Source organism: Ammospiza nelsoni, chromosome 24, assembly GCF_027579445.1.
Source record: "Ammospiza nelsoni isolate bAmmNel1 chromosome 24, bAmmNel1.pri, whole genome shotgun sequence".
Lineage (NCBI taxonomy): Eukaryota > Metazoa > Chordata > Aves > Passeriformes > Passerellidae > Ammospiza > Ammospiza nelsoni.
This window is the reverse complement of record NC_080656.1, coordinates 1,581,730-2,148,768: the sequence shown is the minus strand read 5'-3', so window position 1 is coordinate 2,148,768 and position 567,039 is coordinate 1,581,730. Positions and strand designations below refer to the sequence as shown.

Below are 567,039 nucleotides of genomic sequence, written 5' to 3'. Positions count from 1 at the left end.
CTAGATCCTAAATTCTCCATCCCCCATTCTCCATCTGTGCAATAAATCCTAAATATTCTATTCTGCATCCTGAATCTACATCCTAAATCCTGCATCCACAGCCTAAGTCCCATATCTGCATCATAAATTCTGTTTCGCATTCTGCGTCTACACCCTAAACCTCCATCCCAAATCCTATGTCCCACATTTGCATCTCAAATTCTGTCCCACAACCAACACCTAGATCCTAAATCCTCCATCCTCCATGTCCTAAATCCTCCATCCTCCATGTCCTAAATCCTAAATTCCCATCTGTGAACCCTGAACCCTCCATCCTGCATCCAGCACCGCATCCCCAACTCCGCTCCCAGGATGCTGCCAGGAGCTGGGGGCTGGCAGAACCCGCTGTGCCCGCTGGAGAGCCATGAATTTGGGATGAGGAGGGGGCAGCAGCCCCCAGGCCGCCCTGGCCGTGCTGTTGGTTTTGGGATTTGCCACGCTCCGGTGCCTCCGAGCGCGCCGGGTCCCCGGCGGGGCCGCACAAAGGGCGCTTTCAGCACAGCCCCCCCCGCCCGGCCACAGAGCAACACAAACCTTTCATCCCCCTCGAGTTTCCCCCACAGACCCCAGAAGAGGAAAATAATCCTCTCCACGGAGTTAAAAAACCGAAAGGAGCCTAAAACTTGGGGTTGAAAATGATTCCCATGGGAATGGAGCTTGGTTAATGCACAAGACCGTAGTGGAGCACAGGCAGTGTCCAGTCTCCCCTGAAGCAACCTGGGGAGGAGGGGACATGTCCATGACCCCCCAAAATACCCCATGACCCCCCAAAACATCCCATTTACAGCAGGTAACAGGTGAAAAATTAATTTGTTTTGACAGCAATACCCACCCATGCAACGAGTTGTGTCCAGCCTCATACCCCTCCACAACCCTCCCTTCCCGAGGCATTCCCAAAGATTTTCTTTTTCATGCCCTTAGAAATATAAATTCCTGGGGGGAATGAACCAGAAAACCCTGTATTCAGCCTAATTATCCCCCCTGGCCGCAATCTGTGATCTCTGGGACAATTAAAAGTGCTTAATCCCAGCTGAAAAGCAAACAAGGTCGGAGCGCGGCGTCTTCCTGCCTTCCCCTCGCCCGCTGCCGGGGTCTCGCTCCCCAGCTGCAATATAAATATGCAATTAAAAAATCGCCGCTAATTGCTTCGCCCAAGGGGGGTTCCCACCAGGGAAACAAAAAGGCTGGGCAAAGGGATATTTAAAAAAATAATCATTTAAGAAGGGGTAAACAAGTAAAAAATGCTTTTTTTTTTTAGCCCAGTAATTAAACAGTGATGCAGCTTTAGGGAGGAATTGTGGTGATGTCTCAGGGTTTGCACCTTGGGGTGGGTTTTTTTGGGGGATGCTCTTTTTTGGGGGGGATGGGTTTAATCCCTGGCTCTCCTCTCTCGCTCCAGCGCTAACAACCCCTGGCAGCTCTCGGGCTCGTTAGTCCTTCCCAAAAGCAATTAGAGAGGCTGGAAAATGAGGGCAGCCACTGCCCTGAGACAGGGCAGGAATGGGGGGCGGGGGGGTCAGCCCCCAGCCCCTGGGGCGGGTTTAGGGCTCGGCACAGATCCCGCAGTGGGATTTACCCTGGCCGAGCAAAGCTGCGCCATCAGCAGGCTTCAGAGTGAACAACCCCGTGTAACTCCCCCTGGCAGCAACCAGCCTCACCTCGTGTCCCCCAGGGCTTTATTGAAACTTCAAAACCTAAAACAGGTGGCCAGACACCTTCACAGTATTTGCGTGCTGCTGCCAGAGTGCAGCCAGGAGGAAAAGGAGGAGGAGGAGGTGGAGGAAGAGAAGGAAGAGGCAGAGAAGGCGTGTGAGGGCTCAGGTGCCAGGCAGCCAGACCTTCTGGGTGCTGACAATGTCGCTGAGCTTGGCCTTGATCTTCAGGAAATGCCTCTTGAACTCCAGGCCATCACCCTGCGTGGGGAGAGACAGGGGCTGACATGTCCTGCACCCCTCCCTCCCCTGGCACCCACCTCCCATGGTCACCCCACCCTGCACCCACCTCCCATGGTCACCCCAACCCTGCACCCACCTCCCGTGGTCACCCCAACCCTGCACCCACCTCCCGTGGTCACCCCACCCTGCACCCACCTCCCATGGTCACCCCACCCTGCACCCACCTCCCGTGGTCACCCCAACCCTGCACCCACCTCCCGTGGTCACCCCCACTCTGCACCCACCTCCCATGGTCACCCCACCCTGCACCCACATCCCCTGCACCTGCCATACAGCCCTCACCACCCACCCTGACCCCCACACACCTTGGAGAGGCGAAAATCCACCAAAATCTTGCTCTCCATCTCCACCAGGTTCACCTTGAAGATGAGTTTGTTGTTCCTCCTGTCTGTGGTCGAGATGGTGACCTGCAAAGGGGGGAAATGTCTCAAATTATTCCCTGATGGCCCAGCACAGGGGTCCCAGCCCCAGTTCTATCCCTGACCCCCACCTGGTTGGTGCAGCTCATCTTCCAGCCGTAGCCCATCTTCTCACACACCTCCTTCAGCGCGCGGTAGGAGCCGTCGGCGTCCAGCTTGGTGAAGAACCGCGTCATCCGCTTCACCAGCCGCTGCCACGGGCTCTGCCGCCCCAAAAAACATTCCAGGGGTCAGCAACCCCGCCAAAGGGTCCCAAATCCCACCAGGTTCCAGCCCCAGCTCTGACACAGCCTGGCTTTCGGTGAGGAAATGTTGGAAAGCTGCACCCCCTGATGGCACCAGGCAACAAGCGCATCCCAAAGAGCAGAAACGCTGCACAAGCATGTCCCAAAGAGCAGAGGCACATCCCAAAGAGCAGAAATACTGCACAGCCACATCCCAAAGAGCTGAAATGCTGCACAATCATGTCCCAAAGAGCAGAGGCACATCCCAAACAGCACAGCCACATCTCAAAGAGCAGAAATGCTGCACAGCCACATCCCAAAGAGCAGAAACACAGCACAGCCATATCCCAAAGAGCAGAAATCCTGCACAGCCACATCCCAAAGAGTAGAAATGCTGCACAGGCATGTCCCAAAGAGCACAGCCACATCCCAAAGAGCAGAAATCCTGCACAGCCACATCCCAAAGACCAGAAATGCTGCACAGGCATGTCCCAAAGAGCATAGCCACATCCCAAAGAGCAGAAATCCTGCACAGCCACATCCCAAAGAGCAGAAACACAGCACAGCCACATCCCAAAGAGCAGAAATGCTGCACAGGCATGTCCCAAAGAGCACAGCCACATCCCAAAGAGCAGAAATCCTGCACAGCCACATCCCAAACAGCGCAAAGTCAGCCCCTGGTATCATAAAATGCTCTTTTAAAGACACACATAGGATGCAGTGTTGCGTCCCAATGGTATAAATAGTATAAAGATGGACCCTGATATTGTAAATTGGATGTGAAGGTGCCTCTCAAATGCTGCAGAGCTGTACCCTGGAACTGGAAAGCTGTGTTTTATTACTCAAAATGCTGTAAAATCGTGCCTCAAATGCCATCCTGAGATGACAAACCTTGCCCAGCAGCACCTCAACACTGCCAAGCTGCTCCCTGATAGTGTAAATCAGATGTGAAGTTGCTCCCCAAACACCACAGAGCACAAAGTGCACCCTGATGCCATAAATGATGCACATTTGCAACCCAAATCTTGGGAGGTGGCACCCCGAGATGATAAAACTCACAGCTGCATCCCACCCTTGTCAAGCTGCTCCCTGATATTCCATACACAGTAAAGTTGCTCTTTAATGTGGTATTTATGATGCAAAGTTGCACCCCAGTATTTTACACAGCACAATGTTGCACCCCAGTGCTGTAAATCAGATGTGAAACTGCCCCTCAAATCCCTGGCAAAGTGACAAAGTGACACTAAAAGTACTGCAAATTTGCAGCCTAAATCCTTCACCTGACACCCTCAGGTGGTAAATATTCAACAGCCACAGCTCAAACAGTTGCTCCCTGATATTATAAACACAAAAAAAGTTGCTTCCTAATCTTAGATATCTAAGGCAAAGCTGCACCCCAGTAGTATAAAAGGTGCAGCACTGGATCCTGATGTAAATTGGATGAGACTCTGCCCCCCAAATGCTGCAGAGCTGCACCCCAAGATGATGAACCTCCCCAAGGCACACCCCACACATTGCCAAGCTGCTCCCTGATGTTATAAATATGGCAAAGCTGCTCCTCATGGATGCAAAGTTACACCCCAGTTTATGCAATGCAACATTGGACCCCAGTGTTGTAAATCGGACGTGAAGCTGTCCCCAAACACACCAAGGCCAAGGCAAAGTGTCACCCTGATCCTAAAAATACTGAAAATCTGTGCCCCAAATCCTGCAAACTTGCACCCCAGGCAATAGCAGTGTCACCCTGATACTGAAAATATTGAAAAACTGTGCCCCAAATCCTGCAAACTTGCACCTCAAGGCATGGCAGTGTCAGCCTGATACTGAAAATACTGAAAAGCTGTGTCCAAATCCTGCAAACTTGCACCCCAGGCCATAGCAAAGTGTCACCCTGATATTGAAAATACTGAAAAACTGTGCCCAAAATCCTGCAAACTTGCACCTCAAAGCCATGGCAGTGTCAGCCTGATACTGAAAATACTGAAAAGCTGTGTCCCAACTCCTGCAAACTTGCATCCCACGCAATGGCAAAGTGTCACCCTGATAGTGAAAATATCGAAAAGCTGTGCCCCAAATCCTGCAAACTCGCACCTGAGGTGATAAACAACAAAAAGTTACAGCTCCAACGTTCCCCAGCAGGCAAAGCTGCAGCCCAAGCAGCAGAGAGCAGCCCCCAAACCACTGCAGGTGCACGCTGACACCGCTGCCGATGCCGAGCTGCGCCCCAAACGCCGCGAGGTGAAATCCCAAGAGGATCAACCTCGCCCAGCCGCATCCCAAGCACGGCGAGGCAGCACCCCGGTGTCGCAGGTGGTGCCAGGTGCCCCCTGACCTGGGAGGAGCCTGGGGTGCCCAGGAGTTGGCTGTTGACCAGCATGTGCTCGGGGCAGGCGGGCTGCGAGAAGCTGAAGCCCTGCACCAGCTGGTCGATGCTTCCCGTGCCACTCTCCCAGGGCATCCCGCCCGTGCCGGGCTCCGGCTGAGACGTGGAATAGCTTGCCTTGTCCTCACTGCAAGGCAAGGGGGGACACAAGGGTTAGGAGAGCTGGACAGAGCCCGATGTGGGAACTGCATGGGATTCTGCAGGATCACAGGGGTTGTGCGGGGTTTCCACCCCGACCACCTCCTGGAGAAAATGCCGGGAAGGCCCCGAGGCGTGCGAGGAATTGCAAACCCGTGTGGAGGGAAGCAGAGGCTCACCCCAGTGCTCCCTTCACGGGTGAGAAGTCTGTATCGGATCGGATGTGCTTGGAGAAGCCTCCAGGGGAGTCGCTGACTCCCCCCGAGGAGAGCCGAGCCCGCTTGACATCTGCAAAGGACAGGACACCAGGTGACCCCAAATCCGGGGGCAGCAGCGCGCTCCCCCGCAGCCCCTTACCCTTCTTGAGGGGTCTGCTGTACCACCGGTCCTTCTGGATGTCAGCAATGGTGATCCTGGCCGTGGGGCTCTCCGTGAGGATCTTGTGCAGCAGTGCTGGGGGAGACGAGGGGGTGGAACACAATATGGTGTGTGGATATGTGTGTGTTTGTGTGTATATATAGCTATATATTTGTGTGTGTGTGTGTATATATATATATATATATATATATATATATATATATATATATGGACATATTTAGGGAGCTGCTGGGTGCTTACCCAAGGGAGCGGAATCAATCTTCTTCCAAGGTGGGAGGTAGGTTTTCTTCTCCTTCCAGTCACTGTATTCCTGGCAGCTGTCGCTGGGCTGGTCCCAAGGCAGCTCTGCCAGGAGACCCCACTGCTGTCACCCCCAGTGCCACAATCCCCTGGGCACACATGTGGCACTGTGGGGACGTGGTGTGCCAGGTGACCCTGCCATGGATCCTGTGTGCTCCCCATGCATCCCAAACCTCCCTGTGCATCCCATGGTTTCTCACACACATCCCATACCTCTCTATGCATCCCAAACACCTCCTATGCCTCCCATACCTCCCCTCTGCCTCTCATACACCCCCCTACACATCACATACATTCCCCTTCTGCAGCCCTCTATGTCCTCCATGCATCCCTATGGATATTCCAGACATTCCCCTCCATGCATTTCCCATCTCCCTTATGGATCCCACACACTCCATCTCTGTTTCACACACCCCTCCCATCTCATGTGCACCCCTGCCCCATCCCTTACATCCCTGGTGCACTCCAGGCACTTCCCCTCACACACTTCACCCGTGCACCCCTTCTGCATTCCACACATACATCCCTGCACATTCCACAAACACTCCCCCATGTCCTCTGCACCACCCCTGCATGTCCCCCACACCCCCTGAACACGTCACAGGCATTCCATCCATTCCTAGAGGCATTCCAGTGTTCCCACCTCTGCTGGCCATTTACCACCTCCTGTGAATTCCATCCATCCATCCATCCCAACATTCCCACCTCTGGCCATCAGCTCATCATCCTCTGTGAATTCTGTACATCCCAACATTCCCATCTCCAGCCAGCATGGCTGTCAGCACAGCACCCTCTATGAATTCCATCCATCCATCTCAGCATTCCCACCTCTGGCCAGCATGCCCACCAGCACATCACCCTCTATGAAGTCCATCGATTACCAACATTCCCATATCTGGCAAGCATGGCTGCCAGCACCCTCTGTGAATTCCATCCATTCCAACATTCCCACCTCCATCTAGCATGGCCACCAGCACCAGGTCACCCCCTGTGAATTCCATCCATCCATCCATCCATCCATCCATCCATCCATCCATCCATCCATCCCAGCATTCCCACCTCTGGCCAGTACAGCCATCAGCACATCACCCTCTGTGAATTCTGCACATTCCAGTATTCCCACTTCCAGCCAGGATGGCCACCAGCACATCACTCCCTGTGAATTCCCTCCATCCATCCCAAGATTCCCACCTCCATCCCAGCATGGCCACCAGCACATCACCCTCTGTGAATTCCATCCATTCCCATCCATCCCCACCTCCGGCCAGCACTGCCACCAGCCCAACATCATCCTTTGTGAATTCCATCCATCCATCCATCCATCCATCCATCCATCCATCCATCCATCCATGCCCACCTCTGGCCAGCATGGCTGTCAGCATATCACCCTCTGTGAATTCCATCCATCCCAACATTCCCACCTCTGACCATCAGCACATCCATCACTCCCTGTGAAATCCTTCCATGCCTACCTCCAGCCAGCAGGCTGCCAGCACATCACCCTCTGTGATTTTCATCCATCCATCCATCCATCCATCCATCCATCCATCCATCCATCCTAACATTCCCACCTCTGGCCATCAGCACATCACCCTCTGTGAACTCCATCTATTCCTACCTCCATCCAGCATGGCCATCAGCACATCACCCTTTGTGAATTCTGTACATCCCAACATTCCCACCTTTGGCCAGCATGGCCACCAGCACCAGATCACCCTCTGTGAATTCCATCCATCCATCCATCCATCCATCCATCCATCCATCCATCCATCCATCCATCCCTCATCCATCCATCCATCCATCCATCCATCCATCCATCCATCCCTCCATCTCTCATCCATCCATCCATCCATCCATCCATCCATCCATCCCAGCATTCCCACCTCGGCCAGCATGTCCACCAGCACATCACCCTCTGTGAATTCCATCCATCCATCCATCCATCCATCCATCCATCCATCCATCCATCCATCCCTCCATCCATCCCTCATCCATCCATCCATCCATCCATCCTCACCTCCAGCCAGCATGGCCACCAGCACCAGGTCACCCTCTGTGAAATCCAACCATCCATCCCTCATCCATCCATCCATCTATCCATCCATCCATCCATCCATCCCTCCATCTCTCATCCATCCATCCATCCATCCATCCATCCATCCATCCATCCATCCCTCATCCATCCATCCATCCATCCATCCATCCATCCCTCCATCCCTCCATCCCCCATCCCTCCCTCCCTGCCCACCTCCGGCCAGCATGGCTGTCAGCACCACGCCGCAGGCCCAGACGTCGACGGGCTCGGCGCGGAACTCGGGGCGCCGCAGCAGCTCGGGGGCCACGTAGGGCAGGGTCCCGCACATCTTGTTCAGCAGCCGCTCCCGCCCGTTGTGCCGGAACACCGTGGCCAGCCCGAAATCCGAGATCTTCAGGTTGTCTGGGCCCAAACGGAAGCAAAGCCGAGTTAAAACTTCAAATCAAAACTCAAAATTAACCCACGCCCCCAACAAAATTAATTCAAAATGCAAGTTCAAATTGAAATAAAAACATAAGTAAAAATTTTACTTATAAACTCAAACTCAAAATTTGTTTACAAATTTGAATTGAAAACAGGCTTAAAATGAAAATTCAAGTTAAGATTTTAAACTACTAACTCTAAAAGCTGAACTTAAAAAATTTGAATTATAATACAAATAGTGTTAAAAGAAGAAATTCAAACTAGAATTTAAACTTATGATTCTACAGTTCTAGGTTTAAAAGTTGACCTGAAAATTTGAATTAAAATACAAATAAAATTAAAAGAAGAAATCAAATCAGAATGCAAATTCAAATAAAAGCTTAAATTAAGAAATAAAGCTAAAGAAATTGTAAAAAATTTAAATGAAAAATGTAAAGTAAAATTTAAATTCAGAATAAAATTAGACCCTTGCATTAAAAAATCAAATGCAAAATATAAGCATTCAAATTAAAGTGTTAAATTGAACACTCAAATGGAAAACCCCAAATTAAGAAAACTTAATGGAGGCCAGAGAGGGACACGCCTGGCCCTGCCTGCCCCCACCTCGCTCGTCCAGCAGCAGGTTCTCCGGCTTCAGGTCCCGGTGGGTGATGCCGATGCTGTGCAGGTACACCTGAGGAGCAGGGGAGGGGTCAGTGCTGAGGGGAATCGTGGCAATGGTCAGGGGGTCAGCATGGTGTGAGAGTCTTGGCAAGGGTCAGGGGGTCAGCACCATGTGAAATCACAGCAAGGGTCAGTGCTGAGTGGGAATCATGGCAATGGTCAGTGATGAGTGGGAGTCATAGCAATGATCAGTGCCATGTGGGAATTATGGCAAGGGTCAGCAATGTGTGGGAATCACAGCGAGAGTCAAGGGGTCAGCATGGTGTGGGAATCATGGCAAGGGTCAGAGGGTCAGCATGGTGTAGGAATCATGGCAAGGGTCAGTGGTGAGTGGGAATCATGGCAAGGGTCAGGGGGTCAGTGCCATGTGAAATCATGGCAAGGGTCAGTGCTGTGTGAGAATCATGGCAAGCATCAGCATGGTGTGGGAATCATGGCAAGGGTCAGGGGTCAGCATGGTGTGGGAATCATGGCAAGGGTCAGCACTGTGTAGGAATCACGGCAATGGTCAGTGCCATGTGAGAATCATGGCAAGGGTCAGTATCATGTAGGAATCACAGCAAGGGTCAGCAATGTGTGGGAATCATGGCAAGAATCAAGGGGTCAGTATGATGTGGGAATCATGGCAAGGGTCAGAGGGTCAGCATGATGTGGGAATCATGGCAAGGGTCAGCACCATGTAGGAATCACGGCAAGGGTCAGGGAGTCAGTGCCATGTGGGAATCAAGGCAAGAGTCAGGGGTTCATTATGATGTGGGAATCGTAGCAAGGATCAGCACCGGGCAGAAATCATGGCAAGGATCAGAGGGTCAGCGTGATATGGGAATCATGGCAAGGGTCAGCACCGTGTAGGAATCACGGTAAGGGTCGGGGGTCAGCACCGTGCAGGAATCGCCGCTGGCACCCGTGGCATTGCCTGGCACCCATGGCACTGCCGCTGCTGAGCACTCACCACGCCGGCAATCAGCTGCTGGAAGAACCGCTGTGCCTCCGGCTCTGGCATCCCGACATCTGGCTCTGCACGTGGGGAAAAAGAAGGGAAGAGCAGCCCTGAGCCGTGTGGGGATGACAATTTAGGATGTCCCGCTGCCCCTACATCCCCGGTGCCCCGTGCGCACCAATGCGGTCGAAGAGCTCCCCGCCGCGGCAGTACTCCAGGAACAGGTACTGCGTGGCGCCCTCCCGCCGGTGTCCGTAGAACCGGACGACGTTCTCGTGGCTCAGCATCTTGTTGATGCAGATTTCCTTCTTGATGTTCTCCGGGCACTCGGCCGCGCGCTTCATGTCCACGATTTTCACGGCCACGGCCTCCTCGGTGCGGCGGTTCACGGCCAGCTGCACCCTGCGGTGGGCACGGAACAGGGAGTGGGCACGGCAGTGCTTCCCCCAGAGACGGGCAGCAGGCAGGGAACGGGGAGAAAGTTCTGCCCGTGGAGATGGCAGCAGGCAGGGAATATTGGCACTGAAGGCAAGGAACGGGCAGGGAATGGGCAGCAAATGGTGCGGGCAGGAGCAGGCAGGGAATGCAGGCACGGGGAGGCGCACCATGGGCACACGGGGGTGCAAGGGGGTGTGATGGGCGAGCAGCGGACACACAGAGGACGTGCCACGACCCGAGGGGGCAAACAGCGGGCATGCGACGGGCGAGCAGCGCGGACTGGGCGAGCTGCTGGGCACACACACGGCGTGTGATGGCCAAGAGGGGAGCAAACAGCGGGCACGCAGTGGCCACGCAGAACCACGCAGGGACAAACAGGAGGTGTGCAAGTGGCACACGGGGGGCAGAGGGACAGGGGCCGTGCAAGGGCAGGGCGGGGCCCGGGCCGCGCAAGGGGCAGGGCAGGGGCGTGCAAGGGGCGGACCCGGCCGGCAGCAACCCCGCGCCCCCCGGCCCCGCCGCACTCACTCCCCGTAGGCGCCTTCGCCCAGCGTCTGCACCAGGTCCCAGTCCTCCACGAAGGGCACCGCCATCCCCGCCCCGGGCCCGCTCGGGGCCGCGATCCCGGTCCCGGTCCCGGCAGCGGCCCGGCCACGCCGCCCTTTCCCGCCACCGCCGCGAGCCCCGCCCCGCCCTGCGCGCGCACAAAGCCACGCCCACACCCCGCCAGGCCCCGCCCCCACCTGGAATCCCGCGCCCATTGCAGGCCACGCCCCCCGCCTGTATTTACATTCAAATCCGTTAATATCAGCTAAACGGCTCCAACGCCCCTCTGACAGAATTCAGAGAGAAACCCATCAAACTGATTTTTATTTATTTGCATTCTTTACAATTCCTGGTCAATCAGCCCCGATGAGAGCCGCAATTCCTGATTTGGCGACGGCTCCGTGTGTATATAAAAATCACTGCCGGCAGGACGGGGCGGGCAGGGTGCTCCCGCCGCTGCCTGCGCTTACAAACGGTATAAAACAAACCCGAAAGAGCCCCCCTCGAACCCCCAGCAAACCCCCGAATCTCTGCTGCACAGGCAAGGCTGGGTCAGTGCGGTGTCTGGCGCGGCCGGCGCCGGCTCCTCTACGTCCTCGACAACCCGCGGTTGTCCAAATCTTTCACCTGGGCAGTAAAGAAAGTTCATTAGGTACAATTCCATGTTTTTTTCCCAAACTGAGCAGGTCTGGGCTTGCTCTGGTGCCATACCTTGTATATTCGGACCAGCCAGTGCTCTGTGGTGTACGCCTCCTCCAGCACGTCCAGCTCAAAGTCCTTGTTGCCGATTTCTGCGTTCCTCACCCGGTCGTAGCCTGGCGGTCGCTCTGGGAGAGAGGAAAGCACAGGCAGTGCTGCTGTATCTTACCCAGAGATATCAGGGCACAGAGGAGCCCCCCAGAAGCTGTGCCACACCCCAGGGTGACTCAGGGACTCACTGGCCTCAGTGTAGACCTGGCCGAAGCGGTAGTAGCACATCTTGTACATGAGGCAGTTGAGCAGCACCGGGGAGCCCTCGCGGTCCACCCGGAACTCCCCGGTGGGGGTGTAATAGTCGTGCTCCTTGATGTGCCTGCCCGTGTCCGTGCTGCCCCCGATCCGCACCATCCACAGGAACTTGTTGATGTCTGCAAGGCAGAGAGGTGGGGGGCAAAGAATGAGGGCTTGAGTTGATTTGGGGGGCCAAGAGCAAGGGGTTGCATTGGGGTGAAAGAACAAGTTGGGATGAGGTAAAAGAATGAGGAGCCAAGTTGAGCTGGGGAGCCAGGAGGGAGGGTTGAGGTGATGTGGGGGGGGGCAAAAGCAAGGTTGAGATGAGGGAGAGCTCCAGAGAGGAGCATTCTGGCCCCGTTTTCACTCCACAGCCCCAGTTGGAGGTGGGATTCTGCCACCAGCACCCCCAGCTGGGTCTGACCCGGATCACAGCAGGATCTCACCATCCGATGAGTACCCGGTGAGGCCACCAAAGATCACCAGCACGTAGCTGACGTCCAGCTCCCTCATGATCTCGTAGGCTTTCTCCTCCGTCGATGCCATGGCCTGGGGTGACACCAGCACAGATGTGGTGTCAGCCAGTGCTGACGTGGTGCCCAGAAATGCTGGCAAAGGCAGGGGGAGAGGGAGGGACCCACCTGGCCGACACGGGAGATGTGTGTGTTGTTCCAGGTGTTGTTGTCCACCAGGATGGTCCGGTTGGCCATGGCAGTGATCTGGTACCCATAGTCCCACCAGGACATCACCTTGGCATCCTGCACCAAACATGGCCGGGCATCAGCACCTCAGTGGGCAATGTGGGGTGCCCAAGGCCCCAACACCCCATACTGTCACAGACACATTTTATGAAAAATCCTTTCCTTAGGATTTTTCCTCCTGAGAAGCTGTGAGGCCTCAGGAACAAAATGTAAACAATGGTTATCTGCTGCTGTGGAATGCAACAGGTGCATCTGGGATTGGTCTTGTGTGGTTGTTTGTAATTAATGGCAAATCACGGACTCTCTGTCCACGACACAAGCTTTTGTTATCTTCCTTCTTTTTCCATTCTTAGCCAGCCTTCTGATGAAATCCTTTCTTCTATTCTTTTAGTATAGTTTCAATATAATATATATCATAAAATAATAAATCAAGCCTTCTGAAACATGGAGTCAGATCCTGGTCTCTCCCCTCATCCCCAGACCCCTGTGAACACGGTCACACCCGCACCTCCGGCGTGTTGTGCCGCAGCCAGTAATACGCCTCTCGGAAGTCATCGAAGATGATCCTGCTGCCATCACCACCACGGGCAGAGAGGACGATGGAGGGGGAGGAATAGGCCTCACTGGTCACCCAGGTGGAGTGGAAGGTGTAGGTGATCAGGAAAAACGCCATGACCAGGATCATGCCACTGGCAACCTGTGGGAACAACCCAGGGTCTCAGCACTGGAGGGACGGGGCCGTCAGCCTCCTGCAGTCAGCCCATCAACACCAGGTGTGTTCCTGAGCCAGCCTGGTGCTCACCTCATTTTTAATGGGGTAGGTGGAGTCCTGCTGCTTTTTGCTCTTCTTGTCTGGCCGGCTGATATCCAGGTTCTTCATGTAGGTGGACAACACCTGAGAGACCCCGATGCCAGACAGGATGCACATCACCGGAGCCAGCACCAGCATGAGACGCACCTGTGGCAACAGCAGAACTGCTGGAGAAGGAATCCAGCAAAAATCCAAGGGAATTGGATGCCATTCCTAATCCAGCACCAATTCAGTGGATGTATCAGCCTTGGGATAAACCTGTGGTTGGTTTTTAGTGGGGAGTTGCCACCATCTCAGACACCCCTGAGGGAAATTCCTTGCAATGCTCAAAATTGGCCCATATGGGAAATTTTGGTCACTTAGCAATCTTAGGTGGAAGCAAGGACTGGTAGCTGCCTCCACAGCAGAACTCAACCACATTTAGTGTTCAGGGTGCCACAGGAAGAGTGGAAATGGGCTCATCAACAACTGTTTGTCAGCACTCCCTGCCTCAAAACCCAGAGAATTTGTCTGAGATTGCACTGGGTGCTCTGGGAGATCAGGAACCCTGACCAGGCAGCACTAGCCCCAGGGACAGTCACACCCAAACCACTGAGTTTTGCAACTTCACCTTCCCTCACTGCAGAGGGACAAAACAAAACCACGTTTATGGAAGGGAGAAAAGCCCTCAGGGTGAAAGAATCATCACTAAGTTCAGAAAAACAAATCAAATTGTTATGAGCACTCAGAGGCAGTGCTGGTGCCCGCAGCCCTCACCATGACAGCTGAGAAGTACATGCTGGTCACCCCGTACATGATGATGAAGATACGGGCATCTGAGAGGTTGCTGAAGCAGTAGTAGAGACCAACTGTGAGGGGGAAAAAAAGAGGTCAGGTTCAGCTCAGAGATGAAATTAAACCAGGCACTGAGGGACACAGCAGGACACAGAAGGCTTGGCACAGCCAAGAGGCAGGAAAACCCTCTGGTGAGTAACTCAGGATGTAGCAACTCACCTGGGAACATGAAAACAAGGAGCTGCAGGTCGAAGTAGTAGGAGGACCAAGTGGTGGGCTGGTGCTCAGAGACAGAGGCGATGATGGGGATGTTGTTCTTGGCATAGGAAGGGTCCAGCAGGGAATAGAAACGCCCCGTCCATGGGGAGATTTTCCCTAGGAAAGTGCAGAAAACAAACCCTCTTTGGATCCAGCAGAGTAACAGCAAATGTTGACACATACTCTCCCAGGGAACCACATGTGAGGCTGAATGAGTGATCCCAGACCTCATTTGGAATCTCTACTACTCAAACCTGCCATTTTGGAAAGGAAATACAATACAATTTCACTGTAAAGTCTCCTCCCTGCTCAACCTCTACCTTTAGCATCTCTTTGCTACTACAGAGCAACAACCAGTATCTGCAGCACCAGCCTGGTGTCCCCAGAGTCTCTGCCCCTCCTGTCTTACAGCTGCTGCTTAAATATTCCTTGCTAATGCACAAATTCACGCAGGTCCCAACCTCCCCCTTTGAGGGACTCACAGCACTGGCACCACACTAACACAGAGTTTAAGATGGACAAATTCCATGCCTTGGGAAGCAAGGAAAGAGGGTGAAACACCCTTGCAATGGCCACAGCCTCAGGCTACCTGTGAGCATCAGCACAGCCCCGACGGAGAGGAGGACGAAGCCGACCAGGGAAATGACACTCCTGAAGAGGATCTCAAACTGCTGAGGGTTCAGCTTGCTCCGGAGGTAGTCCACAAAGGCATGGATCTGGCACAGGCCGAAGACTCCAAGGGCAGCCATGTGCTCTGAGGAGAGGACAGGCTGGGAGGGGGGCAGAACATGGTCAGACATAGATGAACAGGAGCCATTACTGGCTTTTTCCACAAATCACTGCTTGGCACAATCTCTGCCAGCCACAGGAAAATGTTCAAATGTTCCCTCCCTGTGACTGGCACGAGCTCTTTTCCTACATCCGCTTTGATTCTGATAAGAATCCATGTAGAAAATTAACCAGATTCTCTTGAAAACATGAGCTGGGCAGGCCTGTTTCCTGCCATACCAAGACACACACGGCATGAGTGCTTCCTTCAGCAAAACCAAAGATATTTTTATGAAAGACAAATGGTGCTGGGAAGGTTATTAGGTGCTTTGAAGGTTATTAGACACTTTGAAAGTCATCCAGCACAGCTAAAGGCTCATTTTGTAAAGGTGGCAAGGAATCAGCATAATCGAAGCTGGAACAAGAAGTCAGCACCCACTCATAATCTCAGTGATGAAGGGCAAGAAGTAAAACCAGGTGTCAGCACACTGCTGCTCTGTTAGAAGCCATCCCTGAGTTCAAACCCTGCTGGTGCCCACCTGGAAGCCAACAAAGGAGATCTGCATGGAGAGGATGGTCCCCAGGCAGTAGACTGTGCAATAGGCCACGTAGATCCTGTGGGAGAAGCGCCCGGTGAGCATCAGCACCAGCACGTGCAGGGGGATGAGGTTGATGAGGAACACGTAGCCACCCCACGAGGAGACCTGCAGGACACAAAGCAGACACACACCACAAGTTCCAGGCTGAACAGCTGCAGAGCTGAGGTGGAACACAGAAGTTCAGCTTTCCTAGGATTACAGGCAGGATTTTCACACAATAGCAATACCAGCCAGGATCCTCCAAAACTGACAGAAACATGGATTTTTCAACACTACTAAGAACACCTCACCCAAAACCCACTAGTTTTGCAAGAAAGGACCCATTCCCTTCCCACCTCCATAGAGGTTTTAGCTCTCTGGACACACTGCCACAGAACAGCACACCATGGCTGCCTGCTGAGTACATCCAGAGGGATCTCAGAGCCAGGGTTACCCCAGAGCTGGGAGAAGGGACACTCACCATGTAGAAATAGGCGAGGGCACACATGGCTGCCCAATAGATGGAGCCAGTTTTGACAGCTTTGATCCACATGTAGTAGGTCAAGAGCATGCAGAATATGGCAATACCTGTGGAAGGAGCCAGAGCTGTAAATGCCATCCCTGGGGCACAGCAGAGAACTCAAACCATTAAAAACAGATCTGGAAATGCTTTTGCTGCTCCATCACACAAAGAGCCAGGCCTGGGAAAAGCACTTGATATCTGGTTTGTACACTGAAACACTGTGGTGTTTGTGTCTAACAGCTCACGTGGCTTCTTCCAGCCACACCAGCTGGGAGAACTCCTACACAGCCCCCAAAAGCCCAGCTGCAGCACAGGAGCCAGGATCCTCCTCTGCCCCAGGCTGTGGCAGTGAGATTGCTGTCTTTGCCAGTCCCAATGTCACTGCTGGAACAGGGATAAAAGCACAGAGGAACCATACAGTAGCTCCAGTTCCAGGCAGAGTTTGGGGAGGTGACAAAATCCTTTTGACTGGCAAACAGGGATACTGGAGTAAACCCACTGCCAGAGCTGGGAGACACTCCCTCTGCTCCACAGCATGGCCAAAAACCATCTCTGATCTTTGATGGGTCAGGTTTGTTCAGCACAAACCCAGCAGGGATCACCAGGAAAGGACAGACCTCTCTTGTGCTCTGCAGCATCTTCCAGCACCACTTTCCAGCACCCAATCCACTTCTTCCTAGTAGCCATCCTATTCAACCTAGAGATTGCCCTACTCCTCCCACTACCATGAGCCACCCAGCTACAATCTCCCACTGCCACCCTAACCTGAACCTCCTTACTCATCTTCCTCCTTACACTAGGGCTAGGATAGGAATGAATCCAAGGTGGGTTAGAATGAGCAGAATAACAGAAAGTTAGTCTAACTAACAGTTGATTTTGATTCAAAAAATTATAGCTTCCACCCTATAACTTTGTGTCCTGCCTCCATCTAAACTTCTACTCAGCCTTCAGGTTTACCCTTCCACTGAACTCACCTGATCTCAGCTTTCCCTGAGGATCACAAACTCACCTTCATTATCATAGGAGCCAGCAACAGAGCGAGAGATGTATCCAGGCACAACAGCAATCATGGCAGCAGCAAGGAGTCCTGCCCCTGCATCCTGGGAAAAACAACCAGGGAAGAGACATCTGGGTTTAGGGATTTATTGCTAAAAAGAATAAAAATCATGTGTGGAAATAAAGTTTTCAAACAGATCTGCCACTTCCCAGAAGGCTGGGGTTTTGAGGAGCGTGGTGTTCACCTCCAAACCTCTGACCCAGCTGCTCTCCCAAACGGCAAACAGTCCCACTCCTCTGGAAAGCCAAATCCTGTGGGGCACACCCTGCTGGCCCCTGTACCTTGAGCTCTTTGGTGAGGTGGTAAGTCACAATGGTGGTGAAGGAGGAGAAGAGGGGAGCCAGGAACACGCAGACGTTGCGGATGTCGATGGTGATGTGGAAGAAGTGCAGCACGTGGTAAATCGCTGCTGATGTGATCATCAGGCCTGGGGATGGAAATGAAACATTATCAGGGTGCTCCAGAGTCACCAGGAGGGAGCTGCTGCCAAGGATGCATCCCCAAGCTGGCACTCATGGAGCAGCCCCCACCCTGACTTTCCCTCCCACCAGGTGCATTTCAGCTTGGCAAAGCTTTACCTGGGTAAATGGTTCCCCCGATGATCCTGCCCAGGGGGTACCACGCTCGGTCATCAAACCAGTTGTGGAATTTGTAGAAGCCCTCCTCGGCCAGGAAGCGGGTGGTGCGGTAGTTGAAGTACCTGTAAGGGTGACAGGGTGTGACACCTGTGACAGTGACAGGTATCTGTGTCACAGCCCACTGTGGGGGCTGCTCCATGTGTTCCCTGAATAGAGAACTGGCCCAAACCTCAGCTGCAAAGGTTCATTCCTCCTCCCAGTGGGACTAATAGTGTGTTTACAAAGGTGACAGTGGCCCTTGGGATTGATTCAATCAGCAACAAGCTTGGGACAGACACAAATCGTGCCAGGAGCTCTCTCTCCTGCTGTCCCAAGTCAGGAGTAACCACATCCCTGGAGAAAAGCAACAGCAGGTGATTCTTGCATCTGGGCTGCAGCAAGAGCCCTGGGTACCAAGGAAATTTGGGTGTGGAAGAGAAAAACCAAGCTGAACTGAAACATGTCCTCCAAATCCCACATCTTCAACAGAGATTTACTTGAGCCCGGCACCATCACCTGAATTCTGTGTGCTCCAGAACAGGAAAAGCCCAACAGGCCCCCAGAAAAAGAGGAAACAACACTTACGGGTCAAACTCATGGATGACACTTTCAAATCTCAGGACAGAGAAAAGCCTCGTGGAGAAAGCTGCAAACAGAGAAGGGGCAGAGTGAACACACAGAGCTCAGGAGTCACCCCCGGTTTTCCTGCACCAGGAGCCACCCCTGAGGGCACAGACTTACACAGGACAGCTGCCATGGACAGGATGAGGAGCTTGAGCAGCGTGTCCTGCTTCTCATAGGAGAGCCGGAGGAACCCCAGCTTGGTCATTCTTACATCAAATGCAGGGCCTGAGGATCCCTGAACACCTAAACAGGAACATCAAAAGCCTTTAAAGCCTTCAGGAGCCTTTGGATTTTAAATGCCCCCCTCTGGCCCAGCCTTCACCCCTGCCAGGTGCTTGTGCCTCCCCCCACAAACCTCTCACCTCCTGTCCTGATCTGAGCTGTCACCCCAAACCCCGGCTGGTTTTCCTTCCTTTACAGAGCCCAGAACTTCTCCGGGGCAGAGGACTTGCCTGTTTCTCTGTGCACAGAACAAAACCACAGGGTTAACTTGAGCAAACCCCTGCCCTCCCTCTGGATGCTCTCTGAAGTGTAACCGTCACCTGCAAGTAATGCACAAAAAATTGGAGAATGGAAGAAATGGGTGTTTTTTCTCACACACAGGAGATCTGAATGGCTCCTGGTTACAGCCAGTTTGGATCACTTATGTCAAATACATATACATATATATATATCTCCCAGTAGTTTGTTAATGCAGACCAGGGCAGTAAATTGGTTTTGCTCACACCAGGCTGTTAAATTCGACTTCCCCGAGGGAAGGAAAAGCCACATAAACCCTGGGGTTGCAAGCCGAGGAAGTGACACACTTACTGAACAATCACAGCTTTAACATTTTTCTACCTTGAAAACACTCAGATTTCTTCAAATCGTTCCTTGCCCAATCAGTCAGGAAAACCCCTCGCAGTGCTCAGTCCCATCACGGGTCCCTAAATGTGCAGTTCAGGTCTCTGAGCTACAACACCAGGCAGGACGCAGTGGGACAGGCTGAGATTTAAAACCCCAACAGCCCGGGCCTGGAAAAGCCTGGCAGTGCCCAGCAGTGATTCCGGCCGGCGCACGCCGGGCACTGCCTGGTACAAACACCGGCGGTGGTCATTTCCTGGATGCCCCGCCATAACGGAGCGCAGTGCAGGCGCCTCCGGGCACCAGCGGCTCTGCCCGGGGTGCCCCGATGCCCTCGGGGGGGACCCCTCACCCCCAGGAACTGCCCTGACACGGAGCGCTCCCGACCCCGCGCTGCCCCCGCCAGGCTCCAGGCCCTGAGCAGCGCCGGGGTCTCAGCCCTCACGCTTGGGACCCCTCAACCCCCGCGCTCCCTCTCCCCACACGCCCCTCCAAGGCCCGGGCACGCCGTGACCCCTCAGGCCCCGCACACCCCGCAGCCCGGGCACCCCTGCACCTGCAGGCCGCAGGGCTCGCAGCTCCCCCGGCGCCGCTCGGCTCCCGGTGCCGGTGCCGATCCCGTCCCTCACCGCTGCCCCGCCGCCCCGTCCATCCGCCCCGCGCAGCCGCCCTGCTGCCGCCGCCGCCAGCCCGCGCCCCGCCCCCGCTCGCTTCCCATTGGTCCTCGCGCACGCCACTCCAAGAGCGGCCGCGCTCATTGGCCGAAGCGCCGAAAACTCAATCGGACGCGGGGCGGCGCGTGAGGAGCACGGCGCCTTCCCATTGGTGGAGCGGGAGGTGGGCGGTACCGGCGGGGAACGAGCCGTGACGTGTCCGTCCGGGTTGGCGGGGCCGCGCGGGTCACGTGGGCGGAAGCGGAAGCGCGCGGGCCTGGCCACGTGGGCGGCGGAACCACCGTGGGCGCGGGGGGAGCCCGGCCCGGGAACCCCGCCCGCAGGAACGAGAGCGGCACAACAGAAGGGCTGAGAATCGTGGTCTCTCCGTTTAATGTTTCAGTGTGAAAATACTAGAGAAAAGTTGATAAACCGGCCCGAAATATCCAAAGGGGTCTGAACGTCACCGGTTCTTTCCCCGACCCGACAGAAACGGTACATGCACGGCACGGGGACGCTGTGCTCGACGGCAGCGGGAGCTCCCGGAAATGCCCGCCCCCCTCCCACGACCTGAGTTAGGGGAGATGGAGGGAGCGGGAAGGGGGACGAGGGACACGGGGGAGACACGGGAGGGACACAACGGCAAAACGGGTGACGGGCTGGCGACCCACGGCCCGAGCGGGGACATGGCACGGGAAAGGCGTACAAAAGAGTCCACTATAAAACAAGCGCAGGGCACAACCCGGCTCCTGGAAACTCACAAAGGTGTTAAAAACCCAGATTTGTCCCCCAAAAAAATTTCCAGGGGGAGACGCAGAGCTGACAGTGACACCTGGTCAGGCTGGGTCCTGCCCGACCCTGGAGATCGGGGGCGCAGAGGAGCCCGTGGGGTCCCCCCTCCCCGGGCTCTGGGGGCAGCTCAGTGCCCCGGAGCAGCCGCGTGTTTGGCAGGAGAGGGCGAGGAGGAGGAGGAGGAGGAGGAGGAGGAGGAGGAGGAGGAGGAGGAGGAGGGGGAGGAGGAAGCACCGCTCAGGGCGGACTGAAGGTAAACGGTCTTGTGGAAGAGTCTGTTGCTGAGGAAAACCACCAGGGAGAAGAGACGGAGCTGGAAGTGGCTGAAAGGGAAGAGAGTCGTCAGCTCTGGATGCCAAACACCCCTGCAGGGTTTTGGGGAGCACTGGGGTGCTGGACAGGGGTCAGTGGGTGGCTGGAAACGAAGGATACTCACTAGGTTTTGCCGGGGGTCCTGGCTTCGTTGGCGCTGATGATGAAGAGAGGGAAAAGGATGGAGAAGAGGCAACCACTGCAAGGGAAAAGCACAATAAAATAAAATTAAATAAGGGGAACTCAGTGGGTGTCAGTAGGAGGAGGAGGGGCCAGAGTGGCTCTCCCACCTGATGATGTAGGAGGACTGCATGGCCGTGAGAAATGCCAGGGGCAAGCCAAAGCCGAAGTAGTAGGGCCAGTTCCTCTCGATGTTGGACAACCGTTGGTGCATTTCGATTCCTGCAAGAGGAGAATCCTGTGGAAATGAACCCGTGGGGAGGAGACACCCTCACTGCAGCTTCACTGAACCATTTAGGCTGGAAAGGACCTCCAATCACCACCTTTGACCAATCCCCACCTTGTCCACAGACCAGAGCACTGAGTGCCACGTCCAGTCGTCTCCTGAACAACTCCAGGGATGGGACTGCACCACCTCCCTGGGCAGCCCCTTCCAATGCCTGACCAGCCTTTCAGTGAAGAAATTCACCCTGATGTCCAGCCTGAACCTCCCCAGCACAGCCTGAAGCCCTATCCTCTCATCCTGTCACTTGTTCTGTGGGAGCAGAGCCCAACCCCTCTGCTGTCCCCTCCTGTCAGGGAGTTGTGCAGAACCAGAGTAACCCCCCTGAGCCTCCTTTTCTTCAGGCTGAGCTCCCCCAGCTGCTCCACACTCTTCCCCATCTCTGGACATGCTCCAGCCCCTCAATGTCCCTTTTGTCCTGAGGGCCCCAGAACTGGACACAGCACAAGGCCTCACCAGTGCCCACACTGGGGCTGGTACAGGCCAGGTACCACTGGCCTTCTTACCACCTAAGCACTCTGCTGGCCTACATTTACCCTTCATCCCATATAAAAACTGATGGGAGCTCAGCCTGACACCCCAATTGGATGCTCCTTCAGCAGAGAAATGCTCAATCCAGGCAAACTCCCCCTTTCCCTGCAGAAGCCTCCCTGACCTTTGTTGAACCAGCGGTACTCGAAGCAGTAGAGCGAGTAGAGCAGCGACATGTGGAGGAGGCTGATCAGCTGCCCAATGAGGTCGATGGGGAACAGGCTCACGATCATTCCCTGGCACAGAAAAGGAGAGAGGGATGCTCAGATTTGGGGCAGGGCAGCCCTTGAGCTGTGGGGTGGTTGTTTGTCTCACCTGGATGAGGAAAAGTGCCTGCAGCAGGAGGTTGAACAACATGTCAGCGATGATTTTGCTGACGCTGGGGAAGGGGTGAGGCTTCCTGCCCGACACTTCGAACGCCAGGTCTGCGATGTCCTGCCAGCACAGACAGGGGCTTCAGGCTAAGGAACTCCAGAGCAATGGGGGCCTCAGGGAAATTAAACCCAGGGGGATGCTCCTGAGCTGCTTTTGCCCACCAGGGATATGCCCAGAGCCTGTTTTGGGGCAGGATTTCATCCTGTGCTCCCACACCACCTGAGCAAGCCCCACCCAGTGAGGAAACGCCCCCTGTTTGCTCAAGGCAGGGCCCAGGTTCCTGTCACCTACCTGAAACCAGATGGCATTGACCACCTTACTGAGCACAAAGAGGGGCAGGACCCAGAGAGCGCTGAAAATGGAGGTGAGGATGAATTCCAGCCAGGACCAGACATCACCATGTAAGGAAGGGTCACCTTTGGAAGAGAGACAAAGAGACACACATGAGGAACTGGTGTAGGAACCTCCAAATGCTTCCTGGCACAGCCAACAGAGAGTTTCTCCTGACTCTAGTTCTCTAATGTCTTTAAAAGCACATTTCCACCCAGTTGATTTTTATTTAAATGCAAAAACACGCAGACAAATGTGTTTGAAATGGCAAGACCCCCAAGAGCACAGCAGGGTGATCCACCCCTGATTTTCCACTGGACAATTAATGATGGGATTGGTGGGTACTGGGAAGAAGAGGAAAACAGCACAAGGAGACAGAGGTGTGAGGAACAGCTCAATGGGACAAAGACCCTGAACTCATCCACCCCATGGGCTGCTGAGCAGCCTGGAGCCCCCAGTGGAAAGGCACCCACCGATGATCTGTGCCGTCACCGACTGAAGGACGGGGATGAACACTCGGTAGAACAAGAAGAGACTCAGCTGCAGGGAAAGACAAACAAGGAACCTCAGTGAGGCACTGCACGGGCATTTTGTGCTCCTGTGGCGGCTACAGATCCAAGGCACATGTGCCTCTCCTCCCTCAGCAACCCACAAATAGAGAGGAGTAAGGATTTCTGTTTAAATGCAGCCACAATCTACAGCTGAACACTTTGACATTTCCATGCCCATCCCCGTAGCCATGATATTTTCTGAAAAATCCTTTCCTTAGGACTTTTTCCCCTGAGAAGCTGAGAGGCCTCAGGAACAAAATGTAAACAATGGTTATCTATCTGCTGCTGTGGAATGCAACAGGTGCATCTGTGATTGGTCTCATGTGGTTGTTTCTAATTAATGGCAAATCACAGCCCAGCTGTCCAGACTGTCTTGGTCAGTCACAAGCCTTTGTTATCATTCTTTTTCAAGCCTTCTGATTAAATCCTTTCTTCTATTCTTTTAGTATAGTTTTAATATAATATATAAAATAATAAATCAAGTCTTCTGAAACATGGAGTCAACATTCTCATCTCTTCCCCCATCCTAAGACCCCTGTGAACACCATCACACACTCCTCATACTCTGCACCAGTGTAATGAGAAAATGAAGCCATTTATTTGCTTATTTGATTTATAAAGTGTTGGCTCCATTAAGGATCAGCCCTATGAACCAGGCATAGCAAGCCAGAGCTGAGGAAATGTCTTTAGGATGTCAATATCCAATTGGCAAAACATCATCCCAGGCTATAGCAAAGCAAGAATTGAATGTTCAAGAGGAGAGAAGTTTCAAAGACTTGGAAAAGCAGATTGAGTTTTATTTGTGGGTCTCTTGAATAAATCTGTGGTCCTGTATCCCATAGTGAATCCCTTAAAATCCAGCATTGGGATGGGAATGTGACGGTTCCCAAAAATTCCTGCTGCCACCACTCACAGCCTAGGAGGGCTGGAGCAGCACATGGGTTTTCACAGGGGTTTTAAAATAAAAACTGTAATAAATAACAATCTCCACATACCCAGAAGACACCTCCATTCCAGGCACAACACTGAAATATGCGGCTCACTATCCGGGGTTCACTGTGGGAGAGAGGTGTGTTAATGTCCCAGCACCTGGACAAATGCTCACTCACAGGGGCCAACTGCTCCTGCCCCACGTTTTGGTCACCTTAGAAAAATCACTAGGAATCAGCTCCACACCAATTGTGCACCTGATTTTATCCAAACACAGAAATCCTGGAAGGAAACCCTGCACAGATTCACACCATGTCTCAGCCAGTGCAGTCTCTACAAGACTTACATCAGGGAGACTCTTTCAACTTTTATTAACTCCCAAAATCTGCACTGAAACAGAAGAAAGCAAAGCTTTCTTCCAGATTTTAAAGCACATATTGTAGATCTCAGGCTTTGTTCTCCCCAAACTCTTGCCACAATAAAACTGTGACATTTGGGGCATGTTTTGGTCTCAGAAGGGGCTGTTTCAGCTCAGGATGGTTTTGGTGGCTATTTGGACATGCAAGAACAGCTCTGTGAGACTCTGCAGCACTTTCCCAGTCAACTCTTGACATCAGAATGATTTTGCTATAAAGAAAACCACCAAAATTCAGCTATTTATATAAACAACAACAAAGTTATATTTTTCTTCAGAGGCAGCCCAGATGTGGAGCTGCAGAGGCCCCTGAGATGTATCAGGATCATGGGAGAATTTTCTTTCACCTTTCAGCCACAATAATTGGTAAATATGTCTCAGAATGTGCATTACTGCCCAAAACCTCTGTGTGAAGCGCCAGCCCAGTGCCATCAGGGCAGCAGAGCCATCCTGGCATGGTCTGGGAGTCAGACATGGGAACAGATGCTGTTTGCTCCTGCATGGGGATAATTCTGGCATTTCCAGAGCCACTGGAGTTCTGCAGCTCCAAACTCCACAAAACACAGCAGGGCTGAGGAAAAGAGACACTCATGAGGACACTGGATCCAAGCTGTTGTTTCTTCCCTGATCCCAGCAGCAACAATGGATCTGAGAGGGTACAATGATTCAGGAGGAAAAGAAACCCATAAATCCACGTTCTTTCAGTGGTAATTCAAGCTGATTATCAAACAACATAAAAGGCCTGACTCCTTATCTCCTGCTAACAGCTCTGGCTCCATGGCAGTGCAAAAAGGGAGTTTCATACCACGTATTCCCCATTTATTGGCTCTGGCTGCCAGAGGAGAAGGGAATTACCCCATTTGTGAGCAGCCACACCCACACTCACTTCTCCAGCTTCTTCTCTTCCATGTGAAACCTCCGCTGGGCGAGTGCACTGTTGGCTCTCCTGCGCCTCTGCTCTTCCCTTTTCTGCTGGATCCGGGCATCCAGCTTGGAGATGGTGCAGATGCCCCAGATGGAGTCCTTGATTCCCTGTGGGCATGAGGAGAGAGGAGCAATGGCATGTGGCTGAGCCACGCCATCCAAACCCTGCTGGTGCCATGGCTGGCCTCACTCCCTGGCTGCTTGGGCCCAGCTGGAGCAGCAGCACCACCTCTGTTCCATGGCCCAGTGACCCAAATCACTGCACGTTCCAGCATCTCTGTGACCAGCAGTAATTTTATCTGTAAAGGTGCAATTCTCTTCCAATTTGCACTATTTAAAACCCTGGCAAAAAATCAGAGTCTGATCTCTCCCAGCCTTGGCTGGCAGGAAGCCCCTCATCCCCTGCCAGCTTTCTGAGGCCAGTAAAATGGAATTACACCAATCTTTGGGATGTGTGAAGTCTCAGTGTATGCTGTGAGTTTGATGCTTATAGCTTCACTAATAAAAGCATCTGTCCTCATCCCAGAAACTTCCTCCCACCAGCCACATCCATGCAAGCCTGTTAATAAGAGTGCCCAGAAGTTTTCCCTTACTCCATGTTTGGCATATTTGCAGAGCTGCCTCTCAGGACTTGGCTTGTCCAGAGAGGTTGTGGCTGTCCCATCCCTGGAAGTGCCCAAGGCCAGGCTGGATGGGGCTTGGAGCACCCTGGGATAGTGGAAGGTGGGATATGGAGCAAGAAAGACTTAAAGATCCCTTCCAAACCAAACCCCTCTGGGATCCTGTCCCATTATTCCCAGCTCCAGGTGATCCCATATCCATGGTCATCACAATTTCCCTTTAAAATAAAAATCCTAAGCCAGGATGGTGTCACCACCCTGGTTGGCTTCACGGAGTTCTTGCCCAAAGAGGATAAATTCCAATCCCAAATTCATATCCCTGGCCCAGGCAGCTCTTACAGCTGTGTAGGAGCCCTGGGAAATGACACAACTCCTGCTTTCAGGCTGTGGTCACAGGGCTTTGATCAAACCTTTGTCTGTTTCCCAAACAGAGTTATTTCTGAGCATGAGTTATTGCTCAGTGACACAGCATGAGAGGCTTTTAGCCTGTATTTAACTCTGGATGATGGAAGACAAGGTGGGAACAATGAGGTGACACAGACCTTACTGCTGGGACAGAGCTGCTGTGGCCACAGACACTCATTTATTATTATTGCTATATTATTAAATTATACACAATATTGTACACTCTATATTAAAATATATTATAAACTTTCTGTCTTGTTACATATTGTAATATTATAATTAATGTTATTATTAATTATAAGATTACAATATATGACAATACACAGGGAAGAAGAGGAAAACAGCACAGGGAGACAGAGGTGTGTCAATATTATCAATATTATTATTGATATTATTGTGATTTTTCATTAATTTGTGCCCAAAGGAAATTTGTCAGAGGTTCAGCAGCAAACACTGAGCCCTTTGCAATAGACACATCACACAACAATATTGAAATACACCTGGAGACCCTTTTCCTTCCTTGGAAAAGTCACCAAGAACCAGCTGCACACCAATTATGCACCTGATTTTATCCAAACACAGAAATCCTGGAAGGAATCCCTGCACAGACTCACCCCATGTCTCAGCCAGTGCTGTCTCTATAAGACTTACACCAGGGAGACTCTTTCAACCTTTATTAATTCCCAAAATCTGCACTGAAAGAGCAGAAAAGCAATGCCACAGGAGGGAGGGCGCTCCCAAAGCAGCAGGAGCAGCCCAGGAGCCTCACCCTGACGAGGTCATGAAGGAAGATTCTCACGCTGTCGGCCATCTCGACTCCAGCATCACCTCTGCTTCCCAAACTATCAACTACAGGGAGAGGGGGAGAGCCGGGCCCAGGCCTCTCTCATCCTGGAGAGACGGGAAACGGAGGAGCCTGCGGAGAGAACACACAGGGCACAGCTGGTGACATCGGGCTGGCCGGGAATGCCAGGGCCAGGCACACCCCGCTGATTGCCAACAGGACTGCCGCCCTAAAACAGGCCAGGGAATGGACCCAGCGAGCCCAGGGCTGGAGGAACAGCTCTTGGAAACCACCAGAGAAAGAAAAATCAGCCTCTGAAACAAAGCAAAAATAAACCAGCAGCTACCAAAACTCGTGCTTTCCCAGCAGGATGCAAACCTCGCGTTCCTCCAGGCAGCGCTGGAGCAGCTGAAGTCACCAACCCCGGCATGGCAGCGCTGCTGCTGCTGCAGCCGCGGGACGCAAACAGTTTAAAATCATTTTAAAGACGTGTTTGTTTTGGTTATTGTGAGTCAAACCCTGCCGGGATCTAAGCTGCGGAACCAGAACTGACCTCCAGATTTGTTACCGAGTTAATCACGGGCAGCTTCCTCCTAAAAACCCGAGTCAAGGAGCACCCTGCCGAGGAGGGCACCCACAGGAATGGGGGGGTGACCCGGGGGTCTGCAACCCTGAGGGGGTGACCTGGGGGTCCACACCCCTCACAGCCGGGGTAACCCGGGGGTCAGCACTCCTGGCAGCTCAGGGGTGAGCTGGGGGTCCGCACCCTGAGGGGGTGACCTGGGGGTCAGCACCCCTGAGGGGGTAACCCGGAGGTCAGCACCCCTGGCAGCTCAGGGGTGACCTGGGGGTCAGCACCCCTGAGGGGGTGACCTGGGGGTCGGCACCCCTGGCAGCTGAGGAGTGAGCTGGGTTGCGCACCCTGAGGGGTGACCTGGGGGTCAGCACCCCTGAGGGGGTAACCCGGGGGTCGGCACCCCTGGCAGCTGAGGGGTGACCCTCAGGCAGACCCCGCCGTGGCTGCCGGGGCTCCGCGTGCCCCCCTCAGTTCGGAGCCCCGCGCTTTACCCCGGGCTGTTCCCACAGCCTCCCACATGGTGTTCGAAGGGGACAGCTCCCAAATGCCCTCAGGGCCGCCCCCGCAGTGCCCAGCGCCCCCGGGGGGTTTGTTTCGGGCCGGGAAGGCCGCGGTTCCCGGCGGTGCCCCCCGCGCGTGTCTCCGCACGCCGCCCACGGCCCCCCGGTCCCCTCGCACTCACCGGGGCCGGCCGGGGGCGCACGGCGGGACGGGCCCGGCTCACACGGCCCGGCCGCGCCCACCGCGCATGCGCCGCGCCCGCCGCGCACACGCACTGCCGCGGCCCCGCCCGCCGCTGCTCGCCCCGCCCACCAATGGGACACGCCCATAGCGGGGCACCGCCCACAAGCCCCGGGCACCGCCCACCGCCCCAACTGCGCATACTCCAAAACCCAGCGCGGACACCTCTGTCCTGAATGCAGGGGCGCGTGCGCGCTGCTGCCGCCCGCCGCCAGAGGGCGCCACATGCACAGGGAAGGGAATTGCGAACACTGGGGAGATATTGGGAATGCTGGGGGGATACTGGGGGGAATGGGAGTACTGGGAACACTGGGGGGATACTGGGGATACCGGGGGGAATGGATGTACTGGGCCCAGGAGTACTGGGAACACTGGAGGGATACTGGGCATACCGGGGGGAATGGGCGTACTGGGCCCAGGAGCACTGGGGACACTGGGGGGATACTGGGCATACCGGGGGGAATGGGAGTACTCGGAAGGCTGGGGGGAGACCAGTGGGAATGGGCATATTGGGGCTGGGGCACTGTGGGGATATTGGGAACTCTGGGGAGATACTGGGGAGAATGGGAGTACTGGAGCTGGGGCACTGGGGGGGAGACTGGAACACTGGGGGATACCTGGGATACTGGGGGGAATGGGCGTACTGGGGCCGGGGGCACTGGAAACACTGTGGGGATACTGGGGATATCCGTGGGGATGGGTGTACTGGGGCCGGGGGCACTGGGAACACTGTGGGGATACTGGGGATATCCGTGGGGATGGGTGTACTGGGGCTGGGGCACTGGGAACACTGTGAGGATACTGGGGATATCCGTGGGGATGGGTGTACTGGGGCTGGGGCACTGGGAACACTGTGGGGATACTGGGGATATCCGTGGGGATGGGTGTACTGGGGCTGGGGCACTGGGAACACTGTGGGCATACTGGGGATATCCGTGGGGATGGGTGTACTGAGGCTGGGGCACTGGGAACACTGTGGGCATACTGGGGATACCAGGGGAATGAATGGGCATACTGGGGCTGGGGCACTGTGGGAACACTGGGGACTGGGGGCACCGGGGCAGATAATGAGGGGATACTGGGGGCACTGGAGATGGGGACACTGCATGGTAGTGGAAATACTGAGGATACTGGGGCTGGAGGCACTGGGGGAATACTGAGGGCACTGGATCATGATGGAAGCACTGGGGGTATGGATGCAGGTGTCACCCACCTGGGGAATATTGTGCTCTGACTCCAAGATTCAGAAGGCTGAAGAGAAGCTTTATTAAACTATATTATATTACATTATATACTGTACTATATTCTGTGCTAAACTACACTAAACTAAAGAAAAACCTGTGACACTTTCCAGACAGTCACAACACCACTTTGACCCAATTGGTCAATCAGTCCAAACAACCATCACTGGTCCAATTAACAAATCATTCCTTGTAAACAATCTTCATAACGCATTCCACATGTGCCAAACAGGAGCAGCAGTAGAGATAATTGTTTTCCTTCTTCTCTCTCACTGCCTTCCCCAGGAAAAATCCTGGGAGAGAGAATTATGTCTCTCTATTCAGAGAATGTGAATACCACAGTGGGGGAAATGGGGGTTAGAGGGGACACTGTGGGGACAGCGAGGGACACTGGGGGAATAACATGGACACTGGATCTGGAGGATAGGGACATAATGGGGGTACTGGGGCTGGAGGGGATTGGAGCACCAGATAATGGGGATAATGGGAGCACTGGGGCAATGGGACCCTGAGAAGATATTGGGATTAGTGGGAACTGGGGAGGCAACAGGTAACACTGTGAGATCCTGGGGACTGCAGGTGCGGGAACATAATGGGGATACTGGGATGGAATGGAGTGTAGTGGGGACACTGAAGTTGTGGAAGGTGTCAATGGGGACATTAGAACTGAGGATACCGGGAGGATCCTGGTAGCCCCGGTGGAGGGAGCATGACAGGCATGGACCCCATTAATTCTCTGGCACACTCATCATCCATACATCCATTTTATTCCTACAGGACACCACCTCTGACCTGGGGAAGGGGTCCAGGGCTGTGCCTCAGTTCCCCCCTCCCCGCCCCCATCAGACCACGCCGAGCTCCTGCAGGGGCTCCCCATCCAGCAGCCTGTCCCAGCCCAGCCTGCGCAGGTCCAGGGTCTCGTAGCGGCCCCTGAGCAGCAGCTCGGCCAGGGCCCTGCCCGCAGCCGGCGCGTGCTGCAGCCCGTGCCCACTGAACCCCGCAGCTGAGAACAGGTTCTCCAGCCGGGGGTGCGGGCCCAGCACCGGGTTCTGGTCGAAGGTGTTGTAGTCGTAGTACCCTGCCCAAGAGCCCCTGACCTTCAGGGATTCAAAGGCTGGGACACGCCGAGCCAGCCGGGGCCAGATCTGCTCCTGGAAATAATCGTGATCCACCGAGAGATCGCTGGGATCCGGCTCTTCCTCCTGGAAAAGGATAAGCTGGGGGTGTCTGATAAGGAATAGGGGGGTGACGGATCTGAGGGGACCCCAGGGGCTCACCTCGGGGGGGCTCATCCCGCCCAGGTAGTTCCCAGCAGCGCCATCCGGACGGAAATAAGCACCAGAGGTGTCGATGAGGAAGGGGCAGGAGAGGCCAGGGCCATTGGGGCAGTGCCAGGTGAACACATACCTGGGGAACCCCAAACAGAGTGTGAGAGGTGCTCCTCTTGCCCCCCAGTATGGTGCAGTGGGGCTGGGATGTGGAGATGTTTGTCCTCCCCAAAAAAATAACATTGAGGAGGTCATGTCACTCTTAGGCACACTGGAGGGGCTGTGGGCACTGGGGGGATAATTGAAGTACTGTGGGGGTAATGGGGATAATAGGGCTGGGGGCACTGGCAAGGTAATGGGGACACTGGGGGAATAATGGGAGTATTGGAAATACTGGGAGAATACTGTGGATACTAGAGCTGGGGAGGCAATAGGTGACACTGAGGGGGATAATGGGGACACTGGGATTGGGAGTATGGGGACATAACGGGGACAGTGGGGCTGGGGGCACTTGAGGAATAATGGGAGCTCCAGGATGCAAGACCCCACTTCCAAATAACAAACTGAGGAAGCTCAACATCCCCCCCAGAGGGTGGTGGGTGCTGGGATGTGTGTCCCATTCTGTGATCCCCCAAAATAGCACCTAAGGGTTCATGTCACCCCCTCAAAGACAGAGGATGCCAGGATGACACCCCCCAGAATAAAAGTTCTGAGGTGCTCCCCCATGACACAGTACTAAAGTACCCCCCAAAACAGCAGCAAGGGCATCACCCCACTGATAAAGGAGTTTCCAGGGTGTGCCCCCACTCTGAGCCCAGGAGCTGCCCGGCTGTCCCACTGTGAGCCCCAGTACCTCTTCCTGGGCTGGATGGGCAGGGCGGGCTGGCACAGCCCCCGGGGCAGCCCCTCTGCCTCCAGCAGCTTCCCCGCCCAGGCACCCGCAGCATTGACCACGATGGCACAGGCCACGGGCTGGTACTCCAGGCTGTCTGGCATGTGCACCTGGGGGGGCACAGACGGGGGGTCAGGGCTGCAGGGGGGTCACAGGCACTCTGGGGAGCCGGGGGGGCACACACACACTCACGTGGACGTATTTGATGCGCGCAGACGGCGGCACTGACGCCATCATGTAGTTGGTCGAGGTGACAAAAGCTGGAGGGTTTTGGGGTCAGGTGGGGGCTCCTGGGGGTGGCAGGGGGGGAAGCCTCGCTGTGCACCCCCATCCCTCACCTCGCACCTCCCCGGAGCAGCTCTGGACTCCCAGGGACGTGGCTTTGCGCCGGAAAGCGTTGAGGAGGGTCCAGGGGTCGAACCAGCCTTCATCCTCCAGACCTGGGCAGGGAAACATGGGGGGAAACTCCTGTGTGACCCCCCCAATACATGCACTGGGGGGGCTGGACCTCCCTTTCCATAAATACAGCCAGGATGAAGGATGCATCAGGAGGATGAGGATGAGGAAGGATGTTGAGGGGAGTCTCCATGCCCTCCCCCATCCTCCCACATACCATAGGACGCCACAGCCACATCCTCTGTGTTCATCCAGGGGTATTTCTCCTTCAGCTGGGTGGGGGACAGCAAGGTCACCTGTGCCCCTTCATCCCTGGAGATGGCCAACATGTGGAGGGAGGTCAGGATGAACCCCAGCCCCTGAAACCCCCCCTGGGAGGGTCCCGTGTGTGTCCCCCACCTCTGCAGCTGCACGGCAGCCTCCAGGGCAGCGGCGTTCTGGGGGGATGCGAGGAACAGGTACCCCCCAGGGCGGAACTGGATGTCAATGGGGGGCTCATTCGGCACCCCAAGGTACTCCTGTAAGGAGATGGGGGGACCACAGTGAGCGGGGCTGGACTCCCCAAATTACCCCCGGCCCATCTAACCCCACGTACATTGATGTTGCGGAGGAAGCTGGCAGAGAATCGGGACATTTGGATATTTTCCGGGAGGGAAAACTGCTGCCGGATCCCCCCCGCCGACAGCACTGTGGAGGCTCTGGAATACTGAAGATATAAATACCCAAAGGTACTCATACTGATACTGAAGGCTCTGAATCCGCAGAACAGAAGGGGTTCAGGGGGTCCCCAGGCCCACAGCCTGCCCTGGGTGGGGTGTCTCACCGTGGGGTCCCGCTCCACCACGAGCACCCTCATGCCGTGCCGCCGCCGCCAGCCCTCCAGCACCTTCAGCCAGTAGGCCACGGACCAGCCCACCACGCCGCCGCCCACCACCACCACGTCGGCCTCGTCGGGGGGCCGGGGGTCGGGGTGGGTGCCCGGGGGGACCCAGCCGCGCCCGCCGCTCCCTGAGGCCGGCAGCTGGTCCCGCAGGGTCTGCGCCATGCGCTCCAGGGTCTGCCCCAGCTCTGCGGCGGAGCGGGGGCTGCCGAGCCTGAGGGGGCACGGCCGGCAGCCCCGGTACCTCTGCCCCCCCGGGACCCCTCCGGGACATTCCCAGGATACCCCTCAGGCTCCCCCCGGGTGACCAGGAAAACGCCCCGAACACTCTGTGAACCACCAGAACGCTTCCAGTGACCTGGAATGACACCAGTGCCTCCCGCTGGGAGTCCACAGTCCGCTCTGGGAATCACCCGAGACCTCCACCATGATCCTGCGAGAGCCCCCTTGGGACCCCCTCCAGTGTCCCCTGGGCCTGGCGGAACCCCCCGTCCCCTCTGAGACCCCCGGCCGCCCAACTCTCCCCAGCCCCAGCAGTGTCCCCTGCCATCCCCGCAGCCCCCAGGGATCGCCCCAGGCCCCTCTGGCACGCTCCCATACGGACCGCAACTACCCCAGCGACCCCATTCCCAGCGACCCCCATTCCCAGCTCCCTTCCATTCCCGGCGCCCCCCATTCCCAGCTCCCCCCATTCCCAGCGCCCCCCATTCCCAGCGCCCCCCTATCCCCGTTCCCCCCCATTCCCAGCGCCCCTAACTCCCACCTCCCTCCATTCCCAGCTCCCCCCATTCCCAGCTCCCTCCATTCCCAGCTTCCCCCATTCCCAGCTCCCTCCATTCCCAGAGTCCCCCATTACCAGCTCCTTCCATTCCCAGCTTCCCCCATTCCCAGCTCCCCATTCCCATCCCCCCCACCCATTCCCAGCTCCCCCCTATTACTAGCGCTCCCCATTCCCAGCGCTCCCCGTTCCCAGCTCCCCATTCCCATCTCCCCCCATTTCCAGCGCACCCCCATGCCCAGCAATCCCGCCGTATATCCTCACGTACCCCAGCAACCCTACGTTCCCTGGGACACCCCAATTTACCTGCCCCCCTCCCCATTCCCCTTATCCACACCCAGACACCCCCTCCACTCTTCCCGTGTCCTTCCCCTCGTGTCCGCCAAATCCCCGGTGCGGTGCCGGGGACCCCTCGGGCTCTCACCGCGGAAGAAGTCGGAGCTGAGCGGAGCCGCGGTGCGGAGGGGGCGGCCCGGGCCCCATACCGGGGCCCATACCGGGGCCCATACCGGGGCCCATACCGGGGCCCATACCGGGGCCCATACCGGGACCCCCCCCCGGTTCCGGGGTCCCCCCCACAAACCCCCCCGCCCCTCGCGCGCGCAGAGCGCGCCCCCACCGCAGCATGGCCCCGCCCCCTCCCCTGTGGCCCCGCCCACTGGAGCGGGCCTTGGCCCCGCCCCCGCCCGCCGCCGTCCCGCCAATGGCGCGGGTGGGCGGGGCTTCCGGCGGAAGCGCGGGGCAGAGCGACGTGTGCGCCCCGCCGGGCCCGGCGCCGCCGCCATGCTCGACTTCTTCACCATCTTCAGCAAGGGCGGCCTCGTCCTCTGGTGCTTCCAGGGCGTGCGCGGGCCCGCCGCCACCGCCCCCGTCAACGCCCTCATCCGCTCCGTCCTCCTGCAGGTCGGGCGGGGCCGGCTGCCGGGGGAGCAGGGTTGGGTGGGGGTCACATACCTGGCGAGGGGGGCGAGGGAGCGCCCGGCTGCCGTGAGGGAGGGGGGCGGTGGGACCCGTCTGCCTCGGGAGGAGAGAGGGGAAGCTACAGACATGGCGGGGAGGCGGGATGGGACCGTCTGCCTGGGAAGGGACATCAGCTGAGCGGGGAATGGGGACCGGGACCACCTGCTTGGGGCGGGGGAAGCACGGGCACGAACAGCTCTAGGGGAATGGGAGGGGACGGATAGGAGTGAGAGGGGTGGCACACAGGTGGGGCCACTTGTTGGAGGGGACACACAGGCACGGCCAGCGCTGGGAGTCGGGACGGGTGTGGGGTCACCCATTTGGGGGGTGTGGATGGGGCCTTTACTTTGGGGAGGCGACAGACTTGGATGGGACCACCCACCTGGGACGGGGCACCGGGGCCGCGACCACCCTATGGGGTCATGTGTAAGGGATGCTGGACTGCTTTGGGAAAGGGGGGTGACAGGGATGATGGGGGGAGAGGGGAATGACAGGGGTGAGGGGATGGTGGGTGCTGCTGGCACCCCCATTCTGACAGCTCCTCTCCCCCAGGAGAGAGGCGGCAACAACTCCTTCACCCATGAAGCCCTCACGCTTAAGTACAAACTGGACAACCAGTTTGAGCTGGTGTTTGTGGTAAGTGACCCCCTCCAGGCACCCCTCTGGTGGCAGGAGGGTCCCTCCAGCCCCCCCATGTGCCCCCAAACCTGAATGAAGGGGATTGCCCCAGAAAAGAGGGGGAACAGTTCCCGCTGTGCTGAGGTTTGAGCAAGCAGCTGTTTGCACTGCCTGGGGTGGATATCGGCTCCCAGAGTGGTTTGGCTCCTCTGTCTCTGGGATTTTTGGGGAGTGAGGGGCTGTGATGAGTGATTCAGGGGGATGTTGAGCAGTGACCCCAGTGTAGCCAGGCTCCCCACAGAGGGGGGACTTGGGTGTCTGTCAGCTGAATGCCACTGCAGTAGCAGCTTATTTTAATCATCTGCAGCAGGATTAAAACTAATCAAACCTCAAATAGAAGCTGCAGCCTTGTAAAACTTTACTTTGGCCACAGCTACTGAAAAAAAGCCAGAAATGTGTTATTCCCTTCACTTTATGGCACATTTAACACTATCTTTTTTTGTTGCCTGGCACCTTATCTCCATAAATCCATACTACCTTTCCTGTTGGCCCACAGATAAGCTAAAGGTTTTCTGCCCTTGCCCTACGTGTCCACGTTGCCATAAGACAGCCTCTGTGTGTTAGAGTCACCTGTTGAAGCAAAGCTCTGGGCTGTTTTTCACCTTTTTGGGGGCATTTTAAAAGCTTGGAAAGGTGGAGCAGAAAGTGCAGGCTGAAGCTTGCCCAAGTTAAAGAACTCTGAATTAAACAGAGAGGTTTTTTCTTGCTTGCTGCTGTTGAATGAGCTGGAAGTGCAGTGTCTGCTGGCCATGCTCCTTGGCAGGTGGGCTTCCAGAAGATCCTGACTCTAACCTACGTGGACAAGTTGATAGACGACGTCCATAAGGAGTTCAGGGACAAGTACCGCAATGAGTTCCAGCAGAAAGGAGCCCTGGGCCTCCTAAATGGCACCTTTGACTTTAAAGATGACTTCATGCGCCTCCTCCGGTATAGAGCTTGGGTTTTGTCTTAAATCTGTGTTTTGAGCAGAGATGGGAGCGGGGGAAGAGCTGAAATCCAGGCTAATGGGTCACCTCCCTGCAGGGATGCAGAGGAGAGCAGCAAAGTCCGAGCTCCCACGGTAATGAAGACGTTTGAGCAGTCTCTGAAATCCCAGAAGACTGTCAAGTGTATGATTGAAACCCGAGGGGAGAAACCAAAGGAGAAGGTCAAGAACAAGAAGAACAAAGGTTCCAAAAAGGATGGTGAGTTGATGGGGAAGATAAATGGGAGGGAAATAAATATTCCAGAGCAATGTGTTGCAGGCTGTGCTTTCCCAATCTGCTTGGAGCTGGACTGAGCTTGTGTTGGGGCTCTTCCTGTCAGGAACTGAAGCTGTGGCAGCACCCAGTAAAGCATCTGCGGGTGACAAGCAGCTCTCAGCAGCAGGGGAAAAGGAGGAACTGACCAAGGATGAAATCCTGCAGAAGAACCGGGAGGAATTCTTCAGGAGACACATGAAAGCTGGGGAGAAGTCCAGGTGGGTGATGAGAGCATGGTCAGTCTGCCTATGTTTGAACCAGGCCATGGCTGAATCTCTTCTCCTTTTGGTGAACCCTGGAAGCCAGACCTCACTTTCCTGGACCTTATTTCCCCGATTTCCCTCCTTGCTGAAAAATTTGAGAGAAGACACCTGGGTGTCTTGGAGGGGTAATAGAACCTGATTTTCTTTGCTGGGAGATGCAGAAACCCTGGGAGAAGTCCAGACGTGTCTTTAGCAAGCAGACAGCATTAGTGCATTGATACCTGGCTTGAGGGGAAGTGGTGCCATATGGGGTTAAAGTTCAGCTAAATAAACTCTGGGGATCAGATTGATGAATTTCTGCCTTTTTGGGTAATCCAGGCTTTTATTTTTCACATCTCCTAAGGAGGTGATGGCTGCTGCTTCCCTGCACTGCACACAATGTGTTTCTGTCTTTGTGCCACCAGATCTCCAAAGCCCGACGCACAGAAGGAGAAGGGGAAGAAGCCCCGGGTGTGGGATCTGGGGAACTCTAATGCCAAAGTACTTGATTACAGTAATTCTGCTACCAACGGCAGCGCCGAGGCTTGTCCTGTGGAGGAGTTTGACCCTGACATGGTAAGGAAAAGTCAGGCTCTGTTTGCTGTTGTGCATTCTCTGGGATCAGCTGGGCATTATGAACCCAGCCCAGTCTCTGTGCCTGGATGAGGAGGGGTCATGAAGAAACATGAAATAAGGATTGTGGCACTCAGCCCATAAAGCTGCTTGTTCTCTTTGCAGGCCCTGGGGGACAAAAATCGGGAGCCTGGCCGCCTCTATGACCTGGAGTATGAGAGTGATGATGAAGCTGAAGAGGAGAAAGTTGTCCAGAACCCTTCAAAACCCAGGTAGAGGCTCCCAAAGCCCTTGCTTGTCACATGGTTCTTGATTTCTCTCCTGTAACTCCTGTTCCAGTCTAACCAGTAATGCAGGAAGCACAGACTGGTGTGTTATTCCTCTCAGGGCAAGCCCTTCTGCATCTGACCTTTGCAGATGATAATTTTCAAACCTCAATGTAACTCTTCTGCTTCCCCACAGTGTGAAGAAGGGTGGCCTGGGGGGCATGTTTGGCATGCTGAAGGGCCTGGTGGGTTCCAAGAGCTTGACCAGAGGGGACATGGACCCTGTGCTGGAGAAGATGAAGGATCACTTGATTGGTACATCTGGATCCATGGTGTGAGGGATTAGTGGCAGTTCCCTGTGCTCTGTTGGGTGGGCCCTGGTGTAGGTAGTGCCTGTGGTTTGGGATATTCTTGCCCACAGGAGCTGTGGTGGGTTCCTGTCTGACCCTAGAGAAGCCCTTGAGAGTGCAGCAAAAAGTGGGGCAGCAGTCAGGTCTGGTGGGAATCCTTCCCTTGACACCAATGTGGGATGTACATAACATTCTCAGCAGCACTGACTCCCTGTTCTGTCTTTCTCAAAGCTAAAAACGTGGCAGCTGAGATTGCAGTGCAGCTCTGTGAATCAGTGGCCAAGAAACTGGAAGGGAAGGTGATGGGGACGTTCACCAGTAAGTGTCCATGTGGCATCCAGTGTGTGGTTTGGAGCTCAGGAGTATTCCCCACGTGTGACACGTCCTCTTTGCACCCCCTTTTCCCAGCGGTGACCTCGACGGTGAAGCAGGCGCTGCAGGAGGCCCTGGTGCAGATCCTGCAGCCCCAGCGCCGCGTGGACGTCCTCCGCGATGTCATGGACGCGCAGCGCCATCGCCGGCCCTACGTCATCACCTTCTGTGGTGTCAACGGCGTCGGGAAATCCACCAACCTGGCCAAGGTGGGACAGCACCCTGGATCACAGGTGGGGTGATGGGGTCAGGCTGTGTAGCTACTTTTCTGACGTGCTGCCTGCTGCAGATCTCGTTCTGGCTCATCGAGAACGGCTTCAGCGTCCTGATAGCGGCGTGCGACACGTTCCGCGCGGGAGCGGTGGAGCAGCTGCGCACCCACACGCGCCGCCTCAACGCGCTGCACCCTCCGGAGAGCCACGGCGGGCGCACCATGGTGCAGCTCTACGAGAAGGGGTACGGCAAGGACGCGGCGGGCATCGCCATGGAGGCCATCTCCTACGGTATGTGCAGAGCTGGGGGCGAGGGGTGCTGTCCTGAGGCAGGGCCGTCCTTCACGCTGCCTCCTTGCGGCCCCAGCTCGCAACCAGGGCTTTGACGTGGTGCTGGTGGACACGGCGGGACGCATGCAGGACAACGCACCCCTGATGACTGCGCTGGCCAAACTCATCGCTGTCAATGCTCCCGACCTGGTCCTGTTTGTTGGGGAAGCGCTGGTGGGAAATGAGGCTGTGGATCAGCTGGTGAGTGTGGAGGCTTTGCTATTGAGAGATGAATCTCGGAAGGTTGCAGTTTATTGCAGCCCTGAGATGTGTGCAAAGTCTCTGTTTTGGCCCATGTGTTCGAAGAATGAGTAGGAGTTGTTCAGTTCTCAGTCTGAGAGTTGTTTATTGTATCTTATCTATAAAAAGTTTTCTCTTGTCTAGCCGAGGTCTGCTCAGCAGGACAGACAGGCACTCTGACTGCCCCCGTGATGGTGTTATCTCTTTATACTATAAACTACGTATACAATGCTTACAATTGCTTTCCAATACTTATCACCTATGTTAGACAGTGAGTTTCTACTCTAGACCAATCTGTAAGTGCCAACATCACAGCAGAAGATGGAGGTAGAGAAGAAGAAAGGCTGGAGATGCCCAAGTCCCTCCATCTTGTCTCTGAAACCCCTATTCTAAAACCCCTAAAATCTACTTTTTCACCTAGTGATAATTTTATTATTACACTACTTAAACTTCTGTGGCTTTCAGATCTTTATACAAAGCTGGTAGTTTGCTCCACGGGTTAAAATCAAACCCACAGGTGTTCTGGGCTGTGTGCCAGGGTCTCTGAGCCCCCTGGCAGAGGTCCTGGCAACTCTGGACACCCAGAGGGATGTGCTGAGTTCTGACAGATGAAGAGGGAAAAGAAGCCGTTTCTGTAGGTTTTACCAGAGAATTGTACGGTGGCAGCACCACAAACACATTTCTCAGATCCTTTTTCTCCCTCAGGTCAAGTTCAACAAGGCCCTGGCTGATCACTCCATGGCCCAGACACCGCGGCTCATCGATGGCATCGTCCTCACCAAGTTTGATACCATTGATGACAAGGTAAGGAGGCTGCTGAGGGGATTCTGCAGAGTCCTGACAGTGACTGGAGGGGAGAGATGGGAACTGTCAAACACAGGGCACTCCTGCACTTTCTCCTTGTGTTTAAGCCATTGAACCAAATTTAGAAGTCTGGTTTCCACTCATGGGGGATGAATGAATAAATGACGAGCTCCCTGAGGGGGAGCAATGGATTTCATGGTGCTGCTTGTCCCCGGCAGGTGGGTGCTGCCATCTCCATGACCTACATCACGAGCAAGCCCATCGTTTTCGTTGGTACCGGACAAACCTACTGTGATCTGCGAAGCCTTAACGCCAAGGCCGTGGTCGCAGCGCTCATGAAGGCCTAAACACCAAATCGCTGTGTGCAGATGTCCCAGAAGAACCTGCTTTACCCTGTCACCAACTAGTCTTTCCCATGTAGTGCAGAACAGAATGGAGGAATGGCAGCATGAGGAGTACTTTTTTTGGATAAACCCACTTTTATCCAGAGAAAGCCCTTCTCTGGGTTCCTCCATTCTGTGTCCAGTGACGCAGGCTCCCTTGCGGGGAGGCTGAATCCAGAGCTTTGTATTGTTCGTGCTGCACGGGGGAAGGTGGGTGGTGCCAGGATCTGCTGTGCTTTTTGGTGGGTTTGAAGGCTTTTTATTGAGCTGCTTTTGAATTTTAGACCAGTTAGGGAGGAGACAGGAGGGACTTGGGCTTAGGGGCAGTATTAGATCTGGCTGTTAACATTGCTGCTCGTGGCAGCTCCACCGAAGCTGATAAACCAAAAAAAGTGATGGCCTGTGCTGGGCTGGAGGGGACATGCTAAATTGCCTTAAAGTCCCCCTATCTGTCCTCACCCGGACTCTGAAGCAGGGTCCCCAGACACCACGTATTTGGGCAGGAGCTGGAGAGCTGCAGCAGCCAGGTCCAGAGGTGGAAGGCAGCGTGCCCTGCCTGGCTCCTGCCCGCTGGTCTTGGCGTTATTTGCTAGTAAAAAGGAAAAGAAAACCAAACCACATTAATACTGGAAGAGAATGGTGGCTGCTTGCTGCTTTCCTGCACCCTTTCTCCCCGCTCCGAGTGCCTCTTGATCCTGGTCGGAAGTGCTACACTGATAATACAAACCTCTGACAATGTATTGTAGCTCTGTATTGCAGATGTGCTATAGTGCAATAAATTGAATGCTGTCTGCTAAGAGACATAATTTATATAAAATAAACTTCATAATTTGTTCTCTGTGTATAAATAACTTGCCTCCAGCCAGGACCTGTTTCCTACTGGGTTTGGGGTAGATGAACTCCCACCAGGAGGGGTGAAAGGGCCTTTAAATGATACAGCAGCCAAAGTTCAGTGAGCAGGCCTTTAATACAACTTCAACATACAAAATACTGTACAGTAAAAAGACAGGACTAGAAAACTAGAGCTTCCAGTAAAAAAAAAAAAAAGCTCAAGTTTCATTTTTAAATTGAAATACAGAATATAAAAGCACTAGGTATGAAGTTAGAGGAGGCTGCAGCTCCCTCGGGGACACCGCGCTCCGCAGGCACACGCAGCCCCAGTAAAACCACAATTACTGTGTTAGCCCAGCTGTTCATCTGTGGTGGCTCTGTCCTGGCCTTGTCCCTGCTGGAAGGGTCCTGGCTCGGTGCTGGACAGCAGTGGGACAGTGAGTGGTGGGCTCCGGCCTCCCTGAGGGCTGCTGGCCTGGCCTGGGCCTGTCCGAGGAGCCCCTGCCACAGCTCAGGGCCTCGGGCAGGGCTCAGGCTCAGGGGCTGCATCCTGTGTGGAAGCAAAGGCTGAAAACCTGCCTGGGACTCCAGGGAGCAGCACAGGGTGAAGCCCCTTGGCTCCACAGAGCCTTCCTTACCTTTCACCTCAGCGTGGGCAGCGGCAGAGCCGTTCAGCTGCTGCCCCTCCTTGGGCACACCTGGGGCAGAGCAGAGACCAGACTCAGGTGGAGAGCCAGCTGCCCATGTGCTGGTTTCACACAGGCTTTCCTGGCTGGGTTAACCCTCAGAACCCACTTCCCCCATTTTTATGATTTATTAGTGATACCTCTTGTTTAAAATCATTGGCTCAGACTGAGCAGCATGAGGGTCAGGGATACTAAATGCCCCTTCACTAGAAAGGGAACAAACAGCTGCACATGAAAAACAAAGTTTGCAGGCGTGGGAGGCAGCACAGCTGTCTAAACTGTTAAAACATACAATGTTTTCATAAAAGCAACCCGCAGATCCAACTACACTTAGAGACACGTTTGCTTTTTTAAAAAAAAGGTTTCAGGAATCTCTACATAGCATGAAGAACAGGGGCTACCACCCCTGTCTACTGTGCATGGTGCCAGCCAAGGGTCCCCCAGCCCAGCCCCTGCCCTGTACCTGCTCGGCCCCGCATGGCAATCTCGCTCGTCAGCCGCTCAAAGTACTCGGGCAAGTCAGCGTAGTCATCTCCATAGGAAATCACTTTGATGCCTTTGTCCAGCATGTTCTCACGGAGCTTCTTGAACTCATCCACGTCCCCCCTCCGCACCAGCATGAAGTGCTCCAGGTCTGACTTGTGCTTGACAGCCTCTAAAAACAGGGCCTGAAACGTTGTGTCATCAACTGTCCAACCACAGCCCAAGAAGAGGAAGGACTTATTTTCATACAGCTTCTGAATCTCTCGCTTTAAGAAAGGGAAAGATGTTCTTGGTCAAGGTGAGCTTCATCCTCACAAGAGATAGCACCTGCCCTATCCCTGGGGAGGCTCTGCAGCAATGCCATCCTTCAGCAAGTGTGGGAGTGTAACTGTGTTCACAGGGGTCTTAGGATGAGGGAAGAGACAAGGATCTGACTTTATGTTTTAGAAAGTTTGATTTATTTTTTTATGATATATATTATATTAAAACTACTATAAGAATAGAAGAAAGGATTTCATCAGAAGGCTGACTAAGAATAGAAAAAGAAAGAATGATAACAAAGGCTTGTGTCTCGGACAGAAAGTCTGAGCTAGCTGACTGTGATTGGCCATTAATTAGAAACGACTAACATGGGCCAATCAAAGATCTACCCGTTGCACTTCACAGCAGCAGATAACCATTGTTTATATTTTGTTCTTGAGGCTTCTCAGCTTCTCAAGAGGAAAAATCCGAAGGAAAGGATTTTTCATAAAAGATGTTTGTGACATGGGAGGTGTTCCAGCACCTCAGAGGCCAGGGAATTCACCCTCCTATTTCCCATATCTATTCATTCTCCCCCACCCTCAGTGAAGCTCAGTCTAAGCCCAGCTGAGCTGTGCCCAGGCTGGCCCAGCGTGGCTCACCATGACCTCGGTGTTGCGCAGAACATTCTGGTAGCCGGCCGGGTGCAGGACGATGCCGCTGGGGTTGGTGTAGACGCCGTGGATGTGCAGGACACTGAGCTTCCTCTTCTCCTGCGCCCACTCCAGCACCTGCACAGCACAAACCCACAGCAACGTCCGTGAGTGCATCACGCTGGCTAGCACAGCACTGCTAAATGTAACATTTTGGGGAAGCATTCTAAAGAGGCTGCTCCTTCCTCATCTTGTCATCTTCTCCATCAGCCTCCACACCGAGGCCTGCAGCCACAGCTTGGGGTGCTCGTTTGGGTCAACACTTCAGCTGACAGGTGAATGTTATGAGCAGACTGAATCAAAATGCCAGATTGACCAGAAAAAGGGGAAAAAACTACAAATCTTCTGTCAGCATGTTTCTCAAGCCCACCAAGCTGTATTTTGTGGCCCCTACTGGCTCTGAGGGAGTCACTAGCTGAGCTGACCTCCATTTCAGACAGCTGCTTCTGAGGCTCTCGGTTTACTCCTGCAGACCTCAGCTCGTTTAAGCTTGCAATAATTAGAATGCTTACTTGTAACACTGTAAGTACTTCCAGCCATGTAGATTAAGAGGTCACGCAGGAAACGTGAAGCACAGAAATGAGAATGAAAAGAGAGGAAGGACTGCACAGGACACAGACATTGAGGGTGTTTAACATGCAAACAGAAGGATGAGATGCTCCCCACCAGAAAAACCCGTGATTGAGAGATGAGGTGAGCAGGTGCAGAGCTCAGGGTTTCACAGCCTGACTGGGGCAGGAGGAGGGATTTTTGCATAAAGAGAGTAGCTCTGAGAGTGCAGCAGGAGGAGCCATTCCAGCCATTGCAGGAAGAGGACATGGGGCTAGAGGGGAGCCTTGAAGGCTGCAACCCTGAACACCCATCACAAAAAGCACTGTGCAGCACCTTATAAAAAAATAAAGTTCAGCTTTGCATCTTGCATGGAGTTTCTCATATGGGCTAGAAACATCAACCCGAGCCTTATGTGGAAGCAAGGCCAAGCCAGAAGTTTCAAGGACAGAGATCAAAGGAATAGCAGTCTTAAGGACTCCTCCTGAGCACTGGATGGCAGCCAGCAAACCAGCCTTCCAGAAAGGAGTGTTCCTCCTCATTCCTCTGCTTGCTGCCCTGGACAGAGCCTCTGCCTGGAGCTTGTCTGCCACCACTTAAACCACTACAATCAGAACAATGCCCTCAAGCAGTATGAGAGCACATTCTGCACCACCACAGACCCTGACAAAAGAAATAATCATCCTTTACCTTCTTTTCATCAGTCAGGTCAAGAGACTCAAGGTGCTTCCCTTGGTGTGCTGCATACAGCTCCAGCAGGTTATCAAAGTTTGTGGTTAACACAAGGGCCCCATTCTCCATCAAGTGAAGCACAGACTGAAGCAGCTGCTTCCCAGAATCTTCCATTTTGGATTCCAGGTCATCAAACACCTCGTATAAACAGTCCTTGAAAAAGGTTGAGCGAACGTTGCTTGTGCGCTGAGAAGGGGAGAAGATTGAGATCAGAGCCAGACCTGTAACACCTCACACCAAATGACCCCCAGAAAAACTGCCCACATTTCCCCAACACCCTGCAAAGCTCTGGGTCCTTGTAGGGCAAACACAGAGCCTTGGCTGCACCAGGGTGGGTGCTCTCCTTCAGTGTAGTTGTAGGATCACAGAATCCCAGACTGGTTTGGGTTGGGAAAAACCTTAAAGCCCACTCTGCCACCTCATCCCACTCTGTGCCATGGGCAGGGACACCTTTCACTATCCCAGGTTGCTCCAAACCCCTCCAGCCTGGCCTGGAACACTCCCAGGGATGGGGCAGCCACAGATTCTCTGGGCAATCTCACCCCCTTCACAAGGAAGAATTTCTTCCCAACATCCCATCTAACCCTGCCCTCTGGCTGTGTGAAGCCATTCCCCCTTGTCCTGTCACTCCAGGCCCTTGCCCACAGTCTCTCTCCATCTTTCTTTTCAGCTCCCTTCAGGTATTGGAAGGCCACAGCTAGGTCACCACTGAAGCCTTCTTCTCCAGGTTTAACAATCCCACTGCTCTCAGCCTTTCCTCATAGGAAGATGCTCCATCCCTTTAATCATCTCGGTCCAGGTGAAACACCCAAAACCCACATCCACAGCAGGGTTATGTCACAGGCACCTGGCACAGTAAGTGCACCTGTGGTTCCTTGTGCACAGAGGAATTGTTGGGATGGGGCACCGTTGCTGGAGAAGCAAATCTGGCTATTTCCAAAAGCCAAATCCTGCCCTCAGGGCAGGTACAAGCACACTGACCGGAGACAGCTTCTGAATAAGGTCGTGGGCAACATGGACCAGGTTCTTGTCTTCATGAAGACACTTCTGGAACCTTTTGCTCTCCTCATCTTCCAGGAGATCAAAGTCAATAGCAGCATCCAGGAGGGCCTGAATCAGCCCCTTCCAGGACTTCAGTGCTGGGACCTGGGGAGCAACTGCAGCACTAATTCCTGTCCCAATCACCAACACAAGTTCCCGAGGCTTCTTGGTTTTGAGACTTGGCAACAGCTTCCTGCAAAAGGAGAAAGGAGCACAGCTGGTACCACCACGAGGGGAAGGGTGTCTGGGGTGGTGGCACATGCAGACTGAGAGGGAGGTACCCTGTGCCTAAATTTTGGGTCAAACATCCATTGGGCTCTCTGATAAACAGAGCATGAGAGGAGCAGCTTGGTATCCTTAAAGGACAGCAGGCAGCTGCATGGATCAGCAGCACAAATGCTCCCAATACAAGGTCCCTAATTACAACATTTTGGGAATCAAATCTGTTACCAGGATGGTTACTGGGGAAGTCAATGATGCCCTGGGGTGCATCTGCAGCAAAGCTAATCCACTAAAAATCTGGAATAAAGGAAGTCTATTAATAAAAGTTACATGGAGGGCTGGAGGGCATGGGAAAGGAGTGGTGAGCACGAGAGAATGAGACACACACACACTCTGTGTCCTGAGATAAAACATGTGTCACATCCAGTGCAGGTCAGAAATGTGACCTGGTTTAAACAAGGTGCAGAACAGGGGCCTTGAGACAACAGCTCCACTTATCCCAGCACAGACAAAAGCAAGGGAAGGCTTCCTCCAGCCCCAGTTTGCTGAGGAACCCCCTCAGCTGTACCAGCAATCCCTTCCCTGTCATGCCTGAAATGTCAGCAAGATGCTCAAGGCCAATTTTTTAGAATATCCCAGATGATACAGAGTCACATGAAAGGGCTGCAGGGCTGTGTTCTCCTTACTCCTCCTCCCCTCCTCCCTGTTTTCCTGTCTTTACACCTGCACAGAGCTTTTAAATGTGACCTTTATCATTTATTAAGCAGATGTGTTGCTCCTTGCCTTGCCTTGCCTGGTGTCCAGCTGCTTTCTACAGCAGGAACCCGCTGCAGCTTCTCAGGATTGGAGCAGCAGCCTGGGAAAGCAACTTGTATGGAAGAAATGGGCTTTATCAGCAAACACGTGATATTTAGTGAGAAGGGGAGAGGAAACCAACACCACACAGATGGAGCTGTGCTTTGCTCAGCCCCTGCCTTTTAAAACAGACTTGTTAACCCTTTCCTTGAGGAGGGTTCACTGTTACTGCTGCTAAACAAGGTTTAATTTTAGGACTGCAAGCCTTTTGTGAGGAATAAATTAGTATTCAGGCTAATGAGCTAATATAAAAAAACTATTGGAAATATAGGGACTGATATCCAAAATAACAACAAATACCCAAGTCTTAACGTCCTGCATGCCTGCCCTGCTGATAAATGCACTTGTTTCTACCTTCATATTCTGAGCAAGGAAAAAATTATCTTCCAGTGTCTCTTCTGCACATTCCAGGGTCACAGATCAACCTCAAGACCATACAGTACTATCCTGCAGCCCTCCAGAACTTTCAAATAAATCAAATTAGTGGGAGACAACCCTGCAGCTGAATTAGCTGCTTGTCCACAACAACTTTTGAGCCTGCAGCAGCCACAGTCTCAGTCTCTGACAGACAGAATTACCCACCAGTCAGACTCCTCTCACAGAACTGTAAGACCACCTACTTCTAAGCACAGGGAGCCTCAGAGTGAATTATTTACATGTAGCTCAACCATACTAATTTGAGTAACTCTGCCCTCCTGGAGACCATCATCCAACTCAAGCGAATAAGCACAACAACCATGTTTGACCTGACACTGTGAGTGGCCAGGACCACGGAGACAGGACAGCAAAATACAGCTTTGAGAGTGACCCCATCCCCTGGCTGAGGGTTAAAACCCCAAAAGTACATTGTGGGTGTGAAGGTGTTTGTTCCACAAACAGCAGGAAAGCCCAGGGCCCAGCCAGCAGCCAGCACACAGCTCTTGGATCAGGAAACAAAACAGCCACGGTCGCCAGGGGTCACAATCCTTAAAGAACAATGCCAGGCAAAGGAAAAGGCTCTGGTTAGAACAAATTCACTGGAGCATAAGGAAACTTACCTGGGCTTTTTTGCAGGTGGCATTCCATCTTCCAACAATGTTTCCTTGCCCAGGCTCACTGTAGAAGCCATCCAGTTTCTGTAGCAGACAAATCACCAAAGGGAAGTCACTGCACATGGACACCACCACAACAATGGGGTTTTACAGATCCAGCTTTGCACACGTGGATAAATCTCAGGTTTGTTATCATTCCAAGATCACCTCTGGGCTGAGAATTGCATGTTTTTGTCTCTGAACTTTGTCCCACAGTCTCATCCTCTTCCTTAACCTCTTTTACCATAAAATCCTTGGCTGTTTTTCCCAGGTGTGATTGCCTCAGCAAAACCCACTTTGCCAGACCCTTTGTTCCACCTCAGCTGCTCGTTTTCCTGAGAGCTGGATCTTGGAGCAGCACTCCCCCCTTCCCCACAAGGCCCATCAGCAAACTTGCTGCTTGGGAAACAGTGGGAGGGAAAAGAAGACAAAGAGATTTTTGTTGGCTCCAAAAAGCCACGGAGAGCATTTCATTCCCTGGTGATGAGAGAAGGGTTTCCCAGCCCGCCATGAGTCTGCGAGCACTGGGAAATGACCTTAAAGCCCACAGGAAGGAAGTGAAGCTTGAGAACTCTTTCAACAGCCCCGTCACATAAAACACAAAAGCTCTGCCAGCATGCAGAGCTCTCCCACTCTGCTTCTCCCAAATAAGTCTATGAAAAGGGAATGAAAATGAACAGGACTGTTCAACCTCCTCTGCTTTCTCCTTGCCAATTGTAATGAGGAGTCCATCAAAAACTCTGTTAGACAAGGGCTTTTGGCTAAGAGGAAATGCTGAGGAAGAGCTGCTGACCCAAAATTACAGAGGTTTTGCAGGTTTTGCCATTTCAGAGAGATCTGAGTATTCTAGAGATGGCATGCTGTGATTGCTCCCTGGCAGCCCAGCAGGTGACAATGGCAGGTCTCTCTAGATAGGATCTGCAGGTGTTGGCATAGATCACGTGAGAAATCAGCCAGTATTCCAGGAAAGCACCACCTTTCCTTGCTGGATGATGAGAACAGGGCAAAGTGACACTGTCAGGAGCTCAGATACACTGTGTGTGCAGCCTTTACCCTCTGACCCCTTCAGAAAACTTTATACAATGGCATTATGGATTGGTTTGGGCTGGACAGGACCTTGTGTCGTTCCACCCTCCTGCCATGGCAGGGACACTTTGCATCACCCCACCTTGCTCAATAATAAATCATTGTACAACAGCAGAACGCCTCAAAGAGCTGGTTTTCACTACCTATATCTTGAAACGTTACTGAACACATGCTACTCCTCACTCTAAATAATCACATTTTATCTTACTGGGCCTTACTGTAGGGCCCAGACTTTGGATAAGTGTCAAAGGCCCTCAGCAAGTGAGGAATCTCCTGGTTTTCCCCCCTCTGTGCATGCCAGGCAGGGCTCCTCCATCACACCCTCTTGTGAACATTGTACCCTGTATTTTTCCAACCCACACTCAGCCCAGGAGCTCAGTGCTGCTCTGACAATGAACCTCTGAACCCCTGAACACCTGAATCCTGTCAGGTGAACTCTTTTGGGGGGTTACATCTCCAAAGACCAAAGCAGTGACTCTCAGGATGACCTGCTGGACACAGAGCTGTCAGATTGACCTCAAATCCCTGCTGAGTGAATGCAGCCAAGCACAATCAGGATAAAGGGGGAAAAGCCCCTCTTTTTCCTTCCCAGGAGGGTCCCATCTCTCCTTTTGGATTAGCTGATTTTTCTGGAAGGACAGGCTGCTTCCACAAAGCCAGCCAGATTTTATTTAATGGTGCAAAGATGCTTGAGATAAGGCAGGGACTAACAATAGATAACAGGAGTGTTTCAGAGGGAAGTTTTGAGTTCCTGCTGGTGCCAGGTCTGCCCTCAGCCCCTGTGCAGAAGCAGAGCTACAGCAGAAGGTAAATCCTTCCTTGCTTTCTAAATTGGATATAATTTAAGCTTATAATTATCTTTGCATTGTGAATCATCAGCTGAGGCTCGAATATCAAGGTTGTTTGTAAACTCCCACCTAGAGCTCCCCTGTTTGCTTCCACCTGCCTCAGCACAGCTCCCATCTCACTCACCCTGCACATTCCCATGCCATTAACAGCAGGAATGGAGCCATCAAATCAATTTTAAGTGCCTCTAAATGACATTTCAAAAGCAATTTTAAACTTAGGAAAAACACCTTTTGGAATTATAATCACCTTGCAAGGTTTTCTGATATAATGACCTTCAACCTTCAAGTCTATTATTCAGTGCAGAGAGCCATAAAGGAACAAAAACCTCATTATAAATACAGCCCAGTTCCAAAAAAGTTATTACAGGTCTTAAAAAGAATTCATGGGGATTCAGCCAAGAAATAGAAACCTCTGGTTTTTAGTCCTGGGGAGAAACTCTGCTTGCTAGAGGGATGGATGGTGCTGGCACAGCTGAGGTAGCCAAAATTAAATGGAATTACCTCAGAGCATGACACTGCCATGGGAACAAACCACAGCAGGTACTGCAGGTTCCCCTGGGAACACAGGTGCCAGGGAGGAGAGGGAGCCACAGCACTCAGAAGATAAGAAATGTCTCTCCAGCCTTCTTCAGACACTGGGGACTTTCCAGCTATTTAGACTACAGGGGCTGAAGACTGTAAACACAACACTCCATGGATTCCTGGCTCAGCCACCCCGTTCCCCTGTCCCAGCCTTGTCCCCATCACTTTTATCAGGGTTAAAAGAGACTCCCTGTGTGGGTTTGCTGTGTTCTTTCTCCCTCCACATCACAGAAATCCCTCAATTTATCCTAAAGCCTTCCAGACTGCAGTTTTAAACTGTGCCCAAGTCACCAAAACTGGAGAAACCCAACCACAGCAACTCCCTGTGTGACACAGACACATCATGTTGGAAATGTGAAGGTGTATCCCAGGTAAAAGCAAACACCTGAACATCACGTGTGTCAGACAAAGGCTGAAGTTCACACAGGGTGTGTATTTACAAAAACCTCTCTGCAGCTCTGCAGAACACAACCACACCACACAGCCAACACCAGAGCCCAACCTGCAGAACTGAAAAGGGGAATTAATGGAACATTTTCTCCCTCACATCAAGGAGAAGTTGCTGCTGCACCCAACAGAGAACTAAAGCTGTACCTGGATGTTTAAAATTGAAGCCAAGTGATCCAGCACCATGCTGGAAGATGGGCTCCTCCAGAAGAGCCCACACAAATTCCCAAAAGAGACAAGTACAAACCTAGTGCTCGTCCATTATTTTCAGCTTCTCTGAGTGCTGAGAACTGCCACCAGCAAAGATGTCATTCCCAGCTTCTCTTTTAATTCAGCACTTTAGGGTGTTGGGATAAGATAGTGTAAAAGCCACTTTGTTTCAGCTGAAAGTTGAGCTGTCCCTGGCCAATTCCCAAGCCTACCCTTCCACGTGGGAGCTGCCCTGGAGCTGGATCAAAACCATCCTAGAAAAACACAGGCTCCAGAGACAATGGGACCGAGGACAAGCCCTGCTCCTGTCCAAGCCACAAAAACACAGGATTCAGCCTCCTTGGACGCGAGACAAAACGCACCAGAGGATTTTATTCAACGCTGTGATTCTCCACGTGCTTCCCCATGGCTCCATGAGCAAGGAGAGGCAGTGACACAGCAAAGCCTGGCGGAGCTCTGCATCCCACAGAGCCCCGCTGCCTTTCCAGAACTGACTCTGCCGAGGGAAGCGGGGAGGGGGGGGTCACACCTTCGGCTCTGCTCGAGCCCTTACCTGTGCTCTCCGTTGCGCCCTCCTCGCTAAAGCTGCGGGAAAAGCAACAACACGGGCATTCAGCAGGCGGGGAGGACGCGGAGGCTCCTTTCCCACGAGGACACATCAATAAGAACGAGCGTTTATAGAGGGCGACGGCGGGGCCGAGTCTCGGCCGGGCCGCCCGCGGCTGCCGGAGGTTTCCCGGCCCCCCGGCGCTCCCCCGGCCCCGCCGGTCCCTGCGCTCCCCTCAGGCCGCGCCGTCCCCTCAGCCCGGCGGCCATGAGACCCCCCCGCTATGGCGGCCGCCGTCGCTATGGCAACAGCTCCCCCCGCGCTGTCTCCATGGCAACCGCGCCCTGCCCGCCCCCCGCCGCTGCCGCGCGCCCCGCACGCACCTGGCGCCGCGCGCGCGGCCCCATTGAGGAGACACCGCCCCGCCCCGCGCCCGGCCACGCCCCGCCCCGCGGGGTGAGTTGGCCACGCCCCCTTCCAGCCCCGCCCTGTCACTGGCTGGCAGCGGAAGGGGCGGGGCCAGGCGTGGGAACGCGGCGGTGCTCTCGCGGCGCTTTGCGGGGCTATGGAATGCGCAGGCGCATGCGCGGCGCAGTGCTGGGCCGGCGCCGAGCGGGTCTGTCTGGTTGTCCGTCCGTCTGTCTGTCCGGGTCGGGGCCGCGCTGGGCCGGGCCTGGCGGTGCCCCCGTGCCTCCCTTCCCCTCAGGGGCTTCTCCTCCGCCAGCTGCCGTTGCCTGGGTTCCTGTATGTGCCACCGCGTCTCCAGCCCTATGAGGTACACGCGGTGCCTGGGCCTGGACGGCCGCTGTGATCCCTTCAGGAATATGTGTGGCGGAATTTGGGTGTACTTAGAGCTTTCCAGGAGAAAAACTATTCTGTTTTCTGGGTAGCTGCGCACTGTTCTGTACTGGCACCGTAAATGAAACGTTCATGGTGGTTTGAGGGACAAAATTAGGTTATTTTCTCCCCCAGAACGATTTGACCCTGCTTTGCAGCACCTGGTGTTTGCTGTTTGTTAATTCTACAGGCACTCCTGTAAACCACAGGCTCTGAAACGTCTGCTGCAGGGATTTCAGCGTGCTGCTGCTGCTGGGTCAAGACACGCTGTGAATAGAGCTGTGCCTGCTAATTACACCTTTAATAACGATTCTGTTATTGCTGAGGTGGGGTGGAGGTTGATCCAGATGGTGTGGCCTTGTGGGATTTAGGGTTTGTGGGTTCACCCTTGTAGTGAGAGTCCTATGTATTGGATAAGTGGGTCCTAGTTGCTCTAAATGAGCCTCAGCTGTGAAGCCCTTAGTTGGGCAGCAGCTGTGGCTTGCAAAGATAACTGGGATAAAAGGGGGTGGGTCGAGAGCCCAGGAGGAGCCCCTGTGAAGCCATGAGGAACTGCATGGTAGAAAACCAGCTAGAAGGTATGGACTTTAAGAATATCATAACAAGAGTATGGGACTCTAGAAATATGAAATACAAATTGGTGACCCTGACGTGATGGAGGTATGCAGCCTGAAGAGCTGTGGAAAATAGGACAGCCTGAGAGCTGTAGCAGCCTGAAGAGCTGTGGAAGATTGTGTGTATTGTACTTGTGTGAGGCCTTTGAGTCTTGGGATAAAACATGTATTGTAAAGGAAATGAATATATTGTACTTGAATATCTATATTGTATTTGAATACATCTGTTAGTAATAGAAAAAGGGGGAAAGTAGTGAGAGTCCTGTGTATTGGATAAGTGGGTCCTAGTTGCTCTAAATGAGCCTCAGCTGTGAAGTCCTTAGTTGGGCAGCAGCTGTGGCTTGCAAAGATAACTGGGATAAAAGGGGGTGGGTGGGTCGAGAGCCCAGGAGGAGCCCCTGTGAAGCCATGAGGAACTGCACAGCAGAGAGGAGCTGCATGGTAGAAAACCAGCTAGAAGGATGTGGATGTTAAGAATATAGTAACAATAGTATGGGACTCTAGAAATATGAAATACAATAAGATAGCAACAATACACCCTCACTCAGGTTTCCAGATGGGGTGACTCACACTGGCAAGTGACTTGCTCTGCTCTTGGTCCTGTCCTCTGGTGAGGAGTTGATTTTTGGGGAGGTGGCAGCAGTGCTGGGGCAGGGACTGATGGGAAATGGGTCCCAGTAGGATGAGTGGTGGTGGCCTGTGGGTCCCTGTGGGGCTCAGTGCCACTCGGCCTTGGGCTTTTTCCTTTGGGATTTGGCCACCAAGGGGCCAACTGGTGTCCTCTGCTTGGTGGAGAGAAAGGCAGCCAAGATAGTGGCAGGGGGTGAGGAGGAGCTCAGTGTCTTTCAGGGAATTCATGGCATTTTGGGCACAGGCTGCCCAGGTTCCTCTGCTCTCAGCACAGTGTCTCAGGGTGGCCTGGGGGCCCTGCAGGAGGATCCTGGCTGCTCCTGCACCCCAGGGCTCAGAGATGGCCTGGCTTGGGGAATCCTTGGGGATGGGGAGGTGTTTATGGCAAGGGGGCAAAGCCATCAGGGAGCCCCCTCATTTCATACGGTTTTGTGTTTTGTGCTACTGTGCTCTGGTCTGTTGTTTTGCTGAAGGTGGTGGGTGAATAGACATGGAAACATCTGTGGAAGCCACAGCCAGGTGGTGGCATGGAGGAACATTGTGTCCAACAGGAGCTCTTCAAAGACCTGTGGGACACAGTGGTGGGGTGGCCATGGGGTCCCCAAAAGCCTGACAGGTGCTGGTGGGGGTTGGGGGATCTCCTGACCTTCAGCCCTCGGTCCCAGGAGACTCCAAGGGAAGGAGGAGAGCAGTGTGCTGAGCAGGGAGGTGGAGTCAGTCCTGGGGCACAGCTGGCTCATGGTGCCATTGGTGAAGGGGAGTCTTGACTAGCCGTGGATGGGGTGTTGAGGTTAAATGGGATCAGAGGACACGGGACTTTTCCCCGAGGGGAATACTTCCCTTCAGGCATGGAGGTGTAGGGATTGTTCCAGTCAGCTTGGAAGCAGATGGGGGACACTGGGGATGTGTTTTGAGGGCAGGGGCAGCAGTCCTGAAATTGGGGAGATGGGCACTGGGCACAGCCTGCCCTCTCCATGAACACACTGAGTTAGGGGAGCATGGCCATCTGCTTGGAGCAACCTGGACTGCTGGAAGGGACTTGGAACAAGACGATCTTTAAGGTTCCTTCCAACCCAAACTCTTCTGGGGTTCTATGATTCTCCCTGCTGGGGTAGAGCTGAGGACCTACCTGGGTGGGTCCTGGCCCAGCCCCTGCAGTTTGGGAACCCCACAGGTGGAGCTGTGGTACTGTGCACTGGGGTGTGATGGGCACCACTCTGCTTCAGGGTTAACAGTGAGGGAGATGCTGACCCAGCTTTGTGCTCTGGTCCACCCTGGGATCACTCTGGAGATGCTCCCATGTGAGTGCCAGGGCCAGCTTCTGTGGGGATCCTTGCTGTTATCCAGGGTGAGGACTCAGATGGGAGAGGGAGGGACACATTCAGTACTGGGGCTGGACCCCCAGGGCTCCTTCTCCTGGTGTTGCATGGGGTGTGGGACAGTGTCCACATGAGAGGCCCAGGCATTGTCCCCTAGGTAGGGAAGAGATGGGGAAATCTCCTGTGCCAGGAACAGCCTGTCAGGGAGCTGATGGGCATGTGGGCCCTGGAGACCACCCAGGTTCCTGGGGGTGGAACCAGGACTCACCTGGTGCTCATCTCTCACAGGTGGTTCTTCCTCAATGCCCTGTGAGAGATGAGCTCCAGGTGAGTCCTGGTTCCATCTCCCAAGGAGGAGGGGTTGAGGATGATGAGGAGATGAAGGCAGTGTCAGTTGTTGGCCACCAGCAGCCCCAGGGGAACGAGACCTGGGGAAGGAGAAATACAGGGGGGGATTTTGGGGTGAACAAATGACTTGTTAGGTAAATTTAACTCGTAAAATAAGTGTGAGTGGCAAAGATGGACCTGTCAGGAAACCAGGGAGGAGAACAGAGCAGGGTGCTGCTGAGGGCTGTGCACTCTGACACCCATCAATGACGGCATGTGGCGGATGTGGGAGGGAGGCCCCTGCCAGGGCTTGACTTCCCCTGCCTGCAGTCCCAGCCCATTTACCCTCCTGTGCTTTCACATTCCCCAGCAGAGGCTGGAGCTGCTGGGGGCACCTGGGTGTTCAGAGAGCTGCTGCACTCTGTCCCTGGGGAGGCAGGTGGGTGCCCCTGCCCTCGTTTCCACCCCAGGGTGGCTTCACTGGGATCCACTCCTGGATGTGGCAGCTGCAAGGATGGATCAGCCTCACCATTCACTGCAGACCCCATCAGACTGCAGAGTGAGCATCCTACCTGTCCTTTCCCACCCAGGTAATCCCAGCAGATCTTTCTTTGCCAAACCCAGGGGCTGATGCATCCCCTTCCCTGCTCCAGTGCCGGACTCCTGCACTTCAGGTAAGATCCCTCCAACTTCCCCCCTGCTCACTGTCCATGCTCATTGTTCCTCTCACACTTGAGCTGTTGGTTGTCACTGAGTGGTGACTCTTGGGCACTGTGGTTTCCATGGGTGTGCTGGGGTTTTGTGGGCATTTCCTGCAGCCCTGTGCTGTTTTTGGAGCAGGGGAAAGGCTTCAGCATGACGTGGGGTGTTTCATTTCGGAAGGGATGATGCCAGCAGTGGAAAACAGCAGCTGTTTGCCACATTCTGTTCCTGTGTGTCTGCAGGGAGTGTCTGGGCTCCCTAAACCGTGCTGGGAGCACAGTGCTGAGGATGCTGTGAGCTGGCAGGGAACAGACAGGAGTGCCAGGGCAGGCAGCACCAAGGATGCACAGCTCTGGGCATCACCCACACTGCCTTTGGTTTGCCAGCACCCAGTGATCCCTGGTGATCCCAGCTGATTTTCCTTTCTCCTCTCCACAGGATCCTTTCCCCACTGATGGGAATGAGGGTTTCTCCTCCCCATTCTCTCCTGGCCTCGCTTGCTGCAGGTGTGTATCTCCAGTGGAGAGAGCCAGTAACAGGTAAATGTTCCTTCCCAGCACATTTTGGGGAGGCGGATGTGCTGGGGGTGATTTTGGGGCTGTAAGAGCACGCCAGAGGTGCAGATCCCTGGAACAGACCAGGCTGAGACCTGCCATGAAGCAGTTCTTGCTCTCAGTTTTTTATTCCTCTTTTCTGCTCTCAGGAGGGGTGTCCTGCTGGCAGTTAGTGGCTGAGCAGTGTGCTGCCCACTATGGCTGGTGAGTGTGGGAACAAACCTGCCTCTGTCCCCTCCCTCACAGCATCCCTTCCCCAGCAGAACACCAGGGTGCCCATGGGCTGCTCCTCACGATGCCACAGCATTCAGGTGGTGGTGGCAGCTCAGTTTCAGGAACCAGGATGGTTTTGGGGTCAAGATGAGATCCTACACACCCCTTTCCATCTGGGGGCATCCTGCAGATTGAATGATGCTGTGCTTGGGAAGTCCAGGGGCTGCTGAGCCCCCAGAACTGACTGTGACCTCTCTGCAGGTTGGTTTAGGAGGCTCCTGCACAAACCCAAGTCCAGCTCAGTGGAAAGCCTCAAGTCCAGCCACTCTGCTTCATCCTCGCCTTCCTCCTCCTCCTCATCCTCTGCCAAGAGCTCCAGCTCCTCTCCTGGCACAAGCCTGGCCACCAGCTCCATCTCCCTGTCACCCGTGTCAGTAGTGGACATCAGCGCCTCGCACAGCCCCCGGTGGGACAAGAGCTACGACGTGTGCATCTGCCACAGCGAGGGGGACGTGGAGCTGGTGTCAGAGCTGGTGTCCTACCTGGAGGGGCAGCCCGAGAGCTTCCGCTGCTTCCTGCAGCTGCGCGACGCCGCGCCGGGCAGCGCGGTGGTGACGGAGCTCTGCGACGCCGTGCAGAACAGCCACTGCTGGGTCATGCTCATCACCCCCGGCTTCCTGCAGGACCCCTGGTGCAGGTACCAGATGCACCAGGCCTTGGCTGAGGCTCCCATGGCCAACGGACGCACCATCCCAGTGCTGAAGGACGTGGAGCGCAAGGACTATCCCAGGGAGCTGCGGAACATCTACTACATCTACGTGGCCCTGAAGGAGAAGAGCTTCAGGCAGATCAGAGACACTGTCATGCGCTGTGAGTATCCTCTGGGATGCTGGTGAAACGTCAGCTCGTTGCGGTGAGGACCGTGGGAATGGAGCAGATTCCGTATATTTATGTAAAGTTGATTTTTAGAGTACTTGTTTGTTAATGGAGCTCATCTGCTGTCCCTGCAGACCTCCAGGAACTGTGCCAGAGCTCCACAAAAAGCATGGAGTAGTGCTGGGAGCAGGCAGATGCATTCCCATGGGCATCATGGAGCTGTCACCGTTGGATCTGGGTGTTGGCACATCCCATTGGACCTTGAGGTCAAACCTGAGCTGCTCAGACCGGACCTGGGACCAAAGATAGGGAGTTCTCCGCATCCATGAGGGACAGCAGACTGGAGCCCACCACGTCCTGGTGGCCAAAATCTCCTCGGTGGGGAGAGGGACATCCATCACACAAACACTAAGCTCTGGTGTTGGTGGTTCTCAGGGTCGTGAGAGCTCTTTACTGCACTGGCATTCTCTGTCCTGAGGCCTCCGGGACGCCTACTAAGCTGACAAGATATGTGGGCAGGACAAGATATGAGGCAGGCAGTGACGCTGCACGGAATCGTTGCGACTACGAAAATGCAAAAGTTTTACAATTTGATGGTGTTGGCTATTTTTGTCTCAATCCCCGGTTCTGGCGTTTGTGGGAGGAGGAGCCGCGGGGGTGCGCGACCTCCGGGCCGCCAGGGGGCGCCATGTCCCAGCACGCCCCGAGGCGCCGCGCCTGCGCAGTGCGGGGGCGGCCGCGAGCCATGGCGGATGCTCCGCAGCCGAAGAGGAAGCGGGAGGAGGAGGAGGAGAAAAATGGCGGGACCGCCACTCAAGGCGGCACCGCCGCCGCTTTCACGCTGTCGGACCTGCGGGTGCGGCGCGTCCTGCGGGAGTCGGCGCGGGACAAGATCGTGTTCCTGCACGCCGAGGTACCGGGGAGTGGGGGGGGGCGGTCGCGCCCGCCGCCATCTTCCCCGCTGAGGGCACGGCCCCGCCCCTGGCGGCGCGCTCGGGCTGGCCCCGCCCCCTGCAGCGCGTGCCGCGAGCCCCCGGGCACTCCCAGACATTCCGGCCCCGCCCGGCCCCGCCCGCCTTTCCAGCCCAACACGGCCCGAACCAGGCGGAACTCACAGCCGGGCAGGCGGCTGCAGACCTTACTGCAATCCTCTTTCTTGTTGCTATGATTTGGTGCCTTTGGGTTCCAGCACGTTTTTCGTGCTTGGTAGGTAAAGCGGCACTGGGTTGCAAGCAGCGTGCTGGTTCTGGGACTGTGAATAGTACAGCCATTACAGGGAAATGCTGAATAATTCTTGGGGTTGTGCATGTTGATAGCCGTGGTTCCCTGCATGGTGAGGGAACCGTGCAGCTGTCTCGGCTCCTGTCTCCTGAAATGTGCAGCCAGCAGGAGATGGGGACAGGGAGGTTCCAGGCTGCTGCTTTGGTCTCAGTGGGTTCCTGCAGTAACAGCTGGGCACAGACCTGCTCTGCCCTGTGAGCGTGTCAGGAAAATGTTTAGAAGGAGATAGAGGAGTCCTTCCGCTTTATTCCAATGCAGGGAGAGAATGCACTGAGCCACATGAGCGTAGGGTTTTCTCTCGAGGTTTTGGAGGGTGCAGCCTCCCTTTTATCCTAACTCCCGGCTCCTGGCTGCATGTTTCCCTCTTCCATTCCCCACTGGCCGAGCTACTAGGGAGGTACAGCCTTCCCAAACCACCTACCCCATATCCCCCCTTAAACCTGTAATTTTCCCCCAAAGTTCAGAAGTTCAGGCTTGCGCAGACCCGATTCGGGAGCCAAACTGCCCAAAGTCAATAGAGACATTAAGACCCATTTCAAAGACATTAAGACCCATCAAACTATTTGTAAAGGCATTAGCACACATGTTCCTTCTCAAGCTGACAGGGTTGGGAGCCCCAGGTGATGTGATGAAGCCTCACCTGGGTTTTGCACGGGCAGGAGTGAGGCTGGGGGATGTTCCACACCCAGCGCCCCCCAGACCAGCCCGCTGAGGCCTCGGGATCCGGGGCTGTGGTTCCTTGGAGAAGGGCAGCAGTGAGTGCCCCCTGCCCCAGAACTTGCTCCCTGACTATGAGCAAATCCCCACGCCTGCCTTTGCCCTCTTCCTGGGAAGTGTCAGAGATTAAATTGGTGCTGTGGGTCAACAGGAAACCCGGGAGCATCCGGGGAGGTGCAGATGGGCTGAGTCATTGCCCACATCCCCAGCTCCCCCAAAAACCACTTGTGTTCCCTGGTGGGGAGCAAAGTCCTGCTGTGCTTCCAGGCAAATGTGCTGTTTATTTTTGGATGGGTGTCTGTCCTACAGGGGGTTTGGGCATGAGGATTGGGGGCTGTGAGGTGTCTGCCATGATCCCTGACCTCAGACTGTCCACAGTGCTGGATCTGTGTTGCTGATGACTTTACCCATTTGTATTCCAGAGGATTGGCCTCTCTGGAGAGGGCACAGATGCTGTAGTCATCCTGGAAAAGACTCCTTTCCAGGAGGAGAAGATCCCAGACCTGCTGAAGAAGCCCATGCATGCAGAGCTGCAGATGCACAATGACATTTACTGCACCTTCTACCTGAGCCCTCCCCCAGAGCTGAGTGGTGAGTGCCCTCAGCCCTGCCCAGGGATGTGGGAGGGATGCCAGGATGTGATTCCTGCCCATTCCAGAGGGGAGGGTGCAGTGGGGAGTGCAGGTGCCACTGCTGGGCCTGGCTGTGCCACCCTGGCTGTGGTTTGGTGACAGCAGCACACCTGGCCCAGGTGGGGAGTGTCACTATAGGACAGGAAAGAACACAAGCACACACTGCTGCTGTCAAAGTGAAGAAAAAAGGGAAGTTTATTTTCTGACTCCAGCATTTATAGTTTCCTAAAAGTGACAGTGGATTGGAGGGTGACAGTACCACCTCTATGGCACTGGATAAACCAACAGTCCACCAAACTTCTCCTCCTTAAAAGAATGCAAAACAATGAGTTACTTACAGAAAGTGTGTGAGAAAGTTCATTACAAGAATGTAAACATCCGAAGGCTTAGAAAATCTTAAAAAAATCAAAGCAATGGGGCAGGTCAGTGGGTTGTTGCCATGCTGAAGGCAGTGTCTCATCATGAGGCTTTGAATGCTGTCCTGTTTCATCCCCTTTTTGCTGTGCCATGGACAGGGGGCTCAGCTGATGAGGCACTGAATGGCCATTGCTTGGTGACCTTGTACAGGAAGGTGCAGAAAGGCTCAGTGAGGGATTGTCAGTGCTCTCACTTGGGTGAGGAAGGGTTGTCTCCTTCCAGAATGTTTCTCTTGAAACAGTCTGCAGGGCACATGCAGCTGGTTCTCATCCCATGGTGGCATCTCATGAGCTTTTTTGTCACCTGGTAAGAACAGGCAGTTTGTATTTGGGGCAGGATTTAAGGGCTGGTAACCTTGAGTGCTGGGGCAGATGAGGCTCATCCCCCTTAAGGTTTCACACATCTGTGTGTTATAAAACTCTGCTGATAACCAAGGACTGATGAGCTGCAGTGAAGGCTCTCACCCTGTGGAGGGGGCTCTGTCCCAGTGGGAAGGTGTCCTGAAGTGGTGATGATTTCCAGCTGCCACTGGAATGCTGGGCTGGTCTTTGGGCACTTCAGTTTAATCACAGAATTCCAGACTGTTTTGGGTTGGAAGGGACCTTAAAGCTTGTCTTGTTCCAACCCTCTGCCATGGCAGGGACACCTCCCACTGTCCCAGGCTGCTCCCAGCCCCATCCAGCCTGGCCTTGGCACTGCCAGGGATCCAGGGGCAGCCACAGCTGCTCTGGGCACCCTGTGCCAGGGCCTGCCCACCCTCACAGGGAACAATTCCCAATTCCCAATATCCCATCCATCCCTGCCCTCTGGCAGTGGGAGCCATTCCCTGTGTCCTGTCCCTCCATCCCTTGTCCCCAGTCCCACTCCAGCTCTCCTGGAGCCCCTTTAGGCCCTGCAAGGTGCTCTGAGCTCCTCCCAGAGCCTCCTTCTCTCCCAGCTGAACTCCCCCAGCTCTCCCAGCCTGGCTCCAGAGCAGAGCTGTTCCAATCAGAGCATTTCCATGGCCTCCTCTGGACTTGCTCCAGTGGCTCCATGTTCTTCCTGTGCTGAGGAATCCAGAGCTGGGGGCAGCCCCGCAGGTGGGGTCTCACCTGAGCAGAGCTGAATCATCTTCCACAATTAATTCCATCTGAATGCTGGTATAGATTTAAATTCCAGAAGTGCAGTGATAAATTCCATGTTAATGCTTTCATAGACAATAACAGCCAAACAGATTTAACAGTCACAATTAATCTGAGTCCCTTAAGTAAGATGTTGTTGCAGGGCCAAGATAAATTTTCAGGTTGTTTGGTGTGCCTTTCCAAAAATGCTCTTGTTTTAGCTCTGTACCCATGGTGTAGGAGGGAGCAGTGTCTGGATCTGTCAGCTTGAATTGTGCAAAACTCCTTTTCTCCTGTGAAGGACTCAACATTAAAGATTTTGTTGTTGCAGTGAGTTTCAGTCTGAGGAAAACACCATAACACCACAGGAGTTGTTGGAAGAGGAGTTAAATCTCCTCTTTTTTAGCTGGGAAAGCTCTTGCTTGAGTGCCTGCTGTGTTCCAGCCCAGCAGGAGTTGCAGTGATTCCCACGAGGTGGCATTGCAAGACTGAAATCCCCTGGGCTGCCTCCAGCTCAGCCCTGCTGCCTTTGCCTTCCTCCCAGCACTTGGCTGCAGTGCTGTGTAACCCCACAGTGCTCTGATAGCAGAATTGCAGTGCTCTGATAACAGAATTGCAGTGCTGTGTAACCCCACAGTGCTCTGATAACAGAATTGCAGTGCTCTGATAACAGAATTGCAGTGCTGTGTAACCCCACAGTGCTCTGATAAGAGAATTGCAGTGCTCTGATAACAGAATTGCAGTGCTGTGTAACCCCACAGTGCTCTGATAAGAGAATTGCAGTGTTGTGTAACCCCACAGTGCTCTGATAAGAGAATTGCAGTGCTCTGATAACAGAATTGCAGTGCTGTGTAACCCCACAGTGCTCTGATAAGAGAATTGCAGTGCTCTGATAACAGAATTGCAGTGCTGTGTAACCCCACAGTGCTCTGATAAGAGAATTGCAGTGCTCTGATAACAGAATTGCAGTGTTGTGTAACCCCACAGTGCTCTGATAAGAGAATTGCAGTGCTCTGATAAGAGAATTGCAGTGCTGTGTAACCCCACAGTGCTCTGATAAGAGAATTGCAGTGCTCTGATAAGAGAATTGCAGTGCTCTGATAAGAGAATTGCAGTGCTGTGTAACCCCACAGTGCTCTGATAAGAGAATTGCAGTGCTCTGATAACAGAATTGCAGTGTTGTGTAACCCCACAGTGCTCTGATAAGAGAATTGCAGTGCTCTGATGACAGAATTGCAGTGTTGTGCAACCCCACAGTGCTCTGATAACAGAATTGCAGTGCTGTGCAACCCCACAGTGCTGATAACAGAATTGCAGTGCTGTGTAACCCCACAGTGCTCTGATAACAGAATTCCTTTTTTTATTTAAGGCTTATGCCAGGTGCAAAACCCCTCCTGCATGTTTGAATAGGGAGGAAGCCTCTGGCTTTCTTCTGCTGAGCTTTTATCTTTTTAATGCCTTTTACATCTGTCTCTAAAAGGTAATTTCTTGCAATATTTGTAATATTACCCAGTGGTGCATCTTTGCTTCCCACCCCTGTCCTTGGCACCCCTCAGGTCGTTGTGGATGCTGAGCAGCCCCAAGCAGGAGATCAGGAGGGGGCTGTGGACCCTGGAGCTGCTGTCCAGGCTCCCTGAGGAGTGCAGAGCAAGGAGGCTTCTTTTGAAGTAATTAGCAGCAAATAGCTGTTTGATGGGCACATTGCATGAGCTGCTGGTGAGCAGCTGGGCTGGCACCAAGCAAGCAGCCCTGTGTGTCAGGAGGAGAAGGAGTTTACCCTTTGGAGCTGAGTCAGCCCAAGGACATAGTGTACAGTTGACATGAGGAATGTGGCTTAAAAACATAAACAGGAGGAATTGCCTGTAAGGCTGCAGTCAGGGTTTGACTGACCTGGGATGTCCAGTGATAATGTGGAGAGCCAGGGAGCCCTTGCTCAGGGTCTGTTGGCTCCTTAGTTGCAGGGTTAGTGTTACAGGGTTTTGTCTCCTGGTCCTTGCAAGTTTACACTTGGTTAGAATATAACAGTAAAATATTTTGTAGAAAAGGCCAGACTTTGGCATTAAGCAGTTTCTTGGAACAGTCCTGTGTTGTGTGATGAAGGAATTTACCTGGGGGATTTCACAGCACCCTGGGCAGCTGAACCCTGCCACACTCAGCCTCTGAGGTAAGATAGAGCTCAAGGCAGAGGAAGTGGTGGCTGAGTGACTCGTGCTGATGCCATGAGGAGCTGCCTCCAGAGCCTGTTTCTCACTGCTGCCTCTGTGCTCCCGGCAACCTGGGGCTCTTCATTCAGCTGCAGAATTCCTTCACTCTTTCCCCACCTCCATGTTGGCCAGCAGGAGCAGGGAGATCATTCTTCCTCTGTGATTGGCACTGGTGAGGCCTCACCTTGAGTGTCCAGTTCTGGGCCCTTGGTTTGGGAAGGACATGGAGGGGCTGGAGCACACCCAGAGAAGAGCAATGAGGCTGGAGAGGGGCTGGGAACACAAACCCTGTGAGGAACCACTGAGGAGCTGGGGTTGTCCAGCCTCAAGAAAAGGAGACTCAGGGGTGCCCTCATCACTCTCTACAAGACAGATAGACCTCCTTTCCTTCCCCTCACCTGGGGTTGGTTTCTTTCTCCAGGCAGCACTGACACAACCAGAGCACACAGCCTTGAGCTGCACCAAGGGAAATACAGGTTGGATAGCAGGAAAAAGTTTTTTACAGAAAGAGTGATGAAGTTCTGGAATGGCTGCCCAGGGAGGTGGTGGAGTCCCCATCCCTGGGTGTGTTTAACAAAGCCTGGATGTGGCACTGGGTGCCAGGATTCAGTTGAGAGGTTGGGGCTGGGTTGGACTCAATGATCTTGAAGGTCTCTTCCAACCTGGTGATTCTGTGAAGAGAGTTGGGTGCTGCTCCCTCTGTGCAGCCAAACCAGCACAGACCCCAAGCAATGATGGCTTGTTTGGATGGTGACACAGGGAAAGGGAGGCCAAAGCATGTTGCTTGAGCAAATGACTCCCCTCTGGCCTCAGAAGGGACATTTCACTCAGGGAGGATGAATTTCACTCTGATGAGATTTTTAGGTCTGGGAGCACGCTGGTGTGAAGGCAGCACCAGATGAGTCTTGCTCATCTCATTGATTTTACTGCATGTGTCAAGGCTAAAATGGGAAATAACATTTGCAGACAATGGTCAGAATGTGTCTGAAGGGCAACCCAAACCTGTGGAGTGAGGAGAGGGGACTTAGTGAATTCATGGGGAATAGTGTATCAGAGCTGATGTGACTGTGCTGCTACCAAAGGCAGGCATGTGCATCTAAAATAAGATGCCTTCAAATAAAAGCCACTTTCTGGATGTTGCTGTGATTTCAGAGGCAGCTTAAGCCTAGATGTGAGAGGAACCCCAGCCTTGGCTTTCCCCTGCAGGGAGAGCAAGGGCTGATTTCATAGGAAGGGAAAAATTTTCCACTACTAAAGGTTGGACTGTAAAAGCCAGATGGTTCAATATTCATATTGCCTGATAACATCTAATTCCTCACACCCATTTGCCAAGGAGACCTTGATGTTTGTGGCAAAAAGCAGCCTCGTGGTGCCTGGCTGCTGTGGGACTGTGTTTCTCCAAAGCTGTGCTGGTGTGATTTAAGGGCTCTTACCAGTCCTCTGAGGAGTCTTTGCTCCCTGGCTGCAGGCCAAAGCTTCTTACCTTTTTATCTTAAGATAAAAACATCTTAAAACAAGCACAAGGGGGGAAGCTGTGGCACCATTGTTCCAACGGTGGAGAAATTGTGGGAAAAATGGGAGAGTGTGGAAGTTTTCAGTCATGCAGGAAGTAATCCACATCCCAAAAAGAGTCTGGTTTCAGGCAGTGAGGAGCTGGAGAAACTTGCAGGAGCTGCAGTGGGAAGGCTGGCTCTTCTCCCTGTGTGTCCATGCTTTGGCTGCCTCTGGGGTTTGCCCAGCCAAGGAAACTTCTTGCATTTACACTTAAAATAAAAAGCTCAAGCCTGAAGCTGTGGGAACATGTGGGGTGGTTTGGAGGATGGTAGGGGGTGTCATTGTGCTTTGCTCTGTGTTTTGCAGGGGTGGTAAACTGCAACTTTCCTCTTTGCAGTGCCTGTTGCAGCTAAAGCCCTCTGAGCACCCCAAGTCCTCCTGGCATGAGCCCCAGGGGCCAAGCAGCCTTAGCTGAGTCCCTGGCAGCATGTTTGGCTTGCCCTGGCATGTGCTGCCTTGGAAACTGAGCTCTTGCAAGCTTTATCCTTTGCAGCTTTAATTCATTCACTTAAGAGTGCTCCAGCTGTCTGGGACAAAGCCATGGGCACACCTGGGTTGGAATCCACTGTTCCTGTGTGACTCCTCTTGCACTTGTGACCATAAAACCAAATAGAGGCTGTTCATGCAGAGGGGCAGGGTGTGTGTTAGATTTTTACTTATGATATGATCTATTTGGTTGGGGCTCCATCCAAGGTGCTGTCTTCCCTCCTGATGAGAGGACAGCTCAGAGCTGGGTGCAGCAGAAAAGAGGGAAAAAAAAACCTGCAGGAGTTCAAATGTCGACTTGCCTGTTGTTCCCTGGCCTTGGCACCTTCCTGCATCTGATGGTGAGGTTGATTAGGGAGCTTATAAATGAAAGCTCTGCTTCCTGCTGGCAAAGAGAGGAAAAAGCACCCCTGCCCCAAAGGAGAAATGGGTTGTGCCTGCCCTGTGTGCTTCTCCTGGCTCCCTGGCAGGGTTACATCTGTCTAAAACAGGCTGGCAGTAGGTGCTAATGCTGCAGTGGGGTGGGAGAAGAGAGTGTGAGGCCTCTCCTCACTGATGTGCTGAGCTGGAGTGGGATTTTGGCAGAGCCTGGGGCAGTGTGGCACAGAAGGGGACAGTGGCAGAGCCTGGGGGCAGTGTGGCACAGAAGAGGATGAGCCATCCTTAGTGAGCTCGGTTTGCCCTTTCCTACCTGCACGAGCTCTCTCTGCTTGTATTTCATCCTCTCCTCCTGACAGCAGCTGCCTCCAGCCCTTTTTCCCTTCAGTTCCCCAAATGGTGTTCTGATTTTCCCTTTGTCTTGGGTTGTGTTTTCCTCACTTGTTTTTAGCAGGAGAGGGGAGAGGTGTGTGCCTGATCAATCTGAGCCTCCTTTTCTCCTGGGCAGTTTCCCAGCACTGTGGTGACTCCCCTCGAGTGCCTGTCATAGAGTTACCAGCCTGGGCAGTTCTCTGCCTCCTGCTCATCCAGGTTCCTTCAATTAAACCTCCTGGCTTTTTATAACCCCCAGTTAGTTGATGGTCAGTGGTGTCTTCCAGAATAAACCACAGCTGCTCTGTGGTGGCCCCGGGCGGGCGTTCAGGACCAGGCTGCCTCATGTGAGTCAGATGTGAGCAGAGAAATCCCTGGTGCTTCAGCCAGCTCAGGAACCCACATCACGTGTCCAGCAGTTCCCTACCCCCATTCCCAGGCTGGGGCAGGCTCTGGGTGCCCCACGGTGTACGTGCTGCTCTGGTGCTCATGGAGCCTGCCAGGAGCAGACTGGGAAACCGGAGTGTGGCCGTGTGCCAGCACTGGAAGGGTTTTGGGGCGAGCCTGGTCTCGCTGTGGATGTTTCCTGCAGCCCAGCCCGGGCTCAGCTGTGACTTGGCATCCTGTGTGCAGCTCCTAAGGACTGTCAGGCTCTGAGCAGGTATCAAACAGCCTCTCTGGCTGCAGTGATTGATGCTAATTAGCATCGTTGGGGCATTTTGGGGTTGATGAGACCTTTAGAAGGGAAATAATCATAAGTGAACCACAGCTTTTCCCCTGCCTTCTCTTCCAAACATCTGCTCAGCTGCAGCTGCACATTAAGGAGTCCTGTGATGTCTCATTTAAAGCACCCTGAGCTCTCTCCTCACCATGAGCAGCCACCCCCTGGTTGGGGAGGTGCCAGGGAAGCCATTATGGGTCTCCTGCACCCCCACGCACTGTGGTTATCACCACCCAGCACTGAGGGGCTTTTGCTGCAGTTCTTGCTCTATTTTTGGGGTATAAAATTCAACTGTCAAAGTTTCAGCCTGAGGCTGACTGTGGTATTTTATCTTTTGCCTTTTTTGTTTTCTCCCCAGTGCTTTGCTGATCTTTTTAAGTGAGGAGAGCTACAGCCTTGTCTTTTTTTCTTTGGTATTACATCATCCTGCTAGAAGTGCTAATTGAGTCCTGGAAAACAACCTTGTTTGAACATGTGTATGGTGGGAATCAGACCAGACTGCCCTTGTGGTTTGCATTTTCATATTTCATGTTACCAGCATTTTCCTGTGGATTTCATTAAGCTGGGTTTGGCATGGAATGAAAAGGCAGAGTCTCTCAGATTGTGCAGCGCTGACCTTAAAAAAACAGAAAGCAGAAAACTGAAAAAGACTCAAACCATCCTAAATCCTGGCTCTGGGAACAAATAGGTGTTTATATTCAGTGTCTAGCTAGCCTGTATAGGTACTTTAAACATGAAGCACAACTTTGGTGCCCTGCTGTGTGTGCAGCCCCTGGTTTTCTGTGGCAGACCCTGGGCACAGACTGCAGTGTTCACAATGCCTCAGTCTGGTGTGCCTGGGGTTTGCTCAGCCTCATGGGGCTTTTCTCCTTCAGTTTATGGCAGCTTTGTCAGCTGGGAAGGCAGAGACACTCCTGTGCCCTTGGAGCACCTTGCAGCTGTGGCAGGCTCCGTATCACACATCCAATCTTGGCCAAAGACGGATGTGTTCAGTGTGTTTTGGCCCTGTGAGTAGGATGTGCTGCTGCTGACATCACAGCTGCCAGGTTGACAAGGGGAGCACTTGCATCCTGTTCAATGCCACAAAAATTACCCATCAAAGTTCTAATCTTGAGGCAAACACAAAATGTTTTCTTTTTGCCAAGGTAAATACTGAAATTATTGTTGTGGGCAGAGGGTCACTCAACCCTCTTCCCTTGGCTCATGCTGAGCTATGTTGACCTATCAGCTCACATTGCTTGCTCTGGATTAGTCCCTGTGTCCTTGACTTCTTTGCCTCCTGTACTTGGGGCTTGAGGCCAAGCACACTGACTGAGCTCTGGGAAGAAGCTACTCCTTGGAATTCATCTGGGTTTGTGGCTGGATGAAGTTGCTGGGTGCGTCCTGTGAGCTTTGAATTGAAGTATGGAGAAGATGTGTCTCTGTCCCCAGGGTGGTGTTTCTGTCCTGGTTGTTGACTGCACATAAACACTGCCCTGGGAGCCCCACCTCTGCCCCAGTGTTGCTGATAGACGCGAAAGAGCGAGTGTGGAAAAACTCAGACAGCAAACTCCTCCACCTGAACTGGAAAGACAGGCCCTGGCTGTGCCCTTGGCTTTTTCTTCCTCCAGAAAAGCAGCAGCAGTGCAGGAGGTTTAAGCACTTGTTTGCTTTCCATGTCCATTCTCCCTCACCCTCTCTTCAAAATGTCTGAGTGTGGCATTTTTTGGAAAGGAAAGCAGATTTGTTGGGGCCTGAAGGAAGCAGTGTGGTTGGTAACTCAGTGACTGTGTTTGTTCCTAGAGATCAAAGCCACAGTGGTGTACCCTGCCACGGAGAAACACATCCAGAAATATCTCCGGCAGGAAGCGCACCTCATCCGTGAGACCTGGGAGGATTACAAGAACATAACCCTGCCCTTCATCCAGGCCCAGAGCTTCAGCATCCAGGTATGGGTACCACACCCTCTCCTGCAGACACAGATGGCTTTGGTCTCCTCTGTCAAAACACTGCTGTCAGAGGTTTCTCTGAAGGCCAGGCTGGAGAGCTGAGAGTTCTGCCCCATCTCCTGTTGGTTTGTTGTCAGCTCTGTGGTGCTGTCCCCTCTTATTTGGCTGGCTGGGACATCCTTTTCCATCTTTGCAGAAAAACATTTGCCTTAGAGCTGGTCTTCAGGTTGCCTTTCCCAAGGTTTCTGGAGGAACTCTGAGGTTTGTTTCTCCTTTCCAAGGCTTCCTGGGCATTGGTGCTGTCACTGGGCTTCTTAGGAGTCTCTGGGTTGTTGTGGAAATGGAAAGGGACAGAATATGCTTGGACTTCTGCATCACAACTCACTCCTCCTGCCATTCAGCCCCTCAGTCCATATTCCATGTGATGAAACTGTTACTTATAGTGTGCTGCTTGCCCCAGGCAGCCCCAGCTTTTGCCTTGGCTTTATCCTTTTAAACTGTTCATCTCCCTGTCTTTCTCCTTTAGAGACCAAGGGAATACAAGTCTGTAGGGATCAATTCATGCCAGCCTTTGCAGAAGGGGGAATAAACCAAATCCTGGGGCTGCTGAGGCTCTCCATTAAAAATAACTCCCCAAAACAAACCAGGAGCCTTGGATGCTCCCCCCTGCCTTCCCCCATCTTTCCTGCTGCCTTAAACTGCAGCATTTATTAGCTGGAGAAAGGCAAGTGTGTGTTTCTACCAGGTCACAGCCTTCATGGAATATTTTCTCTGTGCTTTTGATCCCAAATTTCTTATGTTTCCTGGTGTAGCAGCTGCCTTCAGCAATTGCTTGAGCTCTCACTCTGCTTTTTGCCCCAAATGCTTGTGAGCTGCTTTCAGTACGTGGAAATATGTTCCTGGTGACCATCAGGAGCATCTGCTGAGAAATCATGGTCAGTCCTTGACCTCTGGGATTTAATAATGCTGTTCCTTGTCTTTATCCAACTGGTTTTGCCAAGTGCAAGAGGAAATGTGAGGGATGACAAATCCCAGGGGACTACAGAGGCGTCTGTGTTTCCTGCTGGAAGATACAAAGTGTGGATGCTTTCAGCTTTCAGGATAATGGTTTTATTGTGGTGTCAGGCCCTGGACATGTGCTCTGCTTGAGCTGGGAGCAGCAGGAGCAGCCAGCCAAGGACCTGCCCATCACGAGGCAGCCTTGGGTTTAAAATTCAGCTCATCTGATCAGTGAACTTATTTAGGGCACTGATAGCTTGGCACTTGTGATCAGAGCAGGCTTAAAAATCCCAACAAAAGGCAAATGTCAATTTTTTGCTGAGCTTCCCTCTGAACCTCCCTCCCAGGATTATGGAACACAGTGAGCTTGTGCTGTGGTTTTGAGAATCACTTGAAGAATCTAATCTCTAAGATGATGCTAAGGAGAAAAGACAGCAATTTAAGCCAAAAATCCCAGATCAAGGGATGAGAAGTAGTTTTTTCCCTCCAGATGTATTCAGGTCAGTTTGCAGCAATCCTAAGTGTTTATTAGATTAATGAAACTCTTGATGGATTTCCCATAAAGTGTCCGAGGGGAAATCCAGCCCAGCTCATTTGGTGTACTTATGAAACTGGCTGCACCTTCCCTACCCACCTGGGGCAGCCAGAATATTTCAGACCTATATTTGGTGAGGAAAATTGTTTCCAAACATTTTCAGCTTCCAAGCTTTAGCAATTTCCTGCTGCCTTGTGTTACCACCTTCCAGTGACTCTCTTGCCAGTCCAGTACTTAAGCTAGGCTTAAGCTAGAGCATAACATGCATTTTGGAATTGCAAAGAAGGGTGCTGGAGCTGAGGCTGGGAGCCAGGGAGAGCAAAGATGCTTTTCTCTGGTCTTACTCTGTCACTTACCCCTGGTATCTTCCATTTCCATAACTCTTCTCTGAATGGTGCTTTGCCTTGCAGGAGGAGCACAGGGGGATAACCAGAGCAGGGATTACAGGCAGGCTGGAGGCTGGAACCTTAAGTATGGAAGAAGAAGAGTGGTGAGCTGTTTTCTAATCAGCCAGGGAGCCAAGAGACATGCATTGCCCAAAAAAACACACAAGCCTTTGGTATCCCTGCAGAGAGCTGCCAGCAGCTAGAGCCACATCCAGCTCTGCTCCTTCCTCTTTGAATAAGGAACAGAATCAGCCAAGTTCCCTTCCCAGACCTGATTGTAAAGATTCTGCTGCAGCCTGGGGGGTAAAAAAGATGTAAACAGCCCCATGGTGCTGCAAGAGGTGTGTGCTGAGCCCCACAGGAGCTGGGTTCCACTGCTTTTTAATGAAGTGCTCATAATACTGTGGAGTTTATTGGTTGATGAAGTGTTTTATGGCTAATTAATTACAAATTATTTGGTCATTTAAAATAAAATTGGCAGGTTTTTTTATAAATTCTAGTTGCAGAGAATGTGCAGTAATCCATGAGCTAGGGCTAAATGCACCTAAGGTGTTGTTTTTTTAATTCTCTGCTGACTTCTAAATCACATCTTTCTCTTGCAGTGGGTGTATAATATCCTGGAGAAGAAAGCTGAGGCTGATCGAATCGTCCATGAAAACCCAGATCCTTCCAATGGCTTTGTTCTGGTTCCAGATCTAAAATGGAATCAAAACCAGGTTGGTTTGCTCCTCTAATGCTGCCTGTCTGAAGGTAATCCAGAGGAAATGTCCCCTTTCAGGCTACTAAGAACAGCCTGAGAGAGCCTGAGTTGGTTTCTGTGCGCTCTGTTGTCAGTGATGACGTTGCCAGGGCCTTTTAGCCCAAGCTGATTTGGGATCCTGCACACCCAGGCTGTTCTCTCCTGCTGAGATGTATTTATTAGGTTTACTTTCACTGTCCATATCAGCCCAAATGTTGTCAGGATGTGTTCAAACCTAAACCCTGTGTATTTCTTCTGCTGAACTTGTCTGGATTTTTGTTGTTTTTTTTTTCTTTTTTTTTTTTTTTTTTGCAAACCTTGACTTGAGGTGCAAACCTGGCCGCTGTGTTGTCCTTTGGTTGCTGCAATTAACTCTCCTCCACAGTGTTAAACAGATGGTTCTTGGCTCATGAGCAGCTGCTTTACCCCTTGTGGGAGTGCCCACTTGGTGAAAGTGATTTCTAAGACCAGGCTGTAATCCTAAATTGAGAGTTATTTCTTGGGTTCTGGCTCCCTTTTGTGCTTTAAATTTGGGGAGGAGAAACTCCATACAAACACCCCTCCCTTGAAGTTGGTGGCATCAAAAAAAGTTCCCCTCATGTTTCTGACCCTCATATGCTTCTGCAGGGGGCATGTGGGGAGAGTTGCTGTATGATTAAGACTTAGAAATGGAAATTAAAACTCAAAAAATGGGAACAGAAGGCTGCTGGTGGGCAGCTCCATCCTGTGTGTGTGTGTGCAGGGAGCAGCTGTTTGTGGTGCAGAGCTTGGGGAGTCCCTGCAGGGCAGTGGCTGCTCCCTGTGAATTCCTTGCACATCACTTGCTCCAGAAATCCCCTGTCAAGAGCTGGTGGGAAAGCTAAGCTCGAATTTCCACTTGGTCACCAGAGGCACACCCTTCTTCCTGATGAGATTTTGCAGCACAGGGGATTCATGTCCAGCTTGTAGGATGTGCCCTGTTCAGTGCCCTCCCAGTGGAGCAATATTTAAAAACATGCAAAGCCTTGGTGGATATCCTTGTGTGCTGCAACCAAACTTTGCAACTCACATCAGGATTGGGTTAAAATCATAGATGGGCTAAAATTTGTGTTTGGATTTCTCTAAAGATGTGCTGCATCCACATCTCCCAGCTGGTGTGGTCAGGGAGTGCCTCAGTGGTAGGATTTGTCCTTAGGGGAGCTTTCCCCATGTTCCTGTTGCCTCTTGGAGTGCTGAACAGGATCTTCTGGACTTCTTCACAGCTGCTGGGCTGCTGTCTGCTGCACCCCAGTCATCCCTGGGGCTATCTGGGCCCTTTGCACTGCTGATCTCCTTCCCAGGCAGGCAGACAGCATCCAGGTGTTGCCTTTGAGCCAAGGAATTTCTCCTTGCCCGTGGGTGGCACTGAGCCAGAGCTGATCCTGACAGCCCCAGGGCTGCCAGGGAACGAGGTTCCTTCTGCCACATCCCACCTGACAGGCCAGGCTGCTGAATGAAAGCAGGGAGGTGAGATGGTGAGATGCAGCTCCCAGCAGGACTCTCCCTCAGAAGTCCTTTCAGCAGTGTGGCCTCACTCCTTTAGTGCCTGGCCCACAGATCCCATTAATTCACCTGCAGTTATTTCAGACTACTGGATGGGGAGAAAATGCCCTTTAGCACTGTGAAATCTGCTGGTCTCAACCTTCTGGGTGCTGCTGCCCAACCTTGATAGTGGTTTGAACTGAGTTTGATTTTTTTTTTTTTTTGGTCTGTTTTTTTTTTTTTTTTTTTTTTTCTTTCACAACTTTTGAGTTGGTTTCAAGTCTGCAGGAGCCCTGAGGCGTTGCCTGAAGCGATGCCTGGCATGACATCATTCCAGGCCTTTTTAGCAACAGGCTTATTTGTTTCAAACAGCAACATGCAGATGTTGTTCTAAGGAGAAGAGCTGTTTGCTTTTCCTCTCATCAGCCAGCCTGGAGCCAAAGAGCACAAGCTGATACACTGTCTTTTTCTGGAGCTGTGCATGGGAATCAAATAGAGCCCTGAGCATGACTGTGCTGGCTGGGTGCAGGAACAGCTCTGTGCTTCAAGAGCTTTGTGAAGGGTTCTGAGAGCATCCTCTGAGACCAGCATCTGTTTCCAAAGAGCTGCATTTAGTTTCTCACAGCCCTGAAGAGATCTGCTGGATCTCAAATATCCAAACCCTTTACTGTCCAGTGTTTATATTATAAAGCCACTAACTGAGTGGAGGAGACTGGGATTTTAATTTTTTTTAAAGTGTAATGATCCACAACTTTGTGTTGTGTTAAACATAGAATGTGCTGAGTGCTTCAGGGGACGCCAGAGGTTTGTCTGAGAGCTGCTCAAGGGACATATTTTAGCTGCCCTGAGTTTGCACAGTGACCAATTAGGCCTTGAAAATTGTTATTTATAGAAGTGATGTGATTCAAAAGTGGCCAGCTGTTTGCACAGTGGAAAAGCAGTGAGCTTATCACTGGGGAAGGTTTCAGTTTCAGTTTTAGCCAATGGTTTGTTGCAGTCTGCAGTGGTGATAGTGGACACAACCTTCCCTGAGGCCAAGGGCAGAAGCAACAAGAGCACCAGCAGACACACACACTCACACACACACTCACTCTCTTACACTTACACTCACACACACTCACACACACACACAGAGCAGCTTGGCTGGGAAGGCATGGGGGTGTCCAGGCATGGAGCTCCAACATGCTGAAGGGGTCCAGGGGACAAAGACAAAGGAGGGTCCAGGGTATAAATCCAGGGAAAGAGGGCCAGAGGAGAGGCTCAGGGATCCAATGCCCTGAGGGCTCATGTGATGCCAGGGTGGATGGACAGGGTTACACAAACCAGTGGGGTAATGGGGAAGGGAGAACTCACCAGGACATGAACATATAAGGGTAAAAGGGAAGGCAAGGCCAATGGGGAGGACAGAACTGGGACCAATTAACATAGTGCTGCAGAGCACCTTGGGGGAAGCTTCTTTGCTCACCCTGAGGTGTGAGCAATGCCCAGAGCCCAAGGTGCATCTCTCCAGAGCATCGCTGTTGTCTTCTCCCCTGTAGGCTTGTGGCTCTCCACAGTGGTTCACTGTGAATGCTCATCTGAGTGTGCTGCAGATCAGCTGTCACTGAGAAGGCTGTGGGCTATGCATAGGGGTGCTGGTGAGGGCTTAGTGACCCTGCATGTCTGCATGGGTCCCTGCACCTGGTCTCCAGCCTCCAGTCATACAGGGAAAACATTTTTGAGGTGCTCAGGAAGATGTCAAGGTGGGAAGGGCAGCACTGAGTGCAATGCTTACAGCATGAGAGGGCTGGTCACTCCATCTGCCTCTAATGCTGAGAAAGTGTTTGTGATCCCACTGTTTATGGGTTGGGATGAGGCTCTTCTCTTCTGGTCATCTCTGGACAAAACCCAGAAATGATGCTTTAAGGTGTAGTGGGATTGTGGGTGAGCTCATCCCATACTGGGACATTCAGCTCTGTGTGGTTGTTGAAGACCAGTATCCTGGTATGACACAAGAATCCCTTTATAACACAAATATCCCTGTATAACACAAATATCCGTGTATGACACAAGAATCCCTGTGTGGCACAAATATCCCTGTGTAACACAAATATCCGTGTATGACACTAGAATCCCTGTGTGCCACAAATATCAGTGTATGACACTAGAATCCCTGTGTGCCACAAATATCCCTACGTGGCACTAATGTCCCTATGTGACACAAGTATCCCTGTGCAGCACAAATATTCCTGTGTAGCACAAATAACCCTGTGTAATGCAAATATCCCTGTATGGCACAAATAACCCTGTGCAGCACAAATTACTCTGTGTAACACAAATATCCCTGTGCAGCACAAATTACTCTGTGTAACACAAATATCCCTGTGCAGCACAAATTACTCTGTGTAACACAAATGTCCCTGTGTGTCACAAGTGTCCCTGTGCAGGACAAATGTCCCCGTATGGCACCAGGATCCCTATATAACAGCCTGGAAGCTGTGAATGGTGTGTCAGGCCCAAAGATGGGGCCTGACCCAGATGGGATTTATTTTTTCCATGTGCTGTTGGTGTGTCCCCTCCATGCCCACCCTTGTCCCTGCAGCTGGATGATCTGTACCTGATCGCCCTCGTGCACCGCCGGGACATCAAATCCCTGCGGGACCTCACGGCCGAGCACCTCCCGCTGCTGAGGAACGTCCTGCAGGAAGGGAAGGTGAGTGTGAGCCTGGTCCCATGCTGCTGCCCTGGCCAGGGAGAGCTTGGCTGCCTCTGCAGAGGCACACCCTGGCTTTTCTGGCACAGCATCCGCCTGGGGACTGCTCCTCAGGAGATAATGACTCATGAAACACAGGGCTGTGTTGCCCTCTCTGCCTGGACAGCCTGGCTCCTGCTCTCCATCAGCACCTTCCCCAGATCATGCCACTTCCAGGTGCTGTAGGAATGCTCTGTACTTCCTGTTAGCAGTGAGCTCTTCATATCAACAACCCCATCCCAATCCCCATCCCTTGCCTGTTCTCACTGGCTGATGTATTTTTCCACAGGGTGTGTTTGGGAGATGGATGTGCAGTAGCTTCTCCTTCTTTCACTGTGTTAGAATTTGGAAAGTAATTGCACTGGGGAAGGTGGGAGATTAATTAAGAGATTAGTCAGGGGATTGCAGCGAGCGGAGCCGGCGTGCCGGAGTTTGCTCTTGCTGTTCATAGCTTTAATTACACTGGCTGGTAACGGATCCCTGTTACTTTTCCAACGAGTTGGAGTGATAAGGGTGAAAGGGAAAATGATAGGGGTGGATAGCACATCCCATCATGGGGAGATAAAAGTGGGGCAGCTGAAGGCCTTGCTCTGTCCCTGCAGAGGCTGAAATGGAGGGTGGGGAAGAGTTCTGTCCTTCCAAACTTCCCCCTTTCCCTTGCTGTGAGGGAACTGAACTCCCCTTTACCTTTCTCTACACCTTTCCTGCCATGCAGGGATGCTCTCCCCCAGCCATTCCAAGGCTCTGCCAGTGCTGAGCTCTGTGTTTCCCCTCTGCAGGAGGCCATAGTGAAGCGCTTTGGCGTGCCCGGCTCCCAGCTGCGGATCTACCTGCACTACCAGCCCTCCTACTACCACCTGCACGTGCATTTCACTGCCCTGGGCTATGATGCACCAGGCAGCTCCGTGGAGAGAGCCCATCTCCTGGCTGATGTCATTGACAACCTGGCCATGGACTCCATGTACTACCAGAAACGGGCTCTGACCTTCCCCCTGCGGGCTGATGAACCCCTGTTTAAGAAGTTCCAGGAGGCAGGAAAAGTGTGAGGAGGCAGAGGTGTTTTTGTATAATTTTTTAAAAAATAAATACCCATTTTTGGGCTTTTTTGTAAGGTTGTGTTCCTTTTATGTTTTTAAACTTTGTTTTTGTACGAGGTGGGGCTGATGATCCTTTGCTATGGAAACTGTGTTGTCTGTTTAAGTCCATTAAAACAGTGATTGAATAAAGCCCTTTGAGTGTGCTGGATTTTACCTCAGACTGGGTGCCTGTGGGATGCTGGGAGCAGAGGGGTTTGGGTGGGAGTGACTTTGTGTGTCCATCTTTTCCACCTATCCCCAGATGTCAGCCCAAATAGGGTAATAGGTAGATGGACGGGTCCAAAAAACCCTGCTGTTCTCAGAAAGCTTCATGTGTTTCTTTTCTAGATTTACCCCTGGGAATGAGATTGTGCTTTCCTCGAGCAGGGAGGGGTGCCTTGCTCCAAAGAACTCCAGTGACTAACCCGAGTCCTCACCCTTCCTGTCTGGCTGTGTGGAGACAAGTGCTGTGTGCTGCCTGCTCCCCAGCCTGAGAGCCATCACCCCTCTGCTGCTCCTTACTCATCTGTGTCTGAAACAGCCTCACTGCAAGGACAGCCCCTTCTCACAGAGGCTGCTAAGGGTTTGCAAGGATTATGGGTTAAAACCCCCCAGAAATAAATAATAGTGCTCTTCCTTCTGCTGAGGTGGTGGCAGGATGGGAGAGTGCCAGGAGCTGGATTCAGTGATCCCTTGTGGTGGAAGACCCAGCTCCTCTGTGTGCAGGGAGCTTCCTTGGCCACCCAGCCATTGGTTCCCTGGCAGCTTCTCCACTGAGCACCAACCTCTGAAAACTTCATGAGTTCTTGGTGCCAAGGAGGGCTCTGGTTTCTGGTTGGTAACCAGGGATGTAATTGCAGGAATCATCTTGCTGCTACCCCAGTTCTTTGCTCCTTTCCACATCCTGAGCTCTAAGAGGGGTTTTTTGCTGATGGTGGAAAACCCAGATGGGGGGGGGGATTTATTTTTTCCAGCTGCTGGCTGTGCTGGAGCAGAACCTGGAGCTGGCTGGAGCAAAGTGCCATCGTTGGAGCTGCCCCGGGGCTCTGCTCAGCTCATCCCATTTATAAATATTGAGGTCAGGCAGCTTCCTGATGCCTTTTAGCAGCAGGGAGTGGCAGAGCAACTGGATGCAGCCACCTTCCCTTATTTCTCTGCAGAAATTCCCATTTCCTGGGTGAACACTTGGGATTGGTGACCTTACAGGTATTTTCCAAATTATTCTTTGGGTCTAGAAGTGCAACCCATTGTAAGAAAGCTGCAGTGATCTGCTGTGGGAGCCTTTCCCTCTTGCTTCAGCTCTATCTATCTCCTGAACAGAACAGTTGATTTGGGGAGCTGGGGAGCTTCAGGATGTGGACATGGTCAGCTGGGTTGCCTGTCCCATGGCCCTCCCCTTCCCTAGGTTTTAAATTGCTAAGGGACAGGGATGATTTTTGCCCATAACATAGCATTTTCTCTGCCAAGGGGAGCTTGGTCTCTTGGTGAGGGAACATCCCAGTTTTACTTCTCCACCCAGGCCAGCCCAGGAATGGAGATGGTTAAACAACACACAGGCCCATGCTGTTTCTAAGGAAGGCTCCCTGGTCCTCAGGTATTGAAAAAACACCCTCAGTCTTGAAAATAGACTCTCGGAGGGCTGTGACAGACAGCCAAGCAGCACATCTTCCACAGACCATCTGCCTGGCTCCCGCTGGATGAATCGTTTCACTGGAGAGCAGGGGGTGCACGGAGCCTCTGCTGTCCCAAAAGAAGGGGTCAGGGGGAGGCATTCTGATGGATCTGCAGCCTTCAAAGGATTAACTGAGGTCCTGGGGCTGGGCCTGCACAGCCAGATGGCATTCCCAGGCTGTGGCTGGAGGAAGGGTGAGCCTGAGGTGATCCAGGACAAAGCTGGCTTGTGCTGGCCATGAATCGCCACATTCTTGTCCCTCTGGAGCAGATGCTGCTGAGAGCATTCCCCTCCTCCTTTCTGGGCAGATCCTGCTTGCCTGGCTCCTGCTTTGGCCTCATCACCCTCTTGGGAGCATTTTGGCTGTGCTGTGATGGATGGCACAGCCTCTGCCCGTGCCCTGGTGGGGCAGGACACCAGTCCTGTCCTGCACTGGTTCCCCAAACGCTCCTGTCAGTGTGAGTTCCAAAGGGTGATGGCAGAGCTCGTTACAAATTCATTTCTCAAACTGCCAGCATTTTCCCCCTCTCTTTTCTTCTCCAAATTACTCAGCACTCATCATGCTGAATTAATCCAAGTGGCAGTTTATCCTTTGTAAATTAAATATTAGGGCAGGGTGTAGTCATTCACAGTAACTAACAACCCAGCAAAGCTCCTGGCACTCTGCTACAGCAGCAAATATATTCCCATTTTCTGGTGGGCTTTGAACGCTGCTGAGGCTGTGGTGGCCACAGGAAGCTCTTGGCTGGTTTTTGGGGTCCACCCAAGGCAACACATGTACCTTGTGACTGCTGGTGTCCTGAGATCCCTGTGGGATGCACACAGCTGGTGTCCAACACTTGATATGGGATCACCATTGCTCCCCAAACCTTGGTGGTGCTTGAGCCACAGCACTGTGACCTCTTGGCACAGAGGTCTGGGGCATCCCTGATCCTGGATTTGCAACTGCAAGGGTTTTTATCCTGCTCCCAGTCCTCTTGATGTTGCCTGGGCCATGGGGGGATGCTGGAGATGGAGACCTGTCACAGACATTTTTTATGAAAAATATTTTTTTAAAGATTTTTCTTCCTGAGAAGCTGAGAGGCCTCAGGAACAAAATGTAAACAATGGTTATCTGCTGCTGTGGAATGAAACAGGTGCATCTGTGATTGGCCCATGTTGGTTGTTTCTAATTAATGGCCAATCACAGCCCAGCTGGCTTGGACAGAGAGTCCAAGCCACAAACCTTTGTTATAACTCTTTCCTATTTTATTCTTAGCTAGCCTTCTGATGAAACCCTTTCTTCTATTCTTTTAGTATGGTTTTAATATAATATATATCATAAAATAATAAACCAAACCTTCTGAAACATGGAGTCAGATCCTCTTCCATCATCCTCAGACCCCTGTGAACACGGTCACAGAGAACATCACCCCAGAATGAGCCCATTCACCATCACCAGCAGGACCCAGCTGCTGGGGACTGAGAAGACCTTGGGAAGAGAAGCTTTGCAGCCTCTTTTAATATTCTTTCTATCTTGGGGGCACAGCAGAAATAGACATTTGGGATGCATTATTATTGCTGGAGTTTCATTGAATGCTGTTTATTGTTTTCAGATGCAATGAACCAAGATGTGGAACCCATGAGACCAAAGGGTCAAAAGATCCTTCAAGCAAATCCCTGCCGAGCTGTGGCCCCACTAATTATCCCAGATTGTCTACAAGCCTGTGGCAATTAAAACCTAATTATGGCAAGTTCTCCTGTCACCACGGGTAAAACTGCCCCACTTGTTAATGGCAAGGAAACCCCAGCTTAAGAAGGATGAGGAATGAGGCAAAGATTATCCTCAAATATGGATGTATTTCCCTTGGCAAAATCAGATGTGTCAGCTTGACAGATATTTTATCAATTTATATTGGCATTGGACATGTTGTCTCAGGGAATGGCAAAACTCGCCCCAGGCAGGAGGGATGAGTTTGAGGCTGCAGAAATAAAAATAAAGTTTTGAGAGGAATAAAAAAAACCTTCAGAAGTTGACTGCTAATTTTGTGTATTGTGGGGTGGGATGGAAATGGAATCCCATGGGAGAGGAAGGTGGCCTGACATGGGGCATTCCTGTGGTGGGGAGTAATTTATTTTCAGGAAAAAGAAAATTACTTAATATTAGTTGATGATTTAAAGTAAAGCCATCCCCAGGGTGTTTGTGTGTCATCTCATGATGGTTTAGAGCTTAATCTCATGGGGTTTCCAGCATCATCTCATGGGGGTTCAATGAGGGAACAGTGCAAACCCCCTGTCTCCGTGTAAATCTCTGGGGAAATTTCCTTTTATCCCATGGAAAATGGGCTCTGTGTGTGGCCACTCGCTCTGGCCGACAGGGCAGTGCCATGTTCCAATTGGGCAAACTTTGCTGGATTCCTCCAAAACTAAAGCTGCCAGCAACTAGGACCCTGCAAGTCCTTAGAGCCCCAAGGCCACCTTTCATCTGATACCCAGACCCTGAGGAAAGGATTTCTTTTTCCCATGGAAAATGGGCTCTGTTTGCGGCCACTCGCTCTGGCCGACAGGGCAGTGCCATGCTCCAAATTGGCAAACCCTGCTGGATTTCTCCGAAACTAAAGCTGCCAGCAACTAGGACTCTGCAAATCCTTAGAGCCTCAGAGGCCATCGTTCATCTGATACACGGACAGTGGTGAGTGACTTATTCCTACAGAAAATGGGCTCAGTTTGCTGCCACAGGCCCTGCCCGACAGGGCGGTGCCAAGCCAGAAATGGGCAAACTTTGCTGGATTTCTCCAAAACTAAAGCTGCCAGCAACTAGGACCCTGCAAGTCCTTAGAGCCCCAAGGCCACCTTTCATCTGATACCCAGACCCTGAGGAAAGGATTTCTTTTTCCCATGGAAAATGGGCTCTGTTTGCGGCCACTCGCTCTGGCCGACAGGGCAGTGCCATGCTCCAAATTGGCAAACCCTGCTGGATTTCTCCGAAACTAAAGCTGCCAGCAACTAGGACTCTGCAAATCCTTAGAGCCTCAGAGGCCATCGTTCATCTGATACACGGACAGTGGTGAGTGACTTATTCCTACAGAAAATGGGCTCAGTTTGCTGCCACAGGCCCTGCCCGACAGGGCGGTGCCAAGCCAGAAATGGGCAAACTTTGCTGGATTTCTCCAAAACTAAAGCTGCCAGCAACTAGGACCCTGCAAGTCCTTAGAGCCCCAAGGCCACCTTTCATCTGATACCCAGACCCTGGGGAAAGGATTTCTTTTTCCCATGGAAAATGGGCTCTGTTTGCGGCCACTCGCTCTGCCGACAGGGCAGTGCCATGCTCCAAATTGGCAAACTTTGCTGGATTCCTCCAAAACTAAAGCTGCCAGCAACGAGGACGCTGCAAGGCTGCAAAGCTCCAAAGGCCACCTTTCATCTGATACCCAGACGGTGGTAAATGACTTCTTATTCCCACGGAAAGTGGGCTCCGTTTGCTGCCACAGACCCTGCCCGACAGGGCAGTGCCAAGCTCTAAATTGCAGACTTTGCTGGATTTCTCCGAAACTAAAGCTGCCAGCAACTGGGACCATCAAAAAGGATGAGTTTCGCCCACTCCCAAAATTTGCTGTGAGCCAACTCCGGGGGGTTTTGGCTCGGGTTTTGCCTTGGGAGGGGCTGCCCCCAGCCCCATGATTTCTGGGGGTCCGAAGGACGCGGGGAGGGCGTTGTTGCTCTCCCGTGCGGGGAACGCGGGACCGCGCGCCTCCAGCTCCCGGGATGCTCTTCCCTCCTTCCTCCTCCTCCTCCTCCTCCTCCTCCTCCTCCTCCTCCTCCTCCCTCCGCCGCCCATCCCGCGCTGTGCGCAAGCGTGTCCGCCCCCCGCCCGCCCCGCGGGCCGGGCCCGCATCCCGCGCCGCCCCCCGCATCCTCCCGGCCCCGCATCCCGCCCCCCGCATCCTCCCGGCCCCCCGCGCCGCCCCATGGTGAGTCCGCACCGGGGATCCCCCCCCGGTCCCCCCGGGTCCGGAGCGCGGCTGCGAGCCGGGCGGGGGGTGCTGGGCACGAGCAGAGGGTGGGAAGCGAAGCCCCGCTGTTTTGGGGGGCTGGGGGGGGCGCCCCGCGCTGGGCAGGGCAGGGGCTTTGCCCGCCCGGCAGCTCCCGAGCAGGGCTGGCATGGGGGGTGCAAACTGGGGGGCTCCCGGTTCACCCCAGCTCGGACCCCCCCCGAGCATCCCACGCCTTTGGCATCGTGTCCTGGCGAGCGCGGCGCATGGGAAAGGGAGAAAGTGGCTTTATTTCTACGTTTTGTGGGTTTTTGAGAAATAATTATTATGATTATTTTTCTAATTAGCGCGATTAATCAGCGCCTGAAGTGTGAGTGTGGGCAGCGGCGAGAGGAAAAGCCCCCGCTCTGCCAGTGCCCTTCCATCTGCTGTCTCCCCATTCCTGGCTAAACAAACCCCCTCATCTCGCCGGGAAAAGACGGCCCTTGGCATCGCTCCTGCCCGTGGCCACTCCCGGCAGGGACATCCCACCCCGAAAGCGCCAGGGAGAGGGGCTGGCATCTCCCCATAGCGCGGGGTAGGGGCTGGCATCTCCCCACAGCGCGGGGTAGGGGCTGGCATCTCCCCATAGCGCGGGGCAGGGGCTGGCATCTCCCCATAGCGCGGGGTAGGGGCTGGCATCTCCCCATAGCGCGGGGGGCTCCTTGCGATGGCTCCGGGTGATCGGGATGCCCGGGAGCCGGGGTGGGGAAGGGAAAATCCTCCCGGAGGCCCTGGGAGGGGAGGACGTGCCCCGTGTGCATCTCAGCGCTCAGAACGGCAGAACAGGATTTATGAAGTCTCTCCCGTGCAGAACAGGATTTATGAAGCGGTCTGAGGGTTTTCTCCCCATCCCTGAGCATCCTGCCTGGTGGGTGGATGTGCTGCAGCAGCCTGGTGGTCCCAAAGGGGTAGGAGGGGTCCCTGCTGCTCCCCCACCCAGTGCTGGTGTGGACAGGGCTGCTGGCAGTGGATCTGGGCATGTTCATGCAGGATAAACCCCGTCCTGTCCCGTCCCACTCCGTGTGCCTGCCGCCCTCTTCTCCCACGGGACAGGATTGCTCCCAGGGAGGGATGAGGATGCTTGTACCCACACCAGCAGGAAAGGGACCAGCTGGACTTTTCCCCATTGATCTGTTCATGTCAGGTCTTTGCAGGGTGAACCAGTGGTGTTTTATTGTTCTGGGGAGTGGAGAACAAAGGAAAATATTTTTCTGGGTGTTTCTGGGTGTTTTTTTATGTGTTCCTCAGCTTGGACACCATCTCTCCTGTTGGATCAGTAGGGTGATGCCTGTGGGTTGATGTTTGCTGCTTGGCAAGTCTGAGCTCCATCTCTTGGTGAGATGAGCTGAATAAAGTCTTGTGGTGGAACTTTTTGGGAAGCTCTGCTGAATTTCCCTGTCTTTTCTGCTGGTCTTTCCCTCTGAATGCTCCTGGAGGCAGGGGAGGGATTGCCCAGGCTTTGCCAGCTGTCTCTGCCAAGGGTGTCCCTGAGACAGGCACCCCAGGCAGGGCAGATCTGTGGCACAACTGATGGTTTAGGTGTCCCCTTCCTACCCTGGCTGCTAATGATGTGTCCAATGGTTAATGAGCTCCTCGTGTTGCTATGAGCTGTAGGATGGGATTGACATGCTCTGCTGGACTCTCCCTAACCCCTGTCCCTCACTGTCTGCATCATTGGAGGGCTGCTTGCTCATCCAGCTTCAGGCAGGGAGTTCACAGCAGCTGCTCCAGCAAGGCACCAAATTCTGGGAAATAATGCCTCTGCAAATATAAATATAAATAAATATAAATATAAATATAAATATAAATATAAATATAAATATAAATATAAATATAAATATAAATATAAATATAAATATAAATATAAATATAAATATAAATATAAATATAAATATAAATATAAATATAAATGGAGGAGCTGTCTGTGGGCACTGATTTTAAGGAGATCTGCAAGTAGGGTGTGTTCCACATCTGGGACTGGAGCATCCTCCTGGAGGATCCACCCTGGAGGGAAAACATCCATTTGGAACTCTGGAGCAGCTGTACTCGTGTCTACATCCCATATTTTTACAGTTTGTGTCATCCCCATTCTTGCAACCAGCTTCAGGGGTGGGTGCCAGGCTGCAGGATGTGGGAATGCTGAAACCAGTGCCCTCCCCATGCCTGTGTTCAGGGGTTTTCAGCTGGCAGCAATCCTCAGGTTGAATCCTGCTAATTAATTATTTGGCAATATCTCTAAATCCCATGTATTCTGTTGCTTATTCTCTTTGATAAAGTGATGGTCCCATTGCTTTAGCTTCGAATATTCCAGAGCTGATGCAGGCTGGCAGCGTGGAATCTGCTTCTCCACGGCTTTCCCCATTGTGATTTTTAAAAATTATTTATATTATTTTTCCCCTTACATTTTTCCCTCTGGATGTAGCATGATGGCTGTGTGAGGATTTATTTTATGTTATTTTTCCCCTTACATTTTTCCCTCTGGAGGCAGCATGATGGCTGTGTGAGGAGCAGGGATGTGGTCCTGCTCCTGCAGAGGTTGGCATCCTGGATTCACTGGGATCCCTCTGGGATCTCATCCTGCTTTACCCATTCCAGACTGGGACCCCCCATTCTCTGCCCCCAGGGACACATGCATGAGTGGTTTTGGTTTTACAGTGAGGAAAGGAAATTATTGGATGTTTTCATGCTGCTCGTTGCAACTTCTGTCTCTCTTTTTTGTTTTTTTGGTGTTTCTTAAGTTCCTGTCACTTTGCTTTCACACTTCTCTGTCCTCCAGCTGTAATCCTCGTATTTATTGAGCATTTTCTAGGAAAACCCTGCGTCTTCTTGGGAGGGAAGAGGAAAAAAAACCCAGTACTTGCTAATCTCCTGCTTTTCCAGCTGCTGACCCCTTGCATGTGACTGGGGTTGGGCTGGAAAGCTTCCTTGGAGGAAGCAGAAAGGCGTTTGGCTGTCAGGGAGCGGAAAAACCAAAGGAGCCGCTCTCCATGCCGGTTTTCCTCCGGGCTGGCGGATGCTGCAGCGGTTTGGGGCTGGCTCGGCTGCGGCCGCTCTCCAGGATGTGCTCGGTGTCTGCCGGAGCTCCTGGAGCCGTGGCTGCTGCTCCCAGCCCTGGTGGGGCACGGAGGGGCCCAGGTTGGGCATGGCCTCGCCAGGGAGGTGCAGGGGAGCGGGGCAGGGCTGTGGGCAGCGCTGCTCGGGGCTCATGATGGGGCCGAAACAGCGACTGGGGCAGGAGCACAGTGGGGATCTGCCCGTCCCACGGGGATCTGCCCGTCCCATTGGGATCTGCCCGTCCCATTGGGATCTGCCCGTCCCACGGGGATCTGCCCGTCCCACGGGGATCTGCCCATCCCATTGGGATCTGCCCATCCCACGGGGATCTGCCCGTCCCACGGGGATCTGCCCGTCCCACGGGGATCTGCCCTGCGTGAATTGCTCTGCTGGGATGTCCAGTGAAGGTGGGTTTGACCAACTGCTGCTCCTTGACCCTTGGAACTGGGGACTCCACACTGCATCAGCTCCTTGTGGAGGACTGCTCTGTCCAAGCCAGGCTGGTGATCTCCATCGGCTCTTCCATGGATCCTGAGGATGCTGGGATGCTCCTGGACCATCACAGGATGCAGCCTCTGCTGGCAAGGGATGCTCAGAGGTGGGATGCAGTGGTCCCAAGGAATGGATGGTGCAGTGCTGACTGGTCAGTCTTCACTCCTGACACCACACCAGAAGTTAGATCCACAAATCCACGGAAGGATTTCTGCACCGTTTTGGAGTTTTGGTTTCTTTTTATTGCAAGTCAGAACAACCTTAAATCACCAAACCACGTCCGGATATGACCACGCAGGAAGCTGGTTTCCTTTCCCCTGTTCTTTGCAGGTTTAAAAATACATATCTGTGCTGAAGTTTGGTTCTTCTCTTTAATCCTGGGTCTGTGAAGGAGGCTTTAACCTGAGCTCACGCCGTTGGAATTCCCTGCTGCGCCAGGGAGAGGCTCCTTGCCTCCAATCGCTTCCAGATGCCATTCCCGTTCCGGCTCTTCCCCTTGCAAAATGTCTCCCCCAGCCCGCCAAAGCTTTCCCGGCTGGATTTGACATCCCCATATGCGGCCAGGCTGAGTAAGCTGAGCCTTCATTTTTTAAGCAGAGCCCGGTGCCAGTGGCGGGAGGTTGGAACTCACCCGCGGTGTTGCACAAGCCGGAGCCCCGGGGTGGATCCTCCGCCGGGGTTTGAGCTGCTTGCGACATCGGGTGGTTTTTAAATTTCTTTTAAAACGGAGGTAAATGAGCTGGGATGGAGTTTGGGGTTTGGGATCCCTTGCTGCACACTCTGCCCTCATTGCCAACGGGGCAGAGCTTCCCTCAGCCCCAAAATGGCAGGAAACTGAGGCAGGAGAGTGCTGAGCAAGAGCTGAGGAGTCTGAAATGCTGCTCTGGGGCTTTGCTGATGCTGTGTGCACCCAGCCAGCCCAGCATTCCCACCCTGGGTCATAAACCACCCCTGGATGGGGATTGAGCCCCCAGCACAGCAGCTCTGTGGCTGTTGGGCTCACCTGACCCCCTGGCCTGTGGTCTGTGGGTGAGATTTGTGGATGAGGAGGGATCAGACCTGTCTGTGTTGGGAATGGAGGAAAGCACTGAAGCATTGAGGGGAAAAATGAGGTGGAAAGTGAGAAGTGAGGGAGAAAAATGCAGAGAGGGGGATGCAAGTGAACTTTGACTGAACAGGCCTAGGGTGTGGGAAGTGGGATGGTGTCAGAAATGAAGGGCAGTGAGGGACTTTAGGGGTTAAATGTGGTGCTGCCTTTGAACAAGGCATCAGGAGCAATGCCAAGGGCTGGGAATTCCTTGGGCCTATCCCTGTGCGATCACCAGTGCTGCTTCCAAACCAAAAAATAGACAGGGAAAAAAGAAAAAGAATCACAAAGAAATGTCTGTTCGGGCATATTCGGGCTCAACAGGTTTTGCTCCTGGGTGGGGTCTGGTATTTGGGGTGGGGGAACCAAGAGCCCAGCTGTCAGAGCAGGCTCTTTATGCAACAAAAAGATGTGATTTGTCCTCAGAAATCTCACCCCGGGCTCCTTTCCACTGCCTTTTTTCTCGTGGGGTGATGGCAGCCCTCGAGGGCTTGGGTGGTGCAGGCAGTGTGGGAAGGGATGGGCAGCTCCTGATGAAGGGCTGGGGGAGCTGGGGGGGATTTTCAGTTAAAATATGGATTTAGCACAAGGTTTTGGAGCCCTGACACCTCAGCACCTGCCCTGGGACCAGATCCCACTGCCAAAACCCTGCGTCCCCCACACATTCGGCTTCTTCAGCATCCTGGTGGTCCATTGGCATCTGCCCTGGAGCTGGGGCTTCCCCGGCCCCTTTGCTGCCTAATTAACAACGTTGCTGCATAATCCCCCCTGCATTTACAAGTTAAATCGACAGATTATCTGTATTATGCAAACGCAGCTTTAAATCTTAATTATTTATTTGCATGGGGTGTCTGGAAATCGGCAGCACTGAGCGTGGGGATGCTGTTCTCTTGGAAGTGCAGACTGGTGCTAGGAAATGAACCCAAAGCAGGCTTTTTTTGGTGTGGTGGGTGATGCTCAACACCCCAGCCTGGGACTATGTCTATTTTTTCCTTTAATTTTTTTTGGGGTGGGGGGTGGTTGTTGTGGGAGGCTCATCCTTAAATAGCAGTGGTTTATTTTTAGGTCGGTCGCTGCTTTGGATAATCCGGCTTGGCTGGGCAGCTTTGCTTTTCTTCCCATTCTCAGGGATTTCATAGAAATAGGTTTATTAAATTATGTTATTTTTAATGAAATATTTTAATAAATTTAATGAATTATTAATAGAATTAAAGAAACACAGGGTTGAAGGATGAGGGTTCTGCCGGTTGTTGCCGTTTTGTGCTGTCGTGGACAGGGAGCATCCCCTGGGATGACCATTAGTGAGACCTCTTCCCAAAGTGTAATTCCCACACTGGAATTACAACTTAGGCTTGGCCAAAGGATGGTTGGGAAGCGCCTGGATTATCTCCCATTAAATACTTGCTGGATGAATAAGCTGCTGGTCCTGGGGCCACAGCGACTGTGGTGACGTGAGGGATGTACTGGGCTTGGAAACACCTTGCTTCTGCCAGCTGGAGACGTTTTCTCTGGAGGAGGATGAGCTCACCTGGATTTTATTCCCCTCCCAGCCTGGCTTTTGCTCTCTCCCCCCTCGGGAGGTAATTTTAACCGAGGGAGGCTGTCGCCGGCGATGGAGCACCGAGGGACGGACGCACGGACGGCCGCCTCCCTGCAGGTCTGGAGGGAGACTCTTCTCCATCTCCCCCTCCCCTCTTTTAACAGCCCTGGGGAGATCTGGTTTTTGATGGGGAGGATGATGACAGGAGGAATTTGGAGGCTCATCCCTGCCCTGTGTGTGTCCCCCCCTGCCTCTGGAATATCCGTTCCTGCCGGGATGCTCCTGCACTGGGGCTGAGCCCCTCAAAGGGCCAGTTCTGCCTGGCTTTAGTCTTTAGCACAGGAAGGGATGTGCCCACTGGATTTTTCTTTTCTTTTGCTCAAAGCCACGAGCATCTCGGTGGGAGATGTTGGGGAGTGGGCAGAAGGTGCCTTTTTGCCCTCAAATTTGGAAATTATTATTTAAATGATTAAACTGATAGGCAGGAGAGGAAACTGAGGCCAGCAAAACAGCTGGAGAAGGAAAGGAGCAAAATCCAGCTTGTTTAGGGCTTCTTGAAGGGTCTGGGATTTGCAATTTTTATTTCCTGCTGGGATCAGCTGCCGGATGGGTTGAGCTGCCTGTGGCTCCTGACCTGGTGGACACTGGAACTGTGAGGGACTTTTCTGGACCTTGGGCTGGGAATGACCATGAGCATGGGCTCATGGCAGGGAAACCACTCGAGTGGCTGGAACACAACCCTGGGAAGAGCAGCAGCAATCCAGCTCCTGGCTCCTCCAGTCGAGCTGGAAAGACCAGCTCAGGGCAAAACCTCGGATCCACAGGATACTGCCTGGCTGATCCTTTACAGTATCACAGTCTGCTGCTCACCCAGGGCTGCAGGATCCTCCTGGAACCCCCAGGCAGCTCTGAACATCCTCATCCTCATTTCCACGGGCAGGGGCTGATGCTGTGCCATGAAGTGCTTTAGCAGGAGCTCCCCAGGGAGAGTTTAACCTTGTGAGTGCATCCTATAATTCACAGCTCTGGATGAAAACGTGTCAGAGGCAGCAGTGTTGGATGCTCTGGTGGATTCAGGGCTTCTGGGAAGACCCTGGTGCCAAAGGTGAATTTTGTGGCCTCAAGTGCATTTGGTTTGGCTGCTCATTGCCCTGAGCCCTCAGGATTAATTGCCCCCCAAGGCAAACAGTGATGGAAGGAGGAAGAAGGAGGTTCTTTGGGTGGAGAGGGAAGGTGACACTGCGATGGAGCCATCCCTGTCATCCCGGGGCATGTGCAGAAAGCCTGATCCCTGACGAGTAGAATCCATGAGAAACTTTCTCAGGCTCCTGGGTGGTTTCCATCCCCACCCCTTGGACAAGGATGTAGCCCTCTTTGATAAATTAATGAGATATTAAGAGAGGAACATGCTCTGGGGAAGGCTTGCACCTCTCTCAGCTCTGCTTTTTCCAGCTGGAGGAGATGGGGACAGGTGAGGAAACCTCTGGCCCTTCAGAGCTTTCCCTTGGAAGCACCTCCCTGCCAGGGCTTGATGAGCAGCTGACAGAGATGAGCTTGTGTCCTCACCTGCATCACCGTTTCTGGCACTGAAATGAGCTGATATTCCCTCTCGTGTGTGTTTTTCTGGGGAGAGCCGTGGCTCTCATCACACCCCGTCCATCCCAGGGGCACAGGCAGAGGAGCAGAGCTGCTGCCCTGGGGTAGCTGGGATAACACTGGGCTCGCTCCACCGGCTGCCTCATTTATCCCTGCCTTGGGATGCAGATCAGGGAGGGAGGATTTCTCTGAGAGGCAGCAGCGTTTCTGTGAGTGGTGTGGTTTCTCGGCAGAGCTTTTCCTCCCCCAAACCATAAGGATATGACAGTGCTGGGCTAGGATGTGCAGTTTGGAAAGTTTTGGGGGAAAAGATGCCAGAGATGAAGGAGTAAGGAGCTTTCTCTACACGGGAGGGCAGGAAAGCTGCATTCCCCTTTCCCTGGAAAAGGGCACCGCTCCATCTCCATCTCGTGGGGTCTTCCTAAAAGGCCGAGTGAGTCACGGAGGGGGATTTCGGTGTGAGAGGCGAGGGATGTTGAGGTCTGCGCTGCGATCGGCCACACCTCCTGCTTTAAGAGCGGCGGGAGCGCGGCCCTGGGGTGCGCTGCCGGCCGGGGTGGGTGGGAGCTGAGAGGTGGGAGGTAGGAGGCTTTTCGGAGGTGTGAGGCTTTTCGGGGTGGGAGATGGGAGTTGGGAGGCTTTCCGGAGGTGGGAGGCTTTCCGGAGGTGTAAGGCTTTTTGGAGGTGTGAGGCTTTCCGGAGGTGTAAGGCTTTTCGGGCTGTGAGGCTTTCCGGAGGTCGAGGCTTTCCGGAGCGCTCCCGCTCGGCGCGCCCGGTGCCGTCTCGCCCGGTTCCCCGCTGCCCTGCCCGGGGCGGCTCCGCCCGGCGCTCGGGCCGCCCTGCCCGGGGATGCGCAGCGATCCGTGCATCCTCCGGAGCGCCCGCAGCCCTGAGGATGCTCTCCCTCCTCCTCTCCTAGGGGAACAGAGGACGGCAGCGTCGATCCCGCCGAGCTCCCGCCTGGACCGAGAGGACGCGCCGTAAGTAGCCGTGACTCGCTGCCAGCTAATCCCCGCCCTGCTGGGACTGGTTGCAGCCTCTCCCGCCGCTGGGGATGCAGAAAAAGGTTTCCCTGCCATGGGAATCCTCCTCCCTGCGTGACGCTGGGGGTGCAAAGTGATGGAGCGGGTTCTTTGCTGGGAATCTCCCTCTGTGCGTGAGAGCAAAGAGCAGAGAAGAACCCAGGGGATTTAGGGCTGGCCAAATCAGGCTGTGGGGTTGCTCTCGGGGTTCTGCTCCTCTCTGGTGCAAAACAGGAAACAGAGGAGAAACCACAGGGCCACGGTTGCACAGGAGCTTTGCAAGAGGGATGATAACGGCAGGCAGTGTCTGAGCCCCAAAAAGGAACCCCAGAGTCAAAAGCCATTGGGAGCAGGAGCTCCCTGCAGGGTAACTCAGCCCTGGACCTTGATATCCCGTGATTTCCCCCCGCCCTTTTGCCAGAAGAGCTGGGGCATTGCTTGAGTTTGGGTTGGGGATGGGCTGGAGCATCTCCATGGTTTAGCTTTTACCTCCCAGAACTGTAAGGGAGTGGTGCTCCCAGTGGGTGTTCTGGCTGCTGCTCCCAGGAGAGCAGGGAGAGGCTGCCAGCACCCTGCCTGCACCCCCAGCTCACTGCCTCCCCTTTCTGCTGCTTTTTGGGGGCATTTAGCCCAAAACACGGGCTCAAAGCTGTGTTGCCAAATCTGCTTTTGCTGTTGCTGCTGCTGCATCCCTGGGTGATCCCTGAGGATGGAGATACCGGAGAGTAAACACGGCACCGAGGTGAGCGTGGCAGCAAAGGGGGGCTGGACAGGAGAAGGGTGTGCCTGGATCGATGTCAGGGCATCAGGGATGAAATCCCACAGGATTATCACTGCCCTCATCTCCTCAGCAGGGGCTTGGCACCCCATGGCTGGCTCTGCTCTCTTCAGCAGCTCGGCCACAACCTCCAGGGTGTAGCGAGCTGCATACAGCAAGAAAAGGTCTTTATTTTAGTGTTTTAATAGCAAAAGAGTGATCAAACCTATATAATAAAAATAATAATATGTAATCTCTAACATTATAGCTCAACTGTAGCCCTGTAGGTCTGTGATGGCCCAAGGTTACCCCAGAGCAGTGAGATAAACAGGTATACCCACATAGCTGGTGGTTTGGGGCTGTAGGGAGGGATTTGTGTCCCATCCCTTTGTTTTTTCTGCTGCAAGGATTAGAAAAAACATAAGGGGAGAGGAGAGGATGGACCCAGGGCTGGTCTGAATCACACTGGAGCACATTAAAACCAGCAGTGCCATGGGAAGGCAGAAGCAGCTTGGATTTACCCTGAGGATCCGCCACTGTTAAAATACTTGTTGTACCTGAGCTTATTTGCTGTTGCCACCTTGAAAATTGCAGCCTGGTCATGGGTAAATGTTTTGTTAAGACTCACATGCCAAGGAGGGCTTGTTTCCCCTATCGTAAATCTTTGGCTGGGTTATTGTGTGCCTGGGATACCACGGTAAAGGAAACAGCGCTGCCTCTCCGAGTAAGAGGCAATTAAGATTCCTTTAAAGATTCTTTTAAAGTGACTCGCAGGGCTCTTAAAATAGGATAAATGTAGGTATCAGTGCACAGGCCAGGCTGGCTCCACACCCTCTGTGGGTTGTGCCCAGTGTCCAGTGGAGCTGATTTTCCAGTACTGTGCCCTCCCAACCCTCTTCATTCCCCCTGCCATGGCACTGCAGCTCCGGCTCTTGACATTGCTCTGCTCTGTGGTTTTTGGCATCTCAGCATCCCTGGTTCCCCTTGGCATCCCTCTTTCCCTGCCATGCAACGTGTCTTGGAGGGGGCTCAGATCTGATCCCTGCTGCCTTTTGGCCTTGCAGTGGTGATTGTTGCAATCCCACAAAAATTTTCTCCCCAGCTTGGAAAAAACCTCCCCGAGCGCCGGGAGCTCGCAGCGGCCGGGGCGAGGAAGGTTTGGGATGCCAGGCTGGGGATTTGGGTGTCTTTGATGCCGTGCCAAGCGCAGGCAGTGCCTTTCCCTGGATGCTCTCCCTGCAGGATGGCCCCCGGCCGCCTCCCAGGTTGCGCTCAGGCTGCGGCAGGCGCGGGCTGTGCCGGGGCAGAGCCGGCGTGGGGCGATCCCGGCCCTACCGCGCACAGAACACCTGGGCTTGGAACATCCCGGGGCTTAAACTGCTTCTGTGGGGGTCGCTGCTGCCCTCCAGGGAGCACAGGGGCTGCCCTGATGGATCCTGAAAGCTCTGAGTGCCTGGAGAGCTCGGGAGAGATGGTGTGGCTGGGCTGAAGGGGTCTGTCTGTCTGTCTGTCTCCCTTTGGTTCCCACTGCTGAGAGTGAATCCTTAGGGACTGCATCCCTTCCTCGGGTGCTATCCAACTCTCCTCCAGTTAAAAATAAAGACCTTTTTTGGGATAAACTGTTGGAGATGCCTATTTTTCTTACCCAGGGAAGCTGGACCAGGCAGTGGGTGGCTCCGTGTCCCCTGGGCATGTGGGATGGATCGGTGGGAGCACAAGAGAGGTGTCCTTGCCTCGTGTCGAGCCTTTCCCAATCCACAGGTTACCATGGGAACATAAAAGTACCAAGCCTGCTGGTCCATGATGCTTTGCCAGGGTGGCCTGGGATCACTATCCATCCACGCTGGGATGGTGTGGGGGAATTTATAACCACTCCCCACCTCCATGCTTGTTCTGTGCCTTTAAATTCCTTTCTTCGCTTTTTTTTTTTTTGGCTGGGAGCAACTTGGTAGATGCTTGCTTCCACTTTGTGGATTGACATGACTTAAATCTGGAAATGCTGGAGCCATTGAAGCCATGGGGGGAGATGGGAATGGGTTGATGGAGATACAGGGATGAACCTCTCTGAGTTTCCACCTGGCAGGAGGGTCGGGGTCTGTATGGGTGTTGCTGCATCTCCCAGGGGACATGGTGAAACTGGGAGGCAAAATGCTGCTCCAGGTCAGAGGCAGACAGGGAAACTCCACGAGGCTTGGCCATGAGCTGCCTCTGCAGCATCCTGGGATGGGGCTTTCCCAGAACACGGGGTGGGGAAGGGAGTGGGAGATGGGGAATGGGCCATGGGGCTTTTGGATCCTTTGTGCAGCAATAATTGCAGCCTGCGGTGCTGTGGGGGTGCATCCTCCAACATCAAAGAAGGGTTTTCCAGTCACTTCTTCCAGCTGTGGGGAGCTGAATCCAGCTGGGACTTCCCCCCCAGCTTCAGGGCTCGGTGGGGCAGGCAATGCCCTGGAACAACCCTGGGGGAGCGAGGGTTGATGCCAGCGAGTGCTTGAATCTCTCCTGCCGGACAGGGATGCTGCAGTGTGGGATCCAGGCAGGATGTTTGGTGAGGGGTCTGTGCTGGGGGGGTCTGAGGGAGGCTGTGAGGGGACAGGGTGGTGTGGGAGCACTGAGGATGCTGTGATGGGACAGGGATGCTCAGCGAGGCGCAAAGGATGCTCTGGGGGCTTTGAGGATCCTGTGTTGGGATGAGGATGCCAGTGGGAGGGGACTCTGAGGACATTGTGGGGGACCAGGGATGCTGCATGAATAGGGTTATTGCAGGACTGGGGATGCTGTGGGAGGGCTCTGAGGATGCTGTGAGACCAAGGTGCCATGGGGTGCTCTGAGGATACTGTGATGGGACAGGGATACTCAGGGAGGCACTGGGGATGCTGTGATGGGACAGGGACACTCAGGGGATACTGGGGATACTGTGATGGGACAGGAATGTTGCAGGGGGCTCTGAGGGTGCTGTGATGGAACAGGGATGCTGCAGGCTCTGAGGATGCTGCAAGACTGGGGACGCTGTGGGGACCAGCAGGACCCTTTGGCATTGCTCACTCCAGCAACCCTACAAGGAGGACACAGGACCTGGCTCAGGGTGTTCAGACCTTGCTGCTTTCAGCAGCTGCTCTGGTTTGGGCTGTGGATCTGGGAGGGCTGTGGGGAGCTTGATCTCATTCCAGAAGCACCAGGGGTGCGGGGGCAGCCGGGTGTGCTCTGTTTTGCTCCGCATTCCCTGATCGCTTCACTAAACAAGGTTCCTTCTCCTCAGGGATTAAATGCCACATTTGCCTTAGATAAATTTTGCATCAGGCCCAGCTTGTGCATACAAGCCTGGGAAAAGATCATAAAGCTTTCAAAAAACATTATTTAAAAAAAGCTGGTATGTAAAGTCAAACATTGCGGGCAGAGCAGATTTTCCCAGTGCTTTCACTGGTGGAAGGGGTGAAGTGTGCTTGGTTGGGTGTTTTGGCACCTGAGGATGAAGCTGGGGGTGAATTTGGTGCTAAAATCAGGTCCTGATGCCCAGCAATTTCCCAGCCCTGGGCAAACAGGGGTACTCAGCCCCCTACCCCAGGAGCAAACCCAGCCTCCAGCTGAGGCAGTGGATTTCCCCTTAGGGCATTTGTGGCCAGTTTTACTAAGAACAAAACTCCCCAGGAAGCAGAAGCTGCTTGTACCTTCCCCTAATTTTATTTTTTCCAAGAAATTGTAATATGTAAAGGGGTGAGACCCCCCTGTGCCTTCTCCCTGTATTGCTCCCACCTGTGAAGACCCAGCTGTAGGTTTCATCTTCCCAAGCAGGGGGGGCTTGTTGAGCTGGAAATTCGGATGCAGGATGAGAGCCAGTTGGGATGGGGGGATTGCTTCCCCTTTCTGGAGCCCCCAGGTAATGATGGGGCACAATTATCCGTGTTTTATGAAGAAGTGCTTCAGAGGGAGGTGCTTTCCTAGGGGACCTCCTCACCTCCCCATCCCTCTGCTGTCAAATGGACACAATTTTCTTTTTCAAATGTCCTGTCCCGTTGCTTTTAGTGTGGTTTAATTGTCCTTAATTGCCTTTTAATTGCCCTTCCTGCCCTTTTTAATTAATTGCTCTCCTGCCCTTTTAACTTCAGAAGGCCGTGACTGGGAAGGGAAGAGCCTGGCTCTTGTGGGACCATCTTTAGTCCCATTTCTCCTCGTTCTTGGTACATTTTTGCCCCCAAACCCGGTGTTCTTGGCTGGCTGAGGCCGTGGCCCTGCCGGGTGTTTGGCAGGTGTCAGGTTTGTTAGCGGCACTTCCCTGGGCAGGAAGGAGATGAGGTGGGTGCCCTCCCTTGGCAGTGACTCATCCTGGAGGATCTGATGGGCAGGCTCTGATTGAGAGGCTGTTTGCATCGCCCAGCCCCGGTCACCTTTCCCTTGGCTGGCATTTGCACACCGACACAGGAGCAGCTCAGGTACGGGGGACACAGCCAAGCCCAGCTCTGAGCCTGGCTTAGAGCAGGATTCACCTGGGAGCAAAGCTGCCCTGTAGCCCAAAGCTTCTCCCTCACGGTAAGTTCATTTTCCGTCCTTGCCGTGTCCTGGTGGGATGGGATGGGCCCATCCTGGGATGGCTCCAACCACGGCTCTTTGCTCCTTGTTCCAGGAGCGAGAGGTTTCAGAGGAGCACAAAAGTGTCCCTGCTTCCCTGGGCAGTGTTTGTGTGGGCACTAAGCTCCACCACCTCCTGTCCCCAGGCCGGCATGGGTAAATCCAAGGCGTTGGAGGTTCCCCAAGTACGTGATGCTCTTTGGTTTGATGCTGCTCAGCTGCTCCTGTCCTTTCTGACTGGCTTTGTGGTGGCACGTTGGACTTTGGATCTGCTGGTGCCAGGTGGATGCTTAAGCTGGTTTTAAAGTCTCCCCCATGGGATTTTGTGGTTGAAACCCCACTGGGGGCTTGTTTTCCCTCTCTAATTATCTTTTTTTTCCTTTGGCCTCTAACCTGTAGGGCTGAAGCTCCTTGGGAAGTGCCACTTGCTTGGCTTTGATAAGCTCTCTAAACCAACGTTTTTGCAGTAAACAAATGTGAATTTAAAGAAATAAATCCTTGGGGAACCCTTGCACCTGCTTGTCTGCAGATGCAGATGGGCAAGCAGGGGGTGATGCCTCTTGGGTGGGGTTTCAGGGTCAGCTCTGATGGGTTTTCCCTGTTTTCCTGCTGCAGGTGACCAGCCACAATGAGAGCTCTGGCCCCCGCCTGATCCCTTTCCTGCTGATAAAAATGATCAACAAGTCTCGTGAGTCCCCCAGGGATCCCCTCTGCCTCTGTCCAAGCAGGGCTGGGGAGCCTGGGGAATTTGCATTTGGAATTCTGGGGGTTGGATGCTGCTTTGCTGTTGTTCCAGTTGAATGATGGAGTGTTGGGGTATCACAGGTTGCAGTGGGGAGGGTGGGTTTGGGCACCTTGATCTCTGGGCTTGGGCATCTGGAACCCTTTGGACTTTGTTGTACAGAAATGGGGTGGAGGCACACGGAAAAAGGGATATTTGCCTAATCTTTGATGAAAAGCAGGCAGGAGGAAGCAGAAACGTCACAGTGGTTTTTTAAACCTGAGATAAAACCACCTGACTCATCTTAGAGCCGCTCCTCTCTGGGCTGTGGTGCCAGCCAAACCTGCTCTCTGAGGAGAGGGCTCTGCCATCCTGTTCTAGCTGGGGATGCTGTGGGACCCCACAAGCAACCTTCTAAACCCCATGGCTGACATTGGTTTATCTCTCCCCCTCCCCTCTGGCCTTGCAGGAGGGAAGATACTCGGGGTGCTGGCGCTGTTTCTGGTGATGGTTTGGTACTCGATCTACCGGGAAGACAGGTACACACAGCTGTGAGTGCTCCTTACTCAAGTTTGAATGATCTCCTGCCCTTTCCTTCACTCCTGGGAGGCAGCAGCTTCCTGCCCATCCCTCACAGGGAAGCCAGAGCATGGCGCATTCCCTGGATCTGAGGGGACTGGGGAGGTGGCAGCATCCTTGGCTGCTGCTGGAGAATGGGGGACACAAACGAGGCTCCCCCTTGGTGGGTGGTGGTGGTTGGGCTCTGGGGGGTTTTTTGCAAATGCTGCTTTTCCTGGTGCTTTTCTGAGCCCAGGAGGATGGGAAAGCCCTGCTCTCTTCCCAGTGCCAGCGATGCTGAGAGAGATGGGGAAAGTGGAGTGTGAGGTTCATGAGCAGAGCAAGAGAGACCTCTTCTGATGCAAGGCTGCAAGCCCAGCAGATAAATTGCCCAGGCAGTGCCGGCCTTAAATCCGTCTGGAAATCTCTCACAGCTTGAATCGCACAGCAGGGATGCCTGGGGGTGCTGGAGCCCCTTTCGCCAGGAGGGGGCTGCAGAGGAACAGGCATCATTTGATCTAATTAACCTCTTCCTTTACAGCTTTTATTTCCCTGTACAAGAAAACAACAAGACAACGTGTCCCCTTGGGGAGGTGGAAAAGAAAGCGGCGCAGCTCATCGGGAAGTGAGTTTGGGGCTGGGAGCAGGGAGTGGGGGGGATGCAGAGCCAGGACCCCCCTCCCTGTGCCATCCCTGATCCCAGTGTCACTGACCCTTTGCTCCTTGGCAGCTACACGAGGGACCACCCACTGTTCTTGCAGCTGAAGGACTATTTCTGGGTGAAGACGCCGTCGCTCTACGAGCTGCCCTACGGCACCAAGGGAAGTGGTAAGCCTGACAATGCTCTGTGGGATCTGTCTGTCTGTCTGTCCTGCTGCTGCTTGCTGCTCCTGGGGTTTCAACTTCCTTTTTCCTAAAGACATCTGCAGGTTGATTTTGCTGGGGACTATTTCCAAGCTATTTTCTTGGTTTTTAGGCTCTCCAGTATCTCCTCACACACGGTGCCTCTAAAAAAGTTTAGAGCGGGCCAGGTTTTACTAAGCCCCAGAGACAGATTATCTGCTTGCAATTGGGATTAACAGTAGGATTAAATTTGGCAGGGGTGGGGCAGCACTCAGAGTGTTGTGCCAGGCAGGAGCTGCCTTCCTCACCTTCCTCACCCTGTCCTTGCCCTTGCTTTGCAGAAGACGTCCTGCTGCGCCTGCTGTCCATCACCCACTACTCCCTGCCCGAGAGCATCCAGAGGTAACACTGGGGTGGGTTTAGGGGCTTTTCTCTCTTTTTCTTCATCATTTCTCTCTTGGGGGTGGTTGCAATTTGTCTGCTGTGGGCCCAGGATTTGGCAAAATGAACCTCTGCAACCCAGAGGTGGTTGGTGGAGCATGGGAAGGTGTGGAGACTGGACAACACCAGGTTTAATTCCCCTGGTGGTTAAAATCAGCCCAGTTTTGGAGCAGGCCTGGTTAAGCCAGGGTTTTCTCTCGCAGCCTCAAGTGCAGGAGGTGTGCTGTGGTGGGCAACGGCCACCGGCTCCGCAACAGCTCCATGGGGGACACCATCAACACCTACGACGTGGTGATCAGGTACAGCCCCGGCCCCCGCTCCCTGCCCAGTGCCACCGCAGCTGGGGCTGACACCTGTGATGTCCCAAAGGCTGAACAACGCCCCGGTGCATGGTTATGAGCAGGACGTGGGCTCCAAGACCACCATGCGCCTCTTCTACCCCGAGTCAGCCCACTTCGACCCCCGGACCGAGAACAACCCCGACACGCTGCTGGTGCTCGTGCCCTTCAAGCCCATGGACTTCCAGTGGATGGAGGCCATCCTTAACGACAAGAAGAGGGTGAGTGTGGTGGGGAACCGGGTCCAACCCCTCCCTGGCTGCTCCAGACTCCAGCTGTCATGCCACCCCACCCTTGGGGACATCTGGGCTCTCGCAGGTTCGCAAAGGGTTTTGGAAACAGCCCCCACTGATCTGGGACGCCAACCCGGAGCAAGTGCGCGTCCTCAATCCCTACTACATGGAAGTAACTGCTGCTAAACTGCTCAACCTCCCCATGAAGCAACCACGGAAGGTCAAACAGGTAAGGGGTGGGGATGGCCAGTCACCCTGCACACCCTGAGGGGGGTCAGGCTGTCTCTGTGCAGCTCCCTGAAGTCTGTGGCTCTCTGTCCCTCAGAAGCCCACCACAGGGCTGCTGGCCATCACCTTGGCACTGCACTTCTGTGACCTGGTGCACATCGCGGGCTTTGGCTACCCCGATTCGGCCAACAAGAAGCAAACCATCCACTACTACGAGCAGATCACACTCAAGTCCATGGCCGTAAGTGTTTGCCCCACAGTTTTGTCCCTGTTCCCCTCATTTTTCCCCCAGGAGGGGGGATGGCAGCCCAGGAGAGCAGTGCCAGGATGCTGAATGGCATGGGAGGCTCTTCCCTCTCACTCCCCTCCCATGATGAAGGTTGAAGTCCACCTTTGGCTGGTCATCATCCAAGTTCTCTTGGCAGCCGAATGTCCTTGGAGGCATGGAGAGTTGGATCCATCACAGTTTATGTGTGAGCAGAAGAGCTCATGGACCGGGGCATTGGGTGGGGAGGGTTCTGTCCTTGCTTTTGAGGGGCTGAACTCCCTGCTGGTGGGGTGGGCAAGGTTGGGGGTGGGAAGGGAGGACTGGAAGGAAAATGTGCGGCCCAGACTCTGGTGTCACCCCTGCTCCCTGTCCTGCAGGCGTCGGAGCACAACGTGTCACATGAGGCTGTGGCCATCAAGAGGATGCTGGAGCTGGGACTCGTCAGGAACCTCACCTACTTCTGAGGGTGGCGGGGCAGCGCAGGGACACTGTCCCCAGGACAAGGAGACACCGTCCCCTGCAGTGAGGGGACACTACACTGGCATGGCCAGAGTGACCGAGGGCAGAGCATTGTTGTCACTGCTGCCACCACGGCCTGGGACTCCTGGGGCTGGGCCCATGCTGGACCATGGGTGCCCGGGGTGCTGGGGTGGCTCTCGGGGTGCAGGGAGCCCGGCGGGGCCGTGGCCCTGAGCCTTTTCTACTGACGCACTGAGCTACCAAGGACTCGAGGGGGTTTTTGGGGTAGGGGGGGGTCCTCCCTCTCAGCGGGCCTGAGGGGGTGAGCCAGGGCAGGAGCCCTTGCCCTGGACATTCTCTTTCCCTTAATTCCCTCATACACTGACGAGGGCCCTGCTGAGGGGCTGATTTTGAGGTCCTGGCCCCTCCCTGCCCAGGGAATGGGAGCCTTTGGAGGTTCATGTTGCCTCCTCCCTGCCCTGGACCTCCCCCCAAATATTTAATTCCCTCCCCTTTTTTTAATTTCCTTTTTTACTTGGCGGCCCTGTCCTGTGCCTTAGCGCTGGCGTAGGGACTCGTCCCCACAGCCCCCCTGGGTGGGGGCACCCTGGGCTGCTTGGCTTTGGGGTCTGCCAGGGCCCTTTGGTGGTGCAGATTAATTTAATTAATTTAAATGCTTATTTATGGTGGAGCCTTCCCCCAGGGCCTGCATGCCACTGGTGTCAGGGACAAGGGCCCTTGGGTGGGCTGGTGTGTGCTTGGCTCCAGGGTGGGCATTGGGATGTCCCCCACCATGGAGGGGTTGACCTGGTGCCTTCTCCCTGCTGGTGTAGGGTCCCCTCTGCCCCCGTGGGGCTGCAGGTGTTGGGGTGACCCATGGATGGGGGTGTTGGGGCTCATGTTGGCACCCAATAAAGTCCTGGTGAGGCTGGGATGGGCTGGGTGCTCCTGGGGCAAGGTGGGGAGGGGGTTTGAGGGAGTTTTGGGGCTGTGAGGTGCAGGGAGGGTGGCCTGTCCCCATGTCATTGTGTCCCCTTACCTGTTTGTGATGCCCCATCTCCTGGCTCCCACGCTGGGCTTGTGGGGTCCCAGCCGCCCCGTGCCTCAGTTTCCCTCCACCACCGGCCATTTCTGCCCCAATGGGGCCTGCCCCAGGAGGCCACGGCACAGCCAGGCTCCAGGCCAGCCGTGTGCCGGGGCAGAGTGCCAGGGAAGCCGTGTCCCCGCGGGGCGGCCATCAGCCCAGGCGTGCCACGAGAAACACCTCTTGTATTGACCGCGGTGCCGCGATACAGCGGAGAGGCCCTTCCCGGGGAGTCCCTGTCCCACCGCCGTCCCCATGGCGGGACCCCCCGACCCCCCGACACGGACTCTATAAGTATGGACACCGAACACCACGAAGGGAAGGGAGGAGCCGGGGCAGGGGGCAGCGGCAAGCGGAGGCGAGCGGCTGTGGGGGCGCGGGGGGCGCGCTGGGGCCAGGGCCGTCCCCAGCCCCCCGAGGGAGCGGCTCCCCGGGCTCAGCGCGTCCTCGGCGGGGTTGTGCTTAGCGTGTGCCAGGGAGGGGGATGCTCGGCCGGTCCCCTGCCCCAGCCCTGCTCCGGGGGCCTGGATCCGGCCGCTCCCAGCGCCGCTGCCGGCGGTGCCGCTGTCCGAGCAGAGCACGGCGCCCACGGGAGGGTCCCGAGCGTCCCGAGGGGCTCAAACGTGCGTCTGCATCCGCCTCTGCAGGGGCCGGCTGGGGTCTGAGTTTTGGGAAGACGACTGGGAGTGGTGGGAGGAGGACGCGGAGGCCTTGCTGGCCTTGTCGAACTGCACGTAGCCGTCCTGCTTGCCGCTGCTGCTGATGCTGCTGTCGCACTGGGTGTCGAGGAAGGAGCTGCTGTCGCTCATGGAGCCGCGCTGGAACTCGCGCTCGCACAGCTCGATGGAGCTGCTGCCCATGCCCAGCACGAAGCGCTGGCTGTAGTCGTAGAGGCGGCTCTGCCCGCTCAGGGTGCTGTAGATGTTGGTGAAGGACATGCCCGTGGGCACCCGCTGCTTGCCCGCCGGGCGCAGGTCGGCGGGGCAGCCCGACAGCGAGATGGTGGGCGTGGAGTGGTGCTCCTTGAAGGTGTTCACGCTGTAGTAGCCATTGGTGGGGTCCTGGGGAGTGGGAGAAGCGGGGCAGTTTGGTGGGGGCCTCTCTGGGTACCTCCCTGGGCATTTGGGGTGCCCACCCTGCCCATCCACCTGGGACATGTGAGACTCATCAGAGTCATGGAATATGGTGAGCTGAAAGAGACCCACCAGGATCATCCAGCCCAACTCCTGGTCCTGCACAGACACCCCAACAATCCCACCCACTCTCTGTCCCTCCTGGAGCTCTGGCAGCCTTGGGGCTGTGCCCATTCCCTGGGGAGCCTGGGCAGTGCCAGCACCCTCTGGGGGAAGAGCCTTCCTGATATCCAACTTAACCCTGCCCTGGTACAGCTCCAGCTGTTCCTTCAGGTCCTGTTGCTGGTCACAGAGAGCAGAGGTTAGAGCTGTCCCTCAGGAAGAAGCTGCAGAATGATGAGTCTCCCCTTGGTCTCCAGGCTGAACAATCCCAGTGCCCTCAGCTGCTCCACATATGAACCCTCCAGACCCTTCCCCATTTTCATAGCCCCCCTTTGGAGGACACCTCAACCACCAAACCATCCAGCAACATCCTCTTGTGCCACCAGTAAATTCCAATCTGCTCAGCCCCCTCCAGGCGGGGACACAAGTGCCCTTGCATGCCGCTGTCCTGGCACCACACCTTCGTGTTAGCTTTAAAAGCTGCTGGGGCCATAAAGCAGTGCCAGCATGCCAGAGCCTCTGTCCCGGCACAGGGACAGCCCTCTGGGACAGGCCACCACCGGGGACAAGGACAGGCAGCCTGGCAGCAGCAGCGCTGGGTGAGGCTCTGCCCGCTGGTGGGCACGGGGAGGGTCCCCAGCACCCCGGGTGCAGCCTCTCTGCCAGCAGTGGGGGGCTCTGAGCCCATTTCTCACTGGGGACACAGGCAGGCCCCAGGATCCAACCCACCTTCAGGTTTTGGAACTCCTTCTCCTCCTCCTTGAGCACCTCGAGCTGCTTCAGCACCGAGTCCTGCTGGAACTCGCCGCGGTCCATCTGGGAAAGGAGCAGGGTCAGCATCCAGCACCGCCCGCTCCCCATCATCCCCGGGCCATGGGGGCAGCCCCACATCCATCACCAGCCCCTGGGCACTGGGAAATTGCCACCGGCCGGGTTCAAGGACGTGCCCAGGGGTGCCCCAGTGGTGTCCGAGGGCAGACGCCCAAAAGCCACACAATTCCCTGGGTTACAGATTGTTTTTCCATGTTTAGGACAGAAAAAGGCAGGCTGATGCAGAAAACGAATTATTTACCGAGATGAGGGCTGGGGCTGCACCCGCCTGCCCAAAGCAACACCCCCAAAATCGTCTGGGTTTTTTTGGTGTTTTTTTTAATTTTTTTTTATTCCCTTCCTTTCATCCTTTCCTCCTCAGCTGAACTTGGCCGCCTCATTAGTTTTCCTTTGAAGGCTGGCTGTGATCGGGGAGAGGCGGAGAGGAGGGGCAAGGTGCACATTAATTACACCACAGCTTTAATTACCCTTCCTTCAGCATGCGGGGCTGTGCAGGAAGCGGGATAATTATCAACCAATTGCTCAGTTGCCTTTTTTTAGCTTCTCCCGTATCCACCCGACGCCTCCAGCCCGGCTTCTCTGGGATCAGAGCCCCACGTCAGCCCCAAAATCCCCTTTTATTGCCCAAATTCTCTCCTCTTTAAGATGGTAAGTGGCTGTGGAAATTCACCCCGCGGCACTTGCTGTTCATCTCCCGAAAGCCTTTGATGTGGCTGTTAAAGGCAATAAATTAAAGTACCTGAGTTTTCCTAGGGAAAAGAAAGCCTGTATCAGCCATTGATTTACCAGGATAAATACAAGTGTCGCCGAGGATTAAACGAGTGCAGCTAAAATGGGACGTGGAGGGGTTTTTTTGCTCTGCCAACCCCGGCGACCCCCTCGAGCCTCCAAAGCATCTCTGCAAAGGCAGACTGGGGATGTTAACCCTATCGGAAGGGTTTAACAGGTTGGAATGAAAAGGAAAAAAAAAAAAACAAAACATTTCTCCTTGGATTTTTTTTTTTTTGTGTTGGCGTGGATGACACAGGCCAGATCCAGAGATGGAGAGGGCAGAAGGGAGGTGGGAACCAAAGCAACAATCCCACTGTGACCAAACCTCCCTGGAATTAACGATGTCGGGTTTGATGGGGTGTTTGAAGGCATTTTAAGCCATTTATTTTATTGAAGTGATGATGGGAATGATCCAGGTACTGGGATGCTCCATGGGGACCCCGCCTGTCCCCTGTCCCCTCTGAATTTGGCTGCACCTCGTGGATTTGGGGACTGCAGGGAGTCTCCACATGAGGTCCACAAAGCGCCACCACATCACCGAACCTCCAACTCCCCCATTACAGCCGGTCATTAACAACTTTATTAAAGCTTTACACCGTTAATTAGTGGGCGGTGGGATCCTCGTTAGTGTGATTTCCTCTTTGTCATCACTGAGTCAACACCGGGAAGGGACCGACCTTAACTCAAGTTCACTCCATCACCAATATTAATGTGGATTATTAAGGGGGAGAGGGAAATAGATGGAAAAAGAGATGTCTAAGAGCCCTGGCATGGGATGCCCCATTGTCATTCCTGAACGTTTTTCCAGATCCATCCTCTCTCCAGCCAGGTGACAGCACCAATATGCTCAGGTTCACTCTATCACCAATATTAACAGGAATTATGAAGAGGGAGGGAGAAATAGAGATGTCTGAGAGCCCTGGCATGGGATGCCCCCGTCTTTCCTAGATGTTTTTCCAGATCCATCCTCTCTCCAGCCAGGTGACAGCACCAATATGCTCCTTGCCTGGCCGTACACCCAGCTGTGAGTGCCACCATTCCCCCTGCCAGGACCTCACCCTGCCTGGCACTGCCAGGCACCAGCAGCCCTCCCTGCCAAGAACAGCGGGCACCACAAAGCCCTGCCTGTGTCCGAACCCCCTGGTGCTCCTGGGTCAGCAGGGATGTGACAAACTGCACCCCTGACTGTCGCTGCCTCAGTTTCCCCCGCTGCAGAAGGCAGGGACTCCCTCCAGGTCCTGAAGCACCCTGTCTGTACCCCAAAGTACAGAGATAAACAGATTCAGGGAAGATTTCAAACCACAATTTTCAAGCCTGAAGATCTCCTGTTGGCAGAGTTCATGGAGGGAAGCATAAAGAGGGGCTCAGAGCAGGACAGGCTGACAGTATGTGGCATGTTCTTGCAAATACACAGCCAGCAAGGCAAAATGCAGCTGACAATAACTGCACTTGGGGGAAAAACTGAGCCCTTGCATGAACAGATGAAATAATTGTGAGTGCAGTTTCCCTGGATCAGTGCTCACAGCAACAGAGCTCCAGGCTGGCAGTGAGTGGTAACATTTTGTGTTTGCAGCCTGAGGGATTAATTTTCAGAGGAGATCTCCTGACCTTCAGATGGGCATGCCATTTGACCCAAGAAGTCTCCTAAAACCCACAGTGCTAACTTTTGTTCAAGATGCTCCCCACTCCAGCTCATGGCTGGGGATTTTGGATTCTTCAAAGGATTCCTGTAATCAGTGAGTGACAGGGACACTGTTCCTTCGTGACCTTGGGTCCCCATAGACTGTGAAAGATAGCTTCAACTGGCAGTGCTGGCTCCCCCTGCCCAGTGTAGTATATGATAGAGATAATTCATGCTATTAATGTATAAAATATTGTAAGATCCAAATCATGTCTTTTGACCACCCCAGCCTGGAGCAGTGTCTTATTCTTATTCATCCAGTTCCCGGATGATGTTAAGATAATATCAGGTTTTTTAAGGTAAGAACGGAACCTTCCTGGGTGATGATCACCGACTTCTCCGGGATACCAGGACCACTCAAGAGTGATTCTCACCTCGAAGATTGTATCTACCATGATGATTGGCAGTGCCACCGTGTTACATGTCAATACTGACTTCCCCGAAGTTCTCTGACAACATCCAGACACCTGGATTGGACTTTTGTCTAACTCTGCCCATGAATAGCCCCGGTTCTGCGTGTGAAGGGACACAGAGAACATTCGGTCATCACTGCCTCAGGCAGAATAAACTGTATAAGAGCTCGCTGAGCGAGGCAGCATTGGTGACCAGGGGAGACTCTGACATTCGAGGGTCAGATCTGTGTTCACCCAGCGCCGATCCCGGGCTCGACGCTGCCCTTGGCTGTGGTGGTTTTTGCCGATCGAAATTCTGTTTTGCTGACAATTTAATAAATCATTGCTAAATTTTCTTATAAGTTTGGCTCTCGATTGGATCATTTATAACACCAGGGAGCGCCTCCCTGCCCAGCAAAGCTCCTTCCAGGCTCTCCCAGCGCTGGGAGCAGCGGGCAGTGCCAAGCCCTCCGCTCTGCTCTGCAAGCGTGGAGCTCTCCCGCGTTCCACGCCACCAAACGGAGCCTCCGAGATGGAGAATCCCACAGGATATTAAATTCTTGGCTTTCATTAGTGGACACAATATGTTTTTTAAAATGCTGCTTCAGGTTTTCCTGAGTATCCTCCAGACGCGGCGGGCTGGAAGAGCCTCCCCCCGCCTCGCTCCAGGTTTAATTACAATATTTCCGCCTGGTTGGGTAATTGGATGCCACCCGGCAGCCCTTGTGCAGGCGAGATGTTACCAGGGTGAGTGAGGGATGTTGATGGCGATTCTCAAACAGCGACTTCCTCTGCTCCCAGGGAGGGAACAAGCCCATGAATAAAGAACCCCTCTGGGAATTCCCAGCTTGATGAAGCTTTATCACCTTCAAATACCGGCTCTGGCCTCGGCCGCCCAGTGATGTTGGTGCCCACCACAGGAGAGGCTGCCCGTCTTGTCCCACCTCCCCCAGAATGCTGCTTTGGGATGGGCTGGTGTCACTGGGAGGGGCTGGCTGGGAGGGAGGGATGCTCCCCAAGCCTCCTGGGCGAGGCTGGGTGTTGTGGAGATGCTGCTCTCTGCAGTTCAGATCCGCTCTGACAGCTCAGGGCTGCCCGTGCTTCCCAGGATGGGCACATGGAACCCCACGGGCACGGGGGAAGGCAGAGAAAGGGGCAGAGAAAAAGGGATGCTCTGCCCATTGGGCTGAAGATAGGAAGGAAAATCACCCAGAATGGAAATTCTGTTCCTTTGCTTTTTCCTCTTCCACCTGTCTGGAAAAGGTGTCTGGTGCTGATCACCTGTGAAGGCTATGAACAAACTGGGAACAACCCTTGGAGCAGAAGGATGGGTTGAAGGAGACAAGAAAAGATAAACCTGTCAGTGGATTGATTGTTTTGACTGTTCCACTCCAAATATGAACCACAGGTGATGCCTGGATCTGCCTGGCCACAGTGGGGCATGAATGATCCAGAAGGGAGGAATGATCCAGGGAAGGAGATCTCTGTGATGCCCCTGCCTGTCACTTCTGTCACTTTGGGATCGTCTCTCACTGCTCATGGCAGTGGGGATGGCTCCTTTGGGATTATCGGCCCCGTTCCACAGGTGGGGAGGCACGGGCTCCGATCAGCCGGGAACAAACCCATCCGTGCTAAGGGAGGAGAAGGCTGTGCCACCCCAGGGCTGACCATACTCATCATCTTCCTCCTCACAGCTGCCATGCCCGTGCAATGCGTCCCGCAGGAGGGAGAATGGTTTTGTTGCAGTTTATTTTTCCCAGGATCAAACCCTTTACCAGGATCCTTTGCCTGCAGCCACTGGAGCTGGCAGCCTTTTCCCTGCCCGCGGCACCGCCTGGCAGAACAGCTCTCGGAGCAGGGGGTGGAACGCCGCCGAGGCAATGTGAACATATGCAAATCAGCCAGCGTGACGCGGATCCTAAGGTGTTAATGAGTTTATAGATGCATGAATAATTCCTTGTGAAAAGCACGGTGAGCTGCCGAGGTCACAGATGGCTGGAGAACGACAAAACAGCGTTTGTGGGGCCGGAGAGTCCCGCTGGCACCCCGCGGGACACGGGGACCGAGCACAAAGGCACAAACGCGGCGCTGAGGAGCCTGAAATGCAGCAGGAGCAGCTCAGGCTGTGCTGGAGTCAGGGGCTGGGATGGGGTTGGGATGGAGAGCAGCGAGGAGCTGTTTGCCAGCGTGGCTGCTCCTCGTTAACATCCCCGTTAATGATCCCGAGCCCCGGTGTGGCACTGACACACAGCTGTGATGAACACCGTGAGGGTGAGATCACCTCAAGGGATGGAGATCCCACAGGACGCTCGCAGAAGGAAAATGGGGAAGCAGAGGGAATAATGCTGTAATAACAGGAGGAAGGAGAGCTGGAAAATCCCGGGGTGAGGGGAGGGAGTTGCTGGGCACTGCCCTCCTCCTCCTGCTGAAGAGGTCTCATCTCTCCCTATCAGCAAGAGGAAGGTTTTAACTTCCTTCCTTCCTTAACTGATCCTCCATTTCATTGACAAAGTTGGGATGTTTTATCAGGAACTGTTTGGCATCCAAGGCTGGGTGTCTGATGGCTGGAGGAGGATGCCCACAGCAGCTGTTGGACACAGCAAGGATGGGGATGAAGGACAGAGGGAGGGGGTCTCTGCAGACTCTGTGGAGAGAAGGAATTGGGGAGTATTTCCTGGGAACGTGCTTGCTGAGGGCAGATGAGGGTGGGGAGGCTCTGATCCAGGCAGGGGAGGGGGTTTGATGCCTTCTCCCTGCAGGTAGGATGTCCCAGCCGTCCCAAACCCTGCCAGCACCAGGGTCAGAGATCATGGACCATCTCTTCCAGCTCCCGAACGCTGCTGATCCAATTATGCAATTTCCAACTGCTGTATTTTCAGGAAAAATGCCTGGATTTGGCCAGGAAAGGGGAAGAATTGCCCTCCTCCAGTCCAGCCAGGCTGTGAGTCTCTGTTGTGTCACATCTGAAAGTGCTCAGCTTTAGGTGTGAACCCTGCTCACACTTACACAGTTCCTTTGTGCCGTGACCAAACCACCTCTCACCAGTCTGGCTGATTAACCAGAAGAGCTCCACAACCTCTCCCTCTAAGGCATTTTTTCCCAGCTCTCAAACAAATATTGTCATTTTTTCTGCACCATTTCCACTCTGCCTGAATCCTCATTGCAATGTGCCCAGCACAGCTCTGCTCCCAGCTTCACCAAGGCACAAGCTGATGTCAAATCACCCCCTGGCTCCTGCAAATAACCTAAGAAAACCCCCAGGATGGCTTCCAAGATCCTGTGCTTGCGCTCCCACCACCATCCTCTTTCTTGTTCACTCAGAGTGTAAATGTTCCCTTCTGCTGAGGCTTTGTGTGTGCTTCCAGTTATGGTCTGGAGTGGGATTTGGGATGATCCCAGATGCCCCTGAGGGAGCCAGACCTGGGCTTGGCACTGCTGATCACACAGATGATGTACAGGGTCCCATGGAGAGAAAACTTGTCATTTCCCTTCATCCCAAACCCAACCCCAGCCTCCTCTGTCCTTCCAGCCTTGCAAATCCCACCATGGACTTGCAGATTTCTCAGGGCAAAGCCCTACTGGGAACGAAGGGTCTTGCACAGGAACTGCAGTGGTGCAGGGATAAGTTGCCAGATCTCCTCCTCCTCCTGCCTCATTGTTTGGAGGCTCCCTGGCTGTCTAAACACTCTGGCAATCCTGACAATTTCAGCAAGCAATTCCACCCACTCTACGATGATCAGCCTTGCCTTCCCACCAGGCATTCACGGAACAGCTTTTGCAGGCAGGCCATACAAGTGCTGCCCAAAAAATTGAGATTTAGAGGAGGAAAAAAACCCACCCAGCAGCCTAGAAAGCAGCCACTGGCTTCTTCAATCCCTTCCCCCTTTCCCATCTGCTCTTTTATATCTTTTTTTAATTCAGGATTCTTTGCCATTTTTCAGCTTGTATTTGTCACCAGCAAGTGAAAGCCAAGGCACACTGGGGCTGAGCCACAGAGAGCAGTGACCAGAGCACGGAGAGTGGTGAGGATGCACAAGATGCATTTCCCACATCTCAGCCATCCTCCTCTTGCCCTGCTGTGTCCGTCGGTCCCCTCGGGTGAAGGCAGTGATCTTGGGAAGGTGACAGCTCCCCGGTGGCCTCGGGAGGGTGACAGCTCCCCGGGGTTACAGACCCAGGGACAGGATGGCCTCACACCCAACCCTGGGCGCAGCCTCGCTGGGTGATAAGCTCGTTATCACCCCGTGCTTGCCCTGCCCTCTGCAGCTTTCCAGCTGTGAGGTGGCAAATTTGCTTTGCAATTAGCCTGGCAAAAAAACCCCTTCACTCGAGATGTTTTTATGGCAAGAGAAGGTGGATCTCGAGAACAGCATTTTTGGAAGAGCATCTTTGCCTCGAGTGGTTATTAGGGGGCTGAACGACACGTGTCTGGGTTTGTTACCACCAAACCTCGCCCGGAGCAATCACCGGGGGAGGGAAGGAATTCCTTACCATCAGCTGCTTGATGGTCGGGTGCTCCTCCGCCTCCCTGCCCGAGGCCGGCTCCTTGTGCACGATCTCCACGCGGATGTCGTTCTTGGCAGACACCACACCCTTGAGATCTGCAGAAAGAGGGAGAGGGACAAGGGGCTCAGTCCGACCTTCTGCAGGGACATTGTCGCAGACATCTTTTCATTAAAAATCCTTTCCTTAAGATTTTTTCCTTCTGAGAATCTGAGAGGCCTCAGAAACACAATGTAAACAATGGTTATCTGCTGCTGTGGAATGCAACAGGTGCATCTGTGATTGGTCTCGGGTGGATGTTTGGAATTAATGGCCAATCACGGCAGAGTTGGCTCTCTCTTGGTCTGAGCCACAGACCTTTGTTGATTCATTCTATTCTATTCTTAGCTAGCCTTCTGATGAGAAATTTTCCTTCTATTCTTTTAGTGTAGTTTTAATGTGATATATATAATAAAATAATAAATCAAGCCTCTGAAATATGGAGTCAAATTCTCATCTCTTCCATCATCCAAAGACCCCTGTAACCAATGTCACAGGACATCACTGAGGACTCCTGGCAGCACCTGAGAAAATAAACCCGGCTCAGCAAACCCACTGGAGAGCTGGAGGAGCAATATTTGTGTTGCCAGAAGGTATGGACAGCTCAGACTCCTATAGAAATTCCTTCTGGAGCTCACGATTTTGAAAAATGCATGTATTTTATGATTGGCTTTTTGCAAATATTAAAATGAATATTATATGTGTTGTGTTAGAAGGTAATGCTGTATTAATTCTCTTAAGTACTGTGTTAAATATAGTTTTAGGTTATAAAAAATGTTAAAATAGAAACTATGCTGTGTAGGATACTTTTTTAAAGAAAGGGCTCACAGCGAGATAGCAGCCACAGGACACCTGAATCTTTCAGAGAAAGAGAATTTATTGCCCTCTTATCAGAAGAAACAAACTTCTTCCCGCCTCCAAGGCACTGTTAGGATTCAGAGGAAGATGTGGATGATGACCAGACAGAATCCTGTATTTGAATGGAATTTATGCATCATGTATGAGGTGCATGAATATGCAACAGGCTGTTGCTTTTAAGGGTTAATCCTTTGTTAACGTGGGTCCTTTTTCCGGCTTGTACTGCACAGAAAAAGGTACCCGGACATCTGTAACTCTTGCTCTCTATTGTCTCATATTGTCCTAATTCAAATTGTCCAAATTATTATTACTCTAATTGTATTACTATTTTGATAACCATTTTATTACTTTTAAACTTTTAAAATTTTAAAAACAAGTGACTGGCGTTTTTCACGCAGTGCTGTTGCCAGGGGCTGGGCTGTAGCAGAACTGCTCCCACAGGCAGTGAAATCATTGTCCAGCCTGCTGATCTGTGGGAAATCCTGCTCCTGAGGGATGGGCCAGCTCTGCCCAGGCCCTGGGAACCCCTGAGAAAAGCCTCCCCCAGTCTGGGGTGCAGACAGCACATGGAAAAGGCCAAGCAATGAGCACAGACATAGCCAGGGACAGTTTTATCATCTGCAGGCAGCCTGGAAATGACAATGAGAGGAGAGAGAAACATTGCTGGAGAGACTCCCTGCCTTCCCTGAAGGTGTCAGGCGTGCTTTGAACAAGTCGTTCCAGCAGGAGGAAAGCGCGGAGCAGCGGGAGCAGAGCGGCGGCGCAAGGCCGAGATGAAAAGCAGAGATGGAGGCAAATCTGAGCACCGAGACCTCAACAGCTTTGAAGCTGTCCCCCAGCCACAGACCTGGCTCTCACCTCACAGGATGGCTGTGCCAGCCCTCCCAGACCCAAAAACTGCCTTCAACCACCGGTTTGTCAGATCTACCTCCAGCTGACGGATCCAGCAGCGCCCTGCCAAGCCAGGATTGTGGGGAGCAGTCCAGAAAAGGCTGGAGCCCCGGGAGATTTATCTCTAAACCAAACTGAATGATGCAACCGACACCAGCTCGAAGCTCTGTCTTGAATTCATCTCTCTCAGCATCCCCTGCCCCCCACAGCCCCCAGACCTCGCCAAGTCTCAGGGCACAAGGCAAAGTCTTTCAGTGGGAACTTACTACAGCTTCTTTTTTTAATGTTGTCCTGCTGGGACCACATTCCTGGTGCTGCAGCCTCTGTCTTTAATCACAAGGAGATGCTAATCAGTGTCTTGCAGCTCCTCTCCCAGGAGTGCTCCCCCTCAAATAACTCTGGGCCGTTAAGTCACTGAAGATACAACAACAGATGCGCAGTAAATTTTTTTTATTTTCCAGAGCCTCCAGGCTTGGTGTGTCTGCACCTGGTCCTTTTTTTTTTGCTGCATTTTCCCAAAACATGGTCAGGAATTGCTGTTAGTTGTGGTCAGTGCCTGGGGCAGGAGATTCCTCTCCAGAGTTACTCTGGGTCACTGAATCCTCCTGACACAACAGTGCCTTCAGCCTGCACCAGGTTGTTGTTATAAATGATGGCACAACGCTCCAGTATTTGTCTTGGGAGAGGAATCTGCAGTCATCCTGCAGGAAATGAGTCCTTCTCCTGCTATCCAAGTGCTCTGTCAATCCCATCATTCCTGAGCTGATCTGTGTAATAACTCTGCACATACACACCACTAACAGGGATGAAATTCCTTTCCTCACCTTTCAGCCTGGTGTTCCCACCCTCCTGCCACCAGAGACAGTGGCCACAGCATTCAGCTGGCATCAGCACCTCAAAACTGGGGTGAAAGCCCATCCACCAAGATGGATTAACAAGATATTTATTACTCTGCTTGTTTGATTTGTCATATATTGGTGACTTGTTAATAATGTATGTATGTAAGCTTGTGTTGTAGAGGGAGGACCCTGGTTACTCATTCTAGCATTAATTCTCGTATTTAAAAATAGGTTAGCCTGTTAATGGGGAGGGAGTCATAAAGTTCTTATATTTTTGTAGTGCAGAGCTTTAACTCACTCTTTGTTGATGGCTGCTTGAGGGTCCACAATGTAATTGGGAAATCAGTATTTATCAGCTCGTAGAGATTGTATTCTTTTTTAAAGGAGCTGTACCCCCTTTAAATAGCCCTTAATTCGCTTCATTAGGGTTTGTGGGTATTCCTTGGAGAAGAATTAAGAGTGAACTTAGATTTCACATCCAAGTCCTTCCCTGCAGGACTCTGCACCCTGAGTGTCACTGGGCTCTGGTGCAGCTGCTGGTGCTCCCAGTTCCCTCAAACCCAAGGAGGGACTGTTTTGGCAGCTTCCAGTGGCTTTTGGAGCCAGGTGAAGGGGAACAGAGTGGGCTCAGTGCCACCAGCACCCCATGCATGGATCTCAGGGTGGGGAATCCCACCTGCACTCTGGATTTGCTGCTATCCCCAGCTGGGGCTGGCTCTTCCCTTCCCATGAGGTTTTGGGGAGAGAAGGGAGATCAGGGCAGGGATCTTCACTGATCTCTTGGGTGATCTTGTGGTGGTGTTCACAGGGGTCCCAGGAAGAGAGAAGAGATGAGGATCTTGACTCCATGTTCAGAAGGCTTGATTTATTATTCTATGATACATATTATATTAAAACTATACTAAAAGAATAGGAGAAAGGATTTCATCAGAAGGCTAGCAAGCAAGAAGAAGAATGGAGTGATAACAAAATCCTGTGACTGACCAAGACAGTCTGGACAGCTTGACTGTGATTGGCCATTAATTAGAAACAACCACATGAGACCAATCACAGATGCACCTGTTTCATTCCACAGCAGCAGATAACCATTGTTTATATTTTGTTCTTGAGGCCTCTCAGCTTCTCAGGAGGAAAAATCCTAGCAAAGGAATTTTTCAGAAAATATCAGAGCTACATGATCTCTTACTGATTCTGATCCCAAATGAAAGTGGCAAGGAAGCCTTGTAGGGAGCACAGGGACCCCTGCCCTGGCCTGGGGAGGCTGCTGAGCTCTCCCCAGGGAATCACACTGCCAGGGGAGCAGCAGAGCAGGGAACACTCCCAGACACAGCAGCCTCTGATGTATTGGAGACCAAAAAACTTTTTCTAAACAGGATAGCACCAGAAACACAGCAGAGAAAAGGGAATTCAAACCCTGCCCCCATGTCCCCAGTGCCTTCTTTCCAGAACCTATATTCCCAGCCCTGGTGAGGAAAATGCCTCTTTTTCCTGATTTACCAATGGGTTTAATAGCACAAGGCACTTGGCTGGGATAGCCTTGTCCCCTCTTGGCTTTCCCCTTGAAGAGCAGCCCATCTTTGCATGCCTCCAGCTTGTGAGGATCTAAATCCTGGCATTTCCACCATGTCTGGGATCTGTTGTCATGGCATTCCTGTGAAATTGTGTGTCCTGTAAAGAGCCCTGCACCATCTGGTTCCATCAAACAAGAGAGAAATAATGAACCACACGCTCTCAGTTTCTCTGAAGGATGTGGCATGGGGAAAAAACTGCCCATGGACATGGGAACACAGCTTGGCCCTGCTTCCTTCAGGTGCTTGCATTGTCTCTTGCTGCCAAATGACATCAAACTGGCCTGGTCTTGGGTGCTGTCCATCAGCAATCCTTCCTCAAAAAGCAAGATAAATGACTTCCCCTATTTAATTCATTAATTCTTGCTAATGGAGGCTGTGGGAGTTCAAAAAAATGGGATAAAGCAGGGAGAGGCATCATTATCACACTGAAAATTAAACACATTTCTGCAGTGGGGGGTCGTGTGTCCTTACTGAATCCAGGAGCAGCCTGATGTCTTTGATGGCTTACAAAGGGGGAAAAATAAATCATCAATTAAAAAAAACCATCAAAGGGGGAAAAATAAAAGAACAACAATTGGGTTTTCTGGCAACCACGTGAGGAGTTTGGCATCCTGGAATCCGCACCATGTGTCTGGCGCGCCGGGAGCAGCGCCAAGGATCTTCCTCCTCTCCTCTCCCCAGAGGCTTGGAATGCTCCAGACAACCACACTCTTCTCCCTCCTGCTTTGGTGCCTTTCCACAGAGCCAACAATCCTCCTTTAATTTCCCGGTGTCTTTGTAATGAGGCCAGACAATGCTGCACTGCTTCCCTCTCCTCCGCCTGTACCTGTTTCTAATGTCACTTTAACTTGTATTCCCACTGCAGCCAGACTCCAGAATGCACAAGTGCCATGAAAAACCCCTCTGCTGGCTGGCATTCCTGCCAGGAATATGCATGTCAGGAAAACTGGAATTAAAACAGAAGCAGAACTGTGGAGGGTTTTTAAGCACCGATGTGGCACAGTGAGGATGCTTCTCCCTCTTGTACCTCAGGATTCCTCCAAGGGAGAGATTAAGAGGTCCCCTGCACACCTCCTTAGCTGCTAACAGGGATCAGCAGTTACCCTGCCATGTCTTCCATAAACCCTTCCCTTTTCCCACAGGGCTGCTGTTTGCAGCAGACACTTGGTAGACCAACAGGAGAAGCAGCTTGTGCAGAGAAGTGAATTCAGTAAATTGTGTTGGTTAATTCAGGCTCTGATTTCTCCCTGCTCCACTCGATTCACCCTCTGCCCAGAGTTGTCCCCCCAGCCCTTCCAAAGGGGACAGCGAGGTGGGGGTGACTGTTCCATTGTTATTTCAGGGTTCACCTCAGAACCTCGGGTCCTTCCCCTGCAGATTCCCTCCCAGGTGTGTCAGTCCCCTCTCCTTTCCCCTCCCTGACCCCTCCCAGCACTGTCTGTCAGTCCTGGCATTCCAGAAGGGAATTGGCAGATCCAAAGGATGCCCTCTACCCCTGGGGGCATTGGGCCATCCAGGTGTCCTTTGTCCCTTTGTCCCTCCCCTCCTGTCCCTGCTTGGTGGCTCCCTGCCCCTTCCCTGCCCCTCTCCCTGGGTTCAGAGGAACAGCAACCACGGGCTCAGGGAGTTCTGTTGGAGCTGCTGCTGCATTCAGAGGCCTGTGGGCCAGAATAAAGCTCTGGATCCAAACCCTCCATCAGAAACTACTCCTTTCCTTCACCATCGCCTTAAAGCTTCTCCAGCAGAGGGAAACCTGAGGAGCAGCCCCTGTTATGGGGGGAAGCTCCATCCCAGCACCACCAGAGCTCCTGCAGGCCTGGACTTGTCCCCACGGGCCCAACTGCAGCACCCAGCCAGCCCAAAGTGTCTGTGGGGTGAAACACCACACACCCAGGCAGCCAAAAGTGTCTGTGGGGTGAAACACCACACACACAGGCAGGCAAAAGTGTCTGTGGGGTGAAACACCACAGTGCTGCTGTTTGGTTCAGCAGCAGGGCCAGACAAGCTCAGGCACATCCCATACACGATATTGGTGATATTTCAACATGTGACACTTACTCCTCTGGGAGCGGGCGCAGCAGAAGGCGACGATGGTGGCCATCAGCACCAGGAAGGCCACACCGGCCCCCACGGCCACCCCGATGATCACCGCCATGGGCACCGACTCTGCAAGAGCAAGGAGAGCGAGAGTGAAGCGGACTGAAGGTCACAGAGGGGCCTTTTCCCTCAGGGGCCCACCCTGGCTATTGGCAAGAGGCTCAGTGATGAGCCCAGAGAGGGTTTTGGGGCCTCCTTCCCTGCTCCCCCATCCCTGCATGATGATGTTGGCACGGGCTGCCCATGGGACACTGCAGTTTGTACAGCCCTGCTCGTTCTGTGCCTCAGTTTACCCTGGGAGGAGAGGGGGGAGCCAGAGGAGCAGATTAGTGACTGCTTTGTTAATACCCTGAGGTTAATAAATGAGCTTCTCTAAAGGATGAAGTGCAAAAGAAGACTGTGTTAATATTATAAAGAAAGAGAAATGACATCTGAGCAGGCTGATGGATGACTTAACCCAAGTCATCATTCACAGCCCCTCCCTATTTTATATCCCAATTTCTTGCCTTCTGTGGCTTATCAACTGTCATCCTTCCAAAATTCCTGAGGGTGCTACAAAGCCTGGGACAGGAGGGATGGCCCATGCTGGGGCTGAGCACTGTGGGGTGGGATGTGTTGGCAGGGTCTGGGGGAGGCAGAACACCCTCACATCCTTCTGCCTACAAGAACTCAGTCACCAAATTCCTGGGGGGGATTTTGGGCTGTGGCTCAGCCAGCAAAGCTGATTTATCTACACAGGCCCTGACAGCAGCTTGTGAGGTGTGGGGAAGGTGGAATGGGAAATCGCATTTATGGTGAGGGGTTCAGATTTGGACCCCCAAAGCCTTTTTATCTTCCTGCCCTGTCTCTTCAGTTCCACCAGGCACAGCTCTGACTTTGCAGTGAGTGTTAGGTTGGATTAAGGAGGGGCAGCAATGGGCAGCACTCACACTGTAGGACACCACAGCTGAGGATACCACAAATTGCCTTCCTTGGCTGAGATGATAAAGCTGCATCCCAAACACCCTCTCTCCTAAAGCTGCAGGTATCTCTAGGTCCCCATTCCTCTCTTTCTAAACACTCTGTAGGATCTGGTGAGCCAGAAGAGGGATAACTCTGTCGGGGATGGCCAGATAAGGTGGGTGAGTCCTCACAACTTTCCAGGACACCTCCTTGGAAGGTGTTTCCTCCCTGGAGGCCTTGCCTTGGAAATGGATGGGATGAATTTATGGAAAAATGTATGCAGAGAGGTGGTTCTCCTCAGAGGTCTGTGCAGATGGGGACATGGATGCTGCTGGACCCTGGGGACACAGAGGGTGACCCAGCTGAGAAGCAAAGCCCAGGGGTTGTCCCTTGACTGGGGGACACAGGAATCATTTCCCATTGCCCATGAGTGTGGAGCTGGGGGTGGGCACGAATTTCATCCTGGACCTGAGAGCACAGATCCCACCTGTGCCTTCCATCCTTCCCAAGGGGGGCACACCCCTACTGGTGGGATTTGGGGCAGTTCTCATTCCACCAGCATCCACTGTGTAGTCAGCAAAGGGTGTCATCCTTGTTTACTCTATCCCAGGTGGGACAGGGGAGATCTAAAGGAACTTCATGGTACCCTTAAGCCATGGCTGTGGAGCTCCTGGGTCCTGAGCCCTAATTTGGGAACTGCAGGTGATAAACATGTGGTGCTGATTGAGTTCAGGCTCTGCTCACACTTGATCAAACAGAACTGATGTTTCTCACTTTGTGGCTTGCTCATGGATTTCCTGCTTGGGCTGCTGGTCCCTTGATGTGTCACATGCCACTCAAGCTGGGCCAGTGTGACATAACTCAAGTGGCATTGAACCAATCCATCACCAAACCTCTGGGAGTGCCCAGGTGGTGAAAAGGCAAATCCCCTCAGTCCTCTGCTGGACAGCTGCTGCAGCTGGGTCCAGCTGCTCCAAGAAGCTCACCCTAAAATCACCATCCTCCAGCCCAGCAGCTGGGCCATGGCATGAAGTAACCAGGGATTTCTGAGGCTGCCTGCTAGGCAGTGCTCCTGCCAACAGTGGCAGCTCCTCATGGGATGTTTTTGGTCTTCCAAGGGGAAAATGGAGCAAGGGGCTGGAGAGAGAGGAGCCCTGGGAGGGCTGGCTGGCTCTCAGCTCTGGGGAATGGGATCTGCAGGGCAGAGATCAGAGAGAAGCAGCTGGTGATGGGGATGAAGAGCCATGCAGGGAATGGGGTGGGGAAAATGTCCAGGGCTCTCCTGGGCTGGGATAAAGGAAACTGCAAAGGGGCAGTGACAGAATGGTGGGGATGGTAAACTCTCCTGTAGGGCTGGGTGAGCTGAGGGAGGTGCAGATTGCTGGCTCCCCCAGGAATCCTGCTCTGGGGCACAGGATAAGGAACCACAAGGGCAGCACAGGATGAGGAACCACAAGGGCAGCACCTCCTGCAGATCTGCCCCCAGATCCATCCAGACCTGCTCTGGTGCCAATGGATGCTGGCCATCACTCTCCCACTATGCTGAACCAAGCTGATGTCTGCAGATGACCCTGGAAACATGTACTTTCCCCTCTTTGTTTTTGTCCCAAAGCAGCTCTCTGTGGGACTTCTGCAACATTTTAAACACGTCTGAGTAAGAGCATCCCCCTTCCAGTGCCTGGGGAGCTGGGGCAGGAAAAGTGCTGGTTTCCAGAGTGGGTCAGTGGCACAGGGGGCCTGGACCCCTCCAGCTCCCCAGTCCTGCCCCAGTCACTGCCCTGCAGCTCCCTGCAGCCCTGCCTGCCCTGCCTGCCCTGGGGAGAGCTGCCGGGCCAGGAGGAGGACGCTGGGCCCTCAGGTGTGGTGGTGCCTGGGGACAATTCACATTCACCGTCAGCTCATGATTTCCATACCTGCTTGAATACCAGCTCCTGATTTCATTTCCGTACCTGTTTGAAAATAAAGCAAGTGTCCACAGCCTTGCACAGCCCACGCGCCCACCGCACCTTCCTGAGTGCTCAGCCCTCTACTCTGCTCTGCTCTGCTCTGCTCTGCTCTGCCTGCTCGGGGGCTGGCCCTGTGAAGGGGACCCTGTGATGTCCCCTGGCCCGGGCAGGGCTGTCCCCTGTGTCACCCTGGCTGGGGCAGGGCTGTCCCCTGTGTCACCCTGACCTGGGCAGGGCTGTCCCCTGTGCCACCTTGGTCTGGGCAGGGCTGTCCCCTGTGTCTCCCTGACCTGGGCAGGGCTGTCCCCTGTGCCACCTTGGTCTGGGCAGGGCTGTCCCCTGTGCCACCCTGCAGTGTCCCCCTGGCCCAGGCAGGGCTGTCCCCTGGGCTGGCCCCTGTGTCACCCTGCAGTGTCACCCTGGCTGGGGCAGGGCTGTCCCCTGTGCCACCCTGCAGTGTTTTCTGGCCCAGGCAGGGCTGTCCCCTGTGCCACTCTGTAGTGTCCCCCTGTCCTGGGCAGGGCTGTCCCCTGTTCCACTCTGACTGGGGCAGGGCTGTCCCCTGTGCCACCCTGCAGTGTCCTCTATGTCACCCTGTGGTGTCCCCTGTCCCGGGCAGGGCTGTCCCCCCCGGTGGCCCTGCAGGGACGCTGGGTGTGAGCTCGGCTCCCCGTCCCCCTCTGCTGGGACCCAGGCTCGCCGCCCAGCGCTGCCGCTGACTGGCAGCCGACCTGGAAAAACCACTGGCTCTGTTTGCATTGGAAGAAGCCCAAGGCTAATTTTAAGGGGTTCATTTAGCTCTGATTTAATCTGGATGCCAGCCTTGCCTATAAATCACAGCTTAATGAGAACAATCCACCTGCCTGCCCTGGCATTTAATAAAATAGAGGAGAACTGGAGTTCCTCCAGGAGCTAAGCATTCCTCATACAAGGCATCTCCCTCCCCTGCTGTGGAGAGTCCCGAGAGTGGAATTTCCCTGGCCATCCCCTGGGAATTGCTGGGTGTGTGAGCCCAGCCCTGTGCGACATGCTGGCATTGTGGCTGGTGGCCAGGATGGAGAGTTGCCACCAGTCCAAACACCTTCCTCTGCTCACCCCCATCACCGTGGAGCAGTGGGCTCTGCTGGGAGCAGCCACTGTCCCTCCAAGGCTGTGAATGATTCTCCAGCCTGTGCAGTGACATCACCTTGTACTGTGGGACAGAGAGTGAGAGGTGCAGGATCAGCCCGTGACCTCCAGCTTTAGCAGGACAGGTAAAATCAGCAATAGCTTACCAAGCAGAGACTTTACAGGGCTTGTCCCTGCTCCTTCCCCTTTACTAGATCATGTGCCTTAGGGATGCAATCCTGCAGCTAGCACAGCTGGAGCCTTGTCACTGTCCTTCCTAATTTCCTCTGACATCCCAAGAGCTCTCTGAGCACCTCCTGCCTCTCACAGCATGTCCCCACTCTCAGAGCCCAGCCAGGTGCTAACTCCCAGTGCCCCCAGCCCCAGCAGCCCCCAGCAGTGCCCACCTTGCTCCTTGAGCCGGATGATCTCGGTGTCAGAGCCGAAGCTGTTCCAGGCCGTGCAGTTGTAGATGGTTTGGAAATCAGCACGGACGATGTTGCTGATGGTCAGTGTGGAGATCACCCCCTCATCTGTGCTCACCGTCTCCACCGTGTAGCGCCCTGAGGTCCCAGATTCCAGAACGTTCTCCTTCCAGGACCAAGCCTGCCAAGAGAGAGAAGGGTGAGCTTGGAGCAGCCCCAGGTGCTGCAGGCACTCCCCGTGCCCAGGGTGATACTCACGATGCGGTCTGGCGGCGGAGTGCTGCGGATGAAGCACTTGATCTGCCCCTTCTGGCCGTGCAGGGCGTGCTGGGTCTGTGTGCTGGAGATGATGGGGGGCCCTGTGGAGACAGGAGAGGCTGCTGTGACCCCATGGGACTGCTGGGGATGGAGGGTGTTAGGGGCGTGTTACCCAGAATGGATATTGGATTCTATCTCTGAAGGACAGGGATGGAGAAACAGCCCCATCTCTTGTGATGGAGAACAATGAGTGGGTTTTTGCAAAGCCCTCACAAAACACCAGGGTCCCCCATCTCTGTACCCCCATCCCTGGTGTAAAGGGTCCTTCTCCCATCTCCTTGGAGAGCCTGACCTCTGAGAAGGGCTATTTGCTGCAGGAGCAAAGCAGGATCCCATCTCACCTGCTGTTCCTCTTCTGTGCCCTCCCTGATCCATTAAGCAACCAACCAGATTCATTAAGCAACCGGTTTGAATTAAACTAATTGCTCTCCAGGTCATTAAGGAAGATGTGGTGGAGAAGTTCCTGCTGGAAAACCTTGACACCCATCAGCTGGGCTCTCCTGTGCCATGTGGGTCATGAAAGGAGCCGAGGAGAGAGGGTAGGAAAGGCTCTTCCTGAGCCAAACACCAGCTTGGGATGGGAAATGTTCTTGTCCTGCCTTGGTGAGCATCCTGTGCTTGGGAGAAAAGGGATGGGAGAGGAGAGCATGTGGTGTGTCCCTCACTCTTCTAACAGCCCTGATGGCCCCAGGGGAGCAGCACAAGAGCTGGGATCCTAATTGCTGTTTATTAACCTCCTTAATTAAAGCAGATTTGCATTTCCATGAGTGGCTTGCTGCTGGCAGAAAACAGCAACAACCGGCCTGCAGGGCAGGGAGAGAGGAGTGGCAGGGGCTGTCAGAACTCCCCCTGCTCCAGCTCTGCAACTTTGGGTGTTCACTTGGGGTTGCCAAATCTGGTTTGGAGTATGTCACTGGGTTTATCAGTAATGCAGCCTTGTGGATTTTTTCCCATTTTCCTCACCTCCCTGCCCTGCACTTGACATGCTCCTTCAAAAAACGGTCTCAGGGATTTGGGGTAAAGTAGGAAGAAAGATTTGCCTGGGTATTCCTGCCTGATTCTCATCCAAATCACCCATTTATAAATTCCATACATGCACAGAAATATACCAAAATGCTAAATCCTTCACTCTCAGGCATTTGGACATACAGCTGCCTTTTGGAACTGTCCCGGTAACCCCTTCCTGCACCAAACTTGCACATTCTCCACACACTTCCCACCGAGGCACAGCCCTGTCCCTGCTTCCTTATACTGCTCCAAGGGGAGATGGATGGAAAACAAGCTCATTGAAGCACAATTCACTGACCAGTGGCCACGGTTCTGGCAGCTCAGGAAATTACTACTGGAAGGGAGCCACCATCAGCATCAGGAATAGCAGGAGCTGGGCGTGAAGGTCAGGACTTGTTTTGCTGTAATGGACACAGCAGTACGGCTGTGGAAGCTTCTGCCCTTTTTGATCGAAGAAGGCAAAGAAAAAAAAAAGCCACTTTGTTGTGTTTTTCTCTCTAAATGCTCAAGATGTTGTTCTAGGCACGATCCCAAGGTGTGAGTTCTTGTTTATCCATTGCTGAAAGCTCAGCTTTCCCAAGGGTCTCAGAGGAGGTGACTCCTTGCTTTGCCTGAGGAGCCTGCTGAGGCCATTGATGCTCCTGCCCACCTGATGATTCCAAAGCCAGCAGAGGCAAGAGCAGTGGTGGGATCTGCAAGCCAGACCTAAACAGTAATAAAAAGAACCATCTCCTTTCCATTTTGATGGTTGTATGTTACTTATAAATTCTGGAAGTGCTCCAAGACTGGGTGACGCTAGAGAAAAATGGCTTAATAATCATTAAAAGGATCATTTTCCCCAAGGCGAGTGGGTTTTAAATGGCACAAATGCCAATGGCTTTGGCTTTTATTATTGCTTCAGGAGTTCAGAGTCGAAGGCTTATCATCATGATAATAGTGGATGACTAAAGACTATTTGTGAGATGAACATGCCCAGAAATAATAGCACGAAGTTGCAGCCTCTTCTCATTCAGGGCTGGTGTTTGATTCTCCACCAGGCTCTGGCTCCTTATGAAAGCTGCCAATCTCCAGCTTGGCATTCAGCACTGAGTGTGAGACAGCCCACAGGCAGGGAAAAGGCTCTAAGAAATGTTGCTATGGATATAAATGATGGAGCTATTGGTGGAGGTTATTTTTAGCACCTTGGTGCCAATTTATTTGTGCGGTCCTGGCGACTCGCACAAAAGAGAAGTGTGAGGTGGAAGCCTTCAGGAATGAAAGGATAGGATGGCCTTGGCTTCTCCAGTCTGCTTGAGTCCATCTGAACTTTTCTCCCAGGCACTCAAAATGATTTGGCAGGAGAGTTTTGTTTAACTCCTTGCTTCCTGCAGAAGTCCTGGGCTGGCTGGTTCTGCCTGGTATTGATTACAAAGGAACACCACAGAATGATTTGTGTTGGGAAAGACTTTAAAACCCATCTCATTCCAGATCCCCTGCCATGGGCAGAGACACCTCCCACCAGAGGAGGTTGTTCCAACCTGCCCTTGAACACTTCCTGACACCCTGATGTGCTCCTGACCAAGCGGGGTAGCACATCAGCCCCTGACCTGCTCCCAGCTGTCACACTTCCTTGTTGGGATGAATCCCAGGCAAATGACATCCTGAGTTAGTCACCTGGAGCTGTCCAGCCCTTCCAACAAACTTCTCTTACAGAACAAGGTGAGCAGGGGTGGTGGTCCCTGCTCAGCAGCCCCTGCCAAGCCTGGATGGTGCAGTGACAGAGGCGATTGCTGCTGATCTGCCTGTGAAGGTGACCTTGGGGTGCTTCTGCTGGGGTGGGAGCTGTGACCAGGCTGGGTGCAGTCAAGAGCATCGAGAGGCTTTGGCTGTAAATCCAGCTGCTGCTGATTTATGATGGCACCAAGTTCCTCCCTTCCCTCGAGCCTCTGCTGCTCTGGCCCTGCCAAATGCTGCTGCTTTGCATAATCCTCCTTCCCACTCACCAGACTGAATCCTATCTGCTTCCTTGCAGGCTGGTGGCCTTGGCTCTGGCATGGGGTTGGGCTGCTCTGCAACCACAGCCCTGTCTGAGGGAGCTGGGTGGGAAGGGCACAGGATGCTCTCCCACCCCACCATCACCACGCCATGATTTTGGATAATTTTGGGAATGGATGGGCTGGTGGGATCACAGGCTCATAGTGGGTTGGGTGATCCCTCAGTTGGGATCTCTGTGCTTGCTGGGATGGACCAGCCCCCTAAAAGTCCAGGTGTCCTGATCAGGGCAGTGCAGCCACTCCAGAACACAACTCCTCAATGCCTGATTTTTCTGTGACAGAGGGAAGCATCTGTTAGTAACAGACAATTGTATCACCCTCTGGATTTAAAATCACTTCAAAATATGAGGCATTCAGCTTCCCCCTTGAATTACATTAGAGCAGGCTTCCAGCAGAATTCATTAGCTGGATTAGACACACTGTGCTGTGCTCTGGAGCTGGAACGCTGCTCCCACTGCAGGACAGGCTGCCTCTTGTTCTTGGTGGATGTGGGATGTGGGGATGCTGCTCAGGGGCTTGGTTCTCTTCACTTGGAGGGCCAGGAGACTATTCTGACCCAGAGGTGTGGGATTCTCCCTTGGTCCAACACCTGCAGTAACATGTCCCAACATTGTCACCTTCAGGGTGCACCTGGCAGCACTTCCCATGGGCTGGGGTGTGCAGGCAGTCAGTTCCTGGCAGATGATCAAGGCTGAGCAGTGAACCCCATGCATGGATTCATTTGCTCCCCATCAGTTTTCCCAGGCATAAGCTGGTGGGAAAAGCCAAAAATTGCTGGAGGGAAACTTTTCCAGTCAGTGCTGCAAGCTCCGAATGCCTCGAGCTGTGGGGAGCTCTGCTCTGCTCTCAGGGCATCCCTGTGCCTGGTAGGTGTCAGGGAAGGAGCATGTTCTTTGTGCTAATTTGTTGCTTTGTTTTCCACGAGCTCATTTAATTGTAATTAAAACCCAGCAGCTGCTGGGGAAGGAGACTGAAGGCGCTGAGGAGCTGAGTCCAAGTCAGGGAGTGGCTGGTTTTCAGTGGTTGGTTTTCAATGGTTGGTTTTCAGTGGCTGGTTTTTAGTGGTTGGTTTTCAGTGGTTGGTTTTCAATGGTTGGTTTTCAATGGTTGGTTTTCAGTGGCTGGTTTTTAGTGGTTGGTTTTTAGTGGCTGGTTTTCAGTGGTTGGTTTTCAATGGTTGGTTTTCAGTGGCTAGTTTTTAGTGGTTGGTTTTTAGTGGCTGGTTTTCAATGGTTGGTTTTTAGTGGCTGGTTTTCAGTCCCTGCTGGGTTGCCCTCAGCTTCCTTTTCCAGGATTATAGAAACCTGGAATAGTTTGGGTGGGAAGTGATCTTTAAAGGTCATCCAGTCCAACCCCTTGCCATGACAGGGACATCTTCAGCTAGATCAGGTTGCTCAGAGCTCTGTCCTTGAATGTTTCCAGGGAACTGGGGCATCCATCATGTGCATTACCTGTGTTTGAAATCAATGCTTACCTGAGCTGCCTCCTGCTTATGTTCTTCTCCTGTGACAGTGAGTGGGGAGTGAAACCTGCCAGTTTGTCATGCAAGTGAGAGACAATGCAAAATTCATCCTCTGCTTACACCATTTGCAGCCTGCCTGGCTCTTTCCCTGCCGTATTTATGCTGAAATTTGTTACCAGCTGCTGTGAGGTCCCGACCAGGGCATCATTAAACTCCAGAGATGTGGCTGTGAGTCCAGGGCACATCCTGACACGGTGCTGGATGAGCCCCAAGCAGCCATGGAGGTATCCTGACAGGAATTCTCACAGGAATCCTGGCAGGCAGAGTGTTCACAAGTATCCTCACAGGAATCTCACAGGTATCCTCATGTGGGATGGAGAGTGTGATTAGGCTGCTGCTCTTGGATCCAGACTCAATTCCCAGCTCTCCAGGTGTACAATAGAGACAACAGCACTCTCCGACCTCGCGAGGGTTTTGCAAGATTAATCTATTAAAGATTTAAAACTGCCAGCTCCCAACTACTCAATAAATCCCTGTTGATAATAGGGAACTGTGTGGGGCTGAGCAAATGTTGATTTTTGTTTTGCTTTAACTTGTGCATTTCCAGGCAAAATAATGCAAAATCTACTTTACTCCAATTGCCTGGATCTCTGATTCAACTGGGGGTGGGGTTTGCTCCCAAAGGAAGTATCTGAGGGGATAATTTGGGAACAGGAGCTGTCAGAGCAACAGAATCAAGGCAGGAAGGGAATGGGGGTAGGGAATGAATGGTGGAAGGGAAACAGGAGAGAATGGTGGAAGGGAAGAAGGAAGGAATGAATGGCAGGAGGGAAAGAATGGTGGAAGGGAAGCAGGAAGGGATGGCAGAAGAGAAGCAGGAGGGAAGGAATAGTGGAAGGGGAGCAGGAAGAAATGGCAGAAGGGGAGCAGGGGGGAATGGCAGAAGGGAAGCAGGAGGGAGGGAATGGCAGAAGGGAAGCAGGAAGGAAGGAATGGCAGAAGGGAAGCAGGAGGGAGGGAATGGCAGAAGGGGAGTGAGAGGGAATGGCAGAAGGGAGCAGGAAGGAATGAATGGTGGAAGGGAAGAAGGAAGGAATGAATGGCAGGAGGGAAGGAATAGCAGAAGGAAAGCAGGGAGGAATGGCACAAGGGGAGCAGGAATGAATGAATGGCAGAAGAGGAGCAGGAATGAATGTCAGAAGGGAACAGAAAGGAATGTCAGAGGGAAGCAGGAAGGAGTGTCAGAAGGGAGCAGGAGAGAGGGAATGTCAGAGGGGAGCAGGAATGAATGCCAGAAGTAAGGAGGAGGTACCGTTGACGGTGAGCGTCACCTCCCGCTCCCCCGCGCCCACGCGCGGCACCACGGCTCTGCACACGTATTTCCCAGCGTCTTCCTGGCGCACTGACTTCAGCACCAGCTTGTTCTCATTGCTCAGGACCTGAAAGAGAGGAGGGGACCTTTCAGGTGGGCCAGGAGAAGTTACAGACAAAACAATGACCTGAGTCACCAGCTCCTGAGCATCCTTGGGGAAGCCAAGCGGATGAGCCCAAAGTCTGGCATTGCATGGAAATAGCACTTGCTGCTGTTGCCCAAAGAATAAAGAATCACCACAGGTGTTTTGGGGTGGAATTAGAAATCCTCTTCCTATTCATTTGAATTTTTACAAACTCCTGTTTTGTAAGAAGTTCAAGATGCAAGAGAAAAATTTTGGTGGCTGCAGTGACACAGGCAGAAAAACCTCAGAGAGAACCACACTCCACACTTGTATCTCCACATCCACAGGCACAGGGGAGGCTGCTGGGATTGACTCAGGAATTTTATGCCCAGAAGTTGTGGCAGAGGTGGCAGACACCTTGGAACAGGGTCTGGATACCCAGGGAAATCTCAGCAGGCTCTGGCCAGCCCCCTGCTATGGACTGGCTCACTCTGCTCCCCTGCCCTGCTGTGCTTTATTAAACCTGGAAAAGCTGAGGGATCTGGCTGAGGCTGTCAGCAGGATCTTGGCACTGCTGGGTTTGAAAAAACACATGGCAGATCTCAAACAGAGAATGGTTTTTGGAGCAAACTCCTCCAGCTGCCCTTGGCCTTCTCCCTCAGGGCTCTGCACGTCACAGCCCATCATCTCTCCTCCTCCTCCTCCTCAGCAGGGAGAGCCACAGCTGGCACTGCTCCCACAGCTCCTGGAGTCAGTGGATGCAGGGGTTGGATGTGGATCTGGGTCTCCCTGTAGCAAGGTGGAGGTCTCAGCCCTAACCTGGCACGAGGCAGAGGCACAGAGGGTCAGATCCCTTTAAACCCACTGTGTTAGCATTGATTGCAGAGTTAGCCATAAAAACACCTGTGTTTACTTGGCCTCAACCTCTCTTTGGTCTCTGACTTGCTTCCTTTTTGTGAAAAAAGGAGAAAAGAAGGCAATCTTGAGGGACTTCAACCTGGTTCTGAAAACAGAGGGGCTGGGGCAGAAGCAACCGTGATCCCAGTTCCCACTGGGATGGCTGGATGCTGATGGCTTCACAAAGCACCATCCTCTGCCAGGATCCCTCTGAATGAATGAAGAGCTCCTTCTTTGACTGCCAGGCTGGGAAAAGAGACTTTCTAACACATCTGGGGGTCACTGTGAGCAGCAGAGACCCCAAGACTGCAGCCCCCCTGCCCTGGCCGTGCCCCTGCCCCCAGAGGTTCTTACCACGCCCGAGCCTCGCTTCATCCAGACGATGGTCAGGGAGGGGTTCCCAGTCCAGGCACAGTTGAACACGGCGTCCGAGCCCAGGTCCACCAGCAGGGACTGCGGCTCCGTGGCCATCCTGGGCCCAACTGTGCAGAGGAAACTGGAATTACTGCCAGGGATGGGCTCTGCCAGCCAGGAACCCCACACTAAACAGGGCACAGCGAGCAGGGTAGATCATGATGGGCCCCAAATAAAGAAAAGCCTGCTGCAGCTCCAGAGGGATCAGCTCCCCAGTGACCACCCCACGAGCTCACAAGGAAATCACAGGTCCGACCACCAGAGCGTTTACAAAGAGTGAGCTGCAGGAGAGCCCAGCCAGTCCTGCCACCCTGGGCAAGTAAGACTGAGTTGTGTGTGCTTCCTGCTGATTCTCAGCAGCTCTGCTGAACCTGGAAGCCAGGCTGAAGCCATCAGGTTACTCACAGTAGACATCCACGGTCCTGCTGATGTTTGTGCTGCCCAGAGCATTGGTGACCTCGCAGGACACGGGCTCAAAGAAGAACGTGTGGTCCACGATGGTTTCGTAGAAGTCACCGGAGGCTTCCTTTATCACCTGGCCTTTCTTCGCCCACCTGTTGAAGAAAACAGAGCATTGTTGTGGTGCTGCTTTGTGTCTCTTGCCATGTCCATGTGTAGCTGTCACAGTGCTGGGAGCAGCACGCCCAGAGTGCCCCTGACTTCAGAAGGGACATGAGCTTGTTCTCAGCGTTGTCCCTTTCCCTGGGGATTTAGGGACTGCAGCCACAGAGAGGAGAGGAGCCATCAGAGAGATATAGACATGTACCCCTACAGAAACCTTTCCAAAAGAAACCAACATTCTATTACCCTGTTTCAGTGGGAATACACCTCATTTTGTAGGATAGTGAAGGACCTCAGTGATGGGAGGAATGGGACATGGAGGGGTGTCTACTTGATGGGGATGACAGACCCTTCCTGAAGGCTTGCCAACAACACTGCTGGCATCAAACAACACATCAAAACCAGTAAAAACATTTTCTGCTGCCCCCCGCTTTGGCCCTTTTCTTCCTTTTTTTCTTTTTTCTTTCCCCTGTCAAAGAGAACTTTATCCCTTTAAGGCAGCTGAAATAACATTTCCCGAAAAGCCAAGCTGGCATTTGCAGCACTGCAACTTGCAAATTGTCTTGGAGAACAAGCTGTCAACTCAGCACTTGAATTAAGCCCTGTTTGCCAAACAATGAGCAAATGTGACCTAATGGGGCACCATCTGGCAACCTGCCACTCGGGAGCGGGTGGGAAAGGCGGAGATGCTGTCAGGCGGCCTGAAACTCCAGCCACTCTTTGGGGAAGGGAAAAAAAGCCTGGGAAAAAACATATAATAATCCTCCCCAAACAGAACAGGTAAATTGGAGGGAAGAGGGTTTCCCTGAGGAGTCTCTGCCTTGTTGTTGTGGGGCTGCCCTTCTGGTTGTGCTGGATGGGTTGGGAAGGATGCAGGCACTGGAGCTGGTCTGGAGAGAGGAAGGAGGTGCAGAGGCTGAAGGAGAAGGAAGGAGCTGCTGAAAGAGCTGCAGAGGCTGCTCCCCACACGGGGCCGGTGCCGTGGTTTGGGGAGAGCTGTCCCTTTCAAGGCCAGCAGCATCTGCTCCTGCTCCTCCCAGCGGTCTCCTGCCTCCCTCTGCTTGTTCCTGTCACTCTGCCATGGCTCCCCACTGCTCCAATGCTGCCCCAAAGGCAGCCAAGGACAAATCGAGCTGCGGGGAGCTCCTGCTGAAGGTCCATAGGCACTGAGTGCCTCAGTGGGGCTGCAGAGAGAGCAGAATGCTGGTGCATGGCAGGCTGGAGAACACCCTGAGTGCTGCCAGAGCCAATTCCCCGAGCACTGTGAACCTCAGTGCCTCCTGTCAGTGACCTGCTCAGTCTCCCCGTGGTGACACAGCACTCTGAGAGGTGTTCCCCAGTGGATGGCAGTGATTTGTATGCACTGACCTGCCCTCGCCTCCCATTTATCTCTGCACTTTTAACAGATGCTGACTGGCCACTTCAGCTTCCCTCCCCTGCCTCCCTCACCTCCCCCTCCAATAATTAATCAGGAGGTGCTGGTTTTATTTCTAGGGCTGCTTTGTGTGTTAATGAGGGAGGTTCTGTATGGAAAAACCTGCACAAATGGAGGGGCAGGTGCTGCTCCCAAGCTCTGAACAGGCAGTGATGCTTTGGTGATGTCTCTCAGAGGGAATTGCAGCCCAAGCCAAGCCTGCAAGGCTGAGCTCAGCATCCTGCCCCCCTGACTCCCCATGGATCTGCCTTGCCCTGACACAGGAACACTGCTGGTGGCTGTGGAAGGCACCTGCCAGCGCTGTGAGAGCGGCTGTTCCTTGGGGATGGGGCAGCAGAGGGACAGGGACATCTGCCACAGGTCTGGCACCTCCTGCCCAAAGCTTAGCACAGCCTGTGGGATGGAGAGAATGGAGAGAGACATGGTCCTGATGTCTTCTGTTTGGTTTGCTGGTCCAAAAGCCCTGAATTCATATCAGGAACTGCAGAGGAATGAAAGGAAAGAGGGAAGGAAGCTTCTGGGAAGGTTCAGGGAAGGAAGTGGCGGAAGGAAGGAAGGAAGTGGCGGAAGGAAGGAAGGAAGTGGCGGAAGGAAGTGGCGGAAGGAAGTGGCGGAAGTGGCGGAAGGAAGGAAGGAAGGAAGGAAGGAAGGAAGGAAGGAAGTGGCGGAAGGAAGTGGCGGAAGGAAGTGGCGGAAGGAAGTGGCGGAAGGAAGTGGCGGAAGGAAGGAAGGAAGGAAGGAAGGAAGGAAGGAAGGAAGGAAGGAAGTGGCGGAAGGAAGTGGCGGAAGGAAGTGGCGGAAGGAAGTGGCGGAAGGAAGGAAGTGGCGGAAGGAAGGAAGTGGCGGAAGGAAGGAAGTGGCGGAAGGAAGTGGCGGAAGGAAGGAAGGAAGGAAGGAAGGAAGGAAGGAAGGAAGGAAGGAAGGAAGTGGCGGAAGGAAGGAAGGAAGTGGCGGAAGGAAGGAAGGAAGGAAGGAAGGAAGGAAGGAAGGAAGGAAGGAAGGAAGTGGCGGAAGGAAGTGGCGGAAGGAAGTGGCGGAAGGAAGTGGCGGAAGGAAGGAAGGAAGGAAGGAAGGAAGGAAGGAAGGAAGGAAGGAAGGAAGGAAGGAAGGAAGGAAGGAAGGAAGTGGCGGAAGGAAGGAAGTGGCGGAAGGAAGGAAGTGGCGGAAGGAAGGAAGTGGCGGAAGGAAGGAAGTGGCGGAAGGAAGGAAGGAAGGAAGGAAGGAAGGAAGGAAGGAAGGAAGGAAGGAAGGAAGGAAGGAAGGAAGGAAGGAAGGAAGTGGCGGAAGGAAGGAAGGAAGTGGCGGAAGGAAGTGGCGGAAGGAAGGAAGTGGCGGAAGGAAGGAAGGAAGGAAGGAAGGAAGGAAGGAAGGAAGGAAGGAAGGAAGGAAGGAAGGAAGGAAGGAAGGAAGGAAATCCCCCATGCTCTCCGTCAGAAATATTCCTGCTCCATTAAGCTCCTTTTACAATGTTGTCCCTGCAGAGATTCCCAGCCTGGAGCAGTTTTCCAGCCTCTGGAGGGTCTTGTTCTGCCCCTCAGGTGCTCAGGGGAGGCAGCAGGTATATGAAGCCATTTTTTTACAGCAGTCAATGGGACAGGGTGTGGCACCAATTTTGTGGACAATCCAGAGCTTCTCTTGTGCACAAATATTTTGCACAAATGCACCCTCCCTGCTGTGCAAAGGGCAAGAAGGAGGCTTCAAGATGAGGATAAAAGTGACTTATGGGGTCATGTCCTTGCACCTGCAGTTCATCCTCCCAACATTCCTGGAGAGCACTGGGAATTGGAACCAGGTGGAGAAGTGTCTGGAGGTGGGTTTGAGCTGGGCAGAGCTCAGATGAGATCCTTCTGGATGTTGCAAAAGAGAGAACAAAGTTTCCAAGAGCTGTTTGACATACATCGCAGCTGCTTGGGAAAACACCTCCCAACAACCGTGGCATGGTGCTTTATGGATTTGCTCAAAACCCATCGCTGCAGCAAAACTGGATTTCCTGATGTGTCACAAACACCAATTTTTTGTGCTTTAGCAGAGATCAAGGTTCTTGCTCCCGTTTTCCAAGGCTTAACAGGCTAAATCAATGTGGCTGAACGAGCATTATGGATCTTTTATAATGTCAAATTGGTTTTTAATAATGGCAGCTGATAACTCTCTTGTAAAGCTTCCTGTGATGAGCTCGTGGACAGCCAGAAGGGTTTTAACTGAGGGTTTTAACGAGCCCATAACGTGCCTTGCTCACCTATTAACCATTCAGTTGTTATTTATAAACAGAACCTGAATAAAAAGGAGCAGAGAAGAGGGGAGGATGGTTCTGCAGCCCCATCTACCACCTCCACTGCTGTGGCTCTCTGTGATTTCTTCCTCCTGTATCCATGGCCTGCACCAACCTGGCTCCCAGCCAGTGCTCCTGGTCCTGCCAGCCTGGAGATCAGGGGCTCCTTTCATTTATGTTGTTCCCTTGAAGGTATTTATAGATAGCAAATGTGCCACTCAGGGTCTGTTCCAGACTCTATAAATTCACCTGCTTTAGTCTCTCCCGGGATGACTTGGCCACCACCTTGCCTGTCATCACTCCTTGTGCTGATTCCCACCCTTTGCTAGGCTCCAGTGCAGGGGCAGGGCTGGGCAGGGGGCTCCCTGTGCCAGGAGAGGGGTGAGGCTCTGTCTGTGGGGACCCTGCCCACAGGACTGTGTGTGTGTGACTCCCTTAGGCTGAAGGGCAGCACAGGCAGAGGGGATGCTGTGGGACCTCTCCCAGTGCCCCTGAGCCCCTTGGGTGGTCCCGACAGGGTGACTGTGGGGGTGTCTTCATTTCCTGCCCTCTGCCACTGACAGGCACCTTTGGAGTACCCAGCTCCAAATTCACCCTGCCCCATTGGGACCAATGCAGATCACAGAATCATAATCCCAGAAGGGTTTGGGTTGGATGGGACCTTAAAGCTCATCTTGTCCCATAGCAGGGACACCTTCCTCTACCCCAGGTGCTCCCAGCCCTGTCCAGCCTGGCCTTGGCACTGCCAGGGATCCAGGGGCAGCCACAGCTGCTCTGGGCACCCTGTGCCAGGGCCTGCCCACCCTCACAGGGAACAATTCCCAATTCCCAATATCCCATCCAGCCCTGCCCTCTGGCAGTGGGAGCCATTCCCTGTGTCCTGTCCCTCCATCCCTTGTCCCCAGTCCCTCTCCAGCTCTCCTGGAGCCCCTTCAGGCCCTGCCAGGGGCTCTGAGCTCTCCCTGGAGCCTCCTCCTCTCCAGGTGAGCACCCCCAGCTCTCCCAGCCTGTATCCAGGACAGAGATGTGCAGATTTTCTCATCTTCATTTCTTTTCACTGAACACCATCTCAGTCTGTGTCCCCAGATGGGCATTTCTTCCCCTGTGGGCTGGGTTTCATTCTGTTGTTTCCTTTCTCGTATTTGTAATGTGCTTTTGTTTTCCTCTGGCCTCTCTGGAGGGAGTACCAGGTGCCTCCCAATTCAGTATCTTCTGCAAATTGAATTTGCTTGAGTGATGGAAGAAAACAAATTTCAACCAGGAAAGAGATATTTTGATCCAAGTTTCAAAGGGGTTATTACAGTCAGCACTGAAACCCGGCGATTAAAGAATGAACAAAAAATAGAATACCTGCAGTGGGTCCTTTTAACACTGAAGAGGGAGGGAGGAACTTTTCTAAGGAGACATTCTTCAGGGAAATAGCATTTTTCTGACTCCATCGATTGCTTCCCAGCTAAGAGTGCACACAAGCAAATAAGAGAGGACAGTTTGGGATTTGTCAGCTCCTAAACAATGCCGGGGCTTTGTTTTGGTTTTCATGTCTTAGTGTTTTTATTTCTTCTGCTCTTGTTTCTGAAGGAAGTCTGCCAAGAGCTGGGATGACACACCTGAGCCTCTTCCCCAGCTCTCAGAGGGATGCTCAGCTGCATCTCCTTCTGCACAGCAGTTCCATCCCTCTTTCCCATGAATCCTGTTTCTGGCTGGGCTGCCAGGCTGGTGAAGCCTCCACAGAGTTCCCCAGTGAGAGCACAGCAAACCCCACTGTCCTAGGGTGATGTTATGATGCTTGTATCCCCATTCATGTGTTCTGTTTATGCTGGATATCATGTTCTGTGCTTTTAAGACTGGCTCTGAAGAGTGAAAGTTCTGTTTGGGTTTTCTTATCAGCCTGGTGGAACACAGAGACGGGCAGTACATGGTGCTGCTTTTGCTTTTTTGCTTTTGCTTTTCGCTTTGCTCTTGCTCTTGCTTCTGCCTTGCTTCTGTTTGCTCTTACTTCTGCTCCTTAGTTAGTTTAGCTAAACAGTCCAAATTTCTTCCTGGGCTGTTTCTCCTTTCCTTTTTTTCAACCAAATCGAGCCTGCTCTGGTCTGGGACCTGGGGAGCACCAAGAGTTTGCACCTTGTGGCCTAGCGGGGCCTGCTCTGGGCCGCAGCCTTTCCCAGTGCCTGAGGGACTGATAACAGAGTGAGCATCCACAGGAGAGACTTTCTGAATTTGTCATCTTTTTCAGAGCAATGACAGAGGGGTGTCACCTGGTATCGTTCATTCTGTGTGCTGGGGGTGCTGTGCCTGATAAATAAACAGGTTCTTTCCACTTCCCTCTGAGGAATCCTTCCCAACCCAGTTGTCGGCAGGGGCCATGTGGGTTTGCTTTCTGGAGGGGCCCCCTTTTGGAGATTCTCTCCCAAATTTGCCCTAAACCAGGACACCCACAGGGTGTCAGTCCTTGGAGGAGCATTGTTAACATCCCTGCTCATGAATACTTCATCCCTGCTCACGCTCACCTGAACAAACACCCCTCTCTGTCTGCCCTACAAGGGCTTCTAATCCTTCAACACCCAGCGTGTGGGAACAAACTACCAACTTCCCAGCCCTGGGAAAGCTGTAGGACTCAACAAAATCTTCTTCAGAAAGGTCTTCATCAGGCCACGGCTCCTTCCAGCATCACAGGGACTCCTGGGGGGTAACAGGGGCTGCTGGGGCTCTGAAATGCCCCATCAAGCACTGCACAAATCCACCCTGCAGGTTCTGAGGGAGGATATTGGAGCTGCCAGCAGCTCCAGAGCAGTACTCTTGGCTGCTCTGGTGGCGAATCACCGGGGGAAGTGGAGTGTGTCGTCGGTTTTAATTAACAATGCAAAATAAAGTGGTTGCTTGCCATATAAATCGTGTTTACTAAGAATTACTTAAAATGGATAAATATTTTCTTGGACGCATTTTAATTGCTTAATAAAAGTACCAAGAACACCCACAAATACCTTAAATAAATGCATGGCTCAGGGAAAGAATTAATTAACATTTCATTCCTAGGAATGGCTATTAATTGCTACAAATTGCTCAGAGAATGGGTTTTTGTTGCTTTATTGCCAGCAGTACCTTCAGTTCCTGGGTGTGATGTGACAGTCCCCTCCTCTCACCCTCACAGCAGAGCTGTCCCCAGTGGGATGCCCTGAGCACCACCCCAAACCCCCGAGGCTCCAGAGCCTTGGTATCCTCCACTGGATGGATGTTTTGAGGCTGACATTCTGGCATCCTTTGGAGGTCCAAAGGGGACAGGAACAATGGATGGCTCCTGCTGGTGCCAGCCTTGTGAGAAATGATGGAGTGAGGTTCCCAACACAAGCGGTGTCGCGGTGCCCCCCGCGTGTGATGCATTGCACAAATTATTTCTTTATTACGTGTAAATTTTCATAATGGTGATGTATGGGGTTGTTCCTCTTCTCCCTGCCTAATGAAGACGTGTGGGGCTCATGTGGCTCCTCCACCTCCCACTCTGAGTGTGGGTTCATTTGTCAGCAGCAGGCCCTGGGTAACTTCTCCCCATCTGCATTACCCAGCTGTGCCTCCAGCCTGGGCTGCATCCAGCTCAGAGCCCTGAGGATTCTCCTGAGCCTGGGCTGGCCCTGCAACATGGGGCTGGGCTGTGGAACCACAGAGCCAGGCAATTGTTCAGCTTGGAAAGGAGCTCTGAGAGCATCAGTCCAGCTGCTGACCAGCAGAGCCAAGGTTGCACTGACCCCAAGGTCCCCAAGCACCACAAGCACACGGTTTCTTTAACACCTCCACAGATGGTGATGCCACCCCTGCCCTGAGCAGCCTGTGCCAATGCCTGACAACCTTCTCCATAAAAAAATCTTCTCTAATATCCAACCTAAACCTGACCTAGGGCAACCTGAGGCCATTTCCTCCTGTCCTGTCCATGTTCCCTGAGAGCACAGCCTGGCCCTCACCCTAGCTGTCCCCTCCTGTCAGGAGCTGTGCAGAGCCACAATGTACCCCCTGAGCCTCCTTTTCTCCAGGCTGAGCCCCTTTCCAGCTCCCTCAGCCTCTCTTCCCAGCTCTGTTCCCTCCCCTGGACATGCTCCAGCACCTCAATGTCTTTTTTTGGGGTAAGGGGCCCAAAATTGGACACAGGATTTGAGATGTGGCCTCACCTGGGCTGACTACTGGGGAAGAAAGCACATGGAAAGGTATTTCCTTGTGTATCGTATCCACTGTACTCAAGGAAAGGTTTCCAAACCTCTAGCTCCCATCCTGACAAACCTCCATGCACACACAGCTGCAGCAGTGATCACCTCTTCCCAAACCTCTCTATCCCAATTTAGGGATCTTGGCTCTACCACAAAGTGAGCCTCAAGTTCTAATGGTGGGAATGCTACAGCTCAGATGCAGAGATGCCAACTTTCCTCATCTCCTCCTCCCTACTTTTTCCCCATATGCTTTTTATTTTTTTTTTAATCAAATAAACAAGGAGAAAGATTGCAACCTTTCCCCAGATTTCAGATTTTTACCCCTGACAAGGACATGTTTGGTGTCTGATTGCGCTCACCACGATGCACCAGTTGCTGCTACTGGAGTTGGATTGTTTTTAAACACTCCAGGATTTTGATGATAATAATAATACCTCACTGCAGAGGAAAATTCTGGCTTGATTTTCCATCTCATCTCGGTTCCAGTGCTCCCACTCTGCCAAGCCAGGAGGCTGGGATGAGCCTGATTGCTCATCAGCTGCAGGCTTCAAGGGCAGTGCCTGGGTTTTGCATCTCCTCCTCACCATCAGCAGGTCCCGTGGGTGGGAAAAATCCATGAGGAGCTACTTAGAGCTGCCCAAATCACACCTGAAGATGTTCAATGAGAGCTCAGCTGGGGTACTGGAGGAGAAATTAACAGGGACACCCTGGGGTCAGGTCTGGGCTGCCCAAGGCACAGGCACCTGAAAGAAGTGGGGTGAGAAGGTTTGTCTCTCCCAGGTGACACAATTAAAGCCATGCCACCAGTCCATGCACCCACCATGGTTCATTTTGGGTGAGAAACCAATCAAAACAGCCTTTCTCTCAGCACAGTGATCAGAACAAATTGGCTGCAGAAGCGAGAGGGAGAAGTAAACAAAGCTGTTAACTTGTCAATGACTTGACTGATCAACCGTGGGGAATAGTTGGAGAGGGCTGATGAGCCGTGCAGGTAATCAATGGAGCAGCACTGCCAGGGCTGCAGCTGGGCTGCACAGAGCTCCAGAGACACCCAGGGGTCCCAGAGCCCAGGGGCAGGGCTTGGCCAGGGCACGGGGGGAATAAACCCTGCCCAAAGGTGCACCCAGCGTGGGCAGAGCGTGTTAGACCTGCGAGGACTGGGGATGCTGGATTGAGCAGCAGGGAGGGTGCCCTGGGTTGTCAGGCATGGTTTGGGGGATTCTATTTCCCATCCGCTAGAGGTGAGGCAGTTATTCTCTGTTCATTGGGAAGTTTTATCTATTCCACAACCAATTCTCACTCCAGGAGATCTCTGCTGTTCACGGGCATTGAGTGTGGGCACTTCCCACAGCATTGAGGTGATGCCAGCTGCCAGCAGCACTGACAGACCCTGGCCATGGATGCTGTGGTCTGGCCAAGCCCATGGTAAATCATCACCTCTCAGGTGTTTACTGATGGGAGCCAGAGATCAAACCTTGGGGGTGTCTTAGGCTGGAAATGGGGCTGTGTGTTCTATTCACCATCTGTCAGAGGTGGGGCAGTTCTCTGCTGTTCATTGGGCAGTTTTCTTTATCTCTTCCACAGCCAATCCTCCCTCCAGGAGATCTCTGCTCTTCATGGGCCATTAATTATTAATTATCTGCTGTCCATGGCCAGTGAGTGTCCCTGCATGGCTGAGCCAATCCCAGCATCCCATGGGGAGATGCTCCGCCCAGGGGAGGAGCCAAGCATTCCTCCCTGGATCCAATCTGAGCTTTGGGACACCCCAGCAGCCTTTGCCCCCTGCATTGCCAGAGGAGCAGCTTTGTGCTGCCCTGCATGGCCAGAGGGAGCCCAGGCCCATCTGCAGCAGCCCTGGAGCTGCAGAGGAAAACTCCCCCCTTGTGCAGGATCCCTGCTGCAGCAGAGCCACAGCTGGCACTGCAGGAGGGCTGAGCCCCCCTGGGATGGGGCTGGGACACCTCCCTGACACACAGGGCAGTTCCTGTTATGACTCTGTCAGCCTTCTTTTTTTTTTTTTTTTTGTTTGTACTATTGCATTTGTATTTTTCATTTTCCTATTAAAGAACTGTTATTCCTCCACCCATATCTTTGCCTGAGAGCCTCTTAATTTCAAAATTACAATAATTCAGAGGGAGGGGGCTTACATTTTCCTTTTCAAGGAAGGCTCCTGCCTTCCTTAGCAACACCTCTCTTTTCAAACCAAGACAGAGGGGTGGCCAAAGCCCATCCCACCGTGTCCCCCGGTCCTTCCCTGCACCAGGGGCTGTGAAGGACCCTCGTCCCTCCTCTTGAAGGAAACCAGAGAGGCTGTTACTTGAAAAATCTGGGAAAGCTGTTACTGTTTCAAAGGGAAAGCATCAAACTTCATGGACTGGATGATTCCTCCTGCAAATTGAGCTGCTTTTGTGACAGATCAAAACAAAATGCAGATGCTTTAGAAGTGCTGTTTTAATCCTGCTGTTTAAAATTCCCCCTTCTCCTCCACCCCATCAATGACAGGGCTGGGCACCAAACCTGTCCCCATTAATCCCAGTTTGGCACTTCTCTTGGCACTGAGGATGTTTTTCTGCCCCTTCCCTTTCACAGATTCACCTTCTTTCACAAGAATTCCTTCTCCCTCTAAGGAGAGAACCTAAGATTTAAGAATCTTTGGCCCCAGAGTCATGAAATCATATGAAAATTGTACTTCTCCCCCCAAGTTAAATTATGAACACTAAATACCTCATTTTAATGTATGCAGAGAAAGTTTAAAACCATTCAGACTATGACAGCTAGCTGCCAAAACTGCTTATCCTGGGGAAACACTGGGGCTGTGAGTCACCCCCCAGTCCTGGATGAGCTTGGAGGTGTCACCTCTCCTCGGGGAGTTTTCTACCCCTTTGGCAGTGATGCTGCATTTCATTTTCCCTGCCTACATCATCTTGACTTACCCAGCCACACAATAGACATGACTAATAGCTTAACTATTATTTTGGGTAATCCAATTTCATCACGTGGTCTGTGTTTTCTCAAATCGTTTAACAGGATTAGTCCTTTCTGGGGTCTTCCTACCCCACTCCACCCCCGTAGCAGAATGTCTTTAACCAGATTTATGGATGCTGGCATCTTGAGGAGCTCATTCTCTGCTATGTTTATACTCCTCCTCAGTGCAAAGTGAATCCTGATGCTGTGAAGCTGCTGGAACTTGCCTTTCCCTCTATTCCAGTTCTTATTTTCCACCTGTGCTTGAGGCCTTTGCAGCTTTACACCTCGATGTGAAATTCCTTTGAGACTGGCAGGAAAAAGACAATGGTGAATGGAGACAGAAACTCACAGGTCTTCATCAGCATAAGAAAGCTGCTCTTGGGGACCTTGAAAGTGATGCTGGACTGGGACCTCATGTTCTAGATCACTGGAACTGCCAAATCCACACATTTCAGGGCAGAAATTATTGGCACAGCAGGCAGGAATGGCTTGTGCCTTTCTGCACGTGGAACTCATGCAGCAGAGAGTTGCTGGGTGTCTGGGTCTTCTCCAAGGATTTTCTTTTTCTTGGCTGGCTCCTAAAGCTCCTCTGAGGCTTTGACCTGGTCCTGACTTTGGGATGTTTTCAAGGGTTTTGTGGTTTGATCTCTGCAGCATGAGAGGGTCTGCCCTCTCTCTGGCATGGCGAGAGCAGACAGACCTTGGGCCAAGTTTGTATTGACTCTTCAAGGATGGTGGCCAACCTTGGACATGTCAAACAGCCCAGGCAATGCTTTGGGCCACCAAAAATGGTGCCCACCAGCCTGAGCAGCTCTGTCTGACTTTCCAGCCCCAGCAATGCCCCTAAAGCCCCTCCTTCCCTATGACAGCCACTGTTCCCATCCCTTGTGCTCTGTGTGACTCCTGGCATGTCCTCAGGTTGGTGTGAGGCACGGCCCCTTCTCTGGCAGGTTCCCTGGCCTGCCCTGCCAGAACAGTTAATTATGCAGGGCTCAACTGTGTCTAGATCAGATGGTTGACATTAGCATTATCAACAGGATATCAGGTTCACATCAGGATTATCAACAGAGGCAGCTGAGTCAGCCGGGTGAGATGGGCTGAGCCCTCATTTTGTGGGAATCTCCTCACAGAAGATGCCAAGGGCAGGGATTTCTGTGTAAGGAACTTGGATTTCTGCTGGCTGGAGTGTGAGCAGCTTGGGGATCTGGCAAGTCATGAGGAGGAATAATAAATATCCAAAGTGTTCCCTTGTGCTAATGCAAACACACAGGCAGCTCACAGGGGAGTAGAATAAAGCTAGGAGTTCACCAAAAATCGTTCATCTTTTCAGTAGGAAATTCATCCATGGAATCACGGAATTGCTCAGTTTGGAAAAGACCTCCAAGACCATTGAGTCTGGGCCTTACTTGGTACTGCCAAGGCCACCACTAACCTGTGTCCCCAAGTGCCACAGCTACACACCTAAATCCCTCCCTCTAAAGACTGTGTCAGGGCTGTTCAACCTTTTTGGGGAAGGAATTGTTCCTAACATCCAGTATAAACCTCTGCTGGTGCAACGTGAGGCTGTTTGTTCTTATTCTATTACTCATTACTTGAGATAAGAAACCAACCCTCACCTCACCACAAGCTCCTTTCAGGCAGCTGTAGAGAGCAATAAGGTCTCTCCTGAGCCTCCTTTTTGTCAGCTGAAACAACCCCAGCTCCCTCATCCATCCATCCATCCATCCATCCATCCATCCATCCATCCATCCATCCATCCATCCCCAAAATTCTGGTCAAGTCCCTCTTCTCTCACAAACCTCTGGAGTGCCCTTGACACCCTGGCACAGCTCTGCCCTTCTCAGCCATGTCATGGGCAAACAACCCAGTGTGGTTCTATCCTGGTACTACAGACTGACCCAGAGAGCTCTGTGATTATTTATCAACTTCTCCACAGAACAACATGAAACAGTATTTAAAAAAAAAAAAAAAAAAGACATCTCCAAAAGTAACAACCATGAAGTTCTTCACTACCCACTTCAGTAACAAAGTGGAGCTAAGCAATAAATGCTGGTTGATGCTTTACCAACAACTTTCTAACCCAGAGACACCACCCTGCCTTTTCTCTTTGCTTTAATATTTGCCAGCAGTTTCTAGAATGGAACAGAAAGCCAAGGGTATTTTTGAGAGCTGAAGTGAACAGGGTTACTCCGCAATCCCAGAACTCCTTTGGGGTCTCCCTGGGATGGGGTGTGCAAGGGTAGGTGCTGTGTACCCCAAACAGTTGTGCCAAGCCAGGTGGAGAGGATGCTCAGGATGCACAGCATGTTCTTGGCACAGGTTCCATTGTCACACAGGTTTGGGGAGGAAAGGCTCTCCTGCCCTAGCTCAGCCTGGGCCAGATTGGCCCTTGCTCCTCTTTTTGCTGTTTCCTGATGAACTCAGCCTGACCTGCCAGCTCCAGCTCTGCAATGGATCCACATTCCAGCAGCTGAGCCCTCTGCCAGTGTCTGGTCATGGTACTGGGGAGGTGACATGGGCACACGGTCCTGGAGGGCACCTGAGATCCACTGGGTTTGTTCTGGAACCCACTGGGTGTGTTGGGGACCCACTGGGTGTGTTGGGGACCCACTGGGTTTGTTGGGAACCCACTGGGTGTGTTGGGGACCCACTGGGTTTGTTGGGGACCCACTGGGTGTGTTGGGAACCCACTGGGTTTGTTGGGGACCCACTGGGTGTGTTGGGGACACCAGCACCCACTGGGTTTCCCATTCTCCTGCCATGCCTGCTGGCCCACATTTTGCAGCTCTCCTGACTGTTCTGTTGTTCATTTGACTCCTTCCCCGAGGGTGGCACTTGGGGGATGAGTCAAATGATCAACAACTGATGCTGCTGCAGTCACCAAACCCCCACTGGTTTACTGGGGCAGAGATAGTGACAGAAGTAGATGCTCACAGATTTGTTCTCTATTTAAACACATCTCTAGCCCCCACAGTCTGCAATAAAGGAGTAAAGAGGGAATCAAGGAGGGAAATCCCTCAGAACAGCTGCTGCAGGGCTGTGGTGGTGCCACCTCTGTCCCTATCCCACATCCTCCTTGCACACTCTGCTTCATCCTTCATGCCTCGCTCGTCCCTGGTCACATTCCTCCCTTTTTGGCAGAAAAGCCTCAAACAGAGCTGAAGGCCTCTTAAATCAACATCTTTCCTGACTCAGAAGCTGTAAGAGGATTCATTATTTATGTGGCAGAAACACAAAAGCTTAGCATATTTTAAGCTGTCTGAAACAACTTCAAGGCAACTCTTCCTCTGTCTTCTTTTTTTTAACAAAACACATTGAGATGTCTCTGAACCAAGCAGCAGGGGGAAACTGTTTTTTTAATTCCAAAAGATAAAATAATATGTACAGATTGAGGGAGAGAACGAAAAAACCCCACGATCTAGCTTGGGATCACCAAGGAATGGCCATCAGGGGATGTTGCCTGTGAGGTGTTGGCATAATCCTTGGACAGACTCTGCTGTGATGTGGCACTGATGTCATGGCAGTGGGAGAGGTCAAGGAGACAGCTCTGCTCCTTCACAAGCACATGCAGCTCTATCCTTCAGAGGCAGCAGCAGAGGAGGTGCTGGGTGTCTTTTTTTCCCCTCTTTCTCCCCATTTTTACATTTTCAATTTAGTCACAGCATCTCTAATTTCCTTAGATCTGAAGCCACCTCGTGAGACTGGAAGGGAACGATATAGAAGAAAGATGAGGAGGAAAAAAACCACCAGTAATCTTGTAAAAGTCAGTTTTGAAAAATCAATTTTCTTGTGTGACAAGATTTGCTTAAGGCTTTTCGTTCTGTGAAATCAGCCCATCATCCTGCGGGAATGCATGAAGGAAGTGGCAAGTGTGGTTTGGAATAACTCAGATTAAAGACTGCTAAATTAGGCACAAAAAGCTGCCACTTCTTGCAAAGGGAGAGGAGATCTGGCCAGAGGAGGCAAGGATGCTCCCTTCTGAATCTCATTCCCAGCTCCAGGAGCAAGTCTGGAAGGAGGGGTGACTGACAAGGCTGGGAGCACACACCCACAGCCCCAAGGTCAGGAAATGAGATGGGGACAGGTTCACTCTGAGGCTGGGAAAGGGCTGGAGCAGAGTTTGGAAAAGTCCCAGTGCTGCTGACTCCTGGGATGCTGGTGGTCCTGGCTGGGATGGAGATGAGCACCACCCACCATGGGGCACCCCATGTTTCTGTGAGCTCTCCTGGAACCCCCAAACCTCTCTGGCAGCCCCACCGTGGCAGAGGCTCCATCCAGCCCCGGGCTGGCTGCTCCATCACTCTGCTCTGGTACTTTCATCATCTCTGTGTCAGGGATGGTGCTCACCAGTACAAAGCGTTTTCCTTCCCTCCTTTCCCCCCCTCCATCAGACCCTCTCCCCTCTATTCTCTCTCCTAATTAGTTCAGCTGCCTCTGAACATCTCCCACCTGCTTGTTCCCATTACCTTGACAAGCCAGGGAATGGGAAGACAAATCTCCCTGTCCTCACACCTCCATGAGTGAAGGCTCTTCCAGCCCTGTCTTCCCAGTCTCACCTCTGTGCCTTGGCAGAGGCCCCCCAGCAGCCCAGTCTCACTTCCCAGTTGCAGGGATAGTTGTGCCTTTTATTTTACTTTATTTCCTTTTTCTAAAGCCTGTCTCTCCACCTGCCACCAGCCATGCTCTGCTCCCTGTCACAGGGAGCTGGCAGATGGGGCTGATGCATCACGAAGGAGATCTGAAGAATTCATTTCCTGGTATTTTTTTTTCCCCCAGCTTTCATTTTCACTTCAGAGCAAAGGTCCAGTTGTCTGGGAGGAAGCTACAAAGACAAACCCAGGCAGGAAAACAGAGATAGTCAGGAAAAATGTTACAGTGCCGATAACTTGAGACCTCAGTGTGCTTTGCATTTATTTCAACTCCTGCTTTAGCTGCATTTTGCTATGTCTATAAATTAGATTTATTCTGTTACTGCTGTGAAATGCCTGCGGGCCCCTTCCCCACTGCAGCTTCTCTTCCCTCCTTGCCAGGTTTGGCTGGGGGAGCAGCAGGGGAGGTGGCAGCCCTGCCCAGGGACAGCAGATGGGCTGCCAGCATCCTGCGGCTGGACAGACGGCAGCCACGGCCACTGCAGGGGACACAGCAGATGGGAGAGGGGGAGCAGGGCAACAAAAACTGCACACTGGCAGAAATGAGAACTTTCCCAGGCTGGGCTGGAGGAGGGAGCTGGCTGGGGGGCAGAAGGTCCAAAGTGTGCCAAGAAATGGCAGCAAAACCAAAGTGACCATTCCGTTTCAAGATGCTGAAATGCCTCTGGTCTGGACCAAACATGTGTTGAGCTGCTCCCCACCTCATCTCTCTGCAGCCTTCTGGGCACCCTGAGACTCTGCAGATGCTCTTGTGGGGCTGGCCCAGAAGAGAATTTGGGTTGGAGTAGAATCCCAGATGATCCCATAGAATCCCAGAACAGTTTGGGTGGGAAAGGACCTTAATGCTCATTTCATTCCAACACCTTCCCCCAGACCAAGCTGCTCCAAGGCCCATCCAAACCAGCCTTGGAAGGGTCCCGGTGCAGACCCTGGAGGAGAAATCTGGGTGATTTTCCTGTGAGAGGGACACTGAGTGCAATCAATGTGGAGAAAAGTGCCCGTGCACCCACAGACTTCACACCTTGTCTGCAGCCACTGGGGCCCTGCAGCCTTTCAAACCCTTGACAGTCCCTTTTAAATATTAAGACAGGTATGATTGTAATTTAATAGGAGTTAATATGGCAGATCCTCCTCCCTGGTTGTGGTCTTGGTGATCAGAAGCTCTGGGAATGCAAGGCACGAGGGGTTGATCACTTTTATCCTGGGCCTTCCAGGAACAGGCAGAGGAATGCAAGGAACACAAAAACACTCCCAGGAGACACTTTTCAAAGCCACCAGAATTGCATATTAAAATATATCCAGGTTTTATAGTGCCAGAAGAGGGAAAACAGCCCCTGTTCTGGCTTGGCTGGAGGCAGTGCCTATTAAATGGATCATTTGCCACTTCTCTCTCAAAAGTTGCCAATGAAATCATTGCCCTGAATCTCTGATCAGCTTCCCACAATCCAATAATCCCTTCTGGCCTTTACAGCCTATGGATTTATTCCATACAGTGTGAATTTATTCAGCTGACTGGAAGAGGTAGGGACAACTCTGGTGTCATGAAAGGGTGTTAAACCCCAAACAGGCCTTTCCTGGCCTTTCAGCCAGAATAGGGATCTGTGCACATCCACAGCTTGACTGACCAAGCAAAGAAGCAATGGAGATCTTGGTGGAACAGAGACATCTTGCTCCCACTGTCTGGGGTGATTTCTTCTGCTCATCCGACCTGGCAGCAGCAAACAATTCTTGTGACTCTTCCTTCCCTAAGACCTGAATTCCTTGACTCTATTAGAGATATTATAGATCCTCATGCTCAGATGGAACAGGGTGCACCCATCCATGAGCCCAGCTCTCCTCCCTACCTGGATGTGGGAGGCAGTTTTATTTCACCTTCCCTTTTTACCTGCTAAGGATGTATCCCTGGGGACAGACCTCTGGCATGGGAACAGGTCTGATCCCTGGGAAGTGAGGGTGAGGAATTAGGGCTGGGATTCCCTGGAATTCCATCTGAATCAGTGATGTGGAAGGGGTGGAAACAGCCTCAAATTTCATCAAGGAAGGTTTAGATTGGATATTAGGAGACATTTCTTGACTAAAATGTGGATCAGACATTTTAAACAGGACAGTGGTGGAGTTCCCATCCCTGGAGGAATTTAAAAGATGTGTGGATGTGACACTTGGGGACCTGGATTAGTGGTGGCCTTGGAAGTGCAGTGGTAAAAGTTGGACTCAATGATTTTAGAGAGTTTTTCCAACCTAATTGATTCTGTGATTCTATAACTTGCTGACCTTCATTCTGGGCTTCCCCCTATGCCATAACCAACCACTCAGGGATGGCTGGAATGTCTCTTGGCTCTTTCCTTGGGATTTGTTTTGGAGGATCTGGGTCTGTGTGCTGAGCCCACGACTGACTGATGATGGAAGTGCTCCTGGCAGGGAGTTGGTCCATCCAGCCACATCCACTGGGGCAGGGAAAGTGCAGTAATTCTGCCAAGCCAAGCAAGGGCTGAGCAGCTGCTCACTCCCTCCTCCATTCCCCATCCCTTTGATAAAGCTTTCCCAGATTTCTGCTGCTTTTCCTGCTCTTTGCCAGGCACCAAAGCAATGCTGAGCCACGTGGGAGCTGGTTCAAGTGTCTGAGCAAACTTCCAAGCCATTTCCAGCAGGACATGGGGCACGTGCTCTTACAGAACTTGACTCCCCCGTGGGAGCTGAGGCATGTCATGAATAAATCTGGTGAGATGCCAGCAGGTCCCCAAATGGTGCAGACAAGGCTCAAAGGGTAAAGAGCAGCAAAGCTCTGTGGAGTTTGAATTTCTCCCCAGGTTTGTTCAAACAAACTGTGGGAATGTGTCTCCGTGGGAGGAATGCCTCCAAGCTGCACAGTGTAAGGCAGAGCACAGATGATGCACATTGTGATGTTCTCTTTCTCTCTCACAGCTCCTTGATATCAGGTGAAATCTTTCTGTATCTACAAAATTCTGCCACTTTTTTTTTTCCCAAGGCCAGCAGCCAAAACACCCCAAACCTGTACCTGGGCATGTATGAACCTTGGAGACACCAAAGGCACTTGGGCTCTTCATCCACTTATTTTCCTAAAGCTGGGTGGGAAATGCCAATCCTATGGAGAAGAGTGGAGGAACCAGACCAGGGAGCTTTTCCCTGTTGTTGTCCCTTTGTTTTCCCTGGGCAAAGCCAGGGGGAAGCCAGGACTGCCTCCCACCAGGTGTGTTCCAGCCCCAATGCCTTCAAAGAAAACCTTGTTAAGAAGCAGTTGAGTTTGGATTAATATTTGATGAGCGACAGCGAGCTGCTGTTCAGAGATAAAACAGTATTTACTGAGCAAGGGCTTTCCTGCCTTCCTGAGCCAACAAACAAACAGTGCTCAGGGGGAAGCACGAGGAGGTGAGCACAGGGCATGCTGTGGGATGGCTCTGAGCTTGGGATGGCTGTGGGATGGCTCTCAGCAGGAGCGGGGGCATGGTGGGGCTGCCACTCACAGAGCTGGATTCAGGCAGCAGCAGGGGTGGGTGGAATTTGCTTGGACTGCACTTGCTGTGATCCCAGTCTGGCCGTGGGATGGGAAGAAGTGGGGCAGCACCATCGCTTGGGTGGCTGACAAACAAATGTCCCCTGGCTCCTCCTGACCTCTGCTCCTGCTGTAGCACCTGCTGGACTTCTGCAACATCCCTCAGCTATGAGGAGCTGCTCACAACTGCTGTGCTCAACACCTTGCAGCAGCTGGGAGGGCTGTCTCCCTCTTCCCAGCTATGTCTATGTGTCTGTCTGTCAGTCCCACACTTTCCTTTGAAAGTGCAGTGGTCCCAGAGCTGCAGCTGGTGCTGGAGGGTGGCTGCACATGTCTCCCTCTGCCACCAAAGATAACATTATTTGCAAAGGTCTCTGCCAGCCCTGGGGGTAAGAGCTCTGTGTGGATGCACAGAATGAGATTGGTATCACTGCCCTCCCTGCCTGCACCAGCTCCCCATCGCTCCACAAAAATAATCATCAGCTCAGGAGCCCGAAATGCTCAGGGACTCTGCCTCCTGCAATATTAAACCTTCCCATTTTCTTCTGCCACTTTAAAGATTCTCTTTCTCACTGCGAGTGATAAATAATAACAGCAAAAAAACACCCCACAGACACACAACAGACATCAAAAGCCGCGAGAAGATTGGCAAATAGAGAGATCTGAAGGGAGCAAAGAGGAGGCCTGGTTGGGAGTCGGTTCACGTCGCCCTGACTTCTGCTGCTTCCCATTAATTTCAACCGCCATCGCAGGTACAGAACAACGGCGACAGCTAATTACTCTCCCTTTCCCCTTCCTGCCCGTGTGCTTGCAGCAAAACAAAGCCTGTAAATTCCCAAACTCTCCCCTCCCCATCCCAGAGCTGTCCAGGAAGCTGCAGAGGTGTGTGGGCGGGGGTGTTGAGGTGGGATGTGCACCAGAGCTGTTTGCTGCTCCAGCCTGGCACTGGGATGCTGTGCCAGCAAATGGGCTGGCAGGGGCTGGCAGTGCCTCAGGGGAGGGGAGAGAAAAGGTTAATGTGGTCCCCTGCCACCCTTGGGACACCAGGGAGCCTCTTTGGGCTTCCAGCCCTATGTTCATGGTGCTAAAGCAGATGGGGACACATCCATGGAAGCGCTGCTGAGGAGCTCAGGTCCCCTTTGAGCCTTTTCCAAGTGGAGGATGCTGCACTGGCAACACCCAGGGAGGTTTTAGTGGGCTGAGCTGCTCCTCAGCTCCAAAGGGAACCTCAGCTGACAGAGGTGGGATGAACCTGACAGAGGTGGGATAAACCCAGGCCAGATGGGTTTATCCCACCTTAGGGGCTTATGGGTATAAGACCCTACAGAAGCTGTAGGATGTGTCTGTGCAAAGCTTGCTGTATATGGAAGGGGGGAAAACATCCAAAGAGCAAACCCCTGCTGCCAGAGGGTTAATTCACCCTGTGCCAGAACCCCCTGCTCAGGATCACTGTGACACCTTACCAGCCTCTGCCCTCCCCTTGCTTTTAGTGCCACTGGCCTGTTCTGTGTCCAAAGTGAGTGACAGCCCAAGTGACACTGTGGGCACACAAACCTCCGTGGGGAAATGCTGATCCTCAGCAGGAAACTGCTGCCAGCAAGGGAAAGGGGCTGGCATTTCAGCTCCAGCCTCCTCAGCTGGGGAAGGAGCAGAGGAGCTGTGCCTCCAGCCCTGCCCCAGCCCTGCCTGCCTCCCAACATCAGGAGATGCCAGCAGGTTTTAGAGAAGAGGGGTTCTTGCTTGGAAAATGCCACTGAGGCCAAAGATTTTGTGAAAATCTGTCAGTTTTGAGAAAATGCCATTACCCCTCTGCCTTCAGAAGAGAAGACAAGGTGCAGGCTGTAACTTTCCACTCTGGCTCTGGGAGTGGATTGCTCTGAGGTCTCTTTTCCAACCAAGTTTTTCTTGCATTAAAATCGACCTGTGTGTGATTATATAAGCGAGAATGAAGAAAACTTCCTAAGGAAAAAGCAGCTCAATTTAATCAAAACTACGTTCTCTGTAGGGGCAGAGGGGCCTTTTCATCTCTTGGGAAATTGTGTTGAATTTTGTTTCTTTTCCCTTGCCCTCCTAACTAAGAGAATAGGGGTCTGGGCTTAAAATCTTGGGTCAGCAGGACCACAGAGGTGGTTTAGTGGCTTCATCCTGACAAAGAGCCCGGTTCACGGATGCTTCCCAAGGGAACATCTATGGGTGGGATACTGGACCTCATGTGCTTTTCCCAGGGAAAAAAAACCCAGGATGCAACCCCAATGCAAAACCTTTGGCTCCTCAAAAACTCCAGCAAGGTGAAGCTTGCTGCTGTGTTGGTGGCAGGGATGGCCCTGCAAAGCTGGCTGTAGATTTATGGCCACAAAAGGGGATTTAGGTTGTTTAAACATTCTTCCTTTCTGTTCAGAGTTATTTACTGACAAACATATTGTTTGTTTATTTTTAATCCCCCCAGGGGGGGGGATTAAAAATAAATATTGTCTGAAGATCTGGGATCTCTGTCCAAGCATGAGGGAAGCCATAGGAGACACATCAGAGTGGTCCTTGCCCAAGGAGGGGAAAAATAATCATGTTTCCTGTTGATTTTTTAAGGCAGAATTAAGTTCATTTTCACCAGTGGTGGGGTCCTGGGGATGGCACCAAGCTCATGTTCTCCTTCTCAAACCTCCAGATGTCCCAGGCCTGGAGTGTTGCAGTTCCCATCCTTCTCTCCTGGCCAGTGTCAAGGTGCGGGGGGCTCCTTGTTTGGCTGACCCACTCCAGAGGGCTCCAAGCTTGAGTGCTGGAACATCTGCCAATTTTACATAGTGAAGAGCTTTGGGATCTTGTGGAAGGGAAACAAATCCCCCCTTCATCAATCAGAGCCTTTAAGCAGAAGGAAGCCCCAGCGAGCACTGCTGAGTCCTGTTTGCTTGTCACAGTGGTAGGGAAAAAGCCTTGTGCGAAGTTTACATGCTAAGGGAACTCAAGAAATGAAAAATCCAAAGTGATTGAATTTGTCATGCCTCTTTTTTTCCCTGCCCCGAACCCTTTTTATGGGAAAGCACAGCCTGAAAAAACATGCAATTAGTTTTAAGAGTAAAGTCTATCATTAAATGAATCCCAAAGCCATTTGAAGCAAAGTAGAATCATGAAGGCTCAGGGGACAGGAAGGGTGACAAGACCTGTGGCCTCAGGATGGGTGAGAAGGGAGGAAGAGGGCAGAGGGGGGACAGCAAAAACCTGTTCTACCGAGATGGCAGCAAAGACGGGAGAGGAGTGTTGGATCCACCTCTGCTTGGTGGAGAATATCAGCTCAGCTTGGCTTGGGCATAGATCCCAAGGGTGGAAACAGCCAAGGGAAATCACAGAATGCCATAACAGTTTGGGCTGGAGGGGCCTTAAAGCTCTTCTTGTTCCACCCCTGCCATGGCAGGGACAACTTCCCCTGTCCCAGGTGCTCCCAGCCCTGTCCAGCCTGGCCTTGGGCACTGCCAGGGATCCAGGGGCAGCCCCAGCTGCTCTGGGCACCCTGTGCCAGGGCCTGCCCACCCTCACAGGGAACAATTCCCAATTCCCAATCTCCCATCCAGCCCTGCCCTCTGGCAGTGGGAGCCATTCCTCTTTTCCATAGTCCCTGTCCAAGGAAGTGGAAACCCTGGACTGGAGCCTTCCAGGCTGCTCCAGTGCACAAGGGATCAGCCCAGCTGGGATCAGGGATGATGTGGAAGGTCCCTTTGTTGGGTTTTGCCAGGGTTTTGCCCATGTCTGCTTCCTTGACCAGAGATGGTTGTTTTGCCTTGTACCAGAATCAGTCCTGGGGTAAGAACCACGTGGGTCCTTCACCCAGCCTGCCATGCACTTTGTTTTCCTTCTAGCTATAAATATGAAACCAGGGCTATTTGTATCTTTGACATTAATTGACTTCTTGAATTAATAACTCTTCTGTGTAACCAGGAACACAATTATAGCTTTGTTGTGCTGGTATCCAGCTGGAAGGGATAGATCCTACCCAGAAACTTGATTGTACTAATTAAGCTGCACGAGCCTAACAGGAGGAAGGTCATGGTACCTGTCCCCAGAGGTGCCTCCTGTTATTATCCATGGATGGTTCTGCAGAGGTAGGATGGATGGCGAGCCTGTGTGTGCATGCTCAGCCCTTCCAGGCAGGAGGGGTGAGTGGCTGATGGATGAGGCAGGACAGGGCTGTACCTGCTACACAAAGCTCTTTTCTCCCAAAGTGTGCTGACAGCCTGTCCTGCTTCCCAGAGCCATATTTTATCTGCTTAGACAAAAAAAACTGTGATAGGAGGGGTGTTTGCTGATGCAGGAGACCTCACACCTGTGGGGACCCGGAACATCCCTCTGGCAGTCCAGGACGGCCAAGACCCTGCCAGGGGGCTCAGAGACCCTGGCACGGAGCCCAAAGCACCTGTGGGTTTGATTATGACCCATGGAGCAAATTATCAACCTTAGATGAAGATCAGCAAGCCACGACAAATTAAGTACAATGATAATGAATTTATCACAAGGTGGAAAAGTAGATTTTAGGGTTTTTGGTATGGGGAGGTTCAGGGGGCAAGATGGAGGAATCTGGGTGTGTCCAGCCTTTCTCCTTCTTCTTCTTGGCCTCCATCTTCTGCTGTGATGGTGGCACTTCTAGATTGGTTTACAGTAGAAGCTCACTGTCTAACATAGGTATTGGGAAGTAATTGTAAACATTGTACAGGTAGATTTTAGTATAAAGACATAACACTGCCCCAGGGGAGGCAGAGTGCCTGGAACTGTCCTGCTGGATGGACCTCAGCAGGGCAGGGGAAAATTATTTATAAATAAGATACAATAAACAACCTTGAGACCGAGAAATGAAGAGCTCTGACTCCTTCTTCAAGCGCTGGGCTGGGGAAAGAGACTTTTAACGTTCTCGGGGTTGCAGTGACCAGAAAGGCCCTGAGACACACCCAAAGCCAAGGGCTCATGGCACAGCATCTGCTCTCCTGCCCATCAGTCCCTGAGTCTGCACTCACAGAATCACAGAATCTCCTGAGCTGGATGCACCCACAGGGATCATCAAGTCCAGCACGGTCCCTGCACAGACGCCCCCAAGTCCCACCCTGGGCATCCCTGGCAGTGCTGCCCAAACCCTCCTGGAGCTCTGGCAGCCTCGGGGCTGTGCCCATTCCCTGGGCAGCCTGGGCAGTGCCAGCACCCTCTGGGGGAAGAGCCTTTCCTGAAATCCAACCTAGACCTCTCCTGGCACAGCTCCAGCTGTTCTTTCAGGTCACCAGAGAGAAGAGAGGACCCAGAGGGGCTCAGGGCTGGCAGGGACCCCATGCACTGCCTGCACCCCAGATCTCCCTCAGCAAAACCAGACACATTTCCTGCTGCTCCACATCTCCTCAAGCACCTGTGCCCTGCTCTGAGCTCACCCTGGCCTGTGCAGGGGCACTGCAGACTGTGTCCTGCAGATGTGACCCCCTCACCCAGGAGAATGTCCCACTCAAAGAGATCCCATGGAGATCCCATCCCATGTGTCCCCTCACACCTCTGGCACCTGCACCTCTGCTCTGGCCCCTCCTGGGCTCAGCTCCACCATGTTGGGCACAGAGAGGCCTGTGGTGGTTGCTTAAGGGTTACACGGAGATGGTGACAGAGCTGCTCTGTTCAAATCATAAAAGAGTGTGCAAAAAAAGGGAGACGAATTCTCCCATAATAGGCTTTTCACTCGGTGTGCATTGCTCCCAGTGTCCCCAAAGAGATGGCTCTGCCAGCTCAGTGCCAGGCCTCTTAATCCACTCCAGGTGCCCATGAATCCCTGACTGGAAAGCTGTAGAAGGCAGCGGACACCTGGTGAGTGGCAGAAGAGGAGCCTCTCCATGTGCAACAGCACCATTGAGGCCAGAGTGGCACCAGAGAGCACAGAATGGGGACAGGGACCCTGCCACAGCAGGGAGGGGGGCTGGCTCCAGCCATGGTTACAGGGGCAGCAGAGGCCCTGGGGATGAGCCACAATAACCCAAGCTATTATCTCATTTTATCTGCCCAGTTATGTCAGCACCAAGGGGGGAGAAACACAGGAGGAGGAGGTGGAAGGGTCACCAGAAACCACAGCCAGGGGTGCTGAGCTCTTTTGGGTCACCTGGACGGGAAGGCGAGATGCTCTCAGCAGAGGGCTGCACTGAGGGGTGCCAGCTCACCTGTACTGGGTGACAGCAGGGTTGGCCTTGGCAGAGCAGTGGAACTTCACAGTGTTGTCCTCCAGCACCGGCTGCGGCTCCACGGACAGGTTCACCAGGGGAGGGTCTGCAAAGAGAGACAGGATATGAGACACCCAGGACAGCTGGGACACCCCCTGCCCGCTGCCTGCCAGCTCCTCAGGCTGTCAGAAACCCGGCAAAAGCACTGAGACTCCCTGGAGCTGTGATATCACAGAATCCCAGAGTGGGTTGGATTGGAAGGGACCTTAAAGATCACCCAGTTCCATCCCCTACTGTGACCGTGTTCTGAGGATGAGGGGAGAGATGTGGATCTGGCTCCATGTTTCAGAAGGCTTGTTTTATTATTTTAGGATATATATTACATTAAAACTATACTAAAAGAATAGAAGAAAGGATTTCATCAGAAGGCTGGCTAAGAATAGAATAGGAAAGAATGATAACAAAGGTTTGTGGCTCAGCTCTCTGTCCAAGCCAGCTGACTGTGATTGGCCATTAATTAGAAACAACCAACATGAGAGCAATCACAGATGCACCTGTTGCATTTCACAGCAGCAGATAACCATTGTTTGCATTTTGTTCCTGAGGTCTCTCAGCCTCTCAGGAGGAAAAATCCTAAGGAAAGGATTTTCCATAAAAGATGTCTGTGACACCCTACCATGGGCAGCGACACCTTCCACTAAACCGAGCTGCTTCAAGTCTTGCCCAGCCTGGCTTTGAACACTTCCAGCTTCTCTGGAAAACCTTTTCAGGGCCTCATCACCCTCACAGGGGAGAATTTCTTCCTGAGATCTCATCTAACCCTGTCCTCTGGCAGTGGAAGCCATTTTTCAGTTTAAAGCCATATAAGGTTTGTCAGACAAGCTGATGCCACGAACGCTGCTCTTCTCTTGAAGGGCTTCAGCAAATAAGACAGGAAGAAGAGCCACAGACACCATTTGATGTAACATTTCACTTGGAAAATGTGACTGCTGGCTCTGATTCTCATTTAAGGACATAAACTCGCCTGCTTTGAGACACTCCAGTTTAATATCTTGCTGTATAACAATGATTTTTTGTCTATCCTCTAACTTTAAAGTGGCATTTCTGCTCTTTCATCAGCCTAATCATCTCTGCCAAGGCCTTACTGGTGTCACAGGCTCTCCAGTCTTCCAGCTGCTCCTCAGTTTCTCTCCTCCTTTTTACATGAGAAGCATCTAAATGCTTTAGCAGCAAATAAAATTTAGGAAAGAACCAATAAAAGCAAGCAGGAAATGGGTGAAATGTTCAGATGCAGAATAGCCAGAGTTGTGTTAATTTTTTTCTGATGACTGAGGCCTTCAGCTTTAGGTTTTAAGCATGGGACCTTATTTGAGGGCAAAAAGCAGAAAGAAATGACTTTGTGGAGGGTTTTGTTGGTGCCTGGAGAACCAGCTGTCCCATGGCAGAGGGACTTGGAGCTCATTGACCCAGGTGAGGGGCTCTCCTGCCCTTGAGGTGGGAGTCTGCTGCACACATGCAAAAACACATCCTAAAACAGGACATGTAATGTGTTCAGCATTCCCTGCTGCCTCTCTCCTCTTCCAAGTGCTCCAGCAATGCCTCTCCCAGCTGGAAAATGGAGAAAGGCTGCAGGTGACAGAGCAGGGGGCAGAGAAGCTGGGTGGTACCCCCTGGTCCAGGGCACCTCCTGTCACAGACATCCTTTATGAAAAATCCTTTCCTTAGAATTTTTCCTCCTGAGAAGCTGAAAGGCCCCAGGAACAAAATGTAAGCAATGATTATCTGCTGCTGTGGAATGCAACAGGTGCATCTGTGATTGGTCTCATGTGGTTGTTTCTAATTAATGGCCAATCACAGTCAGCTGTCCAGACTGTCTTGGTCAGTCACAGGATTTTGTTATCATTCATTTTCTATTCTTAGCCAGCCTTCTGATGAAATCCTTCCTTCTATTCTTTTAGTATAGTTTTAATGTAATATATATCCTAAAATAATAAAACAAGCCTTCTGAAACACGGAGTCATATCCTCGTCTCTTCCCTCATCCTGAGACCCCTGTGAACACCACCACAACCTCCCTTGGCCTCAGGTGTGCTGGGGCATCCCAGAGCCCTGGGCTGGCTGTGGGGTCAGCACTGGACACTTGGAAGAGGAGAGAGGCAGCAGGGAAAGCTGAACATGTAACATGTCCTGTTTTAGGATGTGTTTTTGCATGTGTGCAGCAGACTCCCACCTCAAGGGCAGGAGAGCCCCTCAGATGGGTGACGAGCCCCAAGTCCCTCTGCCATGGGACAGCTGGTCTCCAGGCACCAAAAAAACCCTCCACAAGGCCATTTCTTTCTGCTTTTTGCCCCCAAATAAGGTCCCGTGCTTAAAACCTAAATCTGAAGGCCTCAGTCATCAGAAAAAAATTAAAACAGCTCTGGATATTCTGCATCTGAACATTTCACCCATTTCCTGCTTGCTTTTATCGGTTCTTTCCTAAATTTTGCTGTGGGGCCACGGCTCCAGCTATGCCCAAGGGGTGTCCTGGTTTTCCAGGGATGGTTTTTCCCTGCTGGCCTCTCCCTCCAGCACCCTCAGGTCAGGTCCTGCTGGGGTGACCTGCTCGGTGCCTTTGCTGGAGGGTGTGGACTCCAACTGGGCAAACTGGTGTGGGGACGGCCTGCACAGCAAGGCTGGGTTATTCCAGCCCTGCGAGGAGCCAGGACAGCTCGGGGACACAGCAGAGGGTCGGAGGTGGCCTGGGCAGTGACCTGGGCTGGGCAGGAGGGGAGAAGCAAAGGCAGAGTCCCGGCAGAGCTCCAGAGCCTCCTTCTCCTCCGCCCCGCGGTATTTACCCAGCCGGAGCCTGGCTTTGTTGTGAGCAAAGCCACCTGCCTTCCTGATGGGAAATTATGACGGGGAAATTATAGGTATTTTCAATTTACCCTAATTTCATTTTAAAATGTGCAATTCAAATGACAATAAAGATGGGCGCAGTTGGGAATATAAATGAGCTTCCCTGACACAGCAGCCCAGAGATGTATAGCGGGCTCCTAATTCATTCCCAGGCATCCTGACACTTCCCTATTGTTAGACAACAACAGCTAATCACCTTCCTTTGTTAAGTATGAATCACACTTCTCTTTAGTAGCTTCCCCATTGTTTGATGGGTTAGGAGCTGTGCCTACGATTTACAGAGAGGAACCTCTTTGTATTAAAATGAGCCCAGCTCCCTCCTGCACTCAAAATAATAAAAAAAAATAAAATTAAAAAGACAAAAAAAAAAAGGCAAAGGAAATGAATTAAAGTCTTTGATCTCTCCTTTCAGAAATGGGATTGGGCTTTCGAGTATTGTGGGTGCTGAGATAGTGTGGGTTGCCTGTGCCACTGTGTTTCAGGGCATTTTAAAGGGAAAAAAGACACAAATTGTAACTCATCAGGATGTAATTCCACTCAGTTACAATTATAATTCCTGCCTGGCTTCTTGTAATGAATTTGAATGATGGAATGAGATAGAGCCAGCCCACAGGCGGCGGGAGGAGAGGGTGTGAGTGCTGGTGCAGGTGCTGTGGGGACGGGAACTGAGACAGGTACCAGGGCCAGCATCACTCCTGAGCAGCCCTGAAGCCCGGGAGGCACCTTGGCAAACCCCTCAGCTCCCCCTGAGCACCTTGGCAAACCCCTCAGCTCCCACTGTTCCCACTGAGCACCTCAGGAACGGCTGCAGGCTGAGCTCCATGGGCTGCAGGTGCTGTGCTGGCCCTTGCCCTGCTGGTGCAGATCCCTCTCTGTGCTCCTCTCCCTCTGGACAAGCCCTTCCCAACCTCTTCACTAAGGCTGAGGTGCCACTTCAGCCCTGGGCTTTCCACTCCCCAGTGGGAAGCACAAAAGGGAATCAAACACTGCAAAGCTCCAAGGATAAACCCAGCAGGAGACCTTCCAGCACAGCGATGTGCCCCTCATCACCCTCCACTCTCCTTCTCCTCCTCCCACCTCCTCCAGAAACATACAGATGCAGCCAAATCCCTTCTTGCCATGACAAAAAAAGGTGTAAAAATGAGCATCTGCACATGTGTGTGCAGAGGCTTGGAGCAATGGCTTTGGATAAGCAATAACCTTGCTCCTCCCCATCCCAGCACGCTGGGTGTGCATTTCCATGGAGCCACTGGGCTCCTGCGGTATAAATAGTTTATGGCATATCAAACTATTAAACATGATTTTAATCCCACTTGTGATGTTCGACGCATAACTCACAGGAGGCTGACTTTGATGTGGCTGGTGGAACGGAAATCACATTGAACAGATGTTCCAGCTGGAGCTGCTTAGTGTTTCCATTACAGAGCCTGCACTGGGGTTTTTTCCTGCTCTTTCTACCAAGCCCCCCTTTTTTTATATATTTGGGAGGGAGGGTTTTATGACTCAGCTCCTTCATTGCTGCTATCATGGTCAGGCATGAGATTGATGGGACCCCAACTTCAATTTTCCATCAGCTGAAAGAGGATAATCTCTCCCACCACACACACACCCTTCCTGGGGATAACCTCCATACTGGTGTTTCTCTGCTGCCTGTGAGCATTGCTGATGCTCTTTTGAGTTGCAGAAGAAAATGAAAGAAAGCGGTAGGAGTGATTTACCAGGCTGCTGCTTCCTGGGAAGTATTATTTTTGGTTCCCTTGGATTTTTTTGCAAGGCCACCTCTCAAGCCATGCAGCTGGGTGATGTTTGCTATGGTGTGAATTCAACCTGCACTGCTGGAGCTGGAGGGGTCCAGGGGGATGCTGCAGCTCATGCCAGGCTGGGAAGAGCTCCCCAGCCAACAGCTGCTGCTTGCTTTTCCTTATTCCTCCAGAAACCACATCTTTCTCTCCCTGAGGTGCTGCTTCTCTGCTAGAAATTGGAAAAAGACCCATGAGCAGGACTTCACAGAATATTTTTTTCCCTAATTCCCTAGGGAAAAAATGAGTGGTCCAGATAATTTTTGCTTTTTTTCACTTTTAGCTCTTTGCAAAGTGAATGCAGCTGGTTGTCTACAAGGCTGGGAGTGAGACCTCATGAGCTAAAGCTGGGTTAATAGTTTCACTTGATGATCTTAGAAGTCCTTCCCAACCTTAACAATGCCATGATTCAGTTACTAGATGCAGCTAGAGCAGGCTTTTGCATCCAGGTCAAAATCCACCCCACCTCAGCTTGGTTAATCCATCTTAGTATTTTTCTCTCCCATCACCCATCCAGCTTTGGAAAATTGATATCCTCATTAGCCACCATTAAAAACAACATACTTTTAATAGCTGGGTAGAATATTACTGTTATTATATTCACAGCATGGAGAATTTAATAGCTCAGAGTGGAAATTGGTGTTCTTTATTGGGTTTTTCTCTTTCCCAAGCAGATTCCATGCGGCTCGGGGATTCAGCTCACGTCTCCAGCCCACACTGTACTGCCCTGGTGTAATGATGTCTCTGCTCCATGTTGTTTGTGTGAGTGTGTCTCCAGCTATTGTAGCTGTTTGCTGGCTGTGAAATAACCCAAGCTATTATCTCATTTTATCTGCCCAGTTCTGTCAGGACACGCAGGCAGCAACCCAAGAGCCTGGTAATCTTCCGGCAGCAAAATCTGGAAGTCTTAAATGGTGAATTTTCTGCTGTGCTCGAGTTTGTTCAGTTGAGTTTGCCAGTTTTAATTGGTCTCTGGAAAGCAGCTAGCATGCTAATATTGAACATCCTGCTTTTGCAAGTTGTGGGTAAATACAGCTGCAGAAACTGGGTGTGTGAATGGAGCGTGGCTGGAAGGGGTTGGGAGGAGCCCAAGAGCAATGGCTGCTGCAGAGGAGAGAAGAGGCCTGTGAAATGTGAATTTTGGAAGATGGCAGATTTTGCTTTGTGGATTTACAGTAAGGGTGAATGATACAGTTCTGACCACAGCCCTGTCCCCTGAGGTGGTGACTGGCTCTGTGTCATGGGAGGGACACTGTCCTGATCAGGTGTCTCACAAAAAATGTATCATTGAACTGCCTGTAAGTCTGGAAACTCGAGATTCTGCACCAGAAATCCTAACAGGACTTATCTCTGCTACTGGCCATGCCCAGAGGTGTTGCTTGCTCACCCAAAACCTTTGTGATCCATCCCTGCTCCAAAGACCCCTGAGGGCCTGGGTCAGGGCAGAACTGGGCCACCCAGAGCATGGCAGCTGGTGCTGCTTTGCCCAGATCCATGGACACACGGGAAGCAGGATATCTCTGTAGTGTGGGTGCTCCTCAGGGAGCTCAGGGGTCATTAAATCTCCTGGCTGTGACTTTGCTCTGTGATACTCCAGTGTCCCAGATTGCAAGGCAAGATGTATTCTATTTGCCATCTGTAGGGCAGTTATATTCTGTTACGTGGGCTGTTTTCCTTATCTTTTCCACACCCACTCCTCCCTCAGGAGGGGACACCTGCTGATAACAACTATTGAATGTCACTGCATGGCTGATAAGAACTACAGCATCCCATTGGGAGATGTGAGCCCAGAGATGTGAGCCCAGAGGGAGGAGCCAAGCATTGCTACCCAGATATAATCCAGAGGTTTTGAGACACCAGCAGAGTTTCTCCACTGGATTCCCCAGAGGAACAGCAGCTGCCTCTTCCACTGGATCTTCAGAGGCAGAGACTGCACCTTTCTCCAGGATCCCTGCTCCAGCAGAGCCAGCCCTGACACTGCAGGAGGGCTGAGCCACAATTCCAATGGCACTGCTGCCAACACCCTGACCCACAGGGTGTCAGGTTGGGTTCTGACTCTGTCAGTGTTGTTTTGGTTTACTGCATTGTTTATTTTATCCTTTTATTTTCTTCCCTATTAAAGAACTGTTATTTCTTGCTCCCATATTTTTTGCCTGAGAGCCCCTTAATTTAAAATTTATAGCAATTCTGAGGGGTGTGGAGGGTTTACATTCTCCATTTCAGGGGAGGCTCCTGCCTTCCTAAACAAGCTCCTGTCTTTCCAAACCATGACATCCAGTATCCCAGTAAAGATAAACCCCCAGTTGCATCATGCTGCTCCTGCCTGGAGTCAGAGCCCTGGCTGGAGAGGGCAGAGAGGCCAGGGTGTCCCAGCAGCCAGGGGTGGCTCAGCCAGCTGTGTACTCACGCTGGATGTCAATGGTGACAGAGGTCTCCTTCCCGCTGGGAATGGCTTTGTTGGTGGCTCGGCACACGATGCTCTCCCCGTTCTCGATGTCGGACGGCGCGATGAACAGAGTGCTCATGATGCTCTCCCTCTTGCCGTCACGGAGGAGTGTCTGCCAGGGAAAACAGGGAGGAGGAAAGTGTTGGAAATGAATTCATAGCAAACTCTCAAAGCCTGACAGAACGCTCACATCTGTATGCAAACCTTGAGATAAAAAATGTTGACTTAGAAATGCCATGGACTAGGACAGATATTGTTGAGAGAGAAATGGAATTAGAAACAAGTTTCAAAGGGTGGCCTTGCAAATAAAACTAGATACTGTGGAGAAATAGAACCATGAAAGATGCACTGTAATGAGGCCCACAAGGGGTAATTTTAGATGATTTGCCTTAAGGCATTTACAGCATGGTGTGGTTAAAGCTGATAGGCCAAGAAACACTTATAGTGTTTTGTAATTGGGAAATAGTCGGCTTCTGATTGTGATGGTGAGAATTATAACATCTATATTGTTTCACCCTTCACATGAGACTGAAAATGGAATAAAAGTTTTTAAAACGCCTCTCAGTTGCCCCATCTCTGGGTCAGAAAAAAGGGCCTAATCTGACAGAAAGGACTTTCCTGCTGGAGAGGGGCCCTTTCCCCATCCCCAGGCTCAATAAGAGCTTCTCAGCCAAGCAGCTTCCTGCAATAACAATTCCTATGGCTGGAATCTGCCAAAAGCCTCAGGGGGAATAACAAAGATAAATTTCACTGCACTTCCCTGGGAATTGGGCACTTAACTTCCATCTGCTTCCCTGCAGCCCTGCTGTGCCTAGGCCAGGGAGGAAAGCTCCAGTGAGACACCTCACCCACCAGCCCAGCAAAGAGGGAGCCAGAGGCAAATGGCTTTGTGACCCTGCTGTCATCTTCTGCCAGGTGAGTGCACAAAGCTGCCTGGGCACTTCCCACAGCATTGAGGTGATGCCAGCTGCCAGCAGCACTGACAGACCCTGGCCATGGATCCTTGGCTGCTGTGCTGTGGTCTGGCCCAGCCCATGGTAAATCATCACCTCTCAGGTGTTTACTGATGGGAGCCAGAGATCAAACCCTGGGGTGTCTTAGGCTGGAAATGGGGCTGTGTGTTCTATTCACCATCTGTCAGAGGTGGGGCAGTTCTCTGCTGTTCACTGGGCAGTTTTCTTTATCCCTCCCATAGCAAATCCTCCCTCCAGGAGATCTCTGCTCTTCATGGGCCATTAATTATTAATTCTCTTCTGTTCATGGGCCATTAGTTATTAATTCTCTGCTGTCCATGGCCAGTGAGTGTCCCTGCATGGCTGATCCAATCCCAGCATCCCATGGGGAGATGCTCCGCCCAGGGGAGGAGCCAAGCATTCCTCCCTGGATCCAATCTGAGCTTTGGGACACCCCAGCAGCCTCTGCCCCCTGCATTGCCAGAGGAGCAGCTTTGTGCTGCCCTGCATGGCCAGAGGGAGCCCAGGCCCATCTGCAGCAGCCCTGGAGCTGCAGAGGAAAACTCCCCCCTTGTGCAGGATCCCTGCTGCAGCAGAGCCACAGCTGGCACTGCAGGAGGGCTGAGCCCCCATGGGATGGGGCTGGGACACCACCCTGACACACAGGGAGACAGGGCCTGTTATGACTCTTGTCAGTGGTTTGTTTTGTATTACGCATTTTTATTTTATTTTAATTTTCTTCCCTAATAAAGAACTGTTATTCCTACTCCCATATCTCTCCCTGAAAGCCCTTTAATTTCCAAATTATAATAATTCAGAGGGAGGAGGTTTATATTTTCCATTTCATTGGAGGCTCCTGCCTTCTTTAGCTGACACCTGTCTGTTCAAACCAAGACAGGTGGTTACCAGCTCTGCCTGCTCAGCCTTGGCACCGTGCTTCTTCCCTGGATTTATCTGAATTCAGCTGTGGTGCCCTGCTGTGCCTCTTTTGGGAGCACAGGAGCCTGGGAGAGCTTCCTTACCACCCCCTAATCCTCCTGCATGTTCTTACAGGAGGTCACGTCACCCCGTAACCCTGACTTTGATCAGCTGAGCCCTCAGAGCTCTCAAGATGTTGTGTGCTTTTCAGCCTTTGAATCGTTCTCTGATCTCTGACCTCTCTCTGGTTTATCCACTGTGGATTTTTGACCCTGCCAGGCAGTTTTTCCTTCTAAATCTTTATCCTTCAAGTTTGTTCCTCACAGTGTAAGACAGGGCTTTACTGGGAGATAACAGATGTCAGAAAGATGTGTGCATGTGGCACTTGGGGACATGGTTTAGTGGTGGCCTTGGCAGTGCTGAGGGAATGGTTGGACTTGATTTTGGAGAGCTTTTCTGACCTTAATGATTCTTTGATTCCAAGACTAAAGCTTTCCCTGGGTCACTGTGGCACAGCCTTCATGCACACAGGTTTGTGCCTCTCAAGCACAGGAGACAAGGAAGGATGCTGAGAAACTGTCACCACAATCAGCCCAGAATCCCAGAGTCATGGGGGTTGGAAAAGCCCTCTGAGATTGACTCCATCCATTTACCCAGCACTGACAGCACTGACCCACTAAACCACGTCCCTCTCCACCACATCCACAGGGTTTTGGAACACTTCCAGGGATGGGGAATCCACCACCATGCTGAGAGCTCGTTCCAATGGCTGAATATCTTTTCAGTAAAGAAATTTTGTCATTATCCAATCTAAACATTCCCTGGTACAATTTGAGGCCATTTCATCTCCTCCTGTCCTGTTCCCTGGGAGCTGAGCCCGACTCCTCCCCTGAATCCCCCTCCTGTCAGGGAGAGCAAGAAGGTTCCCCCTGAGCCTCTTTTTCTCCAGGCTGAGCCCCCACAGCTCCCTCAGACACTCGTGGTCCTCCAGCCCCTTCCCCAGCTCCATTCCCACCTCTGGACACAACTGTAGGATGCTGCCCTGTCCTTGCTTTATTGTCACCCTGTGTGCTCTTCCCTTGGGGAACAACACCCCACTTTGGTGCTGGGGTTGAGGTGAACCCAAAGTCTGTGCAAAATTTCCCCTATTTGAGGTAAACCTCCAAATCCCGCAGGATCTTGTAACACTCCCTGTCCCCTTCAGCAGGGATCAGAGGGATTTCAGTCAGCTGTGGCTGTTCTGTGCTGCCTGGCTGGGATTGCAGGGGGCTGCATATGGATCATTTGGTGGACTGGAAATTCAGAGTAACAAAGAAATTATCACTCAGTGTGAATGGTTTCAGGCAGTCAGTAACCCAAACAGGACTTCTTTTTTGGTTGGCTGGAATATCTGGATCAAAGGAAAGCTGGGTTGGGTTTCACTTCTCTTGAAAAATCAGAAAGAGGCAAATTGAGGAACTATTTTAAAGGGAGCTTGAAAAGGGAAATGTTTCTGAGATCCCAAACTTCCAACTCAAAAAATGTCCCCTCCCAACCCATCCCTGCAAAATGCTTAAAATGCCATGGAGATCTCTGTGCTGTGGGAGATGGATGTGCAGCCTGGAAAACTCTGCTTTGGAAGGGTGTTTTGTTGGAAATATTTTAAAGATGGGCATTCCCCCTTGTGGATCTGAAAGGGAGAGGGCTCAAAATGTGTCTCCTCAGGGCCTGCCAGCCCTGGAAGGGAAGGCTGGGGGTGAGGGGGATAAGCAGTGAACAACTGCACATCAATGGCCTGGATTTTAATTAATTCCACTCCATTTGAGAGAGAAAGAGAGAGAGAGAAAAATAGAGGGGTCAGTTCTCCCTGGCTCTAATTAGTGCTTCCTCTCCTCTGCGTGGCAGGCAGGGAGATGGGGCAGATTCCCCTGCTCACCCCTGGCTGCAGGGAAGCAGCTCAGCTCAGCAAGGAGGAGGAGGAGGAGGAGAGGGAGGAGGAAGGAAGGGTGTTCTGCCTCCTCTGCTCTCCCCAGCAAATCAGGGTATTGCTGGGATGAAGCTGGATGGAGGCTGCACAGTGGCAGCCCAGGGTGAAATGTTTATTAAAGATCTTTGGGAGCTCGAGGAATGGCTCTGACTGCCCACTTTGAAGTTTTGGCTGCAAACTGACCCATTTTAGGCTTTGAATTTTGCTGTCGAGAAAAATTTCATTAAAACTGTCAAGTGTTACTGAATCTTTCACACTCAGCAGCCATCAGGAGCCCATAAACAGGAGAACATTTGGGGTCCCATTCCCAGTGTGCTGCTGATTGCTCTTTGATTATTTCCTTCATGACCCAATAAAGATTTTCTGTCTAAATTTTAAAAATGCCAAGAACCCTGACAATTTTTCATGGAAAACGGCACTTGGAGGAGGGGACACATGTCACTGCAACCACCCCTTTGATCCAGAGCTTCTACTGCAGAAGCAGAACCAGGGCTGGGTCAGTGCTGCTGCACACAGCATTAACACCACACCCTAAAGGTGGGATTAATGGGGGAGAAGTGGCCACACCAGGGGATGACAATCTGTAAGAAGGTACAAAAAGCCAAATTCAGAGCAGAGCCCATTTTGGTGACAGTTTGTGGCTCCTCAACTGCATCCTGCTGACTGTTTTCCTCCCAGGCTCCCCAGTGGGAAGGGATGAGCTTGCAGAGCTGAGGGTTGTTGGGAAGGATGAAAGTTTGACAAGAAAGTCTCACAGATATGTGTGCTTGGCAGAAAGATTTTTAAATGTAGAGTCTGAAGAAGGAATAGAGATGGAAGCAAGTTTTGATATAGAAGAAAAGAATTGCTGAGCCAGTCTTACTGGATAACCAAGGAGCCAAAGGGTGTGTTAGTTAGAAGGGGTTTTTATGACTTAGAGCAAAGGATAAACCCACCCCAAACAAGAAGATGTTTTTACCAAGCAGAAAGAGAGCACAGGCAAACAAGTCAGCAAAGTTGCAAGTAGAAAAAAGATCTCAGAATTTTCCACTGCAAGAAAACTGAAAAACAACTTCCAGCTTAAACTGTAATGTACTAACTTCTAGTGATTGGAGAACAGTAACATGAATATGGTAATTACAGTAGTTATGATAGGCTATAGATAATAGTTAAGGTATAGATTGGTTCTACTGTCTTAAGATGCTCGGCAAAGAAAAGTATATAATGCAATGTAACCAAAAGAAAAGTATAGAATGCAATGTAACCAAAACCAAAGGGTCTCCAGGCCTGCAGCTGGAGCTGACAGCTGTGGGCACAGCTCTGTCACCCACCACCCTGGACTGCTGTAACCTCTTGGATGGAATAAATTGCATTTTGGATACAATAAACTGCATTTTGGAGAGCCCCTGAAGTCCCACATCTCTCATTTCGGCTCTTACAGTGGTGCCCAATGTAGGGTGCCATTAGTAAGAGCCTGAATGAGGGATGCAGGTTTCCAGGCCTGCCTGCAGCTGGAGCTGACAGCTGTGGGCACAGCTCTGTCACCCACCACCCTGGACTGCTGTAACCTCTTGGCTGGAATAAACTGCATTTTGGATACAATAAACTGCATTTGGAGAGCCACCTGGAGTCCCACGTCTTTCATTTTGGCTCTTACAAGAGCGCTGCCCCAAATGTTTGGGGTTGTGTGAAGTGTCAGGCCTGGTGCCCTCTCACGAGCACTTGTCCCAGCCCCATCCTGCCTCACCTTGGAATAGGTGGCTCCATTGATGACTTCTCCCCTCCTCATCCAGATGATGGAGGCTGCTGGCTTGGCGTTGTCTGCGTGGCAGGTCAGGTTCAGGGGGTCTCCTGCTCTCAGGCTGATGATGGGCCCCCCCAAAATGACAGGGTCATCTGGAGGAACTGCAGTGAAACAGGAGAGAGGAGACAATGCCATTAGAAGCATGAACCCCACCTTCCTGGAGTCATCTGTGGGGCTGAGCTGCCAGGGCTGCCCTGTGACCTCTCAGATGGTTTGGGATGGCCATGGCAGTGCCACCCCTGTCCTCAGTTACAGCCACCTGCCTTCTGCTGCTCTGCTGCCTCAGATTTGACCTCCAGCAGCAACAACTGGAGAAGTTTATGAGGGGACTTGGGCCAGGTGGCTTCAAGCTTTGCAGGAATATGAGAGATCAGGTCTGTGGCAGATAAATCCACCAAGGGCTACTAAACCCTCAACGCCTGGTGTCATCGCATTTCTCTTCACAGAGGAAAGCAAGGCACAATTCTTCCCGAGAATATTTCTGGGTTTCACATTCTCTGAACCTCAGAGAAAGGAAAAATAATTCTTATTGAGAATGAGAACAGAAGAATCCTGACTCCTTCGACAGCCAGGCTGGGAAAAAGAAGCTTGTTCATATCTCTACTGTGAGCAGCAGAGATTCTGAGGCCTCGGGACCAAAGCCCCCTCTGCAATCCCCAAGCCTGGCTTTGCTCCTGAGCTGCCCCTGCCTCGTGGTTGGATGGGGAGGATTTAGAATCTCCAGCACCGGGCTGGGGTGGGAGCTGGGAAGGGATTATGGTCCCTGACAAGGCAGAGGTGGCTGCCTGCCCCAGGCTGGGATTTGCAGATGTGCTGTGGGCACTCCCTGCTGTGCACAGCGGCTGCCAAGCACTGGGAGTAATGGGATTTTTCAGCTCAGTGGGTGGAACCCATGGACCAGGGAAAAAGCTTTTCTACACGGATCCAAAATGTACTTTTTTTTCCTTTTTTCTCTCTCTCTTTTTTTTTTTTCTTTTTTTTTTTTTTTTTTTTTTTTTTTTCCCTCAGGCTAAAAGAGTGGAACAAGAAAGTGAAAATCTGTGGTTTGGGTTAGTTGCCTGCCTGTCATTGAGATGTGAAAATGGGAACAATTCTGCTCCATTCTGGGGTTATTTAACTATAAAGGAGGTATGAATTTTAATTTTTAAGATTTATTTATTTTATTTCATGGGATGAGTTTATGCTGTTTAAACCCAAATCTGGCATTGTTCAATAGTTTTTTTTCCCCTCACTGAATCCATTAATTGAATTTGACCTCTGCTTGTAAAAAACATTGAAAATTCATCTTGTAGAGTGGGGAAAAAACCAACCCACAAATCTTTCTCTGAAGACTATCTTGGAATTTAATGAAGGAACTTTTATGGTGGGATGTTTGACATTCCTGACTTTTTTCACTGGTATTCCTGTAGCAACATCTCCCCTGCAAAGCAATCTAGAGTGTCCACCAGGGGATATTATGGGACAGGGGAGAACATAATGCAAACAAACATGGAATCACTTGTCAGGCCCGTGCCAGAAATCCTCAGTTTTTAGTTTTGCTCCAGTTTCTCCCTATGGGATGAGCAGCCAGCCTTGAGGAGCTGCTTATGGCGATGAGGAGAGGATGGGTTCTGGTGATCTCTTCCCAAGTAAATGATTTTCGTCACCCAGTCCTCCAGGTATCTGTGAATTATTGATGTCTCCAGGCTCCCTAACAGGGAGTTTGCTTGGGGTGGAGGGTTTGATGAAGAGGAATCAGTGATGTCTCTCTAACTTCTGCAGTATGAAGGATGGATGCATTCTTCCCCATTCCACCTCCAGCCTGGGAGAGGAGGCAGAGGACGAGGAGGAGGAGGAGGAGAAGAATGAAAAGATGAAAAGGGGAGAAGAAGAAAGGAGGGAAAGCAAGAAGCCATGATCCATTATTCATCCACTGTGCTCCCAGGATTGGTTGTTATTATGAGGCACCACTACAGAATCTGGTCTCCTAATTTTTAATCACGCAGCTATGGAAGCTCTAACTTTCCTGATTAAACCAGGGATATAAATAGGAAGAGTTGTTTGGGGTTGCAGGGGGGGTTATTCCTGACAGCAAAGCAAATGAAGTTAACTCACTCATGGCCAGGAAGATTGAAATGATGGAGAAGAGATCCAGGACAGCTCCAGCCCACAGGAGCGGAAAGCTGCATGGAAACGGCCTCAAGTGTACCAGGGAGGTGTAGTTGGGATATCAGGGAAAAATCCTTCACTGAAAGGATGGTCAGGTGGGAACAGGCTGCCCAAGGCAGTGTGGAGTCCCCATCCCTGGATGTGGCACTTGGGGACGTGGTTAGTGGTGAACATGGGACTCCATGGGCTTACAGGGCTTTTCCAGCCTGAATGGTTCCATGAGTCTGTGACATGCAGCTTGTCATGGGGTGACAGTCCCCATAAATTATCCCCACATGGACATGAGAGTGATGTGGAGGTGAATCACCCCAGCTGGAGGTCTCCTGTTCCTCACGTTGCCCTCAGGACCTCAGCTGGACACTTGTCCCTCTCTTCACTGCAGGCAAAATTTTCCCAAGAAATGCTGACAAACTTCTCCCTGCCAAACCCCTCATTTTCTGTCAAAATACAGGAATTGCTGAATATTTTAAAACCAGCCTTGGACAGGCTTCAGTCTATTCTCCATAGCTCTGGGCTGCCTGGATGAGAGGGGACAGCTTGGGGTCTCTGCCCTTTGGAGAAGTGCACTTACAGCACATCATCACAAAGAAACACAATTAAATGCTGGTGCTCTTGGTGCATTCATCAGCTTTTTAAATTACTTGTTAGAGACTTTCCTGCACACTGTCCCACTCTGCACAACTTGGTTAATTAGTGACCCCCACAGAATTCTTCTGCTGGGCTGAGACCCCAGGCTAAGGCTGCCTTTAGGAATGACCTGGATGTCTTTAAACGCTCCCAGCAGCTGGACAAGGATGTGGCAAGCAAGCAGAGCCTTAGTCATTAGCAAGAGTTGCTGAGATAACAGGATCCTGCAGCAGCCAGGTCCTGGAAGTGCAGCAAGCAAACAGCCCTGCAGCCAGCAGCACATTTTCCCTAATTAAGGCTGTTTTCCTGGGTTGTGCCTGGTGCCTCGCTGCTGCTGGGTTTGTGTAACCACCTCCTCTTCTTGGGGCCAACCTCTTCTCAGAGTTAAGTGATTCAACCCCAACACCTGCTGGGGTGAGCAGCCCCCGAGGGCTGCCCTGAGCCAAATGTCTGCAAGGAGAGTTCAGCTGGTGTGGACTCAGCACAAGAGTCCCCTGTGGAATGAGATCCCTTGGATAAGGCTGTCACAGACATCTTTTATGAAAAATCCTTTCCTTAGGATTTTCTCTCCTGAGAAACTGAGAAGCCTCAGGAACAAAATGTAAACAATGGTTATCTGCTGCTGTGGAATGCAACAGGTTGATGTATGATTGGTCCATGGGGTTGTTTCTAATTAATGGCCAATCACAGTCCAGCTGTCTGTCACAGGATTTTGTTATCATTCTTTTTCTATTCTTAGCCAGCCTTCTGATGAAATCCTTTCTTCTATTCTTTTAGTATAGTTTTAATATAATATATATAATAAAATAATAAATCAAGCCTTCTGAAACATGGAGTCAGCATTCTCATCTCTTCCCTCATTGTCGGACCCCTGTGAACACGGTCACAAAAGGGTTAATTTGCTATGGTATCATTTCTGTGCATCATTTGGAATCGAGCATCCTCTTCTCTGCCTGAGAGCTGCAGGGAGCTGCCTCCTCTTCCCAGACAGTCTCTGCTTTCCCCACCAGCCTTGGGGGCATTTTGGAGCTTTAGTGGTGCTGCTCTGCACGATGCTTTTGAGATTCTGGGGTGTTTTGGTGACACTCATGGCTGCAGAACTCCCTGGAGCTGATCAAAGGAAAAGAGCAGCTCCCCTACCAGGTGAAATCAGCAGAGGTTGGGTTGTTTAATTGGCAAAATGAAGGCTGGGAGGCTTCACTGGCATGAGTTAGAGTGAAAGAACCAGGAGTAGGCTGGGAGAAGACAAAGGAAAAAGCAGGAAAATTTGGATGCTGGGGGAGAAAGATGGTTCTCTGTTTCATCAAGTGTCTAGGAAAGCTTTCCACGGGGAGGAAAAGGGGCTAGAACACAAAACTGCTTTTAGGATGAAGCTTGCTACACGGGATAAGAGAATCCCCTTACAGGGATTGTGTTTCTGGCAGAGCTTTCCAGCACTGCTCAGGGTCTCGCTGTATTATCAACCCTGAAGGCTGCAAATTGTGAGGGCCTAAACCACTGCAGAGCAGCTTACAGCTCCAGGAGTGCTCAGCTTTCCATTTATCAGGCCTTTACACATTTAGGATTCAGATTTCCAGCAGTTCTTCAGAGCTAGGAAGGATATAAACACACTCTTAGGTTTTGTCCAACACTTGAAAGGGAGGGATTTTGCTGTCTGAGCATTGTCACGGGCTGGGCTTCTTAGGGCAGCACCAAGTGGGGACTTGGGGCAGGACTGTGGGGCTCAGTGACCTAAGATCTGGAGGAAACCTAGCCCTGGATGCCAACTGCATCTGTTCTACCTCTCCCCTTCCTGATGCAATTGGGATTTCAGTCCTTTTGATTTGGCAGGTGAGGAAAAACGAACCACACAGAGTGAGTGGTCAGAGTTTAAATGGGGAGAACACAGGGCTCAGAGTCCCTCCTGACTCCAGTGGGGAATATTCAAGTCTGACTGAGCAGATCTTCCTTGGCATCCTACATCTGAAACCTGGAGACCAATCCTGTCTGCAGGTGCTCAGCAGGAGGAGGCTCCACTCTTCTCATCCTCATCTTCCCATGCTGGGCTCATCCCCAGCAGAGGGGGCAGCAGGGTGGGTGAGGGGATTCTGCCCTTCTGCTCTGCCCTTGTGAGCCCCCATCCTTAGAGCTGAACCTGAACCCAGCTCTGGAGTCCTCAGCACAGGAGGGACCTGGAGCTGCTGGAGTGAGGCCATGGAGCTGCTCCAGGGCTGGAGCCAGGCTGGGAGAGCTGGGGGTGCTCACCTGGAGAGGAGAAGGCTCCAGGGAGAGCTCAGAGCCCCTCACATGGCCTGAAGGGGCTCCAGGAGAGCTGGAGAGGGACTGGGGACAAGGGATGGAGGGACAGGACACAGGGAATGGCTCCCAGTGCCAGAGGGCAGGGCTGGATGGGATATTGGGAATTGGGAATTGTTCCCTGTGAGGGTGGGCAGGCCCTGGCACAGGGTGCCCAGAGCAGCTGTGGCTGCCCCTGGATCCCTGGCAGTGCCCAAGGCCAGGCTGGACAGGGCTGGGAGCAGCCTGGGATGGTGGAATCTGTCCCTGCCATGGCAGGGGGTGGCACTGATCCCTTCCAAGCTAAACCATTCCATGCCTCTGTGATTGTATAAAACAATCCCTGGAGCTCTCTGCACCTTCCCTACACACAACAGGCTGAAAACCACCCAGTCCATGCTGTCCACAGCCAATTCACAGAGGCCACACTGGCTCTGGGATGAGCTCTGGCATTGCTTGCAAGCATCCATCCCCCTCTGTGTGCTGCCAGCCTCTGGCCCTGCTGAGATTGCCATGGCATGCAAGGCTGGTGCTTTGCCTGCCTGCATCCATCCCATGGCAGGCCCTGGCAGGGTCGCCCACCCTGGGCTGGGATTCTTGCTCTGTGCAGTACAGAGCTGTCCCCCAGTCCTTGCTGGGTCAGGGATGGATGGGAAAAGGAGGATGTTGTGGCTACAGGTTCCCTCTTGTCCCTGCTGTGTCCTGGCCACATCTTTCCCAGCCTCTGCTGCCTCATTCCTGCCCCCTGCCCATGGGAGCTGAGCCTGGAGAGCCTGAAAAATGCTGGGCAGCTCCTGGTGCTCCAGAACTGCTGCCAGGAGAGGGAGAGGAAAGAGATGCAGGCAAACAGCACAGCCTGGGGAAAACACACTAAAAAATAAATCAAAAGAAACAAGGGAGCCAGGGAGAAAAATAGTGATGAAAGTTTAAATAGTGCATCTCTCTCTCGGTCCTATTTGTCTTGTGGCACTTCAGTGTGTATTTGTGTGTGAGCAGGAGGGGCTGGGGGGCTGCCAGGGCTGCTGCCTCCTCTCCACCCCAAGCACCTGTGTCCCTGTTTCCCTCCTGTCTCTGCAGCTGAGCCTCATTCATGGACCCTCCTCACATTAAGGAGCTCATGAAAAACAAGCCATTAATATTTCCTAAAATTCTCCCCCTTTCCCCCCCTATTTTCTCCTAATGATGTGGGTTTTTTCATCCGGTCTCACATGTTCCACATTTCTAGGGTCAGCAGGATGGATTTCTCCAGTGAAAGAGAATGAAGATCCCTAAAACTCAGAAATGATTCCTAGAGATGGTTTCATCTCACTGCAGCAAAGCACAGCTCAGCTTTCCCACTCACTGCCCTGGAGGGGCTGATTTTCCTCCATCTAAGCCCTCTCCAGGTCATTTTGAGGAATATCACTGGAATACTCTTTGCTTTTCCATGCTGAGGTTTGCTCCTAGATTCTTGGCTAGAGAGAGTTTTAAATATTCAGTTTTCACAATGGATTGGAATTAAATCAAATGTCAAAGTCCTAAAATCCTTTGTGAGAGCTGGGTCTGGGCAGGATCCATTTTGGAGAGCACACAAACAGATCTGACATGGGATAAGTGAGCATTTGTATTCCACTGAAAAGCCTTCTATGCAAGGAGAAAGAAGTTTTGGCAGCCCCCTTCCACACTTTAACAAAGATCCAGATGCTGTGCAGGCAGGGAGCTGGCCAGGTATGGATTGTGTGAAAAATGCATGTATTTTATGATTGGCTTTTCACAGATATTAAAGTGAATATTATATGTGTTGTGTTAGAAAGTAATGCTGTATTAATTCTCTTAAGTAGTGTGTTAAATAGAGTTTTAGATTGTGAAAAAATGTTAAAATAGAAATGATGCTATGTAGGATACTTTTTTAAAGAAAGGACTTGCAGTGAGATAGCAGCCACAGGACACCTGAATCTTTCAGAGGAAAAGAATTTATTGCTCCATTATCAGAAGAAATGAACTTCTTCCTGCCTCAAAGGTGCTGTCAGGATTCAGAGGAAGAAGTTGTGGATGACCAGAATCCTGTGTTTGAATGGAATTTATGCATCATGTATGAGGTGTATGAATATGCAACAGGCTGTTGCTTTTAAGGGTTAATCCTCTGTTAATGTGGGTCCTTCTTTGGGCTTGTGCTGCCCAGAAAAGGCACCCAGACTGTCCATAACTCTTTGTATTTATTGCCTCATATCGTCCTAATTCAATTTGTCCAAATTGTTATTACTCGAATTGTATTACTATTTTTTAATAACCATTTTCTTTCTATTAAACTTTTGAAATTTTAAAAACAAGTGATTGGCATTTTTCACAGATTGTTTATGTGGAATGCTCACTCTGCAAAGAGTAAAAAACTTAAAATTTTCCTCTCCCAGTTGAAAGGGCAGCACAATGCCAAAGAATAGATTGCATTTGCCAGGTCCTTGTTTGATTCTGCCCACCAAGGCAGTGGTTTTGGATGGATCATATCCGATGGAACAGCCACTGCCAAGCCCTAACTCAGGACAGATTTGGAGGGAGCTGTTTTGCTTTGCTGTGTGCCCTGCCTGCCTGGAAACTGAAGATTGCTGCCCATAAAGAGAGAGGTGGGCCCGTGCTCCAGGACAGCCATGATTAATGGTTCCAATTCTGCCTGTCAGCATGGTGGAAAGTCAGGGCAAAGCTCCCCAGATGTGTCAGCAGGCATGGGAGAGGAGTGGAGGAAAAATTACCTGCCCACCTGGCCTTGTTACCACTGATGGAATCAAATTTACTGATAAGAGCCCCTATCACACACAAGATCCCTGCGCTGGGGATGCCCCTCCAGTATAAAATCATGGAATCCTGGAACAGTTTGAGCTGGAAAGGACCTCAAAGCTCATCTTGTTCCACCTCCTGCCATGGGCAGGGACACCTTCCCCTATCCCAGGGTGCTCCAAGCCCTGTCTAACCTGGCCTTGGACACTTCCAGGGGCAGCCACAGGTGCTCTGGGCACAGGGGAAACTGAGGCACAGATAGACCAGGTGTTCTGAATCCCAGGCTTTCCCAGCTGGAATATCCCCTCATCCCAGCTTTGTGCAGGCCTCCTGCTCTGCCCAGCTGCCCTGCACCAAGGCCTGTGCCTGTCCTGTGCAACCCCCCCTGCACTGGAGGGATGGCAGGGGGCTGTGGTTTGGGTGTCCCAAATTTTTGGGATCTTCTGTGAGAAAAGGAGGCTCAGGGCGGACAACTCCCTGACAGGAGAGGGGAACCAGGGGAAGGTCTGGCTCTGCTCCCAGGGAACAACACACAGGACAAGAGGAATCAGCCTCAGGCTGCATGAGGGGAGGTCAGGTTAGGCATCAGGAGGAATTTCTCCATGGAAAGGGAGCTCAGGCCCTGGCAGGGGCTGCCCAGCGTGGTGTTGGGGTCCCCACCTCGGGAGGTGTTCAAGGAACAGCTGGATGTGGCACTCAGTACTCTTGTATTGGTCACAGGTTGGACTGGATGGTCTGGGAGGTCTTTCCCAGCCAAAATTATTCTGGAACTCTCCAAATGAATCTGGGACTGAACAGAGGCTGCAGCATCCTCCCTGATCCTACAGTGATGGGCAGAGATGCTGAAATTAAAGAGCACAGCCCTGGGTCAATCTTCTTTGGAGGCAGCAGGGCCCTGGTGGATCCAGGAGCCCCTGGGAATTGGGAGATTGCAGAGATGCTCCAAGCACATCTCTCTTTGCTGTAGCTGAAAACCAGCCTCCCACAAAGAGAAATACAAAGCTGAAAGAAAAGGCTAAGCCAAACCCTGGCTCTCCTCAGCTGCAGGACATGCCTGAGCCTTCTCCTGGGAGGGGGATCAGCAGGAACATCATTATCTCCCCAATGTAGGCCAGCACCCCGGCCTCCTCCTCCCCCTGCATGCAGCTCCCCGGTGCAGACTGACAGATCAGAGAACGCAGGCGAAAAACCGAATTCATTATTTTTCCCATGTGTCAGATAGTTTCAAATTGTTAAAAAAAAAAAAAAAAAGAGACAAAAAAAAAAAAAAAAAAAAGAAAAAAGAAATAGAAAAAGAGGGGAATTATTACTGTTCATAAAAAATAGGAAAAAAAGGGAAAACAGGAGCAAAACCCTGAGCTGGTCCCCTCCTTCTAGTGAGAGCTGCTCTTAGATCCCCTCTCTTGCAGGATGGGGGGAGAACTCCTGCCTCTCTCCTCCCAGGAGGTGCCATGGAAATTCAGTGATGCACACTGGGGTGATATGGGAGACTGGGACCTGCTCGTTAAGGTTTGGGGCTTGATTATGTGGATCTGTTTTGAGGCTGCATGTGCCTTGAGCTCATTAGCCAACACCTCTTCTGTTAATTAGCTGTGCTATTTGCTATCCTAACAGCACCTTCCAGGCCTGGGAGCCTGAGCACAGCTGAATCCTGCATTTCCCTTGGGATGGGCCTGGCAGGGAGCTGGAAGGGTCCCAGAGCAAGGCAGGCACCACTCCCTGTGCAGCAGCAGGACATCTCCTTGTCTCAGCCTGCATCCAGGGCAGAGTGGGTGGGTGATGCCAGGATGGGCACAGCCCTTCCCAAGGCCCTGCAGGCTGAGGAGAGCCAGGGGAGGTTTGTATTTTGAGCCTTGCTGCATCTCTCACCTCAGTCCCGGGCTCCTGTGTGGTGCTCAGGTACAAGGAGACAGAATGAAATGTGAATTTCCAGCTCAGGATCTCATTTTCACCCTGTGGCCCCGGTACTGATTCACTTGCTCACTGCAGAGGCTTTGCCCTCCCCTCTCCTGTGGCATTTCCCTGCCTGGCCTGTCTGGGATGTGCAGGTTCCTGGTCTGATCCAGCTGTTCCAGACTCATATGGCAGAGAAGTGCCTGCTCTCACTAATGCCAGGCACCCCAGCATGGGTTGGAGACGTCCCAGTGGTGCTTTGTCATTCCCAGACTGCACTTTGAAGAGTGGAGGGATTCTACCTTCCTTAGGGTCTGGAAGAACTGTTTTTATTTGTTTTTAAGGTGAAAGGCTGATTTTTCCTTTTTCCTCCTCTTTCCCTTGAAGGCCACAGCTTTGTAATGTGCTGCCCCTTAAGCCATTCCCTGTCCCAAAGCCATGGCTATTCCCAGCTGCAGCCCAGGGCTGGAGAAAACCCAGATCCAGCTGCTGGGATGTGTCACTGAGGAAACTGGGAGCAGGAAAGAGTGAGAAGAGACAAGACTTAAGGCCAGGCTGGGAGTTTGGCACTTCCTGTGCCTAGGATTTGAAGTATGACTGCCATTTCAAGCAAGGAGGATTCAGCCTTTTCATTTGTACAATCTCAGAATTGGTTTGGGTTGGAAGGGACCTTAAAGAGATCTCATTCCACCCTCTGCCATGGGCAGGGACATCTCCCATTGTCCCAGGGTGCCCCAAGCCCCATCCAGCCTGGCCTTGGGCACTGCCAGGGATCCAGGGCAGCCACAGCTGCTCTGGGCACCCTGTGCCTCACCTCCCTCACAGGGAAGGATTTTTCCCTGTGGTTGATCTGTCCCTGGCTGTTTGCACAGCAGGAAGATCAAACTGAGGGAAAGGATGAAGATTTTCCACACCTGTTCAGTTTGGGTCACTAGGAAGGGTGGAGGTTCCCCAGGGTTTTAGGCTGTTTCCTTGTGCTCTCCATGCTGGGATGGACCCAGCAGGGCTGGGAAAGCTCCTACCCCACTCTGCAGCAATGATGAGACAATTTCTTGACCCAACCACCCTTTCTTGGGCATGGATCCTTGTTCCCAAGTGCTGAGCACCTGACATCAGCACAGAGTGAGTTTGGAGGGATGGAGAGGTTCCCAAGACCTCAGAGCATGGTGACTGATGGAGATGGGCTCATGTGGGACCAGAGGACGATGGGGGATGTTGCCTACAGCTCATGTCTGCCCTGTGGCTGTTGGAAACAAAGACAAACCATGACAGATCTGTCCCTTTCCAGTGTTGGAACCCAGGACATTCTTCTGGCTGCCCTGGAGGACTCGAGACCCTGTCAGGGGGCTCAGAGACCCTGGCACAGAGCCCAAGACCCCTGTGCCTTTGATTTAGCCCTTGGAAAAAACAATTACCAACCTTATATGAAGAATTACAAGTCAAGAAAGTTTGAATAGAATGCTAGTGAATTTATCACAGGGTGAAAATGTAGAATTTGGAGGTTTTTAGAATGGGGGTTCAGGACGCAAGATGGAGGAATCTGGGCGTGTTCTGTCTTTCTCCTTCTTCTTGGCCTCCATCTTCTGCTGTGATGGTGACACTTTTAGAGTGGTTTAGAGTAGAAATTCACTGTCTAACATAGATGATAGGTATTGGGAAGTTATGGTAAATAATGTACACATAGTTTTTACTATAAAAAGATAACACTGCCCTGAGGGCGGCCACTGTGCCTCAACCTGACCTGCCAGACAGACCTGCAGCATGTCAGAGAAAGAATTTTATATATAAGAAACAATAAACAACCTTGAGAATGAGAACAAAAGAATCCTGACTCCTTCGTTGACTGCTGGGCTGGGAAAAAGAGACTTTTTAACGTGTGTCAGGGTCACTCTGACAAGCAGAGATTCTGAGATTCCAGGACCCTTTCCTTTCATGGTGGTGAAGCCCTGGCACAGGGTGCCCAGAGAAGCTGTGGCTGCCCCTGGATCCCTGGGAGTGTCCAAGGCCAGGCTGGATGGGGCTTGGAGCAACCTGGGATAGTGGAAGAGGTCCTTGCTTGTGGCAGAAGGGGATGGAATGAAATGAACTTCAAGGTTCCTTCCAACTCCACTGTTGATCCTCCATTGTTGGATCCTTCCAACTCCTCCCATTGTTGGATTCTGTGAACATTCTCATTTGCGGGTCACCAACTGGAAGTTCTTGCATCCCTCCTTCCCTGGCAGGACCAGGCTGTGCATTGTGTTGAGTGATGCTCTTTCCAGCCCCCACCAGGAGACAATCCCACTCAGATCCCTGGCTGTGCTGCTGCAGAGGAATCGAGGGCAGCTCACACCAGGGAGCCCCACAGGGACGTGGAAATTCAGGGAAATTCAGTGCTTTGCTCCTGCCTTGTGGTGGCACTGAGATGGACGAGGCAGGAAGGGCTGGGCTGGGAGCTGGGAGCTTTGATCTGGGTACCAGCCAAACCCTCCCAGGTGTAAGACACCCTCAGAAATAATAAATGAAATACATAAATTAGAAAGAGATTAATCCCATGTCCCAGATCTGTCAGGGGCTTGCTTCCCTCCCCTTCCCCAGCACCACAGGCCTGCAAACAGCTGGACTCACCCCCCTGTGGCAGCTCCAGCCAGATGAAAACACTCCCTGTTCAACACACCTGGGAGCAGATCACACACCTGGCCTGAGCCACCTCAGGCCTCACACCCCACATCCTCCCACTGCTCTGCTGGACAGGGTCCTAAACCCTCTCCCTCTTTCAGAACACAGTGTTGGGGAAGATGAAACAGGAAAGCATTATACATATGATTGCCTGGCAAAAGATTTTGAGAATATGGAAACTATCAGCGACATTGAAATGAAAGCAAGCTTTGAGATCCCTCAGTTACTGAACAACTGGAAAACAATGATGTGGCTGGCTGAAGGTGATCCCCTTTTGATGGAACAACACCCTCTGCTTGCAGACAGGCCCAAGGGTCAGAGCAGACCCTACAGCTTGGCAGAAGGGGCCCAAAGAGGAGTTTTTATGGTTTAAAATGTAACACAGTATGGTAATGTAATGATTCTTATAGGCTATATGGAAATGCTATAGGATTTGTATATTGTACTAGATTGGTTAGTGAGAATTAGAATATTCAGCAGAGAAGAAGATTTATGGTATTGTAACGGGAACCTCATCCTCTTTTACTCTTTACCTCTCTCTCTCTCATTTTCTCTTTACCATGCTCTTGCCTTCTCTCTCTTTATATCTCTCTCCCTCTTTGGGGCCTGCTCTGAGCTGTGGCTGGCAGCTCTCAGCAGGGCCCTGCACTCAGGCCCTCTGCAATAACCCACAAGTTCCATGACCTGGCTTCAGAGATCTCTCGTGTCCATCTGTCCTGTCCTACCCCCATCATTCCTACAACACAAGAATCCCAGGGAGGCCATGCTGACCATCTCCTCTGGGAAAAGTGTAGCTGGAACTGGGCATCCAGCTCTGGCAAACAACGAACATCCCCAGCTCTGCTTTAAGCACCGTGCAGAGCATTTAAAGATCAAACAGCCCGAAGCACTGATGGTGCTGTGGCAGGTCCCTTGCTGGACACCAGGGAGGTGCCCCTGAGCTGCAGAGGTCACAGGCTCCGCAGACCTTCAGCTGCTCTGCAGTGAGGGCTGAGCAAACCCCCAGGGATGCATCCAGCGTCCATCAGCTGACTTTGATCAATGCAGTGCAATTCCTTATCTCCAACGTGGCTGGGCCACACATTCAGAGCAAAGCAAACCCAGCCTGCCCAGGATGGAGCACGATCAATCCCAATGTCCCTGCATTGACACATGTCTGGGTTTGGTCTGAATCCCTTATCAGGCTGCAGTACAGCTCCACAGGGAAAAGGTTCAGCCTCGCAGACACTTTAGTGCCCTTGTCTGCCCTCCAGTCTCGCAGCCTTTCCCAGGATAATTCATCCTGCATAGACCATTAGCATAGCCCCACTTTAAGATAAATTACCCAAATCTTTAAACCTCTGCTGAGAGGGAATCCCCTGGGGTGGCTGTTCACAGTCAAGTCCCTCTGTGAAGGCATCCCCATGGAGCCAGAGCCATTAATACAGCATTCCCAGAGAGCCTGCAAATTGCAGAGTAGCAGGAAAATGGGGCTGGAAAAGCAGGAATCCTGCTTAAAGCCACGACACAAGGATCCTGGGAATACTGGCTCTGAGTTTGCTCTGCCTGCATGATTTACCAAAGGTTTTCTTTGAGAGGAGCACAAAGATAGAGGTGTCACCCATCCTTAGGGACATGGTGCCTGTGCACAGGACCCTGCAGGGAAACAGGAAGGTTCCCTGGGCTTCACCCTTTAGAAATAGTGATAACCCTGCCAGAAATGGTGGGATTTGTGGGAAAAGTCCAGAGGAAAGGACGCCAGTGAAGAGAAGAAGGACTGGAGAGCATGGGAAGGGAGAGCAAACAGAACTTGTTAGAAAAGGAACTAGATGTACTACCTGGGGCTGCTCCAAAATCTCCTCCCAAATGTGTTTCTTGCTTTTTTTTTTTTTTAATAGGATATTGATTTTGTTTCCTCTTTTTTTATTTTTATTTTGACTGATGGAGTGTTTCAGAGAAATGTCTGCTTTGGTGGAATTTTATTCTTTTTTAATTAAGGAATCAATAGCAAAAAAAAAGGCAGCAACATGTCAATAGGGGAAATGTTTTGGTCTCATTCCTCTTGAAAGCTGATGGTGAATCTGAGCAGGTTTGGCCTGACCTGGGAAATGAGGCGAGGAAAGAGCAACGGAGGGAGCATCAGGTGTCTGAGTGATGGCTCCCAGGAGCTTCTGCAGCAGAAATAGTTGTGTTTCCTTCTGACTTTTTTGCTTGATTTTTTTACTGTTTTCTTATTTCTGGCAGTTCTCATTATGGTTTTCTATCCAACACCTCTGAAATGTTATGGGCTGAGAAGCAGCAGCTCCCCTAGGGCTGTTCCCCTCCTTAGACTGAGACATGCACAAAGCAATTAGGACAGCACTAATGACATCCCAGCTCTGCTTCCTGCTCACCAATTGCTGCTCCCACTGTACCAGGACCCTGCTCACCAATCCACCACACCCAGTTCCTGCTCACCAGGTGCTTGGCTCTACCAGGGTGCAGCAGAAATGACCTTGCTCAGTCACAGCAAAGGAGCCCCCAGGGGCACAGAGCAAGCTGGGAGGTGATGCTGCTGTTGGTAATGGAGTATCAGCTTTTTATTCCATGGGAAATCCCACTTTGAGGGGTTCTGCCAGACCTTTTCCCATTATTCCCACTATCCAAGAGCTCTTTCTCACTTTGACTTACAAATTGATCTCAAAGTTTATATATAAAAACCCCATAAATGATAGTAAACACTATTATTGTACCCCTGGTCTGGAGCCCCAGGGTGCTCCCACTCTGGGGAGATGGATTTCCCTGGTGGGCAGCACAGAGAGAGGTGCCACTGGCACTACCCAAAGCATCCATCACCATCCCCCTCCTGCCTCCTGAGGGTTTCATCAGTTGGGTCCTGGCTGCAAAAGGAAGAGAAAGAGAACAGAGGTGAGAAAGCCCAAAGCTGGCTGGCCCGAGGGATAGGACAGAGCCCTGCTCTGTCACAGCTGAAGGGAGAAGGCAGGACAGAAACTGTGCTGGAATGGAAAGAAAATCCTACTCAGGAATTTAGGTTGTTTTTTAAAAACAAGAAGTGCTGAGTTAGCACAAAAGGAGAGGTTTGGAAGATGTCAAAACACAGGATTTGGGTTTTTCCCTGCCTAGCCTTTCATTTTGGAAAGGCTCATGTGAAATTTTTGGCCTTTTTCAGGAACATAAAGGCTACTGCTGTCCTGTCCCAGTTGGAATGCTTTCCCAGCTTTGACTCATACAACAAACAGCTCCCAGTGAGTTTATCAGCAATGAAAAAAAAGTCTCACCCAGCTCTGCACCACTGGCTCCATCACTTTGTGAGCTCTCATTTTGGGACAGAGCTCTCTCTCTGTGCCTGAGCAGAGAGACAGGGCATGCAGGCCTGGAGGTGGTGGGTTAAATAGAATAGACTGAGGAAGAAGAGGCAAAAAGCTGGGAGGAGGGGGATCCAAATAGAGGTTGGAGGGAAACTGGCTGGAAAGGATGAGGTCCTGACTGGATATGAGGGCTTGGAAGGGAGGGAGTGATGCAAAGCTCCTTCCTGAGCTCCCCACTCATCCCTGTAGCCCATGGAGCCAGTTCCCAGCTCTGTCCCTGAACCCTCCCTGTCGGGATCTCTTGCTTGTCAGAGTGACCCTGAGAATGTTAAAAGTCTCTTTTCCCAGCTTGAGTGCTTGAAGAATGAGTTAGAGCTCTTCAGTTCTCATTCTCAAGGTTGTTTGTTGTTCCTTATTTATAAAATTCTTTCTCCTGCCCTGTCGAGGTCCATCCAGCAGGACAGCTCCAGGCACTCTGCCTGCCCCCAGGGCAGTGTTATGTCTTTATACTAAAAACTACCTGTACAATGTTTACAATTACTTTCCAATACCTATCACCTATGTTAGACAGTGAGCTTCTACTCCAAACCAATCTAAAAGTGCCACCATCACAGCAGAAGATGGAGGCCAAGAAGAAGGAGGAGAAAGGCTGGACATGCCCAGTTCCCTCCATCTTGTCTCCTGAACCCCCATACCAAAAACCCCCCAAAATCTACTTTTTCACTTTTTCACCCCATGATAACTTCACTATTATTCTACTTAAACTGTTGTGGCTTGCAGATCTTCATCTAAGGTTGGTAATTTGCTCCACGGGTCATAATCAAAACCACACAGGCATTTTGGGCTCTGTGCTGGGGTCTCTGATTCCCCTGGCAGGGGTCTTGGCCATGCTGGACAGCCAGAGGGATGTTCTGGGTTCCCACACCTCCCCATTATTCATGACAGCCTGCTAGTGCCATTTAGCGAGCCTAATAATTAGAAAATACCACGAGGTCCAAAAGCAGAGAGGCTGCTCAGAGGTCGATGAAGGAGAGAAGGGATGGTGGGATCCAGGTCCTGCTGCAGCAGGAGGGGACAGCCAAGCCTGGCTTGTCCCTGTGTGACCAACCTCCTCTGGCAGCAGCAGATTGAGGGGCTCAGCCCAGGATGCAGCAGGGCCCTGTGTGAGGGCTGGAGTGACTCTGAGCTCCCCTCATCCCATCCCACTCCCACAGATCTGGCAGCATCCACAGCCCTGAGCCGGCTCTCAGCAAAGTTCTCTCCTTCCCTTTCAAAATGCACATTGGGGGAGCTCCCAGCCCCTGGGTACTTGTCAGTTATCCCTGAGATGCTCCAGCTAATTATTTTTATCCTTCACGAGCCGTGTGGCATTCCAGAGGTGCGGAAAATAGGCCAATCTCGGCATCTCTGTCTCTCTGGCGTGGGCTAATGGTGCTGTAAATTGCTGCTCCGTGTCAGGGGATCACTGTTCCTAATCAGGCTGAGATTTCTGATGGGCTCCACGCTGACCACACTCCCCTGCTTTGCTACAGGGGGAAATGCAGGGTGTTTTTTCCAGTGACAGAAGATTTTCCTTCCCCTTGTGCCCATCTCAGTCCATTATGGGCTTGCAGGATTCTGGCAGGAGGGAGGCAGGAGTCTCTGGGAAGGCATGCATGGACTGGGATGTCTGCATAACACCAAAACCATCTGAAAAGTGTCCCACAAGGAGGCAAACCACTGCTTTGGCTCTGCAAGCACATTGTTGTCCCCTGTTCCCATATGTTTTTGAGAAGTGCAAGGTGGTGAAGACTGGAATGTGAATTTGTGCTTTCCCTGGGTCTGTTCCTCCTGTGCTGAAGAGCTTTGGCCCTGAGGGCTGGGAATGGTGCAGAGTTTTTCAGGGATGGGGGGCAGTGGGAGGATGAGCTGTGGGTGCTCTCCATACACAGAGAGCCTCCCAATGACCATGTTGTGACCTGCCATGGTCGCAATATGGTCATTGCTGTGACCATGGCTTTGCATGCTCTGGGGAGGATGGTGGTCACAGACCTGGCGGTACCACAGTGACCATGGAGCTCTGCCCACACACAGGAATTCGGGTGGTGAAAATACAAGGCAGAGGAGAAGGTGTTTGTTTTCCATCAAACAAACAAACAAACCAAGCAGATCTGCTTGTGACTATGTTCCAGCTGCTCCAGGCAGCAACAGAGGAGTTGGTTTGTTGTTTACCCACTCGGAGAGGAGATAAGGTCATGAAATCATAGCTGGCTTCTGCAATCCTAAGAGGGAGAGCAAAGCTCAATCTGGCAGATGAATCACTTGCTATTGACTGCTCTTCTTCTCAATTATTCCTCCATTTCATGAGAAACCTCCAAAACACACACAAGTATTTCTACCCAGGCCACAGCGATGCTCAATGTCTCCCACAGATCCCACTCTGCCTCACCAGGAGGTGCTGCAAGTCCTGTTGCACATTCTGGGTCAGGGCAGGTCCCAAGACAACCTCCTGGAGAAGATTTTTGGAAGTCAGTCACTGCCCTGCCAGCCATGGGACAGGTAGGAGATCTGCAGGCAGGGATGTTGGGCCTCAGCACAGGTTGCCTTGTCACAGCTGGATGCAAACTAGTATTTGCATTAGGTTAAAATCTTGAGTAAATTGAAATCACAGCAACATCTGCTGCATTTTCATTAAGCTTGTGTTGACACCGGGGGAGGGGGACCTTGGAAAGACAGATGGAAAGATGGGGGAAAGGTGGATTGACTCAGCATAGCTCTTGAATTGCCTCTGGCAGGAGCCCTGGGCTGGTCCCAGGCTGGGCAAAGTGACCTCATACAAGAAGATCCCTCCACCTTGAGCTTTGCTTTCCACCCCAGAGAGGGGTCAGGGAATGCAGGGCACAGCTGTCCACCCAAGGAGTTACCCCCTTGCCAGAAATGGGGCTATGGCACTGCCAGGAGAGCTCCCAGGGGTCTTGGAGTGGTTTAGAGAGAGCCTTGCTCAGCTTCTGCAGAGCAGAAGGGATGGGGGTGAACATCTGCCAGCAAACTGAGCGTCACCAAATCCAGAGCAGCTGTACCCTGCTTGTCACATCATCTCTCACTCTTCTTCCAGCCCAGATTCCAAAGGCATCGGAGGCGAGGAGGAGCTGCGCTTTTCATCACAAGAAAACCAACACATTGCTCGTCCTTAGCATTGCAGAGCTTCAGAACATGACCCTGGCATGCTACACCAATAAGAGAGGCAAAGCAGTTTTATTTTCACTAGAAATTCCCTCACTCCTTCACACAGTCTCAAGGCTTTGGGGACCTGACATCTGATTCTGGAGTGCCACTTGTGCAGTGCAGCTGTTTCTGAGCCTCATCCCAGGGCCTCACAGCAGCCGCTTCCCAAACAAACCAGCTGAAATAAAAAGGGTTATACATGTCTGCAAACAGCCACCCTTGTGCCAGAGCTTGTTTGGAGGATTGTTTGAGGAGATAAAAAAACACACTGAGGAGCTTTTGTTGAGCTGTCCAGCTCCAGTCACTGTAACCAGTGACATGGGGCTGTTCCCACTGCATTCCATGTGGGAGAGCACCCATGGCACACACTGGTGTGATGGTGTTCACAGGGGTCTGAGGATGAGGGAAGAGATGAGGACCTGACTCCATGTTTCAGAAGGCTTGATTTATTATTTTATTATATATATTATATTAAAACTATACTAAAAGAATAGAAGAAAGGATTTCCTCAGAAGGCTAGCTAAGAAAAGAAAAGGAATGATACAAAGGCTTGTGACCGACCGAGACAGTCTGGACAGCTGGACTGTGATTGGCCATTAATTAGAAACAACCACATGAGACCAATCCCAGATGCACCTGTTGCATTCCACAGCAGCAGATAACCATTGTTTACATTTTGTTCCTGAGGCTTCTCAGCTTCTCAGGAGAGGAAAGGATTTTTCATAAAACACATCTGTGACATGCCAGGGTCCTGGCTGTGGCACTGCCAGCACATTCACACAATCTGCAGCCATGGAAGGGAGGGAAAGCCTTATCTGTGTGGGAAATGATGGACTGGCACTGGATTTTGGGGAGCTCTGTGGGATCCATGGGCAGGGATATGCTGTGGGTTTGGGTAGGTTCTGGGAGAGCACAGACATGATGGACTCATAGTCCCAAATACCAGCACACTGGGACCTTGCTGAGGACACAGGTGCCACTTCCACCTGCTGGAGAGACACCAGCAAGTGCCAGTGGCCACCCCAGCCCTGGTCACTGCATCCAGGGCTGGAACCAGCACCCTGCCAGCTCACAGCACAAAATGAGGAGCATCCTCAGAGCCTGTGGCTTTGCTGCACACACAGAGCTGTCCCTGCAGGTCCCTCCCTCACACTGCGCCACTCACCAGCATCATTCCACGATTTCCCAGCCTGTGGCTCATCCTGACCATGCTAAGTCCTGCCAGCTCCTGTTGGGGGCTCACAGGAGCTCATTAGGCCTGTGGCTGACACTGGAATTTGCCACCTGAGGTAGTCATTGGTTTGTTATTTCTATGGTGATTTTGTTCTCCAGCATCCCCAAAGAGAAAGGGATGACCGTTCCCAATTGTCCAGGAGGAGTGTCCAAGTGGCCATCAGGTGGCCTAGCAAAGCCAGGGATTAACACAGCAATTCCTCTGTCCTTGCTCTGCTCTTGTCCATGTTTGGAGCCCAAGCAGAGAGCAATTAGAGCTGACAATGAGCTGCAAAGATCATCTGGAGATCCTGACCAGGATGAGCAACGCTGTGAGGTCAGGAGAGCAGGAATACTTCAGAAAAATGACTCATTCCAGTTGAGAAAACGATGCTGCTGCTCCTGCCCTGGGCTCATTCTGTACCAATTCAATTCACTGTTTGCTGTGCTGCACTAATGCAAAGGCAGCATGAGGAGCAGGGCAGGGAGAACACCTCACATAGGACTTCAGCTCTGCCTGCCTGGAGCAGGGTTGGTTTCTCCTTTGTTGGATCCTCAAATGGGTTGAATAGATTTAGAAACCTGGCTTGAGGTGGCTGCCTGTTCCCCACAAACCCTGAGTGCTATCTGCAAATAAAACACCCAATGTACACCAGATTTCAAAAGTGATTTGGATGAAGGAAGTGTCCCCAAAAGAAGTGCTGTTAATTTTCTCTTTCACTGCAGCAAGGCTGCTGGAGGAATGGGGGGGGGGGGCTCCAGGCAGACGTCCCAGCCCTGCCCAGGTGGCACAGCTGGATAATTCACAGCTCTCATGAATATTCAGGTGTGATGTGAATAAAGAACACCCACTTTCCTCCTCTGATTCCCCAGGGCAGGACCTGCAGGGGGAAAATCCTCTAATTCAGCCATTGCCAGCCCTCAGGGGAACTGAGTGTGGTGCAGGAATGGGAGCACCACCAACGCCCTCGGAGGATTCTTCCCTTCCCAACCTTCGTCCTGGTACCTGTTCCCTGCCCTGGCACCCACTGAAGTATCACAGTGTTCCAGATTGCAATGCAAGATGTTTTCAATTACCATCTGTATGCCAGATTACCTTTGTCAAGTGGGCAGTTTGCCTTATCTCTCTCTTTGAGTGACCACAATCACACCTCCCTTGGGAGGGGACACCTGCTGATAACAGCTATTGAATGTCCCTGCCTGCATGGCTGATAAGAACTACAGCATCCCATTGGGACATGTGAGCCCAGAGGGAGGAGCCAAGCATTCCTGCCTGGATATAGTCTGGAGATTCTGGAGCACCAGCACGGCTTCTGCACTGGATTCCCCAGAGGAACAGCAGCTGCCTCTTCCACTGGATCTTCAGAGGAAGAGACTGCACCTTTCTCTAGGATCCCTGCTCCAGCAGAACCAGCCCTGACACTGCAGGAGGGCTGAGCCACAATTCCAATGGCACTGCTGCCGACACCCTGACCCACAGGGTGTCAGGTTGGGTTCTGACTCTGTCAGTGTTGTTTTGGTTTACTGCATTGTTTATTTTATCCTTTTATTTTCTTCCCTATTAAAGAACTGTTATTTCCTGCTCCCATATTTTTGCCTGCAAGCCCCTTAATTTAAAATTTACAGCAATTCTGAGGGGTGTGGAGGGTTTACATTCTCCATTTCAGGGGAGGCTCCTGCCTTCCTTAGCAGACTCCTGTCTTTCCGACACACATGTACCCCCAATGGGCACTGCCAGCACCAGCCCCTCCAGTCCTGTCACCCCATGAGAAGGGCAGGGGTCCCTGCTGACTGCCAGCTCTGCAGGCACTGAGAGGAACAAGCAAAACCCCATCATAACTCATCATGCCTGCATAGAACGAACAATAAACTCCAGCATTTCATTCTGGACAGACAAGATGGAACTTTTCAGTTTTTCAGTGACAAAAACCCTGAAGAATGAAGTTTATTCACCTAATTTAACTCAGTCATTTCTTTTCTTTCTTCCTCTCTGGAGAAAAGAAATGGAGGAAAAAGGAGGACAAAACTTAAAACCTTATCAACAACTTCATGTGAGTGTCTTCCTCTGAAACCAAGGAGGAAAAAGAATATCTTGGCCTGTTGACTGATAAACTTTACATCCCAACTGCTGCATCTTTCTTTCATCCCAGCTGCTGCATCTTCCCAAAGTGTCTTCCAAAGCCCATGGGGAGTGTGCCCTGTGTCCATCTCCCTCCCACACCAATGGCACTGTCTGCATTAACAGCATCCTTGGCACTGCAGAAGTGCCACCACTCCCTACTCATGGCCTGGCTTTGCCCATCTAGAGGCCAGCTTGGAATTCCAGTTCAGAGTGAAGATGCCTGGATGGAGGCTCAGCCTGCAGGAACTGCAGATGAAAGGCTAAACCAGAACTGGGGTGGAGTTCCTGGATTAAGGGAAAAACCAGGAGTGGCTAAAGATGCAATAAAGGCCCCTGTGTTCAGTGGGGCTTTGATGTGGGGATTAGGGATGAAGCAATCAGGTAAAGGTGGAGAAGCTGGTGAAACTGTAATAAGACACAATTTTCAAAGCCTGTCAGATTCATGGGTTTGAACTGGCAGGATGATTTATCCAAAGGCTTGGGTCAGAGACTCTGCTATTCATTCCCTCCAGCAGCTTCTGCTATACTATTCTTCAGGATGATTCAGCCTCCTGCTCAGGAGAAGCAAAGTAACAGCCCATGCACCCACACCACACTGCCACTGCCAAAAGTCTGATCATCCATTTTCTGGAGCCCTACAGAGAGAGCTGGCCCTCCCATAAACTACACTCTGCTCACCAGTAATTCCATTGGTGCTGAAGAATAATTGAAAAACCCTCAATCCACCTGATGATTCTTTTGTTTGGCCCATTGCTACTAAAAAAAAATCTCCCAATTCCTCATTGGATGATTGTTGGTAATGCTGAGCACCAGCCTTGGTTCTGGAGCTATTAAGCTGTGTGTTAAATGTGAGCAAGTGTTGGGTTTAGGGTCGCTGGGGGAAATCCACCCCATTTCTGCTATTGCTCTGAGCAAAGCCATGCCCTGAGCAGGAAGTGTGGGATGAGCACTTTGGGATGCCTGAGGCATGGCAGAGACTCACAGGCAGAGCTCATTCACAGAATCACAGAATCACCAGGTTAGAAGAGACCTTCAAGATCATCGAGTCCAACCCAGCCCCAACACCTCACCTAAACCCTGGCACCCAGTGCCACATCCAGGCTTTGTTAAACACACCCAGGGATGGGGACTCCACCACCTCCCTGGGCAACCATTCCAGAACTATATCACTCCTTCTGTAAAAAACTTTTTCCTGATATCCAACCTGTATTTCCCTTGGTGCAGCTCGAGGCTGTGTGTTTTGGTTGTTTCAGTGCTGCCTGGAGAAAGAGCCCAGCCCCAGCTGATGACAACCTCCTTTCAGGGAGTTGTGGAGAGTGATAAAGTCACCTCTGAGTCTCCTTTTCTCCAGGCTAGACAAGCCCAGCTCACTGAAGCTGGGAGAGCTGAAACACTAGAGGTTTGGCTCTGACCCTGTATTTTCACAGAATATCCTGAGTCAGAAGGGATCCACAAAGATCATGGAGTCCAGATTCTGGCCCTCCACAGACACCAACAACCCCACCCTGTGCTTGAACTATGGCAGGCTTCAAGCCCGAGCTTTTGTGGAGCAGGAGGAGGTGGATGAGAGAGGAGATGTGAATGCAGATTTCACTGTGAGGCAAACCAGAGAAATGAGTTGCTGCCACTTTCTGTGTTTTTTTGCCCAGTCAAATACCACAATCAACACACAGAGCATTATAACCAACCCAGAGGCAATTCTGTGGCAGAAAATAAAGGGAAGCAGATGAAAGAAACCCTCTTATTCTTAATTTACTCCAGTTAATTTTAGTCTAATTTGATCACAATGCTCTTCTGTAAATATCAGCCCTTCTTTAATAAGGCAGCGTTGGCCACAGAGGCTGTGACTGCGATGTAATCACCCGGTGTGCTGTAAAAGACTTTCTCTGTTAATTGTTAAGAGGAACTGGAGCTATTCTGAGGCAGGTATGGGATTTCAAAGAGAGATAATTATGACCCGATCTAATTAGTAATTATAACAGACCTCTCCTAGAAATTGTTTTTTACCTAAATATTCCCCTGGTCCTCCTAAACAGCTGTCTGTGCTGCGGGCAGGAGGTCCCTGGGTGGCACTGGGGCCAGGGCAGGGTGTGGGCACTGGGCTGCTGTGTCCCTGTGCCCATGGCCTCACCCCAGGATGTGATGGAGCCTCGGTCGGTCCTGGCATCTCTTAGGGGAGGAGCAGGGAGCCAGGCAGGCAGAGCTGAGACAGGAGAGGGTGCTCTCGCTGCAGCAATGGGTTTGTGCAGGGACACGGAGTGCGTGGTGCCCGGGGCTCGCAGGGTGAGGGGTCCTGCTGCTTCCACCCACATCCAGGAATGCTGCTCCTCCCGGAGCCTGCCACAGCAGCAGAAATCAGAAAGGGTTCAGGGGAGATGGGAAAACAGGAGAGGCTGCATAGAAAGCTGGGAGCTGGCTGGGAATGGCTTCTGTTTCATTTTTTCAGTTGTGTTAATGGACACAATCCCCCCAAACCTTCCTGTGACACAGTTCCGACCCCAGGACAGAGCCTGGGGCTCTTGGCCATCACAGCACATCACGGGAGGCATCCAAGTACAGGGAATCCAAGGGTCACAGGCACACCCAGGGTAGGGCAGCTTTCCTGGGGGTGGGATTGGATGAACTGGTGTTGTCCCTGGGGAGGTCTGCCCAAATCAATTGTTGTTCAGTTCAGTTCAGTTCAGTTGCAGAATCCTTCATTCCAAAAGGGAAATTTTTCAAATCTCTGCAATTTTCCTCTCCCACTCTTCTTGCTGCCTCTGCACCACCCAAATACCTCCAAGCGCTGTCTGGAGAGCTGAGACAGACACCAACAGCGCCAGGAAATGGAGCAGCCCGACCTAAGGAGCCTCTGCATAGAAATCCTTGCTCCAGGATGTTTCCTGAACCTGTAGCCCCCTTTTCAGCTCTTCCAGAGGCACCACTAAGATTGGATTCTCCCTTTCCTCCTCACCCCAATGCCATCCTACTGTGAATCCTTGTGATGTCCTGGTACCACCCAACATGCTTTGGAGGAGTTGCACGGCTCAGCCTCTGCAGCATGGACGGGCAGGACTTTACTGCCAACCTGCCCAGATTGCCAAGGAATGGTGCAGCCTCAGGAATTAGGCAGAAAAGTATCAACAAGCAGGAAACCTCAGGGATGGAGCAGGAGCTGTCCTGACATGGTCCTTTCTGTGAAGACAGGGCTGGGAGATGCGAGGAGTAATTAAACACAGCTACTGAAAGCTGGCCTTAAAGGATTTAATCTCTGAAATCCAGGCTCTAATTACAGGGCTGCACCAATTCTGACCCTGAACTGATGCGCTATTTTTTAATCGAGTTATTTCTTCCAAGCAGAACCGTCTCCAGGGGCTCGCCTGGGCAGCAGCGTTAGCTCACAGCTGGGAACAGGCTAACTAGGCCAGCACTGCAGGAATTCTCTGGGATTGGCTTTTTCTGCATGTCTCAGTATCATCCCAGCAGGGAACACCCGCAAACAGGAACCTGTGGGCAGCACATGTGTGTGGGGTGGGGGGAACCACCACGAGAGGAGCAGGAGATGGCAGGCAAGGCATGGGACTCACAGTGCCACTGTGTCCAGAGGGATACTGCTGTGACTGTGGGATGTCTCACAGTGCCACTGTGCCCACAGGGATGCTGCTCTGAGAGCAGGATGGCTCACGGTGCCACTGTGCCCACAGGGATGCTGCTGTGACTGTGGGATAGCTCATGGTGCCACTGTGTCCACAGGGATGCTGCTGTGACAGTGGGATGCTAAACCTGGATGCTAAACCTAGAGCAGGACGTTAATTTGAAAGCACAATACTAATCTGAGAGTGGGAAGCTAAACTGAGAGTCACATGCTAAACTAAGTCTGGCATGCTAAATGAGGAGCAGGACATTAGTTTGAGAGCATGTTGCTAATCCAAGAGTGGGATGCTAATATGGGAGTGGGAAGCTAATCTGAGAGTGGGAAGCTAATCTCAGAGTCTCATGCTAATCTAAATCTGGGATGCTAAACCAGGAGCAGGATGCTAATCTGAGAGCAGGACGTTAATTTTAGAGTGGGATACCAATCTGAGATCAGGATGTTAATCTTAGAGCAGGATAACAAACTGAGAGTGGGATGTTCCATGGAGAGCAGGATGCCAGTCCCAAGAGCAGGATGTTAATCCAAGACTGGGATGCTAATCCAAGCACAGAGCTGCCCATTTCCCAACCTGCAGTGACATCCCTGAAACAAAAGAGATTCCCCTTGAAGCATCTGACTGTGGTTCAGCAGCTGTTGCTGTGTGTGGATGGACAGACACCACCTCCACCGAGAGCTGGCCTGGTGTGGGATGAGCCTTATCTCGCTGTGTTATCACCATGGCTCCACCGCTAATCAGGGCTTCTCGCTCCCAGACAGAGCTGCTGACCTTGATCCCTTCCAGTTCGAGGCCTCTCCATGGCAAAGTGATTCAATTAAGCCCTGGTTCACAGAGAGGGCTAAAAACAAGGAGGGAGGAAAAAAGAAGTGCCCAACAATAACAAAAATCCGCACTCCCGAGAACAATTTCCTTCTATGGATTTTTAAGACCAGCGGCTGGAGAATCGCTTTCTCGTTTCTGTGCTGTCTCTCCAGTCAATAAATAAGAGGGAAATAAAGGATTTCAGAGAAAATAGAATGCAGTCAAAAGGTAAATTGTGGTCTTAAAAGCCCCTAAGAGACTGTCACCGACTTTGAAATGTTTCCTAGTTTGAGACCATTTCTTCCTGACTACATGGTTTCCGCTCCTTTATTTGCATCTCTGGGAGGTAATCTTTAAAACTGATTTTCCCCTGGTTGCATTTCATTGGCAAAGAAACTAAACAGGCTGCTGCATTACAGTAATAACATCAACACTGCAGCCACCTTCGCCTTAATTATTTCTCTGTCTTGCCAACAGAACCAGTTAAACAAGATTTATATTTGGGTGGGGAGGAGGGGGGTGAAGTGGCAAGTGTGTGGATGGGTGAGATAACCTGGAAAAACCAATTTCTCCCTTGTTATGTGTCACCAGCAGTAAAAAAAAGGTAAAATAATAATAAAAAATACACGAGGTAAAAGGTTTGGGCCACTTAAGTAATAATGATGCCAGCATTTCACCTGTCTTGCTTAATTATTTCCTTCTCTGAGCTCTGCCACCTGAACCAGTTTAGATAAGATTTCAGTGTGGATAAAGAGGAAGAACCTGTATTCTCCACAGCAGATAAGCTGCTTTTTCCAGTCAAAAGGAAGAGAATACGTCACTAAAGCCTTCCTGCTGCCTACTCCAGATTTATCAACAGCCTCTTAGCAAAAGTCTCGCCACTAAAAGCTTGTGAAGTTTTGCAAAATACTACCAGATAAGAGAGAAGCACTTGTAAAGACAAGAAAGAGGCTGGATGTGCAAAGTAGCTCGTCACAATCCATGTCCAGCTAACACATGTTCAAGGTCACCCCAAAAAGCCCCAGTGAGGGAGAACCTGTGTTTAAGGAGAGTCCCCAGGCTCTGTGAAGTTCTCCTTGCACATGCAGGATGTCCAAGCTGCCTTCTGAGCTGTGCTTGAAAGTCAACTCCTTCCAGACCTCCTGCTCTGCTGTTTTAGGTCTCTCTCCTTTCCAAGACATCCACATCCACCTTTGTCCATCAGCAAGGGGCTTTAGAACAGCACTGACTTGCCAGGAAAAGAGCTTGATGGAACATAAACCCATAGAATCATGGAATCCCAGAATGGTTACATTGGAAGGGACCTTAAAGATCACCTTGTTCCAACCCCCTGCCATGGGCAGGGACCCCTTCTACCCGACCAGGCTGCTCCAAGCCTCAAGCTCCAGAAAATCCCATTGTCACCATCCCTCCCATCCACCTTCACCATAAATACAGCTTTGATCTTCCATCTGGTTCCCTCTCTGTGACAGAGACTGACATCACAGAGATGACAGAATCTTCAGAATCCCAGACTGGCTTGGGTTGGGAAGAACCTTAAAACCCACCCCCTGCCATAGGCAAGGACATCTTCCACCAGACCAAGTTGCTCCAAGCCCCATCCAACCAAGCCTTGAGCACTTCCAGGGATGGGGCAGCCACAGCTGCTCTGGGCAATTCTCACAAGGAAGAATTTCTTCCCAATATCCAGCCCAAATCTCTCTCAGTTTAAAGCCCTTCTCCCATGGAGCCCTGTGTGCCCTTGTAGCCAGGGAGAAGAGTTGGGACCCTCCTGCTGCAGGATTGGTCATATTTCACCTGATGGTGGGGGAACGATGAGCAAGACTCCATGATATCAGAAGGCTAATTGTCACCCTGATTTTTTAAGATTTTCTAAGCATTCTGATGTTTACATTCTTCTTACACACTTTATGTAAATAACTTGTTGTTTTACATTCTTTTATGGAGGAGGAGAAATTTGAATAGACTGTTAGTTTATCCAGTGTCATTGGAGAGGTGGCACTTTAACCCTCCAATCCACTGTCTCTTTTGGAAATCTATAAATGTTAGAGTCAGAAAAATAAAAGTCCCCTTTTTTACTTTAAAAAAAGCAGCAAGTCTGTGTCATGTTGTTTCGTGTCCTATAGTAACAGCTAATTAATTATTTTATTATACTATATTATTCTATACTATATTACACTATATTAAACTGAAACTGCACAAACACTCAACTGAACAAAATGTTGTGACTGTCTGCTGACCCACAGTCTGGACACACGCTTGGCCCTGATAGGCCAAAGAAACAAAACCCCATCACTCTGGGTAAACAATCTCCATATTGCTTTCTACATTGGCATAACACAGGAGCAGCAAATGAGACAGGAATTGTTTTGATGATTCTTTTCTCTGCTTCTCTCAGGTTCAGGGAGAACCTTAAAAAGAGCAGCAACTCCATGTCATGTTTTGTGTCCTATAGTAACAGCTAATTAATTACTTTATTATACTATATTATTCTATAGTATATTACACTACATCTAGACTGAAACTGCACAAGCACTCAACTGAACAAAATCTTGTGGCTGTCTGCTGACCTCGGACACGCGCTTAGCCCTGATGGGCCAAGAAAACAAAACCCCATCACTCTGAGTAAACAATCTCCATATTACATTCTACATTGGCACAACACAGGAGCAGCCAATGAGATAAGAATTGTTTGGATCATTCTTTTCTCTGCCTCTCTCAGGTTCAGAGGATGTGAATCCCACACTGCAGGGCTGCGGGTCCGGCAGGCTGAGGCCCCACAGGTTGGGATTCGCGGCTCTGGGTGCCTGTGCCCGCTGCTCCCGCGGTGCTTCCAGCCAAACCCTGCCAAGCCACGTGTTCTGCTGCTGCGGAGGCACAGATGGGCCTGGAGGGCCTGTGTGCAAACATTCCCCCACACCTCGAGGCGCCCGCGAAGCCGCGGCAGGCGGCTGGAACCTGGCCATCCGCGGGAGAGGCGCAGCCGTGGGGAGGGCTGGGCTGCGCCGGAGCTGCTGCCGGCGCAGGATGAGATGCTCTTGGCTGCTCTGCGCTGCATGACACCTCTGGTGCTGCAGAGAAGCATTTTAAAAGGGAGAGAAGCAGCTCCCCAGTACAAAGCCAGGAGTTTTTCCTCTGCTTGTACTGCAGAGTTTACTTTTATTATACAATTTTCACCCTTCACGGCTCAGATGTTTTGCTTGCGTTTCATTGCTGACCCACAGGCCAATCCTCAAAGCAGTATTTGCTCAGGGTTTTGTGTGTGTGTGGCTTTAAAGTTCTTTTTTTTTAGAAATAAATTCAGTGTGGGCAAAACTTTTTTTCTTGATTTATGACAGGCAGGGGAGTGATGATGGATTTTTCTGCTGGAAGGCAGGAGATGAAGAGGTTAACCTGAGCAACCTGGGGTAGTGAAGGTGTCCCTGCCCTGGCAGAAGGTTGGAATGAGGTGGCCTTTAAAGTGCCTTCCAACCCAAACCATTGTGGGATTGTGTGACTCTGTGGTGCTTTCTGGGCTGTGATGCATGTGCAGGGTGGAGCAAAGCCCTCCTTGCAGGAATGGTGCTTAGCCCTGTGCACTGCCTGTTCTTAGCTGCTGACCCACGAGGGCTGAGAAACTTCCCCCAGGAATCACCTCCCAGCTCTGTGCTTTCCTTATCACCCAAACCAGGAAGCTAATTGGCTGCTCCTGCTGGATCCAGCAGTGGGGCTGGGTTTGGCCCCATGGCTCTTCCCACAGAGCCACCCTGCTGCTGTTTTTGCTTCTGAGCTCCTCCAGCTTCCCTTCCCCGGCCTTGCCTTCCCACCCTGCCTCACGCCTGATTATATTGGGTCTGCATGTGTAAGTACAGCCTCCTGCCATCCTAATCATCCAAAGTGGCTATTTGAATAACAGTTGTTGGTGCCTGTAGCTTCCTGTAATTTTCCAAAGGAAACAAATCCATGCAGACTGCAATTTTGCGCCTAAGAATTTTGAATGAATGTCTCTGAGAGCCTTGATTTCTCTCTGCCTTCCGTCCTCCCCTCCCCTCGCCTGCCTCCCAGGCCCAGCTGAGCCTGAGGCTGCCACCAAAGGGGCGTTACTGAGGGGCTCCTTCCAGATTCAGGAGGACTTTGGGCTTCGAAGGCTTCATCCCTCCCAGGACAGGCACCAAAACACGGTGATGTGGGCAGAGCTTGCTGGGGGAAGGCTGAGTTGCACCCAGCCCATGGGAACAGATTTGTTCCACAGCAGGACAAAGCCAGAATATGGAAGAAGAAGCCTCATTTGAGCATCAGGTGTCAGGATTTTTCTCTGTGCTGCTACCCCCAAAGTAATTTTGGGAGATTCCTGACTACCCAGCTCCGATAGTACCCATGCTTTGGGGCTGTTCCTGCTGGCCAAGCTCTTCACCTCCTAACTCAGAGCAGCTGGAGGACATTTGTACTCCAAGGCTGATCTTCCTGGTGGTAACTGTCCCTATTTACTGTGGAATAATGGAATGGTTTGGGTTCAAAGGAGTCTTAATGCTCATCTCATTCCACTCCCCTGCCATGGGCAGGGACACCTTCCACTGTCCCAGGCTGCTCCAAGCCCCATCCAAGCTGGCTTTGCACACTTCCAGGGGCTGGGCAGCTTCTCTGGGCAACCTGTCCCAAGGCCTGCCCACCCTCACAGGGAAGAATTTCTTCCCAATATCCAACCCAAACCTACTCTGTTTTATTTTAAAACTGTTATAACCTTCTCCCTCTCAAGTTTCCCCTCCTGTTCCTCTGCGTGCCGTTTTATGACACTGAGGGTTCTCCTTTTTTATGACATTGTTTTTAAAGTGTTTTTATCACCTGGTTTTATTACAAAATTACCGTAGAGCACCCCAAGTACTGCAGGAGCGAGGAGGGAGAGTGGCTCTGGAAATGCAGAAACTCTTTCCTGAACAGCTTGCAGGCTCGCCAGGGAAGGGGCTGTGATTTGGTGATGGATGGAGTGCTTGTTATCCAGTATATTTTTATCCATACATATATAAAGCACTTTGTGATCCCAGCGGATACAAGGCACTATATAAATGTAAATCATTATCATTATCATTAAATACCTTCTGTATCTTTTAAACCTACCAGTTGGAATCAGATACGTACAGGGCAGCTGCTATCTGGGTTTTGTTGGGGAACCAAATGTGAGAGCTGTGATTTTTGTCTTCGTTAGCAATTAAATGGGATCTCATGAAAGACTCTTATTTTTCCATTGCAATTTTTTCATGCTGCCACTGATTTGAAAGTCACTTCTCACCCACTAGGAGAAATCTCTGCAGAATTCCCTAGCAACAACGTGAATAAGAAACAGCCACCAGGTATGAGGATGTTCCTGGGATTATCCAAACCCACCGCAGGCTGTCCAGCCCTCATGAGGATGGGGAGAGGATCCACGGGGTCATGGGGAGGAGAGTTCAGCTCCTCCATAATTTATGACTCAGTGGAGATTATAGACACTTGTCTCCACTCTGTGACTCTGCAGTGCTTCTGCTTGGCCGCTGCCCAACCCTGGGGATGAGTGACTGCACCGAGCTCCTGGATGTGCTCCTGTCGCAGCCGGGGCTGCAGTGAGCACAGGGACCAAACCCATGACCCAAGGGATCTGTTCCTGCCTCACCCTGCTCCTTTTTCCTGCTCTTTAAGGGAGGGATTTGAGCCTGAGGGATCTGAAGGATTGCACATGGAGGCTTTAGCACCACAGAAATGACCCCAGGCTGTGTGTGTTTCCATGGAGGCCATAAATGACCCAATTCCCTCTCTGCCCATAGAACAAGCCAAGCAGGCAGCACTGTGGGAGCCCCTTCTCTGATTTTCCTCAGCAACCCTATTTGGTTGTTGAAGCCTGTCTTCCTTCCTGTACTTCCAGCAAAGCAACCCAGTGGCAGCTACTGACAGCTTTTCCCTGTGGGAATTCATCTCCAGATGCATTATCCCAAATTCTGGATGGTTTGGGTTGGAAGGGACCTTAGAGATCATCACATTCCACACCCCTGCCATGGGAAGGGACACATTCCACCAGACCAGGTTGCTTCAAGCCCTGTCCAACCTGGCCTTAAACTTCATGTTTGGGAGCCAGGAGCTTGCTCTAAGATAAAAGTGAACTTTTCAGTGCATTTTTTTTATCCTTCTGATGCTCCATTGGTATTTCCCAAAGGGAAATGACAAGATGCAGGGTCAGGCTACACTCAGAATGTAATGAAGGGCAGGTTCTGGCCCCAGAGACAGGGGATCAGTTGTTCTGAGCCCCCAAGGGACCATCATCAACAGTATTTCATTTCCCCTTGTCATGACAACTAAGGGGATGGATTTAAAAATCTTGGATGTGTCAAGAGTCTGAGTCCTGGCCTTTAAACCCCACTAACCTGCAAGCAGTGACTTGTAAAGGTTTTGCAATATTTAGTTAATCGAACAAGGTTTTTTTCTCATTCTATATTTTTCCCCATTTTTTTCATTCTATTTTCCCCAGCCTCTCAGGAACTGCAGCCTCCTGCTGCCCAGGGGAAATCTTCCATTTAGCTACATTTTCCTTTCTCATTTCATGCTGTAATGGGGATTCATCATAGGTGTTAAATCCATAATTTGCCATGAATCCCTTGTCTCTCTCTGTGGAGGTCAGAGTTGAGTTTAAAGGAACCCGATATTGTGGCTTTGTGGCTGTCCCTGTGGGAGAGCCCTGGCCCAACTCCCTGGAGCAGGAGGCTGGAGAGTCCTGAGTGGGTCACCCAATGCCATGTCCATGCTTTCCACCTCTCTTTGCCCACTGAAGGGGGCAAATCTGAGCACATCAGGCACCTTTAATGTCAAAAAAAAAAAAAAGAGAAATAGAGAAATAGCCCCTTCCAGAGGGTCATTTGTCCATTTTGGCATGTAAGAAATATCCTGGGGCAGGAGAGGTTGTTCTCCTGTTAATTACCAAGGGCACCCACAGGTCAGTCAGTAAGACATGACCATCCAGTTTTACAGCCCAGCTGAAGCCAGAAGGAATGGCACAGCTCCCAGCCCATCCCAGTGCTCCTGCAGGACCGGAGGCTGGCATCTATCACACTGACAAGAGCACTGGGAATGCACTGTGTGGATGTGTGCAGAGAGATTCCTTCACCACAGGCTGGGAGATGCTGGTTGAGCTGGGAGATGCTGGGAGCTCTGCTGGGACGCCTGAACCATCCAATGATGACAGAGAAGCTCTGCCACAGTGGGGCAAGGCTGGACAATGCTTCATGGAGCAGGGAAAGGCAAGAGAAGCAAAAAGGGCTGGCCAAGCTCTTGGAAGCAGGAAACAACATTCCTGCAGGCTGGGCACGGGCAGGAGGCTGGCATCCCTTCAGGCAGAGGGCTGGCATACCTTCATCTTCTCCCAGAGTGGCTCCAACCCTGCCCTGCCCTGCTGAGCTGCCGCTCCATTTGTCACCTGGGCAATCGATGGCCGAGCGGGGGCTGTCGCTCAGGTGATGTCACGCTCCGAGAGCCTCGTTCTTTGCCAGCTGACAAGGGAGAGGCAGTCAATACCTGTGTCAGGTCACCAACAACCACCGGGCTCCGGGCATGGCATCCGTGCGCAGCTGGGAGAGGCACAAAGGGCTGCTGTGAGCACAGATGCAGAGGAGCACGGGCAGGATGCAGATGGGGGAGCTGGGCCTTGATTGGCAACAGGGAGAATCGTGCGTAGGAGGGAGAGCAAAGCGAGGTTTGCTCGTGCATAATGTGAGGTGTCAGCGGTTCAGCAGCGCATGAAGCGAATAATGCCTGCTGTCCATGGGCAACCCAGGGAGCTGGAGGCGCTGGGTGGGGAAAGGGAAAGGCTGGTGGGGTGTGGAGGGAGCTGCTGGCCCCCAGCTGGCTTGTGCAGTGAGGTGCAGAGGGGTCCTGCCCAGAGCAGGAGGGGCTGCAGGCACAGGAATGAGCGGTGAGCTCAGAGGGGTCCTGACCCCAGCACCCTCACATCATTTCACAGCACCCTCATGGCCATCACAGCCAGAGTAACAGGGCCCAGGGCAGTGGTAGAGCCAGCAGAAGAGGCTGGGAAGAGACAAAGGCATGACTAAAGATCAGGAAGGTTTTTTTATCAGCCCTCTGTGCTTTGCATCCATCAGGTCAGCCCAGCCCAGCAGAGTGCAGGGAAAAGCCAAATGCTTCGTGTTCGATAAAACCACGGGTCAGAACCACGATGCCCTCCCTGCATCAAGACAAGGAATCACAGATTGGTGCAGGAACACAAACATTAATCATTTCTATCTGTGTCTCTTCCTATTTACTCTGTGGTACTTCAGAGTGCAGGTAGGAATGCTGGTGTGGCTCTGAGGGCTTAGGGAAGGGAAACTTTGATGGGAGAGGCGGCATCAGTCAACCCCAGGGCATTTAGGAAATACAAAGTCTCTAAGAACTGTGTGAGCCCATCTGGAGCAGGGTTTGGGGGACCAGTGGCAGCATCTGATTAATGCTGGGCTGGCCCTGCTGAACATGCCCTGATGTGACTGAACACCAGCCCCTGCTTACACCCAGCCCTGTCCTGTGGGGAGGGACATGGACCTGGCAGAGGGACCCAGAGGAGGCCACAGAAGATGCTCCAGGGCTGGAGCCAGGCTGGGAGAGCTGGGGGTGCTCACCTGGAAAAGAGAAGGCTCCAGGGAGAGCTCAGAGCTCCTTCCACAGCCTAAAGGGGCTCCAGGAGAGCTGGAGAAGGAATTGTTCCCTGTGAGGGTGGGCAGGCCCTGGCACAGGGTGCCCAGAGCAGCTGTGGCTGCCCCTGGATCCCTGGGAGTGTCCCAGGCCAGGTTGGAGGAGGCTTGGAGCAACCTGGGATAGTGGAAGAGCAAGGAAGCAGAACTAAAGGATCTTTAATATCCCTTCCAAGCCAAAGCATTCCATGGTTCTATTATATTTATAATTTTTAATGCCTTTAAGGTGAAACAAACCCCTGCCTTAGCCTTCTTCTCCCCATATTTGTATGACTGCAAAGTTGTTATTCCTCTGCTGTGACCCTGGCAGAGCCTGAGGTGGGTGGCTCTGTCCCACAGAGAGTTTCATCCTGGCACCCACCACCAGCCCAGATGTACTTGCAGGGGATATAAAGATGTCATTTTGCTTCTCCTTCGAAGTAAGGAGAACAGAGCTCATGCAGATGCTGCCTTCCCTTCTCCTCCTCCTTCTCCTCACAGACAGGGTGCAAACCCCTCCAGAATGGGGGAAGCAGCACTTCCCAGCACTCAGGTGAAATGTTGCAGCAAAGTAGAAAAATTATAAAAGAAAGACCTCATAAAATCAGCCTGCTCTGTTAAGTAGATGGCTGGCCTTGTCAAGCTAGCACTTTGCAAGTTCCCATGTGAAATCAATCCTGTTGTGAGCAGTTCATTAACATAACAATCTATTCCTGGGTGAAAAACCACTAACACCTGCATAAACATTGAACGTACCCCATGAAAACCAGTGAAGAAAATATGTAAACAATTGAAGAGTAGAGAGATTTGATGGACAAGTAAAATACCTTTTACTAACCAATAATTGGCAAGAAGGCTGCTAACCCATTGGAGACACACACGAGGTCTGTAAACTATATAAAAATGAGTTACATGGATAAAGTAGGAGCTTTTTCCACCATGAAGAAAATGGAGTTTTGTGTGATTTATTCCAATAGTGAAACCCACCCAGGGGGATCTCAAGACCCAGTTTTTTAGCTCTCTCTGTGGTCTGTTTTCCAGCTCTATGCTGCTCCAGGCAGTGGCTGCCTTTCACCTCTAAGCCCCTGGGTTTTTCTGGAATGGTCAACCCCATGGAGATGCCTTCCCACCCCAGAGCCACACAGGGATGAGAGCAAGGAAACCTGGCCACCCTCTGCTATCAGAAGGAGCTGGCTCAGAGAGCTGTAACTTAAGCTGCTCAGACACGACATCAAATATTTAGGTTATTTGGGATTTGCGCTCGATTGTTTGATGTTTCTGTTTCGTTCCCAGTAGAGCCACTTGCTGTTTTGCCACTGAAAATATTCCCAGCAGAAAATGCAGCTTTCTGAAGACCTAAAGTTGTTCAAGGAGAAGAGACTGTCTGGAAGAAAATGATCACATTTTCATCACTTTTTTTTCTCTTTTTTTTTTTTTTTTTCTGAATTGACATCTCAGCTCTACATGCTCTGAATTTTGCATTCAGAGAATTGAATTCTATTAAAAAGTGTGGAAAAAGGGTTCCACGCTGAACTGTTTCTGGATTTGAAACATCACCTCCTCACTTTCTTTCTTGCAGCTCAGCATTACAAACAAATGTTGAGAAAGGGCATTTACCCAGGACATAACCTCTTTATTTCCTGATCAAACTCCACTAAAGAGCCTGGAAGCTGGGAAATGCAGATGTCTCAAGCTGCCAACCATCGTTTTTGGTAATGGAAATGCTTACTCTGCTCTGCAGGGGAGGACTGGATAGACTTTGCAAGAAAGAGGATTGGAATAAAATAAAAAAATAAAATAAAAAGAGGAAAATGGCTGTGATTGAATGTGGATACACTTGACACCCCAGTGACCCTCCTCCTGTCCCTGCCTTGTGCCATTGTAAAGAGACAGGAGCTCTCACTTCAAATTAACTTAATCTGTAGAGTTAAATAATTCATGTTGATTTAAGAAAGCTTTATTCCTAATGGGACACACGTGAAGACAGAGTTAATATTAGAAGAGGCCATGGAAGGGAGGAGAGAGGGAATTAGACTATAAAAGGTGAAGGTACAAGTTAATTGCCTATCAATTATTCACCTTAAGTCTCTGGAAGTAGCTCTCCTGCCTCCCTCCTCACACCCTCATATTGCCTTTTCCTGCTTGTGGCCAATTTCCCACTGGCACCTCTGGGACCAACCTTCCCCCTGTGCCAACCAAGTGCTGCCTGGGAGCTTCCTGGGACAGCCTGAGGTACATGGCTGGTGATGCCTCAGGTTTAGCTTTTACATTTTTCAGGTTCTGTGCTGCTTTAGTGTGTGGGTCTGGGCTTCATATTAGGGATGGTGAGCTCTCTTCACAGAATAGGGAAACAAAACAATTCATGATCCAGCTGGGGACCAAGGACAAATAATCCATGATCTAAATCTCAGGCCCAAAAGCACAAACAATGTGGGTTGAAGAGAGAAAAACAAGCAGGATGGGACTGCATGGGCTAAAGCTGGAATTGGACGGTTAACTCCAATACGCAAATGGAGCAGAATTTATAAAAGTGAGAAACCTTGTGACCAGTCATTCATTTTTGTGACCATTTTGGTTCATCTTGGGTGTAGCCCTGGCTGGGCTCTTGTGCTGACCAAGGTATGTCCATTGAGGCCTCCTAATTAATCTCTACTTTATTCTTTAGCTCTGTCCAGTCTTTGTTCTAGGTCAGCCTTCACAAGGCATCACTGGGCTGGAGGTGCCACATCTCCTGCTGGGGAGGACAGACCAGGACAGCTCTGGGATGCTCCTGCCAAGGTGCCATGAAGGAGAGGAGCCATCCAGTTTCCCAACACCTCGTCATCCATCTGCTTCATTGTCCTGGTTGCTCCATCCTCCAGGCACAGTGGGTTCTGCCAGACAACCTCTCACCACAGGCTGAGGTGTCACTGCAAGTTGGAGAATCAGGACTCCTGGACAACTAACCAATATGATTAAGCAGGAGCCCTTTATTGTTTACATTATGCACTTATTTATATATTCTAACCCTCCTGCACACACTGATCACACATCTCTTCATTGGTGCCTCTGGTTTGTCCACACATTCTGCACACACTTCTCAGAATATGTCATTGGTTACAGTCCAGGTGGTTCACCACCCTCCTTTATCCAGTTCTTGTGGTCTTGGAATTCTGTTTCTCAGCTTCTTCTTCCTAATTTAGCACAATTTATGTCTTAGTAACCTTGATGAATTCCAGAGGGCTCTAATGATAATAACTACAAGCGGCATGGCTGGTACACGATGTGGCCTGGTTGTTCAGATACATTGCTACAACCACAGGCCCAGGTGTCACCGCAGGCCGAGATGTCACTGCAGGCTGAGGTGTCACTGCAGGCCAAGGTGTCACCATTGCAGGCCAAGGTGTCACTGCAGGCCAAGGTGAAACTGCAGGCTGAGGTGCCACCACAGGCTGAGGTGTCACAGCAGGCCGAGGTGTCATGGCAGGCCAAGGTGTCACCGCAGGCCCAGGTGTCACCACAGGCCAAGGTGTCACCGTGCCGTGGCCACATTGGTGCTGCGAGACAGGGCTGTCCTCTCCCTCCCCACTCCCTCCCAGGGAAACCAAAGCTCTCTTCAAAGTTTCTCCTCGCTTGGCTGCCTCGGAGATCTGGGAACTCATCGCTAATTAACGTGTCTGCAAATCCCAGCTCGGCTGCCGGGGCCTCAAATTCCTTCACGGTCCCGCGAGTGCAGAAGGATCCACGAGCGAGCCCTCTGGCTCCTGAAGCTACACGGCTGGCAGATGCATATTTTAACAACACACATCTGTTGGCAATATAATCTCTTGTATTTGCCCTCCCTGCTCTGAGCTTTGATGGAAGACTGGAGGGAACTCTCCAGTGGTTACAGCCAAAGTGTTTGCTTTGCAATTTCGCTCGATTGCTGCCTGATTTTATTTTTAAATTTCTCCAAGTCCTAATCAGGCTCTTACTTTATTTAATTAATACCCTGGCTTAGTTAAATAGATCATAAATTAAGCAGTCTGCCATTAGAGATGTACCAGGTAGCAAAAAGCCCTCCAGTGGCTTCCCAGAGCCTGCCTGGCTTGGGGTCCCCAGCCAAACTGCCTTGACATCCTTTGCTTGCAGAAAATCTGAATGTCTCCATATGTCCCAAATCCCATCCCATCAGATTTATCAACCTTCCCTGCTTGGGGCAGATATCCTGAGGAGAATGGGCAGGGACTCCTTCCCCAGAGAGTCTGGGCAATGGTAGGAGGGAGGGTGAGGGAGACCTGGAGAAGGGGAACCCTCCAGATTTGGGATGCATTCACAACATTTCCCAGCAATATTTGTCCCTGGAACTCCACAAAGAAAAGACTTTCCCTGATGCTGATGACAGTAATAGGCTCGTCTGTTTGAGTGTTTGGACTTCCAAGGCTATGGAATGATCTGTTCCACTACATTTAACCATGTAGATTTGAAAACAATGTGACAAAACCTTAAATATTTAATTAAAATATGGTGTAGCTCAGCATATGAGCAGGGAGGTAGGAGGCATCAGCCCCATAAAGCTGTTGTCAGACATGAATGACAGCAGCTGGAGCCTAAATCTGGAGGCATTAGGGGATTTCTTGATACCAAGGAAGTGGAAAATCTGGCAAGGACAGACAAGGCAGCACCAACACATACAAAAAACCATGAAGGGTCATTTTTCCAGAGACAAGGCTGCGGATGATAGAGCAGGACAAAGTTCCCCAGAACTGCCTCTAACACCCAGCTGGCTGAAGAGCCCTTGAGTCACTGAGAAACCAGCAGCAGATGCTGGGCTCCCAACCACCAGAGCCCCCCCAGCCAACAGAGTCCCCCCAACCACCAGAGAGAGCCCCCCCAGCCACCAGAGCCTCTCAGCTCTGCCTCAGATGTGATTGATCACTTCCTAGAGAGCTGCATGGTTTGCACCCAGCTCCAGGGATGCCTCAGGGATCCTCTCCTGCCCAGGGGAAGTCTGCAGCCTCGGTGAAGCTGGGCAGACTGGGATGAAGGAACACCCCCCAGGCATCTTCTGTGAGCAGCTCAGGCAGCCTGGCACATCCCTTCCCAACCCAGGGAGATGAAATCTGGGAGATCCAGCTCCCTCCAGACGCAGCTGCTTAGCTCACAACTACAGCAGGCTCACACACTGCATGCTAAGAGCAGACATGTCTGCACAGCTGGTGGTGCTGCACATCTGGAAGCACCAGAAATGTCTCTCCCCCTTCACAGACATGTGTTACCCCCCTACCATGCAGTGAGTTCAGCCTGACAGGCTGCACATTGTTCCCAGCTGTCAGAAACACGGGGGCTTAAGGCTTCTATTCTTCATGTGCCACTTCTCTCCCCTCCAGTGGGGTGGCTGAAACACAGAGCACAGATCCCACAGCAGCCCCTGCCCTTGCTGCCAGCACAGGACACCCCATCCCAAAGGAGCAGGGTGAACTGCTGACCACCAACCCCCTGAAAAGGTGAGATCATCACTCCTACTTCCCCAGTCAGCCTGAAATGTCATAGAATCACACAATTTCCTGAGCTGGGAGCGACCCACAGGATCATTGACTCCAACCCCAGGCTCTGCAGAGACACCCCAACAATCCTACCCTGTCCATTCCTGAGAGCATTGTGCAAATGCTCCTGGAGCTCTGGCAGCCTTGGGGCTGTGATCATTTTCCCTACCTCAGAACATCTGCATAAATACCCCTAAAGTTAAAGATGAGCTACCAGTCAGTTCCAAACCCACACTGGCTCATCGATTTGTCCTAAATTGAACATGCTGTAACTTTAATTTTCTTAAAAGGAAAACACTCTGCAAATATAAGTTGCTGAACATCTTAGGTAAATGTACCAATTAGCAACTACTATGTATATCCACATAAACATTAACTACCATCTATTCAACACATTCCATAACCCCAAAGATAATAACGATTTCCTTTTGATCCATAAAAACATCTCTCTGCTCAATCAACGCTTCGCAGCAGCTCTGACGTACGCCCTGGGACTAAATTAGTTTTGAAATCTTTAGCTCTAATTAAATAACATTATTTCTTTTGTCTGGCTCCCGCAATGTATTCTGCTTTCACAACAGAAGGAGGGAGCTCAGGCGAAGGAGGGGTTGTCGGTGAGCAAGACAGCGTTCCCCTTTCCTATTCATTTCCAGGATTATTTCATGTGTGGCTCATGTCAGAGCTCTGAGCTGCTGCCAAGGGTTGATTGAGAAGAAGGAGAAATCATCATTATCATCAGGGTCAGGGAAGGAAGGGATGGCAGCTGTGAAAGTTTGGGAGTAGGGGATGTTGTAGGGTTGTGGAGGGAGGAAAACAAATGCAGGGGAAATTGCAAACCAGGAATTGGAACGCATTTTCACAGTGCAGACTCCAGTGAGGTGCACCTTCAACCACAGCTGGTACCTTAATTCACTTCTTTTGGCTGCTTAAAACTAATCAGTGTTGATCTGACTAAAAGCACAGAAATTCTTGATTTGGATCTTTTTAAAATGAGGATTTTTTTTCCTCCCTAGAAACTAACCAGGAATAAAAACAACAAGGAAAAAAGAAATCCAATCTTCAATTTAAACAAACTTAAATATGCAAATGGTTTCACTTTGAGGGTTGAATAATCAGGATGAATCTGGGAGCAGCAATACAGACTGGGTTTTGTCCAAGCTGCTTGAGAAAAATACCATTTTCATTAAGTTCTCTGAAGCCACGTCCATGCCGGGAAGCCTGGCTGACGTGCCTGCCTTTTCCCAGCACTCCTGTGGGGAGAGCCTCCCTCCTGCTCTGCCAGATGGCCAACAAAGCCCTCCAGTGCTCCCCTTCTCCAGAGCCTCCGTCCAGCTCTGCCAGTGCTCCCCACCCACCTCCCACAACAAAAGGTCCTCTACATGATTGTGGGAGTCACTTCCAGTTTGTAATTCCAGGTAATATCCTCCTGTGCTGCTCATGGGAAAGATGAATTACTGAGAAACACAGGGTAATAAAATATTAGTATGTAGATAGTTTAAAAATACTGCATAGTATGAGACCAGTCTTTTCTCAGCGGGTGGAGTTGTCCTGGTCCTGTAGGCAGGGTAACGCATAAGTGATGACACTGACACTCTTCACATCCTTAAATTTATGGACAGACTCTCTTGAATTGGGGCATAAATCCATAAAGCTGAAGTGCCAAACACTTGGTGGCTGTGTTACTCCTAGAACTGTCATACTCCACCCCAGAGCTGCTTCACTCCCCAAGCAGCTTCCTTTGATCCTGTTCTCAGGACTGAGCTGCTCCCCCACTGCTCTCACCATGGATTCATTCCCAGCCCTCTTGATCCAGCAACAACACATTTTGTCAAAAGCTACTCAGTGTGACCACGAAGGCAGTGAATGCCCAACAAACCCCGAGGGTGTGAGGAGCCAGGACTCACCGAGGACGGTCAGCCGGGCAGGTCTGGATCGGATGGCGGCTTGGATGGCCTGGCACTCATACACGGCGTCATCCTGGAGGTCAGCTCGCAGGATCTTCAGGTGGTGCTGACCTGACAGATGGTCTCCTACCACCAGATAGCGTGGGTAACCTGCCCAAGGCAAAGCATGGGTCAGGAGGCAGCTGGGGTAGCACACAGTTTGTGGTGATTGGGAGCGGAGGTGGCCCAGCCTCATCCCCATGGGTACAGCTGTGAGCAGCACTGACAGCACTGAGCCATGGAGTGCCCAGGTGTGCTGAGCAACCACCCAGGGAACACAGGGCACACAGGTGTAAGGCATGAACCATGAGGACTAAAGAACAAGAAGTGCTGATGCTTGAAGCCTTCTGAAAGGATGTGGTGTTACTCTGTATGGGTTGAAGCTTTCTGAAGTTGTATGATGATACTCTGTGTATTGTGGCTGTCTTAACTGCAATATGTGCTGCAACAAGCTGGGGCCACGAGCCCAGGGATGAGGAGAGCAGAGCATGGGTTCAGAGACCAAGCATCCCACAGCAACTCCCAGGATCCAGGCAGCTTCCTCCCCTCCTGGGCACCCAGCCCAAAGAGAGAGAAAGAACCTGCTAAATCCAGGAAAGAGACTGCACATTTTGCTCTACAGGTTCAAAAAAGAAGTGCTGATGAAGGAGCATTAACTGAAATCCCAAAGAATCATGGGATCATAGAATGTTAAGTGTTGGAAGGTTTGGTTTTGACCTTAAAGATCATCGGGATCCAAGTCCCCCTGCCATGGACAGGGACACCTCCCATTAGATGAGGTTGTTCAAAGCCTTCTCCAGCCTGGCTTTGAACCCTTCCAGGGCTGGGCCACTCACAACCTCCCTGGACAAGAAAAAGGGTGAGCCCTTCCACCAGGAAACCCACCACCTCCTGCTCCTCTGCAACCCACCATGGAATATCCTCAGCTCCTGGAGTCAGCTGAGGTGACACCCTGGAATACAACCATGATTAGCTCTGTGTAAAGCTTCGGCAGGGGTCTGAGGGTGTAAGAATCTGTGTCTGGGTGGGCTGTTCAGGTCATGGGATACAAGTAATGTGAACAGTGCAAATTACCAAACACTCAGTGCAAACAACTAAATAACAATTTAGTGCAACACAACATGGGGGCACCTGCAGCCCTGGTCAGCCTGGCCGGACACACAGGATGGACACACAGGAGGAAAAGTGCCACCCCTGTGTCCTCCTGTGCCCTGTGTAACCCAGCACTGGCACACACTCGTGCTTCTGTTGTTTCTCGAGTCATCAACAGCAGGATTTGCTCTCCTGATCCGTGAGGAGTACAAATGATGGGTTTGTTTGTATTGTGCTAATTAGACACTGGCTGAGCTGGTATCACGCGAGCTGGCAGCTCCTGTGGCTTCCAGCAGCCCTGGCTCTGTTAATTGTGCAAGTCATTCACATCAGCTCCCTACTTCACTGGAGCTCTTGTTACTCAGTCGTGTTGCAAGGTCTTGCATGGGAAGCTCAGCTCTCTAATAGATGCAAAAATTGTGGCTCAGAGCTTTGAAAAACAGGTAAAGATGGGGCTGCTCACTCGAGCACAGCTGTAAATGTGCAATTATAGGTATTAATAAAATATTGAGGGAAAAAGGAGCAGGCATTGCACTTTAGGGAGGAGCAGGGTCCCTGGAGACCAAAAAGCATGGAGCCTCCCCTGGTTTCTCAATGCTGCTTCTTGTCTAGGGGAAAACTCTCCCAGGTCACTGAGAGCTGAGCAGCGTCACATGTGTCCAAACTCTGCAGAGCCTGGGGGACATTGCAGCTCCTGAAGGGCTCCATGTCCTCCCAGGCTGTTCCAGCAAACACTCTTCCTACTCACGTGAAATATTTCAGTTCCAAATTAGTGTTTTCCAGCAAAATATACAGAATAAACTCAAAACTTCCCCAGTATTGCACCTGTCTTCACCAGCTACAATTAACCCTCAATGTGTGGGATTAAGGAATGTGACTTATGAGCAATTGGTCACCAAACTATAATTTGCCAAAACCAAAGATTGAGGAAGCCACAAACACTTATCCAAAGTAAACAGAGGCTTGTAGGTCCTTTCAAACTCAGGGTATTCGATGGTTGTTTTCATTTTTGAGAATATCAAAACAGGCACTTCCAACATTTATAAAACATTTCATCCCACATTTTGGAAAGGTGATGTTAATTTCCAAGGAAATCAAACCAGGCCTTTCCAAAGGGACAGGCAATATCTGTGGGAGCCAACAGGTTTGTTTTGTGTCAGAGTGAAACAGATTTTGGTTTATTCCAGGCATCAGTGCCTATGTTTGGGTGGACTGGAAGGTGTTGGAGTGAAATGAAAACATTCCCCAAAAAAATGTTGGGTGAGGAGAGATCCTGCTTTCCTTCTTTATTGAGGATGGCTGTGGAATTTCTTTTTTTTTCTTTTTTTGTTAAAGTTGGGATTACATGTGTGAGATGGTATTTTTTGTTTGAATTTAGATGTTTATTAGTTTTTATTTATATTATAGTTTTATAAATTGTGAGTTTTATAGTATCTTTTTTTAATATGTTAAAATGGAGTTGTATTTTATTTATAAGTGTTTTTATGGATAAATTGGTTAATTAAGAAATAACACTGAAATTAGTTTTATTTTTAACTTAATAACTAATTATTTGTGACTAATTTTATTTTATTTATATTTAAATGTATAATTTATAATTTTAACTTAATAATTTATTTAAATTAATTATTTATTTTATTTAGATTTATTATTGTTATGTTTATTTACTTTTATTATTGTTGTTTTATTTATATTTTTATTATTAATTTATCTTATTTATATTTAATTTTCTATTTAATTATGTAATATTATTTAAACTTATGAAGAAGAAGGTGAAGAAGAAGGATTAGTTTTGGTTTTAAAACATTTATTTTGCTATATATATAAAAATTGTACATATCTATATGTATTATATTATATATTATATATAAAATAATATAATATAGGTTTACTAAATTTGATTATTCTATTCTATTCTATTCTATTCTATTCTATTCTATTCTATTCTATATAATTGTTTAATATATATATAATATTGTAATATTTAAAAATTTTAAATTTTAAGTTTTTTATTACATGATATTATACACTTCTCTTTAAAGTATACATACATAATTTTCATTTCATTATTTAGTTTTGGAAGGTTTTTTACAGTTTTAGGTTAAATGTAGTGTTTTCTTGGGGGTTAGTGTTTGTCAGAACAGAAAGTTTACAATTCTTACAAACTAGGTTTCTAACAGGTGGTGTCCTGACTTACTTTTTAGAAGGCTTTTTTTACAGTTTTAGGTAAAATGTAGTGTTTTCTTGGGGGTTACTGTTTGTCAGTACAGAAAGTTTACAATCCTCAGTATTGTAATATTGAAATAAAATCAATACAGCTGGATGGGACGTGCCTGTGCTTGTCTGGCCCTTGGTGCTAAACCAAACAGCAGCACTGTGGTGTTTCACCCCACAGACACTTTGGGCCGGCTGGGTGTGTGGTGTTTCACCCCACAGACACTTTGGGCTGTGGGTGTGTGGTGTTTCACCCCACAGACACTTGGGGCTGGCTGGGTGCTGCAGTTGGGCCCGTGGGGACAAGTCCAGGCCTGCAGGAGCTCTGGTGGTGCTGGGATGGAGCTTCCCCCCATAACAGGGGCTGCTCCTCAGGTTTCCCTCTGCTGGAGAAGCTTTAAGGCGATGGTGAAGGAAAGGAGTAGTTTCTGATGGAGGGTTTGGATGCAGAGCTTTATTCTGGCCCACAGGCCTCTGAATGCAGCAGCAGCTCCAACAGAACTCCCTGAGCCCGTGGTTGCTGTTCCTTTGAACCCCAGGAGAGGGGCAGGGAAGGGGCAGGGAGCCACCAAGCAGGGACAGGAGGGGAGGGACAAAGGGACAAAGGACACCTGGATGGCCCAATGCCCCCAGGGGTAGAGGGCATGCTTTGGATCTGCCAATTCCCTTCTGGAATGCCAGGACTGACAGACAGTGCTGGGAGGGGAAAGGAGAGGGGACTGACACACCTGGGAGGGAATCTGCAGGGGAGGGACCCGGGGTTCTGAGGTGAACCCTGAAGTCCCATCACAACACCTCAGTACCCAGGGTTCTAACAGGGTGTCTCCACTTACTTGAGAGGTCCCGTCCGACGCCCAGGGCCAGCCCGTCCTTGATCCAGAGCACGATGCCATTGTACTCGGGGATGGCACAGAGCAGCGTCACCGGCTGCCCCGCGATCACCACCTGGTCCTGCGGCTGCTGCGTGAACGAGGACGCCTGGCCTGCACAGGAACAGAGAGGAACAGAACACTGTCAGCTCTGCAGGGCCTTCCTACACCATGCACTTCCTTGGGATGCAGAATGCCAGCACGCTCCTGGCACAGCACAAATGGGAGACTGAGCTCGGCAACTCTTAATTATGTGTTTGCTTAATTATGTGATTGCCCCATAGAATGATAGAATGGGTTGGAAGGGACCTTAAAGCTCATCCTGTTCACAGGGAACAATTCCCAATTCCCAATATCCCATCCAGCCCTGCCCTCTGGCAGTGGGAGCCATTCCCTGTGTCCTGTCCCTCCATCCCTTGTCCCCAGTCCCTCTCCAGCTCTCCTGGAGCCCCTTCAGGCCCTGGCAGGGGCTCTGAGCTCTCCCTGGAGCCTTCTCCTCTCCAGGTGAGCACCCCCAGCTCTCCCAGCCTGTATCCAGAGCAGCCCTGGAGCATCTCTGTGGTCTCCTCTGGACTCACTCCACAAGCTACACGTATTTCCTGTGCTGAGGAGCCAGAGGTGGACACAGCACTTTGTGACAGACAAATATTTGCAATATTTTTGCTCCCTAGGGGGAAAAGAAAGCTCCAACCAAGAGGCACCAGCATTTCTTGTAACTGTTTTATTCCAAATTGTGGTGGTAGTGTTTCAGCCACAATGATCACAGACAGAGAAGCAGCAGGATGTTCAGCAGCAGCTATATTTTATATTACACATAATAAAAGAGGATGTTGATCCTCTGCTTCTGAGCCTTGCTCCCACCTCGTGTGCTCTCTGAAATCAGGATGTGCAAGGAAACAACCTGCTATAAAACACACAGGGAAACAACCAACTGCTGCTGTTCTGCTCCCTCCCCAGGTGTCACCTCCTGGCATTTGCTGGGAGCTTCCCACACATCTGGAGGGGAAGGGAAGGCCCAGCTCTGCCTCAGCGCTGCCTTTCTCGAAGCTGCATTGTCAAACTCACAAATTTCTCCTCACCCTTCCCTACCTGCAATGCTGCAATAACAAATCTCAGCCCCAGGTCACCTCCTGCCATGGTGGGATGTCTCACACCTCAGGTGTGACATGGCACTTCTCATTTTCCATGGGAAGCTCCAGTCACTGTAACCTCTTCCACAGCAGAGTTTACTCAGCATTAAGTTTTATTTTCACTCTCCTCTGGCTTTGCCATGATTGAAAATTATTCAGAGAATCAGAGAATCCCAGAATGGTTTGGGCTGGGAGGGATCTTGAAGCCCATCTCATTCTACCCCCTGCCATGGGTGGGGACACCTTACACTATCCCAGGGTACTCCAAAACCACATCCAACCTGGCCTTGGATATTCCAGGGATTCAAAGTGTTAAATCCTGCTATTTCTTTTTCTCTCCATAATGAGTGCATGGGACAACCCCAAAATCCCCCTGCAGAGCCACAGTCTGAAGCTGGAAGATCCTAAATGTGGGGCCATTTCAGGCAGATCTGCTGATATCTGGGCTGCTGTGAGTACAGTTTTTTGTGTGGGTTGGTTGTAGAGCATCCCAATTGCTCTGCCCCCACTTAGTCTTGCTCTGATTCTGGATTCAGGAGATGATCTGGGAAAGAGGTGTTGGGGGAAGGCAGAACCGGTGAATTGCCCCTCACTGAGTTACCTGTGGGGTTTGTAAGACCAGGAGCCTCTCTGGGTAGGAATTATGGCCCTGCATCAGGCAGGAATTCAGAGCCTGTGCCCTCCACTGACTGTCTGTTCAGTCCATGGAAGGGGACGGGGCTGGAGGAAAAATTCCTCTTGAAAACCAATTTGTCAGAGCAGGACAGTCTCCATGTGATCCACCCCAAATCAATTCAATCCTAATTTACACCGACTCCATTTAATCATTGCCTGATGATTAATCCAGAACCAAGGTTAAGTGTGACACAAGTTCTTGCATCTGAACTTGTTTCCAGATGAGCTGCAGGACCTTTCCTACAGGGCAGGGCTCTGAAGCTCCATCATTTCCCAGCTCACGCCGTTGAACCAACGCGTGCCCCCACATGAGTGCTTATGTTTAAATTTAATTTATTATACTTTCAGCTCACTCTTAGCCACCTAAAGGAGCACAGGGAAAAGCAGAGCTGTCCTTTTGAAATTCCTGATGTGTTACATTACAGGAAAGTAAAAAGCCCGGCTGGAATTTTTGCAGATCTCCAGGAGCACCTTGGGCACCTTATTTGTGGGTATTTCAGAGATCCCAGGTCTTCCAGCACCCACATATCTCCAAGGAACTCTGATTTTCACCCCAGATACTCCAAAAGACCACAGTGGTGGCTCTTGGCGTGGTGCTGCCTGCACAACAGGGCAGGTTAATTCCAGAGGAGATTCCAGCTTTTCCTGCTGCTAGGCACTCACTGGAAGTCATGGTGGCCTCTGACACAAACCCTTGTGCTGAGATTTAGATATTTGATTTCAAAAGGAACATGAGTCAGCTCTGATTTTTTTTTTTTTTTTTTTTGATTCATAAAGGACAAACGCTCCTAGGATAGCTGGGAAAGTGGGATGAGAGAGAAAACTCAGAAAGCAGAAAAAGTGGGTGTTTTGCTTTGCTGTTTTGTTGTTTTATTTTAATATATACTTTCCACCCACTAACTGGGTTTTCACAGCTCACTCTGTAATCCTGACAATTCTCAAGGCAGAGCTGGGCGAGCAGGGACAGTGCAGGAAGGCAGCAATAACCCAGAAAGATTTGTTTTATCAGTGAGAATTATCAGGTTGTCAGCTGGGAGCTGCACGAGCTCTAATGAGAACTCAGAAGCACAAAGTGGTGTCTGTGCCCTCTGCAAATGCCCATTAAGCACAGGCTTCATTTGGTAATTGCTGCTGGAAATGAAGCTCTTTTTATGTTTTATTTTTCCTTTTTCTCTTATTTCTTGATTTGTTTTAAAGACGAGCTGATGGCCATGGAAAATCAGAGCAGAAACATGGCATATGTCTCCTGTATTTTCCTTCCCTGTGTTTGTTCAGTGTGAAGAATTGTCACTTAAACCCATTTTTTATTCATCCAAGGCTCCATTTCAGCTACAAACAGCTCAGGAGAGGAAAGATGGGTGTAAGGGCCTTAAGAGCATTACCTGGCCCAGTCCCTGCTCCACAGCAGGATCATCTCTCCCTAAATCTCAGATAAAAAAAAAAAAAAAAAAAAAAAAAAAAAAAAAAAAAAAAAAAAAAAAGTACTGAAGACAGAGCTCAACTCACTTTCAAATCAGCTTAAAGTCTGATTACTGGGTTTAACTGGGTTTGGAAGATCAGAGGCCTGTCCACGTTACAGCTTATGTCTTAATGTCAAAGGAACGAGTAATTTGCAGAAAAGTTTTAAGGGAGATAAGATACTTGACAGAAAATAACTGAAAATGAGGAAAGATTGGGAAAGGGTGATTTACAAATGCAGGCTGAGCGTTTTCAGCTACAAGAAAATGGGCTGAGAGATGTCAGTTGGGTATTTTTCTAGGAATGTTTAAAATGGAATTACAAAGTGATGCTTTGGTTTCAAAGCAGGAGGTTTGACTCTAACCTGTTGGGCAAGCAGGAGCTTCCCAGCTTCTCCCCTTCCACTATAGAGAGTTTTAGCCACAAATACTGGTTAATCCAAATCTCTGCAGAATTGGAGTTCATCAGACAGTCATGGAATTTTTTGGGTTGGAAGGGAGCTTAAAATCCATCCAGTGCCACCCCTGCCACCCCTGCCATGGCAGGGACACCTTCCACTGTCCCAGGCTGCTCCCAGCCCTGTCCAGCCTGGCCTTGGGCACTGCCAGGGATCCAGGGGCAGCCACAGCTGCTCTGGGCACCCTGTGCCAGGGCCTGCCCACCCTCACAGGGAACAATTCCCAATTCCCAATATCCCATCCAGCCCTGCCCTCTGGCAGTGGGAGCCATTCCCTGTGTCCTGTCCCTCCATCCCTTGTCCCCAGTCCCTCTCCAGCTCTCCTGGAGCCCCTTCAGGCCCTGGCAGGGGCTCTGAGCTCTCCCTGGAGCCTTCTCCTCTCCAGGTGAGCACCCCCAGCTCTCCCAGCCTGGCTCCAGCCCTGGAGCATCTCCATGGGCTGCTCTGGACTGGCTGCAGCAGCTCCAGCTCCTTCCTGTGCTGGGACCCCAGAGGCAGAGAGGGTTCACCACATGAGCCCAGCAAGAGTCCCGGCATGGCACCCTCATCACCATCTCCTTGTCACCTCCTGCTGCACAAAGCATTCCCAAATGGATTTGGGAAGTGGTGCATAACAAAGCAGGGAGATGCAACAACATGTCCACGTGCCCCCAACCCAAGTGTAGCCCTGTTTTACTTCTACCTCACATCTTCCTTCAAGTACAGAGACTTGGAATATTTTCAGAGAAATGACTGAGTTGATGCCTGGCTTCCTGGGAACTTCACAGGGAGTCACTGGACACTGACTCTGCTCCTGAGAGTGTCCACTGAGGATCTGCCCATCCAGCACAGAGATGCTCTGAGGAGAAGCAAAGATCAGGATCTGAATTCATTGTTGAATTTTTTGGTTTTGTTTTAAAAACAAACAGCTATGGAAATGAGATGCTAACGATGCCACTTGGCCAGGGTCCAGCACCAGCCCAGTGTCCCACTGCACTCTGGAGCTGCCCTGCAGCTGGGTGTGAGCTGTCACCACAGGTCACCTGCTGTCACCAGAGCAGCTCTTGGTCCCAGAGCCTTCCCATCTCCTCCTGCTTGCTGCTTTGCCCCTCTCCCTGAGGAGCTGCCAGTGTCACAGACATCTTTTATGAAAAATTCTTTCCTTAGGATTTTTCCTCCTGAGAAGCTGAAAGGCCTCAGGAACAAAATGCAAACAATGGTTATCTGCTGCTGTGGAATGCAACAGGTGCATCTGATTGGTCTCGTGTGGTTGTTTCTAATTAATGGCCAATCACAGTCAGCTGGCTCAGACTTTCTGTCTGAGCCACAAACCTTTGTTATCATTCTTTCCTATTCTATTCTTAGCTAGACTTCTGATGAAATCCTTTCTTCTATTCTTTTAGAATAGTTTTAATATAATATATATCATAAAATAATAAATCAAACCTTCTGAAACATGGAGTCAGATCCTCATCTCTTCCCTCATCCTCAGACCCCTGTGAACACGGTCACACTGCCAGGCACCAGCAGGACCCCCTTGCTGGCCCCCAAAATCCTGCCTTCCTCAAGGAGCCTCTCTCATGGGGGGCACTTCTGCAGCCACTGAAACCCCCATGGGCAGGAACAAAAGGGGACAATAAAGGCACCACAGTGAAGAGCAAGCAGGCAAGAACACTAACCCTGCTTTCAAAAACCCCAGGCTGGATCCTTGTGAAGTCACAAGCATGTCATAAAAGCGAAAGGAAGAAAAAAGGAGGAAAAAAGAGAGGACCACTTTAGAACTTTTTCTATTTCCTTAATGGATTTTGTACCTGTGGCTCCTGTTTCTCAGTATTTCTCTGTAATGTCGCCTTGTTCTTTCAAAGGCTGAAACTCTTCTCTGTTTGTGACTTCCAAGGGAAATAACACTGCCAGTGCCAGGGCATTGCTTTTCAGATGTCTCAACGCCCACGGATGGTGAGAAGGCCCAAAAATCCTGTTTAACAACCCAGAAAACAGAGGAAGGCACCTACACAATGACATTGCCATGGTCTGTGCTGCAGCAGGACCTTGAAGCCCCTTCCATTGCTGAAGCCAGAGTCTGTGACAGGCTTTTAAAGCTCTCTGAAGACTGAAATCTGTTTGCATGAGTTCCTGGCTGAATTATTTCAGCTTGCAGCCTCCTGTGCCCAAACCAGCAACCGGGAGCAGCACAAAGTTAAATTTTCATTACCCAAGAGGAGTGAGTATTGTAGTAGGAAGCGAGGGACTCACCGAGGGAACAATGACTCATTAGAAATGGAGACATTGTGGCTGCTTTTATGTAAGTGAAGCTTTGAATGTCCATTGTGCTTTGAAAAGAATTAGTCCTTTTTGTTGAGGAGAGCATAGAAGTGGAGAAGGAGGACTATGAGCTCCTTGTCAAAATATTACTGTTCTGAAATGAAAGGCCTGGTGATTAGGAGTGGTGGGACATTCTCCTTGTCCCTCAGTGGGAAGAGCTGATCCCTCCCTCAGCTTGGAGCCGTCACGACGCGTGGTGGGAGGATGATCAAGGGGCTGCTGTGAGACATCCTAATCCTACACAACATCCAGGAGGGGCTGGCTTCAGACCAAGCAGATCCCAACCGATGGAAATCAGGGCACTTCAGCCCAGGGGCTGAAATTACAGCTGGTTTCAGGAAAATCAGCCCAGCTTGGGGCTGGTTTCTTGTGGCGTGATGCCTGGAGATGGAGATGTCACTTGGCCATGGAGAGGGCTGGGAAGAGATGGCTCTGTTCCCTCATCTCCCAGCACCACCCCACCACTGGCTCTGCAGCACCCCACACAGCTCCTGCTGTGGCCCTGTGACAAACAGGCTGGCTCCCAGTGCTCCTTTGGGTCCCCTCCCTGGAGCCAAGGACACCGAGCCCCTGCACAGGGCCCATCGTGCTCCACAACACGCGCCCACATTGATTTTCAGATGAGGAGGAAGAGCAAGCAGACAAAAGCTTTACATTATTTACAAAGCTCTCTGGAATTGTCAGTCATGGGGAAGCACAGGGAGGGGCTGTGCAGGCTGCAGAGCTACTCATGACCTCATGCAGCCCAATTCTCTCCCTGGTGGGACACAACACCCAGACCTGCACTGAGGTGGAGCCCAAGGCCTGGCTGGGCACAGAGCACAGGGAAGAGGGAGCCATGAGTTCCCAGGGGCAAGGATTTCTCCAGACAAGGACAGAGATGAGCTTTTCTTACAGCATCAGAGAAGCAAAGAGCTGTGGCTGCCCAGGCAGGAGCAGAGGGATGGCACCAGTGATGCTGTCCTCAGTGAGGGGATGTGGATCAGCCCCTTGCTGGTGATGGCCACAGCCATGTCAGACACTGCCTTGGGCTTCACTGCACAAATAAGAGAGGTAGCTTGAGTCCAGCCCTTGCATGAGATTCCTTTTTTTTTTTAAATTGGCTTTTTAAAATTTAAAATTAAAGTTTTTTAAAATTTGGCTTCCTTGGGGAGAAAATAAAATCAAATCCGTTTGAACAAAAATGTCAGTTTGGCCTTTTTTGGAGAGACTGCGTAAGTCCTGCTCACATGGCCTCAGCGCTGAATTATTCAACTTGAAAGAAACCAAAGCACAGCACAAAGTCAAGGGATGACTCAGGTGTATGGCACGGTGCTGGGCACTGCCCAGCTGTGTGACCGGGCAGAGGAGGGAAGCAGAAGCTGAGCTGGTGCCTTGCTCACCCACAAGCACACAGGGAGATGAGGCTTTCCCTGGAGCACAGCCTGGGGGTCTCCATTGATCCCAGCACCTGTGCAGCTCCCAGGGGAAGGTGTGGGATGCACTGCGGTGAAACCAAAGGGATGCCCAGGAAAAGCAGTGAAAAGTAGGGCAATGAATCTGGGGAAGGGGCTGGAGGAAAGGAGGCTCAGGGGGGACCTTCTCCCTCTCCACAACTCCTGGACTGGAGGGGGCAGCCAGGTGGGGGCCGGACTCTGCTCCCAGGGACAGGACAAGGAAATGGCCTCAAGTCGCAGCAGGGGAGGTTTAGGTTGGATATTTAGGAAAGTGTTCTTCACAGAAAGGGTTGCAAAGCACTGGAAGGTGTGGTGGTGTTCACAGGGGTCCCAGGATAAGGGAAGAGACGAGAATCTTGACTCCATGTTTCAGAAGGCTGATTTATTATTTTATGGTATATATTATATTAAAACTATACTAAAATAATAGAAGAAAGGATTTCATCAGAAAGCTAGCCAAAGAAAGAAGTGGAATGATCACAAAAGCTCATGACTCTCAGAAAGTCCAAGCCAGCTGACTGTGATTTGCCATTAATTAGAAACAAGCAACATGGACCAATCAAAGATGCACCTGTTGCATTCCACAGCAGCAGATAATTATTGTTTTTCATTTCCTCTGAGGCTTCTCAGGAGAAAAATCCTGGCAAAGGGATTTTTCAGAAAATACCATGGCTACAGGAAGGGGCTGTCCAGGGCAGTGGTGGGGTCCCTGTCCCTGGGGTGCTCACAAGAGGTGTGGATGTGGCACTTGGGGACATGGCTTAGTGATGAATATGGTGGAGGCGCTGAGTTGAGGGATGGACTTGATAATCTTAAGTCTTTTTCAAATAAATGACCTGTGGTCTTAATGCCAGCTGCCAGGGCAGAGTTTAAGGTGCAAAGCCAGTGCTCTGCTCTCCTACCTGGCCATGACCAGCTCTCAGCAAGCCCACATGCTCAGCTGAGCTCATCCCACAGTGATGTCAGATATTTTCCTGGCACTGCTTTGAGAGGAACCATCAACATCCCACTGTGTCCACTAAGTAGCTTCAAACAGGAAACGGGGAAATTTTGAGTAAGACATTAAACCTTTCAGAGATCTTTTTGTCTATTAGTCACAGAGGCAAGAGATCTGAACTATCGAGTGTTCTGCTGGCTTTGATACCCACATGAAATCCCAGCACTGCTTTCAAAGTCACTGTGAGGAGTTTGATCAGCCATGCAGAAAGGGCTGAAATGTCATCGCTGCTCTGTTATTAGCTGCCGATTGGGAAAGGTGTAAGAGTATCCTTACCGTGGGATATTTATTAGCAAATTCTTCCCAGCAGCAGCCTGGAGAATTACCTCTTGTGAGATTAAAGGCCTGCTCCTGGGAGCTGCACTGCTAGGAAACAAACTAATGTACTGCACTGAGGTGCCAAAAAGCAGCATTCAGTGACCTTACAGACTGGATCACACTGAATATTCTGGCTGCATGCACGGCTCCAGGCTCCATGCATGGTTCCTGGTTCTGTGGATGGCTCCACGCTCCATGGATGGTTCCTAGTTGTGTGGATGGTTCCTGGTTCCATGCATGGCTCCAGGCTCCGTGGATGGCTCCAAGCTCTCTGGATGGCTCCTGGTCTGTGGATGGCTCCAGGCTGTATAGATGGCTCCAGGCTCCATGGATGGATAGTTCCAGGCTCCATGGATGGATAGTTCCAGGCTCCATGGATGGCTCCAGGCTCTGTGGATGGCTCCAAGCTCTATGGATGGTTCCAAGCTCCATGGATGGTTCCAGGCTCCATGGATGGCTCCAGGCTCCGTGGATGGCTCCAGGCTCCATGGATAGTTCCAGGCTTCACAGATGGCTCCAAGCTCCATGGATGGTTCCTGGCTCCGTGGATTGCCCCTAGCTCCATGGATGGCTCCAAACTCCATGGATGGCTCCAGGCTCTGTGGATGGCTCCAGGCTCTGTGGATGGCTCCAAGCTCCCATGATGGCTCCAGGCTGCTCTGCTCTCCCAGCCTCTCCTGCTGCTCAGATACACCGAGCTCTGAGCAGGCAGCATTATCTCCTATTAGACAAGCTGCCAGAGCTGGGATGTGTGCTTTGGGGCACACAGGACTTTTGCAGGGTTGGAGGTAGGGGCAGCAAACTGGATTAGGTGGTGTTTTACCCAGGGCCAGCACAGGAGGAGGGGGGAAAGCAGGAAAGCTGTTGCAGGGGGGTGTCTGAGGAGCTGAAGGGTCAGCAAGAGGCAAAGCTGGTGGTGTCACTAAAGCTGTGGCAGAGAGGTGTGAGAGCTTCCCCATACCCTGGGCTGGGGCCAGCACCTCATCCCAGTGCCTGCGCTGGGGCCAGCACTCATCCCAGTGCCTGGGCTGCCGTGGCTCCCTCTCCAGGGGAGCTGTAGGCTCTGAGCCTGTGCCAAGGCTGCTCAGGGCACAGGTGATGCCTGTCCTTGCTGGGAACAGGGACAGCAGCTGTTCCAGAGGCACTGGAAACCCTGGGCAGGCACTGAGCACCAATCCCTCATGGAGACAGGAGCAGAGGGGAATAGATTTCCTCCCATTGATCCACCTGCAGGCCCGGCTCCACTGAGCACTGCCAATGACTCCAAGAAATATTTTGTTACCGGCACTCGTGAAGAAGCTGTGGCACAGTAAGAAACCACCATTTGTTCTCCTGTCAAGGTGCAGTGTCTGGCACAGCTCCCCAGGGCAGGCTGATGGGCTCAGGGAGGGGAACAGAGCAGGGGATGCTCCTGCTCTGGTAATTCCAGCCAAGCAGCTCTCTCTGTGGCAACTCTAGCTTTGAATGATAACTATTTGTAGCTCAGAAAGGAGGTGGCAGGTCCCCAGCTGCAGGAGTCCTGCACAGACACTCCTGGGACATAAAACCTCCCACTTGAATCCACAGAGAAGAAAAAGCAACTTTTCCTTCTAAAAATAACAGCGGATGTGCAAAGCAGTGGGCAGCAGCCTGCCTGCACCAGGTCTCCCAGATAAAATCCTTAAGGATTTTATCCCTTGTGACCTTCTGAAATCTCTCAGGTGATCCCCCTGTAAATCCAAGTGGCTCCCCTTTGCCCACCCTTTGTTCCCAGATCAGGGCTGCTCTTTTGAAATACAGTCCTTTAAATCTCAGCTCATCTTTGAGTTAGAGGGCACAGAGGACACTCGTCTGTAGGAAAACGAGAAGGATGAATAATCCATTTCACAAACGATTTGGAGATTTCAAAGTCTGGCTCTGCTCCCAGGAAGAGCTGCAACTGGAAGTTGTGCAGTTCACGGGGTGGAAAATTAGAGCAAAGAGCTTGCCTTGGGTCGCACCATGTTTCACTTCCATCCTCGTTTTTCAAAATCTGTTATCGCAAGCTATGAGGCATGGAGGGAAATCAGAATGAAGATGCAGCTCAGAACAGAAAATGCAGATATTGAATGTTACATTCTCTGCATATGGAAGTGGGGTTGGATGATCTTTAAGGTCCCCTCTAACCCAAACTGCTCTGGGATTCTATAATATTAAAATGAGTGGAAAATTCTGCTCCTTCTCACAATAATTTTAACTCATCTTGCTAAAGACTGGTGAGACATTGTACAGATTGGAGAATCCATCCAAGGAGGAGTTAAATGAGTGTTTCTACAAGGTGTTTCCATCTCTGCAGGTGTTGGAAGTGTCACCATTGAAGATTTCCTTTCGATACTTTCCTGAACAAGAAACACCTTGGTGGCACCAAAGCTCACAGATGGAGGGAAGAGAAGGCAGGAATAAATCTTATTATTGCCCTGCAAGGCTGGGAAGCTGCTGTCTGCATGAAACATCACCTGGGTGGCTTTTGGGGGAGCTCCTGGCCAGATGAGCTATGGGATAGTGCAGAGCAGGCTGTGGACTCGCTCCAGCTCCTGCTGTTTACCAGAGCAGGGCGGGATTGCCTGGGGCTGTGCTGTGTGAATTATCAGCTCTGAAGATGAAGTGGAGTGAGAATTAGCAGGTTTCTGCTATAATTATTGTTTGCTTGGATTTTTACAAGTGGAAGTGATTGTAAATATGTGCATTTTTTTTTACACATGTAAGATTCATATTTAAAATTAAAACAAATTATTCTGAAAAACAGCCTAAAGTGAAGTATATGCAATACAAACACACAAAAAAAGTGGCAGGGGGGAGGCAGGAGGGGTTGGAGATGCTGAGATGAACAGACAGGGAACAGATCATCTCTGAGGAGAAAATGTTTCACACACGTGCCCATCTTGTTATCCCAGGAAGGTGCTTAAAAATTCACTTACTTCTGTGTCTATATGTGGAAGCTTAATAAAAGCTCCCCTCCATGAAAATCTTGGCTACACTATCCCCAGAGTCAAGGAAATGCCTAGAAAGTTCATTTATCCATCACAGAAGAGGCCAGTGACCTGCACCACTGCTGACAACAACCAGCTGGTGCTTTTCACCTGGGTTTTACCCAGCAAAGCAAAGAACCATGAAAAATGAGATTCAGTCAATATTTACAGCCCTGCAAGTGCTTTGTCAGGCCAGGTGCAGGCCTGGAGAAGGCCCAGGGAAGGGGCTGTGCCCTGTCAGACAGACCCTGTGGCTTCTCCCCTTCCCTGCTGGAGGCTCAGAGGGGACTGGGATTATTGAACACGGATTTTGCTGTTTGTTCTGTCACCAACTCCTTCTCAACGTTCCCCACTGCAGAGTCAATGGCTGCCTGGTGCAAAAGCCCGGTCCAAGAGCAGATTAGCACATTGCAGCCTGCTGTGTTAATTAGCAGGTAATGAGAGATGCTGTCAATAAACTCAGCTGTGTCTGACCCCCCTCCTGGGCGCTGCCTGCAGGACTCGGGGATGAGGAGCCCTGCTGGGGTCACTCAGGAGATGATGTGCTCTCAGCCCACAGCAGAGGCACAGCTCTGGGAGAGCTCACACAACAGCAACAAATGCCTTTCACTCAGGTTCTTGGGGACAGCTGGGGGAAATGCTGCTCCACCTGGTTTGCTGGTAGAGAAGCCCTTGCTCAGGGTTCAGAGCTGGCAGTGTAAAGCCAGGAGTCAAAATGAAAGGAACTTCATTATCATTAATCAGGAGTGGGACTCTGTGATCCTTGTAGATCCCTTCCAAGTCAGTGTATTCCAGTATTGCATTATTCTCTAAGTATAGAATTATACTCCCCTGGAGCAAATCAGTGGAAATCTCTCCCCAAGGATTCCCCACTCTTGAGAACTTATCCACAGTGGGGATAAATACCCCCAAAGAAAAATAAACAACAAACTACATAAACAAAGAAATAAGGCTATTTTGCAGCTTAAATCAGAGCAAATTTCAAATACAGGTCCCTTCTCAGGCTGAAATCCTGAGGAATGGTGAGAGGAAAGTCCCCAAACAGTAACAGTTGCCTGGGCCACGTCCATTTCTGACTTGAGGAAAAGCTCGCTGCCTGCAAGGTGGCAGAAACATAACCTGTTTGAGCCTTAGAGAGAGACACATAACCATCATCATCATCATTTTTAAGGAGCACTGTGCACCACAGTGCCTTACGGACACCTATAAATTACCCAGCACCCGCCTGCCAGCTCAGCCTAAGCTCGATATTGCCTGCAGTAATTATTTGGATCAAATGCAGTTTATCTGCTTCATATTTGTGTTTCTGTGCTCTCTGGTAACTTATAAATGTCATTTCAGTGTTTATTTGTTATAATGAAACTTAATGACGTTTGAAACCGATGGCTGTGGTTGCAGGCTGCAGGTTCGAAGTAATCTCTTCATCTTTGAAGCAGGAGGCCCAATGATAACATTAAATTATCCCACAGAAAAGGAAGATGTATGCAGACAGATATTCAGGCCTGTGTATTATTCATTGGAGAGATGACTAGCAATGAGCCACAGTGCCTAAGGCGACGGACTCAAAGCATTGTCACCCAGCAAGGCAAATGTTCCTGTCCAAGGGGAGCCAGTTGTCAAGCCACGAGCCCAAGTGCATCTCAATCTGTTTTATTAAACCTTCGAAGGCATGCTGGGTGCCAGACGCCCATTGTGAGATGGCTGGCAGGGGAGAAATGAGGTGAGGCTACTGTAAAACAGCAGAGCTGTGTCAGGAAGGGGAGCATCCAGCTTTGGGAGGCATCAGAGGGGTGGGTGTCAGAACCCAGGACATCGCTCTGGCTGCCCTGGATGGCTCCAGCCCCTGCCAAGGGGCTCAGAGACCTTGGCACAGAGCCCAAGACCCCTGTGCCTTTGATTTTGACCCATGGAAAAAATTACCAACCTTATATGAGGAATTACAAGCCACAAAAGTTTAAGTAGAATGATAGCTAGTTTATCACAGAGTGAAAAGTAGAATTTTGGGGTTTTTAGAATGGGGGCTTGGGGTCTCAAGATGGAGGAATTTGGGTGTACCTTGTCCTTCCTTCTCCTTCCTAGCCTTCATCTTCTGCTGTGATAGTGGCACTTTTGGATTGGTTTAAGGTAGGAACACACTGTCTAACATAGGTGATAGGTATTGGAAAATTATTGTAAATAAAGTTCACGTACTTTTTAATATAAAAAGGCAACACTGCCCTGAAGGCAGGCAGTGTGCCATGGACTGACCTGCTGAAGGGACCTCAGCAGGCCAGGGAAAGAATGTTATAGATAACAGAAAATAAACAACCTTGAAAACCAGAGCAGAAGAATCCTGACTCCTTGGTTGCTGGGCTGGGAAAAGAGACTCTGCCACATCCCAGGGTCAGCCAGGACCACAGAGACCCCTGAGAGCTGGGGAGCAGAGCAGGAGCTTGGCAGTGCTGGGACCCCACCCCAGGCAGCTGCTGGGTGCTGAAGGCTGCTCTCCCTCCATGCAAGACCCAGAATAAACTTTTCTTGCTTTGCTTCAGGCACTGCTCCTTGTCCTCCCTCCTTCTGAATAATTTCCTCCCTTGGTTTCTATTTCTGCGTGTATTTATAGACTCTGGTCGTGTCTCCCCTTGAGCCTCCTCCAGACTATATAAATTTACCTCCTCCAGTCTCTCCTCTTACAACCTGCTGTCGAATCCCTGGGCCATTCCTGGCACTGCAGTCAGAATTCTCCCTGCTTTGCTCCGTGCTCCCCCCTGCAGGTCCCGTCCCCCCGCAGCCCACGTGGAGCTGCACAATTACTGCTGCTGAGCACCTCGGGACCTGCTGAAGCAAAATGCCCGTGGCAACAGCCAGGAACATCTTTCCCTCAGCTCCCTCCGTGCTGTCAGGAGTGTGGAAGTACGCAGCACTCAAAGAGCTTTAACCCCTGCAGCACAGCTGAGCTGTGCAACTTGTGGTTTTTGAGCTGCTTTCCTTCACATGGGCTGGTGCTCCCACACCTCCTGCTCATCCCCCAGGAATATGGAAACAGCCTCACCAGACCTCTCCTCACAAGGGCAGTGAAGATTTAGGGTCTGCAGGAAAGTGGATCCCAGTGAAGTTTGGCTTTTTGTCTTCACCTGCTCCTCCTGGCCAGGGTCAGACAGGTCTGGAAATGCCCTGTGCTGCAGCACCTGCCCCCAGCAGCAAAGCTCCATCCTCTGCTCTGGCCCTGAGCAATGGGACAGCGTGGCCAGAGGGTGAGGGAAGGGGCTCTGCCCTGCTCAGATGAGACCCCACCTGCAGAGCTGCCCCCAGCTGGGGGGTCTTCATCATTGGAAGGACATGAACCAACTGCAGTGAGGCCAGAGAGGTCATGGAGATGCTCCAGGGCTGGAGCCAGGCTGGAAGAGCTGGGGGTGCTCACCTGGAGAGGAGAAGGCTCCAGGGAGAGCTCAGAGCCCCTCACAGGGCCTGAAGGGACTCCAGGAGAGCTGGAGAGGGACTGGGCACAAGGGATGGAGGGACAGGACACAGGGAATGGCTCCCACTGCCAGAGGGCAGGGCTGGATGGGATATTGGGAATTGGGAATTGTTCCCTGTGAGGGTGGGCAGGCCCTGGCACAGGGTGCCCAGAGCAGCTGGGGCTGCCCCTGGATCCCTGGAAGTGTTGAATTCCAGGCTGGACAGAGCTTGGAACAGCCTGGGACAGGGGAAGTTGTCCCTGCCATGGCAGGGGATTGGAACAAGATGGTTTTTAATGCTCCTTCCAACCCAAACCATTCCATAATTCTTTGATTCTGTGTCACCCATAAGTCTCTCTTCTTTGCCAGGGCTGTTGTGTGAAGCCATTCCACATCCCTGAACTACCCCGAGGGTGCCAGTGTTTAGAGCTTCAGTTTAATGTGATTGCAGAGTAAGATTGTTTCCCCCAGACCCTTCAAGGACCAGCCCATGGGGCACATCCATCACTGGGATCTCCTCTGTACCTGGCACCAGCAGGGCAGGGAGGTGACCCCTGCAGAGGGCAAACCCTACAAGCAAACCCTGGTCAGTGCTTTATTCAGTGAGCACCACGAGTGCAGGGAAGCCTGGGCAACTCTCTCACTTCACCCCCCTGAGAACCTGGATGGCAACCAGAGACCTTTACTGGCAGACAGGCTACCTGATGACAACTGACAAGAGAAATTCATCTTCATTACTCACAGTCCTTACACAGCCAGGGCTGGAGAACCCCCTGCAAGGATCCCACCACTGAGAGCCCATCCCAGCCCCCAGCTCTGATTTCCCTATGAGCAGACCTCTTTTCCAGCTGGGAGAACCTTGGATTACCTGGCACAGCTGTCCCTGGGTCCTTGCAGCCCCCAGAGCCTGGGCAGGTCTCCCATCCACACTCCCACTGGATCTAACATTGCTTTAAACCTCGGTGACATCAATTAATGAGGAGGAGAGACCTGTGCAGGGCCACCTGCAATGCCCTTGATGGAAACCCTTGAAAAGGGAGTTAATTCTGGACTCTGGCCGCGCTCGGCTCGGAGGGGATGCAAGCTCTGCCACCTCCCAAGCAGCTCTGGGAACAAACAAGTTGACAAATGAGGCTGCCTCTTAATGAAGCTGCAGCCAAAGTCAATACTCGGCCCTTCTATCAGGGCACAGATCAAAGATGGTCTCAAGGGCAAATGGCCTGGCAGGGGTGGGACAGCTGTCACTCACAGGAGGGAGGGATCGCTCCAAATGAAAAGGAGCAGCCTCAGAAGCAGAGGGAGACAAGGGCAACTTGCAGAAGCAGAAAGGAAGAGGATTTAGAAGAGGAGACATGCAGAAGGTGGGGGAAGCCTTTCTTTCAGGTCTGGAGTGCTCTGTCTGCAGTTAAATCCTGTTATTCTCTCTGTCTCCACCATCACTGCTGCACATCCAGAGCTACATCCTCACAAACCTATTTCATCCTCACAAACCCGTATTTCATCTATTTCTCTGCAGAAGTTTTTCTTTTCCTCCCACCCAGCTGACAAAAGATGAGATGGAGAAGGATTAAGGTTCCCCCATCTATTTACAAGTATATTGAGGGGTTTAAAACTTCACCTCCAAGTTAGGTGCACTTGGGGTGATTTTCTGTGGGGAGGGATGGGCAAGAAGGAAGGAAAACAGCACAACAGATAAGGAGACCCCTCCCACAACAGCAAATCAGCTCCCCAGTATCTACAGCTGTTGGCAGCTTGGCGGAAGGATATTCTCACCGGGTGGTTGAGCTTTAGATCCATCAATGTCCACTGCACCCTCCAAGCCAGCACTTCAGGCTGTCCCCTGTCCCACACAGCAGCCTCACCACAGGGAGTGGCTGGGACAGGAGCCCTTTGGTGGATGGTGGGAGCTGGGACTCACCTGGGACAGGCCACCCCTGATCCCAGCCTGGCTGGACAAACCCTGGATGCAGTTCCATTCCCAGCTCTGGCTGGCTGGGAGCAGGCTCCTGGGGCAGGGATTGTTCCCTCATGTCTGGGAGGTGCCACAGCCCCTGGCCCAGCAGGGATTTCACCCTCAGCTGAAGGTGAGCCCACCCAGTCATTCTCTGTCTCCAGAAAAATCCATGGCAGCTGGGCTCTCCCTTTGAAAGCTCCAGGATTGAACACTGGTCTGAGCTGATGGCAACAACGACCCAGCACACTTATCTCCAGGTCAGCCTAAATATTTCATTTAGCTTCTAAAGGAGTCAATGCCTTTCTCTCTTTCTCCCTTTATTTTAAATCTCGGAATGCTACTGACTCTCATGAATATTGATGAGGATCATTAGTCACTGAACATTTCACTTCCCTTCTCTTTTCCCGTCTATATAAAAGCTTCATCTTTGTTAAAGGGGAAAAAAAAAACCATCTCAAGTTATATCTCTGGATATGCTTTAAGATTAGCTCCATTAATACATTTATAGAGGAGTAAATACCCATGGGAGCAAATAAAGGGTGTAAAAGGGCAGGGAAATACTGACTCTGAGACTGGTGCTGCACTGGAGGGAACTGGGAAGGTTTGTGGCTGATGTGCTTTGCCCTCTGAAGGATCTAAATAATCCTTGCATTGGCTGCCTGGCCTGGGGGATTCCCCTCACACACAATCCCTGCCTGTCCTGCAGGTTGTTGACCATTCCCACTTTTTCCACCTTCATCAGCCTCAACCCGAAGGCTTCAATCAATCTGAGTGAACACAGGTGGGAGGGTTTGGTCAGATACATAGTAATAATTTGGGGCAAACAAGAAGAAATAATTTGGGATAAATAATTTGGGGCAAACAAGAAAAGCAGGACTTGCAGCATTCAGCTGGATACTTCACAACCAGATTTCCCTATTTCCTTATGCTAAGAATTTTTAGAAGGGTTTAAAACAAGTCAGCTCAAACGCAGCTGCGTGCATTGCTGGGTGCTTGGCAGTGTCTTTCAGTCCAATCCAACACAGTCCCACTCCACTGAGGAATGGAAGCAGGATCACTGTGCTGGCCTGAAACACACAATTTCATCCCATTTTGCCATTACAGCAGTGAACCAGAGCTGCCTCACACTGCTGTAAGACAGGAGCTTCATGCTGTGGGTTGGGCTGCAGGGATGGTTTTATGTGGCACACAGGGAAGCCCTAGGGAAGGAGCTTCAGAATGAGTTATTTAAGCCTTTTCCAAGCACAGCAAAGCCACCAGCTCCCCAGTGCCCAGAACACCAGAGGGTTTCATCTTCACACCAGTCTGAGCTCCCACCCACAGCCTGCTGGGCTGGAAGTGCTCCAGCACTCCAGTTTCTGCTCACAATTGCACAGCAGATTTCCTTGTGCTGGTTCAAGATCCATTTCAATGGCAGGCCTGGCTGTTTGTCGATCTGAGGGTGTCTCAGGGTGGGACTTACAAGGCTGCAGTGGTTTTAATTGATATTCTAAGTGACAGGAGCTTGGTACTGCTTCATTGCTCCAGTCTGGGCATCAGCAAACCATCTCTGCCTGCAGAAAGCACGTGGCTACCTCCAGGAGAGGGAGGTTGGGGATCCAGAGCAGGCAGGAACAATCCTGCTGTCTCCTTGCAGCCATGTCTGTGCCACACAAGTGCCTGTAAAATAGCAGAAATTATGCTCTCCCTTTCTCCAGCCTTGGGTAAAGATGTGCTATCACAATATTATCCCCTTTCTGACCAAAATCTGGATTGTTTTCTTGAAAGCAATGGCTTGAGAGCTGGAGACTTCCACACAGCCAGGCTATCGTGTCCATGTCAGGGGAATTTACTGTGGTTGTGTTCACAGGGGTCTGAGGATGAGGGGAGAGACGAGGATCTGACTCCATGTTTCAGAAGGCTTGATTTATTATTTTATGCTATATATTATATTAAAACTATACTAAAAGAATAGAAGAAAGGATTTCATCAGAAGGCTGGCTAAGAATAGAACAGGAAGTAATGATAACAAAGGGTTGTGGCTTGGACTCTCTGTCCGAGCCAGCTGACTGTGATTGGCCATTAATTAGAAACATCCAACATGAGAGCAATCACAGATCCACCTGTTGCATTCCACAGCAGCAGATAGATAACCATTGTTTACATTTTGTTCCTGAGGCCTTTCAGCTTCTCAGGAGAAAAAATCCTAAGGAAAGGATTTTTCATAAAATGTGTCTGTGACAATTTACAGAATCATCAGCACCTGACTCAGTGTCAGAGCCAGCTCTGCCCATCCAGGCTCTGCTCTGGTGGTCACCACATCCTTTAGTGGTGGCCTGGCAGGGCTGGGTTATTGGCTGGACTCAGATCTTTGAGGTCTTTTCCAATCTAAACAGTTCCATGGCTGTGTGTCAGCTGCATGACTGGGGTCACTGATCTCACTGCTGCCAGCAGCCTCCCTGGCAGGGTCCCCATGAGGGAGGAAAGCTCAATACAGACCCCAGGCTGCAGCAGCAGCTCTGCAGAGAGGGGAAAACTGCCAGCAGATACAGCTCCAAGGGAAACAGCCTGGAGCATCATGAAGGTAGGAAAGCCAGAGCTGCCATCTCCAGACAGAGCCTTGGACCTCCTGTCACTCATGTCCCCCATCTCCGGATTAAAAATAAACTGGCCCAAAGCCCACAGCACCAAAAGATGGCCAGGCAGCTGTGGCAAGGTGAGGTCCACAACCTTATCTCTGCCAGCTTCCAGGTGCAGTTCACAGGACAAGCTTTTACCAACAACTTGCCATATTCCTCAGGTGCACAACCCATTTCAGTGCCAGAAAGGAACTAAATGGGCGTGGCAAGGGCAATGGAATTCAAGGGGCTGAAATAATCTATATCCCACCCTAGATATTGATCCATGTGTATAAACAGTGGAATCCCAGAATGGTTTGGTTAAAGTCCATCCTGTTCCACCCCCTGCCATGGGGCAGGGACACCTTCCAGTATCCCAGGCTGCTCCAAGTCCTGTCCAACCTGGCCTGGAACACTTCCAGGGATAGGGCAGCCACAGCTGCTCTGGGCAGCCTGTGCCAGGGCCTCAGCACCCTCACAGGGAAGAATTTTCTCCCAATATCCCATCTCACCCTGTCCTCCTTCAGCTTTAGGCCATTTCCTCTTGTCCCACCACTACCTGCTCTTGTGAAGAGCATCTCCAGCCTAAGACTCCTGAAATGTCTTTAGTGGGCTCTCCAAAGGCACTCCTGCAAGGGAGCAGTGCATAGACACCACAGGATCCAGGTTCTGCTGTACACACCTGCAGGCTGAATTGCAACAGAAGCAGCTCCTGAAATGTCTGATGCTGCTACTCAGGGAGTGAGGAAGGATCGTATTCATTTATTTAAGACCATGCAGCAATAGCTTTCCACAGGGGACTGCTGCTCAAATCAATAGATAAAATGATACCCTTCAACCATTAACTGCTACAACAACACTGTTACCGTAAAGCTCCCGAGCTTTGATCAGATTTATGACCAGCAGAGTTGTTCAGCCGTTCCACAGCTGCTGTATGACTGGAACATCAGGGATGGAGCTCTGCTCCCCCTCTCCAGAGGAGCAGAGAGCAGCAGGGAGCTGGGGAGAACAAGCAGCAGGTAACACAGGAATGCATTCCCTTGGCAGCATCCTTGGGAATGAGCGTGCTGCACCAGCCAGGACTCAGCTCACGGCCACAGAGATCCTGCCTTACCCAGTTCTCCAGCTCACCCAACCCAGGCACGGTTTCCCCCTGACACCAGACACTGATTTTCCTCAGGTTTCACTTACATCCCTGCCTTGTTCATCTCCCAGACACACAAAACATCACGGAAATATCAATGAGACCTCTGAGATAACAACGCATCCTTAACAACTCCTTAAGAACAGCTCTATCCACTCTCCTCTTCCTTCCCAACGCCTTTGTCAGATAAAGAACAAAAGGCTCAGTGCAGCTCACCCAGAGCTGCCGGCCCTAATCAATGCATCAATTGCTGAGTGACAATGCTGGGTGAGGGAGCACCCCCATCACAGAGTGGGTGGCACCTTCACTGGGAGTGACAGCAGTGTGAGGAATGCAAAGTTCCCACTGCATCTCGTGCTTGGAGGTCAGCTGATAACAGAGCCACCATCCCTGGAGATCAGCTGATAACCGAGCCTCCATCCCTGGAGATCAGTGTGGTGTTTGTGAGGTCCCCAGGACGGGGGAAGAGATGAGAATTTGACTCCATGTTCTCAGAAGGCTGATTTATTATTCTATTATATTCTATTATATTATGCTATACTAAACCTATACTATAGAAAGAGAAAGGATACATCAGAAGGCTTAACAAGAATGAATAATAAAAACCCGTGACTGACTCAGAGTCCCACACAGCTGGCTGTGATTGGCCATTAAGAAAAAACAATTCACATGTTTGGATAAACAATCTCCAGACCACATTCCACAGCAGCAAACACAGGAGAAGCTGAGGCTTCTCATCTTCCCAGGAGAAGAAATCCTGGCAAAGGGATTTGTCAGAAAATATGACAGTGATTGATCAGCTGATAACGGAGCCACCACTGCTGCACCCCTTTGTGCCAGGGTTCCGCAGCTTGCAGCAAAGCCTGGCAGAAATCCCATTTCCAGGGGGCAGACCATGCAAAACCCAGAAGGCAAAGCTGTGGGAAGATGCTGTGGTGTGGTTGGAGCTGTTTCTGGGCTTTGCTGTATTGGCTGAGCAGAGCCAACACTGCTTGAACTAAACCAAGTGGCAGGTTACAGGTCTGCTCCCAAAGGAGAGACCCTTCCCACTGTCAGGTCAGAGAACCAAGAGCAGTTTGACCTTCTACAGCAGCACTGAGGTTGCTGGCATCTGGTAGAGGAGAAAGGTCACGTTTTACAGGGATAACAGGACTAGCTCCTATTTATCCTTGAGGCTCAGGAAGATTCATGCTCAGCCTGTGCTGCTGCAGATGTAAAAGTCACTTGCAAGATCCAGATTAAGTGTTCCCATAAATCCAAGTAATTCTGAGGCAGCAACTGCCTTGCTGGGCTGTTAATGGGTGGCACAAATATGCCACTGTGCCTCAGTGCCACGCTCTAATCAGAGGTTTTCCTGGCAGGAAGGGTTCACTGAACCAGTTTGAACTATGGCAGGAGCAGAAGAGGCGGTCAAGCAGGGTGACATTTGCAGCAGAGGCACAACCAGCCTTTCTGAACAAGCCATCTTCCCCAAAAGAGCAGGGACTCCATCCCAGAGCCCAGCTGGTTTCTCTCCAGGCAGTAACACGGGGCCTGACAGAGACAGGAGCTGCAAATCAGACCATTGTGGAAAGGATGCTCAGGATCTGGGAGGAAAAAATATTGTGAGTTCTCTGTTCTCCACTGGAGAGATGGAAGGGTATGGTGGGATGGATGATGAGGGGTGGGACATCAGAGAGACATGGAGCTGCTGAGGTGAGTCCAGAGAGGCCATGGAGCTGCTCCAGGGCTGGAGCCCCTCTGCTCTGGAGCCAGGCTGGGAGAGCTGGGGGTGCTCACCTGGAGAGGAGAAGCTCCAGGGAGAGCTCAGAGCCCCTGCCAGGGCCTGAAGGGGCTCCAGGAGAGCTGCAGAGGGACTGGGGACAAGGGATGGAGGGACAGGACACAGGGAATGGCTCCCAGTGCCAGAGGGAAGGGATGGATGGGATATTGGGAATTGGGAATTGTTCCCTGTGAGGGTGGGCAGGCCCTGGCAGTGCCCAAGGCCAGGCTGGACAGGGCTGGGAGCAGCCTCGGACAGTGGAAGGTGTCCCTGCCCATTGGGGGTGGAATAAGATGAGCATTAGGTCTCTTACAAGATAAACCATTCCATGACTCTGTGATTCTGTGGCTGAACTGGGCACACATCTGCCCACAGCCCTACAAGCAGCAGTGCATCTATGCCCTGTGCCCACCACATTATCCAGGATTTCGATATTTGTGACATGCTTTAAAGCTTTAACCTACTTTGGTGTTTAGATCCATCTCCTTCCCTCTTTGTCCTCCTTGGTGTTTCCCCACCTCAGCTGCTGCCCAGCTCCCCAGGGACCCCAGCTCTGCCCTGCTGCAGAGGGAGCTGCAGAAGGAGCTGCAGCCCTCGCTCCTGCAGGAGCTGCAGATTGCCTCAGAGAAGCTATTAAGAAGCAGTCAAATAGAGCAACCTTTCATTGACAAGGCACTCGGCCCTTTAAACGATTCCAAATAGTGTTTTCTTTTTATTGCTTTCTGCAGTTTAACAGCCCTGGTTTCAAGTTACTTTGGCTTATGATAAACTCCAGATCTATAACACCTCTATTCTCTCCCTCTTTGGTCTCTCTTGCCCGCTTCTTCTTTATGTTTTTATTAAAAAAGATCCAGGAAAACAGATAGCAGATTAAAAGGGAAACAAATTGAAATGGGTCAAATGTATCTTGCTTAGATGACAGCCACCCCATTAGATACTTTTAAACAGGACAAATAATCCTTTTGGAAGCATAAGTGGGCTTTTACATTTATTCTAAATTACAAACCAAATGATTGCAGCCTCAAATGGAAGCACTGGCTAATTGCACTAATATCTCACTAATTCCAGCACCAAGGAATGGGGGAAAAAACGAACAATTTTCACCATTTTACCAATTATTCAATTTAGGCCAAGGTACATTATGCAAACCCTGGGCTGAGCTTCCTCTCCATTTTGTGATCTATGACAAGGACTGGAATTCCAGTTATTAATAATGGAGGAGCTATAATTATTCTAAGGATGGGTATGAGATAATTACAAGCCATAAAACCAGCTTTCATATGCAGACACAATTCTCTCCCCATTTCTGGCAGCACCAAAACCTTGCTGCAGACTGGAGACACCCTGTAGCTCAGGACAAACCCCCCCCACAGAGCTGCTCACAGGTCATGATGTGAAGCCAGAGCTGGGAACACGAGCAGGAACATGAGGAGCTGCCCAGCTCTGCAGGCAGGCAGGGGCTGGTCAGAACCAATCTTTCAGAGGCTGGAATTGGGTGATCCTGAAGGTTTCTTCCATCCCAAACACTGTATGACTCCATGGTTCTGTGATCCTAGAAGCTGCAGTCTGTGAGGGCTGCAGGGATGCAGGAATCACCCCAAACAGAGCAGGCTGGTGGCTCTCCTTGCATTTAGGCCACCACTGTCCCTGTCTCTCTGGGCCAACTCACCCCTGTCCCATGTCTGAGGTTTGTGGATGAATTCCATCTTTCCTCCTTCCCCCAAGAACTAGCTGTTGGAGCAAGGCCAGAGGAGGCCATGGACTTGACAAGAGGATGGGAGCACCTTCCTGGAGAAGATTGGGTTGTGTGGAGACCTCACAGCACCTGCCAGTGTCTGAAGGAGCCACAGGGAAGCTGGAGAGGGGCTCAGCCAGGAACTGTAGTGACAGGACAAGGGGGAATGAGTACAAATGGAAATTCAGACCAGATATCAGGAAGAAATCGTTCACTGTGAGGGTAGAGAGATACTGGCACAGGTTGTCCAGGGAGGTGTGGATGCCCCATCCCCAGAAGTGTCCAAGGCCAGGTTGGACAAGTCCTTGAGCACCCAAGTCTAGTGGGAAGTCTCCCTGAACATGGCAGGGGAAAGTTGGGACCAGATGATTTCAACCCTTAACATTTTGGATTCTATGAACAAAAGAACAGAGCTTTCCATTAGTGCCTTCAAATAAGATCCCAGACCTTCAGAACAGAAGAGTCAAGGTGATTGCAGCTCAGACTGCAAAATTTTCAAAGCCTCACTCCTTACCCTCCCAAAACTGAAGACTGTTTTATGCTGCCCAACAGCCCCAGGTGGCTTTTAAAGAAAAGTTGTATCCCCAGGATCCGGGCAGCCCTTTCCTGAGCTGATTTCTGCAGCCCTGACCAGCAGAGGTGACCTGCCAAGCTGTCCCTCTGGCACAGGAGGCAGAGCTCTCTGCAGCACAGGCTGCTGGCTCTGCTGTGCTTTGTGTGGTGAATGGAGACACCTTGAATGCACAATCCACCAACGGAGAGCGGCTGCTGCCAGAGATAACTGCGGCACAGCCTCCTCCTGGCACAGCAGACAGGGTTTGCATCCCTCTGAAGAGCAGGGTTTGTCCTTCCCTCAGCACAGATCATTAACCACTCACTGCTCCAGGAGGAAGAGCTTGCACCAAATCCTTCTGTCCCTTTCCCTGCTCCGTGCTGGGCACGGGGATGGAGCCCACCCCTCATACTCCAGGAGCTGTGTCCATGCCATGGAGATGCCACCTGTGAGGACATGAGAGCCAGCAAAGTGACTGGAAGGGGAGGTCAGAGGAGGGCAGGAGCTGCCCTGCCCTGCTGCCCTGCGTGGGGGGACATTGTTGTAGGAACTTCCAGCAGCTGGTGGCTGGTGGGAACAGGTGGTGGAGGTAAAGGCTGACACCTCTCAGTGCTTAATCGTTCCCGTTAGTAGCTTTATGAATGGCAGCCAAAAAGTGCCATAATTGCTGTAGTGACGCTTGCTAATGACTCGAGTTGGATCTGGCAAGTAGTCAAAGCCAGGAGACAAGAAGTAAAATTGCAGGAGCTAGCATCTGAATTCCTGCCTTGGACCATTGCAGAGGAGAGCAGAGCAAGCCCGGCTTGGGACCTGCAGGTATGGACAGGGAGCATGATGGGTGAGCAGAGAGAGATATTCCAGCACACCTCTGCCTGCTCCTGGGGAGAGAACTGCATGAGAAAGGAGAAGTGGGAACAGAAGAACAAGCCCAAATTTTCAGAGTAGCTCAAAATCCTTTTTCTTGGGAGACAATGGTGACCAACATCCTAGAAAACATCTCCCTACTCCAAAATCACCTGGAATCAGGGTGGCACAAGCCCTGGGAGAAGCAGGGTAAGTCAGCATCACCTCCAGCCCCAGCAGCACCTCCCTTTCCCTGCAGGTGCCTCGGGACGTCCAGGCCACCCATGGTGGCTTCCACTGCTCCACCCTCGTGGTCATGGGAGAGCTGTTCCCAAGGAGCAATTCAGCCCCTCCTGAGCTAACAGCACGCTCCTCCTGATTATGTATCTGTTTCTGAATGTTAACAAACAGTTGGCAGCAGCTGATTGAGTGGGTTATTAGCAGAATGAAGACAGATGGTGGAGGATTAACTCCAGAGCGTCTTTATTGCGTGGCCGTCATTGCAGACAGCTCTCCCTCTCCCTCTCTCTCTGTCTGCAACTGTCACCAGCTCCATTCCACCCCACAGCTCCCAGTGCACACCAGAGCGTGGGCCCAGCACGAGATGAGCCCGTCATCAATCACATGAGCACAGAGCAGCCACGCTGGAGCTGTGCCTTGCTGCTCCCCAGCCAAATTCCACCCCCAAATCCAGACTTTTCCTGCTGAGGGCTTTACAAAGCGAGAAGTGGTCGCACCTGATACAGCACAGCAGGGCAAGGACAGTGCCCAAACTGCGTTTGCTGTGCCCATCACGTGGGGCCTGACAGCTGGGAGAGGCTCCAGCATTGCACCTGGGCCTGTCTGATCACTGCACAGAGAGTGAGATGAGGAGCTCATGGAGCTGATGGAGCTGACGTGGGCAGAGGCACATCCATGTGTAGGGGGATAGAATATAAGTAAATAAAGGTAGTATAGAAGTAATCTTACCCCCTAAAGAGTTGCAGCTGGGTTAATTATTAAAGATTAGGAGCACGCCTGATGTTAACAGGCCACAGCTGTAGCTGATGATAAGCGTGTTATAAAAGAGTGGATTGGTTGGGTGAGGGGAACTGGAGTCAGTTGGCTGCTATGAGGACAAGGAAGAGTCAGTGCCTAGAGGAGCTGCCTACATGAAACATCAAGGAGGTACAAAACTCTGGCAATATGGAACCCTTGCAGTGTAATGACAATAGAACTCTTGTAGTATAATAACGACAAATGGTGACCCTGACATGGTTCAGGATTTGGGGAAAAGGACTAGAACTTTTCACTATAATGACAACATCCATGGACACTGATCTTGGCTCCTCATCCTGGGGCCAGCTCAGCTGGAAGAGCCACCTCTACAGCCAGCTGTGCTAATGGACATCATCCCTTGCCAGCTGCTCAGCAAAGAGCACAGTGCCACCAAAGGCCCTTGCTGGGCACCTCTAACCCAGATCTATTTCATCCCACTGGGAGAGGGTGCCCAACTGATCTGTGAGCATCCAGACTGGATCTTCTCTGTGAGGACAGCCAAAACCACTACGTTCACAGAATCACAGAATATCCTGAGTTGGAAGGACCCACAGGATCATCCAGTCCCACTCCTGTCCCTGCCCAGACCCCCCAACAGTCCCACCCTGTCCATCCCTGGCAGTGCTGTCCAAAGCCTCCTGGAGGTCTGGCAGCCTCGGGGCTGTGCCCATTCCCTGGGCAGTGCCAGCACCCTCTGGGGACAGAACCTGTTCCTGAAATCCAACCTAAGAAATTATTTCCCATCAGAAAAAGATTCTTCCACACTGTCAAGGTTTCTAACTCCTCTTGTGCTTATCTCCCTCCAAGCCATTGTAGATGTCTTCAGTAAATGACAGGAAGGTTCTAATGATCCCTGCAATTTCCTCTGGGATGGAGAGCCCATGCCTCATATTATCCCACTGCCCCACTGCCTTCCTGTGCTTTCAGTTCCCTCAGCTCCCTTGTAATTATTAATAGAGCTGCTCTTCAGCCTCTTTTTAAAGGGAGAAAAAGCTCTCACTTGGCACAAATACAAAGGGGGAGCTGCTCTCTCTCCTCACTCTGGTAAGAGAGCTGTCCCAAAGAGTCTGGCTCAGGCACCTTGGGCAGGAAATTCCTGTGAATGACCAGACACTGACCCCACCCCAGCTCACACACCATACAGCGTGGATCTGTACTGCAATACACCAAAACCCTGGGAAGCTAGATGTCTGCAATTGTCATCTGTAACTGCTTCTAATGAAAACACAAGTCCTAGGTGGTCTTTGTAGCCATGGAAATCCCCCTGACTTTTGTTTTTTGGCAGATTGTGCCTTTAAACATAATGGCCCTGCAGCCTGCAGGGGCCAGAAACTGGCTGCATGTCAGGCAGGAACACTTTGTTCCCTTTCCCTCACAAAAGCTTTACTTTTGGCCTTTCATGTTTCTTTGTTCTCTCTACACAAAGCCACGCTCAGCCTGAAAAGGGGGCTCACTTTGGCTGACGCAGGCTCTGAATCCATCAGGGGACAGAGCAATCCCAAAGGACTGGCAGCATGCCCAGGGTCCTGCCAGCTCTCCAACACCCTGAGAGCATCCCCAGGGTCTGGGCACAGCCACAGACAGCCTGTGCAAGAGCCTGGAGGGACAGAAAGGTACCAAGACGGAGGCTGCACCTTCTCACAACGCTCCTGTCTCACGGGGCAGCCCCTTCCCATTAAAAACATCCTCTAATCAATGTTTAAAGAGCGTGTGGTAATTAACAAGCATGAGGTGAAGCCTTGTGAAGTACTTTCCCCATGTTATCAGCTCAGTATCAGGGCTCCCGGGAACGTGAAGGAACCTTTGATCTTCTAACTGATATTTGAACCATAAACTTGCCTCTATGAGAGTTTTACTTCATGGAAATAAACTCACCTTTTACTCTTATGGAAAAAGGCTTCCTGCAGGAGCAGACACCCCCATGGCTAACTGCTGGATAAACTCCATCCCATGCAGGGAAAAAGAATCATGCAATAGTTTGGTTTAGAAGGGACCTTCAGGGTCACCCAACACAAGCAGTGAGCAGGGACACCTTCCTCCAGACCAGGCCACTCAGAGCCCCATCCAGCCTGACCTTGGATGTTTCCAGAAAAGGAAGCCCAGCAGGGCAAGAGATCACACCCTTTGTCCAAATTATTTCCAATCAGAATCCCTTAAAAGGGTTAAATCCATGCTTGGGTCAAGTTTCCAATTCCCAGAGTGACCTCACGGAAGCCAACTCCCTGTGGCACATCCTGGAGACCCTCCCATCTCACAGGGCTCTGGGCTTCCTTCTCTCATCCAACATTAATCAGAGGGGGCTGCACCAGGGCTGGCTCCAGGAAAAGAAGCTACCAGAAGCAAGGATGGCAGTTCCTCTGAACATAAATAGTTTTTGTTTAGTTATTATGCTTCATAATTATTTATGATATTTCTATGGATTAATCAATGCTCATAAAGTACTTGGGGAATGACTGGAATATAAAATAGGGAGATTTTAGCAGAAGTTTGAAGAGCAATGTAATGGTGACTCTGTGATGTTCAGAGGCACCGGAATCTGGGATTCTGGAGGTGGCATGGGACCACTGCCACCCAACTAGAACAAGAAGAGTAGATGCAGCAATTGCTGCAAGAGCTTCCTGTGGGACAAATCCTTTCTGTAGGAAAAGACAGTGGGTTTTGGATGTATGGAACTACAAAGCTCCTGCTCTTCTCTTGCAGCTTCACACAGGGGGCTCCCCATGTGCCCTCTAAGATGTTCCAGAGATCAAAGGGGAAGCAGAATTTTCTTCTGGGTGGGAACAAGAACCCAGCACGCCCTCAGAGGTGAAGCCCCTCTCAATGAGATTGCTAAAGAGGAAGAAGAAGAAGAGAAGGTGAGGAAACTGCTCACCTTCAGTCATCCTGCGGTACTTCTCCTTGTACATGAACCCCAGTACTAGGCAGCATCCTCTTCCTGGGAGCCCCAGTTCTGCAAGAGAAGAGAGCGTGGGGTTAGACTGGGCTGGGGACAGGAGCAAGCACCTGGGGCTGCTGCAGGGAGCAAGTCCTGCTGGAGACACCCTACAGGAGAAGCGCCAGGAAGGTGGGCACCTAACTGAAGTCTTTGGTCAGCCTCACAGAGCTGAGCTTGGCTGGGGCCCAAGACTGTATCTAAAGACAGGAGGGTCAGCATCCCCTCCCGTGCCTGTCCTTAAGCTCTCCTCTATTCCAAGTGAGGCAATGAGCTGCATCTTCTTCCACAACAGCATGTTGCAGCAACAGGACTCTCTCATCCCTTTCTCCCTTAGTGGGCAGCAAAGTGAAACGTGAAATGGGCCTCAGTAGGGAAGAGAATTCTGGCCTGAGGAATCTTGCTCTTTAGAAGCAAGCAAGTGACCCTGTGAGCAGGAGAGAGCCAGAGTCTGAGGAGGCACAGGCCTTTGATGCCTTCATTTGTTAATGGGGCTTTTTGACTCTTGGTAACAAACAGAGAGATCTGAGCGTGGGTTTTTCCAGAAGTAGGCTGCGAGCACAGGCGCTCTCCCCGTGCGCATCGCAGAGAGGCAGAGAGCTCTCGTTCTTCAAACAAATCCTCCTGTGTCACAGTGCAGAAAATTAAGGTACCATGTCCCCAACGCTGCCTGCGGACCTGCAGAGCTCCTCAGGGGCTTCTGTGCTCTGCAGAGCCCTGCTGATCAAAGCCCCTTTGATGTTTACTTAATGTGGCTGTGGACTGTGCAGAGCCCCCTCTGTGGAGTTGTGCCGCTCGCTCGCCTGCAGGAGGGGAAGGCAGCGGGACTGGAGCCTGGAGAGCAGAGCAGGACCTGCCTGGCAAGCTCGGATTTCAGTGCCACGAGGCAAATTTGGGGATGAATCAATCTGGATCGTGTCCAGAGGAAGAGGGAGGTGTGATGTGATATGATGTGATGTGATGTGATGAGGGAAGATCCACAGACCAATGCGGTGGTGTTCGCTGGGGTCCCAGGATGAGGGAAGAGATGAGAATGTTGACCCCATGGTTTAGAAGGCTGATTTATTATTTTATCATACATATTATATTAAAAGAAAATTATATATTCAAACTATACTAAAAGGGATTTTTCAGAAAATATCAAGGTGGCGGGACCGGGCCTGGAGAGTGAAGCAGGACCTGCCTGGCAAACTTGGCTTTCAGTGCCACGAGGCAAATTTGGGGCTGAATCGCAGATCTGGATCGTGTCCAGAGGAAGAGGGAAGTGTGATGTGATGAGATGAGGGAAGATCCCCCAACCCATGTGGTGGTGTTCGCAGGGGTCTTAGGACGAGGGAAGAGATGAGAATGTTGACCCCATGTTTCAGAAGGCTGATTTATTATTTTATAATATATATTATTTTAGAAGAAAATGATATATTAAAACTGTACTAGAAGAATAGAAGAAAGGATTTCATCAGAAGGCTAGCTAAGAATAGAAAGGAATGATAACAAAAGCTCCTGACTCTCAGAGAGTCTGAGCCAGCTGACTGTGATTGGCCATTAATTAAAAACAACCAACATGGACCAATTAAAGATGCACCTATTGCATTCCACAGCAGCAGATAATTATTGTTTTTCTTTTCCTCTGAGGCTTCTCAGCTTCTCAGGAGAAAAATCATGGGAAAGGGATTTTTCAGAAAATATCATGGTGACAGACCCAGACATAGGGAATCCCTCCCTAGCAGTGCTCGCTGCCGCAGCATCCCAGCAGAGTGGTGACATCCTCCTCTTGTGCACAGTATGAGGCAGAATTTGAGCCTAAACCTAGGAAAAACCAGACTTCTTTTGATGCCACACAGAAGCCCAGTTAAAGCACTTTCTCTAGCATTATACAGGGGTCCACCTTGTAGGAGGCTTCTGGTCCTAAGGCATCTAACCAAAACAAATCACACATGTCAATCCACTGAGGCTGATGCTCAGACAAAGGCAAGTCTCTTGAAATAATCAGAGTAAGCTGAAATTTAATTCGCCTTGTCCTGGAGGGAATGCCCCAGAGAGAAACAGGCATCTCCAGAATGTGACTCCACCTTTCACAGTGTCTTTGAGGGTGCTTGTAACTCCCTCATTAGCCATAAAAGCGGGTGACTAACTCAGGTGAAGATGTCTAAAGATCAGGGCAGATGACTCAACCACCAGAACTCTCAGTGGTTTCTTGAATTAGCAGGAAGGAGTAATGAGCAGCTATTGTCCAGGTCTGATGGTGAAAGCCAGTTCTCCTGGTCTCTGGGACAGAGATAAGGTGCTCCACCATGGTCTGCACCAAGTGCTCCACCACAAACACACCCAGAAAGGTGTCGGCCTGCAGGTGTTGGATGCCTCTGACTGCAGGGACAGCCAGCTCAGCTGCCTCCCTCAGCCCTGGCTGCTAAGGAGGGTCGATAAGACCTTGCTGCCCTTGGGGGAGGTTCCATGAGGATCCTGTGAGGACTCACACTCCGTGTGCTGGGCAGAGCCTGCCTGAGCCCCCAGGGCCCACAGCACAGAGCCAGCACAGCAGGTGAGAGCCTTCATGTCTTTATTGATAGGAAAACAAAACCACATCGATTGCTATTGAGCCTCCAACGAGCACCAAGGTATCAAAGTAATTAAAACAACACAATTAGATTAGCGTCAGACAAGGCAGCAGAGCCCTCAGTGCAGCTGAGTGAGCCAGCTCTGCTTGCTCAGACGTGCACACGGGGCCTGTGAGTGGATGCTGGGTGGGTTTTCCTGGACGCAGACCTGGGCTGAGTGGGCCTGCCACCCCTGCACACACCATGAGCACAAACGTCACCAAGATCATGGAATGGTTTGGGTGGGAATTGGCCTTAAGGACCCTGCCATGGCAGGGACACCTTCCACGGTCCCAGGGCTGCTCCCAGCCCTGTCCAGCCTGGCCTTGGGCACTGGCAGGGATGCAGGGGCAGCCACAGCTGCTCTGGGCACCCTGTGCCAGGGCCTGCCCACCCTCACAGGGAACAATTCCCAATTCCCAATATCCCATCCAGCCCTGCCCTCTGGCAGTGGGAGCCATTCCCTGTGTCCTGTCCCTCCATCCCTTGTCCCCAGTCCCTCTGCAGCTCTCCTGGAGCCCCTTCAGGCCCTGGCAGGGGCTCTGAGCTCTCCCTGGAGCCTTCTCCTCTCCAGGTGAGCACCCCCAGCCCTCCCAGCCTGGCTCCAGAGCAGAGGGGCTCCAGCCCTGGAGCAGCTCCATGGCCTCTCTGGACTCACCTCAGCAGCTCCATGTCTCTCTGATGCCCCACCCCTCATCATCCATCCCACAATCCCCCTCCATTTCTCCAGTGGAGAACAGAGGAACTCAGAATATTTTTTCCTCCCAGAGCCTGAGCATCCTTTCTCCAACAGTCTGATTTGCAGCTCCTGTCTCTGTCAGGCCCCGTGTTACTGCCTGGAGAGAAACCAGCTGGGCTCTGGGATGGAGTCCCCTTCAGGCCCTGCCAGGGGCTCTGAGTTCTCCTCAGAGCATTTTCCTCTCTGGCTCTCCCAGCCTGGCTCCAGAGCAGAGGGGCTCAGCCCTGGAGCAGCTCCATGGCCTCTCTGGCCTCACCCCAGCAGCTCCAGCTCCTGATGATGATGATGGTGGCCCCAGAGCAGCCCAGGCCAGGGCAGTGCTGGTGGCAGCAGGAGCTGCAGCATCCCAGGACAATCCCACCACTCAGGTGTCCAGCTCTCACCTGCCCCTTGCAGTGAGCAGAAAGCTCCCAAAAAGGGGGCTGTGGGCAGGGGCTCTGCCCCAGGCAGTGGCTGTGCTGCCCCACAGGTCCCAGGTCCCTCAGAGAGGGAGAAAGGCTCAGGCTGGGCTGGATTCCAGTGAAATGTGGGTTCCTGCCTCTTTGCAGCCTGGCTCAGCAGGCTGCTGTGGGTGCCTGGCTCCCATCTGCCTCCCCAAGGGGTGCTATAATTAACACTTATAAACCACTTTGATATCCCATGATGAAAGGAGCTGTACAAAAGCACTGCATTATAATAATTCATACCATAAATTTGTGAGAACATGCAAAAATCTTTATAGCTAAAGGCACCTTTAAATACTTGAGAGTGCCTTTAAAAGGTAAAATACTTCAAGATGATTCTGCTGCCTAAGGATGTCCCACCATTTTGGCTTTTAGTGGCTACCTAAAGCTAAAAGAGTTAAGCAGATATGCAGCATTTTAAATGTCTTGGCTTTAGGGGTGTTGCTGAGACACACCAAAACCAGAATGTTTTAACCCTTGTGTGTTCCCATCTCCCCCAAATCAATCCCATCCATTTCCTTGTGATGATAATTGAATTTCTCAGCATGGCAAAAGTAGTTAGAGCTGAAGTTGATCATCTCACACACTGTGATGAAGTGGGATCTGAGGTATCCTGGTTGCAAAACACCCAGCAGAACCATGGTTTTGACCCTCTCAGAAGAACCTGCATTAATTCACCCCCAAACTGGCAGAAGAGCCACTCACTGGACAAAGCAGGAGCAACTTCAAGCCACAAATTGCCAGTGACAATGAAGCAAAAGCCAATTAAAAGAGACAGACCTTCGGAGACTTTGAGAAAGGGATCAAGGGATCCTCACCCTGGGAAACAGAGGGGAAAGATACTTAGGAAGAAAGATCTCTTAGTGCTGGCCACTACTACAGATTACTTCTGCTTTTTCCTCAGTTCTTTCATTGTATGGCATTTCTTTTCTCAATTTCAAGGCAATTCCTTCCCTCACCACTCAGGAAGGGAAGGAAATATCAGATCACCGGTGCACTAAAGGCTAAAGCTGCAAAGCTGTAATAAGGGTTTATTAACATAATCATAATATGTACTATTGTGTAGCTGTATCCCACCAGGAATGATAATAAACATTTAATAGCCCAATAATACCTGTTTAATAATTTTTCAGCTCACCCTGTCTAATTGCAAGTTTATTAAAGAACGATAAACTTTATAATCGTTGTAAAGGCATAATTGCAATTCCATTGCTTATTTAATATTGAGCTAATGATATTACAACTAAGTTATATTTTCCCATACATATTAAATATCAATTAGCTGGTTTAAACTATTGATTTGTATTTAATTAACTATGCTATTATATACCAATTAAACTCTTATAAGAGAAGCAGAAACAGCTGGTCTCTAAAATTAAAATTTTAAAACTTTGTATTAACATAAATATCACGTTTCCATTTTGTCATGTTTTCCTTCTACAGCGATGGCAATTTGCTACCTGTAAATATTTTTTCTAATTGCGTGTTATATCCATGAGTTGAACTCTACTTTCTGGGATGGGGAATGGGCAACCTCCATGGTAGATATCCTACAGTCAGTGACACCAGAATGTGGAAACTGGGCAAGGCAGAGGGCTGGAAAAGCCTTATCTCACCTGGAGATCCCAGAAGCAAAGAATTCAGCTGGGAACTCTTCAAAGAGCATGAAATTCTCCAAGGAAAGAAGCTTGACATGTTCCTAAGCTGGCCAGCAAGGAGAAGATCCTACCTGACCAAATCTAAGAGATTTTGATGGAGAATCCTCTTCCTCCCACTCAGGAGTTTCCTGTCCTGGTGGATGCAGTTCCCTGTGGTACATGGGTGCCTTGGTAAAGAAGCAATATGGACAGAAAATCCTGATCTCCCAGGGTTTTCCATGCTCTTGGCTTCGCTGTGTCCGGAGATGCTGCATCCCAAAAGTTTGAAGAAATAGGTGAAGGAGCATTTTCTTTGTTTTTCATCATTTTGATTTACTCTGAACCATCCCAAATGTCCCTGTAACCTCTTTTTCAGAGGACCCTGCCCTGGGCAGCCATGGATCACCTTTCCTCCAAGTTCTCTGCCATCAGTGCTGGGTTCAAGCTTCCCCCCTTGATGTTATTTTCATCCATGAGCATTCCTGAGCCATCCAAACTCCTGCTGCCATTTGGCAGAGAGCAAACAGATCCTTTGGCACAGAATTCCTATATTACACTGTTAAGTCTGCAGAGCAATCCAAGATCTTCAGAGATGAAAAAAGCCATACAAATTCATGTTATTATTAAATCTGTGCCTGGTTAATTTATAAAAATGTATTAAAAAAACTAAGAGGCTTCCCAGATGAGAAAATGGGCACATTACTGTTTGAAATATGAATGAAGCAGAGATCAGTGTTAAATGCTGGACTGGTATTGTATTTTATTCTACAGTGATCTGCAAAAAAGTTGCATTTATAAACCCATTTATTGTATTATGTACTCGCAAACCACCTTGTCATCCATTTATTGCACAAATAAAATCTTAAAAGCAGAGGATTAGTTGAGTGTGTCCCTGTGGGACCACAATCTGACTTTAAAGAATCCATCAATGAAAGAAAACAGATGGAGCAGAGATGTTTGCCAGCTCATTGCTCCGAGATGGAAAACACAACTGGCTCTTCTCCCACAGCCCACAGACCTGGAAAGAGAGAAGGACATCCACAGGGCTTGTGGGAAACTGTCCCCATTCAGGAGCCAGTTCTGGATGAAGAATTTATCATTCCAATCTCCTCTCCTATTGCTGTACAGGGTGAGGACCTTGGAGAGGAAAGCTCAACTTTGCACAGTGAGAGAAAGCTCCCCAAAACTGAAGCCCTGTGTAGAACCTCTTGATAGGTCTAAGAACCTCTTGGTAGGTCTGTAAGAACTTCTAGGTAGAGCTGTAAGACCTAAATTTTTCTTAAACACCACTGGAGAGGCACATACCTACATTTGGGAACAGCAACAGCACAAACCAGTCCCAGGGCTGTTGTCCCTACTGGGAATTTGAAGAATGAAGGTCTGGAGGATCCTTAAAACTTCTCTCAAACATTTCTTTTGGGTTAAAAACCATAATGGAAAAAGACAGGAAAGCTTGGATGTGCTGATTTTCGCTATGCTTCTTTCAACCCAGTGGAAAACCAGAGTCTCCATAACCCAGGAGGGCATTTTTTGGGACAAACAACTTTGGACAGGTACATGCCTTGAATATTGGAATTCAGCTTTCCAGGTGCCTTGAAAGGCAGCAGCACTGGAAGCTTCAAGAGGAAGAGCAGAGAAACACCCAGGAGGCAGCTCTCCCCAGGAACAAGCTCTGCCCTGGTACCAGACAATTAAAAGTTGTTCTTAGCAGGAAACACAACTGGCAGGAGGGGAAAGAAAGAAGAGGGATTTGTGCTGCTGAGCAAAGGGAATGATATCCCTGTGTTCCCTGGCTAATGAAGGGAAAAGAGGCACCTCCAAGTTGTAACTCAGCACTGGAGTGTTTTGAAGAGGCTTTTTTCTCTAGTGGCAACACAGAGCCTTTGGTCCCTAAAGTTCAGAACTGAATCTGTCTGTATTCCCCACTCTCCTCCCCAGCCCTTCATGGCTGATGCACTTTTTCTGAACCTCTCACAAACATGTCCAATTTGGGGAGCATCTGACAAGTGAAGAAAAATCTTCACAAATCTCAAAGCTGCAGTAGGAAAACCAATTCACCCCAGAGTAAGGTGGCTGTTGGTACTTGAACCTTCCCACACAAACAGCTTCCACAGCTTTGTGTGCACAGGCATGTCTCTACACTGGTCAAATTGTCCAGAATGCTTTGTTAAGGCCTTGGGGCAGCAACTCCCACAGCTTAACTACACCTCATGTGCAGGAAAAAGTATTTTTGCTGTATTTCCTACTATAAAAGTTGTAACTTCTACACACAGGGTTTTACTTGAAAGAAAACCAAATAAAAGGTTATATAGAAACAATCTGTTTTTTTCACTACTGAATATCAAACCCAGTCCTGTTTGCTCTGCTGAGAGCTGGGTCACGTACCCCACACAGTCAGAGAATCATGGCAAAAAAAACCACAGCCAGGCATTGGAGAGGGCTGGTGGGGCTGCCCATGATCCCAAATTCAGGTACCCTACACAGTCAGAGAATCATGGCAAAAAACACAGCCAGGCATTGGAAAAGGCTGGTGGGGCTGTCCACGATCCCAAATTCAATCAGCAGTCCCATGGGAATTTGGGGTGCACCTGCTCCCTCCTTACCCCCCTTCTGAAGGCTCCACTCTCGTGGGGTTGGTGTTTCCTTCCACAATCTCCCGGGATGCAGGGGTAGCTCCAGCATTTCCCCCCAGTTCACACAAGTTTTGGAGGATTTCTCAAGAGCTGCTCTGGCTCAGCCTGGCTCAGCCCCTCTGGTGCTCCTGGCCTGGCTGCAGCCCTGGAGCTCAGATCCTCCTTGAGAGGTTCCTGAGTTGTTCCACCAATTCCCCTGCTGGTGGCTCTGACCTGCACTCCAAGGGGATGAACCTGCTCCACTCCAGCCCCTTGTACCTGCTGCTCCAGCCAGTTCTTCAAATGCTCTGTTCCAGTGCAGTGAGCTGCTCAGGAAGGGCTGGGATAAGCCTTCCAGGGAAATTAAAGCAACAGGCAAGCACCTGGCCATGCATTCCCCAGTGTCTCCTAGGGTTTGCCCAGGTCAGCCCCTGAAACCAGCACACATCACCATCCATGCTGTCCCACCAGGAAGAGATCTGAACCAACAGGATCTGCTGATTCTGGGGAGGTGGCAGGTCAGCCAGGGACAAAACAGGACAACCAGGGACAGGGCAGGACAGCAGGGACAGGGCAGGACAACCAGAGACAGAGCAGGACAACCAGGGACAGAGCAGGGCAGGGACAGGGCAGGATAACCAGGGACACAGCAGGTCAGCCAGGGACAGGGCAGGACAAACAGGGACAGGGCAGGACAAACAGGGACAGGGCAGGACAGCCAGGGACAGGGCAGGACAACTAGGGACAAAGCAGGGCAGCCAGGGACAGAACAGGATAACCAGGGACGCAGCAGGACAAACAGGGACAGGGCAGGACAGCCAGAGATACAGCAGGACAGCCAGGGACAGAGCAGGACACCCAGGGGTTGGGCACATCTGTCTTGGCCTCACTGCAGTGGCTGCTCTCACCAGCCTGCACAGATCCATGTGCTCATGCAGCTCCTCCATGGCCAGGGCAGGAGAGGGGAGCAGGCAGTGTCCCTCACCCTGTCTGGCTGCTCCACCTCCTCCAGGAACTCCTCTGCTCCAGCCAGGGGCTGGGGTGGCCCTGGGCTGTCACTTCCTCCCCAATGCTCTGTTGGCAGCTCAGCCCTGCACTGGCAGGGACTTGGGGACCTGGCACATACATTCCTCCACCCGCCTTCTTTCACGCCACCAAACCCCACAGCTGCACATTCAGCTCCAGACAGCAGAAAAGTGACCCCACCCTCCATGTATGAAACCCATCCCAGCTTTCTGCAGCAGCCCTTCCACTGAAAAAAGCTCTCCAGAGAAATAAAATGCTTTAATGGGGCCATGGCCCAGAGACTGAAAAAGCCCCAGTGTGTGCAGCACAAGGGGTCTGTGTGAACTGGGGGGGCTGCAGGAGAAGGGGAGTTTGGGAGATGGATTGAGCTGGTCTAAAGCTGTGTTGAGCCCTCCTGCTCCATCTCCAGTGATTGGATCAGGACGTGCTCCTGCAAACTGGGAGGGCTTTCAACAGCAGGGATTGTGAGACTGAGATGGTCTAAAACCAGCTCAGAACAAAACTGACAGGGAGAAAGACACAAAATCCACACATTTTGATTCCTTAAGAGTGCAGTGTTTTCTCTGAAGGCCTGATTTCACTGGGGCTTCTCCTTTCATTGAAAGCCCCAGCACCATTCTTTGCTCCTGCTGAAGGACCCCTGTGTGTCCCACCCCAACCCAAGCAGCATCAGCCACAGCCACAGCACATTATCCTGGGGCCTGGTGGGAACATCTCATGGTGGAATAAATAACATTGTTTGTCACTCAGAGAGCCACATTTACATGCAGGTCCAGAGCTCCTCACATCAACAGGAGTGTCCCTGCCTCACTCCCCACCCAGAGCACCTTGTAAAAACAAACAAACAAACAAACAAACAAAACCCAACCAAACAAAACCCAACCAAACAAAACCCAACCAAACAAACAAACCAACAAACTCCCTAAGGTGAATATCCAACACAATAAAACAAGCTCAACTGGGAGGAGAACATGGCAATGGAAACACTTTGCAATAAACCCTGGAAGTCCCCACGCTGCTCTGACAGATTGTGGATAAGCTGGAGAGAAAAATAATAAAAATAAACCCACAGAACTGTAAAGGTCACATCTACAGCCGTGCTCTGGATCAACAATGGCTCCTCACACCTCCCACCTTGGATGTGTTTCTGCCTAAGCCATCCTTCTTACAAGTCTGGAAGATGGACAGCAGCACTGGGAAGCACAAACCACTTCTGCCCTTGGAGACGTGCTGGGATCACAGCTTTCCTCTGCCTGACCTCAGCCACTGCCTGTGAGCCCATGTGCCCCAGATTCTCCTGCTCCTGATCCAGAAACCCCCATTGCCAGCTGCTCCAAAGGCTGCACGTGCTGCCCACCCCAAGAAGAACCCAGCTGGTCCAAGCTGGAGGAGCTGTGCCCATCCCTTCCTTCTGAGGCAGGGAAAGCTCTGCAGCACCATCCTGCTCTCTGTGAACACACACACAGCCCAAGCAGGGATCCCTGCTGTCCTCCGATTACTGGGAAATCACACTCCAGCCTCACAAGCTCCATTACTCCTGTGTTTTGTATAATTAAATTCTATTTGCTGGTTACCTCACAGCACGGCTGCAATTCTTCTGCATCTGAGGCGTTTTAAAAATATTTCTGATCTTCAGCTTCTATTTCATTTTTCCTCTCCTTGGCAACTCTCAGCCATCTCTTTTAGCTGCCTTCCTCCCTGTGAGGTGGGAAGGGGCAGGAGACCTGCTGTGACCAGTTCTTGCTGTTCTGTCTCCTCTCCAAGATGAAAGGGATCAGTGATGTGAATGTGTAAATTAGGGCACAGGTTAATCCCCATTTCCTCCTCAGATATCCAAACTTGAATTACTTCCCAGGAATTTGAATGGGAGCTGAGGTTCCTAAACAGCTTGGGGAACCTTGTGGTGGTGTCACCAAACCATCACAGATGAGTAAACTGGCCAAGGAAGAAGCAATTCCAGGTTCATCCCACTTGGAGGTGCATTTGCTGCAGTCCCTGCTGTGGTGCTAAATAGAAGGGGCAGCATGAAAACAGGCCCCAACTCTCCACCAAGGAACAAGGCACCAATTACAGAGAGAAAGCCATAAGATTTAAGGGATTATCTCATCACCACACTCCCTTTCTGCTTTGATTGAGGTATTGAGGTTCAAGGCACTGGCAGGGAAAGCTTTGGCCACGCTCAGCAGGAGGAGAAAGGAAAGTGAGTGGGCAAATCTCAGGCTGTGGGAGGCTGATTGCTGCCCTGTCCAGACCCTGCTCCTTCCACGTCCAAAGAACAAATGCAGCCCCCAGGCCATGCAGACACCCACAGCAGCACCCTCAGGCTGGGCTGCTTCAGCTCACCCTGCCCTGGCACTGCTCACCCTGCCCAGCTCCAGAGAGGACACCAGAGACACTGAGCATCCACAGCAGCTTCAGGCTGCAGCATTCAGCCTAAATCTTCTGTGATATTTGTGTCTCATGACCATCCCTCCCCCTTTTCGAGCATTTTCAGTTTCCTAATTGACCTGAAAACTCGCAATTTCTGCACTTGGTCCCTTTAACTGGATCTCCATGCAAATGCTTTGCCAGCCATGCTCAGCTGCCTCAGCTGAAATCATTGAAATCACATCACACTAAACCCTGCTTCCACTTCTGCAGGTGCAATTAGCACAGGTCAGGGGCAGGAAGGTAAACCAGGGAAGATGGGTACAAGGGAGGGAAGATGGGTGTGAGGGAGGGACCAAAGCAGGCACAAAGCAGGGATCTCCCACCCAGCAGCAGGAGTGTCCCTCACCCAGCAATGGGATCTCCCCCATCCAGCACATCCAGCAATGGATTCTCTCTCACCCAACAGTGGGATTTCCCCCATTCAGCAATGGGATCTCCTCCATCCAGCAGCAGGGATCTCCCATATCCATCAATGGGATCTCCCTCACCCAGCAATGGGATCTCTCCCAGCCACCAATGGGATCTCCTACATCCAACAATGGGATCTCCCATATCCAGCAATGGGATCTCTTCCATATCCAGCAATGGGATCTCCCACACCCAGCAATGGGATCTCTTCCATATCCAGCAATGGGATCTCCCACACCCAGCAATGGGATCTCCTCCATCCAGCAATGGGAGCTCCCACATCCAGCAGTGAGATCTCCCTCACCCAGCAGCAGGGATCTCTCCCATCCAGCAGTTCCCCTCCTTGTGACCAAAGGACCAAAAGGACCTTGTGCCCTGACCAAAATCATCCCCCATCAGGGCTGACTGGTGGCACCGGTGCCTTTATCACCTTCCCTGCTCCCTCCCTGCCAAGCCCTGTCCTTGCACACGGCTCCTGCTGCCAGGGGTGCGTTTTCCCAACATTGGCCATAACTTGGATGATCTATGGAAACAGCTCCCCTGCTTCCCCCAGTGCTGCTCCCCGTGCACTCTCTCAACCCCATTAAAAGTAATGGGGTGAGATTGTCCAGCCCATTACTTTCAATGGCTTCGTTTCAGGCAGACAGCCTAAAGCTCCCATATCCTCCAAACAGCCAGCAGAGGAGCTCCAAAACTCCCCATTTCATTAGCACATCGTGCATTCCAGCTTGCCAGGGCTTAATTGGAAAGAGAGCCAAGGCTGCGTTAAGGTTTGCTAATTGCTGCAGGAGAGACACGAGCACTCCTTGCACCACTGATGATTATCTCCTTGCTCAGCAGTTTTGTGTTCTCCAAGGTGTGAGGTTTTATGAAAATAGTCCAAGTTAAAAAAAAAAAAAAAAAAAAAAAGAGAGACATAAGCAAACACAGCCACAGGAGAGGGACTTTATGGAATGGTTGTGTGCTCCAAGATTCTGCTGGGCTTGCTGGTGCTAGAGGGGAAATACAGTTACTGGAGGATCTGCCAGGAAGAAACATTGGTCTTGCAAAAAGCCAAGTGAAAATCGTGTATTTAAGATGCATCACAGGAGCTGCAGTTTGAGTCTTTCTGAACTGTAAGTCCAATAATCCACTGAGGGCAGAGACAGGCCAAAAATCAAACCACTCTACTTCCAAGACAGTTTGATATTACAAGATGCTCAGAAAGCTGCACAGCCAAACACCTTTCTTTGGGAGGCAGAGAAATCCCATTTCTGGTCTGATTTCTGACCCTGCCTTCTGCTGCAGGTTTATAAAAGCCTAAAATAACCTGATCATGTAAAGCCATGTGCCCTGTTACAGCCAGGGAAGGGACCTGTTAGGGATGTACATAATGCTGTATCTGGGAGACCGAAACAATGACACCTCAACAGCTGTCTAAAAAAAGAGGGAAGAGCTGAGTAGTTAAATCATAGAATGTCCTGAGTTGGAAGGGACCCACACAAGGATTGAGTTGATCTCCTGGCTCTGCAGTGGACACCCCAAGAATCCCATCAGGTGCCTGAGTGTCACTAGAGGATCTGTAAAAACCCAAGTGCACACCACTGTTCTCAAGGTGAAGGAAAAGGGAAGTTTATTTTCTGACTCCAACATTTATAGTTTTCCAAGAGTGACAGTGGGTTGGAGGGTGACAGTGCCACCTCTCCAATGACACTGGACAAACCAATAGTCCATCAACTTTCTCCTCCTCCATAAAGGAATGCAAAACAATGAGTTATTTACAGAAATGTGTGAGAAAGTTCACAACAAGAAAGTCAACATCAGAAGGCTTAGAAAATCTAAAAAAACCAGGGTGACACCTGAGAGTGTTGACAAATGGTTGATAAAAATCTCCTCTGACCATGAAACACCAGGAAGCTGCTGGTGACACTCACAGCCAAGTGCTGGAAGCTTCCAGCCCAGCCCAGACTTTGCCTCAGAGCTGAGCCAAGAGCAGATTAGGAAGTGCAGCTCTCCTGCACCAGCCCCTGCGAGGTCCCTGGTGGCCCCAGGGGCTGGGGATGGTCCCTGCTGTGATGTTTGGTCTCTCTGCTGCTGCTCCAAAGCTGTTAGCAGGGTGATGCTCCAGCCCTGTCCAGTCCAGGACAGATGGTAATAAATTTTTCAGTGACTGGAGCAGAGTGCAGCAACTGTGTGATTAGCATCTTTTTCTCCACTGCACATTTCATCTGTAAACTAAGATTAAATACCTGGAGGAAAAAAGCTGCAGGAAAAGGGAACTTTAATATTTTTTCACTGCAGAGCTCCCACGAGTGAGTAAACAGCTTGGATCCAAGGCTGGGGCAGCTCGTGGGGCAGGGAGCTTTCCCCATGTGCAGAGTCAAGTGATCCATGTGTCATGAAGGTGCTCTGTTAGAACCATAAAAAGGATGGGTTGAAAGGGACCTTAAAGATCATCTCATTCCATCCTCAGGGACAACTTCCACTATCCCAGGTTGCTCCAAGCCCCTTCCAACATGGCCTTGGGCACTGCCAGGGATCCAGGGGCAGCCACAGCTGCTCTGGGCACCTATGCCAGGGCCTGCCCACCCTCACAGGGAAGGATTTCTTCCCAATGATGCTTTGAGAAGGCTGACCTAGAACGGGGCTGGATGGATTTAAAGAATAACGTAGGGATTTATTAAAAGGTCTCAATGGATGCACCTTGGGCAGCACAAGAGCCCAGCCAGGGCTACACCCAAGATGAACCAAAATGGTCCCAAAATGCATGACCGGGCATGGGGTCTGTCACTGTGATCAGTTCTGCTCCATTTGTATATTGGAGTTAATTGTCCAATTCCAGCTTTAGCTCATGCAGTCCCTTCTTGTTTTTCTCTCTTCAGTCCATGTTGTTTGTGCTCTTGGGCCTGAGTTTGGGATCATTTGTCCTTGGTCCCCAGCTGGAGCAGGAATTGTTTTGTCTCCCTGCTCTGTGCACAGAGCTCACCATGCCCTGATGTGAAGCTCAGACCCACACATTAAAGCAGCACATTATGTGAAAAATACAAAAGCCAAAACCTGAGGCATCAGCAATATCCCCCCTAACCCTGCCCCCATCAGTGTGAAGCCATTCCCCCTTGTCCTGCACTCCCTCTAACCCAGCTGCACCTCAGGATTCCCCTGATGGAGCAGCTGCCTCTGAAGCAGAGCTGTGAGGAGCAGCAGGGTCTGCAATCCTCTCAAAGTGAACAAGGGGAGCAGAACCGCTCCATTACCTGCCTGGCTTTGAACTCTCAACTCATTTAAACCCAACAAAACCTATTCCAAATGCCTGTCAAGCCTCACCGACCTCACTCGCCTGCAACCTCAGCCAGAGATAAAACAAAGGAATGAATTTCATGAATCGCATGGGAGATGAGGAATGGTGCCTGCTGTTGAGAAGGAAGGAATCATCACCTACAATTTCAGCAACCATCAAAATATTGCTCTTCATCACTGTAACACGAGTGCCAGGGCAGTGATGCTGATAGGGCACCTCAGGTGGTGAGCACATCACCATTAAAAAAAAAAAAACACAAAACCTAACAAAAAGTCATCCACACAGAGAAAAAACCACCACACTTTTTGTATTGGAGTGCATGGACTGATAGCCATAGGAGTGATGTCAGGGCTTGTGAGCCATCCTTCCCAATCCCAAAAAAAGACTCTGCACCCCCGAGGTGTTGTACCAAGCTTTCATTTTGCTCACACATAGACATGACCCCATAACCCACTCCTTATGGGAGATATTGTCTGCTCTGAGTGGGATAGACAATGAGATTTGAATGCTCTGGCTACACCTGTAGTAAAATATTTTTCAAGCACCTTCTTGCCTAAAGGAAAATTCCAACACGCCAAAAGACATGGCTGCAGGGGATATTTTGGGGAAATATCATAGCATAGTTTGGGGAAATATCATAGCAAAGTTTGCATTGGAAGAAAATTTAAAGCCTATTCAATGCCACCCCCTGCTATGGGCAGGGACACCTTCCACTGTCCCAGGCTGCTCCAAGCCCCTTCCAGCCTGGCTTTGGACACTGCCAGGCACCCAGGGGCAGCCACAGCTGCTCTGGGCACCCTGTGCCAGGGCCTCATGACTGTCACTGTCAAAACTTCTTCCTTGTAGGCTGATATCTCCCTTTGCTGTTCTATCTGCCAACAGCTCTAAGCCACCTTTCCCCATTCCTGCCCATCCTCTCTCCCAGGGAACAGAGCAGCTGGGCACACAGAGCTGAATCCCCAAGGATTCACCCTGTGGTGGTGTTCACAGGGGTCTGAGGGTGAGGGGAGAGACGAGGATCTGACTCCATGTTTCAGAAGGCTTGATTTATTATTTTATGGTATATAATTATATTAAAACTATACTAAAAAAATAGAAGAAAGTATTTCATCAGAAGGCTGGCTAAGAATAGAAAAAGAAGGAATGATAACAAAAGCTTGTGTCTGGGACAGAGAGTCCAAGCCAGCTGACTGTGATTGGCCATTAATTAGAAACAACCACATGAGGCCAATCACAGATGCACCTGCTCTATTCCACAGCAGCAGATAATCATTGTTTACATTTTGTTCCTGAGGCCTCTCAGCTTCTCAGGAGAAAAAGTCCTAAGGAAAGGATTTTCATAAAATTTGTCTGTGACACAGGAGGATCTGTGTTCAGAGCGCTGATGGATGGGCAAGCACCACCCGCCTTTCAAAGGACATTACATGCCACTGCTGTAATCAATAATGTATTATTTCCTCTGTGTTTTATATCCTCGTGTTTATTATGTGTAAATAGGGATTTACAGTGATCTGAGCATGTTCATTTAATGCAGCTGACACCCTGCACGTGAGATCTGCCAGCCGCCCCTCGGGACCTGTGCGGAAATGAAACGAGGCTTCTGCCACAAAGCCTTCTGTTCCAAAGAAATGGGCAAAGAAAGGAAGAAAAAAGGGAATAAAACAAGGCCAAGGTAGAGAGATCAGAGCCTGTGCACATGGATGGAACGCAGAATGAGTGCCAGTTCTGGGATTCAGAGTCATGCTGGCATCACTGTGAAAAGGACGTCAAACACTGCTCTCATCTCCAGTCCAAGGTGCTGCTTCCAGGAGGAAAAGGAAGGCTGGGGTGGGGGGAGAAACTTCCCCTTGAAAGGCATTGGCACACCTATGCAAAGTTCCTTCTTATTTGATCTTGGGCACAAAGAGCAGAACAGAAGCATATCATCCTTTGCAGCTAAAATGAAAAAATAAAGAGGACTTTTATCCCAGATCCATTTATCTCAGGTAATAAATTCTGCTCCTGCCTGCAGCCAGTCAGTATTTTCCAGGTGGGTAACTTTCTCGCTGGAAAAATGAACAAAGCAATCAAAATAATTTGCTAATTCATTTCGTACTCTCTCTTTTTTTTTTTTTGAAACCTAAACTGCAAGTTAAACCAAACCCGAATAGCCTGGTGTGTTGTGTCAGTGTTTTGTTCAACAAATATCAAAGCAACACTGAAATTCTTAATTGTCTCTTAAGAGATCTTAAGACGCCTCCAGAAGTTTCACAGCATGTCCCAGCAGGAGGGTGGCACCACAGCTGGGTTGAACAGCCACGTGTGGCTCCTGTAGGATGGCAGCAGCCTGGAAGTGCCACCAGTGCCACCCCTGCCATGGCAGGGACACCTTCCACTGTCCCAGGCTGCTCCAAGCCCTGCCCAGCCTGGCCTTGGGCACTGCCAGGGATCCAGGGGCAGCCACAGCTGCTCTGGGCACCCTGTGCCTCACCACTGTCACTGGGAAAACTTCCTCCTTGTAGGCTGGTGTTGCCCTTTGGGTAGTGCTTTGTGGGCTGATATCACTTTTTGGGAAGTGCCTTGAGGGCTGATATTACCTTTGGGAATGACTTGTGGGCTGATATCACCTTTTGGGAAGTGCTTTGTGGGCTGATATCACCTTTGGGGACTGCCTTGAGGGCTGATATCACCTTTTGGGAAGTTCCTTGTGGGCTGATATCACCTTTGGGTACTGCCTTGAGGGCTTGATATCACCTTTTGGGAAGTTCCTTGTGGGCTGATATCACCTTTTGGGAGGTGCCTCGAGGGCTGATATCACTTTTGGGAAGTGCCTATGCCTGTCTCTACTCCAGCTGCAGCCTGTCCATCCTGGAACACCCTGAGATATGAGGACATGATCCTGCTCCCACCTTCCCAGTGGAGCCACCACATGAAATGAAGCAACCTGACCTGTCCCCAGCCCGTTCTCAATCCTGATCAGCAGAGCAGCTCAGCAGAACAGCGGAGCACACTGCTGGGAAATGCAGGCTCTAGCAGCTTTCCTGTGCCAAGTTATCCCTGTGTGCCTTCCCCAACATCTGTGCCCTGCCTCGTGTCCTCTCAAGCTCATCTTGGTGCATCCAGCCAAGGAAGAACACGGCTCTGCACCAGGAACAAACCCCTTAGGATCAATCTTCCCTTCTGGCTGTGCCAAAGCCTCCTCGTGTAGCCCGGTCTGTTATTATTTACTCATCTGTGTTATTTACTCCCAGCTTAGCTACAAAATGCAAGTAATAAACGACACGATTATGAAAGTTTCTTTTTAGGTGAATAGAGAGGGGGAATTGTGGGAATTTGCAGCTTTGGGAAAGCTGCAAGATGCAGGCCCCAGAGGCAGCAGAACTGTGGTTAGAGCTAAGCAGTAGCCAGATGGGTCAGCAGAAAAATTATTGAAACTGTAGAAAAGTAAAGACAAATAGAACAATGGTCTGTGTATTAATGCTTGTCTAGAAAAACTCCCTAAGCTGCAGAAAAGTTTATCTAGTGAGATATTAGGAAGTTCTAAGCTTAATAATGGAGCTCTGTGTGTTGTGTTTTAAGGCTCACAAGCAGGTATTGTATTTGAAATAAGCAAGCCTTGTTTTAACCAAAGATATGTGTGCTTATAGTGGTTTGACAGAACTACTGTCAATGTGCTTTTGCTTTGTGTGATTGGTCAAAAAGCTTATAAAGTGAGTTGTAACATTAAATTCTTAGTCTGCTGCCTGAGATGTGAGCTGCTGGCATCTTCCCATTGTCATAACCATGGAATGAGACTGATGCTGGAAAATAAAACAGCTCAAGGCACATTCCACAGCAGTCCTGTCCCATTTGTGATTTGTACATATACCCCTACTGGCATCAGGAAAGAGCAGCCACAACCTTTTTCTGCTTCTGGGAGGATGTGGGACCACGTTTGTGTCACACAGGAGACTTTCTGCAGCACTACAGAGGAGAGGGAGGCTCTCCTCACTCCCTGAGCTCATCTGCCTCGCCAGGCTCCTTCCTGCACCATTAAACAGCTGCCACGTTCCACCTCAGAACTTCCTGCAACTCAGCAGAAAAAATGAAAAAAAAAAAAAAGAAGGAAGAAAAAGGAGGCCTAGCAGAAAAAAAAAAAAAAAGATAAGTACCATAAAACACTGAAGAAAACAGACAGGCCCCCATTGGTCAACAGCTGTGCACTGCTGTGGCATCGTCCTCGCTAGGAGACACTGCATCAGGGGGAGCAATGATCATCGTCATTAAATGCCTTGATGGAACTCAGGCATCTGGTTTGCAGCATTTAGCTGATGAAATAAATAAGGGTGCTTTTGGCAAACACACAGGGAACAAACATGAGAGGATCACGGATGCTGGAGGGATTCCAGCCTCCCTAATAGCGTCCTTCCCTTTTGCCAGCTCAGGGACTTCCCAGAGGAGAGTCCTGCAGCACATGAGGGCACTCACACCAGGGCCTGAAGGCTCTTTGGGCAGGCAGATCCCATCACCAAGGGCACTCAGCCCTCCTGGTGTGGGAAAACAGACAACAATCTGCATTAAACAATCTGCATTAAAGCCTGACAGACACACTGAGACTCCATGGCACAAGTGGAATACCTGCTGTCCCCACAGCCCTGAATGCTGAGGGATGAATTCCCAGGGCTCCTTCAGGAGGAGATGAGCAGAGTTCTGGTCACCCCCTGTTATCTGCTGAGATGAAATGCCCTTGTTTGGGACTCTCTTGCTGCCTTAGGAAACTCCTCCTCATCCCTGGAAGTGTCCAAGGCCAGGTTGGACAGGGCTTGGAGCGACCTGGTCTGGTAGAAGGTGTCCCTGGTCATGGCAGGAGGTGGAACGGGATGGTCTCTAAGTTCCCTTCCAACCCAAACCATGCTGGAATTCTCCAATGCTGTGGGCATCCCACAGGGAATTGCACTGCCAGCCCTGCCTGCAGTGAGGACAGAAGGAACTTCTCCATCTACACTTGGAGCAAGTAATTTCTCCACAGATCAATTTCTCCTTCTTCCATTCCCATCTCTGATCTGTAGGACTGGTTTGGATAACCCAGCAGTGCTCAGCACCTGGGCTCTCCTATCATCACAAAGTTGCCCAGCCCCAGACACTCTTGTTTCCTGTATTTCTGTCTCTGGATGGGTTTTTACTTCTGGCTGAATGCAACTGCAGGACAATCTTGGTGACAGATTGGGCCCTGTGATGCAGTCCCTGCACGTCGAGATTAGAAATGATTATGACTTTCATGAAATAGCTGAACACAATTCTCATGGCCATCTATTTCCACCCCTCATCTTTCAAAGACAGCAAGTGGTGCAGAGCAAGTCTAGAGGGATAATAAAGATGCCAGGATCCACTTCTTGCCCTGTACATTGTGTTGGGGCAGCTGAGGTGCAGGGATGCAGCTGGATTTACAGCAGATCAAGACAGTGCCTTTCACCTCAACATTCTGTAATCATTCTCTCAGGGAATGGCAGAAACATCTCCCTCCCTTCCACAGCCAAAGGAAGGAGGATTGGGCCCACACAGACCCCAAATCCCCTTCTTGGGCAGAATAACACAGGAATAACTTTGGAAGGTGGAGACAGAGTTCCTTTGTAAAGGAGGGTTTATAGGTTCCCTAAGGAACATCAAGAAATGCTGGACCTCCCTCATCTCTGCATCAGAGCAGAGCAGGGAAGGTTTTCCCTGGACTATCAGGCACAGCACAGGGCCATCCTGAAGGCCTTAAAACAGATATTCCCTCAGCAAGCTTTAAATGGTCTGGGGAATAAACTGGTGACCACATTCCCTGGTATTCCATGGACTGGAATATTCCACGTCTGCAGGCTGCTGAGACTGGTGAGAATGTGCTGGAGGGAATGGACAGAGCTGCTGACCTTTCCCAAGGCTTATCCCAGTACTGCCAACCCTGGTGGGAGGATTTAATCCCTCAGAGCTACGTGGGAGGGAGTGAAGAAAACCCATGCTCAAAGTTACCACACCTTAGGCAAAGTCTTTGGAAAGAAGTTTATCCATTATCAGTAGGCAAAGGTGACATTTGACATTTCAGGGAGACACAGGGAGCATCACAGCACTGCCAGACCATGGAAGAGAATGGGATTAATGAACTTTGAACACCTGACCTCAGGGGGACCCCAACACCTTCCTGCTCTCACAGCCACCAACAGAGTGATGCACACATCAGGAACTGCCTGCTGCAGAGAGGGACCCCAAAAATCCTCCCCCAGCCCTTCCTGACAGAAAACACCTCCCAGAGCACTTGTGCTTCCCCCATCAGCTCCCACCCCATCTCAGCATGTGACCAGCCTGAGGGAACAGCAAGGTCTTGGGTAAATTTAGGGCTGGATTATAGCCCAGCTGACTGTGACTAACCTTCTGAAATGAAGGTCAGTGCTGCTACCTTGGGATGTGCTTTTCTTCCATTTATTTCTTGATGGGAAAGCGATGGAGAGTGTAATTACTGCACACAAGTTGTGAATGTCCTAGTCCAGGGAAAATGAAGATTTGGATACAAGTTCTGTGCCAAGAGGGGGAAAGAGGGATGTTGAACAGTCAGAAAGAGGATGTTAAACAGTCAGAAAAGGGATGTTAAACAGTCAGAAAGGGAGTGTTAGTCAGAAAAGGAGTGTTGTGACATTCACATTCTCTGAAAAATCCCTTTGCCCAGGATTTTTCTCCTGGGAAGCTGAGAAGCCTCAGAGAATAGGAAAACAATTCTTATCTCATTTGCTTCTCCTGTGTTTTGCTTGTCTGGAATGTGTTTGGAGATTGTTTACCCACAGGTGATTGTTTCATTGGATTCTGCTGTGAGTTGTTTTCACTCTTTGGCCAATCAGGGCCAAGCTGTGTCAGGACTCTGGAAACAGTCAGGAGTTTTCATTATTATCTTTTTAACATTCAGTAAGTATCGTTTCTGTATTCTTTAGTGTAGTTAGTTTAATATTCTTTAATATAATACAGTATTATAAAGCAATACATTAGCCTTCTGAGAACATGGACTCAGATACATCATTCCTCCCTGCCATGGGGATCCCTGCAAATACAATAGGGTGTTAAACGGTCAGAAAAGGGGTGTTAAGCAGTCAGAAAAGGGGTGTTAAACAGTCAGAAAAGGGGTGTTAAGCAGTCAGAAAAGGGATGTTAAACCATCAGAAAAGGGATGTGAAGCAGTCAGAAAAGGGGTGTTAAACAGTCAGAAAAGGGATGTCAAGCCATCAGAAAAGGGGTGTTAAACAGGCCATGCCACTCCCACTGCTCTGAGGGAAAAACCCCCAGGCTGTCCCATCACCCCATGCATGGGAGATGCTGCACAGCAGCTGAAGTGCAGGGATTTGGGCAGCAGCATCCATTGCCTGCTCTCAGCTGTGCACTCCTGAACCTGCAAAAACCTTTTAAAAACTCCCAGTGACCCAAGCAGCTGCAGCACCACTCAGCAAGAGCTTTGGAGAGGTTACAGAGATGATCACAGCAATCCCTGGGATCCTCCAAGGCTGGGAGCATCCCAATCTCACCTCTCTGCAGCTATGGGCACAGCAAATCCAGGTGCTGTGGATGGCAAACTCCTGAGCAAATCCTGCTGGGAGCTCAGGAAAAACAGAGCAACTACTCCAGAAACAAAATAAAATCCAAAACCAACAGAAAGCCCACAATTAGTGCTTCAACAACAAGGCAGGAAATAGATGTTGGGTTGAAGAGATGGAATGAGACACCCCCTGTGCCCAAAGCCCTGAGGGAGGGCAGCCAGCAGACCCCAGCACACATTGGGGCTGCGGAGCCTGCAGGGTTTGGGAGCAAAGCCCGCATCCACTCCCTTCCTGCAGGGCCTTTGGAGGGAGGGAACGCTGTTTGGACAGGGTGCTCTGCAGTCGGAGGGCAGTGGCACAACCCCTGGGCTGCCTGCCACAGCAGCCACTGGTACCTCCTCACCAGGGCACCTGTCTCACCTCCTCACAGCATCACCACAGCATCACCAGTGCATCACCAGTGCATCACCACAGCATCACCACAACCTCACCACAGCATCACCCTGACGTGGCCACACCAGCAGCAGAGTGAGGGCAACGGAGGGAGGAGCTGCCCCAGGGCCCTGCTGAGCTGAACCCTGGCACTGAGGAGCCCCCATGCTTGGGGCACCTGAGAAACAGAATTAGAAAATCACAGAACATCCTGATTTGGAGGGACCCAAATCCAGCCCCTGTCCCTGCCCAGACCCCCAACAACCCCACCCTGTCCATCCCTGGCAGCGCTGCCCAGGGAGCTCTGGCAGCCTCGGGGCCGTGCCCATCCCTGGGCGGTGCCAGCACCCTCTGGGGCAGAACCTTGTCCTGATCTCAGCCTGCCCTGCCCTGGCCCAGCCCCAGCCGTGCCCCGGCTCCTGTCCCTGTCCCAGGGCAGAGATCAGAGCTGCCCTCGGGAGGAGCTGCAGCCCCTGAGCTCTGCCCTCATCTGCTCTGCTCCAGCTGCACAATCCCAGCGCCCTCAGCTGCTCCTCAGGGCCCCTCCAGATCCTTTCCCACCTCCATGTCCCTGCTTTGGACACTCTCCAGCAGCTGTGGATTGATTCATTTTGTGGTGCCTCACCTGCCCCCAGCTCAGGAGGTGAGGCTGCCCCAGCCCCAGCACAGCAGGACAGTCCCTCCCTGGCCCAGCTGATGTCCCCAGGGCACGGTGGCCTTTGTGCTGCCAGGGCACTGCTGGCTCATGCCCAGCCTGCCCTCACAGAGCTCCCAGGTCACTTCCCACTGTTCTACTCTTCAGCTCCTCCTTCCCCTTCCACCACCTTCCTCTTCCCGGGGGCAAAAATCATTGTGAATGATCCCACCACAGAGAACCTGAGGGGGAAAATTAAATTAAATTCCACAAAGCCCCTTCTCCTCACTACAGGTGGCTGAGAGCTGAAGGCATCTTGCCTTGAACATCCCCCTCCATGCTGACAGGGACCCAAGGGAGGGTTTGTACACATGGTTTTGCTTCCCTTCACGCTTGTATAAAGAGAAAAGGACAAATAAATTGAGATTTATGGGATGCCAGAACAGCTGAATTTTTTAAAAATAATTTTTCCCTCCCCCACCTTGAACTCAGTGTGTTATTGTCTCCCCTGCAGTGGCTGTTTGGAGGCTGCAGATGGAGCGGGGAGAGCAGCTGGGATCTCCTTGAAGAGAGATCAGTGACAGCAGGATGGGCTGAGATGTGTGTGGTGCCTCCACAGCATCTCATTCACCTCCATGTGCTACTGGATATCCTGGAATCCCAGGATGGTTTGGTTTGGAAATGATGTTATGGGTTGTCTCATTCCACCCCTGCCATGGTCCAGGACACCTCCCACTGTCCCAGGCTGCTCCCAGCCCTGTCCAGCCTGGCCTTGGGCACTGCCAGGGATCCAGGGGCAGCCACAGCTGCTCTGGGCACCCTGTGCCAGGGCCTGCCCACTCTCACAGGGAATAATTTCTTCCCAATATCTAATCTGATTTTCCTTCATGTGCTTCTTCAGAAAGCCCCTGAGCAAGGCCCAACATGGGTCCTGACACTGGAGCATCAAATAATGGAGAAATTACTTTCCTACAGCTGCTGTGCAAGTTGTTGTGGGGTATGCTTGGCACAGGGGCCCCGTGTGCTAGGAATCAGAGGGAAGTGGGAATGGCTGGTGCCTCTTGATGGAACCACGTCCTGCAGCACCTCCTGAGCCCCCAGGCAGGAGCAGGACACCATGGACAGAGAGGGGAAGGGGCTGGAGCATGAGAGGAGCTGGGGGGGCTCAGCCTGGAGAAAAGGAGGCTCAGGGGGCACCTTCTGGGTTTTCACAAGCCCCTGACAGGAGGGGACAACCAGGTAGGGGCCGGGTTCTGCTCCTGGGGAAGAAGTGACAGGCCAAGGGGAAACGGCCTCAAGCTGCACCAGAGGAGCAACCTCACCATGATGTCTTTAACCTCACCATGGTCTCTACAACCTCACCACAGTCTCTACAGGGTAATCAAGTCTCCACAGCTTCATTGGTCTCCACAACATCACCATGCTTCTTCCTCAGCGTGGTTTCTACAACCTCACCATGGTTAATACAATCTCTCTGTGTTCCCTTCAGTCTCACTAAGGCCTCTTCTGGTCTGTCTGGATGCAGACATGTGTAAAGACACACCCTAAGGTGTTCCTGGGGTGCACACCTGTCCTGTGTCACACAGGTGTGTCCCACAGAGCAACCCCTCCATGCACAGCCCTGTCAGCACACACGTGAGTGCTACAGCCACACGCAGGAATGAGAACATCTCACAGGTATGTCCCTGGTTTCTTCTTTTACTGGGAACGACAAACTGGTATTCCATGGATGGGCTGGATTTTCCACCCTGTTTTTAAGCTGCTCCTGAATCTACACCCCCCTCCCCAAATCATCCCTCTCTGTAGCTGCTCCTTTTTATGTCCTGGCTGATTCCTTGGGGATGGGAGGCAATGGTTAATATTACATTTTCCATCCAAGCATGCAAATGCCCAGAGTGGAGCTGAAAACAAGTGACTTCTGACCAGAGTGATGTGATTAGGAAATGCAGATTTTTCTCTCCCTCAAGTCCTGGTGGCTGGAGTCAGTTCTGTGTCACCTCTGCACACTGGCTGTGTCAGGCATCTGCCTTGGACGCATCTCCTAACGAAGCCCCAGTGATTGATTGCTCCCTGGCCTTACAGGGATGCTGCTGGCCCTGACTGCTCCTGCAGCCAGAGGGTTCTGGCAGAGGAGTGTCACAAACATCTTTCATGGAAAATCCTTTCCTTGGGATTTTTCCTCCTGAGAAGCTGAGAAGCCTCAGGAACAAAATGTAAACAATGGTTATCTGCTGCTGCGAATGCAACAGGTTCATCTGTGATTGGTCTCATGTGGTTTTTCTAATTAATGGCCAATCACAGTCAGCTGTGACAGAGTCCGAGCCACAAGCCTTTGATATCATTCTTTCTTTTTCTATTCTTAGCTAGCCTTCTGATGAAATCCTTTCTTCTATTCTTTTAGTATAGTTTTAATATAATATATATAATAAAATAATAAATCAAGCCTTCTGAAACATGGACTCAGATCCACATCTCTTCCCTCATCCTCAGACCCCTGCAAACACTGTCACAGAGGGGCTCAGCCCACGCCAGCCCTGGGCCTGTCTCAGCTGAAATTTCCTCCCTTCCAGCATGGATGTGCAGCACGAGCACAGTGACAAGTTTGAGCTGCCGTCAGCAGAGGAGCCCAGGGTCTCATCTGAATAGCGGTGCGCGGGTTTAGGTTTTAATTAAGCCCTTGTGGCTTCCTTGAAAGGTTGGAGATGACACAGCCTCCTCTGAAGCTTGCCCAGGGAGACATCCAGAGTCAGCACCAAAGCCTGCCTCCTCCTTCAAATGATGTGAAACTGGGACCCTGGAAAAAAGGATGAATTCTGAAGAGCAGCAAAAATGTTGTGGTTTTCTTTTTCCTGAGCTGAGGTCGGCTCTGGGAGGAAGGCAGGCTCCTGCCAGCTCAGCTCCTGTGCCTGGTGAGCCATCACTCCATCCCTGCCTGGCCATCCCTTTAGGCTCTTACGGGGATCAGCGTGATCTTCCATCCCCAATTTATCGCTGCTCTCCATGCAGATACCAACAGGGAAGGGCTCTCTGTAAGAGCGAAAATGAGGGATGCAGGACACTAGGGGCTCTCCAAAATGCAGTTTATGGTATCCAAAATGCATTTATTGTATCCAAAATGCAGTTTATTGTGTCCAAAATGCAGTTTATTCCATCCAAGAGGTTACAGCAGTCCAGGGTTGTGAGTAACAGAGCTGTGCCTACAGCTGTCAGCTCCAGCTGCAGGCAGGCCTGGAAACCTGCATCTCTCATTCAGGCTCTTACTAATGGCACCCCACATTGGGCGCCGCTGTAAGAGCTGAAATGAGAGACGTGGGACTCCAGGGGCTCTCCAAAATGCAGTTTATTGTATCCAAAATGCAATTTATTCCATCCAAGAGTTACAGATTCCAGGGTGGTAGGTGACAGAGCTGTGCCCACAGCTGTCAGCTCCAGCTGCAGGCAGGCCTGGAGACCCTTTGGTTTTGGTTAATTGCATTAAATACTTTTCTTTAGGTTACAAATGCATTATATACTTTTCTTTAGGTTACAATGCATTATATACTTTTCTTTTGGTTACAATGCATTATATACTTTGCTGAGTATCTTAATACAGCAGAACCAATCTATACCTTAACTATTATCTATTGCCCATCATAACTACTGTAATTACCATATTCATGTTACTGTTCTCCAATCACTAAAAGTTAGTGCATTACAGTTTAAGCTGGAAGTTGTTTTTCAGTTTTCTTGCAGTGGAAAATTCTGAGATCTTTTTTCTACTTGCAACATTTGCTGACTTGTTTGCCTGTGCTCTTTCTGCTTGGTAAAAACATCTTCTTGTTTGAGGTGGGTTTATCCTTTGCTTTAAGTCATAAAAACCTGTTCCAACCAACATATCCTTTGCCTCCTTGGTTATCCAGTAAAACTGGCTCAGCAATTCTTTTCTTCTATATCAAAACTTGCTTCCATCTCTATTCCTTCATCAGACTCTACATTTAAAAATCTTTCTGCCAAGCACACATATCTGTGAGACTTTCTTGTCAAACTTTCATCCTTCCCAACACTGTCTCTTGCACTGACACTGCTGGACACACAGCCATCAAACACCCTCAGTCAGAGAGCTCTGGTACTGCCCAGTCAGTTCTGGACCTGCCTGTGTCCAAATATGCTCCGTTTTCTCCCTGGACAGATGAATGTGCATCTCCCCTCCCCTCCTGCTCCACAATGTTGTATTTTAGTACTGACTGGAAGATTCCTATCAAACAGTGTAAGCATGTTTGTCAAGGCTGTTCACAGCTGTTGGGCTTCTCTGAGGAAATGATGGAAAAGGAGCAATGTTTAATTCCCAGGTTGGTGGGATTTGCAGTGCTGTGTTGTTTGAGCTTTGTTTCCTCCACACTTCCTTCTCTGCTTTTTTTCTTTTCAGGATGAAAAATCCCTCAAGGTAAAATATTTTTACCTGGCTTGCACTCATTTCTAACCCAAACAACAACAACAAACCAACCAACTTGGTAGTTTTGAATTGGTTTTTGAAGAGAACAAAACAAACAATGATGCGGAGCAATTTTTTGAGAAGGGCTTCTTTTTTTCTGATTCAAACAAGAACAAAAATGTTCATTTTCCCCGCCAGTCCTCTGTGACCGTGTTCACAGGGGTCTTAGGATGAGGGAAGAGATGAGGATCTGACTCCATGTTTCAGAAGGCTTGAGTTATTATTTTATATCTTATATTAAAACTGTACTAAAAGAATACAAGAAAGGATTTCATCAGAAGGCTAGCTAAGAATAGAAAAAGAAAGAAAGAAAGAAAGAAAGAAAGAAAGAAAGAAAGAAAGAAAGAAAGAAAGAAAGAAAGAAAGAAAGAAAGAAAGAAAGAAAGAAAGAAAGAAAGAAAGAAAGAAAGAAAGAAAGAAAGAAAGAAAGAAAGAAAGAAAGAAAGAAAGAAAGAAAATTATAACAAAGGTTTGTGGCTCCAACAGAGAGTCTGAGCCAACTGACTGTGATTGGGCATTGGTTAGAAACAACTCTATGAGACCAATCACAGATGCACCTGTTGCATTCCACAGCAGCAGATAATCATTGTTTACCTTTTGTTCTTGAAGCTTCTCAGCTTCTCAGGAGGAAAAATCCCAAGGAAAGGATTTTCCATGAAAGATGTCCGTGACAGTCCTCTGGCCATTTTAAACAGGAGGGTAAAGAAATGGGGAGAACAAGGAGAAACACATTTATAGCTGGGAAAATGAGAGGGGAAAGCCCCAAGGGAGGAGACATCATGGATAGCACAGGGAAGGAGATGCCTCATCAGAGACCCTGAATTTCACAGGGGCAGTTTGAGTGATGAATGTGGGGGAGGAGGAGAAGGACAAGAAAAAGGAGAAGGACGAGGAGGAGGAAAAGGAGAAGGAAGGCTTCTACTGACAGAAAGCAGATAAAGTGGAGCTTAAATGTCACATCCTCTCATGGCAGTGCCCTGTGTCCCCCGCTGTGACCTCCTGCCCCTCTGATCCCTGGCTGTGTCTGGAGGGGACGTGGAGATGTCTCCATGCTGATGTCACCCAGTCACAGCTCTGCACTCCTGGGACTCTGTCTCACAAAACCACCCAGAACAGCCTCTGCAAACGTCCCCTGGACAACGTGGAGTGAGAATTGACACTGAACACCCTGAACACCATTTCTAGAGCCACTTGTGCCATGAAGCTGAAGAGCTCTTCTGTGCTGTCTCCTGCTTTGAAGAGCTCTCGGTGTGACACAAGGGTTTAGGTCAAGCATTCTCACTTCCACCAGTTCCATCCACTCCTGGGAAACACATTTCTAGGAGGAGAGGATCTGTGCTCTTCCCTGTCACATCTTTAGGCAGCTTTTCATTCCCTAGTTCTTGTTTTCCTCATTTCTAGCAGGTTAAGGAACAGCCCAGAAGATGCACAAAAAGGCCCAAACCTGTCATTATTTACACATCTCCACTCCTCAAAACCATTTCAAGCACTTAAAAAATGTGTGTGAGACCAAGGTGCTTTCAAAATAATAAAAAAAGAAATGATGAAATTTTCAGAAATAGAAATAAATAGCAAACGACTTCTATGTCCTTTTTATTTGCTCCCTGGCTCTGCAGAATGTAAAGGTTATGTTTTCCAAATTTTCCCTGCTGCTGTAAAGATCAAACAGTCAAAAGGCAAGGAAGGCTGAGCCCCTCATTTCATGTCATGACTTCAGGAGCTGGACCCTTTGGAAAAGCAATAAATATCCTGGGCCTGATGCTCTAGAGTATTGGTGAGATTTGTGAATAAAAACAGAATTTTATGGGCCTTGACTGTCCTTAAGATCCTTCAGGGGGACTTTTGGTTATTCTAAATATAACTTGCTTCTTTTCCAAAGTCCCTTCTCACCTGGCTTGTGCTAAAAGCTGTGCACAGGAGCTCTTACAGCCTGTGCACTCTTCCACCCTGACAGCAGAGATTTCCCTCTCTGCTTTCCATGCTGTACCCGGACCCATGGGATGCTCTTGGCTCATTGTGCCTCTGTGTGTATCTCACAGCCTCTGCAGCCTCTCTTAAACATCAGGGCCATTTCTTTTCCCTTTTTTCCTGCCACAGGCCAAGCACATGGAAGGAGGGCTCTGGCCCCAGGGGATGCTGCTCTTGGGATGGTTCCAGCGGGAGCAGATGGCGATGGCACATGAACATTTCAGGCATCACTACCACCGTGGATGGGCTCACCTTAAGGAAACAGAGAAACCCATTTGTCCTGCTATTCAAACCACGTCTCTATCCTTGGCTGACACAACTCAGCCTCGTCAGTGCACGCAGCCAGGTTGCTGAATTGAGCTCCCTGCAAGCCGGGAAGGGGAGCAGGAAGGATCCCAGCACCTCCTGTTACTACGGTAACACAGCAGCCCTGTTCGGTACCACGCTGGTGACTGCAGCAATACTTTCCTCTAACACTCTCCACTCCTTTCCTCTCAATCCTGCCTGGGAAAGAGCTCAAGCCAAGGGGAGGGGTACAAACAGCCCCCCCAGCTGAGAGAGAAGCTCTCCCCACTGCCCGCAGCCACCCCGACAGCCACCCCAACCTTTTATTAAGTGTCGAGCCATTCCCTCTGCCTGTCGCTCTGTTTTATTTCCATTACCTTTCAGCAGGGAAAGATTTAGGATCCATCTCCCTGTTTAGCAACATCCATTTGTAACAGCGGGACCGCTGGGGAGCAGTCAATAAGTGCTACACCGGTCCATCCCTGCAAACTGTGCAGCAGTTAGTGCAGAATATGAAATATATATGGCTGCCTTCACCTAATCTAAAACTGTATCAAATGGCTCTTAACCTTGCCCGAATGAATTCAATTTGGCTACCGGATGCGGATCCAATCCTTGGGCTAGAACAGAAAAATCACTTACTAAAGCGATGCTCCCGAGGGACGAGCTTCTGAAAGGAAACTCGGGAAGATTTCCAGCTCGCTAGTGCTGTGATAGTTCACGCAAGACAAATCTGGAATGATGAGGTCTTTTCGTCAAACACAAGCAAACCCCAGGAAACACGGGAATAGCATTACAAGTGCATTGGAGGGGGGATTGTTAGGGAAGCTCAGGGGAATGGGGGAGAATACAAGGATGGGCAGAAGATGGAGATGTGAACCAGAGGATCTTTGTGTATTTCTGGGGGTCTCATAAGAGAGGGGGTTTGTGAAGAGAAGCAGAGAGTGGTCAAAGCAAGGGGAACAAAAATATCCCTGCCTTCTGGCAGTGGGAGCCATTCCCCCTTGTCCTGTCACTCCAGGCTCTTGTCCCCAGTCCCTCTCCAGCTCTCTTGGAGCCCCTTTAGGCACTGGAAGGGGCTGTAAGATCTCCCCAGAGCCTTTTCTCCAGGCGAACAGTCCCATCTCTCCCAGCCTGGGCAGAGAGAGCAGACAGGCTCCAGCCCCGGAGCATTTCCACGGCCTCTCTGGACTCACTCACTCAGATCTGTGTCCTTCCTGCACTGGGACCCCTGAGCTGGACACAGGCGAACTCTCAAGAGAGCGGAGCAGAGGGGCAGAATCCACACCCTCAAGCCACTGGCCACACTTGCCCATTCCTGGATCTGTCCCTAGAGTACAGACAGCTGTGGAGAAACCAGGCTGTTCTCAGAGTCAAGGCTGCCTGTTCCCCATGGGGGATGCTCTGGGGGATGCTGGTCTCTGCAGCATGGCTCTCTGCTCCAGGAGATGTTTGTCTGTGCAGCATGGCTCTCATGGCCCATTCCTGGGCTCTATCCCTAGAGTACAGACAGCTGTGGAGAACCCAGGCTGTTCTCATGGACAAGGTTGCCTGTTCTCATGGGGGATTCTCTGGGGGATGTTTGTCTGTGCAGCATGGCTCTGTGCCCCATGGCAGCCCCTGGCCAGCAGGCAGCAGGATGATTTCCCCTGGCTTGGGAAGCACTGCACTCCCGGCCCCGCGCTATTGACTCCGCTGCAGTTAATTGAATTGTCTCGTACTACACTTTGTTGAAGCCGATGAGTGATGGCTCTCACTCCAGCATCAGCTCCCGGTGAAATGAGGACAGAGACAGGTCCTCAGTGCCAAACCCTCCTGGCCACCAACACCGTGCCCAAAAGCTGCTCTCTCTCCCTGGGGACCCTCTGTGCTGGGCATGGCTGGAGCTGATCCAGCTCTGAGCCCTTCTCCCGTTGAGCATCAAAGGATGGGAAATTGGGATGGCTGCCCCAAGGATGCCATGGGGCTGAGCAGGGAGGATGTCAGAAGGTGCAGCACAGGCCGCAGCCAGCAGACTGGGGAAGGGATTAGGGTGTGAGGAGAAGGGAGGTGAGCAAAGCGAGCTCAACATCTTCATCTGGAGCCGGGGCCCTGGGCACAGCTGGGCTGCCGTGGCTAATGAGGCATCTGCTGGGCTGACAGGCGGCAGCTGCTGCTGCTCCCTCCTCCTGCCCAGCTCCTGCAGCCAGGCTCGGCCTCCCACACAGCCAGGTGTGCCCACCTGTGCTGCTCCCACAGCCCTGGGCACTGCCAGGTGTGCCCGGGGCAGGGACAGCCCTGCAGGGACGGGAGCACCCAGGGGTGCTGCACGTGGAGAGGCCTCTCTGCAGGGAGGGAGCAGAACCTTTGCTCCAAAGCATACCCGTGTTCCCCTCTAATTGCTGGTATTAAGCCATAAAATTTTATGTTTGCTGTCTCTCCTTTTATGTCTGACTCCCTGTTTACAATCGCTTAGGCCAAGCTGCCAGGCCTGGCATTAAAATACCCTGTTCAATTACTGTGGGAGCCCAGGGCAGCAGGGGCAGAGGGAGCAGAGCTGTGGGATGCACTTCCAGCCAGGAAAAGGGAAATACTGACCAGGACTGGCTTTAACTGAGGCGGAACCTGGCAGCTCAGGCAGAGATGGCTCAAAACCAAACCCCAAAACTGGAGCAATGTGAAGATGAGGAGAAAATCTGGATTTGGATTCGGCCTCTCTCTAAACTAGAAGTGTTGGGGATGGGAGGGTTTTATTTTCCTCGGGAAAAGGGTCAGTTCAGAAGCAGAGGAACCTTTTGGCTTTGTTTAGGGGCTCTGTGGTGCAGCCAACAAGGAGCAGGGAGGTTTGGCCAACAAACAGAGGTTTGCTATTATTTTTTAAGCAAGAGCATCTGTTGGTGCTGCTGGAAACCTCTGTCCTCTTCAGAGTTGCAGGTGCCTCTTGCCCAGGGCAGATGAATTATCAAGGGTTCTCTCAAGATAAAATTCTTAATCAAAGTCTTGATCACTATTGGTGATCCCACACCCCACATGGCTTTGCTAATCATGGATGAGGAAATCCACTATCTCAATCAAATCCTGGTTAATTAGATTCCCAGTTGAAACTCGATATTTTCACCGTACTCATTTCCTGGCCTGTTCAGCTACACTGTTGTACCATGTGGGAAACATATGGGAAACCTTTCCAAAGGTGTGGGTCTGTGCACGTGGTAGCTGTGAAATCCATCTGTGAAGCTCCTGGAGCACTGAGAGATCCATCACAAGCGAGTGTGGAATGGGAGACATAAATCCAAAGGCAGTTTGAGCACCCCACCTGAATGGCAGCGCTCCTGCTTTGATTTTGCCATCTTTAAGGGAGAAATATGTGTATCAGGGAAACAGTGCGTATCAATAAAAGTAACAGAGGGACCAGTGCTGAGATAACTGGGGCAGGCAAGTGGTGGGTATAAAGCCCAGCCTGATTTCCATATGGGAACACAAGGCACCTGGGTTGCTCCATGGTCTGCTATAGAGGCTCTTGACCTTTGACAAGGAACAGTTTTCCTTGCTCTGCCTCACTTTCCCTAACTAAAAACTAAAAACCTCACACTATCCACACTCAGTGGTCAGTGATGAAACCCTTTCACAGGCACCAAGAGGGGACAAAAGGGCCCTTTGGCAATCCCTGAGCTCTCCTCAGCTGGGCAAGCCTTGTTGAGTGCAGCACAATGAGCTCCACCTCCCACATATGAAATGAATGCAGTGCCCATGAACAACAGGGAGGAAAAATGGGTCATTTTTCCTCACCACCAGCTCTGCTGCGCAGGGACTTTGCACCCTTAAGAGCCGCTCAGCCACCTCCAGCATCACAGGTGAGGTCCTGCACAGCAGCTGACAGATCACACGGCCAGACAGGGGATGAAGCCTGGATTTTGCTGCATTTTAATCTAGCCTAACTCTTCAAGATTGGGTTTTGCTGCATTTTAATCCAGCCTGACTCTTCCTCTTTGCCAAGATCCCAGCAGCATCTCCTCTTTGCCCAGGACCCATCTGGCTCCTGTCCTTTTGCAGCCCCATCCCCCTGCTCCTCCCTGGCTCTGCACCAGCTGCTGTTAACGGAGCTCGTGACTCTCAGAAACTGGGGCTGTCTTAAATCCGAGGCCCTCCCTGGATATTTCCATATTTCGGCAGTTTAATGCTTTGTATTTAATGTACTCAATTTGGAAGCCAGCAGGCAGCGCAATTTTCAGGTGCACACAATGTGAATAATGAAAGTCTCTGAGTCCCCATTTCTCAATCCACCTGAGTCCCTGGAACTGGATTAGAGGAGGGAGAGTGGAGGGCTGGCCAAATGAAACTCAGCAGCTGAGGGATGAGGGACAGAGAGGAGTCGAGGGCTGATGGATGGATTTTGGATGTCCCAGCCAAACTGGAGGACAGGCTGTACCGAGCTCACGCTGGGCACGCCATCTCTAGGAGACATTTAACTGGCCTTAATAATGTCAGTGTCTCTTAATGAAAATAGTCTGCTCCACTTAATAAGTACAGTGCAGGCTGGAGCCATTAATCCACTGAACCTGGGGTTTTCCAGCATGGGAAGTTGGTTAGTGCCACTGCAGCCTGGAGCTAAACCAGGAGATGGGAACAGGAGAGCATCCTTTCCCTCAGCCATTTCCAGATTAATCCCAGCCTCAACAGAGTGGCCACCAAGCCCAGCACCAGCGTGGTTACTGGTGTTACTGGTGTGTTATCCCACTGGGAGGGTGGGAGCCCTGCTGAGGCTGTGGGACACAGAGAGGCACCAAAGGCTGGGTGGTGAAAGCCCTGCACTGGCTGTGCTGCCTCGTTCATGTCCCATTAACCTCCAAGCTGCTCTGAGGGTGAAAGCAAAGCCACTTCCCTCAGTTACCTCACCCTACACAAAATGAGGATTAATTTTAGACAGGTGTTAAACCCACAGAGACTGTTAACTCCATTCAGTGGAGTGGAATAAACTTCTCAAGGCACATTATCGGCACGGGAACGTCATCCTCTGCTCCTCTGGGGATGGGGCAAGAAGCAGAGGAAAATACTCCCAGTGGAACACGTGGGCTGAAGCAAGAGAGAAATTCTGGGATGCAGAATTAGCCGATGATAGGGGACCTGCAGCTGATGGAAGAGGAGTTCTATGGGAAATAGGCCCCCCAGCACAAAAGGCTCTCAGCCCATAATTGGGGCTGCCAGGCTCCAATTTAATAATGCCAGTTAACAACAATGTTAATAATGAATCCACTCATGCAGGATTTGCCTGCGCTGTGCCATCGGGGTCCTTCAGAAAGCAGCACCGAAGGGAAATTGAAACTACTGAGCAAAGTGATAGTCCAACCTCCCCCGTAACTCTCTCGGTTATCATGATGTAACTTAAAATCTGCTTTAGCAATTACATTCCTCACAAGATCTGAAGTGGTAGAAAGGAGAATTATAATGATAATATTAATATACAGCCTCTTCCTAGCGAGAGCAAGTCATTAGGCAGCACACGGGGAAGATGCACAGGCAGAAACAGATGGGAAAAGCGCTACATCAAGAGTTTAAAGGCAGGCTTACAAAGGGGAAAAAAAGCTGCAAATTCTAAGTGGATTATGGAAGGCAGACTGCAAAGGGGAAGCGAGAATTGCTCTGTGCCATGCCGGAAAAGGCTGTTCACACATGGCGTGTGAGAGGGGGATGGATAAGGGGAAAACGAGCACTGATGGCAGAATAAGTATTCTGGGGATGTGCTCTGCTCCTTGTAACTCCAGGTGCTGAATGGGTTTTTGTCTCACGGATTTGACCGGGCTGTTTCTCCTCAGCGCAGACAGATCAGTACCTCTGCCAGGTGACACATCCTGCCTGTGACAGATGGGCAGCAAAATTTAGGTGGGATAAATCTCAGTGTGGTAGCAAAGGGCATGAGGCTGCACCAGGTTTGCTGGGAAGAGTCTAAAATCAGTGCTGTCAGACCCACAGTGCTCTGTGAGGTATTTTCAGTAAAAGCAGGAAATCAGAACTTTAAAAACACACAGGCTTTATCTCTCCTTCCCCCTACAATTTGGGCATGTCTTCCCAACCGCCTTGTGGCTATCGGCCCATGGGTGGGTTCATTAAACACAACACTGTCCCCACTTTTGTCTTCATCCAGCTGAGGAGCACAGGCAGCTGTGGGTGGCTTTTCCTCCTGTTCCTGGCTAGAAGGAGCCTCGATTTCCACACACACACAAATACACACACACTCAGAGCAGCAGAAATCCAGTAGCACGGAGCTGTCCCTGGTGCCTGTAATGCTCTCCGAGCCCGCTGCACACTCAGGGGTGGCAGCAAACGGATGAGACTCATCCCCCACCCCGGGCTTTCAGAATCTCAGCAGGGACATCAAGCCATGAAAAAAAACCCAGTGACCTCCAGCATTTCCCTGGGGTGAGGGGAGACAGCCCTGCAGCCCACCTGGGGTGACCCCCTCACCTGCTGGGCTGTCAGAGGCCACTTGGATCTTCCCAGACCTGGGCACTGCCCAGGCTGCCTAGGGAATGGACACAACCCCAGAGCTCCAGGAGGGTTTGGGCAGCGCTTCCAGGGATGCCCAGGGTGGGATTGTTGAGAGGATCTGTGCAGGGTCAGGGGTGGGACTGGGTTATCCTTGTGGGACTCTTCCAGCTCAGGATATTCCATGATCTGTGATTGCTTCTCTACATGCCAGCGCATGTGATATTAATGATTTTGGGGCTCCATCCCAGCCATTCCCCCCTCCCTGGCTGTCCTCGAGGAGCTGCGAGCCCAGCAGTTTCCTCAGCTGGGGTTACACTGAGCCCAGCTGGGGACACTTCAGCAAAGAGCAATTGGTGCAATTATTCTCAATCTTTCACTCCTCCCCAAAGCAGCAGAGACCCATCACACACAACATTCCTCCAGAACCTGCAGCCTGCACCTGCCCAGGCCCCTCAGCTCAGCCAAGGCCTCTCCAAGGGATGATCTCCTCTTGTTTCACATCACCTGGTGACAGGAGACATCAGGGCACTCCCTGGCTCAGCATCCCCAGGACCTCCAGGGCTCAAGTGTTGGGGAAGATGAAACAGGAAAGCCTTATCACTGTGATTGTCTGGCAAAAGATTTTGAGAATATAGAAACTATAAGTGAGATTGAAATGAAAGCAAGCTTTGAGATACCTTAGTTACTGAACAACTGGAAAACAATGGTGTGGCTGGCTGAAGGTGATCCCCTTTTGATGAAACAACACCCTCTGCTTGCAGACAGGCCCAAGGGTCAGAGCAGACCCTGCCAGCTTGGCAGAAGGGGCCAAAGAGGAGTTTTTACGGTTTAAAATGTAACAAAGTGTGGTAATGTAATGATTCTTATAGGCTGTATGTAAATGCTATAGGATTTGTGTATTGTACTAGACTGGTTAGTGAGAATTAGAATATTCAACACAGAAGAAGATTTATGGTATTGTAACGGGAACTTCGCACTCATACTCTTACTCTCTTAGCTCTTACCTCTTGTCTCTTAGCTCTTGTCTTTTACTCTCTTACCCCTCTTACTCTCTCATGCTTTTACTCTCTCACCCTCTCACCCTCTCTTCCCCTCTCTTCTCTCAGCCCTGCTCTGAGCTGTGTTTGGCAGCTCCCAGCAGGGCCCTGCACCAGGCCCTTTGCAATAAACCACAAGTTCCACGACCTGGCTGCAGAGACCTCTGCTCTCTGTCCGTCCCGACTGTGCTAACCCCCGTCAATCCTACACTCAAGGATGACACAAACCCCTCAAACCACCCCGACTCCCCAGCAGAGTGGGACCACATTGCCACATTTCCCTTCACAGAGAAAAGCAAGGCACAAAATTCTTCCCAAGGATTTCTGAGATTCACATTCTCTGAACCTCAGAGAAAGGGAAAGCATGATTCTTATCACTTGCTGTGCCTGTGTTGTGCCAAAGTAGAATGCAATATGGAGATTGTTTAACCAAAGTGAGGATGTTTTGTTCCCTTGGCCTATCAGGGTGTATGTGTGTGTGGGGACTGTGGGGTGACAGTCACGAGATTTTGAGCAGTGTGAGCAGAGTGAGTGCTTGGCAGGTTCAGTTTAGATGAAATGTATATAGTAGAGTATAATAAAGTAATTAATTAGCCTTCTGATATCCATGGAGTCCTCATCATTCTCTCCCCTTTGTCGGAGTCACCTTTGATTTACAATAGGACCACACAGGACAATTTGGGATGAAGATGAAACTGCTGCCATCAGGAGAACTCACCAAGAACTCCAGTGGCTTTGGGGGGAAGAAGCACCCAGCAGGAGATGTGAGGGATGTTTTTGTACTGGGAGTGAGAGGACAGAGGCTCCTCTGCCACACTGTCTTCATATTTCAGCCTGCTCTGCCACCAGCCAATTGAAATGCAATTATCTCCCAAACACTCAGCTATACATTACTCCCTTATTGTTATCTTACTGGATTTTTTCGGCTGTTCCATGCCAGATAACCTTAATTTTTCCCCATTTGTTCCAGCATATAACTATTTGTTTGCAATCATTGCCTATTAGATAGACAGATCCTGCAAAGAAGCCAACATTTTCCCCCCATAATGCAGTCCCAAAAACTTCTAATAGTTTATTTGATCAAATAATCATTGCCATATCAAAGCAAAACTATTTTCTCTTCAAAACTATGCATTTATTAAAATGTAAAGTAGTCTGATCATATTGGGAGCAAAAAATAAAAATAATATTATGGTCCTTTGCAGGAAAATATTGCATATTTATTTTGGATGGCTTCCCTGGAATTTTAATTTAGGCCTTTATATATTTATTTCCATTTCCAGCCAGCTGGAGAGTAAACATAGAAGGTTTGATGTTTAATTTTTTTTTTATAGAACTGTGTTCAGGACTTCAAATTTTATTTTTAAGAGGGGTTTTTGCCTCAGGGCAGAGACTCTTTTTTTTCAGACTAAGATCCATGCAGGAAACAGAATGTCCTGCTGCTGGAAATGGAGGGGCTGGCACTGAGAGGACTGAGCTGCTTGGAGAAATAAGGAAACTGGGAATTCATCTGGGAGCTGGGCTCTGGGAGCAGCTCTGTGCTAGATGAGAAGTCCATTTGAAGGGGCTTTACAAGCTCAGAGCATCCATTGCTCTCTGGCTCCAAGGAGAAAGAGTTGCATTTCCCAGCCCAAGCGTTCAAATAAAGCCATGATTTATGTCCCCACCTCATGGGACCAGCTTAAAAAAAGAGAGGAAATCACAGGCATTTATAAAACAAGTAAATTTTAGTGGTTTCTTTCTATTTCCCTTCTGAGCCTGGAGCTTTTAAGGGGTTGTATTTTAAAGCCTTCTCTCTGCAACTGCATGAGACCAGAACTTTTTAAGATGCTGTTTATCCCTCTTATTTACACAGCTCCAAGGATTTTCAGACACTGACACAAACAGGGTGATGGGGCTTTTTCCTGATGGGGAAAGGAGGTTCCAGTGATGGGAAGATGCAGCTGGACCCCATCCTTCTCCTGCAGGTGTGACCCTTGGGACAGATGGGCACAGTGGCACAAACCTGCAGATGATGCTGAGCTGGGAGCATGTGTCCATCCATCTGTGGGAGGGTAGGGGGCTCTGCAGGGAGACCTGGAATGGTTGGAGGGATGGGCAGAGTCCAATAAGATGAAGTTTAATAAATCCAAGGGCTGCAATTTGGCCACAATAACCCCTGCAATGCTCTAGGCTGGGGATGGTGTGGCTGGACCCAGGCACAAAGGGACCTGGGTGTGCTGGTCAGCAGTGACTGACCATGAGCCAGCAGAGTGCCCTTGGGGCCAAGGAGGCCAAACTCCTGGCCTGGGTCTGGAATGGTGTGGCCAGCAGGAGCAGGGAGGTCATTGTGCCCCTGTCCCTGGCACTGTGAGGGCACACCTGGAGTGCTGTGCCCAGCTCTGGCCCCTCAGCTTGGGAAGGACCTTGGGACACTGAGCACATCCAGAGGGGCTGGGAACACAAATCCTGAGAGGAACCCCTGAGGGAGCTGGGGGTGCTCAGCCTGGAGAAAAGGAGACTCAGGGGTGTCCCCATCACTCTCACAGCTCCTGAAAGGTGCCTGTGCTCAGCTGGGGCTGGGCTCTGTCTGCAGCAGCACTGACACAACCAGAGCACACAGCCTCCAGCTGCACCAAGGGAAATACAGGGTGGATAGCAGGAAAACGTTTTTACAGAGAGAATGATAAAGTTCTGGAATGGCTGCCCAGGGAGGTGGTGGAGTCCCCATCCCTGGGTGTGTTTAACAAAGCCTGGATGTGGCACTGGGTGCCAGGGTTGAGTTGAGGTGTTGGGGCTGGGTTGGACTCGATGATCTTGAAGGTCTCTTCCAACCTGGTCATGCTGTGAAATGCCTACTTTTTACAGATATGGCACAAGTGGGGTCACATGGACAAGCCCAGAGAGTCCCTGCTCCCATCTCCAAGGCCACCCTGGTTCCCAGCACCCAGCAGGATTAACAGCTGCCTGCTGCAGGATTAAAATTTAAGGAGGATGCTAAAGCCATAAGGTCTGGCATTCATAAATCTCCCTTTATTTTGCCACTTCCAGGCAAACAAATGTTCTTAACAGCACAATCTCCACACCAAATGTGTGTCAGCTCTCTTTGGAGAGTGGACATTCCCTGGTGCAGGACAGGGCTCTGGTGCCTGTCCCCAAGGGCTGCTCCAGCTCAGCTGAACAGGAGGGAGAATTGAGGTGTGGAGACGCTGAAAGATTTTGTAATCCCACTTTAGCCTGACACAAATTTCCCTGGGGCCACATCAGAGCTGGGTCTGCTGCACACATATGTTGGGTCCTAAATTCAGCCTCCCCCTGCCGTGACCTTGGCAAAGCCCTGGCACAGTTGGGGATGTGTAGCTCCACACTTCATAATAAATCAAAAGGGTTGTTTGTAGCAAAAAGCTGTTTGCTTTACACCAAATGTCATTTTTGGGGTTGTCTTGTGCCATGCCAGAAGTTGGACTTGATGCTTGTGGATCCCTTCCAGCTCAGGATGTTCCATGATTCTATGAAGGAACCCCCTGTTTGCTTTACAGCAGGACTTGGGGTGAGCTCCTGGCTGATTTCCAGCCTCCTCTGTATGGCTTCCCCCTCTGCAACTCCCACTCATGCTGGTGGAGCTGGTGTGCAGGTCCTGGGAGCACTGATGGATCCAGGAGGATTAAATCCGTGCACAGAACAGGGATCAGCTCTCCAAGTGACACTGACCTGTCACAGACATCTTTTATGAAAAATCCTTTCCTTAGGAATTTTTCTCCTGAGAAGCTGAGAAGCCTCAGGAACAAAATGTAAACAATGGTTATCTGCTGCTGTGGAATGCAACAGGTGCATCTGTGATTGGCCCATGTTGGATGTTTGTAATTAATGGCCAATCACAGTCAGCTCTGTCTGAGCCACAAGCCTTTGTTATCATTCTTTCCTATTCTATTCTTAGCTAACCTTCTGATGAAACCTTTTCTTCTGTTCTTTTAGTATAGTTTTAATGTAATATATATCATAAAATAATAAATCAGCCTTCTGAAACATGGAGTCAGATCCTCGTTTCTTCCCCAGTCTGAAAACCCCTGTGAACACGGTCACACTGACCCAGCCAGAGGGGTGAACCAGTGCCTGGTTTCTTGATGAACAGCACCCTCAGTTTCTCACCATGATGCTCCATCACAATTTTCCTGCATTAACAGATTGCTTAGGAAATGTCGTGGTGGGGCTTTGATCCCAGCTCTACTGGCAAAGCTGTGAGTGCTGAGGGGATGTGAAGACTCCAGCATGAAGGTTTGGCCCCTGAAGGCATTGTCCTGCTGGAAGGGATGTGAGATTTTCAAAGGCAAAAGCCCCAGCCCCAGCCCAGGTACCCCTGGTGCCTCAGGGGTGATGTCCCCAGTGCCAGGGCAGGGTCACATCAGGGCCCCACGAGCTCATGGGACCATGAGTGAGGAGTTTAGGAGTTTAGGATCACAGAATCAACAGAGCTGGAAAAGACCTCCAAGAGCAGGGCCAATCTTTGACCAAACATCACCACGACCGCTGAGCCACATCCCCCAGTGCCACCTCTGCCACCCCTCTGTTTTGGATGGTGACCCCACCAGTTCCCTGTGCAGCCTCTGCCATCCTGGACAAGCAGATTTTGCTCGGGGTTGGAACCAGCTGGGCTGGTGCTGATGATGGGGCAGGGTCAGGGTTTGGGCACCTCCTCCCCCACCTCCTTAAAAATTAAACTGAGAGCTGCATTTCATTCAGGCTGGTTGTGAAAAAAGGAAAGGATATTAAATTAAAGTATTTTCATTTTAACAGAATGCACCATAACTTGGGGGGTGGAAGAACAGGGACTCTTTAGATCCCAGCTATTTAATAGGTAAAGAAAAAGCCACACAAAATGTGCTTCTATTTCCTAAAACACCCATATAATATCTTCAATTAGGGTCCAAGCACAGGAAAGATCATTATTAAAAATGAGACCCTCCAGGAGTTTCCCAAAGTGTTTGCTTTTTGCTGTGGTGGGGAAGATTGCTCAGAATAATATAATTTTGTGTGTTCAAAGACTCAAGAGTACGCTGAGTGGGGAACAGGAGAAAAACCCAGCTAATGGTAAATGATCTCTTAAAAGCAAGGGAGAGGTTGGAAAAGTGGATCCATGCAGAAAATAATACACTATTATTTAAAAAAAGTGAATTGCTGAAATGACACTCTTCCCTGATTCTGTCTCCAGAAAAACATCTTGGCTGAATCCTTAATGTACAAGGGGTTGGGATTATTTTTTTTTTTAGTGACAGTGTAAAACCTGCAGAAATATCTTAGTTATTTACCAAGTGATTAAACCCCAGTCATTTATTACAGTTTTACTAGAACATTTTTTTCCTGTTTCTTCCAGGGTTTATTGCTTCCAATATAACACGCCTCCCCCTTTAATAATCCCCATTGCTTTGGCTCTATTGCCTTATATTTTTAGATTTCTTTTAGCATTTTGCATAAAATTCCAACTCTAATGGGCTTTATAAAATGAGATGTATTGTCATGGATCCAAGCCCTTATGAAGATAATTATCTTGTCCATTTGTGTTTTCATTATGTTGAGAAATACTTTTTCTCTCTCCCCCCAACATTTTATTTCCCATCCCAAAACACAAGGGTCCTTTATTTTTTAATTTTCAATCCATTGGCAATGGAAGAAGGGAATCCAAGCAATTGCCATCCTCTGTTTTTGACTGATGGAAATTCATGAATCCTGGTGCAGAGGGGAGGGGAATGGTGCTGTTTGTAGGATGGGAATGACACCATGGTGGAGCACAGGACAAGGTGAGGAGGAGGATGGAGGAGAGAGGTGTCACAGAGCCAGGTGTGCTCCAAAATGGAATACAGAATACTCCAGTAGGTGATGGGAACACCCAAAGGTGGAAGCAGCTCAGGGGGGAAATACAGAAAGGACACATGAAATCCAAAGCACCAAACACCCCCTGTATTTTTGGAAGGAATTGAAGCAATCAGGGAGGTCCAAGGCCAACAAGGGGAAAGTAGAGCCCAGAGATGGCTCTGGCACCCAGGGTGGGGCATCAAGATGGATTGAGCCAAGGGTTCAGTGAGAAGGATGGGACAGGCTCTCAAAGAGAAACCTGCCTTTTGGAGCTGCCAAACTGGCTCCAACACACGATTTAACCATTGGGAAAGCATCTCCAAACTGCCTGAGGCTATGTTTTCCACTAGGATCATTAACTCCATAAGACAGAGCCTGTGCTTCCCTGTGGATATGCACAGATCCTGACCCAACCATGGCACTGGTCTCTTCTGGGCTCTTTACTTCCATACAAACATGGATTATCATCTGAGAACTGAGAACACCTTCCAGGGGCCTCCTGGTTCTGGAGAGCCAACACCAGACACAGAAGACAAGGCAAGGGAGCACCTTGCAGAGAGTCCTTCTGCAGAGGCTTCTCTGACAATTCTGAAAACCTTTTGTCTTTTCCCCGAGGGCTGTTGTACGGAAATGGGAATTTGTGCCATTTGCTCAAGAAAAGCTCCCCTGGAGCCATGGAGAGCAATCACAACTGGTGCATGAGGGAGGTGGCTCTGCCCTTGTATGGAGTTAGGCTGGGTATATATCTCCACATTTCCATAAAACTGGGGTTATTATTTCCACTTGAGATGCATCCAGAGCTCCTTGTAGAGCAATGACAATTAGAGAGCAACAACGACGTGCGAGCTGCACCATTCACCTGCCTAACAGGGCCTGTGTGCATAGTCCAGAGTGTGCTGGGAAATAACTTCCATTGATCCAGCAGCACAGCACTGCCTGGAGCCATGGAGACAGAGATTGCAGCAGGACCAGGCCCAGGGCATCACAGCAGCACCAAAGAAAGAGCCAGATCCTTCCCTGGTTTGTTTGAGTGTGGTTATGCAAAAAGTAAACACACTTCTGGTGTTAAGTCAGAAACAACCTGGCCTGAAATCTGGAAAAGTGGCCCAAGCCCAAGGCTAAGGCAATGGCTGTCTCCAAAGATCAGCTGCTGCAGATATTACTTCAGTACCTATTACTTCAGTCACCCTTGGAGCTTTGCTGGTCCCATTATCTCAATGAGGTTGTAACCAGTGACCCACCCCAAGCACACATGGCACAGCAGCCCTTGCAGGTCTCACACCCCAGACCTGTAGGACACTCATGGGTTCCTGACATCCTCCCTGCCGTGGGAGACATGACCCCAGCATCCCAACAGGACCCAAAATGACCCCAACATCCCAACTGGGGTCATCCTGCCCAGCCAGAGAGGAACAGGGCCGAGGGCAGGAGTTGTGAGTAGATGCATTGCTGGAGGTACAATCCAGGTTTTCTCCCTGGGCACTGCCAGGTCAGGCAGGCTCCACCTCAGAACAAGGGAGAGCATCCCGGGACAGCCAGAATCGCTGCCTGTGTGAAGGCAAAGGATGAGAGTGGGTTTAGTTCAAACTCTCCTACCTCAGCAGTCCCTGCACCTAAATGAGGTACCCATATCTGAGTGATAGCACAGTCCCTTATCAGCTGGTGCCCCAGCTTTGCCCTTCCTCAGGAAAGACAGAAAGCAGACACTGCTGGCTGAGTTTGCTCCCAGGCAGTGCTGTCCCTCTGGAGCAGCTCGAGGGCAGCAGGACAGCAGCCCAGACAGGCCAGGCCCTCTCTGGAGCAAGCAGGGTCCCTGAGCTGGCACGGCCACCCCGCTGTCAGCGCTAATGAGAGGTGGCACCGTGGCCACGCTGCCCGCCCTGAGTGACGCTGCCAGTTGTGCTGTGCCTTAGCAGTGTCACATCCAGGAACATCACAAACATCACATCCCAATTAACTCATCCTGTCAGGTCCAGCAGTTGGCTGCGGAGCACGCTCCCAGCAGCTGTCGCTGGGACCCAGCTGAGGGACCAGGGCCACCTGGCTAGGTGGCAATTCATTGTAGTGAAGGTTTTATTTTAGGAGGAAAGCTCCTAAACACCCGCAAGCAGAGGCAACAGGACCAGTGGGTGAGCTGCTGGGATTTTCAGCGTGCAGGGGCCCTGCATCCTTCCCTCCAGGCCTTTGAACTGAGCAGTGCCAGTGCAGGGCATCCCTTTGTGTACCCAAGTCATCAAGGCTGGAAGAGATCTCACCATCAGCTAATCCCCAGCACCACCACAATCCCCCTAAACCACATCCCCAAGTGCCACATGCAGAACACTTCCAGAGATGGTGACTTCCCCTCCCTGGCTACTTCCAACACCTGATGAGCAAAGCCATCCTGCAGGGGAGCAGTGCTTTCCCTGGGCTTGTTCTGGGTGAGCCCTTCTCAGGGGGCTCACAGCCCTGGGTGATTTTCTGTTGGGATGCAGATGCCAATGGGCATCCACGAGTGTGGGATTCACGTCCTCTGAACCTGAGAGAAGCAGTGAGAGAAGCAGAGAATAGAATGATCCATACAATTCTTATCTCATTTGCTGCTGCTGTGTTGTGCCAAAGCACAATGCAATATGGAGATTGTTTACCCAGAGTGATGGGGTTTTGTTTCCTTGACCCATCAGGGCTGAGAACATGTCCAGACTGTGGGTCAGGAGACAGCCACGAGATTCTGGGCAGCTGAGTTGAGTTGGGTGCTTGTGCAGATTCAGTTTAGATGTAGAGTAATATAGTATAGAGTAATATAGTATAAGAAAGTAATTAATTATCCTTTCATAAGATGGAGTCCTCCTCATCATTTTCTCCCTGCCATGGGGGTCACCCTGTTGCTGATAGTGAGGTGATGGTGGCTCTGACCCTGGTGGCAAGCTGGGCTTTTTGTCAGGGGGCTGAGTGGAAAGAGGGAAGGAAGTTATCCCATCTCTTCCTCGTCTTGTAACAGGACCAAAGCAGCATCCAGCATTCATTCATGCCTCGAAAACAGAAATGAGTTCAGGCTCCCCAGTGACCCTGCACAAGGGTTGGAGAAAGTCCCATCCATCTCCAGGATGGACAACCTTTCTCAAGGTCACTTGCCACATTGGATGCTCTGATTTTTCAGTCCCCAGCATTGGGCATGAAAGGGAAACAGACTTGACACATCCAGGAACTGAACTTGTGCACTCTGGCTCTGCTGCTCTACTATTGATTAGGCAAGACAGCTTGGCACGGCTGAGTGCCAGGCCCAGGTGTCCTGGCCCCTCAGCCCTTCCCAAGGATTAAACATTTAACACTGCTGCACAGAGGGCTTGGACACAGCCTGGCTGTGACACCACTGAGCTGCCACATCCTCCTTCCAGCCCAGCACAACAGCCAGAGGCCTGAAAAAGCACCAGCAATGGGGAAACACAGGAAATGAGGGATTTTGTCAGGACCCAGGATATCTCTCTGGCTGTCCTGGATTACCAGAACTCCTGCCAGGGGTCTCAGAAGCCCTGGCACAGAACCCAGAATGCCCCTGTGGTTTTGACTATGGCCTGTGGAGCAAATTACCAACCTTAGATGAAGATCTGCAAGCCATGACAAATTAAGTAGAATAATAGTGAAGTTATCACAGGGTGAAAAAGTAGATTTTAGGGTTTTTGGTATGGGGGTTCAAGAGGCAAGATGGAGGGAACTGGGCATGTCCAGCCTTTCTCCTTCTTCTTCTTAGCCTCCATCTTCTGCTGTGATGGTGGCACTTTTAGATTGGTTTAGAGTAGAAGCTCACTGTCTAACATAGGTGATAGGTATTGGAAAGTAATTGTAAACATTGTACTGGTAGATTTTAGTATAAAGACATAACACTGCCCTGGGGGCAGGCAGAGTGCCTGGAACTCCTGCTGGATGGACCTCAGCTGGACAGGAGAAAGAATTTTATAGATAAGATACAATTATCAACCTTAAGACTGAGAAATGAAGAGCCCTGACTCCTTCAAGTACCAGGCTGGGAAAAGAGACTTTCTAACTTTTCTCAGGGTCACTCTGACCAGCAGAGATCCCAACAGGATTTTATAAGGGATTCTTTACCCACATTATAGGCTCTGTTTTAATTCTGGATCCTGAAGTGCATCTGAGGGGTGAGGATGGTGTTCTTCAACAGCCCAATTTGGAAGGGGTCATTAGTGTTTTAATTGAAAATAAGGCACAGACTAGTGGCTGTAAAAGGTCGTGTGGCACTTTGGACAAGAAGAGGGTTTGGGGACCATGGCACTGGCAAAACCCCACTCTGATGCAGCTTGCAGGGATCAGGAATGGAACTCCCCTCAATTCCAGGAGCACAGATAGGGATATTCATGGCAAGATGCTCAGCACAATCTCTGCAGACCTAAAGTTCCTCTGGAAACATTCCTGCTGGGTCAGGCAAGGTGTGGTGGGAGCTGCAGGCCCTAACAGGCCCTCCTGAGCCTCCAGAGCCAAATTAGCTCTTTCCAACACACCTGGCTTCTCCTTTAGCCTCGTGACCTCCTTTAGGATGCAGCAAAGATGTCTTTGCCACTCTGATGCTCAGCTAAAGAGGCACCATGACCTCCTTTAGGTCATGAGCAGCCCCACACGGAGGTGGCCTGGCTGGAGCAGTGAGAACAATGGAAGAAAATCCCTGGAGCTGGGATGCTTCTCCCTGAAACAACAATTTCTGCTCCTTCCCTCTGCTGCTGGCCCATCTGTACCCCATCAGCAATCCAACCCAGAGACAAAAAGGGCTTTTTCAAGCAAATGCACATCCCAAGTCAGTGGAATTTGTACAGCTTTGATAACGAGCATTTAAAGGGTAAAGCCCTAATGAAGGGATCCGGAAACAAGCTGCAAACGAAGGCAAGATGCAGCTTTTTAATTAAAACTCTGATGCTTTTTTATCTCTTTCCCTCTCCCTTGCTCTTCCCTCTGCCGACAGAGGGGATTTCTCCATCTGAGGCCCGTTGCTGTACAAAAAGCTCAACTTTAATATTCTCTTTGATTAAATGAGATTTTTTTTCTTCCTCGTCTTCTGGTGGTGCTGCTGTCGTGTTCCTGGGTGAGGATTTAAAGGAAGAAGGGCCCTGCCAGGAGCCAGCAGCACCTGCAGAGGGGGAAGGAGACACAGACCCAGCCATGCTCCAGAGAGGATCAAAGCCCTGGGGTGCCCACGTCCCTTTGGAGCCCCAAATGCTGCCTTGTCCCACAGTGTGTCTCTGCAGCACCTTCCCCTAACACCAACCAAAATATGCTGGTATAAAGGGTTAAGCAGCAAGACAGAGGGAGAAGATCAGGCCCATTTGAGGGGATGATGAGACTGCTCTAATTTGATTGATTTTCAGTGAATTCTTGGCACTTCTCATTTGCAATTCCCCTCCTTTTAATTAGCTGATGCTTGTAGCTATCACATTTGATTCTCATTACTTAATTAAATAGGGTCCTGCACCTTTAGGCAGTGCTGGGAGGTAGGGGAAGGAACAAGCTGGAAGGTTGGACAGGAACAGGAGCATCCTCCAGTATTGCTCCATGCTGGCTGTGAAAGCAGCATGGACCTCAGCATTATCTTGGACAGCCCAAGCTCCTGCCCTGGCTGTGTCCTGCTTGGCAGTAAAACATCCCTGGGCTGAGAGGGAGCAGAGCCTGAGCTCTCCTTGCAGCCCCCGGAGGGTTTCCCTCACTCCAGGTGATCTGTGTTCAGGAGCTGCTTGAGATTTGTACTGGCACCAGTGGGATTTAGAAACAACTGGGTGGGCAAAGATGTCTTTGCCACTCTGATGCTCAGCTAAAGAGGCATCAGGAGCTGTTCTGGTCCCCAACCCACTGCAGCAGTTTATCTCTGCAGGAAAAGCTACTAAAAAAGACATGCAATTTAAAATCCACCAAAAAAAACCCCCCCAAAAACAGCAAACTGCCTGTAAACTGTAATGTTAATTGGTGCCACAGTGAAATGCAGACCTCTGGAGTGCTGACAGCATTTGGCTGAGTGGCTTGTGACAGGGGTGGTGCTGGCACTGGGACCTTGTTGAGTCTCCTTGGTGGGAGGTAACTGGGACAGATGTGCTGGCAGTCACACCTGCTGTATTTCTCCTTCTCTGCTGTCATTTCCCTGTCCTGTGCTCCTCTGTTTTATCTGTCCAGGTTCTGGCATGTTTGTGCTTGTGTTTTCACACCATCCCAGCTGAAATATGTGGCCTGTGTAAAGGGTTTACCTCTGATGCAGCAGGTCTGACTGATTTGAGGGGCTTGCAACACAAAGAAACTCCTCTCTGTGCACAGGAATGGTGCTGCAGAGATTGATTGCTCCAAAGTCACATGCAAGGGCCCCACTTTACAGACCTTCAGCTCTTTAATGGCACATCCTGGAAACCTCAAAACACCCCAGAGCAGCATGGCCAGGCACCTGGGCAGCTTTAGCCCATGTCCATGGTTGTGTTGGCACCTAAAGCATCCTCTCACTTCTATTTCATCCTATTTACACCAACAGGATGATTTATTAAGAATTATTGGAACTCAGTGCATCCCTCCGGGTGTCCAGAGTTGCCCAGGGCCCCACTGGGGGGCTCAGAGACCCTGGCACACAGCCCAGAACACCTGGAGGTTTGATTATGACCCATGGAGCAAGTTACCAGCTTTGTATGAGGACCTGAAAGTCACAGAAGTTTAAATAGTATAATAATAAAATTATCACAGGGTGGAAATGTAGATTTTAGGATTTTTGGTATGGGGGTTATGGGGACAAGATGGAGGAACTTGGAGGTATCTAACCTTTCTTCTTCTTCTTCTTGTTCTCCATTTTCTGCAGTGATGTTGGCACTTTGGGATTGGTTTAGAGTAGAAGCTCACTGTCTAACATAGGTGATGGGTATTGAGAATTAAGTGTAAATATGTTCTAGGTAGTTTGTAGTATAAAAGGACAACACCACCCTGGGGGTGGTCAGAGTGCCTGTGGCTGCTCTGCTGAGCAGATCTCAGCTGGGCAGAAAGAAAATTTTATAGATAAGAATTAATAAACAACCTCAAGACCGAAAACTGAAGAGTCCAGACTCGCTCTTCAGCCGTGTGGGCTGAAACAGAGACGTCCTGCACATATCTTGGGGCAGCAATTAACAACCAGCAACCCGAGAAAGAATTATCCATGTTCCCACATCACATGGGTTTGGGGCGCTGATGCTGCCCAGATGAAGGGACACCCCTCAAATTACAGCTCCTCTGATTTGTGACAAAGGCAAAGGTTGTGATGGTGACATCCTGGCTTGGTGAGGATTTCTGTGGGTCTTGCTTAATTGTCTCAAAAGCACTTTGAGATCTGGGGATTGGATGGGTGACTGAAGCACATTGAGTTATTATTATAATTATTATTATTGGGGATTTCCATTTGGGCCTTCCCTGTTGGAGCATGATATATTCCATCAATTATGGGAGAGCAGCATGGGGCTGAGCAGCACCCCAATAATGAGGGGCTCTTTCATTTCCCCTGCTCATGCACAGACCAGTTCAGAGGCTGGGAAATGAAGGTCTCCCCCCTCCACCGATGGCATTTGAGAATTCTTTCAACAGAATAATTTTCTGGTTCTTGACTCAGGAAGTCAGTTTGAACTTTGGTTTTAGAGATAAAAGGACTGACAAAGCATCCCCACAGGACGCCCGGACTCGTTTGCATTCATAAATGTGGAGCCAGCACCAGAGCCCTCTTCCACACGCCAGGAATTACCTTTGCTCAAAGGTTTTTCTGTATCCACTTATCATCTAATGAGCAGTGCAAGAAACTTCATTTTAAGGAGGAGAGAAGGGGAAGGAGGATTAAAAAAGAAATCCTCTCTTGGTGGATGCTTTTAAATGGAATTCGATTTCTGTGGCTTTTTCATATCCTGACAGCAAGGAAGACAAGGCAAAAGAATGAAGAGTTAAAGAGATGCAGAGATGAAAAGAGCACGAGTCCCTTTAGGTGGGGACAGGCTGGCAGTGATGGCAAACACTGAGGAGCACGAGGGAGCTGGGAGAGGACAGGACAGGCAGGAGGGACATCCTGGGGTCCCTGCCCAGCTGAGGAGGAGTAGGAGGGCAGGGGAAGGAAAATACCACTGGCAAATGGATGGGTAATTGTTCCCTGGAAAGGCAGCTCCATGATGTGCTCCATCCCTGCTGGAGAAGAGCAAATGTGGGACAGCCCTAACAATGCCTGACAGCTCGTGCCTGTTGCCAGGGCCATCCCAACCTGGCCCACAGGCAGGACACCCAGAGGGAGGAGAAATGGGACAACAGTGACACAGACACCACTCCACACATGAATCCAAGGCCCCGTGTCAGCTGAAGGCTGGTGATGAAGGAGCTGGTGAAGGAATAAAGCAGCTCCTGCCCACTGGCAGCCACCACACCAGAGATGCTGCTCAGCAAAGCCTATGGGCTATGGGGCCTCAGTGGGGTGTTTGAGGGTGGGGACAGACAGACACAGCTCAGGTGGACACTGTTCATGGCTCGGGAATGCCAGACAGGCTCTTGGCAAGGGACAGGAGAGGTGCAACAGGCTGGGGAAGAGAGGAAGCTCCATCCCTTGTTCCTGTGTCCCTGCCTGGCCTCCCTGCTGCTCCAGCGGCTCTTGGTCAGGACAGCACAGGCAAACAAGGGGCTTCCAAACAACATAAAGCCCAGGGAAATGTCACATTGTCTGTGGCATCTCCACACCTTCTCATGGTGGCTGTGCAGTGCCCTTTGCTGCTGTATCAAGGGAGCCAGACTGGAGCCCTGACCTTCCCCACATGCATCCCACATGCATCTCTGAGCTTGTCAGCTGGTAAAGCATGGATGGCAGGGATCTCACAGAGCCTTCAAACTGTAACAGTCCCACACAGCACGCCATTAATCTAACGAGACAGAAAATACCCAGGGAAAAGGCTCCTGACGCTGCTCCTCAAGGTGAAGAATCACCAGCATTTCATTTTGGTTTTGCAACAAAGCAACTAAACCATGATTTTATCTGAGATGTCTCTGCACCAAAAGTGGGGAAATGTGGGTTTTCCTATTTATTCACCCTACCATTGCCGCTTTCCAGCTCCTTTGCCCCACCTTGATTTTCCAGAGCTTTCTTTTCCCAAGCCTGGTGACCTGGTGAGGGTGGCAGCCCCTGAGAACCTGGGGACCAGAGCTTTGGCCACCACAGGCCAAAGGTTGGATGCAGCTCCAGGTACCCAGACACAGTTCCACGTCCTGCTACTGAAAAGGACCTTGGTGCTAACCCTGGAATTTGTCTCTCTGCCATTAAAGCACATGGCTCAGCAGAAGGCTGCCCAGGACGAAGCTGCTCTTCTCGCAAGTCTGTGTGAGCCTCTTGAGCGTGCAGGCCCCACTGCTTCCAGCTTCCAGCATGAGCTCAACTTCCCGGTCCTGCCCTAATTTAGCACAGTCCTCACTTGTTCCTGGTGTTTTGAGGCAGATAAGGCCAAGATCATCCCAACTACTCATGAGCTCAAATATGTGTGCTGAAATACTGGGTGGCATCGAGACCTGAAGAGAGAAACCATGGCTCGACGCAAATAAAACACCACAGATCAGGCTGTGGGAATCCTTAAAATGAGAGGGTTTTGGGAAAGTTGCAAAAGGCCTCAGAAACAGCAGAACTGCAACCAGAGCTAAGCAATAGCCGTAAGATTTGTCAGCAGAAAAGTTATATGAGAAGTAGAAAGCAAGGACAGATAGAACAATGGTTTGTGTGTTAATGCTTGGCTAGAATAACTCCCTAAGCTACAGCAAAGTATATCTAGCAAGATATTAGGAATTTCTAAGCTTAATAATGGAGCTCTGTGTGTTGTGTTTTAAGGCTTACAAGCAGGTATTGTATTTGAAATAAGCAAGCATTGTTTAACCAAAGGTAAGTGTGCTTATAGTGACTGGATAGAACTACTGTCAATGTGCTTTTGCTTTGTGTGATTGGTCAAAAATCTTATAAAGTAAGTTGTAACATTGAGTTCTTGGTCTGCTGCCGGGGACACGAGCTGCTGGCATCTTCCCATTGTCATAACCATGGAATGAGACTAATGCTGGAAAATAAAACAGCTTGAGAAGTGTTCCACAGCAATCCTGTCCCATTCATGATTTGTACATAAACCTGTGGCTGGCATCACAGGCAGCTCCTGATTCCTCACTGCTTCTGAGGCAGGAGAAAGCAGAAGCCCAAGGCGATGGTTGGGGCACCATCCACTTACCCCAAGTGTGTTAGAGCAGCAGCTCTGAGCTGCTAAAGGCTGTCAGATCAGTATTCTGGGCCAGGCTGATTGTGTTCAGATATATTGCTGACATCAATCACCTCTTCCCAAACTCATCTGTCTGGATCAGTCAATTACAAACTTATTTTCAAGCTGTGGGTACTCATCTGAGATAGACCCAGGGAAGGAGCTAAACTCATTTAGGGGGCTGACCTCTCTGCCTGGCTGTCTGTGGCATGGTTTAATAACTCCTCTGCTCCATCCACTCCAGTCTGGGCTCAGAGTAACCCCCAAATGGCCACCCTGGGGCAACACAGGTGTTGCCCACACTGATGACAGCAAAGTGCCACGATAGCCCTGTGAATACTAAATAAATTCATTATGATCTCTGCTAAGGCCACGGATACAAAGTGAATTCATAATTATAAGACAATTAACCTGCTACCTTTCTCAGCCTTTTGGATGGCTTGCAGCATCTTTTATTACCTCTGCCATGCAAATTGCAAGTACAAAGGATGTTTTTTTTCCCCATAAAATTGTTCCCATCCTTCTCCCATCGCATTTCCCCAAGTTAAAAGCTGCAATCAGTGAGACTGGCCTTGGTTCGTCCGCTTTTTCTTAGTAAGAGGTACATAAATAAAATAATAACAGATGATTAATAACCCTGAGAGCTTTCCAAATATTAATGAATTGATCTTGTTGCTCGAGAAGAATGGGAGAGTTTTAGATTTAAAGCTTTGATAGATTTTCTCCTGAGAAGGCACGGTGATAAATACTGCGTTAAAATGCTATTTGTATCTGTGTTGCTAATATTAAGTTCGTGTGTTCATAGATTTGAAAGCACAGAAGGAGAATTATGTCACCTGCTCTGACTGGTAATGAAGGCCATCGACTTTCCCCCGGCGAAATGAGTAGAATTGAGTAAAACTGAAAAGATACATTTCCAGGGAAGTTCTGTTTGAGGACCCTCCTGAGCTTTTCTCTTGGGGGCCACCTGCCAACCACCCTTTGTTCAGACTGCTGGAGCAGGGATGGGGCAGGTTGGATCATCAAATACATCTCCAAACCCACATTTCTCGCCTTACAACCACCCCTGGTCTCATCCATCTTCAATTAGAGACAGCACCACAAATCATTCTGGCTGCTCCTAAGAGAAGAAAAAACCCAACAGCTTTCCTGTGCAAATCACAGAACCTCCTGAGCTGGGAGAGACCCACCAGGATCATCCAGGGCAGCTCCTGGCCCTGCCCAGACCCCCGACAATCCCACCCTGGGCATCTCCAACCCCTCCTGGAGCTCTGGCAGCCTCGGGGCCGTGCCCATTCCCGGGGCAGCCTGGGCAGTGCCAGCACCCTCTGGGGCAGAACCTTTCCCTGATCTCAGCCTGCCCTGCCCTGGCCCAGCCCCAGCCGTGCCCCGGCTCCTGTCCCTGTCACAGAGAGCAGGGATTGGCACCTGCCCGTGATGTCTCCCCTGCACAAACCAAATCCTCACTGATTTGTGGGATTTTGGGAGAACCAGCTCTGCCACTGCAGTGTTTTGTGCAATAACTGAGAACCTCTCCTGGGTGAAAACACCTTGCAAAGGCACCCCCAAAATCCAGGTGCAACAAGATCAGTCAATGAATATTTGAAAGCTCTCAAGGTTTTTAATGAGGCAGAAAGTACCACAGTCCCTCAATTCCACAGAACCCAGAGCAAACTTTTGGGTGAAAAACAACTAAAGACAACCTAGACACAAAGAAGATCCTGGCTCTCACCCTGTCAAAGAATTTTTTTGTGTCCTTCCCAGGCAGAGAGACGATGCAAAGCAGGGTCCTGGCTGCATGAACTTGCCCCTTTCGTGGTGCTGCTAATGCTCGTGCACACAGTAATTAAGGCTGGATGGATGAAGGCTGAATATTGAACTCTGAAGTCTGTGAAGGTCAGGGATGTGCTACCAGAGAGGCAATTTATCCCCAGTCTGTAATAAGGTCTCACATCTGACCTATTAACTGAATGTTACATGATATTAATAATCTCCCTACAGATCGGGGAGAGACAAACAAAAGTCGAGCTTGGAGGTTGATTTGCTGGAGTTAATCCATCAAACACTCTCAAAATCTACAGTCAAACTGATTATTTTTAACTGAATATGCCTTTCTTTGATGAGGCTGTGTGTGCATCACACTCCACACACACCTTTCGATGTAATAAAGATCGATGAATTATTCATGCCAACATTATTAGTCCTCTATATAGGACACTCTCCTACAGATGGGTGAGCTCCTTCCAATCAGAAACCTCATTTGCTGAAAACTGAAGAGTCAGATAATGTCCCAAAATCGTTGACAACCAGCTTGAAACGCTTCTAATTGGAAATACTCTTCCTCTATGGGAAAATTGGGAAGTTTTTATCTCTGCCTTCACAAAGCACAGCACTAGGATTTTTTTCTACTTTGAAATGATGGTTTGTTTTAAAATTTACCTAAATTTAATGTAAAGCTTTTTTTTTAGAAGCACCACAAGGCAGTCCTAAAAACCCAAGCACTTCAGTGCAGCTCCAGCAATATAATTCATTTTAGCCAAACCCCAAACGTTTTGTTTTCGTGCTATCAAAGGGCTTTGATTTGCTTTTATTGTTTCAACTTTATAATCATATGATCCCATAAACCAGAAAGGAAACACGCAGACCTCATCAAAGCAATGGCTTGCTATCAGGTTATGTTGATACAGCAGGAAAAGAATGGGGGGAGGGTGGTGGTGGTTTTTTTTTTTGTTTTTATATTCTTCTAGAAAACATTTGATTTTATAAGAAATTCCATTTTTTATTGTGCTTCAGGTGAGCTGTGCTGTGTTGGAGTCTCCTATAGAAAGAGAAATGGTGGAATCACAGAATAATGAAAAACTCTGAGTTGGAAGGGATCCACAAGGATGAGTGAGTCCAAATCCTGGCCCGGCACAGACACCCCAACAATGACACCCTGTCCTTGAGAAAGTTTAAATATCCCTGGAGCTCTGGCAGCCCTGGGGCTGTGCCCATTCCCTGGGGGGCTGTTCCAGTGCCCCAGCACCCTCTGGGGGAAGAGCCTTCCCATAATATACAACCTAGACCTGACACAGCCTCTTGCCGTTCTCTTGGGGTGCCAGCTGCCATTTCTTAGCTGGAGAACAAGATGAGTGGTTTATTGGAAGCAGTTTATTGGAAGAGGTTGTGGCATCTCACCAGCAGGGACAGGCAATGGGCTGGTCCCAACCAGCCAGTCAGGCTGGAGAAAGGTCTGGTGAATCCAGAATGGTTTGGGTTAGAAGTGATCCCAAAGCCCATCCCATCCCACCCCCTGCCATGGGCAGGGACACTTCCCACTATCCCAGGTTGCTCCAAGCCCCATCCAACCTGGCCTTGGACACTTGCAGGGATCCAGGGGCAGCCACAGCTGCTCTGAACAGTGCCAGGGATGGCTGCACCCTGCTGGCACCATCCATCCTCCAAGGGGGAAAGAAACCTTGAGGGGCCACCAGGGTTTGTCAGCTGAGACACTTTGGGAGCCCAGTGCCAGCCCTGAGGGGTCTGAGCTGAGCATCTTTGAGTCAGGGTGGGATGGAGGAGCTCACAACTGGCCCTGTCTGCTGGCAGGAGGCCACATGGGGGCCTGTGAGTGCCACCCTGCCCAAACCTGCCCCGTGTGACACCAACCACTGCAGAACCAGCCCAGGTGCCACACAGTGACGGGTACAGCTCAGCAAACGTCCCTGAGCTGCTCCCGCCTCTGCTTCAGCACTCCTGCAAAGCCCCTGCTGGGATCTCCACCCCTCCCTGCAATTACTGCAATGCAGATCTGTGCTTCATTAGCCAAAAATGCCATAAACTCACCCAACCCCTTCTTGGCTGCTGTGCTGTGGAACTGTGCACAGGCAGGGCAGGCACATCGCTTCACTCATGTTTTGTGTCCCTAATTCCAGCAATGCTTGTGCTGGAGGATGAGTGACAAAGCCACAGCTCAGATCCACAGCAGCTGGAGCTGAACAAAGTTTTTCCAAGCTATTTGATTCTCCCAAGAACCTGCCCCCAAAGATTTTCAGAACAGGGAAGAAACAACTCAAACCACCCAGCTTGCAGCCTTGTAAAACATGATGGGCTCCCCCCAGCCACAGCATGGAATTAACACCCTTCAAAAAAACCCCAAAATGATGATGCTTTTAAGAAAAGGGAAAAATCAGAGCTCTTGGGGACCATTCTGCTTGGGCCAAAGGGGACAAAGCACCAGGCAGGCAGACAGAGGGAAAACACTCCTGTGAGCTGCAGATGGCCACTGTCACTTCTCACTCCATTTCTCCAGTTGCCAATCTTCAGCTTCTACAGGAAAATGGAGTTTTCCACAAAATGCCAGAGTTTCTCAGTCAAATAACAGTCCTCCCCCTGAAACATCACTGAAATTATTTTACAGCAGCTGGAGAGGTCATCTGCTCCCCACCAAGGTCACAGAGGGAGATTTTCCATACTCTCCAAGGCTCCTGCGGTGTAAGGAGTGTGAGGAGTGAGGTTCAGTCTCTGTACCTGGGGTCTGGCTGGACCCCAGAACTTTTCAGTGCAGTGGTTTCCAAACTCAGAGCCCACCACCACATCCATGCACACCCAGCCCATCTCCTGCTCTGTCCACTGGATCCCTGGACAATTCCCAACCATGGGACAGAGGAGCTCTGCACTGCAGAGGCTGGAATGGCTCCCAGGCTCACATCACCTGCTTCGAACAGTCTCTGTGCAGACAGAAGGGCAAAGTCTAGGAGGGCAAGTTACAAAACAAAGGGGGTGATCTCACGTCCTTGTGAGAAAGGGGATGTTCATCTTGTCATTGCACCAGCACAAGGTACTGGGGTCACCTGTGTCAGAGCTGCAGGAGGATTTTCATGGGACAAGCCAAACCCCCTCTCCTAATCACTCTGCTCCCTATCCTTGTCTTCAGGGGACACCACTGAGATGCTCCAAGGGCTGGAGCCCCTCTGCTCTGGAGCCAGGCTGGGAGAGATGGGGCTGTTCAGAGAGAAGCTGTGGCTGCCCCATCCCTGGAACTGTCCCAGGCCAGTTTGGATGGGGCTTGGAGCAGCCTGGGACAGCTGAATGTGTCCCTGCCCATGGCAGGAGGATTGGAACAAGATGAGGTTTAAATCCCTTTCAACCTAAACCATTCCACAGTTCCATGACTCTCTGATTCCTCATTGTGAGAGTCCTTTGAGCACAGGATGAGAGATCTCATCCCACCTGCACCAGAGAGCAACATTTGGACCCCAGCTGTCCCATGCCCTCCCTGCTGGCCCTTCCAAACTGGGGTGTGCTCTGTGGAAGAGGGGGTTTGGCTGTATGAAATCCTGTGGGGGAGTTGTGTGCCTGAGCTGGATTTTGGAAAAGGGAAAAAAAAATTGCAGAGAGAGGTGAGCCACACACAGCGAGACAGCTGCAGTGGTGCACGCACGTCAATAGCGCCGCTTTCCCAGAAAATGAGGTTTTGATTCCTTTTCAATTTTGTTAAAAAATGACAAATAAATGTCTTAATATTAATAAAGAAAAAAATAGATCCTCTGTCGGTGTGAATGTATAATGTGATTTGACATACAGAATGGAATTAAATTAGTGAAATACAATGGGCTGGAAAGAAGAGCTGCTTTCCCTTAGAAGATTGGCATCGGTGTGGAACCAAAGCCCAGCATTTCATCTGGCTGCAGCTCCTGATCCTCACAAATCTCAGCTGGCTGAGTGAAGCAGCCAAATCCTCAGATAGTGGAATTTGGCACAATCCACCCCAACACCAACGTGGCAATGCCAGACCCTGGCAGGTGAGGATCTGGCTGGAGGAACACTCATTGTGCATGTTTCCCATGGGATGTTTGTGAGGGGACAGCATGTCCTGCTTGTCCTCCTGTCTCATGTGGAGAGGGATATTAGGAGCTTCAGGGGCTGGAATCTCTGGGTGCAAAAGGGTTGTGAGCTCAGGTGGCCTGGAGAAGAGGTGCTTCCTTGTGACTGGAGGACATCAGGGATGAAGAACAGACCTCAAGGCTTAATACAAAGAAACACCAAGAAAAAACAAGACTTTCCCCCTTGTCTGAAAGGCTGCCTGAGGCAGGGGACAGACTGGAGAGCTCCAAAGACCCTGTGAGCATTTTGATGGTGAAGGCTGGCATTGCACCATCCTGGGCAGTTTTGCATGGGCACACCATGGCTGAGCTGCTGCTCTGGGGAGGGTTTTACACATGTACTCACAGGTGGCAGCTCCTTGCTGCTCTCAGAGCTGTGCCGACCTCCCTCATTTTGCTCATTTCAGAAAGTTCAATTTAAATGTCAAATTTAAATGTCAAAGTGCTGAAAACTTGTGAATCAAAAAAACACATGAAAGGATCAGAGAAAGCGCCTAACATTCCTTCCTTCTACAACTCCAAGCCTCTGGAATTTAGTCAGGCACTGGCACTGGCTGCCCATGGCAATGGTGGAATCACCATCCCTTGAGGTGTTCAAAAGCTGTAGATGTGGCACTTGGGGACAGCTGTGGCAGTGCTCAGGGAACAGCTGGACTCGATGATCTCAGAGAGGTTTTCCAGCCTCAATGATTCTGTGTTTCTACCTCTGCTCCCATGGGTACCCTTGAATGCTAACGATGCTTCCCAGGCATCTCAGCCCCAGGGATCTGCCAGGCTCTGGCACTGCTGGTTCCCACCACTCCTGAGTACCCATTTCCTACCAGCTCCCAGGCAGGCCGCACTGTTGCATTGTGTAATAACGTATTGATTAGCCAATCACTCCAAATTTTAGCACTGCGCCTACAAGATAATTAAATTATCTGCCTTTGTTTAAATTGTAATTTTATTTACTCTTGATCCTACTCTATAAAATTCACAGGCTTACGATGTGTTACGTGTCTTATTAGCGCTTAACTCCGCCGCTAATTTTCAATACTCCATCACCACAAGTATTAAATAATTGCTACTGTTTATTCTTGGTGATTGCACCGCGCTCGGATCCGCGCGCGGCATCGCAAGAATCAGCGGGGCTGAGCAGGGCCGGCCCTCCTGGTGGATCCAGGTGCCCTCAGCGTGCATGGAATGTGATTGGAATGTGATTTCCCACTTTGTCTCCCTTCTCTTAGGTAAGGAAAGATCCGGGGCTGGCCCTCCTGGTGGATCTGGGCTGCCCTCGGCGTGCAAGGAATGTGATTTCCCACTTTGTCTCGATTCTCTTAGGTAGGGAAAGATCCGATTGTCACGCATGTGCCTGGAGAAGCGGAACCAAAACTCCCAATTTATGCAGCATGGGTTTTGTTTGGGATGGAATGCTGGGGTGCAGAGCTCTGTCCATCTCTAGGGGATGGGAATCATTGAGGTCCTGCAAGCACAGAGCCAGAGCAGGGCAATCCATCCTCTCCCACTGCTGCAGGGCCAGGGGCAGCTTGGCTGCACTGCAGGGAGGCACACGGGTGGAGACATCAAAGATGATTCCCCAGGTGCATTCCTGGCTCTGAAAGCCACCAGGGCTCTCAGCAGCAGTGGTTCCTGCAAAAGGGAGGATTAGGCCATGGAATTTTGCTGCTGCCAGGCCTTCCCACCCCAGGTTTTCTGGAGAAGGTGTAGGAAGAAATGGTATTCAAGACATTCTGCTGGCCCCGGGGTGAGTGCAGGAACGATACAGCCGCCTCTGGGATGAATGCAGAAGAGATTTTAGTGGGTTTGGATTGGTGTGACATGAATTATTTTTCATAATTAACGAGACTGTTGATTTTACATGGTAGGTGTTCAGGTACTCTGGTGATCCATGGCTGTTAAACACCCAAAGGTAATTCTAAATGCTGTTGATCTATGTCTGTTCTCAAGGGATGACTAATCTACATTTCTCTTCTCCCTCTACAATTAATCCCTGGATAATCTTATCTGCAAACACAAATTTGGTACCTGGAGGCAGATGAGTCACAGATCTGCAGCAGAGGTTCCGTTCAGTGACTGAGGATCTCTGGCACGGAGGGAGCTGTGGGTGCTTCCCCCACCTGGCCCCAGGTGCTGCCCTGCCCCTCCTCAGGGGTGCCTCACCATCACACCAAGCCCAACCCAGCTGCCACAGAGCTCTTCAGACTTTTCCCTAATCCACAATGTCGCCTCAGCCTCGAGATCCTGCTCCTCTCCCCACAAAGCCTTCCTCCATCATCCTCCTCCTCCCAAGGGCTCAAGGCTCCCCTGAGCCTTCCTCCCTGGGTACCACAGTCCTCTCCTATGGCCTTTGCAATGCAAACTCTCCCTGCTCGTGTCCTGCCTGAATCCCAGCTCAAAGATCACCCTCATTGTGCCCTGCCCTCCTTGTGACAGGACCACTCCTCCCATCCTTTATTCCAGATGATTCCACCTTCCCACCACTCTCCTGTCACACCCTCGGTGCTTTCTGCCACCCTTCCCAGCCCCTGTGGTGACTATCAGCAGGGGCTCCTCAGCTCTTCCTTTTGCCTCAACACCTCCAAAACCCTCTGACTGGCTGGGACTGTGTCCTCACATCACCTCTGTCTCCCTGAGTGCCGGATCCCCTCTCCAAGGCTGGGCCAGGGGTCTGGATCAGCCCCACATTCCACGGGAGGTGCTGCACTGCACGAGCCATAATGATAATAGAAAAAGTAAATAATTACAAGGATTGTTAATGCATCAGCTGCCAAGGAGTGAAAAATGAGCTGGTTCCAAGGGTAGCAATGTGAATTCCAGGAAAGGGGACATGGATACCTCCCAGTGGGAGCTGCTGGGCTGGAAGCGTGGACACCCTCACACCTGATCACACAGCCATGATTCCCAGAGGCTCTCACTGTGTCACCCTGGCAGGTCTCACAGGGAACACTGCAGAGCTTCCCCGTGCCTTGGAGACTGTAATTGAGTCCTGAGGATAGAGCCAAGCAGTTTGGTCGCACTTTAAAATAAGTGTCAGTGGTTCATGGCTAATTACTCCTGAATTAGCTAGGTGATTCATCAGGTCTGATTATGAATGCATAATGAATTTACCAAATCCACATGTATTAGTGAGATATTAATTCCATACGAAATCCCACAATTCATTCATGTGCCATTTGTTTTCATTCCCTTCTTTTAATAAGCTAATTAGTTCAAATTATTTGTACTTCACTAAAGGCTTGAAACACATATAAGGAATGATTAGCTTAAAACTCAGCAAATGGACAAGTATGGAGCTCACATTAATTGTGACGGGATGTTCATAAAGAATTATTATCTCTCAGCCATCTCTGTTTGCAGCAATAATAATAATGTCTAATCGTGACAAGTGGATAAAACATGTGAAGCCCTGAACTAATGCAGCTGTACATGAATTTCTAAAATGAATTTCTCCAGGCTCGGCGCTTGCCTTTGAAGTTGAGCTCAGCAGAAAGTTTTGTCTCTTTCCGACAGAAAACAAGACCACAGCTTTGGGGTGGATCCACCCTTTTCCTTTGCTCCCTTCCTTCCCCAGCATGCAAAGAGGGGAGAGAAAGGGATGTGGAATTAACCCCCCCCATGCCCACACCATTCAGCTGTTCCCCTGTTGGGGCAGGGTTGTGCCATTCCAGGCATGCCATGCCCACTTCACAGCAATGCAGGAAATGTGGGGTTTGCTTGCACCCAGACTTCTCCCCACAGCAAATGCCCCAGACCCCCAGAACTCTCCAGGATTTCAGTGAAGAAGGAGAAGAAGAACATCTGCATTTTTGCTATGTGCAGGAGGAATGGAGACAGAACAAAAATGCCAGGGGCAGGGGCAAACATCCCCCTTTGGAGCAGTCCTGGGATGAGGAGGTTTTTTAGAATGGAAGAAAGGGACAAAAGACAGGATTTGTCCCTTTAAAGCAAATATTCTTTCCCAATGTCAAAATTCTCTCCCAAGCACTGTTGCCTCTTTCTTCTGTTTTCATTTTCCTTCTCCCATTTATTCCTGTTCAAAGAGGGGGGGAAAAGTCTCCTGCTGGCTCCTGCTCTCCAAAGTGGGTCATGCCAAGGCTTCCAAAGGAGCCCTGCCAAGGAGCTAAATGCCTCCCTTCACTGGAGGCTCAGGGTCTGGAAAGGGCTTTGTTTGTTTTCCTGCAAACTTTGACTGGCTGAGAAATGCCACCCTTCCACCTCCCTCAACACCACCCTGCTCCCCTTCTTTCCCAAGCCAGACATTCCTGGCCCCTGCCTTCCTCCTCTCCCTGCTGCTTTCTCCACTTAGCTTTTAGCAAGGAGCTGAAGATAGTGGGATTTTTTTAGACTGGAAAAAGTCTCTGAGATCATTGAGTGCAATCATTGGTGCAGTTGGATGCAAAGGATCAAAAGGGGGTGCAAAGGATCACATTTGAGCCTGGAGCTCTGGATCTCCCTCAGGAAGGATGCCTGCAGGGATACACAGGGCTTTGTGCAGAGGGGATGTGATATTTGGGAGTCTGTGTGTTCCAGACTGCAATGCAAGATGTTTTCCATTACCATGTGTATGATAATAGAACCTTTGTCAAGTGGGCAGTTTGCCTTATCTCTCTCTCTGAGTGACCACATTCACACCTCCCTTGGGAGGGGACATTGCTGATAACAGCCATTGAATGTCCCTGCATGGCTGATAAGAACGGCAGCATCCCATTGGGAGATGTGAGCCCAGGGGGAGGAGCCAAGCATTGCTACCCAGATATAATCCCGAGGCTTTTTTAGACACCAGCACGGCTTCTCCACTGGATTCCCCAGAGGAACAGCAGCTGCCTCTCCTTCCACTGGATCTTCAGAGGAAGAATGCATCCTTCTCTACAGGATCCCTGCTCCAGCAGAACCAGCCCTGACACTGCAGGAGGGCTGAGCCACAATTCCAATGGCACTGCTGCCAACACCCTGACCCACAGGGTGTCAGGTTGGGTTCTGACTCTGTCAGTGTTGTTCTAGTGTACTGCATTGTTTATTTTATCCTTTTATTTTCTTCCCTATTAAAGAATTGTTATTTCCTGCTCCCATATTTTTGCCTGAGAGCCCCTTAATTTAAAATTTATAGCAATTCAGAGGTGTGGGGAGGGTTTATATTCTCCATTTCAGTGGAGGCTCCTGCCTTCCTTAGCAGGCTCCTGTCTTTCCAAACTAAGACTCTGTGTAAATGTCCACAGGGAATTCTGTGTGACTGAGACAACACACAAGATCCTTTACATTAAAACTGCATCACTGACATTCTCCAGTAGCCAAAACCCTCCCCCCAGAGAAAGCACATCCTCTCCCTGTGCCACCTCTTCTACCAAACCCAAAGGCACTCACAGTGTTTTGGGGAGAATAATTATTTTTATGGCATCTCTGACCTTTGGGGATGATCTTGCCCCTTTGCTGTGGGAAATTGCAAGGAAGATGTGGCCTGTGTCCTGCTTCCCTTCAACATTATTCCCTTCAGTATTACATATTTTACAGCCAAGTGTACATATTTTATCATTCACACACTCAAATTTAAATCCAGTGTCTTAGAGGAGAAGAAAATGGAAGAGAAGGGTGCTGGGGAGGGATGTAATTGATGGATTGAGTTTCCAGGGGTTTATTCTGGAGCTCTGGAGGTGAATCTCCCTTTGCCTCTCAGGTTCAACACCATCAATCTCCTCTTAAACCTCATTCTCTGCACACAGAGCACAGGTAGGGATGGATTAAAGATGCCCAGTGCTGTGATCAAAGAGCTCTCCTGCCCACCTCACCCCAAACAAGTGCCTGGCACTGTGGGATCAGGATGAGTTTCCCACAGGAGCCTGTCCTGTGTGGCACAGAGGAGGCAGTGAGCACAGACATGTTCCACACACACGAGGGATGGAGCAGCTCCTGGTCAAAGTGAATCCTGTGTTTACTCTTTTGTGGAACCAGAATTACTGTCAAATCACAAAAAAATGGGGTTTGGAGCCTATTTCCAACCCAGGAGCTCTGTTTCTCTTGCCTCTTCCTTAGATCCCCCAATACAGGCCAGCAGAACAAAACTCTAGAGACAGGAAGAAAGTTTTGGGGAGCCCTGAATTCTCACACCCTGGAGGTCATGGCACCCAAACCAGCAGGTGAACCCTGTGACAAACTGGGTTAAACACAGTGAAACACATGCAAATATAAGCACAGATGCACAGGCTGTGTCCTATAAACATCAAGCACTGGCAGCAAGAGCAGCATTCAGATCCAGAACAGGCAGTTTGCAAGGAGAGAGCTCTCAGAGAAGGGAATCATGGAATTTCAGGTGGTGATGGGGGGACTTTGGGCAGAGAGGAGCAAAGCATCCTGTGGCAGCACGCAGCACATCCAACCCAGTGGGTAAACCTGCAGGATCTGTGCTCCAGGACGTTCTGCAGGTGCCACTTTGGGTGCAGGTGTGTGAGCCAGGGCAGGAGGTGGGCATGGCCAGGCTGGGGATACTCAGCATAGCCCCAGGCTGGCTGGGGTGGCCTCGTTTCCTCAGTGGGTTTTCCATGCCTGACTCAGCTGTTTGGGGTGACCCTAACCAGCTTTTGCAGCCCTGGGAGCTGCTCCTCACAGAGCTGCTCTTTCCAAGCACCTGGAATTCCCTCTGTGCCTGCTCCCCTGCAGTCCTGACATGAGGACATCCCAGTTTGGAGGGGTTTTCTCAGGGCCTTTCCCCCTTCTTCTGAAGGAGCAATAAAAACCTGAGCAGCCAGGAAGGATTAAGAGATTTGAGGAGCGTTCCCTGAGGCAAACCCACAATGACACAAACTCCATCACCAAACACAGGTCCTGCCACCTCTCCCAAAATTGTCCCCATGGCCGTGCCAACCACAAGTGTTTGTGCAGTGACCCCACAGCTCTGGGTGGGGAAAACTGCAAGAGAACAGTGGGATAAGATAATGTAACTTGTCATGGAATCCCAGAATAATCTGGGTTGGCAGGAAGGATGCTCAAAGCTCTTCTCATCCCAGCCCCTGCCATGGGCAGGGACAGCTCCCACTATCCCAGGCTGCTCCAAGATCTGTCCAGCCTGGCTTTGGACACTTCCAGGGTGGGCAGCCCCAGCTGCTCTGGGAACCCTGCATCTTCTTTTACCTATTCCAACAAAACCAATATGTGGAGCAAAACCCAGCAGTGCTGTCTGATTCCTCAATTTGGGGCTGATTTAAGTCCCTGAAACCCCCAGCAGAGAACGCATCCAGCGCTGATGTATATAAAATATTCCAAGCAAATCAAATATACAATAGGTTAGGAGGAATAAAAGCAATCAGCCAGTCTGCTACTAATGAATTCAATAGCAGCAAAGCCCATTTCCTTCTGCTGGTTTTCTATAAACAATTTACAGAATAAATGTATTTTTGAGGTGTACAAATTGGTCGGTATTAAGATGCTTGATAAACAGTTTCTGGGGAAAGACAGGCTGTGAAAGCCTTCAAGTACTTCCTGAAATGCTAATTTATCTGCTCGCACCCTCACTTTTAACGGAGATGAAGCGTTTGTGCCGGGAGTGAGTTAAAATCCTGCGGAAGAGAATGATGGCGGGGCTGGAATGAAACCCAAAGGAGTGTGTGTAATTAGATGGAGACACACAGAGCCAGCTGCTTCAACAGCACCTCGGATTTGCAACATATCCATGTTTTATTATGCGTAAGAGAAGACATCAATAATAAACCACTGGGATATCCAGGTGAGAAGTTTTTCCAGCGTAACCTGGCAAGGCTGCAGTGATTTTGTTGCAGTTTTCCCCAGTTATGAATGGTGAAACACCCAAGTTCACCATCATTTTAACCCTAAAATCCCACTGAAACTACACACTATGCTGTTACAACTTCAAAAAGCCCTAAATTATGGTTTTGGCTCTTTGCTGCCTGTCACCCTTGCAGGTGACTTAACTAGGGGATTTTTAATGCTTTTCAAGGTTTTTTGGAAGACGGTTTTGCAGCAGCCAGCACTAAAGACGCTCCTAAAAAAAAAAAGTATCTAGCACAAGAAGTCCATAGCTAAGACTTTTAAAGGCAGTGATTCCAGGGGATTTAATAAGAATGTAATTTGTATAATTAATCATTCATCACTGTCAATTTCATTAAATGAATGCCAGAAATATTATTGGGGTAAAAGGTAAAAGGTCTTTGAATGGTGGGTTTGTGCCTCAGCATGGCAGCCCATGGGCCATGGATGTGCAGGATGCTCCCCAGTGACACACCAGCACTGAGAGCACATCCAGGGTGGAACAGGAATTCTCTGGCTGAAGAGCTCTGGAGAAAGAGTGAGAGGTGAAATCCAGCTCCCAGTCAACAGGATTTTACCCTGCAATGTCTGAGAGGCAAGAAAAATTACCTATCATATAGGAACGGCTCGGTCTGATGTTCTTCCTGTCCCTTAGAGAGATTTTGAGAAGTCTATAAAGCAGAAAGCAGTGAGGAAAGCAGCCCAGGAAGATAATGAAATTCTAATATCAGAGCCATCGTGGTGGGAAGAGCAAAGGATGCTGCTTAATGCAAGAAACATGCACTGAGCTGGCAAAACTCCAGCTGCCATCATCTCCTGCGGAGGCTGGTGGGGCAGGGAATGAGCTACTGGCACCAGGAACATTTATAGGGCATGGAGAAGGAGGGTACCGAGGCACCTTTGGCAACCTTTAATTCCTAAATCCATCAGTTCTTGAAAATAAGAGAGAGACTCCTCATGTTTTGATAACTCCACAAGAGCCTGTAGACATTATGCAAATGCTCGGGGAGCGCTGTGAAGAATAAGGCCAGGACACCCAAGGCAGGGAGTTTATAATTGCTTTTTAATATATTTTCTAAATTCATTGTGCATGCGCTATCTGTCCCAGAGGCTGAGCTGGCAGAGGGGACAGTGTCAGGTGGAATAAATAGGATCTCATAACTTTAGTCATTCTGTATTAAACAGCATCGAGCAGCACAATAAACACAGGGACTGGGAAGCACATGCAATAACGAAATAATTCAAGCACTGTGCATGCAAATCTTTCTCTCTCACATCACCCTCATTAATCACCTTGTGCTCATTTATACACTTAAAGAAGCCATAAACAAAGGCAGAGATGGTTCCTCTCATTATTAGTTTTTTTATTGAGTTAACTTCCAGAATATTTTATAATAATAGTCATGGCTGGTGATGGAGTTGCCTGCTCTAACCAGCTCATAAAGTTCCCCCTGCTCCTCCTGTCTTGGTGTGATATAGGTGGTTATACAGAGATTATGAAGCTTATTGAGTCAAAAGAGGGAGATGTGATGGCAGCTCCATCATTTCTCCTGCCTTTGGCTTATTCCAGGCTCCAGAAGGCACCAGGGGATCAGCACTTTGCTATGGAGACACAGATCCTGGGGGGGGGGGGGGGGGGGGGGAAAGGAGGAGGGAGATGGATGGAACCCCAAATCCAAATCAAAACAAGTTGTTCAATTGTGACAATTCCCTGCAACCTCTGTGTGCCTCCAGCCTCCCTGGAAAATTAGGTGGAAAATAAGGAAGAAAACAACACTCATTTTTCTCTGGGCTGAAAGAACCTGGGGACAGCCCAGGACCAGAGAGCTGCTGGTGATGCTCCCAGGGGTAGATTTTGGACCTGATGAACACTATTCTGCAGCCTACATCATTAGAGGATTTTTGATTTTTGGTGACACTCTGCTTGTGCCCAACAACCCTCCACACTCTCCTCCCCCCTCAAAGAGGTCATGGCTCCTTCCTTAATTACTGACTGCTGCTGTTCTCTGCATATAGCCAGGCAAAACCAGCCTGAAGTTTAGTTAAAGGATAGGGAGAGGCTGCAGGAGATTCTCTGTCCCCTTGGGATATCCGCAGAAATAAGGGGATGGGGAAATAAATGCATCCTGCTCACCTTCAGAGCACTCCACCCTCCCTGCACCCACCTCTACCCCCCAGCACAGCTCCCCCCTTGAGAGTCCCTAAATCCTGGCCAATATATCCTGAGTGCTCATACATAACTGTGTCGAGTAAGAAGATTAAGTGATGTTAACTTAAGTCTAATATGAGGCTGGGTAATAAATTTCCCCGGGAGCTGCGGGAAGTGGGCGCCGTGGCGGAGCGTCAGGTGCCTGGCAGCACTAACACACATCTTAGGGAACTTATCATCTAATTAGAAGGGATAAAGCTGATTTTTCCAGTGTGGTTACATGTGGTAATGAAGCATGCAGAAAGCCACAAAAGATAGATGGCCACTCTCACTGCTGAAGCTGAAAACTTGCTTAACTTAACAGTCTATTTATTACATTTACTCCCGTGCATCCCTGCTTAATAATGCCAGCTCATCCTGCGCCCTTCAATTAAAATCACTCTGTGTGTTTGGAGAGTTTGGGAGGGGGATTTAACACCCTGGGAATAAGCAGGGGTTAATGGTTGGTGCCTTCCCTTCCTAAAAATGCTTCTTGGGAAATCAGGGATGTCCATGGCTGGTTTTGTCCACCTCACAGAGGTGAGGGGAGTTTGGTGCTACTGCCCTGGAAGTGTTTAAAAGCCATGTGGATGTGGCACTTGGGGACAAAGCAGTGCTGGGTTAATGGCTGGACTTGATGATCTCAGAGGGCTTTTCCAAAATGATCCCATGATCCCACAATTTTTTATCACCAGCCAACAGTTCCCAGGGCATCTCATCCCCACCCAGTGACTGATCCAGTGGGACACGCTGGCATCCTGCTGCTCTCCACCCCAAAATGGGAAATTGCACTGCCAGCTCGGGGGGAAAATTCTGCCAAAAACCAGTCTGAATGCAAATTTTGCATCCAGCCCTGTTTATCCACTCTTAATCCATTTGTCACAACAATCGTCAGAAAACTTTTCTCTCCAGTGCCTCCAGAGCCAAGAGCGAGGGATGAAAAGTAAACTCATGCAAGGACAGGGGTTTAAGCATCCCATTAAGATTAACTTATCTGCAGTAATTGACTTAACTAGGGGATTTTTAATGCTTTTCAAGGTTTTTTGGAAGACGGTTTTGCAGCAGCCAGCAGTAAAGATGCTCCTAAAAAAAAAAAAGTATCTAGCACAAGAAGTCCATAGCTAAGACTTTCTAAGGCAGTGATTCCAGGGGATTTAATAAGAATGTAATTTGTATAATTAACCATTCATCACTGTCAATTTCATTAAATGAATGCCAGAAATATTACCTTCACCAGCACGACCTAACAGGATTGGAATATATTATGTGAGAAATGAACGCTTAGTGGGGTTTTTTTCCTCCCTCTCCCTTTCCGTGCCTGTCAGGAAGAGCTGTGAAATAATTTAAAACAGTAGTAAATGAAAACGACTAAAGAAAATGTGTGGATTTGGGTAACCAACCCTCATCATTATGTATGAAAGTTCAAGTCAAAATGTTTTCCCTTGTTCAAAGAGGAGCGGAGTGGAGGAGCTCCTGTCGGAAGGCTGCGGTGCTGGGAGCCATCTGCTGAGGTCCTCAAGGATCTCCTGCAGGGTGGAGGCAGCCAAGAAAGGGCTTGTGGGGGAAGAAATGCTGTCCTAAACTTCTAATTGTGGTTCTTTCTATTTTGAGGTAGAGGGATGAGTGACGAGGGGGTTGGAGAGGCAACACAATGAGAGTTTAATGTGCATTTCCCACTCCTCTGTTGGGTACAGAGAAACACCCAGGCCCTTTATCTCCAAACTCCCACCATTTCTCATAAGAAAAGAAAGGAGGGTTTATTGGGCAGGGTTCCTAAAATTCCTGTTGATCAGCCATTAGAGGGCAACATCACACAAATTCATCATGACAGCACAAAAGCCTATCCAAAGTGTACCAGAAGAGGCTGAGGGGAAGAGAACACCCAAGGAAAACCATTTCCATTGGAGGCACGTAGGGAAGAGTTGAGATTTTACCTTTAGACATGTTTAATAATCTCTTCAGATGTGAAAAATTAGGAGGAACCGAGAAAGCAAAGTTGGTTTTTGTGCTTTTTTCTCCTTTCCTGTGGGTTTCTGTGCCTCTGCCTCGTTTGAAATGCAAACGAAGAATTTATGAAAATGTTCATTTCACAGGTCGTGGTGGCTGCGATCACAGGGAAGAGGAAGGAAGTGGTGGAGGAGCAGCTAGACAGACAGATGGGATGCTGGAGAGATGAAAGGATGTTTGCAGACCAAGAAACGAAACGTTTCTCGATGCTTTTTTGGGATAAATTCCCCACCAGGGCACAGAGGAGACTTCAGCTTCATTAGAATTAAGAGTGAGCAATGAAAATAAATACCAGTGATATTTAAAGAAGGCAAAACCTCAACACATCAACAGTATCACCCTCCAACGGTGGTGGAGAACAGCAGATGGAAAAATCAATTCTCACTCTCTGAGCCTCACAGAAATTTCTGCCTTTCTCATGAAAACAGAAAACTGCCCTTTTTGTGCTTGTTTCAAATTAGATGCAAAGGTGGGTTGGTGTAGAAGCTGAGTGTGGATCCTGTGTCCTTCCCTGCAGAGCTCCCCAGGAGCCAAGTGTCCCCTCTCTGTCCCCGATGTGTCCTGAGAGTTCGTGGCCATTTTTCACATATTTCTCCTTTTTTTCTCATTTACAATGACCGTGTGTTGCTGCTCTCTGGCTTAAAAATCCGGAACAAATCAGCATTTCAAGTCAAAATGTCAATTCAAAATAAATGTTTTCATTTAATTTCCTGTTAAAATGTCATTGCTGCCAGGTTATTTTGGGTTGGGGAAAAAAGAGAAGGCTTTGGAAAACATGGACTCTAAATTTAAAAAACCACAAAATCAGTGCAGGTGAGGTCCCTGTTTCCTGTTGCCGTTCTATCTGTGAGACAAACTGCTCATCCCTTTGGACTTCCAAGGGTAAGAGCAAAATCTTCCTGACAAAAGATATCTTGGGATTCAGGGTTTTCATCTTAGTTTCATTCTGAGGAAAATGCAGATTCTCCAGCAGGATTTTCTTTGCCTGCTAATTGGGATGGAGCCAATGGGACCTGTCCACTCTTGGTTCAGTGCTGAGCCATTCCTTGTGGGAACAAGAGGGATTGGGATGAAATGATCTTCCAGGTTCCTTCCAAGCAAAACTATTCCATAATTCCAAGAACCAATTTCACCTTGTCCCACCTGAAAGCAGAAGTTTGGACTTTATGGTTTCACCATGACAAGGATCCATGTGGGTTTCCAAGACAATGATTATTTTTACTGTCCTATCTCCATTTTAAATCCAGGAGGGAAAGCACAGCTAAGCAGAGTTGGTCATGTTAGATCAAGCACCAAGGAGAGAGGGAAGAAAGAAGAAAAATGAAATGTTTATGAGCTCTGTCCATTTGTGTGTGTTGGTTTGTAGCACCTGTGGTCACAGAGGTGACAAAATCAATCATAAATATCTTATTTTGGGCCTGGATGTCCTCCCAGGACACTGATTGCTGCTGGGGGTCCTGAGCTGTTCATGGCAGAGGCTCATAAAATGCTCTCAAGGTTCCAGGTGACTCAGTCCAGGTTCCCAGGAGTTCCAGCCCCACCTCCCTGCCCTGCTGGGTGACAAAGGACCACACATCGCTCTGGCACTGAGGGTCCCACCTGAGAAAACACGAGTGGGAGGATGGAGGGAACTTTGGGGTCCTCCCCCTGCTCAGAGCAGGGAGAGAAGCTGCAGTTTCACATCCAGAGGTGAAGGATGGAGCGAGAAATAAACACATAAAGGGACAGCAGAGAAGAATTTATGGCCTGCTAAAGGTGCAGCACATTTAAATCCGAGAGATAAGTAATTTTATTTATGTTGATGCCAAAGTAAGGAAGATACACGACTTTCTTAAGAATAACTCGCGTCTCCTCGGGCTGGTCAATGCTGAAAGGCATGTAATGATTTTTTTTTTATTATTTTCATTTTTCCTCCCCCCCTTTATACACGAAGATGGATGCTCACTAACAGCATTGTATTGTCAGGGCTGTAAATTAGGGTGCAGGGAGAGATCGTTCCCTATCCATCTCTCTGCCTTGGGGAGTGCTTGGCAAACTTCTGTTAAATTTGGGCTGCAAGCTGCACTATCTCAGAGAAAATCCCTCCTCCTATTTCAAGACTATACCTAAATTCTCCTTTCCCTACTTTTAATGGGACATGGTGTGAAGTGTATTGACTGCTAAAGATTGGTACCAATGAGGTGGAGTAAAAACAGTAGGGAAAAAGGAGGATGGAGCAGAACCAGGGGCAAGGGAAGGGAAAAAATACTCAGAAAAAGGAAACAAAGGCTCTCATGGATTTATCTGACTGGAAGCAGGATCTTGTGAGGATCTTACTGCTTGGGGGAGCTGGGGGAAATGACAATCGGCAAACCAGTGAGGGTGGAAAAAAAATAGAAGGGAAGAGGAAAGAAACAAAAATAGGGAAAGAAGCTGTGGTGGATATGATCAGAGGGGTGAAGACATCCCTGACTGCCTCTCCAGCCTTGTCGAGCAGCACTACTCATGCATCTAATCACAGTTAAATTGCAGGGAGAAGCTGTAATCCAGCCCTGGAAGAAAGAGGACAACTGGATGGTCCCTGAGCCACCGGCACTGCTGGCAGCAGGAGGGGGAAGCCGGGAGGGCATCACTGCCAGAGGAGCTCCTGCCAGGGCTGCCATGGCCAGAGGAGCAGCAGGGGAGACACAAAGGGCCCTTGAATCCCTCTCACAGCCCCTGGAGGCCCTTGTTTCCATCAAGGAGCGCTGCAGGAACAGTGAGGCTGGTTGGAGCTGCTCCTTCCCCACACAGCAGTGTGACAGCATGGTGGCGTCTCTGCTGCTCACAGTGACCCCCAGATGTGTTAGAAAGTCTCTTTTCCCAGCCTGGTGGTTGAAGAAGGAGTCAGAGCTCTTAATTTATCAGTCTCAAGGTTGTTTATTGTTTCTTATCTATAGAATTCTTTCTCCTGTCCAGCTGAGGTCCACTCAGCAAGACAGTCTAAGGCACTCTGCCTGTCCCTGGGGCAGTGTTATCTTTTTATACTAAAAACTGCATGTACAATATTTACAATTACTTCCCCATACCTATCACCTATGTTAGACACTGAGCTTCTACTCTAAACAAATCTAAAAGTGCAACATTACAGCAGAACAGAGAGGCCAAGAAGAAGAAGGAGAAAGGCTGCACATGCCCAGATCCCTCCATCTTACCCCCAAAGCCCCCATTCTAAAAACCCCAAAATCTACTTTTTCACCTTGTGATAAATTCACTATCATTCTACTTAAACTGTTGTGGCTTGCAGATCTTCATCTAAGGTTGGTAACTTGCTCCACGGGTCATAATCAAACCCACAGGGGCGTTTTGGGGTCTGTGCCAGGGTTTTGAGACCCCTGGCAGGGGTCTGGGCTGCTCAGGACAGACAGAGGGATGTTCTGGGTCCTGACAACAGCAGAGGGACACTCAGCCTCGAGTGTCCTCCCATAGGGCTGGGGTGGGAATGGGGGCCAAGGAGCCGGAGCACACTGTGCCAAAAGCAGCCCCAGCTGTAAACCAGGGCCTGGGGGCTGTGTGTCTGCAGGGCACCTTTCAGGACAGGAGATGTGAGAGGTTCTTCAGGTCTGAGAGCTGTCCATGCTCAGGGTGCTGCCCCAGGATGTCAGACGGATGGGTGTGAGCTCAGCACGGCCCCAAAATGTGTACAATTGTCCCAACAAAGAAGGTCAGGGACCATGGGAGAGGTTTCAGGAATCTGAGCCCTGTTGAAGAAGGGCAGGGATCATGGAAAGGGTTTTGGGAGGCTGAGTCCCATGGAAGGGCAGGGTGGATGGAAGAGGTTTCAGGGGCTGAGTCCCATTGAAGCAGGGCAGGGAGGATGGGTAAATTTTGGGGGGTTGAGCTCCATGGAAGCAGGGCAGGGACCATGGAAGAGATTTTGGGAAGCTGAGTCCCGCTGCAGAAGGACAGGGACTATGGGAGAGGTTGTAGAAGGTGGAGAATAAATTGAGATATATCAGTTTTGGTACCCATGTGCAAACAGGCAGAGACACTCAGACCTCCAGAGCTCGAGCACCTCCAAACAGCAAAACCACCCAAAAGCATTTTTTGGTTTCATTCTGTCCATAGAGACAGAACAAAAGAGACATGAGGGTCCCTTGCAGCAGCAGCTGTGTCTAAGGGCAAAGGGCAAAAGCTGCCCCTACCCTTCAAACACCAACATAATAATAAATAATAAATTCCCTTCCCATCTCCCACTTCCCATATTTTGCTTGCAGCCATTTATTTTGATTCCAGCTTATTCATTTTACTGAGTTCTTATTTTATCTCTGTGTTTCCCCGTGTATATCGATTTACAGGACACAAAGGAGTCCTCAGACTTCAGGTAGCCTCAAGGTCTGGCTGGAAGACTTTGAAGCAAAGGATTCTGACAGGGCTTTTAAGACATGGCAAGAGGAAAAATAAATGTATTACACACATATAAATTCCCAGTTTTGTGTGTCAGAGTGGTTTCCATTCCAAAGGAGCTGCTGTCACCCCTTGATATGAGTTTGGTAGGAGCCAGGGACAATGTGGGACATCAGGAAATAGTTACAGGTTCACCACAAACATCATCCCCAGTGTTATCATGGGAGCTGGGAGAAAGTTTGCACCCAATTTATCATCTTCTTTCCAAGAGAAAGAAAAGCTGACAAAGGACATTGTGAATCATCCAAGTATTCTCTTTTATTACTATTATTATTTTCCTGATTCAGAAAACTCAACAAATGGCCAGTGGCAATGTTTTCAAACTGAAGTGACCATAATGTGAAAAATAAACTGTGGAGAAATAACCCTTCAGTGCTGAAATCCTGACTTGGGTTTAGAAAAAAATAAAGCAAAAAAAAAGAGTGGTGAGCCACCCAAAATAATTCCCGTTTAACTCCTCAGCACATCAAATACTGAAAATAAATATACAATTAACACAAAATAGTGATTTGGGTTGAAAGGGGGCTGTAATTAGCTGCTGGCTTTGGGAGCTGCCTCCCCTCCCTGCTGCTTGCACACATGGAACTGTGGAATAGCTGGTGTGGGAAGGGACCTTTCAAAGGTCACTTAGTCTAAACACGCTTGAAAATGTCCCTGGCGAGCTGGAGAAGCCTAGAAATCACCAAACCTACCTCAAATCACCATACCTACCCTTTCCCTGGGAAATCAGCCTCCTGAGGGTTGATTCCCCAGGGGAAAATATTTATTTTTACAGATGTGTGAGTGTGAGGGGAGCATCATTCATGGCTTCAGAGCCACAGGACTGGGAGCACCTGAGGGTCAAGCGGTGATCATTCAGTCACCTCCCAAATTGCATCCCACGGCATCCTCACCCGTGATGGGGGCTCTGAACTCCCAGCAAAGCCTCTCCCAAAGCCTCTCCCAAAGTTCTGTGGCTCTCTCCCATCAGAACCTTTCCCTCCTCCTGCAAAATGGGGATACTGCAGCGGGGTCCGAAGGGATGCGGAACCGCGATTTGGGCGAACGGCACAGGGCTGAGGACAGAAACAGCAAACCCCTCCCTGGAGCACAGATGGGAGGGAGAGGGTAATCTTCTGGAAAAGCCTCTAATTGTCTGCCCACACCAATAATTCCAGCGTGCTCGTCCCCCTCCCCGTGTGCAATTACAGCGCTCCATCTGTCTATCAGCAGGTTTGTACAGCTCCTGACGGCAGCCGCCGCTCAGCCCCGCAGCCACGCCAGGGCTGGGTGGGTTCTTGCTGAAGATTTAAGGATGTTTCTGACACACATCCCAAAGACAAGGCTCTGGGGACAGCAAATCCGTCTCGTGGGCTGGCGAAGGCGCCGTTAAAAATCCCGGGATAATGGCTACGAGCTGCATTCCAGCGCCAGAGCAGGAGGGGCCGAGCGGGCTGGTTTGTTTGCAGCACTTTGCTGTTGCTTTAGGGCTGGGTTTAATTTTTCTTTAGGAAATCCTCCTATTTTAATTCATAACTAAGTCTGGCCACTCTGCAGCAGCTCGGTGCCGCTGGTTCTGGAGTGAGCCAAGATAAAAACCCAGATGAGAATGCTGGTGCTTTCTAGGTGTGAGAGACAGCCCAGGAGGGTGGTTTTTCTGCTTTTACCCTCTTCTCCCACCCTTTTCCAACAACAAGCAGGTGAGGATGCTCTATCCAGGGAGGTTTGGCATTGTGGGGTTGCCTCCAGCCCCTTCTCATGGGAAATCCAGGTGAGGTGGGAAACTGGGAGCTCGACACAACTTTGTGACCCAGAAATTTCAAATGAATCCAGCAGGGAGGGTTGAGGTGCCCCACAGTTGGAGAGAAACCAACAAAGGCCATATTCCCCAACAGAGCTTTGAAAGGGTGTAGCAGGGAGTGTCTTTGCAGAAAAACCTCAAAAATATATAAAAAATAGAGATATAAATAAACCCTCACAGTACTGTTTGAACAAGGCAGCTCCAGCTAAATGATGTCCATGCACTTCCATCATTTCACAACATCAAGGCTCATTTTTCAATATCAAGGTCCTTTAGATGATAAATGAGTTGCAGGATTTGTGGTGGGGTGATTTTTCAGACTCCTTTCCAAGAGGAGTTTTGGGATCAGGCACGTCCAAAGCTATCCATCCACTACTCCAAACATCAGGATCATGGAACCCCAGAATGGTTTGGGTTCAGAGGGACCTTAAAGGTGATTTTGTTCAACTCCCTGCCATGGGGACACCTTCCACCATCCCAGGATGCTCCAAGCTCTGTCCAGCCTGGCCTTGGACACTTCCAGGGATCCAGGGGCAGCCACAGCTGCTCTGGGCAACCAATTGCTCACCAAGCTCTGAAAGAACTTTTAAGCTTAAAGAACTTTTTATCACAGAACCCCAGAATGGTTCAGACTGGAAGGGACCTTAAGGATCATCACATTCCAGTTGGGTTTTTAATCCAAATCACGCTTTTTTCTGCCTTTTTTTAATTTTTTTTTTTTTCATTCTTGGGACAGTAAATTTCAGAAGGGATTCCCTTACTCCATAAACTAATTGGATGCAGCAGCTCTCACTGCCTATCGATGATAATCCGGGCACAGCCTTCTGATCTAATGATATTGTGATCTAATTCCTGCTGACACAAACACCCAGGAGCTCCCCAAGTTCCAGAAATGCTCAAGACTACCCAGGGAGAACAAAGAGCTCTCCTTGGTTTGCTTGGTTTTATTGCTCTCCTGGGTTTGAAGGTGCGTTAGGCCCATTTCTCTCATTTTTTGGGTAAACTCAGAGATGCCTGTGTGTGGCTGTTGTTGCTGCCCAAGAAAGGCAAAATGGATATTAAATGACCTGAGTGCTTCCAGCCCTGTGGAAAGGTCACACACATTGTCCTGGCACACAGAGCTGGGCACAGGGAACTGAAGTGTGTTTTACACCAGGGAGGCAGGAGATATTTCCCCTGGGGCTGGCCTGCAGCATTCCCTGCCCTAAGAGCAATCCTGCCCCACTGGCTCTGAGCTCAGCACTTCTGGCAATCCCAAAATCATTAACATTGGGAAAGACCTCCAAGATCATCCAGTCCAACCCTCAGCCCAGCACTGCCAAGGCCACCACCAACCACATCCCTTGGCACCACATCCATGAGCTTTCTGAACCCTTCTTGAGACAGTGACTGCCCTGGGCACCCTGTTCCAGGGCTTGGCCACTTCTCAAATAGCTCAGAGTGCGTCCTGACAATGCTGGACCATCACAATTCCAAATCTCTCTGGGAATGGAGGAAAGCATCCCTGCCTGCCATCATCTTCCCAGGCAGTTTAAAATTTGGGAGGTGACTGAATGATCACCACTTGAACATCAAGCCTTCAGGTGCTCCCTGTCCTGTGGCTCTGAAGCCATGAATGATGGTTCCCTCACACCCACACAACTCCCCAGCCTGTGAAAATAAATATATTTATCCCTATGGTCGCCGGGTTATTTCCTTCCCCCCTTCTCAGTGTTTATCACATTTTCTCCTGGCAAATTGCAGCACTGCTTTGCTTTTGAAAGGAACTAAATGAGCCTGTGAAGTCAAACATTGGAGAGTATCAAAATGTCTGAAATAAATAATATCAGAATAATGATCCTGTAATAGCACAGATTGTTTGTTGTTGTTGGGTACTTTTCCTTTCCCCCCCTGTTGTTATTTGTGCTACAAGAGCACCCGGTTGGGATCCTTGTTTCCTTTTTAAAAGCCACATTAAAAGGGGAAGTAATTAAATCCCGATTAAAGGCAGCAGTTGCTCCCCTGCCCACCTTCCCATCTCCTTCCAAGGCAAAAATGTTCGCAACAAGAGCATTTTAAACATCACTGCTGACCCTGAAGAAACCAAAGTGTCTGGATAATGGACTGGGGAGCCTTTCCCCTTCACATCAGCAACACAAAGCTGCAGCCAGAGCGAATTCTGGGGCTTTTTGTGCAGCTCATTCTTCCCCCCAGGGCACCACAGTCACCCAGATGCTTGGACGGAGTTTTATTTCCCCTTCTGTGGGTTTCCAGCACTGCACCAGCAACTTCTCCCAGTGCTAAATGGGAGGGATTTCTAACAAATAGGGATTTCTAACAAATAACCAAGCAAAAGTCAAGGCTGGTAATTCCCTCCCTAAATCAGGGCAGGAGCAGAGCTGTCCTAGGATGGCACAGGCAGAGAGCTCTCCCATGTCCCAGCTTTCCTGTGGAAAGGAGAAGGAGCCCTGCAAGCTCCTGTGAGCACGAGCTCAGGGAAATCATTCCATAAATGTCACTCTCCATGAGAAACCATCACCTTTCACATTTATGCAGTCACAGACTCCTCCCTCAGCAGGGAGGGTGGGGAACTCCCACAGCACCAGGGAAAGGTGGCAGGGAAAAAAAAATAACCCCCATGTAATTAAGTGTCTCAAGTAAAGAGTTGATTTAAGTTTAATAAGAATGTTATTCTAAGTCAAACAAATGCCAATTGGTTATTAAGAACCTCATTACTGCAGTGGAACACCTGCCACCAATGGGTTTTTTCCTTGTTTTCTGGCTGCAGACTTGTTAAATCTCAATAAATACTCTTTTAATAATTAATTAGCATTTAATTAATAGACCATAACAGTTGAGAAAGGTTGGTGTATCCTTCTGTATTGAGCAGGAGCTGCTTGGGAGCTGACACATGAAAAAGAGAGACAAGGACTTGTCTGCCTCCACACTTGGATGAGGGGCCTTCATCCAGCACTCGTGGTTTGCAATTTGCTGGGCACCCACCTCAGTCCAGAAATGTGATCTGATCCCTTGGCGTGACACCCTGGACCTGAGACTGCCAGGTGGATGCAGCTCACACACAGACAGCTCTGGAGATGCTGGAATGCCTCACCAAAGCCTTGGCAAAGTTTCTGGGGCCTGAAGAGCTAAAACCACAGCAGTCAAAAAATAAACAAACAATTCCCCCAAGGAACTAGAGGGATTTGTTTTGACGCTGGCAGAAAAAATAAGAGGGACACATTTTCCACCTTTAGTTTACTTTTAATTTCAAATTATTCCTCTCTCTTAGCAAAACCTGTACACAAACACTCATTGCTAAGAGGGAACATTGCACCTGGGAGTTGAGCAAAGCTCTGCATTTGATCTCAACCTTTCTTTGTTTTTTCTATCACTGGTTTGCTGAAAATCACAAAGAATCTTCCTTAGGCTCAACCCAAGGCAAACCCCAACGCCACCCCACGCTGCTGCTCCAGCCCCTGGCAGCCTGCAAAGCTGAACAATTCCTGTTCCCTCTTCACCTCTGGAGCTAGGGGCTCATCCCCACTGCCCAAAATGTGGGGGCATCACCCCTGTCCTGCCTCCCTGGCAGATGTCAGGGGTGTCCTTGTGGATCAAGGATATTCACAGGGATGATCCAGCCAGAGCTACTGCAGCACTCAGATGTCCAATGCCAACCAAAAGTGGCATCAGCTCTCTGGCTGTCCCCACGTGCTGGTCAGGCACAGGAATCTCATCCTTCAGAGGCTCAGGGGTGACGGGGGAATCCATTCCCTCCTGGTGGGTAAAACTCCCTCTGCTTTGCCCTCCCAGGAGTGCAGGACCCTCACAGGATGGTTCATACCAAGTCCTGGGCTTCACTCTTGAGTCAGAAAGGGGTAGCACCTCCAAGCCATGGGAATGCAGCAGCTTCCAAAGAGCTTAATGTTTTTATAAGCAACACCAGGGAGGGTAAGAGGGTTGTGTGTGCAAAATGTAGCCCTGTGAGCAAGTGAGAGGCCCCTTCTTTCTGAGGAAAAACACTGCCAAATCTTTGCATCATCACAGCCCCAAAACCCCTGGGGGTGTCAGCTCTTTCTTGGGACTGATGGGTCTCTCCCTCCTTTCTGGGGTGAAGGCTCATTCCACTCAACCCCAGGGTGGTAAAGAACCTTGGCATTGGGTAGAGATCAAAGAATCCTCAAGTGGTTTGGGTGGGAAGGGACCTTAAAGCTCATCCTGTTCCACCCCCTGCCATGGCAGGGACACCTTCCCCTGTCCCAGGCTGCTCCCAGCCCTGTCCAGCCTGGCCTTGGGCACTGCCAGGGATCCAGGGGCAGCCACAGCTGCTCTGGGCACCCTGTGCCAGGGCCTGCCCACCCTCACAGGGAACAATTCCCAATTCCCAATATCCCATCCAGCCCTGCCCTCTGGCACTGGGAGCCATTCCCTGTGTCCTGTCCCTCCATCCCTTGTCCCCAGTCCCTCTCCAGCTCTCCTGGAGCCCCTTCAGGCCCTGCAAGGGACTCTGAGCTCTCCTGGAGTTTCTCTCCTCCAGGCTGCACACTCCCATCTCTCCCAGCCTGGCTCCAGCCCTCAGTGAGGTCTCCTCAAACACTTTGCACCCACCCATTCCCCATCAGACCCCACCAACAGGCACCCACATGCATCTGGCCAGCCAAGGGTTACCTCGTTATTTCCATCCTGATTTATGTAAACTCCTGCACCGCGTCCTAATAGGAAATCAGTTCCTGTCATCATCTTTATTTCTTATTCCAAGCTGCAACACTAAAACACTTCATGGTGATTACAAATAGCAAAGTTATTTTTTGCCAAGTCCTCGCATCAAACTTAATAGCACGGTGTAATGCCACCCCGCGCTGATGTGTGGCATATTTAATATCCATCTTTCTTGGAAATAACAGTGCTCTGAAATTAGAAGGGACTTAAGCAGCGAAATAATTAATGTGGATAACCATCATAAATGCCACAAATGGAACAAATACAGATAGCAGCGAACCGTGATTGTTAATACTCTAACCTGGTGTGACAGAACTTTAAAAAATGAAACCTTTTCCCCAGAGACTGGTGGGAAATTAGAAAAAAAGAGGATTTCTCTAATTGCGTCGTCCCTCCTTGTTAGCAGCCACCCAGCCCACAAGGCACATGTGGTACCTGCACTCCCAGCCTGCTACACCCCATTAGCAACAGGCTCTTATTAGGGCCAGGCTTATCAGTGCTAATTATTTGGGTTGCTATTAGAGAGAGCAGCAGAGGTGCAGCACAGAATGTTTCACATTCCAACTTCAGCACAGGAATGGCCAATCCAGCCAGGATTAAACTGAACCCACCCCATAAATCCCTTTTTTGTGGGGAGAAAAAGCCTCGTGGTGTGCCCTCAGTGCCTCTTTTGGGTGAGCATCCCTTGGGTGCTCTTTGGGCCAGGCATCCTTTGGCTCTGGGCAAGTGGTGCTTGGGATCAGAGAATGCCAGAATGGTTTGGATTGGAAGGACCCTGAAGATCATCTATTCCCAAGTCCCTGCCATGGGCAGGGATATCACCCACTAGATCAAACTTCCCCATCCAAAATAGATCAAGTGTTTTCCCCATCCAAACTGGCCTTAAACACTTCCCAGTGTGGATTAAATACACATTAAAAGAGGAGATTATAACAGAAATATATAACAGAGGGAACAGCCCCTTTGTCCATAAGAAGCTGCAGCTGGCACTGTGGAGGGATGTGAGGGGACACAGAGCCCCTCTGGCACAAACAGGAGGGTCACAGACTGCAGGACATCTCATCCCAGCCCTGCTGAGTGTCAGTGTCTTCACTCCTTCCCCTGAGACCTCCCTTCTTCCTTTCAATTTTCTCCAAATCCAGTCTGAGGTAGTGGAAGGATTTCTCCTCACTAACCCCATGCAGTGCAGGAATGACACAGACTGTTCTGGGCTGGGGACAGAAGGGCAGCAGCTCATCCCCTCCTCACCCTGTGCACCACAGACCAGGAGGGAGCCTGGGGGGTGTGAGGGAACATCACGGAGCTGTGAGTTCACAGAGACTCTGAGGCTGAGGAGGTGAAGCTCGAGGTGTTTTCAGCACTGGACAAGACTCATGTCCCTGGAACAGGGTCACTGAACAGCACCTTGAACATCAGCAGCACCAGCAAAACCATGGAAACCATGGAATCACAGGACATTCTGGGTTGGAAGGGACACACAAGGGTCATTGAGTCCAACTCCTGACCCTGAACAGGACATCCCAAGAATCCCACCCTGTGCCTGAGAGCAAAACTCAAGATGGAAGTAAAGGACCATAGATTTAAAAAAAAAAGACCTTGCAAAGTCCTCTTCACTCCAAACCACTGAAACCACAGCAGATTTCAGGCCCTTGGGACATATCTCAACCTCCTACTCAAGCATGCCCTAGACCAGGACTTCCACTGCTCTCTGTCTGGATCACAGCCATGACCTTGTTTCAATCCCAAGAGCATCAAGGCCTCAGCAGCCTGGAGCCTGCTCCACATTGCCAGATCCTGCTCAATATTGGGCATTTCATGAACCCCAACATTTGCTGGATGTGATGTTCAAAATTCCCTTAAAATTCCTTTTTTTGGTCTGGGAAAGGCGGGGGATTTTCACCCGTAGCCTCCCATGATGATCAGAGGGTTTCAGAGGCATCAGAAGGCTCTGAGTCAGCTGCAGCTGAATTTTGATGCCTTTTGCAGGGCTGCAGCACCAGCGTTTGGCAGCATTTCACACATCTCCCAAAGCAGGGGTAGGTGTTTTTACAGCCTGTCCTGCTAAAAGAGCCCAGTCTGCCCGCCCAGCCCTTGGAAATCAAATCAGGAAGCAGAAAAGCCAAAGTAAAATCCGAAGCAGACAGTGATTTTCCTAACTGGCCTCATGGAGGAGACGTGGAAGGAGCTGGCTGGCAGATGGGTCCCCTTGGGGTACATGGCTTTGTCACTCCCTATAAGGCGCCGTGGAGCAGCCGCCGTGCTCGGTCCCTCCCCCTGCCTGGAGATGGATCAGGAATAACCCTCCCAAAACCCCAGCACCCTCCTCCCTGCAGGGACGAGGCAGGGCCTTCATGCCTGCCATGGCCACAGGAGCATCCCTTCCCTGCTCACCTCCAGAGAGGTCCTGCAGGACTCTGCACACACACACGGCCAAGGGTTATTTATGGTGCCAGCGTGAAGTCATTGAGGCAGAGGCGAGTGCAAAGCGTGACATCCTGTGATGTATGGGTTAGGACAGCTTGGTGCTGAGAATGCCATGAAGTATTAATCTCAAGGAGTTGCTACTGAACTCAAGAGAGACTTAACATCAGCACAGAGAGATCAAAGATATGATATCTCTGGCAGAGCGCGCTATCAGAAGTGATCATAGGAAAAACAAAGGGGTCATTTTAGTGCCTTTGCATTAGCAGAGCGACTCGTAGCCTCCAGGCAGAGGAGAACAGCAATTTTTCCCCGATCCAAACCAACGTGCACATGGGATTTTCTGACATTTCTTTACATCTCATTGTGGGCTGCCAATAAATGGAGGCATAAGAACGTCAAATCGCTTTTCTCTTGGAACTCGTGAGCTGCCCTCGGTGTTTTTCCCTTTTGGAGCTTTCCAGACAGCCCACGACCCGAACTCTTAAGACCTCTAAATGCAAAACTTCAGCAGTAAATGAATGCTTAAGCATCTAGGTCACAACATCTGCATGCTGGGAAAATCCTGACAGGAGACTCAGCCACTCTCTGTGCAAGGGGAAAAAAGGGAAATCCTATCCTGGCTAAACCTATGGCTTTGGGAAAAGGCTTTGTGTAGTTTTGGATTTTCACCAGGCATCAAAAAGCCCTGAGTGTGTTTTGAGCTGCTCTTTCCCCAAACTAAGTTGTGCTTTCCTGTACTGAGGGCCAAAGAGTTTGGCAAAGAAAGTCTTTGGTCCATGCAATGTTTATCCTTGGATATGGGACCAACCTCCGGTGAACTTGGGATGCAAATAGCCCAGCAGTGTCTGGAATATTTTGAACACAATCATGCCTGGAAATTGTTTGTGATGTCTATTATGTGCTGGAGAGGGAGGGCTGCACTTGAGTGTCCTGGGAAGGAGCAGCAACACAGATATTTCATAGGTAAAGCTGTCCTGAGGCTCATCCCAGCTGCCAGCACTGTTTCCTGCCTGCTTAGAGGGCAGCAGGATTCTCTTTGCAGTATGGACACCCCAGGAATGGGCACTGTCCCCTTCAGACTTGCCCCCCTGTTTCCCCAAATCATGCCATGCCTCCGTTTCCCCAAATCACAGAATCAGAGAACCACAGATTATCCTGAGCTGGAAGGGACGTACAGGATCATCCAGTCCAACCCCACAGATACCCCAACAACCCCACCCTGGGCATCCCTGGCTGTGCTGTCCAAACCCTCCTGGAGCTCTGGCAGCCTCGGGGCTGTGCCCATTCCCTGGGCAGCCTGGGCAGTGCCAGCACCCTCTGGGGTAAGAACCTTTCTCTAAATCCAACTTAAACCTCCCTTGGCACAGCTCCATGCTGTCAGTGGGAGTGGATGCTCTCCTTTGAACAGCAGCTTGGGAGCTGCAGCACAGAAGGATGTGAAGAGTTTTCTACTGCTCTAAGAAAACAGGAAAGCCTGGAGACTTCAACTAGCGGAAAATTGAACCCTATGGGAAGTCAAATCTTCATGCAGTCACCCAAGAACCTCCTAAGCTCAAAATATCCAAAAGGCCTCATGAAAATACAGAAGCAAATGAAAAATAAACCACCTGAAATTTTCCAGTTCAGGCCCTCATGGCATCCCCTTTCTGAGCCCCCACTCGAGCCCCCCATCCCACTGTGGCACAGCATAGACACATGCTCCTGCAGCTCCCTGCAGCCTTCTAATTCCCTTATTCCATCTGCAGCTGCCTGCACTTTCAGAGGGTCACTTCCCAATGCTTTTTAATTACTTCCATTAGGTAACACTGTGCCCTGAAGGCTCGTTGAGAAATCCTCCGTAAATCACGGTATTATCAGGACTAAGGAGAATTGGGGCTCCCCAAGGACAGAGCTATTGTAGTCCTTGTACAGGAGAGGGCAAAAGGCACGGGGAATAATTAAGAGATTTGCTCTATAGCCCAAAAGTACTCAGTGCTGGAGTCCAGACAAATCTGACACTGATTTCTGGCCCTTAATTCAAACGTGCTGGGGAGGGAAGGGGCTGCTCAGCTTGTCTTGCACGGCTTCGGGCCTGACCTGAGTTTTCCAATTATATTCTCTGCTATATTCAGGCCTCAGGTGTGGTGATTCCACATGCTCCAGGCTGGAACAGAGGAGGAGGCAACACCAGGAAAAACTCGTGGCTGCAAGCAAATTAAAAGTCTAGAAAGCAGCAACATATTGGAGGATCCTAATGAAGAACACACAGGAACCTGACCAGGAATGTTTAAAACTAATTAGGACAAAGCCTGGGAAGCAGACAGCACAATACAACGTGGGACTGGATGTAGGGAACAAATCCACAGAAGCCCCTGTCACGTAATTTTTAGGGGTTCAGTTTACCCATGGAGCTGAAGGAAGCCCTGCATGTCCCTGGCAAGAGAAGAGGCTCCATTCTTGCTCACTTCAGATCTCTCACTCCCTGGAAAGAAACCTGCTCTTCTGGCAAGATCCAGGCTCTCATCAGCTTCCTTATGCCAGCAGCCAGGCAGGAGTCTGGTGGCCTCCTGTATTGTCACATAACATAAAGTCTAAATCATTGCTGTTCTGCTTCCATCATCGTTAATATTCTTAAAAGGTTCCTGGAAACACATTTACACACGGCTACATGAGCTGTTTTTGCGTTGTCTTGAAATTTAAATGTGAGTTTTAGCCAGGCTTTTGATGTGCTGTTTACTTTAATTATTGTTCTCCCCCTGTCTGTGTCTTGCCACGATGTCATTTAATATTTTATACGTTTCCCGAAGTCCCCTCTCAGTCCCCAGCGTGCGCAACTCCGCGTCCTCCCCCGCCTCCTCCCCACCCCACAACTTGCACTTCTAACTTTTCAGGGGCCGGCTGTAAACAAGATGTGGCATGTCACTGAGATTATCCTCCCGTGGTGACTGCAGAGGGGATAAATAAACCAGGAAACAGATGCTTCCCAAGCTGGCATGGGGAGCCAACACCAGCTCCGTGCAGATGCGCGGCTCCTTGCCTGGCACAGGCAGGTACCCGGCAACCAAAGGGATGGGAGGATGCTAAAAAAAAAAAAAAAGCATCTGCACTCCATGCATCTTTCAAGGATACACTGGAAAATCCTGGAAATCCACTTCTTTCCTTGTGCCTGGCACAGCTCTGTGTTACCAGATTGCTTCAGCCACACAGGAATGTGACGAGTTCGCATTGCAGGTGCCAGAAGATGGCACTCCAGAATGCACAGCTCTGTGCCTGCCTTTGCCAGTGCAATAAAGCTGAGGATGTCTCCCTGTGGCTGCTTTTATACCAGCTCATTATGCTAGGAAAACTTTGGTATGAGTTCTGCATGTTGTGAGCATGAAGGCTGTTAATTTGATATTCCTTCTCTGGTCCCTAATGGCCAATCCAGGATATGTCTCCATGGCCAGGGCAGGGGATGGGGGATGTAAGAAATTCGGCTCATCTCATTTGTGAGCTCCAAATGTGAGCCAGACTGGGACCAGGAGCCAGGAAGGGCCATTCAGAGCACAGAGGAGTCTCCACATCCACCTGCATTCCTCCACTGGGGCATCCTGAACAGCCATCCCTCTTGGCCAAAGCAGACCTGGAATATTTGGGCAAAGTCTTTGGCTGCATCAAGACAAGGAGCTGTAATATCATGATATCTATATGTCTATATAGATATCTATATGATGTCTATAATGTCTAATCTGATGATATCAAGAGCTGGTGACCCTAATATGGGTTTTCTTGCAGGGGCTGGGGGAGGAGTGATGGAGAGGGATGTGGAGAACCATGGAGGGGCACAAACATCTCCTCGCTGTTCAATCTCCCCTTGGAAGGGAGGAACAAAGTGTCTGCCGTTTTCCACCCTCTGCCTTCAGGAGCGGGAGCAAAACAAGCTGAGGGGACCCCAGCCTTGGGGCAAGGAGGGACCTGCTCAGAGCTGTGAAATCACACAACTTTTACAGGCACTGCAAACGTGCTGAGGAAGAGCGAGGCACAGAGTGAGGCACTGAGTGAGGCAAAGGAGGCAGCCAAAGAGCAACGCAGGAGAGAGCTAAAAAAAGACGGATGGTGAAAGGAGGTTCTGAGCATCCTGCCCTGTTCTGGGCCTGCTGGGGCAGTGCTGTGTTCACACCTAATCCAGCTCCAGCCACGGCTGGGTGAGCAATCAATAACGCTGCGATGGCACGGGTGGCTAAAAAGTCTTGAGGGACAGAAATCCGATGCTGAACTCCAGGTAACGTGCTGAAGGGGGGTGGGGAGGCTCTGCCCAGGCAGCTGTCATGGCATGACAGCCTGAGGAGAAACTGAAATTACTCACTGCCAGACATCCTGGCTGGATGCTGCTCCCTCCTCCTCCTCCACTGCTTCAGGGAGAAAATGCTGCCGGGGAGCAGACTCCAGCTCAAGCTGTCGCAGTTTTGCTGGGCTGCCATGCCAGACGGGGCTCCCCCAGGTTTTGGAAGCACCAAGTCTTTCTCCAGACCCAGGTAAACATGCCCCTGGAGCAATGCCAAGGAACCTGGGATGCTCCAAGAGTTTGCCACAAGTGTTGGATAAAGAGGATGCAAACTCCAACCTCCGTTATCCTGGTGTGTGATGGGAAGAGCACCCAGCATGAGCCATGGAGGGAAGGAAATCAGTGGCTGGGAAGGTCTGCTCAGCCCTGTGGTTATGGCTGAACAGAGAGGATGGAGGGAACAGAGATATGAGGAGCAGGGATGATGTCTGACCCACCCACTATCAGCAGCACAACAGCAGGAGGGTAAAGCATCATCTCCAGGTGCCACAAAAAAATAATGACCTTGGTCCCACTTCTCTCATCCTGACCACTGGGACCTCCAGTGTTTTCCAGATCAGACAATCCAGATGAAGAAACCCATTTTTCATCTGGGTTTTTCCTCTCTCAGAAACCCCATTTCCTCTTTCTTTACTCCCTTTACCTTGCCCCACATCCCACACTTGTGTGACCTGCTCTGCCAGGCAAGGGGACACTGGGCTCCTGCTGTCCCTTCATCACATGTGCCCATGATCCTGTTCAGTAATTCTTGGAGCATCAAGCTAATTAATCTATCACTCAATGAAATTGCACTGAGCATTAATGAAGCCATTTAGTATTCACGCAGAAACTTCTCTCTCCATTTCCACAAGTGCTCCATTGTAGATCAGCATTTGTTGGGCAGTAATTAATGGTACTTAATCCTTAAATCCTTAAATTGTTTCTAATTTGGTAAGCAGCAGAGTTGCAACAATCCATCTCTTTGCTGCATTTCTGTGGAGCTGTTGGAGACTCTCCCCTGGGTTATCCAGAGGTTCACCAGGGGCTGTGCCAGGGAAGGAGGGCTCTCTGACTTTCCCTCATTTCTGTCGGTGACTTTCTGAAAATGACTTCATCTCTTTACACCCGTGTGTCCATTTGTGTAACTAAGGAAAATGCTTATTTTCCCTCAGGAGGGTGAGTCAATAGCACAAAGAGCTCCTAAAGCAAAGGGATCGATGTGTAGGAGAGTGGAGATTTCCACCTTTTGATCTCCCATGCGTGTCCAGGAGCTGGGGGACACTGAGGCATGAAGTGAGAGAACAGGAGCCTTTCACTCCTTGCTTTGCTTTCTGAAACTGCTGCTCATTCACCAAGAGATGAAGCAGCACTTACTGCTCCTCACACGTTTTATGGAAGTTCTGAGCACGTCCCCATGCAGCCACAGGAATAAATGAGTCCTCCCAGAGTGAGCAAACACCTCCCTGATATGCAAACAGATGCAACAGATGGGTTACTTTTCTGCCCTGTGCTTTTCTTTTGAAGACAACCAGAGTTTCATGTCAAAACAGCAGAACCAAAGGCGATGCAAGGGGCTGGAGAATTGGATTCTGAGAACTAAAGGGAATATTGGGTCACTCTCCATGCAGCTCCAGGGGCTGGATGACAGCATGGAAACAGGTATTTCGAAGATCTATTCCTAATCAAGGTATTTGGAAGACCTATTCCTAATCAAGCTGCTGATGAAGGTGAGTCCATAGCACTCCACATTCCCTGTCCCACAACCCACATCCCAGCAGAAGTGGGGGTTTTATTCCTCTTTCAGCTTTCTTGCTGAAACCAAGCTGTTTCTCCTCCTCTCTTCACTGCAAGACTGTTCAGTCTTATCCACAGCATCCACTTGAGGAAAACCATCCCTTATTTTGTATACAAAGCAACCCCCAACTCTCTCAGCTTTTCCTCACTGACAGCTTTCCAAAAAAATCTTTCTTTTCTGGACACACTTTGTATTTATCCCGCTGTGCAATACCACAGCTTCCCACCTCTCCAAATGTTTGGATACACTTTGTGTTTGCTTCCTCAAACAGTGACCAAATATTTGAGGTTTCTGGTTTGTTTGGTTTTCTTGTTCTCCAGTGAAAGTAAGCAGGGAAAGGAAAACATAAGGGGAAGGAAAACACCCATAAATCTCCCAGTGGTTACTCATCAAACTGAGCCAGGGAAGAAAAAATTCCCTTTCTCACTTCTCTTCTGGCCACCCATCCTTCATTCCTGCCCCACTGTTAGGCAGGGCTGTACTGGGACAGATTATGACCCTATGGGGAGACAAACCCCCAAAGCTGAGGGTATGTGCTGGCGTTCCACGTGCCAAATCCGCAGTCCTTTGTAAATCCCTGCTGTGGGAATGTGCTGGAGAAATGCAGACTCACTCCTTGCACAGACTCTTTCAACAGAGGTAACCTCAGCTGCCTCCAGAAAGGGATTGAAAAGGTCTTTGGTTTGCAGCTGCTGAAGGGGTTGGATGAGAAGAAGAGCTTACAACATTTTTTGACACCACGCTTTGATCAATTGGACAGATTTAATATTACAGAAATATTTCATTTTTCAATGCGGATGGGAGAGAGAAAAAAAAAAATCTAATCATCCATCCAGAAGGCCTCTATATTTTTCATAATTCACTGGAAAGAAAAGTAAAAGATACAATCCCCAAACCTCTGATTTAAAATCCAACTAAACTCGAGGTAATTTCTATCATTAGTTCAAACTGCGCAATCTTCACTCTCTCCTTATTTTTCAAGCCATTGTTCTGTTTTTTTCCAAGGTATTATTTAACCAAAACAGCATCTAATTGTGTTTTCTCTTTGCATTCATTTTTAAGGAGGAAATGAATGGTGTGGGGGAAACAGCATGATGAATTCATGTCAGGGAAGGTGGATGGGGCTGAATCCCATACACGGAATCAAATCTGTTTTCACAAACACCCAAAGAAGGAAACAAGACACCTGGAGAACACCAAGGAAAGATTTCCACCTACCACCTCTGCAAGGTGACACTGAGGAGGCACCTTCCCAATAACACAATTAAGGAATTAATGGGAGACTCCTCAATTCTTTGGGAGCTGAACCGGGTCGGGGACGCTTGAACAAAGTCGTTGCTAATGAACTTGGTGTGTTCATCAGGCAGGAGCTGTCCCAGAGCCTGGCTGAGCTTTACAACATTTATAGCACAAGTCACCTTCTCCTTTGAAGGGGAATCAGTCCAAAAGCCACCCTTCAGTACCCAAATCCTGTCCCATGAATACTTCTTAAGGATGATGGACCTGCCAATGCCTTGGGATGTGAAGGAGAAACAGTGTAGGTCCTGCCTAGACTAGAGATCTATGACCTCCTCCAAATGAAACCTCTTCCAAAGTCATCACTCTGCCCTTGATCTCTTTCTTCCCATCTCCCTCTGCCTCTTATTTCCTTGGATGTGTAAAACAGATGATAATGGGGAAGAGCAGCATTGTTATACCTTCAATCAGGGCAAGGTCTGGAGGAGAGGAATGACCAAGGACTGCCCAAGACACTCAGCAAAGTGTTTCTGTTTATCTGGTTTCCAGGCCCTCTTGAAAAAAAATTCCCCAAAACCCATGGAAATAAACCCAGCCAAAGTATGCTGGAGAAATGAGGTCAACAGGAGAAACACCCAATTAGTGGTGTTTTGTGGCTGGATGTGGTGTGCCAGCTGGGATTCAGGGAGTTGCTGTGCCTCAGGAAAAAGAAGAGAAGCTTAAAATAATAACATCTAGTGCTCAGAGAGCATTTTGCATCTTCCCAGTGTGACATGAACTTTAATTAGTTTGTGAGTCAGTGCTGGGTGAGTGGGAGATACCTGTGCAGCATGGCCAGTGCCAGAGGCTGGTGTGGGGCTGTAGGGGCTGGGTCCAGTTTGGGGAGAGGAGAGGGTCAACTCCAATGCTTCCAGGTGGCATAGGGAGGAGGAAAACTCCTGACAGAGGGATGGAGCTGTCTGAGCTTCAAAAGGGGCACTGGCGCGTTCAGCTCTGTGGCTGAGTTCCAAGAAAGCTCTGCTTACATGGAGGTGAGATCATGGTTAGAAAAATAAACCTGAAATGCTCTGGGCTCGAGCAGCAGCCCCTGAAATGAGAACTGCAGGGTAAGGATGGAAAGTCTCCCACTTCCATCCTGCAGAGGTTTGGGATGCTGCTGGAGGGACACAGTGGGAAATGCTTGGTTGAGACAGCTGGCATTGGACTTCAGTCTTTCTGCAGAAGATGTGTGGTCTGGAGGACATTTCTGATATCAGAGACAGGGGCAAAGGAAGAATTGCTCGTTTTCCCGTCGGAAATGTTTCCCTCAAAGAGCCGGTTCATGCCAGGAAATGCTGCTCCTGGTGTGGTTCCTGAGTGGCTGAAATGGCAGCCAAGAGAAATTAGATGGCTGGTCTTGGGGTCTCTGCTGCTTACAGTGACCCTGATATACGTTAGAAAGTCTCTTTTCCCAGCCTGGTGTTCAAAGAAGCAGTCAGAGCTCTTCAGTTCTTGGTCTCAAGGTAGTTTCTTGTATCTTATCTATAAAAATATTTTCTCCTGTCCAGCCAAGGTCCGTCCAGCAGGACAGTCAGAGGCACTCTGCCTGCCCCCGGGGTGGTGTTATGTCTTTGTACTAAAAAATACGTGTACAATGTTTACAATTACTTCCCAATACCCATCACCTATGTTAGACAGTAAACTTCTACTCTAAACCAATCTGTAAGTGCCACCATCACAGCAAAATATGGAGGCCAAGAAGAAGAAGGAGAAAGGCTGGACACACCCAGATCCCTCCATCTTGCCCCCAGAGTCCCCATTCTAAAAACCCGGAAAATCTATTTTTCACCTTGTGATAAATTCACTATCATTCTACTTAAACTGTTGTGGCTTGCAGATCTTCATTTAAGGTTGGTAACTTGCTCCATGGGTCATAATCAAACCCATATGTGTCTTGGGCTCTGTGCCAGGGTCTCTGAGACCCCTGGCACTGGTCTTGGCCATCCAGAACAGCCAGAGGGATGTCCTGAGTTCCAACAGGCTGGGAGGTTGATGAGGTCTCTCCTCATTAACAACCCAATAATGTAGGCAAAGACTTGTTTGTTCTCTCCATCTGTGGCACCAGGGCATTTGTCCTGCTCCCTGCTGGTGGCAGGTGCTCAGGAGCTGTGAGGGCTCACACTGATCCAAAATGACAAGAGATCTCCTGGAGCCTGACAAGCCATGGCCAGGGCTTTTAGCACTGGTGGCCTGGGGTCACCACCATGCTGATTTAGGCCAGAGGTGCAGCTCTCTGGAACTCCCTTGGTGCAAAATCCAATTAGCAAACAAGTGAACAACCCCCTTGTGTTGGCCAAGGCACCAGCAGAGTGGGACTGGGAGCTGGAACATCCCACAGGGAATGAGCAGCTTCTATAGAGCAGGCAGGAAGGGCTGCCATGGAGGCTCAGACTGATCAAATGCAACCCCAAAGTCAACCCTGCAATAATAAAGATGGTGATGGCCTCTATTCAGGTCAAGAGACGAGTGAATGAGGATATATTTATCCCCTCCTGCTCCTACCCCCAACATTCCCTGAAATAGCAGGGAGCAGGCTAGGAGATTTGCAGTGAGTACCCACACAGTGGCTGAAATGATAAAGAATAATAAAGCCCCTGAAAACATCCTTCAGTGATTAAGAAATCAGTTTGGTTTTGACCGAGCATCACATAGACTGAAAGTGGAACTACCATTCAATGAAGAATCTGGTTTTACCCTGAAATACTGAAACAATGGTATAAAATGAAACAAAAAAAGAATTACTTGGTGAAGGGGCTACAGATCAGTGGGACACTCAAATCAGGAGAAGAGAGAAAGGCACAAGTGCTGTTCAGCTGTCACAGCTTCCGGGTCCTCGACTCTGCTCAGCTTTTGCCCTCATCTGCTAATTTGCTTACTACCCCAGTAGCAACCTGCTTTTCCTTTACTGGAGACAGCTTTAGCCTGGGGAAGCTCTGGAAAGCAATAAAAAAAATAAACTGTTTCTGGGTCACCACCAGTTCCAGTCCCTGGGGGTTATTTAAACAATGATTTCTCCTTCGCCTCTGTCAGAGCTGAGACTCGGCCCCCAAGGTTCTTCCATCAATAACTCCTGAAGCATCTTAAGGGCAACAGCTCCCCCACAACAGGTTTTGAAGCCAGGGTCTCCTGGATCACAGGTTTTATCTGCACTGATGTATTTAACACAGAGAGATGGTGCTCCTGAGGCCAGGGAGAGGTGGCACAGTCCAGGCAGGGCTGTGTGTGGGACTCTGGCCCCCAGAGCCACCTCTGAGGGCTTTGGGTCACCCAGAGGTGCTTGGGACAAACACACTGCATTCCTGGAGGCTTTTCCCTCTGCAGCCATTACCCTCTGTGGCACACAGCTGGCTCTGGAGCAAAGTGGACACCCTAGTGACCCCCCAAACTCACCCCAAGGCCCAGAGGGACAGTCTCCACTCTGGGATGAGGATAAAGGCACCATGGGCTGCTCAGGGCATGGGATCTGGCAGCAATGCTCTCATCTGAGCTGCCATTCCCCAGGGACACCAGAGAGGCACCTCCCTGGGAAAGCCAGCCCATATCAGAGGTTTTCTGTCACAGATATGTTATATGGAAAATCCTTTCCTTAGGATTTTTCCTCCTGAGAAGCTGAGAAGCCTCAGGAACAAAATGTAAACATTGATTATCTGCTGCTGTGGAATGCAACAGGTGCATCTGTGATTGGTCTCATGTGGTTGTTTCTAATTAATGGCCAATCACAGTCAGCTGTCCAGACTGTCTCAGTCAGTCACAAGCCTTTGTTATAATTCTTTTTCTATTCTTAGCTAGCCTTCTGATGAAATCCTTTCTTCTATTTTTTTAGTATAGTTTTAATGTAATATATATCATCACATAATAAACCAAGCCTTCTGAAACATGGAGTCAGATCCTCGTCTCTTCCCTCATCCTCGGACCCCTGTGAACACCATCACAATTATCTGTAAGGATTTACAGATAACAGCAACCTCCCCTTGCTCTGAGTGCAGCCAGCACCTCTGTATGGCCTTGAGAGACCCATCCTGCAGCTTGTGAATAAATTTCCTATTTATATATGCCCCAAACAGAGCCCCATCAAGAGAATATTCCCATGAAGCCAGGCTGGGAGAGCTGAGGGTGCTCATCTGGAGAGGAGAAGGCTGCAGGGAGAGCTCAGAGCCCCTGCCAGGGCCTGAAGGGGCTCCAGGAGAGCTGGAGAGGGACTGGGGACAAGGGATGGAGGGACAGGACACAGGGAATGGCTCCCACTGCCAGAGGGCAGGGCTGGATGGGATATTGGGAATTGGGAATTGTTCCCTGTGAGGGTGGGCAGGCCCTGGCACAGGGTGCCCAGAGCAGCTGTGGCTGCCCCTGGATCCCTGCCAGTGCCCAAGGTCAGGCTGGACAGGGCTGGGAGCAGCCTGGGACAGGGGAAGGTGTCCCTGCCATGGCAGGGGTGGCACTGGATGAGCTCTAAGGTCCCTTCCAACCCAACCCATTCCATGATTCCATGGTCAGCTCTCCCAAAATCCCTGCTCTGCCCATGCTGTCCTGGAGGGCTCCATGCTGGGGCTGCCTGTGGAGGCCCCTCAGGCACACGGGGAGAGCAGAACTGCCCAAAGCAGAGCCAGGCCCGCGCAATCTCTCTCTGTGACTCTCTGCTCAGAGACAAAGGCTGCAGCAGAGAAAAATGAAACCATAACAGCAGAGGTGTCACAGAGCACACGGCGCCCTGAGAAACTTCCTGAGGGGAGGCACCTGAATGGATTGCAGGATGAGCTGGGCTGCAGGAACATCTGCCTGCAGTGTTTGCATTCTCTCATCTCCAACACCTGAGCAGGCTCTGGGCACAGCTGCTCCCAGCCTGAGCTCTGGGACACAGAGCTCTCCCAGAAATCCCCTCCCAGGGCCTGATCCTGCAGACACGGCCTGTGCGACTACAGGAATTGCCAGCACCAATGGCTTAGGGTTGTAGCTTTTATCATTTTTGTAATATAAATAGTTGTTTATATTTTTGTAATATAAATAATATTGGAGGATTTGCAATCCTACAGTTCTTTAGTGTAGAACTCCAAACTCCACAGACAGTGTGAGCTGCTGCTTCCCTGTTTTGGGCAGACACAACAATTCTTCTCCAGGCCTGGCAATCAAGGACACCTCACAGCCTTAGGCCTGAGAGATGGAAGCAAAAGTGAGTTGGGGGCAGCAAACTTGGGGTCAATGACTTCATTAGATGACGCTGGAATTGGCAGATTCACCCCAAAATGCAAATATGAAAGTATGAAAACCCATGAGTCCATTTGTGGGTGTAGCCCCTGGGGGGGCTTTGTCTGCTCTAAATGTACTTGAAGGCCCTTCAATAAATAAAACTGCTTTTTATTCCCTTAATTTTGTCTGGTCTCTGTTTTTAGGTAGCCCAAAAAGCATCAGCACCACTAAAAGCCAAGGCTTCCAAGGAGAGGAGGCCAAGCCAAAGGAGGCAGCCATGGCCTGGGTGTCCCATTTCTCTCTGTCTGTGCTCAGGAGGGAATGCTCTCCCCCTACCCAGGTGGGTTTGGGGGATGGAGAGGTTTTGGGAAAGGGAAGATGCAATGCAAGGTGAATCACCAAAATGAGAAGAGCAAAATCCGTGCTGGGATGGACTTGGTTTCTGCCTGAGGAGAAGCAGCACTGAAACACAATGGAACACCCACAGCTGGGGGTGCTCCACACCCAATTAAACCTGAGCCTAATTCAGCTTTGGGGGGAAGAGGGGACTTCCCTGTCTACCCTGACTGTGCCCAAAGAGCCACTTCTGCTCTAGCAGGGTTTCCACACCAAAACCACTGGCAGCATGTCATCAAACCAAAGCACTGGCACCTTCAAGGTGAAGAATTCCTGGCTGCCAGGGAAGCACTGAGGAGTAAAACATTTCTAGTAGTAGTAGTAGTAGTAGTAATAATAATAATAATAATCATCAAAATAAAAATAAAAAAGAAAATAAACATAAAAATAAAAATGAAATACAAATAGAAATAAAAAAATAAAATTGGAGGAGAAGGAGAGGAGGAGGAGGAGGAGGAGGAGAAAGAGGAATTTAAAAAGGAAAAACAATGGAAATCCCAACACTTGAAACCTTCATTGTTCCAGTGCTCCCAGTCATGGGGATGGGCTGGCCAAAGGGATGAGGGAGGGTCCTCTGTCACTTCAAGCCATGGCCCTGTAACTACAGCTTTATCCTCATCACACACACCCAGCCATCCATGAGCCCTCCAGGGCACAGACTTGCCTCCCATCATGCCCCAAACTGGTCAGGAATGGTCAGGGCTCAAAAGACAAAAGCTTGGGGCATCAGCCTGGCTGTCAGGCTGAGATCAGCACCATGGGGGCACTGGAATCCAACGCTCCCCAGAGTGCTTTGGGGCTACTCTGGAACAAATCCTTGCAGGACTTGAAAAATAATGAGAAAAACCCCCAAGTGGATGCACTTCTAAGGGCAAAAAAGAAGAATGTTTTGACCAACCTTCCTTTGCTGATGGCAGATTGCTCAATGAAATGGGTTTGGACCAGCCCAAAAGACATGTCTGATAAGAAATATCACTCTGGGAGCCTTGTCCTGGGAGAGAGTAAGCAAATAAATCGCCAGGGAGACAACAAGGCTATCTCTGACCCAAAGCCCAGCCTTCCCCACCACCAGGGATGCTGCATTTGTCATTTCTCTCCTGTGCATTCCATAGGAGCCACAGCTCCATTCTCTTTAGATGATATTTATATTTTTCTAATCTACTGGCTGTGATGGATGGGAAAGAGATTTCTCCCTGCAAAACCATTTACAATGGAAAAAAGCCAGAAGCACAATATAGAACTTGTGTGTATGTGTGTGTGTGGTGCTTTAGACAAATAAACATTGCTCCTTTTTCTAAAACATCTCAACATCTTGTACAGGAAATATTAGATCTCAGTTGACTGGAAAATGAAACCAGCTTTATGTTCTCTTCCAAAGCCTCTTGTGATATTAGCAATATTTTTTTCCCCTGTCGAGAATAATGGCTTTTCTACAGGCCAGCAGATAGGAAAGTGCTTACAGAGATTTCCAGATGCAAAGGCTTCCCTGAATTACCTTGTCTTAATGTACTTCAGAGTTTGGAGCAAGTTCCTTGATGACTCTGGATAATCAGAGCCTGTGGAGGAAAGCCATGCTGAATCAATCACTCCCTGCACTAGCAGGATAAGATGGTGATAAAGGAATCCCATGGGAGTCCCCACAGGTCTTGGGAAGCTGCTTTAGGGCTGGCACAACATCAGTAATCTCATTCCAGGCAGGGCACACTAAAAGCACAACAATCCAGGTTTGGGGTTTGGGTTGTTTTTAGGAAGTTCCTCCCTGCTGCTGAAGGATGAAAGGAAATGGAACCCCTCAAATGCAGCACAACCCCCCCCAATTCTGCCCCTGGTGAAGCTGGATCTGCTTGGGAAGTGCAGAAATTTCCCCAACTTACCCCTGATAAAAGAAAATCACTTCTGGCTGTAAAACAGAGAATCAGAGAATGGTCTGGATTAGAAGGGAGCCTGAAGTTCTTCTTATTCCACCCACAATGGGCAGGGACACCTTCCCCTGTCCCAGGGTGCTCCCAGCCCTGCCCAGCCTGGCCTTGGGCACTGCCAGGGATCCAGGGGCAGCCACAGCTGCTCTGGGCACCCTGTGCCAGGGCCTGCCCACCCTCACAGGGAACAATTCCCAATTCCCAATATCCCATCCAGCCCTGCCCTCTGGCAGTGGGAGCCATTCCCCTTGTCCCATTCCTCCACGCCCTTGTCCCCAGTCCCTCTCCAGCTCTCTTTTGGATCCCTTCAGGTCCTGGAAGGCCACAATTAGGTCTCCCTGGAGCTTTGTCTTCTCCAGGTGAGCAATCCCCAGTTTCCCAGCTTTTCCTCACAGCAAAGCTGCTTCATCCCTGTAATCATTTCCCTTTCCTCTGGGCTCCTCCAGCAGCTCCAGCTCCTTCCTGGGCTGGGATCCCTGAGCTGGAGGCAGCTCTGCAGGTGGGGTCTCACCTGAGAGGGGCAGAAACAGCTCCCTCAAGGTCCTGCCCATGCTGCTTTTGAGTCCCCAGGAGTGTCCACACCAATCCCAAACCAACAGAATAAGCTAGAAAAGCATCTCAGACCTTTTTCCTCACATCCTTCCTGCCCGTGCCATAAAGCCTGGAAGATCAAAACCCCAATCCCAAACCAAGAGTTGTTGTTTTTTCTTCTGTAAATTGAAACCAGGCAAGAGGTAGGGGTCCCATGAACTCAAAACCTTCTCAAAGCAAACACATTATTGTTTTTTTAAGCCACATTTTGATGAAAATCTAATTTTCAGCCACAGTCAGGTTTCAGTGGAAATGCTGGAATAACCCCACAGAGAAACCCCTGCATAAGGAGATGTTTCTGTTCCCTTTAGGATGGGAATTGCAAAACAAAGGGCATGAAAAAATTCTACGTTGTCACTACTTATCATTCCCAGTTAACAATATAAGATATATGATAGGAGCAAAACAATTTGGTGGCAGAACATCATAAATGAAGTCTGTTTTCCCTGGAAACTGCATAACCATTTGAATTAATTTAATTTGAAATATCAAATTAAATTAAACTGTAGAATAATCCCCAAGGGGAAGCATATTTCATTTGCAATGTCTTCTGATAGAGTATTCTCTGCCAAAAGTTTTGCTATGCATCTGGCTTTGGATCTAAATTTATTACATTAGCTCTGGGAAGACTTTTAATAGAAAGTGAGATTAAAGGGGAAGAAAAAAAAAAGAGGAACTTCTGACAGGCAAAAAAAAGACCCCAAAGTTGATAAAGAGCAAAAGAAGTGCTGAACACGGATGGATCTGGGCTGCTGCAGCTCACCTGGCTCTGCCTGTGCCAATCCAAGCTGCAATCCAAGGGGAATGAGATGTGTCATTAAGCAACTGGAGAGCTGCAATGTACGTATCCATATGCACAAATGGGATGTCTTCAAATGTACCTGACAGGCTCCGACACCTCCTGACTCTGCCAGGCAGCGTAATAGCAACCCATGGGGGGGAAATCAAAGAGGGCCAGGAGAGGATGAGTGGAGGGAGATTACGTGCTTTTAAATCAGCTCTGAAGGATGGAGACAGCAAAGGAAGCACTTTCTTGGTCAGGTGGAGCCAGGCTGGGATTTTCATTTCCAAAGGAGAGTAAAGGGGAGAGGGAAAAAAAAGCAAAAAATCAAACCTCACCAGAACAACACTGTCTTATTAGTAATAGCTACCTTGCTTTTTAAATAATCTCCGAGATAAATACAATCTAGGAGAGATCTCAGACACTCTTTGGTTCAACAGGTTGGGAGGAGGGAGGTGGTGACCCCATCAGTTTTCAAAATATAGGTCACACACAAAAGCAGCACTTACAAAATGAACGCTCTTGCTTTTCACGGCGAGAAATTGAAGAAAATTGCAGCCAGCAGATGCCTGTAGGTTGATGCAGTGGGAATAATCTATTTCTTTCCTTCTTTTTCTATTTTTTTTTTATAGTTTCCCCTGCGAGCAAATACAGAGCAGCAGATGTTGGCATGGAAGAAGGGATTTGTTCTAAACAAACAAACCCACTCCTTCCACAAAGAGCTTTGTACCAGACCAAAATCAAGCACAACCCCCTCACCCCATCCCCTTCCCTCACCTGCCCCCCATAACCCAAATGCTCAAAGGTCTCTCAGTCAAAACCAAAAAGCTTTAGGACTTGAACCTCCAGCACTTTAGTAACCTCCCAGTTTGTTTTAAATCTTGATTGGGAGAATTATCCTGACAAGAAAATTAGTGGAAAGTCAATAAACCTGTAGCCTGGAGACAGAGCAGGAGGAACTGGTGGAACTCATTTGCTCATGCACACCAAGGCAATGTGGGGTTGCCTGGGCTGGCAAAGTTCATTACAATTTTTCCTGTGAAGCCAGGAAGTGCAGGTAATCATATTTAAAGAGATAAGAAACACAAGGAGAGCGGGCCTGAGCTGCAACACAGAAATTCTCATTTATAGCAGTCACGGGTGGAAAATCAATACCCACTTTTGGATGCAAAAGGAATGTCAGACTTGACAAAGCTTCTTTGGATTTTTCTAGCCCCCTCCCTCCCCTTGCCTGCTCTGCTACTACTTCAAAACCAAAAAACACAAGGAGATTTGCATGCTTGCTGCATCCAAGGCTCCCCCCAACCTGGCTCACAATTCCTTGAGATTTTCTCTGGCAACAACCTCATTCCATCTATCCTTGTCAGAGTGCATCTTCCTCCCCGGTCCAAGCAAATTGTCTTCATGCCACTTACTCAGATCCTTCTGCCTCCCTTCTGCGCTCACATCGGCAGATCCAGCTCCAGTGCCAGAGGGGGGTTTGTATTTACATGGGAATGGAGGAAGTCTGCTCCAAAAATGCATTTTGGGAACAGGACAGATTATTCTGCAGCTTCTTTTAATTCATTTTTTTAAGGTGATAGGAGAATCGTGCATTTTTTCCCTTTGCCCTCTATAAAATAATGAATTATTGGCAGCAAATGGTTCAACAGGCCGTGGCGTTTATGAACTTCCCATGCTCAAGCCTCGTTATTTATGAGCTGATTTTTTTCTGTAGCATTCCTGGAGAAATGGGGGATGCAAACATATTTCAGCCTTTGGGCTGCTGGGATGATTTACTGTGATGTCACTGAGGGTCCTGCCTGGGATCCAGTGGGATCAGGGTGATCAAACACAAGCACTGTGTTAAAAGAAGGAGCTGCAGCAGCTGAGAGGAACTTCTGTGCAGTTTGGGACCAAAAAACCATCCCTGACCTCCACAACTCCTACTGCTTGGGCTAAGATAGGAGACGGAATCACATCCTTGCAGCCCTGTAAATTTGTAGAGCTCCTTCTGCTCCCTACATGAGGGATTTTTACATCCCCAAGGATCTTACCAAGGATACCATCCCCAAGGATTTTACATCCCCAAGGTGTGTTCCCAGTGACAGGAGCTGGACAGTGAGCACTGGTGATCCCACCTGTTCTACAGGAAGGGGACACACAGAGCTTCCTTCTCCTCAGAGCTTGTCCTGATCCTGCAAGCACAGGTGAGGAAAAGAGTTTCCATCACGTCCCTGCCAAAACAAGAACTATCTCCATGGCTTACCCCACTAGAACATTGTTGGTTTTCCCAGCCTTTACAGAGATGGGGCAACTGAGAGGAGTTTCAAAAGATTTGATTCCATTATCAGTCTCCATGAAGGGTGAGACATAAGAGATGTAAAACTCAATGCCATTCTATCAGAAGCCAGCCTATTTCCTGGTTACAATACCTTATAAATGTTTTTCAGCCTATTAGCTGTTGCCACACAATGCTGCTATTACTTCTAACACCACGTGGTCCTGCTACAATGCATCTTTTACAGTTCTAATTCTCTAAAATAGATTCTTTTTGCAAGGCCATATTTTGAAGCTTGTTGAAACTTGTTTCTAGTTCAATCTCTCTCTCAACAATGTCATCTCTATTCCATGGCCTTCCTAAGTCAGCACACCTTATCTCAGAGTTTGCATACAGATGTACAAGACTGTGTGAGCTTTCTGTCAGGTTTTGAGAATACTTTACAAATCCATTTCTCACATCTCCCTCTCTTTCTAGAACTGTGAAAACATCTTTCATGGTCTTATTCATCATCTGCTGCACACAGTGAAGTATACAAGGCACTGCTACTAATACTGCTACTATAACAATCAATACATAGCAGGGTACATATCCCACCTATTCACTATAGGGTAAATACATCAATTCTCACAAACATGGAGCAACCAGGAGCAAGGCCTTGGTACATGCCAAGGCCTGGATGTCATGTGGATGGGCTGACCTGGGCCCACCTCAGAATTCACAGAATCCACACTTTGGGAGAGACCTTCAGGATCATTGAGTCCAACCCAGCCCCAACACCTCAACTAAACCCTGACACCCAGTGCCACATCCAGGCTTTGTTAAACACACCCAGGGATGGGGACTGCACCACCTCCCTGGGCAGAACATTCCAGAACCTTATCACCCTTTCTGTAAAAAACTTCTTCCCAATTATCCAATCTCTATTTCCCTTGGTGCAGCTGGAGGCTGTGTCCTCTGGTTGTGTCAGTGCTGCCTGGAGAAAGAGCCCAACCCCACCTTGTGGGATTCACATTCTCTGAACCTGAGAGAAGCAGTGAGAGAAGCAGAGAAAAGAATGATTAAAACAATTATTATCTCATTTACTGCTCCTGTGTTTTGGAACATGTGGAATGTGTTAGAAGATTGTTTACCTGAAGGAATTTGCTTAATTAGATTTTGGTGTGAGTGTTTTGTTTTCTTGACCAATCTCTGCAAACTGTGTCCTGACGGTCAGGAGACAGTCAGGAGATTTTGTTGAGTGCTTGTGCAGTTTTAGTTTAGATGTAGTGCAATATAGTATAGAATAATATAGTATGATAAAGTAATTAATTAGCCTTCTGATATCACAAAGTCCTCCTCATAATTTCTTCCCTGTGTTGGAGGCCCTGATTTTCCAACCTCACCTGAGCACAGGCACCTTTCAGGAGCTGTGAGAGTGATGAGGGCACCCCTGAGTCTCCTTTTCTCCAGGCTGAGCACCCCCAGCTCCCTTAGTCACTCCTCACAGGGTTTGTGTTCCTCATCCTCATTGTCAGAGTTGGGAAGGGAGAGTTCGATCCAGACATGCCTTTCAAGAAAAGAGAAATGAGCAGGCAGCTCCTTGACTGAGTCCTGGAAGCTGTAACAGGCCTGGACTGAACTGGGTGAGCTGGGAGATCTCATCAGGAGCTGCAGTGACAGGACAAGGGGGAATGGCTTCAAGCTGAAAGAGAGGGATTTAGATTGGATATTGGAGAGAAATTACTGTCTGTGAGGGCAGGCAGGCCCTGGCACAGCGTGCCCAGAGAAGTTTCATCTACATCCCTGAAACATCGATGGCCAGGCTTGACAGGGCTTGGAGCAGTCTGGGACAGTGGAAGGTGTACCTGGCATGGCAGGGGTGGGACTGGATGAGTTTTAAGGTCCTTTCCCGCCCAAACCATTCCATGATCCATGAACTACACTTGGAGGAAGGCTCTGGTGTTTGTACATCCCCCACTGCACGTGCCATTCCTGACTCCTGTGCCTCCCCAGCACCAGCAATCAACAGGAAAAGTTCTGGGGCAAGCTGTGAAATCTCCAAAATGAAAATCAATTCCATCTTCATTTCACAGGGCCTAATGTGGCATTTACAACATAAACAATCACTTCTGTTAGGGAGGGAAATTAAAAAGCTGTGCTACATAAAAGGGAGCAATGTTTAAAGTTCTGCTGGAAATGAGCAGTTGGGTTGGAGATAATTACAAAGGGGTGCCAGGCACGGAGGGAGCCACAGCAGCCACAGCTCCACTGCCTCAGGGACAGAGCAGGGGAATCAGAAACCAACACCAGAGCTGGTGGGGGTGCTTTGAGGGAGGCAGAGCACAGAGCTGAGGTTCACAGGACAGCCAGGTTGCAGGAATAGCTCTGATCTCAAACAATCAGTACCAAGCTCCTCCTTTCCAGCTGGAGAGGAGCTTCCCAGAGCCAGAGAGGAGCCCAAGCCAGAGCTCTGAGTTAATTTTATATCCCTATCTCTCAGCAGGGTCAAACAGCCCTAGGATGCAGAAGTCCTGGCATTAATTACCACAGAGTCCTTCACTTTCAGCATGGCAGTGGGGCTTGTGAGCTGCCCCCATGGCTATAACCCTCTGGGCTGGCAGCTCGGGTTAATATCTAGATTTGTATTTTCCTGAGATAATCCTGTTGAAAGAAAAGGGGGAAGAAATTCCCATCTTGATTTGCATGCCCTAGGGGAATACTGGACTGATCCTGCCATGGGAATAAATTGCAGCTGGGAAATGTGAGAGTGTTTGAACTGTGACAAGGGTGAAGTGCTGGAAGAGTACCTTGAGAGCACTGTCAGGTGATGCCAGCAAAGAACTGAATCAGCTGCAGCCCAAACTCTGGAACCTCTGCAAGCTCAGCCCTGAGGGGGGGATGCCTGTGGGAGGAGAGGGCTGGATGTGCCATGGAATCACAGGATCATTGAATGGTTTGGGGTGGAAGGGACTTCAGAGCTCCTCCAGTGTCACCCTCTGCCTTGGGCAGGGACACCTCCCACTGTCCCAGGCTGTTCCAAACCCCATCCAGCCTGGCCTTGGGCACTGCCAGGGATCCAGGGGCAGCCACAGCTGCTCTGGGCACCCTGTGCCAGGACCTGCCCACCCTCACAGAGAACAATTCCTGCCCAAAATCCAACCTAACCTTGCCCCAGTCAGTGTGAAACCATTCACCTTGTCCTGTCACTCCCTGTCCATTTAATGATTCCCTCTTGAGGCACCCCAGGACTACTCCTGGGGAATCTCACAGTCATCTCCTGGCCATGGGATGCTTTGAGCTCCAGCTGGAATAGATTCTGTGTATCTCCCCCTGCCATGAACACTTGGCTTTCCCTTTGCCCAAAGCCCAGCAGGAGATGCAGGACACTCAGGGAATCCCTGCACTCTGCTCAGCTCCCACACAGCAGCAGCACCACCATGGAAGGGACTGGGATGAGGGTCCAGGTGGCAGCAGGCACAGAAAAAAACCCCAAAAAGGACTGTGTGAGCCACCAGGGGCTGCACAAGGGATGACTGAGGAGAGCCACAGGAATAATCTTCCAACACACAAACAACTGGTGGCAGGAGGGAGGAAAGCTCCTCTCCATGTCCACAGAAGATTGGATAAAAAAATAAGAAGCTTCAATTGCAGCAAGGAAATGTTAAGAAAGACATTAGATACAGCTTCCTGAAAAAGAAATAAAATAAAAATATAGCTTTGCACAATCTCAGTCCCTGCAGGTTCTTAAGGACTGCTTAGACAAACTTAGTCCAGGTGTGGCAAAAGTGTAGAAGTTTGACACCGGCCAGGGGCTATTTACAGACCACGAAGGAGATAGGACTGCTGTGGAACGTGCCTTGAGCTGTTTTATTTTCCAGCATCAGTCTCATTACATGGTTATGACAATGAGAAGATGCCACCAGCTCACATCCCAGGCAGCAGACAAAGAACTTAATGTTACAACTCACTTTATAAGTTTCTTGACCAATCACACAAAGCAAAAGCACATTGACAGTAGTTCTGTCTAACCACAATAAGCACACATACCTTTGGTTAAAACAAGGCTTGCTTATTTCAAATACAATACCTGCTTGTGAGCCTTAAAACACAACGCACAGAGCTCCATTATTAAGCTTTAACCTTCCCAATATCTTGCTAGATAAACTTTTCTGTAGCTTAGAGAGTTATTCTAGACAAGCATTAATACACAGACCATTGTTCTATTTGTCTTTGCTTTTCTACAGTTTAAATAATTTTTTTGCTGACCTATCTCATGGCTGCTGCTTAGGTCTAATCAGTTCTGCTGTCTCTGAGGCCTGCATCTTGCAGCTTTCCCAAAACCCTCTGATTTTGTGGATTCCTACAGAAGTCCTGTCAGCCAGGCTTGGTGATGCACTTGGTGTTCAGTCAAACCATCCCCATGCACAGCCATGGAAAACTTGGCATAAAAGAGCACCCACTGGCAAAGACACCAAGCAAACAGCACAGGCTCCCAAACTCTTTGTTCCTGTTCCTCACCTGTGTTGGGTGTTCCTGAGCAAAGCTCCTCTGCTCAGGATTATGTTTGACCTGAACATGGCAGAGGCATGAGCCCTTTCCCAAGCTTTTCTCAGCCCTCTACATTCACTGACATCTCCTGATGCAAAAGGCTAGATCCTATTTTCCCTGTCTCAGGAAAAAAAAAAAAGATTTTGCAGGAGAAAGATCTTTCCCTGGCAGAAATAGCACAAAACCCCAGCAAACAAAACCACAAGGTCTTCATTTTCCTTTGAATGAGGAGTAGCTGAGGGGGAGGACTGGCTCCCAGATCATTCCAGGGGATGTCTTGATTTACCTTGATCAGAACAATTTAGCAGACATTTCTTTCCAAAGAGCACTAATCACTTTTCCCCTCCTTCCTGTGCATAAAATAAGATTGAAACACACTGTACAAATTGCTTACCACAGTCCCAAAAATGCTAATCAGCTGCAAACATCTAAATCACGGCTCCAGCCCCAGCCTGGTAAGGTAAGAAAACAGTGTCAGTGCATAGAGGACTATTATTTACTGGTGTCAGAAATAACTCTGGCATTTCCATAACTGTGAGCCTGCATGACAACTTCCTCCGGGAAACTGCTTCAGCTGCAGAAAAATCCATGACTTGAATGAATTGGGTAATTTTTTTATAAGGAGCAAGGAAATATGAACTAGGATGCAAGCTTAACCTTCCAAAGGCTCTGTCAGCTGGTGATCTGGGGAGAAATGTGCACTTTAATAAACAAGCCAAGGTACTTTTCAGTGCTCTGCCTGGACGTGCTAACTCCTGCTGTGTTGCTAAATCCAAATGTGGATGACAGCACTGGATAACAGAGCTGGTCAGGGCTGTTGTGGGTTCATCAGTGGTCACTGGGAGGACCATCCATGGAAGCCTTGGGTGTCAATGGTCTCTTCCCCTCCCTGCTCTGTGAGCTGCCCTCCAGCTCTCCTCCTGAGGCATCCTGCTCTTCTCTGGGACTTCAGCTGAACCAGAATGGGAAATCATTGCTGAAGAATGCCAAGCCAAAGATCTGCCAGGCTGGTGGATGCCTCTGCTCCATCACCAGTCCACTCCAGGCTCCAACAAACCTTGGGAGAGCTTCCCTCTGAGAGCCACCACACCCAGAGGTGTCCTCACCACACTCAGAGGTGTCCCCCTACTCCACATCCATGTCCCAGGGGTAGATTCCTGCATGAAGAGCCCATCTAAGCCTCCCTCCTGTGGTTAAAGCAGCATTTTAACAGGCTCCAGCCAGCCTCAGCAGCAGCAGTAGGTGCAGCTGCACACCCCCAGCTCCAGCAGAGCCTTATCACCACTGCCAGCTGTTCCCCCCTCCAACCTCATCTTCTCCTATCTTTTGGGGAGCACTCCCAGTTAACAGGGCATGTCAGAACCATTTTCCCTGATTCTGTGACCCTCTGGGCTGGCAGCTCAAGTTAATACTTAGATTTATGTTTTCCTGAGATAGTCCTGTTGAAATGAAAGGGGGGAACATTTCCCATCTTGATTTGCATTCCCTAGGGGAATACTGGCCAAGTTCATACAGATTTATGAGGGTGGGGGTAGATATTTACTTAGACTCTCCAAGGGCTCTGTGGAGGAAGGGACGCAGAGGACTCTTATCTTGCTCACACTGTTATAAAGCCTGGGTCGACTCCACTGAAGCTGACTGAGGATTTACACCACTACAAGCAAGATTAAAATCTGGCCCTGACTCCAGTCAAATGAAGTGAGCTACGGAGGATTAGGGCACTGCTAATAACTAATTCTCACTGCAGCCACCGAACAGATAAATCGAGTAATGAAAGCGTGGTGGATGGGGAAATGCTCCTGGGCTGTCTCCAGATCAGGGAAAGGCAGGAGTGCTACACATCCACAGCAGAAGGAACAGAGGGAAATGATCAGCCCTGGCCACGGGAAGCAGCTCCTCTGGCAGGGAGGAGGGGCAGGGCTTTGTGAGGAGGATGCTCAGGGAGGGACCCAGGTCTCCCTTTCCTCCCAGCAGACAAAGCAACAAAGCCTTAGCAGGAGCTTGAATGAAAGGCTTTTACACAAAGGTAAGGCAAGGGTGAGACAAACCCCGCTTTTCTCTCTCAGAAAGAAGCCCCCTTAAACCTGCAGTTGAGCTTTCCTTGCAGCTCCACTGCTGGAGCCAAGCTTCCCTCTGCAGAGCTGGCAGGAAACAGCAGAGCCCCTGCTCGCCCACCTCACCCCATCCACAGCCCTGGAGGAAAGGGTGGCTTTTCCCAGGCATTGCCCAGCCTGGTGACAGGCTGAGTGTTGAAAATTGCAATGCAAGATGTTTTCAATTACCATCTGTATGGCAGATTACCTTTGTCAAGTGGGCAGTTGCCTTATCTCTCTCTCTGAGTGACCACAATCACTCCTCCCTGGGGAGGGGACATTGCTGATAACAGCCATTGAATGTCACTGCATGGTTGATAAGAACTACAGCATCCCATTGGGAGATGTGAGCCCAGAGGGAGGAGCCAAGCATTCCTACCCGGATATAATCCCGAGGCTTTTTTAGACACCAGCACGGCTTCTCCACGGGATTCCCCAGAGGAACAGCAGCTGCCTCTTCTGCCACTGGATCTTCAGAGGAAGAATACATCCTTCTCTACAGGATCCCTGCTCCAGCAGAACCAGCCCTGACACTGCAGGAGGGCTGAGCCACAATTCCAATGGGACTGCCACCAACACCCTGACCCACAGGGTGTCAGGTTGGGTTCTGACTCTGTCAGTGTTGTTCTAGTGTACTGCATTGTTTATTTTATCCTTTTATTTTCTTCCCTATTAAAGAATTGTTATTTCCTGCTCCCATATTTTTGCCTGAGAGCCCCTTAATTTAAAATTTATAGCAATTCAGAAGCATGGGGAGGGTTTACATTTTCCATTTCAGGGGAGGCTCCTGCCTTCCTTAGCAGGCTCCTGTCTTTCCAAACCAAGACACTGGGTGAGGCTGAGAGCACCAGCACTGCTGCCAACTGCATGGCACAGTCTCCCCTGCATCCCCCATCTCCCTGCAAGGCCCTTTGTGCCTTTACCCTTTCCCAGCGAGCAGCCGAGGTAAGGCTGTGCATATGCTCACTGATATTTCAAATCCTCCAATTAACAGGAAGATAATTCATGCATTTGAGCATTAAAAAGGTACTTAAATCAGAATAAATTCCGCTTCATTGTTTTCAAGATTCACCAGCTCCCACAGCTGAAGGAAATCGAAGAGGCAAACACAGCCTGCTCCTCGGTCCAGCTTTCCTGGCCACCACATCCACCATCACTCTGTGCTTGCCCACTAATGAATTGCTTTGTCAAACCAGGTAATATTAATCAGTTCAGTGTATTCCAACCCAAGGGTGCAGCCAGGGAAGGTTATTTTAAGCTAATTGTCTGGGAATATCCCTCCACAGATCGAGCATCCACATCCCTCTGTGCGAATTCCATGTGACACTACAGAGGGGAGAGTTAAAAGCACCAGGAAGAAAGAAACGATCCTGTGTGCATCACCTTGAAACAAAACAAACTCTTATTTCAAAGACTAGCTGCTTTAATCTTCCTTATAATGGGTTTCCATGTTCCTACAGTTTAACAGGTTTGTGGCTTCTGCATTTAGCACTGGAATAAACAATGCTCCAGTAATTGCCAGGTCACTGGTATTTACTTCTGTCTTTTTAAAAACCCTCCCAGCACAGCTGCCTTGAGTAGGACAGACTGTAATTTTCTTTACTGTCTCCCACTAATGAAGGCAAGAGGGCAGGAGGACCAAGTCAGATGGTGGAAAACGAAGCCAAACAGCCTGGTTGACTTTCAACATGATATTAAAATAAACTCCCACCTGTAACAGATTAATTGGCCTGGTCTTTGGCAGCCTGACGGGAAATAAAGACCACTGCTCGAAACCCAGTGCATCATTGTTTTTAATTATAGCTATTTTTCTCAGCTGGCCTGGTGAAAGGATTATTTTCCCACATGAATGTTTCCCGTGCAATTCAGGATGAGCAGATAAACGGGGATGGGGCCAGTGCAAAGCATGGGGAGGGGGCAGCAACCCAGGAGTGCTCCAGCATGCTCCCAGAGCTGGGATTTATTGTTTCCCTCAGTGAGAAGGGTCTCTGGGCTCCACATGCCACCTCCCAAAAAACAGTGGGCACTTTTAACTCCTTGATCTCATTTATCTCCCTGCTGCTCCCATGGTGCAACAGCAAGAGGCAGAAGCAGGGACAGCTCCCACCCTGGGGGCACATGGGCAGGGCTGGGGCTGAGGCTGGGTGAGACATCACATCCCTGACCAAACCGTGCTTGATGAGTCCACAGGCACTTCCCGTGTGGCAAAAGATTGTCTGGCAAAAGATTTTGAGAATATGGAAACTATAAGCCAGATTGAAATGAAAGCAAGTTTTGAGATCCCTCAGTTACTGAACAACTGGAAAACAATGGTGTGGCTGGACTGAAGGTGATCCCCTTTTGATGGAACAACACCCTCTGCTTGCAGACAGGCCCAAGGGTCAGAGCAGACCCTGCCAGCTTGGCAGAAGGGGCCCAAAGAGGAGTTTTTAGGGTTTAAAATGTAACACAGTATGGTAATGTAATGATTCTTATAGGCTGCATGTAAATGCTGTAGGATTTGTATGTTGTACTAGATTGGTTAGTGAGAATCAGAATATTCAACACAGAAGAAGATTTATGGTATTGTAACGGGAACCTCATCCTCTTTTACTCTTTACCTCTCTCTCTCTCTCTCATCCTCTTTACCACGCTCTTGCCTTCTCTCTCTTTACCTCTCTCTCCATCTTTGGGGCCTGCTCCAGCTGTGGCTGGCAGCTCCCAGCAGGGCCCTGCCCCCAGGCCCTTTGCAATAAACCACAAGTTCCAGACCTGGCTCCAGAGATCTCTTGTCTCCATCCATCCCCACCACCCTACCCCCGACACTCCTACATGGCCCCTTCCCAGCGCTTAGGAAAACCAGTTTATTTTCCCAGCAGAATAACACAAAAGCTGTCCTGTATCCCCTCATCCTCCTACCTTCCACCCTGAAATCACATCAACACATTCCCTGGCTGCTCCTTCTAAAGTCCCCGTATTCCTTGAATCTGGATGGAATTCCTTGCCATTTTCTGGCTGTGAGTTGGCACAAATGCTCATCTGCATCCTGAAGAAAAGCCAAGCTGCATGCACAGGTCACCCTGCAAACAGAGGGAGAAGTCCCTGCTCCAGGCAGAGCATCACAAGAGTTTGCAGCTCTAAATTTAAGCTCTTTCTGTAGGTTGAGCTATTAATTACAGCTCTGGAGTGTTTCATGACAGTGCCTATTCACTGCCTGTGCTCTGCCACGAGGCGCTGGAATAGCACCGGATAATTCATGGAGGGGAACAGGAACGGAGGTTTACAGCTCATTGCAAAATTCACTTCCATGAGGAAGTGCAGCAGAACACAAGGAGGCAATGAGGATTTCACCACATCCCCTCTTTATGCTCCAAGCTGGTGGATCTGAAAAGCAAGGAATGCTTGGTCAAAAACGAGCCATCAAATTTTGGCCAAAATTAGCAATGTGTTCTTTCTTTGCTATACTCAAATGTTTGATGGAAAACAGACAGTTCCTGCTGAAAAGCCCACGCTAAAAAAAACCCAACTTATTTTCTGTGGGAGAGGGGGAAAAAAAAGAGAACACAATCTGCTATCAGATCAACCATTATTAAAGGGAGAAATCCTAATCCCATATGCTGCCACTTACTCAACAATCTCCACCACATGTACACGGTGTCCTTACAGAGGAGAGATGAGAAAAAAACCCCAGAAAGACAAAACTCGTTCCCCTCCAAGCTGGTTTTGGTAACAGAAACTGAGCAGAGCAGATCCTCCAACCTTGTCCTGACCTGGAAAATTTCATGAGGTTGAACACCAAGGGCAGGTGCTGCACCTGGGCCAGGGCAACCCCCAGGATCATCCAGGCTGGGGATGGAGGGATGGAGAGCAGCTCTGGGAGAAGCCCCTGGGGTGCAGGTGGGGGAGAGCTGGACAGGTCCTGGCCCAGAACCCCCCTGTGCTGGGCTGACCCCCAGCCTGGGCAGCAGGGCAGGGGGGGATTCTGCCCCTCTGCCCCCCAGGTGAGATCCCACCTGCAGAGCTGCCCCCAGCTCGGGGCTCCCAGCACAGGGAGGAGCTGGAGCTGCTGGAGGAGCCCAGAGGAGGCCACGGAGATGCTGCAAGGAATGGAGCCCCTCTGCTCTGGAGCCAGCCTGGGAGAGATGGGAGTGTTTATCTGGAGAGGAGAAGCTCTGGGGTGAGTGAATTGTAGCCTTCCAGAGCTTGAAGGAATTGACAAGAAGGATGGGGAGAGACCAGGAAGAAGGAATGGAGTGACAGGACAAGGGGGAATGGCTTCCACCTTGGATGGCAGGGTTATATGGGATATTGGGAAGGAATTCCTCCCTATGAGGGTGAGAAGGCCCTGTCACAAGTTTCCAAGGCCAGGTTGGATGGGACTTTGGGCAACCTGGTCCAGTGGAAGGTCTCCCTGCCCATGGCAAAGAGTGGGACTGGATGAGCTTTAAGTACCCTTTGAAGTCAAATTATTCCAGGAGTCAATGATTCTATGACTTCTTCTCCTCACTGTTTTCTGGGCATTTTTTCTTGGTCTTTTCTTTGTCTGCTGTACCACCAGGGTTCAAAAAGCCTGCAGAAAAAAAATGATAAATAGGAAAATCTCTCCATGGCATTTGAGATGTGGTGCTTCTGGCACTAAGATCCTTTATGTTCTCTTCAAGTTTTAAAAAGTCTGAGCAGAAGCTGCATCCTGAGAGAAGAAATCAAAAAGGTTTAAAAAGCCCCATGGCTGCTGTGGGGTAACTCCAGAAGAGGGAGAGAAGCCTCCCACGGTGTGTTCCTTGCAGGTAAGGAGGGGATGCTTCATTACAGGCAGTTTCACAGAACTTGATGTCTTAAATTTTTTACAGCAGCCATGGGCATGGCAGGATCTGGTGATTTGCCACCTGCGCTGAATTCATTACCTGCAATGATGGCACCTTCCTAGGAGCAAAGGAAGAGAAGGAAAACGAAAAGCAGGAGAAGTTCCTCCAGCAGGGACACACCGTGTGGCCTCCTGTGTGAAAAGCAGGCCCAGCAGGCGGTGCTGGATGAATTAATGCTTCATTAAGGACCTTTCCCAACTCTGGCACTCCAGCGTGGTGCTGAGCACGCTGAGCTGGGGCAGCGCCGTTCCTGATGAGCTACAACCCAGTGCCTTCAACATTTGGGTTATTAGAGTCGGGAGAGCAACTCCAAGGTTATTGCCTCCCTCCAAACCAGCTCTGCATATTTTGTAGTAACTGAAGATTCTGCTGCTTTTCCTCTGCTTCTCTCTCACAGCCACCGGCCCCGCCGAGCCCCAGAGTGGCTGCGTGTGGCGGTGACAAAAAGCTCACAGTTTAGCTCCAGTTGCTCCAGTCTCATCATAAACTTCACAGGCTGCTGGAGGGCCCTTTTTCCATGAAGAACGAGCGTGGGAGCACGGGCTGCACACAGCAGTGAGGCTGAGAGCACAAGCTCCAGTTGAGATTTGCAAGAGATGATGGGGAATTTTGCCTTGCAACTCCCATTAATTTCCGTCGCAGCCGGGTGATGTTGAGCACATGATTTATCAGGAGTCTTGTGCTGGTTTGTGTTGCTTTTCACAGTAAAATATTACCTTCCCTTTAGATAAGAACAATCCCCTCTCCCAAAGTCCTGGCTCTGCCAGTGGCACATTAGGAGCATTAATAAAAGTGAGCAGAGCGTTAATAAATTAGCAGGTACCTCACAAACTTCAGCACAGAATCTCAGATTTGGGTTTGGGTTGGAGGAACTTTAAAGAATATCTCATTCCACAATCCTGCCATGGGCAGGGACACCTCCCACTGTCCCAGGTGGCTCTAAGCCCTGTCCAACCTGGCCTGGGACACTTCCAGGGATGGGGCAGCCACAGCTGCTCTGGGCACCCTGTGCCAGGATCTCACCACCCTGACAGGGAAGCATTTCTTCCCAAAATCCCATCTCTCTCTCTTTCATCTTAAAGCCATTCCCTCTTGCCCTCTCACTCCAGGCCTTTTATGTCAAAGGTAATGGGGAACTGCAGGGTTGTTGTAGATTTTTGACTGATTAGGGCAATAAAAACTGAAAATCAGCTTTGGGAGCCCAAACTTCAGCACAGGCTTTGCACCCAACATCCACATATCTGGTTATGGGGAATATTCTTCCCAGCAAGAATAAAGGAAAACAGAATCAGACTTCAAAATTACAATTTCCATTAAATCCAGGCAAATAGGGTGTATATGGACCTGTTCCTTCTGCAGGTACCTCTCAGCAGAGGTAAGCAAATGGAATAACCAGATGTGTGGCATTAGAACAGCCCAGTCCAATCCCAGGCTGTGCTGCCACTGAGGAGGAAGAAAGGAAGTCTTGGAGAACTGCTAAAATAATTTTAATAATGAAGCCAAACCTCAGGTGAAAGCTTTTCAATAGCTCTCACTATCCACACCTGTTGGGCACTTATAAAGAGCTCATGCACTGTCCTGCTTGCATTTATAGAACTTCCTCACACTCAGAAGGGTCCCAAAGTGATTAGAATTGACTGGCTACAGGATTCATTTCCCTGGGCCTGAACTGCATCGATTCTGGTGTAGAGCACAGCAGCTCTTTAACGATGAGCAGTAACAAACCATGAGAATTCGAGGCAGGAGGTCAAGAACGACTCAGCCATCCAAAACCACCCAAAAAAAGGAGAAAAAGGTTTTGAGGGAAAAGCACTGTAGTTAAAATAATCTAAAATTTGAGGAGAGCCCACGGCCAGCACCTTCAAGCTTCTGGAGATTTCCTTCAAGCCATACGCAGGCAGGTGATTACTTTCTCAATTTTGTTTGAAAAAGCCGAACGTGGATGTATAAGAACTCCCATTATTTGCTGGGTACAACAGAGGGAATTACCAGCCTTATTTGACAGCGTCTTGAGCTTTCTGATTGATTTCCCAGCTAAGCTGTTGACCAGGGATGACCCAGCAGGGATGGCAGCCCCAGCTCATGCAGCTCCCTCCAATCTGCCTGCAGAGTGAGTGGTCTCCGTGCACCAGGAGTGACCCCACAGGCAGAACAGTTTCTTGGCACCTTTATTAGAAAACAGTAACGATATGAGAGCAAAGACCCCTGGTTTTATTTGAAGGTGCACTAAATAATTTATTTTCCAGTGAGACTTTCAGCTTGTCTGTCTGCCTTGCTCTGGGGATCACAGAATCCCCGAATAGGAATCACAGAATCCCAGAACAGTTAGGGTTGGAAGGGCTCTCTGGACATTGTCCAGCCCTACCTCCTTGCTGAGGCAGAGTCACAGAGAGCAGGTGACTCAGGAACACATCCAGGTGTGTTTTAAATATCTCCAGAGACAGAGACTCCACGACCTCCCTGGGCACAGGGGATGCAGCCAGCAGGAGACAGTAGCCTGGATTTCTGAGTGTAAGACCCTGTTGCAGACATCTTTTATGAAAAATCATTTCCTTAGGATTTTTTTCTCCTGAGAAGCTGAGAAGCCTCAGGAACAAAATGTAAACAATGGTTATCTGCTGCTGTGGAATGCGACAGGTAGATCTTTGATTGGCCCATGTTGGATGTTTGTAGTTAATGGCCAGTCACAGCCCAGCTGGCTCGAGCTCTCTGTCTGAGCCACAAGCCTTTGTTACCATTCTTTGCTATTCTATTCTTAGCTAGCCTTCTGATGAAATCCTTTCTTCTATTCTTTTAGTATAGTTTTAATGTAATATATATCATAAAATAATAAATCAAGCCTTCTGAAACATGGAGTCAGATCCTTGTCTCTTCCCTCATCCAAGAACCCCTGTGAACACCACCACAAGACCCTAATTCTGGCAGCAGGAACCAACAGAGAAAGCCCTTTAATACTAAAACTCTTTACACTGTCCACGACCTCCAAACACTCTGGATCTCTCCATAGTTCCTACAATTCAACAAGAGCACAGTCACACCTTGGGCTTCCCTTCTGGCTGGGGCTGCGCATTAGATGTGCCACCTCCTCCAGCCAGGCTCACCTCCCTCCCCTCCCAGACACACATTCCCAGGAATGCCTTGCAAAAAGCTTTCATGCTGCTGGAAGGACCATGGGGAGAGAGGACAAAGGCTGTGCCAAGCCTGCCATTAGCAAAAACCCTGCAGATCCAAAACCATGGAGCCAGAATTACACATCCCACAAGGCTGGACCTCTCTGCACCAAAGGATTTAGCTTGCAGTTTGCACACACAGACTGGAGCAGGGTCCCTTTCCATCCTCCATGAGCATCCCCCTTTCTGGCTGTACAGCTCCTTTCTGAGTCTTGGCTTCACAAACACCTGAAACCCTTAAAAAGGTTTGAAAGGACAGTGTCTCCTCTCTGCACCCTGGCTGTGCTGCTCTCCCAGGTTCCTGGGAAGCCTTTTGTGACACGTGTTGTTCACGTGTCTGAGACATAACACAGGACAGACCTTGGTTGTTCATCAGCCAAACAGCCTGTTTTATTGCTCAGGACTTGCTTTTATAGGCAATTCAAAGCTCTGGGCTCTTAAACAGCCATTGGTCTAATCCCTATGCCTCCCAGACTCTGACCCAGTCAAATGCTTGTATTTTAGGAGAGCTGTTATTGGTTGAGACCTCTGTCAGTCAGCCCAGAGGCTGGTTTATGGAGCTGGGGTGGGTTTCTTATTCATAACTGGATTGATGTTCAGTATTGTGGGAATCTACAAAATCAGAAGGTTTTGGGAAAGCTGCAAAAGGCAGGCCTCAGAGACAGCAGAACTGTGATCAGAGCTAAGCAGCAGCCATGAGATTGGTCAGCAGAAAAATTATTTAAACTGTAGAAAAGCAAGGACAAATAGAAAATGGTCTGTGTATTAACGCTTGGCTAGAATAACTCTCTAAGCTACAGAAAAGTTTATCTAGCAAGATATTAGGAAGTTTGAAACTTAGTAATGGAGCTCTGTGTGTTGTGTTTTAAGGCTCACAAGTAGATATTGTATTTGAAATCAGCAAGCATTGTTTTAACCAAAGATACGTGTGCTTATAGTGGTTGGACAGAATTACTGTCAATGTGCTTTTGCTTTGTGTGATTGGTCAAGAAACTTATAAAGTGAGTTGTAACATTAAGTTCTTTGTCTGCTGCCTGGGATGTGAGCTGGTGGCATCTTCCCATTGCCATAACCATGTAATGAGACTGATGCTGGAAAATAAAACAGCTCAAGGCACGTTCCACAGCAGCCCCATCGTGTTTGTGATTTGTACACAGACCCTGACTGGCAATAAGTGCAAGTCAGCCTGTGCTGTAACAGTTCTCATGTCCCTGGCCAGGCAGGGCTGTGGCTGCCCCGCACAGGTGGGAGGTGAAGCGTGGTCATTGCTGGAGGTGATGCCTGGAATGGTTCCCACATGGATGAAGGGAGGGAGAGGTGGCCTCCATGGCACACAGCTTTCCTAAAAGAGCCAAAACATCTGCTGGAAACATGTGTAGCCAGCTAGCACTGGAGAAGGCTGGCTACAGGATGGATGAGTGGCTCAAGGGACTCAAAACTTCCAAAAACTAACACTGCCTGAGTGGGTCTGTCCCAATGACACCAAAGGTCATTCTTAGCCAGTTCAGAGCTGCTGAACCCTGGGGATGAAGATTCTGCTCTGAAGGTAATAAATCAGAGATGACAGAGGGAAAATTGATGGGGAATGCATGAGGCAAAGAGCATGGAAGTTGGCTAAGAGATCCCAGAGACTGCATGGGAGAGAGTTCATTACTTTTCTCAAGTCAGTGCTGTTAATTACATTCAGGGCTCAAAATAAAAGTCATCTCTAGGTGAGGGAGCCTGGCAGGGCTTCGTTGTATTTTGTGTTTGCTGAGTTACCTTTCCTGCATCGCTCACCTGGTGGGGAAGATTGGCTCGGACCGTGGTGACAGCAGATAAATCACTGGCTTTGCTGCCATCTTTGAAAAATGAATTTCGGGCCCCCACATTTCTCATCAGTGCATCTCCCTTCCTGCTGCCTCCTCGCTGGCACAGGAGGGCTGGAGGCTATTTTAAATGGAAAGCCAGGACAAATCTTGTTGGAACTCAGTGCATCCCTCCGGGTGTCCAGAGTTGCTGAGGACTCCGCCGGGGGGCTCAGAGACCCTGGCACACAGCCCAGAACACCTGTGGGTTTGATTATGACCCCTGGAGCAAGTTACCAGCTTTGTATGAGGACCTGAAAGTCACAGAAGTTTAAGTAGTGTAATAATAAAATTATCACAGGGTGAAAATGTAGATTTTAGGATATTTGGAATGGGGGTTTTGCGGGCAAGGTGGAGGGACTTGGGCGTGTCCAGCCTTTCTTCTTCTTCTTCTTGGCCTCCATCTTCTGCTGTGATGGTGGCACTTTGGGATTGGTTTAGAGTAGAAGCTCACGGTCTAACATAGGTGATAGGTATTGGAAAGTAATTGTAAATAATGTACATGTAGTTTTTAGTATAAAGACATAACACCGCCCTGGGGGCAGGCAGAGTGCCTCTGACTGTCTTGCTGAGCTGACCTCAGCAGGACACGAGAAAATTTTTAATAGATAAGACGCAATAAACAACCTTGAGACCGAGAAATGAAGAGCCCTGACTCCTTCTTCAAGCACCAGGCTGGGAAAAGAGACTTTCAAACTTTTCTCAGGGTCACTCTGACCAGCTAGATATCCCAACAAAATCTGTGGCTGAGCTCCTCTGGGCAGCCTTTAAGGTGAAGTCAGAGCTCCTGCCCCGGGGGCTGCTGCAACTACAACCTGGTGGGTGCCCACCAGGGGCTGGGATCACTATAAATTGGGGTTTGGGTGTATTGTTAGGAGCAGAGGGGCAGCCAGGTGCTCTCACCTGTGCCAAACTGAGCTTGAAGAGTCATGCCAGGGGCTGAGCAGTCACTGCTGCCCAGCACCCACTGTGGGCACATTGGGGGCTCAGGAAAGGCTCTCAGGGGCTCCCCACCAGTGAGATGCTGGGGGCTGCTCTGCAAGGCTCATCCAGGCCACCAGGCTCAGCTTTCCCAGGAGGAGCAGCTTCCCCCTCCAAGCGAATCCAGCTGCTGTGGAAGAGCCGGATCCGGCGGCGATGCCGCAACCAGGTGTTTGAAACAAAGGCATGGGAAGAGCAAAATTAGGTCAAATCTGCTGATGAGAGATGAGTAAATAACAGTTGCTATTCCAGGGAGCTTTTGTTCTTGCTAAAAGGAGAGCAGGCAGCTTTGCAGATCTGTCTCCTCTCATTCCTGCTGAAGCAGGGGTTTAGGCATCCTCAAAGTTTCATGGGAGCATAAAAGGAGGCTGCGGGGAGGGAGGGGGGTTTAAACTGTGCACGCTCATGGAAATGTGTAGCTGAGGCTGTGAAAAGTGATTAATAGAGCCAATCAACAAACAATAGTGGGAATATTATTGAAAGGCTTTCTTTGAGAGTGTCTGAGCACGATGGACTGACAATACAGAGGAGTGCGCTGCTTCATAACTGGAATTTTTTCTTTGCAAGTATAATAAGAAAGTGGCTAATAATAGGATGGAGAATATTTTCAAGGTGTGTTTTATTATCCACTTATCTCTGACGCTTGCCAAAAGAGGCCTGAATATTCCTCAGTACATTGGAGACTTTCTGGCAGGGGAGAAAGACTGATGAGTGCTATAAAATAGGGAGTTAATGAAAGCAACTACATCTAAATGCAATATCTGGGTCCTACGGCTGAGATTTCCTGCGGACCGACACCGTATCCCTCTGTGGCTCGGGCTCTGCAGCCAAGTGAAATGATGTTCTCTGCCACAGGAGGTGGGGGAAGCTGAGAGTCATTGCCAGCATTTAATGACACAAAAGTAAGATCGTAGAACCGTAGAATGGGCTGGGCTGGGACCTTAAAGATCATCAAGATAATTGCCATTATCTAATTTGCTGATAAAAAGGAGTTCCACAAGCCCCCTGCTTCCCAGAGGGATGCAGGCAGAGAAGCTGGCAGTCTCCAGGCAAAGTAATTCAAGAAAAAAGCCCAGAGTGCTTTTTTTCTCATACAGAGGGAAATAAGGGGCATAAATGCTCAGTTACACATATTCCCTACCAAAGCATCCGGGACTACCTGAAATCCCAGAGCTACCAGCAGCATCCCAGAGCCATTCAAACAGCAGGACCCCCCAGGTGTCCCCTGCAGAGGGGAAATGTTGGAGTTTGGCTCATTTGTCCTCTCATTCCTGCAACAGACGTGATCCCAGCCAAGCTGAACATGCAGGAGCTGGAGATGTGCTTTATGCTCTTTGTAATACCAGCTGACAGTAGAGATATATATATTTATATAAATAAAAAAACCCCTCTATACACAAAAATCTATCTATATTTGAAGCATCTAAAAGAATTACTTCGCTGAAAAACATGGGAGATGTTGATGGCAGTAGAAGCTGTCAGAGAGGCACAGAGATTTAGCACTGCTGGGCCTTAAGAAATGCTGTTTTTGTGGATGCTCCTCGTGTGCTGCAGCTTCCCCAGCTCAACTCCATCACCTCCCCTCATCTCCACAGCCACCAGCCCTGGCATCCCTCACCTCATTCAAATTCCAGAGGTTCCTCTCTAACGTGCTGAGCAAAAGCTTCTCACCTCTTATCCCAAGCTTTCAATCTCGTGAGAAATGTTAAAACGAAAACATGAAAATTACAGGAAAAGTATCCAAAGGATCATAACCTGCCACAGTAATGAAAAATCCAATTGGGCTTGGAGTGGAGCTGGGCTGATGTAAAATAAAGAGGAAAATGAGGGATGTTTAGTCCCGCCTGTGGGAAGTGCTGCTGTGTGGGGCAGGAAACAGAATTCTAAATAAAACCACAGATGGAATATTTCTTGGGAATTACAGAATTATGGAATATTCTGAGTGAGAAAGGGACCCACAGGATCATCCAGTCCGACCCCTGTCCCTGCACAGACCCCCAACAATCCCACCCTGTCCATCCCTGGCAGTGCTGCCCAAACACTCCTGTAGCTCTGGCAGCCTTGGGGCCGTGCCCATTCCCTGGGCAGCCTGGGCAGTGCCAGCACCCTCTGGGGGCAGAACCTTTCCCAATATCCAACCTAAACCTCCCCAGCACAGCTCCAGCCTTTCCCTCAGTTTCTGGATGCACCAGGCACTACAGAGGGAAGATGATGGGTTCGGTTATCCTTGGGAAATCAGCAGGACCTTTGGAAAATGGCAGGGATAGCTGGTAGGGAAGGAAAAGGGTGTGTTGGGGTGCCAGTGCCAGTAGGAGTGCCCTGCTAACACCCATGCCAGGCTCTCCCTCAGGATCCCTGCTAACACCCATGCCAGGCTGTGCCCTGTTGGACCATCCCTGGGTGGAGCCCAAAGCTCTGACAACAGCCCCATCCCAGATTGGCTGCACCACCCTTTGTGTCTCAGCTTCCCTCTCCCCAAACCACTGCAGCATTTTGGATTCCCCTTTTCCAACCCCAGCCCTCCCAAGTTCCACCTCTTAGCCTGAGTTAAACCAAGAGACCCCACTCCAAAACTCCATAACTCCCTTTGCTAGGCGTGGAAAAGCAACTTCCCAGCCAAGCTGTGCAGCTCCAGCTCTCCATCTCACCCAGCACTGCAATATCCATGGAGCCACTCAGACACAGGCAGGGTCTATTAGTGCTAATGAAACTGGGGAGCCCAATTCCCCACGCAGATGAACTTGCAGGAAGGGGATTACATCTCCTCACATGCACGAGGTTCAGATCTGGCATTCGTGGCTCTCTTTAAAAGTCTGACCTCATTCCTGCCTTGTAAACACCCTTCCAAGTATGAATAATAATAAAACCCCCTCACTTTTCTTGCAGAATCATTACATTGTTTTATTATTTTCCTATTCATGCTGTCAATAATAAATCACATTACCCAAGATGTTCACATTTATTAGACTATTTAGAGCTCAGCATCGCTGGCGTGGGTTTGTGTTCGTGCTGTTACCAGAGCTGAGGGTTTGTTAATAACTTCAGGTCCCCAGCACACACCTTTCATTAAACAATACAAGAAGGGACAATAGTCCTGAATTAGCAACACCATCCAAACATCCCAGTGCCATGGGAGTGTCAGGAGAGGGGCTTTGGGCTTCAGGGCCAGGCTGGACAGGGCTTGGAGCAACCTGCGACAGTGGAAGGTGTCCCTGCCCATGGCAGGGTGTGGGATTGGATGAATTTAAAGTTTCTTTCCAACCCAAATTGTTCTGGAATTCTACAGAGCTCCTGCAGACATTGGTAAAGGGGAAGGAAAGACTTAAGGGGAGTAAGAGATGCAAAGAAACAAACAGAGCTTAAAGGCAATGCTCACTCCCTTCTCCAACACCACACTAATCCAAGAAACAGCAGGGAAAGCTGAATTCCTACAAATTATTTCTCTGCTCACTTAAATTGCCTCTTTACTCCAAGTGATGCACACACCCACGAGAGGATTCCTCACTTGCCAACACCTGGAATTTTTGGCCCATTTCCAGTTGTGTTCCTGGACACATTGAACGAGCTGGAGAAGGCCACACAAGGGCCTGGGAAATGAATTTCTACCAAGTCTGCAGCCCCTTCCCTGGGGCCCTTTGGGCCACAGAGAGTTTTAATGGTGACACACACAGTGTCACCCATCTGTGTGAGCTTGCAAAGCCTTGGATCACCAAGAGAAGCACGTGGGCTTCGTGAGGAGCTCAGTGTGAAGCCAGAAGGCCTCAACCACGGTGTGCTGGGAGAGAAATTGAGGGACAAGAAGAGGAGGAATTTATTCAGCAGACACACACAACACTGGCATAACAAATCCAGGGTCTTTACTCTTGACTTCACTGCTGAAGCCAGAGAATCTCCATCCCCTGGCGCCAGAGCAGCGGGATTTGGGGATGCACCTTCCCTGCCAGGCTCCTTGAATAAAGTGCAATTTAGCACTCCAGGTTTGTTTGTGCAGGCTCAGCCTGGGGCTGCTGCACAGCGAGGGCAGGCACAGCTCCCAGGGCAGCAGGGAGAAAACAAACCCGGCCCTGGCTGGTGCATGTGAGCAAAAGGGAATCATATGGTTGAAGAGAAGAGTAATTGTAGTGGAAATTCAAAATCACTTCACTGAGCCCATTTCATGCTGTCCTTGTTGATCCTGTAAATCAGCAGCGGCAATTTATTCCTAAACAACAACAATCCTGAATGGGGAAGAAAATGAAATAATTGTGTTTTGACCAGCTTGAGACAATTCCTCCATATTTATAAACACAGGTGTCGAGTGTAAAAGCCCTGTCATGCTCATCAGGCAGCACCAGGCTGGGCTGTGCAGCATGGCCAGGGCAGGAGGCTCCTCCTGCAAAACTTGGCCAAGGCTTTGGGATTCCCATCTGGCCTCCCAGAAACCAAAAGGATTCATCAGTGGTTCCGGGAAAAGCAGAGCCAAAACAGCCAGGGCAAAACAGCCCCATGTGGCTGAGCCCCAAACCAGGAGTGTCCTGCTTCTGGCATCTTCCTGTGCCATCCCCTCCAGCCCATCTCACTGCCACACGTCTTCACCTGAGCTCTGCTGCTTCACCTCTGTCCCTGCACCCTCTGGGGGCAGAACCTTCTCCTGAAACCCAACCTAAACATCCCCAGCACGGCTACAGCCTTTCCCTCTTGTCCTCAGTAAGGACAAGAGTCCTCACTTCCCAGCCCTTGGGACATGCACAAATCCCAGAATCCCAGAATGTTTTGGCTGGGAAGGGACCTTAAACACCACCTAGTTCCACCTCAGGGACACCTTCCCCTGTCCCAGGCTGCTCCAATCCCCAGTGTCCAGCCTGGCCTTGGGCACTGCCAGGGATCCAGGGGCAGCCACAGCTGCTCTGGGCACCCTGTGCCAGGGCCTGCCCACCCTCACAGGGAACAATTCCCAATTCCCAATATCCCATCCAGCCCTGCCCTCTGGCACTGGGAGCCATTCCCTGTGTCCTGTCCCTCCATCCCTTGTCCCCAGTCCCTCTCCAGCTCTTCTGGAGCCCCTTCAGGCCCTGGCAGGGGCTCTGAGCTCTCCCTGGAGCCTTCTCCTCTCCAGGTGAGCACCCCCAGCTCTCCCAGCCTGGCTCCAGAGGGACTCCAGCCCTCAGAACAGCTCCATGGCCTCTCTGGCCTTGCTCCAGCAGCTCCACACCTTTTCACAAGCAGAGAAAACATTCTGGTTTCTGTTAAGCTGTGCAAGGCACACTCAGCCCTTTGCTGCGCACAGAGCAGGGGTGCTGAGCCAGCCAGGGAAGGGATTGGCTGGAGAGGGCTCTGCTCACACCCCTGCAGCCTCCCCAAACCTCAGATCCATCCCTGTGCAGGGCCTGGAACATCCTGCATTGCCTTGGGCTATCTCAGAGCCCTTCATCCTGGATCAGAAGATAATCAATTGGCAGAGAAAGAATCTGACATCCAACCACTTCTGCTTTTAACCATCCTCAGGATTGTACCTGTCAGACTCCCACACTACTCCATGAATCCCTGGGGGTTTTGGGACTCCCTCAGCCTCTGTGTCACCTTCCTAAGAGCTCTGACAGCCCCTGCATCACAGAAAAGAGGTGCCAGCAGCCAAGACCCATTTGCAGAGGAAACCAAGGTATAACAGCTCTCCAGGTACATCAATCAAAGTGTCTTCTAGGGGAATATTCTGCCTTTTTTCCCTATAAAATGTATTTGGCAGATGATGAAAACAATGTCAGACTTTGTCTGCCTCACAGTTCTCAGCAGAAGACCTCTCAGCTCATTTTCTACAGTCTCTACTCCAGGTGCCAGATCCTTTATGATCCCCACTGGATCTAGCAGCTGGAAAACCTTCCAGCCTCTCTCCTTATCCATTTCATTAATTATTATCTTTAGTTTCACCCTGGTTTCCTTAAGCTGTTTTGACAGCCTTGTTGGTCCATCAATCAAGTGTCTTGTAAGTTCTTTTGAAATTCTTGGTGAATCTCAACCAAACTTGACAAGGGATGATGAGGCTGCACTGTTAAAGGGAAAAAGGAATATGAGAAAACCTAAAATAACAGCAACAAAAAAGTAAGATGTAAAAAGGGATTGAGTAAAGGGAAATGGCCCCTCTCTCTGGAGGTAGAGAACATAAAACATAAAATAGAAAACGTCTTCCCTCCACACAAATTCCGTATTCCTGTGCCCTGGGAAGGGGGAAGGCAACGCTCTCCTCCCAAAAAAGAAAAACCCACACAGGCCACGAGGCAGTGCCCAGGAAAGTTTAACTGCAATAAGTGGAAAACTTTGCTCAAGATGTTTGTTTGAAATCTGTATCACAGACAGGGAGATGTGCCAGGGGGAACAAACATCATCTCCATTAAGATTCTGCTGCAGGAGGGTCAGGAAATGCCTCCTATGAGAAGTTTGCCCTCTGAGCCTGCCGTGCCTGGAATCTCTAGAGACAGAGACAAAAGACAATTCCAATACATTTTATTCCTTCTTTTCTCCCTTAAGCCCAAAACACCCCCATGGCGCTTTGACCTTCCAGTTTCACTCTCACTTTAATGAGCCCCAGGCATCGCTTTAGCAGAACCCTGGCTGTGACACGCCTTCCTCTGGCTGAGGACAAGGACATTTCCTCAGTGTTTTTCTGGGATCATTCACAGATCTCCCCTTTCCAGCCCAAATTCAGCTGCACGTGTCTGCTCGTGCTTGAGTTTAATGATGCCACGGGCTCCCAGGAGCAGGGAGATAATTCTATGGAGTTGTGGCTGATGAATTGATGGAGGAAGGAAGGGGCCATCCCACAGTTTGCCAGTGCACGCTGCAGGAAATGTACTTGGGCTGTCATTTGGGCTGAGATGGACAGATGGAATCAGGGCATCGCCACAAGGAAAATTATGGAAATAGGAGGTAATGCCAGTTTTTGCTTCATCAGGCTCAAGTAGATGGTGCAGGATGAGAGGAAAAGTCAGGGAAGGGCTGGGGGGCTGCAAAGCAGCTTTAAGACCAGGGAGATGTGGCAGAGTATTGTTATCTTGTTGTATTTCATATTTCTAGATTCCCATACTGTCACAATCATATTTCTAAAGTCTTGTACCTTCTCGGTGATATTTCTTGAGGGGCAGTTCTTCACAGCACAGACTTCTTCTGCTTGTTGCTGCTTCTTAGTCAGAGCTCCTCCCTGACTGGCCAACCCAGCCCCTTTCATCCCAGTTATCTTCACTAGCCACAGCTGCAGCCCAATGAAGGACATTGCAGCTGCAGCCCGTCAAGATCAACTGGGACCTACCGGGCCAAGGCCTAGATTCAATTACTGTATTTCCCCCTTTACTTACAGATATTCAAGTGCTATAGCAGAGGTGGATTGCTGCACCACTGGCAGCTTCTCTTGTTCAATTAATGTGCTGACACAAGGGCTCCTGTTAAATCCAAGCTCTTGCCACTGCCCTCATGACTTGGTCTCTGGTCAGAGTCTGGCTTTGAGCACCCTCATCACCCTCCTGTCCCTGCCTCCAGCCCTCAGGGAGGTTTTGGCCTCTTGTCCAAGGAGTCCCGCACCAGGCACCTCACAGGAATTCTGGACTGCATTTGGAGGCTGATGCCCACAGTCCAAACCACAATTACCTGAGATGGTTTTGCTTCACACAGTGCTAACAAAACCTCTCTCTGGTGTCCTGCTGCTGCCCCAGACTGATCCCTGATAAAGGTGAGAATCCCTCAGATGCACACAGAGCTGCATTTCCCATTACTGCTGTTGCTACTGAAGTTATTAAGATAATTGCTGTGCCAGACTGGCCACTGCAGCGCTGTTAGGAGCTGGTAATGCTGCCTGCCTGCTTTACACTTGTGGGGATGGATAAATGGGGGAGATTTACACCCAGGCTGACAGTCAGCTGCATTCCCACACCTGATAATTTTCACTCAGAGCCCCAGAAAGGCCATTGCCTCTTTTCCAACCTGCTTGTTTTATTTTCCCTTTGGTTTTGCTATCAACTAAGTGCACTCAAGGGTAAAGGCTCCTCAGGGACCTGTGAAATGGTGCTGCTGCAAACACAACATCTGTATTTGTTACCACGGTGATGGTTAATAACATTAAAATGGAACATGGGCCCTTTTTGCAGGGGGACACGTGGGCTGGTGCCTCTGCAGAGTGGGGCAGATGGAGGTGTTCTAGATGGATAATGAGATGATTTGCTTTCACAATTAAAAGATAACTATTGTGTGAATATTAAGAAAAGCTTTAGTGATGTACAGTTATGTTATTGTGGTTTAGATGTCCTCTGTTCTCCCCACAGTTCCCTTTCCCCCTGTATTGTTGCCATCACACAGCCTGGGCTGTCCAGGACAGGTACAAAGAAGCTGGACAGGTGTCCTTTACCTGGGGCAAGTGGGAATGGAAATGCTTGGGTGTGCTCAGGGGCTGGCATGGCAACACCTGATCTCCAATCCAGTTACAAAAAAGCAGTTTCCACTGATAAATGGCAAAGAAGAGCTGACTGACAGACTTTGGGAAGGGCCAGGGCTGGCTGATGCAACCCCAGGGGTATAAAAGCCTGAGCACCCATCTTGAAGATGAACTGGCTATGTGGTGTGCATGAGGGGCAGTTCCCAGCACTGCAGCTTTTTCCTTATGTAGTCCTTTGTTGTATTTTTGTTAAGGTTTAATAAACCTCTTTACATTTTCAAGGTGAGCAGTTGTCTCTCACAGAGGCAAGGGGGGGACACAGAGCTCGGTGCCTCTGCCTCACACACACTGGGGGGCTCCTGTGCCCATAAGGAGACACCAAGGACAGCTTTGCATCCCAGCCAGGATGGAGAGGATGGAGAAACCTGGAAAATGTGAGAGGGGTGGTGCTGAGGCCTTTACAGCTGGAGAAAATGCCACCTTGGGGCCACACCATGACCCTCCGGCCACCAGCACCGAGTTCTGCAGTGCAGGAGTCTCCAGGATGACCTTTCCTAGACAGACACTAGAAAGCCATTACTGAGCACAAGCCAATTTGCTTTGCAAGTCTAAGTGGCAATTTTCCTTCTTAAATACATTACAGTTGAAGGTAAATGGCTATAAACAGAAAGTTACTCCTCACTCCCTCCACAGAGACCTCTCCCTGTGGTTATGAGCTATGATCTTAAAAAATACTGTAGTGAGGCACTGGCAGCACAGGACATGGTTGTTTTCAGCAAGTGACTTTTGAGTCAGGCTTTTATTAAGAAGGAAAAAAAAGATTAAGTGATAATATCCGCAGGGGGCAATGACTTCTTCAAATATCCTTATGCAGCAATTTTACCGGGGAGTGAAAAATTAAGAGCAAGGTTTAAGGTCTCTGGGATTTTATTCCGTGTATAGGTGCACTGGCTGAAGAACTGCAGCTTGCCAAGGAGCTCATGAAAATTCAGCAGGACGAGGTCATAAGCTGTGGTTATGTGAGGAATTTCAGTACCAGGAGGAGGAGGAGGAAAAACAGGGACTGCAAAGAGCTTCCCCCAAGTCCCACTGCAGGCTCCAGAGAGCTCCCACTGCTGAGGGAGGTCATGGTGATAAAAAGGGGAGGTGGTGTGTACAGCAAGGGAGACCTGCCCTGCCTTCTCACCACCCACAGGTCTCACCTGAGCCCCAGGAGAGCTTGTCCTGCCCATCTCCACCTGCAGGTCTCCAGGAGAGCCTGTCCTGCCCATCTCTACTTGCAGGTCCCAGCTGAGGTCCAGGAGAGTTTGTCCTGCCATTCTCACACCTACAGGTCTCACCTGAACCCCAGGAGAGCCTGTCCTGCCCATCTGCACCTGCAGGTCTCCAGGAGAACCTGTCCTGCCCATCTGCACCTGCAGGTCTTACCTGAGCCTCAGGAGAGCCTGTCCTGCCCTTCTCTACCTTCAGGTCTCACCTGAGCCCTGGGAGAACCTGTCCTGCCCATCTCCATCCACAGGTCTCACCTGGGCCCCAGGAGAGCCTGTCCTGCCCATCTGCACCTGCAGGTCTGCTGGCCAAACAAAGGCATTTCCCCTCCCAGCCCCTCCTCGTGTCTCTCAGCAAACAACCCGAGATTAAACTCTTTAATTAGCAGCTCTCAGAAGCATTGTGGGATTCCCTTCTTTTTGATCAACTCCTTGGTCTTTCCCGTCCAATACCTGCCTGTAGCTGCAGCACAGTGGCTCCAGACAGCCTCGCACAAAGGCAGGGTAATCACACCACCCACCTTGGAGAATTTAATTCTTCTCATCTCTTATTTTGGCCTGACATTTCTGTTCATTAGGAGCACGCTGTGTACAACGCTGTACATCTTCATTGGGAACCCACCGTTTCTATTAAATGTAATTATTTCTCCCCGCAGCTTGCATGCTAAAGGTGGGCACGGAAAAGCAAGAGGCTGCTGCAGGAAGGGATCACAAGAGTCTTTTACAATCCATGTGCTTTGCAGCAGATTCATGCACTGCCTGGGCCTGGACCCACAGGTTTTGGAGGCGTGCAGGACCATTGGGATGGGTTATTTGGGTTATTTGGGTTATTTCCACCTCTGGGCTCAGCAGGAATGGTTTGGGGTGGAAGGGATCTGAGAAAACACCAAACCTCGAGGGCTGCCGTGCCCTGCCCTGGCTGAGCTACAGCACCTGGGGGCGAGCAGAACATCTGCTTTGCCCTGACACCCCTCTAGGAACACGAGATCCAGGTAACCCCTGGCACTCTGTGCCAGCAGCTAATTAGGCTCCTGTTGGAGGTGTTGTTAATTTTCTAGCCTGAATTTGTTTGCAGGATTTATCTTCCAGCTCCTGGGTTTAAGTGCCTCTCTGATGGCCAGACCAAACCACCCTGCTAATGCTCCCCTGGGACCAGGTTATCCTGTCTCTCACCCCTCTGTACATTTTCCAAACCCAGAAGAGAGAGAAAAATTAGGGGTAAACTTAGCCCTAAATGGTTCCTTTTTTCCCCTAAGCATTTTCCCAACTTGTAACATTATTTTGTCTGAAACATTTTTTTTTTATTATCGAAAGTGTTTTCAGCTTGACCAAGCCAAAAAGCCATTTACAAAGTCATTTTCAAAGGTGTGGCACATCTTATTTTGGCAATTTGGTATCAGGCCTGTGCTCTTTTGAAATGAAATTGTATTTTAGACGTATTACAAAAGTAACAGTTTTTCCGAGTACTTAATTTGAAATTAAATGCTATTTCAAAAGTAAGCAAGAACCATCAGAGCACAGTTTGCTTATATTGAATGAAAGAATGAACCCTTTGCAGGAAGGAGTTTGTCCGGGTGGGGTTTGGGGTTTTTTATTTGTATTTAAACGCTGTTTTTACAATGTTTCAAAATGCTGTCATTTTGTCACATTTTAAGCTGAAATTGCCATTCTTGACTAAAGAGGGGAGTCCAGCTAAAACCTTAGGGCAGGAATTTCAGCTGGCCAGAACCAGAGGGGATAAATTCCAAATGATGGCCAAGCACACAGAAAAACAACCTCCATTAGCAGCTCCCTGGCACCGGGACCTCTGTGTGAGCCTTTTCAATTCCCAGAGTCTCAGAACTTGAAAAAGCCATTCCACACTTATTTAGTGGAATATCTTTATTCAACCCTAAATGTAGGCAATCAGCATTAGGTTGATGTATTCCAGCCAGCAGCGACTTGGGGGATCCACTTGAACAGGAGACTTCATGAATATTCTACAGACTGACATTTGTTTGCAGTATTTGAATATTTCCTAATAACCAGGGGAAAAAAAATGCGTTCCAGGAGGCCAAGCTCATGAATGCTTTATAAAGTCAGGTCTCCCCTGAAATATCATAAATGGCAAACATTGCTCACTACATATGCAAAAAACACTGGGCATTTCCAGCACCTGAGCTCCACTGGGAGCTCCCCTTTCTGGGCTGGGCTGGTGGGCAGCAGGTCCCAGCTCCAGGGCTTGTCCATGGGATGGAGGGAGAAGATTTCCACCCCTCCTTGACACTCCTGACATCCCCAAAGGTTGTTTTTTTCATGGGAGCAGAAAATAGTTGTCTCACAGTTGGCAGAATCACGCAATCACAATCAGAGAGCTTTGGGTTGGAAAGAATTTTAAAGATGCTCCATTTCCAGTCCCCCACTGTGGGCACTCTATGGCTGGAGAAATCCCTTATTTTAAGGGAACTCTTATCAAGGATTGTTAGTACTTTTTATGAGCCTCAGTCCTGCAGCAGCACTGCAGGAGTGTTTTATTTTTTACTGCTGTATCTTTTCTCGTTCACATCATAAACTTCAACCCCTCAAAATATAACTTTCAATCTATGCCACTCCCAGTACTTGAGCACAAGGCAAAAACCACACTCGAGGTAACTGCAGCCATTAAGGATGTGAACAGTTATTTCCTCCAGCTCCTCCTCAGTGACCCTTATTTAAAGCATTCCAAAATCCAGCCTTTTTCCAACCTTGGCCTGTGCTTGTTGGGGGCAAGTGAAATGGATTTTCATTTGCTGCAGAGTTCTCTCAAACCATTCAATCTTTCTGCCCTTATTTATCCTTTTACAAAGTCAGTGGGTCCCTATCTAATATTAATATTTCTTTGTCTTGAAGAAGTACAAGGATTACTCATAAAGTCTCTGCTTCTGCATATTTTGAAGAGTAAATAAGGGGATTTTGAAAGCCTATTTGGCATCGGCCTAAATCTGCCTTTCAAAGCTCCTTTGTGACCAAACCAGTTGTCCAACACGCTCCTCATTGTCTCAACAGCTTCATAATTCTGACAGCACTGTCTCACTCCAAACAGATTGCTTCCAGCTCCAGGATTAGCCCAGTGACGTGCAGCCAAAGTCAGGGAATGCAATTCCTCTTAGAACACTCAGAAAGCACCAGAAAGCTTGGATGCTGTTTGGAGCAAGCAGGCAGATAGCTGGAGTCAGACACTGAGGGATGAATCCCTCACCTGAGATTTCTCTTACAGCCAAAATGGAGGAATGAGCACTTTCAGCAGGCAGGGCTCCTCAAATGCCCATTTTCAGCTGAGACAAATCATCCCTGAGGTTGTCTCTTGCCATTGACTAAAATCCCAGGAATCTGGGAGCACAAGGCTCACGGCTCATGCTTGGAGACTCCACCTGGAACATGAACCCATCCTCAGAAACACCAGCCTGACACAAAATCCTAACAAACCACAGGGGCTGCCTTCCATCCAGCTTAATTTCAGCCTTTTCCCTGCATTCAAGAGATTCCTCAATCCAATCAAGTGCTTATTAACTGCCCTGAGCTCTTATCAGCAGAAATGTGCTGCTGCTGCCAAATTAATGCAACAAGGATGAATTCACCCCTGGAATGTTTTATCCCACAAAACCTGTGTGTGCATCCAGGTAAGGATGTCCTGATGGAGTCCAGGTCATGCTCCTGCAGAGCCAGTGGAGGTCCTGGTCCCATTCTGGGTCTGATATTTCCACCATCAGCCATCTGGAAATGTTTCACTAATTAAGAGCTCTCCCTGAAAACTCAATTTGGCGAAGCTCCTCCAGCTCTGCAGTAGATTTGACCTCGGTGACCCCAACTATTGTGCTCTGCAGGTTGACAAGGTGCTGAATAAACAGGTAAGCATGGATTTTGTCTCCTTTACTAATAAATCAATTTTAATTACAGTGACAACATCAGCGACAGAACCGAGTCAAACTGCTGGGGCCATTCTTCTCCCCAGCTAACTATCCCAAATTAAAGGGTGAATTGCTCTGTGCTTGGGGTATTGTCATGCAGAAGAGGGAAAACAACTCGCTTTCCAATTTCCTCATGCAAATGCAGGCGGAATTGTTGAGACACAGAATATATTTTGCCATCTCAGTGGTTCTTTAGAAGATAAGAGGAGCCGCGAAAGTTTTGCAATTTGTAAGCTGGCAGCTTATTAAATAAATAAATAAGAACCCCCGCCCTGCAAACCCAAATGTTTAAATAACATTACAAGTAAACTGTCAAGGTCAGCAAATAATACGTTTAAACAATCTTGTATTCTTTTTGCCTTTCTGCAAAGACTATGCTATAATTTATGGGTTTATTTCCTTTTCAAAAGAAGTTTCTTGATACAGTCTCAAACTCTAGCGGAATATTAAAAAAAATAATAGCAAAATATTCCAGCCTGAAGGCTCTTGCAGGGTGCTCTGCATTCCCAAGCTGGTTCCTCCCTAGCAACACCAATTTCTGTCAAGTTACACCCGATCCAATAATTGCAGGAAGCCAGAAAATGCTTCAGACCACACCTGGTGTGCAACACCCACCAAGAAGAAATAAACTTGTGTGGATATTTAGAAGTGCCAAGGCAAGGGGAAAAAAGGCAACTCAGTTATAACCAAGTAGGACTTGATGTTATTTTTTTACCTTTCCATGACCAAATGAAAGCTCAGGAGCAGTTATGTGAGTCTGAGCTCTCCTCCCAGGCTCCTTATATTCCATCTCCATGACTCCACGTGTCACTCCTTCCCTTTCATCCTACATCTGAGAGGATCCCTGCTCCCACAGGAAAGCTCTCCATGCCCTTGGGGTTTGTGTAAAGGCTGGACCATGTGCCCTGCTGCAGGACCCCGTGTGATGGGGACATTTCCAGGGTGTCACCCACAGCTGTGGCCAGGGACACCACTAAACACCACCTGCACCTGTAGGGGATACAGAACCAAGGTGGTATAGGATGTAATCTTATCCCCCAAAGAGTTGCAGTTGAACCAATGACTAAAAAATTAGGAGCAGGCCTGGTGTTATCAGGCCACACCTGCAGCAAATAAGAACAGTGGTATAAAAGAGTGGATTTGGGGGATCAGAATTTAGAGCACTACTGCAAGGACCAGGAACAGTCAGTGTTTAGAGGAGCTGACTACGAGAAACATTGAGGAGGTATGGAACTCTGGCGATATGGAATCCTTGCACTATAATGATAATAGAACTCTTGATATATAAGACAACGTGTGCTCACGTTCCCCAGTCCTGTCGGGTCAGAGTTTGGTGATTTCTATGCTGAAGTCACCCCCAACACCATTAAACTCAAATCTCCAGTGCCAGGGACAGCAACAGGAGCCAAAGGCCAGGAAGTGAGACCCTGATCCATCTGACAAGGCGAGGAGATCACAGAATTATTGAGTCATTAGGGTTGGTAAAGACCTCCAAGATCATCAAGTCCAACCTTTGACCAAGTTAAATTCCAGGCCCACTAAACCATACCTTGAAATGACACAACCACTTGTTTTTCTGAACACTTCTGGAGGGGGTGACTCCTCCACTTCCCTGCTCTAATGCTTAACCACTGTCTCCTTATGAAGAAACGTTTCCTAATAACTAACCTGAACCTCCCTTGCTGCAACCTGAGGCCATTTCCTCTCCTTCTGTCCCTGTTCCCTGGGAGCAGAGCCTGACCTCCCCCTGGCTGTTCCATCTTGTAAGGGAGCTGTGGAAAAACAGAAGATCCCCTCTTGTCAGAACTCAGTGCATCCCTCTGGGTGTCCAGAGTTGCCAGGACCCCACTGGGGGGCTCAGAGACCCTGGCACACAGCCCAGAACACCTGGGGATTTGATTATGACCCCTGGAGCAAATGACCAGCTTTGTATGAGGACCTGAAAGTCACAGAAGTTTAAGTAGTGTAATAATAAAATGATCACAGGGTGAAAATGTAGATTTTAGGATTTTTGGTATGGGAGTTATGGGGACAAGATGGAGGAACTTGGGCGTGTCCACCCTTTCTTTCTTCTTCTTGTTCTCCATTTTCTGCTGTGATGTTGGCACTTTGGGATTGGTTTAGAGTAGAAGTGCACTGTCTAACACAGGTGATAGGTATTGGGAATTAAGTGTAAATATGTTATATGTAGTTTGTAGTATAAAAGGACAACACCGCTCTGGGGGCGGTCAGAGTGCCTGTGGCTGCCCTGCTGAGCAGATCTCGGCTGGGCAGAAAGAAAGTTTTATAGATATGAATTAATAAACAACTTCAAGACCAAAAACTGAAGAGTCCAGACTCGTTCTTCAGACGCGCAGGCCAAAGCAGAGACATCCTGCACATCTCAGGGCAGCAATTAACAACCATCCACCCAAGACCCCCTGAGCCTCCTTTTTTCCAGTCTGAAGAACCCCAGTCCCCTCAGCCTCTCCTGGCGCTGATTTCCACCCCAAGACTTGCCCTTGCCTGGGCCTCCTCCCCTGCTCCAAACCCAACCAGCCCAGCCAATGTCACACAGGAATCAGGTGGAGGTGCTTCCCTCTTCTCTGTGAGTCCATCTCAGCTGCTCTGGCACATTCTGAACTAGAAATAAATGGATATAATCCTTAAAAACAGCCTGATGGGGCTGGGAGGAGGGAGCTGATGCTGAGCACTGACCATGTGCACAGAGCACAGAGAGGGAAAGGAAACAGGACTGGGAAGAGGCTCCAGCCGAGCAGCTGTCAGCCCACCCTGGCTCTTTGTGGGACTAAAAGCGTGTAATTCCCAACTCCTGCACGCTGCACAAGTTATCATTTGGAAGTTGTTGCTCTGCAGTGACTTGACAGTCTAACAATGCAAAATAAATCTATTCACGCTGCTTTGGCGAGCCCAAATCCCGGGAATGTGCCGCAACAGCAGAGAGCAGTGATAAGTTCTTGTAACTTACAGCAACTCAGGGCTGTCCTCATTACCATAAATTATCTTCCTGCACACACAGGAAACCTTTCCAATGGACTCCAGCCTTTATTCCCTGCTCTGTGTTAAAGCTGGGGGTGCTTTGTGTGAGCCCAGAGCCCCCCTGATAGTGCTGGGTTTGAAGTGCCTGAAGCTGCAGTGCTTCTCTGACCAGAGCATTGGTGTTAGCAGCGCTTTCTGAAGGCTTCTGAAGAGGATTCACAGCTGGATTTTGTGCTCTGGAATGCACAGGGACTTTGCACATCATCTCTCTGTGCAGCCTGGGTAGGGCTTTGTAGCAGAATGTGGTTAAAAGGAGGGGGAGAAGCTTCTGTCTCAGGGGGAAGAGCAGAACCAAGACAAATTCACAGAGCCCAGGAATGAGGCACCAGATTAATCAAAGCGGACAGATGAGGGAACAGGGCTCTGCCTATCAGTGGGATGCATCAGTGTTGATGAGAAAGGGCAGTGAGACATCTTCACTTACCAGGTCCCTCATGGAGCCAGCCAGGGCACACGCCCATGGCCAGGACTGGAGAACACAGATCCCCACGGAGATGCTCCCAGTCTGGCACCAACTCCTTGCCTCATCTCCTGCACCCTGTGCATACAGGAAGGACCTGTCCATGTCCACTGCTCCACCCAGGATCTGCTGGCCAGCACACCCTGCAGGGCTACAACAACTGGAGATCCCCAGGTCCTTACCAGCACTAGACAGGGCCTTGACTGAAATAAAAGTGGTGTTTTTCAAAGCTTTGTCTGGATTTGCAGCTCAGGAAAGTTGCTCTGTGAGGATGTTTGGAGCCCCAGCCTGAAAGGAAGCATTTATTCAGGATGAGACAGCTAGTACTGGGACAGGCTGGGAGAGCTGGGATGTTCAGCCTGGAGAGGAGAAGGCTCCAGGGAGAGCTCAGAGCCCCTGGCAGGGCCTGAAGGGGCTCCAGGAGAGCTGGAGAGGGACTGGGGACAAGGGATGGAGGGACAGGACACAGGGAATGGCTCCCAGTGCCAGAGGGCAGGGCTGGATGGGATATTGGGATATTGGGAATTGTTCCCTGTGAGGGTGGGCAGGCCCTGGCACAGGGTGCCCAGAGCAGCTGGGGCTGCCCCTGGATCCCTGGCAGTGCCCAAGGCCAGGTTGGACAGAGCTTGGAACCCCCTGAGATAGTGGGAAGGTGTCCCTGCCATGGCCAGAAATTATTTTTAAGGTCCCTTCTAACCCAGAGCATTCCTGGATTCTGATTTCACAATCCACTGTGTTGGGTTGACCTTGGCTGGACACCAGGTGCTCACAGAGCTGCTCCATCTCTCCAGCTGGACAGTGGAGATAAAACAAGATGGAAAACAACTCACAGGCTGAGATAAGGCAGTTTACTGAAGCAAAGAGAAAGAAAAGTTTTATTCTCCCATTCCCATTAGCCAGGGATGCTCAGCCACTTCCTGTCGCAGACATTTCTCCACAGAAATCCTTTCTTTCGGATTTCTGTGTCTTAGGGAGGCCAGAGGCCTCCGAAGACAAGGTAAACAATTATTATCAGCTGCTGGGGAATGCAACAGGGGCACCTATTTTGATTGGTGATTGGTTCATGTTTTATGTTTATAATTAAGGGCCAATCACCGGTGCAAGCCAGGGGACTGAGTCCTTGGCCACAGCTTTGTTGTGGATTCTTTTCTATCTCTTCCTAGCTAGCCTAGCTGCTCTGCAAAACCTCTCTCTATATTCTATTAGTATAGTAATAATGTATTATATATAATATCTTAATAAATCAAGCCTTCTGATTCAAGAAACAAGATTCACCGTCTCTCTCTCACCAGCAGCGCCCACTCAGGCGCGGTAATAACTTCCTGGGAAGCTTCAGCACATGGAGTGGCTGCTCTGAGAGACAAATACAAATAACGAGTGCCCCCCATTTCCTGGTCCCTTCATTCTCTCTGTGCTCTGAGCTGGGAGTCTGGAATGTCCCTTTGGTCAGGGTGGGCCAGCTGGCCTGGCTGTGTCCCCTCCTGGGATCTTGCTCACTCCAGCCCCTGGATGTGGGGAATGTTGAGGGACAGTGCTGAGGCTATGCCTGCTGTGCCCAAACACACATGAGTGTGTTATAAACACCTCTCCAGCTCCCACTGGGAGTTCAGCACTGGGATGGCTCCTGTGGGAAATGAACTCCAGCTCAGCAGACCCAATACACCCCAAAAGTGCACCTGAGCTGGCACAGGAGGAGCATCCACCCTCCCCGTGCAGCCCAGCAGAGATGGCAGAGTGGGAAGGGTGTTGGATTTGCAGGGACCCTGTGGCAGGGAGGAATGATGAATCTGACTCCATGCTCTCAGAAGGCTAATTTATTACTTTATGATACTGTATTATATTAAAGAATATTAAACTAACTACACTAAAGAATACAGAAAGGATCCTTACTGAATGCTAAAAAGATAATAATGAAAACTTGTGACTCTCTCCAGAGTCCTGACACAGCTTGGCCCTGATTGGCCAAAGAGTGAAAACAACTCACAGCAGAATCCAATGAAACAATCACCTGTGGGTAAACAATCTCCAAACACATTCCACATGAGCACAACACAGGAGAAGCAAATGAGATAAGAATTGTTTTCCTTTTCTCTGAGGCTTCTCAGCTTCCCAGGAGAAAAATCCTGGGCGAAGGGATTTTTCAGAGAATGTGAATGCCACAGAAGGGCATGAGGGATCCTTCCTCAACAGAAGATGCAACTACAGCAGGCTCCAAGCACCAGACTCAGCAGCCTGACAAAGCATATCCTAAATATCCTGGTTCTTCCCCTCCAGGTGGATTTTGGCTCTACAAAGACTCTAGTGGGGCCACAAGTTCACATTAGCAAATTGCCAAGCAGCAACTTATCTCCAAAAGCTCTTCCTGGGGAAAGGCTTTTGGAGGTTTTCTCTTTGGGATTTAGGGCTTTCTCCTGATTTTTCCTTAAAACAAAGACTGCTTGCACTTGGGCAGACAGAACTGCCTGCCTTGTGCAGGGGATAAGGGAGCAGATTTAGGGAATGGGAGGCACAATCCCAATGGCTAGTTTAGGTGTCCCACACCTGCATGAGCCATGTGCTGTGTATTGCACACCTCTCTCCACATGGAACTGAGGATTTCCAGCTTATTCCCCTAAAATCCTCCAGCCACCTGACACTGGCAGGAAGCAATTTTGACGTTGAAACATTTTTTTTCCCAATCACAGGGGTCAAATTAAGTTTGTTTTTCCTCTCTATTCCAGCCAGGCTAAAAACCACACTGCCAAAATCCGCAGGGCTGAAATGAGGGAATCTTCCCCCAAATCCTCCCTTCTCCAAAGCCAGGCTGGGAGATGTGCTCTCTCCTCTCCAGGCTCCACACCAGGAAACATTTGCAGCTCTCCATCCTCAAGGTCCCTGAGCTCTGGTCCCACACAGATCCCCGCCTGGTGTTTGGCTGGGTTTTAACTCAGTGACATCTCCTGTCCCTTTGTTGGGGATTAGCTCTCAGGGAGCTGTTCCAAATTTATTCCTCAAGCTGGTTGCTCCTAAGCAGGAGACAGCCCTAAGTGTTTCTTGACAGGAGCTTGGAAATATAATGTGCCGCAGGTTGTGTTTCCTTCCTCTTAATAGGATGCAAACCTCAGTTTTCAAAAGGATATGCTAACATTTTAAGCTCTTTTTGTTCGTATAAATGATAATGTAGTCAACACAAGGGCCTCATCTCTCCTTGAAGTGAATATTATTCCTATTCACCTCAGCATATGAGCACCAGGCTTGAGAGTAAACCTTAGCCAAGCTCCCCCTGAGTGGGTTTATCCAAGGCTTTGCTGGTGGAGGAGAAGCAAATCTGGCCACTGCTAGAAAGCCAAAGGATGGACTTGAGGCCTCCTTAAATTGTACAAGCTCCTCTTTTAGTGCTGTGCAAAAGGAGATCTCCCAGCCCCAGAAGAATGATTTCCTAGAGGAAAGATGCAATAAATAATTTGCCTGAAATAGAGCAGTCAGGGCATTGTCCAATACATGAGCAGATCTTTGCTGTGGGCAAACTACAGAGAAAGTGTGGAGTGAAGTCATAAAAGACAAAAAACCCTCAGTTTTTAGGAGCACTGACTTCTCCAAGCCCCTTCATCATCCTTCCAGTGCCTGAAGGAGCTGACAAGAAAGATGGAGAGAGACTCTTTACAAGGGCCTGGAGTGATAGGACACAGGGAATGGCTTCCCACTGCCAGAGGGCAGGGCTGGATGGGATATTGGGAATGAGAAATTGTTCCCTGTGAGGGTGGGCAGGCCCTGGCACAGGGTGCCCAGAGCAGCTGGGGCTGCCCCTGGATCCCTGGCAGTGCCCAAGGCTGTCACAGACATCTTTTATGAAAAATCCTTTCCTTAGGATTTTTCCTCCTGAGAAGCTGGGAGGCCTCAGGAACAAAATGTAAACATTGATTATCTGCTGCTGTGGAATGCAACAGGTGCATCTGTGATTGGTCTCATGTGGTTGTTTCTAATTAATGGCTGATTGTTGTGGTGTGCTGTGATGTCCCATTTTGGCCTTCCAGGTCACTTTCCCAGGTGTGCCTATACTCTTTCCCTTCCCCCTTTACCCCCATGCTGAGTGAGTCCTGTCAATCAGACTTAACATTCCAGCAAGGCGTCGTGTGGTTGGTCAAGTTCAAAGGATGCCCCTATGCCCAGAGGTCATTGGCCTTTCTGGGTGTCATCTTCCCCTGAGACCCTGCCCCTCTCACCTGGTTGGTGGCTCACCTGTACCTCCCCTCCCCCTGTCCCTGAGCTTAAAAAGGTGATCAGAGCACGCAGTCCTGATTCTGTTGGAGCAGTTGCTCACGTTCAGACCTCTGTAGCCATGGAATAAACCTCTGACATTAAACCCTCCAGCAGAATCCATCCTTTTTCTCTTCACCATCGCCTGAAGCTATTCCTCCTGAGGTAAACGGGGTTCCAACAAGCCTGGACTTGTTCAGTGCCCAGCTGCAACCACCAGCAAGCCAAGGTATCTCTGGGGTGATACACCGCAGTTGCTGCCTTTGGCCCAGCAGCGAGGGTCAGACTGGCCCAGGCACAATCTAACTGGTAATATTGGGAGCTATTTTTTCCAATAGCCGATCACAGTCAGCTGGCTCGGACTCTCTGTCCGAGACACAAGCCTTTGTTATCATTCTTTCTTTTTCTATTCTTAGCTAGCCTTCTGATGAAATCCTTTCTTCTTTTAGTATAGTTTTAATGTAATATATATCATAAAATAATAAACCAAGCCTTCTGAAACAGGGAGTCAGATCCTCGTCTCTTCCCTCATCCTCAGACCCCTGCGAACACTGTCACACAAGGCCAGGCTGGACAGGGCTTGGAGCAGCCTGGGACAGTGGGAGGTGTCCCTGACATGGCAGGGGTGGCACTGGATGGGCTTTAAGGTCCCTTCAACCCAAACAATTCCATGACTCTGACACTGTTACTCAGGCTCGTGCTGCTTTTCCATGCTTAAGGAGCAGGATCCCCTCCACATGCCAGCCCCTCTGAACAACCCCACCCTGCTGTCTCCAAAAGACATTGCTGGCAAAGCACACGAGCAGCACTCAGATTCAGGCAGGGAGGAGCTGAAACCCTTCAGGTTTCCCTGCCTGTGAGGTTTTGGAAGATGCTGTTCTCCTTGTTTTCAGCGCCCGGGCTCCTCATCACACCTGTCTTACACACAACCCCTGACAGGTTCACAGACAGACCTGTCTGCCTGCTCCCACTTTACAAAGGAAGGATCAATTCCAGCCTGTCAATCCCTCCGTTTCATTAGCAACTGATTGGGAGGCATCACATCCTGTCTTCCAAGAGTCAAACCCGTAAACAAGACAACATTGTTAAAAAATGAAAAAAAAACCCCAAACCACTGAAAAAACAGCTAATAAAAAGCTCTGACTGCCAGATGCCAGGGATTGCTACAAGACTGCAGCAGGAATAACAATTTGGGAGATAATTGAGCTATTCCTGTTGGCCATGAAACCATAGCTCTGGTGGGACAGGCGAAAAGAGGTTTCCCAAAGTTACTGGACACCTTGGAAGATGCTTTTCCTTTTAGGACAAGCAGGAATAAAAGGTGCCATAAGGAGAGAAGGGGAGTTATTCAGAAACCATCCCTCTCTCCCTATATTTTTGATACAACCTCACCATTTCCAAAGCTGGGGAGGTGCTGGCTGGGTTCCTCAGGAAGGACTAAACCCATCCATGTTTTTTTCCTAAAGCACCAACTGTCATGACTGTCAATTCAGCTCCTTTCATGGAGATTAGAATTCATTTGCAAAAGGAAAAAGAAAATGGGGAAAAAAAAGTAAAAAAAAAAACCAAAAAAAAAACAAAGAAGGAAAAGGAAAGAAAAGGTATTTAATTGGCAACTGAATTCTTCATGAAACAAAGAGATGGATTCATGCAAAGAAGAATAGGGAGAGCTGTTTTGATATCTGAATTTTAATGACTCCATGGCATCCCTATTTGTTATGTATCTGCTTTGGAAATGTCACGGCTGGCTCTAGTGGTAATTACTGAATTTCAACATTTATAGAAAAGCAGCACATACAGTATGGAGATAATTGCCCAGTTGGAGAGTTATGAAGGATCCAGGTTCCCCCCCCCCCTCCTCCCTCCTTCTGTGACTACAGATTTTTGGTAATTATCACTAGAGCCACTTGTTAAAAAATCAGAAAGCAGGTAAACAACAAACACCAGTGTAGTTTATTCATTAAAATTCAAAAAACACATCATCATATTGATCTGGAAATTACAAACTGCTGCAGCTTGCAAAAAGCAGGGCCCTCCTGCTACCCTGGTGTTTAGTGTTGCTGTAAATCATACACCAAGACACTTTCCTGATAGGAATTGTTATGTAATAAACACTATTGTGGGGCACTTACAGGTAAAATAAATTGATTTATCCAGGTTATAACATCAGCCATGATTAGCCCACAAATCCTGGGGCTTGGGGTGGATCTGGTGTCAGCACAAAGCAGGGAGCACCCACACTCCAAGGGGAAACACACTCCAAAGCAGGTTGGGAGTTTGATATTTGTGTTTTGGCTTAAACTCCTCGTGCCTTTTGGCTCTGGTCTGTCCCAAGATGCTCCTGCGCCCATAAAAATCCCAAAGGAAAGGAAGGGCAGCTCTGCCTCTGCCCTGCTTTCACCCACACAGCTTCTCCTCTTTGTAAGAAACACTCTCCCCATGTCACAGAGAGGAAAATCCAGACACAGCTGTCCATCCCCTCTGGGTTTTTCCCATCTCATCGCTGGGGGCTGTGTGATGTCCCCCACCCCAGGAGTCAGCAGTGCCCACAGCAGAGCCAGCAGTGCTGAATTCACACAGCCCCAGGTGCTGAGTTTCCAGAACAAGGCATTCTGTGACGTTCCCATCTTTAATCAAAGTCAGGTACAAAGAAAACTCTCCTGCTTAGAAGTGGGGATGTGTTAGAAGCGGGGCCATGGGTTGGGGAAGGTAAACACACAGCGATATAATTAAAGGAGAAACGACAGTTAACGACGAGAATCTCTCGGCTTTTACAAAAACACAGAAGGAAAAGACCATTATGCAGACACAGAGATAAGTGGATCCAGCACAGATAAGACTGACAGAGGGAAATTGGAGGCAGAAGAGGATAAGAAGCTGACACCGACACTTACAATATTTACTTTTCCATCTGTGTTCACAAATGAAGAGGATGAGGATTTGCCTAAGTCAGGGATCAGAACCCTGGGGAGAGGAGAAGAGGAATTAGGGAGTGTGCAGATAACACAAGAAATGGTCAATAAAAGCTTAGGGGAACTTAAACTGACACAAAGCATTAGGGACCAGATGGCAACGTGTGTACAAGGGATTTACCAAGCAGGGGAAGCAATGGCAGGGCAGGACTTCAGCCCCATGGATTCCCTGAAAATGGGGAGGGCAGGGAACAAAGAGCTCCAGCAGCAGGTGGACATTCACACCAGAACCATCAGTGATCTCTCAAAGTCCCCATTACTCTGACAACTCTCTCCTGGTGATGCTAAAGACAGCAGGGTGGATTATCCCAGCTGCCTAAAGTAAAATTTTTTGGACAAAAAAGTCACTAATTTCATTGCTCTGACAGCTCCTCTTGAACTGCTCTTCCCACCTTTACTTTTACTATTCAAGGCTTAGCCTGTCCAGGAGAGAATTAAAATTTGGGTGTTTTCTGAGGGCTTACAACTAAATCTTAGGTAGAAATACCAGGGCTGAGCCAGCTTTCTCAAACCACCACTCTGAGACAGTTAATTGTAATTAAATCCATCTTTATTTAAGACCAAATATAAGATTTGCTTAACTTAAGCCTCCCTCCAAAACCAACACACATGACCAGCACAAAGCCAGAGGGGTACCTCATTCAATACAAACCTTAATGCTGGGGGAATGCAGAGGGAATCAGCTGCCCATCAACTGGAAGAAGAGTATTTATTTGGAAGCTCATTTTTAAGGGAAAGAAAGGCTTAAAAATGCCCAGGTTCATTAAGAACAGCCAAGATGATCTGATGAGAAGCAGATCAATCTTTGTTAACTTGTTAGGAGCCTTCAAAGAGGTTTGTGGAGTCTGTGGACACGGGAGCTGTATTGGCACCTCTCACTGGCCAGGGAGTCATGGATGGTGGCCCAGTGGGGCTCAGGGTAATGGGAGACACTGGAAAATCTGGGGAGAGAAAGGAGACCCACAAGGACACCCCACAGTGCTGGGGCTGCCCTGAGATCCTGCACGAGGCTCCCTGAGGAGGTGAGGAGCAATTTTACAGCCCCCTCTGCCCAGCCTGCAGGGTAATTTAATGAATTTATCTTCTCAACACACATTTGTAGTGTAACCCCCATTTTGCCCATTTTATTGCACCTCCCAGCTCTCTGCCTAACCCACAACTCAGCTCTGCAACTCCCTGGCAGGTCTGAGCACCCTTCTCCTACCAAAGGTTCTCCTGGAGCTGAGGAAACAGGAATCTGACCAGAAACACCAATGGAAAGGCTGAAATTGGAAATATTACACACACAGGAAAGGCTGAATTGGAAATATTAACACACACCAGGAAAGACTGATTTGGAAATATGAACATGCACCAGGACAGGCTGAATAGGAAATTTTACACACACCAGGCAGAACATCCTCCTGGACATCCTTCACCCTCAGCTTGTACCCATCAGTCCAGACTGAGCAAGCCACGACGTCTTAGAAATATTCCCCAATATTTTTATTCCCCAAATATTGGTGTTCCAGAGGGAACCAGGGCTGGGTTGGAAATAATCAAATAACTCTCCAGAATATGAATATCCCTCCACCATCATTAGGGATGAATGTTATGGAGATGAAGCAGTGGAACGGGATAATGAGGTGTGCAGTGGGGGAGGCTGGGAGCCTGCCAGACAAGGAGGATGCCACTTCCCAGCATTATTCATTGGGAAAATTGATGGCTTGTGCCACCAGCCTCTCCCCCAGCTCCACATTCATCCCAATTAAGGAATCACAACTGATCTCAAGGAATGAAAGTGTCAGAGTGTTCAGCTGGGGTGGAGCAACTTTGCCTCCCAACTCCCACAGCTGCTGGACAAGAAGCTCCTAGCACACCTGATGTCCTGTTTCTTCCACACAATAAGAATGTTTCTCATGACCCTGGAATGTTTTCTTGTTTTTGGTTGGGTGAGAAGATGAGCTCACACCTTTGCCCCTCCTTTGTGCCCACCTCTGCAGAACAAGGTCTGTCACAGACATCTTTTATGAAAAATCCTTTCCTTAGGATTTTTCCTCCTGAGAAGCTGAAAGGCCTCAGGAACAGAATGTAAACAATGGTTATCTGCTGCTGTGGAATGCAACAGGTGCATCTGTGCTTGGTCTCATGTGGTTGTTTCTAATTAATGGCCAATCACAGTCAGCTGGCTCGGACAGAGAGTCCGAGACACAAGCCTTTGTTATCATTCCTTCCTATTCTATTCTTAACCAGCCTTCTGATGAAATATTTTTTTCTATTCTTTTAGTATAGTTTTAATATAATATATATCATATAATAATAAATCAAGCCTTCTGAAACATGGAGTCAGATCCTTGTCTCTCCCCTCATCCTCAGACCCCTGTGAACATGGTCACAAAGGTCTGCATTCCACTGGGAGGATGATGCCCCACCACAAACCCTCTAAACCCTCTAAGCCAGAACCCCAGGCAGTGTCTGGAGTTGGGTTTAACTCAACATTAACATTTCCCAGATGTCTCTCTTTTGGCCCATGCAGCTGAAGAACGAGTCTGGACTATTCAGTTTTCAGTCTTGAGGTTGTTTATTAATTCTTATCTATAAAATTTTCTTTCTGCCCAGCTGAGATCTGCTCAGCAGGGCAGCCACAGGCACTCTGACCACCCCCAAGGTGGTGTTGTCCTTTCATATTACAAACTACCTATAACATATTTACACTTAATTCCCAATACCCATCACCTATGTTAGACAGTGAGCTTCTACTCTAAACCAATCCCAAAGTGCCAACATCTCCAACAGAAGATGGAAACAAAGAAGAAGAAGAAGAAAGGCTGGACACACCCAAGTTCCTCCATTTTGTCCCCATAACCTCGATACTAAAAATCCTAAAATCTACATTTTCACCCTGTGATCATTTTGTTATTACACTATTCAAACCTCTGTGGCTTTCAGGTCCTCATACAAAGCTGGTAATTTGCTCCAGGGGTCATAATCAAAGCCGCAGGTGCTCTGGGCTGTGTGCCAGGGTCTCTGAGCCCCCTGGCAGGGGTCCTTGGCAACTCTGGACACCCAGAGGGATGCACTGAGTTCCGACAGATGTGTTTAAAATGAGCCTGGATGTGGCGCTGAGTGCCAGGGTTTAGTTGGGGTGTTGGGGCTGGGTTGGACTCAATGATCTTGAAGGTCCCTTCCAACCTGGTGATTCTGTGAATTCTGTGAATTCTGTGATGACACCCCTCAGAGAGGCACTGCAAACCCAGATCTTACGAGGCAGCAGAGCCTCCCTCTCTCACACCTGACTAAGCCCCCTAATCACAGGCAAAACTTCAATCAGCGCTTACAACAATCCCACAACACAAATCCATCCGATGCTCCATTAATGCTCGCAGTGTGACTTGTTATCCACAAAGGAAACACTGCTGGGTGATAATGAAGGCGTTCGATTGGGATTTCGAGATGAGCAACAAGAAGTGCCTGGTTACCAGAGCGTGACACTCCAAGCTGGGATAAATAAGCTCTTGATTGCTGCGCTCAGCCCAAGTCACCTGTGGCTCCACTGAAGAGCCTCTACCTGCCCACCACCGCTGTTGACTGGCTGGGATGACCACAAAACCATGGTTCTGCTGCCTCTGTCCTGTTTCCCAGCCAAGCCTGGCCTTTCCTGGCACAGGATTCACACATTTGTATCACCACCAATGCCATGAAACCCAGTGAGGTCACGGGAGGTTGCAGAGCAGAAGTGGCTCATTGTGAGAGGAGCATTATCTCCATTAATTGAGGCTGGCTAAGAGCTGTACAGGCCAATTTTTACCCATCATTCTCTCATAAGGACCAGCTCACCTCTCTGGGCCCTGAGCCATTAACGTGGGGGTTTTTATGCCCTGCTCAGGATTCTTCATTAAACCAGCCTAGCATTTCTGCCAGCACAGGGTCACGATGGCACTGCACAGCCTCATTGTCTGCACCAGGGCAGCATGAGCTCTGCAGCAAAGGAGAGGAAAATCACAGAAATGTGTTGTTTTTCCTGACTGAGGACTTGCCTTCTTCACTGCTGGCTGCAGCTGCCCTGGGAAAGGCAGCCCTGCACTGAACACCAGTGTCTCATCTCACCTGCCTGGCTTGGGATGTATAAAAGTCCTTCCTGAGCCTGGGCTGCAAAAGTCTAATAATTCTCCTGGCAGCTGGAGTCCTGAGTGGAAGCCTTATTTTATTGCTTTCCTGCTACTTTTTTGCTCAGAAGGCAAGGAAAACGTCAGAGAAGTCTAAAACCCTTCCTATTTTCATATTCGTCTGCACAGAAAGCAGTGAACTTTCATCTTCCCTCAGCATTGATTTAGGACAACTTTGCTGGGACAATTCAGAACACAATGATAAAAATTATAAATATATAATGGTCTCACATATTTGCATATGACCATCATTAGCAGGGAAGAATCTTGGACTGAGTGAAAGCAGAAGGAAGCAGAACTTCTCCAGGCGATGCTGTGCCACCCACAGGTTTGCATTCCTTTCTCTCACAGATGGAAAACATTTCAAAAACCTGAGGGACACATCTGGGGACAGTCCCCACTCACTGCCTATAAGAGGGGACACCAGCTCACTTCTCTTGGTGTGAGAGGAGCAGGAGCCTGACCCTGGTGGGTTTGGAGGAACCAAAGGTTGGTTTGGGTGCTGGGGGTGAGCGAGGGCAGCTGGTGCTGAAGGGGAGGAGCAGTTTGGGACAGACAATAAACACCTCAGGCTCCAGGACTTGAAGAAGTTTTCGGCAATTAAGAGTCAGGACAGCACCTGCCCAGGAGTGGAGGCAGGGGACCCTCACCTCTGCTGCAGCATTTTCCAATCTTCCTTAGGAATCCCTGATGCTGGTGCCAGGCAGTGACAGGACATGGCTCACTGGAATTGTCCTCGCTGGCAGCTGTGGGGACTGTCACCAACCCCAGCCCCAGGCACTGACAGAGTGGGATTCCCTTTCCCCCTACACCACACTGCCCATTGCACAAAATGTTCCCCACTCCCAAATACAGCAAAATGCAGGATATTGGTGAAGCCAATAGATAAGTGTGGCTACACAGAGTAAAATATTACGCCTGTGGCCCCATCCACCTTGTAAAATCTCCTATAATCAGCTCTAAAAAGCTTTGAGTTGGTCAGGAAGGACAAGCTGAGCAGCTGATGGGGGCTGTGCCCCATTTACCTCTAGGTGCTTTATTCACCCCTCCCTTCCTTTTATTTTTAATATCATCACTGCTCTAGAAATAAAATCAACTTGACACTGATGGAAGCTGAAAAACCCCACCAGACCAGTTTCTCCATGTGCCTGACTCCAGGGCCCCTTGATCAAATTGTTTTCCTTCTCCCTGCTGATCCCCACGAACTCCTCAGCTCTGCCCAGGGGGGACAGGGCTGGAAATGGAAGCCCAGGTTTCCCTTTAGCACTGATCTGTCAGAGACAGCTCCGTGAGCATCATCAGCTCTGTGGCTGCTCCTCGGGAGCGAGGCACGGCTTTGGAAATGGAAATGAAATGTTTCTTTCCCATTCTCTTTTCCCTGCCAAGCCTGTAACAAGCTGGAGATGGGAAGTGCCAGGAATGGATGAAAATAGAAGGCAAATAGCTGGTAGAATTTCAGTAAACCAGCCCCAGGGTGAGGCAGGGAGCATCTCCTGAGGAACCCCTGACCTCACAGCAAAGCCCTGAGAACAGGAGGGTTATTTCTCCCACGGGAAACAGCCCTGCCTCAATTAGCAATGTTTTCAGCCCAGATGGAGCAGGGTGATTATCTACCATAACTATCACCTGCAAAAAGCCCTGCCTGGCTCCACAGCCCTTCCCTCTCCACTCAAGGCACGTCCCAGCTCTCAGCTTCACCAGCTCCTTCTTTCAAGGCTGATCAACCTTGGCTTGTAAACGAGGTGAGAGGCTGCAACATTGCTCCTTTACAGATCAGTCCTGCAGCATCTTTAGGAAGTTGGCGGGGAGAGAGAGGAGAAAACACATTCTGCTGCCACTGGAAACCAAATTATTCCCCAGCCAACAGGAAAAACCCACTCATGAACTGACCACGGCTTGCTCATTGCTCCCACTTGATATTTATCACCAAATGAATCCTGTCACCAGTCTTTGCTGGCAGTTGCCAAGTCCCAGGAGCAGCTGCAAATCTTCATTAATAAAATTTCAGGATGTGCTTTGTTTGGGCTGGGGACTGCCGCTTCCCATCCTGCCACCCTGCAAGTGTGAGGTGGCACCAAAAGCTGTGTGCAAGAAAGGCCTGTGAATTTGAAATGAAAACAGATACTGGGAAATGCCATCATCCAATGCTCCAGCATCAACATTTCCCAGAGATGGGCCCTGAAATGCGGATGCTGCAGGGGATGTGCTCACAGTTAATGAATGGGGTCCTTCCATGGGTGGTGGGACAATGGGGTCACATCTGCTGCCATTGGGGTGGCTGTGGAGGAACCTGGGTGTGAGAGATGCGTCTGAGATGCCACAGGCAGCACCTGGCTCTCCTCAAGCCACGAGCTCTGCAGTCCCAGAGCATCAGACTGGTTCTGCAAATCCCAAAGTTTGGTACTGCCTTCATGCAGAGACACAGAGCACTGAACAGAGGATAAACAGAGCTATCCCACACAGCTCAGATGGAGACAGGAAAAAGCTAAACCAGCACAGAACATTCTGCCTTTGTCATTCCCAAAACCAGGTGTGAGGGGAAGGTGAGATTGAGCCTCCCACCAAGATGGCTTTGTACTTGTGGGAACACACATCAGGATACTCAAAGGGCAGGAGTGAGCCAAAACAAAACTTCCAGGCAGCCAGGAGGGTTCACAGAATATCCTGAGCTGGAGGGAGCCACAGGACCATCCAGGGCAGCCCCTGTCCCTGCCCAGACCCCCAACAACCCCACCCTGTCCATCCCTGGCAGTGCTGCCCAAACCCTCCTGGAGCTCTGGCAGCCTCGGGGCTGTGCCCATTCCCTGGGCACCCTCTGGGGGCAGAACCTTGTCCTGATCTCAGCCTGCCCTGCCCTGGTCCAGCCCCAGCCGTGCCCTGGGTGCTGTCCCTGTCCCAGGGCAGAGATCAGAGCTGTCCCCTGAGGAGCTGCAGCCCCTGGTCTGACTTCAGTCTCAGCTGAACAAGCCAAGTTTCCTCAGCCACTCCTCGTGTACCCCCTTGAGACCCTTCAGCATCTCAGACTTGGCTTGGCTTCACTTCACCAGCAGCAGCAGAAGATGGGGGTAAATCCCTGGCACCTGCTGCTCCTGGGTCACGGGCAGGGTGGTGCACCCCCAGCAAGAGCCCAGGGCAAAGGTGCCTCTGCCAGGTTCCAGCAGAGTGGAGATTTGGGTGAAGATTCCAGTTCGGAACACTTTGCAAGCCCAGGAAGTTTTGCTGTTCACTGTAGGAGTGTCCCCGTGCTGGGGATCAGCTCTCCCCTGCCAGGGCAGCTCTCTGCTCCCTCAGGGCACTCAGGATGTCACTCGGGACGGCACACAGGGTGGCACTCAGGGTGGCACTCAAGATGTCATTCAAGATGTCCCTGCTCTCCTTGGCTATTGCCTTTACACCTTGCTGTGCTCACAGCCCTGGGGAACCTCACTGTGAGTGATGGCCATGGCCTCCAGCTGCACACACAGCTCTTGGTCAGGGCTGAATCAAACCCAGAAAATTCCATTCAAAGCCACAAACACTGCCTTTAAATCAAGGTAATGCCAGCTCATGCAGCCAGGAGCTGTCTCTCCTCACCACAGTCACCCTGATAATAGGATCATTCAGGTCCTCCTATTGTTATAGACATATATTATAATATTGGCTCTTCACAAATATTTAAATGGATTTTATATGTGTGATGTTAAAGTAACTTTGTTACAAAGATATAGTTTTTATTTCTGTTGTTATTTAAGCTTAGGGAAATAGCTGATATCAGTGTGCTTGTGTTAAAATGCCTGCTGGCATGGGATAACACCCCATGAACACAGGATGAGGACACCTGTACAGATCTGCCAACCATCAGCACTCAATGTTTGGAAACAATGTGGACCAAGACCCAAAACTGGAGGGGATAAAAAAGGACTAAAACCACAACCAAGGAATAAGAATGCTGTGAAAGGGTGGAACCAAACATGTAAACCAGTTTGGGGAAAAAGTAAAGTTTTGAATATGGAATCTTGGAACATGGAAACTAGTTTGGGGAAAGTTTACTATGCATAATTGTTTATGAATAAGTAACAAGCTGATACAGTAGCAATGGTATATAAAGGGTGCTTCCAAAACTAGCAGGTGTGCTCTTGGCTGAATGACATCTTTGCTCTATGGTCCTTTATTAAACTTTTTAGATTTTCACAGGAGAGTGAATGGGTTTTTCACACCATCAAGGCTCCTGGGTGCTTTGTTCCCCCCAAATGGAAGCTATTGGTCACTCTGCCCTGCAGAGCTTCACCCCTTCTCTTCCCCACCTGCTTTAAGAATGAGTCAGTGTGACATTCACATTCTCTGAAAAATGCCTTCTCCCAGGATTTTTCTCCTGGGAAGCTGAGAAGCCTCAGAGAAAAGGAAAACAATTCTTATCTCATTTGCTTCTCCTGTGCTGTGCTCACATGTGGAATGTGTTTGGAGATTGTTCACCCACAGGTGATTGTTCCATTGGATTCTCCTGTGAATTGTTTTCACTCTTTGGCCAATCAGGGCCAAGCTGTGTCAGGACTCTGGAAAGAGTCATGAGTTTTCATTAATATCTTTTTAGCCTTCAGTAAGTATCCTTTCTGTATTCTTTATAATACAGTATAATATAGTAGTCTTTATAGAATATTGATTAAGTAATAGTTAATAAATTATTATTAATTTATAATATTTATTTATAGAAATAGTTAAATATATGTTTATATGTTTATATAAATAAATATATAAATAATAACAAAATAATAAATTAGGCTTCTGAAAACATAGAGTCAAATGCATCATTCCTGCCTTCATCAGAGTTTCCCTACAAACACAATAAGTCAGACCCAACCTGTGGATGTGAATTCTCAGCAGAAGAGGCACAAACCATGGGGAGAGCAGGGTCCAGGCAGTCCCTGCAATCCTACCCTGAGTGTGGCTCCAGCAGCCTCCCCACAGCTCATTCCCCTCTCACTGCCTGCTAACCACCAGCAGCTTCTGCTCTTCCTGCTTGCAAGTCAAAAAGCTTGGAAATTAAGGAACAGAGGAAAAATATTTGCTCGTTATCCAACCAATTAGTTGGTGGTAAAGACAGCAAACAGAAGCGAAGTCTCCGAAGCACCACATTTTTCTTTTAAGTGCTGTAAGCAGCTAATGACTCTGCAGAGCTCTGGGAAAACAGATTGGAAGCTCCAGCTTTTTAGAAAATGTGAAAATAATCTGGAGCTTGCTGTGTTGTTTAGGTCTGAAACGAAAAGCTTTGGGAAGGACTGCCGAAAAGATTTCCTCTCTTCTTTCCCCCACAGAACTTGGAAACATCCAGAAACCTCTGTAGGTACCACAGGCACCTTTTCAGGTGTTAAATAAAGGGAGCATTGATGTTCCCTGAGGGACAGGATCATCAGTGTCCCCCAGGATAAGGAAAGGGTCCTCCTGCTCCCCAAGATCCACCTCGCAGAGGAAGGTAAATGAAAATACACTTCAAACTCACCAAACTCCTGATACCACCACAGCCAGAAGGGCTGAAAAATACCATGAGCACACTGCAGCACCTAACTCCCAGGAGAAAATTTGCTGTGGTTTCATTATCAGTTATTCAATGTGGGAAAAAACTTCATAACCAGATGCAGATTTGATACCACACACCCCCACACTTTCCCCCAGGTTCTGACCAAAATGCACACCCAGCACAAACACTCCTGTAATCCTGATGGCTTTGAATCATGGGTGTCACACAGAAATCAAATTATTTATTTTACCATCCCCACATCCCTCCCAAGCTGCTTCTGTCCCAAAATTGCCTCTTACATTTTCTGTATACAGATAGTAATAACTAAAATAACCATGTGGATGGATATCACGAACCTGGAAGGTAATAAGAGGCAATGACTCCAGTGACTGAAATGAAGGAGAAAGACAGTTAATGAAATAGAGATGCCTTCCAACAGCTTTTAAATCAATTCACAGAGGCAATTTAAACAGCCCATCCTGTCATGATGTTTAAAATATGTCAATTCTGCTACTTTTTCCCCATTTCCCTTTTTGGCTGAGTTTCTTTCAGTTTTCCCTTTTGATTTAACAAAAAAGGAGGGGGGGGGATGTAGAAAAACTCACCTTCTTGGCTTCACAGCTTGAGCTTGCAGAAAGACAAAAATCTACTTGAACAGAAGTGAAGTAACTCCAATGACAGAGTGCCCTGGTTAGAAAATTCCTAATAAATCACCAAAACCAATTGCTGCTCCAATGCCACGTTTGACAAATTGAAAATAAATTGCATCAATTGCATGGGAGCCAGGAGAGCCCAGTTCAATATTTTCTCCCTAATACATCTACAGGTGGTGTTGGGGGGGACATTTCTATTATTTATTTATTTTTCCCTCTGATCGATGCTGTGTTCTTTTCCGATACACCCTGCCCGGAGCTGGTCAGTAAATATTCATCTCTTCCCTTAATTAATGTGTGTTCAGGAATAGCCAAACACTGCATCTCCCCCTTCTCACAGGGCAGACACTGAGGTGGTCAAGCTCACACAATTATGAGCTTTTTTAGTGAAATTATTTGAAACCTGAAGTTTTGCTCAGACACTCTTCCCACATCCCATTCCTAAACACAAACTCCCCTCATCTCAGCTCCCTCCAAAATCATGGGGAAGGAAAACACCTTCCCAAGCACTGGTTTTTAGGGCTGTTTTTCTTCACCTGAATGGCATTGATAAAAACTAAAATTACTACAAGCTGAAACAAAACAGAAGAGGAAAAATTTAAATATTGGGAAAAAATTGTTCCCTGTGAGGGTGGGCAGGCCCTGGCACAGGGTGCCCAGAGCAGCTGTGGCTGCCCCTGGATCCCTGGCAGTGCCCAAGGCCAGGCTGGACAGGGCTGGGAGCAGCCTGGGACAGGGGAAGGTGTCCCTGCCATGGCAGGGGGTGGCACTGGGTGGGTTTAGGGTCCCTTCCCACCCAAAATGTTCTGGGATTCCATGATTCCCACCAGCCTGGCACTACATGTAGAATTCTGCTGCATTTCTACAGCTCCAACAAGTCTCAGCAAAGTCAGAATTTGGAGTCTGCCCACTTCATCATGAAATTCTCCCTTCAAAGCAGAGCCTATGCAGGAATTCCAGCCAAGAACAGGTGAAAAAAGGACAAAATGGGGGTTGTGGCTATATAAAACACCTCTGTTCCTCCTGTGAACCCTCTCTGCAGACAGGGATGCAGCAATTGGAAGATCATGGTCAGATAACAGCATTTCTGACTAAATTAAGCATTGCCAGGTGAAGGCCACTAAAACATTGCAGCATTTCCTCCCAGGATCTCCAGCCCACGCAACAGGCAGAGCTCCTTTCATCAGCAAGTGTTTAATGCCAGCATTTCTCCTTAGGTCTTATTTTGTTTCCCATTACCCTGAAAGAGGTTTTTTCCTGGAGCTCACCACAACCAGCTCAGCTCTTGGGTGAGTTCTGTCTACCCAGTGAGGCCATGACCTGCTGGAAACCCAAATATGCTGTGACTCTGTAACTAAGCCTCCGTTATTAAATGCTCCTATAAGGAAATGCAGCAGAGCCACCTCGTTCTCCTCACTGCATGACCATGGCAATGAGGCTGGGCCTGCTCTGGTTTGCCTCAGCCTTGAGGACAAATGGTACAGGGGACAGTGCCACCACAGACTGATCCCTGGGGGTTCCCCAGCAGTTTCTATCCTCTCTGTCCACCTGCACACTCAAGGTTGTTCCCAAAACCAGGAAGAGGTTCTTTTTCCCAAGGTGCAATGGCTTTTCCAAGATTAAAATAAGGTATTTTCATGATCCACCAAAAAAAACTGTCCCTCTCCTGAAGCACTCAGGCTCTGGAGATACTCATCAGTGATTTTTGAAGCAGGCAAACCCAGGGAAAATGTATTTTCTCCACTGATCTCAGTCTTGGAAACGATAGAAAATGTTGGCTCTGATTTCAGCTGGGAAAAAGCAAAAGCACCAACCAGCCCTGCTGTCCCCATCCCTCCTGGTCCATCGCTGCAGAACAAACAAACAAAGCCTGTGAGCCCCAGAGGACATCTGGCCCTGGGAGCTGCAGCCCAAACAGCTCCAGCCTGGCACAGCCCAGGCAAGGGAAGGCAGAGTCTGGTGGGAGGTGTCACAGAGCCTTAATTACAGGCTGTGGGTAACACAGCAGGACCTGCCCAATATTCCCGTCTTTGAGAGATCTCCTGAAGGCTCCACAGACACAAACCCTATATTCCACATATACAGCTGCAAACTTCTCATTCCTGACCAGAATTTCTCCTGTTAGGAACAATTTCTGACAGTCTGAGAGCAGTGATGCTGCTAAGGCAGTGCTTGCTGTCCAGCTGCCAAATGCAGAGCCCAAAAATCCCTGCAGCCCCTCCAGCCTCAGCCCTTGTCCATGGCACGGGGGGATGGAGATCTGGGAGGAAGCCCAGCCTGCTTTGCCCAGCCTAGCACATTGTGTGGTTGCTAATTTGTGCAATTATTAACTGGAAGCAAGTAGAAAATGGGATATTTGAGGAACGTTTTACTTCACCTGTATGGCATTGATAAAAACTAAAATTACTACAAGCCGAAACAAAATGGAAGAGGAAAAATTTAAAAATTGGGAAGGAATTGTTGAAGGAAATGAGGAACTTGTGGGCCATTTGTGGCTCTGCTCTGAGGAAAGCAAGTGAGCATATCATCCTGAGGGGTGCAGGGAATAATGAGGATCAAGGGGCTCCATGGGTCACTCCAGCAACACCCATCACAGGAAAAGCAGATCCCACACTGCCAGAGAACGGTGTGTGTGAAAAATGCATGTGTTTTATGATTGACTTTTCGCAAATATTCAAATGAATATTATATGTGTTGTGTTAGAAAGTAATGCTGTATTAATTCTCTTAAGTAGTGGGTTAAATATAGTTTTAGGTTATAAATAATATTAAAATAGAAACTGTGCTATGTAGGATATTTATTTTTAAAGAAAGGACTTGCAGCGAGATAGCAGCCACAAGGCACCTAAATCTTTCAGAGAAAATGAACTTATTGCCCTTTTATCAGAAGAAATTAACTTCTTCCCACCTCGAAGGCGCTGCTAGGATTCAGAGGAAGAAGTTGACGATGACCAGACAGAATCCTGTGTTTGAATGGAATTTATGCATCATGTATGAAGTGTATGAATATGCAACAGGCTGTTGCTTTTAAGGGTTAATCCTGTTAATGGATGTCCTTCTCGAAAGAGGCATCCAGATGTTGGTAACTCTTTGTATTTATTGTCTCATATTGTCCTAATTCAATTTGTCCAAATTATTATTACTATAATTGTATTACTATTTTTATAACAATTTTATTACTATTAAACTTTTAAAATTTTAAAAACAAGTGATTGGCATTTTTCACATTGTGGAACGGGGATATCTGGTCCCTCCATCACCCTCCAGGCACTGGTGAGACAACTAGAGTTTGCCCTGCTAGACACAACTAGAAATTGCCCTGCTAGAAATTCTAGAAATTCTGCTAGAAATTTGTGGAAAATGCCAATCAGTTGTTTTTAAAAATTTTAAAGTTTAATAGTAATAAATGATTATAAAAATAGTAATACAATTAGAGTAATAATAATTTGGACAACTTGAGTTAGGACAATATAAGACAAAAAATACAAAGAGTTACGGATGTCTGGGTACCTTTTCTGGGCAGCACAAGCCTGAAAAAGGACCCATGTTAACAAAGGATTAACCCTTAAAAGCAACAGCCTGTTGTATATTCATACATCTCATACATGATGCATAAATTCCATTCAAACACAGGATTCTGTCTGGTCACTGTCATCTTCTTCCTCCGAATCCTTCATGGTGGGAAGAAGTTTGTTCCTTCTGATAATGGGGTAATAAATTCTTTATCTCTGAAAGATTGAGGTGTCCTGTGGCTGCTATCTCACTGCGAGTCCTTTCTTTAAAAAAATATCTGGCATAGCATCGTTTCTATTTTAACAATTTTTGTAACCTAAAACTATATTTAACACACTACTTAAGAGAATTAATAAAGCATTACTTTCTAACACAACACATATAATATTCATTTTAATATTTGCACAAAGCCAATCATAAAATACATGCATTTTTCAAAAAATTCTAACCCCATCCCAAGGAAACAAAGAGGAACTTGAAGATTTCACACCAACCCAAACTGAGTCCCCAGAGAGAGGACTGGAAACAAAAAAAAATTCCAGCAAAAGGCTTTGGCATTACCACGGTTCACAGTCCAAGAAAAGTGGGCTTTGCCACAGCCCTGCTCTAAAGCTGTGCCTCTTGCATTAAGGGAAGCATAATTCAGAGTCGCCAAATCCCAGGCAACAAGCCCAGGCAATTGTGTTTGTGTCTCTACTCAGGGTAAGAAATTAGTTATCTGCCTAAAACAAGCAGGCAGTTTCCAATGCTGTATTTGTGTAATTTGCATGCCTCAATAATGTTTTATGTATTACGCTACTTATAAGCTAAAATGTACATGCACGCTCCTGCAAATTTAGGTAAATTATGAATAAATTAAATCTTATCTAAATAAACAAGTGTCTTTTTGAACAGAAATGCGAGCTGTCATGAATATTTAAGTGGACAAGGATAAATCCTCTTCATACAGTGTTACTTCAAAGAGGATTTTAGAGCTTCCTGATTTTTAGTTAGGGGAAAGTAAAGAAAAGGAAAGAGGAGGGGAAGGAAACCTCAGGCCCAGCTATTCTCCAGAGAAATCACTATTGAGGAATCTGGCCCTGTGGGGAGAGGCAGCAAAAGGTTTTTTTGGAGGCTTGTGAGGGGTTTTGTTGTTATTTTTGAGCAAAGGAAGGCTTGGAGGTCGGGTTTGCAGGGAGGAAACTCGAGCAGAGCCAAGGCTGGAGCCCATGGAGAAAAGGGAGACTTGGAGGACAAAGTCAGCATCGTGCTCCACTGACAAATCTCTGCATCCAGCTTGTTCTGGGTCTGCAGAAGGAGATCCGCACATTTTCAGTCCGGTGCAGCACCTTACGAGAAGTTTGGGCAGGGAGGGCAACCCCTGGGTTCACTGTTCTCAACTGCACAGGGAAGATAAACATGCAAATAAGACAGCAAAGACGAGGCAGGAGATCATGAGCCTTATCTGCCTGCCCGAGCCGATCCCACCTAATTGCAGCTCCTCACCCGGGTCTCACCCGCGGCTCCAGGGGGCAACGTGAGCCTTAATTAACTGAGTCTGTGAAGAGCTCCGAGATGCTCAGATAAAAGGTGTTATGGAAGGGCAGAGTGTTATCAGCTGGAAATAAACCCTGGATAATCTTCTCTCATCCAGAACTGGATGTCTCTCAATAATAACCCCGCGGCGCTCCCGATTAAGCCCCATCTGGTGCGGGAATCAGGAGGGCTGGGCAGCAACTTCCCTTTGGAACATCCACTGGCACGTCCATGGTGCCTCACTGTCCCCATCCTGGAAGTCCCAACTCCTGCTGATAACCAGAAAATTCCCCACAGGGTGCCAAGGATGGAGAAGGGCACGCAGAGAATGTGGGAGGAGAACCACCACTGGCAAAGGGAAAGTGAAGAATTTTGTTTTTACACATTCTCAGGGAGGAATGCTCCAGGTTTTTACCTGGTAAATTGGAGAAAGTTGTCAGGACCCAGAACATCCCTCTGGCTGTCCTGAGCAGCCAAGACCCCTGCCAGGGGGCTCAGAGACCCTGGCACAGAGCCCAAAACACCTGTGGGTTTGATTATGACCCATGGAGCAAGTTATCAACCTTAGATGAAGATCTGCAAGCCACGACAAATTAAGTAGAATGATAGTGAAGTTATCACGGGGTGGAAAAGTAGATTTTGGGGTTTCTAGAATGGGGGTTCAGGAGGCAAGATAGAGGGATCTGGGCGTGTCCAGCCTTCCTCCTTCTTCTTCTTGGCCTCCATCTTCTGCTGTGATGGTGGCACTTTTGGATTGGTTTAGAGTAGAAGCTCACTGTCTAACATAGGTGATAGGTATTGGAAAGTAATTGTAAACATTGTACATGTAGTTTTTAGTATAAAGACATAACACCACCCTGGGAGCAGGCAGAGTGCCTCTGTCTGTCCTGCTGGATGGACCTCGGCTGGGCAGGAGGAAGAATTTTACAGATAAGAAACAATAAACAACCTTGAGACCGAGAAATGAAGAGCCCTGACTCCTTCTTCAAGCACCAGCCTTGGAAAAGAGACTTTCCAACTCTTCTTGGGGTCACTGACAAGCAAGAGATTCTGACAAAATGTAGATGTTTTTACACAGAGGAAGAAAAAGAAAAAAAAGAGGAATAAAGGACCTGGTTAGGTGGATTCTGCTGTAGGACATGGTGGTTTTCCTGCATTCAGGCTGGGTCTAAAGCAATGAAGGGCTGAAGCTGTTTGCCCTCAGGCCATGGGAAATACTGTGTGAGATTTCAGCCCTGCTCCCTCCTAGAACATGGCACTGGACAGAATGAACCTGGCAGGGAGCTCATCATGGCACCAAAGGTGGCACAACCAACCCAGCTGCTGATGCCAAGAGCCAGAACAAAGGGCTCCTTCCACGAGTGCCAAAGTTGTGACACGTCAGTGGAATTCCCTGAGTGCTTTACCACCAACTCCATGGACCCTGAGGGAGTTTGGCTCTGATCTGCTGCCCCATCTCAGTGGAGACCCTTCCCTTCACACCTGGGGTGCCTGGCAGCCGATTCCTCTCCCTGATGGCAAACCCAGCTCCCCAGGAGCAGGAACGCCCTTGGCATGAGAGCCTCAGACACTTTTTTATCCATGACATTCCTGCCTGCCTGTCAGCAGGGTAGCTTAAGAAACAACAGTCACTAGGGACAAACCAAAAATGCCCCAGTGAGCCCCTTGAGAGCACACTGGGGTTGGATTTGTTGAATGAGCAGCAGTGTTATCATTTCAAGGTCCAAATGAACAATCTGGCTTCATAATGAATGTGTTTGTTATTGGGAGATAATGGCAGTGTCACTGCAACAGGCAAAGCCACTAAGGCCATTTCAGGCTGAGAAACAGCAGCAGGAGACACTTAATGAACTGCAAAGACATTGCTGGGAGCAGACCCTGGCTGAGAGGGGCCTCCTGCAGCCAACCATCACATCAAATCACCATGGACACGTCACTTGTCCTTCCAGAGCCACAGCTCCAAACCCTGCTCTGTCCTCTCCTGGCACTCCTCTTCCTCACCCCCTCTATCCTTCCCCTATGGGGTCACTCAGCCCAGGCTGGATCTTGCTGTGAGAGGGACCAGAGGATGATGCAGCCTGGGGAAACCAAGTCCTTGTGTGACCCACATGTCCCCAGCTGGCAGTGGAGGGGCAGCAGGAAGCACTTCCCAAAGGAATTGCTGCCCCCCTCCCCATACAGATGGTCCTACACAGATTTTATCATCTTTCAGGTTTTGAAGGAGTCAGGGAGTTGAAAAGAGGAGGGGAAAGAAAAGATCTTTAAGGTCTCTTGGCTTGTCAGATCTTAACCTTTAAATCAAAAGCAATTTTCGGAGTCATGCAAGAGTAAAAAGGCTTTTGAAATCAGTGCAATATTTTTTTTCTTATCAGTGCGTTCTGCATTTCCCAAGTCAGATAGATCAGTTTTGGTCTGAGACCAAAGCCTTGGATAACAAAAGCAGAGGTCGCTGCCTCATCCCAGCATCCTGGGGAGGTTGTTGAGTTTTGCCCTTCCTGAAGGATCTGCAAGACTCATTTACAAAGGCACTTGGTGGCCTCCCACCTGCGCTGTTGCAATTCCACGCTAATGAGTCAGTCCCAGCGCTCCTGCAGCCCCTGGGGAAACAATCTCATCCTCGTTCCAGCTCAGCTCTTTATGAAAGCATAATTACAGTTCTAGCTGAGGATTTTAGCCCAGGATACTCATCTTCAGTCCCATTTGCTGCCGTTCCCAGGAGAAGCTCCCAGCACGTGCCTGGTAACAGCAGCTCAGAGCTCACTGCAAATCCCTGCCCTGGCGGCCAAGGGGCTCCTGAGCCGCCCTTGGAGAGACTCCAGCAGAGGGATTTGGGCTCAGCCAGGCAGCACAGGGCCATCCCCCAAAGGGAAAACATACTGCTGTGGTGAGAGGAGATAGCAGAGCCCCTCTGAACTTCCCTGAGCTCTCCTCATCAGCCAGGCGAGGCTTCCCATTCCCATTCCCATTCCCATTCCCATTCCCATTCCCATTCCCATTCCCATGAACTCCCTGCAACCTCCCCAGGAGGGACACAGGGCTGGCAGTGCTGGGTTTGCTCAGCCCCTGCTCCCTTCAGAGAAGCTGAGGGCTCCCTCATCCACCTCTCCATGCATCCCTGGTAATTCCATCCCTAAGGCCCAGGGAAGAGCAGTGTGACAGCAAAAATGCTGACACAGCTGTAGTAAGAGAGCAGCACATGCCGTGTTCTCTCTGGAAAGGTGTTCTATGGCTTCCTTACCCACTTTTGTCCCCCTGTGACATTTAATCCATCAAGCTAAGTTGGAAGCAAGCTTGGGGAGGGGGGAACAAAAAAAACCCCAACCCAAACCCTCTAAGATGTGTCCCATTTAGCATCCTCATAGCTCCCAACAACAACAAATTTACAGCGGAGAGAGGGAGGGTGAGGGAAGATGAATGAAATTGCCTAAGAGAGGGAAATGAGCAAACCCAAAAAAAGCAATGCCTTTATTTAAAAATATATAGTTGAGAAGTCTAATCACAGAGCATTCAGCTGTGAGGTCTATCCATTATCAAGAGACTGACAACACACACCAGTAGCCAGTCGGGGAACGTTACTTAATAAATCAAAGCTGACAAGCGCTCCCAAACTGATATAAAAATGCTCTTTAATGTCTGTGACCTGCATAAGTTTTATTCATTTTACTTTCTAAAATAATAGATGAATAGCAATCGAAAACAATCTATTCTGCTCAAGTAGGCATCATACATCTTTATTTTTCAAGTGGTTATGGGAAAGAAAGAGAAGTCCCTGGGTATGGAGGCACAGGGCAGGGCTGTGTGTGCCATGGGCACCTCTGAGGTAAATTATTCTTCCAGCTGTTTCTCTGCCTCTCCCTTCCTGAGCTGCCAGCAGTTGATGTGAGTGTTATTGACATGTTGGAGGGGCTGGAGGATGCTCAGCTGGGCTGAGACAGGCCCCACATGCCAAGGGCACACCTGACACCTGCTCAGCTCGGCACAAAACCCCCTGGAAATCTCCAGGCTCAGCATTCCGAGAGCTCACCCATCCTGCAGCCCCTGATTGCAGAGTGCTCCTGTGAGCCTGCATCCCTGACAGCAGCTTGTATATCCTCTGTTCCAATGGATACAAAGGTTTTAGGAAGCAAGGAGCATCCACGAGAGCCCCAGTGACCATCACGCCTCCAAAAGGCAGAAGCTGTCGTGGGAAGATGCCCTGACAGCCAGAAATGTTGCTTCTAAAAATCAGCTGTAGCTGCTTTGGAATTAGCCCAGACTCCCTGTAACTCAGACTATCAGCCTCCCTGCAGGGTTGTTGTTTGAAAAGTAAAATAAGACAAAAGGAAGCAGTTTCTCCATTGCTCTCAGTTTCCATTAAATGATGATCTTCCAGGAAAAAGAAGATTGAAATTGCTGTGTGTGTGTGTTGCCTCCGCCACCCCACCTCTCAGCTTTCAGAAGAAATAAGGTTTGATCTTTTCAAATGGAAATTAAGCAATTTGCAAAATATGTATTTTGGCATTTCGGCAACTTGGCTTTCAAAACAAACTGGGGGTTTATTGATTCCATGAGCCACCACCAGAGTTATCTGCAGACCATAATTTTCAGCTTTAATGAGAAGAGCAGCTTTTTATTTGGAATAATAAGTGCCCTGCTCTTGTGTTTTGGCCCATGCCCTCCTCTCCCATCAGTGCCTGGCAGCCAGGACCTGGTGGAGCACAGGCAGGGATGGATGCTCCTGACATCCCAATCCAAAATCCCAGGGTGAGGCAGAAGGGAACCTTCCCTCCACTTTAATCAGCCTTAATTCACACTGTGCTACAAAGTGCTTGGGAGGACTGGTCAGGCATAAATCACCATCCTTCCCTGCAAGTTTAATCAACTTCCAACTGAACCAAGCACCTTTCTGGTGATGAAAAGGATCATAAAGCCATGGAGAGAGGTATCCTGAGTGTTATTGCTTGCATGGCCTTAGGTCTGGGAGCAGCAGTGCCATAACCCTGACAGGAGCATCTTCCCTCATCTGAGCACTGACAAACATTCATCTTACACAGGGGAAGGGATTTGCAGGCAGCTTTCTGTGATCGTGTTCACAGGGGTCTCAGGTTGAGGGAAGAGATGAGGGTCTGACTCCATGTTTCAGAAGGCTGATTTATTATTTTATGATATATATTATAATAAAACTATACTAAAAGAATAGAAGAAAGGATTTCATCAGAAGGCTGGCTAAGAATAGAAAAGGAAGTAATGATAACAAAGGCTTGTGTCTCGGACAGAGAGTCCGAGCCAGCTGACTGTGATTGGCCATTAATTAGAAACAACCACATGAGACCAATCACAGATGCACCTGTTGCATTCCACAGCAGCAGATAACCATTGTTTACATTTTGTTCCTGAGGCCTTTCAGCTTCTCAGGAGGAAAAGTCCTGAGGAAAGGATTTTCCATAAAGGATGTCTGTGACAGCTTTCCATCTCCTGGCTGCCCCTCCAGGTGTGTCCCAAAGAGGGAACACCCAGCCCTTTCCCAGCATTGCTGCAGGAAGCACAGCGTTAGTGGGAGGTTTGGGAAGGCAGGCTGGCAGGAGACATTACCAGGGAAAATGTTCTGTACCTATACAATGAGAAGAGTGATTCTGCTTTTACATGCCAGGAACAACAAGGATAAGCTTCTCAGCACCTGTAAAATGCCCAGTGCTTCATTAAAACAATGTCCCAGCAGACAGGAGGATCAGGCTGGATGGAGGAGAGCAGGGAATGTACTGAGCTTAAAATAACATCCAAAAGGAGCAGTTTGTGGTTCAGCAAGGAGACTGGGGGTCTGGCTCAGCATTTGGGATGTTACATCCTGCCCTTCCACAAATCCTGCTGTGATCAAACACATGAACAGACATGGGAACAGCAAAAAGAACAAAAAAAATGAGACAAAACTCAAAAAAATGGGAATTATGCATGGCAGACCTCTGAGATGTGCTAACAGGGCTCCAGCAGTCGGCTGCTCCCTGCTGATGCACAGCCCAGGAAATGAGGCTGCACCAGACAGCTGAGAGGCAGAACATGGAACAGGAGATGTTTCACCTCCACACTCCCCTGCCCCAATTACTGAGCTGTGGCAGGTTTGCTCCTGCTCTGCCTCTCCCCCAGGGAGGCTCCAGCTCCATTCCCTGCTCAGGCGAGGCAGGAAGGTTCCAGCAAAGCCAGAGCAATCTGGGGAGGGCTGGGGAGGGGATTTGGCCACTCCAGGTGGAGCCTGACAGGCTGAGAGGATGGTTATGGCACTGCTGCTCCCAGACCTAAGGCCATGCAAGCAATAACACTCAGGATATCTCTCTCCATGGTTTTATGATCCTTTTCATCACCAGAAAGGTGCTTGGTTCAGTTGGAAGTTGATTAAACTTGCAGGGGATGAGCACCAGGCAGGGTCCCAGGCTGGGCAGAGCTTGGATCAACCTGGGCTGGTGGAAGGTGGAATGAGAGTTTTAAGGTATTTTTCCAACCCAAACCATTCTGTGATTCTGCAAAATCCCATTTCCAGTGAGCCCCAAAAGCAGAGGTAAAGTCCCCATCCCTGGAGGTGCTCAAACACAAGCATGACATGGCTTAGTGGGGTGTCCCACCAAAGGATGGATTTGATGATTTTCGAGGTCTTTTCCAACCTCAAGGTTTCTGTGAACCATGCTGGGAATTGCTTGGTTTGGGGACATTCCCTGTGGAGATGCAGTGCTCAGCCTGGTTCCTGGCTACAAATCTGGGCAGGGTGTAGGAAATGTATGGAATAAAGAGTTTCAGAGAAACAGAAAATATTTGTGAATGTCACCAATGCCAAACTGCTAATGGAGTTTGCTTTGTTTTTTAAAAGCCAAAACGTTTTACCGTCAGCACTTCTGAAATAAAGTAATTTGACATTTTGGAAATAAATTCCTTTTGATAGAGCATTTTAAATTCAAATTACTCTAAAAACAGAACGCTAAAGCAAACATGAGGGTTAAATAGTCCCAAACCCCACAGATGAACATTTTGCATAGTTTTACAACAATCTGCTTTAAATTTTCCTTTGTGAAAAAAAAGCCAGCGAGAACTCCAGCGCTGCTGGCATGGTTTGACCTGAGTTATTAGTTTTTTCCTCCAAAGCTTTTGGCTCAGGCACAGCACTGATCCAGGCTCTATTTAGAGACACTGACACAGGCAAACCTCCCGTGGTCAGTGCATCCCCTTTGCCCAGGCATAAAAGAACCTATTTTCAGCCTGGCCCCATTAACAGGGCACGCCCCCCCCTGCTCCACCTCCCAGCCCAGACTTCTTCAATAGGAACATGAATATCAATAAAGCATTAATGAGCAATTTTCCCAGCTCCACCGGCTCTTACTGGAAATAAACCCTGACATCTCTTATGTCATTGACTACCTCTCATCTCCCTGCCTGCCCTGACAGATCCCCAATGGAGCCTGGCCTTCCCTCGCCTCTCAGAATAGCAGCTTTGCTCCACGGGCCATGTCTGGGCTGCAGCTCCCACTTGGGCCCATCTCAGATGGTCTGAAGCCATGCCAAGGAGTAGTCAAAGGCCTTTCCTTTCTTCTGAAGTTTCCTTTCTTCTGAAGTCACTGCTGAAGGGTTGGTGGTGCTGCCCTGGCACCAGCCAGCCCTGGAGGGTGGGAGATGCAGGTTCCAGCTGTGGCTGCCCCATCCCTGAAGTGTCCAAGACCAGGCTGGACAGGGCTTGCAGCACCCTGGGATAGTGGAAGGGCACCATTTCACCAGCCTCCCAAATGGGCATCTCCACCTGAACAACCAAATCCTCCTTCCAATAAAATAATCCCTAATCCTGGATAAAGCCAGCACTGCCTAACCCCGGACTTGGAGGAAGATGGATGAGTTATGTGATCCCTCCAGGTCCTCTCAAGCCATTCTTATTCTGCATTTCTCCAGTACCAAGAGGAGCTGTGCCCCCAGTAAAAACAGCTCATGTGTGTCTGAGCTGCCTCAAACACCTCCAGGGTTCTCTTTCCTCACAGAGAAAAGGATATTCCAGATGTTAAAGCTAAATGTCCTCACTGGAATTTAAATATTAGATTATGACCCTTTCCCCATGGTGGGCCATGGTTCCCCTCTGCTTTGCAGCAGTTTTTGGCATGTCCAAGGCTCTTGGTGATGCTCTCCCTCTCTGTGCTCAGCTGCTTCCAGACCACCCCAGAAAGGCACAAGGGAAGGAGTTACAGGCATGGGAACTGCCTGGCCTTGCCAAATACAAAAACCAAGCACAAAAAACCCCAAACACCCCAATCCACCCAAAACAAATGAAGAAAAATCCCAAAACACCAGAGGGGAAATGGAATTGGCTTTGAAACCTCTCAAAACTCAGCAGCAGGGAAAATGGGGGGTGAAACCATGGTAGTGAATGAAAAGTGTGGCTGACCCAAGTACTGGCTGGGGAGGCCCAGGGGTATTTTGTGAGGATGGTTTGCAGGGAAATAAGATATTAAAAAACCCTTAGATGGAAATAAAAACAAAGGGGATTATTTTTTCACCCCTTTAGAGCAGAAGGTTTTCCTGCTCCATCATTACAGGAAACCTCTGCCATGAATTGCCCCCAACACAGATTTCCCTGCATAACGAAGGGATAGTTTCTGCCTTTCCCCCTTCCACACATCATTTACAACATTCTGCTGTGATTTACCAACATCAGCTAGCATGAAAGCCAGGAGAGGAGCAGCTACAGAAGTGTTCTCAATTTTTCCACGAGGCATCTCCTAACATGCACTGAGCTATTCCTTAACCCTGCCCCATGGGAGCAGCTCCCCTGGCTCAGCCCTCAAGCCAAGGATGGAGGTTTGGAGAGCTCCTTAAACCTGAGCCCTGCTGCAGTGCTCTCAGAGCCCCCTGAGCCATGGGATGTGTCTGAATGAACACCCTGGGATCTGCTGCCCTCAGCAAGGCACACTGAAGGCAGGGAGCACATCAATCAATGGAAAAATAATAAAAAATCAGCCCTGCCTGGGTCTAAGCGGTTCCTTCAGTGGGACTGGGTGAGTGAACTCTAAACCCACACTCAGGCACATCCCAGTGCTGCTCTTGGGGTGAAAATCAGGGTGTTGGGGTTCAAACCAGCTGTTTGCTCAGATGCTGTTTTTGTCTTCATGTTAACATCCACGTGGTGAGATAAAACACAATGAGGGGAGAAGCTGCTGTTTCCAAGGCTGACCCAGACAACAGCAACTTGGGGGAGCTTCTGACTCCCTCAGAAGAAAGGCAACGCTTGACTCCATGCATTTTCAGAGGCAAAAGGCTCCTTTGTTGCAACCTCACATGATATTTATCAATATTGCACGATATTTATAACCAACATCATTCACCCAGAACCTAATTGGTTCTTAACACCCCTCACATGACTGACTAATTAAGGAGATACCCTTTGGTAAACATCTTATGGGAAAACAACTGTTCAAAACACCAGCTGCAAGATTGTTTTAATTATTTCTCTCTCAGCCTTCTCAAAACTCCCCAGAACAATTCCTGGGGAAGTTTATCTGGTTCCTCTCTCTGACCAGGCTGTCAGTATCTACATCCTACAGGTCCCTGAAGTTGTGGCCAGGTAACAGCAGCAGAAGAAGGGAAACAGCCTCAGGCTGCTCTGGGGATGTTCATGTTGGATATTGGGGACAATTCCTGCCCTGAAAGAGTGGTCAGGCATTGGAAGGCGTTGTCCAGGGCAGTGGTGAAGTCCCCATCCCTGGAGGTGCTCAAACACAAGCAGATGTGGCACATGGCTCAGTGGGGGTGTCCCATCAAAAGATGGACTTGATGATTTTTGAGGTATTTTCCAACCTCAGGGTTGCTGTGATCAGACATCTCCACTTTTCCAGAGCCCAGTGGAAGAGAAGAGACATTCCTGGGGTTCTGTGTCCTGGGCCACCACAGGAAATGCTTGGCTTGCTCAGCTGCTTTGGAAATTTGCCTCTAAACAAGTAGCCAAGCCAACACACAATAAAGATTTTTATATATTTATACAAAATCATGGAATCCCAGAATGGTTTGGGTTGGAAAGGACCTTAAAGCCCATCCTGTTTCACACCTGCCATGGGCAGTAACACCTTCCACTACCCCAGGTTGCTCCAAGCCCTGTCCAACCTGGCCTTGGGCACTGCCAGGGATGGGAAATGTATATTTGGGAAATGTATATTTATATGCAGCCAGGGATGCAGAACCATCCAATTGCCCAGCCAAGACTTCCTCCAGTGCTTCTTCACTCTGGTTAGATCCTCTTAGGATCCTCCCCAGTCACTCTTGGGGCCAGCCTGGGCCCACGGATGAACACAATATCTTCCCACAGGAAAAAAATCCATAAAAGTAAAATTTTCTCTGAGCAAAAAAAAAAAAAAAAGGAGGGAAAAGAAGTCAGTTTTGACAGGACTTTCATTTAAAGAACTTCTTTCCCTTTTACAAAGGAAGAGTGCTTTAAAAATGTCAAAACATTGGATTTATTTATTTATTTATTTGGAGCAAAATGACATTTCACTTGGAAATGTCAGTTAATTTTTAGCTTTGAAAGTTTTACAAGATGAAGCAGTCAAACTGATTTTTCTGACAATACCAAGACAATTTCAATGAACTTGACTGGAACATGTTTTAGGAGGGAAGTGCAGGGCTTGAAGAGGGTAAAAAATAATTTAAAAAAAAAGAAAAAGAAAGGGAAAAAAATCAGTGCTCTTCTAAAACCTTTAGAACAACAATAGGGAATGAAAAATATCATTTGAATCCTCAGAAAGCAGTGAAGAAAATTGCCAGCTCAAGTGCTTTGTGCCCTGTTGGAATTTACAAGTTTTACTTGAAGCAATTAAACTTCCTGAGTGGATTTTGGTGATTGCTCAGAATAGAAAGTCTAATGCTGCTCCTCCAGCTCTCCTCGCCTCCTTAATCCGAGGAGAGGTGGGAGGAGAGCAGTCACTGCAGAAGGAGTTCATGGAATAAACACTCCTGGCTCACTGCACCTCCAGCCCCGGCTCTAATGGAGCTGTTGGCACCCAACAGGGACAGGGGGTGTTCCACAGAATTCACAGAGTCACAGAATCACTGGGTCGGAAGAGACTTTCAAGATCATTGAGTCCAACCCAGCCCCAACACCTCAACTAAACCCTGGCACCCAGTGCCACATCCAGGCTTTGTTAAACACACCCAGGGATGGGGACTGCACCACCTCCCTGGGCAGAACATTCCAGAACTTTATCACTCTTTCTGTAAAAACTTTTTCCTGATATCCACCCTGTATTTCCCTTGGTGCAGCTCAAGGCTGTGTGCTCTGGTTGTGTCAGTGCTGCTGCAGACAGAGCCCAGCCCCAGCTGAGCACAGGCACCTTTCAGGAGCTGCAGAGAGTGATGGGGACACCCCTGAGTCTCCTTTTCTCCAGGCTGAACAATCCCCCCTTGGTGCCACTTAAGCTGAGACCTCCCATCTACAGAAGATCATCAGGGGAGAAGTTGATGCAATTTAATGAGCATACAACAGTTGTTGATCTGTTTGTTTCTCCTGTTAAATAGGAGGGAGAATGACCAGGGGAGCCCAGAGAGCTGCTGCTGCGAGCCCTGCGCCTTGGAGCCAGCATGGATTTGGGGAAGAGTTTGTAAAGCAAGGATGGAAAGGACCTTCACCTCTCCATGTCACTGGCCCAGCTGTTTGCAGACCTTAGGTTGGGCATTAGGGAGAGTTTCCTCATGGAAAGGGTTGTCAGGAGCTGGAAAGGGCTGCCCAGGGTGGAGTCACCATCCCTGAAGTGTCCAGTTAGGGTTGTGGTCTGGGTGACGAGGTGGTGTTTGGTCACATGGTGGACTTGAAATCTTGGATCTTTTCACATCTTAAATATTTGATAGAACAGCAAAGCCATGGAATGGTTTGGGTTGGGAGGGACCTTAAAGATCATCTCATTCAAACTCTATGGCCATGGGAAAGTGAAGCTGTCCCACATCCGTGGGCTGATTTACTGGAGGATGGAATTCAGGATAAGCCCGTGGCTTCCCTTGCACCAAAACCATTCACCAAGAGTTTGGAGTAATCTTCAACTAGGACATCCTGAACTGATGAAGATTTTCCACCAACCTCTTTTTTGGGTGATAACCCCAAAGCCCAGGAGGGGCACAGGGCTGTGCCTGTGCTTGTGGGAATGAGCAACTCCATGGGCAGCCCTGAGGCCCCTCCTGATGTCCTTGGCACACCCAAAGACAACTCCAGCCAACCAGGGCAGATACCCCCTCTACTCTGCTCTTGTGCTGAAAAAATCCAGAGAAAGCCAGGGAGATTCTCCAGGGCTGGAGCCCTCTGTGCTGGAGCCAGGCTGGGAGAGCTGGGGGTGCTCACCTGGAGAAGAGAAGGCTCCAGGGAGAGCTCAGAGCCCCTTGCAGTGCCTAAAGGGGCTAACAAGATGGATGGAGAGAGACTTTTTGCAAGGGCCTGGAATGACAGGACAAGGGCAGCGTTAGATGGGATATTAGGAATTAGGATATTGGGAATCAGGGTGCCCAGATCAGCTTTGGCTGCCACTGGATCCCTGGCAGTGCCCAAGGCCAGGCTGGATGGGGCTTGGAGCAGCCTGGGACAGTGGAAAGTGTCCTGTAAGTTTTCGGTGCTGTTTAGGTGTTCTGGAAAGGCCCAGGGATGGCCTTGAAGAGCCCGGCGCTTCAAAGGACGAGGAGAGACTTCTGATCTTGTCTCGGTCTTGGTGTTTATTAATTGTTTATCTAAAAGATTTTCTTTCAGCCCGACAGAGGTCTGCACAGCAGCCAGCCATGGGCACACACTCCCCAAGCCCCTGGGCGGTCACTTATCTTTATACCCAAAGTTACGTGTACAATATTTATAGTTTTTCCCCAATACCTTCTACCCTTATTAACCGGTGCACTTTTAGTAATAATCAATCCCCAAGTGCCACCATCACCACAGAAGATGGAGGCCAAGAAGAAGAAGAAGAAGGACAGGACACGCCCCAATTCCTCCATCTTACTTCTTTAGACCCCCCTGTACCAAAATCCTAAACCCTGTGTTTTACACTTTAACTAATTTATCCCTTCACCATTCACCCAGTGAAACCTTCCCAGTCCTCATACAGGCGTTGTCTCCTGTGTAGGATCAAAGTCCAGCCACCAGACACTTCTGGCAACATCCCAGGACTCCCAAGCCCCCCAAGGGTGTTCTCGGCCACTCTGCACCTCCATCCTGAGGTGCTGAGATCCCACAGTGTCCCTGCCATGGAACGAGATAATCTTTAAGGTCCCTTACAATCCAGACTATTCTGGAATTCTCTGATTTCTGTGAGCTAAACACCTCCTGCAAACAGGATTTGTGCTGCAGCCAAGAACTTCCCTTGCACGCTCTGAACTCCCATCAGTTTCCAGCACTGAACAGTTTTGTGGAAGGACCCAGTGAAGATTTCTTTGCCAGGGCAGCTCCTTCAGAGCGTTGGGGATGTCCTGTAAGGGATTATCTGTGGCCACTGGCACAGGGATGGGCAATGCTGCAAACTCTGACCCTGGATAAAAGCCAGCAAAGGCTCCAGCCCTCTGTGCCTCCAGCTCTCTCCAGCTGCAATCCAACACCTCCAAAGCCACGGAAATGCTGCACACAGGAATCGCCCGCTGGAAATTTAAAGCCAGCAAGCTTTGTCAATGAATAAGTGTTCCAAAACAGTAAATTAATAAATTCCCCCGAATCCATAATAGATACATCTTTGTTCAGCCACAAAGCTTTGATATAAATTGTAGCTTTTTAGGGCTGCACTGTCAGAAGTGTAATATATCACCCGAGAGTGGATCTGAGTTCAAAAGTACATATAATAATATAATTAAGATAGCTTGACAAGAATGTATTTTAAAAGTATAAAATACCTGCAGGTATAATGGCTTCATAAAGTCTGTCAGATTTACTTCTGCTGTGAAGAAATTTAAAATGTTTTACTCTAATGCAATGCAAATTAAGCCAAGGATATTCATATAACAGCGTCCTGAAGAAAAATAAAAAGAGGTGGAGAGAGGGAAGAATCAGAAGTCATGAGCAGAGCAAACAAGGTACTGAGCTTTCCAGGCAACTGGGTTGCTCAGTGGAGCGACCAGGAGGCAACAGAGCAGGGTTTGGTGCATCCCTGTGCTGAGTTTCCTTCCAGGTTGGTGTTATCATCCCAGATTCCTCACCTCGCACTGCAGCACTGATGTGCTCTATAGAATCATTTGCAAGTGGAAAGTGATTTTCTTCTTTTTTTTCCATTTTCTTCCCTTGCTGCACTGAAAGCTTAAAATAACAGAGGTGTTCAAGGGGAAAGGAGTGCACGAGGGTGGAAACCCAATCCAACCTTGCCAAAATTCCTGTATTTTCTTCATTGGGCATTTCCCCTCCAGGGCAGCCTGGGACTCAGCCTAGGACACCTTCATGGCACCCCTGACACCCCTGCCCCACTGCCAGCCCCTGCCCCAAAATCATCACAAAGCACCTTCCAAGCACAGTAAATATTTGCCTGTTTCCAGGAAGAAAAGCCATTAAGAAATCAATAGAGAATGTTAATAAAATACTTTTCACTTCTCAGTTTCCTTGGCTCCAGTGGTTGTGTTTGGATTTAACTCTGACAGCTCTGCTGAGCCACACAAATCCTTCTGACAGCACAGGCAGGGAGGGCCTTTTCCCCTCCCTCACTTCACATGTGGAATTTCTTTTTAGGCATTATGAATTAATCTCCTTTCTAACAGGAATACACCACATTCAAAGGCCACTGTGTGCAGCAGGTGAGACTTGGCTTCTCTCTGCCCCCATCAGTTTGGCTTTGTGCCTCAGTTTTCCCACCCAAACCACAGAGGCTGCTCTCCTTGAAGCCCCTTAGCAGGATCTATTCAAAGAAAGACTCTTTTGGGGTCCTCCTTCCCACGCAATAAAACTCCTTTGCTGGGACTGTCATTCATTTTCCCATCTCAAAGGGAAATAAATCATCTTTTTAAGCTTTAATATAGTGCCTGAGGGCATTTGGGATTTTTTTCCCCCTTCTATTCCCTACTGAAAGCAGCTTGAACGTTCAGTAACCAGTTCCAAGAGGTGGGCTCCAGGAACCCAGGACATGAAATATTAAGAAGTTTGCAAGCAACAGCAACACCTACAAGGGTGGAACAGCCCCACTTTTAGCAATATTTGGGACAAAGCTGAGCCTAAATATATTTTAAAGCTGGGGAGAAAGAGAGGGAGTGGGGAAATGAACCAGACAGCTGGCACTGGATGAGCTCTCTTCCTCATGCTGTTGCATCACTATCCTACCTTGCCTTGCTCCCCCCAAAAAAAGGAGTCAAAAAATCAGAAAGCGAAGCAGTGACAGCCAGGGAGGGACCGGGCTCGTCCCTGTGACAGGTGGCAGAGTGCTGGGCTGCAATTGCTGCTGTTGAGTCACAAGAAAACAAAGATGTCAAGAGTCCACGGGGAGAGCTGGGAGGACGCAAATCAAGATCCATTTCCCGGTGTCTGTGCCAGGTGGAAAAGGGAAGTGTGAGCTGATTAAATCTGTGCTGGTGTCAGATGGGGAGAGGCTCCTTCCATCTGTTTGCTCCTGAGCCTTTCCCAGGGCTGGCAGCTCCGAGAGAGCTCAGCAGCCACAGGTGAGCAGAGCCCGGCCTGGAGCTGCCTGTCCCTGTGCAAAGCTTAAAATAACTGATCCTGATGGGATAACCTGGGCATGGATGGGCACAACAGCTCTGCCTGTACCTGTGCAAAGCTTAAAATAACTGATCCTGATGGGATAACCCAGGCATGGATGGGCACAACAGCTCTGCCTGTCCCTGTGCAAACTGATCCTGATGGGATAACCCAGGCATGGATGGGCACAACAGCTCTGCCTGTCCCTATGCAAACTGATCCTGATGGCATAACCTAGGCATGGAGGGACAGAACAGCTCTGCCTGTCCCTGTGCAAACTGATCCTGATGGGCATGGAGGGGCACAACAGCTCTGCTCCACCTCACCTGCTGATCCCTGCATGCCTCCTGCTCCAGCTGGCTGCTCCCCATCCACACCCAGCAGGTTCTCTCACACCCAGAGGTGCTGGGTCCTTTCATGAGTACAGTGAGAGTTCCTATTTCTGTCTGCAGAGCAGGAACAGGGATGCTCCCCACACTGCAGGGGAGTTAATACAGGGCTGTTAGCCACTGAAATAATAAAATCCTGCATTGGTTTGGGTTGCAAAGGACATTAATTCCATTCCCATTTCAATCCCTGCCATGGGCAGGGACACCTCCCACTGTCCCAGGCTGCTCCAAGCCCATGCAGCCTGAACTTCGACACTGCCAGGGATCCCGGGGCAGCCACAGCTGCTCTGAGCACCTGTGCCAGGGCCTGCCCATCCTGCCAAGGAACAACTCTCCCTCAATATCCCATCCAGCCCTGCCCTCTGGCAGTGGGAAGCCATTCCCTGTGTCCTATCACTCCAGGCCCTTGTAAAGAGTCTCTCTCCATCTTTCTTGTCAGCTCCTTCAGGCACTGGAAGGATGATGAAGGGGCTTGGAGAAGTCAGTGTTCCTAAAAACTGAGGTTTTTTGTCTTTTATGACTTTACACTTTCTCTGTAGTTTGCCCACAGCAAAGATCTCCTCATGTCTTGGACAATGGCCTGACCTCTCTATTTCAGGCAAATTATTCATTGCATCCTTCCTCCAGGAAATCATTCTCTGGGACTGCAGGACCACCTGTCCCTGCAAGGTTTGCTATCCAGCCCCTCACCAGCCCCACTGAATTTATCATCTGCCTTCACCAGACAGACCTGTAAACTCAGGAGTTTCTCCAAAAGAATTCCCAGGTTTTTGAGAGTGATCCAGCTCCACCTCTGCAGTGCACACTTCACACTTCACTTCATCCTTTTGTTGATTTTCTCAGTTGTGCAGCCACCTGAGGTAGTTTATTTTTAATCAAATAACCACAGCACTCCGGAAGCCAATGCTCCATCAACAGACTAAAAAGTCTCTTTGCATCGTGGCTCTTTTCTGCTGCATGCTCAGTCTGACAACACTTCCTACGAGGGCTAATGCTAAAAAAAAATAATAATAATAAAATGCTTTCCTCTGTTTCAGCTTTTATTGGCAATCCATTCTCATTAAGCCAAACACATTTGTCTTCATAACGTGTACTTCACAATTACAATATCAAAGGGTTTGTATCTACATAATAAAAATGATCTACAGAATAATACAAGGGGAAAACATTGCAACATAATGTTGTTATTAATGAATCCAATGGGATGTAGGAAGGAGATATTCCCATGGGGCACCTCAATGGCCTCCACTGCCAGATGCTGTGGAGTGAGCTTGGGGCTGGGACCAGCACTGGGAGGGGAGGGAGGGCAGACGGGAGTGGAATTAAATGGAATTAAAGGAGAGTTCCCAGTGGCAGAGGGAAGGCAGCTCCAGGGCTGTGTTAGCACATCTCAAACACCTGCAGGGTGTGATCCAGCCCCAGCCTCCTCTGCCTGTCCTGGGCATCAGCTGGGCACAGACCCCCAGAGTCACAGATCACAGAACCTCCTGAGCTGGAGGGACCCCCAGGATCATCCAGTGCTGCCCCTGTCCCTGCTCAGACCCCCAACAATCCCACCCTGGGCATCTCCAACCCCTCCTGGAGCTCTGGCAGCCTCGGGGCCGTGCCCATTCCCGGGGCAGCCTGGGCCGTGCCAGCACCCTCTGGGGCAGAACCTTGTCCTGATCTCAGCCTGCCCTGCCCTGGCCCAGCCCCAGCCGTGCCCTGGGTGCTGTCCCTGTCCCAGGGCAGAGATCAGAGCTGCCCTCGGGAGGAGCTGCAGCCCCTGAGCTCTGCCCTCATCTGCTCTGCTCCAGCTGCACAATCCCAGCGCCCTCAGCTGCTCCTCAGGGCCCCTCCAGATCCTTTCCCATCCTCACGGCCTGCTCTGGATGCTCTCTAATGGCTCCATGTCTGTTTTATATCGTGGCACCCAGAGTGCCCCCAGCACAGCAGGTGAGGCTGCCCCAGCCCCAGCACAGCAGGACAGTCCCTCCCTGGCCCAGCTGATGTCCCCAGGGCACGGTGGCCTTTGTGCTGCCAGGGCACTGCTGGCTCATGCCCAGCCTGCCCTCACAGAGCTCCCAGATCCCTTTCTGCTTCCTTGAAATCCCCCTGGGCTGAGGCTCAGGCAGCCCCTGAGGGCAACATTTAAGGGCTGAAATGGAGGAGCAGGCCTGGCGCAGCCCCATGACCAGGTAGGAACTGATCTCTGGCACAGCCCCGTGCCCAGGTGGGAGCTGATCCCTGGCACAGCCCCCATGCCCAGGTGGGAGCTGATCCCCCCTGGAACGGCCCCATGCCCAGGTAGGAGCTGATCAGATCCCTGGCACAGCCCCGTGCCCAGGTGGGAGCTGATCCCAGCAGGGCCCTGCACAAGCAGCCGCTCTCCTGGAGGCAACTCAGACGCTGGAAAAAGCTTTTCAACACTCAACCTCTTTAATTCCTTTGTGTCTTCCAGACAGGATTCAGCAGAGCACCAGCGGGTTGATTAAGCTACATTGTAGGAGATCACAAAGAAGGAGGATAAATAGAAGGGGGAGGTTCCCGCAGTTGGCAAAGACGTTTCGGTCCAGAAAAGTGGGGGAGGAGGAAATAACCCCAAGCAAAAGGCAGAGCTCATCTGCAGCATACAGGAGAGACTCAGAGCAAGGGGGAGGACATTCCAGAGGCACCCAGCAAGCAAAAATCATCATAAATAGAAATAATAATAGCAATGCTGTTATTTAAAATAATTAATGCTTTTAATAATAGCAGCAGTGTGAAAAACAGGGGAAGGGAACATGGAAGATGAGGTTTAATTCAAAATTTGTGTTATTTACCAAGAGCTCTTCATTTCCAAGTGCCCAAGGTGGGAGGACAAGACCACTCCCTTGTCTGACCCCAGCTCAATATTCTCAGAGCCAAACACACAAAAAAAGGAGCTGAGGCTCGGAGCCAAACTTTGTCATTTGGGAGAAGTGCTCCCCTTTGTGCTCCATCAAAGTGAGAAGGCAGATTTTGTATAAAAGGGCACATTATTGACTATCATTGGCAGCTGCTGGCCAGCTCCAGGAGTTTAACCAAGATACATGGCTGGCCTCAGCAAAAAGCAGCTCCACACGGGGCCTGGGATGGTTTTTTCTGAGGCAGCCAAAATAATGATGCTCTCAAATGCAAAAAACCCACCCAATACTATCAACATTTCACAAACAGTCCCCAGTTGGAAAAAAAAGCCCTGGGAGATTAGGCAGGCAAGGCAGTGACAGCAATTCTTCTCAATAACTTTGACGTGCTGCTTGTCGTGCTGTTTTTTCCTCCCTCTCCTTCTTCAAACAGACCAACACAAACAGTATTTGAAAACAGCCCTTTCAAACCAGGAGCTGGAATGTTGGACATCAATGATGTCAAACCACAGCAATCCAGTGCTTACAAATAACTTCTCGCCTCCTGACAAGAGAAAACTGATTTTTGCCTACAAGGTGCTTGTTCAGGGAAGTGCTCGGTGGCTGCGGCTCCCTCCTCACCAGCTCTCATACAGGGCAGAGTGTGGGATATCAGGGAATATCCTTCAGATATCAGGGGAAATGTGGGAACCCAGGACATCTCTCTGGCAGTCCAGGATGGCCAGGACCCTGCCAGGGGGCTCAGAGACCCTGGCACAGAGCCCAAAGCACCTGTGGGTTTGATTATGTCCCCTGGAGCAAATTACCAAGCTTATGTGAAGATCTGCATGCCACAAGAGTTTAGGTAGAATAATAGTGAAGTTATCACAGGGTGGAAAAGTAGATTTTGGGGTTTTTGGTATGGGGGTTCAGGGGGCAAGATGGAGGGATTTGGGTGTGTCCAGCCTTTCTCCTTCTTCTTTGCCTCCATCTTCTGCTGTGATGGTGGCACTTACAGATTGGTTTAGAGTAGAAGCTCACTGTGATAGGTGATAGGTATTGGGAAGTAATTGTAAATATTGTACAGGTAGTTTTTAGTATAAAGAGATAACACCACCCTGGGGGCAGGCAGAGTGCCTGGACTGTCCTGCTGGATGAGACCTTGGCAGGGCAGGAGAAAGAATTTTATAGAGAAGGAACAATAAACAACCTTGAGACCGAGAAATGAAGAGCTCTGACTCGTTCTTTAAGTGCCGGGCTGGAAAAAGAGACTTTATAACTCTTCTCAGGGTCACTCTGAGCAGTAGAGATCCTGACAGGGAAAGGTTCTTCCCCCAGAGGGTGCTGGCACTGCCCAGGCTGCCCAGGGAATGGGCACAGCCCCGAGGCTGCCAGAGCTCCAGGAGGGTTTGGGATGCCCAGGGTGGGGTTGTTGGGAGGTCTGGGCAGAGACGGGCTGCACTGGATGTTCCTGTGATCCTGTGGGTCACTCCAGCTCAGGATAATCTGTTCCACCCCCCTGCTATGAGCAAAAGCAAATCCCACCAGACCAGGCTGCTCAGCCTGGCTGCTCAGCACTTCCAGGGATGCACAGTCCACAAACACTCTGGGCACTGCTTCTCACCACCCTCACGGTAACAAATTTCTGCCTAATATCTCATCTAAACCTACACCTCCAGCTTTCCTGTCTTTTAATTGTCTTAGCTCAAAAAAAAAATTCACTTTTTTTTTTTTTTTTTTTTTTTTTTTTTTCTTCCATAATAAGAAAAAAACAAGACTGGCATGCTTTTACAAGTTATGAGGTGCAGCACCTGGATTCCCAGCTCTCTCTCACACTCAGCACCATGCCAGGCGTGCAAGCACATGCTGGAGGGAGAGCCAGGCACCTCCTCAGAGCTCAACCAGCAGGATAAGCATGGAAGTGAAGTGCATTGCCCATCAGCAACAGTCCAGGCAAGGCACAAACTCAGGATCAGAACTCTCTGTTTGGGAACACAGCTCTGGAGCTGCCTGCTTTTCACCATATTCATTTTATTGAAAAGGGAAATTTATATAAATAGCCCTCCCTCCCCAGTTCTGTTTGTAATCTTGGTGAATAACTATTGCTTTAGGAGGGTGGAATTGCTGACTCCTTTATTTCTGAAAAATGTATTAGAAAACCTTCTCTTTATAAGAAAAAATGAGAAAAACAAAATCAATAGAGTATGAAGGAGCATGAAAAATACATTTTAGAGTCTCCCTTTTTTTTTTCCTTTTTTTTTTTTTTTTGGTCCAACATTGCTTTCCTGTAAAGCTTCTGCAGAAACACACATTTAAATGTAAATGTTCTGAAAGTAAATGGGTAAGGATGGAAAAGATGAAGAGGAACCGTGAGCCACTTCCTGCTTGGGATAAGTAATGCAATAAGCAGTGACAGGCCAGCATGGCACATGGGCTTCCCTGGCTCTTCCTGAGTCAGTGGGGACGTGCTCCTGATGGGGGAGAGAAGACTCTGCTGCTGCCCAAATACCAGAATCCCAGAATCAGACACTGGCTTAGGTTGGGAAGGGACCTTAAAGATCAGCCAGTCTCACCTCCTGCCATGGCAGGGACACCTTCCACTGTCCCAGGTGCTCCCAGCCCTGTCCAGCCTGGCCTTGGGCACTGCCAGGGATCCAGGGGCAGCCCCAGCTTCTCTGGGCACCTGTGCCAGGGCCTGCCCACCCTCACAGGGAACAATTCCCAATTCCCAATATCCCATCCAGCCCTGCCCTCTGGCAGTGGGAGCCATTCCCTGTGTCCTGTCCCTCCATCCCTTGTCCCCAGTCCCTCTCCAGCTCTCCTGGAGCCCCTTCAGGCCCTGCCAGGGGCTCTGAGCTCTCCCTGGAGCCTTCTCCTCTCCAGGTGAGCACCCCCAGCTCTCCCAGCCTGGCTCCAGCCCTGGAGCAGCTCCATGACCTCTCTGGGCTCCAGCAGCTCCAGCTCCTCCCTGTAACAGGAGCCCAGAGCTGGAGGCAGCTCTGCAGGTGGGGTCTCACCTGAGAGAATCAAATCCCTCAGCTCCTCAAGGCTACAACGCTGAGATTTGAGGGCACCACACTATGAAGTTTTTGAGCGAAGCAGAATCTCACAGATCTTCAGAATGGAAAAGAATAAAATGCAGGGAGCTGTCCCTCACCATAGGCAAGACAGCAGAAAGTCAAACAGCAACAAAAAGACCCCCCATAGCTGTAATTCATAGATTTCCATACATTTCCCTGAGTTGGGAAGGGACTTAGATGGATCACTGGGTCCAATATTTGGGCCACAACAGGAGAATCTCAAAAATTCCACCCTATACCTGAGAGCTTTCTGTCACTGTCATATGTTATGGAAAAATCCCTTTGCCAGGATTTCTTCTCCTGGGAAACAGAGAAGCCTCAGAGAAAAAGGAAAATAATATTCTGTCATTGCTTCTCTTGTTTTGCAGCTTTGGAACGTGGTTGAAGGTTGTTTATCCAACAGGTGGGTGTTTGATTGGCTTCATATGAATTGTTTTGACTTAATGACCAATCATGGTCAGGCTGTGTCAGGATTCTGGAAGCAGTCATGAGTTTTCATCACCATTCTTTGTAACATTCTGTCTGTATCTTTTCTCTATCCTTTAGTATAGTTTTAGTATAGCATTCTTTTATATAATATAATGTAATGTAATGTAATGATAATATAATATGATATAGTATAATATAATATAATGCAATGCAATGTAATGCAATATAATATAATATAATATAATATAATATAATATAATATAATATAATATAATATAATATAATATAATATAATATAATATAATATAATATAATATAATATAATATAATATAATATAATATAATATGCCTTCTAAGAACATGGAGTCAGATTCTCAATTCCTCCTTTCTCCTGGAGACTCCTGAAAATACCCCACTTTCCAAACACTTCTGGCTGACCTTTGCTTGCCCAGACAGTTTTTGTCCTCCAGCAGAGCAGGTCAGAGCCAATCCAGTGCATGCCCAGCCCTGGCAACACATCCCATGGCATATCCCAGCCCTTGCAGCTCTCATTAGCAGGGAGGAGAGGGAATTAACCCCCCCAGCTGCTCGGGAGGTATAATACCAGATCTAATTTCATAGACACCGTATCTAGGCCACAAGCCTGTAATCAGAATAATACAGATGTGAGATACAGATGTTCCCAGCGCCAGGCTGGGTGCATCCTGTTAGAGAGTGACAGTCTGGTGCTAAAGCTGAGCTAATACCGGGCTCCTGAGAGGATTAACAGACATTAACAGGGCATTATCCAACCATTAAACACACTTGGGATCGTGCTAGGCTGGCCCTAATGCTCCCCATGGTCATTCCAGCAAGGTCGGGGATTCTGAGGGTGCTGAGCTCCCTGGCAGGCACACAGCACCCCATGAGCTGCTCCTGAGCACAACCATACTCCATCCATGCTATCTGGATGTCACTGAGATATTTTATGAAAAATCCCTTTGCCAGGATTTTTCTCCTGAGAAGCTGAGAAGCCTCAGAAAAGAAATGTAAACAATAATTATCTGATTGCTTGGAATGTGGTCTGGCAGTTGCTCACCAACAGGTGCATCTTTGATTGGTTCCATGTGAATTGTTTTTAATTAATGACCAATCCCAGTCCAGCTGTGTCGGGACTCTGGTCAGTCACAAGTTTTTATTATTCATTCTTTTCTAGAATCCTTCTGATTTCTCCTTTCTACTTCTTTAGTATAGTTTTAGTATATAATTTATATGATATAATTTATATGATATATGATATATGATATATGATATATGATATATGATATATGATATATGATATATGATATGGTGTTATGTTATGATATGACTGAGTGGAATATAATATAATGTAATGTAATGTAAAGTAAAGTAAAGTAAAATTAATATAATATAATATAATATAATATAATATAATATAATATAATATAATATAATATAATATAATATAATATAATATAATATAATATAATATAATATAATATAATATAATATATCAGCCTTCTGAGAACTTGGAGTCAATTCTCATTCTCACCTCATCCTGGGACCCACAACACCACAACAATTGGTGACCACACAAGCATCTCCTGGAAAAAGGACCATCACCAGAGGACAGGGACTGAGGAGATCCCAGCCCCAGGAGTGCTGCCTTGCTCCTGTAATGCCAGATACCTCTGCTAGAGCTGGCACCTGGCCCAGGGAGGAAAGAAAACTGTTTTTTTGGAAAAGTCAATATGCTCAGGTGGTGGCAGCTCTAAGGCTGGCACAATTCCTGTCCCACCTGGCAGAGACAGAGAGGATGAGAGGAAATGGCTGCAGGTCGTGCCAGGGGAGGTATAGACGAGAAAAAAAATTATATTAGGAAAGTTTTCTTCATGGAAAGGATTGTAACATACTGCAGAGAGATGTGGTGGAGTTACCATGGATGGAAGTTCAGCAAACACGTGGATGTGGCACCTGGGACATGGATTAGTGGTGTACGTGGTTGGCCTTGATGATCTTAAAGGTCTTTTCCAGTCTTAGTGATTCTGTGATTCCCTGACCATCTTCTATGAAAAGAATCAGCCATTATTTCCCTGACATCTCTAGGAGAATGTGGAGAAAATGTGTTCCGGCAGTAGAAGGGGGAGAAAATGTGTTCCTGCAGAAGGAGGGGGAATATTTTCCTTTGGAAGCAGACAAAGGCAGAGGACAGAAGGGAAGCAGAGACTGTTAAGGCCATTTCTCACTCATTTCCCTCATTACTACAAGAAGGGAGAAGAGGCTTCCCAAAGGATTTGTTCATAAGGCTCCTCTCATGAACAATACAAAGAATTATTCACCACTCCAGAACAATTTTGCAGTGCACAAGCCTCCACATCTCTCCAGTAACACAGACCATGAAGAAACCTTGTAACGTGAGAACTGAACCACCCAGACCAAATATTCAGCCCTTCACCTGCTGGTAGGAAATATCAGGGTTCAGTCCCATCAGAACTGGGGGCACAGCATGAAACTTGTAATTCCAGAGCCCAGACAAGCACTGCTTTAGCAAAAGGGATAAAATCCCATCAGGCAGCAGTGGGAACAGGCAGGTATTATCCTGTTTCCCAGGCAGGAAGGATGTGCCTCAGCCAGCACAGAGCACCCTAAAGAAAAGAATCTGAAACCCTCCCTGGCCAGCAATTGTTGCATTGACCACTTCACCTGGTTTATCATCATACACTGCTTTTTCCTTCTACCTTTATTCAGGTCTTTCAGCACCTACCTCGCAAGATTTATTGACTGAACATCTATGAGGTTTTCTCTTCCTTACTTGGCTCTGAAGGAAGGGGGGAAAAAAAAACCTCTCTTGAAATTATTTGTATTCTTCCATATAATACCTCTTTCAGAGACCCATCAGAAAAGTCCTTTACAAGCGAGGAAATAGCCAATATTTTAGAATCTGCAGCGAGGCGCTTCAGCTAAGCTCACTTTATTGTAAAATTAGATGTCATTGTGAGAAGTACCCATATAAATACAAGTGCAAAGGGCCCTTGTGCTCCTCCTAATGCAGGAGCCAGGGTAACAATGTGCTATTTCTACCTGTCTGCAAAAAACTTCCCTTGATAGCTTTGCCCATATAATACACAGCATATTTACATCCAGCATTAAATAAATATTATGCAAAGAGTACCACGCTCTAATATCCCAGTGTATTTATGAAAAGCTAAATTATATTGCTGAGTTTATTTTAGCCCTCGAAAGCCCCTTGGGGAAAAGATATTGTGCATCTTAAAAGGTAAATATAAGCTCTTCAAGAGAAAGGAGCCTTTACTGGAAGCAGCACATTGTACCTGGGTAAATCTTGGAGCAATTACACAGCAAAGTTTTCTTTGATGAGGCAGAGATGTGATGACATGTAATTACTTTTTCAATGCTGCACTGTGTGTTTATCAAAATGTTAATGCAAGCATAATAACAGGCTGTATGTTTGTGCCGAGAATGTCAGAGCCTCCAGATGTCAATCACATCTGAAAATAAAATTGCAAATAAGTAGGAAGGCTTGATGGCACAAGTGACAGCCCGGTCCTCGGGCGGCTGACAGGCACCAGCTCCCTCTCCCCGGGTGCTTTGTCACTGTAATGCACCTAATGGAACAGAGATTCCTTCTATTAACCCAAATGGAACAGCCTGGCTCCAAAGTGAGCCTAGCCATGCATGGCCACGGACACAGGGAGGCTGCTAATGAGCACTTCTGTAGGCAAAGTTTGATGGGTTTCTCATTTCTGCCATCCCTCTCATTCTGTGCAGACCAGCACAGGCATTACTGGGCTCCTGCTGCACAAAAACAACCTGGAGCAGCTGCACTGCCAGGTGAGGATGGAGGGTTGGAGCCTGCCAGGTGAGCCCACAGCACCCTGAGAGTCAGCAGCCATCCCACAGCATCCACAGAGCACTGCAGGCAGCAGCCCCATGACACTGATGATGCCTTTTGGGACTTCCTAAAGACAGAGGCCAGAAAAAATTAAGGGAATAAAAAGAAATTATATTTATTGAAGGGCCTTCAGGTTCACTTAGGGCAGATGAAGCCCCCTGGGGACTACACCCAAAATGGATAACAGGTCATAGGTTTTCACACTTTTATAAGTTTGGTCCATTTCCATATTGGGGGGAATTGTCCAATTACAGCTTCAGGTAATTAAGTCATTTACCCCAATTTACCCCATTTACCCCATTTGCTCTCCCCAGCTCCCTTTTGTTTCCATCTCTGGGCCCTGAGGCAGTGAGGTGTCCTTGATTGCCAGGCCTGGAGAGGAATTGTTGTGTCTGCCCAAAATGGGGAAGCAGCAGCTCCCACTGTGTGTGGAGTTCAGAGTTATACACTAAAGAATTGCAGGGTTGCAAATAGATGAAAAATACAAAAGCTAAAATCCTAAGGCATCACTACAATCACAGAATCATGGAATTCTTGGCTAGGAAGGGACCTCGTTCCAACCCTCCTGCCATGAGCAAGAGCAAATTCCACCAGACCAGGCTGCTCAGCACTTCCAGGGATGCACAGTCCACAACCACTCTGGGCACTGCTTCTCACCACCCTCACAGTAACAAATTTCTGCCTAATATCTCATCTAAATCTACACCTCCAGCTTTTCTGTCTTTTAACTGTCTTAGCTCCAATAAAAAATCGCTTCTTTTTTCATAGTAAGAAAAAAACAAGACTGGAATACTTTTACTAGCAATGAGGTGAAGCACCTGGATTTCCAACTTTCTCTCACACTGTGCCAGGTGTGCAAGCACATGCTGGAGGGAGAGCCAGGCACCTCCTCAGAGCTCAACCAGCAGGATAATCAATGGGATGAGCGGGCAGAGAGCTTTGGGAAAACATGCTAATAGAGCCAGGGAAGATGATGTCAGGATGGGAATAATGCTCCCTGGCCTTCCCAAAGCTCCCTGCCCAGGGAAAACAGCAACCATGGAGAGTGGAGCAGCAGCATTTGGGTCCAAACATCTTGAAGGCAGCCTGAGCATCTTGGAAATACAGCTGACAGTTGCTTGGCAACTGCAGTTACAGAAAGATTTTCCAAGTAAGCAGCAGGCTGAGGGAAGTTTAGCATCACAGGCAGTCGATAATCCCCGTTTGCAGTGGGCGAGAGGAGTGCGAGGGGAATTTCTAACAACCCCCTCCCCAAAATAGAGCAGACACCTCGTGGGGATGCACGTGAGGGCACTGGATCAGGAGCAAGGGGAGAGGGACAAGGCAGTGACAGAGAAGTTGTGTCTCCTTCCAGGAGGGAGACAAAAGAACCTGGAGTCAGGATGGGACTCCAAAGAGAGGAGTCAGGACGGGACTCCAAAAAGGAGGAATCAGGATGGGACTCCAAAGAGGAGGAATCAGGATGGGATTCCAAAGAGAGGAATCAGGATGGGACTCCAAAAAGGAGGAATCAGGATGGGATTCCAAAGAGAGGAATCAGGATGGGACTCCAAAAAGGAGGAATCAGGATGGGATTCCAAAGAGGAGCCTCTTTGCCCTGCAGACCCCTTCCCTACCTGTCTCTAGCTCAGTACAGTCAATAACTTTTGATTTCAAGGCTTTTTATATCACAACCATAAGCACAAGCAGTGTTTTGAGAGCAGGGGGCTCCTGCCTTTCAGGAGGGATGGAATAGTCAGTTGTCAGCAGGAAAGCATCCAACCAACTCTCTAACAAACAGAGACAGCCCTATTGACACCATCAAAACAGCCAATGAGTCTCACTTGAGCAAATATACTGAAAAAAGGGGGAGGAAATAGCAAAGCTGACGAATTTGCCATGGTAAGCAGCTTAATCCTCAACAAAAGAAAATAGGGAATAACCACTTGTTGAGGGAAGATGTGCCATGTGCTGATTCCAGGCTGGACAAAGCACTGAAACATTGGTTTCATTTATCCTTCCAGCACGGTGACAAAACTGCTTAGCAGAAAATTATTGCCTTCAGAGGGCTGCTGGTGATGGCTGACTGAGCTGATGATGTGGAAATCGCACCTCAGATCAGTATGCAAAAAACCCCAACAGAATGGAATAATAATAATGAAAAACCCCAAACCAGCCTTTCCTCTCCCCTCTCTTGTTTCTCCTCCCCATTCCAAGAGCGCTTGGCCACAGCCCTTTGGTGGATCCCTGCACTAATGCCTGGGATCTTTAACCTTTGTATTTGCCACTCAGCAGCTGAAAAATGAATCCTCTTTTTTTTCCCCCCTCTTATTTTAGAGTAGCTTTGGGAGCTGCCAGCAAACTGAGTGTCATTTGGATGCTGACATGAGACCCAGAGTGCTGTAAGAATTCACTGGGGCTTTGCGAAGGACGCCATTGTCATCATCCTCCTCATCATCATCATCATCATCATCATCATCATCATCCTCAACGCTACCTTGGGACCATCCGAGTTAATGTTTGGAGTCCTGCTTAATTGGCTTCTTGCAAGTTGAGCCTGCAACATGACAGCCTCACTACCCTGCCTAAAAATAAAGGATAAATTCCAGCGAGGCGCCTCTGGGAAGCTGCAGCCAGCGTGAGGAATCTGAGATGTGTCTGACAAGGCAAGATCTCGCCTTCCTCAAAGCAAGGCCCTTACAATGCAAAATGTATTTATATTTTGGTGCTGCTCTCCAAAGCAGGTGTTAGATAATTCAGTAATTAGTATGCACATCTAACTTCATTGCAGCCTCTGTTGATCTCTCAATTAGAGTTAGCTGGGTCCTCTGAAGTTTGCAGTAGTTAATTAGAGCATTATTGAGCAGCCAGGCTCGGCGGGAGAGCTCTGCCAGCAGCTGCTGCCTCCGGCTCACACAGCCCCGACCCCCTCGTGCCCATGGAGGGTGGGGATTCTGACCCACACTGCTGTGGGCACCCCCTGCCACACCAAGGGGCTCAGAATAGATCATCCTACAGGTTTCTTCCAGCCCAAACCAGTCAGGGGTTCTATAAGATAACCCTGAGAAGCTCTGCATGCTGGCATTAATACGTGGGGGGGAAAAATGCAATAAAACAAAGAATTTAATCCAGCACTAGTGAGATCAACAGGGAATAAAAAACCCCATCCCTACAGGTTTCAGTGTAGAACTCAGACCCAACAAGGCACAGAGCACAGAGAGGGGGAGTATAACAGTGGAATGCAACACAAAAAGAAGTCTAAAATATGGACAGCACATATTGGAACTGCTTTCATAGACTGGTGGGATCACAGACTGGTGTGGGTTGGAAGGGACCTCAAAAGGCCATCTTGTTTCACTGCCTGCCATGGCAGGGACACCTTCCACTATCCCAGGCTGCTCCAAACCCCATCCAAACCTAACCCAAACCTGGCCTTGGGCACTGCCAGGGATCCAGGGTGGGCACCCTGTGCCAGGGCCTGCCCACCCTCACAGGGAACAATTCCCAATTCCCAATATCCCATCCAGCCCTGCCCTCTGGCAGTGGGAGCCATTCCCTGTGTCCTGTCCCTCCATCCCTTGTCCCCAGTCCCTCTCCAGCTCTCCTGGAGCCCCTTCAGGCCCTGGAAGGGGCTCCTGGATCCTTCTCCAGCCTCTGAACACCTGAACAAACCACAGCCAGTAGTCTGAAACCCAGCACCCAGTAAATAATTGAAGGTGTCATGTCAGCTCCTGAAACCTGTTTTTGAGAAGCTCCTGATAATCACTGAAGTGCAGCTTAGCATTTATCCTATAAATATTAGAGGAGGCGTGTGTGTACATCATTTCACATTCCAAAGCAAGCCTGTGAGCTGAACTTTAGGGAAATCCATGGGAAGAAAACATGAAGCACGGAGAGGCACGCCATGCAACATGATCAAAACCAGGAGGTTTTTCAAACACTTGTCTCAAACACAGCTGATGATTTTTACAAGAGCTTCCTGCAGAAACACCAGTCTTTGGGGACTTGGCAGAACGTATTGTCCATGTCCAAGGTAAATAAACACCCTAAAAGGCAGCGCCCACAGGAATCTCTTGGAGACTCCAGAAATTTCATTCTGGGGGATTACAGACTTTGATATGGATGCAGAACAGATGTGGGGCCATGGCAACGCTGCTGAGCCAGACCCAGAAACCCAGAAAGCAGCAAAACGCAGAGCTTTGAGGCAGCAAAACTCCTGCAGACCTTGAGAAAAGAACCCATATTTGATGAACATCCCCAGCCAAGCTCCGGGGCTGCCTCCCAAATTCCCAGCATCACCAGAGGATGCCACCTGTTGAGAAGCCCCATTAGCATGGACAAAAGGCCCACGTGGCACATTAGGAGCTCCAACACCTGCTATCAGGAGCAAGTTCCTTTCCAGGTGGCTTTATCACTGACCTCCAGATGGAGGTGAGCTCCACGGCAGGCTCCGAGCAGGGCTCGGGGAGAGGCATAAACAAAAAGCCATGTTTTGAAAAATTAAGGAAGCAATTTAGAAGTGGATAATTAGATCTCCTTTTCGTGCTGCACTGGGAAAATTAAATTACTTTTTTATGAAGGTGTGTGTATCAGCTCTGAGAGCATTGTAGGGAAAGATTATTTTTCTAATATTCCTTCTCCCTCCCCCCCGTCCCAATTCCCCAGCTCTCTGCTCCTCACGCATCCAAGGAAGTGGCACTTGTAGCCTTCAGCTGTGGCAGGCGTTCATCTCCAATAATTGCGTTTGCTGCATAAATTGCCAGTGACACGGAGAATAAAATTAGTTTAAAATGAACCCAAATGGCAAATCTCAAACAAGTATCAGATGGAAGAACTCATTAATCCTCACTTCAAAATGGGCAGAGTGGTGGGGCGGCCAAGCTGGCCCCGAGCTTGGTGAGAGGGTGGGTTCTCTTTGGAGATGGTGGTGGAGCTCAATGAGGTGGACCAGACTTTAACAGAGGTTCTGGTCAATGTGGAGCTGCTGCCTGTCATGGCACTGATTTCACTCTGCTTAGAAAACCCTCCCCACAACCCTACCATGAAGAAGGAGCAGGTGAGCAGCTCCACCCTGCGCTGCCCAACTCTTCTCAGGAGACAAGAAACTCATCCAAGCCCCTCAGCTGCCTGTGAACCACATCCCACTAGGCTCCTTCTGCCTGGCAGCAGCTCCTTGGGGGGAACGCTACAGCCTCACTGGGATGGGCACTCACAGAATTGTTAAGGTTCAGAAAGAAGTTTCAGATCATCAAATGCAAAAACGCAACTGTCAACACCAGCACCATGTTCACCCCCAGACCATGTCCTCATGTGCCACACCCACACATTGTCTGAACACTGCCAGGGATGCAGGCTCTGCCTGGGCAACCTGTTCCAGTGCCTGGGCAACCCTTAGGGTAAAGAGACTTTTCCCAGTATCCAATCTAAACCTCCCCTGGTGCAGCCTGAGGTGGTTTCCTCTCATCCTATCATTTGTTCCCTGGGAGGACAGCCCGACCTCCCCGGCTGTCCCCTCCTGGCAGGAGCTGTGCAGAGCCACAAGGGCCCCCCTGAGCCTCCTTTGCTCCAGGCTGAGCCCCTGCCCAGCTCCCTCAGCTGCTCCTGGGGCTCCAGACCCTTCCCTGGACACGCTCCAGACCCTCAATGTCCTTCTCCAGAACTGGACATGGGATCAGAGGTCCCTCAGCAGTGCTCAGTGTCAAGGGACAGTCACTGCTGTGGTCCAGTGCCCCCACTAGAGCTGGCACAGCCCAAGGCCATTGGCCACTCACCCACCTGGGGACACCTGGGTCATGTCCAGCCACTGCTGACCACCCCTGCCAGGCCCTTTCCCATTTCCCAGCCCCTCCACCCCAGCCTGGAGCCCTGCAGAGCCTTGGTGTGACCAAGGGCAGGACTTGGCACTTCACTCTGGACTCACACACACTTTACCCTCACACACAGAGGTTTTGGCCCTGCCTGGCCCTGGACAGAGATCCTGGATTGTGTCCCCACCGTGTCCATTCCCAGTGCTGGGTTGCTGAGCTGCTTTTGCTGACTTTCTCTAATGAGGTTTATTGTTTGCACTGCATAATTTTCAAAGGCATGTCACCCACTTGGAGATGGCCCTCAGATCTCCAGTTTGGGGAGGGGGAGGGTCCTTTGAAGCCGCAGTCATTAATTCAGGAGCTGGTTTCTGCAGTTAAGAGCACACGTGTTTGAAGCACACAGAAGCCACCGTGGAGACATCTGAGGGGTGTCCCATGATACTGCACATTAGACAGAGCGATTATAAAACTGCCAGGCCTGCCGTCCTTCCCCGCTTTGTAACTTCCCTCCAGATATCAAAAAAAAATTGTCTAGAATATCAAAATATCACTGTCTGGCTCTGATGATGATCTTAGTACTAAAGACCACATGGAACAAAGATTTCACTTTAATTATCAGCAGATCCATTTCTCCTAACCCTGTTGTTGAAAATGAAAGAAAACCAAAACAAATCACAAACAAACAATAAAAAAAAACCTCTCAAAATTTCATGCAGACAGCTGGGAAACTGAAGTGTTGTGAAGCTGAGAAGTGAATGTGTTCATAAGCCAGGAATGCAGACAGGCACAGTTTTTTTTTAACATTCTCAATGGCTTTCCACTCCTTTAGTTGTAGTTCCAGTAGAAAGGAAACTGTCCTGGTCACACCAAGGCAGTTCCTGATGTTGTCGCCCTTGGTCTGCTCCCCAAACTCCAAGCCTGCCTTCCTGTAAATATGCCACTCATCAGTGGGGCAGGATGAAGATGAAATTATTCTCTTTATTAAGAGAGTAATTTATCACCTGTGTACATGAAAATAGACAGAGCACAGCCTCCTGCAGAGATTATTCCTTGGTCAACCTGTCTCTTATTCAAGAGACTGATCTTCCAAAAGTTTTAGCTTTGGGGAGAGGACTCACAGGTGCTTGGGGATAAAGCCTCAGCATTTCTCTTTATTTTCCCTCTATTTCTTCCCTTTATGTTCTTTTTATGAGTTGCACCAGGGAAGGTTTAGATTAGATATTAGGGAACATTTCTTTGTGGAAGGAGTTGTCAAGCACTGGCATTGGTGGAGTCACCAAACCTGGAAGTGTTCAAAGAACAGCTGGAGGTGGCACTTGAGGCCATGGTTTAGTGGTGAACAGAGAACTACAGAATTATTGAGGTTGGAAAAGACCTCCAGGATCATTGAGTCCAACCTGTGCCCAACGCCCACCTTGTCACCAGACCAGAGCACCGAGTGCCACCTCCAGGCCCTCCTTGGACACCTCCAGGAGTGAGGACTCCACACCTCCCTGGGCAGCCTCTTCCAGTGCCTAAGCACCTTTTCCTTGGAGAAATTCCTCCTAATGTCCAACCTGACTGTCCCTTGGTGCACCCTGAGATGTTTATTCTCATTCTGTGTTTGTCCCCTGGGAGCAGAGGTCTCTCCCATGGTGGTGGCACTGGATTGATTGTAGGACTTGTCTTGGTATATTTTCCAACCCAAACAATTCCAGGATTGTTGGCAGCAGAGGTGAAGGCTCTGACCCCAAATCCATGACTGCAGCCTCATACAGGAATCTCCTTTTTGGCAGTGCCACCACCAGCTCTGGCTGGAGGAGCTCCCCTGTGGTTTCACCCACACTCCAGCAGTGGGACCCCACCTCACAAAAGACCCTGGAGAGCCCAACAGGCACAATCCCCACTCAAAACGCCTCTTTACATTCAGCAGACAACAAAAGCCACATTAACAAGCTGCCAGTGAAGGAAACCAAGCTGCTGCTGCTCATTATGGCAGGAAACTTCTCCCCCTGCTCCAACACGGGCGCAGCCTCGGCATTGCTGGCCCCGTATCACTCAGGCATTTATTTTTATATACCTCAGCAATATGTAGCAATTAGCAGAGGTAACACTAATTAGATGTTACATTGTAATGCAAGTCCCTCTAAACTTAAGTCATAACATACCTCTCTCCTAATGACTGCAAGGTCATTTTGGTATTCCGCATAATTGCTTGGATGCTAATGAATCGTTTGCTATGCATGGGAACATCCCGGCATTTCCCTGGGTGGTTTTCACCATTTACCAGTGGACACTTGCTGTAAATTGCTGCTGAGCCTAATGTGGTCTTGAAGAAGCCACCTAAGCACCCCGATTAATTGCAGCGTTTCGTGGCTCCCAAGAAAGCAAGACCCCATGGCAAACGTGCTCCAAGGGCAGGGAAACGCTTGTTGGAAGGGATTACTTTGAGATTACAATGGCATGAGACTCCAGGAGGCAGAAAACCTGAATTTCCTTTGTGCCTGGTAATGGAAAAAGCTGGAAGACAACAGGCTTACAGGCAGCTTAGTGCTGTTGCTGTGTCTTTTCCATCATCTATGTCCTAATCCCCTTAGGACCCAGCAGGGCACCACACCATGTCAGGATCCCACACTTTGACTCCCTGTTTCCCAACCTGTAGCCACCACTACAGCTGAAAAAAAATTGGAAATGGCGGCATTGAGCAAAAGTAAATTCATTTAAAAATTTGAAAACAACATTCATGGGCTTAATAATTAGCTTTTTAATTAATTTCCTATTCTCCTCTAATTAGTCTGCTTGCAAAGAAAAATCATAAGAGCTATAATTGTTTTACTAAAAGCAACTGGATTATTCTAAGACTGAAACCATGCATGCCATAGGCAGTGGGAATAATGGGAGCCCCAGGCTTGGACCTGTTGATCTGGGGAAGACACCATGGTCCCTGCACAGCTGGGCTCTGATGGGATCTCATGGTTTGGAGCACAGAGCATCGCTGCTGGAATTCACCCAGGTAAAGGCACTGCCCAGCCTGCAAGATGTGCAACAACTCAGTCCAGGACCGTCCTCACTTCCAGGGACTTTCCTGAAGCAAAACCCAAAAGAAAATCTGTGTCCTGTCTTCAGCACAGAATGGGAACAGAATACTGGAATCATTTGGGTGGGAAGGGACCTTAAAGCTCATCCCATTCCCTGCCACACCATGAGCAGGGACACCTTCCCCTGTCCCAGGTGCTCCCAGCCCCATCCAGCCTCGCCTTGGGCACTGCCAGGGATGCAGGGGCAGCCACAGCTGCTCTGGGCACCTGTGCCAGGGCCTGCCCACCCTCACAGGGAACAATTCCCAATTCCCAATATCCCATCCAGCCCTGCCCTCTGGCAGTGGGAGCCATTCCCTGTGTCCTGTCCCTCCATCCCTTGTCCCCAGTCCCTCTCCAGCTCTCCTGGAGCCCCTTCAGGCCCTGCCAGGGGCTCTGAGCTCTCCCTGGAGCCTTCTCCTCTCCAGGTGAGCACCCCCAGCTCTCCCAGTATTTCCATGATGGGAAACTGCATCAAATCAGGAGGGAGGGAAGAGTGCAAAGAAGTTTTGAACCTCTGGCTGGAGGCTGGGTATGACAGACAATAAAATCAGATTGAACAAATGACTCATGATTTATCTCCTGAACTTTGATCACTCACTAAAAATCCAAGGAGAAGCCATGCTGGGATGCATTTTCCAGGGCCCCAGAATCAATGCCTGCAGTAACTAAAGCACTTTACCATTAGCTGGAAAGAGCTGTTGCCATTCCAGGCTCTGCAGTGCTCAGTCTTTAAGCTTTGAGCCTTCCTTTCTGCTGGAGTGGCTGGGGATGGATCCAGGCTGGCTGTTGCCACAGGGTCACAAAGTCCAGCAGAAGCTGGAAGCATCTCCTTGCATAAATCAAGGGGCTTGAACTTGCCGAGAGAAATTTGCCAACAGAGGAAAACACACTGAAAGCAGATGGAAGAAATCCTCCGACCTCAACTAGAAGTCCCTGGAGCAGAGACTTTGTGATTTTAAAAGCAATTTAGGCAGATTTCCCTGCCTGTTTGGATGGGAAGGCAGGGGCAGGTAGGCAGCTAAATCCCTCAGACCACTTCCTGCATCCCAACCCGCGTCTTTAGCGCGACTTAAGCCAAGACTGTGCACTCTGCAAACGCCAAAATCATCACGCCAGCAGGATTTTGAAATTCAAAAGAGCCCTTTTTGCAACCCACAGAGCTGAGGGAGCTGAGAGGTGGCTCTGTCGCTGCTCTGGGTCTGAGTGCTGAGGAGAGGGTGCTGCAGTGGATTTGTTGGCTGAGAGAACAGTCTATTCTCATGCTCAGATAATGCAGAAATAAAGTGCATTTGTAACAGACAACAAAAGGATTATCCCCCATTCATTTCAAAGCACCTTTCATTCCACTCAGGGATTACATTTTCCTTTACTTATCTTGCAAATGGTTTTTCATAAGAGAGCGTGGCTTATGGCAAATACCAAACTGTGGTTGGGACAATGGGAGTGTGTTCTGCAGGAGAGAGATCCAGCTCCCAGCACAGCTCCCTGCTGTAATCTACTGCCTCACAAGGACCACTCTTCTCAAGAGCAGAAGCGGATCAGCTCAGAAACCTTGGCACACTTCAGATTTGGGGGAAGTTTCTTATAAGTGCAGCTTCAGCACTCAAATCTTGTTGCTGGAGAAGAACAACAGAGCTTCATGCTTCTGTTGGGTCCATCTGCCCAGAATCTCAAAGCACTTCTGCAAACACAAATCCCATCCAGCAAACAAAATCTAACCCTGCATGGCTCCTTGGCTTGCTGGAAAGCAATTGCTTCTGCAGTTCTCTGTGTCTGGGAAACTGGTGCACCACAAAAAATTCAACTGCTCCTCACACACAGGGGAATCCAGGGCAGAGACACAGCAGAGCCTGGTGCAATCACCACACATCCCCTTTTCCAGTGAAAATACAAGAGGATTGAGAAGATGACTTGTAACCATGTTCACAGGGGTTTTACAATGAGGGAAGAGATGAGGATCTGACACCATGTTTCAGAAGGCTTGATTTATTATTTTTTGATATATATTATATTGAAACTATACTAAAAGAATAGAAGAAAGGATTTCTTCAGAAGGCTAGCAAGGAATAGAATAGGAAAGAATGATAACAAAGGTTTGTGGCTTGGACAGAGAGTCTGAGCCAGCTGACTGTGATTGGCCATTAATTACAAACAACCACATGAGACCAATCACAGATCCACCTGCTGCACTTCACAGCAGCAGATAACCATTGTTTACATTTTGTTCCTGAGGCCTCCAGATTCTCAGGAGCAAAAATCCTAAGGTAAGGATTTTTCATAAAAGATGTCTGTGACAATGAAAAGATTCAACACTTGAACCATCAACACCAAACTACTGGCACTGGCAAGAGCTGGTTCCCCCCAGATCAGCAATTCCCATCTCATCCACTCAAAAATTTAGGATTTTACAGACTGTGAGAGAAGTTTGCTTGGTCTCAGCCCAAATGTGAGCAGTGAGTTGGGAATACCAGAGTTGGGCTCTGCAAGCCAGGGAAGGTTGAGGTGCAACTCACTGGTTACAACTGTCATGCCTCTTTCTGCCTCCCACTAACACAAAGTACAGAGTTTCTCAAAAAAAAAAAAAAAAAACAAAACAAAAAAACACACAAAAACCCCCAGCCAAACAAAAAACAATGTGGGGATGCAGCGAGCAGGTGCTGTCTGTAAATCAATGACTCTTGGAGAGTTATGATTGATTGGAGCTGGGGAGGGGACACCTTTCCATGCCTAAAAGACAGATAGTCCCTGCTTGTTCCATCTTAGCTTTCCAAATAAAAATTGAGAAGAACACAATGCTTGCCATTACGGTGTCACTCAGCCAAAAAATAACCCCCCATGTTTGTCAGCCCCCAGCCTAACAGAAAGCATTCAGTTATCTCTCCTGTCCTGCTGTTGCTGATAAAGGAAATTACAGCATCATTGAGGAGCTGGAGGAGCAGCCCTGCTCTCCACTGCTGCTCCCTCGTGATTTATTCCCCATGGTCACCTTCAGAACCCCCAAAATGCTGGTGTGTATTTCCCTGTCCCCAGAGAGATAACAGTGCCACAGGAGCACAAACACCACTGCTGGCAAGACTGGATTTTCCCAGTGACCTGTGAGCTCCTCCTTTCCAAAACCAAAGGCAAAATCATATAGGGGATATGGAATTAGGGGAAAAGTGGGAAAACATCCCACTGCTGTGGGAGCTGCTCCCCACAGTCATGCATTGATTCCAGCAAGCCCAGAGTCCCCAGTGCAAACCATAGCTGGAGGCAGGATCTGATCACAATTGGCCCCATTTGCCTTCTCATTGATCAGCCACTTTCAGCTCTGTGTTTATGGAACTATTTGGTCTTGTACAAGACCTATGGGGCTCCCCCTCTTCCTCCCCCTTCCTTCTAATGGATTGGAGTTTTTAAAGGAAAAAAGAAATCCAGACAATACGACCACACTGCAAATCAATGCATCTTGTGGATAATAATACCCGAGATTTATGTAACGCTTAATGTTTGCAAAGTGCGCTGGAAAAAATAAATTAACCTGCAGAACTGCATTGCAATGGGGAAGTGTCATCATCCAGCTGTGCCGTGGGGAGGAGCAGAATCACAGGGATTCAAACAAGGGGAGTTTGAACTGATGCTGTTTTAACCACTGGCCTGGGCTGTCCTGGGGATCCTGCATTGATCTCTGCAAGTTGCACAAATAAAAGATTATGCTTCAGATGCCCAGTGGCACTTGCTTGAGTCAAGAGACCAAGGTTTAAATCTTGCTAAAGACCAAACCCATGAGAAAATACCCAAAGCACTGGAACCCTTGGATGATTCAACACACCCTTGGGTCATGGCCAAAGTCAGGACCTTATTTAAAACCATTCAGGCCTGGGACAAGCAAAATACCAAAGGTGGTTTGGCTTCAACCCTGAACTTGGAGAAAAAAGTGAAGCTGGGGAAGAGTTGGAGGGCCAGTCCTATGAAAAAGAGGCTGGTGAGGGAGCTGGGCAGGGGCTCAGCCTGGAGCAAAGGAGGCTCAGGGGGCCCTTGTGGCTCTGCACAGCTCCTGCCAGGAGGGGACAGCCGGGGGGATCGGGCTGTGCTCCAGGGAACAGGGACAGGAGCAGAGGGAACGGCCTCAGGCTGGGCCAGGGCAGGCTCAGGTTTGAGATCAGGAGGAATTTCTTCACTCAAAGAATTGTCAGGCATTGGCAGGGGCTGCCCAGGGAGGGTTGGAGTGCCCATCCCTGGAGGTGCCCAAGGAAGGGCTGGATGTGACACTCAGTGCTCTGGGCTGGGTGACAAGGTTGGGATCAGTCACAAGTGAGATCCAATGATCTGGGAGGTGCTTTCCAACCCAGGTCAATAATTCTGGGATTCTCTGAAGGAACAAGAGACAAACACCAGCACAAAAGATGCTCAAACCATCCAGGCTGGTTCCTGGGCTCACGAGGCAGTGGTGCAGCAGAAAATCCCTTTTGCACTTTTGCCAAAAGCTGGCAACTCCATCTAGACATACCTGCACCTACGGGAGCAGCTGGAGCATCCATGGGTGTCCAGGTGGATGTTCCACACTGCTTCATGGCAAAGTCCTGACCTCCTGGATGGAGGCTGAGCCTGGACCCTGGGAGGGGCTCTCAGCTCTCCCCAGAGCCTTCAGTTCCCCAGGCTCTCCCAGCATTTCCATGATGAGAAACTGCCTCAAAGCAGGAGGGAGGGAAGAGTTTAACAGCCTTGCTGCCTCCTTGGCCTCGGAGCTGTGCCTCAGTGCTGATGTGCATATCCCAGGCATGGAAAAGCACCACAGCCCTCCCTCCTGCCTGCAGAGCTCCCTGTCCCAGGAGAGGCTGCAGGAGAGCCCTCCCATCTGTAAACACAGGATCAATGTGCTTGCCAGAAGATGGATTATTTGTGCAGATGTTGGTGCTCTTCAGAGCAGTTTCCATGCGAAGGTGAACAGAAGCACAGCACACTTCAGCAAAAGCTCATTTAATTCTCATCATTAGCAGGTCCCTAATGTATAATTGATCCTTAAGCCCGTCGGATAACTCCAGCTCCAGCAGCTGCAGCTCCCAGGGATGGAGCCCTGCCTGCACCCAGGAGGGCCCCTGACTTAGGCTGGAAATGGGGCTGTGTGTTCAATTTCCATCTGTCAGAGCTGGGGCAGTTCTCTGCTGTTCATTGGGCAGTTTTCTTTATCTCTCCCACAGCCAATCCTCCTTCCAGGAGATCTCTGCTGTTCATGGGCCATTAATTATTAATTATCTGCTGTCCATGGCCAGTGAGTGTCCCTGCATGGCCGATCCAATCCCAGCATCCCATGGGGAGATGCTCCGCCCAGGGGAGGAGCCAAGCATTCCTCCCTGGATCCAATCTGAGCTTTGGAACACCCCAGCAGCCTCTGCCCCCTGCATTGCCAGAGGAGCAGCTTTGTGCTGCCCTGCATGGCCAGAGGGAGCCCAGGCCCATCTGCAGCAGCCCTGGAGCTGCAGAGGAAAACTCCCCCCTTGTGCAGGATCCCTGCTGCAGCAGAGCCACAGCTGGCACTGCAGGAGGGCTGAGCCCCCCTGGGATGGGGTTGGGACACCGCCCTGGCACACAGGGGGCAGGGACTGCTCTGACTCTGGCAGGGTTGTTTTGTATTACTGCATTTTTATGTTATTTTTTATTTTCTTCCCTAATAAATAACTGTTATTCCTGTTCCCATATCTTTGCCTGAGAGCCTCTAATTTCCAAATTATAACAACTCAGAGGGAGGAGGTTTGCATTTTCCATTTCAGGGGAGGCTCCTGCCTTCCTTAGCAGACACCTGCCTTTTCAAACCAAGACACCTCCACAGAGCACAAACCATTTCCCAGTGAAGTGGGAAAGTCACAGCCCAAGTGCAGGACAGCTGGAATCAATACAGCTCCCACGGCCCTGGGGCAAAGCCTCTGCTCCTCCCTGCTCCAGCCCCACTCACATTCCAAGCTGAGAGCACTGGTGAGAATGGAAGCTCCCAGCTCCACACTCCAGGGAGCTGCATTGAGCTCTGAATTGGAAAAACTGGAATTGAACCCTTCCCAGGGTTTCTCTCCTCAGTTTTGCTAGAAGAATACTTCTGCTGCTGAAAGACATTTGTGTTTGGTTAGTCTGAGTTCTGTTTCTGGCCTAATCTAAGAGTTCTGTGTGCTGTAACCCAAGGCTAAACCTGTCCTCAGGTGGAATTAAACCCAAGGCCAAGGCTTTTTACTCAGTTTTGATGCATGAGCACAATGCTGGCTTGGGATGCACCAAAAATTTCAAGGTTGGCTGAGCACTAATAACAGGAGGTTCGTAGGCTCCCTCTGCTCTGATGGCATTGATGGAAATCAAATCCTCCAGAAGCCAAGAGCTGCTCCCAGCAGTGTCTGTACATAAAACACCTCCATGGGCTCGCTCCTGGTCTGTTCTTTGGCACGGCTAATGAGAGCTCTGCAAAGGAGGGTCTGTCTGTCACAAACTCTTTCAGAGGAAGGTTCCCAGCCTGCAGCTGTTGACCAGCACTGAGAAATCCCAGGTTTTCTGCCTGTCCTTCTGGCTTAGTCAAGGCTCACCCACAGCGCTGCATAACAGGAATGACTCTTCTTTTCTCATGGAAAATGAACCCATAACTCCCTAATTCTGGAGCAAAGCAGGTCGACAGAAGGGTGAGTTTAAAAATACCCCAAGCCTGGCATTATTTGTGGAGCAACAGGAGCCCTGACGCCAAAACACCATGGGCTGCCACCTCCCCCCAAGCTCGCCTCCCTCCAAAGGATGAAAAGAGCAAGTAATTAAACAATGGGTTTGCCATAAGTGCTGGACTTCAGAGGCTGCTTTTCCCTTTCTTCTTTTTTGTACGAGGAGGAAAAGGGGAAAAAAAGATTTAAGATAATGGCCTTTTTTCTCCAGAATAAATTAAGCTCAAAGATAGAGAATCCCATTACTAATGCCTTTTAGCAAAGCCCAGACATTCTTTTAAAGTCAAACTTTAAAGTCTAACGTGCAGTGATCTCGGTGAAATCTTTCCTGTAATGATATTTAAGTGATGGCCAAGTATATCAGTGGGTTCAGGAGAAGTGCTGATTGCATATCTTCAAGGGAATGAGGCACTGCAGAGCTGTGGCAAAGGAACCCATGCTGCTGATATAAAAGTTGCCTTTAAAACTACACACACACAGTTGCTAGTAACTAATTATTCCAGGAGTCATGACAGAAGAAAAGAAAAAGGTAAAGAAATCAAGGCAAAGGATCCGCCTCGAGGAGGGGAATGTGGGACACGCGGCTCTGATGTGCGATCGGAAAACTTGTTCCCATCCCTTCTGTGCACCCTTCCTGAATTTAATATTCTTTTCAAATTCTTCTTTCCCTTTTTTTGGAGCAGGAGGAAAGCTGACAAAAGCATGATCTTCACATCTGCTCAGGGAAAATAAAATGTAAAAGATAAGGGGGTGATGGGAGGAGGATTGAGATTGCTCCTTGAAAGAAGGACACCCCTTAGGAGAGCCAGTGGCCAAATTGGGTGGGGGGGTCTCACCTCACAGCACCTGTCTGGATTTGGGGGCCCAAGAACCTCTTTTCTGGCCCTTTTCCAGCCCATTTGGAGCCAGGCTGCAAAACCCAGAGCAAAGCCCCAAAGCCAGGCTGTTCCATGGAGACAGAGAAAGGCCAGAAGGAGCCATTCCCCGTTCCCTGCGTGGCACCGAGCTCCCAGGGCACAGGGAATTTATAGCAGTGCCTCCAGCACCAGGGCAGCCTCTCCATCTGCTGCAGCCTCTGCAGCTGAAGCACTGCCCCGGGCTGGGCAGGAGGCAGAGCGGGGTCACAGCAGAGGGGGGAACTCCCTGTGTCTGCTCTGCACAGCCCCTTCTCCAGCCAGGCCCCCAGGGCACAACTTCCCAGGCAGGGAAAGGCAGCAGATACTGGAGAGAAGAGCTGAAAAGCACAAGGGAAGCAGCAGATCTGGCCAGGCAGGGATGTCTGCACACCCTGAGTGCTCCCCAAGCACCACTCCAGAGGGATGCAGCTCTGACCTACACGTGCACCTCATCCTTCAGCCTCTCTAAACCACGGGCTCAAAAGTTATGGCCAGAAGCTTTCAGGCTAATCCCACCTTTTGGAAACAAAAAGGCAGCAATGCTTTAGTCCTGTCTCATACATAAACATCCCCACACCAGCTGCAAATCTGGCTTCTCTCAGTGCTCTCTGTAAAGAAGCTGTTCTTGTTTTAGGCAGTGTGGTGGGAGAGGTTAGAATAATTTTGGACACGGGGGTGAGGTAGCATCACCTGAGCTCCTGCACCATGTTTGAGCCCTCCCAAAGCTGCTGAGGTCCTGTCTCACCCATTTCAAAGCTGTTTGCTGCCAAACAATAAAATAATGTAATGTACAAAAATCCCTCCAGCCATAACACATCACCTCATTTCTTCCCCTAAATAGTTTTTCCACTATAGTAGCAAAATATTTTACACAAATAATTTTGTGTTTGGGTGGACCACCCAAACACAGAGCCCAAAACTGAACAGAAATCCAAACAGCACCAAAATCTTTAAGCCATTCTCAAGACAACAGAAGATTTCAGTGCAATCAGGAATCAGCACCTGCTCCAGCATCCTTTGGTCCCCATGAGAGGCTGCAGAGAAACTGGGAGCTGGAAATGAGTGACAGCACCTCCAGCTCTGGCCTCTCCTCCAGGTGGATTCATGACCACACTTACAGAGGCCTCCCTCCATTTTCAAAACAAGCTTTTGGTTCAAGGAATTACAATTTAAAGGATATTGAACGTTAATGGTCATCGACTGTGCATTTAAGGGGTAAAGTAAAGCAAGTCCCTCTGGCAATTACCACTCTCCAAGAACTTGGGGCTCTCATTTCTCTGCTAACAGTGCAGAGATCAGACTTACACATTTATTGAGAAGAGGCCACTTATGTTCAGCTTGGCACAAACACGCTGTCAGCAGTGGTGTTTAATTAGGGATTACAGCCACGGAACTGGATAATCAGGCCTGCTAATGAATCAGGAAGCTCAGTAAAGTGCAGAGATAAAGATTTTGGCTGCTTTCCTTTACCTACCTGTGGTCCTCCTTCACCATATCCCGCTCCTTCCACCTAGAATTGCAGCTTTGGAGATGTCAGAGCAGGAAGACAAAGCTTTATCTTCCAGTGCAGCCCAGGTGAATGCAAAACAGCCTCCACAACATCAGTGAATATTCACAGTTTGCTCTGAGATCCCTAAATAAACAAACAAACCCCATCATTATTGCCTGGCTTCCAGGGGGCCACGACCAAGAGAGAGAAGCTTCCCTTCTGCAGCATTGCCAGCAGGAAGGTGCAATATTTAAGGCAATTTTTATTGGTTGGACACTGAACATGGGGTGATACATTTCAAGCCTCATTTGGCACAAAATTGAAATGGTTTGAGTCAACATTCAAGGTAAACGTCTGCATTTTTATGGCCAAAGGCCTCAAGTTATTATTATTTGCTTCTCTGCTGGTTAAATTCAGCTTTGGTATATTTACTGCATCATCCTAAACTCCAATCAGACTGATTGCTGCTGGGGATATTATGGTGGGAAAAAAGGTCTTTTGCTGAGGCAGTGAGAGGGTAACAGACATCCTCTGCAAAGTCGCTCATAAATAAGAGGTCATATCTAATAATGTTTGCTTAAAACTTCTTAGAAGAGCTTCTGTTCTCAGACACTGCTTGGCTTTTGAGTTTCAGCTTTAAATAACTACATGGGGATGGATTTGCTGGTGAGAGCAGAAATAATCCCCCTCAGCTGTTCTACCCCTGCATGTGCACAGGCAATGGGGACATCGGGAGAATAATGAGGAAAGGAGAAAGAAAGTTTATTCTAGAAGGGAAAGGAGGAAAAGTTCATCACCCAAAGCCTCACAGAACTCACTACAAATCCCTCCAGGGATGGAGAGCAGCTCTGGGAGAAGCCCCTGGGGTGCAGGTGGGGGAGAGCTGGACAGGCCCTGGCCCAGAACCCCCCTGTGCTGGGCTGACCCCCAGCCTGGGCAGCAGGGCAGGGGGGGATTCTGCCCCTCTGCCCCCCAGGTGAGACCCCACCTGCAGAGCTGCCCCCAGCTCGGGGGTCCCAGCACAGGGAGGAGCTGGAGCTGCTGGAGGAGCCCAGAGGAGGCCACGGAGATGCTGCAAGGGCTGGAGCTCCTCTGCTCTGGAGCCAGCCTGGGAGAGATGGGGGTGTTTATCTGGAGAGGAGAAGCTCTGGGGTGAGTGAATTGTGGCCTTCCAGAGCCTGAAGCGACCAAAACAAAGATGGACAGAGATGGACAAGGGCTTGGGGTGACAGGACATCAATTTTGGACACTCCCTTCCACACCCTGGTCTGGCTGCAGTGACCATGCCAAGGCTGAGGGAGGCCTGTGGTCTGCAGGAGGTGACTTTGTGAACACCACTGAGCCCCTGCACTCAACAGTGACATCAGTCCTTGATCAAGCAAGCACCTCTGCAAGGGCTGGGACACTTGCAGGGGGTAATACAGGACATTTTTAGGATATTCACTCTACAAGTACATGACTGTGACTGTGTTCACAGGGGTCTTAGGATGAGGGAAGAGATGAGGATCTGACTCCGTGTTTCAGAAGGTTTGATTTATTATCTTATCATATATATTATATTAAAACTATACTAAAATAATAGAAGAAAGGATTTCATCCGAAGGCTAGCAAAGAATAGAATTAGAAAGAATGATAACAAAGGTTTGTGGCTCAGACAGAAAGTCTGAGCCAGCTGACTGTGATTGGCCATTAATTAGAAACAACCACATGAGACCAATCCCAGATGCACCTGTTGCATTCCACAGCAGCAGATAACCATTGTTTACGTTTTGTTCCTGAGGCCTTTCAGCTTCTAAGGAGGAAAACTCCTAAGGAAAGGATTTTTCATAAAAGATGTCTGTGACACATGGCCATGGAGCCCTATCAAAAGCAGGAAGCTTCTTGGCTATAGAAGCACACATGTGACAAACTGAAATGGAGGCAGAGCACAAGGGCCAGCACCCAGAGCTTTGTCATCCAGAAGAATTTGCCATTAGAATGACATGCCTGAATTAGTCTCTGGCACCAGGATGGGGATGGAGCTAACCTGACTGGTGAAAAGCTCCTGAGCATGGAAATGTCGAGGAAAGACCCTGCTCAAAGCTTCAGCCTGAACCCAGCAACCAAGGCACTGCCTGAGCAGGAACTGCCACAGAACAAATGCCCAGGGTTGGCACAGCCCTGGCACAGAGGGCCTGGGGCAGAACTCGTGCAGCAAGGCAGGAACACGAGGGTGGACAGGGAGCAGCTCCTGGGGAGGGCAGGGGAAGGGCCACTGAAGCATTTTCCTGATGCACACACACAAATGTCAGTAAGCAGCACGGACATGAACCGGCCCTGACAGATGGAGCCATCCTGGTTTTTGTTCGTCTCCAAAGTTGTCAGTTCAGGTCTCCAGGTCAGAAATCATTTTATCTGTTAAACCATATGCTTTGTGGAACAAAACGCCTGGCAGACTTCAAGGCATATGTATTTTAAGGAGCACAGTAACACGATGAACATCAGCAGACACTTGCTTCCCAGTTGTTATTGCTGTGCTACAGGCGAGGCTTTTCTCCTCTTGCCCCGTCTCTGGCCTGCAAATCACTGAGGACAAGAAAAACACAACTTCACTCCACTCCAACTTAACCATTTATGAGTATCTTGGTCTTGAAATCCAGTAAAGAATCTTAAAAAGGCTTGTGCAGGAAGGGACCTTAAAAATCATCTTTTTCCACTGCCTGCCATGGGCAGGGACACCTTCCACTATCCAGGGGTTCTCCAAGCCCTGCCCAGCCTGGCCTTGGGATGGACATCTTCTCTGGGCACCCTCTCTGTCACCATGATATTTTATGAAAAATCCCCTCACCAGAATTTTTCTCTTGAGAAGCTGAGAAGCCTCAGAAATATAAACAATAATTATCTGATTGCTTGGAATGTGGTCTGGAGGTTGCTCACCAACAGGTGCATCTTTGATTGGTTCCATGTGAATTGTTCTTAATTAATGACCAATCCCAGTCCAGCTGAGCTGTGTTGTACTCCCTGAGTCTGCCACAGGTTTTTTATTATCATTCCTTTCTAGCTTCTGATGTATTTCTTTTTCTTTCTTTAGTATTGTTTTAGTATATAATTTCTTTTGATATGACATGATATGATATATAATATAATATTATGTAATATAAGGTAGTAATAATACGATATAATATAATATAATATAATATAATATAATATAATATAATATAATATAATATAATATAATATAATATAATATAATATAATATAATATAATATAATATAATATAATATAATATAATATAATATAATATAATATATAAATCAGCCTTCTGAGAACTTGGAGTCAAATTCTCATCTCTCACCTCATCCTGGGGACCCTCACCACACCACAACCTCCCCTCCCTCACAGGGAACAATTCCTTTCCAGTATCCAACCTCAGCCTACCCCAGTCTTTATAAGAACAGCAGCATAAATCCCATCCCAGGCCACCCTCCCACTGCAGGACCTGAGTTATCAGAGCCGAGGGTTCTCTGCCTGCAGCAGGAGGTTGGTTTCACTCCAGATGAAACAACCACATCTAAACCTCAGGTGAGGGGAGTTTTCCAAGCCTCGGCTCCCAGGGGATGATCACTTGGGCTTTGTCTCTGCAGAATCTGCAGAATCTTCCTCCAGAAAACCCACTCAAAGCAGATGAACTTTCCTGCTTTGCATGAGCCCCATTAACAGCCAGCAGTGCTTGGGCTGGACAGGAAAGCCCCCTCCCCTTATTGCTTTTCTTTTGTATCAAACACCCCCTGGTCTATTTTAGGCTGCAAAAGCCAGATGCTGTTTTCTGCCACTGCCTGCAGCTCTTTGACAGAGCCCAAGCAACAAATTCCCCCTCTCCTAAATGGAAATAAATAAAAATAAATGATGGACAGTCTATCAAACCGATTAAGCAGGCTCAGAGGAAGCATCCCCAGCAGTCAGGTTCAGGGCCATCGTCTTGAGCACTCAGAATAAATGTCCAGGAGCCATCTCCAAGCACTAACTCACTGCCTCAGGGTCAGGGGTTCAGCTCACACACAGCATTTGGGGCAGGACAGCAGCTGCTCCTGGAGGTTCCTTGCTGAAATCATGTTAAACCATCTTTATTTTTCTCCAGCCAATAATGCAAAGTCTTTAATCCCAGCTTGTGGACAGCCTAATTAAGCAGTGAGCAGAGAAGGTTGGATTCTTATCTGACAAATAATTAGAGCTTCCCACCCCACCCAGCCCAAAGTGCAATCCCCCATGGCAGCAGAGAGCTCTGAGCAGCACCAGGTTATTGCAGCTGGACAGGGGCATTTATCAGCCTTTGTGCAGAGCCATGGACCATGCTGGGCGTGGATGTGCCTGCCTGGAGCCCACAGACCCTGCTGGGGCTGGGCAAGGGCAGCTGCTGCTTCTCCTGTGCTCCAGCTTGGTGACAGGAGCTGCAGAGGCAGGTTTTCCATTGGGATGATCAATATCCAGCCATTTTCTACTGAAAACCTGGCTTTGACTGAAAAGCTGCCTTTTCACTAAAGAAAAGATTGGCTTTTTCAACCAAAGAAAAGATTGGCTTTTCCTACAAAACCCCAGAATCATCAGAGGGAAACCAGTGGCTAGCTGGACTTTCTTTTGTCAAAGAAGCAGCAAAATCCTGAACTAATATCAGGAAGGATAAACTGCTCTGTTCTATCCCCAGGACTCCTGAAAGCTTCACCTCCCATCCACTGCTTCTTACCTTTAGACACCTATTGTGTCTTTGCAGCAAAAATAAAGGCAGGAAAAAGGCTCAGAGAATTGGGGTGCTGAATATTGCAGTAAAAGGGAAAAAAAACCACCACGAGCGCTCAGAGTGGCAGAAATCAGAAATCAGAGTCCCTGAGGACTGATTTCTGAGCAAGGAAAGGAAAATTTGGAGTTCAGAAAAAACCAGAGACTGCTCAGAAAATGGTCCATGTGGGATAGGGCTTGGTGTCACTGTAGGACACAAAAGAACACAAGCACGCACCCCTGCTCTCAAGGTGAAGAAAAAAGGGCAGTTTATTTTCTGACTCCAACATTTATAGTTTTCTAAAAGTGACAGTGGATTGGAGGGTGACAGTGCCACCTCTCCAATGGCACTGGTCAAACCAACAGTCCATCAAATTTCTCCTCCTCCTTAAAAGAATGCAAAACAATGAGTTATTTACAGAAAGTGTGTGAGAAAGTTCATTACAAGAATGTCAACATCAGAAGGCTTAGAAAATCTTTAAAAACTAGGGTGACAGCTTGGAGCAGGCTGGGCTGGTGAAAGGTGCTCCTGTCCATGGCAGGAGGGGTTGAGATGAGTTTTAAGGTCCCTCTCAACCTAAACCAGCCTGGGGTTCTGCACTCCAAACCCCTGCGATGCTCCCAGAGACACAGAGGTGCCTGAGAACACCAACTCTTGGGCCTTTGGCAGGAGGATTTCAATGCCTCACTTTATTTAACATTCAAACTCCTGCAGAGCAGAAAAACAATGTGTTCCCCCCTCCTTGTTCCATTAGTTTCAAACAGACCCTGCAAATAGAAAGATCTTTTTCTCCTGCCTGTCCTTACCTTGGGCTCTCACTGCTCACCCATGTCCATTCCCAATCCTCACTGCCAACTCCTGTGCTCTGCCAAGGCTCCTCTTGTTTTTGCCTAACAGCTCTGATTTTTAGTACAAAAAATGCCCAAATAGAAAAACCTCCTCTAGTGGAAAGTGTCCGTGGCAGGGGGTGGAATGAGATGTTTTCATGGTCTCTTCTAACCCAAACCATTCTGGAAGTAAAGCTGAGGCCATTTTACATGTGCTGGTGGATGCGAGATACATCTTTCCTCAAAACTGACTCCTCAGCAGCTCCCCAGGCACAGCCAGCCCTGCTGAGGAGCAGCAGGACCATCACAGGAGGCTCTGTGGGCACCCAGCCCCAGGAATACAACAGAGCCAACAGGAAAGGTGGAAAAGCCCTCTCAGATCACCAGATCCAACCATTCCCCCAGCACTGCCAAGACCACCACCAAACCATGTCCCCAAATCAGAGAATCACAGAACGATGAGGTTGGAAGAGACCTCTAAGATCAAGTCCAACCCATGCCCTAACACCTCAACTATAGCACCAAGTGCCATGTGCAGTCTGTTTTTAAACGCATCCAGAGATGGTGATTCTACCACCTCCCTGGGAAGAGCATTCCTGTCCTTTATTATTCTTTTGATGAAAAATTTTTTCCTAATATCCAACCTATTCCTTCCCTGACATAGCTGGAGACTGCGTCCTCTGGTTCTGTCAGAGACCAACCCCACTTGTCTGCAACCTCCCTTCAGGAAGCTGTAGAGAGCAATTGTGGGGATCTACAAAATCAGAGGGTTTTGGGAAAGCTGCAAAAGGCAGCCCCCAGAGGCAGCAGAACTGTGATTAGAGCTAAGCAGCAGCCATGAGATTGGTCATCAGAAAAATTATTTAAACTGTAGAATAGCAAAGACAAAGAGAACAATGGTCTGTGTATTAATGCTTGTCTAGAATAACAATCTGAGCTACAGAAAAGTTTATCTAGCAAGATATTAGGAAGGTTGAAGCTTAATAATGGAGCTCTGTGCATTGTGTTTTAAGGCTCACAAGCAGGTATTGTATTGGAAATAAGCAAGCGTTGTTTAACCAAAGGTAAGTGTGCTTATGGTGATTGGATAGAACTACTGTCAATGTGCTTTTGCTTTGTGTGATTGGTCAAAAAACTTATAAAGTGAGTTGTAACATTAAGTTCTTGGTCTGCTGCCTGGGATGTGAGCTACTGGCATCTTCCCATTGTCATAACCATGTAATGAGACTGATGCTGGAAAATAAAACAGCTCAAGGCACGTTCCACAGCAGTCCCATCCCGTTTGTGATTTGCACGCTGCCCCTGGTTGGTGAGAAGCAATAAGGTTAATGGCCACACCTGAGTGTTTTTGAACATTTCCAGAGATGCTGATCCCACCACTGCCCTAGGCAGCCTTTCCCAGAGCTTGAGCACTCTTTCAGTGAGGAAATTTTCCATCATATCCAATCTAAACCTCATCAATGCAATCATTTTGCACTTGCACAGGCACGCCAAGTCTATTAAGTGCCACCAGAAATGCCAGTGGGATTTAGGGACAGGCCAGCCAATGGCTCTCTGGAGATGCTGGCCCTTGGGAGCTCAGCCAGGGCACTCCTGCATCCCATGGCACTTCCTGGATGGGCTGGGCAGCAGCCCTGCCAGCTGGGAGGGTCACAATTAAGAGAACATTGGACTAAAAGGGCCAGGACTGAGCTCCAGGCAGCCAGTGAGAGCCTTTGCCAGCAATTTGGCAGAAATCTCTGAGAGCAGATCCATCCAAGAGGCACCAGATTTCCCTGGCATATGGGGCAAGCAATTTCTGTGCTGCTGTGCCTGATCCCAGCAAGCTGAGGCTGCTTTTAGGAGGACTTTTTTCCTCTCCTTGCAGGCTCTGATGTGCTGAGGTAGCTTGAATGAATCCCCAATGTGCCTTTCCCAGGGAGCTGTGGGAGACTGGGAATGAACAGGGATCACTGGAATCACACAGCACAATCCATCTGTGTCCCCCATGCTGCAGATGCCCCTTGGAGAGCCTCTACCAGGGAGTGGAGCTGCATTTCATGGCACATTTCATCCTGGGGACACCCACAGAATTCACAGAATCACTGGATTGGAAGAGACTTTCAAGACCATCGAGTCCAACCCAGCCCCAACCCCTCAACTGTTGGAGAATTTTGCTCAGACATGGCTTGAAGAAAAAAAGGCCATGAAAATATACAGCTGATGGAAAAGTAAAAGGCAGCTGTGAGGAGCAAATTCTCATAGCCTGTTTCTGTAAACAGCTAAGTTCTCAAGCCTGTCTTCAATAACAGGTAAACATTCTGTCCTTGGCTGTTTTGGGAACAGACATGGAGGTTTTGAGAACCCTTCATATCAGGGTGAGAACACAAATCTTGGATTCAATAACAAACCACAGGTATTGAAAACAAAAGGAGGGGTTAATGTGTAATCTGTGACCTATGATGAGCTAGGATTTTGCAATATGCATGAGCTTAATTAACACCCCTATAAAAGTGTGTGAGATCAATAAATGGGAGTTCGATGCTGATCAACAAGGATGGGTCGTCTCCCTTCGCTTTCAACACTCAACTAAACCCTGGCACCCAGTGCCACATCCAGGCTTTGTTAAACACACCCAGGGATGGGGACTCCACCACCTTCCTGGGCAGAACATTCCAGAACTTTATCACTCTTTCTGTAAAAAACGTTTTCCTGCTATCCACCCTGTATTTCCCTTGGTGCAGCTGGAGGCTGTGTGCTCTGGTTGTGTCAGTGCTGCTGCAGACAGAGCCCAGCCCCAGCTGAGCACAGGCACCTTTCAGGAGCTGCAGAGAGTGATGGGGGCAGCCCTGAGTCTCCTTTTCTCCAGGCTGAGCACCCCCAGCTCCCTCAGGGGTTCCTCACAGGGTTTGTGTTCCCAGCCCCTCTGGATGTGCTCATTGTCCCAAGGTCCTTCCCAAGCTGAGGGCCCAGAGCTGGGCACAGCACTCCAGGTGTGCCCTCACAGTGCCGAGCACAGAACGACCTCCCTGCTCCTGCTGGCCACACCATTCCCGACCCAGGCCAGGAGCCCTTGGCCTCCTTGGCCACCAGGGCACTCTGCTGTCCAGCTGCTGTCAGGAGCTCCTCCTGATGAGTTTTGGCATGCCAAAGCACAGAACATCCATTTTTCCAGGAGCAGAGATGCTGCCCCTGGCCACAGACCCTGCAGCACCTGAGAATAAGTGTCAGGTGAAGGTTTCAATTCCACCTTAAAACTTCACCAAAAGCACTCCTTACACTCCACCCTAATCCCACACTGTGGCTCTGATCCCAAACCAGTTTAATTCTCAGGGCAGAGGTGTGGGGTTGTGGTTAAAAGGCAAGGCCTGGCCACAGCTGCTCTGAACTGAGGTCTCACCTGAGCCATGGTATTGCTGGCTGGGGTCTGTGTACAAATCACAAACGGGATGGGGCTGCTGTGGAACGTGCCTTGAGCTGTTTGATTTTTCAGCATCAGTCTCATTACATGATTATGGCAATGGGAAGATGCCACCAGCTCACATCTCAGGCAGCAGACCAAGAACTTAATGTTACAACTCACTTTATAAGTTTTTTGACCAATCACACAAAGCAAAAGCACATTGACAGTAGTTCTATCCAATCACCATAAGCACACTTACCTTTGGTTAAACAACACTTGCTTATTTCAAATACAATACCTGCTTGTGAGCCTTAAAACAATGCATAGAGCTCCATTATTAAGCTTAAAACTTTCTAATGTCTTGCTAGATAAACTTTTCTGTAGCTTAGAGAGTTATTCTAGCCAAGCATTAATACACAGACCATTCTTTTTATTTGTCCTTACTTTTCTACAGTTTAAATAATTTTTCTGCTGACCAATCTCACGGCTGCTGCTTAGCTCTAACCACAGTTCTACCGCCTCTGGAGGCTGCCTTTTGCAGCTTTCCCAAAACCCTCTGATTTTGTGGATTCCCACACCATGGATTCACTCCATGACCTCAGACAAATTCTCTTCCACCATCAAAATGTGGTTTTCGTGCCATGAACCAAGGGAATGAGGAGCCAGTGGGAGCCATGGGCAGAGCACACTGATAAAGATCCTGACAGACACTTCCACAGCCAATTTGGAATTTTCTCCAGCCCAAAATTCAAAGAGTGCTTCCCCAAATTGACATTTTCAGAGAGTTCAGGTTTTTGAGGGGGAATGACAAGTAAAAAAGTCAGAGAGAGCAAAGTAATTTTACAAATCTGAGCTACATTCAGAGAACACCTTCAGCTCATGAAATGAAAGTATTTTCAACCCCAGCATTCTTTATTGCAAAGAAAAAAAGTTATCTACTTTTTTTAGTCACTTTGAGATTTAAAAATAAACATTTTGTTTGCAGTATACACCTGCCAGATAACAGGAAACTTCACTTTGGTGAATATAAACCATCTGTATTTAATATCCAACCAGAACAGACCCCCCAGCCTGCTGGGGCCCTCAACCAGCTACCAAACCTGAAAAAGCTGTAATTTCAAAGTGCTGTGTATTTTACCTCAACAAAGCTTTGTCACTTAGAGAGCTCTAGGAAAAACTACCAGTGGGATACAGAGGCAAACCTGGCTCCTCTTCCTGCAAAGGAAAGCAGAAAAAAGGGGAAAAAAGAGCGCTTTGCCAATCTCCTCTGTCCCTAAAACCCCAGGCTGCAGTGTGGGCACACCTGGAAGCAGCACAGGCACTTTGCTGCAGCCTCTGAGCACAGATTAACACCAGGGACCACCAAATCCATTTGAAGCTGAAGACTGATGAGCAGAAACCTTTGTGTGAGTGGACATCAATGCCTGTGCTCCCAGGAGCACAGGAAGGAAAGGCACACCCCCAAAGCAGGTGTGATTTCCAGCTGAGGAAAGGGAGCACCTGTTGCTATAAGTAAAAAATCTGCCTTTTTTGGGGGGGTGGTGGGGAAAGAGTTGTAGAATCAGTTAAACCAGTTGCTGCCAAGGTGAAGTTCAACCTGTTTGGTATTGTAATCACTGGTGTTCTTGTTAATTGCTCCTTTTGTATTGGTATAGCCCTAGGCTAAGTTCATGGTCCTTCTCCCCGGACAGTGAGAGGAGGGGACATGGGGAGGGGGCATCAGAGGATGCAAAATACCTCGGGACCAGCATGCCATGGGAAGCCACACCACCAAACTCACCGAAAAGACCTCAAAAACAACGAGGCAACATGGAATTAAAAGATCAGAGTGATGTCTGGATGTGAGGAACAGAGTACTGACCCTGCACAGATGCTGAGAACCTTTGCTTGCCCCGAGCAAAGACCTCAGCTGGAACCAAGACCCTGAGCCTAGAAAACTCACTAGTTGATTCAGGGGGTTATGCTCACTGTTCTAGAGAGGAGGGGACCCCCCAGCTTTGCCCATTAGTGGAGAAAGCTGCTCAGTCCTCCTCCTCCAAGTCACCCTTGGAGAGATGACAGAGACCGTGGGCCTGTTGAGCCTCCCTCCCGACCTTGAGCTGATCATTTTTAATAGAGACATTAAAACGAGAAAAAGTCTCCTGCCCTGTTTATTTCACCCGTGATGGGCTGCCTGTGATGGTCCTGCCCCACCCTGGAATCCCCCTCATCTGGAGGGAAACTTGTTGTTTTCATGTCTCCTTCATCCTCCTAAGCCATCAATCAGCGAGTCAATAATTGGCAAACATGCTCCAACTTTCAACTCCGGCTCCCTCGGAGGAACAGATTCACCAGCAGCTACTTCAAACTCCGCTGGGCACCTCCCTCCCCGTTTCACATGTTTATCACTGTCAGAGAGCAGCTTCTAAAGCATTTTTGCTGTGCCTTGAATTCAGCTGCTCCAAATTGTCTCTCAAGTATTGCATGTACGAGTTCAAAGCCCCGAGATGTTAACAGCAGCAACACATCCTGGCATCTTTATCTGCAGTCTTAACTGAGGAATTTCATTCCAAAGAACAGAAACTCTATTTCTTAACAAGTTTTGCTTTTCTCCTGACGTGCAGCTTTATGCTCTGTGTCTCCTGGCTGGGCTGGTCAAGGAATCAAAGCCTGGCTCAGGCTCCTCCAAGCCCTCACTTTGCTGACACCACCAAGCAGCACAAATTGAGCTCTGGGGAGGGTGAAATGCTTTGGACTGTCAGCAGCCCCACAAACCACTAGCACTTTGCAGAAAGCCAAAGCTGCCAACCAGGCCGTGCAAGGAGCCCCAGACAAAACTGGGTCCCACAAAAGGGGAACCCACAGCAAAGCAAAGCTTTCCACAGACCTGCAGAGCTGGGCCACAAGCAGCTGGGAACACACACCTGGCACTTCCAGGAGGGGACAATGAGCATTGCTTCCTCACCAGCATCCACAGCCTGGTGAGGAAGGGATACTCCTGCTCTGCTCTGGGCTGGAGCAGCCTCACCTCCAGCCCTGGGGCAGATTTGGGCACCTCAGCATGAGATGAAAAGGTGTTAAAGAGCATCCAAAGGAGGGACGTGGGGATGGGGAAGGATTTGGAGGGGAATAGAGCCACAGGAGGAGCAGCTGAGGGCACTGGGACTGTTCAGCTGAAGCAGATGAGGGCAGAGCTCAGGGGCTGCAGCTCCTCCCGAGGGCAGCTCTGATCTCTGCCCTGGGACAGGGACAGGAGGTTTAGGAGTTTAGACTGGAGATCAGGGAAGGGTTCTTCCTCCAGAAGGTGCTGGCACTGCCCAGGCTGCCCAGGGAATGGGCACAGCCCCGAGGCTGCCAGAGCTCCAGGAGGGTTTGGGCAGCACTGCCAGGGATACCCAGGGTGGGATTGTCAAGGGAAGTTCAGGTTGGATATCAGGGAAAAGTTTTTCACAGAAAGGGTGATAAAGTTCTGGAATGGCTGCCCAGGGAGGTGGTGGAGTCCCCATCCCTGGGTGTGTTTAATAAAGCCTGGATGTGGCACTGGGTGCCAGGGTTCATTTGGGGTGTTGGGGCTGGGTTGGACTCGATGATCTTGAAGGTCTCTCCCAACCTGGTGATTCTGTGAATTGCTGGGGGGTCAGGGCAGGGACAGGAGGGGGACTGGATGATCCTAGTGGGTCCCCTCCAAGTCCTCCAGTGGGACTGGATGTGAACCAAGTTCCTCCAATCACCAGCCAAGGAGGTTCTGTGATTCTGTCTCAGGACCTGCACATTCACAGCTTGGGATGGTCAGGGCCCTTCTAACCCAGAGCTCTTTGCTGTAACACAGAGTAAGACTGAGCTCATCCTCGGGGGCTGGAGTGGGGCACAGCCCAGCCTACATGAGCAAAGTGTTATTTCCACCCCATCACAGAACTGCAGAGAGGATTCTTCCCTCAGCAGTGCAGAAAAGCACTCGTGGATAACCAGGAGTCCCCCCACCTGCATTTCCCTGTTTTCTGCTGCACTCCTGATGAAATTACTCAGAATAACTAAAACCCTGTGAAGTTCCCAGGTAATTTTAATTTTGCTGTGATCCGACCGTCTCCTCAGAGCAATGAGACCTCTCAGTGCCAAAATTTAACAACTGCAACAATTCTCCTTAACACCTCCTGCCAGCGATATTGTTCATTGCTGAATTGCTTCATTAATTCCAAGTCGATACAAGCAGCTTCCTTTTGTCAATCTCGCTATATTAACATATAATTTCAATGTTTGGGGCCGTTTTCAGGCCTGGAAATGAGATTAACGTCAAGTGATTAAAATAAGTTCTCAAGACTGGGCAAATTCACCAGCTCACAAAGGCTATAGATTGATCTTTGCAATGGAGAATGTAACAACCATTCCCAAATTATAAGTTTACCATTACACCACTCAATTTTTGGAAGCTGTTTTTGCTTTCAAGATCTTGTTTTTGTTTTCCCAGGAAATCAACAGGGGCAGACTTCATCAGAATAACTTACAAGTTTATATTATAAGTATATTATAATACATATTATAATACATGTTATATATATTATATTATATTATATTATATTATATTATATTATATTATATTATATTATATTATATTATATTATATTATATTATATTATATATTAATATCATAAGTTCACCATTACACCACTCAATTTTTGAAAGCTGTTTGCTTTTTCAATATCTTGTTTTTGATTTCCCAGGAAATCAACATGGGCAGACTTCATCAGAATAACTTATAAGTTTATATTATAAGTATTTCATATCATATCATATCATATCATATCATATATTAATATTATAAGTTTACCGTTACACCACTCAATTTTTGAAAGCTGTTTGCTTCTTCAATATCTTGTTTTTGTTTTTTTCAGGAAATCAACATGGGCAGGCTTCATCAGAATTGCAGCCCTGATTCCAGAGGGCTGCAAAGGCTTTGCTGGAGGAGCCTGGGTGCATTTCCCTGCTAATGGGACGTCAGGACTGGCTGTGCTGAAGGACATGAAGTGCAGGGAAGTTGGGAAATCCTCCCAGCACTCCCTGCTCACGTCTCCTTCGCCATTCCAATTGCATGTGACATCATCAACCACAATTAATGAATTAGACTTGTCACAGGAGATATTTCCCTGCAGCAGGGCTGGTAAGTGATGCTCCCAATGGAGCCAGCTCCAGCTCAGGAGCAGGATTTGGCTCTGGGAGATTGATGGTCTTACCCTTTCCTTGGTGCTCAGGAGGCTCCCAGCAGGGCAGGCTGGACATGGGCGGTAAAACATGAGTGGCCCATGGCCCACTGTGCCCTGGCTGTGACATCAGACTGGACCTGCCTGCTCTGAGAAGGGCCCAGATCTAAAGGGATGCATTCATCACCCCTGCCAGGCAATTACAGCAAGCACAGGCTGTCCTTGAGCACACACCAGGATTTTTCCTCTTGCACCTTCACACTTCACCTGTGGTGCACACCTGGGGTCAGGGCGTGTTCACTGCTCTCATCCTCCTTTGCATCTCCTCCCTTCCCCACAGGGGAGAGGTCATTACACTGAGAGGGAAGAAGAACTGATGAGGTCTCTGGTGCTGAGATGACCCCGAGGTGTTGGAAAGTCTCTTTTTCCCAGCCCTGGGACCAAAGAAGAAGACAGAGCTCCTTGGCTCTGGTTCTCAAGGTTGTTTATTTGCTCTCAGCTAATGCATTGTCTGTCTGACCTGCTGAGATCTGTACAGCAGGTTGGGTTGTGGCACAGTCCCTGCCCTCAGGGTGGTGTTAGCTTTTTATACTAAAAACTACCTGTACTTTATTTACAATAATTTCCCAATACCACTCACCTATGTTAGACAGTTTGTCTCTAATTTAAACCAATCCAAAAGTGCCACCATCACAGCAGAAGATGGAGGCTAAGAAGGACAGGACACGCCCAGATTCCTCCATCTTGCCTCTTGAACCCCCATTCTAAAACCCCAAAATTCTACATTTTCACCCTGTGACAAATTCACTACCATTCTATTCAAACCCTTGTGGCTTGTAACTCTTCACACAAAGTTGGTAATTGTTTCCATAGGCTAAAATCAAAGGCAATGGTTAGACCAGTTTCTGGGGACTAGTGTCTTTACCTGGGATGACATGCAAGCCACATTGAGAATTTTGTTTACTGCTGAGGAAAGAGAGGTGATAAACAAGCTGGCATACAAGAATGAGAACACTGGAATCCCCAAGATTTAATTTGGGATCAGAAATGGCCAAATCAAAGACCTGGGTGGAATGCTCAAACAGAGGAGGGTCGGTGACACATGGTTGATTTAAGAAACATTATCATACAGGGGATTTGGGAGGCTGTACCCTGAGGGCAGAACATTAGCAAAGTGTTTGGAGAATGCCAGGGGAAAGACAAAACTCTTACCAAATGATTAGAGAGATTGAGAAGAGGTTTGCAAATGTGTTCAGGGGTTGATCCAAATTCACCCGTAGGGGAGGTATTATTAAAAACACAAATTGTAGGAAAATCTTGGGGAGATATATGGAAGAAACTTGAGAAACTAGAAAACTGGCAGGAGAGGGGTGTGACCGTGTTCACAGGAGTTTTCATATTGGGAAAGAAACGAGGATCTGACTCCATGTTTCAGAAGGCTTGATTTATTATTTTGTGACATGTATTACATTAAAACTACACTAAAAGAATAGAAGAAAGGATTTCATCAGAAGGCTAGCTAAGAATAGAAAAGGAAGGAATGATAACAAAAGCTTGTGTCTTGGACAGAGAGTCTGAGCAAGCTGACTGTGATTGGCCATAAATTAGAAACAACCACATGAGACCAATCACAGATGCACCTGTTGCATTCCACAGCAGCAGATAATCAATGTTTACATTTTGTTCCTGAGGCCTTTCAGCTTCTCAGGAGGAAAAATCCTAAGGAAAGGATTTTCCATAAAAGATGTCTGCCACAGAGGGGATTGCAGGAATTATTGAGAGAAACTGTCTTTGACTCCATGCCAAGTCTCTGAGACCCCTGCCAGGGTCTTGAGTCCTCCAGGGCAGCCAGAGGAATGTCCTGGGTTCTGACAAAGAACCTCTCCAGAAGCCAGAAGTGAGGCAGAGTTGAAATTCCCCTCAGCCAGGCACGTCTGGAAACCTCCTTCAGCCCTCGCTGCTGCCTGAGGCTGTTACGGCTACCAGTCTTTGGCTTTCATGTTGGAATGAAAATATCATGATGTACAAATTATTACTTTGTAATTAATTATGCAGAATAACTAAAGTGAACATGACTTCAACATTATGACAGCTTTGAAATTTACCACTTTGTAAATTAATAAGTAATGAATCTGGCTTGCTGGGTATATGTTTAATATAAGAGAAGGTTACCTAAACAAAAGGGAAGGCTTCAGCTGATTTAGCCATAGGAGAGCAAGAAAGTGCCTCAATTTTGTTGGCAAGGAGGAGAGAGGAAAATGCACTTTTTATATCCTTTTCAACTGAGACACACTGGCAGGGCTGTGATAATGCCACTCCACACAGCTCCTGCACCCAAAACTGACTCAGATTTCCCCAGACTTGGCAGAACCTGTGGAGCCAGAGCAGGGAAGGAGAGACGAGGAAATGTCTGCAAACAGGCTTTGTTGAAAGCTGAATTCAGGAAAGAGTCTGAATTTTGCCCTTTCCTGAAGAATGCCAATGCTCCTCTGTTCCACAGGCAGCTCTGGGCAGCAGGCTGAGTGCCATGGGAGCCTTCCCAGCCTGCTCACCCTGCCAGAGCTGCTCAATCACCACTTCCCCACCCACAAACCAGGCTCTGACACTGCCACCTCAGTCCTGAGCGATGTTTTGGGCCCATGAGGTACCAGGTTCCAGAGCAATCCCATCCTTGTGTGAGCTTTGGTGCTCAGCTCCTGCCACCCACCTGAGGCCTGTGCTTTGGCCCCAGGGCTGGGAACCCAGCCAGGGCTGTTGGTATTCCTGAGCTGTTCCTGCTCTCACTGCCTGGCTCTCCATGGGCTGGGGCAGGGCACAGGACCCCAAGGGCCAGCTGAGCATGGCCAACCTCAGCTCTAAAGGGTCTTTCATTCCTCTGTTCCTTCCCAAGAAAAGGAAGGCACCAAAGAAGCATCATCCTCCTTTCCTTTCCTTTTTCCTTTCCTTTCCTTTCCTTTCCTTTCCTTTCCTTTCCTTTCCTTTCCTTTCCTTTCCTTTCCTTTCCTTTCCTTTCCTTTCCTTTCCTTTCCTTTCCTTTCCTTTCCTTTCCTTTCCTTTCCTTTCCTTTCCTTTCCTTTCCTTTCCTTTCCTTTCCTTTCCTTTCCTTTCCTTTCCTTTCCTTTCCTTTCCTTTCCTCCTCAGCACAGGGACACCTTTCCAGGAGTCAGGAAAGGTTTTTGAGGCCTCTCTGCATGATGTTTTTTCCAACCACTTCTTTTGTGTCAAAATTCAGCTAATTTTGGGAGGACAGAGGGGGAGAAAAATCTCAGGGAAAAATCACACCCGAGAGAGCTGGCTGGAGTGTAAAAATAGCTGCTGAGCTATTCCCTAATAGCCCCTGTGCTTGGGCACGAGGCTTCAGCCACTGACGAGGTGCTAAAGAGATGACAGGTGGATTCTCGGCACTTCTTCCATGCCAACAGGTTTCAGTGCAGACAGCTGAGCTTTTCCCCTCCTCCTAAAGAACTCGAATTTCCTTAAGAAGAGGGACTGGGATTTTATGTGTGCTACTCCATCCCTGAACTGCTGCAGCAGCCTGGGGTTTGTCTGGGGGCCCCAGGTACTGTCTTAAGGACCCACAGGCTGGCATGTGAGTTTTAACAAAAAATTTTTTAAACAAAACTGCTTAAAGCCTTAAAATAACACAGATGTGCTCCTTGGGGTGGAACAAACCCTGCAGCGGGCAGGGATATGCCTCTCCTCCAGGGAATGTCCCTCTCTTCTCCAGAAACCTGCATTGCCTCCATGTCCAGCCTGGTGCAGGATATGAACCCAAGCCCCAAGTCCCGGTGTGTCAATGCCATATTTTCTGGAAAAATCCCTTCTCCAGGATTTCTTCTCCTGGGAAGCTGAGAAGCCTCAGAGAAAAAGAAAATAATAATATTATCTCATTTGCTTCTCCTGTGTTTGCTGCTTTGGAATGGGGTTTGGAGATTGTTTATCCAACATGTGAATATCTATATCTATATCCAATCTATACCTAATATCTTATCTATATCTAATCTATCTACCTATATATAATATATACACATATATCGATATTATATTATAATATATACAATTTGTAATGAATATATATTATATAAAATATATTATATAATGTATAATATATAATATATAATATATAATATATAATATATAATAATCTATATATATCTAATCTATATCTATAACTATATCTATATCTAATATCTATATCTATAACTATTCAACATGTGAATTGTTTTTACTTAATGATCAGTCACTGTCCAGCTGTGTTGGGAATCTGGAAGCAGTCATGAGTTTTTCATTATTATCTTGTTAAACTTTTTGTAAGTATCCTTTCTCTATTCTTTAGTATAGTTAAGTATAACATTCTTTAACATAATATAGTATCATAAAATAATAAATTTGCCTTCTAAGAACATAGATTCTCAATTCTTCCTTCATCCTGGGGACCCAGCAAACACCACACTTGTGCAGAAGGACCAAGGCTGCCTGCAAACCCCTGGTGTCCATTTAAAGCCTGGCATTTCCCAGAGGAGGAACAGCTCTGCCACTGAAAGGGGCACATCAGCAACAACCATGCCATTATTGAGAAGGCAAAGATGAAGGGATGTAAGTCTGGTCTAGACCTGAAGAGCTGCACAGGTGAAGCCCCAGCAGAGTGTTTGGAGCACCGGCGCCACAGGGAAAAGGTTTCCTGATATTTTGAGTGATGCATGCTGTGGATCCCAGAGGAACAGAGTCAGCAGGCTCTGGGTTCACTGCTCCCTACCCTAAAACCAGCTGAACCCCTGGCTCAGCACCCACTGGGAGCTGTTCCTTGTTTTCTTGGCTTTCCAACTGTGTGAAACACTGGCAGGGATGTGACAATCCCACACAGCTCCTGTCCCCAAAACTGACTCAGATTTCCCCAGACTTGGCAGCTCCCAGCTGAGCCTCCTGCCAAGATGACTTTCTGAACACACATTTAAGGTACTCACAGGGCAGGGCAGGCACAGCAACACCCCCAGGTTTTCCCTGTGTTTTGGCTGATATGTTTCATGGTTCCCAGAGGGAGGCCAGAGGAACACAGTCAGCAGGCTGAATTTGTGTGTTATCATACACATTATAAGACTGGCTTTTTGCAAATATTAAAATGGATTTTATATGTGTGATGTTAAAGTAAATTTGTTATAAAGATATAATTTTTTATTTCTGTTGTTACGCTTAGGGAAATAGCTGATATCAGTGTCCTTGTGTTAAAATGCCTGCTGGGATGGGATAACAGCCAATGCACACAGGATGAGGACACCTGTACAGATCTGCCAACCATCAGCACTCAATGTCTGAAGGCAGAGTGGACCAAGGCCCAAAACTGGAGGGGATAAAAAAGGACTAAAACCACAGCCAAGGAATACACATTCTCTAAAAAGGCAGATCCAAGGAGGAGCCATGCTAAACAATTCTTGGAACATGGAAACTAGTTTGGGAAAAAGTTTACTATGCATAAGGGTTTATGAATATGTAACAGGCTGATGTAATGAAAAGGTATTTAAGGGGTATCTCTGAAGATAACAGGGTGATCTTGGCTGAGCACCAAGATGCACCCTAATAACCTCTGCTCTGTGGTCTCCTCTTGCCCTTTATTACACGTTTTACATTTTCACTGTTGAGTGAAGGTGTTTTTCAAACGTGGGCTCACTGCTCCCTACCCCAAACCCAGCTGAACCCGCTGCCTCAGGAGCCGCTGGGAGCTGTTCCTCACAGCTGCTGCTGCTTGTTTGATTAATTCCTGTCCCTGCCTCTCTCAGCCAGGTGGGGAGAGTCAGCAGTGTCTGACAACAAGGGCAGTGCCTCATTTGGGCTCCTCCTGCCCGGCAGCTGCTCCCTGAGCACGGGCAGATTGCAGGGATGGATGTCCGGGCGGGGCTGCACAGATCGCTGGGATTTAGGGATTAGGGGAGCAGATTGGCAGATTGGAGGGGGGATCAGTGTGAACACTGAGTGTGAGAGCAGATGTTGGTGACTCCCCCGCCCCCTCACTGCTCATCCTTTCCCCAGTGCTGTCCCCTGCAAGCATTATCCGCTCTCAGCATCAGAGATCTCCTGTCATCCCTTTTTTCATTTGCCAGCCTGGCTCTAAAGGAGCCAGCTGCCTTCCCCAAATCCACAGGCAAAAAGACTCAGTTAATAGAAAAGATTAAAGGTGTCTATCTGGCCGTCTTCCCCTGTCTCTTTTGCTCTTTCTCCATGGCACAGGCTCTCTCCATCACCCCTAAAGACACGTCCTGTCCTTATCCCCACAGTGTGAGCACTCAGAGCCCCTCACCTGCACACTCATCACCCTCTTTGCCCAGGGAACAGCAGGTCCTCAATACAGAAGAATCTCTTCTTTTCCTCCTTTTAACCTTTTCTGCCCAAACCCTGCAAGTTCCCTGTGACCACCAATCCTCCTGCTCCTGCAGCAGGCACAGCAGACCCTCCATCCCTGTGTACCTGTTTACACGGAACAACAGATCCACAGCCAGCTCACCCTGCACCACTGGCAGCACATAATGAGTCCCCAAGGCCTCTCCTCTAAGAGGCTCCAGCAGTTCCCTAGAAAAGCCCCTCTTGAGCAGCTCTCACAGCTTGACCTGTGTCCCTCCTTGCTGGTGCAGCTGTGGTTAATGAGCCAGCCCTGTGACACGGCTGGGCTGGAAGCATTCCACTGCCACCCACTGAGGGGACATTCCTCATTAGCACAGGTACCCCCAAGGCTGGGACAAAAAAAGACTCAGAAACTGGGAAATGGCACCAAAATGCCTGCACTGAGCAGTAGCAATGTGAGAAGGAGAGACTCAGTGCCCTGGCAGCACAAAATGGAGAGGGTGGAGGTCAAGAGGAGCAATTCCCAACCAGTCACCTCCCTTCTGTGAAAAATGCATATTTTATGATTGGCTTTTTGCAAATATTGAAATGAATATTAAATGTGTGGTGTTAGAAAGTGATGCTGTAATAATTTTCTGAAGTAGTGTGTTAAATATAGTTTTAGGATATAACAAAATGTTAAAATAAAAACTATACTATGTAAGATTTTTTTTTTAAGAAAGGACTCTCACTGAGATAGCAGCCAAGGACACCTGAATCTTTCAGAGAAAAAGAATTGATTGCTCTTATCAAAAGAAATGAACTTCTTCCTGCCTGAACTTGCTCAGACTTAACAACACCGTCAGGATTAAGAGGAAGAAGCTGACACTGCCCAGACAGAATCCTGTGTTTGAATGGAATTTATGCATCATATATGAGGTGTATGAATATATGACGGGCTGTTGTTTTTAAGGGTTAATCCTCTGTTAATGTGTGTCCTTTTTCGGGCTTATTTTGCCCAGAAGGAGGTACCCGGACATCCATAACTCTTTGTATTTATTGTCTCATATTGTCCTAATTCAAATTGTCCAAAATTTTTATTACACTAAATATATTACTATTTTTATAACCATCTTATTGCTATTAAACTTTTAAAATTTTAAAAACAAGTGATTGGCGTTTTTCACACTTCCAAAAATATCCTGCACATCAAAAGTAGTGAAATATCAGCTGCTTCCCAGAGCCACTTCCCAAAGGAGCTGAGAGGGAGCCAGCACTCAGCACTCACCTCACACCCAGGACAGCAGGGAGGGAGGAATCACCAGCTCTAGGTGAGGACAGGCCCTCGAGCTAAGTCACAGCAGCACATAAAGCAACCAGACACAACTTACCAGTGTCACAGAGTGGGGAAAAATGGAATAAAAATAAAATAAAACCAGCTAGGATGGCTACCACCAGATCCCCTGCCTGAGCTGGTCCCCTCTGCTCAAGGATGACAATTTACAGGGGGAGGAAGGCCAGAAAAAGAAGTAAATAACTCTGTGCCTGCATTGCTTATACAGGAGTGAAGATTTAATAGACACAGAGAACGGAGCCTTATCAGCACAACTCACGCTCAGTGGTGCAAGGGAGGGCATCATACATTAGCTTGCTTTGACCTGCAGGGCCCTCAGTGAGAATTTTCTCCACCACACTGACATGATGTTGTTTAGATGCAACGCACATCTCGCCTGCATGGAAACATGCTGACACTTTGGAGGCTTTTGAATGCGGAGAAGGAGCGGAGAGAAAAAAAGATGTCTGGGTCAAAATGTTTCTCTAATGGTTATAGATTTAATTCCATGGTCTGCAGGGAAGGGTGGGAGAAGAGATTATTATTTTTTTTTACCTCCCTATTTCCTTTTCAGAACATGAAAAAGGAATCCAAAAGCATTATTACTGTCCTGCTCTGCTTTGTTTTTCTTCAATTCTCTGCTTTGGCTCTGGCTTTCTCTTTCCCTCCCACCTCCATCACTACATGCAAGTCCCAGGGAAGATCTGGCCAAAACTGCTGAGAATTTAGCTTGGATAAAACATTCTTGGGTTCCTCTAAAAAGGAACAAATTAACATCACATTTCTCAACACACAAGGCAAAATCAACAGGGAAATTATTTGCCCAGCCATCCTGGTACTTTAAATTCTCTCAAAGAACTGGGTTGTATCCAGAGTGATAGAGAATATGACACATTCTTTCAGCTGAAGTTGCCTGTAGCCCCTCAGATTTCTCACTTAGCAGCTGTATTTGATGTCAGACACAGCTCAGAGGACACCAGCACCCAAATCCAGGATGGGAGCAAGACCAGGGGTAGCAGCAGAGGCTCTTGGGCTCGGCTTTGGCTCTGAAGATTAAAGTGGTCGCAGTGGGGCATCAGAGCACAGTGAGGAGGATTTATAGAGACCACAGAACCACTGAGGCTGGAAAAGAGCTTTGAGATCAGAGAATCCAGCCTGTGAGCCACCACCACATCAGCCAGACCGTGGTGCTTAGTGCCTTGTGCAGTCTTTGCTCAAACACTTCCAGGGACAGGGATTCCCCACCTCTCTGGGCAGCCCATTCCAGTGTCTGATCACCCTTTCTCCAAAGAAATCCCTCTTGGTGCCCAACCTACACCTGCCCTGCTGCACTTCAAAATGATGTCCTCTCATCCTCCCATCAGTTCAGAGCAGACCCTGACCCCCTCCTGGCTGTCCCCTCCTGCCAGGGAGCTGTGGAGAGTGACAAGGGCCCTCCTGAGCCCTTTCCCCCAGGCTGAGCACCTTCCCAGCTCCCTCACCAGACTTGTGATGCCCAAGTGTTGGGGAAGATGAAACAGGAAAGCCTTATCAATATGATTGTCTGGCAGAAGATTTTGAGAATATGGAAACTATCAGCCAGATTGAAATGAAAGCAAGCTTTGAGATCCCTCAGTTACTGAACAACTGGAAAACAATGGTGTGGCTGGCTGAAGGCAATCCCCTTTTGATGGAACAACACCCTCTGCTTGCAGACAGGCCCAAGGGTCAGAGCAGACCCTACAGCTTGGCAGAAGGGGCCCAAAGAGGAGTTTTTAGGGTTTAAAATGTAACACAGGATGGTGATGTAATGATTCTTATAGGCTGTGTGGAAAAGCTGTAGGATTTGTATCTTGTACTAGATTGGTTAGTGAGAATTAGAATGTTCAACACAGAGGAAGATTTATGGTATTGTAGCGGGAATTTCGCACTGTTACCTCTTGTCTCTTAGCTCTTGGCTTTTACACTCTTACCCCTTTTACTCTCTCACCCTCTCATCCTCTCTCCCCCTCTCTTCTCTCAGGCCTGCTCCGAGCTGTGGCTGGCAGCTCCCAGCAGGGCCCTGCACCAGGCCCTTTGCAATAAACCCCAAATTCCACAACCAGAAGAAGATTTATTGTATTGTAACAGGAACCTTGCCCTCTGATCCTCTCCTTTACTCTCTCATTCTCTCTTTACCATGCTCTTGCCGTCTCTCTCTTCCTCTTTGGGGCCTGCTCTGAGCTGTGCTTGGCAGCTCCCAGCAGGGCCCTGCACCCAGGCCCTTTGCAATAAATGACAAGTTCCAGACCTGGCTGCAGAGATCTCTCGTCTCCATCCGTCCCCACCGTGCTACCCCCATCAATCCTACACCCAGGGACCTCTCCCAGGACATTCCCTGAGCAGGGGTGCCAGGGCCGGCACAGCCACCCCGGCCCTGCAGGCACAGGGGGCAGAGGGTGCCTGGCAGTGCCAGGGTGTGCAGCAGCCCAGAACTGCAGAACCAGACACCTGGGAGCAGGAGAGCAGTGCCAGCTTTGCTGGGCACCAGGCAGCCTCATTTGTCTCCATCAGGTGCAAATGGGCTGTTCAACCTTTAAGCGCTTAATTAGTTTCCTTTTTGCTTTTAAAAGCAGCACTTGGGTGCCTCGTTCCCTGGAAGGGGAGCAGGAAGTGATGGATGGGCTGGGCACAAGAGCTCGGTCCTACAGCTCCCAGGGAGGAGCTGCAGCCATCCCAAAGTTCTGCTCCTGTAAATGCCCAAAGAACTGTGCTCAACCCTGCTGCTTCCCTGAGAAAAACCAGTGCCAGCCATCCCCAGCATCCCAGAGGAAAAACCAGTGCCAGCCATCCCCAGCATCCCAGAGAAATGCCAGTGCCAGCCATCCCAGAAAAAAACAGTGCCAGCCATCCCCAGCATCCCAGGAAAACCAGGGCCACCCATCCCCAGTATCCCAGAGAAATTCCTGGTGCCAGCCATCCCCAGCATCCCAAAAAAAAAACAGTGCCAGCTATCCTCAGCATCCCAAAAAAAACCAGTGCCAGCTATCCTCAGCATCCCAGAAAAAGCCAGTGCCACCCATCCCCAGCATCCCAGAGAAAGAAAAAAGTGTCAGCCATCCCAGCATCCCAGAGAAAAGCCAGTGCCAGCCATCCCCAGCCAGGACCAGCCATCCCCAGCATCCCAGAAAAACCAGTGCCACCCACCCCCAGCATCCCTCTGCTCTGGGACACACACCCATGGCACAGGAGGCACCTCCCAGCCAGGGCACATCCCCAGAGGTGTCTCTGCATCCTCAGAGGTGTCTCTGCATCCCCAGGTGCACAAAGCATCAGCAGGTCTCTGATTCCTCCCTCCAGCTCGGCTTCCTGCTCCAGCTTCAAAAGAGAAATCTGCCCGTGCCAGCAAGGTGGACAGGAGCTAAGGAGAAACAAATCTGCTTCAGCTGGGGTCAGGGTGGGTCAAAGAGATAAAAAAATACACGTTGGGAAAGGCACCAACTGGCTGGAGGATGATCTGCTGTGCTGTCTCCCAGGGAAACCAGGCTGGGAATGGTCCCTGCCTGGATTGATTGGGAAAGTGCTCAGAGGAGCCCCCAGTACCTGCATTGCTGCCCCCAGCCCCTGCACTCACAGTTGTTTTCTTTCCTGTTTAATTCCTCGTAACTCATTCCCAAGACATCTCCCTCCCTCCTTTCCCCATGCTTTTCCTCCTAGATAAAAACAATATGTGGTGCTTTTTTTTTATTCCAGTGGGGTTCCAGCTAATAAAAAGATTTATAATTAAGCCAGTAGATTTCCTTTTGCTATGCTGTCCTGGATTATGAGAAAGTATATTTATATGCAATTATGAAATGAACAGTATTTCTTACCCAAGTGAAGCTTTAAAAGTCATTATGAATCCATTAACTCAGCAGACCTTACAAAAGGCCTTCTCTGCTCTGGATTTATTTTAATTTAAAGCAGATAGGAAACTTTCCCCCTCCTTATTTTTTAAACCCAGCTTTTCTGCAGTAGGAGTGTGCGAAAATGAACAACATGCATCAAATTCAGCAGCAAGGCCAAACTCTGGAAGGACTCAGCACCACTTTGAGTCTTTCCAGAGCCTCTGCCTTGTATCTGAGTGCTCTGTGATCCAACCTAGCAGAGAATCATGGAATGGTTTGGGTTGGGAGGGACCTTAAAGCCCATCCAGTGCCACCCCAACCATGGCAGGGACACCTTCCACTGTCCCAGGGTGCTCCAAGCCCTGTCCAGCCTGGGGTCCAGGGGCAGCCACAGCTGCTCTGGGCAATCTGACATCTTATACTGAGACATGGAAGATGCAGAATTTGAGAGTCTCCCTTGGCAGCCCCTTCCTTGACTGCCCTGCCTCTCCATGGATTACAGGGAAGGGTTGAGGTGCTCCTGTTTCTCTTTTGCTTCCCTGCACATCCTCCCCTGGAGGTTCCCATGGAGCATGATGTGCTCAGTGGGCTGTGATGCTTCAAGCACAGGCTGGAAGAGCCAGCAGACAACAAATTGTTGGGAAGGATGAAAGTTTGACAAGAAAGTCTCACAGATATGTGTGCTTGGCAGAAAGATTTTTAAATGTAGAGTCTGATGAAGGAATAGAGATGGAAGCAAGTTTTGATATAGAAGAAAAGAATTGCTGAGCCAGTCTCACTGCATAACGAAGGAGCCAAAGGGTGTGTTGGTTAGAAGGGGTTTTATGACTTAGAGCAAAGGATAAACCCACCTCAAACAAGATGTTTTTACCAAGCAGAAAGATAGAACAGGCAAACAAGTCAGCAAATGTTGCAAGTAGATAAAAGGTCTCAGAATTTTCCACTGCAAGAAAACTGAAAAACAACTTCTAGCTTAAACTGTAATGTACTGGCTGTTAGTGATTGGAGAACAGTAACATGAATATGGTAATTACAGTAGTTATGATAGGCTATAGGTATAGATTGGTTCTACTGCATTAAGATGCTCAGCAAAGAAAAGTATAGAATGCATTGTAACCAAAAGAAAAGTATATAATGCAATGTAACCAAAACCAAAGGGTCTCCAGGCCTGCAGCTGGAGCTGACAGCTGTAGGCACAGCTCTGTCACTCACCACCCTGGACTGCTGTAACGTTTTGGATGGAATAAACTGCATTTTGGATATAATAAACTGCATTTTGGATACAATAAATGCATTTTAGAGAGCTGCCTGGAATCCTGCATCTCTCATTTAAGCTCTTACAAGAAATGAAGATGGGAAAAGTCAGAGAGGAAAACCTGCAACCAGCCCTGCTCAGAAAGCTGCTGCAGCACTGAAATCCAGGTGGGAAGAGGCACAAAAGCTTTGATCAGGATGTGAGGTCCTGCTGTGGCTCTGGAGCAGGTGTGGGTGGCAGCAGCCCAGTGCTGGGACAGACTGGCACCTCTGGGGAGGGGAGCAGCAGCCCCTACCCTCCCTGCTGCTGCTCCCAGCCCTCCTCAGCTCCCTGAGCACTCTGACTGCCCAGGGGAACACGTTCCAGGGGCTGGGGCATCTCAAGGAGACCTGGACCCTCAAGGGCTGAGGGGGTTTCTCCTCCCAAGCTCTGGTGAGATCCTCAGTGCCCTCGAGAAGGCTCCATGGGGACCTCAGAGCCTCTTCCAGTGATGCTCCAGGAGAGCTGGAGAGGGACTGGGGACAAGGGATGGAGGGACAGGACACAGGGAATGGCTCCCACTGCCAGAGGGCAGGGATGGATGGGATATTGGGAATTGGGAATTGTTCCCTGTGAGGGTGGGCAGGCCCTGGCACAGGTGCCCAGAGCAGCTGGGGCTGCCCCTGGATCCCTGGCAGTGCCCAAGGCCAGGCTGGACAGGGCTGGGAGCACCTGGGACAGTGGGAGGTGTCCCTGCCATGGCAGGGGTGGAACAGGATGAGCTTTAAAGTCTCTTCCAATGACTCAAAAAGCCCCACCTGCCCCATCCATAGCTCTGCCTGACAGGAAGGGACAATCTGCAGGATTTTAAACAACTCGTCAGGCAGAAGAATGGCCTCACCCAGCAAAATATGCTCCAGTCCCAACCATCCCTCAGCATTCCTTATCTCCAGGCGGGCTGGGGATGGCTCATTTTGCTCGCCTTAAGAGGAAATCCATCTCCAAGTCACCAAAGGAGCCTCAGCTGCAATGGCCTTTTCATTAATGTGGTGGCAATAAAGCACAGCAGCATCCCCTGGCTGTCATGGGCAAGGGAGCTGGCAGGAATATTAAAAGGGAATATGCTGCCAGTGGATGCAGGGAGGAAGGCAAAGCCTGTGGTGGGGCACAGCTCTGCCCCTCCAGCACCCAAATCCACCTGGAGAGTCCCCAAGTGCCACCAACCTTCCCTCAACTCCTGCTAAGCTCATGACAAGATCTGAATGTTCATTGGGAGCCCCCTAACAGGCGTGAGGCTCTCTGGGTGGCACAGCCATTCCCTGGCCCCTTGGGCACCAGCCAGGGCTTGGAGGGGCTGCAGCAGCTCCTCCTGAGCTGGGCACCTCCCTGGGCACCTCCAGCCTGCAGAGGCACTGTCTGTCCCGGCTCTCCTGGCCCTGCTCTCCTGTCCCTGCACAGGCATTGCCTGTCCCTGTGGTATTTTCGCAGTCCCCAGATGAGGGAAGGAAATGATGAATCTGACTCCAGGTTCTCAGAAGGCTAATTTATTATTTTATGATCTATATTATAATAAAGAATGCTATACTATGCTGTATTAAAGAATAGAGAAAGGATACTTATAGAAGGCTTAACAAGATACTAATTAAAAACTTGTGACTGACTCTTCAGAGTCTGACCATGATTGGTCACTAAGTAAAAACAATTCACATGTTGGATAGTTATAGATATAGATATTAGATAGAGATAGATTAGATATTATACATATATATATATATATTATATACATTATATATGTGTTATTTATATATTATTATATATAATAGAGTATATATTTTATATATAAATATATATTTATTACATATTGTAGATATATAATATATATAATATGTGTATATATTATATATAGGTATATAGATTAGATATTAGATATAGATATTGATATAGACATTCACATGTTGGATAAACAATCTCCAAACCACATTCCAAAGCAGCAAAACACAGGAGAAGCAAATGAGATAATATTGTTTTCCTTTTTCTCTGAGGCTTCTCAGCTTCCCAGGGGAGAAATCCTGCTGAAGGGATTTTTCCAGAAAATAGGCTGGTGACATGTCCCTGCTCTCCTGCCCAGCCCTGCAGGGCTGGGAGTGTTCTCAGCCCTCAGACGAGTTAAACCTCGCTGACAGGCTCGATCTGCCTCTGGTTGCCCGTGATGTTTTCACTTGCAGTTGGCTCTGGCAGCGACAAACCTGCTCTGACACCTTGGCTGTGGCTCAGTCTCATTCTCCCCGTGTGATCTGCCTCTCCCTGTCTCTTTGCCGTGCTTGGTGCGAGCTTTGCACTGACAAACCCGTTTTGATCTGCTCCCCCTGTGCTCCCCCCTCCCAGAAGCTCCATCTTTGCAATTCTTCCAGATCCAGCATGACTGCTTTATTTAATAAGAATAAAGGAGTCCCCGTGCCCAGGGAGTTCTCTGCAAACCAAACGCTCTGGATCTAATCTGGGCAACACGATCACACTTGGTTTCATTACACTTGCCCCCTTGGCCCATAACACTTGCTTTCTTAGCTGTGGATTTTTCAATTCCATTGGAGCAGAATTCCCCATGTGTCTTGCACCATGAGGAGCAGGGCTCTGAGCTCCTGCTCCCGGTTTAATCCCTGTTTGCAATTTACAGAAGCTTTGGCTAAGGGTGAAAGGTTCTGTGTTTCATTACAAAGCCTCACAGGGACCTCTGCTAACCTGCACTGTGCAGCACTCCTTGTCACAGCACAGCAGCTGCACTGAAAAAAAAAATAAATAAAATCCAGTGTCTGGGATCCATCCCCAGCTCCAGCAGCCATTCCCTGTGAACAGCAGTGAGTCCATGAAGAACTGTGAAGAGCAGCCCTGCTCACAGGTGTTCCGCCCACAGGCACGCCCAGTGTGCCCCACAGCCAGCTCTGCTTTGCATCCCCCTTGAAGTGTTTCCAGACACACCAAATAATGATCCACTGGAAGAGATTCCTGCACCTACTGAGGGTTTTTTTTACCTCCTGAAGCTCTTGGAGCACTTCAAAGGGAAAGAAGCTCTGCTAAGCTCGTGCTGCAAAAGGGGAAAGCTCCATCCACGAGGCAAAGATGGAAAAGCTCAGGCCCCAGGCCGGTGGGTGGGAACCAGCCCTCACTGCCTGCAGCAATCGATGTGTCTTTGCTCTTAACGCCCACCTAAGGAAAATCTTTTCATCCTTTTCTCTGTGTCTGTGCCTGCAGAAGCACAGACCCTTCCTCTGATCAGAAACACATCAGCTCTGAGCACACATCTGTGGTTAATGAAACAGCCTTCCTTTAGAAATTCACCGTGTTCTACTGAAGTCCATCTCCTCAGAAATGCCTTTGTCACCTGTGAAACAACAGCAGCCAGCACCACTGGGACCCAAAATCCCTTTGGGAGGGATCTGTGGTGCATTCAATGCTCCCTTGAATCCCTGTCCTTTGCAGCTGGCCACTAACAAAACACAAGCACAGCCTGCTCAAAAATCAAAGCTGGAGGTCAAGCAGCTAAAAGCGCCAAACTTGACACTTCCTATCCCATTCATGGGATTTCAAAAGAGAACACTTGCTTGGAAATTATGCTATTAGCAACAGCTCCTGGCTCCCAGCTCTGGGAAATGCTGCCCTTCCCTTGTCACAGTGTCAGGGAGCAGAGCCCAGTCCCCCTGGTAGCTGTGAGTCATTCAATGGTTCAAGCCCCACGTGGAAGGTGCTGGGGATGTGGGAGCAGCAGGAAGGGCCTTGGGAGCAGCAGCTGTTCTACACCACTGCCTGCTGCTCTTTGCTCTCTCAAGTCATGGGTGGGAGCCAGACCCTAAAGCTCCAATGTCACAGACATCTTTTATGAAAAATCCTTTCCTTAGGAATTTTCCTCCTGAGAAGCTGAGAAGCCTCAGGAACAAAATGTAAACAATGGTTATCTGCTGCTGTGGAATGCAACAGGTGGATCTTTGATTGGTCCATGTTGGTTGTTTCTAATTAATGGCAAATCACAGCCCAGCTTGCTCGGACTCTCTGTCCAAGCCACAAACCTTTGTTATCATTCCTTCCTATTCTATTCCTTGCTAGCCTTCTGATGAAATCCTTTCTTTTATTTTTTTTTAGTATAGTTTTAATATAATAGATATCATAAATAATAAATCAGCCTTCTGAAACATGGAGTCAGATCCTCATCTTTTTCCTCATCCTCAGACCCCTGTGAACATGGTCACACTCCAAGTCTGGGGCACTGAGGAGATGTCACTACAGGACATGGGGCACTGAGGAGGATGTGTCACTACAAGACACGAAACAACACAATGTGAACTCACTGCTCCTTCCAAGGTAAAAAAGGGACCTTTATTTTTCTGACTCCAACATTTATAGATTTCCAAAAGTGACAGTGGATTGGAGGGTGACAGTGCCGCCTCTCCATTGACACTGGACAAACCAACAGTCTATTAAAATTTCTCCTCCTCCATAAAAGAATGCAAAACAATGACTTATTTACATAAAGTGTGTGAGAAAGTTTGTTACAAGAATGTAAACATCAGAAGGCTTAGAAAAACTTAAAAAATCAGGGTGACAGGGAGAGGGAGCTGCTCCCAAACCCTCCAAGTCCTCCAAGAGCTCCAAGTTCACAGACTCACAGAACCCCCAGATTGTGTGGCCTGGAAGGGACATTAAAGCCTATCCAGTTGAATCCCCCTGCCCTGGACAGAGACACCTTCCACTAGCCCAGGTTGCTCCAAGCCCTGTCCACCTGGCCTTGGACACTTCCAGGGATCAGGAATCCACAATGTCTCTGAGCCAGAGCCTCACCATCCTCACAGAGTAAAGGATTCCATCCTTACATCAAATCACAACCTTTCCTTTCTCAGCTGGAACACTGAGCCTTGCCAAACTGGCCGCAGCCTCTCCCAGCTCTAGGGCTCCTCATTTAATACCTCAAACAGCTTTGTTACCTCAGATTGCTGAGTGATTCCCTGATTCCATGATCTTGGTGCCCACCTCTCTTCCAGCTTATGCACACAAAGCAAAGGAGTTCAGGCCTCTCAGCCTAAAGCTTGAGCTTAAAATGCAGTTGGCACTTGGGTGGACACTTGCAGAGGGGATTTCAAAGCCTTGGTGTGTGTTCCTGAGCACTCCCTGTGAACCTGGGAGATTTGCTCTGGCAGATCTTCCAACGGCGAGAGCACAGGAGGCGGAAAACACATCTTTACATTTTTCCCAAGCTGTCTCCTGGACAGACAATCCCATTAAGTGAAGCAGAGGGACCTGAAGCTGTGTAAAAGCAACAAGGTGAATCTCCTTAGCGCAGAAGCCTGACAGATGAGAGCAAAATGCCGGATTTAACTCCAGTGTAACACAACAGAGCACATCGTGTCACCGGAGGGTGAAATGCAACCCGCTCTGCAACCGCTGCACACAGCCAGGTGAGCTCCCAGCTGCCAGCAGAGATTTCATTTAGGCTTCTCTCTCCAAATGGAGGGACTTCATTTGGAGATAAGACAGTAAAATGAGACAGCTTTGAAGCAATATGCTCAAGGTCACTGAAGGAATTAATTGCAGAGCAAGAAGCAAACTCAAATCCAGCCACGATGCACACTTAGCCCCAAAGCCACTCGTTATAAGACATGCCATTTATCAACATCTATCAAATTAGGCAAGTACCATAAACCCAGGCTTGTGGAGCATTTTTTAAAATGGCAGGAGAGGAAATGCAGTTTCCCAGTTCTTAAGAGCATCTCATGGAGAAAAATACTGGTATAATAAAAGTATTTTAAAAGGCACCTCATGTACTATTTATCTACTACTCAACAGTCTCCCTAAATCTAAGTGCAACACTTTGGTAATGGGTATCTCAGACACATAATTTAAAATGTTACTGAAATTTCTTCCACGCAGAAGATCAGCTGCTGAGATCAAAGGCTGACGCATCCAGTGACTCTGTCTGTGACAAAAGAGAGAGGTTTCTAACAGTGAATTACAGTGTTAAACAAATCGAGCTCGTCTCCCCCAAGAACGCTTCCCTTGGCACTCAAGAGTACAAAGTTTGTGTTAGATAGGCCACTTGGAGAGAAATAACAGCCTGTCTGGGAGGGAGTGACTCATGGAAGCAAACCACAGTGCTGGAGGCTGGGGAGGGGAGAAATGCACCCAGAAATCAGCCAGCAGGCCAGGAATTAGGGAGAATATAAAGTTCTGGTAAACATAAGTTAGAATAGGCTCCTCAGGGAATGGGCATGGCCTCGATGTAGCCCCACATTTCTCTTTGCAGAAAAAAACAAGGCACATTAATGATCCTTCTGATATCACTGGAGTCCTCCTCATCATTCCTCCTTCCTCCTCATCATTCCTCCTTTGTCAGGGCCCTCACAGCACAACTATATCCCGAGCTCCCAGAGCTGCAGGGGCCTTTGAACAATGCTCTCAGGGACAGGGTGGGATTGTTGGGGTGTCTGGGCAGGACCAGGGGTTGGACTGGGTGATCCTGGTGGTTCCCTGATGTTGGGGAAGATGAAACAGGAAAGCCTTATAAATATGATTGTCTGTCAGAAGATTTTGAGAATATAGAAACTATAAGTGAGATTGAAATGAAAGCAAGCTTTGAGATCCCTCAGTTACTGAACAACTGGAAAACAATGGTGTGGCTGGACTGAAGGTGATCCCCTTTTGATGGAACAACACCCTCTGCTTGCAGACAGGCCCAAGGGTCAGAGCAGACCCTACAGCTTGGCAGAAGGGGCCCAAAGAGGAGTTTTTAGGGTTTAAAATGTAACACAGTATGGAAATGTAATGATTCTTATAGGCTGTATGAAAATGCTATAGGATTTGTATATTGTACTAGATTGGTTAGTGAGAATAAGAATATTCAACACAGAAGATGATTTATTGTATTGTAATGGGAACCTCACATTCTTACCCCTTTTACTCTCTTACCCTTCTACTCTCTCACTCTCTCATCCTCTCTCCCCCTCTCTTCTCTCAGCCCTGCTCTGAGCTGTGGCTGCAGCTCCCAGCAGGGCCCTGCACCCAGGCCCTTTGCAATAAACCACAAGTTCCCAGACCTGGCGTCAGAGATCTCTCGTCTTCGTCCATCCCCACCGTGCTACCCCACAATGCTCCGACACCCTTCCAGATCAGGGTATCCCATGACTCCATGTCCAGGCCCCAGAGAAAACCATATAAACATCTCTGCTCAGCCTCCCTAAAGCAGCCCCTGCCCAGGAGCAAACAGCTGTCCTAACACCCTCGGGCAGACCAACACATCCCTCAAGGAACACCCTGAAAACTTGGGAAAATAAAGGTAGGAGACTGCTTCCCTGTGACTGTGTTCACAGGGGTTTTAGGATGAGGGGAGAGACGAGGATCTGACTCCATGTTTCAGAAGGCTTGATTTATTATTTTATGACATATATTACATTAAAACTATAGTAAAAGAATAGAAGAAAAGGTTTCATCAGAAGGCTGGCTAAGAATAGAATAGCAAAGAATGATAACAAATCTTTGTGGCTCAGACTCTGTGTCTGAGCCAGCTGACTGTGATTGGCCATTAATTAGAAACATCCAATCACAGATCCACCTGTTGCATTCCACAGCAGCAGATAACCATTGTTTACATTTTGTTCCTGAGGCCTCTCAGGAGCTTCTCAGGAGGAAAAATCCTAAGGAAAGGATTTTTCATAAAAGATGTCTGTGACATTGCACCATTTGGGAAGCAGTGGCAATGCCCCATCTTCAGGCATGCTGTAATTCAGCCACCTGAGAGCACATCAGAGTGTTCCAGTCCCAAGCACCCTTCACCATTCTCCATGGGAGGAACCACATCCCTTTAATCCTTTTAAAATGACCTCCAGGTGGTTGATTTGAAGAGGAAGCTCCACAGTGAGGGCCAGGCTGAGCAGCCTCCCAGTCCCTCTACACTGGGCATGGAGGCACAGCTGGAACTCACCGTGCCTGGCTGGAGACTCCTGGTCTCCAGCTGTTCATAAATAAATAAAAGTGGCCTTTTCCTAAGCTCACAGCTGAGGATGCTGAGGAGGGCTGTGCAGGACGTTCCCTCTAGTGTAGCTGAGTGTCCTGGCTCACTCCCGACTCACTCCCTGGAGCTGGCTCTTTGTTCCCTGCCCACAGAGGGGTTTCCTCTCCAGCCCAGGCTCTTCAAACACCATGAGCTGCGTTTTTGTTGCAGGTTGCACAGAGTTTGGGAATTGCTTTTTTCTCTCCTCCCAGCCCCAAGTGTTTCATTTGTTCAATTTTGCTGAACCACAGGCATATTTGCACTAACGATATAAAGAATTCTTTGCTGGGTTTTCCCCACCTGAATATCAAACACTCAGGGCTGTACATCCACGCCTGCCACCTACATGGATGCTTGGATTCCTCCCATCAATGGGAGCAGGGAAGACTTCCTTTCATTTGTTTTCTTTACAGGATCACAAAGCAATTTCAGAGGTGCTCTCTGCAGGGAAAAAATACTTTCAAAACATGATAAGCAACCAGCAAAACAGCTCTGTCTTGGGTTTTTAGGGAGGTTCCATGCAAAGAGCAGGAGGCAGAGGGAATCCTGCAGTGGGCATACACCAGGCTCCCCCTTTCTCCACCCCCCAGATGCTCCCAGGACTCGTTCCCCACATTCACCTGGCACAGGTGGAGGCTGGACTGGCTAACATCTTTCTCACAGCCTTGTGGGAGGACACTCAGCTAGAAAAGATTCCCAAACAAGCTCCTGGCATGGCAAAGGGTGGAAGAAGGGGAATAAATCCTCCTGCTGCTGGTCTGAGACCTAAACACGCCCAAACTGATGGCAAGGCAGGGTCACTGCCTGCCCTGCACTGCTGTGAACACAATGCTCGTGTCCTCCAACCCCATTGCTGTTTCCACTCCATTTGCAGCTGGAAATTGCTCTGGTTTTCCCTGTCACTCCAGGTCCCCCCTCCCCTGGCTGGATCTCTCTCCCCCGGTTACCGTGGCTAATGTCAGAATCATTCCATCTGACAAAGTCTCTGCTCTGCCGTGTCTCCCCTGTCTCCTTGCATCTCTGTCAAGGCCCTTTCCACATGTCTGAGCATTTTAATGACATATGGTGCTGGGACAGGGGGAGGGAGGCCCTGGGAGGGAGATGGAAACCCAACACCCTCCACAGCTGGGCAGGGAGCATGGGGAGAGAGCTGGGAGTGCAGGAGGCACTGAGGAGCATCACCTTGGAGAAAGTTGCTTCAGCACAGTGTCAGCTCTTCTCTCACCTCTTCCACAATTGGTTACCCAGAGGAAAAGGAACTTTTTGAGGATTCTGCTGTCAAGAATGTCTGATCCTGCTTTTCACCTCTATTCTGGCCCCCCAGATTGTGGCCACCAGCCACACACAAAGGCACAGCCTGACTCTTCCTTAGCTCAGGAGGTGTTTTATTCTCCACTGGATTTGACTCACACCCCCAGACTGGGTTAGAGTTGGGCAGGCCACGCACACCCCACAGCTTGGCAGCATTTCACTGGTGGAGGAACCCACCAAAGGCTGCAGCACAACGACTCACACTGCCCCAAATGTGGGGTCTGAACCCACACTGCCCCAAATGTGGGGGGGCTGAACCCACACTGCCCCAAATGTGGGGGGGATGAACCCACACTGCCCCAAATGTGGGGATCTGAATCGCCACTGCTCAAAATGTGGGGTCTGAACCCCCATTACTCCAAATGTGGGGTCTAAATCCCACTACCCCAAATGTGGGGTCTAAACCCCACTGCCCCAAATGTGAGGTCTGAAACCTCACTGCCCCAAATGTGGGAGTCTGAAACTCTTCCCCAAATCCAGAATGACCCCAACATCACCTTCAGCCCAGCAACCTTCCCCCCCCGCCCCCAGTGCTGCAGACTTAAGGCTACTTTTCTCAAAGCTCAGTCTTAGCAGATCCCAAAGCTTCCAGACAGCTAAGAAGCCCCAAAAGTCCTTATAAGACAGGATATTCAGCAGAATCCTAGTGGATTTCTCCCTAAGTAATTACATTATGGCTTCTTATAATCCTCCTGGTATTTAATTCTTCACCTGTCGTAAACCGGTGGGAGATGTGGCAGATGATGACGCTGGCTTGTGCTCCAGGCAAGAAAACAAAGTGATCTTGTCTTAAAGAAACAAGAGACACTCAGCCACCAAAGCCTAAAGAGAAAATGTGAGGGAATCTACAAAATCAGAGGGTTGTGGGAAAGCTCCAAAAGGCAGGAGACAGTTGAACTGTGATTAGAGCTAAGCAGCAGCCATGAGATTGGCCAGCAGAAAAATTATTTAAAAAGTAGAAAAGTAAGGACAAATAGAACAATGATTTGTGTATTAATGCTTGTCTAGAATAACTCCCTAAGTTACAAAAAAGTTTATCTAGCAAGATATTAGGAAGGTTGAAGCTTAATAATGGAGCCCTGTGCATTGTGTTTCAAGGCTCACAAGCAGGTATTGTATTGGAAATAAGCAAGCATTGTTTAACCAAAGGTACCTGTGCTTATGGTGATTGGATAGAACTACTGTCAGTGTGCTTTCGCTTTGTGTGATTGGTCAAGAAGCTTATAAAGTGAGTTGTAACATTAAGTTCTTGGTCTGCTGCCTGGGATGCGAGCTGCTGGCATCATCCCATTGTCATAACCATGTAATGAGACTGATGATGAAAAATCAAACAGCTCAAGGCATGTTCCACAGCAGTCCTATCCTGTTTGTGATTTGTACAGAGACCCCGGCCAGTGACAAAATGGACCCAGATCCAAATTACTCCAGCACCCCCAGCCTGGCAGCTCCAGGACAGAGCAACACCCGTGCTTGAAACTCCTCATCTCTTCAGGAGCTCTAATCCCATTGCAAGGCAGCTGAACTTCAGCTCAAGGATTCTGGCAAATCCCATCTCTGGCAGACTAAGGAGAAAGCCAGCAGGGGCACAAATCCATCACAGCACCAAGAACTTGAGCAGAGCCCTCAAGGCTTGGAACAACCTGGGCTGCTGGAAGGTGCCAGGTTGAGATGAGCTTTCAGGTCCTTTCCAATCCAAACCAGTCTGGGATTTTAGGACTCTCTAAGACCACCAGGCTGCAGAGGGAACAAAGCATAGCTGGGATGAATCTGGCACATATGGGTGGATTATGCTTTTTCAGCTTTATTTGGTGGCACTGCAGCATCTGGTGTTTATTCTCCATCTCTCACATATTCCTGGGGTTTGGGGAAGCTTCACAAGACTCTCCAAGTACAACAGCTCTGAGCACACTCCCAGTCTGGCTCGCACATAAAACACTGCAACACAGGGAAGCAAAGACAAGCAGGTGCACAGCCAGTGTCCCAAAATGTGGCTCTGGGGACCAAGAGGTGACTGGTGAGAGAAACCAGCAGACTTCTCTTCTCAACATTGTATTTTATAATCTGCAACAAAGCCTTGGATGAAAATGAGGAAGCACAAAGAAAGCACCTCTGTTCCCAAGTGAAAAACGAGCCCCTAAAGCTACGAGCAAGAGGCTTGTGCTGCCTGGGCTCTTTGCTCTCTGCATTGTATTAAAAACAAATAAGTCAATAAGGGATGCCAGACAAAACAGTCATTTGTCAGCTGACATGAGGGAAGGATGAGGATACACTTCAGGAATTTATCAAGGAAATCTGTTGAGCTGTGCAACTTTTTTTTTTTAAGAAGGATGCTGAAGAGAAAGCAGCTTCCCAGCTGAACCTGTAAGCTGCTCAATGAATTATAAAGCAGAAATCCCCCCTTAACACCCAGCATTACCTGGCAGCCTATTTACCATTTCTGCCAAGGCTGGAAAGCTCGTGGATCATGGCCAGTGCCTTCTGTCCTCCCTATTTCCAGTCAGCCTGGAAATGGCTGGAGCCTCTGAGCTGTACAGAGACTCTTCTAACACAAATATCTGCCTGCCTTCCTCTGGGGGTGGGGGAGAGGGGAATATTTCCAGAGTGTGCTCAGCGCTGAACAAAGTTTGTTTGAACTGGGCTTAGCTGCAACAAGAGCAGCATTAAGCCAACCTCAAGCACTTGTGAAAACACTCTGCTTTAAATAGTGCCTCTTCAAGCTTTAACGTCATGTAAAGCTCAAGAAGATTTTATGGGCCACCGAGAGCATCTAAAGCCTTGGCATCCCATCTGCAATCCCAGCAGCTCTGCAGCAGCAGCACAAAGGAGCTTTGAAGTGTGGCTGTGAGCCCCAGGCAGGCCCAGCCCCAATCCACACACCTTCCTGTTGGAATATTCCCAATATAGCCCAACTGGATGTGCCTTGGCTGATGTGCCTTTGGTTCACCCTTGGTGCTGAACCAAACAGCAGCACTGTGGTGTTTCACCCCGGAGACACTTTTGGCTGCTCCATCCTGCTCCAGATGGATCATCCTACTCCAAAAGGACCATCTTGTTCCAGATGGACCATCCTGCTTGAGAGGGAAAATCCTGCTCTAAATGGACCATCCTGCTCTAAACAGACCATCCTGCTCTACATGGATCATCCTCCTCCAAATGGTCCATCCTGCTCCAGAGGAGCGTCCATCCAAAGGGTCCATCCTGCTCCAAAAGTGTCTCTGTTTCACCCCACAGACACTTTGGGCTGGCTGGGTGTGTGGTGTTTCACCCCACAGACACTTTGGGCTGGCTGGGTGCTGCAGTTGGGCCCGTGGGGACAAGTCCAGGCCTGCAGGAGCTCTGGTGGTGCTGGGATGGAGCTTCCCCCCATAACAGGGGCTGCTCCTCAGGTTTCCCTCTGGCAGAGAAGCTTTAAGGCGATGGTGAAGGAAAGGAGTAGTTTCTGGTGGAGGGTTTGGATGCAGAGCTTTATTCTGGCCCACAGGCCTCTGAATGCAGCAGCAGCTCCAACAGAACTCCCTGAGCCCGTGGTTGCTGTTCCTTTGAACCCCAGGAGAGGGGCAGGGAAGGGGCAGGGAGCCACCAAGCAGGGACAGGAGGGGAGGGACAAAGGGACAAAGGACACCTGGATGGCCCAATGCCCCCAGGGGTAGAGGGCATGCTTTGGATCTGCCAATTCCCTTCTGGAATGCCAGGACTGACAGACAGTGCTGGGAGGGGAAAGGAGAGGGGACTGACACACCTGGGAGGGAATCTGCAGGGGAGGGACCCGGGGTGAACCCTGAAATGACAACACAACATCTTCCCAGCGAACCAAGGTGGGAGCCAGCCCTGTACCCCCCTCCCTGCCCTTCTGCAGGGTTCCAGCCATAAAGGAACTTCCAAGCAGAGTGCTCAGCAACTCCTTCAGGAAATGATTCCTCAGCAGCCCCCTGGATGCTGTTCATTTCTGTCACCAGGGTCAAAACTGCACTGTTGGGCCAGGCAGGCTCTTTGCATGCTCAAAATTCATTAAAGTCAAATACTCCTAAGACTTTTTACACATGAAAAAGCAGATGAAGGTGAGACAGAGCGGTGCTGAGCAGTACAGGCAGTTTTATTTAATGAAGGTATATTTACTCAGAAGAGCTGAAGGGCTGCTTCTTCACAGCAGGTCAGGGGCTGCTATGCAAATACTAATAAATATTTTGCACTTTTCAAGAATGCTTTACCCAAGTGCTCTGCAAGCGTGAACTGCACTAAACCTCCCAGGATCTGGAAGGAGCAGGGAGAGAACAGGAACAGACACTTTGTCCACAACAGAAAGACAGAAGCCTCTTGGGCTGAAAGCAGAGACATTTGACAGCACCAACAGCTTTCCCAGCTTCCCCACGGAAGCTCTTTTCCATGGCTAGCCTCACACTTTTGTGGTTGGCAGCTTTCTAGAAACAGCAGCTCAGAAAACAGAGTCATCTGTGGTTCATTACTCCCAACAGATTTCATCAGGGATCCTGCCTGGTGCCTCAGCTGCCCCTGAGCCAGCTCAGCCTGCAGGATCTGGGGTGCTGCAGAACAGCAAAGCTTCTTATGAAACACCTCACACAGCACAAAAGCCACCCCAGGGATGGGTTCATCAGGCCTGGGGAGATTTGTGCTTTATTAACTGCAGTTCCAGGAGATCTCCTTGGGCTGGGGGACAAAATGTGCAAAGGAGCTTGCTTGTCGCAGACAACTTGTATGAAAAATCCTTTCCTTAGGATTTTTCCTCCTGAGAAGCTGAGAGGCCTCAGGAACAAAATGTAAACAATGATTATCTGCTGCTGTGGAATGCAACAGGGGATCTGTGATTGGCTCATGTGGTTGTTTCTAATTAAAGGCCAATCACAGTCAGCTGGCTCGGACTGTTTGTCTGAGCCACAAACCTTTGTTATCATTCTTTGCTATTCTATTCTTAGCCAGCCTTCTGATGAAACCTTTTCTTCTACTCTTTTAGTATAGTTTTAATGTAATATATATCATAAAATAATAAATCAAGCCTTCTGAAACATGGAGTCAGATCCTCGTCTCTTCCCCAATCCAAAACCCCCTGTGACCACGGTCACACTTGCTGGTCAATTCAAGAGCTCTGAAAACCAGAGGCAGCTGAGAACAATCCCATGGAGAGGAGCAGCTCCTGCCCTGCAAGACATTGCGGGGAAAATAAATAACCAAGGATGGCTCCAGGCTGAGGGGTATTACAGAAAGAGTCAGGAGAAGGTGGCACTGAGGTCTCAGGTTCCCAAAAGCCTCCCCCAGAGAGCTGTGAGATGCCATGAAATATTTATGGAAGCCCAGAGGAGCAGTTTTCCCTCCCTGTGCCTGCAGTTTGCACCCAGCAGCCTCTGACAGTGAGGGGCTTGGAGCCATCCTGAGGGACAGAGGAGATGCACAGCCCTGGGAGCTGAATGCAGAGCTGGGATCACACCACAGCACAGCAGGGTTTTACTCCTGACACCACAAACCCAGGCTGCTCTCTTCAGCTGAAGCCCCATCTCTAGAGGGGTTTCAGACACCAAATCCTGCTGCTGGGGGAAGGGGCAGCCCACAGATAAAGCCTGGAGAGCTGCAATGGGGAATTCCCACAGCAGCACAGCCCGAGCTGCCCGGAGCCAGCATGGCCTCACTTCCAAGATACCAACTTGTTTTGAAATCAATACTGAGATTATTGATCCAGGAAGGAAATACAGACTGGTGAGGAAGCCTGGTCAATCGTAACCCCAGTGGGTAATAAGTTTTAATGGAGACCAGGGAAAATTCCAATCTGAATTTTGTGCTGGGGTGAAACTCTGCATACACTGATTATCTCACCCTGGAGCAAGGCAAGGCTCCTCACTGATATCTGCTGATATTGCCAGGGCCCAGCTCAGGTGCCAAGGTCTGGGAATGCACATCACTGCTGAGAGAATGAAAAGAGAAACCCCATTAGCTGCTCCCAGCGATCTGTCTGGCACAAGATGAGCTGCTAATGCTGGCTGCCTTGAAAATCAGAGCAAGAAATTCAACCTGCACAGTCAAGGCCAGAGTCAGGCGTGTAACTCAGGGATGGCAGCAGTTCAAGCACTTAAACTGTCTTTTGAAACCACAGTAAAATCCTGCTGTCCCATCCCTCTTGGAAATGGACTCTACTGAATGTCAAGGCCCTGAAAGGCAAGAACACAACAGCAATGAAAAAACCACCCCAAACCAGCTCTGCTTAACTGGGACGACTGCAGCAATTTCCTTCAATTGTCAGCAAGATCTCATTGGCCACATAAAAATACAAAAAGGGTTTTAGGTTGCCAGGAGAGCATCCTCAGGACTGGGGCAGGGGTGACCCCACACCACAATTGTGATAGAGAGAAGATGAAGCCTTAACTCCGGTATTTTGGAAGCAAAACCCCACCTTCAGGGAGGCATTTCTGGGGTGCTGCAGATCCACACAAACTGTGAGAGAGTGTCCTGCAGGTCCAGGGGATGAAGAAACCATTCTGCATTTCACAGACAACAACAGCTCTGACCTCTATGCACAGGTTTCTAAGCAGCCATTGCCTAAACTCCCCCTTTATTCCCCAGTCAATACCTGCAAAACAGCTTTAGAAGAACAAACAGCTCCTTCTGGCCCTTTGAAAAGACTCATGCAGGCCAATACTGCCTTGGGATAGCTGAGGTAACCCCAAGGCATGAGGAGCAGCAGAGAGGTGGGAAGAGAGGTTTGGAGAGCAGGGTTCTCCTCGGGGCAATGCTGGCATAGAGGGTAAAGGCTGCCAGCACCCAGGGAAGCAACTGGCACAGTCTGACAGCCCTGCAGGGGGATAATTGAGCAGACAGTGCTGTGCAGACGAACTAAAGTGTTTACTGGCTTTAATATTTAATTGTGTCAAATGAAGAGAGAGGAGCTGCAGAGAGAGGCACGTGTGTGCCAGGGGCTCTGTTCCTCCCGTGCCAAATGGCACCCAAATGAGCCAAAGCACCAACCCAGCAGCACCCTTGGGACGTGCCCAGGGGCTCCCCCTGCCCTCTCCCTGGCACAGGAAGGAGTGCTCCACTTTGGGAGAGCACTGCAGGCAGAGCAGGGAAAGGCAAAGGCACCACATGCAGCAGCTGTGAAAACAAACATGGGAAACCCATCTCCATGAGCTCCACCCAGCCTCGTGTATTGGTGATATTCAGGACCCCTGACACAGGGAAGAATGATGCATCTGGCTCCATGCCATCAGAAGGCCAATTAATTACTTTCTTATACTATATTACTCTATACTATATTACTCTACATCTAAACTGAATCTGCACAAGCACCCAACTCAACTCAGTTGCCCAGAATCTCGTGGCTGTCTCCTGACCCACAGTCTGGACATGTGCTCAGCCCTGATGGGCCAAGGAAACAAAACCCCATCACTCTGGGTAAACAATCTCCATATTGCATTGTGCTTTGGCACAACACAGGAGCAGCAAATGAGATAAGAATTGTATGGATCATTCTATTCTCTGCTTCTCTCACTGCTTCTCTCAGGTTCAGAGGACGTGAATCCCACACTCGTGGATGCCCATTGGCATCTGCATCCCAACAGAAAATCACCCAGGGCTGTGAGCCCCCTGAGAAGGGCTCACCCAAAACAAGCCCAGGGAAAGCACTGCTCCCCTGCAGGATGGCTTTGCTCATCAGGTGTTGGAAGTAGCCAGGGAGGGGAAGTCACCATCTCTGGAAGTGTTCTGCATGTGGCACTTGGGGATGTGGTTTAGGGGGATTGTGGTGGTGCTGGGGATTAGCTGATGGTGAGATCTCTTCCAGCCTTGATGACTTGGGTACACAAAGGGATGCCCTGCACTGGCACTGCTCAGTTCAAAGGCCTGGAGGGAAGGATGCAGGGCCCCTGCACGCTGAAAATCCCAGCAGCTCACCCACTGGTCCTGTTGCCTCTGCTTATGGGTGTTCACCTGTCTGTAGGAAAGGGCTTTACACCACAATTTCCCTTGAGATGGAGGCTGGGAGAGCACAATTGCTGTCAGACACACTCAGCCCTTCTGTTCCTTCCCCAAAGACACCAAATCAGCTCCAAACAGGCCTCTGGAAAGCCCTACATCCCAGCAAGGGCAAAGCCTGCACTATGTGTTTCTAAAGCCACTGTTTGTGTTTTCTCTCTGCCTTTGGCCAAAGCCAGCGTGGAAATTCAAAGGAAGGCTGGCTCCATAAATATTGCAGTGTGAACAACACAGGGCCTTTGCTGGATTATCACTGCTAAAAGGAGCTGCAAAGCATCCAACTGCAGGAATGAAAGATGCTAATGGAGCGTTCCCAGCGGACAGCAGGGCTGTAGATTATGGGGAGCTGCTTTCACATCCTGCAAAATGTGCAGATTTAAATAACGCTCCCCTTTCACACGGAATAAATCTCAGCCTTGGCCACAAACACACACAGCTCAGGCCCTGGCTGGCCCATTCCAGGGGGCAGGTGGCTTGTGGGAGATACAGGTGATGGATGGAACACCTGGAATTCGTGTCCACTGGTCCAAAACCCTCTCTGAGATGAAGGCTGTGCCACGCCTGCGTGTGCATCTCTCTACCCACAGCACGCTTCAAACAAAAAAAGGGTTAAGATGAATTTTTCTCTCCAACCTTTTAATTAAGCCATTAGTCTCTTCCCCCTTAACCCAGGAATGAGAGGCCTGTCTTCACAGGAGCAAATGATTTCCCCAGAGTAATGAAGATGCATTATCATACAGAAAAAAATCATTAGTTGCTATGTCCAGAACAATGCGATTGCTCAATTGCTGCACTAAAACAGATCACAGCCTTCCCAACGCTCCACGTGCTGACTTGGAGGAGATGCATCCAAATGGATGTGCCCAGAAAAACAGCACTCCTTCAGCAGAAGACCTGGACACCACAAAGGTCCCACTAGAATGATTTCCCAACCTTTGCTCACTTCACATTTTAGACAGCACAGCAGCAGATCCCAACAGGGTTTTCGCCAAGTGCTTTACAGCAGTCTCAAGCTGCATCAAGGGAAATTCAGGTTGGATATCAGGAAAAAGTTTTTGCAGAAAGGGTGATAAAGTTCTGGAATGTTCTGCCCAGGGAGGTGGTGGAGTCACCATCCCTGGGTGTGTTTAACAAGGCCTGGATGTGGCACTGGGTGCCAGGGTTTAATTGAGATGTTTGGGCTGGGTTGGATTTGATGATCTTTGAGGTCTCTTCCAACGTGGTGATCCTGTGAATTCTGTGGGTTCTGTGAACAAAGGAGTTGGGATGTTGGGAAGGGGAGTCTCCCTTCGCGCTGAGATGGTCCCAGTTACCTTGGTAAGGACAGCAGGCAGACCCAACACTGAAGGAACTGCTGGTGAAACACAGTGGCCAGGAGGGTTTGGGAACCCAGCACACCACCAGCCACAGCCTCACAGGGCCCCTTGGGAAGAGGAAGGATCAACACCAGGGATTGTCAGCTGGGTTTGGTTCCCTCTCTAGGAAGGGACCACCAGAGTCATCCAGTCCAACTCCTGGCCCTGCCCAGACATGCAACAATCCCACCCTGTCCTTGAGAGCATTGTCCAAAGGCTCCTGGAGCTCCGGCAGTGCCCATTCCCTGTTCAGTGCCTGATACCCTCCAGGGGAAGAACCTTTTCCCTTCATCCCATCCCTCCATCCTTCATCCCCCTCCAAAGCTCTAGGCCAGCTGCAAAATACAAAATACTGTTCCCCCCCAGTTTATCTGATGAGGATGCTCCAAGCCCCAATTTCCCCTCCTCACCGCCCCCAGGATGATTAAGAGCAGGGTTTAGTCACCCAACCAGGGTCCCATTATTCCTTCAAATGGATAATTTCAGTCCTTCTCTCACCTACTGAGATACCCATTAAAAAATGACTCATTAAACTCTTCCCCCTGCGTCTTCGGCACAATAATTCCAGCACAGATGTGGGTCAAGCAAAGACATTCATGAATTCCCATCAAACCCATTTGACCTGCAAGGGGAGGAGTGGGTGTCAGAAGTGAGTGGTTTATTTAGACATTTTCTCCTCCACATGAAACATTTAGACATTCTCCACCCCCCCACTCCCAAGGCACCTCTGAAGTTAATTTACTTTAAAAAAAGGTTTTTAAAATCTGAACAAAATAACATATTGTATCTAATGAAATGTTTTATTTCACCTGAAAAAATTATTTTTGTTCATGTTTTTGGTTAACCCAATACAGCATGTTTTCTTCAGTTTTTTAGTTTAGACAGACAAGGGCAAAAAAGAAAAAAAAATCCATTTCAGAGGTGCAAACAGCCCATTCTGTAACAGTTGTCACAGAGACTGCAGCTTATGTTAATATTAAAGTACTGCTTTAGCAATTTATGAACATTATCTGGAAAGCGAAGGCACAAATTAGCAGAGATGAAGGAAGTTACCCGAGTTAATGCATTTTTGGCACTAATATCCTTCTATTGTTCAACTCATCTGAAAGAGCTACAGGTCTGCAGTGACAAACCACGTAGAACTCAATGGTTAACACAGCTTGGAGACGATTCCAGGAGGGTTTCCACCCTTTGGAGGACAAGGCACACAATGCTGGGATGGGTTGGGTTGGAAGGGACCTTAAAGCTCATCCAGTTCCACCCCATGGGCAGGGACAGCTCCCACTATCCCAGGGTGCTCCAAGCCCTGTCCAACCTGGTCTTGGGCACTGCCAGGGATGGGGCAGCCACAGCTGCTCTGGGAAATCCATTCCAGGTCCTCATCACCCTCACCAGGAACAACTTCTTCCTAATATCTAAATTTACCCTCCCTCAGCTTAAGGCCATTTCCCCCTGTCCTGTCACTCCATTCCTTGGTCCCAGTCTCTCTCCATCACTCTTGTCAATTCCTTCAGGCTCTGGAAGGCCACAATTCACTCACCCCAGAGCTTCTCCTCTCCAGATAAACACCCCCATCTCTCCCAGGCTGGCTCCAGAGCAGAGGAGCTCCAGCCCTTGCAGCATCTCCGTGGCCTCCTCTGGGCTCCTCCAGCAGCTCCAGCTCCTCCCTGTGCTGGGAGCCCCGAGCTGGGGGCAGCTCTGCAGGTGGGGTCTCACCTGGGGGGCAGAGGGGCAGAATCCCCCCCTGCCCTGCTGCCCAGGCTGGGGGTCAGCCCAGCACAGGGGGGTTCTGGGCCAGGGCCTGTCCAGCTCTCCCCCACCTGCACCCCAGGGGCTTCTCCCAGAGCTGCTCTCCATCCCTCCATCCCCAGCCTGGATGATCCTGGGGGTTGCAGCACCTGCCCTGAGTCTGATTAAACTTCATACAGATCATTCCAAAAGGAGGTTTTCAGTACCCACGTCCTGGAAAAACCGCAAAGAATTCAGTTCATGGACTTGACTACTGTCACAGACATCTTTTATGACAAATCCTTTCGTTAGGATTTTTCCTCTGAGAAGCTGAGAAGCCTCAGGAACAAGATGTAAACAATGATTATCTGCTGCTGTGGAATGCAACAGGTGGATCTTTGATTGGCCCATGTTGGATGTTTCTAATTAATGGCCAATCACAGTCAGCTGGCTCAGACACAGAGTCTGAGACACAAGCCTTTGTTATCATTCTTTCCTATTCCATTCTTAGCTAGCCTTCTGATGAAACCTTTTCTTCTATTCTTCTAGTATAGTTTTAATGCAATATATGTCATAAAATAATAAATCAAGCCTTCTGAAACATGGAATCAAATCCTCATCTCTTCCCTCAACCTAAGATCCCTGTGAACACTGTCACAGACTACCCTTCCATTCTCTACACAAAGAACGTGACATTTGAGTATTTTGGAGAAGGCTGGGGCCCTCCATGAGAACGTGGTGTGGCTGCCAGGGGGGTTGGTTATTTCCAGCCAGGATTGGTGCTGAGCCGTGTGCAGGAGTGAGAATCCCCGTGCCGCATACGGTGCCTACTTTAGTTAAATGCAAACCGGCAATCTCTGCCTTCACATGTGACAATTGCCATGCGATTTCTGTCTCATTAAGCTCTGAAATGTAAAACAAATGGGATTTATGCGGCTGCTGCTCTGCGTTCTCACACGAGTCAAGTCTTGCCTTTAGTGGCTCCTCAGTCTTATCACTGTCTTATCTCAGTACCTGGTGCTCTCCCACCTCGGGCTGAAACAGCAGAACAGACAGACCAGGGGCAGATAGAGCACACAAAGCCCTCTGTTTTCCCCCAGGTTGTGACACCAACTCTCATGGATGTCACATCAGCCTGCCGTGCCTCAGTTCCCCCCACGTGCCACTGTCAGATCCACTCGGCTCATTCGGATTCCAGCCCACCAGTCCAGCGTGTTTATTTACAGCACTGTGCATGGAATAACAATCTCTGGAACGCAGCTCTTTGTAAGGCTGGCAGGAGAAACTGTACAGGCAGCATTTGGGAGGTATTTTGGAGAACATGGACCATCAGTGAAGTGCTTTTCCACACACAAACCATGAAAATTTAAAGGCTGTTTACAGAGCATTTGATTCCAGCAATCATTCCCAGGGGTACAGGAGTACTGTAAACTCAGCATTTGGGTGATTTCACTGGTGCCACTGGTACCAGGCTGGCCTGGTTAATGCTCAGGACGTGAAGCTTTATGACCACAGGGGTCCAGGGCCATGACTCTGATCCTTTTCTTCTAACTACAAAGATCAAGCACCCCCCAGTGCTCCACAGGCTGGCAGCACCAACAAGGATGCTCTGAGATACAGAGCATCTAGAGCAGCATGATGGGTCACTGAGTGTCCTGCAGATGTCAGAGAATCATGGAATTGTTAGGACTGGAAAAGTCTTTAAGGTCATCAAATCCAACAGTCATGTCAAGGGGATTCACTTAAACCACATCATTTGGGAGTCCCCACCCCTGGAAGTGTTCAGGGCCAGCTTGGACAGGGCTCAGAGCAACCTGGTCTGGTGGAAGGTGTCCCTACCTGTGGCAGGGAGTGGAACTGGGTGGGCTTTATGGTCTCTTCCAAATCAAACCCTTCTGGCGTTGCCTGGAAAACTGCTGGACAGCACCAGTCTGCACTTGGGGCAGCCCAGCTTAATGCTGAATTTTGCTGAGAGCAGCTCAGTTTTGGGTACCTAAATGGCCACCTTAAGAGGTGTCACATTTACTCAAAATACCAACAAATGCCCAAACCACCGGAATTTGGCACCCAGAGGCAGAACATCACCAAGCTCTGGATGCTCTTGGCTCCTCCAGCCTTGCCCAAGGGTGCCCAAGGAGCCAGAAACAGGACAAGGATCCAACCCCAGCTCCACACAGCCTGCTGTCCCAAAGCCACCTCCCCTACCCACAGAATATTGTGGGCACAAAACATCCAGCGAGCAGCAGAGCCAGCGTGCCAGGAATTGTAAAGCCAGAGCACAAAGCAGCACAGGAGGAGATGGATTCTGGAGTGCCTGGAAAACCAGGGAGAAACACAACAGCAGGGAGGAGCTGTCTATGGGAAGCACAAAGCCAGGTGTTGTTCAGCAAAGCCCCGCTCTGCACGCTCAGGAGGAGAGCCTTGGACAAAAGCAAGAGCTCCCACTGATGCCATTGTTGAGCTCGTAGAGACGAGATTTCTCTGGAAGAAAAGCAGCCCTGCGACAATTATTTATTGCCACAAAAACATCTTCCTCCTCAGCTTTTGTTGGTGGAACCAACAGACCACGTGTGGCTCCAGCCAGGGAGAGAAAAGCTACCAACAGGATCAAGGGAGGCTGAGATTAATCTGGTTTAACGTAGATAAAAAACCAACTCGAGCAATCGGTTTTAAAATTAATATTAAAGTTGTAAGTCACCTTTGACTATATTAAAATACAAACTGGAGCACACAGTAAGCCCCAAATAAGCCCCACTAGCAGTCAGAACAGCTCCCTTATCAACCTCTAACATCCTCTATAAAATAATAACTGGAAGCCAGACTGCTCTGAAAGAAACTCCCTCTCCCGGGGCATGGCAATGTGACCCAATTCCTGCTGCCATTTCAGGAGCCCTGGCTTGGCCAGTGCTCCCTGTGCCAGCCAGGAGCTCAGCTGCAGCAGGAGTCACTGGAGAGGGAGGGCTGGCATGGAAAGGCTGGCACTGAGCTGTGCCCTGGGTGTGTCTGTGGGGCACAAAGGGACTCCATGCTGCAACTCACAGGCTCTGGTGTCTTTCTCTCTCTTTCCTCCCAATAACGCTATGGAGTTTTGGGAACTGATTTTCTCCCAGCCCTTGGCTTCTCCTTCTCAACATTTCCAAACTTTCTTCACTATTGCTTTGCAAGAGCCTGGGAGGCTCCTGCTGAGGGGGCAGAGCAGCACCAAGGGCAGCTGGGGATGGATGGGCAGCACAGCCCAGGGCCCATCCCAGGGCAGGTGCCCAAGGACACCAGCAATAACAGCCCCATAACAGAGAGGAGGAGCACAGGGAGCTGTGGGTAGCACCCCAAAGTCAGGGAGAGAATGGGGACAGGCTGTGGTTGTTCTGCCCTGGAGCTCTGCAGTCACCATCAGTGCTCGTGCAGGCTGCACCCAAACCTAACACAGAAATGTCTCACCCACACCCAATGGACACCAGGATGATCTAAAGAGGCATCTCTGGGTAGTGCAGGGGGCTGGAACTGTTGATGTCCCCACCAGAGCCCACCAGCCTCACCTGCTTAGGCCCAGGGGGCAAATGAGTCTTGGGACAGAATTGAGGCTCCTCAGCTGCCACAGAGCTCTGTCAGCAGGACAGCTGCACAAGCTGCTCCCCAACACACGGCTGCCTGCTTGAGAGGGCTCCAAATAAATAAATAAAGCCACTGCCTCATTAGCATGCAAATGCATTCAAGCCCCATTTCAATTTGAATTCTATGCATACGATCAGAGTGCAAAATGCAAATTATACAAATGCACCCATAGGAAGAAACAAGCAGGAACTCTGCACAAAGGGATTAGGGCCAGGCTACTTCCCTCAGAAGATTCCAGCGCTGGGGGGGCTCTTGTTGGGGAGGATCCTTTAATGGGCACCGGTCACGCTGCACTGAGCTTTGTTACAAACACTTGGAAAAGCATCCTGACCCCAAGCACTTGGGAAAGCATCCTGATCCCAGCTCTGGAGCAATGGCTGGAAAGTGGCTCAGGGAGAGGAGGGGAGGACAGACAGACACCAACAGGGGCTGTAGTCTCTGCACTCATAGCCAAGAGTTTCCCCAAGGGATCAGCATCCATTTAGATTGGCCTGAGAGAGCAAAGGTGTCCCCAGTGCTCCTCAGCAGCCCCCAAAAGGCAGCATTAGCCAGGCCCACCCACCAAGCCAGGGAAATGGGTCAGGACAGCCAGAAAGGGGCAGCAAGGGGCGTCTCAAGCAGCAGAGACCATCAGGAAGGGGTCACCACCACTGTCCCCATCTCAGTGACAAGGGAGGTGATGCTCCCCCAGTCTACCCCACCTCTCCTTCCCATGGAGATTTGGCTGGGAAGGCTCTGCAAGGTGTGGGGGGAAAGACAGAAGCGCAGCTTCTGCAGACCAAGATCAGCTCAAGAGACCCCCAGTGAAGCTGATTTTAGCTGAGTAAGGCTGAGCTCTGCTCCAGCCCAAGCCCCAGGCCCTTTGTCCAGGTGGTGGTGTGGGAGATCCTGCTCCCAGGGACACTCCAAGCCCAGGCAGAGCAGATGGGAAGCTGTGCATGTTCATCTCTCCCTCCTACGTGTGTGAAATTCTCAACCCACCATTATCGTATTACATTTTCATTTTAAAGTAAATATCTGTTTTCAATTAGTACTTACCGTGAGGGGCATGCATCACTGAGAACACTTATTTCTCTTCCTTTCATTATTAGATTAGGAGTCGCTCAAGTTTAACCACATTTAGCAGCAGCAGACACCCAACTGCTCTGCAGACACTAATCCTCTTCCCATCTCCACCCCCACCAAGGTCCCAATCCAGCTGCTGAAGCCTCCCTGCCAGGGCTCCAAACCAAGGTGTGGCATGACCCTGGTGCAGCCCTGGCCAACCTTCTTGAGCCCATCCACCAACTCCCTGCACATCCTCCCTCCCGGCTGTTACATTTCACATTTTCATTGCTTTTCCTTCATGTCACAAAGTCTGACCCTCTGGCCATGTCATCTGTGTAGCAGCAAGGGCCACATGGGGTTACAAGAAGTGAATAAAACCTGGAGCAGAGTGCCCCAAACCTCACAAATACAACCAGAAGCACGGGGAGGATCAACCAGGTGGTGCTCTACCTGCTTATTGAGTCCTGGGTTAGCACTTGGCTACCCAATATCCTTCCCAAATCTCTCACTCCTCATTTTCCCCAGGGAGGAAAGCCTTTCCTCCCAGTGAGATCACCCAGTATTCTTCCCACTCCTGATATTTCCCCAGTAAGGAAAGCCCTTCCTCCCAGTGGGAATCACCCAATATCCTTCCCAAGTCTCCCATTCCTTATCCGCCCCCAGAGAGCAAAGTTCTTCCTCCCAATGGGATCACCCAAAATTCTTCCCACTCCTGATATTTCCCCAGTAAGGAAAGCCCTTCCTCCCAGCATGATCACCCAACAGCCTTCTCAAGTCTCCCACTCCTGATCCTTCCACAGGGAGGAAAGCCTTTTCTCCCAGTAGGATCACCCAGCATTCTTTCCCAGTCTCCACTCTTCATCTTGCCCAGTAAGGAAAGCCCTTCCTCCCAGTAGGATCACCCACTATCCTTCCCAGGTTTCCCACTCCTGATCCTTCCCCAGTAATGAAAGCCCTTCCTCCCACTATGATCACCCAACAGCCTTCCCAAGTCTCCCACTCCTCATTTTCCCCAATAAGGAAAGCCTTTCCTCCCAATAGGATCACCCAGCATTCTTTCCAAGTCTCCCACTGCTGATCCTTCCCCAGTAAGGAAAGCCCTTCCTCCCAATGGGATCACCCAGTATCCTTCCCAGGTTTCCATTCCAGATCCTTCCCCAGGGAGGAAAGCCCTTCCTGCAGTGAGCTCATCCCAAGCTCTCCCTGTTCAGCCCTGGGTGAGAGCACTCTAAGGATAATAGTACTATTATACCTTGCTCATTATGCCTCGTTTTTATTACCTGGCCTCATTAAGTTAAGAAGCCTCTGTAATTTAACTGCATCTCTTGGTCTCCGCACGGGGGCTCCAGCTGTGCCTGTCGTCAATCACTTTATTAAAAACACAGGACAAAAATTACAATTATCCCCATTACTGCCCATCAATCTCTTCAATTGCCTCTTAGGTCCTTTCTTTACCTGCTCAATGCACCAGTGCCAGACTGATATCATTGGCACCCTCAGAGTCTTTCCATATTTCCAATAATTAGGGGCTGGTTTTAAGGTGCTTTCGGAGCTGTGCAAGTGAGGCAGATGCTGGCACACGATAGCCTCGTGGTGCAGAGCAGAACAGGCAATAAAAGCACGCAAGCAGACCAAGAGAAATAAACTGTGTTAGACAATAAAACCTAATTTTATCAAACCCAACACAAGATGCTTTACAGACACACAGATCAGATTAACACTGGTTTAGAATTCAATATCCTGTGACAAATTGGGATGTTCAGAGAGCCACCACGGTGGCTCACTGGCCAGGCCAAAAGCAAGAAGAGACCTGAAATCCATTTCCAAGTCCCAGAGAAAAACCAGCAATCAGCAGACAAATGATTTTTACAACAGTTTCCCCTTCACCCACCACAGGGATACTCAACATCCTTTGTGCAAAAAACCCTTCCTACACTCCATGTTAAAATTTCAGATATCAAAATGTGGTATTTTGCCAAGTCTACTTCCAAGTCTCCAATCCCTAACTCTTGGATGTTTCATGCTCTACAAGTTTCAAAAGTTCAACTTTTCTTCCTGATTTTGAACAAGATGCTCCCACTGGGACAACAACTCCGATCTGCTCGAGTCAGCAGAAACTTGCAGGGGTTAAAGCACTGCACAGATTTCTGTCTATCCTTGGGATAAAGCCAAACCACGGGGAGAAACCTCCCTGCTGCAGGGAAAAATCACAGTGCTGGATGAAAGGTTTGCTCCAACCTCCCCTGCAAAGACATCACCAAGGGATGTCAACCCCTTGGCACTTGCTCGTGGTGCTTTTCCTTGAGATGTTTCATTCCTCCCCACCACCCCTACTCCTCCCCAGGGAAAATCAGCCTTTCTTTAGCACTTCCCTTCCTGATTTGCCTCCAGCACAGAGAGAGTGAAAAGAGGCAGTTTGGGGAGGCCAGAGGAAGCTGCACAGAGGTGCTGCCCAGGTGTGGCAGACACCAGGAGGGGAGGAGGGTGAGGGTGGCAGCTCTTTGAGGCACAGCATCCTTAGGAGCAGGTCAGCACGGAACTGTGGCAATGTGAACAGCCTGGAATGCTCTGGCTCTGCCTTTCCAGCCAGCCCTCTTGATGAGAGAGAGCTTTCAGGATTTCAAAGGGCGCCGTGTTCCCCGGTTTATCACAAGTGTCTATCTTAAACCAACATTATCATTTTAAGCATGACCGGAGCAAGAGGAATCTTCAGCAGGCGCCGCTGCCTCGGGAGAGAGACACAGAGACAGAAAAGACCCCTCAGACTCACAACCCCATGCAGACCCTGACACAGGCAGCCCCAGAGCTGTGCTGCTGCCATCAGCGCAGATCTGTCAGCAGGGACATGTACACTGCTCAAGGCTTGACAGAAAAGACATTTCTGCTCTGCCATGAAATCCCTCCTGCTGCCCTTTCCAGAGTGCTACAGCTCCACTTTGGTGCCACCCCAGTGGAGGGGAACGGATGTTTTCCAAGGGGTGGCAGGTGACAGAGACGGGCACCTCCTCCCAAAATGCTCCCTACAGCCACTGCCAGGCCAAACACACCTGGCAGGGAGGGAGAGAGCAGCCCTGGAGTGACACCCACCCCGACACCCAAACCAGGAACACACAGCCTGTGTGTACCAAAAATGCCCAGAAAACCTTCCCCCTCACCAAAGCAAGAGCAGATGATCATGGCCAGGATGTGGGGCTGGACTGTGACAGCTTTAGAGGCTGAGCTGGGCTGCAGAGGTTGTCCAAGCTGCATGTAGAACGGGGTTTGGATGCTGGGGTGGGTGAACAGGGTGAACATAGAACAGGGTTTAGGCACATAAAGGCTGAGGGACAGCAGGACCGAAGATGTTCCCCTGGTCCCTGATGGGGAAGCTCCTGAGCAGCCCAAACCAGCAGTGTTGTCTCCTGGGTACAGAGAGAATACCTGGCAATTCCTATTACTAGAAGGGCAAATAAAGGAAATCACAAGAAATCTACTATCAGTAAGTCAAGCTTCAGCTCAGACAGAAAGAGTTAATTTACAGCCACTCCAAGCTTTGATATCTTAAACCTTTTCAGTGTCTGGACAAGATGAGGAATAAGCACAGACAGTGTCAGACTCTGTGATCGGGAGGACAAAATGCTGCAAACAGCTGTGCCTAATTTTAGCATCTGTTGGTTCTGTTTCTCAGGCACTTGTGGAGGATGGGGGGTGGCCCCGTCACTCCTGGCTTATTAAAGACACAGCCAGAAGGAAAAGAGGCGAGTGTTGAATCACACTCCGGGGATTAGCTCAGGGGAGGGAGCGAGAACAGACCAGGAGGAGCAGCCATTCCCTGCTGCAGGGTATCCCACAGGATCCACAGAGGGGTGGAGCTGCTCATGGAGGGGAGAGACCCCTTGGGTGCATTTATTGCTTTGGGGGGCTCAGAGTTGGGTCAGACAGCCCCAAGTCCCCTCCTGTGACTATTCACAGGGGTCCGAGGATGAGGGAAGAGACGAGGATCTGACTCCATGTTTCAGAAGGCTTGATTTATTATTTTATGATACCTATTATATTAAAACTATACTAAAAGAATAGAAGAAAGGATTTCATCAGAAGGTTAGCTAAGAATAGAAAAAGAAGGAATGATAACAAACGTTTGTGGCTCAGACAGAGTCCAAGCCAGCTGACTGTGATTGGCCATTAATTAGAAACAACCACATGAGACCAATCCCAGATGCACCTCTTGCATTGCACAGCAGCAGATAACCATTGTTTACATTTTGTTCTTGAGGTCTCTCAGCTTCTCAAGAGGAAAAAGCCTAAGGAAAGGATTTTTCGTTAAAGATGTCTGTGACACCCTCCCATCCCCTGGCCCTTCCCCTGCAGAGCAGTCCACGGCTCTCACACACGGTGTGCTCCAGGCAGGGTCACCTCAAGTGTCCAACCCCGCACTGGGGTGGCACCTTCAGAGGGTCCCAGCTCTCCTCCCAGCCCAGCACCCAAACACCCTCTCCATTCCGAGGGACTGGCCGTAGCTGCGGAGCTCCAGGCCAGGCTCGGTGCCCTCAGCACGCCCGGAGCCCCGCGGTCACCTTGTCCCTTTGCGAGGAGGTGACACGGGCAGGTGCGAGCGGAGCGCTCGGCTCCTCCATGCGAGCGCAGCTGCTGCCACCGCCAGGCTGAACGGCAACACTGAGGGTGAGACCTGCCCGGCTCCGCCAGGTGACCGGGACCGGGGACACAACACTCGGGCATTCCCTCCAGGTGACCTGTTCGGGGCCACAACACTCGGGTATTCCAGCCAGGTGACCGGGACCGGGCCACAACACTCGGGCATTCCCTCCAGGTGACCTGGATCGGGCCACAACGCTCAGATATTCCCTCCAGGTGAGTGGGTTTGGGGCCAGGACTCTCGGGCATTCCCTCCAGGTGACCTGGATCGGGGACACAACACTCGAGCATTCCCTCCCCGTGCACCCCCGGCTCTCCAGGACATCCCCATGTCCTGCCCTGCTCCTCCAGCGCTGGAACCGCGCAGGTGAGGAGGCGAAAATCCTCGGGAAAGCTGTGGTTGGGATCACCTGGAACCGGCACTAAACACACACACCATGGGGAATGAGTGCTCGCAGGGCAGAGACAGCCACAGACATCAGAGGAGCTGATAAGGCTCACGTGAGTGATAACGATTTTGTCTCCGGTTATTTTTGTGCAGCTGGGAACAAGTGGCTGCAGTCAGCGCCTTGCCAGCTGGGGAGAGAGCAGCGGTTCTGAATGGTTGGGATGGAAGCACAGCCAGCTCAGCCCCCACCACGCTCACTGGGTTTGCTCCTCGCTGGCAGAACTTGAGACAGCACCGAGTGACACCTCGGGGTGACAGGTGAAGATGCAAAGTGAGGAGTGGAGAAGAGCAGGGTTTTCCTGCAGACACAGCTTGAGGGAAAGATCCAAGCCTTGGCTGCCTCAGCAACATCTCCATGTGCTGGCTGGGTTTAAATCTCTTTAGAGAAGCCAGAGTTCTTTTCCTGTTGGGCAGAGAGAAACTCCCACCCAACACCTGAAGACAGAGCAGCCAGAGGTGACCATCTCCCTGAAGGCCCCACAGTGCTGCCAGCATGGACCAGCGCCACCCTTTCCTCATCTCTGTGGCTCTGGGAAGCCTTGAGCTGGAGCTGAATCAGGGCTCACAGTTTGTCACACAGCAGTGACAGCTGAGCCTCATCCTTGGTCTCACCAGCTGCAGCCAACAACTCCCAGTTAGCACTGGGAAAGGCAGAGGCAGATCCAGCCGAGCACTGGGCAGATCTGCAGGATCAGCCTGCTCCTCCTGGGCCAGCAGCCTCACCAGACCCAGCCAATATTGGCCAAACCACATTTTCATCTTTGGTTTGCAGCCAGCACCAAAGAATGAGCAGGCCTGGTTGTCCAGAAGGAAGCTCCATGCATCTCTTTGCACTTCACACCATAGAATCAGAATGGTGAATGCATCTCATTCCATCCCATGGCCAGGAGTGACATTCACTGTCCCAGGCTGCTCAGGTTCCCATCCACCCTGGCACTCCCAGGGCACATCTCCTCTGTGCCAGAGTCTCACCACCCCCATAGAAAGGATTCCTTCCCATCATCAGCTACCCCTGCTCTAAGGAGCTTCTGCACCTGTCTCCACATCCCCTCCTGACCCAGGGGCTTCAGATCCATCCAAAGCAGCTCCTTCCATCCCACTTTTTCCAGAGACTCTCCAAATCCCTGCTGCTGTTCCTGCCGTGCTGGCCATTATGCAAGTTCGGCTGTCTTAACTCGCTGCTGAGCATACAAGTGGGGCTGACATTTATTTAATCCTCATAGTAATGTTGACTGTGTACTTACTGAAACACCTCATGCTTATGGAAGACATTTGTTTCCAAGCAGCTTATGCTAAATTGCAGTGATATAAAGGAAACACTTATCCAATATTGACATTCACTGACTGGCAGCAGACTGCTTGAATACTCATTTATGCTGGGGTGGGAGGGGGACGGGACAACAGGACCTGAGATGGAATCAGGTTCCTTTCTGATCTTTTAACGAGTTAGGTGATGTAAGGTTAATGATAAGCTGCCCAAAATGCAAGGTGGGACTACAAACCCTGTGGCTGCTTCCACTCCATGCTTATATGGGGCCCACAGCACAAAGATTGATCCTCATCCATGGGGAAGTTTGAGGAGCTCATCCCTTCCACTATCAGAATCAGGAGGATCGAGGAATTCATCCCTTCCACCATCGGAATCAGGCCTTTCCTTTCTGACCCTTTAACGAGTTAGGTGATATAAGGTTAATGACAACCTGCCCAAAATGCAAGGTGGGACTCCAAACCCTCCTTCCACTCACATATATTCCATGCTTATATAGGCCCACAGCACAAAGATTGATCCTCATCCATGGGGGAGTTTGAGGAGCCAATCCCTTCCACCATTGGTGCATATTTTATAATTAGCAGGGCTCATCTCACCTGCAGGGCATGTCCTGCTGGGCACAACTCCTCAGAAAAACCACATTATTGAACATTTTCTCTGTTATTTCCCCTCCCACTGCGTTGGGGTTGCTCACCCAGAAGGGTCCTAAAACATTCAGGAGGTGCTGAACATCCTCCCAGCCCCGGCCCAGCCAGGCAGGGCGTTCACCACTGCCTTTGCCTCATATTGAGCATGACAGCCCCAGAGCCCAGAACATAAATCCAGCAGCCCTGAGGAGGTGAATTAGCCACCACACGACCACACACATGTGAAACCTTCGAGGCAATTCCACCCAACGCAAAGTAATTGCAAACAAAAGACAGCATCTATTATCCGAGTTGAAAGTCTGACCGTGCCTGCATCAATGGTTAATGAGCAGCAGTTATGGCAAAGCCCTCAAAAACCAATTACATCCTGCTCCACCCCAAATGCAGCAGACCAAGAGCTGCTGTAGCTTTTGTTGCGAGTGGGGGAGTTGAATGAACACATTAAGACAAGATCTTATCCCCAAGTTAGCATCTGAATTTAACAATGCGAGTGTTCCACCTCCCACTTCCCCAGCATGTGACACTACCCGAGGCAGGACGCCCAGAGCCCATCGCTCACAGGCACTAAAAGCACATTTAGATTTAAGCTGTTTAATGCAAGTCGGTAAAAAGAAGAGCCATGTAACAGCCAAGTGACCTCCAGCTCCTTTGCTCCACTTTGGAGGCTGCTGCTGCCACCAGGGAAAGGCAAACACTCGAGTGTGGGTCTTGCCAGCCAGGCAATGAATAAACAGGCTGGGCTACACTCAAAGGGCATATTGAACCAGGACATCTGTAAGGCCACCGTTTCCAAGACCAAATCCCAGCATTTTCTCTGTCCTACCAGAAGCCACAATTCAGAAATGGATTCTTTCCTCTTCCCCCTTGAGCAGTCTGGAGTACAGACGTGCCATGAGGTGCAGTGGAGGAGTGGAAACCCCCAAGATCTGAGCAGCACCAGGATCCTGCTGCTCAACCTTTGCCTGGAAGGATGAGCACAGCTTTTAAACTTTATTTCTTCCCAGCCAGGAAGCCCTGCACATCTCCTGGCATGTTTGAAATGAGTACTGGGTTCCCACATCCCTGCAAAAGCCAGGCCATGTGCCAGCCCTGAAGGCAGGGCAGACCGCCTCAAAAATTCACAGCTCCACCAAAGGCCTTAAATCTCAGCAAATAAGAGACTGATTTACAACCAATTTGTTTCACTACCTATTGATTTATACAATAAGCTTGTACATGGTCACTGTGGCTCTGTCGCTCTCTTTGGCCAAAGGTGGCTGTCAATGAAGCCAAAGGAAAGACTCGTATTGCTCCTGAACAGAAGATAAATTAGGGCCTTCAGCAATTGTTGGTATAAATTTGCTGGGTTTTAAAGTAAATAAATAAATAAATAGAAGCTGTTTAATCCTACTGGAAAGATTCTGGAAGTGATGTAAAGCCAATTCTCCAGCAGCATTTCCATAAAGCCCCCTGCACCCAGCACTGTACAAACTCGCAAAGCCGATCATTAAATCAGAGCTTTGGAGCAGCCACACTCTCCATCACAGGCTGCTCACAGGAAGAAAACAGTTTATTCAAAGCCCTTGATCCTCAGCCAGCTCACAACCTAAGGGGCACATTGGCCTCTCCCCCCTTTATTTACAGCTACAAAAGAAAGAAGAGCACGGAGCTTTTTTATCCTGACGTTTGCAGTCGACTACAGAGCGGCTGGAGCCGGTGACACACGGTGCTGGGAACCTGTCAGGGATTTCTAGGCACGTTCAGACTCCAGTTGGTGTCCCCTAAACTAACAGGAAAGCACAGAAATAATCGACATCAGCCCGAGATGTGCTGTGCATAAACTGCCTGGGCACCTCTGCTTAACCTTGGCAGGGGGAGGCTGGTGGGGACGTGGTGTTAGCTCTGAGGAGGAACATCTGAGGAGGAACATCTGCCCAGCTCCCCTCCCTCTGGCACAGGGCACCTGAGCAAAACCCCAGCTCCTCCCTCCTGTGCTTTTCTGAGAGCTGAAACCTTGCAAGAAAAGCTGATTTGAGCAAAGTCATCAGTGGTCCTCACGTGGCTCTCACTGCAGGAGGTGCAGATGGGAGATGGGAAACCTAAATTGTGTTAAAGCAGGTGTTGGATGAGGCAATTCTGCCCCATTCCTTTGGGACAGCGCAGACTGGACCACACCAGTTTTATCTTGAGGCTTATTTCAGTTTCTTTCCCACGCAGCCCAGTTGTGAATGCATTGCCCCAGCCAAGCCTGCACCTTTCCACCAGCAGCACCTCACAAAGCACTTTCCAAACCACCTCTGTCTTCTGCTCAGCCATTTCCAGTTCACAGAACCACAGAATAACCTGAGGTGTGACCTCTTGGGCTTCAGGAGCTCTTCCTCACCATCACTTTTATATCTCACTGGGTGCCTCCACTCCTGGTACTTCCTGAACAGCTCCCAGTGCTGACTCTGTCCTGCTGGCCTTAGGGAACAGCCCAACACACTCCTGGCAAAGCTGCCCTGCTCCCCACATGGCAGGAGGAATACACATGGAACAGGGATGACAGTCACAGATTTCCAGACTTTTAATTGACAGACTCGTGATTGTCAGACTCAGAAACCCCCTCAGTGCCCCAGCTCTTGCACACACACACTCCCAGCACCCCAAACCTTGTATTTTCCCTCCCCATCGCCCACTAACCGCCCCCAAGATGTGAAAATCCTCATCTCTTGCTCCTAATCAGTGTTGGTGGGTGGAATTGGCCTGGTTTCTCTCATCAGCATAATTTCACCCTTCTCCACCTGGGGGCTGCTGCTGAGCCAGTGGGAAGTTGAGCCACTGCTCTGCTAACGGGCCCCTCTGACAGAAGATTGTAAAGCATTTGCTTCCAGGGAAGAACCAAGTGAACTGTGAAGGAGAAAAACATACCCTGCAACACCCAGAGAACTCGGTATTTATCACCCCGAGGGAAAGCAAACATGCCTTTGGAAAGAGAGCCCTAGACAGGCAGAAATCTTCCCATCCAAGGTAAATTTAAGATGCTGCCAAATCCACCTCGTACAGGTCAGTGAGAGGAGGGGGTGGCTGTAGGTGCATCTTCAGTGCTGCTCTCCCCACAGCCCCAGCTCCCACACTGAGACACCTTCCCCAGCTGTCTCCAGCCTCCCCCAGTTGTTTCCAGCCTCCCCCAGTTTGGCTGGCACTGCAGCAGAGGAGGGGTGGGTGAGTTATTCCCCAGGCAGGCAGATCCATGGCAGCAGCAGTTCCTTCCCACCAAGGGTCCCACACATCCCATCTCCACAGGAGGCCACTGGTGCTGGGACTTTCTCTCCCTCCCACCAAAGCCTGGCCCTGGCAGCCTGGAGGGGGTGGAAGAGTGAGTGGTACCAGAGCAAACCCGCCCTGGAGCACTGACCCACCAACTCAGAAAGAGCCAGCACAGGCTGCTTCAGATAATTTGCAAGGGACAAAGACAAGATGCTCCAGGGAAGACAATTTGTTCTGCCCAGGTCCCCTGGAGCAGTGAGCTGTGAGACAGATCCTCCTCCCTCCCAGGCTGAGCCATGCCCAGGTGCAGCACAGCCCCGGACAGGAGCAAAGAGCAGCTTCTCCTCCTGCCAGCTGCACTGGAAGCCCAAATTCCAGCCTGCACGGGTTGCAGGAACAGCAGGATGCCAGGATATCACTGGGCTGCCCATGAAATACAAACCCAAGGGTACAGGTGTACAAATCCCGAGATGGAAAATGTCCTTTTGAGGAGGTTTGGGATAAGGAGAGTTTTTGTTAAGTACTGTCCAGACCAGACATCCCAAGTGAGGTTTTCAGCACAGGTGATCCTTCCAGCCTTGCTGCCCTTGGCTTGGGGGATTTAATGATGGCAAATCCCTTCAAGCCACTTTGACAAGAAAACATAGCCCTGCCTGCACCTTGCCCACAAAAAGGAGCTCCTGAAACTCCTGAAGGGCAGAGCCAAGTGATTTAGGTTGTCCCTTGAAGTGAGTTTTGGACCACCAGCTCCGCCTGGGCAAGGCAGGGCAGAGCCAAGTGATTTTAGCTGTCCCTTGAAATGAGTTTTGGACCACCAGCACCTCCCGGGCAAGGCACAGCTGCCCTGTGGTTGCCCACACAGCATGCCATCCCCCCGAAACAGTTAAATGGGGTGTCCCATCCCCACACCTTAGGGACACCTTTGTCACAGCCAGCCAGTGCCACCACATCTGGACACTGCTCGAGGGGAGGCAGACACAACACCTGCTGGAAAATCAGCTTCAGCACCTGCACCCAGGCCTTTCCTGCCCCTCAGCACCGTGTGGCTGCAGGAATCCCGTGCATTAAATCCTCTTAGGGATCCCCTGCATGGTTTCACCCCACGGGAAGAGCCACGGCGCTGCCGACGGCGCCTTTGTCGCGCACGGAGAGCGGCAACTCCACAGAAACACTCCTGGCTCATCCTGTGGGAGAAACCAGCAGAGAAAACGCTCTGCAAAGCACTCTCTGTGCCTCCTAACCCGGCGTGAATAAGCAGGTACCACGATCCTGCAGGAGACGAACCAGCTGAGCTCAGGCAGCAGAGCCGAGGAGCCGCCGTGGCTTCCCAGCGCCAGCGCTATTAAAAAGTGCATTAACCCACATTAAAATCATGGCTGCAAAAGGAAGGAGCGGGGGGAGAACCCAACAAATCCCGGCTGGATCTTGCTCACAAACTTCTCCAGCCCCGCTAGCAAAGTGCCATTTGACCTGCAGGGACTGATGGGGTCCGTGTGAGCAGGGAGGGATGCAGGGAGGCCGGAGCAGCTCCCAAATCACTGCCGTGCCCGGCTCCGCGCTGCCCTGCCGTACCAGGAGAGTTCAGATTTGTTCAGCCAGAAACCCACACGGAGGACACAGTGGGTTTCTTTTGTGCAGCAGCAAAGGCAAATGCAAACACAGCTTTCTCCCCGAAGGAATATTAGTACAAGCAGAGAGTGAGGGGAAGAGAAAAGGGGAAGGGAGGACAGTGTAGGAGCCCAGCATCACATCCGAGCCCAGGAAAAGAGGAGGGAAGGATAACCAGGAGCACAGACACCACAAACAAGGCGTCCCTGCTCGGGGAATAGGGTGAAACCCAGCGTATGGTGGGGGATGTTCAGCACTGATGTCTGGCTGAGCAAAAAACCAGCTGCCCGTGGAGAAGCACTACTCTCTCCAAAAGTTTTATCCTTCATTTAATCAACAGATGGACTGGCTGCGTGGGTTTGGGGTTTTTTTATCCCTTTTTCTTTTTTTTCCCAAGCATCCCCAAGCCGTACCCTCACAAAAGCTGGCGTGGGGGCCACGGCGGCGTGACACAGATGGGATTTGACACCGGCGTTGGGGGGGATGAGCAGCACAGAGGCGAAGCCGGGGTCTGGCTGCAGCTCAGCGTTCTCCACAGGTGACAGATAGTCCAGGGAGCAGGCACACAGCAGCATGCCAGATACAGCTTCCCAAAACGCACCCCCTTCACAAATCCTTCTTTTAAAATTTTTTTTTAAATTTTATTTTTTTGCGTGGGAATGAAGCAGGTTGTAAAGTTGCAGGGTGAATTCCTGCGATGCCCACGCTGCTGCCCGCGCCGTGGGGAGGTGGCATTGGGGCTGTGACACCCCCGCGGGGTGCCCACCTCCCCCGGGCTGCCCGCATTGGAACAACTCTCTGTCCTTACACCCCCCGGCACAAATCGCTCCCCAGCCCGGCTGCACAGCCGCAGGCTCCGGTCCCCGGGCTGGAGCCGCTGCCGCCAGCCCGAGCGGCTCCTCCGCCGCACCGAAACTGAGCATCCATCGCCCTCCTGCACCAGGGGAAGCACCGGGCGGCGATGGGGGCCAGGGGGGGCTGTTACTCAGCCAAGCCGTGTTTACACACACAAACACGATCCAATTTACCGAGCTGGAACAGAAAGCACTCATTTGCATACTAAAGATTTTTCGCTTATTTTTAAAGGAAAGCACGGTAAGCCGCCTCGGCGGGGATGCAGGAGGGGAACAACTCTGCAATCCTCCCTCTCTCTCTCCCCCGCACCTTCTCCCCACAGCAGCCCCCGCACCCCACCCCGAGCCGGGGAGCCCCCCGGGTCCGCCCCGCTCGCAAAGTGCGGGGTCCTACCGTGGCTGAGCAGGAGGCAGCCGAGCAGCAGCAGGAGCAGGTCAGCCTGGAGAGCGCTCATTCCTCAGGGTGGGCTCGGGCTCGGGCTCCGCTGCCGCTGCCGGCGGGGGCTTCAGGCCGCCGCCCGCCGGCTCCGCTCCATCGCCGCCCCCCCAGCTCCTCCCTCCCCCGGCAGCGCTGCCTTCACTGGCGGAGCCTCGGCGGCGCAGCCCGGCTTTTGGAGCGGGGGGGGAAGGGAGGGGAGGGAGGGAGCCCAAGTGCCGGGGAAAGGGGGAGTAACTTGCGCGCAGCGGGGAGGAACGAGCGCGCATCGCCCCCTCCCCAGAGCGCCGCGCACCCGGGGGGTGAGGGTGCGGTGAGGGCGCGCTGGGGATGCTCCTGCCTCAGGTGATGCTCCTGCCTCAGGTGATGCTCGCCCCCCTCCCGGAGCTGCCGCCGCCCCAACGGGGCACCCAAAGCAGGAGCGCGAACACCTGCACGGCTCTGCCCGCCCCAGCTCAATTTGAGGTGTGGGGGATTGGTACCCATCAGTCACGGCAGCCCTGGACCCCTCTTTGCCTTCCCGAGGGGCACCCAAAGCCTCCCACTGAAATACAGGATACTCCCAAAAATACTCCCAAAATCCCGGGAAAAGAGAGGGGGAAATAATGTATGTACATCAATAATATGTGTATGTCAATAGTATGTGTATGTCATCATCCCCCCCGGAGATAAATTATATCCACAAGTCCAGAGGGAGCTGGAGATGGGGTGGACTCCTCTGTGAGACCCCCAGCGCTGCACCCTCATTTCCTTCAGGAGGGGAGCAGCAGCTCCTCACATCTCCACAAAAACATACATTGGAGCTGGAATTGAAAAATAAGAATGCCCCTCCGACAGTCTGTGCCTTCCTGGGGGGGCACCCAGAGCCTCATCCTGAAATACATGGGAATACTCCCAAAAATACTCCCCAAATCCCAGGAAAAGAGAGGGGGAAATAACGTGTGTATGTCAATAATGTGTGCATAATGTCGTGTCCACCCCCTTGGAGATAAATTATATCCAACAACCTTCCAAAAGTCCAGAGGGAGCTGGAAATGGGGACGGGGAGTCCTCTGGAAGACCACCCAGAGCTGCACCCTCATTTCCTCCAGGAGGAAAGCAGCAGCTCCTCACACCTCCCTAAAAACATACATTGGAGCTGGGAATGAAAAATAAAAATACACCTCCCCACCCAATAAAGTTTTGCTTGTAAGGAGGGGACTCTGTGCAAGCACTTCCTGCTGTCATTTGGCAGGACTGGGGCAAGAGACAAAAGGGCCTTTTCTCTCCTTTAATCACCATTTTTATCCTTCTGGGTTTTTTTAACCTTCTTTATTTTCATTTTCACCCAGCAGGAGTTTGGGGGCAGAGCAGAGGTGCCCAAAAATCGAACCCAGCCAATGAAATCCTTGCTTATCACTACACTTTATATGCCTACTGATGCCAGAGCCTCCCTCATCACCAGTCTGAGGGGCATGTGGGGATGGCTGAGGCAATTATTAAACCAAAATGAGAAAGTAATTACAGCTGTGGACTCTAATTACTGCAAGGTGAGTTTGAAAAAAAGGCAACACAGCTCTTCCTGCTCTTCTGGGGCTTCCTGCTTACCTTGGTGGGACCATGGCTAAACCATGGTCAAACCACGGCTACCAGTCCTGGGCTGGCTAAAAAAGGATAACTTTCTAAAATCCACTTGTGCTAACAAGCTAAACTGGTGCCAGGTGGTTAAACCTGGCTTAGGAGCAGCATGGAGCTGAGTTTTATTGATTGAAACACAAGCACCGCACGCAGGCTCTGCTCTCAGCGCAGGGGGAGTCACCCTGCAAATAAAGAGCTTTTATTATTATTTTTAGCCTGCATCCCTAAGGAAATCAAGCTTATTTGGGTTTGGCCACATGTGCTGGTTTGCCCATCCCTGCCTGCTCGTGTTCCTGAGAGGAAGAGGAGCAGAAGTGGGGCTGGCTGCTCAGAGCTGTCCAATTCCTGCATTTCTCCACTCCAAGGGATAGTGGCACTCCTGGAATGCATTTTCCACCAGGACATCACCTCCAGCCCTGGCAGGGATTCTGGCACTGGCCACAACTGCAGTGGTGTCCCCGTACCTGGCAGGTTACAGGTGGTGCATTTTTTGGTGTGTTTTTTTCTGGCAGCAGCACTGATTTAAATGTGCATGGAATAAATTGCTCAGTGCCTGATTTCAGTGGGAATTAGATTTCTAAATAATTCCAAGGCTCTCCCTGTTGTGTTTCAGTTTATTCTGCAAAATGTTGTTTGCTTGCAGACGAGGGGTACTAATGTATATTAAGGCTGCTACACAAGTCAGGCTTTCCTGTGAAGCTTCAAAACACCATTAACATTTGCATGGCAATTTCTTCTTTTCCTTTCACAAAAAATATTATTCCTTGCCTGCATCCAAAACAGCAGAATTTTTAACTTCCAGGAATCATGAATATTTTTCTCTTCTTTTTTTTTTCCCCTCCTTCTTTCTCCTTCCCAGTGAAAACATTTCAGCTGGAAAATTCTCATCATTGCAATACTGACCTTTGCAAAGGGCTTTAAATCCTTGAGTGGAAGTAGCAGGTAAGTGCGAAGTTTTATTAACTGATTACCTCTGTGGTTTCGACTACATTGGTAGTCAAATTTGATTTAGAGGACCAGGCATGTTAAAAAAAAAAAATCAGCTTTCTGACATAATTTTGGCTTGCTGCAGCCTGAGCAGCGTCCTGCAAGATCAGCTCCCCTCCACCTGATTCAGGAGAGCAAATCGAGTGCAAACTGATTATTAGCTGCTCCTCTCGGATATCTCATTTAAATCTGCTCTGTGTTGTGGAAGGAAATGAATCATTCCAATTAAAAAGCTGAGAAAATCAGGGAGCTGGGGGGAGCAGCCTTTGGGGAGGAATATTAAGCTGGTGCTGGCAGCTCTGCCCCAGCGCTGGGCCCAGGGTGCGTTCGCAGCTGCAAACCCCACGTGGGGTTGGTCCCTCTGCACCCCCTGCTCCCCACCTGGGTGTGCCGGGGCCGTGTCCACATCTCCCCATGGAATCTGGGGTCACACTCCTGCCCTGTGCTGTATCTAAAGGCAAAGGGCAATTCCAGAAGCTGGAAAGAGCAGGTGTTCAACCTCTCCCTTCCTCCTTTTATCCCCTTTATCAGTGGGGATAAAACAGGCAAATTCCTCTTTTCCCCCCCAGCCCCCCCTATTTTTTATTTTTTTTATATTCCACATTGACAAGTGTAATAGATATGAAACACCACAACAATGAAAGCCCAGACTTTCTCGTGCCTTTGCCTCTCTTACTTCCAGGCTATTTACTGAGAAGTATTTACTGTGAAGTGCAAGAAACAAAATGTTCTGAAAATGCTGCAGCAAAATGGAGGGGGGAAAAAAAAGAGAATAATACAAAACATGTAAGCAGCTTGATCAAAATGAAGCAATATTGACAGAAAATGGGGTTTTAAGCAGCAGGACAACAGCAACTCAGATGGATTTCATTCTTGTGGTATTACAACGCTAAGCCAAGCACCTGGAAGAGAGAGAGAGAGAGGAAAATAATCACGTTTCCCTGGTTTAGAAAATCTTTTCCTTGTCATTTAAAAATACACATGACAAGTGAAAGCTGTGCAGAGTCCTGCTGGAAAAGCATGGAGCTGGGACTTGGAGCTTTTCCCTGCTCCTGTTTCAGAGGCTTGAAGCCTTCCCAGGCTTTAAGGAAATGCATCCCTCGTGCCTCAGTTTCCCCTCTGCAGAGCACCACTCCCCTTTGTCACCTGCTCACAGCACAAATGTTTCCAAGGTAGGCTGAGTCCTGACTGGAAAGCAAAAAAATGGGATAAAGGAATGGAGGAAGGTGCAGCTGTCCCTGCAAACAACAGGAGAGAGGCACAGCTCTTGTCCCACCCTGCAGGACCTCGCTGCAGTTTTGGGGCTGAGAGGTCGTGGAGGTGCCAAGGATATCCCTGGGAATGGCAGGTTGGGGTTTTGGGGGGTATTTGGGGCCGTGTTTTTCCTACCAGCAAACAAGGGACATCAGGGCAGGAGGCTGATCTCCCAGGAGGTCACCCCATTGCTGAGATGCCCTTGGAGAGGGCAGAAAAAAGGGAGAAAAAAGAAAACCTTTTCTCTTGGCCCCAGGTGGACACTGCTTTTCCTTGCAGGAGTAAAGGCAGCTGCCTCCCAAAATCCCCCAGTTCTGCTGCCCCTCAGCCCAGGCCATGAGAGCAGTTTGAGTGTTCCAGCTCTGGTGCTGCCTCGCTTTCCAGAGCAACCCCAGCCAAACATGCCAGTCCCTTTCCACAGCTCCCCCGGATCCTCTTTGAAAACAGCCCAGGGAAGGCCAGGGAAGCAGATCAGGAGAGCCTGGGCTCTTTTCTCTCCTTGTCTCCTGCTGCTGCCATGTGGAGAGCTGCCAAGGCCCCTCAGCCTGTGGCACTCCATAAAGATCTTGTGCAGCGGGCCTGGAGCAATGTGGGCAGCACAGGCAGGGCCTGGGAACAGCCAGGGGAGGGCAGCGAGAAGCTCTGAGGGTTAAAAACAAGAAAGAAAAGAGCTGTGATGGCATTTTGGGTTCGGGTGGGGAGAGCTTCCTGCGCCGCCCTGGCCCCCCCTTTGTCTGAGGGGAGCGGCTGTGGGCAAGGCTGGATCTGGGATGGAACTGGGACCTTTCCCGCTCCATCACTGCTGTGAGTGATGCCCTGGGGCCTTTCCCTGCTCTCCAGCCTGAGCCTGCCCTGGAGCAGCTCAGTGAACCCCCAGGGCCCTGGAGATCCCCCTGGAGCACCCCTGGGTGCAGGGCCAGGCTGGGAATGAGGGGCTGGAGAGCAGCACCACAGGAAGGGACCTGGGAGCTCTGTGAGGGCAGGCTGGGCATGAGCCAGCAGTGCCCTGGCAGCACAAAGGCCACCGTGGCCTGGGGACATCAGCTGGGCCAGGGAGGGACTGTCCTGCTGTGCTGGGGCTGGGGCAGCCTCACCTCCTGTGCTGGGGGCAGGTGAGGCACCACAAAATCAATCAATCCACAGCTGCTGGAGAGTGTCCAAAGCAGGGACATGGAGGTGGGAAAGGATCTGGAGGGGCCCTGAGGAGCAGCTGAGGGCGCTGGGATTGTGCAGCTGGAGCAGAGCAGATGAGGGCAGAGCTCAGGGGCTGCAGCTCCTCCCGAGGGCAGCTCTGATCTCTGCCCTGGGACAGGGACAGGAGCCGGGGCACGGCTGGGGCTGGGCCAGGGCAGGGCAGGCTGAGATCAGGGAAAGGTTCTGCCCCAGAGGGTGCTGGCACTGCCCAGGCTGCCCAGGGATGGGCACGGCCCCGAGGCTGCCAGAGCTCCAGGAGGGGTTGGAGATGCCCAGGGTGGGATTGTCGGGGGGTCTGGGCAGGGATAGGGGCTGCACTGGATGATCCTGTGGCTCCCTCCAGCTCAGGATATTCCATGATCTGTGGATTCCTGCCATGCCTCCCACAGCCACCCTGCTCCTCTCACAGCCTGGGGCCATCCCAGCTGGGCTGGGGACCCCGAGGGATCAAAGGCACAGAGGTGGCCAAACCCCATCCCTGACAGGGTTCTTGATAGGCCCTTCCTAACTTCACCCAGATCAGTGCCCAGGCCATTCCCTGGAGGCTTTTTGGCTGCCTTTCATGCAGGTCTTTTAATGCAAAGTTATTTTAATGCTGTGCTTTGCATTCTGCTGCTTCCCCTCCCTGTCAGCGGCCGCTGCCAGGCAAGGTTAAAGCAGCCGAGCTGGACCTGCTGGGCTGTTGTGCACGGATGGGCTGGGTGTGCTGCTGGAAACTGGGATTTATGGGGCACTGCTGAGGAGGTGGTGGTGCAGAGGGATGGCTCTGGAACCCCAGGGTGAAGCCCCACAAGGCGTTTCCTGGGATAAGAGGGAATTGCCACTCTGCCACTACTCCTTGCTGTGAACAGGCACAGGGAGCACCAGGCAGCCTTCAGAATTCCCAGCTCCTGTTTCACTGCCCAGTTGTGCCCAGATGTGCCTGGGGATTGTCTCAGTGTCCTGCTGGTGTTACAGGCGAACTGGGGCCAGATTTCACCCTCCACCTCCTGCCCCAGGTGGTTGGTCATGTTCAGATCTGGGCAGATTGTCCCAATCCACTGAAAAACTACTAAAATTCCGCGTTAGGTGCTGTTTGTAGTCTGAACATGACAGACACTGGACTGCCTTAGTGCCTGCTGAGAATTGCCGTCCGATCCTGGAGTTTTCCAGTCCCACGGAACTTTCCCAGCAGGGCAGGGACGCTGAGGGAGGCGGGAGCTCCGCAGCTCCTCCGGTGGCTGCAGGAGGGGAGCTGGCAGCAGCAAAATGCGATGGCAACGATGTGCTGAGGCTGCTGGACACTGTCCTCATCATCAGCTATGCTTTTTAATGTAATTTTTGGCGATTTTTCATCCTCCAGACTCACTCTGGCATGGACTTTTTCTTTGCTTTGCAGTGCATTAGAAAATGATGAACGAGCTGCAAAGGGTTAAAGGGAGCATTTGTATAAAAACAATGAATCCCATTTTTGCTTGATTGGCACTTTAATTAGGCCCATGTCCTTTTGCCGCCACTGCAATCAGATTGGAGGAGAATGGGAAGCTTCCATACCGTTATATTTATCTCAAGATTACAAGATTTCCATTTTTTTTTTTCAATGCAAAAGGGAAAAAAAACAAGAAAAGAAAAAAAGAAAGGAAGAAAAAAAAAACCCTGCTACTTTATAAACGTGGCAAGGGAATGATATTATTTAGAGCTCGGTGAAAGTGTGGCTTCCTGATTGCAGCACAAGAATTAATCTTATTATGTTAACAAGGGATTGTTATGCTAAGGAGGAGAGGGAAGAAAAGTTCTGTCTCTCAAGTCTGCCAGGAACTGCGCAGGCTCCGGAGCCAGCCTTGAATTTAAGAGCTCCAGCGAGAAGGAGAGAGCCAAAAGTCCTTGTGGTTTTACAAGGCAATTTCCCTCGTATTCCTCTCCCTGTGTTTAGGGGGAGGCTGTAATGCCCAGGAGTCTCCTGGGACTGCTCCAGATGATCTGGGCTGGTAAAGAATGGCTCAGGTTTGATCTGAAATCACCCCACAGAACCTGAGCCCAGCCTGGAATCCCAAAGGAGGCCTCCCGAAATGGGGCTGAGCAGGTTTTACACCCACAACTCTGGGTGTGAAACAACAAAGACAATAAAAGACAACTCTGAGCCCATCACAGTGGGGAAATGGGACCCTGGAGATTTCCAGTTCCTCACCTTTGGGGGAAATGTGTCTGTGGGAAAGAATGGTTCTTTATCCACAAAAACACAGAAAAAAAATTTGTTTCTGCACTACTTCTGGTGCTGTCAGGTGTAAAAAGGGAAAGCTCTGGGAAACCCTGATGCTCCTTCCCATCTCCCAGTCCAGAACCCCAACATCTGCAGTCCAGGGAATGAACATTCCCCAGCACATCCTCCCCGAGCTGGTTGTGTTACAGGGAGATGAGCAAGAGCCTGGAGTCAATAGCAGCCCCACTTTTCTCTCTCTTTTTTCCCAGGAAGCTTTCAGAGCCCGTGACGAGCATGAGCATCTCTGGAAGCAGAAGTTGGCTGCAGAATTCCAGCCTGTTCCTGGGCTTTGCTCAAATCCAGGCAAAAGGTTTGTTGTGCACTGCAATGGTTTGTTCTTCAGAGCAGAGACAGAAATGATGCTGTTTGATTGAGGTGGCTAATTACACAGCTTGGAAAGTAAATTACAGCTATCAAATACCCCAGTGAATATTCCCTCACAAATAGGCAGAGAAGAAAATGAAATTTTTTGGGTTTGCTGGCAATTTGGAAATGAAAACATTGTCTCTGGTGGCGAATTTAAAACCAATCCCTTTCAAATTCTTCTGCAACTGCTAAATTCAAATGATGCTTTGTTGCAGACCAACCAGACAGTTCACCCTGATAGCTCTAAGCTACTTATATTTTTTCTATTTGGAGGGTTTGTGTTTCTTTGTGACTTTTGGAAACCTTTGCCCTCTCTTTACCATCTAATCTTTTCAGTGAAAAATATTAATAGCAAGTTTAAAACCAGATAAAACTGCCCAAGTGGAGTAAAAATCTTTGTCATATGGAGTAAATTGCTTGGCAGAAAAAGCTTAATAAGAAAAAACCCACCCTGAGCCATCCATCTTCTCAATTAGTAAATACACAAAAGTCTGAATTTCATTCCCACAGGCCGGAAAGATTTATAAGCAAGGATTAAAATGAAGGGGAATGTGGGGAAGAGCAGCAAACGCCTGGATCGAGGCTGGGGGGCTGAGCTGATCCATCTCCATCTCATCCCTGAGCCTCCCTGCCTGGATGAAATGGCTCCTTGGATGCGTTTTGCTTACCCAACTCCTCCCAGAAGATGCTGTTGCTTGTTTTTCTGGGACCACACCCCAAACCAGCCCTGTATTTCACCTGCAGCCACACAAGCTTGGATCTCCTCTTACATATGAACCTTCTGGGGCCAGGATGCCAAGCTCTGCTCCCCCAAACCTCCCCTCTGCCCGTGCTTTTGGGCTGGAGGGCTGGAACCCAAACTTCCCATGTCTCGAGTTGCTGTTGATAATTGCTGCCCCAAGATGTGCAGGATGTCTCTGCTTTGGCCCACGCAGCTGAAGAACGAGTCTGGACTATTCAGTTTTCAGTCTTGAGGTTGTTTATTAATTCTTATCTATAAAATTTTCTTTCTGCCTAGCTGAGATCTGCTCAGCACGGCAGCCACAGGCACTCTGTGTTGTCCTTTTATACTACAAACTACCTATAACATATTTACACTTAATTCCCAATACCCATCACCTATGTTAGACAGTGAGCTTCTATTCTAAATATAACATATTTACAATTACTTTCCAATACCCATCACCTATGTTAGACGGTGCACTTCTGTTCTAAACCAATCCCAAAGTACCAACATCACAGCAGAAAATGGAGAAGAAGAAGAAGAAGAAGAAGAAGAAGAAGAAGAAGAAGAAGAAGAAGAAGAAGAAGAAGAAGAAAGGCTGGACACACCCAGATCCCTCCCATACCAAAAATTCTGAAATCTACATTTTCATCCTGTGATAATTTTATTATTATACTATTCAAACCTCTATGACTTTCAGGTCCTCATACAAAGCTGGTCATTTGCTCATGGTCAGAATCAAATCCCCAGGTGTTCTGGGCTGTGTGCCAGGGTCTCTGAGCCCCCAAGTGGGGTCCTCAGCAACTCTGGACCCTCACCCCGAGGGATGCACTGAGTTCTGACACCCATGCCTTGGTTTCCCCAGGGACACAACAGGTGCCTGGAAGGAGCAGTCAGGGAATGTTTTCCAGGCCTTTTTGCTGCAGAGCTCCTGCAGCAATGACTCCAACCTCCCCTGCTGAGCCTCCAGCCTCTCTCCCTGGGTAATGAAAGCCAAGCATCTCTCTGGGTGTCTCTGCGTGCCTGTAAATTCCTGGGGCCTATTAGGACCTAAAGAGAAAGTCAATTTTCTTGTCTTATCCTCTTTCCTGGCGTTTAGGAACAAACCCAAAGCCCACAGCAATCCCCCCTTCTCAGCCCCCTCGTTACCAGCATCCCTGTGCATCCCAAGGCTCACTGGTGGCCTGGGCAAAGCAGCACTTCAGGGACATTTTGGCAGCTCCTAATTTGCCCCATGCCACCCCTTGTCCTCAGAGAGGAGGTGTTTTGTTGTGTGCAAACAGCACACGAGGTGCTCAGGGGGAATTTGTTGTCCCATTCCCAGGGGTACCATGAGGGCTGGGGGTGGATGTGTGGGATTTACAGCCCCAGGCAGCCCAGGGCCTTTGGGGTCTGTATGGGAGGAGAAACACGACAACAAAACACTGAATGTGTGCCAAGGGAATTCCATCTGAGCCCTGATCCTGGAGTGGCAGCAGCTGAAACTCCCTTGGAATCTGGATGAGGGCAAACACCCTGTGGAAGGTGCTGCTTCTCGGTTTGCTGGGCCCAAATGCAAAATGCAGCTTCTGTTTCATCATCAGCCACAATAACTTGTGTTTCCTCTTCAATACCCAGCTGTTGGGGCTAAAAGTTTGGTCCTGAACATCCCACAGCACATCCCTGGACATCAGAGCAGCCCAGACCCATTGGCTCCTCTGCCACATCCCCACTCTGCTGCTGCCACCCCAGGAGCCTGGGGCCCTTTGGGGTCTGTATGGGAGGAAACAAGTCAACAAAACACTGAGATGTGTGCCAAGGGAATTCCATCTGAGGCCTGATCCTGGAGTTCAGAAGCTGAAACTCCCTTGGAATCTGGATGAGGGCAAACACCCTGTGGAAGGAGCAGCTGCCTGGCTTGCTGCACCCAAATGCAAAATGCAGCTTCTGTTTCATCATCAGCCACAATAACTTGTGTTTCCTCTTCAACACCCAGCTGTTGGGGCTAAAAGTTTGGTCCTGAACATCCCGCAGCACATCCCTGGACATCAGAGCAGCCCAGACCCATTGGCTCCTCTGCCATATCCCCACTCTGCTGCTGCCACCCCAGGAGCCTGGGGCCCTTTGGGGTCTGTATGGGAGGAAACAAGTCAACAAAACACTGAGATGTGTGCCAAGGGAATTCCATCTGAGGCCTGATCCTGGAGTTCAGAAGCTGAAACTCCCTTGGAATCTGGATGAGGGCAAACACCCTGTGGAAGGAGCAGCTGCCTGGCTTGCTGCACCCAAATGCAAAATGCAGCTTCTGTTTCATCATCAGCCACAATAACTTGTGTTTCCTCTTCAACACCCAGCTGTTGGGGCTAAAAGTTTGGTCCTGAACATCCCGCAGCACATCCCTGGACATCAGAGCAGCCCAGACCCATTGGCTCCTCTGCCACATCCCCACTCTGCTGCTGCCACCCCAGGGAAACCCTGAGTGCTCTCTGTGCACCAAGAGCCCCTGGCTGCACTTCCAGAGCTGTTCCCACACACAGACAGGCATGGCACATCCTGGAGGGGGAATTTTCCCCTGCTGCATGACAGGTTTTGTCCTAGCACGGGTCAGAGAAAGCTCAGCCTTGATGGGTTTCATCTAATTTCAATTACAGTCGTTAAAGCTTTCGCTCACATGAGCCGAGCCTGTCCAAGAGGCCTGGACTGACAGGCCATTAGGGAGAGGTTATTTATAGCAGGCCATGTTAATTTTACAGGATCACAGAGCAGTGATTCAGTGCCTGGCCTGGCTGAGAGGAATCACTCACAGCAGTAAGTGGGAGCTGACATGGAAACACCTCAGAGCAGCCAGGAGCTCCTGGGTCAGGGCAGGAACAGCGCTGGGATGGTCACACCGAGGGGCTGGGGACCCACGTGGGGGATGCTGGATGATGAAATCATCCCGTTCAGACCCAGTTTGGTGTGAACTGATGGGTTGAGACAGGGAGGAGGTGAAGGAAATCCAGGGAAATGGCTGATTTGAGATGCAGGGAGAGTGGACACGGTGCTGAGTGATGCTGAAGGGAAAGGGCTCCTTTCCTGCAGTACCCTCAGGTTTTTCCAGCCCTGATTTGGGAGCTGTGAAGAGCCCACAATATGGAACAGCTCTGCCTTTTCCTCCTCTCTGCTCCATGGCTTTTTCTGGAACCACCAGGATGCCCAGTTCTGCAAAAGGGCTTTGCTCAGCCTTTATCTGCCCCAGCAAAGGGCCCGGAGACACTGAATGAAACATGCTGGAGATGAGGGAGGAGGAGGAACAGACAAAAAAATACAAAACCTCCTGCATTGTATTGAATTCCCTTGAATTTTAAAGTGCTTCACGCTTGAAGCGTTCTGGGTGGAAGAATAGAAATGGGGAGAGGGAGAAAAGACAGGACAAAAGGAGCATTTCCCAGGCATGGCAAAGGACAGCAGGAATTGCTCTGGCTCTGGAAGGGTGTGGAGCAGAGCCCTGCTGAGGACAGCGAGTCCAAGGCTGCTCTGGGGCTCTGAGATCATCTCCCCTTCTAAGAGCCCACAGAAATCTCATGGTCATCCAAAAATGAGGCCCAGCAGGGCTCTGGGGTGGCTGCAGGACAGGGTGGGGGCAGGATGGGGCTGGCACGGGAATGGTCCATCTGTCCATGGCTCTGCTTCCCATGTCCCAGTGTCCCCAGGAACACCAGGGAGAGCAGGGACCACATCCCAGTGTGGCTCTCCCAGGCCAGCCCTGCTCTGCCCCAGAGCTTTCTCCATGCTAACAAGTGATGGAGGCATCAGAGGCAAACTGTGGGGATTTTGGCCCAAAATGCTCAGCATCACACCCTCCAGAGCCCACTAGGAAAGGGGGATTTTCCCCAGGAGAACTTTTCTGGAGAAAAGGGCATTTTCGCTCCCAGGGGCAGAGAGGCTCTTTCTGCCCTTGCAGCTGGGCTGTGCTGATCCACATACTGCAAACAGCACAGACAAGCCAGTGCTGAGGGGAAGGACAATTTTCCTGGGATAAGTATAATAAAGGGACCATAATTGCCCTGGTAGGTGACCCTGGAGTGCTCCAGGCCCCTGTCCCTGAGTCACCCACCCCATCTCCATTGCAGGCAGTGCTCACACCCACATTTTCCTGCCAACCTCACCCTGTGGGCGATGTCGACCTCTGACAGAATTGGGCACAACCCAATTAAACCTGACCCCTGCTCCCCTTCTCCTGGCCAGCCAGGGCACCTCAGCCCTGCCTGCCTGCCTGCCCAGCTCCCTCATCACAATCCCCCTGCACATGGAGCTCCCCTTTTTTATGCACTCCCACAGCATCTCCCGCAGCCCTGACCTCTGCTGAGCCATGCAGGCCATGGAATAATCTGATAATCACAGCACTGATAGCAATAATCACCATAATAACCCTGCTCCTGGCCAGGGCACCTGTCACCTGGGCACAGAGTGGCACTGACAACCAGCTATTACACACCTACTGCAATTAGAGGGGTGCCAGGGCTGGGTGTGAGCAGGGGAGTGGGGGAAGCAGGAAAACAAATCCAGCTCTCCCACAGAGGAGCTTTACTGGAGCAGCAAGGCAAGAGTTTAACTGCCAGCCCAAAGAGCCATCCATGACAGAGGGGCAGAGTGGTTTGGGCTGGTTTGTTCCTCACCCAGGTGTTGGGTGGCTGAACAGATTCCCCACATTTGTGGGGTTTTGTTTCCAGAGGATGGAATTAGTGAGTGGAGATGGAAGAGGATGGAATGTGTGACCCATTGCATCTGCCTGGTGCCACCTGGGAAGTTTTGCTGCCCAAAAGTTTGGGGTAAAATGCCTGTTAGCAAATCCACATTTATTTGCAAATCGGCATCTGTATTTGTAAGTCACAGAATCCCAGAAAGGTTTGGGTTGGAAGGGACCTTAAAGTTCGTCCCATTCCAACTCTGCCATGGCAGGTACACCTTCCCCTGTCCCAGGGGGCTCCAAGGCCCATCCAACCTGGCTTTGGACACTTCCAGGGATGGAGCAGCCCCAGCTGCTCTGGGCATCCTGTGCCAGGGCCTGCCCACCTTCACAGGGATCAATTCCTTCCCAATGTTGTTGCTCTGATTTTTAAACATATTCTAAATTTCCTCATGTTTACATTTTTGTAACGAACTTTTTCACACATTTTATGTCAATAACTCATTGTCTTGCATTTTTCTTATAGAAGAGGAGAAATCTGATTGACTGTTGGTTTGTCCAGTGTCATTGGGGAGGTGGCACTTTCACCCTCCAATCTACTGTCACTTTTGGAAATCTATAAATGTTGAAGTTAAAAAATAAAAAGTTCCCTTTTTACCTTGAAAGAAGCAGTGTATCCGTGTCATTTTGTATCCTGTAGTGACACCAATATCTTTTTCATCTAAATTCCTTGGGGACCCTGGCCTGTGGTGTACCCCAGCAGAACATTGCCTGCAAAGCCCAGCTCCCAGCCCTGCCCAGCCCTCCCTGGTGTTGCTGTCCCCTCTGTGGCACATTAAGCCACCGGAATAAGCCCATTGCACGGGCCACTTCACCTCTTCCCCTGTACCTGCCAGCAATCCCAGCTCCTGCTCTGCCTTTGATGCCTTCCCTTCAGCTGCTCGGAGCAGAAATGCTCGTATCAGCAAACAGATGGCGGCTGAGGCATGTAGCATAAAATATATTTATCAAGGCAAACAGCTGTAGCCCATTTCATTCTGAAGATTTCTATTAAAAGTTCTCTGGAGCTACAAGCTGCTCTGGCTCTGCAGTCAGAATAAAGCCGAGGGGACAAATGGCTTTTTGCAGAGGCTTTCTTTCCCCTTCCTTGGTTCTTTTTTTGCTGCCTGAAGAAAGCCCAGCCCAGCTCTGTGGTTGTGGCACATTTGGGGGCAGTTTTTAGATCACTGTGGTGCCCAGCCATGTGCCCAGGGTGGGGGAAATTATCCAGGAGCTCCAAGACTTGGGGCAACACTGGGACATCAGATCTGCAGGGTGGAGCCCCTTCACTTCCAGGGATGTCTCTGCCCAAGGCCAAAGCACCCTGAGCCCTAATCCAGGATGGATGAGCTCCCAAGGCCCTTTGGCAACGTCTGGCTTGCTGTTTTTTCCTTGGTTTTACCCCAAAAAGGCTTTGCCACCACATTTACAGTGAGTGAGAATGGCCATGATTGGAGGAAATGTGAAGTTTTGCTCAAGAGTAAATGAATTTTCTTGGCAGACGTTCCTTGCGCAGCGTTGGAAAATTCCCGGCTTTTGCCACGATTCTCATTGAAACGTTGACAAATATCACGAAATCCTCCATGCAAATGGGAATTTCCATATTTTGTATTAAATATATTCTTTCAGTCCTCCTGTAGTGACTCACGGAGAGGCTGCTCCCGTGTGGCCCCAGTTGGGCAAAGGCATCCCCAAAGGGGGACATGCCACCCTCTGAGGTCACCTGCCACCAAGGCCACGACTTTGGGAATGCCCACAGGTAGAAGATGTGACTTGGAGAGGAGATGGGCTGAACATGGAATGATCTAGAAAGGTAAAACCATGGAGCTGCCTCTGCTTCTTCCATATGGATGTGTCACCTCTTTACATCACCCACTGCTCTCCCAAATCCCCCTTTTCCCTTCATTCCTCTGCAAAGGAACAGCTTTTCCAAAATGATTCTCCCAAACCCCAATCATAAACAACATTTTCTCCTTTTTTTTTTTTTTAAAAAAGCCCTTTTTTCTTGCTTTTCTGTCTTTTTTTCTTTTTTTTTTCTTTTGGGTGAAAAATATTCCTGGCAGCCCCTCCTTTGTAACCGCCTGCCGCTTCCCCAGCCAACAGCAACGCATTTCATCCCAAATTCAGCTTTCTATTTTCAGGCAAGCAGGCAGTGGGATGAGGAGTTTGCCCTGAAAATGTGCTCAGAGGAGTCAGGCTGCCATATGTGCGTGGAGATGTTCCTCACCAGCCCCCCGAGAGGGGAATCCTGGCAGGGGCTGTGGCCTCACCCAGGAGCAGGGATTTGGCCAGCCCCTGGAAAAGACAAAAGGGAAGGGTCAGTGGAAGAGGGTCAGTTGGGTGGTGAGGGGGTTGCAGCTTGGGATCAAGACCCAAAAGAAGTGGGAATTTATTCCAGCTCAGCTATCGGGTGTAATTCCCTCAATCTCTGTGCCTCAGTTTCCCCAGTGCTGTGCATTGCTCTGCAAATTCCATGTAGGAAAATGAGCAGGGAAAATAGCATGGGTGGTGTTAGAAATATGGATTAGACATGTTAGGAACATAGATAAGACATGAGGAGTTTCTTGTTTCACTCTGGGGCTGGAAAATGTGCCTCAATCCCAGCACCAACTCTACACCTCCACTCCCTGTTTGGGAGATGCCCAATCAGGCCTTCGGATGCCCTTTGGACCAGGTCTGTGTGGGGTAGATGTGTAGAAAATCTGCCAGAGGCACTTATCTGCTTGCAGAGGAGCCTAAATGATTCCTTGATTATCTCATTACTGCTCCAGTAAACAGCTCAGCTCCTTGCAGGGTGCGTGGCTCCACTGCCGGTGACACTCAAGCTGTGCTGGGAGCTGAGCAGATCCTGGGGCTCCTGGAGCATTCCAGCCCCTGGATGGACCCCACAGCCTCTGCCTCTGGCCTGGGCTGTGGTGGGGAGGCAAAGGGAATGGAGCTGATGCCCCTTTCTGGAGTGTATTTATCCATCAGTGCTCATTGTCAACCCAGAATTATTGCAACTCAATAATTATGGAACGCCAGAAGGATTTGGGGTGGAAGGGACCTTAAAGCTCATCTCATCCCACCCCTGCCATGGCAGAGACACCTTCCACTGTCCCAGACTGCTCCAAACCCCAATGTCCAGCCTGGCCTTGGCACTGACAGGGATCCAGGGGCAGCTACAGCTGCTCTGGGCACCCTGTGCCAGGGTCTGCCCACCCTCACAGGGAACAATTCCCAATTCCCAATATCCCATCCAGCCCTGCCCTCTGTCTCTTATGTTTTCATTCTGGACTCTGTGACCCCTTTGCAAAGTGCTTGGAAACAACTGTGTAAATAATGACGCCAAAAAATTTTGGGGATGAGTGAATGGATTCAGAGTGTGCTGAGCGGGGCAGGATGTGCTGAATATTTGGCCTTCCTGCTTCACTCATCCCAGAGATATTATGGCTTTCAAAGCCCCAGGGAGGATGGTCCAAACTGCCACATGTCTCATGGATTTGGACAGTGGGACGTGGCCACAGCAGGGGAAAAGGGAGCTGCATCTCACCTCCAAAGGAGAGACATGAAGGGAGAGGGAGAGGAGAGAGATCAAAACACGAGAGGCAGCAGCAGGAGGCAGGAGAAGAAAGGCGGCAGGAGAACAAGACCGGTCCCAAAATATCCCTCGTGTTTCCTGCGCCGCAGACCAAAGCTCACACTGGGAAAGGCTTTTTGCGAGGGGAAGAGGCTCTAAGCTCTGCTCAAAGCGCTGCCTCGGGGTCCCTGGGGGGCCGTCCATGCGCTGAGCCGGGAATCGGCTCCCGCTGCGCCCCGAGCGGTCCCTGCGGGGCTGCCTTTGATCGGAAACGCTCCAAATTCTCCCTGAGATGGAGCCTGAGAGGCAAAGCTCCACCTTGTCTCAGTTTTATTGGTTTTTTTTTCCTTCCTGACTGGGTTGGGTTAAATAGCAAATCCATTTTCAGGTGGAGAAACCGATTTTCTGGGTGAGGACTCACCTGCTTCTTGTACTCCCAATGGATTGTGAGCACAGGAGTGGGAAGGGGAGTGATAAACCCAAATTTCCTGAATGACATTCAAATATTGGCCATGTAGATAAACTTAATGAATTTATTTGGTGTGGCCACAGGGCAAGCTCCTAATTTGAAGAGATCATGGCAATTTTGGGAGCATCTCTTGTGGTCACCAGCATCGACTCACCCAGATGGAGGATGGAGCTGGGATGTTGGGCAGGTTCACTGCTCATTCCTGCTGTTGTGCTGCCACTTGGGGACAAAAGGGTGTAGGGAAGAGCAAAACACAGCTCTGCTGATTTCCCACCCTCTTCTCCACCCTTCTTTGGGCTCTTGCTGGTTTTCACCCAGCCCCAGCCACATCAGCAAAGACAACCTGCAGCCATCAACCTGCCCTGTCCTCCCGAGGATTAAAATGGCACCTGGATAATATTCAGGGCACCTTGTAGGTAATTTAAACTGGAAGTCACTGAGCAGAAATAGCAACCCAACTGCCACCCCTGCCCTGTGCCACTGTACCCCCAAAGTGCCCTGGAAGGGGCTCTGAGCATCCCAAGGATGAGATCAAACACCATCAGAGCTGAGGGTTGTTAATATAACAGAGCCTAGAAACTAGGCATGAGATTAAAGAAAACACTCTCAGGTGTGTAAGGGAAGAAAAATTAAAAGTCAAAATAAAAGTTGAAGTTTCCTTCATTTGTTGTTTGATGAGAGCCATGATTTTATTGTGCTGCTGGACCGACAGTGGCCTTGGCGGGGTCTTTCATTTGGCCTCGACAATTAAATTCTCTTTTATTATTGCAAAAAAAAGAAACCATTTGGCACCTGGCAATTCCTTAGTGTCTCACAGCCCTCTCCAAAGGCAGATGGGTCAGTCCTTTCCCAGGGCAGAGGGGAGCAATCATTTTTTATGGACTGGCAGGGTCTGAAGGGAACGAGCCTGGCTCTCCCACTCCTGTCCAGGGGGAGCTCTGGGCTCCATTAAAGCTCATCCTTCCCAAAGGCACCTGGGTTTTATCCACACACATCAAGAGGTGGAGCATTTCCCATTTTGCTTGATAATTTATTCCCAGGGTTAATCATCCTCCCTGCTAAAAATTCAGCCTAATTTTGATCTGAATGTGTCTGGCACAAACGTCCTGCAGCAACTGCTCGCTTTCTTTCCCTGCCCAGCCTCTCCTCCCTCTGAAGCTCTTGGATGTCATTACAGCTCCCTTTTTTCTGGCCCCTCGAGTGATTTTCCTCCAGCATCTGCAATTTTGCCAGGCTCTTCTCTGCCCTCCTAGATTTCCATCGTGGGACCTGTCAGAGCCTCATCACACCTTAGGATAGATCTCAAAGCACCTAAATAATATCCGCACCTCCCAGGGCCCTTCTGCAGGATTCATTTTCCACTTCAAGATAGAAAAATGCTTTCCAGCTCCCCGTGTAACATAAACAAGAGGCGCTGCTCCTTCCTCAAGCAGCTGCTTGGGGCTGATTTCCCTGGAACATTTTGGGATGCTGACAGCCCCATCCCTCCCTCCTCCCTCCCCTGGCTGGTCTTGGCTCCCGTGACACGGAGCGGGAGGAGATTAGCCCGGGGTCCGCGCCTCGCAGCGGCGCCGCTTCCCTTTTATCTCTGGGAAGCAGGAGCTGGACGTGAGCCCTGCAGGGATTTATCGAGGTGCCCTGGATCTGCCTCTCCCTCCTGCAGCAGCTCCTCGGCACCAGCCCCAGCAGGAGCGGTGGGAGGAGGGGGCAAAGGGCGTTTTTGTTTAGCCAAGGGCAATCCCATGGAAATTTTGTGCTGAAATGTCTTGGAGACGGCGCCTTTGGAGTCATCCCCTTTGGCCTATCCCGGGCTCTGCTTTGGAGTTCCTGAGTGATGCTTTGGTTTTGTACGGACACAGAAGCTCTCTGGCCCGTCCAGATTGCACTGCGGTGATTTTGGGGGCTGCTTGTGGCTCTGAGCAAAGCAAAGGCACCAGTAGTGGTGGGGGAGGAAAGGGAGGCTTGGGAAGGGCTGGGAATGTGGAAACACCAATGGTCACTGTGAGGAGCTGGGCTGGGGGATGGAACACAAGGCTGCTGGGCTGGGTGTGGTGATAAGGAGATAGTTCAGACCCCCAGGTTCTCTCAAGGGTGTTGGAACTTCTCCTTTGCCTCCCTGGCTTCCAGGGATGTGTGGTGTAGGTACGGTGGGGTATGGAGTACATTCCAATTCTACCCCAAGAATGGGGTACTCCGTACCCCATTATGAAAAATTATATTCACTTTCAAAGAATGTAAAAGGTTTATTAAAACCTTATAAAAATACAACAGCAGACTGAATAGAGAAAGGATTACAGCACTGGGAGCAAAGGATTCAGTCACATTGTGCTCCTCTGCAAAATGGAGGTCCCACCTTTTATACCTTCAGCCCCTGCCAAAAATTGTGTCCATCGACTCCTTTGCTGTCCATGGTGGAGATCATTCCTGACACCTTGACTGGAGGGCAGGTGTTGCCATAGTAAGAAGCTGACCCTCCCAAATGCCCCAAACCCTGGTCACCCCCTGATAACAATGCAAGGGGGAAGGGGAAGCAGAAATATAAATGTACAAAACTTCTCTTAGCATATACTTAATATTCACCCCTTACTTGTGAGAGTCACATTACTCATCTATAACACCCATGCATGGACCTGCAGACCACCTGCATCAGCCAGTTCCTTATCCTCTTCCATGGCGCCCTTTTTGATGACACCCCTGGCTTTCTCCTGATTTTTGATGCTCCCAGCACCTTCAGGGATGCTGCCCATATTTGCTGTCACATTGGGATGAAACAGAGAAGGAGGGACTGTGTTGAAAATCACATGGGAAAAGCCATAAGGGAGAAAGAAGAGTCCTTCAGTTCACTGGAATAAAAGGAGAGCATCCACCAGGGCACACCTGCAGGGTTTTCTCTCTCTGGAGGTTTTGGAGGATGCAGCCTCCCTTTTATCCTAACTCCTGGCCTTTGTTTCCCTCTTCCTTTCCCCACTGGCTGAGCTATGGGAGGTTCAGCCTTCCCAAACCACCTACCCCACATCCCCTGTTGCAATAGGACACAAAATGAGTGACACTCACATGCTAGGATGTCCAAGGCAAAAAAAGGCACATTTATTTCCAGACCTGGATATTTATAGAAATCTAAAAGTGACCATGGATTGGAGGATGAAATTGCTACTTCTCCAACCACACTGGTCAAACAAACAGTCCATCAATTCTCTCTTCTTCCAGAAAGAAATGCAAAACAATCATTATTTACATGAAAAATGTGTGAGAAACTCCATTACAAAAATGCAAACATCAGAAGGCTTAGAAGAACTTTAGAAGAACAGGGTGACATTCCCCCCTTAAAACTGCCATTTTCCCCCAAAGTTCAGAAGTTCAGGCTTGTGCAGACCCACGTCTGATTCAGGAGCCAGGCTGTCAGGGCTCTGTAACAAACCTGCTGCTTGAAATGGAAACATTCAGCCCCATTTCAAAGCCATTCAACCCTACCCTCACCCATGGGATTGTTTAAACACCAGCACACATCTTCCCTGTCAGGACCCTCCTTCCCTTTCTGTGAGAGTTTCTGGGCTCCTGCCTGTTCTTGCAGTGGGTGCAGATTGTTCAGCAGCGGCTGTGGGAATATTTGGGAATGTGTCCAGGTAATCCCCCTTTCAAAGACAGGAAAGCTGAGAAAGGCAGAGATTAAAAGAGTGCAAGGCTTGTGTTTCTGGATGCTTGGCTGCATCCCGAGCCCTGTTTTCCAATGAGAACAGGCTGCTCTGAGCACTCAGTAAATCAGGGCCCTGTAAATGCTCTCAGAGAAGCACTTAAAAATCACTCGGTGTTTTAAAGATCGTGTCCAGTGCTCGAGTCTGAACTGCCTGGAAACGACTGCCGTGCCCAGCATCCCTCACAGCCACCTGCTGCGGGAGCCTGGTCCCTCCCCGGGAGATCCCCATGCTCTTCCCAAAGGAGCACCAACAATTAACATCAGTTTGCAAAAGGTGTTATAAATGATCAGTCGTGAGCCAAATTATCAAAAATTTCGGAAAGATTTATTAATCTATCTGTGCAACCGAATTTCGGTCTCTGAGACCGCCACAGCCAAAGAGACAGCGTTGAGTCTGGAGTCGGCGCTGGGTGAACCTGGACCCAACCCCTCGAGTGTCAGAGTCTCCCCCGTTCACAAGAGCTGCTTTTTGCAGCGAGGTTTTATACAGTTGTAGTATATGATAGAGATAATTCATGTTATTAATGTATAAAATATTGTAAGATCCAAATTATGTCTTTTGACCACCCCAGCCGGGAGCAGTGTCTTATTCTTATTCATCCAGTTCCCGGATTACGTTAAGATAACATCGGGTTCTTTAACGTAAGAATGGAAACTTCCTGGGTGATGATCACCGGCTTCCCTGGAATGCTAGGACCACTCAAGAGTGATTCTCACCTCGAAGATTGTATCTACCATGATGATTGGCAGTGCCACCGTGTTACATGTCAATACTGACTTCCCCGAAGTTCTCTGACAACATCCAGACACCTGGATTGGACTTTTGTCTAACTCTGCCCATGAATAGCCCCGGTTCTGCGTGTGAAGGGACACAGAGAACATTCGGTCATCACTGCCTCAGGCAGAATAAACTGTATAAGAGCTCGCTGAGCGAGGCAGCATTGGTGACCAGGGGAGACTCTGACATTCGAGGGTCAGATCTGTGTTCACCCAGCGCCGATCCCGGGCTCGACGCTGCCCTTGGCTGTGGTGGTTTTTGTCAACTGAAATTCATTCTCGCGGACAAATTAATAAATCTTTGCTAAATTTTCTTATAAGTTTGGCTCTCGATTAAATCATTTATAACACAATTTATTGTGCCTGAGGCAAAGATGTCCGAATTTCGGGATACCGGTGATCATAGCCCTGGAAGCTTCTATTCTTACGTTAAGGCTTTGATCGTTATCTTAGCTTGTGTCAAGGAATTTATTGTAATCTGAATAGACTCTCGGGCCGCAGTGGTCAGAGACATATTTTTGGATTTTTACAATCTTTTATACCATATATTAATAGCATGAATTATCCCAACTATATATTACAGGGGGAAACTGAGGCATTAGCCCTGGATTAGCCCTGAATTCCCATCAGCTGGCCTCATTTCCCTCCGGGTTAGGCTGTGCTTGGAGAAACAGCTCCAGGGTGGGGCTGGCTCCAGATGCTTCCAGGTGGTTGAGCTGTGACTCAGCTTGGCCAAGCTGGAACATCCCAGTCCAGTGGTTAATGCTGAGGCAGGACAGGTACTTTCTGCATGGATGAGTATTTTCTGGCTGGATTAGTATTTTCTGGCTGATTAGGGGGGTCTTTGGGGAAAAAAAATTATATTTTACTTCAGTTTTCCCTGAGCATCCCTCCCGTCCCGGGAGGATGGAATGTTGCAGACTCCCCAGACGAGCAGAGGTGCTCGTGCATATCAATCCCATTTTTATTTCATTCCCTGCCCCTTCCTTCCCCATCTCCACGCTCAGCAGATGCTCCCACCCCCTTGGCAGGGAGCGAGGAGGCTGCGGGTTTGCAGGGTGCGACACAGGTACAGTATTTCACAGCTGGTTGCTTTGTAATGGGATTCTTTTATTGGAAGTTGTTTCCCGGGATCTGGCTCTGATTAGCGGATGCAAATCCTGCCCTGCATGCTGATGGATCCACTCTGCCACCGGAGCCGCCGGGATCCGAGGGAGCCTCACAACAACGCGGATGGAGCGGTGCAGCTCCACCCGGACACCTCGGGATGTGCTCGGCCCGACCCCCGGCTGTCCAGCCCAGAAATCCCAGGAAAATCCCCTTTGGAGAGAGACCCCGGGTTGCTCCAGCCCAGAAATCCCGGGAAACTCCCATTCAAAGAGAGACCCCTGGCTGCTCCAGCCCAGTGTAAAAATAGGTTAGAAACTGTTGTAAAATAGTTGATAATTGTTAAGCGTGTACTGTTAGTTTGATTATGGTAAAAGGGGTTAAAGAGTAGTTATAAGAAATCAGGTACTCAAGGTGCCATAACAAACCTCAGTAAAGTGCACCATGAGCCAGCATGGACAGAACTGTAATGGCCCATCAAGGCCTTAAACCTCCATGCAAATGAAGGATCCAAACAGAAACCAATCCAGAGGGACAAAAACAGGATAAAAAGGGGCTCCTGACCCACTGAATTTGTGCCACTCCACCTGGAGCATCGGGGCCATAGCTGCTGAGCAGCCCCAGCACCGGCGCTGCAGCATCCTTGATGGGAACGCTCCTGCTCAGTCTGGGGCCCCTTGCTTTGGGCCTTTCTTTTGCTTATAATAAATGCTGAAATCACTTTAGCACCGGGAACCTGCTCTGGTTTTTACCAGCTTGGGGACCCATTCGGGAGGAACCCGGGACCTCCCCCAGGTGAAACCAGCCAGCCTGGACAGAACTGTAATGGCCAATGAAGCGCCTTAAACCTTCAAGAAAATGAAGGATCGAAACAGAAACCAATCCAGAGGGACAAAAAACAGGATAAAAAGGGGCTCCTGACCCACTGAATCTGTGCCGCTCCACATCAGGTCCATCGCCCCAGTGCCAGTACTGCTCCATCCTCAACCGGAATGCTTCTGCTTGGCCCATGGGCCTCCTTGCTTCAGGCCTTTATTTTTATTATAATAAACGATGAAATCATTTTAGTACCAGGAGCCTGCTGTCGTTTTTATCACCAGCATCCTGGGAAACTCCCGTTTGGAGAGGAGAGAGACCCCGGCTGCTCCAGCCCAGAACCCTCGGAAAATCCCCTCTGTATGGAGCAGGATGAGGGGCTGGCAGGTTGAGTTAGTGCTGCGAGAGCAGATGCACATTTAAACAAACCATCCGCTCTCGAGAAGAAAACAATGACTTAGTACTTCCTAATTACCATCCTAAAGTCAAGCAATTACTCCTTATTCACACGTGATTACCAAGAATAGCTTAAAATGAATAAACATTTGAAAAAAAAAAAAAACAAACCTCTTACTAAATTTTCATTAGCCACCACAGTGAGTAAGATATTTACACTCGGCACAGCCCCCATAAACACAGACAAAACATTACTCAGTAAATGAGTGAATTAGTATTGTGCTAATTGCTAGAAATTGTTATCAGGTTACTACAATTTCTACGAATTCCCGGCAGGATCAACCTCTTTTTGTTATTTTTTTTGGAGAAGGAAAGAGAAATCTTTGTGATGTGGTTGATGTGGTATAACTGGGGAGGAAAAGGTGGAAGGAGAGGAGAGGAGAGGAGAGGAGAGGAGAGGAGAGGAGAGGAGAGGAGAGGAGAGGAGAGGAGAGGAGAGGAGAGGAGAGGAGAGGAGAGGAGAGGAGAGGAGAGGAGAGGAGAGGAGAGGAGAGGAGAGGAGAGGAGAGGAGAGGAGAGGAGAGGAGAGGAGAGGAGAGGAGAGGAGAGGAGAGGAGAGGAGAGGAGAGGAGAGGAGAGGAGAGGAGAGGAGAGGAGAGGAGAGGAGAGGAGAGGAGAGGAGAGGAGAGGAGAGGAGGAGAATGCTTAAAGCCCTCATGTTAGCTCATACTTTATTTCTGAGACCGTGGGTCTGGGGTATGTCTGGGACAGGGCTGTGGGTGTTTCGGGTGGGAATTGGCAGGGGTGGAAGTGATGGAAGCGGAACAACACACGAAAGCACAAGAACATGATTTCAGCCTTGTGCATCTGGCTCTCTATCATCCACAGCCACCCAAACACCCACGGGGACACACAGCGCCCGTGGGTGTCACTGCAGGATTGCCAGCCCACACTGCAAATTCCCAGCCTCACCATCTCCTCACTTGCCTGGGGCTGCAGGACCCGAACTGAATTGTTCTCTGCTCATCAGCATTGCTTTCTGAGGGGTGAATTCTACAGAAAAGGAGGCAGCAGAGAATGAATAATAAAAATAATGGGATACAGTGAAAAAAATATAATAATAATATTAATATTATTATTATTATTAATAATAATGGGATAGAGGAAAAATAATAAAAATTAAAATTAATAAAATAAGTAATATTATTAAATATTTTTTAAAATAAATAATAAAAAAATATTGGGATACAGGGAAAATTTACAAAAGTCACATGGTGGAGATTATTTTGGTCAGCCAGAGGTGCCAAAGAAGCATTTAGGCTGAATTTTGGGCTTTGGCAGTGCTGGAGCTTGTAGGCTTTTCCAAGGGGGCTGGTTTAGTTCACTGCACCTCCAGGGTTTGGGGAGGTGGAGCCAGCCTGGGCACGGTGTTGTGCAGACAACCTGGTCTGTGCACCTAAAACCTGTCTGCTCTCCCTGCTAGATCAGTTGGTCTAATAAAAAATTTTATCTGCCCCCATAAAGAGTCTCCTCTGCAGCCTCAGCCCCGGCACAGCTGTGGCTCTCCCAGAGCAGGCAGCCGGGTACTGCACTTTGGGCAACACTTCTGCGAAATTGGGTGCTATAAATCCTCCTCGTTTCCCCTCGTGTGAAGCAGGGGATAATGAGCAGGACGTGTGAAGTCTTGATCAGCTGCTGCTGGTACAGCACACCAGTGTTTTCAGATGAAAAGCAATGAGGGGAAAAAAAAGTGGTTATTAGAGCAGAAGCGCATTAGAAATAAAATCTGACTTTCCATTCCGCCCCTGGAGCAGACATTGCTGTGAGCCATGGTATTTCCATCAGGCTCTGCTGTTATTCTGTGGTTGAGTTTTGAATATCCCACCCAGAAGCAGCTCACATCCTGGGGTGTTCATCTGGGTTTGGGGATCACTCATCCAAGTGACATTAACTGAGCTCTTGGGGGTGTCTCACCCCACGTAGGTCTGACTGGGGTCTGAGGGGCTGTGTCAGGAGCTCATGGCTTTGGACAACTTTCCCCATCACTCAGGAAAACACTTTTGCATAGGATTGGAGCCACTCTGCAGGTCTTAATTTGTTTATATTAATAAATATAAGAGATAAAAAAATATTACAAAGGTTGGGGGGAGAAAACAGATCCTTGTTTTGAGCCTCTTGGGCTCACATGCGCAGGCAGAGTGAAGGAGAGCATTTTCAGCATTTGCAGATGTGTTGGGGCACGGTGCTGCAGCTCAACAAGGACCCTCCTGCCCCCTCAAAGCGTGGACAGGGGGCTGGAAATGCCTGTGGAAATCGGGTCTAAGCAGGCAAAGTTTTCAGCCTGCTCTTGAAAATAATGAGGGGGATTTAAAAGCAAAAGGAAAGACAGAAAAAGGCAGTGATTTGGGTTCCGCCCTCTGTGAACTTGGTGGCTCTGTGGTGTCAGGTTCACATGCTTGTGTTTGGGACTGCAGGGTGAAGAAAATGAGAGTTCTTATGGAAATGGATCCAAACCCTGGCTCCCTGTGCTCCCCCTCCCTGCCCTCAGCCTTCACCTCGCTGGACAAACAGCAGCCACAGTCCTGCTCCCCAGCCCTGGAAACCTGCAGGACCTGCTGGCAACTGGAAATTCCTGGTGTGGTCTCAACCTAAAATCAGCTGAAGGATGCTGAGCTCGGATACCACCAGGAGATGGGAAGGGAAAATGAAGGAGGTGCAGGTGAGGAAAGGGATTTGAAGACTTCCTGGGGTATCAAGGCTCAAATTCCTGCTGTCCATGGCTAAATCCAGCACCCTGGGGGACTCTGCTGGCCCTGCCCTGTTGAGAGAGGAGCTGGTGGCTCTGCAGGGAAAATCCTGGCTGGGCTGTGGGTGCTCTACCCACAGACACCCCTTTTGAAAAACAAGGTTCACTCTCATGAGAGAATGTAAAAGTTTAATGAACAACAATAGGAGACAAAGACAATAAAGCAAAAATGTTACAGCCACTCAGCCAAGAGAACACCTGCTAGTTTGGAAACACCCTTTATATACCATGTCTATTGTATGAGCTTGTTGCACAGTCATAGCCTGTTATGTATATTAAACTTTTCTCCAAACTAGTTTACATGTTCTAAAAATTGTTTAGCATGGCTCCTCCTCAGGTCTGCCTTTTTAAATCATGCCCATTCCTTGTCTGTGGTTTTAGTCCACTCTTGTTATCACCTTCAGTTTGGGCTTTGGTCCAGACAGTAGGTGCTGAGAGTTTTTACAGGTGTACTCATCCTGTGTTCTTTGGGTGTTATCCCATCCAAGCAGGCATTTTAACACAAAGCAACTATTTCACTGCTATCTAAGCTTAGTTAACAACAGAAATAAAAACTATATCTTTATAGCAAAGTTACTTTAACATTATACACATAGCATCCATTTCATTATTTGCAAAAAAGCCAATATTATAATTGTTCCAGATTGCAAGGCAAGATGTATTCTATCACCATCTGTATGGCAGTTGTCTTTTGTCAAGTGGGCAGTTTGCCTTATCTCTTCCACATCCAACCATCCCTCGGGGGGTGGGACACCTGCTGATAACAGCTATTGAATGTCCCTGCATTGCTGATAAGAACTGCAGCATCCCATTGGGAGATGTGAGCCCAGAGGGAGGAGCCAAGCATTCCTACCCGGATATAATCTGGAGATTCTGGAACACCAGCATGGCTTCTGCACTGGATTGCCCAGAGGAACAGCAGCTGCCTCTTCCACTGCATCTTCAGAGGAAGAACACATCCTTCTCTGCAGGATCCCTGCTCCAGCAGAACCAGCCCTGACACTGCAGGAGGGCTGAGCCACATTTCCAATGGGACTGCCACCAACACCCTGACCCACAGGGTGTCAGGTTGGGTTCTGACTCTGTCAGTGTTGTTCTAGTGTACTGCATTGTTTATTTTACCCTTTTATTTTTTCCTTTCCCTATTAAAGAACTGTTATTTCCTGCTCCCATATTTTTGCCTGAGAGGCCCTTAATTGAAAATTTATAGAAAGGGGTGAAATTGAAAATTCAGAGGCATGGAGAGGGTTTACATTCTCCGTTTCAGGGGAGGCTCCTGCCTTTCTTAGCAGGCACCTGTCTTTCCAAACTGAGACAATAACATATATCTGTAACACCTTCAGCCCTCTGTGTTGCCCCCTTGCCCTACAGGGGCTGTGGCAGGGCCAGGGGCAGAGCAGGCAGGATAGTGTGAAGGAGCAGGGTCAGTCGCACTCCCCACATGAATCAGCACATCCCTGCTCAGAGCCTCTGCTCTCCAGAAAGAATTTGCATTTCAGACAGCTCCTGTTCCACTCCCCCTTGCCAGCGTTTAGCTTTTGTTTCCAGCCGGGCTCCTCTGTGAGAGACAAGAGGCAGGAGCTGCTGGGTTTGATCATCTCCTCCTTTGTCTCCCACAACCCTCCCTCGCCAAGAAGGGCCTCTCACAAAACCAAAAATCCTCTTCCAAAAAATAAAAGTGAAAGCTAAGGAGGCTGAGGCCAGGGTGAGCTCACAGCAAACTCAAATCCCTGGGGATTCGGCCCCTGCGGTGGCACCTGCAGCAGCTCATGTTGGGAATTGTCACCCCAAAGAGATGCAGGAGCCCAGCTCTGAGGCCACCAGCACAGGGAGGAGCTGGAGCTGCTGGAGAGAGTCCAGAGGAGCCCATGGAGATGCTCTGAGGGCTGGAGCCAGGCTGGGAGAGCTGGGGGTGCTCACCTGGAAAAGAGAAGGCTCCAGGGAGAGCTCAGAACCCTGGCAGGGCCTGAAGGGGCTCCAGGAGAGCTGGAGAGGGACTGGGGACAAGGGATGGAGGAACAGGACACAGGGAATGGCTCCCACTGCCAGAGGGCAGGGCTGGATGGGATATTGGGAATTGGGAATTGTTCCCTGTGAGGGTGGGCAGGCCCTGGCACAGGGTGCCCAGAGCAGCTGGGGCTGCCCCTGGATCCCTGGCAGTGCCCAAGGCCAGGCTGGACAAGGCTGGGAGCAGCCTGGGACAGGGGAAGGTGTCCCTCAACATGGCAGGGGTGGAATGGGATGAGATTTAAGGTCCTTTTCAATCCAAACCTTTCTGGGATTCTGTGACTAACAAATACAAATGCAGATTTGCAAATGTAAATGTGGATTTGCTAACAGGCATTTTACCCCAAACTCTTGGGCAGCAAAACTTCCTAGGTGGTACCAGGCAGATGCAAAGGGTCACACATTCCATCCTCTTCCATCTCCACTCACTAATTCCATCCTCTGGAAACAAAACCCCACAAATGTGGGGAATCTGTTCAGCCACCCAACACCTGGGTGAGGAACAAACCAGCAAGCTCAAAAGAAAAGCCCAGATTAGCTTGTACTTCCTTATTCATTTCCTTATTGGTTCTGAATTTTCTCCTTTTTTTGAAGGAGAAGAAGGAACGTGTGGAGTTATTTCAGTGTTTTGAAGCAATTCTATTTACTGGGAGCTGAGAGGATTGATTTAGGCAACGTGGGGAATGCAGAGAGGGTGAAGGGGATCCTGGAGCAGAGCAGCAATGTTTGATTTCAAGGCTGCTTTGCTGTGAATTCTAATGCCAGGGAGCAACTTCAATCCGTGGCCAGCTAAAAATGAAGGGCTTGGAATGGTTTTGCTGAAATTGGGATTAGGAGTGAGGGAAAAAAGAGCACCTCGCTGTCTGAAAGAGTTTTTACAACACTGTCTTGGCAAAAAATAATCAAGTTTTAGTTGCTTATGCGTTTCCTTCAAGGTTTTGGGGGGGATTTTTTCTGTTATACCTTTATTTTTATGTCATTTCTTTTAGAAACAATAGAGTAGAGGAAGAAAGCATCAGAGACCCAAGTTTTTGTTTACAAGGAATTATGAATCAAAGGAAAACCCAAACATTCAATTCATAAATTGTTCATTTAATATGGTAGAAAGTTGCAAACAAGCCAAAATGCCATTTTTGGGGTTAGTTGGCTTCTCAGAACATAGAGAGGGAATTTTATGGGAACAACACATACTTGAGAAGTTTCTTTTGGGTTCTGCTGATCTCAAACTTCCCCTCCTGAGCTCTCAGGTTTGTTCTCCCAACATATAAACAGAATTCCCCACATCAGCATCTCTCCAAGGGGAAACCTCACCCCAATCCTGCACATTGTCCTGATTTGGAAATCCTTTCCAGCCTGAATTTTTGTCTTGCTGAAACTCTGACCTGGTGTTTTGTGAGCTTGGGGTCACAAAGGATGTTGTGGTGTGCTGTAATGTCCCATTTTGGCCTTCCAGGTCACTTTCCCAGGTGTGCCTATACGTCTCTGCCTTCCCCCTTGCCCCCATGCTGAGTGAGTCCTGTCAATCAGGCTTAACATTCCAGCAAGGCGTCATGTGGGTGGTCAAGTTCAAAGGATGCCCCTATGCCCAGAGGTCATTTGCCTGTCTGGGTGTCATCTTCCCCTGAGACCCTGCCCCTCTCACCTGGTTGGTGGCTCACCTGTACCTCCCCTCCCCCTGTCCCTGAGCTTAAAAGGTGATCAGACCATGTGGCTGGGGATTCTGTTGGAGCAGTTGCTCACGTTCAGACCTCTGTAACCATGGAATAAACCTCTGACATTAAACCCTCCAGCAGAATCCTCTCCTTTTTCTCTTCACCATCGCCTGAAGCTATTCCTCCTGAGGTAAACGGGGTTCCAACAAGCCTGGACTTGTTCAGTGCCCAGCTGCAACCACCAGCAAGCCAAGGTATCTCTGGGGTGATACACCACAGTTGCTGCCTTTGGCCCAGCAGCGAGGGTCAGACTGGCCCAGGCACAATCTAACTGGTAATATTGGGAGCCTTTTTCCAATAAAAGGAAAAGGCCAAACCTGCCGTCAGGGCAAGGCAAAGAGACACCAGGAGCCAGGGTTGGGGTTACAGTGCCATTATTTCCTGCAGAGGCTGATTTAGATTCCCAAGACCTCAAAACTCCCCAGATTTCCCCAAGTCCTCCATCAATCCTTACACAGCTGCAATATTCCAAATGAAATCCTCAGACTTCATTCTCTCTGCCTTTATTCACCCATTTCTCATTCTCCTGTGGAAAAGGCATTGCTTTCCAAGGAGAGGGGGATTGAAGGGGTATGGCAGGGATGTCACTTCATGCCATGGTGTCCCCTCTGCGATCCAAGGATTGCCCGAGCAGGAATCATGGGAGGATTTGGGAGAACACACTCACCCAGCAGGGAATGCTGGAGCAAATGGACAATTTGCAAACCATCTGGAGGCTGGAATTTTTTGGCTCAGAAGTCCAAAACTTTGGCGTTTCAGTGCTGGGTGATTCATGAGCAGCTCCATGGAACTGGAGTCAGCTGGGCAACATTTGCTGGTTGGGAATGGAAGCAGTGAGCTTGGAGCAGTAAATAAGGAAAAATAAATCTGGGCAGATCTGGGCATTTTCTGCTGGCTGAGGTAAAGGGGCAAGAAGGGAATAAAACCACAAATGCTGCAGTGGGGATGTCACACAGCCCCTGGCATGGCCACAGGCCACTGCCCAAAAGGGATTTGTGAGCCACATCTGGGCAGGGCCTCTGAATTTGAGGGACCTTCCAGAAGATGACAGTAGGATCACAAAATCCTGGAATGGTTTGGGTGGAAGGAATCTTAAAGCTCATCTGGTTTCATCCTCTGCCATGGCAGGGACACCTTCCCCTGTCCCAGGCTGCTCCCAGCCCTGTCCAGCCTGGCATTCAACACTGCCAGGGATCCAGGGTGGGCACCCTGTGCCAGGGCCTGCCCACCCTCACAGGGAACAATTCCCAATATCCCATCCAGCCCTGCCCTCTGGCAGTGGGAGCCATTCCCTGTGTCCTGTCCCTCCATCCCTTGTCCCCAGTCCCTCTCAAGCTCTCCTGGAGCCCCTTCAGGCCCTGTGAGGGGCTCTGAGCTCTCCCTGGAGCCTTCTCCTCTCCAGGTGAGCACCCCCAGCTCTCCCAGCCTGGCTCTAGCCTTGGACCAGCTTTGTGGTCTCCTTTGGACTCTCTCCAGCAGCTCCAGCTCCTCCCTGATGTTGGTGGCTCTGGATTTGGATTCAGCTCTGCAGGTGGGGTCTCACCTGAGGGGGCAGAGGGGCAGGGTTCCCCTCCCCACGCTGAGGGATGATCCCAGCACGGGTTTTTCTCTCTGGCTGCACTCTCAAACCTCACAGCATCCTCAGCTCAGCCCTGTCACTCCTGGGCTGCCACGATGACACAAATCCTCAGACACACCCCAGGGAGTTTGGTGTGACCGTGTTCACAGGGGTCTCAGGTTGAGGGAAGAGATGAGGACCTGACTCCATGTTTCAGAAGGCTGATTTATTATTTTATGATATATATTACATTAAAACTATACTAAAAGAATAGAAGAAAAGGTTTCATCAGAAGGCTAGCTAGGAATAGAATAGGAAGGAATGATAACAAAGGTTTGTGGCTCGGCTGTCTGTCCGAGCCAGCTGGGCTGTCATTGGCCATTAATTAGAAACAACCAACATGGGTCAATCACAGATGCACCTGTTGCATTCCACAGCAGCAGATAACCGTTGTTTACATTTTGTTCCTGAGGCTTCTTAGCTTCTCTGGAGAAAAATCCTAAGGAAAGGATTTTTCATAAAAGATGTCTGTGACAGTTTGGCTCTAAGCTCAGCCTTGCTGGAGCAGCTGCTGCAGCTCCAGGACCTGTTGGAGTGGCTGAGCTGAGCCTCTGCTCTGCTGCCAAAGCAGCTCCCAGCCCCCAGGGCAGCCCTGGAGTGTTCCAGCCCCCTCACACAATGAACTTGGGGAGCTCAGCACCAGCCACGCCAGGCCCAACACTCAGGGTGATGGGAAAAGCACCACAGCATGAGAAAGAGCCAGGGAATAATTAGATTTACAAAAATATGAAAGCATTAACTGAGTGCTACTAACAACAATATATTATGGCAGGAGCAGGGGCAGGGAAGGGCTCGGGGTATTTATAAACCCAGTGAACCCTGGGATCCAGGTGCCACGTTTTGACTCCGTACCACCTTCTCCGCTGGATTTTGTTGCTGCCTCAGGATTATTTTGGAAAGAGTTATTATTATCCCTGATTTATTGCTCTGCACTAGGGGGAACTCTCACTTTTCGCCGACACAATTACAGAGCCCTCGCTGAGAGCCACTTGAAGGAATGGCAGCCTGTGCTGCAGCCCTGATTGCAGACAGACAGGGGGATGCTGCTCTTCCAAGGCTTTGCCTGATTAGGCACCGAGCTCCTCTCCCCGTTACCTGCAGATGGGATTTTTGTCTGTATTAAATAAACAGTTTAAAACCTCTTAATTATTACAACAGCAGCTTGCAGTTTGCTGGGGTGGAGGTTTCTTTTTCAGCCTTTCTGGGAAGTTTTCATTTCCGTTTCCTGGTGCTGCTGTTCTGGGAAGCAGCAGTGCAGGCACACCAGGGGATGCATTTTGCTGCTCCTCTCCTTTGCTCTCCTCCAGCTCACTCTGTGTTTTTCACATCCCTCACTGCCACTTCCCACCCCACCTTCCCATGCTGATACAGGCCTATCAAGCCTCTAATCAGCATCAAGTCAATTAAGGACAGGATTAGACTGAGGGGAGGTTAATAGGACTGTGACAACAGGGCATTTATTCATGGGGCTTTCCCTTCCACCCTTCACTGTCCAAGTCTATTTTCCCCAGCCCATCAAATCCAGTTAATGCTTCACCAAGCACACTGCGAACTCTGTAAGGGAAAACTGGCTGGAAAATTGAAAAGAAGCCACCCCAAAAAGGGGCATCTGGACCAACAGCCCCTTGTGATGACACTGCTCCCTCTGCCTTGTGCCAGTTGGTGACATGCTGGGCAATCAGGGGTTCTGTTCCCTCAAAACCCATTTCAGCTCTTTCTTTGTCCTTATTTTTGCATCCCCTTCTGTCCTTCCTCTGCAAAAGACTTGGAGAAGAAGAGGAAAATCATCATTTTGAGGTCCAGCACACATGGACATGCAGCAGCCTCCTCTTTCAGTGCATCAGGAATGAACCTGCTGGGAATTTCACCCCTCTGCCCCAACCAAGCAGGGTTTTATTTCTGGGTGATTTTGCCACACAATTCCTTGGAGATGACCATCCAAGTGCCCTCCAAGCCATCATGATTACTCCATGGAGATGTCTCCTCCCTCAGCAGCTTCTCCAGCCTCTTCATTCATCCCAGAGGGGCGAGCAGGACACATTGGTGGCTGCTGGGAGCACATGTGGGTTCCTCCATGGGTGAGGACAGAAATGCCAGTAAAAAACATGCCAGTATTGTAAAATCAGGGTGAGACAAGGGGAGAGAATGATGCATGTGATTCCATGTTCTCAGAAGGCTAATTTATTACTTTATGACACTATATTATATTAAAGAATACTATACTATACTATAATATACTATACTATACTAAAGAACACAGCAAGGATACCTACAGAATGCCAAAAAGATAATAATAAAGCTTATGACTTTTTCCAGAGTCCTGACACAGCTTGGCACTGATTGGCCAAAGAGTGGAAACAACTCACAGCAGAATCCAATGGAACAATCACCTGTGGTTAAACAATCTCCAAACACATTCCACATGAGCACAACACAGGAGAAGCAAATGAGATAAGAATTGTTTCCCTTTTCCCTGAGGTTTCTCTCGCTGCCTTTCAGCTTCCCAGGAGAAAAACCCTGGGCAAAGGAATATTTTCAGGGAATGTGAATGCCACAGGTGAGAGCAGCTGAGGGTTTGTGGAGTTCTTGTTGGAGCTCTTGGTGTGGATAATGAGCCCACCTGGAAGCGGGGATAAACCCTGATTTATGGAACAGCTTGAGAAGAGCTGGGAGTGGAGAGAAGGGGAATCTCTGCACAAATTCCAGCCTATTTTTGCTGTTTTCACTGTGATTTTCCCAGCTTGTTGTGCTGAGAACTGGCCTGGGTTCAGTGGTACCTCCTCCAGGTGGGAACAGCTGTAAATCCCATGGGAAATGGCTTTTCTTTGGCTCTCCGAGTCAGTCCCAGCACCCAGGGCCAGCATGGTGGGCACAGTACAAGAAAAGGGAATAAAAGGATGGTGCCTGAATCCCAAAGATTGTAAAGGAGCAGCAAAATCAGTGTGGAGCCTGGGAAATGTCCCAAACTTGTCAGGAAATACCTGTTTTGGGGGAGAGGGATGTTTGGACTTTGACACACTTGACAATCCTGAATAATTTCAGATCACTGGCTCCTGCCTTGAGCATTTATTGGCTTAATCATCCAAATATATATATTTTTGGGATCCTTGGACCTGCATGTCTAGGTGTGCTGGTTCCTCATTCCCCTGGGGTTTGACAGAGAGACCAGATCTGGTCTTGGTGATTGCTAGCAATGGTGGGAAAATTGATTAATGTACATATAAAACTATTCTGAATAAATTAGTCCTATAAATAGTCCTAAATAAACACTCCCCATGCCATGATTACATCTGCAAGTTATACATAAATAATAATATAGTAACAACAGCAACACTAATAATAATTAATAATAAAAATAATAGCTTATTTTGTGAATAAAAAATTGTGCATTTAATGCTGGAATGAATAATTTCTCCTGAGTTAGCCCAATCTTTCATTTTCAGTTCATCTATAATTTGGATTTCCAAAAAATCTTTGAAAATGAGATCCACAGTTTAATAACTATTTTCTTTAAACCTACCCCTTGCTAATTTTATCCAGTGTCAATTTCATTTTAAACGGAATCTTGCAGAAATGAAGATTATCATTTTGCTCTCTCTACCCCATCCCTGGTTTGTAAACTTCCATCAAACTCTCCTTTGGCTGCTGGTTTTTTTTCAGAGGAAAGAAACCCAAGTTATTTAATCTCCTTTGGAATGAAACCTTTTGTGCCTTTGCTGGTTGTGCCCAGGAGGAATTGATTTCATTAAGCAGTAAAAGTTCGTTTGTCTGGTTTAGCTTAATTCACTTTCTGAGACGCACGAAGGAACTCACCCAGGTGGGGAGAGAGCCACAGGAATTCCTGCTTGGTTACCTTGAATTCCCTCTTTTTTCCTACCAAAAATCTGGAATATAAAGTTGATGTCCTGAACATGAAGGATTATGGGTTTAGGTTTTGCAAAACTTTCCCAGATTTGATGATTCCACAAGTTTTTTCAGTGGGCTTTGCGCAGGTTCTGTGTTGAGCCGGATGGGAAGCAACACCCAAAGCAATCCCAAGGTCTCCTGTGGTGCTGGATGTGGGGATTTTATCTGAACCCAGAAAAGCTTGAAAGGAGGGAAGGTGGAGGTGTAGAGGCCGGGAAACCACTCTGCAAACACCCACCTTGTTTTGGTGCTGCAGTTGGAGAGTTTCTTCTCCTTTCTGTGGTCATGTTCATGGTTGGGAGAGAGTTCCCCATGGAGAGAAAATGCTGGAAAGAAACCAGAGCCTCTTTCCTGAGAGCTTTGGCGGACTTGGATTTTGGAAAAAAATCATCTTGTTATTTTCCCATTTCTTCCAGCCTTTGTGTAGGTGTGCTCAAAACAACCTCAAAATGCTGCTGACCTTTGCTGGGTGTTAGGGACGGATTCCTACCCACTCCATCCTGGGAAAAGAGCAACAAAAAGCACCAAAACCCATCTCAAACCTTCCCAGAGTCCCAATTCATTCATCCCCATCACCTTCCCAGGGGCTGCCCAATCCTCCTGCAGCCCAGAGCCCGTGTCACCTCTCAGGGGAGAGCCTCGCCCTCTCCCAGACCTTTTGTGGGAAGAGGCACCGTGATCCAATTTCCTCCTAATTGCACTAACAAGGATGAATTAGGACTTTCATCAACAGGGGCGAGCGATCGGTTCGGAGTCAGCCATGGGCGACGGAGCCAGAGATTAAACAAAACTATCATGTTAATGTCTAATAATACAACAGCAAGTGGAAATTAAGCACAAGACAAATCTGCTGCGCCGGCGACATTGGAGAGTTTGTTCTTTAAACACAACGTTATTTTAAAGGCAATGCTATTATTAGGGCCATCTAACTTAATTTCAGAGGCATAATAGAAAAGTAAATGTGCCGCAGTTGCACTTTATGTGCAATTTGGAAAACAAACCCAAAGTGAGGGAGAGCGCGGCGTGGGACTGAAATAGCCACTCCAGCTAAATTCCTCTTTGATATACGTTAATTATCTCCAGCAGGGAATGGACAATTTCATTTGGAGCAGCCGGCTGGATGCTCCCCACAACGGGAGCCAATCCCTTGACGTGCCATAAAAACACTGGAAGCATCAACAGGGCCCCCCCATCCCCTGGAAAATCCAGAGGGGTTTAACCCCTGTCTTGCCATCATCTTGGTGTGAGGTGTGTGGGTCTATCCCACATTCCTCATCTGGACAACCATTTTCCAGTTTATTTTTATTCTTTTTATCCAGGACTGGAACTTTTTCCTGCTTTGACCAGTGGGAAAATATTTCCCTTTAGGTCCATGGGATTTGTACCCCCTAAAAATCCCTGAGCAAAGATTTCCTTGAGCTTTCCTGCAGAGCTGAGAACTCCCCCTGTGCCTGTGCCATGTGATCTTGGGATTGATCCGAGGGTAAAGTGATGCAATCCAATTCCCCTGCACGCATTCTGTTTTTTCCAGCGGTGATATCATTTTTCCCTTTTATTATTAAGTTGCATAAAAATGGCATCTTAGTGCTCGAACATCTCATCCTGCACTTAAGGGAATGTTTTAGAAGAGCAGCAGCATTGAAAGCTTTCCTTCTTTATTAATCTGGGACATTGCCCTGTGTTTTATGGCAAACAGGGAAGCAGAGCAGGTTGGAATGGTCATGTAGTGCTGCTCAGATCTCCTCTTTAGGGGGATCTCCTTTTTGTTGGGTGTCACCTCCCTCAAACGCCAGGGATGGGGTCACAGTGGTGAAAATTTGGCATTGGGGGATTTTGGCTGCTGATGTTTAAGCAGGGGATGATTTGTGCCTCCTGAGCACCAGGCGAGCAGAGCGTTGCACAAAAATCACATTGGGAGCCATCTCCTGCCTGGCCCCTTCCTGAGCCTGCTCTGAGGGTCTCAGGCTGAGCCTAAAATAGCTAAAAGGAGGAAGGTTTTAGAGTGCTTCCCAAGGCATCCTTTCTGTCTCATTGAAGCTGAAATTCCTTGCCCGCATATTCAGCGCAATATGAAATTCCTGCTCAGAACCCCCCAGAGAGGCTCCTATCGACTGTCCTTTAAATAGAATTAAAATTGACTCGAGACAGATCTGCAAACCTATTGAATTACTCAGTCCACCACCGAGCCCGGGCTGGCCCTGCAGGAAGAGATAAAACTGCCTGGAGCAGAAATGAGTGGACATGATGGACACGAGGACATTTCATTGGGGACCTCCTGAGATGGACTTGCAAAAACGCCTGACCTGGGCAGGAGGTAGAAAGCAGAGCCCTGGGGTGCGGCTGCAGGAGATTTGGGGGGCAGGAAGAGAGCGTGAGATGCCCTGTGGCAAGGGGGTGACTTGAGGAAAAATGCAGAGCCCGTTCATCCCCAGGTTCTCCCTTCCCCAGCACCAAAGAACAGAATCAGAATGATCTGAGTTGGAAAGGAGGTGACTTTCTCCTCACCCAGGTGTTGGGTGGCTGAACAGATTCCCCACATTTGCTGGGGCTTTGCTTCCAGGGGATGGAATTAGTGAGTGTAAATGAAAGAGGAGGGAATGTGTGGCCCATTGCATCTGCCTGGGGCTGTTGGGGAGGCCTTGCTGCCCAAGAGTTTGGGGCAAAAGGCTCATTTGCAAACCTGCATTTACATTTGCAAATCACAGAATCCCAGAATGGTTTGGGTTGGAAAGGACCTTAGAGATCGTTCAATTCCAATCCCCTGCCATGGCAGGGACACCTTCCACTGTCCCAGGGTGCTCCCAGCCCTGTCCAGCCTGGCCTTGGGCACTGCCAGGGTTACAGGGGCAGCCACAGCTGCTCTGGGCACCTGTGCCAGGGCCTGCCCACCCTCACAGGGAACAATTCCCAATTCCCAATATCCCATCCAGCCCTGCCCTCTGGCAGTGGGAGCCATTCCCTGTGTCCTGTCCCTCCATCCCTTTCCCCAGTCCCTCTGCAGCTCTCCTGGAGCCCCTTCAGGCCCTGGCAGGGCTCTGAGCTCTCCCTGGAGCCTTCTCCTCTCCAGGTGAGCACCCCCAGCTCTCCCAGCCTGGCTTTGTAGGAAAGCATCACACCCTGAGCTCCACACTAAAATAATCACAGAATTACAGAATTGTGGAATATGCTGAGCTGGAAGAGACCCACAGGGATCATCCAGTCCAACTCCTGACCCTGCCCAGGAGACCCCAACAATCCCACCCTGTGCCTGATGTCCTGGAGCTCTGGCAGCCTTGGGGCTGTGCCCATTCCCTGGGGAGCCTGGGCAGTGCCAGCACCCTCTGGGGGAAGAACCTTTCCCTGAAATCCAAAATAACCACCCCAAACACAACTCTGGGCCATTCCCTCAGGTCCTGTCCCTGAGCACCAGAGGGAACAGATCAGTGTCTGCCCCTTCTCTTCCCCAGTGTGGCACGAAGAGGAAAAGGCAGAAATGTTCACAAAACATTGCCCCTCGCCCAGCCATGCTGCAGGAGCTGGGAAGGGCCTGGGATTGCTCAGGAAAGCTTTGAGCTCTGCCTGGTGTGGATGCACATCGTGGCTCTGCATCCAGGGCCTGTCTGGGCCACCTAATGGGCTCCACTGGGAGCCTGGCCCATGGTTCACAAATCAGCAAACCTGGAAACTCATCAGTGCTCCAGGCACCAGTGGCATTTTAAAGACCTATATAATGAGTGGAATTAACAGGACACATCCCTCTGGAACCTGTTAGCTATATTATTCAGACCCCCACTGACAAAAACCCCAAAATACTGTGCATTTATTTTGTTTGGAAATACATTCTCTTTAGGGCACTGGTGCTGTTCAAGGCTGTGGGAGTCCAGGCGACAGCAGGAAACATTTCACTGACTTCCCTTGTCTCAGGGTCTCTAGCTGGTTACCACGACCCCGAGAAACATTAAAAGTCTCTTTTCCCAGCCTTGAAGGAGGAGTCAGAGCTCTTCATTTCTCATTCTCAAGGTTGTTTATTGTATCTTGTCTATAAAATTCTTTCCCCTGCCCTGCTGAGGTCCATCCAGCAGGACAGTTCCAGACACTCTGCCTGCCCCCTGGGCAGTGTTATGTCTTTATACTAAAAACTACATGTATGATATTTACAATTACTTTCCAATACCTATCACCTATGTTAGACAGTGAGCTTCTACTCTAAACCAATCTAAAAGTGCCACCATCACAGCAGAAGATGGAGGCCAAGAAGAAGAAGAAGAAAGGCTGGACACACTCAGATCCCTCCATCTTGCCCCCTGAACCCCCATTCTAAAAACCACAAAATCTACTTTTCCACCCCATGATAACTTCACTATTATTCTACCTAAACTGTTGTGGCTTGCTGATCTTCATCTAAGGTTGGTAATTTGCTCCATGGATCATAATCAAACCCACAGGTGCTTTGGGCTCTGTGCCAGGGTCTCTGAGACCCTGGCAGGGGTCTTGGCCATCCTGGACAGCCAGAGGGATGTTCTGGGTTCTGACACCCTTGCTGGTGGAGGACAAGATGTGTGGGTCACTTGGTGTTGGATTATGGATTTTTTTGACCTAGGAATGGGGTAACTGAGAGGCCTTTTAAAAACTTTTGTTTTATTTTCAGTCTCATGAGAAGGGTGAGATAATACAGATGTTACAATTCACACCATCCCAATCAGAAGCCAACTATAATCACAACACACTATAAGTGTTTCTTGTCCTATCAGCTTTAGCCACACCATGCTGTAAATACCTTAAAGCCAATCAAGCTTTAAAGTCACAGCTTGGTAGGGTGAAAATGAATAATTCCAAGCATGGATAACCTTTTCTTCCCAGGCTATCCCTGTCCTGGGAAGCAACATCAGGTCTGTAGGAAGATGCCATGGATTTGGGCTGGATGCTCTGGCAGGGAGGCACAAGGGGAGCACTGGGATATAGAAGAGAGTGTTTTGGTCATCTGTGAAGGTGTTCACAGGGGTCTTAGGATGAGGGAGGAGACAAGGATCTGACTCCATGTTTCAGAAGGCTTGATTTATTATTTTATTATATATATTACATTAAAACTATACTAAAAGAATAGAAGAAAGGATTTCATCAGAAGGCTGGCTAAGAATAGAATAGGAAGGAATGACAGCAAAAGCTTCTGTCTCAGACAGAGAGACCGAGCCATTGGCCATTAATTAGAAGTAACCAACATGGCCCAATCACAGAGGCACCTGTTGCATTCCACAGCAGCAGATAACCATTGTTTGCATTTTGTTCCTGAGGCCTCTCAGCTTCTCAGGAGAAAAAATCCTAAGGAAAGGATTTTTCATAAAACATGTCTGTGATAGTCACCCAGCTGGGATATTTCCTATTCTCTCTCTTTGGTGCACAGGTTTGTCATTCTGAGAATGACACAGGAATGGGTGGGAGGCAGTATTGTAGAAAGAATAAAAGAAGATTTTATTTAAGAGAACTGCATGGTTTTATAGAGTGATACGATAGATTTTATTTGATTTGTTAATTAATAAAAAAACTTTCTTCATACACCATTTTTGAGAAGAATAGAAAGACAAAATAGAAAAACATTACTTGTAGATTGTTTATACTTAACAAGTTATCACATCTTTACAACTTTTTAAAAATTCTCCCGAGCTGCTGTGAGAAACCCTTGCCGTTTCTCTCTCTCTGTCCCATGGCATCCACGCAGGTTTGCTCAGGCTCTCATCTCCTTGCTGCCCAAAGGTGAGGAAAGGCTGGCAGGGCTCGGGAGCACCCCTGATTTATCCCTGCACGCCAGCCCAGCTCACCCCAGCCCAGCCACGGCTATTATTAGCTGACAGATTTTAAAGAAAAGCTCTATAAATCTCCCCTTGTGCCATAAGTACATTCCTGCCTTGGGAGACCACAGAGAAGCTCATTATCCCACATCCTGAGAGAGAGGCATGTGTCATCCTCAGTGACACTCTGAGCATCCTCAGGTTACCTCTCCAGCCAGGCCTGGGGAGCTGCTGCAGTTAAACAGAGCTGGATGCTCACTCAGGGCAGAGCAAGGGAAAATGTGCTTTTTTTGGTAAGGCAGGTACACAGAAAATAAAATTCCTGGCTGTCATTCCCTTCTGCCTGGCCACAGCAGGGAAATACAAACAATAATTAGAGGGGAAAAGGTGTGGGGGGTTGGATTTGAGGGCTGCTGTGAGCTGGTGTCAGGTGGGACTGTGGTTTGAAGGACTGTTTATTCCCAGGGCTTTCCTGCATTGAAAAAAATAAGGAAAAAAGAAGGAAAAAAGAAAGGGAGAGGTTTTTGTCTGAATATGGGTCTGGTGCAGGGTCTGATGATGCTCCATGGACCTGGGAATTTCATTCACCTCTGGTGCAAGTGCCTCTGGCTTTTCTCGTGGATGGGATCAGCTGGATGAACAGGACTCCCTCAGCTCTACAATTCCAAACCACCAAACCTGATGTGGGGTTTCCAACTCAGACTGACCCCAGACCTCCACAGAGCTTCCCAGGGTGGTTTTTTGGTACCAAAGGCTTTCAGACCTTCTCCTCCAGGTGCCAGGCCCAGCTGTGGCTCTCCATTCAGGTTTGCTGTGGAGCAGCAATCGCTGGAGTCCAAACCAGTTCCCCAGACGGAGAACTTGCCAAGTGCTGGACAAGCTGTAATAGTCTCTTGTTGTGAGAGCACCCCGCTGACACAGGCTCTGATCTGAGAGGAGCAGGAGCAGAATTCAATTCCTTTGGCTGAAATCTGTCCATTATTGTCGGGCATTGGATTGCAGGAGCAGGAACAGCCCCACTCTGGAAGCAATGAAGTGCTCACTGTGCAGAGCCCTGGAGTGAGCTGTGCTGGGGTTTGGAGAAATCACACTTCAAAACCACAGCAGCTCTGGCACCTGGGGCTTACAGGACGGCTTTTTTCCCCAAGGAAAGACACAATCCTGGAAAAAGTGTGGGGGCTGGAGAGCAGGGAGAGAGCCCTGAGTTGGATGCACGTTGCCTGAAGCCCTCCCAGTGCAGAGCCAGGCCCGCAGTGCTTGGCTCAGGGAAGTCACTTCAGGACATGTTTTTAATATAGTTGGAAGCCTAAAGGTTCAGCCAGGTGTCTCGTGGGATTTGCAATAGCATCTAAGAGCTGCAATTCCTTGAAATCCTGCAAAGTGTGTGAGGAATGAGCTGAAGTTGAGGGAGAGGGGCAGAGTGGAAGTGCAGCAGGGTGTCGTGGCTTTTGTGGAGAGAACCAGAGCAGCTCTGCTCCAAAATACCCTGGAGTTTCTACCTTTTCATACCAAAACGATTGAAAAGAGGGTTTCTGTCTGAAAAGAGGGTTTCCTCTCTGAAAACAGGGTTTTCTGTCTGAAAAGCATGGAGATGCTGCAGGGCTGGAGCCCCTCTGCTCTGGAGCCAGGCTGGGAGAGCTGGGGGTGCTCACCTGGAGAGGAGAAGGCTCCAGGGAGAGCTCAGAGCCCCTCACAGGGCCTGAAGGGGCTCCAGGAGAGCTGGAGAGGGACTGGGGACAAGGGATGGAGGGACAGGACACAGGGAATGGCTCCCAGTGCCAGAGGGCAGGGCTGGATGGGATATTGGGCAGGAATTTCTCCCTGTGGGAGGGTGGGGGTGTGGAATAGGATGATCTCTCAGGTCCCTTCCAACCCAAACCATTCTGGATTCCATTATTCTATTCCGTTCTCATCCTCCCATCCTTGCCCAGCTGCCCACCAGCCCCTCTCCCATCCCTGCTGCCAAGGGAAGGCTCTCCCTTCTCCAGAGCTGCTCAATCCCTTTATTAAGACACCTCTGGAATCGATGGCCTTTCCTCCCCTGCCCTGCTCTTGGTGTCAGCTGCAGACTCTATCAGGGGTGATGAGATGTTTTCTTCCAGGTCATTGATAGAAATGTCAGCTGGAGCCAGCAGCCCTGGCACGCAGCAGGAGCACAGGGCTCTGTGATTCCCACTCCAAGAGGTGCCTTTTGGAAGTTGTCAAGCAGGCAGTTTTTAATCCATCTAATTTCTGCCACGGTGATTTCCTGCCCTCCCAGTTTCTTAATCAAGATGACACCAGGACCCAACCTTGCTGGAGCTCGAGTTCGTTGTGCTGACAACGTCACCTTTATCAGCCCAAATTTATAACCTCATCAAAAAAAGATATCAACTTAGCTGGGCAAGATTTATTTTCCATAAATCTTTGTTGATTGTCATCTTTTATGTTATTCCCTTTAATTCCTTATTAAACAAGTCCCGTAGCCGACATCCCATTATTTCACCCAAAATCAATGTCAGGCTGACAGGGCTGTAATTACACAGGTCATCTTGTTTATCCTTCCCACATATTGGCACAACACTCGTTTTCTTTCGGCTTTCTGGATCTCTCCCAGTGCTCAAGGGTTTATTGGAGATCACTATCACAGGCAGAGCTGTGTCTGACTGGGTGGCACAGGCAGGGATGGGATGATTCTGCATGCCATATGGAGATCTCATGATGAATCAAAATTCTGAGATGTTTCAACTTGATCCTGATGGATTTTTCTCATTTTTCTGTGAAGAATTTTCTCCACTTTTTTTTTTTTTTTTTCAAGTGGAGAAAAGTGTTCCCAGCCAGCTTGAACTGGTGTAGTGGAAGGTGTCCCTGCCCACAGCTGGAGGGCAGAACAAAATGAGATTTAAGGTCCCTTCCAATCAGAAATGTTCTATTATTGAATGAAAATGGGCGGAAAACAGCTAAACCCAAAGCTCATGCTCAGCACAAAGCCCCCAAAACATGTTGGTGCTCTGAAATCTCAAGGGTTTGATATAAATTATGCATTTATGGATGTGTGCAGGGATCACTCTCTAGATGTTTTTATTTTCTTCTCAATCCTGGTTTTCTGGCCCTGGAATATTAAGTTTGTGCCTGGATGAGCAATTGCTACTTACAGTGATGGGGCTCTCACGTTTCAATCTCTATTTCTCACTTGGGTTATAGACACTTCCCAGCATTGGCTGCCTCAGAACCTATAAATTAAAACTTCCACGTTCCCTCTCCTCACTCCCAGTTCAGCAGAGGACAGAATATCCATCTGGGCATGTTTTTCCTTGCCTCCACCTCGGGTGAGAGCCGTGCTATCAGCCTGGTTCCTCACACTGTTTGCACAGGAGCATCAAAGGCAAGGGAAGGCATTTTTCATCAAAGCTGCCGGATTTCTTGGCCAATTTTAAGTGGAAGGGGCTCAGCTGGGGCATCTTGTTCCAGCCCCACTCCTTTGCCCCGGGGAATTTCAAAGGAGCTCCAGCTCTGATGTGCACATGGAGCATCCCCTGCCCTGGGAGCAGCTCCTGCAGCAGCAGGACAGAGCTCAGCCCGTGGGGAGGGAATGATGGGGTAAAGGGGGAGGGAAGAAAGGCTTATAAAAAATATCTTGGGAGCAAGGATTGGATCCGAGTTGGTGCTGCACACATGGGACTGCAAAATAATTAGGAAGGAGGATTGTATTTCTGTATTTTTTGTCATTAGGATGTTTTTCCCCCAGGGCAGCTTTACACCTGCCTCGTGCTGGGAGGTTTCTTTTCTTTGTTTTTGTGTGCTGATATTGGGATTTACCTCTATTTTCTCCTCCTGAAATTCAGTTTTTGCTGCACCATTCCTGCAGGATACAGGAGTGATTTTTTCCTTGAGGTAGGAGGGAAATTCAGAGTGAACCAAGATGGGTGCAGCAGGGAGGGAGCACTTTTTGTCTTGCAACCTCCAGCACTACCCATGGCTGAGCAACTTGGAGTTCAGGGTTACTTCTCCTCCCAAACGTGCTAGAAATTGCTGTTCCTAGGGTGACAAAATTCCCATCTCTTGGGTTCTTGGGGAATCTACTGAATTTGAGCCACTTTTTAGCCAAGGTGAAAATCTTTGCAGACAAACCAGCTGAAATCCTGGCCTGGGGCACCACAGCTGAGGCTGGCCAGGTATAGAAAGGCTCCCTGGTGTCACCAGCCGTGCAAGGTTTGGCTTTTCCCAGTTCCTGTGCCAGTTTGAGGAGTTTGATGCTCTGAGCCTCACGCCAGGTGCTGTCTGTGGCTCCAGGCCTCCCCCAGGATATGACAAGCCAGAATACATTGCAGCAGGAGTTCAAAATTATCTATCACCAACATCCACTTAATCCATCGTCAGGAGAAGGGAAAAGCTCTCCAGGCCTGCAGGAGCTGGGAACAAGGCACGGTTTCTTATGCTGAGCCTGTGTTCCCACTTGTCAGTTTGATTTCTCAATGCTCTGCAATCTCTGCTACTCTCGGGCAGGAGATGGCGTCACGTCCATCACCCCTTATCGCTCGGGCCCCGTGTCTCCCTTTCTTCTCTCTCAGCCTCTTTGCAATCTTGAACCACTGAAGAAAAAAAAAAAGGAAAGAAAAGAAAAAAAGAAAAAAAAGAAAAAGGAAAAGAGGCAGAAGCAGAAGCGGCTTTTCAGTTCCTTATCTGCTGCAGCCTGGATTACATCCAGGCCTCTTGCTATGATCCTTCAAGTTCCTGCTAAACATGCCCTGCATCTCCTGATAACATTAAATCTGCATCTCGGGTGGGTTTGCTGGCACTCCTGGGCACAGGAGGGGCGGGGTGTGGGGAAGGAGCAGCACTGGCACAGGCTGTGGTGTGTGAGGAGAGGGCAGAGCAGCACAGACACCTCCTGCTCTGGTTTGCTCCCAGATGAGTCTGGTCTGGATAGGGATAAAGCAGGACTAGCCCAGGACACCTCTGTGATGGGTTGAGTTTCCCAGAAAGTGATGAATTTGCAGGGTCAGGGAGGTCCTCAGGCTGCACAGGGCTGAGGCAGTGCAGGTCACAGTTTCTCTGGATAAATAATTTGATTTTATATCCCATTAGTTGGGATGATTTTGAGAATCCGGTATCCCATTGTAGCACTGCAGCCGCTGGGGAGTGAAAATTGTTGGTGCAAAGAAATCAACCTCCAAATTCATGCAGGAAGTTAATGAAGAGAAAGAGAGTCTTATTTTGGACTCATTACAGTCAGCAGTGATGTCCAATTAAGAGAAATCCACAGCGTATCCCCAGCAGTGATATAAAAATAGCAGCTGTAGGCTCCGAGTCATCCCGGGCTCCAAAGGAAGTGAAGAGGGGGTTTAACTCTTTTCCTGCACTTTCTGCTTCATGAGGGCAAGTCAGGACCAGAAACCCAGGAGTTCTGACCAAGAGCATCCCCAGGCTGGCTTGGCAAACCCTGACTTGCTGCTCACTGCTCTGCCGGTCATTGGCACTTTTAGCTATTGGAGCTGTTGGCCATTGGGGTTGTTGGCCTTGGGGACTGTTGGCTGTTGGTCAGTGTTGACCATTGGGGTGATGGGAGACTCATGGCCATTGGGTCTGTTGGCCAATGGATCTCTTGGCCATTGAGTCTCTTGGCCCTTGGAGTTCTTGGCCATTGGGTATCTTGGCCATTGAGTCTCTTGGCCCATGTCTCTTGACTGTTGGGTCTATTGGCCACCAGTGCTGTTAATCATTGATTCTGTTGGCCATGGAGACTGTTGGTCATGGAGAAGATTGGCTGTTGGGTCTGTTGGCCATTGACTCTGTTGACCATCAGGGCTGTTGGTCATCATGTCAACAGACCACCAGGGCTGTTGGCCACTGGGTTTGTTGGCCATCAGTGCTATTGGCCATTGGGGCTGTTGACTCTTTAGGCTGTTGGCCATTGGCTCTCTTGGCCGTTGGGTCTGTTGGCCTTTGGAGCTATAGACCATTTTGGTTGTTGGCCATTGGGGCTGTTGGCCATCAAGGCTGTTGACTCTTTAGGCTGTTGGCCACTGGCTCTGTTGGCCACTAAGGCTGTTGGGCATTGAGCCTGTTGACTGTTGAGGCTGTTGACCTTTGGCTCTGTTGACCATTGGCTCTGTTGGCTATTGGTTCTGTTGGCTATTGGCTCTGTTGGCTATTGGTTCTGTTGGCCACTGGAGCTGTTGGCACAGACCAGCCTGATCGCCACAGGAGCAGCAGAGCTGCTGATAACCCCCCAGGGCTCAGAGCCCTGTATGAGCCTGGTTTGAAGGAAGGCTGAAATTCCTCTTTTTCATTTCCTGGATCCCCAGGGAGGTGTAGGGGAATGAAGGTGCCTGGACCTGGACACGGATGATTTCTCTGGCACATCTGAACCGAGTGTTCCCAAGACTTATGACTTGTTTTGGTCCTAACCCAGCACAGCGGGTGCAGTGCTGATGTTATTGATACAGGCAGTAATTACATTTTCACACAGGCATTTTTTCTGTCTCTACACCATGTTTATTACAGACTTTCAATTATTCATTTTTTCCCCTCTCTTGTTATCCCTCCCTCTTCTTCTTTGCTGATTTTTTCTGACCTCCTTGTCTTATTTTTCATCTGCTCTTTGGCTTTTTCTTCACCTCTAATTCCTGTGTTTCCAGACCATCTCTCTGACCTGGACAAGGACCCTGAAGACCAGACCTTGTCCCCATCCCTGGACTATTTTGGGATATCTCCTCTGTGTTCAATTTTCTCGCCACCCTTTGCCCCAGCTGATTTTTCCGCACCGCCGAGCTCCTTCCACAGAGCTCCCTGGTGCCTTTTCTGTTACAGAATGAGAAATAAAAATGTGGTGCCTTTGTTGCTGCTCATCTATCTGCCGTGCCCAGGTGAATAATGCAGGGAAACATGTATGTATTTATACAGCAAATGGGAAAATACATTTCTTAAGATGAATGAGGTTGTTTTCAGCCTTGATGCACCCAATAAAATAACCCGGTATCAAGAGGGAGGTTTATTTTGAAGTCTGGACGTGTCATAATATCAGCTCCCAAGCAGGACTTCAAATTATATAAATCAGAGAGGAGGAGAGGGGAAAGGCCGGGAGAGCAGCGAGTACAGAGGTAACGTGGCCATAAAAAGCTGGAAGCAGGTGTGGGATGCACAAACACAGGGATACGTCAGTGGGATGTGCTGGATGGAGACTCGAGCTGAGCTTTGACACAGCTTTTGTGTCTCCTCTTTCTTTTGGTTCATGTATTTTCCTCTCTGTGCCTAGCTTGGGAGCAAACCCCACAGGAAAAATTGTGGAGATTGGGAAAGCCACAGTGTTGAGATGCCTGATGAGGGGACACCAACCATGAGCTTGTCCCCAAGTCTGAGCACAACAACCCCTCCCTAATGGAATCCTGCTGCCCCCTTCTAGATCTGCTTCAAATCCGCTTTCAAAACCTCATGGATATCCATAATTCCACCAAAAACCACACCAAGGGCCTCATGCTGGCCACAAACTGCTGCCAAATGAGTCAAGATGTTGCAATAGGTTTATCAGCAAGCAGCAAGTTGTTGTGTTTGTGGGAAAAGAGCATTTTCTCTGTGGAAACCACAGATTTTTAATAGTTCTCCCCCCTAATAAAAGAGGGCTGCCAAGCTTCCTTGTGTTGGTGCACAGATTTCTGCTTTCCCGGTGGAAATTTGGGGGCGTGTCTGGCATGCCACATGCTCTTCCCAGCTGAAAACTCCTTTGCTGTGCCAAAGCAAAGTGGGGGAGATGTGGAAAAAAAAAAAAAAAAAACCACAACCCAGCCTGTAACAAGCCGTAGGCTTTATGTCACAGCTTTGCCTGGCACGAAGGGGGGAAAAAAAATTCCCATGCTGTTTTTGTGCAGCCTGGAGAGAGCTTTCCCTGCTCCAAGTGCAAGGCAGAAGTGTAAAGCATGTTGTGATCTCGATTTAGGATCACTGCTGTTATTTATCCGTGAGGTGTCATCCAGACAGAGCAGGAGAGGAGCCTGAGGGGAGAAAAACCTGCTGGTCTTCAGAAGTCAGAGGCTGGAGAGCTCCTCCTCACAGTCCTGGCGTCTGTGGGGGATTTAATGGCTTTGGGGGATGTTTAGCAACCGGGTTTTTGGGGTTTTTTTGGGGGGTGGGGGACAGGAAGCTGTAGAATGCAGAATTTCTGCTAAAAGCCTTGAGAAAAAAGGGTTGGATCCATCTCCCAACCTGGGATTTGAAAATTGTGTGGATGTGGCATTTAGGGACATGGTTTAGTGTCACAGCCTTGGCTGTACTGGGGGAATGGCTGGACTTGATCTTAAGGGGCTTTTCCAACCTAGATAATCCCTGAGAGATATATATATTATAATATTTAATATAAATAATAATATTTTATGGTCTCATAGTTGAACTCTTCTCTAGAGGAGGGAGCTGCAGCCTCAGAACACTTTTCCCACATTTTTTTCCTTTTATTTTTGAAGAGTTTCTGATGTTTTGGGAACACGTCTCCCTCTGCAAAAACACCTGGTCCCTTTATTGTTTTCCTCACAGATTTTTCTTTTTGGGGGAAGTGCTGCTAAAGCTCCTCAGGAGGAGCTTCCTGAAGCCCAAACCTGGGAACGAGGCTGCAGAAATCCCTCAGGAAAAACAATTTGTCCATTCCCCTCCAGGTTTGGCTTTGCCACCAGAGCTGTGTTTGCTCTCACAGCAGATACGTCTTGCAGGGGATGTCTCACTTGCTGGGAAGGTTTCATTCCCAATAATTTTCAGACATTGCTGCCCTCATGATTTATCCCCCTTCGGTTTAGATCTCATTTTTCCCAATTTTACCTTTGTCTCCAGGAAAGCTCGTCTATTTTAGTGCCATTTCCTCTCTCTCTCTCTGGCTCACACGCTCCCTGTAGCCCAAACTTGTCTTCTTTTCATATTTATTCCAGTGTTTGTCTTCTCCTCCCCGTGCCAGCTGCACTCTCAGGATTTATCTCCTCTCTTTTCCTGATCTGTCTCAGAGTGCAGTGACTTTGTTTTTCTTTCTTCAGCCCTTTCCTTGGGCAAGGTTTAACAGTGGTGTTTGCTGAGGGCTGAGGGAAGTAAAAGGAGAAGAAAAGAGGGTGGGAAGGGGTTGGGAGTCCGGCCCCTATTTTCACACTGATCCTTAAGGATCAGCAGTTGGTTGGGCACAATATTTTCCAGTGTTCAATCCATATATCCATGGCTCCCCTTGCTGTCCCACAGATATTATATCCCAAAAAAAGGAGAATTTTGGATTACTTTGAAACCTTGTGAGCGTCGTGTGCTTCTCACTCTGTTGGCTCTTGGTGCAGCACAGGTTTCTCACCCTCAGCAAAGGTTGGTGGAGAAATATCCCCTTGCCTCAGTTTCCACTTCTGTAGGGAAAAATTATGGTATTTATGGCCACATTTCACATCTCCAAAACCTTTTCCAGCAGAGGATTTCATTTAACAGTGGAAAAACAAGGATTAAAAAAAAAAAAAAAAGAAAACCAACAAAACCTAAACTGATTTTTCATAACAAAAACTTAATACAAAATGATTTTCATTTTTTACAAAATATTTGGGTTTTTTCACTGGGAGAGTGTAAAGATTAAAAAATCAAACAAGTAGTTCCAACAAGTTCTTGCTGAAAAGTGAATTTTCCTCCACCCTGTGTAGCCCTGGGGGATTTTCA

The 567,039-nt window shown here is 49.9% G+C and overlaps 10 protein-coding genes across 29 annotated transcripts; 4 read left to right on the top strand and 6 right to left on the bottom strand.

Annotated features, from left to right (window-relative positions):
• Window positions 1–1,744: 1,744 nt before the first annotated feature.
• On the bottom strand, window positions 1,745–11,002 carry CHEK1 (checkpoint kinase 1). Of its 2 annotated transcripts, XM_059488394.1 has the most exons (12): window positions 10,864–11,002; window positions 10,076–10,299; window positions 9,910–9,974; window positions 8,898–8,967; window positions 8,085–8,273; window positions 5,777–5,881; window positions 5,516–5,611; window positions 5,338–5,446; window positions 4,970–5,147; window positions 2,485–2,616; window positions 2,300–2,401; window positions 1,745–1,952 (listed from the first exon to the last, which is right to left on the bottom strand). In XM_059488394.1, the coding sequence occupies exons 1-12, from the start codon at window positions 10,926–10,928 to the stop codon at window positions 1,857–1,859; spliced, it is 1,431 nt and encodes a 476-aa protein (XP_059344377.1). In that variant the 5' UTR covers window positions 10,929–11,002; the 3' UTR covers window positions 1,745–1,856. The 2 variants fall into 2 exon arrangements, with proteins under 2 accessions (XP_059344377.1, XP_059344376.1); XM_059488393.1 differs by having other exon boundaries at window positions 5,338–5,611.
• Window positions 11,003–11,176: 174 nt separating this feature from the next.
• Window positions 11,177–20,095, bottom strand: STT3A (STT3 oligosaccharyltransferase complex catalytic subunit A). 3 transcript variants are annotated; one of them, XM_059488238.1, is made up of 19 exons: window positions 19,982–20,095; window positions 18,945–19,042; window positions 18,700–18,825; window positions 18,544–18,604; window positions 17,920–18,041; window positions 17,623–17,768; window positions 17,294–17,384; window positions 16,243–16,349; window positions 15,723–15,887; window positions 15,005–15,185; window positions 14,377–14,532; window positions 14,140–14,231; window positions 13,375–13,530; window positions 13,081–13,269; window positions 12,513–12,629; window positions 12,318–12,420; window positions 11,820–12,008; window positions 11,593–11,708; window positions 11,177–11,508 (listed from the first exon to the last, which is right to left on the bottom strand). In XM_059488238.1, exons 3-19 carry the CDS (start codon window positions 18,785–18,787, stop codon window positions 11,470–11,472), a joined length of 2,118 nt encoding a protein of 705 aa, XP_059344221.1. In that variant the 5' UTR covers window positions 18,788–18,825; window positions 18,945–19,042; window positions 19,982–20,095; the 3' UTR covers window positions 11,177–11,469. The 3 variants fall into 3 exon arrangements, with proteins under 3 accessions (XP_059344221.1, XP_059344222.1, XP_059344224.1); XM_059488239.1 differs by lacking the exon at window positions 19,982–20,095 and having other exon boundaries at window positions 18,945–19,124; XM_059488241.1 differs by lacking the exon at window positions 19,982–20,095 and having other exon boundaries at window positions 19,035–19,117.
• A 353-nt stretch (window positions 20,096–20,448) lies between these two features.
• Window positions 20,449–28,853, bottom strand: EI24 (EI24 autophagy associated transmembrane protein). The gene is made up of 11 exons (XM_059488230.1): window positions 28,770–28,853; window positions 27,496–27,642; window positions 25,664–25,809; window positions 24,428–24,488; window positions 23,355–23,421; window positions 22,843–22,967; window positions 22,492–22,611; window positions 22,301–22,412; window positions 21,473–21,584; window positions 21,307–21,381; window positions 20,449–21,193 (listed from the first exon to the last, which is right to left on the bottom strand). Exons 2-11 carry the CDS (start codon window positions 27,535–27,537, stop codon window positions 20,998–21,000), a joined length of 1,056 nt encoding a protein of 351 aa, XP_059344213.1. The 5' UTR covers window positions 27,538–27,642; window positions 28,770–28,853; the 3' UTR covers window positions 20,449–20,997.
• Window positions 28,854–30,819: 1,966 nt separating this feature from the next.
• FOXRED1 (FAD dependent oxidoreductase domain containing 1) lies at window positions 30,820–35,068 on the bottom strand. The gene is made up of 10 exons (XM_059488186.1): window positions 34,708–35,068; window positions 33,449–33,693; window positions 33,221–33,331; window positions 33,025–33,143; window positions 32,843–32,937; window positions 32,568–32,669; window positions 32,422–32,489; window positions 32,191–32,339; window positions 31,347–31,476; window positions 30,820–31,271 (listed from the first exon to the last, which is right to left on the bottom strand). The coding sequence occupies exons 1-10, from the start codon at window positions 35,066–35,068 to the stop codon at window positions 30,912–30,914; spliced, it is 1,740 nt and encodes a 579-aa protein (XP_059344169.1). The 3' UTR covers window positions 30,820–30,911.
• On the top strand, window positions 35,006–41,785 carry SRPRA (SRP receptor subunit alpha). The gene is made up of 14 exons (XM_059488231.1): window positions 35,006–35,186; window positions 35,796–35,879; window positions 36,685–36,848; window positions 36,945–37,105; window positions 37,227–37,380; window positions 37,830–37,980; window positions 38,143–38,249; window positions 38,440–38,558; window positions 38,825–38,911; window positions 39,002–39,174; window positions 39,255–39,468; window positions 39,545–39,708; window positions 40,453–40,551; window positions 40,770–41,785. Exons 1-14 carry the CDS (start codon window positions 35,067–35,069, stop codon window positions 40,896–40,898), a joined length of 1,926 nt encoding a protein of 641 aa, XP_059344214.1. The 5' UTR covers window positions 35,006–35,066; the 3' UTR covers window positions 40,899–41,785.
• Window positions 41,786–41,882: 97 nt separating this feature from the next.
• FAM118B (family with sequence similarity 118 member B) lies at window positions 41,883–52,499 on the bottom strand. 6 transcript variants are annotated; one of them, XM_059488233.1, is made up of 9 exons: window positions 52,460–52,476; window positions 52,083–52,169; window positions 48,324–48,401; window positions 46,150–46,402; window positions 45,127–45,354; window positions 43,837–43,965; window positions 42,915–43,200; window positions 42,404–42,463; window positions 41,883–42,340 (listed from the first exon to the last, which is right to left on the bottom strand). In XM_059488233.1, exons 3-9 carry the CDS (start codon window positions 48,392–48,394, stop codon window positions 41,997–41,999), a joined length of 1,371 nt encoding a protein of 456 aa, XP_059344216.1. In that variant the 5' UTR covers window positions 48,395–48,401; window positions 52,083–52,169; window positions 52,460–52,476; the 3' UTR covers window positions 41,883–41,996. The 6 variants fall into 6 exon arrangements, with proteins under 6 accessions (XP_059344216.1, XP_059344217.1, XP_059344215.1 ...); XM_059488234.1 differs by lacking the exon at window positions 52,083–52,169 and having other exon boundaries at window positions 52,460–52,499; XM_059488232.1 differs by lacking the exon at window positions 52,460–52,476 and having other exon boundaries at window positions 52,083–52,323.
• A 183-nt stretch (window positions 52,500–52,682) lies between these two features.
• Window positions 52,683–58,742, top strand: TIRAP (TIR domain containing adaptor protein). Of its 4 annotated transcripts, none has more exons than XM_059488342.1 (6): window positions 52,690–52,851; window positions 56,394–56,477; window positions 56,944–57,011; window positions 57,209–57,263; window positions 57,534–58,142; window positions 58,283–58,742. In XM_059488342.1, exons 4-6 carry the CDS (start codon window positions 57,257–57,259, stop codon window positions 58,324–58,326), a joined length of 660 nt encoding a protein of 219 aa, XP_059344325.1. In that variant the 5' UTR covers window positions 52,690–52,851; window positions 56,394–56,477; window positions 56,944–57,011; window positions 57,209–57,256; the 3' UTR covers window positions 58,327–58,742. The 4 variants fall into 4 exon arrangements, with proteins under 4 accessions (XP_059344324.1, XP_059344325.1, XP_059344321.1 ...); XM_059488338.1 differs by having other exon boundaries at window positions 56,944–57,044; XM_059488339.1 differs by having other exon boundaries at window positions 52,815–52,851; window positions 56,174–56,477; window positions 56,944–57,044.
• DCPS (decapping enzyme, scavenger) lies at window positions 58,368–78,054 on the top strand. Of its 2 annotated transcripts, XM_059488336.1 has the most exons (6): window positions 58,386–59,061; window positions 60,569–60,737; window positions 69,793–69,938; window positions 72,461–72,574; window positions 76,679–76,789; window positions 77,608–78,054. In XM_059488336.1, the coding sequence occupies exons 1-6, from the start codon at window positions 58,837–58,839 to the stop codon at window positions 77,872–77,874; spliced, it is 1,032 nt and encodes a 343-aa protein (XP_059344319.1). In that variant the 5' UTR covers window positions 58,386–58,836; the 3' UTR covers window positions 77,875–78,054. The 2 variants fall into 2 exon arrangements, with proteins under 2 accessions (XP_059344320.1, XP_059344319.1); XM_059488337.1 differs by lacking the exon at window positions 76,679–76,789 and having other exon boundaries at window positions 58,368–59,061.
• A 5,373-nt stretch (window positions 78,055–83,427) lies between these two features.
• On the top strand, window positions 83,428–102,726 carry ST3GAL4 (ST3 beta-galactoside alpha-2,3-sialyltransferase 4). 6 transcript variants are annotated; one of them, XM_059488442.1, is made up of 13 exons: window positions 83,428–83,526; window positions 92,278–92,338; window positions 97,759–97,888; window positions 98,319–98,391; window positions 98,894–98,963; window positions 99,524–99,607; window positions 99,686–99,810; window positions 100,167–100,227; window positions 100,470–100,565; window positions 100,636–100,825; window positions 100,923–101,066; window positions 101,163–101,306; window positions 101,711–102,726. In XM_059488442.1, the coding sequence occupies exons 3-13, from the start codon at window positions 97,856–97,858 to the stop codon at window positions 101,795–101,797; spliced, it is 1,107 nt and encodes a 368-aa protein (XP_059344425.1). In that variant the 5' UTR covers window positions 83,428–83,526; window positions 92,278–92,338; window positions 97,759–97,855; the 3' UTR covers window positions 101,798–102,726. The 6 variants fall into 6 exon arrangements, with proteins under 6 accessions (XP_059344425.1, XP_059344430.1, XP_059344429.1 ...); XM_059488446.1 differs by lacking the exon at window positions 97,759–97,888 and having other exon boundaries at window positions 83,510–83,526; window positions 98,894–98,975; window positions 99,713–99,810; XM_059488444.1 differs by lacking the exons at window positions 83,428–83,526; window positions 92,278–92,338 and adding an exon at window positions 97,353–97,664 and having other exon boundaries at window positions 99,713–99,810.
• Window positions 102,727–102,812: 86 nt separating this feature from the next.
• On the bottom strand, window positions 102,813–515,813 carry KIRREL3 (kirre like nephrin family adhesion molecule 3). Of its 3 annotated transcripts, XM_059488439.1 has the most exons (17): window positions 515,656–515,813; window positions 245,675–245,752; window positions 215,945–216,094; window positions 211,767–211,916; window positions 169,030–169,187; window positions 163,428–163,578; window positions 156,325–156,430; window positions 130,978–131,126; window positions 130,513–130,640; window positions 129,138–129,264; window positions 123,263–123,363; window positions 122,987–123,185; window positions 121,440–121,475; window positions 118,546–118,653; window positions 112,278–112,387; window positions 104,841–104,927; window positions 102,813–103,937 (listed from the first exon to the last, which is right to left on the bottom strand). In XM_059488439.1, the coding sequence occupies exons 1-17, from the start codon at window positions 515,714–515,716 to the stop codon at window positions 103,494–103,496; spliced, it is 2,343 nt and encodes a 780-aa protein (XP_059344422.1). In that variant the 5' UTR covers window positions 515,717–515,813; the 3' UTR covers window positions 102,813–103,493. The 3 variants fall into 3 exon arrangements, with proteins under 3 accessions (XP_059344422.1, XP_059344423.1, XP_059344424.1); XM_059488440.1 differs by lacking the exon at window positions 121,440–121,475; XM_059488441.1 differs by lacking the exon at window positions 245,675–245,752 and having other exon boundaries at window positions 515,656–515,797.
• Between the last annotated feature and the right edge of the window lie 51,226 nt (window positions 515,814–567,039).

Bases quoted from the DNA above. Each gene is read 5' to 3' on its own strand.
- EI24 (XM_059488230.1), bottom strand. From the start codon at position 27,537: ATGGCCGACAGCGTGAGAATCTTCCTTCATGACCTCGTCAGG. The intron at 24,489-25,663 runs GTGAGTGTGGGT...TCTCTCCCACAG, and splicing joins GAAGAGAAGAAGCTGGAGAA to TGAACCCCGGATAGTGAGCC. The intron at 21,382-21,472 runs GTGGGAGAGCCA...TTTCCCTTGCAG, and splicing joins CAGTCCTCCTACATCATCAG to TGGTTGCCTCTTCTCCATCC.
- KIRREL3 (XM_059488439.1), bottom strand. From the start codon at position 515,716: ATGAGCGCTCTCCAGGCTGACCTGCTCCTGCTGCTGCTCGGCTGCCTC. The intron at 130,641-130,977 runs GTGAGTAACCTG...TCCTCTGCACAG, and splicing joins CAGGACCGTGGATGTCTACT to TTGGGCCCAGGATGGCCACG. The intron at 118,654-121,439 runs GTATGGAAATCA...TTGCTCTTGCAG, and splicing joins AGGAGCTGGTATTCAAGCAG to AGTCGGTGCCCATGGCGGTG.
- ST3GAL4 (XM_059488442.1), top strand. From the start codon at position 97,856: ATGGGTAAATCCAAGGCGTTGGAGGTTCCCCAA. The intron at 100,228-100,469 runs GTAACACTGGGG...TTTCTCTCGCAG, and splicing joins CTGCCCGAGAGCATCCAGAG to CCTCAAGTGCAGGAGGTGTG. The intron at 101,307-101,710 runs GTAAGTGTTTGC...CCTGTCCTGCAG, and splicing joins TCACACTCAAGTCCATGGCC to GCGTCGGAGCACAACGTGTC.
- CHEK1 (XM_059488393.1), bottom strand. From the start codon at position 10,928: ATGGCGGTGCCCTTCGTGGAGGACTGGGACCTGGTGCAGACGCTGGGC. The intron at 2,617-4,969 runs GTCAGGGGGCAC...TTGGGGCGGCAG, and splicing joins GCACCCCAGGCTCCTCCCAG to AGCCCGTGGCAGCGGCTGGT. The intron at 1,953-2,299 runs GTGTGTGGGGGT...CTCCCCACGCAG, and splicing joins TGGATTTTCGCCTCTCCAAG to GGTGATGGCCTGGAGTTCAA.
- FAM118B (XM_059488234.1), bottom strand. From the start codon at position 48,394: ATGGCTTCTACAGTGAGCCTGGGCAAGGAAACATTGTTGGAAGATGGA. The intron at 46,403-48,323 runs GTAAGTTTCCTT...CTCCTTTTGCAG, and splicing joins CCACCTGCAAAAAAGCCCAG to GAAGCTGTTGCCAAGTCTCA. The intron at 43,966-45,126 runs GTAAAGGATGAT...TGTGCTGTGCAG, and splicing joins ACCTGACTGATGAAAAGAAG to GTGCTGGAGTGGGCGCAGGA.
- STT3A (XM_059488238.1), bottom strand. From the start codon at position 18,787: ATGACCAAGCTGGGGTTCCTCCGGCTCTCCTATGAGAAGCAGGACACG. The intron at 15,186-15,722 runs GTGGGCACCAGC...CCCCCCTCCCAG, and splicing joins TCTCCTTTGTTGGCTTCCAG to CCTGTCCTCTCCTCAGAGCA. The intron at 12,009-12,317 runs GTGAGATCCTGC...TCTGCCTTGCAG, and splicing joins CACCGGGTACTCATCGGATG to ACATCAACAAGTTCCTGTGG.
- SRPRA (XM_059488231.1), top strand. From the start codon at position 35,067: ATGCTCGACTTCTTCACCATCTTCAGCAAGGGCGGCCTCGTCCTCTGG. The intron at 35,880-36,684 runs GTAAGTGACCCC...GCTCCTTGGCAG, and splicing joins AGTTTGAGCTGGTGTTTGTG to GTGGGCTTCCAGAAGATCCT. The intron at 38,250-38,439 runs GTAGAGGCTCCC...GCTTCCCCACAG, and splicing joins CAGAACCCTTCAAAACCCAG to TGTGAAGAAGGGTGGCCTGG.
- FOXRED1 (XM_059488186.1), bottom strand. From the start codon at position 35,068: ATGGCGGCGGCGCCGGGCCCGGCGGGGCGCACACGTCGCTCTGCCCCG. The intron at 32,490-32,567 runs GTGAGGGATGGG...AAAACCCTCCAG, and splicing joins CTGCTCCGGGGAGGTGCGAG to CTTTTGTCACCTCGACCAAC. The intron at 32,340-32,421 runs GTGAGTGTGTGT...GTGCCCCCCCAG, and splicing joins CGCGCATCAAATACGTCCAC to GTGCACATGCCAGACAGCCT.
- DCPS (XM_059488336.1), top strand. From the start codon at position 58,837: ATGTCCCAGCACGCCCCGAGGCGCCGCGCCTGCGCAGTGCGGGGGCGG. The intron at 59,062-60,568 runs GTACCGGGGAGT...TTTGTATTCCAG, and splicing joins TCGTGTTCCTGCACGCCGAG to AGGATTGGCCTCTCTGGAGA. The intron at 60,738-69,792 runs GTGAGTGCCCTC...GTTTGTTCCTAG, and splicing joins CCCTCCCCCAGAGCTGAGTG to AGATCAAAGCCACAGTGGTG.
- TIRAP (XM_059488341.1), top strand. The intron at 58,143-58,282 runs GTGAGTATCCTC...CTGTCCCTGCAG, and splicing joins CAGAGACACTGTCATGCGCT to ACCTCCAGGAACTGTGCCAG.